We start from the raw sequence: 564,608 nt of genomic DNA, 5'->3' as shown, positions 1-564,608 counted from the left end.
CCAGATGGGAGTGGAGTGGATCAATACAAAGACAGTGGGTCTGGTTGATATCTCTGCTGAATGAGTATCTCGCTCTCTCTCTCTGTTGTCTCTGTCTGTCTTTTTCTCTTCTGCTCCCTTTTCTTATTTTTCTTGCACCGTCTTCTTTCTGCTGCTTTGGTTTTTTCTCTCCTATCCCTTTTTTCTTCTCTCTTCCTCTCCTCTGTTTTTTTCTTTTTCTCTCTCTTGTCTGCACGCACACACACCACACACACACACACACACACACACACACACACACACACACACACACACACACACACACAGTAATGAACACCTCAAAATCCAAAGCACGATCTTCCAATGGCCTAGATTTAAGAGCCTCCAATGTCATGCGAGTAAAAAATAGACTGACGGAAAACAATATTGAGATCTGTGGTAACAGAACTAGCCCAGAATCGGCAGAGGCAGGATCAGTTTGGCTCCTGTGAGCGAGGCGGTTTTGGCATGGATTTAGTCTGAAGAAGATAATCTCGCTTGGCCATTCTGGGCTCACACAGGTGGCTGCGTTTGAGCTCCCTGGGGTAATGGCACACTCTTTAATGGTGATCCAGGGGTCAGAGCACTCAACTATAAACACTAACTAGATTGCAGAATCTTACTGTGGTCAGTGTGGTCTTAATTCAGAGGTTACAGGAGAAATGCTCTAAAAAAGGCTATTAGTTACTTTTTTTTTCCACCTCTCCACTGGAAGTTTTTGTGGCAAATTATATGTCAATTTGACCTGTGGGATTTGTTTTACATTAAGTCACAAGACAAAGCATCACACCCCCGACTATTCAATTTAAAGAAACAGGCCGACCAGTTCATTTTCCTGTTCTTCTGTGGTAAAGATTTACATGCGGTGCTTAGTTTTGAACCTCAATAGTACAGACAGCTGGTATTAAACATCTGCTGAGTTTTGGGCTACCTTTTTATTTTCTATGTTTTCTTTTATGTATTTATTTATTTAGGCAGAATTATTGTATGACTGATTGTGTTTCAACGACATCTTAAAACATTTTGTTTGTCTCATTGTGTGTTTATGTTAAAATAAGGATTTGGAAAAAAAAAGGTTTGCTTTGGTTTCAGTGCTGAAACACAGTTATCAGCAGTATTACCAAAAATGTAAATGAAAGTCTTCCTTATTTGTATGAAAGTGGTGGTTTTATTTTATTTTTGTCGATACAGTTTCTGTGAGGCCGTTTTCTGTTTATGTTTATTTTTGAACTAATTGATAATCGATTAATCATTGCAGCTCTACGTTTAGTGGCAACCCTTTTTGCCCTGGTTCAGCCTGCATACACAGGTTCTTCACTATTTACTTATAATTGATATTATATAATCTCTTTTAAGGGAAAAGAGTCAAAATACCTAGATTTGTGATATTGTGGTAAACAGGGGACAGTATTCATGTTCTCAAGTGAATATTTAAAAGTAAAAGTGAAATGGCTGAAATGCAAGAGGGTACTCTAATTACTGTGAGCTTCTAAATGAAAAACATTAAGGCATTTTATTAACATTCAGATGTACTTTGGCCCTGAGCTTTCTCCAGTTTCTGAACTTGATGTGTGAAGTTTCAGAGACATTATGTTTAAAGCTCCCTTTGGAGAGAGTTTAGCTTGGACTGAACTAATTTCCTTCAGATCATTCACAGCAGGTTGTCTAAATCTAAAACCATTTTATTCAGGTTCCAATCATACACAGTAAAAAGCAGTTTAAATAATCACCATGTTGCTGCTGTGTTTTTTTTTTGCTTTTTTTTGGCATTTCATTTGCTATATGGGAGGGTGAAGCGCAGTTCGGATCGACCCATTAGGTGGCCATCAGCTTATTGATCACTTTCCAACCTGATTGATGTTAAGTTTGGCCAGTAGGCCGATTGATTAAATGATAATTGCTTGTGTGTGTGTGTGTGTTCTCTGCAGGCGCGGCTGTGGAAGGAAAAGGAAAGGGACACCCGTCAAAGTCTTTGTTACACACACTGAGGAGGAGAGCGTGCCTGAACACAGCTTCAGCCCAGGTGTGTGTGTGTGTGTGTGTGTGTGTGTGTGTGTGTGTGTGTGTGTGTGTGTGTGTGTGTGTGTGTGTGTGTTATATCTGCATATTCTTACTGCCATCAATTGTGCGTGTGTGTGTATGTGAGTGGTGTGTGCATGTGCATCTGTCTGTGTGGCTGTGTGATTGGTATGGGGGTGGAGCGTGTGCAAGTGAGTGTGACCTACTTTTGCGCGTGTGTGTGTGTGTGTGATTGCCTATGTATGTGCTGCGATGTGCACCTGTGTATGTGCTCCGGGAGATGAGGTGATGACCTTTGTGTGTGTGTGTGTCTATGTGTGTGTGTCCTTGCATACTTGGTGTGTAATCCTTTTATACTGACTGTTGCTGTGCTCTCAGGTGATCGTAAGGAAGCAGCAGAGAATAAACGACTCACACTGGAAGGGACTTTCTATAACACAGAGCCTGCTGCTCACAACTGGTGAGTGTACATTCTTGTTTTTTCTTGTTTTTTTTTGCTGTTATGTTAAACATTTTGTACAGATATCATTGTATGACACTGGAAGCCTGTCTAAAGGCTACGTCTTTCACTCGGCTTCAAGATTTAAACAAGAATGAATGGTGGCTGATCTTAACTCAGCACTCGAGGACAGCTTTGCCTGTGAGCAGCACTTATGTTCCTTGTCCTCAGGACTTACCAACCCTGTTGGTTTTCATTTTAGCTGTATAATCAGGCTGATTTATATCCGAGATGTCAGAAGAATGCAGTTTACTAGCCAGTAGGGTAGAAAATCAGTGGCACTGTGAGGACTAGGATTGAGAATCAGTGCCCTGAAGCACTGGCATGAGACTGTATGTGTGGATTGGTACTGTTTGCTTTACACTCATTCAGCTGCAATGGATCCCTTCCGCAAAGAAATGAACCCTGCGGCTACAGAATGTACAATACAATGAGGAAACATAATTACAATAAAGTCACGTCTGCTTACTTACCTTATTTGGAAAAATCCCTATTAAAGCAATTTGTGACACGGACAAACCCAAATCATTACTTAAATCCAAAGCAAAGCTCAATTAAAGAACTGCTATCAACCTTTAACCCATATATCTGACATATGACCCCTCTACATAATGTCTGTACAGTACTCACAATGAACCGGATTAGTTAGAATATGACAAAACAGAAAAAATTATTAATTTCATTATCATTTAATAAGACAATTATTTTTCTGGGTAAGTCATTTTGTCGATAAAGTGACTGAAAGTTTCCAGAACCCAAGGTGAAGTCCGCAAATAGCTTTTGTCCCGTTAACAGTACAAAGAATTAGAATGGTACTGAGTGCCTTCGTCAAAGCCCAACAGTCCCCTTTTGTACTCACCCATAGAGCCACCAGCAACGTAATTATGCCCAATTTTGTTCATCAAGATCCATAAATTATCCCCTGAGAAATTAACAATAATGTTGAAATATTATCTCAAAATGTAAAAAAAAAATGTTTAAAAATAAAACCCTGATCCGTCCCTTTATCCAGATCTGAACCAAGAGTTAATAGGGTTTGTTCTGGGCCAAGACTCATCCTCCATCCAAGGATATGTGGATATTCCTCTTTGGCAGAAGTAATGCACACCCGTAATACTAATCTGTCAATATTTTGCACTTTAAATTGATAACTGACATAAATCTTGAAGAATATTGATTAATTTCTGTCAGTTTACTTTTAGATTAAGAGAGTAAAAACTCATAACAGACTCATCATAGAGTGTCTTTCCAGTCTAAATTTAATTTTTATTTCTTAACCTCCTAGTGGTCCATCAGAGCAGGCTCATGGCAAAGTTTCCTCTGGATCCAAGACCAGCTCCTGCCCGGTCTCCACACCAACCCCAGCTCCTGCTGCTTCCTCGGCCCCAACCCCGACCCCTGTCCCTGCTCCTGCCCCAACCACGGCGGCTTCGGCCCAGGCCCAGTCTCTGACCCCCGCATCCACAGCTCCAGCTGCCCCGACGGCATCTGCTCCAGCCCCAACAGCCAGCTCCTTCCCCCCCTCCCCTAATTGCCGCATCCGAGAGGTCCACTGTGGCAGCCAGGTGCGACTGGTCGTTATCGCCATCCGAGACATCACCAAGGGGGAGGAGATCACTGTGGATTACAGCCTGACAGAGTGGGGAGAGAACCTGGTCAGTGCCTTGAACAACAGACACACACATTAGACACACACTAGTATTAGACTTGCAAGCAATGAGACAATTGATTCCTTCATCTTTAACAGCCAGTGTCTTCCATTTTGTTTCTCTTGCTTCCTTGTTTCACACTGGACAAAAAACCCACAAAAAACACTTTTGAAAAAGTTTTTAATGTGACTCTGTACAATCAGCATCCACTCCTGTGTTAAAAGTTTGACTGTACTTGCAGGTGTTTATCGGCTCTAGCTCGTAAAATCTAGGTGATCACGCTAACATGTGCCTCTTGTTAGCAATGATATAGCTTTTCCATGTCTTTCCAAGCAGCTCTCGAACATACACACGTGTGCAAGATTACTACTTTCATCATCATCTCAGGCAAAAAACAAACAATGTGTCTAACTTACAATGTCTTTGATTAAGACTTTTTGAAATAAGTTTTTAAGTCTTATGGGTTTAGTCTGGTGAAGTGTTCTCATCTCCTGCTTTTTACTGTTTTTTCAGTGTGTTTGTGATGTCAAACATAACACACGGAAAAAAAAACAAACAGGGAAAACTTGTGTCCTGGCAACTGGAAAGGACTGAATCACCCATCTTTTAGGGGGTTTTCCTTCATTTAAATTAAATGCATGTACATGTAGATTTTGGTGTTCTTTGGTTTTCCAGCGCAGCTCAAGTTGTCAACATTACAACATATGGACAAAAACGTCAAAACTTGATGTCACGAATCAAGACTCACCATTTTACACTGATGCTCAACAGGTGCTTAGGAAGAAATTGGATGTAAAGAGCAAAAAACATCAGTCCTCTCGGCCAACAGTAGTGTCAATAGACCAGAACATGGTGCAGCCATAGACATTATGTTTTGATTGAGCAGACTTGTCATGCTTGGTCTCACTTTGCTATCTAATTTCAATTCTTCTCCTAACCTCAGCCAAAACACAATTTTGACCTCAACCCTAAACTCAATTTCCAATCAAAAACAGCCACTTTATCTCGAATGATCTCACATTTCAATTTTCTGTCTGTCCTTGGTTACTTGGTCCTCACAAATATGGAAAGACATTCACACACTGTGCACAATCTCTGATGACTTCAGATAGGCAACCATATGTGTATTCTCACACTGTTGATCAGCTTTGCACACTCACTGTCAGTCACGTACACTCACACACAGACACACACACACAGACACACACACACACACACACACACACACACACACACACACACACACACACACACACACACACACACACACACACACACACACACACACACACACAGCTAAGCAAGGCATGGGGTTACCATGGTGATGGCTGAGCTCCATTTCTCTCTCTACCTATAGTGCTTTAGCAACAGTATCCAGGGTTATAACATGACATCTGTTCCTTTAATGGATCTCATCAGATTGGATCAATTTACTCAACTCAATGATGATGATGATGATGACACCAGAATCCATTTATGGAAATTTAATTGACAGAAACTGAGATATTGACACCGAAGGCTTTTTAAGTGAGACCACAGTTCCTACAGAACCATGTATATCTGTAATTTGTCTGAAATAAAGTCTGACACAGATGTTTTTAGCTTTCTATTATCAGCTGATTGATTTGCTCTGTGCTTGGTAATCCAGCCTGAGGGTATGGAGCGTTTTTTCTCGGGAGAAGCACAAACAGCTGCTTATGGAAAATGACAATATATAAATGGAAGCAGACTGACATTAGCTAGGTAGCTAAAAAAACAATAGCACATTGGCACTCTGTAAAAAAGACTCTATATGGACACTCACCCTGATTGACAACCCTCATGTTTATTGCTCATGAGATGCTCACTGTGTTTCAAACCACATCTCTGTTCACTTCTTTTGTTTGGCTTGTTAGTGGGAGATTTGGAGTCCTAATCAACCTCTGTGCTCATGACCAACTGTGGAGGGGTGTCCTCCTGCTCTCTGAGTGACAGTTGAGGCTGATTGTGATGGCAAACATTAATGAGCAGTGTGCCGGCTGTTTTAATGCGACTGCTTTATATCCCACAGGGTTTCCGTGGCACCGTGTCTCCAGCACAACACGAGTGTAACTCTGACACAGAGAATAACAACAATATCAAAAAGGTAAGAGAAAACGCCAGTTGTTTAAAAGTATAGAGACAATCAGTTTTATTATTTTAATAAGGGACGACTAGACGGTACACACCAGCCAATTTTAATTAAACTGGCCACATGGTATGTTGTGTTTCAAGGGAAAGGGTGCTGCATTGTTGCTCATTTGGATAAAGCTGAGGTTTTGGCTATTTATGCAAATTGGGGACATCCTCTAGAAACTCCTGAAAACTATAGACTTACCAATGTCAAGTTAAAACAAGGACAGACTCTGAAACTGTATGGATTATATCTGGCCAAAAATGATTTAAAAAAAACATTTCAGAGAAAATTTCCTAATGAGCTGGTTTGAAAGCCCAAAGCAGACAGCCCACGAGTGGCGTTCGTCCAATCAGGTGCAGCCAGTAATTTTGTGTTTGTGTGGTTATCAGGGGGTGTAGCCTGTGTTGGTCAAGCTTGTGAAGCTGGGAAGCGGCAAAAAATGCACCAGTGTAAGCTCATACCCAGAGTCGAGGAGGGAAACATTTGACACTAAATTAGGTTTTATAACATTTTGATTCATCACTTGACATATTGGTAAATCTTAATTCCTTAACATCCAGTTTCCTTTTCTTTCCGCTGGACAGTATAGCATGAACAATTCAAACCAAGACTGTAAGCCACTCCATCAAATGTGGAAATATTCAAGATATGTGGCACATGTAAATGTGTAGTTTACATGGACTACAGAACTGGCACCTGAATCTATTGCTTGTCTGTTTGGTGCTACGCAGAGAGTTTGAACTAATTGTTTGGCTTTCAAACCTTTAACTTTGCTGGTTCTCTCTCACTGCTCTCACAGCACTGTTTTTGGCCACAGCAAGCAGCTGTTTTCAGTGAAAAGGTGCTGGTGAACATAGTGGAGTATGTATCAGCTAAAGACATCGATATTTTTACCCCAAGAGTTGATAGAGACCACAGACAAGCATGATTCATAGACTTGTGTTTATCGGATGGTAACTGTTGCCTAACAAGTTCACGTATCAACTTGAATGGTAACACTACTGTCATAGTTGATTCTGCTGCCCCATAGTGGCCCAAAGAAAATAACTGGTTGCCGGTTAATGACACAATTTCCCCAAATCCATCCTGACATATTGGTTTCTTTGGAAACTTTTTGATCCTCACTCTGATTTTAAAAAAAAACATCTGTGGGTTTGTTTGGCTGCACAGAAGAGTTTAGACTGACTGTTTCTCTGCCAGAACAGTGGTATTAAAGTCAATTTATTTTCCTTAGAAGAAAAAAAAGAATTAATCAACCAACATTGGCTGAACCGCCACTGAGAGCCTTTTTTAAAAACACATAGTAAAAAACTTTATTCTGCCGTCCATAGCGTGCCTCATAGTTTTAGCTTCAACATCTATGCAGTAAAAAAAAAAAACACCGACTCTCAATTCAAACACATTATCGGTCAGCAGGTGTTAATGCAGTTGTGATGTGATGCTGTGCCTGCAGCAACACTGATGTTGGGCTCAACATTATCATTATCATCAAGACTCCCTCCGCCTCCTCTTGACAATGGATTTATTATATGTATAAAAGGCATATTTTTTCATCAAGTTTAGGTCCTTCATATTAAAAAAACACAAGTTACTCGACCTTCTAATACTTAGTGTCATCGTGCTGTCTGTTGTCTCACAAATTGGTCTGATTGGGAAACACTGCATCAGTTACTTTGTGTGCACACAATTCACTGTTGACACATTTCTGTGTAAATGAGTGTGAAGTGTAACCAACTAGTAATTCTTGTGCTAAGTAGTGAGGACAGCAACGTTTAATTGAGTTTTGAAGTGATCACACAAATCCCTGCTCTTCATCGAGCTAGTCTGGTGAAAATTTAACTTAGTCATGTCAGTAATGACACTCAAACTATGATGGTGCCAACCTGTTACATGGTGGTGACATCTTTGGGTTGTAAGTGTAAAGATCTCAGTGGTTTTCTGTGAGTTTGTCAGTGATGATGACATCTGTTGAGGAAAAGCACCTCTGGGGCTGACGGAAGGTTTTTCTTTGCAAGATATTGAGCTTAAGATCCCGTAAAACTGATTTACTAACACGTTATTAAGTCAGCTGAAAAAAATGTAAAATCCAGAAACTCAAAATAAGGAAATGCCGGTTTGAATAGGAAAATATATACGTTGAAAAAGTAATCTGTTACTTGTTGAAACAAAAATTTGAATGCAACACGCCTCAGATTTTTTTTAAACATGGTATTAATTCAACAAAAAGCAGGTGACAAGCTCTTATTTTCCCAACCTGTCACCGTCTCTCACTACCAGGAGGATGAGCCTCTTCCTCTGACAGCCCAGAGGCAGCAGCAGCGGCAACAACAGCAGCAACAGCAGCAGCAGCAGCAGCAGGAGTACGTCACCCCGTCTTGGTCCCTCTCCCCCTCCTCCTCCCCCATCTCTCATTCTGACGCCAGTGACTCAGATGCTGGAGATGAGGACACCAGCCCTCGAGGGCGCGCACTACGCCGTCGCAAAAAACGGCGCGGCACTCCTTCAAAGAAAAAGACCCCCCATCGGACCCCACCGGGGCGGCCACCACCGGGCCCCCCTGTAAGCATTCCTCCTCACAACCGTCCACTTCCTCCATCCCACTCTCCAGCCCAGTCCTCCCCTCCCTGCTCATCTTCCTCTTCTTCAGCTAAGCCTGTGTTTAAAGCTCCGGCTCCGCTGGGCTCCAATACGACAAGCAACGTCAATGTCCCCAGAGGGGGGGTGTCTATAGACTCCATGCGCCAAACCTGCGAGTACTGTGGACGCCACTTTCGCTCCCTGGGCCGCCACTTGGATAAACACCATGCACACCAACCAGAAGTGTGCTCCGCCCTGGTAGAGCGCTACACACAGATGCCCCGCCTGCATGCACAGAGCACAAACCCAACCACAGCTCACACACACACTCAGCAGCACTTGAAGTCGCCACAAGTCGCAGGTCAGAGCCGCAGTTCAGATCTTCCACAGAGTGACGTCCAGGACCTTTCCATGTCTCCACCCACTCTCACAGCAGCCAATCAATCCCCTGCTTCGTCTGGAAGAAACTCCACCCCTCCTGTGCTGACTCCTCCTCGAGGACAGAATGCAGTGCCGGTATCTGTCTTAAAGCGAAGCCCCCCACCTGTGACAGTGGCACAGTCCAGGAAGGGAGGGATGAGGAGGCTGAAGAAGGAAATAGAGGAGGAGGACGAGGATGAAGAAGATGTAGAGGTTGTGGAGGTAAAGAGGCCCAAAGAGGAGGACGATGTTGAGGTGCTGTGCCCCCAGTCCTTCAACAGCAAGTCTGCCAAAGAGACACCAAAGGAAGAGGAAGATGAGGAGGAGGAGGAAGAGGACGAGGAGGAGAATGGAGTGATGGAGGTGGAAGATGAAAGCGGTGGAGAAGATAAGGAAAAGGATCTGCTGAGGTAACTTAAGCCCTTTGCCTAATGTGTGACCAAATTTGAAAGAAAGGCAGCAACAGATGATTATTTTCATGATTTATTGATAAGTTAATAATTTTGTTCTTATTTTGTTTTTAAATGAGGGCTCAATTTTAAATAGTCGATAACTTATGCTCACTATTTGTGAATTCAGAGTTAATTAACCAATTGTCAATAGATTGACAGAAAAATAAACTGGCAACTATTTGAATAACTATTTGTGGTTGTAATTTTTTAGGTGCAAATTCCAAATATTTGTTGGCTCTAGTTTCTGAAAACGAATGACCAGAGAAAACAATCTGCAGATTGATCTATAATGAAATAAATGAATGTTAGTTGCAGCCCTATAACAAATAATTTAGATAAACAAATAAGCTAACTGCCCATTGTCTCTTATTTCAGCGGCTCCGGGCGTCACCACCTGCTGCCCCTCCTGTCCTCCTTGTCTTCTCTGGTGCTGTACCTCCGCCGTCTGCAGCACTCGGCCTTCCTGTCCCTGTCTCGGCAGCTGCAGTCAGCTGAGGCCTGGCGCCTTCTTTGCCATTCCAGTCTGGCTCTCCTCATCCTGTACAACCGACGACGTGAGTGTGAGGTCTCCAAGCTAACCATCACCGAATATCGCGCTCGCGTCACTCCCCAGTGCCCCGTTCCTGTCCCACCTGGAGCCCCTCCAGCTCTCACCCCATTGGAGGCCTCTCTGTCCCCCTTCGAGCGCCTGGTTCTTCCTCACCTACCTAGAGTCGGGGTGCAGGGTAAACGTGGACGGGTCCAGCCCCTGATCCTCCCCCCTCACTGCGAGCCCTGTCTGGAGCTTCTTCTGCAGACACGGCAAGATGTAGGAGTCGATCCTGCAAACCCATACGTCTTCGCCAGGCCCTACCACTCCCCGGCCACACCCCTGCGAGGCACTGACCTCCTCCGTAGCCTGGCTCGCTCAAGCGGAACCCGCAATCCCCGCGCCCTGACCCAGACTAGGGTTCGCCGGCAGGTAGCTATACTAACCCAGCTGTTGCTCTTGGGAGAAGGCGAGGAGCCTGGGCAGCCTGGAGGCAGCGCTGTGGAGAGGCTGGAGCACTTCCTGGAGAGAGAATACCATGTGACACAGAACTGTGCTGGAATTGGCCAAGACCCAGGCCTGATGGGCCGAGTGGGCCGAGTCGTGCTTTGTGGAGAGAGAGACGGAGTGCTGTTCAGAGGAATGAGCCTGAACCACATCTGCCTGGAGCTGGATGGTGAGATGTTTGGATGGCTGAATGAATGAATGAGTGGGACTTGTGTCTTTCTGTGTTGTCCAAAAAGAGATGTATCATCCCTCCCTGTGTGGTGTCAAACATCCTCTGGCTGGAAAAAGGATTATGACCCTTCCTCCAGTTTTGAGTGTGAATGTGAGATGTTTATGGTGAGTAGTGACAGATTAAACTGACAGTGTTTTTCTTTCTTACCTCCTTTCCAGTTATGTCAGGAAACTCTGCAGACTCGTACTCAGAGGGAGAGTCTGAAGGGGAGCCAGTGAAGGAGAAGCCTGAGGCGCCTGCCCCCGCCCCTGCTCCGACCCCCACACCTACCCTGCTGTATGTCAGGAAGGGCAAGAACAACGGGCGTGTGGGACGACCCAAGAAACTCAAGAACACCCAGCCACCGCCTCCACCTCCTCCACCTCCACCGGCAAACCGCAGGAGAGGCTCAGGTCAGCCCACATCAGGTTTGTTTGGGTTTAGAATATATGTGCAATGGCACAATTACAAAAGAAGAACAATTACAAAAAGAACATTGTGCTGGTGAGATTTGAAAAAACACTTACACCTAAAAAAAAAATAAACCAAATAAAACCAAATAGAGATGATGAAAATCAAACAACAATTGAAATCACATCAGTGATAAAACAACAGGAAGAAATAAAAAACGAGTTCACTTGTGTGTGTTTGCACGTTTATCCAAGGAGACAGAGGAGAAAACGTTCACCTGATTCAAGCTGTTCGGTTCCTCAGATGAGCTCCAAGCCTCTGAAGGTGAAGTGTACTGGTACATGTTTATCCCAGCAGGCGAAGTTCACTTGTCAAATTGCAAGAAAGCCACACTGCTGAGAGCACATTCAGCAGAAACAAAATAATGTGGACATGTTCAGAACTCCCATTTTAAAGTTACAGAAGAGCTTTGTTAAAGAAATGTCTGCTTATTGCAGCCAAAGTTCTCCCTGCTCAGTCCCGCTGGTTTTGTTTTGTTTACTGATTAACAAAACATTATTGTCAGAATTTGTGTTTATAATGAGAACCAATCAAGAATCAGTCTTTCATGAACTGTGATTTCCATTTCAAATTTTAGTTGTAAATCTGATCTAGAGCTGCAACTAACGATGAGTCCAAGGTGATATCTTCAGTTTTCTGTCCAGCAGAACAAAACCCAAAGACATGGAGTTTATCATCATAGAAGATAAAGAAAACCAGCTCATGTTCTCAACATAGAGGCTGGAGATGAAGAATCTGTCTTTTTTTTGTTTTGCTAAAAAAAAAAACTAAAATCAGATTTATTGTCTGTGGATTGTGTTACGCCCCTCATCTAGGGGAATCAGAGACATAGCATGACGTGCTGCTCCCCATTCTTCCCACTCCCAAGAAGGCCAGTGTCACAGGACCTTTTAAATTAAAGGTAGCGTTTTAATTTTGCTTCAGAGGGAGTGAAGGCCAAAACAACAAACAAAATCATCCATCTCCCTACCTTCCCTATACAAAACAAAAATATTAACCAAAAGACAATCTCTTACTATTAATTGAGGAACTGTTATCTTAAAACTGATGATACAAAAGCTGAGGGATACATTTGCCTTTTAAGTGAAATGAGGAATGTTATTGTCTTTGTAGCTGAATAAAAATACTCTCATTGGAAGATGTATCTTCATCACTCTCTTATCATGGGCTGAAGGCTGAGGGCACCTTAACCTGAACTTAAGAGCATCACCTGACTGTATTGGAACATTTTCTGCCTTTTTTATAATGGACTTTTTGAGGAACACAGTTTGCCTGATGGTGAAAAGTTTGTCAGGCAGCTTGCAACAAAAATTTGACAACACCAGATCCCTCCTTGTCTCATAATTGTTTGTGCTCTTTTGTTTTTTGTTGTTAGAAAGAAAAAGAAAGCAGTAGACAACAAAAACGGACAGTTGGCATTTTCCCAAACTGTCAGGAGTACATGAAACCAATGACTTTGGAGTTGAAGCTGAAATATCTACACACAAATCAGAGTTTCTCATATTCAAGTCATTGCCAAATGAGGCACGGGTATAGCTGCATTTTTCATCATCTTATGGCAGAGAAACCTAACTGCCACAAGGGGGAGACAAAGGTTACATACTCTGGCTTTATCACCCCCCTCATCTACACAGTGGCTGGAGACACTGCAAGTACTTTTGGACAATGTGGCTCACGTGAACAAAAGCCATCCAGAGTTTTGCCGGAATTTCAGCTTTGATAACAGCAGTTGACAAACAACCTCACCAAAAGGTCAATTTAGTATCTCATCTGGAGCTTTTGATCATATCGCTTAAACGTTATCATCAGATGAAGAGTAACATTTAAAACTCTGCTTTTAAGCCAACGTGAATGATGAGTCCTTAAAGAACAAACAGAAAAATTAACATCTGTAATTCTGTGACTGCTCGTCAATCTCCAACTGTGAATGAAGTTTGTTGAAGTTCGTTTGTTATGATTGAAGGCTCAACTAAACAAAGCATGAAAGCATTTGACTTGCAGTGTAGCTCACCAATTCCATCCCTACTTTACTTAATCATTATATTGATTGGAAAGGAATAATTAGCTGACCAAGAACATTGTATTTTTTCTTTATCATATATTTTACTTTAAGTGGGACCATATTCACAAAATCAACATAATAAAACTACCGACTGAGCTTATAAACTTTCTAGAGAAATGTTTAATGAGGTAATAAATCAGATGAGATGTAGGGTAATTTTCTCACAAGATTACACACAATGCAACATCTTTTTGCAACCAGAGGAGTCGCCCACTGCTGGTCATTCCACTATGGTTAAAACACGCATAAACTCCTATTATTCTCTCTGCACTTGTAGGAAAGCGAGGGGTTCTGAAGCGTCCCTGGTCGGAGGCGGAGCGTGCGGCAGTCGAAGAGCACCTGACCCAAAACATCACCGAGCTCCGAGTCCCCGCCAAGGCCGACTGTGAACGCTGCCTGCAGCAGTGCCCTCTGCTGGTCAGCAACCACCGCGACTGGCGAGCCATCAAGTTCTACTGCCACAACCGGATTCAGCTTCTGAAGAAAAACCAGCGGCGTGAGAGTGAGCCCCTGCCGCTCACCGTCTGCTGAGAAGGAGGGAGTAATCGGGCGGAGGGAGAGGGGTTGTGCAGCTGATCAGAGCAGATTCTCAAATGGTACCCTGCTGCCCAGGAAATGCACTAATTTTGAGAGGGCAGTCCTAAAATTTCACTCAGCTCTTGTTTTTGTCATGGCTTCTAATTTGACACCTGATGGCTTTTTTATTTTGAGCCATACAAGAAACAGGAAATTTGAATCTTTGCTGCTCTACTTTACGTTCTTAAAAATTACGCGAGAGTCTTGCTGGTGCTCCTAAAGTCTTGTCAAAAGCAGTGCACGTGGACGGGTGCCGTTTGAGACGTGCCTCAGTGGGACTTTGGAGACCATGACGCCGGCCACAGCCTGTGTCGTGTTGTATATGGACTTTGTTTACTCTCCTACCAAAATGGACACACTAAACTGAAATGTAAACATGGGGAGGCAGTTGAGCCCTACAGTGTTGTTATATGAACGTCGTGAAGTAGCATTTAGTGTTTCATGCACTTGGAGACGTTAATAGGACAAGTGGCCTGTGCTCGGGCCACACTTTTCTTAATAGTGGCTATATACATTAGAGTAGGCCTAACTACTGTTAACCTAGAAGAATAGCCAGGTCTTTCCTCCAACAAGCTAGTTCTTCTTTTCATACAGCTGACTGTGCAATTCTGACTATGGTTTCATTTTATATGGACCTTGATTTACATGTAAGGTACTAGTTGACGAGTGAGTTACACTTTTGCAGTTACTATGATGCTTCTTTTTTTAATCAAAAAATGGAGCACAACATCACAACGGAGATTAATTTCCCGAGTGACAGTTGTGGGTTTCATGAGAGAGACAATTAAATGGCCTCAGAATGTTGTGACGTTATGTTCGGATACCTAAGATGTTTAGTTCAACCGCATAAAAAAAAACTGTTGTCAAAAAGCTACCATTTCATCCCATTTCCTGTTGTTTGTTGTTGTTGTTGTTGTTTTTTTTAAGCCTGTTGCACATTTGTCATTCATAGCAGTAAAAAAGGTGCTATAGGCCGATAAGCTGGACATCACTTTATATGTGGAGAGGATATTCCTCTTGGTTGTTTTAAAATTTCTGGGCATTTATCAGAGAAGTGATCTGTGTCACCACGTCTGTTGCATTGTCTGTGTTGTTTTTTTCCCCTCCGACGGCTAGAGCTCCTCCTGTCCTTTTCCCAGCCACACTACACGGTTTCCATCTTGACCAGATTTTTGGTTTCTCGCCAGTGTTGCTGGAAATCTGCGTCCATCGGACTAAAATCTCCATGAAACCTCATGACGGATACTTGAAGTTATTTAAAATCTTTTGCAGAATCTTTATGTTCTTTCTCGCTCTAGCCTTGCCAGTTACATTGTACATAACAAATATATTATCATTATGCTAACTGGTTGTTTGTGCTAGACTATATGTAGCTTTTTTCCATTTCTGAGTTATTGCTATCTGTACATAAGCCTGTTTGTAAATACTCCTCAGAGAAACAAAGAAAAAACACAATGTATGACATGCCTTGGTTATTGTGTTATGTTTTTTCTTTTTTATAAGTCTTATAAAAATTTAAAGCTCTATGTTTTTGTGATGTGGTTATTCATTTCAGTCATAATAATGGTCAGTAAGTATTTACAGTTTCTATGAAGTTCATCGTTTAAAACACTAGATGGAGGTGTTGGATCACAAACAAGAAACAGTTCAGAGACTTGTTGTGAGAGTTCCTCCTGCAGTTACAGATGTTCAGATAAGTAAAGAAAATATCTTCCTTCCCTCGGTGGGAAACTGGTAAGTAAGTGCAAACACATACAGAGAGTGTGACTCATCTGTAGATGTTAGAGAAGGCAGCGGGTATTTTCATCGGGCCTCCGGCCTCCATCCTGGTGACTCGTTGGTTGGCTCCTGATCAGACAATGTTTTACTACAGTTGCTTGTCGTTACATCCAGTCACGGAGTGCCAGGGAACACACACCATGAAGTGTCATCTGCAGATTAAGTCTAAATATACACACACCTTGAAACACGACAGTTTCTGCTGCACAAGTCATGCAGACATAGACTGATGGCTAACAGAATCAGAACTGCCTTTATCGCCAAGCAAGTTTACACCTACGAGGAATTTTCTGTGGCTTGTAGTTGCAAAACAACGAACAGTAACAGTACTTAAGAGATGACATAATAAAAACTATAAAAGAATATAGAGCGAATATGAATGTAAATAGTGCGACTGATTTTGAAGTGGGTGAAGTCCAAGTTTGACCTAGATTGTGCAAGGTCACAGTAGATACTGATGCAAAATAAGAGCGTCAGTGACTAAAACTTACATTACTGTAATGTAAGTGAAGGGGGAGGGAGGGGGGTCAGGTCACTAACACCCCTGAGAATGGTAAAATTGGTAAAATTCCTGCATTCATAACCTTACTTAAAGAAAAACTACACATGTATTAAATCAAAATGTACCTGAAATATCAAAGTAAAACATGTGTATGTTGCATGTGTTTTGTGTGTGTGTGTGTGTTTGTTGTCTTGTGTTTTGGTCAGCTCACCAAGACAAATTGCACTCAGTTATGTCTGTGTGGAAATAAGTAATAAGTATTGAATCTGGAGTGTTGAAAAAAACCCACTAGAGGTCAGCAAAGACAAGATTTTCAAGTTTAAACAACATCGAGCCCCTCTCCTGTCCCTCCCTCCACCTTCCTGGAGCATTTGCCAACACTAAATATAAGCTGGCTCCATCACGTGCGTTTTGCAAAAAGTTTTGGGTGCTGCTGTCTTGTTTCCTGTTGCAGATGTCAGTAGGTTAGATCAGGTCGTCATTCACTGGGAACACCTGGGCCCTGTGTTGAAAAATGAACCTCCTCATCCTTGTTTTTCCAGTGTGAATATTTGCTCTGTGTTGGTTTGAACGACCTGAGCGTGGTGACATTTTAGCCTCGAAATGAAGATCGATTTCCCAAACCCACTAAATGTTTCACGAGTGGGATGTCAAACTCACACAACACCCTGAAGATGAACTGAAGCTGTTTGTTTTAAGGTCTTTTATTTTCTCTGTGCCTTCTGAATTCAACATTTACCACTGACAGCTGCCAACAAGGTGAATACAGAGGCAACAATGATAGGCTGCAGTGATTAGAGCTTTGTGTCGCCGAGTGTTGAAAAAGCTCTGACGTAATATTTGTTTCATTTAAATGGAAAGGCTTTGAAGGTGGCGGCAGAATCAATTTTTGATGACTTTGGCATCCAAGAAACATTCTCCCTCCGAAATTTTGGCACTTTGGTGTTTGTGCTTTGAAAATTTCAATAACCGTAATACTGTGAGCTATTTTCTCCCTGTTGTTCAAGATGATGGTAGCAAAGTGTCCCGAATGAAACCACATCTCATCAAACAATTTGAATTTTGTGTAAGACACGTAAGGATGTGTAGGTATGTTGACATTTGCCTGCTAAAAACGACTCTGCGTGGCTGAAGTCTTTTTAAAAATAACTTGACATTTAACACTCTTCGAGCATCGCTCTGGAGAAGTGAACAACGTGAACAACGTTTTCCTCCCTCTTTGATCCTCCTCAAGAAGTCTAAACCAATCGTGAAGAAGAGACGCAGGCAGGCACTGATACCTACAAATGAATCCTGGGTCATCCTGACAGCATGTCATGGTGTCCTGGATCAAGACCCCTAAAAACACCTCCGGATAGACCCGTCCCTGGTGTGCATGTACTGAATTATATGTGTGAGTGTGAGTGTGGATGAAGCACAGTCCCCACACAGACCTTTCACCAAACCACTATTACACCTTAATATCCAGGGATCAGCAGCTACTGGGGATATGAATAAAGTATCAGGGCACAAATCCTTGGTGTGTTAAAATATGTGAGAAAACCCTATAGATCATCTCACTCTATAATGCATGTTCTTATCCTTTAAAGTGTTGGAAAGTGCTTTGAGCCTTCAGGAGACTGGATAAGTTAATTAACCATACATCTAATGTTTCAGGAGCAGTAGCCTACATGTGGACTGTCTGCAGGCCTCACAGCAAACTGAAGGGAAAAAAAGCCTCATTCAAGACATTTTCTTTGATAATGTGATGGAACAGGACGTGCCGCACGCTCTCAAGTCTGCAGCAATGCTTCGGGGGAAATTTCCTTCATCATCTTTGGCAGATGTGACACCTCGGTCTCAGTTAATACTTCTCATTTGCCGCCTCGTGACTATGGCGCTACTCGAGACTTCTAATATAATGCGGTACAGACTGAATCACAACGTTTACAACAACTGTTTCTCGTCATGTTGTTTCAGTGCCTATACGTCTCATTCATGGAAAAATGCCTGTTTTTTTTTGTTTTTTTTATATCCCATCAATAACAAAACTTTGACGAGTGTTAACGTAGAGACCTAATTTACCTGCTGATAAACACGTTTGTTGATTTGTCATGTCTCCACCACAAAAATTGCCAGCCATCAAAAAAAAGGAATGCAAGCAATCATTAGGGAATTTGACTCTTGTTAGCGTAATGTTAGGTTCCTGGCTAATAGGCGAGCCAAAGTGTTTCTCTGAGCTGAGTGGGCTTGAGTACAAATATTGCCACATTTTACGAGATGATGATACCCAGACTGATAACTGGTACGTTGCGGCCTTTTTCAGATTGCCATCCAAAATGTGTTTATTTGCCGTACGCAGATTGATTTTTAGGAAGTCTGGACAGCAAAATCTGGACTTCTCCAGATGCGTCTCAGTCAAGATGCTCTAACCGCTCAAAACGGATGTCTCGTGTGTCACTGTAAATGCAAAAAACAAACGACAATGTCAACTCCGGAGTGACGGAAGAGCATCATCATGGCCATGTTGCCACGTCGCCCACATTGAAACCACTGCGGCCTGTACTGATTAGTGGTGATGGATGTGCAAATCCAGTCTGATCACTTGTAAATAGCATTGCGGGGAGTGGGTCTTAAAGATCTGATTTGAGAAGAAGATGAATCAAATCTGAAGCAAAGCTGATTACAGAACAAAATAACGCTTTATAAAGCCCCTGACCCACTCACCACTGACATTTACTAAACACCCGGATTGAAATGTTGACAGGAGCGCCGCTCTGTGTGCTTTCTGCTGATACCACTGGAGTGAATCAGGCCTGACACATCACCTCAACACACAGCGCTCAGCACAGAGCTCAGAGATCAAACCGTACAGGCATTCATACCTGTGACAGATTGTGCATGTGATCATAAACAATCGCTTCAAAGTCCTCACAGAAACATCTCTATCATGCAAATGATGTTCCCAGGGGCTTTAAATATGAACCTGTTGTATCTCCACCAGTCATGTGGAAAAGCGAAATAAAAGAGGACGACAGTTTGAATGTTGTGAGAAATGAATTCAAGGATTCAAAGTGCCTCACTGGCTGCTGAGCGAGCTCGGCAGAGCCATAACAATGAAAGGCAACTCATGACCTCAGATTCAGTCCGACAGTCAACAAAAGGAAACCATTAAATATTGACAGAGTCTCCAAAGCACATGCTGTCATCTCTCAGACAGATAATCCGTCAGGTGAATCCCCCAGGATTTTCTTTGCCTCTCTTTGTAAATTTTGCATGTTCTAACCTTGTTCATGTCAGTCATTATGAAAATATGTGAAAAGTGTTTCATAGGAGGGTGTGGGTTTAGTTCTGGCCATCTGACCATAACGTATCATCCTACACTCTCTACTCTACAGCTTACGTGACGCATGCTTGGATCCTGAGCCAAGTAAGCAAACTGAAGGAACAGCTGTGTGATAAAGCACAACATTTGAAACTTTTGCTGTTTGGGGTAAAATATATTGAAGCAAAAAAACATTTTTTTCCGGAAGAGCAAACAAGAGCATTTCACTCGGGCAGTGAGCTTGTGTCACATTTGCATAACAAGCCCATCGTTTTCCTTGAGAGCTTTTCGTTCAGTGTGTTAAGATGGCCGCTGAGATCAATCACTCAGGGTTCCTCAGTTCGACGAGGTGATCAATCAAGAGCCGCTCGCTCCAGAATGAAGTGATATTATAATATTATGCATCAGTTTCCAACAGGAAAGCCTGAGAGCACCTGTGACGGAGAAACCCTTAACAGATGTGATTAATAGTTTTCACTGCAGAAGTCAATATATCACCCAGAGAACCTCATGAAATGCAGTTATACTAAATTGCAATTTCATGGCCTTTCCTCAATTTTCATTATTTTACTTTACTTTCATGCCAGCGTTCACAAAACAGACTGTATTCTAGCATAAACTTTGATACAATTTTTACTTCAAAATAACTTACGGACCATGTGCATGAAATTGTGGCATCGCAGTTCTCTGGCTGCGGCCTGTAGTTTGGACACTACTTTAGTTAACTGGGCAAACTGAAAGAAGAGACTGACATTCATGGACATTAAGAAATGTCCCCCTGTCAAATTCATACTCTTACTTCCACAGTGATGAAAAATGTGTCTTGTTTTATCTCATCATCGAAACATCGGTAGTTGATTAACTTCATATTTTCATTTCATTTTAATTCTCCACACTTAATTACTGTTTATCTTTAATCGCCGGCGGACTAATTTAAAATTATTTTACCTCATACTGGCAGACAAAACATTGTTTGTAGATATGAACAGCTGCAAGTGTGATTATGGGCTCAGCTGGTACAAAGACATGACTTGTATGTTTGATCAGTCCCACAACGTGTCCCTTCCATGCTTCGGTGACTGGAACAACATTTCAGAAATCTGAAGTCCAACATGCCGAATATTTATGTTTTTCATTCCTTCCGTCAGCAGAGCCGCCCCTTCGGCAAGGCTTAACAATTTTTTCCTTCCTGGTCTCAGGAGCTTTAGTGCAGCTGTGCGTTGCTGACTGACAGCAACGCAGCTGCCTCAGATTGACATTGACTTTGATGTACAGGCACAATATCAACATTATCTATGCACATCTTTAAAAAAAAAAAGGGAAAAACACATTTAGATGTTTGTGGTTTTCTACAACTGATAAGGTTTCCCAGGAGGGAGCTGTATGTTGTTTTGTGCGAGGCTCAGCTGACTTACCCCTAGATAGCCTCAAACAAACACTTAAATGCCCACACACGCAGTCACACGCCACTGAACAGCCCGGAGACTGTGTTAATTAGCCAGTGTTTACTTCAGTGCTGCTTCTGTCCCCCTGAAAGAGACTGAGGTCAACATAAAAATGAACACACGCTGCTGGTTGTGTACAATGACATATAAAAGAAGTTGTGAAAACTGAATTTATTTACTTTAAAAGAGACATGTTATGCTCATCTTCAGGTTAAGGTCAAGGTTTGTTTTGGGCTACGAATGGAAAAGGTTTACACGTGTTAACGCTCCAAAAACACATCGGTTTCCTCGTACTGTCCGGAGCTCTGTTTTAGCTCCTGTCTCTTTAAGCCTCCCTCCTCATCAATCATGCAGATATGTGACATGGTGAGGTACTGTGATGTCACAGAGTCCCACAATTACCGACGAGGCGTTTCCGGATCAGCGTTTTCTGCGGGAAAAGATGAGCGTCTGTCCGTGAAGACTTAGACCTTTTTGGCTTTCAGGATCTCTTACATGCAAAGAATCTACAAAACGCTGAAAGAAAGAAAAAAATCGGAAAAGGCGTGGCACGTGTCCTTTAAATAAAACTGTGTGAATGGCGATGTCATCTCACGTACAATACGCCATACTCCATGGGCCAACGATTTCTCTGCATACTGATGTTGATGAAGGCTGTCAGTCATCCAGGTCACGGTAATGACATGGCAGTTCTGTATCACAGGCGCCTGGACTTGCTGCAGTTTCTTGAAGAGGTTGCCTACAATACAGCGCTTCACATCCTGATATTGAAGTTTTACATTCAAACACAGTCACCAGAAATTCACAACATCCTCATATTAGATGAGTGAGTCACGGCTCTGTGACTCACAGTCTGGAGGTGCGTGTCTACTGTGTAAACAGGGTCTGAAGCACTGTGTTGTGTTATAATTCTTTGATAAGTATAGATTTAATGAACTCACAGGAGCCCGAGTAAATTTAACTCCCAATTTAAAAAAGGTCAAAAAAGTGGTTCATAATAGGCTGAACTTTCATCAAGCACCTCTGCACCAACAAACTCTGACACTGATAAGTTTTTGGTGACTTTAAAGTGATTTTTAATGCATTTAGAACTTAAACAGATGAATTCAACATTCAGCCTCTAATTGAAGAGCGAGCAGTCGACACAAGAATACATACCGTAGAACTGACATGTTGATGCTCACACATACTCCCTGTGTGAAGTGCAAATTAGCCAGATATGAACATGTGTGACTTTTTTTATTTCTAAAATGTCACCCTTTTTAAATTTTGATGTGAACAGGGTGGCAGTGCCGGAGCAAAGACAGCAGGAGAGGTTGAGTCACAGGATCTGCACACTGTATGGTCCGCGGTAGTTCGGAGGTTCATGTGTCTCCATCATGAACCACTTGAAGAGCCGCAAACAGACAATTGTCCGCCATGTTCCACCTATATTACTCGACACAAACAAGTTTAATTCACCCAGAATAAATCCATATTCCATGTGCGACCAGCACCTCCTGTGATCAATATTAGATGTCTTATCTTATATAACAAAACAAAGGAAAAAAGAGCACGTCTGTTATGAAAAAGGAAGAAAAAACAGAAACAAGAGGACCGTTTCATTGAGTCTGGTCCAACAGCGAGTAGCGAGTACGATCTTTCTCTGTATCATTAGCGAGATGGACGTCACAGCAACTACTTTGTGTGAATTTCATTATGCTTTTCTTTTTCTGTTCACTTGGAAACGTTATTACAACCACTTCTCACTGAATCCATTACCACAAGACTGGAGGTCAGCTAATGTGTGAGCCAATGTACATACCCTGTTGTTGGTGCTGAAGTGCATTGCATGCACCATTCAATAACAAAGTTCTTCAAACAAAACAAATATGCGATATGCACAACAACCCCAAGGATCAAATGGACAACACAGTACATTTGGTTGGAGTTAAAGAGAGACAGATAGTGGGGTTGCTCGGTTGTCACAGAGACAGCTAAGCCTGAAAGCTGCAGTTTGAGGTTGTGGAACAAGCTTGCCAGTGGACACAGTGGTGATTCTTTTGTTAAAGGTCTAGAATATCACACCAGGACACCTCAGTATACCCACAGTTTTACCTCAGAAAAGTCTCATCCAAGACAATGAGCCAGATACAAGAACAACAAAGCCTCGACTCCCAACACATGACCGCAGTGCTGCAGCCACGTGACTGCTCCAGGATCCCCCCCAGAGACTGCTTTTATTATGAAAATCGAGCTCTCGCAATCACAAAACACTTAATTTCTCCCTCCTGCTTGATCGACTGCCAGCCAATTATGTTACCTTTGGTATAAATGTAATGGCTTGAAGAAAATTATTCCTATGCGTCATGCTCGGTAAACTATCCAGCAAAAAAAAAAGAAAAAAAGAAAAAAAGAAAGAAAGTGTTTGGGTCACGGAGAGCATCTTACACCTGCAGCTCTGCTTTGCTACAGGGGCATCATTGTGAAATGTACAAAAACATTCCACAGTGCAGTCTATCTCATGCTCCTCTCAGTAACAATGTGCTTGGTTGACCTCGCACATCGCTTTTGTTCCTGTGCCTCAGTACGTGATAAACGGGAGAGTGCTGATCAGTCTTGAGGCCACCGGTCAAATAATTAATATTCCTGCACACTGTTTTATTTGCAGCCTTTAATAGTGCAATAAACAAATCAGTCAGCCTGTTTGCCCCCCCTGTTTGCCCCCCTTGGATGTCTGCCTCCCTAGAACTGAGAGGCAGGTTTAAATTATTATTCCTACCTGCCCCTCTCCATGTAAAGTTGTTCGTTTTGCGTCATCGAAGCAGAGCGACGTCGTGATTGTCGCTTATTCTTGAAATTGAAGTGAAACTTCAAATAAACGCACGGAAATAATCCAGACATAGACAGACATAAAAGGGCAGTAAACACTTTTTGTTATATGATCAAGATAAAGGTGTCTCACAGACTCAAGACATAAAAATGATGTCCATCTCCTCACTGAACTCTTGGCAAGAAAGCAAATGAGCGTATTTCTCATAATGTCAAACAATTCCCATCTTTCCAAAGACGCATTTCTACCGAGGGACGCTGAGGTTCACAATTAAACTGGACAACAGTACATCACAGAGGCTAAGAATCCAGTGTTATTTGCTTTCATATAATCTGCTGGTTGCTGCCCTCTTACACGACACGATGCAATACTTTGTTGACAGCAGAGATTACAGTAAATTGGGTAGAACAAAGGACACGATAGTCTCTTATCAGGCAACCTAACAGGCAACCACTGCAATCTGCTTTTCGATTTATTTATGCACATCTTAGACCCTGAGGGTGCTGCCGTGTCCTGAGGCTCCTGGAATCCACGGCTCTGATTACACCGCGTGGAAGGACTCTCAGATCCTGTTTTGCCGCATAAGGTCATGTCCCCCCCACTCTTCCCCAGTGTTTCCTGTTTTATTTGAGCCACTTACCTCTTGTCTCCTTTCACATCTACTTCTGCAGCTGTAGTGTCTCCACAGCTGGGACTGGTAGCGTGCAGTGCAGTGCTGAACCTCTCCCGTGATAAAACCAAAGACGATTTCATTTTCAGAGTGATTTAGTCAGCGAATACATTTTATATGTCATTTCAGCTGGGATGGTCCTGCACTCCTGCAGCCACCAACATCTGGCTCGCACTGCTCTGTCTTGCCCTCTTCATCAACATTCTGAAGGCACCATTATGAGTGGCTTAGAGTTATAGGTGGAAATCAAGTGGGGGGGGGGTAGCAGGGTTTGGATCCTCCTTTCTACGAAAAAAAGAGATTTGGGAAAGCGTCATTTTGCAGACCGTGAACTTGACGTAACGATTGATCAAACTTACAGACGGAAAAAAAAAAAGTTGTATTTGGGGGTTTCCGTTCTGGCTTTAGCAATGAAATGATGCAAGTGAAAGTGACAGAAGCAGTGAACGGCATCAGTTCAGAGCCGCAGACTTTGGAGGAGTTAAAAGTGGTCTGATTTCAAGTGAGAGGCCGAGAGAGCGAGAGTGTGCGAGCTTCTGTAGGAGAGGAGGGGGGTCTCTGCGCTCTCTCTCTCTCTGCGTGATGAGCGGTTACCATTGTGGGCCAGAACTTCAGTACAGCCCTTGAAAACTTGCTCTCGCCTAAATTGCTCTCTGGCAGCGTCCTCTCGCAACACCAAAGCAGCTCTTGTCTCATGTAGCGCAGCCATTACACTACAGCCCTTCATGTGCCAGGAACACCTCGAGGACTCTTACTCCCCAGTTATCCAGGAAAGTAATCTTTGTTTACATTCATGGAGATCATGAATTTATTTGTTTATTTACATAGGGACCATTATCATTATAATTGTCATAGTGCACACTGACAGTAAAAAACAAGGGTAACAACTCGGGCATCACTGTTCACACATTTTTTCCCAACTTGAAACATCACGATAATTGGACTGAGTAGACTGCGTGCACAGTGAGCATGGTGTTAAAGGTGTGTACCAGTACGCTCATTCTTACCACTTGCAGATTTTTATATATTTGCAAACCTGCATGGAAAGTGGTGTAAGTACATTTTTCGTGTGTACGCATGGTTTATACATTTGGCCCCTGGTTTTGTCACGACAAACATGACTAGAAAATGTCCTGGACTGTCCTTAAAACCATTCAGGGGTGTCCACTTCAGGAATTTGCCATTGAGAAGGTTTTCTGTTACCATACCTGCCCTATACAACATGTGAAACAAAGACATTGTATGTAAACATAAGTGTTTTCCTTTCACTTCCTTTCTTTTATAATCTGGATCTAGATGCACATTTCAAGGACACAGTCGCACAGTGTAGACACATTGTTGTTCAGCTGAAAACCAGCAAAGACTCTAATGAAGTACAAGGACACTCCTGTTGTAAACAACATGTGCAGACTGCAGGAGAGAAAGCCGTGCGGAGTAGGCTGAAGAGTGAAGCTTGTGTGATATTGTTTTCATTAAGTACCTGAACCTGAATGACGGATGTGAAGAAGTTTGAATTTAAAGGGATATTCCGGCATAGGTTTAATCCATGGTCTAACACACTGTGACACTCATTTGTGAAGGGTGTGGGTAATAAGGGAGTGTTTTGGCACAGATTCAGCAGCTGCTTCAGTGATTAAATGTTAAACCGTTCATCACAGACAGTAATTACAGAGGTAGACCTCATTGTCGGCTCAAGAAACACACTTTGCTGTGGCTGTGTTGGCTGTCCTCACATTGAGAGTGATCTGACTAGATTTATCTGTATGTGCTTGAACTGTTTCTGTTTAATTGGGGTTTAGTTTGTGTTATCTGTTGTCTGACGCCTACATGCTATACTGTGACCGGATCAACAAGTCCTTCAAATTAGACAGTGTTTTTCGCCAGAGCCTTATAACACCGTTGCAAACCCCCGTTTGAAGAAGTAAATCAGATTTCCGATGTAAGGACAGCTGAGGGGTCAGTTTTGGTTTTAAGAGATCAGGGTTGGGGTCAGGCTGATTCCATCTTTGAAGTTAGGGGAAACTTTGTTGTCATTGCGACGGTATTCAACACCTGGCTGAGGTAGATGTCTGTTGGAGACTGGAAGCGAACAGCTACGTCCTCAAATAAAAAACAAACTGTTTTGTTGACTCCATTCACCCTGACCTTCACCCTCGGCGCGTTATGAAAACATCACCCAAATTCCCCTTTTGCTTCCATTTGAGTCACTATGGCAACTAGAGGCCTTTTTACTCTATTTATTCTGGGGCACTCTCTGATTTTCTTCGGAGGAGGACAGGTTCATTTTTTTCGATGTTTGCACTGTGTGTGGCACTTTGTAACATTATCAAAGCTGCACTTACCAAAACTGTTCTTACTGATGTTGTAAATAATGCCTATGTTTAATCTAAAAGGAGTCACTCATGAACTCAGATAACTGTGAGTCACTCAACTCTGAATCCCCTTCAGCTCTTTTGAGCTTCGAAGGGTCTTCCCACTCGTTGTTTTGGTTTATTCTCATTGAGTAGTTTTTCAGCCCCAACAGGAAGCTGTTCTTTTGGTCACTACCTGCACAGCATTTAACGTTAGTCAAACAAAATTAGCAACTTGATGGTGAACACTCAGATCAGGACACTGTTTCGCCTAAGGATTTAGTACAGGGGAATAAAAAAAAACCAAAACGATAAGAGGGGGTAAATATTGTAATTATGGCACGTCATGAGGCCACACACACACCGGCCAATGAATAATAACGATGCTGGCTGTCTGCTTGTTGAGTGAGCATTTGAAATCATCCACTTTTCTTTTCTCAGTGAAGCTCACCCACAAAGGAAAATGTCAGTCATTACCAATTCACCCTCATGCTTGCGGAAAGTCAGGGGGAAGTTTTCTTAGTCCACAAAACATTTCTGGAGTTTCACAACAGAAAAGCATCGCACCATTCTCCTAAACAACTGAAATAGATGGGGACATTTTTTTGAAAAAATAAAAAAAAATGTAAAAAGCTGTTTTCCTACAGAGAATGCTTTAAAATGGGTACAAAAGACATCTACTCAAATCAGTCTGGGATCTCAGGACATCTGGAGACCTGGATTGTGCCAGATGAGCTGTGTGGAGCCATTTTGTGCTTTTACGTTGTTTGACATCATAAATGAAATCCCACTCTACTTGAACGGATTGTTAATGGACTTGGACATCTCTATCACTTATCAACACTTGTCACATTCACCCATTCACACACATTCATACTCTGAAGGCAGAGGCTGCCATGAAAGGTGCCAACTGCTCATCGGAGGCAATTTTAGGTTCAGTATCTTCCTCAAGGACACTTTAACATGCAGCTGGAGGAGCAACCAGCGCCCTTGCACTTACTGAATGAGCTCCACCTCCTGAACCACTTCGTTTGTTTAGAATGCTGCAATACTGGTTTACTGTGAGGCACCAGAAATGTTTTGTGGACTAAAACCGACCTCGTCCTTTAACATAAACCTTCAGAATGTTCCCTCTAAATAGTCACTTCCTTCTCTTGTTTTCACCCTGAAATATACAGAATTACGTCACTGTAAGCTTTAAATGTATAACGTAATAGAATGATAATAACCTGAAAACTGCTCTAAGAGCTCCTGAGCTTTTTTTTTTCTGGCAAGTTTCCTGCCAAATGGAAGCTGCGCCGGCTCAGGCGTGTGTGCGACCATTCAGAGCATACTGGGCTTTTCAGGTTGGCTGTCAAGAGCTAAAATAGGACAGTCTCTGAAAGTCTCAGACAGAGAGAGAATACAAAGTTGAACAACAGGCCTCTGAGCGAGACACTGTGATTGAGCCTGATGCGTCTCATTCGAACAAAAACAACCCAGTTTTGAAGACCGACTGCATGAAATCGCTTGAGACATTTTGTAGGCAGGTGTTGGATTTCCAAAGAAATTTCCCTGAACTAGAAAATCAAACACACACCATTTAAACACACTTGATTGTGGATTAATTTTTTGTGGTTAACTCTGTGCACTGTATGTGTTCAAATGCCGGTTTGCTTTCTATCTACAGCGGCACTGAAAAAAGCCTTCCCCATTTTTGCGAGTCCAGCTGACCTGCAGTGCGCTGACTAGAAGACCTGAAACTGAAGCAGTTGAACAAAAACTCCAATTTTTCTTGAAGTGGCAACAATTTCAGGATTGCTGGAAAGACCTCACAAGACTACTTTCCCTGAATGAATTTTCAACAAAACAACCAGGAAACCATGGGAACTGAAATATAAAGCATGAACACGCTGTTCCTCCGCTGTTGATGTCGACAAATCACTTTAACAATGTGTATTACACAACATCAGATTTGTATAATTATTTCTTCTCCTCTGTCTTGTCTTCGCCTTAAAGTACGACAACTCTGAGCAGCTTAATGATTGTATGTAACATCACCTCTTGAATACAATAAAATATAAAATAAAATACATTAAATAAAGGAAGCTTTACACAGCAGGCACTTCCTGCCAGTTTGTCTTTGGCATTATGTCTGTGATGGAAAAAGGGTGTGTGAAACTCCCCCGCGGAGCAGAGACTGTGTTATACTGTGTTCATCTCTTTTACATAGACCAGTTTGAGTCTGACCACTGTTGTTTTTTATTTGGATTTTGTCACTGTATTAGTTGCTTGCTGGCATTGATGTCATCTTTCAACAGTTGGGATTTACCTGAATAAAAACATGTTGACAGTGAAAGAATGTAACTAAGTATATTTACTTGGTGCGTAAGTACTGCACTTACAAACTAAAGGTTGCACTTTGATGATGTTCTCTTTATGCCAATTTCTACCTTTACTCCACTATATTAGAGGGAAATGTTGTACTTTCAACTTACAAATGCAGCTAAAATAAGTTTAAACTGATCAGTTGATTAATTGATTATTAACATATAGTCATTGTTTAAATACTTTTTAAATACTTTAATAATTTTGAGGTTTGTATTATTGCTTGGGCTCTGGGCAGCTATGACAGCACACTAATCCATAATGAATGAATAATCAATATTTGCAAAGATAAATATAGCAAATAAAACCTAGCCTACAACAGTAAAATCCTGCTTTTTTAAATGGATGAGTGACAATAATCTAAAACCATTTACAGCAGCCTAACAGTCCCATGGGCCTTCTGGCCCCATGAATACTTTTGGTTAATTTCCTTGATGATAATGGAATAGCCTACTTTTTGTTGATATTTCCAAAACATGGATTTTAATTGTAAAAGAGTAGCCTGTTTATCTGAATTAATCTCAATACTTTCTTCACTTCTAACTCTGTGCATCTGGGAAGGAAGGAGGGAGCAATATTTAAGAACTTTAGTCTAAAACATAAAAAACTTAAAACTCAAAAACTGAACCGAATGTGAATAAATGTCCTGACGCTATGACATCTGGGCTTCACATTGTGTCACAAAAATATACAGTATAATGAAGTTAGCATGCTGACCAGCTAGCCTCGAGCGTCTCAGTCGAAAGCTGCCAGCTGCATGACTTACAGTTACCAGCAGTGAGTCTGGTGATACGCTGTCTCCCCCCGCATCTGCTCGGAGTATGAATTCGACAAGTGGACAATTCTCACATTGCAGCTTTAAATCCATTCAAAAAAACAGGATACTTTCTTTGCTCATGATATATATTTTGAACTTTTTCAGCTTTAGCCTGCAGTAGCCTCAAGCGCTGCCCACTGTGCACAAGTGCGAGTCCTTGAGCAGCTGTAGCATCGCCCTCCTCAGGGCATGCTCAGTATTCACCTAGTGAGACCAGGTCGTCCTTGCACAGGAAAGCAACTACATGTTCTCTCATTTAAAGGTAAAAGTTACCACGATGAAGGGACTGACTCAAGCAGGAGAGGCTGGGAATAAAAATCAGCCTCAAATTAAGATGTTTACAGACACCCCGCTAGTATTGTTGTTGGAGACAATACACCAGATCTATCAGTATATTTGTGCCCTGCATGTCTGTGACGAAGCTGAACACTGAAAGAACTCTTTAGTTAGAGGGAAAGAAATGATGGTCCCAAACAACGGTCATCACCAGATCACAGCAACCTGTTTATTTAGGCCTCTTAAAAATAGCAACAGCTGCACACTGATCACAAATGACAACATTATTTAACAACACAGCAAGGTCAAAAGTCATTTTTGACCTGATAAAGACGCTCTTTATTGCACCCGGGATTCTTAACCGAGTTGTTGTGTCATCAGCATGGTATAAATATTTCTGGGTTTTGGACTTTTGGAAAAAAACAAGACATTGGAGGCTGTCAGATTGAACTAGGATGGAATTTTTTTTAAATCAGTTTTTCCAATATCTGATGATTAGTAAGCCAAATGAACAATATTGGGAATAACTGGTAGATTAATTGATTATTCTTCAGAATAAACTGTGATGCTGGGCAGAGTGTCGGATCTTCCTATTTCAAGACTGAAGTGTCACTTTCCAACACACCTGCATTTGAGTCAGTTGGATTTGTGAGTATCATCTTTAGAAACAGTTTAAGTGCAGACATACCCTATGTTTTAAATTTGTATCATCATGTTAGAAAGTACTGTCCCAAGACTTAAATTAACAAATTCATTCCTGGTTTTCTTGTTTAGCAGGAAACTCACAGCCAGACCTTTTTCTGTGATCAGACTAAAACTGCTCACAGTTTTAAGGAGACACAGTGTGAGAGGCCGACCGGCATCATCATCAGCTACTGTATATGCAGTCTGACACATCCACTGCGATGGAGGCTGATGAAAACACTGACTGTACCAATGTAATTAAAAAATGAATCTATGTGTGAAACTGACAGCTGTTGTGACATGACTGGAATTATTAACCTCAAACATAAGCCTCCATACAGGGTCTTTAAGTAATTATTTCCCAATCTCATATTAAAGATTAGTTTTGAAATACAATCTGCTTTCAGAAGCATCGTGAGCTGCTGTATAAATACACAGACACACACACACACACATACCTCAGCAAAGCTAAATATTTTATTTCAGAGCAGTCAGAGCCTGTTTTAGACTTCTTCTCAAGGACTTGTTTGAATCTTGTGTGTGTAATTTCTTAGCTCTTAAAATCCTTGAGTCATTCATCTGAGGACCTGGAGCATTTAAACGTTCCCTTCTTTCAACTCCAACACGATCGGCAGTGATGGACTTTGATAAAAAAAGAAATCCCCTCACTGTGACCTCCTCAGAGTTTCAGAAATGTGTTTCATGGCAAGAGGTGCGTAGCTGCTGCATAATGTTGCACACAATTCTCTATTTTTCTGAGATTAAGCACAAAGAAGCCAATCAAACAGAGGCAAATCTGTGAGGCGCGTCTGAGGGCCAGCGTTAACTAAAAGTATAGAAGGAATGTAAAACTGAGAAGAATTCATAACGTGACATAAATGTCAAGGACAAGGAATCGATATTGAGAGAGACACAAAATATGAATAGCTCAGCAAATGCACTGATATAGAAACAGCACTAAATGACCTATGGTTTGTAGGAGAGGGTTACAGAAGCTGTCTTCCGCTCTGTAATGGATCATGGTGATATGATCTGTAGGTATGCCTCTGACTTCACCGTTTATCATTCTGCCCGCAAGATTTTTGTTCTCTGTATTTTAAATGGTGATGCCGATAGCACACATCCCTGAAAAAAAGTTGGATGGTATTCTGTCTCTGACCACGACAGGCATTTGTATTTGTTTATCTATAAGGCGCTTATGTGAATCTTGCTGCTGTATAAATGTGCTTCGCTTCAGCGGTCCTCTGGTTCTTATCACACTTGCTCCAATAAAACCGGCTGTCACTGCAAGTCCCTCGAGTTTGTACTGAACCTGGCAAATCTGCTTTTTGAGTTTCTATGTCCCAACTGCCTGGGAGTCATTGCAGAGCTCCCTAAAAATGAATACTGTGACACTATTTCAATCCATAATCATAAACCAATAAGCTTGCATTTGCAACCATTTTAATTGGGCGAGGACAGAAAGAGAGTGAACAAACTAGTTAGGAGGGCCAGCTCTGTCCTGGAACAGTCCGCTGGACTCCATATAGGTGGTGGGTGAGAGGAGGATGTTAGCCAAGCTGTTAGACCCACTGTTTAAGAAGAAGCACTACCACAGATCATTTATCCCCAAAGCCATCAGACTGTTTAACTCCAGCACTACCTGAACTATCACTTTGTCACTCACTTGTTTTATTTTTGTAAATATTTCATTGTATTCTGTGTTTTTGTATTTTTTTTTCTATTTAACTTTGTGAAAATTTTTCTGATTCCTTTTCCTGTACTGTTGCATCTCGAGCTGTTGTAACAAGTGAGCATCCCCATTGTAGGATAAATCTACACAATCTAATCTTAAGCTTCTACACACTATCTATATTGATATTTGTATTTATGTACTTCTTTCTTTAAAAATTATTTTTGTGTCAGACAACTCAACACATTAAATTTGATTGTGGCCAATTTAACGTTGAAGTGCTATAAAAAGCTGTGCTGTGGGGTCAGCTATATTTATGATTAAAAGTGATGACAGAGTAGGTCAGAAGCAATAAAACATCACCATGCATACACTTGTCTTCTCTTGTCTTCCATCTAGTTTCATGAAAATAGTGCCGGTAGCTTTTCTTTTTTTCCTGCTGAGAGACAAACAAACCCAAAAAGAAATATCAAAAAATCAAAGTCAATGGTAGGGGAAACTTTTCTGCAATGAAAAAGCTATCTATCTAAAATAAGTCCAACCGCTGCTTACAGAGAGAGTGGGCCGAAATGAAAAACAAGTGCGTTCTTTGTGATGTTCAAAAAAGATGATTAGATGATTAATTATTCATAATTCATTAAGTCTAGAAAACACGCATTTCATTGAGATCATGGCCACTAACACAGCTTCGGGGCAGTTGGGGAGACGAGGACATATTGGCAACAGTTTCATATATAAATACAAGTTCAAGTAATGAATGCCAACTATACAATGCTTGAGTTCATGTCGTCTATGTGCACAATGTCTGCAAAATTCTTCTGTCCATTGTACCTCATGACATGGGCACCACATTGACACAGTCTTCAACCATCTCAAACAGGAAGTGATGCGGGCCACTGCGTCGTGCCACCTCACTGGCTGTCTCCCCGCTGCTGCTGCGAAGCCCCGGCTTCAGGTGTCTCTGAGAGAGGAGGAGCTCTAACGTGTTGGCCGAGTCGGTTTTCACAGAGCTGGCGTGGGAAGCAGCGAGGTGCAGCGGTGTGAGCCCGCCATTGGTCTGGGCGTTCAGTTCTGCTCCGTGTTGCAGGAGGAGGCTCACCACGGTGATCCGGCTCCAGCGGCAGGCGCTGTGAAGTGGCGTCCAGCCGTCGATGGTGCGAGGGTTGACCCTTGACCCTGTGGAGAGCAAAGCAGACACCACATCGACATGGCCGCTGTACGATGCGCGGTGCAGTGGAGTGTAACCGTCCTCATCGCAGCAGTGCACGAGCGAAGGATCAGCAGCTAACAACTTGTGGACTGTCGGAAGCTGAGAGACAATCACAGAAACGCAGGAGGTCAGGAGACTACAGAGAAGACCTGCAAGACAATTTATAATGAAGACATCCTGTAATTGGAATAAGTATCCATTATTTTGACATGATAAATCCCTTTCCAGCTTTTTTTGGTAATTATTATCTTCCTGGGCTGGACGTGGCCTGGGGAGCCACCAGTTTGAGACCCCTGTTTTAGACATGTTGGCAAAATTTTGTCGATAGCTTCTTTCATTAAACCTTCCCTGCAGGTGTACCCATCTCTCCTAAAGCTCCAGTCACTTCCGAGCTTCGTTTGCCGAGCTGTGAAAATATTAATTACATGTTACATCAGCATCTCCACCACCTGCTAATGTTTTTCGACTGATGGAGTTTGATTTACATAACTGCTGCTTCTGATGTTGATGGCAAGGGATCTAATGTGGTTTCCTCGCCTTTGCCACGACACAAGTAACATGGCCAAGCTGAGCGCAGGCTACCAGCACACTCTTGAGGATGTGCATGCGTGCAGTAAGCATTAATGTATATTACTAGCTGACGATGCTGCTGTTGTACTATAAGAAGGATTGCACAGAGGAGAAGACTGCCTTTCCTACAGAGGGAGGAAATGTACTCAACATATTTGAACAGCAAGGCCTAATGACATGAATTAATTTGGGTGAAAATATTCTTGAGTACCTTTTAATTAAATTAGTGGGAACATGGTCAGCAAAATACACATCAGTTAAGGACAATGTCAAAATGCTTTCAGAGAATTAGAGATTAGAATTAGAGATAACAGGTGAAAGTGACAAGTATATGACTTCCCTGGGATCAACTTATCCTGATTTAACTGTAGTAAAGAGGACAAAAATACTGTATAATCTGTCATTAAAAGACACTGTAGAGGCTCTTGAATCAATCTAAATGCAAAGTCACTGCACAATAAACAATCACAAAACACACCCTGATACAAATAACGTGCAGAACTAAACAGACATAAAAGCTGTTTCAGGTTTCGGGGTGCATTAATGTGTTCACTCCTGTGAAATGTTCCTTCTGAGCCACTTATTGCCTCATAGTATGCAAAGTCACACAGCTTCCATCATGCAGCCTAATTTCTGCATTTAATTACAACTAAACTTTTCATTTTGTTGCAAAGGGCCGCTGTGTACTCTGCACTTTATTTACATTTGATAGACTTAAATGACGTTCTATGAAGATTTTATCTTTTATTACTTTGGCAAAGTAAGGCTGTTTTGAAAAGACTACAGATGTAATACACGTCCTCTGCTGTGTACAAAAACAGCAAGAAACATAAAAAAAGACTCATGATTTCTCTTTCTTTGGTAGAACAAGCTCTAATTTAGTTCTTAAACACCAGAAAAGATAATCAAAGCCCGAAGGACACAAAAGAGGATGTCAAACATAATTCAGTCATGCTCCATTGAACAACATCAAAGAGTTCACTTAATTTTGCATAAATACGACTGTGAAAATAAAAAAAGGCAAAGTGAAAACAGTGCACAGCTGTAGTACATTTTTGCAACATGGTTCTTTCTTCTCAAAATGTTAGTTATGTCTTTTAGAGCTGAAGCGATACGTCTCTTAACTGATGGACATCCTCTCCAGTGTAAAGATTTTTACTGCTGTTTTGTTTTATACGATTGTATCTTTGGGATTAGGACAGGGAAAAAAAGAGATTTGATGATGTCACATTTGGATCTGACAAACTGTGAATTTTATCACCCAGCACCAGGTTGGACATGTGCTAATTATTCTAATCAATGAGCTCAAGACGTACAGACAAGTGTGTGCGTTTGTCTCGTGACTCATTGATTCATGTGTTCTCTTTGCAGATAAAAATATGTCTATTCTATTATCAACAATAAACACTTCAACGTGTAAATGTAGAATGAGGCAACACTGCTTATTTATTCCAAATCAGAATTCACAGCAGCACATTTCTCACAGGCACTTTTATTAAGCTCCAACGATTCTTCTCTTAATGTAATACACTGATAAAATCAGAAATGACGGACGCAAACAACATTCAATTCCCTTATACTGGTAAATAATAATTGCGTGTATTTTGTGCACTCAGAACCGCTTTGAAAAATTCTGGTTAGTGTGAGTGAGGGCCATGTAGTCTGTGGATTATCATCCTGTATTCACAAACTAATTTCCCTAAATGCTGCACTTCAATTCAGCCTTTTCTTTTCTATTAGTGGCATAAAAACGTGTGACTAATGTATATTGTAATAGTTTGTGTGGGGTCCTTCATGCTCAAATAAAAACTGAAAAGAATTCTCAGTGACCTGCTGATTTCACTCAGCTCTTTAAGAAAAAACAAACAAACCTGCGAACCAAAGGTGAAGGTCTAACTGCTATACTCTATACTCTGCTTGTGATGAGTAATTGCATGCCTCTGATTCTGACCTCAGAAATAAACATTCGCTGTCATTTAAAAGCCAGTTCCTCCACTTGAGTATTTAGCTCTATAATTCAAATGTTTATACCGCAAAAATGTTTGATACTGATCGACTTTCCTGCCTGAAATCACAGCTAAGTGGTTACTGCTCTTAGAAAGTCCTGAATGTAAGCGGCATCAGTTCTGACTAAAACATGAGCAGTGACAAATCCGTCAACCATTGCTTTAAAACTGACCTCTGCTTTTTAAAACAGATGTTTTACAGTAATGAACAGGTGTGCAAATTCAAGTCTGACACATGCCCAGCCAATGACACCAGCCACAATTTAAAAGAAATACATGGAGAGGCTAGAGAAAAGAGGAAAGATCGAGACGTTTAACAGTGCTGATGATGCACAGGATGTTGTTTGGGAGCAGGAACAGCAGAGGAGAGTGTGAGTGCTGTTATTAAGATGATAGCAGAAAAATAGTAGGTACAGTGAGTGATATGTATATGAATATGTAGCAGAATATTGCTATAATATACTCCCGGATTTAAATTAATAATTTGTTGAATATTTTATTGAATATTTGCTCTTTTTGTTTGCCTTCAAACATTGTGTCCATCACTTCAGTCATGCACTCTTTTATTATTTCTGCATGGAGAGAATGGCTTCTTGTGCTCAGCCAAAATCCACACCATTCGATTTTATTGTCTACTTTACTATTATTTATATCTTTACCTTTATCTCTTGTTTCCATTCATGCTATATTTCTATTTCTACCTTGCACGGAGCATCTAGAACAAAAAGAATTTTCCCCCCAGGGATTAATAAAGCATTCTGATTGTGATTCTGATGATGATTCAGAAAATGTGTTTCTTGTCCCTGAAGGCCACCGTAGCTTCTGGTGCTTCTCCAACGGCTTTGGATATATTACACACTGTACCTTTTAAAAATCACATTATGCTGATATCAGTGACTGATACGACTGCTAGCACCAGTGCCACTTTTGGAAAAGTCAAGCACTAGAGATGCAGTGTGATTAGGGCAGGGCAGGGCTCGACAATAAGGGATGCTTGGGGCAAGTGGAATGCCACGAGCATGTGGTGCAAAACAATTAAAAATCTTGTTTATTGCCAGGGCTGATGATGGAAGTGGCTACTGAGTGTGCCTTTTTGCTTCCTTGTCATGTCTGTTGAAATGCTGTCAGCAGTTTGTTTCTTCACATCTATGACAAAAAGGTCAGTGCTGAATATCTGGTCAGATTCTTGTTTATGTATTCTTTCATTCTTCATCCCTGATTTAATCACATTTCTGATTATTTTGCACACACAAATACAATCAAATTTCAATGCTACAGTGTATGTCAAAGCTTTAAAAAATACTTAAGCGTGAAGGCTAGCTGAAACCTGTAAAGACCAGGGCAACCACACATGAAGACTAATTCTGCCAACTTGAATTGATTTTTTAGTTTTTTAGAACAAAACTGACAACTAAATACACAAAAGACACAAACAACACACTGAATGACTCAGTAATTACTGTGGAGTTCTGGCAGTGAACAAGCTTTCAAGTACCTGTCTCTTGCTCTTCTACCAAAACAAACATGGATGTTAACCAGCAGCTCAATCTGTTCATTTGCAGTATAATTTGTGCTAAATAGACCATCAAGGGTGGAAAAAGCACAGAGTTTTGGTAAGGTCCTAATGGAGCTGTGAGGGCGATGCAGACTTTATCGTCTTCAGTGGTATAGGGAAAAAGTAAGCTAATTTAAGATAAATCCGTTCATTAACTGGTATACTGCATGTCTCCTTCTGTGATATCAAACATGTTTTGAAGATCTTTATGAGAATATCTGGCAGCAACTGGATCTGATTTAAGATTAAAAATCTTCACATATCACATATTTAGATATTTACCTGCCCGCTATCAACACTGGACCAGTTCACCAGACTATGTCCAACTTGGTCCAATCAGCCTGCTTAACATGGGATCATTCTCGCCAAGTGGCCATAAATATTATGCCAAAACTTTTCGTAAGTTACAATACTTGGCATCCCGTTCTGAGAAAATGTAACATACTGTTCTGTATATTTCATGTTTTGATCAGAAAGAGAGAATGTGCGGTAAATAGAGGAGGAGGGATAACGACAAAGAGACTGGAAAGTTAAAAATAATGAGCTGCATGGGTGGATGCTGCAGCTGTTATCTCAGAACAAAACAACACTTACGCGATTGTTTTCCGCTGCCCACAGAATGAGTTCTTTTGGTTTGTCTTTGAGGGTTTCCTCTTTTTCTAGATACCACTCTTCACTTCGATCCCCCTCATCCTCTTCTTCCACCTCTTCTTCATCATCCTTGCTTCCGGTCCACAGGCTGCTGGCCCCTCGGGGGATCAGATGTCCATGTGTATTCAGAAGCTCAAGCTGGTTAAAGTCTTCAGGAAACTCCATCACTTGCTATTTTTTTTTGTTTTTTTTTGGAAAATCCAAGATAAAGAAAGACAGAGATGTTAGACATATTTTGATCCAAGGTTCTGAGGTTGATTAATGAACAGTTTAGATGAATATTAACATTTAATCCTTTGCTTGTACCTGGACTGAATGTCAAACAACCCCCCACCAGGATTTTAATATTCACACTGTCTGTGAAAAGCTGAACTGCCTCAGGATGTCTTACAATACTAATGCGCTGCCTTGACTCTGAATAGTGTCAGACAAGTTGAAAATCTAGTCATAATATTCATTACTATTAATTTATTCATACGAGTTTCCCTTTAAATAACAAAAAGCACATTTTGTGGTTTGGTTTATTACCAAGCTCCTATAAGCTGGAATTCATTCCAAAAATTCTCCTGAGAAGTGACTGTGCTTACTCTGCTCCCAATGTGATGTTTACATTCAGCATTATAAAAATCAGAAAAGCTTCTTGGCTTTTTTGGGGGGGAATTTTTTTCCTTGTGTTTTAACTTTTTGGATTGATTGACAAAAAATACATAATAAATAAATAAATAAAAAAATAATTGACAACTATTTTAATGATCGACTAACTGTCCTTTTTAAAGCAGAAATGCCAAAGCTTCTCTTTTTCTTGTTTCTGCTTGTTTGCTTTTCTTTGTTGAACAAATAAAGCCATGATGTTGCCAAAGGATCTGCAGTGTTTCCCACACATTGACTAATTTTTGGCTGTGTGCCACAGAATCCAGAACGACAGGCATAAATTGCATTTCGTTTTGTTTTTTTCACACTTAAAAACGCAGCATATCCATTCGGCTGCATTTCTATTCCCTGCTCTCAGTCACTTAGTTTGTCCGTCAGTATTTCACTAACCCTAACCCCTAACCCTGCACATGTTAAGTCAACAAAAGCAATTTGGCTTTGTATTGTTGGCTAGATGTTTCGGCTAGATTTTCTTTACATGCCGATAACTGATTATGTTAATTTCCCATTATTGGACCGATCATTTATCCATCCAATGTATATTGTGCAGCCCAAGTTTACAGGAAATGGGGAGGGGTTGTTTATTAAGATATAAATAAGCTTTAATCATTTATTTTTTGTTTGTTTACATTGATTTCACTGATTATCAGTTATAAGAAAAATATTCAACTCAACATAAGCAGGGATATGCAATTAAAGTCGAATGAAATGTGTTGCATTATTTAAGGGAGCAATAATATTCACAAAAACACTAAATATAAATTCAGATATGTCACAAAATAAACAATCAACTGAAAAACTAAATCCCCCATATGCCTAATTAATTTTGAGTAGTGTACAATTGCATAAATTGGCTAATAATATCATTATCAGAGAGGTAGTGACGCCTTTTCTTTTCCCTTTAGAAAGATCGGGAAGTGCGGTTGAGACTGCAGAGTCTTTGGGAAGGGAAGAGAGAAAATGACTTGTGAGTCGGACCGAATGACTTGAGGCAGATGACTGGGACATTGCGGGGGAGTAGTTACTGTCAGTGAAGAGGGAGCAGCTAGCGTTTGTTTTAGCTAGACTGTCAACGGTGAGGCGCTGTAGCCAGCGTGAAGCTAAATAACGTGAACTTGAAAGTTGCATTAATGTGCCTCCCTTCACGACATTTACATTAGCTACCGCTGAACACGCTAAGCGAAGTAACGACATGTAGCTGCTGTCACGTCAGAAGCTAAACGACCGTTGAAGCCAACGGTCACATTTACACAACAACAGTAGAGGTCTACGTTAACGTCTCGGGTAAAAACGTTTACGCAGCGTTTTCTCTTCTCTTGTCAATACGACAATTATCACAAGCTTTCACTCACCTTTTCAGTTTTGCGGGTTCACAACAAACTACAATCAGATGTAGTGACGACGTATGGGATATGTAGTTCTTTATCAAGTAAGCGAAAGCGCGGATAGTTATTAAAAGACATCATTACCCACAACCCCACTTCTTTTTCTTCTTCTTTGGCTCTATTTCCGGTAGCGCATATGCTGGACCCGCCTGTTTCTGCCATCTAGTTAAGGGCGACAATAAAAGCAGAAATTAATTTTGGAGACAAGAGAATGTCACATATTCACATATAGCACATCACAAAACACACACACACAAAACAAAACCACAGACTAGAGGAAAGAGAAGGATGTCTGTTTACACATTGCATGAATTCACATCAGCACAGAACACGCACACTCTCCATTTGCACTTTTTACACACTCTCTTCCTATTGCATATATACCCATACAACATCATTAATTCTATTGCATTGATTATTTTATTGCACTCCTATTATTCCATTGCACTTCCCTATACCATCGTTGCACAGTCCCTTTATGAATCTCTCACACACTCACACACTCACTCTCTCTCTCACGCATACACACACACACACACACACACACGCACACACACACACACACACACACACACTGTCTTGCACTATTTAATAATGTAATAGAGGTAGGTATGAAGGACACTTTATATCTAACTTGCAGTTTGGTACCCTATACCCTTTTCCTGAAGACAACAACTCAAATTCGCTAGAAAGAACATGATTTGGATCACCAGCGATTTTGTGGCCTTGCCTCCTCACCGTCTCCTTAAAGATTTCCTGGAGAAAGGATGGGGGGTGGCAAGCCGATTATTTTTCCCACTGGTCCAATTGGATTGATTCCGTATCTTGTAAGTGATTCAATCGATGCCCTGTAGATCAACAAAATAATTTCCTTATTAACACTATGTAGCCTGAGTCTACATAAAAAGTGCAGACGCTGCCATGTTTTTGAGCATATTCTACCTGATCTGTCCATCTGAGCTAAGAATCGAAGTACAGTCCTAAGTATTTGAATGTGCACACTTGTTCATTTTCCTTCTGGTTAATCAACACAGGGCTGTGGTCACCTAGTGACCTTGATTTGAACCGATCATTATTTGCATGAAACAAGGCCTGACAGAAAATCCTTTCACAAGGGAAAATAGAGTTAACTAAATCAAGTTTCTGCTAAGGTTTTTGTGCCCCATACGTCTTATTTATAATAAATATATCGATAAATCAATTTAAACACTGATTTTTAAAGAACATACATAATCCTGTTGTCAGGCTAGAGATGAAGAGTTCCATTAAACTAATGTATACTTTTCTGATAATCTATCACATGCTCCAGTGACTGATTTAAAGTAAAAAAACAAAATAAAACACCCTGATTAAACTGATTCTGAGGGGACTTGCACAGAGGGTGAATCCATCGGGAACAAACAAAAGGAGACGCAGGCAGTCTGTAATTAGAGAGCATTAGACCACATTAGCAGAGCACTCTGTTCGATGGAAATCACCCTGACATCTTTTAATCTGTAAAATGTCAGCTACGTCACTATAACAGAAACACAATATGTCACTGGAACACTGGTCTCTGCAGGTGTTCCATCCCAATAACCTCATGCACACGTTAGAGACTGGAAGCCCTGGTTGATTTTCATCCTGTATGTTATGTCATTAAGTCGACTTTTCTCAGGATTTCAATGGCTTTCATATTTAAACTAGCAGGACAACCACAATTAAGTAGTAGCTGGGTTTTTTTTATTCTATTGTACCTATTTGCCTTTTTATGTATTGTGTGCGATACTGTACTCATATGAACTATCTCTGTTCCAGAACAAAATGACCCATTGTGCATCTAAAAAAAAAGTAATGAGTGAGCAGCTCCCTTTCTCCGTAAGCACCATGACAAGTCTGGGCATTAAGAAAATCGAAACACATCTTCCTGCTGATAGCCTTGTTTACTTATATGGGTCATTTAAGGCATTGATATGGAATAAAACCATTGTAGTATGTTGAATTGAGCAGGAGCTACTTTGGATGCACCGCTTACCCTTATGATTATTTGTGCGTTTCAGTGTTGCTCAGCTGCTGAGCATCCTTTTTTTTTTTTTTTTTTAAAGTATTTTTTTGGCCTTATTTGATAGAACAGCTTGAAGAGTTGGACAGGAAACAGGGAGTGACACGCAGCAAAGGGACCCGGGCCGGGAGTCGAACCCGGGTCCGCTGCAGAGCCTCGGCACATGGGTCGCGCGTGCAACCAACTGAGCTATGCGGCGCCCCAGCTGCTGAGCATCCTTTACCTTGATAGGATTCGGTGGCTCAACAGCATGAGCCACATGTCTTGACATCAGCATTTTAATAAAGTAAGCACAATGTCTCCGCGTGTCCTTATCATCAATGTGATTAAGACAGGGTGGATTCACTGCTTATCTGATCTGCTCTTGCTGCTTAAACTGTGTCTGGAACTGCATCTATGGAGCTCAGTTATATATCCATATAGTGTGTTATGTTCCCTGCTCTGAGGATTAACCCAGCATAAATTTATACAATTATGCATATTCTGGTAAGAGACTCAAAGGCACTTCAGGAATAAGAAACTTTGGGTCATCGTCCCTCGGTTAATGGAGCATCTGTGCCACATCCCATATTTTCGTCCACGTAAGAAGCTATTACTGTGAAATGTTTTGATCATGAGGACAATAGTGGGGAAGGATGGAGTTCTTACGGAAGGACAGTGGACCATCAGTAATGCAGGTGCCTGGTGGGACTTAAAAAATAACAATGTTTTCTCATGTTTCCCTATGCTGAAAGAGGACACGATGTTCAAGATTTTGATATTCATAATAAGGCAAACAAACTGCTTCACGGAGGGAAAACACAATTAAAATCAGCAATAATAATAAGCCACAGGAGAACTCCAAAGAACAGTTCAAAATTATTTGGGAGCTAATTAGCTTTCAAGGTGAGAATTAGAATAATGTCACCTTCTTGTCTGTGCAGTAAATACAAAAAGCCATAACCAGCAGCTGGTCAGGTTCGATCAGCACAGATGTTCAAACAGCTGGCCTGGCTAACCGGAAAATGTTTTTCATGATTTCAAAATTTTTGCATGGATTTAACTAGTGAGACACAACATATTAATTATAGTGACCTTTTGGGTGCTGGTTGAAATATTTGTCTTTGGACAAAGCCAGGCTACATTTACCTTTAGGACATTTATCAGATGCTTTTGTCCAAAGCGACTTACAGTAACTCATACATACGCTGATGGAGGTGGGTGCCATGCAAGGACCTGACCAGCACATCAGGAGCAGTTTGGGCTTCAGTATCTTGCCCAAGGACACTTCAACATGCAGACCATGGGAATCTAACCAGTGACCTTCTGATGACAACACACTGGCTCCAACCCTGAGCCACAGCCGCCCCAGGCTGTAATACACATCAACATGATAAATATGATCACACTCAGACAGACTGACTGTCTCCTCTTTGAGTGTGGTACATGTGACCTGAATTGTATGATGCAATGTGGTTAAGTTAACTAACAGTCCCTGGGATTTGATGTTACTTAAATGTAAAAAGAATGATAATAAAAAATACTGAATTATTGTTATGGGCAGTAAATGTCCTCACACTTTCCACGCTTCCTTTTATCATCATTCACCACTTGAGCATGCATGTTGGATATTCGTGTGGAAGAATGAATGTGTGAATGATTCTCCTAATATTACATTCATTGCTAGTGTATGAATTTCTCCACACAAATTATTGCTGGAGGAGCGGACATGGTTTAAAGTTGTGACTCAGATGGTGGAAAAGGTGATATCCTGTGACAAATCTCTTAAGTAATTCACTGATTTTATCATCTAGTCATGCTCAGAGCATAAAAACATTTTTCATATCAAGTTTCGGCACAGTTAATACATAGAATTTTTTTTTTTTACGTGGCAGCAGGCAACTAAGTCTAAATCACTACTAAAATTTTCGAGCTCTGAATATCCCCTGGAAACTCCTTTGAATTATTCTCATTTGTTTTAATTATTCTTGCACTTCCCACATGTTAATTACATTTTTTTTTTTAATTTAAGTTTTTTTCTACCCAGCAGATTATCAATAGACAAGATGTTGAAAATCATGCGTCAGCAGAGTGTGACGCTCCAGAGGTCTTTCTGGTTTTAATTTGCTACTACAGGAGCAGAACCTCTGTAAATTTGGCTGCTTTGAAGCTCATATTTATCCCACCAGACAGGTATCGCTGCAATCTCTTCCTTCCTGCCGTATCAACAAGCTGTACTGCAAAAAAAAAAGATAATGTTCTTTTACAGCCCGAAACATACATTTCTCAATGAGTTCACTTTTCTAAAACAATTTACAGGGTCAACACAACATTGTTTTTACACAAACAATGCACATGTTTACATACAAATGTAAAAATGATTATGTTTGAATTTAGACAACACAAGATTACTGCACAGCAGACAGTTATTTCCTACAATCTGTGAAATCCAAAAGTAAAACTTTGAAAACAGCTCTATAGAGAAGTCTACTTCTTTCAGAAACTGAAGAAGGTTAAAGTCCTGAGTCAAGTTCTCTTCAGCTTTTATAAAGAAGTAATAGAAATAAATCAAGGATCTGTGATATCAGTGAAGTCAGTTGTGTCAGTTGTGTTGCATAAAGGGACTTGTATTTTGTTGTACAAACCTGTGTTACAGAATGGCAATTAAATGCAACTTTGCGGTCTGTGGTACTGTGGTCCATGCAGGGAACAGGTGCTCTTCTTTTCAGTGCAACCAAATTTTGGTTTATGCAATAGTAAAATATAAACTGATCCAAAGACAATAGTGATATTGTAATGCAACCTGTTGTTAGTGTGTAACTGTAGGGAGATGAATGTTTTCAGTGTTTGGCTCCAGTTTTGGATCCTAAGGTGATTAGTAAAGAGAACTGAGTGAGGAGTCTGTTGCCAAATAAAAAAAACATATTTTTCAAAAAACAATTTTTAATTGGAGAAATGTCAAATCTCATGAGTAAATTAACATTACCTTGAACGGTATGGAATTATGCAACACTGTGAGTCAATTAATCAATTAGGCTTTTCCTCTTATTTTCTACGCATGGCCTGAGGAAATTTCCATTCGAATCGAGTAACGGCTGGATTTCAACAATCTTATTTAACATGAATGTAATGCACCTCTGCCTCAGGGTGAAGGAATTGGATGTTCTTGCCTTGGGTGACTAAATTACAGAGACAAACACCAAGAACACACTTTTGACTTGCACCTGAATGCAAGCAGATTTTCATGAGATGGAAGTCTATCTGACTTTTAAAACAGCCTCCCCACTCTGCGGGAAAATAAATCTGCTGCTACAGCAGACTACTCCATAAAAAAATGAGTGATGCCACTTCAGAGTCATAGAAAGAGGTCAGGAGTGTCCCCTGCAGTCAAAAGGACCTGAGCTTCCTCAGCAGATGGAGTCTGCTCTGACCTTGCTTGTATATAGCTGCAGTGTGATCAGTCCAGTCCAGTTTATTGTTCATGTGAACTCCCAGATACTTGTAAGATGTCACCATCTCAATGTCTGTTCCCTCAATGTTCTCCTGTGTTGTCTGTGCCTGCAAAAATCCACCACCAGCTCTTTGGTCTTCCCAGCGTTGAGCTGTAGGTGGTTCCACTGGCACCAGTCCACAAAGTCCTGAATAAGTTCCCATCCCTGTCCCTAAAGACAGGAAAGTGGCCATGACTGTTCCCTGTGGGGCGCCCATACTGCAGACAACTGTGTCCGACACGTTGTCCTGAATCCTCACATACTGTGGCCGGTTGGTGAGGAAGTCAGGGATCCAGGATGTGAGGTGTTGGTTCACCCCTGCAAGCTCCTGCTTGTCCCCCAAAAGTGCAGGCTGAATAGTGTTAAAAGCACTGGCACTGCATGTCTGCAACATGAAAGCAACATGCCACCGCTCGCTGTCTTGACCGTCACTACTTTCTGCTGTGGGGAGACGAGAGTGGTGTTCTCTGAGGGGCTTTACAACGAAGGTGCTCAGCTCAGACCAAGCACAGAGGTCTTCTGATGGACTTTCTGTTTGGCTGGGCTGAGCCAGGCTGAGTTTTAGTATTATTCTTTTGTCAATGACGCTGATGTGTTTCAGAAGGTGTGGTGAGTAGATGTTGCTGTTAATAGCTTGAGGGAGACTCAACTGGTCAGTTGTTCATGAAAAGGTTCTGTAGGGAGGATTTTATGTGTGTGTGTGTGTGTGTGTTTGCGTGTTTGTGTGTGTGTATATAGGGGGATGTACAGTTTCCTATATAGTGCTGTCTCCCTCTCTCTCCCTCCCCCTCTCTCTCCATCTCTCTCCCCCTCTCTCTCTCCCCCCCTTATCAGTCCCCCGTCCTCCCCCTCTATCCCTTTCTCGCTCTCTCTCTTTCTCTGTCCCTCTCTCTCCCCAGCCCTCTCTCTCCCCCCCTTGTCAGTTCCCCCCGTCCTCTCTCTCTCTCTCTCTCTCTCTCTCTCTCTCTCTCTCTCTCTCTCTCCCTCTCTGTCGCTTCCCCTCTAACTCGCGCGCACACACAGGCCCCAGTTGTATAAACAGCGGTCTGGTGGCGTCACACACACACACACACACACACACACACACACACAACCTGTTGCTCACATGCTTCAGCATCTCCACATCGCGCCAGCTGAGCCGACAGAGTCACAGATTGTCCCCCCGGGAGGAGGGAGGTGAAGCGGCCGCGGTGAGATGGGAGCCGCGCGTGTGTGGTTACCGGTGGTGCTGCTGTGGGTGAGCAGCCCGGCGGCAGCGGGACACACACTCAACGACTCCTCTCCTCTGGGAGACGGGACTTTTTCCTACACGGGGCATTTACTGAACGTGTCGGGGCGGCTGGATAACCGGACCTCCAGGTTCTTCCTCCTGGACTTTGACGAGGGGATGCTGGAGGACTGGCGCTCTCTGGCCAATAAGAAGCGCCGCGGCGGGGAGTCCGAGGACGGGAGCGTGAAGGCGCTGCTGGTGGCCGCGTACTCCCTGATCATCGTGGTGTCTCTGTTCGGAAACACTCTGGTGTGCCATGTGGTGGTGAAGAACAAGCGCACCCAGTCCGCCACCAGCCTGTTCATCATGAACCTGGCTGTGGCTGACATCTTCATCACTGTGCTCAACACGCCCTTCACCCTGGTAAGACCTCCTTTCACCTTTGTGTGTGTGTGTGTGTGTGTGTGTGTGTGTGTGTGTGCGTGTTCATGCACTCCTGGGTGAATTATTTAGATTAAAAAGTAGACAAACTGTTCTCACTTTTTGTGGCTGGTGACACTGAGTGAAATGTTTTCAAATGTTTTTAAAGAGGCACTCTGTGGTTCTGAAAAAGAAATTCAAACTCTTAATTTCAATATTTGCAATATTAATGAGGTAAGAATACAAATTCAGAAATATGCCATATATTCTATGGATCTTTCATTCTTATGTTTCTGTTCACCATAAGTGAAGAAACCAGCTGTTCTCAGGGGGAAATAAGGTCCCCAGAACACTGTTTGAAGCTAGAAACGTGGCAGGGTCCGCCACATTATAAACAAAGTTAAACAGTATGAAACTGTTCATTTCCACTAACACACAACACAGACTTTGTCTATTTAGTCAGTTTTGGCATAAAAAACAATGAAGAAACTACATTATGCACCTTTAACATCACCATCACCGTGAAATGATAATAACGAAAATAATGATATCAAAAGTGTGTTTTGTTCCAGTTTTCCAACTTTGCTTAGTGCATACGGTGATGCTGTCCAGACCACTGCTGCTTGAAGAGTGAAGTGTTTTGTAGGTTCCAGTATAATATAATGTAGTATGAAGACTGTTGACACCAGAAGATGGCGCTATTTCTGTCTTTATAAAGAAGGAATCTCTCTCTCTCTCTGTGTGAGAGAGAAAGATCAATGAATTAACAGGCTAATCTTTATTTTCGATCTGTATCCATCCATTTGTTCCCTGGCAGACTTTCTTTGAAACTACAGCTTTTGAGAGCATATTTCACAATACTTCCAGTTATTGATCAATTCAGTTACAGAACGGACTGACCACATGCCTGAACTTGACAGTGTCATTCAATGTTATGTCACTGATGGATGCATGAACAGGCGTGCTGCTTGTGTGTGCTCCCTCAGGTCCGCTTTGTGAACAGCACCTGGGTGTTCGGGAGGACGATGTGTCACATCAGTCGCTTCGTTCAATACTGCTCCCTGCACGTCTCCACTCTCACCCTCACCGCCATCGCGCTGGACCGCCGACAGGTTTGTCTGGGATCGAGCGCTTCCTCTGTTCCCTCTTCGTGGTTGTGACACCACTTGACTGTGTGATGTGCTGAACAAAAGGCTGTGAGGTTGTGACGTGAATGAATGCTTGACCGAATATGACCTGTCCCTCATGGCATCATTCAGACACATTAACAAACAAAATATCAGAGGTGCCCCGGCAGCTCGGTGGGTAGAGATTGCCCCACAGACCCCCTCAAATGTACCACAACCTAAACATTCCAGCATGCATTCAGTAGATATTCAGCATTTTTCACATGACTGGTATCGGAAATGCCGATAAAATGTCTCACACAAGGACAAACTGATTCTTCAAAGTAACTAGCAACTAGAGCGATCGAGTCTTTTCTATTGAAGAAGAAGTATAAATTAGCAGAAAGTCGAAGTATTCAAGTAAAGTACTTCAAAAGTCAGGTTTATTCCATCACTCCTTCTTCTAAATTGTGACACAAAGAGTTTCTCTTTTTTTTGCAAATGAAAAACATTTTCATTTTCAGTCAGACCCTGAATGTTAACTGACCATCATGCAGCAGCACAATACATCAGCACCGCATGAACAGAAACAAAGACCTCCCCCAAATAATCGTAATGCTCCAGGACATGAAGGCAAACCTTTTAGTCACAAGGTGTGCTTCATTTGTGACGATACCTTGACTTAAAATCACATCATTCTGGGTTTTTTTCTGTGCTAATGTTGATATTTGTGGTTATTTGCCATTAAGTCAGCGTATGAATACTTTCGCCACCCTATGAACATTTATCTAGACCTGCCCCTGTCCAATGATTCACCAGAGGAAAGATCAGATAAAAGTTTATGAAGGTGAAAACAGATAAGCATAGCAAGTAAAGGTCTGTTTTTGGTTTGTCCCTCTGGCATCAATCGTCCCACAATCCCTCAGATTCATCTTGTGATTGTCTGGAGCAGAGGAGGGAAACACTGGAAACACTGCATTGTTGTCACGTGTGCTCTTCTTAAAGGTGGAACTAATAAAAATGAGTGAGTTGGATGTCATCAGTTCAGCGCCAAATGACAAAGAAACATCCCAAGTTAACACGTTTTTGAAATTAGATTAAAGAATTAACCTATAATTTGCAAGTCTGACAGTATTTCTCATTTTAACGCATGAACAGACAAATAAACAAGTGCATAAACAAGTTTTTGTATATGAACTAAGTCTGTTTAATTTGTTTGTGAGACTCCTCTAAAAACATATTGCAAATCACCGAGCTACAAGGCTTCCAGTTATTAAAATATTTGTTAATGCTGCCCTGCTGAGAGCGAGATTAACAGAAAACATTTCTTTCTGCCTTTGCGACACAAAACAAACTCTCACAAATGTCATGCATAATTACCACTTCTTATGTACGTAGAAACCCGACTTTGTTCCAAACATTGAAAACAGGAGATTAAAAATAAACAGATTTAAAGCCGTGTCTATTAGTTTGTGTTTGTTACTTTGTTTTCCTTATAAGGTTAGGCCTGCAGGTACTGTTGGAGCTGTGCTCTGAGGCAAATACAACAAGTTTTGTGTGGCAATAATATCATCTTTTGAATAGACTAAAGGAACACCTCTTCGCTGAGACCATTATTACAATTTTAAGATTATAAAAAAAAAAATCCCATTTATGGTTGTTCTTCGGGACTCTAGTGGAAAACGTCAGGCTGCGGGGGAGAGCACGTCTCGTCTTCTGAAGGCACTCAGACACTCAGTCGCCTTGTCCTCACCTTGCCTGTGCATGGGAAGGGAAAGAGAATAAGTGGTGTTAGCTGTAGTTAGACGCAGTAACTCATCAGGTATGCTTGAAAAAAAACAAAAAAAAAACAACTCACAGCACAAGAGAAGGCTGCAGGCTTAGTGGTGTTATTACCAGCAGCTCAGGCACGACGTGGAAAAAAGCAACACATAATGAAGACGAGTGCTTTTTCTGCGTACTTCCTCGACCCTACGGCGGAGTAAAAGCACTGTTATACTGCTGTGTAGTGGGCATTTTAAAGTGCAAACTCTGAAAAAGAGGAGGACAAGGAGGAGGAGGAGGAGGAAGAAGAGACAAATGGCACTCAAGAAAGGATGAGAAGAAGAGGAGGGGGGAGAAGGAAGCAGAAGAACGGGTGGAGGAGGAGGAGGAGAAGCACTTGTCAGGAAGACGGACGAAAAAGAAGAACAATACCAACAAGAAGAAGAAGATGGGGATGAGGAGAAGTAAAGGACAAAGAAGAACAACAAGAAAAAGGAGAGCAACAATGAGAAGGATGAGAAGAAGAAAAAGAAGAATGAGGAGAACTAATTCATTAATCCACTTGGGAGAAATTCAACCTGCAAAATAGGGGGTTGGTGTCTGAGGAGTTGAGAGGCAGCTTAAAATTATTTGTCAATCCAAATGACAAACTCTCCTTACAGTTTGAAAACCCCTTGATAATGTCCAGTTAGATGACTGATACAGACAAGTCGAAGATATTTACATTGTCTGAAGTTCTTCGCAGTCGGGTTCTTTTTGCTGCAAGTAAAATAGAATGTTTTTTTCAACTTCGACTGGACTTCTGAAGGTTACAATGAAATGAGCTGAGCGGACTCCCCTCCTATGCTCCTCTCACCTGTGGCTACAGAAAGACTCTACAGCATGGCGTGAAAATACTTGAACATTGTGCGTCCTCTGAGCTGTAATATTGTTGTACAGCGGCGTCTGAAATTGTTCACTCGCTGATGGATTTTTCTCTCCACATGAATTACAACGGTGTGGAGTTCGCACAGCGGAAGACATTTAACCAGCGAACATTCTCTCCATCATAAGCCCTCATAGTGTACTCTGCAGTCAGCTGTAAACCTGGATTTCAGACCCTCATGACTCATAAATGTGTCGGGCTGGTCTGATACATCACAACATCACTGGAATTTCATATTTAGTTCTCTGAATCACCACCCTCTCCAAAAAAAAATAAAAATAAAAATGTGTTGACTGTAGGTCTGAACAACACATGTACAAGCAACAACACGCAACTTTTTTGACCTATCAGAAACATTTTTCTTCTCATGATCTGTTTATACCCTTTATTATCTTTGATCAGACTGCGGATACAGATTAAGGCACAGAAAGAGTCTGCCAGAGAGAGATGCTCCACGTATTATTTCTTTGAGAGTCTGATATTCGCTGAGTGCTGGTTTTGATGTTGGATAATTGTAATCATCCTTCGGGCATTTTTCCAAATCAGAAGACTCCACATCATTATTCTTGGTTATTATACGGCAATTTCACAAACAGATGAGTGAGATCATACACATACTAATGAATAAAAAGAAGTGCATTCTGTGAGTGGATATGGTTCCTGCAGCTCTTAACAGGATACAGCACAGTAAAGCCCAACGAGAGCTTACTATTCATGTGCAGGTGTTTTGGTGAACAGGCTACAGAAAGAAAACATTGATTACTGTGTGCCTGTATGAGAATCATCACTGTGTCAGAATCAGATCAGTATTCCTTTATTGTCCCTCAAACGGGGAAATTAGTGTGCCACAGCAACCAAAGGACAAAATATTACAAAAAAAAACCTCATAACAATAATAGGAAATAAACAATATGATTAAAAAAGTAAGAAATTGAATAAACTTGTTTATACATATAGACATTATTCTGTACAAAGTAACAGTGTGGCAGTGAATTTTTATTTACAAATAATAAATATGGGTATTGAAAAAAATGTACCAGATAGTGCAAAGCAGAAATGAGTGTGTGCACACATGAATTCATAAAACATCTCTACTGCTGATCCAGCTGTCATCAGAAACAGATGTTGCTTCACGTCGTGCTTTAGAGGAAAGTATAGAAGCAGTATTTTTTTATTCAGCCATCGCACATCATACAATCAACAAACAGTATAAACTGTATGAACACAGTCAGCCGTCTATGAGTTGGGTTGTGATTGATCAGGATTAAACAGGAAACAAAATGTGCATACATGCCTATCCAAAAATGTAAGAAACCCCGCAGAAATATGAAAGAAAACAGCAAAAAAAGTTGTTCGCTCAGGTTTTCTAAAGGCCAGACGGACATTTAATTTCTTTAATTTGAGCGCAACACTCAACTCATCAGCTGATTGCTCAAACATTAGACCAATACTGATGTATTTCAACACTAAAGTTCAGTAGGAGTAAAAACCCCTTTGTTCCCTGCCCAGTAACTGTGCTTAATCTGCACATGTAATGTAGAGTTTGAGAAACGGTTTTGCTGTCTTTGTACAGGAAACATTTTTGTTCCTTTATGTTTCTTGAAATCGTTTCACCTCTCATCCTCTCATTCTTCATTTCTAACTAACTAGAGGGAAGTTTGCAGGCTTTTAAACTCCGCGTGGGAGCGTCCTTACAGAGTCGTTAAGGATACCGAGAACCCTCAACAACATCTTCGTACTGCTTGTTTTTGTGTTTGCATGTTTTTTATCTTATGCCCCCTGACTGCAAACCAAACCAAGTTTAATGTCAGCCTAGGTCAGATAATAATGACTGAACTGAACTGAACTGAGCACTTTATGTTCAATTTGTATTATTCAAGTGGATTTCTTTTCCTGCATGGGAGTCTTTGACACTCATGGTGGAACTGTTATGTGCAGTTAATTTAATGCTCAAAAGTGTGACTCAGACAAAGGTCTGCGACAGGTCACATGCAGAGTAATTGGCTGTGATGACGGTCAGGGGGAGCGGAGGCAGGCGAGTCAATGGGCAGTTGGCTGAGCAGAGAGCTTGCGGACTGGATGCACAAATAAAAGCAGGATTTATGGACCTTTTTCACAGCAGCCATTTTGACACAAGGCAGGAGGGTAAACACAGGCGTTAGCAATGACACCGATTAAGAGTCTGTCCCATTCAGAGTCGAGGTGCTGCTCTTGTGCATGTTGGCTCACTGGAAAGTCTCCGCTACACCCTCAGTGGAACGGAACTTTTATTAACTGTCATCAATTGTGTTTATCTTCTATTTCTTGTCAATCCGGCTGCCATGGAAAAGGTCTATCAGGAAACAAACAAGAAGAATAAGAGTAAGATGTTTGTGTCGGACCACCACACACTCGGGCAGGTCAGGAGCAGAGCGGGAGCAGGAGGAGGCAGGGGCTGCGACAACGTGAAGTCCCTTTCTCTCACCGAAAAGCATGGCAATGAGTTATTCGTCTCCACTCCTTGTGTTGATTGTTTAGAGACTTTCCACAAAGCTCAGATTGTAGCTCAAACCCTGGGACACGCAATCTGAACGTTCACTGACAGCCGTGACTTGAACACAAAAGGCTCCACCCACAACAGGGAGTACTCCATCAGCAATGAGTTGACACGGATACAGCTTGATGGCTTTGAAAGCACAACACAGCCGTGCAGGTGATGTGATGTTTCCCTCTGAAGCTTTCATTTTATCAGCCAGGTCCACTGAGTCTTTGTGCCCCAGAGATGTCCCTCCTGCTGTCTGTGCTGTACAGAAGAAGTTTGAACTATAACAGATCTCTTACTGAGAGGTGAATTGGCTCCCCATTCAAACCGCATACTGCCTCCCCTCATAACATAAACAGTCGGTCAGCATTCAAATAAATGAAACAGCACAATAGAGGCAAAGTTCGTACAAAAAGGAGTGTTTTCTGTGGGTTTGCGTTTCTGCTGCTAATACACTTAAGCCCAAAAAGCTTCTATTTTGGGAAGCAACACATGCACATGCTCCTCACAATGGAGACATTTGACTGGTTTGTATCCGTAAAATGAACAGATGGTGAGGCATGATGCATGTACATCACATACTGCCCTAATGGGCACTTTGCCTTTGGATGTCTTTTAACGGTCAGTGCGCTGCAGTCAGTGCTATAATGCTTTGTAGTTTATGATGCACCATTAAAATTGGAGCTGAAGCAGGAGCTGTACTTTAAACTCTGTGTCAGGCCAACCTTTGGTCAGATTGTAAATGGTAATTGCGATGGCCACAGTGACCTCTGCTTGTTGCACATGTTCATGCATGGATAACAAGGAAGGCACTTGTAGACTGCATACCTCCGCCAAGCCCCAACAGTCCCCTTAATTTAATCAAGCTTAAGCCAATATGAAACTATATAGCCCTGTACCACTCCAAAATGCTAAACCATAATTTGAGATCACCAGATCTAAGATAAGAAATAAGAAGATAAGAAATCTTGCTACGGCAGTAGTGCTGCATTCAGCCACAACCACCGTAAAGACTGTGTATGTATCTGACAAGACAGCACAGAGACAATGAAGTGATTACCAAGACAATGATACCTAACAACAAGTTACATGGGCTTAAATCAGAAATATAAAATACTGAGAAGTTAAATCATATATAAAAAAACAGAGGTGGTTATCATAAAACCGTATACATCCGTAAAATCTTAAAATCATAATAAATAGTCTATGAAAGTATAAGAGTGCTTCCTACGTTGTGATTTAACGATCTAATGAAATTTTTTGTTCAATGATGTTTTAGACTGGGAAGACTGGGAACAGGGTGACAGATACCAAGGAAATCCAGAACACACACAAAAGCAAATAAAAGGACACAGAAATGACAGGACCAGGACCGAAGCTCACTGCTCAGCTGCAGCAGTGTCGAAGCTGTCCTACAGAGGGACAGGCTGCAGGTTTTTTACTCACATCAAGCAGGTGCAGGACCAGGCTCAACTCATTTGAATCCAGTCTTCAGGATGTTAATCAGTCCCCTCAGATTTGCTCTTGATTGGCTGATCAGACACCTGCAGTCACGAAGCCCCTCACTGAATAGGTTGGATTTTCTTACCTCATACACAGGAACAGCCATCAGTTTCCTCTTTCCTTTTGCTCAGTAGGTGTCTGATGCGAGTGAGTCATGCAGTCGACGCAACAGTGACAAGGTTTCCATTTGACACATGTGGTCATCACTAAGCAGCACTCACAGGAAAAAAATATATGTAGACCCTCCAGATACACGTGCACATAAATAATGAGCAAGAGGTTAAAGAACTGCAGGTAAAAACATTTTTTTTTTTTGCTCGTAGCTATCGGTAAATAACATGACCTGATGTTGGTGCTCTGCTTCACAGCTTGAGGCATTGGCATTGGTGGATTTATAATTGAATATGAGTAATTTCTGTATTAACAATGCTATATAAAAACAATAACCTTTAGGTCACATCCACAGATGTAGTCAGACTGTGTATATGTATTGATTCTCTCTCTCTCTCTCTCTCTCTCTCTCTCTCTCTCTCTCTGTGTGTGTCTCTCTGTCTGTCTGTCCCTCTCCATGTGTGTGTGTGTGTGTGTGTGTGTCTTTTCAGGTGATTTTACATCCTTTGAGACCTCGCATGTCGCCGGCACAAGGTGGTGTTTGGGTCACGGCTATCTGGATAATGGCGAGTTGCTTCTCCCTCCCACATGCAATCTACCAGAAGCTCCTGACACTGACATACAGGTAAACAGGATGCACACTCAGGCATTTCAAGGACGGATCACTTGGACGTGTCTGACAGTATTTACTGAGGTCTGCAAAAAAGACAGACCTGGAGCTGATGATGATAAAGGTTCAAAGAATGAAATGTACAAAAGCAATTTCTAAACTTCTGGCTGTGTCCTATTTCAGACTCTGCATCTTTCCTTAAGAAACCCTTAACTACAGCTGTAAACTCAGTTCTTCAGTCCACTGCCGATACTTGTATTTATTTATTATGAATTTAAAAGATTATTTTCATTATTATTATTCATACTTTACTTTTATCGTATACCCAGTAATACGTGGTCAGGTAATTCTAAAGGTACAGTGTTAGCTCCTTCAACAGGCAAACGAGAAGAGCTCGGATATATTCTAAAATTAGGTTCAGAGTCATTTCACTGTTAACAGACAGAGGTGATGCTTTATAAACCATAAAGCATTTGCACAGGTGTATAAGAATCTTTTGCAACTTTACATGTAACAGTTGCTGAATAAATGGTTAATAAAGCATTTCATTGTTTTGGAATAGTAGCTTTTCTATTTGGCAATTCAAGTTTAATGAAATACAAATTTACCATTTATCACCAGTGGTTATTATCAAGTGTTACTGTTTCGAATAATACATTAGTTATTTGTAACTCATTTTTAAACTGTCAGTTTAGCCTTTAAGGATTTAGTGAGTTCATTAATGCTTTAATAATTTGTGGGACCCAAATCAGACACCAAGGCAGAGAGAAGGTATAAGGGAAATTTTAATTGAAAATACTGCTGAAGGTTAGTGGTGGAGGAAGGCTGAGGCTCAGGTTGATGGTTCTGCTGGTGTAGTGCAGGCGGAGGGCTTGAGTGAGTGAAACACTGAATCTCCAATGTTTGAGGAGGCAGAGGATCCAGAGGAGTTCTGTTCACTGGCTCAGGTGGAAGAGAGGCAAAGTTAGTCGACTGGCAAAAAACACAGCAAACAAGAGAAACTCTAGTGAGAATGTGTGCTAGCTGGTAGAATATGTGCCAACTGCACTTGAAGAAATGGATGGAACACAATCCAATCCATGACACTTCTTTAATACTTGTCGTGATAATTAAGATTATTCTTGTCCAGATCAATGGACTGACCTTTCTTCTGCAGTGAGACTAAAAATAAGTTTTACTTTCATTTCATTTTCAGATTCTGAAAATGCTTCAGTGAAAAAGATCTTTGGGCCAAGCTTGTTTGCTCAGAAAGATGACTAATAGAATAATGGAGCCAGTGGAGTGTATTTTTCAAAAATACAGCCTGAATAAATGAGTCACATGAAACTTTTCTTGTTGAGATAATAGTAAAACCTTTCACTGTAAGGACGAGGCAAAAATATGTGTTAATGATTTTACCTTCTTTCCGGAACTTTGTTGGTTTCTCTTTACTTTCAGATAGCACAGAAACATGAATTGATGATTTGGCATTTCTAATCGCAGCATTTAAAATCCCTGCAGATCATTGGGAAATGCTCACTTGCTTTGTCTTTTGGGTGAAACTGGTTTTAAATAATATTTCAAAAACACAGACTGTCACTACTCTATCATTACATGTGTGTGATATCCCTTTTCCACTGGTCTAAAACCCTACTTATACCCGTAAACTCTGGATTTGTATGTAAAAAGAATGTATAAACTGACTGTGCAGCAGACACAGGTTTATACCACCTTGGCTTGGCTTTGATCTAAATGTAAGACCTGGGTGAATGTGCTAAATTACTCCGCACAAAGTCATGATGTGTTGTCAACAACCGATAGTTTCCCATAAATCAGGAAAGAATGTGGTATCCAGTCCATTAAGGATGTTTCCTTTCCTGGACAAAGTGTTGGAGGTGGAGCCCCGTTCATTCCTGTAAAAGCTGCTCAGTGGTGTTTTGAAGCCAAAGAAGCTCAAATTCATGACGTGAAACATGACGTCAGTGACGCAGAATGCAACACTTCAGTCTCAGATAAAAATCACAAATGAGCTGCCTTGCCTGCTGGAACTGGGAAAAGGGTCAACAGGCAATCCTTAGCGCGTTCAAACGCATTTAAAAAACCTGCGCATAACCGCTAATTTTGGTGGAAAAGTGTAATGAGTGTCATCTGAGGTCAGCTTGTCCTGCAGTTCAGCTACAGTATGGAGCAGGAACCATTTTTCATGATCTGTCTATTTTTGACAGTCCTGCACGAGGAAAGAGCTGAAAAAAAGATAAAAGAAAGTTAACATCCCCCAGCAACGTGTCACACTGTGTCAGGAATTCACCCTCCCTCATCAAAGACTGCCGCTCTCTAGGGGGGCTTGGAGAAAAACTTTGCAAAAGTTGAAATTTTGGCAACAAATACTCCGACAAAGAGATCTGAACCTAAAAAAAAAAGAGGACAGGTCAACAAGATCCAGGAAAACCCCTCACTGGTGTACTGTGTGAGATTAGTTAGACCCACACAAAGCAGTAATACAGCAAACAATCCGTAATAACTCCACGTGTCAAATGTGTAGTCATGCGGTCACCCATATCAAGCTGAAATGTGTTTTTACTTTGTTCAACATTGATAGCTTTAGACTATTTCTGATGTAACTTGTGCTGCATTCATGTTCCCTAATTTTGTTGGACTCCCTAGTTGGATTCAAATTGTGTCTCCTTTCAAAAACAAGCACAGGGAACAAAAAACTGAATTCTTAAGCACTAATAAATTCCTCCTTAGATCTGAACAGAAGAGAATCATAATTACTACAGCCTTCCTTTAGAGATGGCGAGGAGTATTCAGTTGGTTACAGTCTGGTCTAGTTGTTCAAATCTCAGGATTTACTGTTTCTTGAATCATATATGTCTGTGAACTATTTCTCAAGGTTTGGACAAAGCAAGCTATTTAGAAATGTCACCATCAATTTATCTATTTTCTGTTATTTTATAGGCCAAAAGGAATTCATCAATCAATCAATGTCTTCTGTGTTCTGTTCACTTTCTTTCACTCCTCTGTATCTAACTGTCCTCACCAGTAAGGAAAAGGAGCGCAGCCTGTGTGTCCCAGACTTCCCGGAGCCCTCAGATGTCTACTGGCAGTATTTTGACCTCCTGACTTTCATATTACTTTACATGCTGCCACTCCTCATCATCACTGCCTCCTACACCACAGTGGCCTGCCGGCTGTGGCGTCACAATGCCATCGGCGACACCACAACAGCTCAGCATGCAGCCCAGAGAAGGAAGCGGCGGCGTACATTGGCCATGTTGCTCCTGGTGGTTGGGGTCTTCACTGTCTGCTGGTTCCCGCTCAACTGCTACGTGGTGCTGCTGTCCAGCCAGGCCATCCACTCCTCCAACGCCCTTTACTTCTGCTTTCACTGGCTGGCTATGAGCTCCACCTGCTACAACCCTTTTATCTACTGCTGTCTAAACCCCACCTTCCGCCAGGAGCTGAGGCTCCTCTTTGATATGTGCCAGAGGAAACGGAGGCCAGCGGTGGGGTTGGAGCCGGAGCTCCGTCCCGTGGCAGCCTGCGCTCCTCGTCACAGAGTCGCCTGGCCCGACAACCGCGAGTCCTCGAGGCCGAGGCACCCTTTGTCTAACCCGGGTCGCGGCTCATCACAGCAGAGTAATTCCTCTTCCGGTCAGTCCCGCAGCCTAAAAGACACACATGTGCTCTTCACAGCCAGGCAGGTACTCACAGGAAGAACTGACATCCTCTCAGTGGAGCCCATTGTTGCTGTGAGCTGACTCAGATGCCGCAAGGTGATGGGATTTTTTTGGACTTGAGATTCTTAATCCCATATCAGGATTTTCCTCATGTTCTGAAGATAACCAGAGATCTGAAAAGCTCATATATGACTGGGCTCTACGCAGGTATTTAAATGCAGCAGAGCGAGAGATGGGTTTTATGATGACTTGAAACTGAAGAAATGGTCACAGAGTTATTTCCCTGGACACTTGTTGTCACGCTCATTTTTTGGGTGCATTGTTTTTTGTCAAGAATTGAGGCTTAAGTCCTTTAAAAAATGACAAAACAATCTCATCCCAAGGTCCGTTTGGCAGCTGTTCTGGAGCTTTCGATCGTATCACACGATCTTCCTCAGCAGGTGCAGTTTGTAATATTATATATATATTTTTGAAATATTCATTTGTCATCTGGGAACTTAACCTTCTTTTACCTCCATGTTGGCCTGAGAGGTGGGATGAAAAGTAAATTCCTGATCTTGGAAACAGCAGTTGGCGAAATAATCTCAACACAAAGTCAATTTAGTGGATGATCTGGCTTTGAAAATATGACACATAAAGAACAGTGTGCTTATGTAATGGATGGATTAGAAAATTGATGCAAGCTTTGCTCATTCATCATGTTACATAAGACAAACTTTATCAATATTTAAAAGACTCCTCACATGATGTAAATCTCCTGAGTAACTGTGAAGTCCATGTTTTCTTTCAGTAGCCTTCAGACACCTTCATGAATGGCAACATGAGGAAAGTTTCTCAGTCCTGACAGGATCTCACCATAAAGAGTTTGACTTTGGTTTACCATTCTGCACACGAGCACAGAGTCTCAGTGGGTAAATGAAAATGCTGGGAATGAAATCTTGTTCAAATCAGTCTACATGTTGCTTTAAACCCATCCTGCTGCACAGGCGTTGGTTCTCTTTATCCTCAGTTCACACACAGCCACAGGATTCATATAATACATTTCACGATATTACTCGCTGCCATAGACTGTATACAAGAGCAGATATTTCAGTTCACTGTTGGAGGGACAATAGACAGAAACGTTTCTCAAGAACTCCTGAAACACAGATGACTGCAATTATTATTATAATACTACAACAATTTGTGGCCGCGCTGATGCACAAAATTCAACCGTGATGGACCTGACAAAATACAGCCGGATTGTAACTGTGAGTAAGTTTTACGAAGAAGTCAATAAAAATGTTGTACAGTTTGTTTTAAGTGATGTGGTCATCGACGGTGGTCAGCCACCACCAACACACTCCCAGAGACTGGGATTGTTTATTTAGAATGTAGAAGTCATATATGTTTACAATAATTTGAGGCTATTGAGGGGGAATATTCAGTTATTTTCCTGGGATTGTACAGTGTATGATTGTATAGTCTTTTAGTTGCTTAAAGCAGCATTATGTAACTTTATCTTAACCTTAAGCTTCAAAGTCATTGATGGTACAGTGTCTTGTGATAAGGTGATCGTGTCAAGTAGTCAACATTTTACACTGATATGACTTAAAAGAGTTGTGTTTGTAGTCAGCAACGACAGTACGTCTGACGAATTTTTACAGATGTGATATTTGTTTTAAATACAATTTCTACATTATGTTGTTTTAAATGCTACTTTACATTGTGTGGTTTTGGGATGCATACGATAAATGTTGAACATTGTGGACGCTGGCGCATGTACACAAACTACAGTTCCATTCCAGCAATTATCCAGAGATGGACATAAAAAGGCCCTTGACCATGACCATCCTATAAAAAACACATTTTTAACATTGTTATCATGTTGCCGAAATGGTGTTTATTATATTACACAAGACAAAATGAGCAAAACAACCAGTCAATACCATTACTGGGTATTTCAGCTTGAGAACTTCAGTGTACAAAAAAAAAATAAACATACACACAAAAGGCAAACAGATTCAGACAGCCAGGGCTTCATATGTCAGGTGTAAGAGGGTTATAGTGAAGAACAGAGATGAGCATTCAGGGATTAAATTATTGCCAGGACTTTAAAACAAGTTGCACCTCTAATTGCTGTGTAGACTACAAAATAACAGTCAAGGACACAAAGGACAAACAGCCAAGACAAAAAAGGTTTTGTCACTCACTTTATATTTCATGTCCATCTCGTCATCTCACCTGCAGCCACCTCTAAAAACGTTAGTGTTTGCATGAGGTACACAGATTCTCACCGCATGTTCCTCCATTGTTTGTCCGGCCCCGGCAGTCATCGCACACTGCAACAATTACAGACCTTATTCGTCTTTGCACCTTCATATAGAGTGCATACGGAACGTTCACTGACTCTCTGCCAATGAAAGGAAGCAAGCTACATGAATGAAAATATGCACAAGGTAGGCAACAATACCTGCTGGATCATCTTATGAAGATCCTTTTACTGCTCCACACTAATGCGGAAAAAATGAAGTGGGAGAATTTGAAGAATAAAAAAAGAAAGTTCATGGTCTGTTTCTATGGCACCATGAAGCCTGCACTGTTTGGACAACCACACATGCCCTGTAGATGGTTTGCAGAACATGTGGGGTGGAATCAGAACGGTGTTATACACATTGTTTGAAAGCCATTTTAAACTTTTGTATTAACACCATGTCAAACATCAGATAGAGACTATGTTACATAACAGACTTTCGGCTCACGACAGTCACAGACAAATGTAAGAGTTTTATATTTTCTTTGCTTTGAAGGGCACTGTATGACAATACTGGGATCCAGCAGTGTTAAATACAATGTAATAGGAGACCTCACTGAGAGTGAGAGTGGCAGTGAGTGAACGTGAAAATATAGGCCCACTGTCGCGGGTGTTCAGTATTTCTTTTGAAAGAAATCCTCTGTATGTCTATTATGTAAAATTAAGACAGTGAAAATCCAGGAATGTTTCTCAATTTCTCAGTTGCATTATTTAATTGCCAAGATAGACTCTTGATACACTCTCATCTTATAGATGCAGTTTCATCTTCCAGAGGTAATCAGTCAGGAATTTGTGTAAATAATAATAATACATTTTATTTATAGGCGCCTTTCAAAGTGCTCAAGGACACCAGATAGGAGCAAGGAAAAAAAAAACAAGCAAACAGCCACATATCACACACTCAGACAGGACAATGGAAAACTATAATAACTAACACAATAAGTCAAGATAAGCAGCTGAAGGCTCTTAGACCCCATTGTAGTCAAGTGGGCAGATGGTGAAGTGATGTAACCCTGTATGTGTGTTTTTCTGTGCCTGTCTGTCTTTAAACATTTGTTGGTTGTAATATTTGTGCATGTCAAAATATATATTGTCAAAGTATGTTCAACTAAAACAACTGATCTTGGCAATCTTACCATCAAAACAAATGAAGAACGGACATGCAATGTGATTCCATCATGGGATTGCATGAGACATTCTGCTCCTGATGGTAAAAGGAGGGCTAGAAAACATTTCTCCAGTCTTCACACACCTTTGAAAATTACCGCACCTCCATCAGAATGCTGTTTGTTGATTCCAGCCCAGCATTCAGTACGATCTCCCCCATGAAACTGAACTGAAAAAAAGCAACACCCTGGGCTGGAGGAGCACACTCTGCAAATGGAAAGTAAGCAGACATATCAGATTAGCAGTCGTACCTCCTCCATACTGCTGAACACTGCAGTCCCCCAGGCCCCCCTCCTGTTCTTACAGCAAACCCAAGACTGGTCAGAAAAAGCCTCACAGCCTTTGCAAAATTAAAGTGGTGAGAGTTCATACCGGGAGGAAATAGTTTAAATATTTATTATGTTGAACACTCTGGGTCAAGTAAATATAACTCAGCTGAATGTTTAATTGTCAGTGTATCTTGTTTTGTCCACACACAGCATAATGGCTTCGAGAGGGCTGCTGCTGAAAGATGTACCCAAACACTCACAGGCTACAGGTGACCTATTAGACTGACAGGTAGCAGCAGCAGGTGGTGTTATTTTCTGTCTGGTGGGAGAGAGAGATCTCTGATTTGATGGATCGAAGCAGCCCAGTTTTGGCGCGCCAGAGGGACCTTTCTCAACCCAGAAATCCAGAACAACACGGATGAGTGGGTTTTTGATATTGGCCACATTGTTTTTAAAGTTATGAGGTTGAAGAAAGCAGTAACAAAGCTACTGTAACTCTTTTTTTCTTTGTTATTATTACCAATGGATCACATACTTTACTTCTCTCTCACTGCGCTTACCAGACAGAGCAGGCAGCTATTATCACAGAGAAGCCTCTGACAAATCCACTGTATATTATCTGCTCAGCACCAAACCGCAGATGTGATGCTGCCGACTAGCTGGAGAATTTAGCAGCTGAAAAACACAAACACAGAGCCAAACATGGTGAGAGGCAACATCAGTGGTGTTTCAGCACACGTAGAAACTGACACATTAGACAGTGTTTTTTACTGTCTTTGCATTTCACACTGTTATGTTATGTAATGCTGTTTGTGTTATGTTTTTATCTCTTCCTGTGCTTTGCTTAAATTCCTGTGTTTTAGGTAATCTCTTCGTAAAGTACTTTGCTCAATGTTTGCCGTTTTCAAATGTGCTCTAGAAAATCTTGTTAATTTCCACATCAAAAATGAACATTTTCACATTTCATTCATTTGTGGGGAAAAAAAAGCCATGCGCTTGTAAATCTGTTCACATGTGACATTATTTTCTTTTTGATGTGTTAAAAGTTCAAATGTGATAATTTGGAAGTAATTTGTAAAGCGGCAAATTTCACCTGACATCATGTGTCATGTTAATTCACATGTGAAAAAAAGGTCAATAAAGGCTGCTGTTTGTTTCCTGCTGCTGACCAACAGTCAGCATTGTTTCTTAAGCCTGACTACAGTTATTCTGTAACCTGAACAATGTGTTTATATGTTATATTGTATAATTTTAAACATAAAATAAAACTTACCTTTAACTTTATCTAAACCCAACCAAGTTGTTTAACTTTAAAGGCGGACCTATGGAAACTGCTGTTCTTTGCTCACTATCCGTTGCTGTAGCTCGCTACACAGTCACACACCAACAGATGCCATGAGATGGGAAACAGTATGGGCATGGCAGGCAGCTACAGGTGTCTGCAAGTCTATAATTTTAGATGTTATTTGAAGTCATATATCCAGTTTATATTTTCTATGTATAGTTTCTTGACACAAAACGTTACATTTGTTCTGTTTATGTGTGGTTTTGTATGTACATGTTGTTTTGTTTTATTTTAAACAAAACAAACAAAACAAGCTTGGGACATGTAAACATCTGTTTTACCAATAAAGGCAATTGTGATTAAATTAATTGACAAGAGAGGCGAGAAGTGGGAGAGGAGAAAGAGAGAGGCCGGCAGAGTGAGCTCGCTGGTCGGAACGTTAACTTTGGTAGACGTCTCTGCAACACAATACATAGGTGCTTTGACACAACATTAACAATTTTGTTTCTTCGCATTCTGTGCATGAATTTAATTCATTTTTGAGTGTTTTAAACTAAAATTCTTGCCATATCTGACACATTGCTCCTTTACCTTAACAAAACAGTGGAGCATTTATCAGCTAATCATGCAGGCGCTCCCTTCAGGGGTTTGTGACCGTAACAGAGCTGATAGGAGAGAGAACACTTAAAAATGCGTGGTGCTGATGCAAGCCTTGATAAAAGACAGGATGCCAATCGTAGCAGAGGGTTAGAAATGAATGGATGTGAATGATATAACCCTCTTACACTTGTCTGTCTCTAACACTGTCAATGTCCGATGAGGCAAATATGTACAATGCCATCAAGTTCAGGGGAATCTGGCTCTGGCTCTGAGGCTAGAACTAAAGTTCAGTTTGTGTGCTACCATGCAATCTTCTCTCTCTGCAGAAAAATGCAGAATAACAGTCTTTTTGTATTCGGGTTATGCCAACCGGAAAGTCTCTAAAACTGTAAATGCTGAGTCTATTAACCCCCGTGCCAGGAGCAAAGAGCGCCTCTCAACGATCTGAAATGCTGTTTGTATGACATTTGATAAAGAAATGCTGCTGATGACTAGTCAAAGGAGAGGCAGTTTCATGAACAGTCTCCAGCTGAGAGCTTCTGAAAAAAAGATATTATATATTTCTCTCTTCAGCAGCACGTGGCTAACATTCATAATTCACCAGAATCTGAAATTTCTATTCTGTGTCATTTGCTCACCATCATCAAGACATGCAGATCAAAGAAAGGCTATGCAGTTATTTTCAGACACACATTCAGCAGAGACATTTTCATTCAACGACCTTCCGCTCACCGCCTCCGTCGCTCTCTGCTAGCCCATGCAAAACAGCTTCTATGGCTTTTAATGACTTTAGGGTTTCCTTTGCAGCATTAAGACAGGACTAACTTTGCAGGCATCACACAACTTCTGCAAGATCCCCCATAAGGAACTCACTCATAGTTGAATAGAATGTTTGAGACAGACAGGAAGTTGACGTTTTGTTCCAGGCTGCAGCAGAATTACGATGCAGCGACGAGGAGCACGACAGAGTTAAACCATCCTTCAGGTCTCTGCTTAATCATTTCCAGGAGCTCTGTTCCACCCATGATGCGGCTGTTGTCCAGCACCAACTGTTAGCATTCTCGCGCTAAAGTAAAATATTAAACAGTTTCAAAATTATACCTGCAGAATGCTAGCATGCTGACTTTAACATTTAACTTAAAGCACCGCTGTGCATGTGTCTACTCCTTACTTGTCATATATTTTGTTGAGTAGTGCTCTAGCATTATTTCAAATGCTTCAAACAAACTTACTCAAAGTAACATTGCATTTCATTTGGTTACCTGTTGCGATACTTACATGAACCAACTTCCACTTAAGAATCGAGACCTTCCCTGAACTGCTCGGCAGTCTGTCGCTGATGGAAGACCTGAAGCAGAAGTAAGATAGGCCACAAAAAGATTAGATACCAGAGAGCTCGACAGATGATTAACGTCATCTTGACCAGCCATGTCAACACAGTGCCTTTTACAGAACATCGCTGTTGCATAAATTGTATATTGAAAGAGGGATGATTGGGCAGAAGCACAACACAATCTAAGCGTGAGTCACCCTTCAGCCGATTGCATAAGTGGAGTATGTCCATTTGTCCATTATGAAAATATCACAAACAAGCTTTATATCTCTGTAATGGTGGAAAAACTACTTTCCAAACTCTTGCACTGGCATTCTATTTTTTTTTTTTCATTTTTTCAGCTGTTTTTCCTATGCAGTGCTTACATTCACTACCAGATACCTTCTTTTGAGGCCACAGGAAACTTTAAACCACTTAACTCATGATGATCCCTCACTGGCTTCCCATTAGCGAATGCTGCCAGTTCAAACACAAATAAACCCAACTTCCAGGGGCTGTTAGGGCAAAACAAAGAAGATTGTGAAGTCACCAGGCTAGTTTTCAATTAAGGGATGTGCCTTATCATAATTGTATTAGTAGAATTGCTTGCATTTGTGATATCAGTTGTGTTGTGTTTAGGTAGTGTTGTAATCCATATTATTATAAGAACTGCTCAACTAAGTAAAAAACAGCAGCACATATTTAATTTAAAGGCCTAGTCTGTTTTTATTGCCAAGACTGTTCCACCCAGTCCCACTCTACTGCACTATGATTGTCTTTGAATGACAGTAAATTATTATGCAAATGAGCAAGGTGTGCTGCGCCAGGGAAACATCCCAGTGGAGCCAGATTGAAGAACACCGGGCTGTGATGAAACTGGCTCTCGTGAGGGAATGAAGACCAAGAGTTACCTCTGCTGCAGAGGGTAAGTTGATAACAGGGACAGTCCACAGATATCACCAGTTAGCCCAAATAAATGCATGACAGAGTTCGGAGTTTGGAGGAAACTGTCGGAATCAGGCCTTCACAAGAAACAACACTACTGCCAGAGAAAGAAACACAAACAATAGACATTAGAGCAGTGGAAAACCAATGTTCGGTCTGATGGCTCCGACTGCTGTGTCTTTGAAGGTGAATGGACTGTATCTGGATGTTGGTTTCCCGCCAAAAAGCATGGCGTTAGGAGGATTCTGTGACACATTTGGCATTGTATCTCAAATTCAAGGCTACCACAGCATTCTGCAGTGACATGCCATCCCATCTGGTTTGTGGTTTCAAGGGATCTTCATTTGTCTTTCAACAGGATAATGACCCAAAACACTCCACCAGGCAGAGAGAAGGAAATGTGCCTGTTGGAAAACCATTCAAGGCGACTACCTTATTAAGTTGAATAAATGTTGGATATGTTATTTTGTTTAATCTGGTTAGGTTTAGGCACAAAAAACACTTGGTTAGGGTTAGGAAAAGATTATGTTTTGGCTTAAAATATCTTGTTTTGTTGACCAAAATGCAGCTTGATGTGTCCCATGGCCATGTCAAAAATATCTGGTTTAGTCACCACAAGCCAGCTGAAAAATGTCCTGACGACTCGGTCAGCGGTTTCATGCTTACAAATGTTGAAAACAACCACGTCCACCTCCCCACCTCCCCACCTCCCCACCTTAATTATACCCACTGGGTTGGCCATCAAACCAAAAATCAGTTACTTTGAAGAATCTTAGATATAAAACACATTTTGCTTTGTTTCCACTTTCCGCTCTTCTGAAAAATCATACAAAATAAACAAAAACATTTTATAAAGAACATCATGTAGATTCATATTCATACATAAATATGCAGAAGATAAGTATTGCTAAGGTAATTTCCATAACTTGTTATTAGCGACTCTGTCAAGACAAAGGACATACAAAATAATTACTCATCTGTGGGCGGCTGTTGAGGTGTTGACTGTAGAGAATAAAAATCGCCGTGCAGGACGACAGGGTACAATCATGAATGTACCTGTCAGGTCAGGTCGACTCTTCGCTCTGTGGGTAAATGATTGTTATGAGCAAAGTAATTAACAGCTGCAAGACGAGGCTTTAGAAAAAAACAAAGCGATTACTCTGTATTTGGCTTCTATTATGTACAATCTGTACATTGACAACAAAGGAGTCATTTGAGACATTAATGTAAGGGGAAAATCTGTAGTCCTCGCTCTGAGCAAAAACACACTGATCACAGTGCATTTGCGAGGCTTCATCAGTCTTCAGAACAACACTTCCTCATTGTGTTATGGGACAAGAGGGAACACTGTACTATTTTTCATGGAACTGATCAAGCCCACTTCCACCCACGCAACACTCATACTGAACTCATGCATCAATTTTCTGCATATTTGTTAAGATTTGTTTTACTTTTTTACTTCTGGAGTCAAACAACTGCTGATTGTTGTTGTGCACCTGGGAAACTTCAGAACGCACTTAGCATTCCTGTGGAAGCCTTGATGGCTGCTTGAGGCTCACAAGTGTGTAGTGAGCGTCTATTATATATATGGACAACAGTGTATAAGAAGGGCATGGAGAGTTTTCAGACATGGCTTTGAGTCACTCTTCACAGGCATTCATTCTGTTTTCCTCAGCACAGTATACTCAGTGCGCTGTATAAAGTCATTTCAGCTCCTTCAAAAATTCAGCAGAATCTAATACATTAACATTAAACAACATCATTTTCCATTAATGATATGATTGTGGAACAGACCAGTCGCCATAATAAATTTTCAGAATAAACATTTCTGCTAACCATGAATACATTAAAAACGCATGTCTTTATGTCGCAACTTTATGTTTCTTCAGATTCATTATTCAATTTTATTCTGTGCTTATGCTCCAGTTAGGTTTACACACAGAAAAAACACATGGTTAATTTCAGGAAAAGATTGTGTTATGGCTTGAAATGATAATAATAGTAATAATACATTTTATTTAAGAAGCGCCTTTCAAGACATTCAAGGACACTTTACAGGGGGACATCAAAGTAAAACAATGGATAAAAAACTCATCAATTTAAAACATCCAATAGAACAACATTCAGATACCCAAATACAAAAAAAAAAAAAAAATACAATAAACAACATTCAAAACATCAATGAACATACAGTGTACAACAATTGATAAAACAGCAATAGAGGTAGGGTGGTGTTACAGTTAAGGGTGGAGTGAATAGACAATTTTAAACAGGTGGGTTTTGAGTCTGGTTTTGAAAACAGGGAGCGAGTTGGTATTACAGATGTCCCCATGGTGCGGAGGTGTACAGAGGGGATAGTGAGACAGAGGGAGGAGGAGGATCTGAGGGAGCGTGCTGGAGTGGAGATGGGAATGAGATCAGACAAGTAAGGAGGGACGAGGTTGTGAATAGCTTTGAAAGTGTACAGAAGGATTTTGAATTGAATTCTTTGTTTGATTGGGAGCCAGAGAAGCCGCTGTAGGATGGGGGTAATGTGGTGGGAAGAAGGGGTTTGGGTGATGATTCATGCAGCAGGGTTTTGAACCAGTTGGAGCTTATGGAGGGAATTGGGAGGGAGGCCGAGAGGAAGAGAGTTGCAGTAACCTGAACGGGAAGTGACAAGACTGTGGATAAGGATGGAGGCAGTGCTGGGGGTGAGGGAGGGACGGAGTCGGTTGATATTTCATAGGTGGTAGTAGGCAGAACGAGTGGTGTTATTGATGTGAGATTTGAATGATAGAGCGCTGTTGAGGATGACACCCAGACTCTTAACCTGAGGGGAGGGGAAAACTGAGGAGCTGTCGATGAGAAGGGGGAAGCGGTCAGCTTTGGATAATGTAGATTGGGTACCAATTAGAAGAATTTCAGTTTTATCACTGTTTAATTTCAGGAAGTTTGAAGTGAACCAGGATTTGATTTCTGATAAGCAGGCAGTAAGGGAAGAGGGCAGGAGTGTGGAGTTTGGTTTGCTAGAGAGGTAGAGCTGGGTGTAGTCTGTGTAGCAGTGGTAGTGAATGCTAAATTTGCGGAAAATGGTGCCAAGGGGGAGGAGATAAGTGATGAAGAGAAGGACAGAGCCCTGGGGCACACCTGTAGTGACTGGGGAGGGGTTGGATTTAAAGGATTTGAGCTGGATGAACTGAGTACGACCTGAGAGATAGGAGTGGAACCAGTGAAGGGGGGTGTGAGTGATGCCGATGGCGGAGAGTCTGCTGAGGAGGATAGGGTGGGAGATGGTGTCAAATGCTGCACTAAGGTCAAGGAGGATGAGGATGGAGAGAGAACCGCAATCAGCTGCAATAAGGAGGTCATTGGTGATTTTTATGAGGGCAGTTTCGGTGCTGTGGTGGGGACAGAAACCAGACTGGAAAGGGTCATAAAGGGAATTTTGTGTTAGATGTGTATGTAATTGGTACTTTTTCAAGGATTTTGGATATGAAAGGTAAGTTTTGTGTCACAAAGTCTGAAATATCAAGGTTCTGTCTGAAAAATGCCATGCAGCCCCGTCACCAAGCAATAATGTTTGCTATTAACAAGATGCATCCGGGATTGACATTTAAACGCAAATGTGGCATATCATGTTCACATGAAATGCTTATTAGCTGACTTTCGCATCAGAAGGTGGAGGGGATGCTGATGACGACCAAATAGCCAACTATAGTTCACGTCACACCTGGGGATATTTCCAGACATTTTCGTGTTGACTTAACCGAATGTTTTCCAGGAGACTTTGGGATATTTGGAGCTGTTTCTGTGGCGTGAAAAGTGAGAGGTCGAAATTGCCTGCTGACATTTCTACCCGTTTTTGTTTTCTGCCCCAAACTGGCTATTTCTCACAGGAAGTTGGACCATCTTCTTCTGTAATTGGGGAGAGAAAAACACGTATTTTAAAGTCAAACCATGATGTTTTCCTAACCCTAACCAAGTGTGTTGTGTGCCTAAACCTAAGCAGAGCATAAGTACGGTGTTGTGACAGGAGAGAAAAAGAGAATGCAACCTAAACAGACATAAATTTGCAACTTAAAGAAACACTGATTTTAACTTTTTTTGCGGTTTTGCAGAAAATTACTTAGCTAGCTAATGTTTATTCTGGTGATTGGATTGTGTCCTGACGTCTCTTCACAATATACAGTGTCACACACAAGTGTCACACCACCAAATGTTAAAAAGGCAATCTCAAACCACGATCACTGGCTTGCATGTAACTCCACCATCATCAGCTCCACCTCCAGATGTGAAAGTCAGGTCACCTTTATGCGATATGAACCTGATATGACACATTTTGTGGAGATGTCAGTATGGTGCGAAAAATGTGGTGGAAATTGCCTGCAAACATGCAGCACTCATGAAATGATGAACAAAACATCAGTGGGTTGATACCTTGACACAGAAGTCAGAGGGGAATGTCCTGAAATAGAGAGGAGCTCAAAGTTTCACATCAGCAATCAAAGAAGCTGTACGTTACCGACCTGCTGCTCATGTAAGTCATTAACCCCAATAGAAACTTTCCAGATGCAGTAATGGAAAAAAATAATTCAAGCAACAGTGCAACACTAATCTCACCTTCTGTCAAGGTCAGCAGAGCTTGCCAGAAATACGTAGTTTTTCTTTCAATTACCGCACTAGACATACACAGGACTGACAGCATGTGACAACACACTGTTCTCATGTGCTGTTACAGAGGAATAAGAACATATTGACCACTTTCTTCCTGAGCCGCTCCTACATAACTCTGATTATCAGCCTTCTTTGACTCACTGACTAAACCATTGCTGAGGTTACATTAGCATATACCGTACCTGATCATCTTCATCATATTGTCAATTGAATAATGCTCTAAACTATATTGGCATTTGTGCAATTCCTGAACCTTTTCTGTTTACCTGTTTCCCTCTTTCTACTTAAGCAGAGCTCAGTTTGTCCCTGGTCATATATATATATATATATATATATTACTGCCTGCTGCCAACGTTTTGACTGCTGACAGTTCTCAGCAGTATCTCCTGCGTTTTGCCCTCTGTAATTGATTTCACTTTCCTGCTGTAATTAACTGCACAAATGCAACACATGGTAGCACAGTGGGTCGACCAGCTAGGCGCAGCAGAGCTGAACAGAAAATCATGCCATCCTTTGCAATGTTGTGGCTGTTAGGAGAAGTGTTATTTTCATATTCATGCGTCTTTAGTCAGTTTTCTTTTTCAGGAGGTTGGCTGATTGTAGTGGTTTTGTATTCACCTGCTACATGTAGAGTGCACAGCGTCATACATTGTGTGTGGTCTGTATGATTGGGTAGCTGCGCTGAGTGAACCTCTGAGGTCCATGACTCTACGGTTGCTTGAGGTTGCTTTGACTTCCCTGATCTAAAATCACAGTTTTTTCTGAAAGCACAGCTTACTGATGGAATTGACAGCACACCACACACACACAAAGACACACTGTGTTCTTTTGACCTCCCCAGCTCTGAACACCAGCATGATCAGAAAAAAGAGAAAAGAAAGAAAAGGTTTGTTGAACTTCAATACCAAAAGAACAGAGAAATAAAAAAAAGAAGCAAATGGCCAAAAAAGGTCCAATTCTTAGCTCACTTCAGAGTCTCTTCTTCTCTCCTTCAAATGTATGTATTGATTTTTTCACGCGGCTTTATTTTCTCTTATATTCTCTTTCATGGATCCTTCTTCCAAATCTGTGTGTCCATGTTGTTTGGATCCAGAGGACAGAGGCCAGATTGTGAGGTACGTATAGTCATGAATTCAACACTTACGAAGTAAATTTTCAGTTTGTGACAATGGGCTGTTCAAATAGAATTGACCTGATTGAACCGTGCCACAGTATTCAGTAACAGACTGAATATGAGCACTACTACTTCGACTAATATTCAAGAAAAGAAAGAAAAGGTACAAGAAAGTCAAAGTTCCCTTGTATAATCCTGCAATTCTCCATTTGCTTTGTGAGAAAGATTTTTTAGTCTTAAATGGGCTTTCTCTAGCATAGTTCCAGTCTTCTGACGCCTTTACAACACTTGTCACATTCGCCCATTCACGCACACATTCATATATTAATGTCAGAGGCTGCCATGCGAGGTGCAGACCTGCTAATCAGGAGCAATTTTGGGTTCAGTATTTGGCACATGGATACATTGATGTGCGACCTGGGGAGCTGGGGGATGAGACCCCCAAACCTTCATATTACTGAACAACCTGCTCTTCCTCCTAAGGTAGCCATCTTGTTCCCAAATCTTGGGGATTTTAACTCGGGTCAGTTGCCATGAGACTCAAAAATCAACTGTCTTACAAAGTGGACCTATAAGATCCAGAGGGTATAAATGACACAAAAAACACCTAAGGGGACATTTCCAGAGACTAACACAAGATCACATTAAAAATATTGCGTCACCCCTTCAAGAGAAAAGGAAACACAAAGGGGGAAAAAATGTGTGCATCATATTTTAATCAGTGGCTGAGATCTATCCATCAACCAGTGATTGCAGTAAAGATCACGTTTATTACAGCAGAAGATATTTGATAATGCAATCTTGACAGAAGGTCGGAGCAGCTACAAGATAAATCACCCAAGGAGTCCAGAACGGGGTGTGGTGGCTGGTGACTCTTTTGAGACAGGTGAGCTGAGGAAATGATGAAGCAGGTGAATGAGCAAAACCTGAGCAGTAATGGGGGGGTGGAGGGTGGAATGTAAAACAGCAGACAAACTGAAGGCAGAGAGAGAATCATATTCAAAAAGACAGCAGCAAGATGATAAGATAGCAATGTAGGCGTGTCGCTGAGCTGTTGGATAGACACCTCATGTCTGAATGGATGTCGGACAGATGTCAGATGATGACAAATTATGAGTTAGCCAGAGTAAAAGTAGAGAACAGCAGGGTGGTGTGAGAAATAAAAGGCCAGAGGTGAAAAATGACTGCTGCAGCTGACAGTGACCACTGTGACCAGAAACTGTTGGAATTTGAATAATACTACGTATGAGGCCATAAAATGTTAATCCTTGATCTGACCTGCTGATAATACACAATATTCCACTTGTGACACCAATGGCAGATGAGCGCCGAGTATGAGACATCTCTCACTGAAACAAATACAAGACAGTCATGTTACATAACCTGCTAACACATAATAGAAGCATCTGGTTAGAGTGCAGACAGAAATTAAACACCATCCAGATGATGTTTAACTTGGTGAACTTGTTTCCACCAATGACAAAAAAAAAGAAAAGAAAATCGCCTGAGAAAAAACTAAAAATATTTTTTGGTTCCACACCAGAAAAATAATTTCTGCTAAAAAAAAGGAAAAGTAAAAATCTCATCTGAAAAAAAAAAAAAAAAAATTCTACTGAAAATGTTTTTTTGTTTTTGTTTCATTTCCTTTTTCAGAGATGGAAAAAAAAACAAAAACGTATAGAATTAAGAAAGATTATTCTGGCAAAACATGTTTTCCCCACCACATCGCAAGTCATACACGAGCATTATGCTTTGTAAGCCCTTTCAAAACTATTATAACCCTCAACACAAGCCTCTGGACAGTAATAATTCTCCCTTAACAGCTTGAAACACCCCCACACCATTTTGTGTCTGTCAGTAGAACACACCAATGTTCCTGATGATTCTGCTGTCCCTGTCAATCTACATCCTGAAATAAAAGTTGTCCAAGTCAGATGAAAAACATCAAAATCAATTGCTCAGACTTAAGTGTATTCATAGAGTTCAAGGTGAGCTTTATGATTACACTGACTCTAAATCGAGTTCCGTGAAAGGTCCGACAATTTTCTTTCCATTAAACACTCATCCTTTCTTTGCCTTTTACAGCGTCTCATCATTCAAACTGTCGACAATCCATTTCAGAGAATCCTTGCCCCAAGAAAATGACAAACTGAGTCTTTCACCTCAATAATGCTGTTACTGAAGCTGTATATGTATCCCATTCAAACACAACACATTCAATCTCATAGTGATGAAGTCTTTTTCTTATATTGTTGTCATTTCTACAGATTCATATCTCTCCTTTCTGACTTTCGCTTTGCCTTCGATTCATGCTTTTCTCTTCATTCTCCCTTTTCTCTTTTCTTAGCCTGAGGCCATAGAGGAATATGAAACCATACAATACAGTGTGATACAAATGATAGGACAGGAAATTATACGATATCATGCAGTTTCATTTTCAGTTTGCAATTGAGTGCATTTTACATATACATGTTTAAATGATGCAATATCTCTCCAAAATGCAAAAGTTGCAGGAGCTGCTCTTGAGTCTGCTGGTACAGAACTTAAACCAAGTTTACTTGGTTATTTTACCATCATCATGTTTTGTCGACAAAGGCCCCAGAGTCAACAATACTCAAAGCTACTTGGACCTTTAGGACCACAAGTGTTTTATTTTTCATTATCTCAAGACAGTAAAGTGATTTTCTCACAGGTTTCTGATAATTTTATCATTAACCTGAGGAAGAAAATGATTTGTTTCCTTGAGAGGGCAAGATTATTATCTATCATTAAGACAAAACAAATGTGTAATCCTGACATATCAGCGCAAGTAACTAAAGAAAACTAACCATTGCTATCTTGCTGTTGCAGATACATGTTAGCGTGAGCGCTTACCTGTCATCTGACAAGAAAATCCCTGCTTTCAGTGGTTAACTGTGACTGTGGTCTGGCAGGAGTAGCAACAGGTTTTGAGGAACAATTTTATTATTTCATGGATAAAACCCTCATGACGAGAAGTAAATGACAATATAATGTGCTGCCTCTTGAGGTTACCTTATTATGAAAAATGACCAGTTACTGTTTCTGAGAAAGTCAAGGAAATTCAGTGAACACCTACAGAGCTCTCAAGAGGGAAATTAGCAAGATTACCTCTTGATCTTCAACCATATATCTTAAGTGAGGCATTTTCAGTATGTAAATGAAATGGCACCGTGCAAATGAGGCACGGACTGAACTGCAGTTAATTGTTGACTAAAACCTTCTGGATGTAGGAGCAGCAGATTCATTTTAGAAGACGCGGGTACAAAAAGTCTCTGAAGCTGCAGAAAAATACAGCTTGGGTCAAGAAATGCTAACGCTAAAGTAAACCGACGATGAACCAGACACAATACATGTACTAACAAAAAGTTAGAAAAACAAAACCTTTGCATGTTGGTTTAAAAAACAAACAAAGCATGGGCGGCTGCAGTGCAGTTTTTTTTTTTTTTAACAATTACATAGAGAAGAGAGCTCAGAGAGCAGCAAGCTCTGTTGGGCATCAACATCATGTTTACACAGTATTATCGAACGATAGACTTGAAGCTTAAAGAAACACTTCCAGTCGTGGTGAGTTGCAGTTGCGAGCGTGCACAGAGCTGAGGCGCAGCTTCGCATGTGAAAACTGAAGCCTATCTGTTGCTCGAGATGTGCGAGTAACAAACTCAGGGCCAGCCCGAGGCATAAGCAAACTAAGTGGCAGCTTAATTTTTTACATATTGAACAAATGAAACAAGTGACATAAATGAATTAATGAATAATTCAATACAAGACGATTCTGATTTCTCAGTTTTGTCATAATTTTAGCAAATCATTTATTTGATATGTTTTGTGACAGTTCGTTTTTAGAAGTTTCAAAGAGTTTGTAAAAGAGTAAAGTAAAAGTTAAAAGTTTTAAAAGCAAAAGCGGAATACTGGGGTACTTTCATTGTTTGAGTATCTATTTTATTTTTTGGAACATTTTATTTTTTATTATATTGATGTTTGTCTATTTTGGTTTTATTTTGTAGTTGAAGATTGCTAATTTAATGCACATTTGCAGAGCCGTTTGAAAAACAAGTCATTAAACTGATTTACTACAACTTATTTTTCAGTTCAAGTTCTGTAAACCACACTTAGTGTTTCACTTTGAATATGAAAGTTTAAAATACATTTGTGATTTTAGTACCCTCTAAGGTTAAAAGGTGACTTGTTTTGGTGTAATTAAAACTATATTTATACAGGGGTCTACCAGAGGTCTAGAGGGTCCAGGAGCCCCAAAACATTTGTGGCATGTAAGCGAGGATGGATTACTGAATGAGCCTACAGGGCCCAAGAGTTCAAGGGGCGCTGAAGTCGTTGCGTGAAGTCACTACCTCAATAAGTCAAAAAGCAAAAGGCTATGAATCTGAACAAATGTAGGTATTTCCCTTCTCCAGCTGGCCATCCCCAAAATTTACCAAAATATAGGAAACCACATACCACCACCATTTTCTGAATTTTCGGGCTCCCTCACCAAAAGAAAGAAAACACAGTCATGTTACGTAACCTGCTAACACATAATAGAAGCATCTGTTTGGAGTGGAGAGAGAAATTAAACACCATCTGGAAGAACATGGAGCCTTTTTGTCATATTTAGGATTTTTGGTAGTTGTGCACTTCAGCCTGTTGTGGTCAAAATGACCTTTCCAAAACTTATGTCATGTTACACAACCTGCTAACACATAATAGAGCCATCTGTTTAAAGTGCAGAGAGAAATTAAACACCATCGAGACCCCCCTTGCCCCATTTGCACCCACTTTTGTACATATAAGGTAGAGGGGGTTCTTATGCATCTGTGCCCAGGGAAACAGTAGTTCATAATCCTTCACTGTGTTACACTGTGTATACAATTTATAATGCAACATTACAGTGTGACATTTGTGTCAATAATTGTCAAGCAAAGGTGAGTCTGCGGTGGTGGGAGGGGGGCCCCAAATCAAATTCTGCTTTGGGCCCCCTAAAGGCTTGGGCACTGAACAAACCTGTCTGCCTGTACTCACGACAGGGAGCGGAAGGGAACGAATGAAATGTGTTTTTATGTTTTTGACATCTTGAGAGCTGTCTGAGTGATGGTCCCCAGGGAAAGCTCAAGAAGGTGATGTGTGCTGCTCTTCAATTCAGGTGTCACTGTTAGCCAGACGTGCATTTACCAAACCGAAGGGTTTCGTCTTCAGCCGTAAAGTTTTTCATTTTGTCTGCCACATCAGCTAAAGGACAGAATATTACAAAAAAAGAATGACAATAGCTCAAGCGCTTCTCTTGAAAAATGTGATTTTGTCTCCTTGGAGACACTTTCTAGTAGATGCTGGTGTGATCAGATGAAGGAGGAAGTAGAAGAGATCAGATAGACTATACTGACTTTACAGTTGGTGTAATGCCTGACTACATCTTACATCATGAGCATAGATTTTGTCATAAATGCTAAATATAATGCATAAATATATCTATGACATTGAGATTTGCAATATCTCTCACGCTAACCATTATGTCTATACTCAAGTTTGTCCAGTACAGATTGTTGAGCCCCCTGAGGTAAACTGCAATTTATGATTTTGGGCTTTTTAAATAAAAATGTGGCTTTACGTACTTGACTTGAGTTTGTATTGACAGATAAGAATGTGAGTCGGTCGAAGCCAACAAAATACCCGCTGATATAAGCTGTCAGATTGCCTCATTGAAGAGTCACAGTTACCCTCTCTGTCAAAGCCAGCTGAAATGTTTTTGTCTATATAATGAACATCATTCCCTGCTGACCAGGGTCTGAGCACAGCGAGGGACGACATCAAAGTGCAAAGAGGTGTTCATATTCCTGAAGGCCAGCCCTCTTAGTGAGTGGCTCTCTGGTCATGAAAATACAGTTTTACACTAAGCCAAAAAAAGGGGGGTTCATAAAGGCCTCTTTGCACACATACAGACTAATCTAAGGTATTTGCCTGTGTCAAATCAGAACCAACATTTCTTTGAAATAACATATGTGTGTTTCTATAATTTTGATATCTTTACCATAATACTGTCTGACATTTATAGCCAAGTCATCTTAAGCTCTAAACATAAATCTGTTAATAAGTGTCCAGTCTGCTCAGAAGAATAATTCAAAGATCTTAAATGCTGCCATAACATAGATTTTTTACATTTCTTAAATGTTCTTCTTTTGAGATTTTCCAGATAAAAGTTGCCAGCCTTGAAGTTTATCTTACTTCATGTATTTTCAGGGTGCAGATGATGTTGTCACAAACAGAAAGCCTGTCCATACTGTGATGGCTTTAGGCCTTGGGCCAGTGTCTGTTATCCTCTTCCTGACAGTGGTCCTCTGTTCAGGTTCTCCTTTCTTTGTTGTGCTCCTGATTGAGCCAAGGCCATAACAGTACAATGCTTTGTGAACCTGGCACCGCCATACAGTACATAAAGTGTTTGATTTGACAGAGTGTGGGGGAGTGTATCCATTCTATCAAGCGTTCACGCAAGGAAAAAAGAGTTGGTAGTCTGCAATGGAAAGGACAAAGATTACAGAAATGGAACAAAAGCTGGAGTAAAATACCAGACTTTATATAAAGAATTATAACTAGCCCCACTTTGAACAGCTACTGCAGTAAAATGCTGTTTACACATTGATGGTCAGTGTCAACAGTCTGATAGTGTCATATATCTGTCACAGTGCACAATTTACAGCTGGACAAATACTTTCATGTGAAATACATATTTTGCTAATAGTGCTAATGTTCTTTTACTTACTGCTTACTTACTTAAGTACATTTCCCTTCAAGCTCCAGTCTGCAGTCAACATGACAGAAACATAACCACCCGACAGCAGAGGTCACCACAGATCACCACCGCCGTCGGATTGATAAATAGAAGTGAAGGTAAATCCAAAAGTAATGTCTTACTCTTAGTTTCAGCTGATTATACAGTGATGAATTCTGAATAGTATAGTTAATTTCTGCCATATTTGGCTAAATCCTACACACAGGACCTTTAAGTATGATTCTGAATACATAACTTAGACTTGTAATCAATCATTTTTGCAATGTCGTATTGGTTCCTGTTCCCACCACTATTCTGTTCTTATGACAGTAAATAGGATGACTATGTTTCCAGGTTTTCCTTAAAATGGAGAGGCTTTTCATTTTTTCATAATGTAAGACACAGCCCTGCTTTTCTATTTTCATTTCTGTGTTGTAAGATTTTTTCTACGGTTCATATTGTGGAAACAACATGCACAACAATTTCCTCTGCTCCGCACACTATCCACAATGCTGAAATCTACTCTGATGAATAACCACAGGGGAGCAGAGACACAGGCCCAGTTGGTTGTGGTAGTAATGGTAATTCTGGACATTTCAGCTATCCAACTAAAACTCAGAGTCAGCCTCATTAACGACCGAATAGTGGTGATAAGACTTCCCTGTGAACCATTTCCAGCATTCTGACACTGTTACAAGGCTTCCCCTGTTTAGACATAAATCCCTGATGCATGTGTAACTCTTGCCATGTCTACCTTACAGTAAAAAAACCTTGATTTCATGAGGTATTGTCATGAATATTCAACTTCAAGAACTGCATCTCACAAATCAATAATTTGATTTCATTATGACTGATTCAAATTGATGCTGTCGGTTCCCTGTCCCTAAAATGAACCCTCTGTTTTCAGATATATACGTATCTTGTACAACAGGGAGGTGAGTTTGTTAGCTGTATCCTATTCATGCAGTTGATAGATGTAACACTTAATTTACTCAATGAAAAAACCGCTGAAGAAAGACCCGGGCAGCACTTAATGTAAATGTAATTATGTGCTGTATAAGTGTAATTTTCAAGGAACACGGTTGCACTTCTTCAGCATAATGTAACTCATGTTATTTGTCTGGATATTCTTTCAATCCTTTCCCCTCCTTTCTTACAAAAGAAGAACCATTAGCTCTGCACTTTGCTGTTCACAATCCCTGTGATGGTCCCTTTTTTCCGTCCTCTGACAGGTACTCCAAACTAAAGGACTAATCTTTCCCCATCTTGATCTTTAGGACCACTCTTTTTTGTGCGAGATGCTTCAACTCATTTAACCTTTTTCAACATGTTATTTCTCCTTAGCATTTTGTTCTATTTACCAAGAATATATTAGCATAAAGTCAGGAGAGGATATGCAACAGTAATATTATACTGTCAGACACCAGAATAACTTATAGTTTTGTTTAGAGCTCAGTTACTAACTATTAAATCAAAATCACAATTATATTATATTATCTATCTATCTATCTATCTATCTATCTATCTATCTATCTATCTATCTATCTATCTATCTATCTATCTATATCTATATCTATATATATCTATATCTATATCTATATATATATATATACTCCAGAAAATAGTTCTCATTTGATCTGTTACCTTAGTAAACAGTTTTCAAATGAGTTTATGGCCTCAATCAACAGTTTAAAGTCTTCTTCAATACAGCATGATGGTCGTTTTGAAAACTGTGGCCCCCTTTAGGATGAAATAGACCACAAAGCAGGTTGTGATTTAGATCGCGGCTACTTCGTGATTAACAAGCAGCTACTACGGTGTGTCTTCCGGTTCCTAATAAAGGTATCAGTAGCATCCTATTCACTCTCTTGTCCAAACATGGTCACAAACAAAACAAAACAAAATTAAGTTGGCCAAAGTTGTAACGGCAAACACAAAGCTTTAAAATATGGTCCTCAAACCAATGGTTGGGCACATGTACCGGGTTTCTTGCTTCTATTTTCAGAAGCCACCACCGCAGACTCTTCTTCTTCCTGTAAGATTCAACTTGACTTGACTAAAATTAACAAGCATGCAATCTGCAAAGTAACTAGAAACTACAGTTATCAGATAAATCTATTTGGGTAAAAACTGCAATATTTGTCTCCAAAATGTAGTGAAGTGGAAGTATAGCAGAAAAAAGAAATACTTAATTAAAGTACAGGTACCTCATAATTGAGTACAGTACTTGAGTTAATGTACTTAGTTACATTCCATCACTGCACATGTGACATGTAAATCAAAACCTGACATCCATTTCATTCTTCTTACAGTGTATAAATACAGATTAATTGCTTCTGATTCATATGACTTTGAGTTCATAAATGAAAGTCCATGCAATTTATCCCGGAGCAGAAGGAAATATAGAAAGTAGAAATGATATTTCCATTTTCCACAGAATTTGTCACATTTCTCAGTAGTAAATCAACCGTTCCATAACGTAAAATTGCCAAACTATTTCAATCAATTCAGAGATTGTTGGCGACACTTTTTCTCTGCCATTTCCTGGTTTTATTTTTTCAATTCAATACTGGTGATGTATTTACAAAAAAAAAAATCAATAAAATGTATCTAAAAGCAATCAAATATACACACGTAACAGCCATGTATTACATATAATGGAACAGAAAAACAACACATTGTAATAAATATGAATGCAAATGGAATCTGCTTGGGGTTGTAAAGATTAAAAAGTATATATTTTTAATCATGATAAATAAAATTATAATAAAAGCTCAGCCATGTCCTGGTTAAGTTAATGTCGTTGTCAAATTTTGGTGTAATTACTGAAAAATTATCTAATATACGAACGTATCAATCACGCACTACATATAATGAAACATACAATATAATAAATAATGAATGCACGTTGAAAACCTCTAAAGTAAGGGTGAATGTTGGTACATTTCGTGTGTGTGAAATGTACCATACATATGGGCGTCACAGGTTTCTCTATCGTCCAATCATATGGCTTTAAAAGTGAAAAAACACCGTAGTACATTACGCGTCTCTACTGCGCAGACTCACGCACAGCTGAAGATCAGCCAGGTCTCGTTTCCCACAGAGGATTTTAAGTCTCCTTACAAAGGTAAAAAAAAAATAATTCACGGCTCCTTTTTTGTGAGCTTCTCAGTGGTCACAAGTATAGATAACCTTTCTATCGTCCGCTCTCTATATGTAGAATATCAATGCGGAATCAGGGGTGTTTTTCTGCGCTCTACTTATGTTGTTATGCTAACCGGTAAGAGCTAGCTAATCTAAGCTAGCTAACATTACCAAGTAGTAGTTAGCTCGGCACCTTCCTCTAAGCTAACGTCAGCTTTTGTCTCATTAGGCACCGCTGGCTGTGGTCAGCTGTCTTTGGGCGATTACATTCACACTTCCGGGCCTCTGAGAGGTCTTTGTAAACTCGACCACACGACACTTGTCAAGTAACATTGACGACCAACTTGTTATCAGTTAGCCTCTTAACACCCACCAGTTTTGAATGACATTGTTAGCTGGAAGGATGAACGGAAACGTTAGTAGTTATCGTTGGTCAGCCCCCGCCTCGCCTCACATTATTCAGGTACATATCATTAAATACTATGTCTAACACTGCTCGGTACCGTGCCACCCTGTTGCTCAGTATATTGGCAGCAAAATGTCTTATTAAGGCAGTGGAAGTTAATTTTTGTCTTGTTGTCAATGAAAGACAATTCAAATTGTTTTATACACTGCAGAAACGATGTTGAACACAGCAGGAAACACAACCTGCAACACGTATTTAAAGGATGGAAACCGTTTTAAAGGACATTGGAGGATAAAATAATGATAAAAAATAATGACAACATATTCAAAGGTGTATGTTTAGTATTTAGTTTATGTTTTTTGGGAGTTAAAATTTCAACATAAACGATTTTTTTTACAGTGATCCCTCAAATGTGGTTATCAAACACCTATGACAGTTATTTTTAGCTTCACAATAAACTTAACAGTCTAGAATTGAATAAGTGCACTGCAGCAGTAAACATGGTCCTTTTAAAATGAACCCAAGCCTATTTTTTCTTTATTGTATTCTTTGTGAAGAAGAAGTTTTCATGTTGGCACAGATATGCAGATGCCAGTACATCTGTGACAGGCCGATAGACCAATACTGGTGGGTAATTTTGGCCAACTGGTCCACTGGTTGTGCTCTAATGCTGACCATTAACAAACATCAATTCCCCGGTTTGAGTCTGGCTGCGGGCCTTAGTTGCATCTTCTATTCGAATGATTCCAACATTAAATTGTGACATCTCCCTTGTTATCTGTCCTTTTAAAAATGCCCACAAAATACTAAATCAAAAATCCCACCCCTGCTGCTGTACAGTGACAGGTCAGAAGTCTTGTACTGTGATTTATGCATGCATATAAGAAAGGCAGAGAAATTTCAACACTGATTTGATGCTTTCACTTAAATAGTCAGAACCTGACAAATGTGTCACGGTCCCATTGTTATTCCGTGAGTATATATTTTATCTCCTGTTTTTTTTCTGTGTGTCTGCCTATTTTCTTTCCATCAGCTCCTAGGAGCTCATAACCACCAGTAAAGCTGTATAAGCACCGGGTTGACGGGACCGAAGGAAGTGGCGCGTCGTACGGGGAGCTGCCTGCTGAAATCGCCATGAGCTACAAACCCATCGCTCCTGCGCCATCTGGCTCCAACCACACGCCTCCAGGTGCAAACTGTGGACAGCTTAAATGTTGGACATGCGGTCTTTAGCTAGGTGCTAGGATCTTAAACATTTTTACACTATGGTCATGGGAAGTAATTCAGATCAGCAGTCTGGTTCCCATCATAAATCAATGGTAGCCTAGCCAACACTGCAAATAATCTTATCAACAATACAATACAATATAATACGATGGTATAGATGTGATGAAGCACTCTGAACAGTCTTGACTTACTGAAACTTAATAAAATCTTCAAAAAGTCACTTTCTCCTTATTGTTTCATGTTAGTTTCGAAGTTCCAGCTATAGAGTGTTATATCTGTTCTCCTCTTCTGTCCAGGCTCGTCTGTGCCCTCCCCATCTCTCCCCTCATCATCCAACTTTAGGCCGGCTTTTAGTGACTTTGGTCCACCCTCCATGGGCTTTGTTCAGGTATGTCTGTAGTATCCATACTGTACTGTACAAGCATATACTTGCGCGCAATCGCTTTGGCAGTGTTTTTGCATGACAGTCCCTCTCCAGACAAGGGTGAGCCAAAAACATCCAGAGCTATTATTTTAAGGCTTGTTATTAATTGTGATTTTTTTTTTTTTTTTTTACACAAATGTACTTTACAACACTGGGCATGTGGTCTCCCATGTTCTGGGAGTTGTTTGTCACACTATCTTTACAACTATTTGTCATTTGTCCTATAATAGAGGGTGATGACAAACAATCAACAGGTCCATTATTTGTTGCGACATGATGTTTTGCACAGCTTGACTGGCTGATGCCTTCACTTGTGGAAAAAATTATGTTGCTTCTTCATGGTGTAATATTTGTTTTCCTTTGCCTTTAGGTTGATATTAAGTAGATATTTAAGAAGATATTTATTTTTATTACATTTTTGTTCCCATGCATCCAATAGAAAGAATAAAACAAAGGCGGAGTTCAGAGTTGAGGTAGCTTTACAACATTCAGATATACAACAAGGTGTAAGAGAGATTCTTCTGTAGTTAATCAACTGTAAAAAAGGTGTAGGGGAGAGGATGAACAGATGTCTTTTCGCTCAAATGTTGATTATGTTAAATTGATAACTATAAACTGACAGTAAAGTAGTTGCAGTAGTGTTGTTGGAATTGGATTTTTTATTTATTTATTTGTTTATTTATTTTTTTTACTTTTCTCTGCACTTTGCCTTAACTTGATGTAAAATTCCAGCTGTGGCATGTCTTTATGGATCTTTTCTTTCTCCCCCAAATCCACACACAGCCTGTCAAAGTGTCTCAAGGGTCCACCTACAGTGAGCTTCTCTCTGTCATTGAAGAAATGAGCCGTGAGATCAGGCCTACATACGCTGGCAGCAAGAGCGCTATGGAGAGGCTAAAGAGAGGTATGTTTCACATGTTCATGATGTGTGTGTGGTGTGTAGGTGGATTTTGTCCCTGCTGTGTGTTTGTGCTTTGTTGTTGTTTTAAACTCTATAAAATATATAATAAATTGCTTTTAAGGCTATTGTATGCCTCATTTATGTACAAAAATAGATTTCTATTGAAGTACCCATAACTGCCCACATACCAAAATATGAGGGCAGAGTTGAGAGGAATAACTGGTAAAATAAACAGAGTATTTGTTCTTTTGTAGTCCATATACCATATAAAACATGAAATATTTGATTAATTGGTTCACTTAATTAACTTAATTGTTCAATTGTGCCCTATTCTCTTTATTTTGTCATCCAAGATCAAAGTCTGGTTGTGGGAAATATCAAGACCATGTTTTGTTGAAACTTATGAGACAAAAGTTGGTGACACTGTCAGGTTTTGTCTTGAAAATGGATTCAAGTCAATTCTTTATGTAGTCAGCCCAGTGAGGATGAAAAGTGGGTGGATTGTGGGTGAACTTATTATTCAGTTGTGGTCTGTCATAAGGGTCTTTGCATTTGCATTTTGCATTTTTTCATGAATAATAATGAGAATGTGTAAAAAAAAAAAAAAAATGAAACCTGTGTGATTGAAATAGAATCACATGCATTGGAAACCTCAGTGACTGCACTCTAACTTAGACCTGCAGTCCTATTACCTCAGCAGCACTAGCTGTTCTTATATGCATTAGATTTCTGTAGTGGAGGTTGAACCACACAGAGGGCATTAATTGCTTCCAACTCTTTTTCCTAATTTACCATCATTAATGTCAGACAGTTGATTTAACACCTTCTTGCACCTTGTGTTTGTCTCGTTCAGGTATAATCCACGCCCGTGCACTGGTCAGGGAGTGTCTTGCAGAGACGGAGCGAAGTGCCCGCACATAACCTTTTGGAAAGATCCCTTCACCCCTCACTCTTTCCCTGTAGGAGCCTATCCGCTTCAAGATCGTCTGTTTTACAACCTTTTTTTTTTTTTTTAATCCTCTCATCGTTTCCCCGCCAGCTTTTTCTAGGTGCATTATGCCCCTCTTGTCTCCACTGTCCCCTGCATTCCACCGCACCCATTTTTGTTCATTACAAACTTCCTGTGACCTATGGGGTGTATGCAAAATGCAGTTTTGTATCTATTTTAAATAAGAGTCTGGAGAATTTCAACACATTTTTGAGTACAGACCTTTGTTCAATGACAGCAAATGACCAAGAAAGTTTAGTGATGAAATCAAGTTTCTATTCTAAACACTCTGAAACCACTTAATATTTTTTGCTTATCAGAGCATCTTGACTATACCCCATTTCCTTTCACCCTTGCTATGTTTTCATCATATTTTGTAGTGTAAACACACATTAGATGTTTCTTAATCCCAACAACTCTGTACATCTCAAGTCAATTTGTTAGTATGGAAATTTTGTAAACCAGATTTTTGCAGTTCGGTATGTATATCTTAATTAAATAACAGGAAAAAAACCCTTTCAGTGGCCGTTTGATTTGTGAAACATAATAACTTGCTAACGATGTAGGCAGACAGCCTCTATTAAATGTTTATTTAAGTGTTGCATGGCACTGAGCTCACTGAGTACACTACATCTTTCTTGAACAAAATATAATCATTTACTCGGGAATGTAATGACATTATTTGTCTAATTGAACCAATACACAAGGACATTGATTAGCCCTTTCTACAAGTCACACATTTATAAAGATTCAAAGCAGGGATAAACACATTTATTTTCAGTTACATAATCACAACCTCAATAACGCCTCACTTCAGACAGTTGAGGGCTACTGTCTTGTTGCCTTACACCAGGGGTAATGACACGCTCTCTAAGCATGTGAAGGCGATACTGAGTGTGTTACGGAGTACATCTCAACAAAAACATAATGGTGGTATTTCTTACTAGATGAAATAAGTACATAAGAGAAAGCAATAGGTAACACAAATCCATGTCTTTTTATATAATGATTGTCACAGACCAACCCCTCGGTTTCGAAGATGCATCTACCAGGAGAGAATGCTCATTCCAGTGCTTCTCCTGTGACCAAGACGAAGAAAGGGGGTCTGGTGGTGCAAGGCAGATGTGTGCATATGAGTACATGATATACCTTGTGCAAGGAAAAGAAAAGAAAAAAGATTCTTGGGTTTCTGAATGGAGAGCATTTCTGTCCAGAATCCACTGAAATTTGTGTGTTGCGCCACAAGTACGAGTAATTTTAGGATTATCCAGCAGCTCTGCGCATATTTCAGAGCAAGGAATAAAATAAAAATAAAAAGGTTTAAGCTACTTGTTTCTAATACTGTGGCAAATTGGTGTTTTTGACATACATTGCTATACAATAACTTTCCTCAAACAGAAGATTTAACAAAAAACTGCAGGAAAAAAAAAAAAAACATGGCTCAGGGTAACAGTCAGATCTTATCTCATTACTGTAAGCAAGAATATCTTCTGAAACGGGCCAAGTAAGAAAATTAAGAGTTCACTAATGGTGAAGACCAAAAGGTTGTAAATACAGTTTTTTTCAGTGACTAACAAGCGTTTGTCCAATCAGTTAACACATTTTCGAAGCTCTAAACACAATTAGCACAGCATCGGACTTCTGTGGCCATACCATTCACACATTTCATGTCGTTTTCACACAATATGCAGTCAGTGAACACATTTCCACAATGCTTACATTTTCTTAAGAGACACGCGATACCTCCCAACAAAATTATGGATTGTTTTTGTATTATTTACAAATGTTAACACACAACATGCCACAATAGCAAAAACAATACTCCAAACCTTAGATACAGTATAAAATCCTCTACTTCTGCACTGATATAAGTTCAAAAACAATATATCTCAGCTGATAATGAACTAGCAATTGAATAATTGACACACAGCTGATTTATGTGGGGTAAATTGGGCCAACTACAGCTGATTCCAATGATTTCAGCTGCATTGATAACTATAAAAGGAGGACTTTGAGGAGTGATTTCTCTTGGAAGCAGTAAAAAGAAAAACATTGTAATGTCTGGACGAGGAAGAGTACGAAGGAGAGGTGCAGGTGTAGTGAGAGGTGTAGTGAGGGGGGCAGGTGTAGGAGCAGGCCCAAGGAGAGGGCAAGGTAGGGGTATAAGAATGCGTGGTGGTGGCATTCCAAGGGCTACAAGAACGGTAGTCAGTGATGAAATTCGTGCCACTATCATTGACCATGTCATCAACCATGGTCTTTCACTAAGAGAGGCTGGTGAAAGAGTGCAGCCCAATGTGAGGCGGTCAACAGTTGCCTCCATTGTACGCATTTTTCGACAAACCAACAGGTATGTATTGCATTTTACATGGATTATTTGTATTCTCACTTGACATGTCAATACAGTAAGGCCATACAGAAACGCTAACATAGAATTTTTTGTCCCTCTAAAGGATGCAACGTCTTCCTCCCTCTGGGGGAAGAGGAAAGCTCCTCAATAATGATCAAGAGCTTGCCATTGTGGAAATGGTAGTTGCAAATAATGCAATAAAACTCCATGAACTGCAAACTCGGATTGTAGAAGACAATGACATGTTTGAAAATGTTGACAGTATCAGCCTCACAACAATTGCACGGACATTATCCAAACACAGAGTGCGGATGAAGCAGCTCTACACTGTTCCCTTTGAGAGGAATAGTGAAAGAGTCAAAGAGCTACGGCAACAATACATCCAGGTATAGTGAATATTCAATTCAATCTTCAATTCTAAAAGCTTTGCACTTTGCAAGCAGGTAACCTAGACAGTACAGCACTGTAATTGGTTACAGCATAGTATGGTGTACAGTAATGACATGATTTGCATTTGAAACTTTGTTTCAGAGAGTTATGGAATTGGAGGCCAACCAGGCACCTCATGAGTTCATCTACCTTGATGAGGAGGGATTCAATCTGGCCAAAAGGCGTCGTCGTGGACGAAATGTTATTGGACAAAGGGCCACAGCTGATGTGCCAGGACAGAGAGGGGCAAACATAACAATGTGTGCGGCGATTTCAAACGCAGGATTGCTGCTTCACAGATGTCAGGTTGGACCCTACAATACAGAGCGCCTCCTTGCCTTTCTTGATGATCTCCACCATCACCTCATCCCACAGCAGAATCAAGAAGGTGAAAACATGAGGACCTTTGTGATCATCTGGGACAATGTGGCATTCCATCATTCCCAAGCAATTACAGCATGGTTTGAAGCCCACCCAAGACTAGTGCGTCTGTTCCTTCCACCCTATTCACCTTTCCTCAACCCCATAGAGGAGTTATTTTCTGCTTGGAGGTGGAAGGTTTATGACCATCAGCCACATGACCAGATGTCCCTCCTTGAAGCCATGGATGCTGGCTGCAGGGAAATCACAGCTGATAACTGCCAAGGGTGGATCCGTCATACTAAACGCTTTTATCCCAGGTGCATTGCCTTGGATAATATCAGATGCGATGTTGATGAAAACATGTGGCCTAACCCTGAAGACCGCAGAGATTAGATAATTACTTTAGAAATGTTGTGCTTTTATTATTTTGAGCTTTTTGCATTTTTTTTCTTTTTCAGAATGTTCTTTTGTGTTTCATGGATATTTTGTTCACTTTACTGTAAGCAGTACTGTAAAAGTGTTCTGTTCTATCCCACTGTAAACAGTACCTATATCTACTGTACCTCTTGTAGTAAACAGTAAATGAATAAAAAAATGATTTGGTTTTTAGTGGAATGCTTTTACATACAGTTCCCAACCAGGAAATTTAGTGTAGAAATGTTGTATTGCATGTTTTACATGCAAATATCTGTAAAACTGAAACAAACACAAGTCTATGCAGTAATATCAACAATAGCCAGTGTTTTGAAGCCTGGTGTACTTTGACTGACTGCATGTACCTTCTGAAGTGAAAACAAGTGTTATTCTTTGACAACATAATGTCATTGTGGGTCAGATTTCCAGTGTTTTGGTAAAGTTAGTTTGTACAGAGAAAGGTGTGTTCTATTTTGAAATGAAGAGTTAGTATATATTTAACAATATGTGTTTTTGAGAAGAAAATTATCCATTTGGCCAATTGTGCTTTGTAGGTGTGAGTCTGTGTTAAGAGTTTAGAAAAAGTATCAGAAGTATGGGTGAGTGCTTGTTAGCGACTGAAAAAAACTGTAAACGCTTTTATCCCAGGTGCATTGCCTTGGATAATATCAGATGCGATGTTGATGAAAACATGTGGCCTAACCCTGAAGACCGCAGAGATTAGATAATTACTTTAGAAATGTTGTGCTTTTATTATTTTGAGCTTTTTGCATTTTTTTTCTTTTTCAGAATGTTCTTTTGTGTTTCATGGATATTTTGTTCACTTTACTGTAAGCAGTACTGTAAAAGTGTTCTGTTCTATCCCACTGTAAACAGTACCTATATCTACTGTACCTCTTGTAGTAAACAGTAAATGAATAAAAAAATGATTTGGTTTTTAGTGGAATGCTTTTACATACAGTTCCCAACCAGGAAATTTAGTGTAGAAATGTTGTATTGCATGTTTTACATGCAAATATCTGTAAAACTGAAACAAACACAAGTCTATGCAGTAATATCAACAATAGCCAGTGTTTTGAAGCCTGGTGTACTTTGACTGACTGCATGTACCTTCTGAAGTGAAAACAAGTGTTATTCTTTGACAACATAATGTCATTGTGGGTCAGATTTCCAGTGTTTTGGTAAAGTTAGTTTGTACAGAGAAAGGTGTGTTCTATTTTGAAATGAAGAGTTAGTATATATTTAACAATATGTGTTTTTGAGAAGAAAATTATCCATTTGGCCAATTGTGCTTTGTAGGTGTGAGTCTGTGTTAAGAGTTTAGAAAAAGTATCAGAAGTATGGGTGAGTGCTTGTTAGCGACTGAAAAAAACTGTAAATGGTGCTTCTAGTCAGGACAGATAAGTTCTCTATAGGATCCTGGACTTATACTGAATGTCACCTTTAGAGAGGGGGGTTTGCAATAAGGCAGGAATTAAAAAAGCACCTTGGATGGCTTGTGGGTGCGTTTGTCTGTTTGACCTGACAATGTGTGAGATGTTTCTGCGTGTACCGTGGAGGGCAGAGTGTTTGGCTTGGGAGCATGGATAAAGACTGAAACACCAGCAGTGTCTATGTTTTCTCCTCCATCTTGAAATTCATAGGCATCCTCTAATTGTTTCAACCCAGTGAGAGATTCAACCCTGTGAGAAGGAAGAAGACAGAAAAAAATAAGCATATATTATAAATCTGGTGACAAATAGGAGTTTTTTTGTTTGTTTTTTTTAAACTCAAAGTGGACTGACGGTAGTGGCAGTGGCAGGCGGTGTGCTGAATAGGCCTTTGTAGCGACCCTTTTCTTCCTTTTCTTTAACCCGAATCTTCTCCTCCATGATCCTCAGTTCCTTGGCAACAGACATCTCCAGGGAGGGGTCCAGAGCCAACACCTTCGCAAAGTCCGCCCGTGCCTCCCTCTCATTCCACACTGCAGCGTGGGCCTTAGCCCGCTTGTAGTAGGCCTTCACATTGTCTGTTGGTAGGGGGGCAAAGAGAATAAATGAAAATTCTTGATATGCACATAGACACATGTTGGGAACAGGTTCAGGAACATGGTTATCAACAACTTAATATGATAAACACAGCAGGTACAGACACGTTTAAGTCACCAACCTGTGAGGATGATCTACAGGATAATGAAAACAGAATTTAATTTATGTAAAACAAAGCAACAATTTTCTGGGGCCGGTTGTACAGACTGGTCTTCACTAAGACTCCTCATAACTGCTGGAGTGGGTCTTGGTTAAGCTCAGTCTTTAGATTGGATTTTAAATTGGCTGCACCACCAGAACTGACGGCAGAAAGTGACAGTGAATATAAACGGAGCAGAAAAGTTGGCGGAGTGCTGTCATTTCAACAGTAAATGTGCAATGTAGATTCCAACGTAATAAGATTCCCTTAAGAATCACAATTTTGATAAACTCAAACATTTTTTCCCCCTTGTATCATTGTGTTGGCTACTCTGTAACTACATAGATGAAAACTGTGGACCTTCTTAACAACTGATAAGCTGCACAAATGAGCGCACCTCACAAGCGCACCTCAAAAAATATAATGCTTTAAGATCTGTAAGGATGTCTTTACTCTCATATTTGAAGAGCAGGGACGTGCAGTGTTCGATGACTTCATAGTACTGGCCCTGGAGAAGCTTGCACTGGCAGTAGTTGAGGAGCAATGGTGTGATCATATGGTCCAACTTTATCCATGCTTCATCTCCAGGCTGCTCCTGTCAGTCAGAGGGGGGGAGAAAATGCAGATTTAAGTGTTTGTACCTGAGAAAACAGATAGTAACTGAACTGGACCTGATTTTTATTCTCTTGTTATCAACTGTGCTTTAACCTTCATCTGTAGATTTTTGAGGCAGGCGACACCATTGTAGTACTTCTCTGTGGCCTCTGAAATTTTGCCCTGTTTGAAAAGCAGGTTGCCCTCCTCGTGGATCTCAGGCACAAGTCTTAGTTTCTCTTCATCTGTCATAGCCCACACATCAAGCTGGAACGATCCTGGACGCAGTACCTGAGAGGAGGAGATTAAAGTTCACTGGCTCGCACTTAAACCTTAAAACACCACTTAAACCATTATTTGTTCTTACTGTCATAGAGAAACTGTTTATGGTGGACGTTTAAGAACTTTTTGCTTCTTTCGATAAATCAAAAAGCTGCTTCAAAGCAAAAAATAAACATTTTGATACCAAAACTCAGGTGTTGTGTCGGGCCTAAGTTGAAAAGAACACAACTAAATCTGAATGCAACCCAACATAATACTAGCATCAATATTAAACTGCAATATGCAACCCAACATAATACCAGCATCAATATCAAACGCACTCCTCTGCCTGCTCACCTCCAGGAGTTCAATTGTGAAGACAAGAGGCTGTGGATTGGCCTGAAGCTCATCCAGGTCTTTGTGCCCTAGAGAGTGGTGGGAGTGGATCTGGGCAATGCCACAGCAGTGCCTTTGGCCTTCCAGTGGATCCTTGCCAGCACTTATGTTTCTCAGGGACTGGGACACGAGCGGGTACAGTGATGTGTGCTGAGGGGTGAACAGAAATGGTCAGTGCAGGGAAAGAACAATATAATTCCTACCCCATCAAACCCCAGATGGCCAGCTCACTAACCTTAGTGTCACAAGTAAATTCAGAAACTTCGCCTCTTCTCATGGTGATGACAACTCTTTCCCACACAGGTAGTTTAAACTTCTTGCCCAAGATGAGCTCCATGGGTTTGCCGTGGCCCCCCATGGTCCTGGAGTCATCCAGTACTGTGCCATCACATAGGCTGGTGCGGTAATGGAAGACCACCTGGTAAAGCAGAGATACACGGACAACATCACATACTACTCAACAGAAAAAAAAAACAATAACAAAAACTTTGAAGGACACAAGATCGATGCAGCCGATAGCTTATTTACTGGAAACAATAGAGCTCTTATCTGACAGGCCTGAAGAGCGTCAACACCCGTCATACTCTGACCAATCACAACAACGGAAACGTGTTTGACACGACAAACTGACCAATCAGCATTCGTAAACACATGACATCCTGTCCCGCCCCATATCTTTCAATCAGATGGAAAAAAAATAGAGGAAAAAAACGTAACCCGGCTAAAGAATGCCAGCTTTTATCATATTTAGTGATGTATCGCTACGAGGTAGCTAATCTCAAAAGCTTTCTAGTGCTTTCTTATAAAAGCGACATTTGTTTGTTGCAACATGAAACTACATGGGAGAGCCGAATGTCGTCCAAAGGTATAAGTAAGCTACTGATAGCATTAGCTACGTGCTTCGTCGCACGTAAATTAATTCAGAGGACTGGACTCAACTCGTCCAACCGGCGACACTGTAGTTTTACCTTGGTTCCATTGGGGAAGTCCGATAACTCTTCATTACCAGGACTGAGCAGTTTCTTTAGTATTCCTTCTTCGAGGAGCTTGCGAGCCTCTTCCTCCATCCTTGACTGAGTATGAGCTCACGACAAATGACGATGTTTGCCGAGGCCGGTCGTTTCGTCAGAGCGCCCTCTATATGTAGAGTCTGGGATCTGCCGGAGTGCTGTTGGCTGTGATTTGATGCCGGCAGGCTAAATATCCCACTCCTATCCTAATATGTATTGAACTCATATTTTCATAATTTTCCACAAGCCATGCCACTGTGAAAATGAGCACTGGTAGATTCAACATGAGTCTCCAACTGGGGTCACAGAGTGAAAATTGGTTGAAATTGGACAAACCTTCAGCTTTTTTAATCTATAAAGACCTGAATACCATGTTGACAACAAAGAAGAGTGAGCTTCTGCTGGGTATGCTACTGGGGTGATAATGGTCTGGCACTTGAGGAGTGAAGTGGTTTTTGATTGAATTATAGTTTCCTAAGGGGCAAGACTGAAGACCACGGGGACTGAAACTGCAGTTGACAAACTATTATCGTAAAAGACAGTGGCTGCATTATTCCTTACTTCTTACTTAAACTGCCTTTATGAGCTCAGCAGTAGGTTTGACCCCATCCAGCGTCTAAAGACTAATGTCATACTGGTAACAACTCTTACATTTCACTAGTTTGGGAAAAGTCGTAAATGACACAAATTAAAATATACAAAAGTTTAATTGTAATTTCACAGTCATTATTCACACGACATTGAAAACACAGGCAAGACCAATTTCCTTCTTTTTTCGTGTACATTATACAGCAAGTTCAGTTCATATAGTGGAAGCATAGTCGAGGCACTGAGTGGTTGAATGAGTAGTGGTCATAACAATGACAAGAAAAAACAACCATGTGACAATACATTTTTTGTTACATGTGACAAAAAAATACAAATTATCTTAAGATAGCAAACAAAGAAATGTAGTGAACATGTGGTGTCAGCTCATAAAATGTCATTTTTCAAAATAAGGTAGGTAGAATAATTTGAATCCTCTTCTTCCGCGGACAGCACAGCTGATGTATATCACATGGTACACTGGAGGAGATACAGGGAATCATGTTGTTAATGTCAACAAAACAAGGCATCCATTTACTGGTACAAGCCCTGGGGAAAGTAAACACAATTTCTGGGAATCAAATGATCAGTTTACCTCCAGGGATGAAGAGCAGAAATCCAGGTACAAAGAAAATAGCACTTGAAACACCTGCAAGGACAGTTTCAATACATCACGCAAAATGAATACAACCACACATGAAAAGAAAAGTTCAACATTTTGGGAAATTTACTTAATTGCTTTCTTGTCGAGAGTTAGATGAAAATATAAATACCACTGACATGTCTGTACGATAACTATGAAGTTACAGGCAGAATACTGTTAGCTTAGCACAAAGACTGAAAACAGGCAGAAACAGCTAACATACAGCTCAGTCCAAAAGTAATAAAAAAAACATCTAAAACTCACTAATTTAAATGTTATAGCCATCATCCCATTGATTCTATATGTGGTTCTGTATATGTTAACAGATGTGACATAGGCCAAGCTAAAAATTCAAAGAAATCAAACACATTTTTTCCCAAGATGGTTTCTGTCATTTTAGGTTGTTTTCATCACTGTGATGTGTGTTTGTTTTCCTGCTGTTTTCCTCAATGCTATAAAAAAGGGGGTGAAACATGTTTCATTAACCAATAATGAAACATGATGCAACTGTGCTGCACAAACTCTGACTCCTAACAACATTTACAAGCACAACACGGCAGTGCTCGTATATGTCAATGATTTATGAGTGTAAAAACATTTTTTTTATTGCTGTACTGGGGATTATTTGCAGGACTATTTGACCAGGCAGAGAAAATTCCTGGAGTCTTATAATCTGCCAGGAAGCCAGAGAAGAGTCCAGGAAGTTACTGCATCCTGTACATAACCCAAATGTGTGTATCTAAACGCACATAAGGGTATTTTTCCAAAATGTCTAACCATTCATTAACAGAGACTTAAATGACTGACATAGAGAACTACTTCAATTTTACATCCAAAGAGTTAGTAACATCATCGTTTTTATCCTTCAATTCAAAATGACAATGAATAGCTGTGTAGTACTTGACAGCAGATAAGTTCTAAAAGAGACAATCATAGTATTACTTGTATAGCGTGCTGCTACTGTATCATGTGCAATGACACGACACTCAAAAGGCTTGAGAAAGGTGTTTTTTGTTCACCTTCAGCCATCTTCTGGATCATCAAAGTTCAAGATTCTCATCTACAACCCAAACATCTTAGACTCAGCCAAACCACGTCTTTCTTTTTCCAGCTCTATTCCTGTATGACAGTTGTAGTTCAGAGGCCTTGAGCTCTGGGTTAAGAAACACTCTATATCCTGAAAAGGACGCTGGCCTTTGGACTAACTGCTGCTTCTCTACCGTATATGTGTGTGTGTGTGTGTGTGTTTGTGAGAGATGGTACCACAGCAACAAACAAAGACAAGATTGCACAGAAAGCCCCCAAGCTTAATTTGTGGGCGGCCAAAATTCAAAACAAACATTTAGTTCTGAATTTTAATATCGAAATACAAAGAGAGAGAAGGACATGTTTCATTTTGTCTTGTTATCTATGAGTATAACATAAATAAGTTATTCATGTTAAATATGTTATTTATTTAATTATCCATTCATGTTTTAAGACATTTTGTGTTTTGTTGCAAAATGTTGATTTGTTTACAATTTAGTATTTTTTATGGACATTTGTTTCATGAGATGTTTGTTTCTTTCACTGCTTTTCTGCTTCTGTGTCCATTCATTCAACACAAGATTTGCTTTATGTGCTTATTAATAATGCTTAAATTGTTTCTGATAATCTTGCGCCTGGACCAACTCAGTGCCATTTCTTGACACGGACCAAAGTTTACCCATATGATTTCTTGTCCTTACCTGCATTTGGATTCAGCTGTATGACAACACCAGTGAAAATTAGAGCTAAAAGAAAAAAGACAAGATACAACAGTGAAGTGGGGAAAAAGCAGACTGTGGTAAGTATTTAAACACTTTTTTCATTTACCTGAAGCTGGCAAAAAAACTGTCATACAAAGAGGATCAACAAGAGTACAAAGTACAATGTGCCGATCATGTCAACGAATGACACAACACTGAGCAAACCAACAAGCATAAACTTGCAAAACTATGCAGAGCAGTATGTTGGCATCAGAATAACGGAGCACAAATACAATTTCGAAGTTGTTTCTATGTTGTTTATGTTTTAATTTAGTATTTCTGTCATTTAAATGTAATTTTATCTACTTCACCAAAGACAAATGCATGTAAAAAATAAACATTTTGAAGCCATCAATGGAAATTTTAGGCTTTCAATCTTAAAGAGTAAAAGCAATATTGGCCAAACATTATACCAGGGGCAAAACAAAAATCACAGATCATCATCTTCTCTATTATGTAAGGCGATATCACAAGTTTAAATTCAGGTTGGATAGCTTTCATTTAATGCTTGATCAAGAACCGCGCTTTAGACTTACCAACTCCAGTGATGAGGAGAAGGAATGAAGCAAGAACGACTCTTCTGTTTTTCTTCACCAGCGGATGGGAAACCCACCTAAACAAGACATTGTTAAGAGTGACTGTGTGTGCTGTTGTTCCTGTGTCTGCGAGTGGGTGTGTGTGTTCCGAGTCATTTGAACGTACCCGCAGCAGTGTGCGGAAAGCTGTGTGACAGAACTCAAGGTGCTGAAGGACCACTGGGAGCTGCAGTACGACAGAGTCGCAGGGTCACTGTGGAGAGAGAGCGGAAACAGGCGTTCAAACAACAAGCAGTCAAAAGTGGGAGAAGCCAAATCACATCAATAATCCTGCCTGTTGGACCCACCTGATTTTGAAGAAGTTATTGAAAGAGGAATTGCCATTGCTGCCCAAAGCGTCTTCATTTTCCAGATTCTAGAACAAGCAGATGGTGAAAGAGTTGCAGTTTCAGGTAAACAACAGTGTATTTGTACACGCAGTGGGTGTATGCGTACCTGATACTTAAGGTTACTGTGTTCGAGGGAGCCGGTGGCAGCAGGCGAGGGATGGTTTTGAGGTTTGGAGAAAGTCAGAGGACCAAATGTCATCTCCCCTCCTTCCCTGTCCTTGTCTCTGGCCTTCCACCCCTCTGTCTCTCCATCGGACACAGCTCCCTCCTCCTCGTCTCCTTCCAACACGAAGGCATCATCGATACTGAACTGCGTTGCCATGGCGATCGCCTCTTACACCCTGGGGTCCTGTAGCTTGATGCTCACTGTAGGTTCAGAGAAAGAAAACAAACAAACCAAAAAAATAATACAGATAACGTGTACACAGTATTTTATTCAGTGTTTACTTATATATGTGTGAGTTTTGGAGCTTAAAAGTTAACTTAAAGGACTATTATCGAGATTAACTTTACATTTTGCCTCTGTGTGCCTTTGTATTTAAAGTACGCGCACACATGCTCATGCGCACACAACAAAGTAGTCCGCAGTACCATAACTTCGAGCTATGCGATAAAGTTCACCAGTTCGTGAGCACAGCTAAAAACGGGCATGAAAACAGAGAAACAGCTACAGTACATGTAAGAGCGGACTGGACCACAGTGAACTAAAATAAACGACCAGCCAGCTCGTTAACTGGAGGTGTTGTTCGTCTCTGCCATTGTTATTGCTCTTTCCGCTAGTCGATCAGATGACCAGGATGAAAACTTACTCTCTTAAGTAACTCTTCTCTCCAGGGAAGTCCAACTCGACTCCACGTCGTTAAAACACGGGTCACATACTTGTACAATCTGTAGCAGTTCTGTTTAAAGCGTCCCTTCCAAACTTTTTTAGTGTTTTCGAGTTCGAAAAAGGCTTTGTTTTTAAAGGAAGTTTTGAGCCTCGTCCGTTTTTTTTTCTTCTAACACCCGGCTCTCGATTGCACACGACTGATTACGCCCAAAGAAAGATCTCCTCGGGAGTCAGTCCACTCAATCGATTGTCGGTCTGTCGATCGACCCTGTGATTTACATAAGATCAGCTCTGTGGGGAGTATTCGAATACTTTACTTAAGGTCCCTTACAAGTACAGTTCTTGCATTGAAAAGTTATAAAAGAAGACTGTAAGTGTTATCAGGGAAATGTAGTTGATTTAAAGTATTTTAAGCAAAAAGTAGGCGAATTGTTTACTGTTAGCTTAGTTGTTTTCTGTTGTTATTGAGTTGAGGTGGGGCTAATTTTGAACGCAATGAATTATTTGCCTAATTGATTATTGTCCTTATTGATGAACGTTATTGTTTTTTTTTTAGCTTGTACAATGCTGTTTTTTTTCCATCCAGTGGTCCAAATATCAAAATTATGAATTACAAAATGAAGTGAAATCATTAAAAGGAGAAGCAGATAAATTCTTAATCATCAAAATAGTAAATATACAAATACCAGTATTCTTCAGCTAATCAATTAACCCACTAACCGTTTAGTTCCACTTGTATTTATTGTTCCCTTGTAGTTTCATTTAGACCAAAACATTGCATTTTATGAGCTTTTTGCATGATTTGCATTCAAAAATCGTAACCTTAAAGGTAACTAGTAACTAAAGCTGTCAAATAAATGTTGTGAAGTATAAAATACAGCATTTCCCAGTCAGTTTTAGTGCAGCAGGGGTAAAGAAAAATACTCTATAGTATACTTCACTATAGTGAAGCACAGTACTCAAGTATAGGAACTTATTCATATCCCATTCATTGCACAAGATACAAGTAATATGGTTATACAATATAGAAAATTGTTGTTGAAACTTTATTCATGCTGGAATGGCACTCAGTTGAGTGCATACCTCTGCCAAGGCCCAACAGTCCCCTTTGATTTGATCAAACTGACTCCAGTATCAAACTTGATAGCCCTGTATTACTTCAGATTTTAAACAACCCATAACTGCTAAACCAGAATTTAAAATGACCAGATCTAAAATCTTCATCAAATTGTAATCACTCAGATACAAGCCATCTAAATAAGCCTGATTTTTTCCCCCATCAGGATCCACATGTTATTCCCTGAGAATTTTTTTTAAAAAAGTCAAAAAATACCCAATGTTAAAGAAAGTAAGAAAAAATGCCCTGGACCTGTCTCTTTATCCAGATCCACACCAAAAGATCTGCCATCCAAGTTTCTCGGAAATCCGATACATAGTTTTCTGCTGACCAACAAACAAACACAAAAACGGACATGGGTGAAAACATAACCTCGGTTGAGGTGCTAATAGGAATCTTAGCAGAACATGAAAAGGTTCTACAGTTATTTACCTATGGTAAACAAAACCCTGTAATATGAGCTGTTAGAGTACAACAGCAATTAGAGAAGAAAAGATAAATTATTATTATGAAAGCTGACAATTTCATGACCCTTTTGTTTTTCTGAGTCATTTCTTTCAATTTGAAAAAAAAAAGTTGAATTTACATTAAATCATTTGCAAAAATGAAAGTATTTAAGTCAACTTATCTATCTAAAAACTATTAAATCAAATTGGGTCTTTAGCGGGGGAACCAAGATACAATGCTATTAAATGTGCATTGTATTCAATGTATTAATTTAATGATTCAAATAAAAACACTTATTGGCACATTGCCTTCATTGTTTTTGCTCCTTTATTGATATGTTGTTCAAAGATTCAACATCTTTATGCAGCAATTAACAAAATATCAATGCAATTGAATTCTTGGTTCACTAAGAATGTAATGGTTTATGTCCATAACTCTATTTTCTACCAAACTCAGCTTGTATTTTAACTGGTGTTATTGTCTGTGTGTAATAAGCCTACTCATGCAACCTTTGGCAAAATAAAATTATGTAAAACACTTCAGGCCAAAACATTATTTTATGCAAATTGAAATTGAGCAAAAGTGAAACTGCTTATCCACCCCCAAATACTTCTAACTGTGTTCCACTTCAAGATTTAGATATGATTGGCTTAATAACTGATTTCATAAGCAATACATGCAAATACAATGTGAAAGTAAATGCAATAAACACCAAATTAAAACAGGAATATAGATCATCCCACTTGATATCTGTTGCCAGCATGTGAAATCACGTGATTTCCAGCAAGTCAGAAGACCTGCATTAAGCAAACATCTCTAAACCAACAATCACAGGTTAGTCAATGTCGGTTGCAGTTTAGGGCAGCAGACAGTCAGAGGTGGTAGATCCTGTGAGCAGGGGTCGGATGTGACAGAAACATTACTGGAAAACAACAACAACTGGTGACTGAATTTGGATACGTTTGGAAATCGAGGAAATGTGAGTGATTCAGTGTTTTACTGACTTTTGCTGATTTTCACTGAACTGAGGGAATATCATTCACAGCGTATTACACATAACTTTACTTTACAGTTATTTTATGGGATTTAGATTTCAACAATGATATACCCTCTCCAAGTGGAAGCTGCAACTACAGAGAATCACAGTTTAAAATGTGGAGAAAGTGGAGAACATCACTATGTTTCACTGGTTGCGCCACATATCGATCTTGTTTCCGGCTTGGTGCCATATTTATTTTGAAATCCTTGCCTAAAAAAACAACTCTTTCATCGTACTAATCTTATTTGATTTCCTTTGCTCTGCTCTAGATGAGACTACAGGCCATACTTTGTCTCTTTCTGCAGCTCCTTTTTGAGGTAAACATACCTAAGCAAATGTAGAATTGATCCCTTTAACAATGTTTTCAAAATCCCTTCATCATGTAACAAAACATAAGGGTTTCTCTTGAATATGGCAGCTAGTGTCTGTGTTTCTGTCCAGCTATCATCATGCACACATCTCACTGTGATGCCTGGTTCAACTCTGGAGCTGCCCTGTCTCTCAATTCAGACTGAATTCACTGATGCAGCCATAACCTGGGAATTCAATGGTCTTATAATATTTGCTCAACTACCACCATTATTCTCACTGTATTGCAAAAGAAAACAGTTGTGTATGTTTTCATTAAAAAAATAATCTCTTTTTAAAACACAGGCAAAGAAATAAATGCCCAGTCGTCAAACTCAGTTACACTTAAAAAGGATGGCCTGTATCTCGCTATATCCCCTGTTACTGCGGCTGAGGCGGGCGAGTATGTGTGTTTGGCAAAGGCGTCAGATGTCGAGATTATAAGGAGATACTCTATTACAGTTGTTGGTGAGGACCATACACGCATGCATCTATGCAACATTCAACAACAAGCTTGAATCTGATCAAGTTTAAAGTCGTTGTGTCTCTCTCTGCAGCAACAATTGTCTACACCATAAAGACAAAAGTAGGCTCCAACGTTCACCTCCCATGCCATTTCCCACCTTCCAGCCAAGTCTCGGCCAATGCACTTTGGTACAAAGAGATGGGTGCTGGCATGGTGACAAGGCTGACTCTTGGAGACAGTTCAACAGGTGATGATGCAAAAGTTGAACAGCTTTATCCAATGGACCATGATCAATCCATCATACTCAGACACACTGCGATGGAGGATGCTGGAACTTACCATTGTCAATCTGCTGAGGGGGACAAGCTGAGCACTGTAAACATCATTGTTGAAGGTAGATTTGGCAACCTTTTCCAGATACTGCTATGTTACACAGTCCGTGCAATTTGGAAGCAGTACTTATTTTGCAAAATGGCGAAACATCAAGCTCCTAAAAAGCTTTTTAACATCAATTTAAGCATGTAACCACTAAATAATACTTTAATAGTAATTAACTTTATCATTAAGGTTTCAAAATCTGACATATATATATATATATATATATATATATATATATATATATATATATATATATATATATATATATATATATATATATATATATATATATATAATGGGACAAAATGGGACCAAGGATGGAGCCTTGAGGGACACCACGAGTCAGATGAAATGTTGAAGAAGTTTCCTACAGCAGCAGGAAAGGTTTTGTTGGAGAGATCCAACTGTAATAAACTTAAAGCTATGCCTCTGATGCCTAACCAATACTCTAAGCGATTTCAGAGGACACTGTGCTCCACAGTTTCAAAGGCAGCACTTAAATCTAAAAGAGAATATAAAATTGAGCAGTTGATATTGTCTGCAGTAAAGATGTCTTAATTTCTTATCCGTGCTGAGGTTTTATTATGAAAAGCTGGCACAACATTTATGTACATTCCAACTGTCTAAACTGCCAAACTTTCTTCCAGTTCCTCCTACGACTACTCCTTTCTCATGCAACAGCTTCACTGAAGCATGGGAGCCCTGCCTGGATGAAAACAGTCGCACAGGGGAACCAATGTTGCAGGAATCCATTACAGAGTTTTCCATGAAGCTGTATTCTTACCTCAAAGAAGCTCAACCCTCAAGCAACTTGCTCTTCTCTCCCATCAGTATCAGCGGGATACTATCCCATTTGTTGTTAGGTATGAATCATTTAAAGAATTTATTCCCAAGCATAGTCAAAGCCTGGTCATGTTCTATGTAACTCATTAAAAAACACATACACCATCCTGCTGCAAGAAATACTTCGAAGTGCACCAAATCCACCGCTGAAAATATTTCCCAAGAAAAACATGATTTCCTTCTGTTTGAGAAATGTTAGAAAAACTACTCTCCAGGAAATTACTTAACCTTTTTTTTGTCTAAAATGAGAGTTTACATTTTTATGCCACAACGTTATAACCACTGACGGGTAACACTGATCATCTGGTTATAATGTAATGTAATGTTCTTTCTTGGGTCTATGAACTGACAACACTGCAGACCAAATATACCCATTCATGGCAAGAGCACTCCCTGGTGGCAGTGGCCCATGCAGCAGGACAATGTGGCCTGCCGCGTCACACAAACTGCTCAGGAATTTCCCAAGAAACATGTTAATCTAGTTTACAAAATCACAGATCCCAAAACAATCAAGAATCTGTCGAAAGTACTGGAACAAGTCTGCCGGGATAGTCCCAGATATTTGTCAAAAATTACTTAGGACTGTGTGGTGATCAAAATAGATAATCTCACAGTGACATGAAGTCACTTTACTGACAGTTAAAGGGAAACTGCAGTGTTTCTAAACCTGTGTCCTCTATTTAATTTTTTTGGTATGTAAATGACACAAATTTTTGAAAATTTCTGGAATCTGTGTTTGTGTGGGTGACAGCTTTCAAAGTTGCATCAAAGTGGAATGCCAGGAGCCAAGGTTTCCCAGCAGAACATTGGATTGTAACAAGATCAATGTCATTCGCTATAAGATGTTTTGAAACTGATTAGAGTCCTTTTTCAACTATGTATGCCTTCAATATAAGATCAAATGGGCTTGGGGCTGAGTGCTACAGACAAGAAAGGAAGCTGGAAAGTATTACAAGACAATCGAACACATTCCTGTTTTTGATCTTTTCATGGAATCCATTAAAAATAAGGAAAGCAGAGAATAACACCAACCTTATTCTTTAGGATTATTTGGTGTAAAAGACAGCATTTTCCAGTGTTACCGTTGCACACGTGGACAACATACATTTTTTATAAGACTTTTATAAGAAGTTACATAAACATAATGTTTCTCGATTTTAAATGTCACAGGAGTTTCTCTCTACCCACATTAAATGTCAGACCTGCCTTACAGCTGTCTGTTGTCTCTAAATCACAGTATTTCTACATGATGGCTTTTTTCCTCATCCTGTTACCTTCAGGTGCAAGGGGAGACACGCGCAGAGCCATTGAAAGGGCTGTCTGTGTGCCTCACGACTTCCACTGTGTTCACTTCCAGTTGAAGAAGCTGAAAGAGAAGTTGGCCAGCTCCTTGCAGATGGCTTCTCAGATCTACTACAACCCACGTATTACAGTCACTGTTTGAAGCTTTCAAAGAGATGGATAGAGATTCTGAGTGCATGAAGAGCAGGAAGGGTCTGTAGCTCATCATATTGTCTCTGTTCTCCCCTCCAGAAATGAATCTGACTGAGTCCTTTACTAACCAGTCCATCCAGTTCTATGAAGCGGAGCCCGTGAAGCTGCTGGAGTCCAGCAAAGAAAACACAGATATGATCAATAACTGGGTGGCAAATAAAACCAACAATAAAATCAATCATCTGGTCGACTCGGTCTCACCCAGTACACAGCTGATAATGCTTGACGCTGTCTCCTTTAGTGGTCAGTAAAGTGCGTGTGCTCAGCTGTGTGTTATGTGAAAGTGGCGGAAACTAACAAACTGTCTGTTTGTGTATATCAGGTCAGTGGAAGTTCAAGTTTGAGCTGAAGCCCAAGAAAGGATTTTTCTCAAAACTGGATGGTGATCTGGTGAGGGTGCCACTCCTCCATCACCAAAATTACAAGGTGGTAACGACGCACGTCGTTGAGCTGAAGGCACAGGTATCTACCAGCCAACAGCCATCTTAAACCCTCACATTCACAAACTACTCCAGTGCTTTTTTTACAAACTGTGAAGGGAGTTGAAGAGGGGTCCGGAGAGAGAGATGTGAGGCAAAGGTACTGTAAGAGTTGAGGCAATTAAGGTACACTAGAAACATTGTATTGCTGCAGACTGCGCCACATGTTCTTGTCTGAGTCAGAACATGGTGTAATCTGACTCTACATACATGAAACACATATTTTTTTTATTCAGTGTGACTCGGAGATTATCACCTCTCTTGTTCATCTCTAATTGATATCGCTACATTTGCATAGCTATCATAGATGAAAACATGCTCCTTATAACTACACAATTTGCTTGACAGTCTTCACGTTTTAAAGTTTTCTTCAGTACTAAAGTAATGCAGATGATGCGTTGTAAACAGGAACTGCTAGAAGCTAAATCAGCATACTTTTTATGGTGCCAATTTGCCAATATGTGACTCCTTTACTCCTGGCAATGTTACACTTCCTGTCTTCACCTCCCAAAGCACTGTCATAAACAGTCCTATCGTGTATATTGTTTTAATAATATTTTTTATCTTCATATTTGATTGTCAATTTTCTATTTTCTATCATTCTTCTTGACTTACAGTACCTCCTTTTGGTCTTTCTATATATTTTTCTACCTCTTATGCTTGTCATGCATTGCAACACCAGAGCAAATTCTTTGAATCTTGATTCAGATTCTGATTGATTGACATTGACCTTCTGCTGTATTATTTTGAGATTACATTAGACTTGGTAGGGGATCTTAGGCATACCACTGTGACTTTAAAAACCCCTGCTGCACAGTAACACTTGGAATTTTTTAACTCTGCCAACAGGTGGCGAGGTTTGCTCTCACGGGTGACAGCAGCCTTTACATTCTGCTGCCTCCCTCCAACACGGTGTCTGACCTGCAGCATTTGGAGGCGAGGATGACGGACACGGCTGTGCATCAGATGATAGAAGATTTGAAAACGCTCTCTCCTCAGCCTGTCGAAGTCACTCTGCCCCAAATCAAGCTGGATGTGCAGCCGGACATGCACATGCTTATGAAGAAATTAGGTTTGTTCGTCTTTTATGTCCTGCTGTCTGTCACTCTCTAGCACAGCTTACTCACACCGCTTAATCAGCATGATGCATAAAGCTTTCAGTTTGTGTACTTCCTCATCTACCAGGCAGTATTGGTTGTTAAAGGTGCAATGTGTAAAACTTGCAATTTCAAATTCATAATTAAAATAAATTAAGTCAGCATATCACCTGAATAACTGCTAAATCTAACCAGCTCAAATAGCTGTGCAGCTAGCAGTCCAGACTTGCAGTTCACAAAAGTTTGTATGATGATGTGTCAACATGTCTACCCATCTGCTCCATCATCTCCCTGTATCTAGTCAGTTTACTTCCCTGCTTTTGACCTCCACCATCATATTTCTTCATACGTCTTTCCCCTCAACCAGGACTGTTATCGCTCTTCGAGGGTGCTAACCTGTGCGGCCTCTACTCTGAAGACATGCTGGTTTTGGACGATGTCAGACACAGAGCTTTCCTCGCGCTGACCACACAGGGAGTTGAGGCCGGAGCGGTCACCTCTGCTGCATTCTCCCGCTCCTTCCCTTCCTTCTCTGCCCTGCGGCCTTTTGTCATGCTGCTTTGGAGTGACCAGGCCAACGTGCCGCTCTTCATTGGCAGGGTGACCGACCCTTGAGAGAAGTTGGAGGGAGCGGAATCAGGGGCAAATGAGCAGGAAGCCATTTGATTATCTCGCTTTGCTTCTTCTGAAAATTCAAACTCGACATAACTCTAAATGAATTCAGTTTCAGTAGTGCTTCAAGTAGTTACTCAAGTGAGCAGTGACCCTCACACAAAAACATATATAAAGCCCTGCGCGTGTCTCATTTTAAGGGACGACGAATAAACGTGATCACAAAACATATGTGCTGCCTGGTGTGTTTTTTGAAGAATCAAGCACATTGCTGATCACTAAAAGGAAGACAGACAACCACTGAAACAACTTCAATTTATTTTGAGAAGTAGTTACACAAACCCACCACAGGATGGCAGCCACACTGTGTGATTGACATTGACTTTGAATGCACAGGGACTGCAGTAGTGAATTCCCATCTCATTCGCCACTGCTCTCCTGCATCATTACCACTTTAATATCAATTTATTGAGGAAGACAAGTGTCAAAATCTGTGACAGTAAAGGTTTTTGTTTTATTTAAATCAAGAGCTTGCAACTGAGCAAAAAATACCCTGAATCATCGTATTCACAAACAAACAAACAAACAAACAAACACGGATGGCAGGAGACTGAATAGATGGCATAGACTGTAAACACATCAGCATTCAGAATGATCAGCTAAGGTTGCACTCTATTATACAGGCTGATAGTAATTGCTAAACATGCAGCTGTATTGCAGATAAAACTGATTACATAAGCAAAGCGTGGGTCAATAGACAAGAGTCAGAAAATTCGGAGACTGTAAACAAAACCAACAGATCCAGAGACAGGAATAAGCCACCATCCAGCCGGAAATGTGAACTCTATTAGATCACTGTCACCGGGCCCAGCCCCAATCAAAGCACTGAGTATTCCCAGAAAAGCATCTTTGATGCCTGGATAACATGATAATGTTGTTGTTTTGGTTTGATTATCTCACTGCTGACGTGCTGGATGTCTTGATGTGCATAGAAAAAGTTCAGAATAAAACCCGCCATCCCTGCCCAACCCTCCTCTTATCGAGTCAATGAACTGAAAATATGTTTAGGCTTCCTGTTATAACAGTTTGTTTAGTTCCAAGCTTTGATAATGCCCAAGCCCTTTTTATTCGACACCTAATTCACCAGCGAAGGATCCACTTTTTTTTGCAGCCGACGATGAGACACAAGGTTGCTGAAGGACACCAAGAATATGAGCAGCCGGATCGATTCAACAGTTAGAAAACTCCCGGAGGCCACTGACCGACTGTGGGTGTGCTGTTGTGAACCAGTGTATGGCCAGAGCTGTAGTGTGAGACGAAACGGGGGAGTGCATCTGATATCCTGGCAGACTTTTAGACAATTCAGTGATAGTCGAGCCCATATACACCATCGATGCGCAGAGATGTGGACAGAGACACATTACGCATGTCAATTTTTCCCTGCTGCCAAATGTGTTTCCATGGACGGTGTTACCCCATTTTACCCTCCCAACGTTTCACTATGTGTGTGCATGGACGTACATATTTGTGTATTTGTGTGTGTGGTAGTAAGGTAGGATCCATTGTCTTTGGCTGCACACAGTTTATCTCAGCAGGCAGTCCTGTTCCACAGACACGGACACAGTGGTCCCAGTGATCTTGTCCTCTGTTCCAACAAAGCATCACAGCAGTATTGAAATACAGTCTACAGGATTCGTGGACACGGACAGTTTTTAGCTGTTTATGACTTTCAGTACAACTATCTTTCATGCCTGCACCCCATTGCTTTGACTGAATGGAAAACCACATTTATGAACAGCGCTGGAGTCGCAGGGAGGTGGCCAGGGTCCCCCATCTATCAACGGGGTGTAGAAGAGGTTTTAAATTCTGTCTTACAAATCTCCCATCTGTGTGTACACACTGTTGATAAATGAGGGCCCAGGATGATCACACCGAAATCCAGGGTTCACATCCAGCCTGCAGTGAGGTGCAGGCAGCAAAAGCACTTTGCTTGGGGTTAGGAAAATATAATGTCAGTTATTCACATGAAGGGACCTATGTAGAGTACAGGAATCCTGTAGATCAAATCACTACTTCACAAACCGCTGTGATACTGTGTAGCCTGCCCAGCAGATGAACTTGATGCCACTATAGGCCTGATATTTAATTACTCGCAAGTTAATGGGATGAATGCAACATTGATCTCAGCAGTGACTCCTTCTGATGGTTGACTTCAGCCCAATTTTGTAACATGCATTTATATCTTTTGGGATCCTCTCGGTGTGTGTGGGTGTACAATGGTGGATTAGGGCCGATTTTCAGCTTTAGGCAGCCATATTCTCACACATCATAAAATCAGAATTGTCACATTAATATATCAATGCAGCGATGTTGCATCATAACTGTTGGAGCAGAATTGGAGCTGCTAGTTCATACCGTGCAGCTGCAAGTGAAAGCAGAACCTTCCAAAAGCAATATCTGCGGATACAAATTTAGCCTTTCGTCAAGAAAGTCCAAAAGAGTGGTCAGAGGTCACGTGTCAGGATATATTCCTTACAGTCGCTCTGTGACTGTCTGGCGGTGGGAGAAAGGGATGGCGAAGGTCTGGCACTCGTGATTGACAGCTTGTCAGTGTCCTCCAGCCAGGAACACTCGCACCACTGAGACCTGCGGCGGCGGCGGCGGAGGATTTCGCTCTCTTATGTGTCTCTCTTGTCCTTTGTTATCATTTCTTCACACCTCTGTGCTTCGGGAGTCACGTGGAGACATCTTGAATGGGGCGGCATGGCGTGAATGCAGACAGACAGACACACACTGCACAGACAGAAAATGTAGGCACTCATATTCTCGTAGCCCTCATGCACGCACACACACACACACACACACACACACACACATACAGTGACACGTTAATGCCTGACATGAAGGTGTATAGAAAGCCACCATCACTGAAAGACAATGAAAGACATAAGAACACTGAAACGGTAAAGGTACAAATCCACCAAATGGATCATTTTGTGCTTTATAATACGGTGTGTTTGTTTTGCATCAGATCACTAAAATAGAGACTTCCCCCTTCCACAACATCCCCTCTCCTGTAACTATATACCACATTATGAGTCACTAGGGTGCACATACATTTGGCCCCATTTCACTGAATGAACTTTGAGTACATTAATCTCAAAATTTCTTCAATATTAGGTGTAAATCTGAATGACAGAATACGAGCGTCTTCCACAGGTACAGTAAGGTCTAAAGCACAATTTTTGTGAGTACTGTTTCGTTACGTCAACACTTTAATGAGGACATCGTCACAATTTGGTTCACCTTTAGAAAAAAAATACATTTCCAAAAATGTATTCAGATACACATCATTACCATCACTAATATTAGTATGAATATCATATACTAATAGTTGGTGCTGTAATTATATGATGGATTTCATTTTCAACATTATTATTATTGCATGTTTTATCCTTTGCCTCTGCTCCTGCTTTAGTTGGTCTCCGTTATCAGCCATCTTCCAGTGAGACAAATGTGTGTATGTCTGTGTGTGTTAGTGTGTGTGTGTGTGTGTGTGTGTGCACGGATGTCTCGTGTAATCTAGTCCGGTTTGTCACTGCTCGGGGCTCCTTGCTGTGTGAGCGTATGCCAGAACTCCACTTTCTTCCCTTTGTTTTTGAGACACTCGAACCAGTGTTTGAGTCTCTGTCCGCTTGCATTGATGCCCAGCTCCACTCCACCTGCAAACACAGAGCCAGAAACAGAGAGGAGGCGTCAGGAGGTGATGGGAAACAGTGGGTGGGACAGAAACTGTGAGGAATCTACAAAAGACCGACAGTGTTAGAAGCACTGAGATTTTAGTTAAGATACTAACACGACAATGTAAATATACTTGAAAACAAATTCAGCCTCTGCCGAGAAGTAATCCCACATTTATATCATTATATTTTCCATTATTTCATTTAATAACATAATTAATAAAAGGTACATTTAAAATCGATTCAATTTCAGTAAAGCGATTGTTAATGTTTACATAAGTGTGCTGCAGCTTCATAATGACCATCCAAATAATGTTTATAGATGAGCTCCACAGTATTAATTAAGCATTTACAAATTGTTATAAACCTCAGTTGCAGCTTAACTTTTACAACTGCTCGAACTGAAGTTTAATCAGCCACACATTTATTGTTTTAATAACGGTTATTATTAGGCGTTGCTGTTAAACATCCAATTTTGTAAGAAAGTTGATTTTTGAGTCTCATGCCCAACTCATCAGATGTTGATGCTTTGGGACTTTCTTATAAATTGGACCTTTAACACAAATGCATCAATTGTTCTCCTGTGGCCGGTCCAGGTGGAGCTCGCTCCAACTTCTTTATCTACAGGTCAGTGGTTGAGTCAAGTGCTTTCCAGCCTCGGGGTCAGGCCCCTCCAAAGGGTCACGAGATAACCCTGAGGCATCGTGAGACGATTAACAGGAGAGAAGAGAAGAACAAAAGGAGTTCTGACTTGCTCAAGACTTTTTTTTGGTGAATTAGAAGATCATTTTTACATATAAACCTGCAATAACTTTTTGGGGAGTTTCGAGGCAGAGGAAACAAGTTGTAAACACAATACTGACACTGAATTGGTTCCCAGCTTGTTAACGGTTTTTGACCAACATTACCCAATTAGGAATGGGTGCCGAGCTCACTACTTTTTTGGGGTTCGGACTGAATTACATCTTCAGTACTTGCATTTTATAGTTACCACATATCATTTTTTCACTTTCAACTTCCTTCTTTTGTCTGTTTTCCCACCCCAACCTGTGTACACCTGTGTGTCTTTAGTAAATCACCCTTTCTGTATTTAAGCCAGTGTTTTCCTCTCTGTCTTTAATTTTGTCTCATCGTCTTTACCTGAATTTGCTTCCTAACTCCTTGTGTCAGTTCTGGTTTCTACTTTGTTTTGCTTTTTTGCTGCTTTGTGTGCCGGTTGTTGCTCCTATCTTGGATTTCAGTTTTGATTAAAGCTCATTTTCAACCTGCCTGCCTCAGTGTCTGCATGTGGGCCCCTTTGTGCTGAACCTGACAACCTGAGGAAACACAAAGACAAAGTATAAAAGCTGAATAGTGTGTGTGTTTGATAGCCTGAAAGCCAGTGCCCCTGCAGCAGCGTTAGCAGAGTACCAGATCCTAAAGAAAATATGAGTCTCTTTAGCTGGTAAATGGTCTGTTGTGTTCATCAGCCTGCTGAACATGTAGTGCACAGAGGGGTTTTTAGATCCTTTTCTATGAAAACACCTGCCTGCTGTGGTCGAAAAACGAGCCTCTGAGAGCTGTGAGAGTGAAACAAAACAGTAAAGTTGTGGTTGATGAGCTGAAACTCTTTATGGATCTCTGTAAAGCAGAGGGGGCATTGCAGATTCAGGTGATAATTCCCTGTATGATCATAATGACTTTTAACATGTTTTCACACCGTCTCCTATAAATTGTCTATATTGATGCTGTAAATTACACCCTGTAACAAGCTTGGTCAACAGTCTATTTTTGGTTAAACTGCTAAAAAAACTCAGACAGCTAATGCTTGTCACGAAAACAGGGGCGCAGAGTGACAAACAGTTGAATTTCTAGTTAACAGCTAATAAATAATAAAAATGCAATTGATCTTCATGCCAATAAAGATTATCATTTCACTGGTGGACAGACACGGGAGCAAAGACGGAAGCAAACAGGCATCTGAGATAACATTCCTCCAGGCAGAAAGGAAGAGAAAATAGACAGGTAGCTGGGGAATTACAGGAAAGAGAGATTTAGATAAGGAAAGATTTATTGAAAGAGCTTGGGGGGGGGGGGGGTTGTAATTATTCAGAGAGGCAGGAAATGACTCAGGTGAAAGTGAGCTTGAGGTGATGGAGGCGTTGCCGGAGAAGCAGACTGTAAGGCCGAGAGATGCAGGCAGTTGTCACACGGAGGTTATTACAAAGCCATTCCCTCGGCTGTGATTGCACAGCTAATGGAGCGTGAAGTTTTAAACATGGTATTTTGGCAATGCAGCCTTTTATCAGCACCTCAGAAAATGACTGCCGCGAGCAGACGAGGCTCGATTGTGGATCTTCGTCTCATCTGAGCTCGGAACCGAACACTGCCTCAGACGCCGCCGCTGGGCGGGCACGAGCACCCTCAAAGTGCTTCCTACCCCGCATCCTCCTTAACTTCCCTTTCACACTGACACACACAGCTCGGAGAGCAGCCCAGGACCTGTTGATAGCGGTTGCATGTAGGATGATCACGCACAAACACTTTGTCACCTCCGCCGCCGCCCCCACAACACTCCCACCACCTCCGAAGCAGAGATCGATGGAGTGTTCCCTGAGCCTGCGGGTTGTTAATGACAAACAAACGGTCAGCCAGACTGACATGCGTAGGAGGACAGAAGAAGGATGAGGAACCGAAGTCGGATGAGATGACACTGACGAGGGCGAGGCTGACAGCCAGGCCGGCGAGCACGTGTCCATCAGGACATCAGGTTGAACCTTGTTTTCTGCCTGCTTCCTTTTGCTCCTCACAAAAATGTTTTCCTCTGCTGCACTTTTGTCTCAGTGCGTACGTATCTAGCAGGACTGTCGACCTGCAGACATCACTGTGATTAAAAAAAAATGCTAACCGGATCATCAAGCTTTGAAAAATGCTTGATGATCCATCACCCCCGCGCGAGGCCTCCCCCCTCCTTTTGTGGCCTGCATTCGACACTTTTTTATCACCTTCCCAAATGAGCAATGCCACCGATGCCTTTGAAGAACAAAACGCCATCTACATTTGTATGAATCATTACTTCTCAGCCTTCTCCCTTTGATGGCAGCCACTGAACAATTTGCCTTAGACGTATGTGAAAGGGCATTTTGTATAAATCCATTAATTTGAAGCTAGTCTGACTCACTGTAAGTAGACCACACGCCATTGGCATTCTCTTCCCTTCTGCTATCTGCGCATTTCATGCCACTCTCGTCTCCACAGGAAACAACAATAACATCCTCTGAGCAACCTACGTACATGCTGAAATTGGCAAGTTATCCGAATCTGACTGCAAACGGTACGAAGTAAACAAGCTTGCAGTTTTCGCTTGTGTTTTCTCAGGGCTTCTCACGTTTTTGTTTTTTTTTTCACCAAAACAAGTTCCGCCCTGACACAGCAGCAGGCTGACCTGCACCACCTGACAGAAACTAATTTAGTCCCATGTCAAAACTCAATTGAACAGTGTGCGCGATCTGTAGGAGTCGGGGGAAATATGTGGACCAGGGGGAATGTGCAGTATACTACTCATTTTATTTATTTTATGATAACTGTTGACACACATTTTAAATGTCTGCCTGGACTGTGATGGCATTGATAATGGCTGCTACAGATGGTTTCAGGCTACTGTTGTTATTGTCTGTCTAATGTGTGTTTAATGTGTGTGTAGGTTCGGTGCTACAACACAAATTGCTTCTCAGAGCACAATGAAGTTTTCGAATGTCTAAGACACTATATGCAGGGGCACCAGCGCTGCATCCTGGGCCTTGGGCTGCAAAAGACAGTTGTGATTTATATGAAGAACCACAAACAGCTGGATGATTTGTAACTCACTTGCAAGGTTCCTATTAAGACTTGTAACTATCCGGAAAAGACTTGAACTAGAACTTGCTCTGACAAGGCTTTTGACTAAAGAGACTTTTCTTCACCTTAAAATAACGGCTTCAAAACAGTGTCTTGTCATAGTTGTTCCTGCACTTTGTAACTTCGTAACTTTGGAACATTGTTATGACTTGAGTTTTACTGGTCGCCTACATTACGTCTGATGTACGTCTACATTAATTGACTGAAAGGCCAATTTCTACAAAAAGTTGCTTCAAGACTTGAACTTCTAAACCTCTCAAATATTAAAGACTTGCGATGAAACGCAAACCTTTTCTCTCCTGCTGCCAAATCCAACAGGATTTGGCAGCAGGAGACATTTCGACCCAGACAAAATAGGATGGTTGAGATATTAACAGAATATCAAACTGGCGAACAGTGGATCCTGAGAATACAGATGCAGTTGTCAGTGTCTTCTTCAAGCACCAATCCAAATTTACTGGAAATTTTCCTGCGTTGGGTGACATGAGGCAAGGCACTGATGTGACGTGCAAAACTGGGTAAATGGCTCCCTGCGACGAAATTGATGTACTTTGTAGTGGAACAGCTGAAATTTACATTGACGTTCATGAAGAAACAGTGTTTAGTGAATCAGTCACATAACGGACACATAAAAGAGAAATTCTTGAGGGGCGGAAAAAAGTTGTGCTGTAACTCTGCTCACGTACTCTTTGTCACTCTGCCAGCTACGGAGAGCTACATTACATTGCCAGCAGCTGCAAACATTGGTCATTATCACTGTGGAGAACTAGCAAACATCAGCGAACATGAGAGCAACCTGTACGCTAATTAAGTGCAGCAGAAATAAAGACTGGTGTTGAATATGAATGTGCAGTGTGAAATATCTGGGGGGACAAACAACATTGTTCCTCGGATGGCAGGGTCGTGGCCCTCCTGGGATTTACGCCTACACACATCGTGATAAATAACTGATCTGCTTATTAAGATCAGTATCTGCACTGATGCTGGTGTAACGGACTGACTAACCCCTACTGGAGTCTTCTTGTGTGCCAAAAGAATTACAAATACTTTTATCTTTTTGTCCGTTCCTGTGAGGTTTCCTAGACACTGTGCATGTGCACCTCAGCATTCGCAACTCAAAATTAGAGGTTAAGTTGAGCTTCGCGGTCAAGCACGGGGACTTCCATCTCTCCTTGTGTATCGATCTTTCCCACGTCCTCCACTTGATTTATTGTAGGTGTTTTCTTATTGACTCTTGCGCTCACATTTTTTTTTCTTTGCCACACCGTTCAGCGTTCTCCTTGATGTATCTCTGAAATCTCACCTCTTACCGTGTCACATCCGCTATATCTTCTGCTAAGCCTATTAGCCCACTTGTTACTGCCCCCTTACAACAGTGCGCTCGGCCCTCTCTATCAACTCCTCTTCGCCATTCCTCTCGGTCTCGGTGTCATTTTTCTCCCGGCCCCAATTAACATAACTGGCAGGCTGCTGTATCTAAAACCTGTAATGATAATGGTCAGGGGAATGGCTCTTATCTGGGGCTGTATGTTAGACCGATGGCCTTTTCTCCCAGCAGGGCTAATAACTCACTGGGCTTATCTAAACACAGGGTGTCTCCCACCCACCCGCTGCATCGCACACACATGTGCGCACACTCACATAAGACGGTTTGATCTGAAGGCGTTCAGGCTCGCGGGGTGGTAATCCATTCTCACTGTGCCTCCCCGCTACTTCCCCATCACTCCCTAAGCTCCCATGTGCTCCACTGCCGTGATATACACATCAGGCCATGCCAAAGCTGTTAAGCAGCCTGATGAAGGAGCAGCGATCTGATGTGCCAAGTCCACGAAGGATGCGGATCCAGAGGCGAACATCTTTACTTTTTGATTTCTAAAGCTTCTCCATTTCCCTTTCCACTCAAACTCTCCTTTGCAATCGTGCTCCTCAAGCCCCATAATTACCCCCTCATCATTTCTCTCTTTTTTTTTTTTCTTTTTTTTTACTCTTCTCTCCACCCCCGCTCGGCCTGGATTTTACGTTTTCTGCAGTTGCATCACTTTCATTCAAACTGTCTTGTACAGTCATCTACTCTGCTGCTGCTGCTGCGGCTGCTTTCGTTTCTCTCAGCCTACCTATGAAGTCGTTGCTCATTCCCAAGTCATAGTCCCACACAGAGATCTCCAGGGTTTTCTTCGCCAGCTGGTCCAGGGGTACATCATATGAAAACTCCTGTGCAGGTGGTGCACACAAGAGCATATTTATATCAATGATTCATAAACACAAGAGTTGAAAGGAGCTGAATACGTAATTAATGCGTTTTCAGTAGAAGCATGCAGAGAAGCTGTGCGGTGAAGAGACTGTCAGATCTGATATTATTCTAAAAAGGTACGCTTAATTGGCAGCTCCGACTCACTACAGAACATCGTTCTGTGCTCAGGAAAAGAAAATCAAAGAAGTTGCCAGGTGTATTGTAGATACTTGTGGAGCAGAAAACATGTTGTACCTCGTTGAATTCGGGGTTGAGAGTCTTTTTCTTCACTGAAGTCTTGTACTTGGACTTTTTCCCCATATCTGGCTGCAAGATGCTGGAAAAGAGAGAAGAAAGAAAAGAGAGAGCATAAATCCACTGGGACATTCCAGGTTGTTCCAACCTCAGGATAAGGGTTTTGCACCAACAGTTTGACATTTTTGGAAACACGCTTATTCACTTTCTGGCCGAGAGTTGGATGAGGGAGTCAAAACCTTTTAAAAATTAAAGCTACAGCCAGATACTGCTTAGCTCAGCATTAAGACTGGAAACAACGAGCCTTACACAGCTGATGGTTGGAAGATTTTGTTACCTTTGGATCGTCACCCATCGTTTTGTAAACTAACGTTCAGAATCTGGAGGTTGTCATTATGGCCATCACCATGTTGGCCAGGTGAGACCATATTTGGGAGCGTGGGTGGATCTGGGGGTTATATCCTGATAGGATCTGACTGAGAACCCGAGGTCATGCCGTGGTAATGACATGTTAATCACAACATAGGCACACCCTAAAGCCTGCCACACTTAGTTACAAAATGAACAAAATGAACATTGTGCTGTATTGGAGAAGACTTGAAACCAATCAGGAAACAATCTGCCGTCTTCATTCAACCACTGACAGCGCCCCCTGCTGGCCGCTAGGAAGAATGCAGGTTTAAGGCTAGTTTGCTTCCTTCTATTCCCAGTCAATATGCTAAGCTAAGCTAACTAACTGCTGGCTGTAGCTATATACTTGCCTGTTGGTAGAACGACCATGCCCCCTTTTGTTTCAGCACCAAGTTGAAAAGAGAAGGTAATGCCATGCTAAAAAGACACTGTGTTGCAATATTTCACTGTGAACAATAAAAAGCACTGCAGAGTACAATTTTCTTTACTTTTCTAGAACGAAGGACAGTAGGAGAGGAGATGAAAACGGGAAACTGTGGCACCAGGACAGGCAATGCATATCCATCCTTGTCGAACGCTTCATCACAGGTTAGTTGACAAGGTTACTGATTCACTGACACATGACCTTCTTCGTGCACGTTGGTCAACTAAATCAGAAATGAGGTTTTGTGGTTGTATGACCACAGTTTTTACTGTGAAAAAGTATGCAATTTAGAATGAGCAGAAGGTACTTAAATGTTAATAAGTTACTTAAATTTAAATGACCTACCTTCTAATAAAATAAAGCCAACCTGTTTTTTAATAAATGGTCAAATAATACATACTTTGATGGAGGCAGACACAAAGGACACTCATCAACCTATTTCTTTCTTTTTTCCATAAAATGATGCTGATCATCAACGACTAGAGAACATGATATTTGCCTGACTAGTCGTAGGATTTGGGATCCTCACAGCTAAAAAGCGATAAGGTATTCTTATTTCATGCTATTAAAATTCTGACCTCAAAATTCTCTTTAACCGCCAGCCAAATTAGAGGAGCCGCTTTCACTCATCAAGAACTGGCGGGATGACGCAAGGACAGAGCTGCTCTCATGTAAAGATGTGAGAGCAGTATTCATCTTCTCATCCAAGCGTTTCCCCCCCCAATATCACAAACTATTTCTCTGGTTCATCTCAGGATACCCAGTTATCCAGAAATGGGGCGATTACTGAGCTGCACGGGACAAAAGGGTTAACTGTGTGTGAGTGTTTGCACAATAGAGATCCTCAAATACATGTCACCTTTCATACAAGGCCAGGACAGTCCTCATTTCTGAGATCAAATAATTCATTTGACTTTAAAACTTCTGCCCTGTCGTGACAGTAAACTTGGCTGAGCGACAGGAACAAAGGGAGACAAAAAGTCTGCAAAATCTCTTTCAGAGATAATTGTGACCCAGAAGTCTTTTGAACAAAGGCAGGGACAACGAGGGAGAGAATGGGAATCAGAACGAGAGACCACAGCAAGATCATAATCACGCCAATGTTGGAGAACTATACGCTCCAGCGAAGAGGCAACAGAAGGATCGCTAGAGGGCAATTGGAGTCATCATCAGCATAAATTCCAAGTCAAGATGTTCAGGCGGTGAGATATCTCACTCTTCCAGCCTCCCCCTCCCGCCAGTGACGAATCCTGGCCTGACAGCTGATGCATGAGATGGGCTTGGGGTTGTCACTGCAGAGCCGGAATCAGAGCGAGTGAAGGATTGGGGGGATGGAGGAGGGGAAGGAACAGGAGGCGGCGGAGGAGGAACTGACAGAAAGCAAGGTGGTGGCATAGAAACATGAGCCGCTGTAGGCTGTCAAAGCCGGAAAATGTCATTCCTTGATGATATGAAATGACTGGGATGAAGTTGGAGTTATCAGAGACAATATGACTTCAGTCCCCCTGATGGTTGTTGACAACTAAAAGATGTAAACACACATCATTTACCGTCATTACGCCTCAGTATCAAAGTGTGTGCGCACATGTTCACAGCGTTACTCGGTTTCATGCAGTGGGTTTCAAACTGGGGCTTGACTGTCCAAGTTTGCCAGATAAATCACAAAAAACCACAAGAAGGTGACCGTGAATTTATAAGAAATAAAAAATACATAATACTGTCTGACTTCTTGTATATCTAAAAAAGAACTCCTCGCAACAAAAGCTTAGTATGATCCTGCAGTATGTACACTATATGAAGCAGTCTCCTCGTACTGTTCACCACAAAGTTTTTGAAAACATTAATTACGCTGATGATTCTGTGGTGGACGGGCTATATAAACATGAGCTGATGAATCATTGTGTAGGTGGGAGGTGTTTGGTCTTGTCAGCTGGTGCAGCCACTGTGATAACCTCAGGTTTACGGCCCTGTCCGCATGTACATGGGAAATTTCCGAAAACATTCAGGTTCCAGGGTGACAACATTGAGAAACTCTGCTCTCAGTATTTTTGGTCTAGAAGGGTAGAAACTGACATTTTTGGAAAGGATGAACCGGACCACTTGTCCGCCTCCTAATTCAGCCCTGCTGGAAAACGTGCACGTTGGTTTGTATGTAACTGTGTTGTACATTGATGAAACATCGTCAATGTTTTATATTTTATATAAAATGGGATTCTGTGAGAGCAGTCACATTTCCCTGCCTCGTCCACAGGTTTTTTTGTTTTTTTTACATGAAGTTAACCTATTGGTAGTTTTGTCAAGTTACTGAAATGTTTTTACAGAGAAGATGTTAAATTTTAAGTCCTGGGGTGTCGTTCACTGTGTGTTCAGACAACACAAAGTTCTTTATTTTTTTGTGGCAGCACAAAAATTATGGAAAGGCACAAATTCAGCCAAGGTAGACATCACGTTAAATTCTTCTCCTAGTAATAAATATCATGTGCATTTTTTGCACTCCAGATTATAGTGCTGATCCCGTGCAAGATATTCATATCATGTGTCCAAACAGGCTCTGTTAGGTGTTTATTCAATTTTATAAAGGTCACGTCTCCATAAGCTAATAAGCATTTATCCTCCAAAATGCCGATGGTCTTGCGTGCACCGCCTGCACACAAAAAAGAAACGAGAAGAAAGAAAGGAATCAATTGAGAGAGGCAGCCAAACAAAGCCTCTGTTTGACCAGCGGCATGCGGCAGGTGAGGTGAAAGCCTGGGGGACGCCCGAGTCTGAGCTGTGCCAAATCACATTTTACATACGGCTCCGAGGCGGGGGTTTCCAATTTCCACAGTAACAAAACATCATTTGGCAGCGACGTTCATAATAATGACGGCGTAAATAAAAATATTCCGGGTAGCAGCAACCAAACTGTGGTCGAATTACCGTAGAAAAACTCAATGTGAAGAATAAGTCACACCATGGAAGGCTGGTCCACAGAGATAGGGAGGATTATCCCTTCAGTTTTTGTTCGCAGCTTCCTTAAAAAGTAGCGTGTTCACCGAAAAATACAGTAAACTAACTAATCATACATTTCTGCGCTGTACACATTGACTGTTTTCTCAACGTGTCACAAAACTCCACGGACCGATAAGGTTAACAGCGGCTGGCAGCTGTTCTCCTCTATAACGATGATGAAGTTTAAATACTGCTCCGTGAAAGTGTTTTGTTTTTCTAAATTGGTGAAATGAGGGCAAGTAAGGACAATTTATTCTAAGGATCGGGTGGACAAAATAACAGAAACACCTACGTAGTGTGTTCGAATCTAACACCAGAACTTGTTTCTCGACAACATCTTGAGCATATGTGAGGTAGTTTCTTCAGATGTAATGCAGATGTTAATGACTTTGTTGTCATCTGCACTTTACCACACAGCACTGCAGTCAGCAGCTCATCTGTTTTCTATTACATGTTGTTCATTTTATCATCATCTACTTCTTGTTTGTTGTAGTTGTTCTCTGTATTTGTGAGGCTTTTTGTCTTTTTCTCTACTCACTGACCTGTATATGCAATAAAAAAAAAAGCAATTAGTCACTCTAATTACTTCTTCTGTCCATATCGGCCACAAAGCAACCCCTTTCCTGCCTGACTACACTGTAAAGATGGAAGATAAAATCCATTGTCCTGTGCAACGTGCTTCATGTAAAGCTAATAGACAAATCAAGAGGATATCTTCTAGTGTAAATTTTTTTAGGGCACTTCAGGTTTGCTGAATGTCAAATTAAAAAAAACCTCTAACCTTTGAGGGGACTAACGTTATTTGGTTAACACAGTCTGCTGCTCATGAGCTTCAGACTGACTCTTTGCACAGAGAGAGTGCTGTTGACTTTGTTACCCGTGTCTTAAAGTTTGCTCATACCTTAATACGGCCCGCTGCCGACGTGCACGACCACAGTGGGTGAACTTATGGTCCATTGGGCAGATGATTAAAGTTACGATGAGCACGTTGGAATCGTGGCAACTTCTTTCAAGCTGTTTTCTGTGCACAAACTATATCAAATTGTGAAATCAGGTCCAACGCCTGTCAACATGATGACCCTCTGACCTGAGTGCTCATGGGTCGGACCACATCCATTCTCCACTTTGACCTCAACTACACACCTGTGACGTTTCATGGCTACATTTTGTATGATTGTGATGGCATAAATCTATACAAAGGAGGCAAAGAAGTCACATGCTTCTGTAGTTCCTGCAGCAAAAGGGCATGTACAGGAGCACAGTTTCCCCAAATGGCACAAACTCACAAAGTGAAAACATTACCAGCCCCGCAGTCAATGTTACAAGTATCATCATTGGTGAGAACCAATTAAAATGAGCAACATTCTTACATCTTCTTCTGTTTTTGTTCCTTGTGACTTTGGTCCCACATTACTGAATCACACGACAGCTTGACAACTCTGTAACTGCCAGGATCATGAGAATTTGGACCCTAAAATCGTCCTGACAGCATGTTTAGGTTACAGCGAGAAAAAACTGAAAATTAGAGCATCGCCGCCAATGAGACAGAGAGAGAGAGAGAGAGAGAGAGAGAGAGAGAGAGAGAGAGAGAGAGAGAAATAACAAGAATTCAAAAGTGACAGGGAGCGATGAGGGAGAGGGAGCCAGTGTTAAAATGAGGAACCAAAGTTATGACACAGAGATGCAAAAGAAACAACAAAAAAATGTGATAGAAAAAATGAGTGACAATTGGGAAAGAGGAGCTAAATATACGCCCGCTGCAGAGTCGTGATTTGCACTTCACACAAGCGCTCGCGGGAAAAAAGAGAGAGAGAAAGAGAGAGAGAGAGAGAGAGAGAGAGAGAGAACAAAACTGTAAAAAGATGGCAGCGAGCTTGGTCAGCAGGAAATATCTGACATGTTCTGCACTTTTTTCTGCCTTCACGTGCCTTTTCTCTGACAGAATAATTACATTTTTTTTTTTTTACATATTTAAGGTAACGTGTGGAGAGCTGGGAGGAGAGCGATGTAGGTCCTTCTGAAGGATGCAAACTCATTTAGTCTTTAAATGCTAATTTGTCCTTTTAAATGGAAGACAAATTAGTTCTGAGATAATTCTGACCTTGTGTCACTTGAATGGCTTCGAAAAGGCTGATTGAAAGTCACAGAGAGAAAAAGGACCAACTGGAAAAAGCCCTCTGGACACACACGCACACACACACACACACACACACACATACAGCATATATATAGACAGACTGGCATCAAGATCAGCTTTAGTTACAGCTGCAGGACATTGGCGCTCTGACAGTAGCGTAGGTCATAAAGCCAGCAAAGCAAATTAATTCCTTACTCCTATATCGACTTAAGTGCCCAGTATACTCTAGAGACATCATTTACATACGTCAGCGATACACTCACTTTTTTTTTTTTTTTTGTTAAAAGTTAACTTCATTAAAGCTTCACTCTATTATTTATGTTGGAAATCACAAAGGAATGCATTAAGAGAGCAGCGTATACTCTGCAGACCGACCAGTGAACACTGAGGTAAAAGAGGCTCTTTGTGATGATTCTGAGAGTCCCCAGTATCAAAGAGAACAAAAGGAAACTCTGGCAGAGGGACAAAGGAAAAATCGAAAGGACGTAAGTGCCAGAAATAAGAATCGGAGCAGAGGCTCAAACAAATCATGTACACTAAGAGACTGTCCAAAAAAGAAACAGGCGGTGGAATGAACAAGAGGCAACATGAGGAGGAGCGAGATACTCCGGGCGCGTAAGTGATTTCTTGGTGGACTAAAAAACATTGTCCGTCAAAATGAGCAAGCGGTGGAACAAATCAATACCTCGGAGAGAGGGAGGCAAAATGTCCATGTGCATGTCTGAGCAAGAGGAAGAGTTTTCCTTCTTCGTGTGTTTTTTTTTGTTTATCTCATCCCTCCAAAAAGGAACGAAGAGCTTAAAAATCCCCAAACTGTGGGTGAATATTTACCACTTATACAACCGACTGAAAACAGCATCACATAAGAATGTTTTTCATTAAAGTAATTGCAGCTGCCCTTCTCATTCAGACCAAACCTCTCATTATTGAAAGATAAAAATAAAAAAGAACAAAAAACAAAACAAAACAAAACGTCCATCTACAAGTCCCTGGAATTAAACTTCAGAGTGATTTGTTTCAGTTTAGAGATTTGGGTTAAAGGCACTAACGACTGCCTCTCATTTATCTTTTAACACGTCACGATCAGTGCTGGCTTGACCATCAGGAGCATTTTGGGGATCAGTGTTTTGCCCAAAGACGCTTTAATATGTGGAAAAGAGGAACATGGGAACAGATCGCCAACCTTGATTAGTCAGCCCACTGAATTCTAAACCAGTCATGTTTGGCTTCTTCACTCGCACTTTTGGACGCGCTGAGTCGAACCTTGCCTGCATTTCTATAACCAGCTGTTGAGTTGCGCAGTGCCCGGGATGGACCCTCCCCGGAGAGGAGCCAAAGCATGCCTGCCCTACTTCCAGGCGGGCTGTGGTTACGTCAGCGAACCCCAGCCAACCCTTGATGACGCCCTTTCTTCCCTCTCAAACAAGTATGTGCTGCGATACTCAACTCATGTTTATGCAGGAATCCTGAGAAAGGCGTTTTAAAAGGCCTTCATGTTTCATCATGCTTGCTTTGTCTGGTAACGTTCTGCTGGTGAAAAACAATTTAATTTGATTTGGCTGCTTCATACTAAAGGCTTTGAAAAACTAAACGACAACAGGGACTTTTACTGTGAAGGATTTAAAGGAAATGAAACGTGCTGATCACTGTTAGTGGAGCCTTGTTCGGAGGGATTACACAATCACTACTTTAACCGCTGTTCAACACAAGCGGATCCATTAAAGACACACCTGTTGTAATGGATATGCATATCCATGCTGCAGATATACCTTAAAGGAACAGTGGTTTCTCATGTTAGAATGAACAGTAAGCAATTTCTGCCACCAGTGGTCTTTCAATCAAAAACAATGAAAACTAAAATTGTATGATAACTTGATGATGCTGTGAATCAGTCTGGGATGGGATCTGTTGTTGTCTTCGTTGTTAAACAGCCACCATCGCCGACAGAAATCTATCTGATGTGACTCCGGCAGAAATGTTTTATTCACGGCCAAAGGAAACACACCGTTACCATAAATACTAAACATTGCTCTAAACATTGGGTTGTCTTTTTTCACATCTTAACACAGAAATGTCTGACGTTTTATTGTCCCATCATTTCAAGAGTGATGCCTCATTACAGTCATACGTCTGACGCTACAGGGCTTTGTCACTTCAATGTAAACAAATGTCATTTTTTTGGCATTTACTGAAATGACTGATGCCCGCATTTTTTGCATAGACAGTCTATCCTTCACTCTGGATTAAGGTCAGCCACTTCGTCACGTATGCTGGACTTATAGTCTGTCATGATGGATGTAAACTTCTCCATGGATTTACACAGACGGGGGTGTTATGGGTAACTGCATATTGCAGAGGAGCCAACAAGCTCCCCTTTGAGATCACAAACAGTGTATTATGTGGCAAACACGCCAGCCAGTTGATTCAATTTCTTTTCAGTACATAAATAAATTACTGTAATTGCTGAATAGAAAAAAATTATTTAAAAAAAGCCGGACTGAATGACATCGGTGCACATTCCCTGACATGCCGCCGGCAGCAGCATGTTCCAGATTCAAACCTACATCAAGCACACATTGGATCAGGAGGACACGCAGGCTAATCTGTCTCTTTTTCTGCATCTTTTACAATTAGCCTCAGGCCAGAAACAAACGTCTCGGTCAAAGGGGTCTAAATCTAAGACAAAAGTAGCTTGTCTGTTATTGGACGTCAAATAACTGCACTCTAATCGCAGTCTAATCAAATGAGGAAACCAAAAGCTGCTTTTAAAACTTCCTCTAGAAGCAATCTCAGCGACCGGCTGCTCCTTCTACCTCGAAGCCTCCCACTACTGGAGGTGGTGCTGGTTACAGGACCGGTTGTCCTGTTATGTGTGGGAGCTCTCTCACTCCCTGAACTGTTGGTGTTCAAGTGCATCAGGCTGATCAGAGATGAGCTGTGTGGGTTTTATCTGTCAGGCAGCTGGCCTCAGGTGTGCAGTGATGGTCAGTTTGCCTTTCATCGCCTCTGTGGTTCACACAAGATTTGCACTGGCTAAGAGAAGCGCTCTGTCTATCAAAATGCTACGACAATATGATTGGGAGGATACGTCTAGGGGCACAACAAACAACTTTCTTAGTAATGAATCTACTTTATTATTGGCTTATGGCTTATTCTATGAAATGTATGCATGTCAGAATTTCCCCTTCAAATGGCTTGGTTTGTCTCGCTAGCAGTCCAAATTCAACAATATTCAAATCAAAATAATATAGAACAGAGAAAACAGCAACTACTCACACTGGGAAAGGTGGAACAAGTTAATCTCTGGCTTTTTTTCTTTATCAATGACTAAACTAAAAGATTGTCTGTAAATAAAGTTGTCGGTGGTGTCACCTCTGGCAGCGACATTTTAAAGTTTCTATGGGCACTACGAGCAGCTGCCTTTATCTACCTTTATCACATGACCTCGCGGCTGTCATGGTGATATGCTGTCTGTGTGCAATGCCAATCAGACGTATTGCGGCTTTACATCCGTTCGCCCACACTTTAGCCTTTCCTGTTGATGAGTGTTGAACCATGCTGGTGTCAAAGCGGAGCATCTGGCTTTGCCCACTCAATCCGGTCGAGTGTGAAGAGCGAAAGGTTACACACTGTAAGTCTTGGATCGATGAGCAGTCTACGCACCCTTTAATCTAAACTGTGTCCATGCTTGCATCAATGCTGTGTTCCAGACAACACAGAGCTAAAATCAACCTGTTGCAAAACCATCTACACAGACTTCATGAGGGAGGAGTTGTCTGACATCACACAACAATGTCAGCACCCATGGGGACGGGTCAGATGTTACTGTAGACGACAGAATTTGTATTAGGACAGGGAATGGAATATTTGGATGAGTGTACAGGAAGTACAAAAGTGTAGTAAAGTAAAATTTGTAATGCGTCTGTTGTCTTTTGTTTTCTCTTCTCTGTTGTCATCATTTGTATGCAGGCTGCACTTCTGATGGTTCAGTGTGTCAAAAAAGTCAATATGACAACAAAAGATGCTCTATTTTTAAATAAAAGTGTCATTCCCAACTAATCAGATACTAAAGCTGGATGTGAGTATATGTATTTCCTGTGTCTTACTAACAGGAGCTTCAACTATTATCTTCCCCACAGTGCAATTCACGAAGGAAATGGAAGCGGTGCTAACAGGTGAAAAATGTTAAAAGAAATTGTTGCTCCTTTTCCTGAATCTGTACCACAGAGGTGGTGAGTGCAAATATAGCAGGATCAATAGAGTCACTATAGCCACATGTATGATATGAAGATTTCATGCCACAGTGATCCTGCAATTCACGATATTATCCCAGTAATCATCAGAATATGCTTAAAACTAAAATGGTACAAAAATAAACCAGAATCTATACCTGCAGGTTGTTAAGAAACACACATTTCCATCTTCTCTCTGTTGTTCCTTAGTTTGGAATCTGACTGTGTGATGTGAAGATTTTGTGATAATCAAGGACGATGATGAAAGCAATACATTAACAGCCAATAAGTGAGTAATAACAGTAGCTAATGACAGTAGTAATTATTCAGTGTTCAAAGTCTTGTTAGGAAAATGCTTGATTATTAATACAGTTATACTGCATGTAAAATAAGCTGATCTGTTGTTCAGTGTTTTAATATTTGAAATGAAACAATCCACACCCTACATTATCAGCGAACGCTGCCAAGTGAATGTAAACTGCCGATGCAGAATCGCTGCACATGAACATAATTTGCAGCGAACCTGGTCTGTTCACGAATACCAGACATGACTTACATTTTGACGAAAGGGTCAGAGTAGCCGTTGGAGTCCATGGCAGCCAGATGGGCGCAGCGTATGATCCCAACCAGCAGGCAGCTCTTCTCTGTGTTATAGCATAGTGACACCAGGATGCGGCCACGCTGGGGACACAGGAAACAGCAGTGTCAGACACAGCACCTGTTTTCAAGCTGACTTTTGCCTCTTCGGTGAATATACAGCGGGGGAATCCTGGAGGAGGGTCAACAAAGTTTCTCCAAAACACTCAATGTAAATGTAATTAAAATAATGCTAGAGAATAGATTAGCTGTGATTCTGTGATTCGTTCCAGCACTTTCCCTACCTAGGATGTGTAGGTGTGTCTGTAAGGGCTGGTCACAAGACTATTCAAATTAAAGCTTGTAATTAAAGGTCTTATCTGAGGCCTGGCGAAATGACACCGCCTGGTTGTGCTTTTGATCTGCATATTGAACCATAAACTGAGTCTAATCAGGGACCAAAAAGCTATTAGCCTATGTCTCTAAAATCATGAGGAGAACTGAGATAAAGACCACCGGAGGAGGAAAATCACTGGACTGACCGGCAGCTGTGGTGTGACTTACAGCATGTTGCTGTAAGGAGCAGTTTCCCTTCACCCTGCTTTTTTAGAGTTCATGCTTTAGGCACATACGGAATTAAAGTTACAATTAAAGGTGTTCCTGAGAACATTCCATCTCCCTCCTTCCAGTTTATTGACCAAATCACACTGAAGTCACAGTAATAGCAGTTACACTGATTCTTGAATTGCATCGCGGACTCAAGTGAAATTGGCAAAGAAACGTATCCACCATTTTATAGCCATTCCTTTCACACTGTAAGCTTATGGGGAAAAAGTCCCAGCTGGGCCCCGGAGCATCATGGGGTTTTGTAATTAATTTGTAATTAGTTTATATGAAAGTTTGCTTCAAAGCCTGGACCAATTTCTGGGAGCTTGTACTAACCTAATGCTAACACAAATGTCAGCATTGCAAGCATCGCTAATGTTAGCTAGATACGGTTAGGGCAGTATAGAACAATGGGCGGACAGCGTAGAGGTGTGCTGTCGGAACACAGATCCCACATGATACCAACAATGCTGAGAAACCTTGTTAGAGGCTGGAGCCAGCTGTCAGAACTCTTACAGAGGGAAACAAAAAAAAAACATTTTGGACTCTAAGCAGTACTTTTATTCTGCACCATTCGGAAGGCTCTGGTGATGCAATATTCTTTTTCTTAACTGTTGTCTGCGTAAAAATGGTATCCATACCTTTAAATTCATTCAAATGTCTGTTTCTGTTATGGTGAAAATAATTGGGATTAGGATAGGATGCATTAGAATTGCTAAAATAAGCTGTGTTTGTTTAAAAAAATGTTAATAATAATAATGAGATCGGTGATGATAAAGCTGATGACAGTTTTACCTCCTCCTCTGCCACGACCGCCCCTTGCTCCACCGTTTGATTGTTAGTTTCTTTATTCTGAAATGAGAGAGAGAGAGAGAGATGAACATCATGGTTATAGCCCACAGAGCCTGCAGGTGAATATCCATTACACTTTTTAATGCAGCATTTGAGATTGATGCCTGATGGCCCCCGGGGCAAACATGCACAATGGAAACAGGACACATCTTGATATATATGTCCAGAGAAACCCATTTGATATTTATGTGTCAGTGCACAGCCCACACACACACACGCACATATTGTAACGTACCTGTGCAATTCTCTCCAGGCCCATATTGTAGCGCTTGTTCTCGCCCTCTCTCAGTTTCTTCAGAGCCACTCTCACCTCACCGATGAATTCATTTCGTCCGAGTCTGTCCATGTCACACACGCACAGCCTTCGCCAGGCAGACGATGCATACAGATGCAGGGAGGGAGAGGAGAGAGGCAGGTGAGTCAGAGGAAAAGTTACACGTGAAGCCCGGCTGCTGCCCAGCTTTGCCCCGCTCGTTATCGCGAAGGCGCCGTAGACGGCGTGACAGATATATCCAAAGTGCATCAGAACAATCAATCAGAGCCTCCATCTGCAACACAAGACGAGTTCTCTGTGGTTTCACATGAGCGGCCTCATGAATGATGATAAGCTGTGTGAATGCCGAAGAGAACGAGGGTTTTCAGAGGATTTCAATCAATGTCCTTCTTGGCTGTTGGCTGTTACTCAGTCAGACACTAATTTGTTGTAATTGAAACATGTTAGAGGAAAGAGATTTAAAGCTGAAGGCAGGTAATCAGTTTTTCCGTCTGCGTTTTCCCTGAATTGATTATATGTTATACGCAGGTGAAACAAATTAAAAAGGACTGCTGTCTATGAATTTGCAGTCATTAGTGTAGTGCTTTCATGGAGTGACTGCGTTTTAGATGAAGCCCCCTGCGATACTTAAAAGAAAAAAAATGTCCACAGCCATGAATGCTAGTGGCTCTGAGAGGCTGCACTTTGGGCTAAATGCTAATGCGCTGATAATTTATGCCAATGAGATGACGCTTTAATTATGCCCTCACATTGCTCAGTGAATGTGCACGTACATAACAATTTGTACATTAACATGTTAATTCCATTACAAGAGAGACTTCATGTTTGTCTGCAGTTAGGTGGGGGAAAAAAAGTGCATTTATTGACACTGGCGTCACAAAACGAGCAGGAAAATATCAGCGTATTGGACAAAAAAAAAATATCAAGAAATCAATGTCATGCATCACGACTTTACACACAAGCAGTGTTACTGAGCAGGATGTCGGCACAGTGACGATGACTTGATCGCTTCGAGCTACAGCCGAGATTAATCTCTCTGTTGTTCGTTGTCCCCTTTGGTTGCACTCTAAATTTGAAAAAAGACAACTGAATCTTCTTCTATGCTGCCACAGTCCTGTGAAATGAATTCTTCCACAGGGTGCACTTATTTAAACTGATGCTGATGTTTGATGGAGGGTGAATATTCCATCAGCTACAAAACAGTCTTCACAGCCCATCACCTGCTTCAATATTCCCTCTGTGCTCCAATATTCCCAGATGGACTGTCGCTGCTCTTGATTTCTCCCATGCTCTACACTCTATACACACTATACACACACACACACACACACACACACACACACACACACACACACACACACACACACATTCTTGTACTTGCTGCATAGTGAGGTCCGATGAAAAAGACTCACAAAGCGAGGACCGGCACTTCCACTCTACAGACCAACATAAAAATAGCATTTCTTGACAGTAGAGGGCACCCTTAACCTATACACCAGCTTAGATTTTGCGAAAGACAAAGTTTCAGAAAAAAGATTTTAACCACCAAAGTGGGGACCAGAAACTTAGTTTGTGAGATTATTGTTTTACAGTATTTCACTGGGATTATTAACTGAGATATGCTTACTCTAGGCCTACTGAGGACAGATTTGGCATAATTCCATGGTATAATACTCTGTTTTTACCTTATGAAGTTATGAAATGCTTAATTTTAGAACATATAATCCTCAATAGCCAATTTCGTTCATTATAAATTTACTGTCATTAAGCAAATTTTTAAATTGGGTTTATTTTTGATATTTGATTGCTGAATATTCATGAAAAAAAATGGACAAATCAGCAAGGCCCCACATAAATGTGCATTTTATTGCAAAACATTGCAAAGAAAAACTTATAAATAACATAAACATAAATTGTTTGTCTGCCAACTCCATACAACATTTCAACATTGGCAACTTGTAGCCAGCAGCGTGGTTCTTAGTGAACAGATCTGCATCATATCCCTTAACACTAGGTAACTTTATGAATCATAGACTCCTTTTAGAATGCCACTTAACTATCTCATTATAGACAAAGTATTTAATGTCTACCCATATTCTGGTGTTAAATACAGGAGACTCTTTACCAGTGCAGAGCAGGCAGTCATCTTTTGCTGGTACTTTCCTGAGAGCTACAAACTATGCCGCTTGACAGCAGTTCTCTCCTCAGCAGAACAGGGTCTCTTTCTGTGCACGTTTGAAGCACCTAGAAATGGGAACACAGAGTTAACTGTTGGATATGTTTACCATTTTAAAATCATCCTTCATTAAAACAAAGTCACACAACATATGTAAGTGCTAATTTGCAAAGCAAAGCAAAATAAACCAGAAGGCCTATTTTAAAGAAATCAAAGCTAATAGCTGAGCTCAGGTAATAAAAAGCCTCTGTGATCAATCCAACATGTATCTTCTCTAAATAAGTTGGAGAAATAGTCACTGTTTGATCCCTACCTCCTCATCTCCATTAGTGGATCAAGAACAGAATTCTTACTGTACATGGGTTACTGAGACATATGCATTATTTATAAGTGTAATTATGTCAAAATTAAAGGGCTACAAAATTTCAGCAGAGATTTCAACAAAGCTCATAGGAGGTAGTTGATTCATACAGTGAAGTACATAAGTAATAATGCAGCTATCAAGAGTGGGAATATCTCCTCTGTTTGTTAAAAGCTTTGTTTTAAAACCAGAGTGGATACATGGAAAGACAACCAGTAAAATATATTAAGCCAATTTATGTTTTTAATTCATGAATATAAAAGTCTGATCTCCTCTCACTTTTATCATAACTTTAGATTATACCTAAAATGTCTAACTTTCATGTAATAATTGTGACATTCAATCTTTAACTAATCTCTTATCATGGTTGATATTATCATTACCACGTCTTCATCTCTTCAAATTTTGAGGTTGTTCTCAAAAGAAAATTCTTGCTTTTAGAGAATTACCAGTTTTAACAGCAGCACCTCATCATCATCACTCTCATCGTCATCATCATCATGTCCTCGTGTAGTTACAGCTTCCCATCGGTACACAACAGGAGTTCTTGTAGGGGTTGGACCTGGCAGATCTCCATCTGTAAGACAGCACATGTTAGTGTGAGACATCTACAATCAGTTTGAGCACATGATTTGATCCATTGTGAGCTGGTTACAACAACATCGTAAGCATTAAACATGTCAGCAATATATTTAGGGTCCAGACCATTTAGTGACAACTGGGCTATAACTTAAACATTGAATTTGATAGCAAATCTGACTGGAAGTCAGAGTAAAGACCTGAAAACTGGTGTAATGTGCTTTTTCTGTCTAGTGTTCACAAAGCCATCACTTACCCTCATCATCATCACCCTCATGTCTTCGTGTAGTTACAGCTTCCTGTTGGTGCTCAACAGGAGAACTTATAAGGATCAGATCTGGCAGATCTCCATCTGTAAGACAGCAGATATTAGTACAGCGACATATACAATAAGTTTGAGCACATAATTTGATCCATTGTGAGCTGGTTACAACAACATCGTAAGCATTAAACATGTCAGCAATATATTTAGGGTCCAGACCATTTAGTGACAACTGGGCTATAACTTAAACATTGAATTTGATAGCAAATCTGACTGGAAGTCAGAGTAAAGACCTGAAAACTGGTGTAATGTGCTTTTTCTGTCTAGTGTTCACAAAGCCATCACTTACCCTCATCATCATCACCCTCATGTCTTCGTGTAATTACAGCTTCCTGTTGGTGCTCAACAGGAGAACTTATAAGGATCAGATCTGGCAGATCTCCATCTGTAAGACAGCAGATATTAGTACAGCGACATATACAATAAGTTTGAGCACATAATTTGATCCATTGTGAGCTGGTTACAACAACATCGTAAGCATTAAACATGTCAGCAATATATTTAGGGTCCAGACCATTTAGTGACAACTGGGCTATAACTTAAACATTGAATTTGATAGCAAATCTGACTGGAAGTCAGAGTAAAGACCTGAAAACTGGTGTAATGTGCCTTTTCTGTCTAGTGTTCACAAAGCCATCACTTACCCTCATCATCATCACCCTCATGTCTTCGTGTAGTTACAGCTTCCTGTTGGTGCTCAACAGGAGAACTTATAAGGATCAGATCTGGCAGATCTCCATCTGTAAGACAGCAGATATTAGTACAGCGACATATACAATAAGTTTGAGCACATAATTTGATCCATTGTGAGCTGGTTACAACAACATCGTAAGCATTAAACATGTCAGCAATATATTTAGGGTCCAGACCATTTAGTGACAACTGGGCTATAACTTAAACATTGAATTTGATAGCAAATCTGACTGGAAGTCAGAGTAAAGACCTGAAAACTGGTGTAATGTGCTTTTTCTGTCTAGTGTTCACAAAGCCATCACTTACCCTCATCATCATCACCCTCATGTCTTCGTGTAGTTACAGCTTCCTGTTGGTGCTCAACAGGAGAATTTATAAGGATCAGATCTGGCAGATCTCCATCTGTAAGACAGCAGATATTAGTACAGCGACATATACAATAAGTTTGAGCACATAATTTGATCCATTGTGAGCTGGTTACAACAACATCGTAAGCATTAAACATGTCAGCAATATATTTAGGGTCCAGACCATTTAGTGACAACTGGGCTATAACTTAAACATTGAATTTGATAGCAAATCTGACTGGAAGTCAGAGTAAAGACCTGAAAACTGGTGTAATGTGCCTTTTCTGTCTAGTGTTCACAAAGCCATCACTTACCCTCATCATCATCACCCTCATGTCTTCGTGTAGTTACAGCTTCCTGTTGGTGCTCAACAGGAGAACTTATAAGGATCAGATCTGGCAGATCTCCATCTGTAAGACAGCAGATATTAGTACAGCGACATATATAATCAGTTTGAGCACATGATTTGATCCATTGTGAGCTGGTTACAACACCATCATAAGCATCAAACATTTCAGCAATATATTTAGTGACTCTCTGGCAATAAGTAAAACAGATATGAGTATAGAGACATCTGCTATTAGTCCACTTGCACTTATGATTTTGAATGACTACTTTTTCTTGCCCACTTAACATGAAGAATAGCAGTGGAGACCTAGGTTATAGGATGCCATGCAAAATACTTCTGATTGGAGAAATTTTTTTGATACTTCTGTATCACAGTAGTCTGCATTACTGAAGGTACTGTATGTATTGAGAATAACCTAGATGTGATTCTTCTTTTGCCTGTAATGCAGCTGCATGTCATTATTTGCCCAATCTGTGGTCTGATTACAAGTAATAAGTAATTAACACTATAATCCTCTACAAGCTATCAAATCACTTGGCAAACTGCTAAGCTGAACAGTAACTGAGTAACAGAGTAACATCAGAATTAAACAATAAAAACTGCTGAATTAGCCTGAAATTTGCTAAGAGAGAGTCATGAATGCTCAAGCTGAGCTACTGTACTAAAAGCGTGTTACTAAATCAGGAGAAGGTGTCAGAGTGACAGGATGCAGTAACCACAGTAACTCGCACACACACCTTCCGTGCGCACAGCATGGGACCAGCAACATGTGAACAAATTATATAAAATACAACAGCAACTTTCCAGCCTTTGTGTGATGATTGAGTGAGTCCCTGCTGAGACTGCAGCCTGGGACAGAACATATTTAGCTCCTCCAGGAGGTGCACCCAAATTTTATGTTTGAAAAAATTAACACAGAGCAAATGGATTTCAGTAAATACGCCAGTACTGTTACATTTTCAAGTAAAACAGCCTTTGATAAGACTTGAAAATAATATAGCGTAAAGACGAAGTATGATTCATTAAAAAGCACTGTTTCCCCTACCATTCATAAAAAGAAAAGCATTTTATTAGTGGAATCTAACATATGACATAACACTATCTGACAACATTATTTAACTGTTGGTTCATATGAAGCCCAAGCAGAAGAACCAGTCAGGGGACAAAGCCTGCACGGTCCAAAATTAACACCAACCAAGCACTATATGTGAGAAAATCTGTAGAATAACGCCACAGTGTAGAGAATAAAAACTGTTTTGGTGTCATTTATAAGCTCCTATTTCAATCTCTCCTATGCTGTCTGTGTTTGAGTTTCACAGTTCACATAAGCCCTGGAGCTTCATGTTGCCTTCATGTGCACATCAGTTTTACCACAGTGCAGTTGTCAGATTTTATGAAGACTGACCTGTGTCGAACTGACCTGTGTCTGGCTGTGCTAACACTGCTTAACGTAGTAGCTTCCTCACAGTTCCTGTTAGCCTTGTGCTTAGCTTCGCATCAGCTATGCTAATGTACCATCTGGCTAGCATGCTCTCTTCACTCACCGCTGAACCACGCAGTTATACTCGTTAACCACAATCTCACTTTCATCTCAAACACACCACTTGCAAACAGCCAGACAGAAGAAAAAAAAAAGGCTTACCTCGATTACTGCATAATTCAGTTTGCATTTTTGGTGATGACTCCTTAGTTTTTATCCTCCGTTTGGCTGTCTCCATGAGGTGCAGGTGGACAGAATAGTCTTGCTGCTGACCGAAGTTTCACCTTGCCACTTGGGCTCATGGAGAGCTCTGATTGGCTGAATCTTAATTTGCACATTCCAGAAGTGGGGGGAGGGGTAGGAGAAGCATGAGCAGAGCATGCCCTTTTCTCTTGCTCAGTAAAAGAGAGTTGCCTGAAAGCTTGAGAAGGATTTAGATTTTTCTCTGGCTTTGAATAAATATAAAATGTAATCACATTTTCCCAAAACCAGATAAAGTTGCCCAGATTGTACAAAATAGACCCAAATATTTATCTCAGAAGAATTACTTTTTTAACTTTATTTTATTTTATTTTTTAGATAACAGTATCAATAATATTGGGCTTTTTTCATTTCACCAAAGCTGAGCAAAACAGGAAAAAATCTTGCTCTAATCAAGCAGCATCCAATAGCAATTCAATTTCCATAGACCCCCATGTTAAAATGCCCAACTTCACAGTAGAAATAAATATATTTACAGCCTAGCACAAAACATGTTTTTGGTCTCTAGAACACAAATTATTTTATAACTCACTCATTTAAATTATATTAAGGATGAATATTAAGGTTCTGAATAATAAGGAGCATCGCAGTTTCACCAAGCCAATGCTAACCAGGAGTACTCATCAGCATTTTAGTGGTGTCAGTGCTTTTTGGATAATTTTTCCTGCAAATATTGAACAAATAACAAAGCTTGCTGTGTGGTTACTTTTATCACAGAGTAGTACAGCCTATTACTTTGCTGAGTGGAGCAGAGAGACAGACGCCGGCACAGACAGAGCTGACAGTCGGGGAGCTGCAGAGAGAAGCTTCAGGAGGGGGAGACTCCTCTACCAAAGCTTTGTCCTCCACAGCTCCCCAACTGTCTGTCTCTACTCTCTGTTGGGTCTGCTGGAGTGGAGTGGGGGAAAAGACACTGGAGAATAACATCCGGATCTTCTGGTTAATTTCAATTAGCTAACTTGCTGTGAACACAAGCACAGACTCTGCTGTTGCACACTAGATAACAGTTAATGTACGTCATGGTATTCTGGCAGTTGGCAAATAAACCCGCTGTCAAACTCGTGCAAGTAACTATGCTTTGTCTGATGACATTGTGTAACACTTCATATATGGTGAGAGCAGGGCATGATGTCAAAGTCACCTGCTGTTTGCTTGTTGCAGAGTTGCCACTGACAGTGCGTTGTTTTTAAAAAGACTTTACATTTGATAAATGCCAGGACTCAACTGTATGAAACACTGCAAAAGGAAGTCATCCTGCGACACACACTTGCTGCTAACGCCATATATGTTAAACAGCTGTTAATGACCCCTTACATAATGAATTGTTCCAGATTGATTTTAAAATTGATCAGATTGTTACATAACAAATAGCTGATTATAAGGTCCTTATTTCCTTAGTAGTAATTGTTTTGTGTAACCTGCATTCAAGCATACTGGTCACGACATCACGTTGTTTCATCCTTTAGCCCTATATGGTATAAATCACATTATTTCAGATCAAGTATTCATCGATGATGTAATTCATTCATTTTTTATACCAAATTGACTAGATTGACAGAGCTTCCTTCATTACAGTGGGTTATTTAACTAAAATCCTCAGTTTGAGATGGGCTTTCTTTCCCAATTTGTTAGGTCACGTCATTTCATCCTTTAGCTGATTTTAGAAATCATTCAAATATTCACACACTGTTCATTTCATTTATGAGAATGCATTGCGGCTGGGATACTTGATGGTGCAGACTCCAAAGCAAAACTGACAGAGAGTAGGCAAGGTAACAGCGTTGACTGGCAGCAAAGTTCGGTGCATGGACAAAAGACAAACTGGCAACAGACACGGGAAACACAGGGACTATAAACATACACACGAGGTAATAAGGTGAAAGTAATCAGGGTGGGGGGAGACAATCAGGGAGGAGGACAAAACCACACAAGCAGGGAAGGGGGAATCTGAAACAAGGAGAGGTAAATACATGATAACTGAATATTGGCATGGAGATGTTTTCAGGGTGGGAGTCTCATCATACCTGTAAGTTTTGGGGCAGATTCCACCATGTACAGCTGAGTTATAACAGCTTCCTTCTTTTGCTTGCGAAACATCAAAGTTCACCACCCATGCCCTTCAACAAAATCTCAAGCTTTGACCAACTTTTGACCTCTTATGATGGCACATTCCACAGAAATGTGAGGGCATATTTTTCACTTCACGACAACACGTAGCCATCATTTTACTGAACGCAACAGTGCCCTGGGTGTCCTTCTTACTTGAGTGGTTCAGGAGTTATGAAGGTAAAAGTTTTCATGGTTCACTTTGCATGATGACCTCCTGACCTTTCAAACATAAAGGCCCATAACTTAGGAATTGAAGGGGCTAGGGACATGGATCAGACTGGTCTTGAAAACCCTCCGGGAGCTCTACAAACATTTGTCAGAACCAGGTCTGTAGCCCAGTGTTTTAGGGCTAAGCTCCAGTTTGAGTTAGGGGGTTAGGATTACTGCTTGTCCACTGCACTCAAATCAATCTCTCCACAATCTCAGCAGTAATTATTGATGCAGATGGATTTGAGGGTGGAGTGGTGGACTGTGCTGTGTGTGTTGGAAGTATTAATGACCAGTTCTCTGTTTTTTTTTCAGCTGTACATAGCTGTCCATACATCACTGTGTGAAGTGGGCAATGGAAATTTTGATAGCTTAACGAGTTATCGTCACTGAGGAATGCAAGTATAGCAGTGTGTCACCAGAATATTTTGAATAGGTTGTGATGGGTGAGGGACAGAGGGACTCGGTCTACAAATGACTTGAAGATCATAGGCTTGATCCATAACAACAATGATATGGCACACAGAGATGAGGTGCAAAACCTGACAATTTGATGTTCCACCAGTTATCTATGTTGAACAACAAGAAGACAAAGGAGATTATACTGGACTTCAGGAGGAAGTGGAAAAATCATAACCCAATTTTAATCAGTAGTGAAGCAGTGGAGAGTGTCTCCAGTTTTAAATTTCAGGGGGTGAACAGTACTGAAGAACTCTCTGGGCATGTCATACATTTACTGTCATTGGGAAGGTACAACAGCATCTCTTCTTGAGGAAGCTGAGGAGAGCTGGTTTGCCACAGATCTAAATCTGAATCCTTAATGCCAGTTATGTCATTTGTTAGCAACAAAGTTATTTTCATGTAAAGCTCACTCTCTTAGGGTTCAGTATCCACCCATTTTGCCATGCCTGTGCCTTAAATCCATATTAAATGAACATTTCTCCAATCATCAAATTTTGTGCAAAGTTTCATGAGTTGACAAGCATCTTTAGTCTCTCCCAAAAGCCACTTACTTTAAGGTGAAAAGAAAGAAGGAAAGAAGGAAAGAAAGAAAGATGGAAGGAAAGATAATCAGAGCAATTTCAAGAGGGTCCATGCACTTTCAGTGCTCAGGACCTAGTAAGCTCAATAAATATATTAATCTACATTTAATTATTTTCAAAAAACAATAAGAATTGCAAATGTCAAGTACAAAACTATTTATTATAGCTGTAAGCACAACATAACAGAGGACTACATGCTTTGCAGTTGTGGAATAATTTGGGTGCAGTACCAGAAAATCGCCTGTAGTGGGAGCCAGAGAGCAAAACCGTGTGAAAATCAGGAGTGGAAAAACGGATTCTTGCACCAAAATGAGGACTTTTGAGAGAAACGGAGTATAGCATGTTTACAACCTTAGGAAGTGATTTCAGTGAAAACAAAGTGAGGACCGGCCAAAATGTCCTCACTTCCCAAAAATGACCTCACTTTGTTGGTTAAAAACTCATTCTGGTCCTCAGTATGTGGTAAGTACAAGAACACACACACACACACACACACACACACACACACCTTCCCCTCTTCCCGTTCGCTTCCTGTCTCTCTGACATTTGGACGTTTGACATGCTGGTTCCAGCCTTTTAGTCATAACTGATGAGTATCTCTAGCAGAAGCTCCAGAATAACTCTGACTCACGGCCGCGGCTGTCAGATGATTTATGTGCCTTTGCTCTGTCATACATGTGGGGCGTCTCTGGTGAGATGAGGGGTTTCGCCGTGAAATGAGACACCGTTTCCACCCCAAACTTTTGGCCCTAACTGCGCAAGCACTCCATCCGTTTCCTCACACCCTCTCCCACAATCATCGTGCTTTTAGAATTCCTCCAAATACCAAACAGATGCTCGTTGAATCTGTTCAACCCCAAGGTGCCAATTTTAGTGGTTAGTCATTAATGAAATCTGCCTTGAGAGTTGCGTCGGATGACCGGGGTGTTTTGGCGTCCTGCCTGGTGTCTGTACCTGTGAATGTGTCTCTTTTTATTGGTCTCAAACAAGTAAGAAGGTTGCCATTGAAACACTGACAACAAGGATGATCTTTGCTCTCGTATATTTTATGTTTTCTTCAAAGGATCATTGGTGTGTAATATACAGCTCCTTGGCATCTGAAACTTGATATATATGTGCTGGGAAAATATGCTATATTGCTTTTAATCCATGTTATGAGGATTTATTTGATAATTTGGCCATCACTTCATGTTCCCAAATATTAATTAAACCGTTCCAAGGCCACTTGAATGATTCAGTGTGTTCCATGCCAGACAGAAAAAAAAAATCAAGATGCTAATATTATGAAGGCTTAAAATGATAATCTACGTTGAAGTTTGCGGGGAAATCCCAGCGATGATTTCCAAGAGAGATGCAGATATAACTTTAATATCAGACAGTATTTTAAAGTCTCAAAGTTAATCAGTCGGTAAATTAGTCAGTTGATTAGTACTCAACAGGAGGCACTCTGTTGAATACTAATCAACTGATTTCTTATTACCAGACTGTGAGTCCACCATCTTTGTGAAGGCACACCAGCAAGATAAATTCGCAGCATGCCAACATTCTCACAGTGACAACACAAACATGTTAAAGCGAGGCAGGTGTAATGTTTATCCACAGGTGTCATTTACACCGGGAACACTGTGGACATTTCCCCAACACAGTTCTGATCAATATCTCGTGCCAAGACATGTCGGACTCCAAGTGTCCACCCTCCGGACTTGTGGACTGAGCCCTCGCTGACTTCAGCCGTACGTACTGTGACGCGTTCGCTGTCATCATGTGATGTCTGCGAAGGAGTGAGCCTGCAAGCGACAGACAGACAGGCCTCAAGACTCCAATAATGCAATAGCTTACCTCTACAGCCTGTACTTCTACTTATGTCTTTGTCAAGATGTGGTTGAATGTTATTTGTGCAGTCGTTATCATCACATCCGTATTGCAATGAATTGTGGATATTTAAATCAATCAAGTCTGCACCCCAAGAAAACTCTCTGGAAGTCTACAAACAGTCTGCTTAGGGGCCCTTCAGGACTGGTTGGACTGTGGGTTTGGACAGCCCTCAGCACTCGCAGATGTCACACGAAACCACGCTTGCAAATCCGCGAGTCTGCGAGAGCTGAGAAGTCCAGACGGTTACTTTCAGCCAAGAAATGAGAACCTTCTGCTCTCCTTCAGAACCTGCAGTTGAAACTGGCTGCAGTTGAACTGGTGAGGAGTTCTGACAAAACCTTATCCAAAGATCTAATATCCGGAGCACCCAATAAACTAAAGTCAAGCAACAGCACCTCGACATGTGCACAAAAACTGTGTTATTGCTCATCGAATAATAAATGTAATCAGCATATAAAGTAAAATTAGATTTTGCACTACATCTGAGTGGTTAAACCAGCTAGGGAGAGTAACTAAAGGTTTGCAAACATACAGCCGATCATTACATCTTATTTGCTGGACTTTATGGCCCATAATAAGACTGTGACTTACAGTAGAGTGCTGCTCACAAAAGAATATCTCCTGTCTTTTTTATGCAAATGTTGAATACCATTTGAAAATGGTCAAATCTTTTTTCGGAGCCATTATACCCTCTATACCTTTCCACACAAAATGAAGAACACTGCACTTGATAATCATTTCAGCTCTTCTCGTCTGGGATTCTGAATGTCTGTATGAACTTTCATAGTATTTCATTTAATAGATGTTGAAAAGTTTCACCAATTTTTGTCAACATCAAGGAGGCCCTGAAGACAAAGTGAGATCACCAAAGTTATTAGGATTGATCATCTAGGGAACATGAGCTTCGGAACAAAATGTCACAGCCGTTCATCCGATAGTTACTAAGCTATTTCAGTGTGGGATTATTGTGAACCTACAGAATAACCTTTTTGCAAACATGGCAAAAAAAAAAAAAAATCAAACAGTCAATCAACCCCAGCCAAAGACTTCATTTTCACCCTGACATCTAACAACTAATCAAAGATTTCTTTCCCCCAACCACATCAGTACCCACCTACACGTCTCACCTGAGGCGTCCAGTAACCAATCTCAGCCTCTCTCTCCCTCCAATACCAAATCAAGTCCTACATTTGTCCCTATCTCCCCACAGCCGAGGACAGTGCGAGTCTATTACCAAGTCTGACAGAGGAACGGAGAGCTAGAGGGAAGAAATTGAGGGCGAGACTAGACCTGGCACTGACATTATGTTGGTGGTGCTTTAACACACACACACAGATACACACACACACACAAAGAATTGTTTGATGCCCACCTCTCATCACAACACCCTCCTCTGTTAACAGGCAGCCTGATAACCACTTTAGTGATAAAAGCCACGAGGAGTCTAAACGATGAATTTCTCCCCAAAGTCACAAACATACAATACCCCTGAAAAATGTTTTTCAGTGTATCAAAATGCACCAAAAAGTGTTGGGTCATTTCAATGAGGGGAAGGACTGAGGGACCACATTATCACTGGCCCTGCTTTTCTACATCATTTGAAATGTACCCAAAGGCAGAGACAGACTGCAGGAACTCAGAGATTTTGGACCAAAATCTCAAAATCGTGTTTGGCCTCGCTGCAATAACAACATCTTCAGAGCAACTCAATCAGTCTCGTTTTCATGCATCAAAAGAGACTGATTAATAAACTCGTTCAGTGCCGTTCTTCATGTCTCTGATATCCTCTAGAAATTAGTGACAGCTCACAAAATCAGCCTTCAAACAAGCAGATTTTTACAGGAGACAAGTAAGAAAAATTAGACAATTATGATTTTAAGACTCAATAACAGTCTTGAGATGGAGACATTTGCAATGTATTCTAGTTTGGTTGCCTTTCAAATCGAAGCACCTTGAGCAGCCTTGCTGCAGCAGCTGTGAACTGTGGATTGAGGACATTAGTTATTAGCTAACTCAGCTGGTTCATGTTTGATAACGGACGTGACCTCCAGTGGCCCCTTAACCATAAAGTCTGCACGCTGAGGAATAGGTTTGTCGAATACAGAATATTAAAAATATTAATGCAGTTGCAACTTTGAGGGATTTTTTTTGTCTCCAAGCCATTTCATAACTAGCTTCTATTTAGTCCTGCCTCTCTATTCGAGTGCATTTAGCCTGGACATAATGGCTTTATATAATCACCGTAACCGCAAATGAGTGAATGAAAGGGCCGAAATAAATAAATAAATGCACCAAACTCGTCCTCTGCCTTCACTTTCCACACTGCATTTCTTTCGACAGCATTTATCCTCCAGCACAAAGAGCAGTGCAGTAGAATGGACTTGACACCAAAGAAATTTTTAATGATCCAAAAGCTTTTTGGCTGCGCTCCAGCTTCCATCTCTCTGATATGAGCTGAAGAAAAAAAAAAAAAAAAACAGTAACAAACTGCTTCCAGATGTTCGCACCATTTTTGATAATATTCATGATCAGCATTAACCGGCTCGACTCACTTGCCTTAAACCCTTTCTCTCCTCGTTGAGCACAGGTCATCCGCAACTCCTCTCCACCGTGTCTGGTCCTGGGCTGCCCTCTCCAGCTCTAACCATGTGTCATGTTCAGCAATTACTGCTCTGTATAGTAGCCTAGTTTTTAGGGTCCAACATCCACAGTAAGAATGAAGGATTCCCTGGAAACGATGCACACTTCTTATCCAGCACAATTCATTGTATCTAAGTGATAACAGCTGTTTACTGTTAGAGCTGTGATAAATTACCGCTACGGTAACTGAACATTGTCTTCCATTGTCAAAAGAAGAGGTTTTTGTTCCAATCACAAACATTCAATGAAAATGTTTTTTCTGCATTTTTTTTTTTTTTTTTGTAAGTGAATCATTTTCAGTAGTATTGGAAGAAAAAAGAGCAGCCACAATGAGCTGTGAGATGAAGAGCTGCAGGTGACAGGCTATAAAACCTCCCACCCATCGGAGAATTCATTGTGGGAAAGTAATGGTACCATGTGCAGCACAAAATCCGACCACAGCCAGAAAACAAAATGATGATGTAAACCAGTATTGTGTGGAACTTACGTAATTTGGTCGGTACCCTTAAAAGTAGACAACCCTAGTTATAACCCTCTCTCAGAACACTCTGTTTTGGTGCCTGTCCCTTGAAGGCCCCCTCTTAGTGAGCCTAGTGTGCTTTGACAATGACAATATGCTAAAAGCAGGCAGGTATAATGTTGGCCATGTTCACTGTCTGATTATTTTCTAATTAAAACTAACCACAAAACATTGAGGCTGATGGGAATTTCACAGGTTGTGGTGAAACTAAACTGGCCTGGATGGCTGCAGGAGTCAGCACCTTCCAAGCTGTTTTATGAACTCTTATGTATAAGCTGAATCGCTGCCTTAATGTGTTTTACGCCACCAATCCCAGCTGTGGAGACTGACACTAGATTATTTTAAAATTACGACCTATGATTTATTGTGAATGTCTTATCTTTTATTTGGACCATGAGTCGGCAATAAAGTTTTGAACTGAACCAAACTGAATAAATAGCACCTCATCCTGCTTTCTTGTAGTAAGTAAAAAAAAACAGGAAATCTTGCTTTCTATGACATGTGACCTTTAATACAGTGAGCGCTTGTTTGGCTGCAGGATAAATAGATAAGCCAGTTGCTCTTCTGATGTTATTCTGACAAAGTAGCCGCTCACGCATTGTTTGCTGTCGTTACTATGCCTCACTATCACTGTAAAAAAAAAAAAAAAGATCAAGCAGGAGTGAAATATAAAGGATTACAACTTTAAAATCTACTTAGAATACTTAAATGAAATCACTGCTTAGAGTTAATCCTTGTTCTCACTCGAAAACACATTAATCTAACGTGTAGTATTGGTTCGCTCCGACCATTGGCCCAGTTTGATTATAAACTTGGCCTGTAGTGTCCAGGCCTTGAGGCACGTCTACAGAGAGGCTGATTCTGGACCGAGTCCTCGCGCTCAGCGGTGTACAGAGCACGGGGGATCAAAGAGTGCAGCCTCCCCATCCTGTGCGCCCTGCTGCGACCGGCAGAGTGGGATGCAGCAGGGCACAACCAAGTGAGTAAACATCTCTCCGGGGATCCCTCTCTGTTTCTCCATTCTCCGACTGTCCGCTGCTTTCTGTGGAGTAATGAGCACAAAGTCTGTCTGCTGGCTGAGGTATCGTGCTGGCGCGGAACACATCCAGAGAGACTCTAAGCAGATTGTCTTCCCCTCTCTCTGTCTGTCGCTTGGTTTTTCCCCCTCTCCTCGTTGTCAGACAGCGTTTTCACTCACTCCGGCTCCTCCGCTGTCTCACATTTCTCACTGTCCTCATTCTTTCGTTTTTTTTTTTCTCCCGGCTCCCCTATGAGTAAACTCCTCCCCACCACTCCACCTTTTTTTTCCTCAGCTAAGTGAATTTCTTCATTCATCACTTTATCCATTTCTCCACACTCTCCGCAAGCCGATCTCCCTCTCTTTCAGCCGACCCTTGGGTTGTCTCTGTCCCTCCATTCTACCATCTTCTTCAATCTTGGCTTCCCTTGTTTCCTCCTCCACAATGCCTTATCTGTCACATGACATCTTTCACGCTTTTCCTCCCACTCTCTTTGTTGATCTTGGGAGTCACCTCTCGCTTTCTCCCTCTCGTCAGCTTGTGTTTGACACCGGTCACACTCTGCCTCCTCGTTTTGGCTTCCCAGAGCCCCCCATGCTGGTTTGTGTCTGCAGGCTGTGTCCTTGAACAGAGGTCAGACGGGTTTCCTATAGTTTGAAGGGTCTCTCCTCAAGCTGCTGTTGTGTGTATGCGTGTGTGTGTGTGTGTGTATATTTAGGGAGGGGGAGTAAATGTTATTTCCTAATGTGTGTCTTCATAAAAAGCTCAAGGACGTGCATCGTTTGCAAATGTGTGTTTGTGCGTGCATGTGTTTGTGCGTGCGCTTGTATGTGTGAGTTTTCGCTACGTACAGAGGAGGGGCAATGCATGTTCTTTCCTGCCAGTGATTGCCCTTGACATACACACAAGAGGATAAGCACACACCTGACTGTCTGCATTTGTGTGCACGGGGGAGATGAGATTCATGTGTATGTGTGTACACGCACTTCCGACTGGATGTGGGTGTGCGTGCATACATCCGAGCGCGACTGTGCTTGTGTTTCCTAAGGATAAACAATGCCATCCGAACCGATTATGAATCCGCTGAGCAAACTGACACTGATTGTGCGCAACGCACATGTTCACAAACAAAAACACACACGGAACTCCGTCTCTGAATCAACGTACGCATGCAGGATGACAACAGTGCGTCAGACTTTTTGGGCCAAGATGGCTACGCTTGACCTCAATCAATCCATATGGAGAACGCTGTGGGCGAGTGGGCGGGGCATTACCGCACAGACAGCACCTGAGCAGTTACCCGCAGCAACAGCAAGCAGAACGAACAGTTGGCTGGTGTCGCCTGGCTGAAATAATGAATTACCTGGAAAAGCCCAGTGGGAAGCACAGGCGGTTGTTGCCAGTTCACTGGAGGATTAGAAGCATGAATCTTCATCCTCCACATAATAAACTGGTCATTTAGCTGTCTAGGGAATTGTGCTAATTGCTGGCCAGGGGGAAATTCAGAGTTGAGCGCCTACCTGAGTGTTTTGGTGGTCATGTCGGCCGCTGTGATGCCATGATATATCAGCGTTTCGTTCCACACTGGGTTCAGCGTATTCTTCAAGGTTTTTGTGCGTAGCTTGTTTGCCTAAGGAGATAAAGAAGACAACGTATGAAAAGAAATTAATGGAAAGGAAAGGATCAAACAAAGAAAAGAGGAATGAGGAATGTTCCAAGGGTGAGGGAGCAAACTTGTCAGATCAGAACCAGAGAAAGAGAATAAAAGATCATGAAAAGGAAGCAAAACGAGTGAAACAAAAATATCAAGAAAGAAGGACGGAGAGAAAAAGAGTGGGGAAACATCATTTATCTCTGTCCCTAGGGAAATCACGGACATCTGTTGCCTACTTTGTAGAGGAGAGTGAGAGGACGCGAGCCTTCCCTTCCCTCCCCTCGCTTCACCTGTCCGTCTGTCCCCTCCCAAACATGATAAGACAAGCAGACCTCCAAAATAAGCACTCTGTTTCAAGTACAACACAACACAGCAGCCAATTAAACTGCACAACACATTTAGCATGAAACATTAAAGCTTTCCAGAAGAACAAATGCCCATGAGCCCTTAATGGCATCATCATCCATAAATAAAGTTTGCAGCCATTTGGTGCCTCATTCCCCACTGTTTCCTTCAGGATGTGTTCATCTTGTTTAAGCTTTGATTTATATTATCTTTTAGTATATTATGTTACATCGTATAGCATTATTTAATGCATTCTGAATGACTCCCTAGTTACATACATTCTGGCAAACAACTCTTACAAAGCCATACCTCTGATGTAAATGTCCACACTCTAGACACATTCTTCAATCATAAAATGTGGGTTAATCATGTGGAGCTCAAGTACAGCTATATGGTCGTTCCGAGCTGCAGGAGTAGCCACCAGTGTTGGAAAATATTTGCCTTTACAGGTATAGTTACTAGTTACCTTGTAGATTTACATTTTTCTTATTGTAAGCAAAACCTATTCAAAGACGAAAACCAATAATTCATTGATCAAACTGACAATTACAGTCTTTCTTAGTTTGATACAAGAATAACTGAATCACCAAGGTCGAAGCCAGGCAGGTAGCATCAGGCTAGCAGCCAGGTGTAAGGCAGTGGGTCTAACATTGGCATGAATAGAGGTGGGCCACTATGCCTCTGGGCTGATGGGAAAGTGAGGACAGGTGTATAGGTGGGCGGGAAGGTCAGGTAATGGAGAAAGTCAGAAATACAGGGACTACTGCAGGGTAGCTGGACTAACATCTGAAACAGCAGATGGTTAGTTCACGGCAGGGGTAAGAGGAAAGGAAAAAAATGGGACTAGGAATTAATTATTATCGTGACAGAACCCCCCTCTAGAGACGGCTCCTGACTTCCCTCCAGGCTGTTCCAAAGAACTGCCGAAAAACTCTTCAATCACTTTTTTGCCGAAAATTGTCTGAAAAGTGCCGGTCAGGATTATATTAGGAAGACTGAAGACAAGTTGGCCATCGATGAACCACTTGGTTGGAGGGGTCTGAGGGGGGGCTGAAGTAGGCTGCCCTTCACAGGCTTGACCTGGGAGACACGGAAAGTGAAGTGATTCATATTGACCAGAACAATCAAAGATGGTTCTTGATCACTTGAGAGATCCCACAAAGCTGAGAGACAATTTCCTGGACTCCTGGACCCCCGTCAGAGGTAAGTCTTGTGGGAGCATTCAGTGGAATGGGCCACTGGCAGACTTTCGAGGGATGTTGTGTGCATTCCCTACCCACAGAGGGTCTTCGCACCAATGCAGGATTGCAGGAGGAGATGCATCAAACAGCCATCTCCATATCCTGGATCACACACTCCATCTGCACACTGGACTGTAAGTGGAACCCAGCGGAAAGGCTGGTGGTGGCCCTTATGAGACTGCAAAACCCCTTCCAGAAATGAAAGGTAAATTGAGGTTCACAGGTGACATAGCACAGGCAGATGTTGGTACAGGCAGCAATTGAAGTTTGGCAGGAGCCTGGCAGGTGTTCTTGTACTGAGAGCAGAACAGTGAGTCCACAATAAACTCTCACCGTCACATCCAAGAGCAACAGAAACACTGACTTACAAGAGTCAGTGTGCATCCATCCCAAGTACCTCAGCCCCTTTGTACCAGTTTCACTCTTTCAGAGTTGGCTTGACAGCTCATGATTGCCAGTGTAGTAGCTCCTCTCCATTGGGGATGGTGTGTTTTAGCTCCCCGAGGGCTTCCTTGGATGACCAGGACCACACATGCATAGTATCCTGGGAAATGAAGGCTTCGAAGGGGGCAGCCACAGAAGTGTAATTATGGATGAAGCACCAGCAATAATTGGCAAATCCCAGGATACGCCTCAGCTGCTTGAGAGAGGATAAGATGCGACAGTGTGTGACTGCCTTGACCTTGGTGGGGTCCATCTGAATGCTGCCTGCATTGACAATGAACCCCAAGAACACCTGCAAGACATGGAACTCACACTTCTCCAACTTGATAAATAGCTGGTTGTCTAGCAATCTGTGGCGGACACACCTTTGATATGTTCCTGTTTCATTTTGCCATTCAAATATACAAAAAGGACTTGCTCAGCATGTCCCAGAGAAAAGTCATCTGGCACTGGCCAAACCAAAAGGTATCACCAATTATTCATAGTGCCTTGGTGCATCAAAAGCTGTCTGACAGTTGGAAAGCTAAGGGTATGAGCTGAAAAGGGTATCTCTTTCTCACTGTGTGTGTGTGTGTGTTGGGGGGTGTCCTTGGTGTCCACAAAAAACAATCCTGCTCCTGCTGGTGGCAAGGACACCAGAAGATATCTGCTGCCAAAGACTCACCAATGTTTTATCCAGTGCTTGAGTTTTAGGGGCAGTGACTGAATAAAGCCAACTGCTGGATGGAAACATCCCCAAGAGGAGGTTGGTGCCACAGTTGAGGGATGGTGGGATGATGACCCAGCTCGAGCATTATAAAAGACCTTGTTAAATCCAAAATATTCAGAAGGAAGTCCTGAGTGATAAGGATGATCAGAAGCAGAGGAATCACTGAGAATAAGTTGGTGGTCATCCGCCTTCTTCCTCGGCAGTGATTAAACAGACCTCAGATTGCCTTTGTTTCCAGAATCTGGTGGTTGAAAACTTCTTGAATTCACTGGTGAACATCTCCCACTCTGTGGTAACCCAATACCTGGCTTTGCTTGTGAGATGGGACGTGATTTAAGCTATATGGGATCGCTCACATGGAAAGTTAGGGCATTCACAAGAGACACATTTTTTTAAGGAAACTGAATTTTCTCACCACTGAAACCCTACTATGGGAGAAGAATAATATGACCCTTACTGCCTAGTAATTGCCCAGATCGTTCATATTCCTCTTGAGTAGTTTGTTACTCAGGCTTTCTGATTTTGAGGCTTGCATCATCATGCTTTTTTTTCACTTTGAGGAGCTCCTTTCACAGACACAGAAAACATTGCACAACCATTTTCACAGACTTGTAATGACAAAATTGACCTCAAAGGTGTGAAGTACCCCTTGTTGGATAAGACACAAAATCATTATTACTAACACAAGCTCTCTAATTTATTCGGATGCACTGTTAACTCCTGTTTTGGGAACATTTGAGAAATAACAGCACAGCCAAGCTTATAGGGAGGTTTTCTTTTTATATCTTTAAATGAAAAATATATCTTTGTGACCCATTTTTAAAGATTTACATCTTAGGAGGAACAATTTGACTTGGGGCTGAATGCCACCAACTGGCACGGAGAAGTATGAAAGCACTGACAGAGGACTAAACCACATTTTGGATTTTCGTCTTTTCATGCGATGTACTGACAATAAGAAAAATAAGAAGAATCGACAGCTCATCTTTTAACGGTCTACAAAGTAGTTAGAAATATCTGCACCTCTGCCAGTTCATTCACTCTGAATGTCCAGTTGGTAGAGAAAGTATGGAGGCTTCTTTCTCCAAACACTCCTACTCATGTCTGTCTTCTCCTCTCTGCCACAGTCAGCCTCTTGCTAACGCCTCAGGGCCAGATGCTGAACCTTCCCTTCCATCGTTTTTTCTCCTGGTCTGTTTTTTTGTCCCCAGAATCCCATTGTTCTGCCTGGGCTGCCTCCTCCCTTCCCATAACTGTCACCTTTTAATTCCTCATTTTCTGCAGGAAACTTTGGGTTAATCTACAGGAGTCAGTCCTCTGGAGGTTGGTCCACGAAGGGAACAAGTTGTTTCGATTCATGTCGTTTGTTTGATCCATTAATGTGCAGGAGGCAGAGTCACGATTCGCTGTGGTGTTTCACAGCTGTATGTGTGCCAACAACTGCTTCACAAACAATCATCGCCTCTTATTGATTGAATTGGCTTGACTTTCAGAGCACATATCCTGCCACATGTTACATCTACAAACGCTTAAAACCCAAGTTCCCTTTCCCTGCCCTCTGTCAGTCCCAGCCTCCATTTTCCCTCGACACCGGTGCTTTTGCATCTGTTTCTAAATGTTTTATCTCTAGCCTTCCATCTGTCCATCACACACTCTGCCGTCTTTTTCTCCATCTGTCTGCATGGATATTTTTACGTATTTCACACCTCCTCTCTCTCTCTCTCTCTCTGTATCTCTCTCTCTCTGAATCCGTTCTTCCTACGGCTGCGGCTGAGCAGTCTGGCTGTGTGCGGGTTCTCCATGCACCACGATAAGGAATGGACGGAGGAAAATACCAGTGACCACGACAGAGGAACTAGGAACGACTGTGTGTGTACATGTTTGTGTGTTAGAACAAGAGACGGACGATAGGGAGGGAGGGACAGATGAAGGGAGCGTCTCTGTGTGACTGTGACTAAAGCCTTAGCATGTGTCTGTATACACACAAGGTCATGCGCCACATGTGTTACAGCGCATGTTTGACATCTCAGGACAGCATGCTCGACTGTGTTTCAGTTAAAGAGCATGTGCTGGAGGACATGAGACCGAGGAAGAGGGAAGACGATGAGTGGGACTTCATCGCGCGCCTCTGCTCTCAATGTTTTGAAACTCGATTCTTTACAGAAACTGAAACCTTTTGTGCTCTGGATTATTCATCGCAGTGCTTGCGTGCAGAGTCTGACTGTGGCCAAGAGTAGGTGTGCGAGTGTGTGTCCATCCTGCACACTTCTGCACCGTGCACGTTCGTACGCGGCCCCCGTCTGGTGGTTATTTAACAAGCCGCAGTTCATGGTTGCCTACCTACTCATTGACGCTTTCTCTGTCCCCCCCCACCTCTACCACCCCTCTCCCCCCCCATCAACACTCGCCTGTTGACGTGAGCCGTGTAACAATCCTCCCTGTTTCCATGACAACCACCTGCTGCTGTCCTCCCCTCATCTGTCTCCCCTTCCCTCCCTTTCTCCACTCCCCCCCCCTCTCTCTTTCCCCCCCTTTTCCTCCCTCTCAGTTGTCTCCCTTTTCTCCGCACACTGTTGGTATTTCAAGGTCAAAGAGGGTCACAGGCGGATAGTGAGATAGAGACAGAGATATGGGTGGAAAGTGGGGAAAGGAGAGCGATAGCAATGGGAGAGAAGACAGACAGAGGAAGGCTGGAGGACAAAATAATACCCCAGACATTGTTATTGTTAGCACCTTAGACCTCAGACAGTTGCCTCACCCAACCCGCCTTGGCTCCGTGTCCCCCCCACCCTGCGTGCTTTTCATAACCTCATTTCGTGTCAACCTTGAGCCAAAATGGCCGACAACAGGTTGCATTCTGCTGGGGCTGGGGGGGGGGGGGTTTGCTGATGTGGCGAGTCTTATCTTCCCTGCTGCTTGAGCTGAAAACAAGACAAGAGCTGTGCAGCAGACCAGAACGTGTTTGTGCTCGATAAAGCAGAGCGCCGAACGAGCCACATTAAGCAGTAACCAGCCAAAGTGTGCCCTGCTCAACGGCTTAAAACGACACACTAAATTAACCCGCTGCTGTGTGTAACCCACGTCATGTTGCATGTGCATTTTGTCCTTTTCATGCCGTCTCCTTCAACAAGAATCAACAAGGAAGACTGTTATTTACAAATAGAAATTTTTTGGGGGGGTTTTCTTCAGTTGAATAATGTATGAAATGTTTTTCTATTCTCAGGCTTTTCAATAAATTATCATTCTCATGCCAGCAGTTTGTGTGTGATGTGGGACTTTCCTGAGGGAGTGTCGGTGTCTGGGACAGCCCAGTGTGGTTGCATGTTACGTTAATTGCCAGTGAGGTGAGGTTGGAGTAGTGACCTTGCTAGCCCCAGGGAGAAGATGAAGCTTGACGTATGGATCAGCCAGCCCATTGGAGTCCATGGCTTTCAGTCCCTGTGGACACAAGCAGACACACACATGCACTGTAGTGTCAAAGGTGACGTCATCATGCCCTCAAACGTGTCACACAGCTGACAGGGTCAGAAAAAAAGACAGCGGATATGTCAGACCTCCTCTACGGTGGTTACATCCCAACACCGCCTCTGGGTGTTTCTCTCCACGCCACTATTTTCTACCCTCCTAGACTCCTTTTGCGTTGTCCTCAAGAGAACCGTTCAACAAGATTTACATAATTAACATCATGTGACAGCACACAATATGTAGTACAAGGCTTGTGTCCTTGTGCGGTAGCCACACCAAAAGCAACAGAACGCCATTATCCAGCATTCCGTAGAGCCATGAGGTGACTTTTGTCTGGAACTGTCACGCTGCTGAGGGCGCGTGGCGAGCTCGTTGCTTTAAAAAGGTTGAGCGAAAGCAGTCTGACGTCTTGCGCGAACATGAAAGCATTACAGGGGAATTGTTCTCATTGGGGCCTTCAAGGAAGATTATGCAACGGCGCATACAGAGACGAGCATACAGAGGCCCGTTTATACGGAGAAGATATTGAAATGGTGTGTACCTTTGCCTTGTGAATCGTACAATGAAGACAGTTGTTCTCCTGATCAAAGAGCAGGGTGAACTCCAGCGTTCCCAGGTAGGCTGAAAACAAGACAAACCACGGCAATTACTGCGGTGAAGGGACAGACACACTCAGTCAGTCACACACACACACACACACACACACACACACAAACACACTCAAAAGCTCTGAGTCATATTTGTAGCAGATGGCCTCTTAAAACATGACGCGGCTTAATGTGAATTGATCTGTCTTTTTTGATTACTACTTGGAAACGAACAGAAACTTGCAGGCTGCAGCATTGTCTCATAAATCATCAGAGGCGGTCCGTCGCCTAAAGTAGGAGTGACAAACACGCTGGGAAAAAATGCTTGACTCCACATTTACTCTGAAAAGAAAAAATATGTTGTGCTTCTGCAGAAAATGAAGAAAACTCATTTTGAGTGAGAGTAAAACGACCGCTGGAGGTGTTGTTTTTCTTTGCCTATTAATCTGCATGTGAATAAACAAACACGCAGGGAAACTTTGTTCGCCCCGCTCGGAACTCACTGTCATCATCATCAGAGTCGAGCGCCTCCTCCCTGTCTCCCTCGTTGCTCTCCCTCCTCTCCCCGTCCTTGTATCCTCCACCCGTCTCCCCGTTGAAAGTCTCCTCTTTTAGGATCTTCTTCTCCCTCGGAGGCGGGGGCGTGCAGGGGTAGTCGTGGAAACGCGGGAAGAAGTCAGAGATCTGTGGGATGGGGAGGATGGGGCCCGGGCACACGTTGATGGCAAAGTGCTCCTGCATAGAGATCTTGACCGGCGAGGGAGGAGGGATAGCGTTGGAGTGGGGTGCCGCCGAGGGGGAGGAGGCGGACGAGGAAGGGGTGGAGGTGGAGGAAGGGGGGATGGTCAGGTGGGAGGTGGAGGGTGGCGGCGGGGGCTTGGAGACGCTCATGTGGACTGTCGAACGGGACTGTGGGGTGACAATGAGGGGACGAGACGGACAGAGAAAGAAATGGATGAGGAAGGACAAAGAGATTAACAATAGGGATCATAGCACAGGGGAGGAACAAGAGGCTCAGAACTAGAGGAAAGAGACAAGACAACACAGTCACATCCTCCTTCTCAGCCAAGATCCCAACTTTTTTTTGTTTTTTTGCACAGCAGCAGTGGCAGCTGGGGGTTTAGCAACATTAGCAATATGTTAACATTCACAGCACATCTCATACATCGTGACGGGAGCTGTAATATGCGTCTGTGTTCATCAGTTGACGCAAATCTGACTCCTTCAAAAGCCAGAATAGATTTTTTTTTTTTTTTTTTTTTTTTTGCCAGAACCTTTTGGCACTTCAAGTGTGACTCACACATTGTGTCAGCACACCAAGGCTGTGCTCTGAATTAATATTCAAATGTGGTGCTGTAAAGTACGAACAAGTGATGTCACTTGTGTATCTGCACTTCACTTTAATCCTCCCCTTATCATTCTCTTTCACTCTTCTCTCTCTCATCTGCAAGTCCCCTGAGCAATATTTACATAATACCATTTGAAGCTTCTCTTAGTCCTTAGCATATTTGTTGCTAAATGAAGCGTAATAACTGGTGCCGAACTCCAAACCTCGTTAAAGCCAAATGCTATCGTTTCCTATTTTCCTCGCAGTGATTAAGAGAGACCCGAGACTTGCTTTTTCCTCCGCACTCCCACTGTGCCACCGTTCCGTTTATTATGTCAAGAACTGGTTTGATTCGGGCGATCACAGGGACCGACTTCAAACTCGGATGTGAGGATTGTTTTCTTTGTTTGCTGGTGCCGCTGTCCCAGATTAAAAAACTTTGAATTTTGAAAACCGATGAAGAAAAAAAAGAAGTGGATAATGAAACAGGCAGTAGCACAGTAGCAGAGCCACTTCATTAACTATTACCTTCGCAAGATGACACAACTAATTCACCACTGTTAGCACGGCTACATGGGCAGGTCATTACAGGATGTATGTCACCTGTCATCACCCAGTATGTTGTGTCTGTCATGTCGCAGCTGGTTAGTATCAACACCCAGCTCTCTCTCCCTCCCTTTATCCCTGTACATGTTGTTTGTTTGAACACAAATAAATAACCTCTTTGCAGCCCTGTTACTTGTCTTGTGTTGACTGAGGCTCTAACTAATGATTATCAATTTCACCCGTACCATTTAAATCCATGTTTTCTTCTTCAGTTAATCGATTTCGTCATTTAGATCACAAAATGTTGGGAAAATGTGAAGATTCCAGAGCCCAATTTGCCATCGTGGAAATGCTTGTTTTTGATGGACTTAAAGATAATCCATTAACAATTATGTAAAACAAAGAAAAAGCATATAATTCATTGACACTTTTGATTGAAAATTGATTGATTCTCTGTCAATCAGGTGATGGATGAATTGTTTCAGCTCAAGTTAAACTTCCGTTTGCTGTTTAACTGTTTGGATTTGCCTTTGGTTCAGTTCAGATGTTCAGACTTTGGTTCAAAGAACAAAAAATAAAACTTCCTGAAGAAAGCCAGTAATCTGTGAGTTGACGCCTCGGGGCGGCCGCCAACCAAAAGCGGCAGTATTTGAGGGTCTTGGAATGTGACTTGACAATCAACTGTCTCTCTCAAGGAAGTTCATTTTGCTGCTTTAAATCAACTTGCACAACCTCCTGTATGTTTTCATATACAAGCATGTCTGTCGGTAGATTAGACTTTGCCTTCACGCTGACATCGTCTGAATGGAACGAGAAAAACGCAGGAGCAGAACCAAACAGATACTGATGGGACTCCACAGTGTTGGGGTAAACATCATAACACATAGACTCTCTCCAGCTGACACACACCGACATACGTGTTCAGAACCCGAACACACACTGCACCCGACATCCAAACAGAACAAGACTTGACTCAGCTGTGAACTGCCTCTCTGGCAGCACATCCCTCCCTCCTCACTATACTAAGTTACGGCACTTAAACAGACTCTCGCCATCTCTCTCACACACACATGTGCATTAAGACCAGATGGTAAAGACCCCAAACTGCCAGGTCCCATCTTGGATACCTACACTCATTCAGTCGCTCACACTCGTCTTATGTAACAACACCCAAATTCACTGGCCGGGTACCCACATACGGATGATCACTTGCACCATGTTGCTCACAAACTCAGCCGCTCTCGCCCCTCTCACATCCAGATGCACACATGCAGGCACATGTGCGCACACACGCACACACTAAGACATGCACCAATATAGCCACAAATACATACCCAGGGACAGTCTTCATCTGTGCCAGCACTCCATCTTGCCTGCTCTCACGTCCTGTTTCTCACACACTGAGGAGCACGCAGACCAGCTTTGAGTCAATATATCCCTCTGTACTCTCTCTCTCTCTCTCTCTCACGCTCTCTCTCTCTCTCTCTCTCTGTCTCTGCTGGTTTCTCCTCTCCTCTCCCCCGTCCCTCCCTCTTCCCCTTCCCCTTCACTTGTGACGTATCTGGTTAAAATCCCAGTCAGTCGCTTGCAGACTGTGCATATATAGTGCCGTCACTCACTTTCTCAGTACTGGGGATGGATTTAAGGAAAAGGGAGGTGTGAGTGTGTGTGTGTGTGTGTGTGTGTGTGTGTGTGCGGGATGGGAGAGAAAGTCACAGACAGACGAGCAGAGCGAGACAGAGAGACAGATGAGGAGACGGACCGACATCAGACAGACAGACACCAGTAAAAACAAGCACACACAGGCAGATAAATAAACAGTGGAAAGAGAGGAAAATGAGTGTGAAACATTAAACAAACACAAAAGGAAACATTGCCCAGGGATCAGGGAAAAAACAACAACAACAACCCCACAAGCTGAAGGACGGAAAGAGGAAATTAAATTCTGCGTGTTGACTTAGCTGAACAAAATACTCTGCCAGCCATACAATCACACGGCCAGATTACTTTGTGTTGGTTATGACTGTGGCCAATATCAGCCAAGCATATGTGTGTGTCAGTGTTCGTGTGTGTGTGTGTGTTTGTCAGCATGCATCCAACTGTGGCAGCCCTCGCAGTATCGTCTGACACCTGCCACAGTAATAAAACGAACCCAACAACACAATACATCAAATAACAGTGTGGATCTGTTCCGGTTGTTGCTGCAGTAAATTACTTCTGGACCACAAGAATGAAGGGATGAACAAGAAGGGGGAGGAAAAGATGTGCGCTTGTGAGAGTTAAAATCAAAATCTGGAGTGTTGAACCCCCTGTTGTTCGGCTCTCGCAGACTTCATGCTCTGTACGGAAACAGCGAATCATATCATCGGTATCTGTGATGGGTTTTGACATTTTACAAAGCACGCCACTCGCAAATACCAAATACGTCAATGTGTGTTTCTGTCATTTTGATTTCACCTGTGATTGACGAGGGGGACATATTGTACAAGCATGCAGCCTGCTCCAATTTACCAAGCGTTGACTCAGTGTATCAAGCTTCTTCACGCTTTAATACAAAAGCAAAGTATCTAACTCACTCGTGCATCCCTTATTATTATATTTGGTTGGTTGTACATCAATGTCCACTTCCAGACAACAGCTCTGGCACATCTTCAAAATTACCTCTGTACCCTTCTCTGTCTCCCACATACGCTCCTTCAAGTGGCTGCTTTATAGAAGAAAATGTAGTATGCATATTTTCAGGGCTTTCTTTTGGTCTCCTAGGAGTAGTTGGGATATGTTTACTAGCTTTAACTAAAAAACACATCTGTCTTAGTTTTAGCTCTTGTCTCTTTAAGCTTCCCCCCTCCTGAATAACCAGACTGCTCTGATTGGTCAGCTCACACACGCCTGGGCCAGCACTGCGGACAACAACAGAGCAGCTCTGCTAAAGCAATTCTCATTGGATTTCTCCCCCTTTATGCTTTAGTGATAGATATGTCAAATAAGATAAACTAGACTAATAAAGCCATCATTTGATAAATAAATACAGTTAATTTGTCATTTAAATTTCCTTATTATAATGATAAAGCTGATGTGGACATATATAATGTTTAGGGGCTCTGTGGAACTTCTGTGTTGTGCTGAAAGCCCGTCGTTAGTTCATATTAGCAGACTTCATTTGTAATCTGACATTAGCTACTGTTGTTCGCTGTCAGTGGAGAGTAGAGAGTCGCTGAGGAGGCGACTGAGAGAGACGAGGAAGGTCTCACAGGCCACATTAAAATTCTCACATAGGGCCCCTTTAAATGTCATGTTATGTTACAATGCATAGTAACGCCCATTAAATGTAGTATAAAGAATCATTTTCTACAGGTAGTACATTTTGTAAATTAATGCACCACAACACTAGCACACTGTAGATTTCTTGTTCTGTAATGACCTTTTGGTAAAGCAATGATTATATAAACTAGCCATATTCAAGAACAGCCCAGATACTGCATAAAACATGAAATACTTCCATATTTGGTGAAGTAATAATGATTACAGGGATTATAAAGAAAATTGGGTTCTCTGGGAATAAAGCTTAAAGGGTTAGGAGGACTATATTTCAAAAGGAACACAATTAAAAGTTAAGAGGTGGGGAGCTGAAAAGAAAACTGAAATGAAACACACGTCTTCTATGTCACAAATGGCAGGAAGGGCCCCTTTGATTGGAGCACGTGTCGGAGAACACAGAAAATAAACATTTCAATGACGCACTAATGGTCGGAAAACCATCAAGTCATTAACTGATAACCATCTAATTTTCCACGGTTGAAAAGTAGCAGATGAACAACAACAACCCTAGTCAATTAAATTAATGGTCAGCTGGAGGAAGATGTGAGGTGACTGGGTGCGCTCGCCAATTTGTAAACACTTTGATTTACTTTAGGCATCTCATTACTAACAGCGTCATGTCATCAATATAGCGCTAACAGACCATTACACAGTATATTCATTAATTTGCAAAAAGAACATGAAGGCCAAATGAGTTGCGATGAGATGAATGAATGCACAGTACCGAAGCCAAACTATCTGTCTATAAATATATGCTGTAAACACGGGATACATGCCCGAAGTAGCTCGGAATTAATGCAGACCTCTGGTTTTCCTGGGAAGATGACAGAGTCCTCTCACCACCCACAGCATCAGTGGTCAAACATCTGCAGAGCTCTCACCTGCTCTGACCTGCTGACCACCAGGACTCCCAGATGCTCTACACGTGTCTGAGCACCTAAGAGACAGTGTTTTATACCAAGAGGGCTCTTACTGTAGTTTCAACACCTTTAGGTCACAGATGATTTACACAGAGATCAAGATTCATGCATTATCCCATGAGAAAATAATGATAATGTTGATCCGCACCAAAAGTAAATGGAGCCAGGGCCCGTCTTGTGTCCAAGTTCTGTGGAAATACATTCAGTAATATTTGTGAAATCTAACTGACGAACAAACCAACCAACGATCAAACAGACAAGAGTGAATACGTAACAACCTTGGCAGAGGGTTTTGGCTATTTGGGGGATTTTATCTGGTATTTGTTGCCAGTACTCCAACACAAATAAAAAAAAGTAATAAGTATTTCACCATCATATTTTTATCATCATCATTTTTTCTGGCAGTGGATGAGGGCTTTTTAGCCACATTTGGACCTTTCAGTTGGGAAATAAATTGGTTAAAGAACTTTGTAATTTGGTACAACCTTGGCACAACACAGTTTCTGTTTAGTCCAGACCATCCTGCCCCCAAAGAACTGTTTGTCTGTGTGAGTAGCCTATTAAGATATTTACTGTCAAAGGGCGACCTCTAGTGTCTGCAGCACTTGAATTACGGGAAGAAAAGGAGGAAGTAAGGAAATGTATCGAAAGGAACATCTAACACAGGACATTCACCTTTGAGACGAGTGTCGTGTCTACTGAGAAACCAAAATTCAACTTGACATGGCTAAAAGGCTGTATTTCCTGTGTAGCCCCCTTAGCAACATGTGAAAAAGGCCTTTCTTAAATACAACCTAGCAGTCAGAAAAAAAATAACAAAAGCTGAACAAGACAGGGCACATTTTTTTTAAAACTGATGATATAATATGTAGGAATTCTGGATCATTTGATAAGCAGGATCGTTTAAATTCCCCAAACAAACTCCCCAGATTATTGTGTAATAGATGCAAGCTAATGTGAACGATTGGTTGTGTTCAGGTTAGCTCTGAGTGAAGTTGGCACTCACCAAAGTCTCTCTCTCAATGTTCCCCCCCTCTCCTCTCCATAACTCATGTACATTTTCCCTCCAGTCCCTGTTGGCAGTCAACATTACAATACTTAAACGTTCGAAAATGGAGGTCTGCTCCTCAGACTACTGCTACGAGAGTGAACTTAAGACAATTTTTCAATCCAAAAGTTTAACAACTAATTTCTGAGCTCCAGATCACGGCAGAATTCGATGCAACTCCAGGTATTTGATAAACTCTTTCTCGGCTCTGACCCGCCGAAACCAACACTCGGCAAATGTCTTTTGTTTTGTGTCTTTGATGGCGAGCCCCCCTATAGAGGCAGAAGTGACATATTTTACGTACAAGTTGAATACTGTCTCACTTCAGATGACTCCTACCAATAATAGTACATGAATGTAAACGTGACAACATCATAACCACAGATTGACACAGTGAGTGAGGTGGTAAGTACATTCGACTGGCACAGGCTTAATTGACACCGTTTTCATCCACGGTGACATCAAACCACATGGATTTGTCTGGTTTACCGTGTCCGGGACAGTTCTGAGGAGGAAACGCAATCAATTGTGCTCGAAGAATGAAGTCTGGACAATGGCGCTGTGGTATTGATCTTTCTGGGGTAAACATTAGGTAGCCCGTCGGACGGATATGTAACACAGTGGCACCGTGGAGAAAAGTAAATGACAGTCAAAGGATGGATAAAGATGCGTGATGCAAACCAGAAGAGAAATATGATTTAGTAACGCTGCACTGTTTGCAAACAACAGCAATCACAAAACCTACCTCAAGTGACAAATAATAGAGGGTGTGCTGAAAAATAAAACGCGAACGCACATCCCTCAGCCTCCACTTCGGCGTGATTAAAGCATTCACGTCGCTCTTGTGTGCCATATAAATAATTAACAGCTAGAAGGAGAGAGGGAGAGAGAGATCGGTGGGAAGGAGGGAGAGGGGACGACCAATTTGTGGAGGAGCATTCATCCAGTCCTTCTGCATGGCAAGATAATCTCCTCCCATTACTACAGCACAAAGCAGTGCAGGTTTTCCATTAAGTGTACGACCACAGCCTCCCCAGCCTCTCAGCCAGCCATTAGCTTTGAGATTAAGTAAACCTCTATTTACATACTGTAGCAGTGCCGCATGCTGAATTTTTCAGCATGCGGCACCGCACACGATGGGAAAGAAATGCATAGATTTTGATAAAGATCAAGGGGAAGCGCTCACCCTCTCCTACACTCGTCCTTGAAAGATCACGCACACATATCTTGAATTCCTGAGTTACTTCTCTTACTTCTCTTCTTCTTTTACAGTGCAATGCTGAGTGTGTCCTGACACCGCTCCCTAACCAAACATGCATTTTTAACCAGCTCCACGGTCGACGTGCCCATGACTCCGTGACTCAGTAGTTTGCTCAATGTCATGAATGAGTTCGCAGGTTGATGTATAAAGTTTACAGGACTGCTATGCGTTGTACATAATGACGGTCCGATCGTTTGCAATTGCCCTTGGCTAGCAATAGTTGCTTCAGTTCTTCCTGAAAGGAGGGCAGCCACACCGTGTCACATCATCCAGAGATTCAGAGTCTCCCCTGAAAATGATCTGTGGACAGTCATGTCCACATTCAAAGTCTGTAGTCTGTAAGAATATACACAATAGGTGAAGGCCAGTGTTCATCCCGTATGCTATGCTTCTTTCTCTCTCTCTCTCTCTCTGTCTCCTGCTTTCCCTTTCCTTCAGTGAGGGTGAAAGTCATTCACGTCATCATCTGTAGCAATACGCAAACTGCATGTGGAATAAAAGGGCTGGCAGTAGCAATGCTGTTCGTGTGGACGACCAAGAGCTTATGAGCTACAATAATTTAGGACAAAGGCCAGTTCACTTTGATTAATGGGACGGCAGACTGTTGCTGGAGTTTGCGAGTTTTGAGGGAGACAGCTGTGGGCTGAGCCCATAGCTTCCAGAGGAATAAACATCCTGAGACGAGGAGAGCTAAGAGTTTATCTTTGAAACCTTAGGGATAAAAAGTGACTTTATCTTCACTCTCGCTTCTCCACCTCTGCAATAAAGAGTTCAGAGCAGATGAAATCCACTTTGTACTGCTATTCTGTCTTACTGGACTGCTGGGAAGGGGGAAATGTACTTCATGAACGTACAGAGAGGAGATGTGAGAAAATAAAAGACACTGTCAAACAGCGTCTAACACAAAAGAACAGAAGGTCTCTGGTGAATGCTGACTTTAGTCGGAGGATATATCACAACACCCTTGCTCTCTGGTGTTCTGGTGAAATTCACTTCTCTTACTTTGGAGCATCAGGCACCATAAGCTAAAAGCTCACTGCTATCAAAACATTACTGTAGCAACTAATCACGATCGCCATGATTTAATCAAGGGTGTGTTTTATGTTTCTGAATTCAGCTTTTCATTTGAAAAAGGAAAAATGCGACACTTTTTTGTCACTGCACGTTAATAGATAACATTCCTGAGGAGGATAACAGGACAATGCTAATTTTCCTTGACTATCTGGGGCAGTCGTCACATCACAAAGAAACGGCAATGACAAGAAATGTAATGAACTTAACAGGCAGTGTGACGCTGCCGAGTGCATTTTTTAACAGGTGGCTAGTTGTTGATGTTTCCCCGGGGTGGCAGTTGGTGTCACAGGTGCTGCTTGCGCTCCACATCACTCTGCTTCGGGGGGGAATCATTGGTTCGTGTTGGCAGAGAGTGCTGTTCTGTCAAGGTGCATTATTCTTCTCACCACACGCCACGTCCTCAACTTCAGCCCCTGCATGCCTTCTGGCCTCGCACAAGAGGCATCTCCCTCCACCTTTCCCACCGCTGCTATCATCCACCACAAACACCACCTTCCGCTTTCGCCTTTCCCTCATTTTATCAGTCTTCCTCTCTCTTCCTCTCTCTTTCTGGAGGGCAGTTCCAACACAGACGGATCCCATTAACCCTCCCTGTGGTCTGTCCTTAACTCTGACAAGCAGGGGCGCACACACAAAAAGAGCAGACGTGTTTTAAAAAAAAGAAAAAAAACAAAAAAAACAATCTGAATTCAAGTTTCCATTTTTCTAACGTTTTGTGACAAGCCGAGCCAGCAATGCAGGAGAAAGAATGACCCCTGTCAAAAAAAATGACAGATTGACAGAATGATATTCCCTCAGGTCAAATGTGTTATTTCATTCTTTGTTTATTTTATACCTCTCCCTCGTTCCATTTTTCCATTTGTGTGCACTCTTGGCGAGAAGTCACTCTAACATTTAGGTGATGTAGTTTTGGTCTCTATTCCATGTTTTCATATGGCAACTTTAATGGTTTTGTCAGAAGACAAGCGATTGGATTTGAGGCGTTGTGAGTCGGGGTTGCTCATGAGGTTCGAGGTTGTCTTATTTATTGCTTTTTATCTCTCATGAGGTTGAATCACTCCAATCTGATCTCCAACCAGCCTGCTGTTGTAACTCCCAAGTGAAGCTCAGCGCTAACACAGCCACATTATTTGCAGCTGACCCAATTAGATCCTGCACAGATACTGTGATACATATTTTTCCCACTCCTCTCTTTCCCTTTGTTCACCCTTTATATTTTTCCTCTGCTCCCTTTGATGAATAGCTTTGCTTTTTAGGACAAATGACAGCTCCGTGATTAATTGCACGTGCACTCTCACTCCTTCGGCTTCTCGCTTCTCCTTCTATTTCAATTTCTGTTTCTCACCCCTGCGTACCGAGAAATATTCTATCTTTACCTGGGTTTGCCCCATCAGCATATTCCCATAAATAAAATAGGGGGGAAAGGTTGAGATGGAGGGGAGGCGGGAGGGGGGTGGCTGTGGAGGAGGGAAGTGTGGCCCAGAGGCAGGGCAGTAGGCATGTGCGAAGTGGAGGGGTGAATGGATGGAGAGAGAGGCGAGCCAACTGCTCCAGATCACGAGTGTGAAGGTGACTGCAGAGAATAAGACAGAGGGAAAAAGAGATGAAACGGAAGGGAGCGTGTGAATGTTAAAGAGCATAAAAACGGACAGACGAACGGAGTTGCGAAGAGATAGGCTGAGGTGGAGAGATTGGAGAGGGAGGATGTGAGACAAAAACGTCAGAGAAAACAGGGAGGTATTGACAGGACGGCTGTCAGACCAATCTCCACGGCGAGAAATGAGTCCTTTTCATAATTTGGAGAAGAAAAAAAAAAAAAGGCCCCCTATTCACACAATCAAGGGAGCCTAAATGCATAACATGACAGGTGAATGAACAGCAGAGCACGCGATGGAGGAGATGAAGGAGTGAATCGAGGACGTGTTGAAATAACAGTGATTGTGGCGAGGTGTGCAGCCAGTGCCCCACGACGGGACGTCACGCTGTGCTTAATGAGGCAACAGTGCAGGCAATTAGTTCCTGATATGACATTATCCGTCACCAATAAGGCAACACATCATTAACCATGAGACCCCTCCAACAGACCCTCGGAGAACACCTCTCTCACTCAGACACGAACATCACGTGCATGTTTCCCTAAACACAGAGGACAATTATTTTTAATGGATCGACATCATGCCAATTATGTCCCGTTTTATTTTCTTCTCCGGAGCATTCGCAGGACCCAAATATAATCAATAACTGTGTGACATTTAATTCTTAACCAGGAATAATCCACCGACTCCAGAAATGATGTTCCAGTGCTACACATTTTCAACAGGCGGCTGCCCGTTGTTCTATAGTCCCAGAAAAAATGTCCCATTGGGCCGACAGCCTGTTGTACCCAAAATACACACTCTCCCTGGAGTTTTTTGCCCTTATTATCATTGTTTATTTGGATGTAGAAAAAGATTTCATGGTAACAGCAGTTAGGTAACCTTACTCGCTAATAATGAATACTAAACATATGGTTTATGTTGGTAAACAGTTCCATTTTGGTTGGTTTAAGCATCAAATCTACTTGGTTAGGTTGAGGAAAAGATCATAGTTTGGGTTCAAATAAGTCAGTTACCTCAGTTAAGACATATACAGAGTTGGCCATACCAGACGTAGTATTTCCAGACCAATGGATGTTCATTTATGTGCTTCCAGTAGTGTTGGGGGCAATCATGTATCACGCATCATGTGCTACAGAAGTACAGAGCAATAATAGATTACTAAATTATTATTAAGTGATAACAGAGAAATACAACACATTTCTGATAGGGACTTTGGTAGCACTATCAAAGTTACTGTGTCTGTAATGCTTTACCACGCTGTCTTAAGTGTTGAATGGTGTTTTTATTTATTTATTTTTTACAATTTATGTAAATGCTGTCGCTCAGGAGGTAGAGCGGGTCATCTGGTAATTGGATGATTGCTGGTTTGAACCCCGGCTCCCCCTAGCTGCTATCAAATCCCTGAGCAAGACACTGAACCCTAAGTTCCTCCTGACAAGCAAAATATGAATATGTTTGAATGGGTGAATATGACAAGTGTTGTAAAGTCAAAAGACCAGAAAAGCGCTATAGAAATGGAGGAAAAATAAGAACAATAATGTCTGGTCCAGGACACATCATATTTCCTTTTAGTTTTGTAAAGCACTGAGGTTGGTTTTAGCCCATAACTTGAGGGATTTGTGCAGTATTGGGATACAAGAGACACAATTAATTCATGATTTATGGCTGTGTCATGTCTTTTAACCCCATTTGGTTTTGTCACGCCAAATGTAGTAAATGTAAAAGTAATTTCATCTAAAAAAAAAATCAACATGACAACTGGGGGCAGCACAAGTGATGGATTAATCTATTTTCTAATTTGGCGTCATACCTGATCAGTTTTTTTTTCTTTAAGAATGATAGATGACATGTGCTCGGAAAGAATATAGTGCCACACAGTCAAGACCGTATTGTGAAAAAAGCTGTATTGGCCGAACCAAAGCTGACATATTGTCTGGATATTAGTGTGAAATCATGGGGGGAATCTTCTTGACTCGAAAGTGTGTCCTGCAGAAACTGTTGCGTGTTCGGGGTTTTTGCAGCCGCGTTGTTAAAGTGTCCTCAAGTGTCTTTTCGAGATTGTCAGCCCTTAGTGAGTCCTTAGTTCAACCCACAGGAGAGTATGTCTGCCGAAAGTGTCTCCCGACGTCGACTGAAGAAATATACTGAGGACTGAATCAGCTTTCAACTGCTGGTGTCACAGATGATGAAAAAGACAGTCTCAAAAAAGACAGCCTGAGAAATGTCTTAGAAAATCTGTGTGAGCGCTTCCAAGACCCTGACAGGAAGAGACTATGACAGACAAGCCACAGAAATGTGGGAATTATGATATGCTTGAATGGAAACATTTCCTGTTTTAATTTAACGTTTTATAAACAGGGTCATCCATTTTCTCTAAGTGATTACTCGATCATGAATTCTGTAAAGTATATCATTACATGGTTAAGGTGTCATGAAATGTTTTATGCTCATGTTTAGGCTCCTCACAGCGCTTGGTAATGTCACAAATGTCATGGTCTTGATTAAATGCTAACCACAGTTGTCATGCCTGTTAAATTTAGTAGAATCCATCCTCAATTTCAATTGTTTATTAGTCCCCATGCATTCAATAGCATTCAATAAAATGTTTCTCTGAAGGGGAAAGTTCACATGAATGCCCTCACAAGTGGGAGCAACAACTTTGGTACGCAAGTTTGCAGAGTTGACATCATATGATGCTGAAACATGGCGGACAAAAGCAAACATTGGATTGGTGATAACATGTATGCCTGTGAAATATATTTCATGGCGAACACGATCGATTACCTTTGCTCTTTTTTGTCACTCAAATACCTGAAACAGGTGTCAATGTAGAAGCTTTGGACTTCAGGTAACATTATTGAAGCTTGCTTTTTGTTTCTTAACCTGCCTACTGTGCTGTTTTGCATTGCGCTTTGCAGACTCTAACAACGCACCAACCATGAGCAGGAGGTACCAAAGTCCTGTATTTGTGCACTTTCATCAGAATGTAACGAAGCAGTAGTAAATCCATCTAATTTGTCTGAGTCAGGGTTGGAAAAATGCCCCAAATCACTGCATCTGCTCAGCATATGGCCTTCTGATCAGCATGTGCAAGATTTTGCTCACAACTGCACCACTGCGTCCAGCCAATCCGAGCCAAGCCAAATACAAAAGTTTATTTCCACTTCAGTAAACAATTCAAAGGTCCACACTCCATTGGGAGCTGACTGGTGCATGAAATCGACAACATTATTGCACTCCCTTGTCTTTCTGTGAAGGTAAGGGGTGGAGTAAGTTTCCACTTCCTCATGAAAGGCAAAGCGCTAAATAAGTGCTTTCGCTGGACGCACTAAGCATATTTGAGCGTGGCGAAGGTCTGAACGCACGGGGGAATAGGCTCCTCAACAGACTCCCACCGCAGCACCGCCTCGCTGGGCGAATAAAGAAGGAGGGAGGAAGATAAAGTGAGAGAAACAGTAACAGGGGAAGGGAGCATAAAAATTAGATTATGCTTTGCGTGCAGTTTTTTGTTTTCTCATGAGCACAAGAAAGTTTTTTTGCTCTACTTACTGGGCTATCATCTGCCTATTTAAAACCGCTTCAGTAGACCTGACAACTCATGCATCTGCGAAATTACAGCACATTTTTTCCGACAGAGAGAGGAGATTTTGCATTTTTGGGGCATTTCAAAGCGAGACGTGACATTTCTGTGAGTCATAGGTCATGGAGCAGGTTTGTCCAGTGAAGTGAGACAAAGTTCAGACACTGACCATTGCAGAGCAAAGCAAAATGCCAAGGAGAAGAACAACAGTTTGCATGGACAGTTGAACCGCTCTTATGGTCACAGGGGCTGAAAATGTGTTGTTCAGGCTACTTTTATTGGAGGAAAAATAACAAATCTGAGACAAAGACAATTTTGACCTTGTTTACCAGCCAAGTCACCTGGACAATAACAGCTAAGGTTTCAGGGTTGACATTTATTTGCACCAAACATGGCCTTACACTCTTACACTATATGCATACTAGCTGACTTTCACATCCAGACGTGTAGGGGAAGGTGGGGGTGTCATTATAAACCTCTCAAACCTTGCCTGAACCAGCACGAGCAAGAGAAAAACACATGTCAAGCTTCAAGGTAAACAAGATTACGGAAGAACTTTCGGGTGTCCATTCAGCAAAAACAGCAATCATGTTCGGGACGAGTTGTCTGTCAATGAACAGTGTGGCGTTCTATGGGAAGTGGCTCCCTGTATGCTGTGCCTGACTAAGAGCAGTCAGTCAATCAGTGAACAGACACTCTGTGATGAAAGGATGAACCGAACAAAGAGGACGGGATTGTCACTCAAACTACAGTATGTAAATGTAAAGCACACACACACACACACACACACACACACACACACACACACACACACACACACACACACACACACACACACACACACACACACACTGCCGGGACAGCTGTACAAAGCGTCTTTAGCTCAAAGCTCAAAAAGTAAATCCACTGTCATTATACTGCCGACATTTAACATCCCACACGTCAGTGTGTGGACTTGTCACTTCAGGCTGAAATGGACATTCCCATTTTTTCTTTTTTTTTTAATCCCCCCCAGCTGGGAGTTAATTAACTTCTTGAACTTTGAAATCTCTTCTCTTCTGCTGGGCTTTTTTTCCCACACTTATTGCCATATATCAGTATACATCCAAGCATATATATCCAAGCTTCAACATGACTGTTCATGACAAATCCATCATTGTTTACACATTTCCACCAAACTCAGCACGACATCTTTGTTCTTGAAAGTCCAAGTGTTCAATCCTCTCTGTCCTGCAGTCACAGACATATCAGAGCCAGTCGCAAACCCCTCATGTGTAATTGTGTTTTGTTAAAGGCAACAACTAAACATAAATATTGAATAAGCAGCGATATTAGAAATGTCGTGCTCCGAGGCTGGATCCCAAGAGTTAATTTTTCATTGCATATCTCTGTAGGCGCACTGTTCGGTCAACACCAAGCCATCAAGAATAATGAAGTGAGCCTGAAACGTAAGCCATATGGTGTGTGTGTGAGTGTTGTTCAATAAGAATGATGTTTTCAGGGTAGAGTAATATTGTGGATCGATCTGAGGCCATTCCTGTGTAAGGAGGAGTTTTCACAAAAGTGAACATTTAGCCATAACTCCATGCAGATAGAAAGTCAGCTGAAGTTTGACAAAACAGCACTGCAGCATATTTCTTGATAACTGTCGAAAATGTAATGGGAAAAAAAAAACAAAAACATAAACATACAGCTCATCTGGCATAATCCAAGTCTCAGAAATCCCCTGGATCCCAAATTGATTTGAAAAGATGTCATCTTTTTGAGGCTTTTTGTGTGTTGGCACACACCTGATCTGTATTTGCTGCAGTCGGGGTAAATAACATCTTTTCAAATCAGTTTGGGATGACCAAGCTTCCGGAGACTTAGCTTACACCAGGTTAGCTGTATGGAGCCATTTTATGTTTTTTTTTTTCTGTTATTTTATTACGTTTTAAAACAAGTCTTCGTCTACTTCAGTTGTTTACGAGAAAATACACTGTTTTGTAAATGCTGTTTTAATCTCTAATAACTGAACTTTAGGTTAGTGGGGGGACTTGTACTTTAATGTTATCCCTTCATATTAGTCATATGTTATAAATATTGACTGGAATTCACGCCCGTAGTTGAGTGTTGACTGAGTTTATAAAGGTTTCATGACTCCTGCATCTGGACTCTGAAGCCGTTCCAACTGAAATAGTGTGAAATGAAACATAAATTCATTTGGATTCATAGAACGGCTCATCCGCCATCCTAACATAGCTACAGTAAGACAATATCATTGCCCTTTTTGCTCTTGAGGACAGAGGCAGGCGGCTACATCTCTAATCCCCACATATTTAGCTGGATAATCACCCTTCATTATATAATCCTCAGGTTAGGTGCGGCTTCGTACAATAGAGATACACCTCATTCACATCATCATCAGCTGAGACAAACAGGGAGGACAATCAGATTAAAAAAAGAGCAAACACATATTTAAATTGTCTATTTCTTTTCATTCTTCCCACGGCTGAACAAGGTAAGCTTGCAGAAAATGCAGCTATTTGCTCTACTAATAATTTGTAGTGACGCTTCTACAAATGGAATCAGCTTTGGTTCACTTTGTACTGATCATGTTTTAGATATGGCATCTCACACTTCAACTGACGCCTCCTCACAGCATCATAATATAGCTAGATCTTGAGTATGTATATATCTGGTTTTCACAAGCTGACAGATGGCCAGCAAACTGTTTCCGTTCGTTTTTGTTCAATATTTGTGCCCCTGCCGCTTCCTGCAATTGCATCAGCGGACTTACTTAAACCAGCTCCAGTGTTTCATTATCAGGAGGAAGAGGTTGTAATTAGACAAGAATTATACAAAGCGGCAATAAGGAGTTTGTCCCAAATGAAGAGACGGGAACAGATGTCAGTGGGTGCGAAAAAATATTTCATTCTCCTCCTCCGTTCCCTCGTAACTGCACCAATAGTGAAAGCGACAGTCTCATTTCAGAGCCGTGACATGAAATCAGTGCTGGGGGAAGGGGAAGGTGGGGTTGTCCGAGGAGGAAGAGGTGCTGGAGAGGTGTTAAGATAGGTGAAGATAAGATGGAGTGCCAGACCTGATTGCATTACTATCGGTTGTTTATGGATCAGACATGGGCTGGTTTGGCCCCGTTGGGATTGATTGTCTTGTGACTGGACAGCAGGTAAATGGAGAGATAATACGAAAAACAAAGAGGGAACAGAAGGAGAGTGCAAAAGATGTGTGAAGCCTCATCTGAACAGATATGTGTGTCTTTTTTCCTGCCAGTGAGGTTAATTTTAGTTCCAATTTGCTTGACTGTCTGCCTGTTAATTGGAAGAGTATCTATTCGGTGACATACTGTGCAAATTCAGATCATCTGCCAAGGAACAAGTGTTTTGATTTTGACAATTTCATCTGAGCAGATACAGTATGTGAAAAAATATAAAACGCTTTTAGGGAATCCACCAATTTTACACATCAAAGTCTGTTTACAGGTCTCGGGGAGGACTGGAGCCTATGTGAAAATAATTGTATGAAGCCTTTGCGGCTCCACAGGGAGCTGAGCAAAGTCTGACAAATGTCCTTAAGTGATGTTGCTTGAGTTGGCGTCAGTTAAGGGCTGAAGACTAAAAAGTTGGGAGATTAAATTTAGGTGGTGTGTAGTTGGAAGGAAGTGAGCTCACCAGACCTCAGCAGCCTGCTCCTTGTCTCTGCTTGAGGCTAAAGATGAAGATATCTTTTGATCCTTTCAGTCTTTCAGCGGTCCATCGTGAATCTGAGAGCTAAATCACACAGGAAGAGACAAGCTGACAAAGACAACAGGAAGCACACAGACTATATCCACAAGGTCTGATTAACTAATAGGACACAGGTGAACACAGTAAACAGGTGTGGGCGGGAAACCACACAAAGGGATGAAATGGAAAGTAAAGCAGGCCACATACGGGCAGAACTTCAAATTAAAACAGAAAATAACAAAACCACAAGTAAAACCTTGACTATAATAGGTTTCTGAAACAGGCTATTAACATGCCTATGTACTTGTTTTGGCAAAAAATATATTTCTATATATTTTTATATATTTCAAATCCTTTTTTGTGAGCGAGCTATGTGTCAATCTGCCTGGGTGTAAGTTATGGAGTTGGATCTGTGGGAGACACATCAGCAAATTGTAGTCTACAAGGCACATTTGATGACTGTGGCGCTCATGAATTAGTGTGATATGTAGGGAAAAACATAGGTCACTCATCTTTGAGTGACATAGAATGTCAGTGCATGACATAATTAGACTGTTTCAGCAAGAACAGCCACGACAATCACTCAGAGAGGGACATTACATGGGGGGGGGGTGCAGTGCATAAACCCTTCATTACAAGGATAAAAGCACATTTGAGAGTTAAGTGCTGCAAAACGCTGATATTCTCGACAACTGGGCGAGTGCATATGTGGCCTACGCCAAGAGAATGGTACAGGCCTGAATGCTTGACCGTGACCGGAAGGGGGTCCTGTGTCTCTGTTATAATGGTGAGGGGCATTTAGTTGGCATGGTTTGGTTTAGAGTACAGCTTGGGTGGCATTTTTCTGTTTTCAGGTCTGAAAGAGTTGTAACCAAGCCTGACCTGAGCTTGACAGGCGTTTTGTTTCTTACATCCAAATGCAAATCCGAGTCCCACATGAAGGTTTGCCGTCTGGAAAGCGACACATTGCTGTGTTGTTTTCGTTTGTTTTTGGGTAAATTACAAAAAGGAACTTGTGTTGTTTTATCTTATTGTATCTCATATTCATTCCTTCATCGTGAAACATTTCTATCCTGATGTGAGAGCAGAGACAAAAACCCACTTGAACACTTTGGACCAAAATGTCGGACAGCGCTCCAAACAAGGGAATATCCTTCAGAAGAATGCGGCTCCAACGCTCCAGTAAAAACGTAAATCAATGCCAGGGTGCAGTGAAGCTATTCTGGTGGCACATGGTGGCTCAACACCTTATTGAGAGACTTTGTGTTGTTTTGTCATCCAGCTATAGTCTCTGGCAGCTGTGGGAGTTTAATGCTTGACCTGCACCATAGAGGTGACAGAACAGACCAGGAACGTGCCTACTGTACCGACTCTGGTCTTTATGACAGGGTTGTCTGATCGGAAAACACAACCAAAGTATTTTGTTGTTTGGTAAAAAACATTAACTCTCAGCAAACAAAATGTGCTAAACTATTTAAGACGCCTTTGGCACACAATCAACATGAAAGCCTTAACAGTCCTAAAGAGTGTGACTCACTTGAAGTTTTCCACAACATAATGCCCTTGTACCCCCCAAATGGGATTTGAGTGTGCTTCAAACATCATGACCACCATCAGCCAATCAGCACGATGTCTGTCGCTGCGTGGATTCTGATGACGACTCGCATCCAGATGCAGGAAAATATTTTCTCTTATCGAAGTACCAGATTTAACGGATTACGCTGTTCTGGTAGAGTAATGACCTCGCTGAGTGATTTTCCATTTTCTGCCTCTTTTGTGTCTGTTTGTATTCTATGCGCTTCTCGTTTGTGTGACATGCACGGTGAACCTCGGTGCCCTTCACTCCAGTGGCTCTTGTGAAATATATTTAGAATATCCATTCAGTTTCTTAACCCCTCGCGCTCCTGCCAGGCCGGTTCAGCCCCTCCCAGCAACACCGCAGCTCCACAGTGCGGCACGCTCTCCAATTCTCCGTCGCCATCATCGGCTGCGTTGGCTGTGTTTGTTTTAGCCCGGTCCACCTGGCCCTCCATTTCATTACTTCAATTAGCGTGATTAGGATCTAAAATTGCTCGTGTCGGCTCGGTGATTGACAGCAATTGGCCACTTAGGGAGGAGAGCGGCAGACATACACGGCGCTGCTCAATGGCTTGTGTAGTCAAACGCACATCTGGGCGTGTGCGTGTGGGTGTGTTTGTTTACCCTGATGGGAGTTTGTGCTCACTGAAGATGAGAGCGATTCTTCAGGCGAACAATGTGAGACCAACAACGGTACACAAAATCCAGATCTGTTGCTTTACCCCACATGAGCGATGTGAACGTCTGGGGAGAGAGGGAGAGGGGTATAAAGGAGAATATATACATGATCTGCTGTATGTATAAATAAACCATTGCTATACCATGGGCATAACGCACGGAGCAGTACATAACGATCCCATAAATAATCTTCAAGGAATTCCTGTAATCATGTGTTGCCTCGAAAAGATTCCTCCCTTCCCCACCCATGCAGCTTGACATGCTCTAAGTGTGTTGCAATCAGCACGTATCACATACACACTGATTGCGTGAGAGCGTGACAGACAGGCAATCACTCCTCAGTCATGGCACGTTTTGTTCCACCCATCGGGAGTTGGGAAACGCACCTCGCTCGGCGGAGGCACATTAAACGGCCTGACGTAATTTAGAGGACTGACTGGTCGGCGTGTCTCTTCTCATTACGGCCCCTCGTCGTCTACGCGGCCCTGAGCGGCGACCGCTGGAGCGGATCTCGGGGTATCTGTCTCTGTGCCATCTTTCGCGAGGCGTTGTGTTTATAGCGCAACGGTGCCGAGTGTTGCCGTTCATCATCAGGCGCTGATGGCCTGAACCGCATGGAGACCATGACAGAACATTAATCTGCTTTCTCAAACAGGCAGTCATAAAGTCTCTCCAAATGAAAGTCTTACACGTGTGATTTTCATTCACTTCCTTTCTCCATCTCGATCTTCGTCTATCTCGCGCTCCCATTTTTCATGCCATTCCTCTTCTCCTTTGATCCATTCATTTCAGCCGTATCGAGCTTTCCACCCACTCTGTGTCTTCATCATTTTGATTGTACTGTTTGGGTGTGTGTCCTCTTGTCCAAATTAATCTCTTAATCTGATTTGAGTGATTCATCCTCCCCCTTCCTCAAGATGTGGTAGTCATGTCCCTTGCTTTGTAAAAATTATCATGTTTATTGTGAAAAAGGACACTCACTTGACTCAGCTCCCACAGATCATTTTAGCATCTTCAAGCGAGGTCTCATTCATGTCTTGGACTCAACTATGTTTTCACTCTCCTATCTCTGTCTCAGAGGACTCTTTATTTCAAGATCAGTGAAGGACACAACTGCACGGATATCACTGTACTGAATAATTGTTTGATGCCTCTTCATGATGGTGTCTATCGGAAGTGTTAGGTGGATGGTAAAACATGAAAAAGTGATGAACTTAAAAATGTAAATGTTAAAAGTTAATTTCAGCTCTACATGGGTTTGTCTGTATTTACTGCTCTCACACACATACCTTTCACCTCTACCAAGATTTCAGATTTTCACGCAAATGTGGATATTTTAGATGAAATTCATCCGGAGCAGGACTAAGTCTCGATACACTCTCGTCTTGGTCATGACTCTAAGTTTAGGTGGTCTTCACTACAACACTGGCCGCGGGCAGCTGTTTTCAATGCAGGCGATGAATGCTCTAATGAAGCCACTGTAAGCTACCTGCCCAGCAGCGACTGGCCGATTCAAACCTGGTGAACACTGTTGAGGATTTACCAAATGACAAAGCCAGACATTTTCCTCCCTGTTGGAGAGCAAAATGCAGCTGAAAGGAGAGTGAGAACTGGACGGGTTTCCAGAATGTTAATGATTCTCATTGTCCGATTGGTGTGTAAATGTGAAAATATTTGCTCACACATTTGCGACTTTATAACAACTCCATGAGGTGTTGCATTAATTAATGCAGCTCTAATAATGGTGACTGTAAAGTCGTTTTTCTCCATGCATATGTATTCATTTTGAATATGACTCTTCTTTGAGGACATTTCTTGTACTTTCTCCCCACGCACACATCACTTTCCACATTTATCTCTCTCCTCTGCACAGGATGTCTTTGAAAAGTGCAAAGGGAGGACCAGAAAGTAGACCATCCTCTGCTGCCAGGTCAGTGAAATCTGATGAAAAGAGCTTTAGATTTGCACTTACTAAGATACATACACAGAAGAGATAACATAGCCTGCTTTGGAGGGATTTTTTGGGTAACAGCAGTCTGTGAAATGTCCAAAAATTAGATTCTGAACCCATCTTAACTTCCTCAGCAGGAGGGTCAATCCATGTGCTAAGACACATAGATTAGTGTTGTCGGTTATGAGATTAATTTTTTTTAGAAAGTATTAATATGAATTTTCAGATATCAAGTGCACTTTGAATTGATTAAGGCTTCTTTATCTCCTAGCATGTCTCCACGAGGAGGGAGGGGTACACCAGCTGGCAGATCGCCAGCGACGAGATTCAAAAGCAAGGCCCTTCAACTCAGCCTCTCCAAGAAATTCTGGTTATTATCATTCTCTGTTTCTAATCAACATTGATTAGGACAAGGGGGAGTGGGTTGTGTAGATTTGTGCACCCAATTAGTGCCATCGATTGGTCCATCGGCTGCAAATCAAGCTTTCAGAATTTCAAGCTTTCTCCTTAGAAACACGTCCTCCTTGTTCCATGTGACTGACATCACCACTGATGTCAGCCGGACTGCTGACGTCTTTTCAGTCATTCCTCTTGTAATCACCCAAAACCCACTTCAGTTTTGTTTCTTTAAGTAAGTCAGGAGGAGGTAGTATAGGCGTGGTTTTGATGATGACAGCTCTCAACACTTGGCACGCAAATGCACACTTTACAGCTCAAAGTCGCCCTCGCCCCAGGGGAAGGGCGCTGGTGAGGAGAGTCGTCGCAACAGTAAAAGGAGCCTCAGCAACAGCTCGGCGGTGGCCGCTGCCTACATCTCCTACCTCAATAAGCTCTTTGGACAGGTCAGTTCAACAGCACATTGCCACTCATACTGCTAGAGCCCCAGGTTAAACCAGCAGAGTTTCAAGTTTCCTGTTTATATTAAGAAACCTTCATTAGGAGCAGGTTTCAGGGAACAGGACCTTATAAATAGCAGGTGTGCCGGCTAAACATCCAGTTGTGTTAATTAAGCTGTCGATGCAGAAACTGCTTGTACTGTAAGATCCCGCTGCTCTCATCATCTGACTCATCTGCCTGTTCCATGTCGGCAAGTGCCATGAAATGACTCAGGTTCAAGTGACAAAGCCAGCATTATGCTTCGAACTACAATGCTCTCTCACCCCTCTTGCATGAGTGGAAGTCCTATTCCTGACCACTCCTACCACCCGCTGTGGTAGGCTTTTAGTTCAAGGGGCACGGTCAGAAGTGTAAACTAAATTGGTACCTACAGCAACATGCGGTAGTTTGAAGCATTTCCCCATTGACCAAGCTACTGTGTTTGACACATGTGGAGTGAGAAAGGGCTGGACAAAGCCCCGGACATCTACTGGGAAATGGATGCTGCGGCCGGGGGACATACGCACGTTGGCATATGAGTTCACCTTTTGAGTATAAAACTCTCCAACTCTTCCACATCAGTTTAGCAATTTGGAACCCACAGAGCATGCACACAAAAGCCATGCCAGCAAACCGCTAACTTGAACGGTGGTCGAATTTTTTAATCATACGGCTCTTCTCAACTGTCTAAAATCAACTTGGAAACAAAATTGATAAAATTATGATAATGAAAGGAGTCTTTTGCAGGAGTTATGACACACACACACACACACAAAGCCTTTTGGGGGGTGAGTGCATCACGTGACATTGTAATTACATGGTTTGGCCACTATTATATGTCAAATTGGCTTCTGAGGGCTTAGACAAGGCCCGCTATCAGCTGTAGTAATTATGACTCACACACAAAATTATGCTTGAAAAGGGAGAGAGTCAGTTACAATCATTTAAGTGAATGGATGGCTCAACAAGACCTTGGCAGAACCACTGGTCGTGACCAATTTCCTACCACAAGCCAATGGTGGTTCGTTGTAACCATGACCACCATTGTTCTGATTTAATATTTCCTATTTTATTTCATCATGCCACTTTACATGACAACATCTTTATCTGTCAGTCATGACAACCAGGTCCAGTTCTGTGAGTGGTTCACCATTCACTCAAGACAAATGACCTCCGACACGATGTTATTGAGAAAAAAAACAGGGATAAGTTTCATTCATAAAAATTAAGTAACTATTTTTTTGGCTACAGCATAGGTTTTGTCTGTATTCTTACATGTAATTATTTTTATTCATTTTGAACATTTGCGTCTCCACAGGCCATAAGGCTGTTAGAGAGAAAGTTTGGAGAGAAAAAAGTCAACAGACTGGAGTTTTATTGACTGAGTCACAGCATAAAGAAACACCATTGACTTTAAAGTTACACAGAATGGAGTGGGAAAATGGATCCATTTGTTCAGCTGTTTTTAAGTGGTAACTATCGATTGGAAATATAAACACTGGTTGTAGCTGTTTGCAGTGAGCGATGACTGTCTGAAAACCAACACCCTTTTTGCTAACCATTAATTGCTGATACAGAATCGAGGCGAAGTGACGATGGTGAGTCAATATCATTACCCACCTCTATTCATTCAAATGAAGAAAAAGACACCTGGTCAGGACTGTGAGTTGCTACATCATCCTCAAAATCTAGAGGGGAAAAAAAAGAAAGTATTTTCACTGATGGACAGTGGGCCGGCGTCCATGAACAACATGGCTGGTTCAAGTTAAACTCTGGCTCTGCTCACGCCTGGTACTCTGATCCCAGTTTGCTGTAGGGCATCACTGAATATTTGGACTACTGACAACTGGAAATGAGCCAACACATGATCCAGCTCAATGGCACCTTCACCATTTCTGCCAAAAACACAAGTTGATTTATACGGAGAGCAACATTGTACAATCCGCTGTAGATGATATAGTGATTTGTTTGTGCGCACTTTATGGGTGATGTCTTTCACAAAAACTTAAAATTGTGGTATTTTTAAGTGTTTAGGAGACAGAAGTAGACTTTGGCGACATGGTTTGTCTCGGTATGAAGGAAATGGATGTGGATCGGATCCAGTTGCTAATGAGACTGCTCCTTCAAGGACAGAACCCTAAGTGGCAAATATCCATTAAAATGATTGGTGGAAAATGGACATTAATTGTTAGTACTTCCTCTATGTTCTGCTAAAATTATAAAAGCTGGAACGCCACATGCACAAAGCCACAATTATTTATTCACAAAACAGTCACTGTGCACTAGCATTATGAACCGATGTCTCAGTATCACCAGAATAAATACTGGCAATGTATGTTTCTGCAAAATCACTGATGTGTTGCACAAAACCCTTATGATTAGGAAAAGATTATGATTTGCCTGTTTTGGTTGCCACAAACACGGCTGATGTCGCAACTTCCCGTCAAAAATATGTAGTTGGTGTCAGATTTGACAGTTGCCCTGCTTATTATCAATGCAACTGAACTTTATTAAATCAGAAGATACCTAAAATATAAGGAGGGTGGTGGAGTGAGTTGGTTTGAGGGTACTGACAAGCCAGGTTATAACTGCCATGAATTACACCTGCTTGAATATGATTGGATTTCACATGTCAGATGATCCACTGAATCCTTCCTGATCTTTTTATTACTAAATCCTTTTCCAATAACATTGTGGTCAAATCGGCCACTGGATTAAGTTCAGAGTTACGTGTTCCTTTTGTGCACTACACTGAAGTCGTAGAGAGGTGATCCAGATGGATGATGGGTGTGTGGAGGAGGAATTTTTTAGTCCAGAGACCAGGGATATAGGTGTAGGTTTTAGGGCAGAGCTACTGACCTGTTTTTGTAGAAGGGCGATATTTAAAAACACGGAACCATGAGTCTGGACTATAACATTCCCTCTGTTGACCTGTAAGGCTCTCAACTGAACTGACTGTTAAAACAATGCGCCCTGTAAATCTTAGAAGTAGGTTGTTAGTTTGATTCTAGTAAATACCTTTGGCTAAACCAGCCTGGGTTAAAACTTTTAATGAATTAAGAGGATTGTTGTGCTTATAGCAACTGACATATTTTATGAATGTGCTAATTAGCCAACTAACAATATGATCAAAGCAGAGTGAGGTTGTTAAAGGGCCACACTGGCCCACGGGCTGTCAGTTGATTAAGTCTGGTGTAGGGTTTAGGATTAGACTACAAAACCACTTTGACAGCTGATATCAGAGTAAGATTCAATTTTAATGACATTTTAATATCTGTATCAAGTGTTAGAGGTGTAAACGTAACCATAGAATAGTTTAATCATCCTGTAGCGAGCAGGTATTGTATAGCAAGACAGATCTTTTAGCAGAAGACAAAAGAAAGATGTCCTCAGTAAATATTTTTTATGGATACATTAATTAACATTCCCTCATTATGTTGAAAGAAATTGGAAACCAAGTAATCCATGCGGCATTACATTTCCTTCAAAATGTGTTTACTGCTGCAAATTAGTTGCTTATTAATATAATTTCACAGTCTTGTCCGTTATGGCTCATCAAAGTCCTGGAAAAATACATCTAATTACACCAAGACGAGTAAATGTTCCCCTGGCTATGACGCAGATCTGTAGCCCAGTTGGTAGATATGACGAGGACAGTTTGTGGAATATGAAGTATTTATGGGATTATTCCTCATTTTGTTTTTTGGCTTTTACATTTATTTGCATCCCACTCCACAAAAAAATATATATTTTATTTTGCTGTATGATAGCAATAACAGAGGCTCAATAGTCAGGTCACGGGTCTTTTGTTCTGTCGCTTATTTTCCTCTTTTATTTTTATTGGGCTTCGTAATGTGTGTTTTATTCTGTTTTTTGTTGTTGTTGTTGTTGTTCTTAGTGTACTGTGGGAGATATTACTAGCATGATTGTTATTAGTAGTAGCAGTGGTAGGGATGATGCTATTATTTTATAAGAAAGAACTCGTAAAAAGATCCCTTTAATCGTGGAACTGTGCGGGACCCTCCTGGTGAGACCTTATTACAAAGCAGAGCCAAAGGCTTTTCCATAAATGCCTTCATAACAAGTAAGAGATTTTACCGTACAAAAGATAACAGAGAAATCTACGCCGGGGGGAGTTGTGTGCCCAAGAACCTTTTAATGACGTTTTATAACAAGATTCCTTAATAACTAATGGGACCGTTCCATTGTTACGAAGCAATTTATGGGAATTGAAAGACCATTTCACAGTGACCTTGGGCTTCCGTGGACTCCACTTCCACATCCCTCCCTGAGTTACTACCTCACCTGCCACGACTGATCTGTCCTGTTTTACCATGACAGTCCCTGGTTTGAATTTACTATTAGCCAGGTAGGGCGGTTTGTGTCGTGCCTACAGAATGGAGGACATGCTGTTTTGGTTGCTGCTGTGACACTGAGGCAGGGAGACCATCCATCCAGCAGCAGTCCTAATCCCTGCCTCAACACAAGTATTAATAACCCCCTTAGCAAGGTTCACTGTCAGCCCTCATTAGATCCAACTGAAGAAGGGGCAGGCTAAAGGGAAAACAATTGATGCATTTACATGTCGGAGCCACGGTGGAAGAGAAATGGACTGTGCCCGTCAATAAGCAGAATGTGTGCATGGTGTAGCTGTGTGAGTGAGCACCGTGTGCGTTTGTGTAAAGCGTCCACATACCTCACATGTGTGTCCATGCCTGCAGAGCGATAGGTAGGCTGCTCGATGGGCCATGTGCAGCCAGACAGAATGAAATTAACTGTTAATGGGCTCGTTGTGACGGATGAATTGAGAGTCTGCATGGCATGCTGTCTAATCCTTTCTGGATGGAGAGAAAAAAAAAATCCAATTAATGTGTTGACCTTGCTATCTAAATATGCCCTTGTAGACTGAGGAGATCCTGTGCAGGGTAAACAGCAGCTTTTGGCAGCAAGAGTTTTTTTTTTTTTTTTTTTTATTCTGTGGCATCAATAACCATATTAAAACTTAAGAGGTTTATATAAATCATAAGTGTTTCAGTGTCTGAGGCAGGGTTCACATACAGTGAGATAACTCTTGATGCAATTTGCTTCCTGGCATTGCATTTGTGTTTGGAGTCTGTTGGCAGTATTATACAGTGAATAATCATTTGAACGGCTGCCACGTGCAGGGGCCTCCAAATAAACCATGGGAGCCTCTCCTTTTCCTGAAGCTATTGTGAACTTGAGCGGGATGACCTTGTATGATTTATGTATTAGCCACCCTGAGTGCCAACATGTATTAGGAGGAAAATATCGCACTTCTCTTTGCATTTCGGTTTCCACCGCTGCTGATTTGTCTATTTATCTCTCACTTTTGCAGCAGTAAAAGAGAACAAATGTGTGAACAAAGGAAGGTTCAAAATTAGGTTTAAATAGAGATAAAGTAATGGAAATAAAGACACTCGATTAAAAGCAGAAAGGTCCTCCATGAAAAGCATTGACGTAAATTGAGCATTGACGCAAGTTCAGCATTAGCATTAAAAAGACTGAAGTAACACTAAGTGATGATGATACATTCAAACTATCTTTGTTAGGTTTGGCAAAAATGCAAAAACACCCAGTAGGCAGGAAGGATTAAGAACAAAAAATGAGCTTTTCATGAGAAATTGAAAAACAAACAAACAAAAAAAACAAAACAACAACAGAGAATCCAAAAAACCAAGTAGTGCAAAATACCCAAAATACCAAGATCAGCTCAACCAAAGTTCAAACCAGTATAAAACACAAGGAACAAAAAAACAGGAACATACCACAAGGAGACACAGGGAGACACAGGGAAAGGCTCAGGTGAATGTGAATGAACAGGTGAGTAACACAGGACGAACTCCCCATCAGGGAGCACACAGACTATAAACACACACACTCAAGGGCTGCTTAACAAACGAGACACAGGTGAACACAGAAAGAGAGCAGAAAATCACACAAAGGTGGGAAATGAAAAGTACAACATGACACATGAGGGCAAAACTTCAAAGTAAAACAGGAAATTACAGAATCACTAACTGAAACCATGACATCTTTCATGACATCCCATAACATTTCTCAGTGTGACACTCAAAGAACGCAGCTACATTCCAAGTTTTGCAAGCAAAAAGACCTGCGGAGGGTTTATTCACAGCAATCAGATGGATGTGAACAAGTGAAAATACAGTGGGATAAAAGTCTGATATAACAAAGATATCAGGTCTGTACATGGATAGATATTATTTGTTACTTCCACCTCCTCTTTATCTCAGTTCTTGAGTTCTGTTCGGCCTTGATGGGTTTTTTTTTTTCTTTCTGCGGGAAAGTGAGGAAAAATAAGCCTACAGCAAATCTTTGCACGTTTGTGCTCACAATAAAGAGAGCTGTTATAAGCTCCAGTGTCAGTCTTGTTTCTCTGAACTTATAGATATCCTCCGGGCGTGTGTCTTCTTTGTGCTGAGCGATATCTCCATATGTCAGCCTCAGCTGCTCTATAAGAAGATGACTGAGACTGCATGTTTCCTGCTTCCCCCTGTGGATGTGATGGAGTTCCTGTGTTGAGCTGCATACTGCATCGAGATGATGTCGGCCCGAGCGTGATTTTTTTTTTACTAAATGGCATCTTCATTTAATGATCTTTCAAAGCTTTACACATGTATATTCCAGTCAGTACATGTTTTCAAATATGCTAATTTGCGCAGTGTTTCAGGGGGTTGATGCGTGATTTGTTTTGCTAAAATATCAGCACATTTATGGCCAATAAACTGTACGACGAAGCTCATCCTCTTTAAACTAGAATTTCCAATGAGTTTCAAAGATATCTCGCCTGAGGAGATTCACATGTGCTGTACTGCAACTGATGGCCATATTATAATGTGTTTTGATCAAAACTGTCTGTCTGCAACCAGTGGAATGTATTAACATATTGCTATTTCAAGCCCTGAGCGCACATAAATTTCACTGCCATCCATTACTTCTAATGACTATCGATGTGGAGACTTTGCTCCTGGCTTCCAGCTTTTACCTCAACTTCTCTGACAACACTTGAAAAAAGGGAGAGAAAGAGGGAGAGAGGGTAAGAGAGAGCGAGCCCTGAGCAAATGTCAAAACAAGGCTGAGAATATTCAATGTTCCACACACAAGGCTGTATGCAAATCACATGCGTCTTGTGTCAGGTTTTTTTTATACGTGAGCTTACATGTGTCTGTTGTGTCTCTGCGTCAGTGCAACGTTTGTGCGACTCATTGTCACACACACTGTTGTGCGTGGGCGTTTGTTTGTGTGCGCGCAGACTCGAGCTTATGCTGCGTCTCCCTCGGGATGATGCAGATGTAGAGTGTGTGTGTGTGTGTGTGTCTGTGTGTGCATGCCTACGTGCAGCGAGTGTGCGGCATTGTGTGTCATTTTGCAAATTAGAAAGACATGTCGCTGGGTGAAATCCCATTAGAGTCCACTGTCAGCATGCGGCAGTGTTGACATGATATGCATGTTATTCTAATTTGGTAGTCAAAAACAGATTATCACTGGGGTATTTCTCTGGAGAGTTCTGCTGTTTTAAAGCCACCCTGATTTTACATCTCGTCCTCCGATTGCTGTCTTGTAATTATTTCCTCTTTCTTTCTCTCTCTGTCTCTCTCTGCTGCACAGGAGAGAGAGCTGATGCCAGAAGAGCTAGATGGTAAGATGTCATTGGTGCAATTATGATCCTAACACATGATAAATAGCTGGTCCATTGCACAGCATTCATCAATCGCGTCAATATTTTTTTTCTCCCGTTAAGCTCGCTCCTCTTCGTGATCCATGTGTGAGATTGAGGGTTTGCTCAGTCTGCCTTGGACCGTTCTTCAATGACTCAGAGCTGAAAAGAAAAATCAATTGAAACAGCATAACTCGCTTGAGTCACCAACTTCATGAAAAGTTTCACTCAGAGTGTAACTATCAGTATCTGTGCGCGTCGACCTGTGTGTGTATTTGACTGTTGAGACAAAAAATATGTTACTCTACTTTGCAGGTATATCACTGTATATTGTTTGTCTGTCTGCCAGAGCTTCAGGTAGCCTTTAAGGAGTTTGACTATGACGCAGATGGCTTCATCCATTACAAAGACATCGCAGACTGCATGCGGACGATGGGCTACATGCCCACGGAGATGGAGCTCATCGAGATCATCCAGCAAATCAAGATGAAATGTGCGTATTTACCTGTCTGGTTGTGTTGATTTCATTTCTTCCTCAGTGGTTAAGGTGTGTGCGCGTGATTGATGGGTCTCACCGAGGGCAGGTATATGTGAGTAACGTGCCCGTGTGTGTGTGTGTGTGTGTGTGTGTGTGTTCAACAAACAAGTGTACTCATGTGTGTACGTTCTTTCCTGATGTTTGTCTTTGGAGTTGGGGACACTGGAGACGTTTTAGCAGACTGATTGATGGCTCTCACACAGCAGGTGCAGGGGCGTGGGAGTGTGAGTCTGCATGAAGAAGCGTGCGTTTGTTTGAGATCTAACTTTCCCTCTGTGCTCTTAACGAGGGTGCGTTTGCCGAGTCGCTGTCTTCTCTGAATGATCAAGTATAGATCTGTGTGTGGTTAGAGTTTAAAGCTTAAGGTGAATCATCGTTGTATTGATTTTTCGCCACAAGCCTGGAGAACCGGTTCATTTAACACCTACCTAGTGTCAGAGCAAGGCCTGAAAATCTCAGCAAACCCTTGAGTGTCTGCCAAGACTTTACATAAACCTTCAATGAGGGGCTCATCCAGACACGTGCAACACAGAGAACTATTTTTTTCCGATGTGTATTTGTATACCAGTTGTGCAGTTTGTTGTTTCTTATAAAAGAAAACACTTATTCTCCTACAAATTAAAAGTTTGATTCATCTGCTATAAATTGCACCTTTGCTCAGGTAAAGCCTGACACGGTCTAACATCTGGCAGTGATTCCAAATTTTTCTTTTGTGTCACTCACACGGCTACACGGAAACAACAACATCAAATCCAGAGTCACAGAAGCGCATCAGAGCAGCTGAGCAGAGTCTGTCCTGCTACGACACAGAGTCCGTGGACAGTCACGCTGAAATAAAGTGTTTTTCCCCTGCAACCTGACAATGCGATTGTCAGGGGAGCAAAATGATGGATCTCCATTTCTCGTGCTTCTGTGTTGGGAAGCCGTGTCACCAGCATACATAGTGACTGATGCCTATGTTGCTACCGCAGCTGCCCACACAGATATAGTAGGTTCGAGCTGACCACTTCTGGATAATAGCGCATCTGACAGATCCTGCAGTCTGAACATCACTTCAGAATCTCACAATCACTAATTCAGATCTACTTTAAGGGGAAAAAAATCACATCACTGGTACAGGTAACGTGATGTAAAAACTATTCCCTGATCTAAGATATCTTTATTCACATCAGGTGCTCCTTGGAAATTAGCACGCAGTCCCTGGGCTGAGAGTCAATGGCTTATGGTGGCTGACATTAACTGAGATTACTGTGGTTCTGTTACACTACATTAGAGTTCATCCTTCGCCTCACTGTCAGCACACCATGCAGGGATGGGATATAACTAAGTATTCTTATATTCACATACTGTAACTAAAGCTACAGTCTGGAGTTTTGAGAAAAAAGGGGACTTAGTCAAAAAAATTGAATGAGCACAGCTCCCAGGTCCCTCCTTCTTCTTCTCTGCTGCACTGCAGCCATGCCCTCAAAGCTTCTCCACACAGAGGAGCCTGCTGTGCACGAGCAGGCTTGTAACCATGGTAACAGGGGACGCCAGATAACCAAGATGTCACATTCAAAATTACAACAACATAAGCCCTGATTGTTTTATTTCTGACCAATACAACTGAATTACATTAACAAGTGCCTCATGCAGATCACTGTATACATCCAGAGTAACAAACAATATTCCTCACATCACAGTAGATGGAGTTACCACTTAATCATTAGCCGGTGCCATGCCATGCTGCTTTTCTGAAGCATGAGTAACGGCTGGCTGCTTTTCTGAAGCATGAGTAACGTTTCTCTAAACCAATTCAACCACTTCAGAGCTTACTGAACACAAACTAATGTTATAAAAGCCCGGTCACTTGACAGACACTTTTGCTAACCAGCAGCCATAAAGACAGAGCTAAACACCAAAGTTAGCATGCAAGCTAACAAGCTAGATTTAGCAACAAGCTACGTAGCTCGACTGCAACATCATAGGACCATAGGCGCTATTGCAAGTATAACTAACCGGCCATAGCTTTGTGATTAAAACATGGAATTAAACATATATCAAGCAGGGGTCCTTACTTGTCCAGCAAAAGAGCGTCCAACTCCGCGTTGCTCCAGAGTCCTTACAAATCCCACAGCTCCCTCCACCTCTGGAATGACACTCCAATATCCATCCCAGTTTCCTCTTTGCCTCGGTCCAATTCTTTCTTTTTACACTGCTTTTCTTTGTCAGTCTTTTTATTTCTTATCTTTGACACAGGCTGTGGTGGGGCTTTTTTAAGTTCTGCTGTTGTTATCTGTTCTCCACTGTTGTGTACAGTTTGGGCTTGAACCTATCTGACCAGGTAAGAACAGGCAGGGCACCTGTGTGGGGGAAGGGCACTCCCAGTTCACGCTGCTGAGGAAGGGGGGCTGCTAGTGATTGACACTTCTCAGACACTCCCCTTGGCTATAATTGGTTATATTGAGATGGGAGTGGTGGAATCCTGCAAATCAAATTAGGGCCACTGGATGGAGCCACAGTGGATTTTTACACAGCTGATCTGTATCTGATTCTACTGTCAGATCATAATGAAAATTTTAGCAAATATAAAAAAAATATAGTTGCAGACTACAGCTTTAAGTACAAATTTGAACTTTGAACTGTCCTTGAGTATTTCCATTTTATGTTACTCTACTTATATGCTGTACTTTTAGTCCAATACATGTATTTGAAAACTCTAGTTACTAGCAACTTTGCAGATTGTATGCTATATCAGAACCCAGGGTGCATTTTTACATTTCTTTATTTAATCGGTGATCAATTATGGAAAAACCCTGATTCTGATAACCTATGATAAAAATGCTGAATATCAGATCGGCTGTTTGGCCAGGCCCATACAATATATATGTAACAGATTTAAAACCAACCAGGAGGAGGAAATGAAACATTCATTTTCAGCGGACATTCATGTTTGTGTCATGATTGCATCCCCTAGAATAGCATTAATTCCCTTCCTGTACTCTTCTACGTAAATTAACAGCTTCCTTTATAAGTGATACATTGAGCCGTACAGCAGAATGAGTCACGGACTACAAAATCAGATTAGCTTCCTGTTAGGCTGCTGATTTAACCGACACGATCATAAAGTGCACCTCTTACGTCAGTAGATAATTAGCAGCTCAGCTGTAGCACATTAAACAGCAGGTAAACCTACCTGGAAATGTCACTTTGGTCCATTTAGCTGCTGGTGTGGTTTTTACTCCTCTATCCCACTGCTTTAAAACACTCTCTGCCCGTGAATTAAAAGCAAGGGAACTTCGTTGAGTTTGTCTCTTGATCCCCTGCTGATATTTAGAACTGGAGCTCAGTGTGACAGCTGTTGTTAATCCAACACCGCCGCCCCTCCATTTCACTCAAATGAAAAAGGAGTGATTCAGACACTTCCCCAAAGACCTTCATTTCCTTTCACTGAAAAAAAATTATTTAATTTAATTTAATTTAAAAATCTCATTAATATTTTAGCCTGTAAAAAGGGATGACTAAATGTCATTGTAGCTGAACTTTAGTTACTTTTTATAGCATTTTTTCAAACATTTTTTTTTTTATTTACATGTTTTGTTTTCTACTGAAGAAATACTTCTATACTGCTGAATATATTGTACAGCTTTAATGTTTTTAGAAATATATGTTCTCTCAGGAAACATGTGCTGTACTGGACATCATTGGATGAGGCTATGTTAGCAAACTTAATTTCCAAACTAGCGACAGTTGCTCTCTGTTAGCTGTGTGCTCACTATAGGTCATTTTTAGTGACGGTTACATTGACAGCCACGTTAGCCAGTGATGATTAACAGTTAACAGGACCATATTTACCCAAAATTTGTACCTTTTTTTCTGTACGGTTAACCTACAACTCAATTGAAATATCTTAGCTCATTATTTCTTCAAATCTGATATAGCTAAATACAGTCAAAGGGGATCTGTGGAACGTCCGTGTTGTGCTGGAAGCTTATTTATCCCAACAGTCCACAGTTCCTACATTCAGTCAGGACTGCCCTTTCATCTGTTCATGAAACAATGGCCGCTCTGAATAAACATGCAGTATATGCCAAAACCACCGTGAATAAAAATGGAAGCAGATATAATCAAGCTTAGCAAGACACCACTGTAGACGAGTAATTCATTTTATGTATTTTTATTTCTCATATTTGGCTTAACAAACCCTTGAACCAGGTGTGTGTAACAAACATCCTTTCTCATAACACTGATCTTAATTGCCTTGGAGACTTCAGTGTGTTATGTGCCTGCTTTGAGAAATAGGATCAGTTTACACTAGCGTGTTATAAAGCTTTGAGCCCCCAGGATGATAACACTAATAATGAGAAAAACGTTCGACTTCAGGTCCGCTCTGTAAATGCTCAGTCGCAGAACAGTTACATGACAGATACAGTGAGGCGGGGTTTCTCCACTGCCATCCTCAGGGATCCCGGTGCAGCTGTCTTCTGTGCTACTAGCTAAGGTAATCGGACTCACCTGGACTCCAACGTGTAGATAATCTCCTGATTAGATGGCCTTGAAAAGCTTTGGATCTGGAGAGCGTCAGCTGCATTATCCTCACATAAACATCTCGTGAATGTCCCCATCTGATGTGCACCACTGCAAAAAGACGACAGGAAACAAAGCACGAACCACTAATGTTAAGTCTACGGAGCGTAAAAGCAGCACCAGACACATCAGGCTGAATAGCAGGGAGATGTTTATAAAAATGGCTCATATTTCATTGAGACTTTATCACTTGATTCTATCATGCAGCCATGAAAATAGTCTCTCTGATAAGAATTGTAAGCTTTAAACATGAGGACTTTAATGTTAAGCTGGAAAAAGCCGATAACAATACGCAATGCTTCAAATCATGTACAAAACATCTCACATCCCTACATGTGAGATAAGTTTTCAGAACATGGATTTGGTGGTGGTTGTTACATTTTATATTCTGTGCTGAGTTTCATACTGTGTAAAATGAATTATTCATCTGTTCAGTGATGCCTTAATTTGACCCATAAGAAAGAACAAGCTTCAGAAACTCCTGGATTAATCTCTGTGGCGTAATACCTTGAGAGCCATTAATACCATGAAATTTGCTCTTTTTGAATATAACTAGCGCCGCACTATCAATTAAAAAGAATAATAATAATCTCCTAAGACTTATGGGAGAATTTTTTTTCTAGCGCATGATCATAGACTGACCCACTTAAGGCACAGAAAGTCTTCGAGGCTGTGTCAGTAAACCCCAACAGACTGCTGCTGCGCCAGGGTGGAGCCAGTTCGCAGAAACAGATATCGTACCTTGAGGCGAGTATGAAAATTGTTTTGCTAGCTCAAATATCATAGAGTTGACTGTCTTTGATTTCACAACCCCTTCAGCTGCTGTTGACGGCTTGAGCCATTTGTATCACGATTCAGCACAATTGAAAAAAGTCTTTTCCACGCGGGCAGAGTTTGACATAGTTTGGTTTTCATCCTCAGAAACTCTCGAGCGCTGATTTAATTTTTCTGAACCTCGAAACAGCCGCCCGGCCCTCTCTCACATCCGCCGAAGCCCAGATAATGAAAACAGGCCGGGCGCGTTGGTCCACACTATCAAATAAGCCTGCCTTTTGTTCAGCTAATAACATGAGCCTTCCCCATTGTATCAGTCTGTTTTGATAATTACCATGGGGATCGAGCAAAACAGACCTTGTTCTAACAGGGTTGAAGGAAGTGAAACGAGCACATACGTAGCTAAATGCATTTTGGCGGCCTCCATGCAGTGACGACATTCGCAAACCTTTCACAGTCCAGTCAGGAAAGACAGGCAGATGCTACCTTTGATGAAATGCTTGAATTAAAGACTTGAGTTACAGTGCTTGTAATAGTATTTGGACTTTGAATATTTCCATTAACTGCCATTTTAGGTGGAAATATTGTAACTTTTCCTCAACTACATATGACATTACATTGTACGCTAATGTTAGCTGTTATCTAACATTAGCGTGTCATCAAAATGACGCCATCTTGAAATATGGTCCATGTCCCTCTGCGTTGTTTTTTTTTTTTTTTTTTTAGTGGCTGATCAATGACAAAGTGGTGAATGATAACAATGAATCAGATCACCTACATTTGTATAACTTGCAAGCTGGAACACAGCCTAACAACGTTCGAGCCTCCCACCCTGAGCATGGTGTCAGAGGAGAATGCCCGCTGGGTGAATACAAGTCTATTGACTTTGTTTTGATACGTTTATACTGTTGTACATTTACCCAGCTGGAGAATGCCTGAATACATGAATGAAATGTTTGCCTTGCAGCCGGATTTGCAAATGTCTGCTAACATATTCCACCTTTTTAAAAAAATGACAGTATTGTGCTTTAGGCTTTTTGTTCCACCCAAAGTGGCCCAAATCATCAGTTAATGCCCGTTTAAGTGTCACCTCTGTTACTAGGTAGATAATTACACAGCAGACTACTTCATGCACCAATATCCTCTGACACCTTCATGTTTAATGCATGAATCCACACGTCAGGCAAGGACTCTCCAGGAGGTCGTAGATGTTATACCTTGGTAGTCAACTTGTACATATGTGTCTGTGTTCTGTCCTTCTGCAGGGGGTGGGCATGTGGACTTTGATGATTTCTGCGAGCTAATGGGGCCGAGGATGCTGGCTGAGACGGCTCACATGGTCGGACTGAAGGAGCTCCGCTGCGCCTTCAAACAGGTAAGAGGTCCCCGGCTAGACACTGTGAAGTCCGACTTCAAGTAAGCGTAAAGGGGCCTGATACTATGACAGTACTTTGAAGTGTGCAACAGGACGTCTCCTTAGAGAGGGCCAAGAGTGCATGACTCACACTTGTAAACAAGTCAGAGGGAAGAAGGGGAGCTGGCGCTGAATGCAGAAGAAAAATGTTTCAAGGGGGGAGGAAAATATTTATATTGATGTTTTTTATGTCCCTGCCACCCTGCCATCTGTCTCACCCGTTAATTCATGCTCGTTACACTGACGATTTTGTTTGAGATTTTGCTGCGCCTCATCGGTCCGCAGGAAATATCTATTAGGTTGCTCTCATCGATGTCAATACAGAGGCAGGCACCCGAATGCTGAATTGATTGTCCCCTAAAGCCAGGCCCTGGTGTGACATAGTCTGAGACCAAGCAAAATAAATGAGGAGATCTTGTTATTCATAAGCACCGCCTCAGACACCTGGGCTCACCCGTTTAATACATTACAGCATGATGAGGTTTTTTAATGGTCACTGCACAACAGACAACATTGATAATGTGCTCTTAATGATTGTAACTGACAACATATTGGAGTGTAAATCATGAAATCAATTTATCTTTCAAGTGTAGGCTTGTGCATTTAGTTTGAAAAGACACAGGTGGATTGGACATCAGCTCTCACTGCTCGAGTTATTTATAACAGTGATGTGATGGCAAATAGATATTTAAATTCTTTATTTACCAGTACAATATCTTTACATGGAAATGTTAAACAGCACCTCAAAATGTAACACAATCTGAGCTGTAGCCTGAGAGGAATTGTATGAAAATGTGCCTGGATATTTCTGCAAAATCATCTAAAGATGTCTGTCCCAGGCTAGAGTGTGAAAACACACTGAATTATTTATTCATTTTGGGGGGCTTTAAAACCAATTACAGTTATATATTCATGGCTTTGAAATCAGCTATGGTGTGTAAGTGGCTCAGGAGAGAGCGGGTCTCCTGATGATATCACTCATTGACTGTTGCAGGCCACAGGGCTGGCATAGGTGCCACTTAAACAAGGTGTCAATCAATTAGTCAGAGGCATTTTGCTCTCAAATAGCGTAGGTTTTTGATGGCTAAAAGCACAAGGAAGCATCTGCGGTGTCGCTATTTCATCGCCAGCTACTCTGTTAACTGCATCCTACATTTATGCCATTGTGTCCGGAGTTTTTTTCACCACTCATGTGTCATCGTCAAGATCCTGAGTCATGCCGTGGAAGGCCAGAAATTCACTGTTGTTTGAATCCATTTGTGGGGAATAATGAACTGGCTCGCAACGCTGCTGCTTCTGAACAGAAACTTCTGCAACGGAGGTGGATCGTCTGCTCTCTGTACAAAATGAGAACACATTTTCAACTCATAGTCACTTCAAAAAGTCTTTCTCACTTCAGCTCTAACACCTCATGAGTCAGCAGAGCCCCATCTGCAGACTCAAGCTGTTTTCAGATTACAAGGGACCTCATGCAGCCATGTTGTAATTACATGCTGTAAGTGTGACTTAAAAGGTTTGGCAAGGCATGATCTCTGAACCTCTCTGTCTGGTCATATGTGTCTCTTGATGACTTTTTTTCCATCTGTTTCTCTCTTTTTTTTCTCCTTGTACAGTATAGTCATTACAACACACCATATTCAATCTCTCCGTCCTCCCCATTTACCTAGAACACGTGACGCCGTTCTTCCCTCCTCTGTACCACCTCCCATCTTCGTCACCTCTGATCTGCTTCTTTGTCTCTCTTTATTCACCACATGTTCGTGTCATCACCTCCTTAATCCCCACTTACCGCGCACATTGAAGTTTGACTGCGATGGCGATGGAAAGATCACGCTGGATGAGCTGAAGGAGGGCATGAAGACCCTCCTCGGGGAGAAGCTGAAGAAAGGAGAGCTGGAGGAGATCCTCGCCGACATTGACCTCAACAAAGACGGCAACATTGACTTTGATGGTGAGCGGCTGGGGACATGAAGGGAGAAACACGTGGGAGAGGAGTGGACTCCAGGCAAGGTGTAACAGGGCATTAAAACAATTAATCAAAAAAAGAAATACTGAGACAGACGGGTGGGTGGTGAAGGCTTCAGCAGTGATTCTCATCCAGAGGTACCCCAGGGGGCTCTGCAGTTGCCAGAGGGGTGCGCAGACAGAGCTAGACTGCCAATTTCCAATTAAACTAAAAGAAATGAAATGTAACTTCACTAAACATATTGAAATATTCATGCACAGGAGGAAGAGAAGGGATAAATAGGATTATTGGTGTGATGCGGTTAGATGGGATAAGCCAGGCCAGGCTCAGACAAAAGTTTAGAAATGATGTCCGATGTTACATCCTGATCGTCCATAACTCTAGATCTTTTATTTTACAGTCTCCGTATGAGCATAGAGCATTGCTTTTTCTGTCACCTACACTCTGCATGTAGTCAGGGTTAACAGGCAAGCTGTAACCATGGTAACAACTGCCTGACAGGGTAACACAAACTCAGAGCTCCAGCTTACATAAACCGTGTTTGACTCAAGTCGAGCTCGGACCCAAAAAAAAAAAACAATGCCCGTCGAGTTTGGTAACTACTCAGACCCCGTTTGGTTTGGAGGCTGTTTGGGCTGACAAATTCTGTCGACTGACAGAAATACTAGAGTGTCCTCTGATGAAATCAAGCCAAATCCAATATCAAACAAAACGTGTTTGAATCCTCTAGATCCAGATTTTAATTAGGCTCAGCATCAAATTGCACTCACTCATAGATGACAGCCAGCCAAATAGTTTTATCAGACTTTTCCATCAAGATCTGTGCATCATTCCCTGAGAAAATTAATGAAAGTATGGAAAAAAAAACGCCCTTTCTTGCAATGTTAAAGAAAGTGAGCAAACACGAATGTGTTCCCTCTGGGTCACGACCTTCCCTCCGTCCATGTTCTGTGGGAGTCCGCTCTTTAGTTTTTGTGTAATCCTGCTGACAAACAAACAGACACGAACAAAAGCGCAACTTCCTTGGGCAGAGGTAATAAACACAAGGCAATGACAACACAGACACACACACAGATACACACAGACACACACACACGATCAAAAAAAATACCAGCCCTGTTGACGCATCCGATAATTCTTAGTAGAGTACTGTAACATCCAGTTTATTGTCCCTTTAGAAAAACACTTTTGAAACATGACGGACATGATCAGTGACGGCGCTGCTCAAGCTCATCAGTGCTGTTGCACGGGAGGGAAAAGGCGATCCAGAGAGGACGGAGCAGAGGGGGTCACTAAATCTAGTTGGAGAGGGTCGAGGATGAAGGAGACAGAAGGAGAAAATGAGTCTGAAATGAGTGGGGGCGAGGGCCAGATGGGAAAGGAAAGATGTTGAAGTCAAGGTGGGACGGTTGGAGGGGGCCAATCCAATCTAATCAGCGCTGCATTAAGCCAATCAATACACATGCCCGGGCACCTGTCACATGTTACACAAAGAACACACACTTGGACGGCTCAAGGACTTTCCAGGTGTGTCGTTAGCCTGTTTGTGTTACCTCAGAAGCGAATAAGCAGTACTATGGGACACAGTAACACAAACGCACACACACTAACACGTCGATGTGTGCTTGTGCAGCATGTTCGTGCAATTACGGCTTGCGGCACAGGAAGGCCTTGGAGGTGTGATCCTGTTTGTCTTGTCTCAGCAGTCCAATCAATTACAGTTATTGGGAACATATGAACAGGCGCGTCAGTCTCAGGGGGGATCAATAAGCAGGTGCTGCTCATTATCATCAATTAGCCCCGAGGGCATGGTTTCAGCATATCTGTCCGGTTTAGCCGCGTGGCCAGAAAACAAGCATCTGTGGCAGCACTGAGAACATCGCTCAGGTGTCAGGTCCACCCCCCCAATCCCTGTTTACTTCTTCTTACAGAGAATGGTTCGAGGAGGTAGCGGTTTAATCTGGAATTAAGCTTTAGCGCTCAGTCGATCGATACGTTCTCACCTACAATCAGGCGTCTTTCGGAGCAAAGTACTTGAGGAAGTCAATGCGACATGATTGATTGGTTGGATTCAGTGGGACCTGCCACAAGCTATCTGAGGCTACGTTTCATTGACTGGATTCGTCAATAGCTGCGCTGACTGACAAGTGAATCTACAGTGAGCTGGAACACATGTTGTGTAATGGTTATCACAAAAGATTGCCAACAATCACAGGAGGAGATTAAATGTTCATGGAAATTGGCAGGCGTGGATGGAGGTGTTAACCTTTTTAAATTGAGGAGCTGGATGGTTACCTGTCCAGAAAACCAGTCCTGACCTCTCCCTCGCTTCAACAGCAACAACAACAACAATGAAAGTGTCATATTTAAACATGCAGCCAAACTGCTCCAATATCCTCCTCCTGCTTTTTTTATTCTCTGACACATCACCCCATCATCACTTCAGTGTTTTTTCAGTAACTTGGTGATAATGGAAACCTCTTGGCATTACATCACACCACGAGTCGGGCTGCGCGTCTCCAGAACAATTTGACGTGGGCCGATGATGATGTGGCTGCATCCCGCGCTGTCCTTTCATGAGAGTGTCATAAGTCCTTATCAGTGCAATCTGCTGCCGTCTCTGTCTCCCTCTACAGAGTTCCTCATGATGCTTTCTGCACGGTGACCTTTGATGAAAGAAGATGGAGCACACGGCACTGGATTAATGGATTCACACCGTCTTCCTCTTCGTCTTTGTGTTATTATGTAGTGGAAATGTCAGTCCGTAAGAGGAGTCACAGAGTTGTGTTTATATTTTCATAATAAAAGTTGATTAAGTGCAGAGGGTAAAGGGTGAGTTATGAAACACTTAACTCTACGCAACAGTGATGCTCCACTGTCGCCCCCTAGTGGCAAAGAAATGTACAGACAGGTTTGTGTGTTTTCTTCCTCTGGGCTCCAAAAAGTGAGTACAACATGCAGTCACAAAGCAGATAAAATCACTGAAAGGACATTTTAAACTAATGGGTTTCTTCAAAAGATGAGACTGAGTTTGCAGCCCTGATCTCCTCGTGCAGGTCATTCTTAAGTCTTGGAGCTCTAACTGCAGAGGCTGCATCACCTTTGTGAATTAATCTGGACCTTAGAAAAACAAGAATAAAAGATGAGTGTGAGGATCTCAGAGTGCCAGAGGGAACACAGGACACCAAAGGATCTGTTCAGTAACTTGGAAAAAAAAGGACTCTCAGGGCTTTGTTAGTAGTCAGTAATTCAATTTTGACATAATTATTTATTTTACATCAACATCATTTAAACCGGTATATAAATGGATCTGCCTGACCACATCTAGATGTGGCGACACTCACATTGTGTTCAGATCTTAGGGTAGGTGTATGTGGAATGCAATATTAGTCAATATTAAATACATGTATACATAAATAAATACATATTCTTATGAAAAAAAATATTACAGCTGTGAAATAAAGTTCAAAAATGCTCTTTAGAAATAAAACATAATTATATATTTCATATTTATTTAACTGTATTGAATCATGCATATATTTAAGATTACTTATATGTTTATTGGCACATTTATGTATTAATTTCAGGATTTAGTAAACAGGCACATGTATTTATTTGTTATTTATGTATTCAATGTTGATTAAAATGGCATTCCATAATAGTGAATACAATCCGTACAACATGCTGGTATCTGTATGCATAATAACATTGATACGGATATGTTGCTTTTAACCAAGTGAAATATATGAAATGTTGTGTTATTCAACCCGACTGTGCAGCTGGACCTGACATAATATGTCATAGAGAGATAGGAATAACTTTTGCCAAATTTACAAAAGGGGACAAATGATTTAAAATTTGTCACAGATTTGTTTCACAGAGTTTTAGAAAGTTTGACTCAACAACCCATAAAACTCTAGGGTTTTTTAAGAGAGTCTGGGGCGGCCTCACATTACTCATGGAGAGTGTATCCAGATACAGATCTGTGATTCTCTCGAGCACGAATCAGAATCAAGCATCTGTTTGTGGTTTGCTTGTCAAAACTGATAAAACCACAACCAGCACTTTCCAAAGCTAGTTATTAAGTCATGAATATTCAACATCATCAGAAACATTTTTCTTTGAGAGGGCTTTAAAGCGAGGTGAAAGCTTCACTCTGCTGTTACAGATTGCTCAACATCTCCTGTGACAACAGGTCAAACACTGGACACTTACGCTGAAGTTGAAAAAAGAAGTGCATTTATTATTCAAATCTTTAACTTATAACATTTGAGCAAAAAGCAAGATCTGTCCAAAAAGCTTTTTTTTTTTTTTTTTTAAACAGATGATTTACATAAAACAGCTTTGACTTGAATTCTTCTCAATTCTTTACACACATTATACACTGAAAAGAAAACCAAAAAAAAAAAAAAAAATACAATAAAACATACGTCATACAATGGCAAAAAAAAGGAATGGTAACCAAGCCAATGCATTGTGTTAAATCACGATGCAATATGGTGTAAGGCAAATGCAGTCCCGACTGAAGCACTGCAGGTACCGTCCTCTCTCCTCCGCGCAGACGGAGCAGCTTTGAATGAAGAATAATGCTAACCCACTGGCTGTTTACATGCTGTTCTTGTCTTATGATTTGTCACAATATTGCAAGACCCCTTTAGAATTTCTCATAAACAAACACATGGTCAGAATGTACAAATACAACTTATAAATTAATTCAGTTTTAAGTTAATTCGATGGGGAGCTGAATCTCTTGGTTTAGAGGAGTAATCCTCTCAATCCAGCGGGATTCCACAAGACAAAGACATTTTCTTTTGGAAGATAGAGGTTAACTGTAAGTGGAAGAGAAGCATAAAATCCAGGATGAGACTTCAGGGCCATGCCAATCGTCTGACATGATGCTAAAGAGATAAAACCTAACTCCCTTGACAACTTGGAAGTAACTCGGGAAGGAAATGAAGGGAAGAAACACACATCGTCTCATTCGATCAACCAGAGGGTGTTTCCCCACTGCTAAGAGGCAGCAATGGAAGTTGTGCGTGGTAAGCATGTGGGAAAAGCAAGTAAAAAAACAAAACAATGTGATGCCCGGGAGAGATCGATTAATACTTTCATCAGTGTTTAAAACACATACACAAGCCTTTAGTTGAACTTGATTTCACGGTGGTTCCCCAAACCACATCTTGCTTTCACGTTTTGGACTTTCAGCATTTAGGATTTTGTTCCACATAAACATGTCCATCGCCCCCAATGCTGTCATCAATCCCCCAGCCTAGAGACAAAAAACTCCTTTTCACTGGCCCCACCAGAGATGATGCAACACAAACTCAAACGCTTTCTTCACCTCAGCTCCATCAGCACTACCCTTAAAGAAGGTTCGCTCAAAAGTGATTGTTTGATGATTTGATTTACTACTCTCTGTAGTTGCTCTTCTCTCATTTCCACAAGGTCTTTTACTGATGCTCCTATGAAAATGAACAGAGAGCAGATGAGAATAGTTGCCATCACATTTGTCTTTTTATTTTTTTTAAAGTCACAAACAGATAATGTCCGTATCCCTGAGGTGGTTTAGCCACATCTCCGGTCTCAGTGATCCACAGTTCAAGGGTGTTTCAGCTTTGCTCTGATCTTAAGAAGGCTTAAAAAAGAACTGTGATGGGTCTTGTTTGAGTAATCTGATGGTAATCAAAACAAAAGTTGGCGAGATGTCGCTTCAAGGTTGCTTGAGTCCAAACGATGTCTGTGGTGGTGAGAAGAGGAAGCTCTAGTTGTTGGGGATGCTCTGCAGATATGTGAGGATTTGCTGGATCTTCACTAGGCGTTCTTTGAGGCTGGTCATGGAGAGGACAGACAGCTGGTAGCGTGGGTCGATGGGAAGGACAGCCAGGAGCCACCAGCAGCAAGCTGGACCATTAGGAGTTGCCTAGAATTGAGGAGGAAGAGTTTAAAACCTTTGATTTCACAACTAGAAACCTTGTCAAGACTCATAATCATATTGTAGGAGTCAAGTTCATCTGAGGGTCAGCTTGATGACTTGTAACAACAAACTGTGCCAACATTTGAAATTAAATCTGAACTGTGTCTTTTTACAGTATGACACACCAAAGTCTGGGTATCAGATCTCTGCACTTTAAATAAGTGTGTTCATATTTTATTGTTCATGAATTGCCTATTATAGTAAAAAAATATCCCTGTTTGTTTGATACAGAGAGCCTGCTTAATACATCCGTAGTACATTCTACATTTTAGATTATATTAATTAAAAGATTGACTGGGTCAGAAGTTACATAATGCCACCACTAAAGATCACAGCCACTGTTTCAGTGTGTGAGCACGTGGTAGAGTTTGGGATTCTCTTCATGACGCAACAGGGCCGGTGGGATTAGATGTGAAGCACCCATAAAGCTCTTTAGCCTATATTGTCAATAGACTCCGCCCTGTGGCTGTCCTAAGAGCAGGGCTGTAATCCCTTTCAGTGCTGCGAGCTTGAGCCAGAATCGAGCGCATACACAATAACTGAGTTCCGGTATTAAGACCTCAGAGGCAGGTGAATCCATGGTAATGCAGGTTTTTCCCCAAAAGGTAAATGTGTCATGAGATGATCCCATTTTAGACTCAATTTTGCAGTGCCAGACGAAGTAATAACAGCTTTCAAACCCTGCATTATTTGGTCAAAAATGACTGCTTTTGTAGAGCACATCTGATACAGATTAAAAAAAAAAAATAGTTATAATAATCATAATCATAATAAGGTAATTATGTTTGTTGGCAAATGACTGCAGTCTGTTTTTTTCATTTACACTTCACACAGCATCCCAACTGTTTTGGAATCAGGGTTGTGATAAAATGACTGGGATCTTTGTTTATCTGCATATCTGGTTATTTAAAACGTTGCGACGACCACATGTACTGGAGGCTGGCAGATAAACAAATGACTTGTTGTTCTCAACAGTCTCTGCTCCACCGTCTGCTCAGCTGTGATATGCTGCTGAGAATTTTCACAGACTGATCTACAAATAAGCCCAATACCAGTCATTCATTTTGACCCTCCAATATGTCAGCCAAATGTATATTTTTCTGTGTAATAACACAGCAAATACAAGGGAACCAAAAATATACTTCTATTGTTAAAAAACGCAATGTCAGAGCAAATATTTGCTCTTATCCTCTGACTCAGACATCTACTCTACTGCTAGTGCAGCATATAGCTCTGCTGACATTTGATGAGTGTAAGATTATGCTCCTTGTGTGTTAACAATAGCAATACATGTAGATATCTACCTGGATGTCATCTTCTCGTTCTGGCATTTGTCCAAAATGCTGCAGGATCTGATTGTGGAAGCGGACCTTGAGGTTCTGGAACCAGTCGCGGGCCTGCTCGTACACTGCATCATGCAGCTCTTGTAGACTCTGGAGCTCATCACTGTCCTCCACCTGAAAGAAAACACTTAATTAAGTTTTCAGTGTATTTTGGTAGCTTAATATACATAGATTCATCCCTCTAAAAAAGGAATTATCAAAAGTGACGATCCAGTGTTATATCTTCTATTAGTGACACCCTACAGTCAACCTCTGATAACTAAAAAGGTTGTTTATCTAATTACAGATCTTAGGTGGAGTGTGACTATAAAAGCACAGCATACTGGATAGAATATCATTTAAATGTTAGTCATTGTGGTGGTTACCCTGGTATCCTCCAAGTGTTCGATGTCAGCTGTACTGTAACCATCCTTCATTCCTCGAGACAGGACCCGGAAGCGTTTTCCTCCGATGGTATCCACGACTGATCGTCCGTCAGGGAGGAAATGGACGCTCCTGATGATTAGCATGCAGCCATAATCTACAAACCTGCAGGGAAGGATGCAATAGTTTTTAGACCGTTAAGTTTTGGCAGTTCACTTGCGATCACTTGAAATAATTATGAGCCGTTAATTTCCTGCTTGATTTGACAACTAGGAACATCTTTTCTAGATGAGCTGCAAAGTCTAGTTTAGATTCTATAACACTGAATGTTTACCCTTTCTGGGGATCATTAATACACATCCCGAACTGCCGCGTGCCGGTGTCCATGCAGCGGCGAATCATGAGGCGGTAGCGTGGCTCAAAGACATGCAGAGGGCAAGGCACGGTGGGGTAAGCCATGGTACACACAAAGATAGGCACATTCTTCGTCAGGCTGCACAGAAGGAGAGAAACATTTTAGTCCCTGTAAGCCTCTCTGAACCTTCTGCACGCAGAAACTTCTGATGATAGACACTGGAGTCAGCCAAACCAGAGACAGAAATACTCACTCAGAAAGCTCCCTGGTCTCCTCCACATGAGCTTTAGTCCTCTCTGCGAACTCCTGACTTAAATACCGTTTGATCAGAGTGTCCAAGACAGTCGTCACCATGTATTTCCTACGTGCAAGATACTGGAAAGAGAAGGATAGGAGTGAATGATTAAAACAGAAAGCAAGGAGCACACATTTTATTAGCACAATGCTAGCATACGAAGAACATCCAGATTCAATACATGCCGAGACTGATTCTCACCTCTTTCAGGCTCTCTTTGCAGAGGGGACACTGGGGTGTATGGTCCAAGCAGCGTTCTAGGCAGCTTTTACAGAAGGTGTGGCCACACGGTGTAGTCACAGGCTCATAGAACAACCTGAAATGATCACACAGAAGCAACTTTTATTCTCAGTGTTCACAGATTTACAAGAGAATAGTGTGAGCTGGAAGGTAAACCTTTAGGTAAGTCTGAGTCCTTTACCTCATGCACAGAGAGCACTCCAGGTCATTGGAGTCCAGCAGGTCCTTGGGAACAGTTCTACAGGTTTTTGCTTTGGCAGCCTGTTGTTTGGAGCTTTGTGCCACACCTTAAATCAACCAGAAAAATAAATTATTCATAAATAATTCTCTTAACATCTCTGACAAAGTAGTTGTTATGTGGGTCATTATATACACTGGTGAGACATAGGATGTGCTTACTACCTATAATCTTAATTCAGAATTAGTGTATGGTATGCACAGCAGAGCACAGAAGTACAATTCCCCCGACAAAGAGTTGGTACTTCAGTGTTGAGTTGAGTTTAATTTTGTGCACCATTACTAGTGTTTGATGTTTTGAGTTCTTATACACATTACTGGTATATAAACATAAGCAGAACATCTTTATTTTGATAATTTAAATATAATAATACATGGGGAAGAACAAAGGAAAAAAGCAATGGTGGGATCAGCCACTGACCTTGTTTTTTATGCTTGCTACTTCCACTGTACACAACACATGGCTCTGTGTCTGACACTGACAGCTTCCTCTTTAGCAGACTCCCTTTATACTGATCTCCCAACTGAGGAGCAGAACAAACTCTCTTCAGTCCCTCTTCACCACAGTTGGAGCCGTGCATTCGTAGCGACTGTGCTCGGCTCAGACAAGGTCGCTCCAGGCTTTCCCATCGTTTCTGAATAATGACAGAAGAGAAAGGTAAGAAGATGATGATTGTGAACATGTAGCCACAAGAGCATTGAATCAATCATTCACAAATCATATAGCATCATCACTTCGCGTGCGAGTACCTCCTGATTGTCCAAATAGTGGTGTGCCGAGGAGGCGCGGGCCTGGTGTTGTCTTTGGACCGGGCTCTGTGGTTGGGCTTGGGCATCAGCCACCAGGGTTTTACTGCGTAAGTGAGGCGATGTGTTCTGTGCCGTTTCCCTCAGGCCAACTTTGACGTTCTCATCAGGTGGGGAGAGCAGATCACACAAGATCTGTGAAAACCACTCAGTTAGTAAAGGTCACAAAAGACAACTGACATTATCAAAATTAGGAAACCTGATCTCCAAAGAAGGTAGATGATTACAAGCAGTGTCAAACGACAATGACGTGGATGCTGGTGTCCTTATTTATCATATTAACTTAATATTTTGGGGGACAGAAGTGATCTAAAATTGGGTTTAACAACACATTTTAAAATGTTCCCAAGGCTCCAAAAACACAGTTTGTGGTTAGGGAAATATGTACTTTGTGTCCAATTTGCACAAAGAGGTTATTGAGAAAATGCTGAACTAAACAATACTGGAAATCCAACAAATATGGTTGCAATGTTGTCCATAGAGATGTGAGGTGAAAAGATAAGGCAAACTTTGTTCAGACAGTTGAATCATGCTGTGCTCAGAATTGATACAAGCGCGACCTTGTTTTAAACTTCATGTGAATGAGCAGGGACCAGCAACTTTTTTATTTTTAACAATACAACGAGCAGCTCTTAACAATGGGTCAAATCAGATTCACACTCTTCATATCGAGTGAAGACTGGAGATGACAAATGTGATTACGTATGTTTCCTTATACAATGATGAGTCAGACAGGATTACACAAAACTTGAGCAGCTCAGATTGACAAAAAACTCTGATGTTATTCAGAGAACATATATGCAGAACAGCATGACTTAACTGTGTGTCACTTATGTAACAGTAAATCTGTGATCCGTCTAAAAAGTGGAACTAATGTCATTATAGAGTCACAAGATCTGATCCAATAAAAACTTTCCAAGTTGCGTGGCATGTTCCTAACAGAGAGCAAGGACTGTCTTCATGGCTTGTGTGTTTTACAGACAAATTTGCTTCCAATTTCTCTCACACAGTCCGCAAAAACAGTTTTTTGTACAATTTACATGAACTGACTTGCATAAACACAGATTAGCATAGTAAAATGACCACTGTATGGCACAATCAAGACACAGAGGACAATGCACAAAGTGAAACCTATTAAAGACAATGTGATACCTGCTTATAAAATTCTGCACCTCTTCCTTTTCTCCAGTAAAATGTTTACTTGGTCATAAAGCTTAGGTGGAATTGTTTGATCTGTGCCATAAAATGAGGCAGATTCCATTAAGTCAATGTAGTATAAACGCAAATGCCCGCTACAAAAACAGAACAAATGGATTTGTGCAATAAAGACCCTAATGTTTACGACTATCCAGTCAAAGAGATGGAGCAACACTGCAAGTCAGCTAGCTCTTCCAAACTAATTTCATAATGACTGGGTGACCTTAACCCTGCGGCCGGATGACACAGATGATAACAGAAGCTAATATTTAGTTTTTCCACACCAGCAGACATGTCATAACTCCCTTCTCTTAAAATTTTTCACCTTTTCCACTTGTCTTTTAGCACAGGGGAAGTCTTCATCCAGGGCCAGGCACTGCAGGAAGACTTGGAGAGACTCGTCCACTTGGCCCATCTCATGTAGAACCATAGCTTTCCTAAACACAGCCTGAAAGGAAAGACAGTTGGGGAAATGTTAAGGACCCCGTGTTTAAGTGTGTATGCGTGCGTCTTAAGAAGTCACTGGATTTTGAACATATATACAACTTCAGCACGAAAGAGCTTTTCCTAATACATTATTTTCCCCTTCTATTCCATGAATCAATGTTTTACCAATCACACAAGTGCTTGCATGTGATATTCTTTGCACCAGAAAATAAATAACATCCCAGTCTTCAGACCAGACATTTGGTCTCCTGTTACTGTTATAACAGTCATTAATGGCTCTGACGTTTATCACAGCATTTTTCGGTTGTGGTCTAGAAAAAATGTGTTAGTCATGATACTCTTTTGTACCTTATTTAACCTAAGAGAAGACTTTTCATACAGTAAGAAGAGGAGATGGTCATTAAAAATATGCCTGTAAACAAAAAAACCAACGGGATCTCCTCAAAGACAGTATTCTTTGATGGTGACTCAGTAAATCCATCTGCCACGACTTAAATCCAAAATTAATTTTGATAACAATTTTTTTTCTACAAGCATGAAAGAATATTAATGAATTAACATGATAATGTATCTGCTGCCTATGACCTGGCCTACATTTTACTTATGACTGTTATCCAAAGACAACAACAAACAACGTGTTCCTCGCCTGGGGTTCTAAGGACAGCAGTCTTAAAATAAACCTTTTCTAAGTAATGGTTGGCTGGCCAATATACTAGATTGAACACATGCCAAACATTATGGCATGTGAGTGAATGTACTAGCAATACCACCATCCAACCAACCTAATCCTCCCATCAGAAAGCCATACTAGTAGTGAACACATGCTGAAATAGAACTCTTACATTTCTATGACACAGGATGACAAATTATTGCAGTATAAATGAGTGACCTACTTCAGCAGAACATATGGACCAGGGACAAAATTCTGTGTCCTCCAAAGCCATACTGTATTGTTTGAGAGCCATGTACGCCTCCGCTCGAGACAGCCTTGCCACTGTTGTTGTCTCTGGATCTGCATGAAAGATGGGGATATGGAGAGAGGGAGAAAATGTGTTATTACCTAAAAAAAAGGAGTGTCTTAGTTTTGACAGATATCATGGAATAAAGGGTTACTGTAAAGTTCTAAAAATTGCAAATAACATCATACTGATTACATCTAATTGTCAACAACTTAATGGGCAAATCTACATGCATAAGTAGGTAGTGTTAACCTCAAAAGCAAGTTTTAAATCTCTGTTAATACATTACATAAACGCATGACATGCACAAATTATATCTTAGCTGTGTCACCTCTGCAAACAATGCCAAAGAAAAACAGGTTTCATAACTCTGACTAAGCGGCAAGAGTCAGTGGATTTTATTTTTTTCTTCCTAATGATATGTTGATTTATAGGCAACACAAGAGCTACAAACAATGGCATGTCCTTAAAAAAAATAGCAAAAACTATTAAGAAGACAACTCTGAACACGTTCAAAGGGCTAATTTTCTTTGGAAGATAATAATAATAATAGCAAGAAGCATTAGATCAGGCAATTTTATTCATGCCGATTTGGATCATGTTAAAATCAGGCATTCATCTCATTACTCAACTATGTAATTTGCTGTGAGCAAGTCTCAACCTGTGATGCAGTCTATCCTGCAGACATTACCGACTAATGGATTCTTAGTTGATTAAGTTTACCTGCATTCCATCACAAGTTCAGTAAGTTTCACTTACTTCACTGAATTGCAGTTTTTCAGCACACGGTATGCCATCAATACATGTCATTTATAACCTCCCACTGACACACATGAGTTCATTTATCTGATACTAATGTGAACAGGACCACGGTGGTTTGTCTAAACATCTGAATGTCTGGAGGAGGGAATATCTGGAAGTTTCTGCCTCTCCAGTTGTCTGAAGCACTGAAGGCCAGTGCTGTCAAGAGCAGGTGGTCTGTCAGCAGTGACAGTGACATCCTTCTGCACCCTTGACCCAATGACAGCACAGAATTCTTGTTTAAGTCCGTCACTGGATATCTCACAGGCAGTGTTTGAGTAACAGGGGTCAGCAGGGATACAGCACAGTTACATATGTGTTATATAATTTGACCCAAATACCATGGCTGTTTCCATAAGCCCCCATAAACCAGGTAAAAATTCCAGAATGATTTCCCTGCCTTTCTGTCAGAGCAGCAGAAACATTTGCAGCAGAGACATTTAATGTTTACGTACTACAATCAGAGTTGCACTGAACTGTTTTTTTTCTGCAACACAGACATCTTTTGATTTCACATTTTGATAAATTTAAAAAGGTTAATTACCTGTGGTTTAAGTGCACCTGAGGGTAAGAAAGGTGTAATGTAGTGAACAAAGACTGATGATTTACTATTATTTAACTCTGGTAAAAATCACTCTGGACCCTTGTGACATATGTACTTGGAACTGAAATTGTGTTTAATTAAGCTGAAAAAGGACAGAACCTCTCCTCTCTGTGTGTATGATTCCCAACAGCCATCTATCGTATGATGGTTTGTAAGTGCTGTGTTAACCCTAGCCCAAATGATAGCAGTTTGTTTACATATTATTGGCTTAATTTATCAGCTAGAATTTCACTGATACAAATGGACTGCAATATACGTGTGCCTAATATTAGTGTAAAAACATTAATAGTATTGTTCCAACATATATTTTGTGCATCTCCAATTTACAATGCATGAAATAACTGAATAAAAAAAGTGGCGATTATACTTATACCTGAATGATTCAAAAAAGACTATCTCTTCTGAAAGGCTGTGCTGTGCACACAATGTATAACATGGTTTATGTTTGTATTTAGGTATTGGTTCCATAAGATCCCACTGGATCACAGGAAGTGCTCAGTGAACATGCAGGATGTTCCTAACACCTGGACGTGTAGTGCTTTGCTGAAGGGCACATCAAATCTTTGTTGTCACTGGTGAAAGCAGCATATCTCAGTTCGCTTCACTTAAGGATTTGCACAAGTAGCCGCAAACCCTCCTCAGTCAGTGGCTTGTTGACTCTAATGTTAAATCATCTGCCAAAGAAGCAGCCCGGTTCCTCAGATTGCATAACATTAATGTCTATCACAAAAGCTAACTCATTGCCCTGCTGAGTCTCTATCTGGACCACGAGCCTCCTCAGCTGACCCACTTACATGCACATTCATTCCCGTATAAACGTATTTATGAAACCGTGACCCGCAACTGTCATCACAATCACAAAATACAAATGCCCTCCCCCACCTTTTTTTTTTTCTTTTTACAAGTTACAAAACCTGTCCCAGTGTGTCATGACCTGCCTTATGCAACTCGCAGCGAGCGCGCATGCGCAGCTTGTGGAATTTCGTAAGCACAACGCTTCAGGTCACACGACAGCCAATAGGAGCTGATCTTTGGCAGCGTGAGACATGCCAGTGATGCTTACTCAAAATGTTGGTCAGTAGAGCTCATTCTACTTATCCCCTCAGGATCCACAAGACAACAAACACCATCACACTTTCATGATCATGTCATAATAACAGGGGGTTCGCTGAACGGCGTTTCAGTAACACGTAATGTTCCCATCATGCCCGTTGCTGAGCGTGCGCACTTGCGGGTCACACCTCCCTCCCTCTTATAACATGAATGTAAGGTTATTTCAACAACACTTACCACGTTGGATAACGCAGGTGGCTAGCGTCACTGCTTCTTTATAGCGTCTTCTTCTGCACAGCTCGTCCACCTCGCTTAGTGTTTTGGCCGTTTTCAGTTCTTCGGGGAACCATTTCTCCAAGAGTCCGCACAGAATTACATTCACTCTCTCGTCACCAGTCACGGCTTCCTTGCACAGCTTACATTTGGAGAGCAGCCGTCGTTGTAAACACCTTTTACAATACGAGTGTCCACAGGCTAGGGTCACAGGTTCACCTATAAAGCTACGGCAGCTGGGACAGTCGAACGCATCATCCGCGGAGTTGCCCTTCGCGTCAGACAGCGCGTCTGGCCCTGTGGTTTTCGTCTTGAAGTTGCGGAGGACACAGTCCACGAAAGTGCTTAAATGTTCTGGCCGCACAGGGCCGTAACGCATAGCCGCTGAAAACCAGTCAATGGCTTCTTTTAGGCAGTTTTCAGATGCTAACGCGTTAGCTTTCTGTAGGATGAGCTGATGGTGGTCCTCGTCTTCGGAGCCGTTGTCTGAGTCAACGCCGATGAAGAAGCCGCTCCTCTCCTCCGCCACTGCGTCCTCCACTTCCTGCTGGAGCGACATGGTGGCGCAAAAAACCCCACAAAAACTAAAAAGGTTATGTCGGTGAAGGTTTTCTTCTGTTGGCGTGTCTATACATTTCGATAGCTGCCCGTTAGCGTTCCAGCACGGCGAAGTGGATAGACTTTCTCACAGCCGCCCGTGTGTTACGTAAAAATCAGCGTCACGTGAACAGCGAAGTCGCGCCGTGATTGGCCAGAAGGAGTCAGTTACAAAACCAGCGTTCGAAAGTTTCATAACTACGGAAGAGACGCAGAGAAGTTATCTGGAGGAGAACGTCAGGTCACAGCGCTCCCGCCTCGACCTAGATCTCTTTAACTATGTGATACAGAACTACAAGAGACACACATGCTTTAACTCGCTGTTGATATAGTCATCGGTGAGTTTGAGGTTTGTTTTGTTTTTTTTCCCCTCCTCAAAGCTGTCAGAAAACCCGCCCTGGAAAGCCCCTTCATAACTGGTTGTGTAAGGAGATTTTGTAACGCCTTCTAGTCTCAGCTTTACGTAATTTATTTTACTCTCCCTAGCTGTGTCTAACACATTTTACTGTCGCTTTCTATCACATGCTTGACAATAACCTTTATATTTGTCTTCCTGTGCAACTCCGGTTTGTGTGCACCAGAAAAAAAGAAAGAAAAAAACGGGAGAATCAATGCACGCATGACTAGAGCACTTTTTTTTTGTTCTTTTTTTTTTTTTTTTAGCCTTACACTTGCTCAGTAACATAGTTAAATCAAAGAGGCTTGTGCAAATTACATTGCACCAAAAAGAATGAATGAAAACAATCAGTGCATGTTTGAATAGAGCTGGGGCACATTTATTATTGTGTTTAATTTTTGTACTTGTATTCAGTTGGTCAAACGTGCCATGACATCTTCAGATGTCACGAAATCCTGCACAAAGGAGCTTTAAAAAAATAAAAAATAATAAAAGTCTTGCTCAAAAACACAGGAAAAGAATCAGTGCAAGAATGAATAGAGGGCACATGAATTTTTGTATTTACATCATAAATTTGTGATGATTATCACCAATCTTTGAACATAAATCAGCCTTCTAATTTCTTGATACTATAGTAGCATAAAAATAAAAGAGCCTTGCGTAAATTACAATGCACTGAAAAGAAAGATAAGCAATCAGTGTAAGCACGAATAGAGCTAGAGCTAAAAATAAAGCATTTATTTTTGTGTTTATATTTGTAATTTGTGATAATTATCACTAATTTTTGCACGTAAGTTAGCCTTCTTCTTGCACAGTAATATAGTTAAATCAAACAAAAGAGCCTTGGCTACGTTACATTACACAAAAAGAAACACAAAACATCAGTGAGAGAAGAATAGAGGGCACATTAAGTTTTGTATTTATGTTTGTAATTTGTAATGATTATTCACAATTTTTGCACATGAATTATTTTCTACTTGCTGAGTACTATAGTAAAATAAAATAAAAGAACCTTGCCTACCTTACATTGTACAAAAAAGAGAGAAAACAAATCAGGGCAAGACATCAGGTCACACAAAAGCCAATAGGAGTGAACATTTGATTAGATGTGAAATAGTTATTAGCCGTCATGATATTCATTCAGAGCCTTTTGTGGTAAAGTTTAATTGCTCTGTTGTGACCCTATAAACCAGGCACACCTTTGTTATCTTCTGTTGATTCTATGTCTTCGTGTTGTGTCTTATATTTTGTTATTTTTGTCCCCTTTTTGTGTCTCTTCAGTGTTCTCCCCTCTGTCTTTTCATTTTCATCCTTGGATGTTTGTCTCCCTCTGTCTGTCAGTATTGTTTCCTTCATGCTTTCCTCTGTGTCTTTCCCTCATTATGTCACCTGTTCTAACTGCTCCTAATTCCCTCATCAGTGTGTCTGTAAATTTAAGCTTTGGTTTCCCATGACGTCTTTGTCAGTTCGTTGCCGTTTCAGTGATGTCCCCATCAAGTTCCTTGTGTCTCCTGTTGTGGATGTTTTGGATTTTGATTTCTGTTTTTTTTCTAGGTTTGATTGGAACTTTGACTTTCTTTGTTTGCACTTTGTTTTGCTATCTTAGTTGCTACTTTCTCTTTTGGTCTTTGGACTCTTTTTGTTTGCTTCCTTGGTTTTTGTTCTCGTTCAGCTTTGTTTGATATTAAAACTCGCTATTTGTTCCTCCTTATTCTGCCTCCTGTTCTGATCTGCATTTGGGGACCTTTTAGTTTTTCCCTTTAAACCTGTGACACTTTCTGTAACTGATGGTGCTCATTCATCATTTTCAACCTGGTGCAGCCTGTAGTCTGTGGGGAGACACTGCACTCTGGTGGCCCAAGTGGTCCACTGCTCCGTTAAAGACAGGCAGAGAAGTGCAAAATGAATCCTGAAGAGAACAACTTTTGTAGCATGGGACCTGCTACACAAATATGTGTATCTGTTTGTGGAGAGATTTTTGTCTATGAACTGCGCAAGATACAGTCATGAAGCTTTTCAGATGTGTAGTTGAGAACAAAATGAAGGCCGGGTTCTAAAATGGGCATGATCCGATCAAAGGGTGCCTGAACTAGTGGGTTAGGGTGGAAGAACTTAGCACAAATTTGTTAGAAGTTGGATCACTGAATTCCAGTTCCAATCGCTGGATGTCATATATTTCACCTTCAAATGAGTGCTGACACTGTATTGTCTAAAGAGTGGAGAGAAGCCTGTTCTGTGTGGGAGTTAGTCTTATCCCAGACAACCAGCAGAGGACAGTGTTGAACTGTCTAACAGACACTTGCAGTCCAGTTCAGTGACCCCTTGTGTTTGGTCTGCTCCACACATTTTAGCTTTAGTTTGCCACACAGGTTGAATAGAATATTTGGAGGGATGAAGTGAGCACACACGCTGCCATATTAGGACTGTGATTCGACATCTGGTACACCAGTGGTTAGGTCATTAAAACAACTAGACAGTATGTGTGTGTAGGTGTATTTTTGCAGGCATGTTCTCTTCATGCGTCAGTGTACACCAACCTGATTTTTTGGATAGATGGATCTGGTTTTGCCCTCTTAAGAACTGCAATCAAGAATGATATGAGGTCAACTGTAGAAACATGTTTGGCTAAATCTTTCCCATGTTGACTCTTAAAACATGCTGTTATCATAATGACATACCATTCCTGTTGCCACAATACAACGAGTTATCCATCAGAGCATTCCAGTCCACATGGAGGCATGCGACCAAGAGTCCCTGCCAGATGTTTCATACACATTTGACGTGTGTGACATTTGACGAAACTCAGTTTCACCTGCATATGATGCTAAGAATTAACGGTGCGCTAACTCGTCCTTTGCAGCCGATAATGATTCGGAAAAGAATGAAAAGTATCAGACCCGTAAGACTGAAGTCTGGGAAAGCTTGTGTCGATTTGATACAATGGTGAAGCCATAAAGATCAAGGGTTGTTGAGTCTGATATACTCACTCATAGCGTCATTGCAGAGCTGGAACAAGTACTTTTATTTAAAGTACATGATAAATGTGATGCTGTCAGTCAATGAAAGATAACAGGATAACAGCCTATGTAAAAGATTTTGGTTGAAAACAGAAATGATTAACCGTATGTGAATAAATAGCAGTTTTCACATTACAGTGTCTATGTAACGTGTTGCACAGGTATCTACTGAAGTTAGCATGCTAACCAGCTAACCCCAGCCCATGCAGGACCAAAGCTCCCCTGCTAGCAGTCTGAACACTGACAAGGTCCTGATCCCTGAGCTCCCAGCCCAGACTGCTAGCTGCGTGGCTAACTGAGCTAACTGACTAACAGCAGCAACAGTTAGCAGCTCACTGTAGTTCAGTGCTGCCCTCTTTTTGTTATGAGTGTGAAAGGTGGTCTATTCTTACATATTGCACCATTAAGGCCACGTACTTGGTCAATGACGAGGAAGCAAGATGTTTTTTATCAAATCTGTAATAAGCGGGTTAGCGCTGATGGTGTCAGCTATGCTGCTTGTCAAATGTGCAATGAAGACCAATGTGCTAATGATGGAGAAAAATGGGTTTATTTGCATATTTTAATGAGTTTGTTGTGTGTTAACGTTGCAGTTGAAGCAGTAACCATGACTGATGAATACATTTATAGTTAGCTGATCTGTAGTTCATGGTTTTTTACCATAAACAAACAAAATAAAATGCTTTACAAACCATTTATTAAGCAACTGTACCTTCATAAATGCTTGGTAAAGCTTTTCATTGTTTGTTGACAGTGAAACAACCATAAACTAAAGTTAAATTAAATGTGCCATTTGTTAATGATGGTAATCATAAAGTGTTATTGTTGAAGCCTGCTGTCTTTCTTCAGTCAAACAGACCACTCTTAACCATTTATTTAAAAAGTCCAAGACCAGTGGACTACTGATACTTCAGGAGGGAAACAGAATGGGAGATTCCCAGTTGTAAAAACAAAAAGTAAACCAAGAATTCAAAACACACTGTTCTGTTGGAAGCATGCACTCGCACGTTTGTATTCATTTATCAATGTGGGAAACCTTCTGCACTGGATTCTCAAACAACCCTGCAGGAATGCAGCCCTGGTGCTGACTCTCGGTCAGCCTTATCTGGCCCTGTATAATCTCCCAGAGGTGTTTGGGTTCCCAGCAAAAATGCATACACATGTACGTGCAAAAACATACCACACGCACACACACACACACACTCACACAAGGAAGAAGAGAAAGCAAAAGCCGAGAGACAGAAAAAATGTACCCGTAGAGGTTTGTGTTACACAAATCTGTTAAATGTACATAACAAACATGCATACATTGCAGTTTTGTGTGAGTCTGTGTGGTTTTAACGTTACTTCCTGTGTTGCACTGACAGGGAGAGTACATGAGGTGTTCAAGGTCCATCAGAAAAAAAGTGTGTGCATTGTCTTGACAGTCGGCTTTTAAAACGCTTGTTTTTGTTGTCAGGAAAGTCTCCGAGCAGTATGAGTACTGTATATAGATCATAATTATTCAAACTCGTCTATAAGAGCAAAGCGTGAACAGAAAATACAGTGAGTAAAGATGCTTTTCCCCCTACAGACGGATAATTCTGGTTTTGTGGAGTGATTAAAAACATAAAGGGCTCCATTAACCCCTGCTCTGACCCTTGGACCCCCTCTTCTTTGCCGCATGACTGCGCCCCCCTTCAGTCTAGAACGGGCCAGCTGTGGTACAACGGACCCCATTGTCTTCTGTTATGTAAGAAACAAGACAACGAGTGAGATCACCATCTACCAAGGCCAGTTGATACCCCCCTGCACGCAGCTCACGCCTCTCTGGCCCGGTTATGGATTTACTGGTGTGGAATGAAGGGAAAGAGAGCGATGGATGTGGTGCTGAGTTAGTCTGGATCTGAGAAGGTGTAATAAACTGCAGTGTAAACAAATAACTGAGGCGATTATGAGGGATTGGAAGTCTCCCTGTACACTCACTGTTACATAACTCTCAAGACTCCAGGCTTTTTTTTATTTTAATACATTTAATAGTGCACTTTTGATTAACCTGTACAGAAATAATATTAATAAAAAAGATAAAACATTTGTCCATTTCTGTAACACAAAGCTTAAACATTTACATTAAAATAAAATAAAATGGTATGATACAAAACAAACAGATATCTGAGGTATAAATATATTTGTTTTAAATTAACTGTCATTGTCATGCGTTATTATTTGGCAGAGACACAGTTAAAGGTACAAACACTTACGATATGAACAATGGCTTAGTGTATTAATCCTACGACTCCATATGACAAAACCTCAGACTGAAGCGTGAGTGTTATGTAATGAAGGTCAGCTTTTGTTATGAGGACCTAAATCTCTCTTATTTTTTAAAAACACCGACATGGCAGCACAAAGAAAGAAGCTTACACAAAGATATTTTCCTTCCGTTTGAAATCACACAAACATTCGATCTGCCCTCTACTTTACAGTAAAACCTGTAAAATCTCCACCTTTATAAAAGGACCTTGTTTTCTGTTTACTTCTCATCTTTTAAAGGGCTAGCTAGAGGCTTCTGTTGAAAGTTAGAACAGTGCATTGTTTTTTTTTTTTATCTGTTCTGTGTGACATTAATGTGTTTTAAATGTATATGAGTGATGTCAAGTGGACAATGTTTCAAAAAGTGAACTGACTGTGCTTTTAACAACACCACCTCTGACTCTTTAATAGTGAGGAAAAGCTCAACGCGGGGAAGCCACTTCTTTCAGCTTTTTCCGAATTTGGTCCTTTACTGTAGATCTGTTGGTCTTACATTTTTTCCATGCATCTTCCAAACTTCCCATCAAGCTCATGCCACGTGGAGTTGAATTTTTTGTTTGCTTGAAAAAGTGAGCACACGTCTATTTCTATGTAATTAAAAGTCTGATCGTTCCCTCTCTTTTTGGTGAGCCAGCCACCGATTCTCACCTGTCCCTGCCTCCCTCTGCTGAAACACTAAAAAAACCCCTCTGTGCCATCAGTGGCCTGCCATCTCAGTACATCCTGCCTATTGTCTCTACTCCGCTTGCATATTACCAGCACATTCACGTCTTTCTTCACCCATGGATTCATCAATCAACTGACCATAATATTGTCTGCTGTGCTTTGCTGTAACAGAAAAAGGAAAAAGACAGAGGTAACACGAGACGGACACAATCCATTACCGTGATCACAATACTGTATGTACACATTATGCTGCCACTGGAAACCAGTGCGAGGAATATGTATTTATTAACCGTTTGTTTGCTTTGAACTCTCATGCACACACACACACGCACGCCTCTTTGCTTCTCAGAAGCAATAGCACCCTTTGGATAAACCTCACGTCCCGTATCAGCGACATCATCTCCTTTGGCCCGGAATAAATGTTTGTGCGACTTGAGTCCTCTTGGCAGCACACAGACAGCCCCAACAGAGCAGTTGAAATGATGGTATCAGTCAAAAAAGTCCTTCAATCCAGGATCCAGGATTTGTGAGCATTAAGAGGTTTGGACCCAGTTTACCTCTCTGTTGGGATGGATGGAATAAGTCATTTTGAGTCCTCTGTAGCATTCAAATTATGGTCCAGGGGTTCAAAGGAGCTATTGAGCCTGTGGTCTCACAAACTGCACACTGCTTTTTTATTTGTCCAATGGCACCGTGAATGAGTCACGTATCCGTGCCACTTCAGCAGCACACAAGTGTCCATAAAGTTTATTGTACCACTCTGGGAAACGACCCCTGTAGAAAACAGAAGAGACATGGTATTAGTTCGTTGTGCCATCAGCTAAAAGACATTAAATAACCCCAAAATGTGTCTTTGCTCCTGTCAGTCTTTCTCTCACCTGCAGTCAATCCGGGAAATATGGGTGAGTCTGCACTTGTTGGCTCCGCAGGGCTCGATGTAGTAACGTGAGGTGAGGACATTGGCCCGAACGCCTACAACAGGTGCGCCTTCATGTTCCACAGATGTACACACCAGTGCACATGCTCCCTTTGGCAGGTCTGTTACCCATGTTCTGTTGGAGCGAGACAAGAGTTTGGATTAAAAGACATAAAAATCAGAGCAGAACTTCAACTAAAAAGAAATTTCCATACAGTTTTGCTTTGCGCGAGATACATTTTCTAATGGATGGACAGAAACATCACCACAGACATGAGTCTCTGCTTCTCTGTCTACATGTGGTATTATCAAGACAGAAACAGGACCAATAGAGCATGGCAACCAATGAGTTGGGAGGCGTTGGCATGTCAAAGACATATGAAGCACTAACATTGTGCATGCACAATGCCACCAATGTCGGCTAAATATGCTGTTAACAACCATCAATCTGTTAGCTGTGATGAATACTTGAGACAGATGAGGAGGAGGAGGAGGGTGTCAGCATGTCTACCTGAGCACCAGGTGGTCTCTGGTAGGATGCGGCGCCATGGTGTTCCTGACGTATTGGTAGACCTCTGTCCTCTCATCCAGGGTCTCCACCGTCCGGCACTCGAGCAGGTCCTCGTCCCAGTGGCCCTGCTCCCGCAGCAGGCGCGTCAGAACCTCCTCGGCAGTAGCAGGCAGCTCCACAGTCACCTTCCACAGCCGCAGGGGAAAACCATCATGCACCTGGAGAAACAGATTGAAGTCCAATTAGTTTAAAAACAGTTCCCTTTTAAATAATTGTGTGCATTTTCTGACTTTATTTGACAGTGGAGAGATGTCAGGAAATAAGGGGAGAGAGAAACTGGAGATGAAATGTCCCCACCTGATGGGAACCAAGGACGATTCATAGTGACGCCTGAGTCCTGAAGGAAGGCCTTGGTACTAATGAGGTTTTATTGAGAACGTTTCTCTTAAATAAATATTATTTTGCACACTTCTGAACAAAACGTTGAAATTTATCACAGTGTGGGACATCAAAGTGGGATCAACCATTCAGATTTTTTTCAGGATCAATGCCGATACTGACTAGTATCGGTACCGGCCCTGAAAAACTGGTAAACATTCCATTTCAGCTTCCTTGCAATACTAATCTTATCAGTCCTGTTAACAGAAATTAGAAGTGGTTATCAAGTAATAATTTAATACACAACAGTCAGCCTGTGTTTCAGGACCTCCTGTTGCTCTTTAGCCAAGTCAGCTGCTCCGTTATGCCAGTGGCTGATAAAGAACGCACTCTCTGCGCCTTGTGACTCTCAAACTGGAGAAAAGATAACCTCATACTGGGCCCTCGCACAGTAGACACAGGAAATGTAGGCCTGGGATAATGGTGAGGTTGTGTATGTGTCCCTGTCAGGCTGATGTCATTTTGGGAGAGAGTCCAGTACTGGGATAGCAATGAGAAGCCAAGGGCCAGGCCAGTTTCACACGGATGTGTTTCTATACAGGAAACCCTAAGTGCTGGTTTTCCATGAGATATTTAGAGAAGCAGGAGAGAGTTTGGAGGAGACAGGAAACACAGATAGTTGAAAAGACGACGTGTGCTTCATTGATGGTGACAGATGGACCGATGCTGTTTTTTCTCTCATGAAGTTATCTTTCATGACTTTGATTTTCACTGTATCATCCTCTGCCACAAACAAACACACTGAAAGCAGCCATATGGGTGAAATAAAAAAAGAACTGCAGCGAGCTGTTTTTACCTTCCTGCAGGCCAGCTCGGCATGCTCGGGTGTGGAGCAGCTGTCATAGCCTTTAAACTTGTCCTTTGCCTCTTTGAGGAGGGCGTCCAGGCTGTCCTGTAGGCAGGTTCTGTAACCTCCCTGCCCGGCCTCTTCGCCAGCGAGATCCTCCAGGCGCCGTGGCAGCAGCGCCTGCTCCACATACGAGTTCCTGCAGCGGCTCATCTCCTCTGGGATCTGTGGGAGAAGAAGGAGGACAATGAGGCTCGGTCGTTCAGTTATGTATGTCTCTAGATGAGAGTGATTAGCTTTAAGTCTCTCCTTCATGTTTTATTTTTGTCAGGCATCTCCACCTTCATTACATTAACAGGAAACAGTATTGCATGTAAAACAATTAAAAAAGGAAACATCTCCTATTTCCCCCCACCCCTTATTCTCTCTGTCTGTTTGTACCTGGCCTCTTTCAGGTTGAACTGAGCAGTAACAATGTTACTGTCTAAAAAAAGGATTTTCATTCGATAATAAAGGATCTTAAAAATGGAGTCAAATTAGTCGGTTATATCATGCTTCATATTCTTATTAGAAATCTAATTAAAATAAAAATGATTAGGGAGGTAATTGAGTTTGCTTGTTGTGTGATGTGAACATGACAGGAAGCCAGGAAGCGCTCCCACAATCTAATTAAACTTTGAACAGTAATGACCCACAGTATGCAGCCTTTTAGCGCTCACTGTAGCATGTCAGAGGAGACTGCACTGGGCAGAGGGATGGTTTAGGCTGAATGGGACTGAAATTGGATTAGGAAAAGTGTAGTTTGCTGATTATTTCCTGTTTATCCAGTCAAGTGCTCTCCGTGTGGTGGATTCAAGGGTTTTTGGGACCATGTTGTTCTTTTAAATTCTTTAACAAATGCTTGAGGTTGGTTAGAAGTGAAGTCCAATTCTGCACAACAGGACAGGACAGGTTGGCACATTCACTTTACGTAATCATAACACTGCTTGAGCAAATGACAGCATGAATGGATCAGTGAGTTATGTAACTGGGGCTGTGTTTGTTTGTCGGGCAAACAAAGGGACTAAAGGTGTTTGGCATGGTACAATGACTCAGAGGTGACATTCATTCTGTCAGCAAACTTCATTGTGCAGTTTGCCAAATACAACCCTGATTCCCAGAAAGTTGGGATGCTGTGCAAAACACAAATAAAACAGATATTGACAATTTCTTTTTTTTAACATGCACTCAATTACAAACAGTACAAAGACAATATATTTAATGTTTTAACTCATTAACTAAATAGATTTTTGTATAAATATATATATGCTTATTCTGAATTTGATGCTAGCAACATGGGTTCAAGAACACCATCACCATTCAGTTTTTATTTAAGTTTTACTTAATGTCACAAGTTTATGGGAACTGGGATTGTAATCATCCATCAGCAAACCTTGTGTGACTTCTTCAGCTTTTCATGTTCACACTGACTTTTCAGGGTATGCATTCAACTACTAACCCGGAAGAGTTTCCTGCACTCCTGGATCATGTGTGCCAGGCCATGAGTGGCAGCCAGGTTCTCATTCAGGTCTCTCTGGTCCGGCTTTCCCAGGTTCTGCTTCCTGTTCATCACCCTTTAGTCGACAAAGAGGAAAAAAGACAAGTAGACACAATAAAATTAGCAACAGCATCAATCATCCACATTATAGAGGGCAAAGGGAACAAAAGTGAGACCCGTTTTGCTGTGTTATACCTGATGAACCGTCTCCTGCCAAATATAACACAAAGCATGCTTCTTAATTAGGTATAGGTAAAAATAAAGTTTTATTTCCTACGTCTCTCTCGCCTCCTCCTCCCTCAAACTAGGCTCTCTTCCATTTTCTTCTCCTCCATCTATAATATCCTGCTCTTTTGTTTCTTTTGAGTGACCCTTTCCTGTACAGCACACAGCTGCTGACACAATAACTGCGTCATTGACAGCAATCAAAATAAGGCCAATGATTACAGTGGACACACACCTTGGCGAGGAGCTTTCCTTGCGTCGCAGGGTGTTGAGGTGGAAAAGAGACGGCGCCAGACAAACTGCCAGGTTGGTGGGCGTCATCTGGTTTTCGCCCACGCTGGCCGTCACATCGCTCAGCAGACACAGCAGCGTCCGCAGTGCCTCGCGGTTCTCGTCGGGCAGCAGCAGCACGCCGGCGCGTACCGCCTGCAGGCGGAGCTCTTTAGGCATGTCTGGAGAAGAAGAGGGGGATGTTGTAGCTTTTATTTAATATGATATTAGCAAAAAAGACTCACTTACACTGTCATGCAGTGTTATGTCAAGATTTTTGTGTTCATGGGTTAACTTGAGCCTGCCAGGAATGAGCTATGAAGGGATCTGTGTTGAGCTAAGTGTGTTATATAAGCCTACATATGTGTGTATACACTATATGCTTCACACTTTATGCACAGGACTGGTTTTGTATTACCTTATATAAACAGTTCCTAATGCAGCTATTACAATCACCCAGACCAGAACCTGAGCTCTATGTTGAGTCACAGAAGGATGAACCCATACTGCATCACATGTATCACTTCATTCCACAGGTATTTCCTGCACTCATCTTGTTTGTTTTCTTTTTTTTACAGTTTCACAATTTCTTGCTCCATGGCAGGCAAGCACGCACAGCTCTAAAGCAATAAAATGTCATCCAATTCTCTGTGGCTGTGAAGTAAAGCCATGTGTGACTGCATCTGGATACCTTTGCAAGACTTTGTTTATAATTCATGTGTTTGCATTCTTACACTGATAAATCTGGAGGAAGGTCTCAGACAGTTTGCTGGTGAGCAGCGGTTCTGGCAAATCTCTGAAGTACTGCTTCAGCATGTCTGCGACGTCATACGCAGATTGGCCCTCGTAGTTGACTCCTCCCCCGTCTGCGCCGCTCGCCTCGTTCATCTGGCGAAGAGCTTGGATACGGGATTTAACTCCCGATTTCCGGAAAAGACCCACCTGGAAAACAAGAGTTAAGGACAAAGAGAGAGAAGGTTATGGCATGAGCAGTCTGATCTGAACTGTAATTCCCTTATTAGTTTCAGTATTACCATGAGTTTGATCCTATCATTACGGCCTATCTAAGGTGATTAAAGCACATAGAAAAAAAAAGTCTTAAAAAGCTACAGGTTGTTATCATTGAAACTAAAATCCCTTACTTATCTACAAATCCAGAGCTTACAGTCAATATTGTTACATCACAGCAGATCATGTTGACTGTTACAAGAAGCTGCTTGACACCCAATGGGCAATCTATACTGAATCATGAGTGGCCTTTTGGCAATGTTGGGGAGGAAAAGAGAAAAAGACATTTGGCTTGCCCAGCCTGAATATTTTCCCTGAGCTTTCCCCACCTCCCAACAGAGGTGCCTTGTCCTGCTTCGAAGAGAACACCATCACTGTTTTCTGTTATGTCCTCCATTAATAGCCATATTGCCCAGAATCCTTCTGTCTTTCCTTTCTGTATGTGGCAATGACCCTCTCCACCCCATCTGCCAATTAGTTGGTTTGTGTGACAGCTTTCTTTGCAGATGGTCATCAGCAGCACTGGCAACACCTTGGCCCTGTGTGCCAGGGCTTTTTAAAAACCGTCTTGAAACTCATATCCTTGCTTCCAACCTCACTGTTTGGTTTTGCTGTATTTCTTTCTTAATTTTCTTCTACGTATGTAAAATAACTTTATCTATAGTTACAACTTTTGTGTGTTTGCCCCCTTTCCACCCAGCCATGAGTTGGGTTGTGACAATGCAAACACACACACGGAGATAAATCTTTCATAATGTCTCTGGATTAAACATCCAGACACCATGATTTAACAGCTGTGCACTATGACTCTATCCAGGCCTTCCCGCTTCAGTGAATGTCTGACAGAGAGAAGAGAGAAAAGTGGGAAGACAGAAACTATATACACACACACCGACATGTGTGGGTATCAGGCTTTTTCCAATTCACAACTCCATCTTACATAATGTCCAGATAAAAAAAAAATAGGGTTGAATGTATGACTGACTGCAGATGTCCTAAATTCTGATATTATATAACTAAAGCACCTTAAAGACGAAGCTTTTTCTCTTTGCAGTGGAAACTGAAAATGGTGCTTAAACCTTAATGACAGGCTGGCAGGAAATTTGAGGTTACGTGTAGACTGCAATTACCGTATATGCACAGGCTTATGTACACATATATCTATATATGTGTGTTTATTTGTGTACTTTATGTTACCTGGTCAAGGCACTGGTTACGTAAATAGCGCATGGCCTGCTGGATTCCTTGCGGGAGGGGCTGGCCTGTCCGCTGGACGATGACTTGTAGGGGCACACCGAAAACATTCCTGTCTTTGTAGTCACGCACCTTGATCCGCTTCATAAACTTTGGCACAGCCCTGCAACACACACACACAAGAAAAGAAAACTCATCAATATCTGTTCAGCTGTAAAAAGATTTCTTTAATTATGTCAACAATATCATGCTCAGGATCAGGTTGTATCATTCAGGACACTGAGTGATATTTACAATTTTGACTCAAGATAGCTACAACAGAAACAATTTAACAATTGTTTTTCCATTAAATCAGCCTGACAGAAAAAAATACCTATAACAATTTGCCTGCTGACCAAAATGTGTGTGTTTATGTGTTTTATGTGTGTGTGTGAAGAAGGAACCAAGCGGCTGCAGGGGCCTGTCTCCAGGTTTATGAGAGGGGTGGGATAAACAGGGTGAGGGGGGATGTGGGATGTACACCGGGGTGTCACAAGGGGAGGATCCCACTGCTTTATACATCCGCACAAAGTGCCTGTCTCACTTTTTGTTATGCTGTGTGCACGTATGTGTGTGCACGCCACTGAGTGCAAGTGAGCACTGAGTCCAGAGTAACCACATAGTCCAGAGCTGAGACATTCAAGAATGCATGCACAGATTTATGTCTGTGTATCTATCTGCATGGGTGTGAGTGTGTTTAGCGGAGATACGCTATGCGTGACTCAGGATAAGTTGGTCTTTGTAGGAGCAGGCGTTCACAAGACTCTGAGTGCTTAGTCGAACCGCAGTTTGGGATAAATGGAGAAAGAGGTATATTATGATCCTGGCTTGGAATTCTGAATATGTGTGGGCCTCCAGTTGCCAACAAGTGGCCTCTGTCTTTCAGCCTGTCATAAGACGAGCTGAGGTCATAACGCTTTCCACTCCTGTCAAAGGAAGGCCTCAGGTACAAGAGGCAGTGTAGATGGAAAAACACAAGAAAATTATTTGATTTTTCCATTTCATTTCATTTTGTATTTCATTGTAAAAACTTCCTTCAGATGTTAAAAAACAAGTTCTTGTTTAACTCGAATATATATTCTGTCCTGTATTATTTATAGTCAACAAAACTAAGTCTAAGCTATGTCATTTAATGCACAGTTTAGTTCCCTATCACATGACCTAACAAATAAGACTGTTCCCCAGTATCTAACCTCAGATGAAACAGAAACGGAATAGGGCCAGGAATAAAGATGAAAAGTAAAAGCAGAAGCTAGGCTCTGGATGCAACTAACAAGGAGGATATCTGGTGCTACCGCAGCATAAAGTGAGGCCAGTCCAATAATGTAGAAGTGGTTGAGAAGGTAGAGGTGGAGGGATAATTTCCAGCCTCCAGCTCTTGTAACACCATGTGTGTGAACCGCCATGATTGCCCCGTTGAGAAAAAGACAATGTACACCCCTTCCCAGCAATTACGGGCCTGGGAAAAGAATGTGAAACCCAACCTCTGTGGACAGCCGTCACCATGCTATACAACAACCTGCAGATGGAGGGGACTGGGAGGGGTAGTAGTTCGATGGACGGATGGCCGAATGCATATCTTTAAGGGCAACATGAACAAACAAAAATCACTACTTGAAATTGAGTTTTCCACTCACCAGCTGAAGCCATGTTTGTTTGTAGGGGTGTGTTTCTCCAGCAGAGCAGTGAGCTGCAGCAGGGAGAGCTTCTGGAGCAGATTCATCTGAAGCACAGACTGGCAGCTAATCTGGAGCTGGGCTGAAGCCGAGCTGGGCCGGTGGGAGTTCTGGAAGCTCGGCCAGCGGAGTTTCTGCGGCCTGGAGTGCGGGGCAGGAGAGGGAGGGAAAAAAAACTGAGATGTGAGAAGAAGAATGTTGATTGAAAAAGGAGCAGTTAAAGTCTTGGGATCTACGTCATGCTTTTGCGTACACATAAACTAAACACAGCAACACACAACAAAGTGATCGGTTTAGGGATTACAAGGGTTTATGTACACATCAATCAAGAGACTGCTTAAAACTCAAAAAACCCACACCCCCCCAAATGTAATTCTGCCTGTGGATTCTTGAAGGAACAGCAGCAGTCCCCATGGAGACCAAGCAGCATTCCTGTGTATTCAGCAACAGCATTACGTAAGGAGGGAAGTCTCGGCGTGTCCCGCTGTTTATCATTTTATCATTTGCTGTCACTTTCTTAGCAAACTCTTTTGTTGTCGCTACCTCAGTGTTTGTCTTCCTATGTTATCCTTAAGCGTTTTCATGAGATACCATAATGTTAACATAATTGGCGTGAGTTTTACAGAAGAAGAAAAAAGCATGAGCCTCTTTGGAAGCAGCAGGTTGAATCTTCAGTTCAATCGAACAAGAACAATGAGTATGAAAAATTAAGATAAAGGTGGGTTATCTTTCAAATTTTCGACAGAGGAATGGTAGAAAATGATTTATTCTTTAAAAAAATCTCTTACAATATTTTTGTCACATTTTTGCTTGTTTTTACATCAGCCAAGAAAGCCTGTCCAAACCATCACCACCACCTGCAACCACCATGGCATAGCCATCTAGTTGGCTATAACACTCACATTGTGATTGTTCAAAAAGCTCTGATTTGCTAGTCAAAGAGGTTATATGAAGTCTGGAAACAGAAGATATTACATCTGGATTCCTTCATGATCGATTACAATCTAAACTCATCAGCCGTCCAGCCCCTACAACACACTATGAGAGGTAGTTGTTTTGATGTTTAGACAATTCAGATGGTCTTTACTGACCTGCTGGTTCTGGTTAGGGATGCCCCAACGCCAGAATCTCTCCTCTCTCTCATCCCGTCCTCTCCCTCGCCCAGTGGGTTCCCTGTACTGTCTTGGTCACTTCCGTTTTCTGTCTCCTCCAGTCGGTTCTGCAAGGGGGATGATGGACATGGCGAGGCTGAGTCCAGTGCAGAGTCTGAGTCTCCTTCTTCCTCTTCCTCTTCATCCTCCTCCTCCTCTTCCCCGGCCACAGCCTCTGACCAGGCGTTAACGAACCGCTGCAGGCCGCTGACGTGTTGCAGCACTTGCTCCAGTTTGCGCTCATCCCCCTCGTCCTCCTCCTCTCTCTCCGTGTAGGGGACGTTGTCATAAAAACTAAGCCGACTGTCGACGGAGCCTGAGGAGCCACGGTGCTGGCGTCTACTCTGCCGCCCCCTGAGGATCACTGAGTTCCCGTTATCGTTGTAGCTGCGTGAACTCCCGTCCTGCAGGGCTTTGGGGAAGGTTCCAGGCTTGTGACCCTCAGGTAAGTAGAAAAAGATCATGCCCTCCTCTTCCTCTTCCTCTTCTTCTTCTTCTGTCTGCCTGCTGTTCTCGCGCACACTGAAGTTGTTCCTCCGGTTCTGCTCATCAACTGTCATCCCATTACTGGCTTGACAGGGGATGGGCGGGGCAGATTTGGGTGGGGGTGTTGGCTGCCGATCTTGTTGGGGAATGCTGAAAGGATCAAAACCCTCCAAATACATTCCTCCTCTCTTACTAGAGCCTGCCGCTGTGCTGTGGCTGCGAGCACGAGTCACTGGGCTCGGTGTGCTCACTGCACTTCCACTGCTGGCTTCGGACTGGCTGCTCCCTGTGCTCCCAGTGCTGCCATTGCTGGTCTGAGTGGAGTAGGATACAGAGCGATTCCTGTTAAGTGTCATAGTCTGAGTGGGATTGCGGTGGTGATTGAGGTTGTGGTTGAGGTTCATACTAGAGATGTCCACGCAGTTGAGCCTCCGCAACTTGTCATCATCCAGACCCTCTTTGATGACAGGGCCGCTGATTTCTATCTTCCCTCCGCCGGTGCTGCCCTTTTTCTTTCTCTTGGAGGTGGTGCCACTTCGCAGTCGTAGACTCTCCATCCTCTTGAGGAAGCTCTTCGCTCTTGAGCGAGTGCTTTTGCCGCTGCCTCCTCCTCTATCCAGACTTCCTCCCATTCCGCTCATACCCATTTTCACATCAAAGGTGAACTGTCCAAGTGTCTCCAGAGGCGATGGAGGCATCCCATCAGACAAAGAGTCCTCATTAGCACATCCTGACCCGCCTGTGCCTGACGACGAACACATGCTAGCTACAGAGCTGGCACGAGTGGCACCGGCGGGCAGAGCCTCAGTTGTCAGGGTTGCACCATGGCTCTTCTCCTCACCTCTTCCTCCACTCCCACTGCTGTGGAGAGAGCCTACTTCAGGCTGCTCACTGAGGTCGGTCAGGACACTTTCCGAACTGTTGCCTTCACACAGGGTGAGTTTGCCTTTCTGGGATACTTGATCCTTCGGGAAAGGGGGCGAGGCAGCATCTGTCGCCAGTGTGGAAAAAACCTCCAGTTCCTCCATACGGGACCAGCGCTTGCTGTCCCTCTGGAAGGTCCAGCGGCCACTGATGGCACAAGGCTCGTCCTCATCTGAGTCCTCACTCTGGAGAGGGGAGAAGGAGTGGATAAGAGAGAGGGGGGTGGGAATAGCAAGAAGAGAAGGGAAAAATGAGAAGAAGACATTATGTACAGCTACGTTTTCCATTTATTCTCCAACATTCCTCACCTTGGTCCAGGAAACTTTCTGGAGTTATGGAATTTATTCTATAATGGCTGGACTTTCACACTTCTTCTCCTTCATTCTGCACATTCACGTCAAGTTCCAATTTTTATGGGTATCATGTCATAATCATTAGCCTCTTTGTCCGCTTGTTGTTAATTATATTCTGCCTTTTCATTCTTAATGGAGCTTCACCGTTTATTTACTTCACTATATATTATTGTTTTTTAGACATTTATCTTGTTATACTGTCTCTTGAGTGTCCGGCTTTTCTCTGTCCAAGCTGTTTTCAAAGTCGCTCCATCAATAGTAATAATAACAAGTTGTTGTTGTTGTTGTTATTGTTATAATTATTATTATCATACTACACTATTATACTTTAATTATAAAATTGCTTGATTTGCACTGGTTTAGATCACCTGCAGTAAGCTACTGGATGCCTAAACTTCATTAATAATAACTGAGAAACACACTGATTTGGTTGTAGGATTCCTTCACATCACAAAAACCTTTACATAACAGCTTCTAAAGAGGAATTCCTCTGATATATAACATACCTGTGGTGTGATAAGACAACAGTTTTGGGTGAAGTTATCCTAAACCGAGGTCTTGTCACTTGATCAAGCAAAGACCGTCAGCTAGTAAACATGTCTCAGTCACTTCCTGACTGCATGGACTAAACAATACTCAATCAAAAATAGTGCACATGCACCTTCCAAAAAAGGCACACACCTCCCCCCGGTTTGGTTAATCTATCTCAGGGCCTGGAGGGAGTTCAGGAAATTCCACTATGACCCCCATTGCTCACAATGCAGCCGGCCAGACTGGGGTCATTCCCCCATACAGTCTTTATCCCCTGTCTGTGTACGCGCGCGCGCGCACACACACACACACACACACACACACACACACACACACACACACACACACACACACACACACACACACACACACACACACACACACACACACACACACACTGAGGGTGAGACAGTCATGATATACTGGTACTGGCAATCTTTATCTATGACAAAGATATCAACCTTCACACATGCTGAAATGGGAGATTCCAAAGGAGATTCCTTCACAGTTCCTAATCAAAGTGGAGTCAAAGCTCCTGAAATCAAACCCCAGGCCACATTTAAACACCAACCATCTCTTCAGCTTCTTAAAGCCATATCTAGTATCTGAACTCACCAAAACACAAACACTGAACCTCACAAGGAGTCTGCAGAATGAAAGCTATTTATTATTAGGCAGATAGAACAAATCAAACGGAGCGAGAAATTGAGATATGTAGGTTAAAGAGATAGGGAATGTTAAGACACAAGGAGATCAGTGCATTCCTAAGCTGTCTAAAGGGGGGGTGTCATCCCTCAAAGATGGCAAATAACCTCTTTGATTCTTCAACTCTTCTCTGTTGGCTCCTGAAATGAAAGGTCCCGCAGAAGGGGTCAACCTAATGAATACCACCACACAGAAAACAAGGATGCTACTATGTAGCACTTAACGCAATTAGGGAATTAAGGTTGACTTGTGTAAAAAGGTGTGATTGTTGTCACTAAGTGCAAGTCAGTCTAGACTGAAACACGTGGCACCTAAAATAAGATATTCATAGAATTATCCTCCTTTCTTTGAAGAGGGAAAACACTTTCCAAGAGGCTGGTTTCCTTGAGAGTGAAAGAGTGTGGTGTTGCCTTTCTCCTAAAAGCTACTTTAAAAAGAAACCATATTGCAATAGTGGCACAAAAGTAGCATGATAATTAATTTATGGTGAAAAAGAAGTATGAGGAAGTATTTTAGAAGGGGGGGGCAAGCCTTGAGTAGGGGGAGGTTCTGGTGAATGCAACCCCTTCATTCAGACATTAAAGCTACCCTCCTTCCCCCTAGGGTCCTCACAGCCCACTTGATATAGAAATAAACCCAACAGGTGCCTTCTCATTAAACAAGATGAGAGAAAAAGTAGCTTTGCCCTGTGGCCATGAGTGAACTGATGGTTGAGGTGAGCAAATGCAATTGTGGTTGAGGAGAAGTGCAAAAGGGGCTTTTCGGAAAGGAGTGGAGGTAACGCGTGAGCATGTGCACTTACTCTTTTTCTTTGTGGTGAAATCTCCAGTCTCATTAGAGCACACTTGTTGAGGGTGTTCAGTCTCCTGCAAATACAAACACATTTAAAATGAGATTTAAAACATTTTCTCCTGAAACACAAATCCTCTCATCGCCAAAAGCATGTATGATGGAAGAAAAGATGAAACACGACGGAAAAACTGAAGAGGGGAAGAGAAAGACAGAGGGGGAGCTCTGGGTGCTCCCAAGCTGGCTAATGAGCTGCTGAAGGATAATCCCCACATGAGCAGGAAGAGAATGAGAGGAAGACAGAAAAGGAGAGAAGAGCGAGGAGAATGAAATCTGCTGGAGTGGCGACGACAACTTGGGGGGGGGGGGGGTGGTTGGAAAGCTTATCCCCACAGCCACCTGGAGAAGGGGAGCGAGGGTGGTGGTGGGGTCCAGCCTCTGGAGAGCTCTTAGAGCAGATCATGTAACAATGGAGAGATGAAGGGATGGGAACTAGGGCTGTGGGGAGGGGGGTGAAAGGCTGCCAAGAGAGGAGACATTGAGATGATAGCTTCCAGATGTATGGAGGGACACCTGCTGTGGTTTATTATTGAGAGTAGGAATCTGATGAAGGAGTCGACTCCATTAAAGAGCCATTAACGTCCTCCTCATATGCAAATTAATATGGCGGGGGAACCAAGAATGCAAAGCCAGTACTCTTCAGTGATACTTGTGGTTATTTATCATGTCTGAAACTTTGAAAGCATTAATTAATTCTCAAGTTTTGGGCAGTAAATGAGGCAAAGTTTCCTATGGCTCCTACAACATGAAAAGAAAGACTGAATGTAAAGAGCACTGTGTGACAGTAGAAATGCTGCATTCAAAGGTAAGAGTGCTTGGCAGGACGATACAAAAGAGTCTAATGACGGAGGTAAACAGCCCTGGAGGAAGAAGAAAATAACGAGAGAGGAAGGTATGGGTATAGAAAACTGAATGATGAGAGGAAAAGGTACAGCGCATGGCTCCAAGCTGCTTATCGTGTCATTCTTTCATCTCATCAGCAACTTTCCAAGATGTGCCTCCTTTTGAAGTCATGCCCTCATGGTTTCACAAGAGATAGCGCAGAAAAGAAAATGAGGAAGAATAAGAGGAATGATGCATAACATCAGAAGAAGGAGAAAAGAAGTAGAGAAGGTTGGGTTTGACTTGTTATCTCACCTGCAGAGAGCCTCGATGGCATCCCGATCGAGGAAGTCATGGTCTCTGGTGACTGAGGAGATGTCAATGGGAAACTGGGCATCTAAACAGGACGAGAGTCAGAAAAGTGTGCTCAGATGAAACCAAAAGATACAGCCCCTAGCCTTAAAAAATACCCACCCACTCAAACACCCACCCACCACCTTCCGTCCCACCATCTCCCCCCATACAGCCTTGATGAAAAGCTAAAAGAGGAAGTAGCGTCTTAGCCGACCAAACAAACACAGCTGCAGCTTTCAGACTCGGCAGGCAGGGGGGATGTGGAGCACAGAGGGAGAAAACAGGGGGATTGATTGAAGAATGACAATAGGTACTCCAGCACTGCTGAAGGTCCCACTTCCTTTTCTCCTTCAATTTCGTTCTCCCCTGGTCTGCGTCATTAACAGAATCATTTATTCACCTTAATGACATACAAATAAAGTGTGCCTTAAATCAGATGGAATATTTAAGCACTACTGTCTGCTACAGGGATTGGACGGACGGATTTTAAGATCTGGAATGCACTGACCCAACCCAAAATGGGAATCTTGCTTCTAAACCCTCGGGGGGACGATGGTGATAAGAAAACGCCATTCAAGGGACGCCAGCACCTTTAGCCTACTGTACTGGAACAGGCCTATCAGTCTGCTTATCTTTAGTGGGGCAATAGTCTTGACAGCACAGACAATAGAGATTGTCCCATGGATACAAGGAAGGGAAAAATGTGTCATGCATCGGCACAAATTCTCAACTCGCTCAGAGAAAAGTGACAAACCAGCGAGTGGTGTAAAATCTGCATAGTGATTGATTGTGGGTTTGCACTTTTGTGTTGCCGTCTGTGTAAAAACAGCCTCATCACCTGTGCAGAAACACAATGAGTTTTCCATTTAAATAGGAAAACCTTCCACGGTTAAGTGGCAACAAGCAATGACCTGTTGACAGAGGCAGCATAGTCCCGCTATCATCGCCCTGTAGTTACGTAACGGCAACCGGCAGCTTCATAGTACAGCTGGAGCAGCTATATGGAGTGTAAAGAATGTTTGATGTATTTTGGTGAGTGTGTATTTAAAACTCAAGGCATTCTTTCTCAACCATTTGCCATTGTATGAGTGACATTAGAGGGTGCTGAAAACATTTTTTGTGTTAATATTAACACATTAAAAAAGGAACTTTGGAGTTACTGCTGAGGTTACATCATAGTTTATGTTTGGAATATAGAAGCAAAGGTTTGTGTGGCTTTAACTGCATGAGCACAGAAAAGTAATGATGCTTTAGAAAAAGCACAGACCTTTTTGCTCCTCAGGAATGTTATGCCATGTGTAGTGTGTCTGGTTGCAGAGACGCATGGTGTTTTGTGGTCTTCTAAATGAGTAGGACAAAATACTAACGGGCTGTGTACTCACAGTGTGAATGACTACTAAAGTCTTATTTAGATGATAATGTGATTTCAGTTTCATGAAAAACAGAAAAATCTGTCTGTTTGAATGATTTCAGCTTGTAGATGTTTAAGAAAAAACAAAAGAAACAACATAACGTTGAAAATCAGTGTGATTATTCCCAGTTCAGCTATGGCTTTTTCATACTAACACCAATAAGAATGGTGGAATGTTTTGGTTCTTTATATGTTCACTATTGCTAGTAAGGTGGGAGAGTGGGGGCGGGGTTTCTCATGAGGGTCCTTACCTTCATAAAGCTGGGCATACTGTGGGAACCCTGCTGCTCGGAGCCAGGTACAGGCCTCTTTGGCTTCGATCTCTGCGGAGGAGACAAAGTGGAACAATAGGAAGATATGTTAGGTGTTGGAGGATGCTTTAACTCAACTGGAAAGAAATTACAGTACACGTACAAAAACACGAAAAAACCAACCTGAAAAACGTTGTTGCAACACAAGAGCTAAAGTGTAAATGAGCTCAATTTAAAACCAGAGAATCCTGTGAAATTATCAAAGGAAGACAAAAATTTGAGAACAGAGCACTTCGGCAGGCCAGCAGCTTATCAAATGTGAACTCCTTGACCTTATTAGCTATCTCACGCTCTCCTCTCACATGCGTCCAATGCTAGAGCTCAAGGCATCATTTGTGCAACTTGTGTTCACTCGCCTCACACCCAAAGTGTGTGCCACCTGACCTCTTTAACCACGTAAGGAGGAAGCTTTTGTTGTTCACACAGAAATGTCAGACAGAAAATGCCTGTGTGAAGGGTCTTAACATAGATTTGACTATTCCATTTAGTGACATTGGAATGTTTTATGTTTTTCTTTTCTTTTTTTTGGGTTGTCTTCTGAATGCAGTGATGTGCTCCAGCTTCTATTTCCTTATGGTGCCAATATCTTATGTCCAACATAAACCTCTGTAGGTTAAAATGCATGTAGAAAAGAATGTTTTACAGACATATCAGATGTACATCGAACGTTACCACAACAGTTCTCCAACGCTGCCTGACAGACTTGTCCATAACCCCATTAAATACAGAGTGTGACATTTGGGCTTGGTATGCTAAGTATCGACTGAATGTTGAGGTCCACTGTGCTTGAGGAGCCACAGTGATGTCTCCCAATTATCTGCTAAGTCCCTTTAGTCGACACATGGCAAATGGCTGCAAACACCCCAGCCTCCTCACCCCCACAGCAAGCAGTTTGCAGAGAGACAGAAACATGTCTCCAGGCCTTAAGGAGTTGACTTTACAATGTCCTCTTAGGTAGAATGACAGCAAGTACAAATGTAGCACAACCTTGAGAGAGACTTGTAAACCAAAACCAGTGGAACAAAGGCAGGAAGAGACACTAGTAAACCATGGATGAAAGTGACAACATATAGAATGGCTGCAAAACACGAAAGGGAAGTACTTGCCAATCCTGTTACCAATATGAGAACTTTGCGTGGAGGCAGACTTTCAGACAGGAAAGTTTTAAGTTTCTGTGGTAATGTTCTTTGCACTTTTAGAGGGGTGCTGTGTTTGGCTGAGCGTGACTGAGCTAATAGTAACCACTGGTAAAAAGATGCAGAGCAGTTTATTTTATCTTTAAAACTCCAGTCGGGCAGGTTCCACCTCATTTTGAGACTAAATTACACCAAGTAATTGTTATATTTTTTTTTTAGCTCAAGCTCAAGAACAAGAGCATAAAAGGAGATCTCTTTACTATTTTGGTAGAGATAAATAAATAAGTGTATAATAAATCAAACAAGTGAGACATCAACAAGCTGGAATTGGCTTGATGTCGACAAAAGAAAGGTAACCACAAAGTTCTGTCGGACAGACAGTGATGTCAGAAGAAGACTACTGTTGCAAAGGGGTCTGGGCTCCACCATATACGAGCATTTACATACCAACAACAAGCCTAGACGGCAGACAAACCCACTAACAACAAGGTGTGACACGACCAAGACAGAGTCTCCCCTCTACCACTGCAGGGGCCAGTACTCCTTGAACAAACCACTGTGACACCAGCGTGCATCCAAGTGTCACATAACACATCAACAACTACGTTTTAACACTTTTGTGTCTGACAGATGAGCTCTACTTTTCCTTGCAGATGTGAGATGGAATGCCTCAGAAGCTGTGTGTTTGGTGGGTGTGTTGAGCTGAGTATTTTTGGAGAGTAGTGAGCCCAGAGGAACGTAGAAACCAAAGGGTAATTATACAAGCATTCTTGAAAGCGAGCACTGCGTATGGCTAGAGATTCTTGTGTTTGCTTGTGCATCTATGTGTGTGTGTGTGCACATGCAAGTCTGTGTGTGTTTGCAAAGACCAACCTCATGTTTAAAGACAAACCACTCAAAAGACAGTAAAGCTATTGAAATGCAAATCAGACATACAAACACATGGTTAGCTTTCCACCCCCAAACCCCAAAAAAGAGGGCTATGGGATCCATTAAGTGCCTTTGGAGGGAAGCTATCAAGTGACACACCCCATTGGGCTAGAATGTGTGTCAAATCTACTTTACAATGACATAATGTGGGCTTGGTGAGCCTAAGAAACAAAATAATGACAGTATTCACCGGGCTGATGGATAAAACTGAATAATATTTGTCACTGCACCACATTGTGTCTCCATTCATTCACAGAGTGAAGCCAGAATATTTTTCTATCTTTTGTTTGGCTGCAGGAAGTGGACAGGGGCATGGGGCATCTGGCACAAACAACCTAACAATAGAGCCACACACACATATAGACTTTCTGTATCTGGATTTTTAAAAAAACACACAAAAAAAGAGGTTTAAAAGAATATCTCAGCCACTCTAGTCATAAAAATGTCATCCTACAGAACCCCTCCCAATCCTTTATATTTCAGTTTGCTTCCATAACTTGAGATTCAAGGATGTATTTTATTTTTTCTCTTCCCTCACTGTTCAACCCAATTCCTTAGCCCTCGCCAGGGAACTACCTCACTTCCTCTTCCTGCTTCCCTCACAGGAAGAGAGCTGAGCGGCGCTGCAGTGGCCGCCGACCACCCGGCTGAAAGGCCCTGCCTTCGTTTGTTCCTGGCCAGATAATAGACGGAGAGGCAGCCAAGACAAACACTGGCTCCGGTGATTGTGTGCACTAACCAAATGTCCTCATGGTTAGACACAGCTACGAGGCCACACTGGACAACATATATCTTACAGCAAGCACTTCAACATGTTCAATCACTGAGTAAGGCTCATATAGAAAGCTGAAGTCCTCTACCTTGATAATGATGCTGATACTTGGGCTACATGAGCCAAGTTGGCTGAAGTGCAACAGATTACAAATGTGAGTCAGGAGAGCACTAAAAAGTCAAAGCAAGAACTGAAAACACTACATATCCTCACAAAGACGTTACGCTACAGTTGACCACACAGCAGCACATTCAGGAGACACTTGGTTTATATGTAGTTTTGTTTTGTTAAATGCTGTAGCAACTGTTAGAAAGCATAGTCAGTGCAGATAAATGTAGATATTCTAAAATACACACTAGACAAAAACACCAGAGCAACATCTGGTAACAGCAGCATGTAGTTCCCTGCAAAAGATAACCTTCTGCTAAACCAAACCTCTCTCTTGTTTGGTTGTTTTACTACTGGCCCCGGTTGTGGCCTTGTTGGCTTAAGGTCAATGGCTGGATGGGTTGATTTGAATCTGAGTACAGACCAGATCAGAACTCCTGGTCCTGCTGAGGGGGCCACACAGGAAGTCTGCAGCATGTCCGTTGGTCCACGGGACAGACAGATGTGGATATGTGGCTTAATCATCATCAGGAGAAGTTAAATGGAGAAAAAAAATGCTACTTCCTCTGATCATTTAGACACATTTAAGACCAAACACCAAACTACTTTTTGGATAGAAGTGCAGACAAATCCTTTCAGATGGAACATTCGCCACACATTAGCTCTGGCTGATGTGAATGAGCAAAAACAGCACAGTGAGACACACTCCTTCTCAGTGGGAAAGAGAGATGAGAGCGATTATCAGCAGATAACATGACTAATAAGAGCAAATCCGATGCTAATAGAGATTTCATATGGATCACGAGAGGCTTTTCCCCTGGAATTTGCCCAAAGCTGTTCTGGTGAGTGGCCAGTCAGGGTTTAAAGCTTCACCCACTGACCAGAGGTATCGACTTCTAAAATTATCCATCATAGTCTTTGCTTTTCTTTACCTTGCTCTCACCCTCACCTCGCCTCTCTCTGCTTACTTCGACTCTGCTCGGCCCTTCTCCTCTCTCCTTTTCCTGTGGCAGGAAATTCTCACAATTGCCGACCAATGTTTCCCTCCATCGCAGGAGGCAGCGGGGTCTGGCTTGGCCGACTCTGAATGCTCAGCTCCAGTGGGAGTTTGTCAGCGGCTAGCAAACAAAGGATGCTGCTCCCCACCTCAAAGGCTCTGCTACATACATGGCAAACTGGAGGTCAAGAGTCTCAATACAGTTATCAACAGGCCTGCGTCTTTGAAGTTGGCAGATAGAGAAGAATGCTTGACTAACAACTGTTGTGAATTGAGGTGGCTTATCTGGAATTACCCGATCATCGCCGGGTCTCAAAGTGCCGCCTTTAAAACGACCCAAAAGGCAGGCAAGAGCGTTCTTATCAACTCGAGGTCTGAGTGGGTTGTTCTGAAGGAGCTGCAAAGTGGGTCTAGACAGGTGATTTGATAAAAGCAGGCCAGACTCTGTGGCTCAGCAGTTATCTACAACAAGCAAAGGCAGGAGCCTGGATGCTGCCGATGTTTGTCCTTCACCTCAGCGGTGACAAGGACAAACTCCTGACACATTCTTAAACTTGAAGAAAACATGTTTCTGGCTGATTCATGATCCATTAAACTATTTAATAAATTATCTAAATGTCTTTAACAGCTTGAATCGGTACCATAGCATCAGGACAACTGGAGACAACAGCTTTTTTTTTTGACGTGACCAATGTAAAATCCCTCCAGTACTCTACTGGAATGCCAAGATGGGCGATAACAGATTTTCTTCCTGATGGGTATTAGGTTTTGTGATTCCATGCTTGAGACAGCTGGTGTTCCCTGAGAGGGTCTGGCTGTTAGCTAAGTGAGACGATGCCAGGAATATCGCCATCTGGCCGGCCTCAAGCTATGGCCCTGTTGACACACACACGAAAGAATAATGAGGTTACTACCATGGTCCATTCCAGTTATCTACCACCAGCCGGGGCAGGCACAAATGCAACACACAGCTGGCCCATACGGATCATCGCAGAGCTAACCCCAAAGGACCCAGCGCCCCCTGACGAAAGATTTATGCTCACACGGAGATGTCCTAGACGTGGATCAGGTGACCAGATGTATTCAAAACCTATGATAAGCTTTTCAGGGCCAAATGACAGACTGTGTGCCCTCATTCAGAAACAGATACCGGCACTGCCGGAGTAACCTCAGCAGAGGGAAGGTAAGAACAAAACATGAACATATGTCTCCTCTCAGGACATGGAGAAACAGGGTGCCAGCTGGATGTAAATCTTTCAGATAAGGCCCAAGCTCACTTCCTGCTTCACAAAGAGTGCAGATGAGGTGTGTTTCCTTTATTTGCTCCTCTCCCAGCACAACTGCTAACCTATCTAGTACAGCTGCGCGCTGAAAGATTAGGAGACATCTAATAGAAGACAGAAAAATGTGAGTGTTTGTGTAACTTGACTGCTCATCTGCTGCAAAGAGTCACTCGTCAAGTGTGTGTGGAGGGACAGTGTCAGTGTCAGACAGTCCCAAGATTAGTGGTTACAGCAGGTAATATTCACCCAGCTTCCATCATAAGTGTGTCTTAGAGCACGTTCTTGATGGTTGTATTGCTCAACTGAACCTCACTGTGTGCTCCTATCTGTTCCACACCGGAGGCAGCTGATAAGGAGCCATGTGATGGAACAAACAGTTAAAACAGTTGAGACAAAGAGCCAGAGCCCACAAATCTACTTGGGCCTGCCAGCACCGCACTGAAAACGGGCTTTTATACAGCCACAACACATCCCCTCAATACCCCCCCCCAGCAAAAGGTCGGCAGTCAGGCAGGCAAAAGGCGCAGAGCAGTTAAACAAACTGGAGGCACTGGGATGGCAGAAATGTCGCTGACTGGTACAACACCTTCTGATAATCTTAAAAGACACTAAACACGACTTAGGCTGAACATTCCAATTTCTCGACCTCGTTTTTCACAACACGGATGAAAGTTCCATCCAACACGACCCGTCCGGTGCGTGCCAGTGCGCGTAAAGGCGATTTTAAGCACAGATTTGCATCAAGTCAAAAGCGCAGGCTCCACGGAGTCGTGCGTCATTTGCATTGAAATCTTTGCGAAATCTTGCGATATGCCACCGGTGAGTGGGCACACCGCAGACACAGAGTTATGCGCAAAGCGGGGAGATTTCTTATCTGACAGCCCGCAGCGCTGCACGTTAAAGGCGACTACAAGACTGTTTTAGTTGGAGAGAAAATGTAAGCAAGCCTGCAGAGTCTTACATACTGAAAGCAACCGAAGATGAGAATACTGTTTACGCTTAAAAGTGAGCTATATTTCTGCTGGATGAACAGGAAATTAGGGTGAATGTATTTAACACGTTCATTTTAAACAGAAAAGCGATCAACAATAATAATATCTAAACGCTCATGGTAATGAAATGGAATTGACTTACGCGTTAATATCATCTTCCAATGTCTCGGTCGCGACCAGCCTCAGCATAAAACCAAACTCCCGGCTGCGCCCCGGCAGGCTCCGACTGTCCGGTCAGGTCTACAATACTGTTAAAGGCGAAGCCCGCATGATAAATCCAGCAGAAAGAAAACTTTAAACTACACAGCCGGCTGCTGTGTATGTCCTCTGAGCGTTACGCAGGACCGTAAATCCATGGTTATAATCTGATTTGGCTGCGATATACAGAATCCCACAATCTCCAAATCCTTCCAAGCGCCGCGAGTCCCTGAATGAAGCGGTCCCCCGGCAGGAATGTGAATGGGGACGGAGCAGAGTGATTCAAGCTTTAGGAATGGGTAACTCTGCCGTGGCTCCACCCACACCACCCCTGCTACGCTGCTCCCCACCTGATAAGGAGCCGGAGATCCACTCAGACCAGGATCAGCGGATCGTATTAGTCTGTGTGTGGGGATTTTAAGAAGTTTAACATGCCATAAATATAATTATGCTATGACGCGCGCTAAGCCTGACCATGGCCAAAGCGACTTTCAGCTTTCTTCTGTACTATCTATTCATTTATGTTGATCTTTTTCATATTTTGTATTCCTCACCAATCTGAGTTATATTACCTAAAATATGCTCAACAAACGTGACGAAAGTGATTATGTGGGCTCCCCGGGATTCCCCTCATCGTCTGAGCCTCAACCAGCTCCCCTGACGAGCAACATTTGACCCAGAGGTTGGTACCCAGTTAGCATATCATTAGAAAATACTGGAGACAACTGGGACTGAGACAACTGGAGCTCTTTTGTGAAGCGAGATTAGTCCGAAAAGTGCAAGTGGAGCAGTGAAAAGAGAACTGTTGCAGGTATGGTAATGCCCTAAAGTCCTGCCCCTGCCCATTGCGCCTGACGCACGGACGCCACCACCAACAACAACAGTTTGTCCTCATGATGCAGGGCGGATTCTAGGAAGTATGATGATGGAGAAGCACAACACTTTGGAGGCATCTACAAGCACGTTTCTATAATACGTTAATAACTAATTACATTGCAACAACAGGATTGATTTACATTTTGGATTTCTATGTCTAAATATGTTTTTTCCATGCCTCATTTAGGTAAAAAAAAAAAATGTTGATGCATTGTTGATAATGTTCAGATGTACATGGATTTGTAAAAGTATGGAGAAATGTCACATAATACCCATTTATAATTGGTCCATTTCAAAACATTCAGTCTAGTTTTCCCCTCTCCTCCTCAATCCTTGGGGGCTTTTCATCCACAGATTTCCAAGAACTCCTCAACGAGGTCAGCGTCTGGCATCAGCCAGCTCTGTGTTATTGCCATGGTGACACGCTGGCGCTGAGGTGGTGCAAAAAGGGAGAGCCAGACGAGTCACCGCGTGGCAGGGAAATACGTGTAATCCATGGCTTGGACCGCGAGGGGAGGAAAGAATGATGCAGAAAATCCTGGCTAACAGTGCAGTCTGTTGTTGGCTGCTGTATCGGTCCCAGCTGACTGAGGAGTCACAAGTGATTCACCCAAAAGGGATTCTGTAAGCTAATAAAGTGAACAAAATCATGAGTCTATACAGCATAACAGACAGTGGGAATCACTAGCTGTGTTTGGTGTACTAAAATAATACTTGTATTAACGCCTCAGCCGTGAAAACACAAATGTAATCACCTTGATCTAAAATACACCTACATAACACATGGATGATTCATGTCCTGGAAATACAAGTACATTTTAAAAGACAAAAAAAACACTAATTGTATCAACTTGTTATTTCATGACTTTACTAATCTTATGAGAGTAGCTTATAAAGATTCTTTTGATGACGTGAGTTAGAAGGAGGGCGACTCAGAGACTCCAGCTGTAAAAACCTGCTTAAATACGTTGGATTTTTACAAGCTTTATGTATGGTATGTAATCGGCGTTGACAGTTCCTTTTTTACACAGCACTACACCTCCCAAATCCCAAACAAGTCTTTTTGGATTTCAGTTATTGGAGTTTTATAACAGTTTATCTAAGTCAGAGTCAAACGTCTTTGGTGTTTGATCAAATCCAAGCTCACGTAACTTCATAAAGTTTCTTCGTCAACAATTTGCCTTTGTTTTGAAAATGAGTTTCTGATTTAAATCAATGAGTCTCATGAAGCATTCAACATCAGCTGTGTGCTTAGGACACATTTTGGCCAGTATCAAAAAATTATTACATTTCGCCCCCCATCAACACATCCAGTGAAAGCATTAGCATTACGTCAGCTGATCAGCGGTGGTGTACAAATGTCAAATAATACTTCAAATGGAAAACGTGACCCTTATGAGCTCATAACAGAGGAGTAACCTCTTGTGTTTTTTATTCTAAATCTGTTACCTGAAGGGGGGGGTGAACATAATTATGATCTGTTAGTGTGTGTGTGTGTGTGAGTGTGAGAGAGAGAGAGAGAGCGAGAGAGAGAGAGAGAGAGAGAGAGAGAGAGAGAGAGAGAGAGAGAGGAAGGAGAGATGAAGAGAGATTACCAAACAAGGCCAAATCCCTGAGCCACAAAAACGCGACCACCCAGTGGCTGCACCCAAAACCCCGACCCAAAGCTACCCTCGCCTGAGATGGGTCAACCCTCCCTACACAACCCTGTACAAAGTCAAAGGGGTAACACGCTCTCAAGTTGTTTTGCAGTGATAAATACCCAATAATGCCAGCGATTGTTGATGAATGTGTGTGGTAAAGTGTGAAAGATCAGACAGGCAGACTGCCGCTGCTGCCAGTTGCCCCGGGGCAAATGAGTGTCTCTCTTTAGAGCGTCTACAATTTTCATTCATCAAAGCTCGTCAGAGTCAGGCGCTTGTTTGGCTTATGATTCAGATACAGATCAAATAGACAGCGGTATAATGAGGGCTTTGGACAAAAGAGAGGAAATGAGGAGATGCATCAGTGTTACAGCAGGCAGACACGCGGGATTAAAGCTGCATTATATGTAACTTTTCCTTCGAAAGGGAATGCAAATAAACACTTTTACCTTGAATATTTCAAGGGGAGTTACAGGGATTATCTTGTGAGTCACAGTAAATTTTACTCATGTCTCTAGTTGCTTTAAACATAGTTGCCAAGTCTCCTTGTATTGCACAAATTTAGGCTTCTTTTTTTGTCAAGTCGTCTGAAAGAAATTGCATGTTGCAGTTGTTGGAGCTTGTTTTAAAAAATATTATTGCTTGGTCAGAAACTCTTGACAAGCGACTTCTTATTTTAACATTTATTGAATTTATCTATTTAAATTTTCTCTCTTGTCATAATGCTGTGTTCATGCTCTGCTTGGATTTAGGCACAAAACCCCCTTGGTTAGGGTTAGAAAAACGTCATGGTTTGGCTTAAGATACCTGTTTTCATCACCACGAAACGACTGGAGGATGTCCGACTTGGAAATGTCCCCACAGTCTCGGACTGCCTGTTTGGCAGCTTTGTTGGCTTGTTATAAAACCACCTCCTTCCAGAAAGTTAACTGCTAACTTTGTATGCTGGTGACAGCAATGCTAACCAATCTTGTTTTCGGGAGTTGTTTCTTGAGCCAGCGACCTCTTGATTTCCACAAACAATGCCACCAACAAAGTCTTCCAAGCACAGAAAAAATATTACAAAGATTAGGAAAAAGACAAAGAAGAAAGACTGGAGATGTCTGGTGGCTGACGATCAAAGCAAAGCTGTGTGCAGGGACAGTAAAGCGGAGATGAATGCACAGGCAGACATCCTGCAACATGCTAACGCAGACAAACACAAGAAGAATGCTAAGCCCTTTTCTTCAACATGTCTAAGACATCGGCTTTACTGTGGCATAACCCTCAACGAAAATGACTGTTTACATTGAGGCGGTAACAGGCTATATTAAAATTGGGCTTGCAGTTCTTTATTGTTTCTCTAAATTATTATTTTTATTTTCAACTAAAAAAAAAAAAATAAACCACAGATATTTGATTTGCATCAGTGTGGCCTTGTATGCCCCTCCTCCAACCTGTTGCTACTGGGTTATTGGGTGAAGCTACTGTTGTAGGTTGTAAACTTTACAGTGTCACCTCTGACCTCTGAGACACTGAGGGAGTTTGCAATTGGAAAAACTGAAGAAAATGAGCACAAACAAAATTTAAAGTCTAACGAGTATAAAAAGACTTTACTGTGACAGAAATAAAGAGACAAAACAACTGAGAAAACACATATGGGAAAGTGAAAGAAAGATGAAAGAATTCCCTCTGCCATGGAGAGCGCTCCTCCGGGCTCACCTTGGGGTTTGCACTCCCCTCTTTTGCTATCCCTAAACCCCAAACACTGGGGCCAGGTGAGGGTCAGCGGACGGATGTGTCAGTCCACAACACAGACAAACACCCAAGGCCGTGTCAACAGAGACTCGCAAAGAGAGATAACCAAATGATGCGCCTGCAGAGGTCATAGAGGGCCATTCTTAAATGGAGATGAACATGTTAGGTGTATGCCTCTAAGTGTCTGAACTGATATTGTGTTGTGGTTGAGAATTTCTGATAACAAAGTCATAAAGATGCTTGTCACAAGCTCATAAAGTAATCAATAACAGGGAAAAAGGTGACTTTTATGTATTTATTACAGTGCTACTTTCTCATTATACTGCATGCGTTTGCATTTGTGTTTTATTCAGAAGCAAGGTACCGCCACTGTCCTTGAAACCTGAATGTAATTGGTTCCAATGACAAGTTTGTGTCCTCTGACTTTCACTGATGCAGTTTGAGATAATGAGTTTAACTTCTGTGTGTGTGTGTGTGTGTGTGTGTGTGTGTGTGTGAGTGAGAGAGAGAGAGAGAGAGAGAGAGAGAGAGAGAGAGATGAGTGAGGTGGGAAGGGAATAATCTTTCCATAACAGGAATCTCCAGAAATAGCTCATCCATGGTATGATCGACCTAATAAGACACTGATTGGGTTTGGGGTTGGGGGGGCACGGAGCATATGCTGCCAAACACACAATGGCCAGGAGGAAGTGTAGGGAGACAGAGGCTTAGACCATCACACACACAAACACACACACAAACAAAGGAAGTGTGAAGCAGACAAGCGGCCCAAATGCCTCGCCGACACCCTCTCCGGGCTTTGATGGACTGACCGCGATCACAATAGAGGCAGGAGGCTGACACACACACTTACACAAACAATGGATCGGTCTTGCACTACAATGTATTTTTCAGCCAGGTGTTTGGGTTCAGAAAAACAACAGCTTTATGTTGGGTCATCCATTCAGCAGTGAAATTGTATTTGTTGATCACAGCAATAATTTAGATTATGGCACTAAAGCAAGAGAAATACACCATTAAGGGGTGACTAAAGAATTGCACTGTGCAGCGATAGTGACATGTGAAGTTAATGATTCTTGCGTGCAGTATTCTGCACGTCCACATTCAAACACAAGCAACCATTATTTTAAGGGTGAATGAAGAATGAAAAATTCTGCACAGCATTTTTATGTTTTTAACATAAAATAAAAAGTTAAACATAAAGTTTCAGATTTTGTGAAGCTGAGCAAGGTGCACATAAAATGGCCAGGACAATGGTCTCCTCTCAACCTAAATCCACCAACGTTTCTTTCATAAAACATCAAAGAACCATAGAAGTATAAGTATCAGAAGGAGACAAATACTGAGTATGAGTACAGATGCTATAAGCACCATTTGTGCACTTCAAGGCATGTCAAGTGATCTCACGAACACACAACCATTCATGAACATACACACTGTGTGAATGCACATAGGCTTGTTAGCCTTTTACTACGTGATCAGAGTGCCAGGAGCTCGACCGCAAATTAAAGTCTTAACGTGTGTGAAGTCTGCAACACTGTTCCTGGTTTCTCCTGGACGTTTATTTTTTAATGTTTATTTGGATTCCCATAAGCTGTTACCTTGGCAACAAGTACTCTTTCTTAAGTCCACGCAGAGCCCATAAAGAAGACACAGAACACACATGTAGATATAGATTCTGCATACCCACCATAAACCCGCAAATTAAAGCTCTCAGGCCTGTGTGTCAATATGTCTAATACAGTGGTTCCATGTGGACTCACCATCAGCTCTGACTGTGTGGTCCTTCATAATTGAGCAAGTACATGTATGGCCATATGAAGCTGCTTATTAATTCATGATGGTGTCATCATACTATGAGGGTCTAAATACATTTTCATATGTAAACAAATATCCCAGGGTCTACTTCCAGCTGTCTACCTGGTTGTCCTGTTTTGTCGAGCCACCAAGTGTGATTCTGCTGATGCTGCTGCTGATAGCCAGACCTAACCCCACAAAAGTGTGGTTGTGCTGGAGAAAGGTCTGGCTGGGGTAAGGGGAGCAGAATGCCAGCTGAAATAGTCAGCCATTGACAGGCTTATACCAACAGTCTTCATCCGGTGAGTCAGATTAGCTGATGCATGAAGATTTATTGGGAATGACTGTCCTCAGGTCCCTGTCAATTCAGATTTGGCCAAGGTTTTCCATCACATCTTAAAACATCCACTTACATCTCAGCCCTGACCTGCTCTGGTGAATAGTATCTATTGAAAAAAAAGTTTTTTCTACTCAGTTCACTCTTTGGGCACGACTGACATCTTAAAGAAGTTAAATCCCTGTTTCCCAGCAAAGCACTACCATATGTGGCTTCTGCTCTCAACCTTGGATTTCGGACAATGGCAGAGTGAATTATTGGCCAGCACTAATGTGTAAATCCTAAAGCAAACAAGTGTGTGGTACACACACGTACATTACAACACAGACACGTAAGTTAAATACACACATATGTGCATGATTCAGTGGTCTTTTAGTCTCCACATTATGGAATTCTCTGGATAATAACTATTTCACAACAGTGGTGTTGCAAACAGAAAAAAACAGCTTTTTCACCACCACACATTTCTGGTGGCAGATGTACCGTAGTTTATCATAGTATATATAAATATTGTCTGTTCTGTTTCTTCTATTATAAATCGAGTACAGTAAAATAGTCACAGCTTTTATGAAACAAAGCCACAAGTATCTTGTTCACAAAGGAAATCCACTGATCAGCAGCTGATTCTAATGTCCTGATTGAGATAAGGAAGGCCAAAAAAGAGACACATGTGCACACAATACAACACACATACACACATGCAGACTCCAGATTATTGCTCATATTTTTCTTATTAGTCACGCATTGGGGAAAGAAGATTAGTGATGGTTTGCTTTAGGCTCAGGAAGGCAGGGGGCAGAGGAGGAGCGTAGGAGGTGTTCAGGAAAGAAAAAGACAAAAAAAGTTACGTACAAAATATAACAGGTCGGAAATATCACGCATGCCCAATAAAGTTGGTGAGTTGAGATTGCAGAAAAAAGGCAATGAAAAGATTGAAGAGGACAAACAAAAGAAGCTGAAATGAATCTTTCAGTGTTACAGCTAACATGGCAAATATGTGGAAACGTCTATTCCGACTTAAAAATGTCTTAAAACTGCTGTGTTTTCTCTGCAAACGCTGGTTGATTATTCTCATTAATCTCACTGCTAGGACTCAAAAACAACATTTTATGGTACAGTGCAGATGTTGCTGGCTTAAAGTGAATGAAACGACTTGGCCTGATTTATTTCTACCAGCCTCTAAAACTGGAGAAACTGCATTTCAACACATAAAGAGTTACTGTGTGTGTGACCACATTTTCTAAGAATTACATGAGGTGGAGGTCTGCTTGGGAAACCAAGTGAATACTTTGGGAGTGGTTAATGATGCCAACCATATGGCTGTGAAACCAACACACACCAACAGTTCGAGCTGTGCCGTAATGCCTGGAAATTTCCAGAATTCCTATTCCAAACCGAGTGAGGCCTAATAATTACTGTTTGGAATAATTCTGTTCTCTGCGGTGTTAGATAGATATTCCTTTTTTAGGCCAACATGGACAAGAAACCCTTAAAGTAGAGATCATGTGATATGATCAAAGGCTTCAGAACAGCTACTAAACGGACCTTGAGGTAGGACTGTTTTGTCAACGACATCTTCTCTACTTTGATGGCTACCACATGTGCATCCAAACGGATTCTAGTGTGCGAGTTCGCCTCATTAAAGCGATGACAGGTTTAAAATAGTTACTCTTGAACAAATACGTAATGACAGCTGCACCTAAGAATGTAATGCCTGTTGATTTCATCCGACATCATGATGAATTGCTTTGAGTAAAGGCGGAGCTGGCGTATGGCTGGAGGAGTTGGCAGAGATGTCAAACGTATGCCAGCTACCCTTCAACAGCAATGAATCATGGGGCCTTAGGTGCAAGATTTAAGATGCAATGAGATGACATGCCCTGCAGCTATACTGTGGAGCATTAAGTCAGTGTGAACGAGGAACAAGTTGGGAGTGGATGCATGTTGGATGTTCCCAGGAGATGGGAGATATTTGACATCTGATGAAAGAAATTAGTGTGAATATGTGTGCCTTTGTGGACACGTGCTTGTTTTTTTTCTGTCTCAGTGAGTGGTATGTTATTATCTTTAAATTAATGCTTGTGTGTCCTGCATGTGTACGCCCATACCGAGGTGTCCAATAACACCTTTGACAATAGAAAGTGCAGAACTCTCTTCCCTACTCTATTTCCTTTCCTGTTTTTGACTTCTGTCATGGAGCGAAGACCAAATTCCAAAGTCCCATATGTCCATTCTCTCTGTGTGCAGAATCAGCCAGTGAGTAATGCAGGAAGTTCATGCTTGAGTCTTCCCTGCCCTGACCCGTGACCTCCTTTGAACCTCGACCCTGGCGAGCCACGTGACAAGCCGCGCTAGCATCTCGGCTGTCATGACAAACACAAACCAGGTTCGGCCCTGATTATCGCCGATCCAGAAGCTTTTTTAACGCAAGTGCGCCAAGCAGGATTGACTTTCAGTGATTTCTTCTAGCTCCCAACTTTATCCAGATCCTGTGTCTTGAGTCATTTTTCAGGAGATAAGATGAGAGAGAGAAACTTCAGATCAAAGAGTGTATGGGATAAAAGACTGACACACTGTGACAAATCCCATACCAAAACTAAAAATATGACACACACCTTAAATACATTTTTCAGTAGAACACGTTTTCCTCATCTGTTGTATAAATTTAATTTCTGATTCATTGTTGACTGCTAGAATATTTTATTTAAAAAATCGGGATACGGAAAGGGTGCCTGAACCAACATTTGATAGATGTGTCTCTTTCGTCCATTGTAATCTCCGATATCATTTACTGCAAAAGTGGTTTATCCCAAGACAGATATATATTAGTGTCACTGAAGATTGCATCTTGAAAAAATACCCTGTGCGAGTGTACTCCCAATGATTACTGCTCTGTGCTTCCTCCAGGTAAAAGACTTGAGATTGAAGTGCTTCTCTAGTCTCTCATTTTGCTTTTTGTGCAAGTAATTTTTGTACCTTCAGCTCTTGGCTGACAAATTACAGCAGGAAGAAGACGATCAGTCAGTTGTCGATCGCACGTGACGATCTTGACCTACTAAATGAGAGATGTACATTAGACTCACAAGACAAATGCCTAACACATGCAGGAATCAAGGAGATTCAGGCTTGAAATAGCTTTTTGTGTAAGTCTGAGCAAATGTACGTATGTGCATGAGTTTGTTTGGACGCCTGGCATATTTTTAAAGGAAGCCTTCTGTAAGCATTGACCCACAAGGAGGGTTTTTGATATGATTATGAAGGGGCTTACTTTAGCTGTAAAATGTAAATGTTTGTCTTTATGCATAGCTGACCTAAATCCACTGCACAGGAATCTAAGGAATCAGGTGTGTTCAGCCAACTCCAAATAAACAGAAGGAAGTTAGTGTATATGTTTAGCTGTGTGAGGAGAAGGCAGCAATCCTGTAGGTTTGCAGTGGACAGAAAGTTGTTCTGAATGGAGAGTGACATGGTTCTCTTAAAGACATAATATGTAACACTTCATCATAACAATGTTTAAAAACGACAAGACCTTAGGGATGTTTTTAATCCCAAATATTTCCAAAAATGTTAGGGTAGCACAGGTAAACACAGGTAAAATCAGACAATACATCGGTAAAGTCTGTCAACGCGACTAAACATTATGTAAAAAAAAAAAAAAGATTTTCAATGGTAGTGGTGGTTGTTTACCAAGGAAGACTATAACTTCCATGATTCCACACTACTAAATGCTTAGTGTCTGAGTGTTACTGTGGTCACATAAATACACTTTAACACTTTCTGTGATTTGCCCTGATACCCTAAACCTTCATCCACCCACTCTTTCACTCTCTGGACTTCACATAGACACAGCCAGTTTATTTGCTTTAGGAGCTAATGGACAGCACTTATGTGTCTGAGGGTGGGAACTTTTGGTGATGAACAGGAGCTGCAGTCAGACCCGTTACTCCGCGCCTCATCCCTCTGCTCCTCATCGGTCCCTAGGGGATGATATCGCAACTCCTGAGTAACGAGGGGTACTAATGCTGTCCAGCTTGAGGTTGGCAGCAGGGACAGAACCCTCCATATGCCCAACAGATTGGCCATGGCTCTAATACTGACCCTTCTCCGATTACCTCCTCCCATCTTTCCAGAACGAAGGAGTAAGAGTTGACAGGAAACTTAAACAGGGATAATGGAGGGACAAGAGCAGACACATGAGAATATAATACTGCTAGTGTTTGGTGTGATGAAAAGCAATGGACTAGACCAATATAGCATTGAAATACAGTGGGAGCAGCAGTGATTAAGTCTGCTTAAGTGGGACTTAGCTTAACCTTGATGCCTTCCTACTGACCAACTGACATTTCCATTTTAGGAGCACTGTTGCTCAGTCCAATCGCCACAATAAATGTTCACTATAGCTAAGTGTGTTTCTAATTTGAAACTTGATGTTTCTTTATGTTGCTACTTCATGTTGTTTAGGTTAAATTTTTGATTTCTCTCCAGTCACAACACTGTGCTTACGGTCCGCTTAGATTAAGGCACAAAAACTGCTTGGTTGGGGTGAGGAAAACATCAGGGTTTCGATTAAAATTGCCTAACTTTTTTTTGGTAGCACTTAAAATGACAGGGAATGTCCCCAGGTCTCTTAAAAAAAAACACGGCACAGATACGGCTGAAGATGGCCTGCTCTCCTCTGAAAAATGGTCAGCTTTGGCTGCAACAAAAACGGCTGTAAATCTCCACACAGATTTGAACTGCAGCTGGCTGCTTGGTGGCCTTGTGGATGTAATAATGCCACCAATCATCCCCTCCATGTCCCTGTGTGAAAGCTGGCTAATAAGTCGACAATGTGAAGGTATGCCACGACTTATGTGCAGTTTGCAGAAACATTAGATGCTAACATTCAATAAAGGTGCCTGGGCTTCACTAGCATAGCTAAAATGGTTTTAAACAGACTCAAGCCTCCTTAAGATTAAGGATTAGAAAAGCCTTAGTTGTCAAATATTTCTGCTGATTCTGTGATGACAAAAAAGCTGTCATCTCTTTACTCAATAGCAAATATGCTAGCATTTGCATTCAAAGTCAAATGATCTTAGTGCGAGTCACAAATAACTTTTTACAAACAATAACCTCTGTGTTCAACAGTCCTTTAAATGCTTGTGTTGAGATGTTATGACCACAGAGAGACAAAACCACGTCAATGTCTGATGAAAATATGTTCAGACCTTAAAAACCATTAAAAACAGGGCAAAAATCCCCCTTTCCTTTCTCCCTTTTAGTACTAATGGCTTAAAGGTAATGAGGCAAGCACGAAACAAGTAAACAAGAGGGGCTGCTGGGTTACTGTGTTCTGGCTTTATTCACCCGCAGGTTTTGAACTTGATCCTCAAAACTGTCATGCTCATGAGGCTTCAGACAGCCAGGCTTTTCTAGCTCATGTTTCAGTGCCTGCATGTCGGTGAGAGCCACTCAAGTGGTTCACGTGACAGCTATATTGACCCTGCAGAAAGAAAGGTGAAGACGAGAAAAAAACCCAACATGATTACCACTTGTATTATTTCAAATGAAAGCTAACTGAGAAAGGGGCTGACACACTTTGTAAGAAAAAAAAATAGGTCTAAAGTCATCACAGGCAAAATCATTATTCCATTTTCATTACTTCCCAGAATGCCCCATTCCCAGAATGCCTGGCTAAGGACATTATGGACTTACTTTGTGTTACACCCAATGGAGGACAAATATTGTGTTCAAGGGAGTAGATGGCAGCTTTGTGACCCGTCAGGGCATTTAGTCCAAGACACGCTGGACGGACATTATGCTCACTGACCCTGACCTCAGCCACACACACACACACACACACACACACACACACACACACACACACACACACACACACACACACACTAAAGACATTAAGTTGTCAAAGTGTCACTTACCCAACATGCTAATGCTAAGCGCTCCAGTGCTTGTATTATTACCAGCTGTAAGGACTTAGAGTGGAGGTCGGCCTGGACACTGAGAGTGACAACACTCAGCCAGTGGCCTTGTGTTCATCCATTCATGGTGGCAAAGGGGTTACGAACCCTGAGTGGCTACAAGGTGAAAGGTCACCTACAACACCTCTCGATCGGAAGGAGAAATGGACATTAAGTGTGTGTATTGGTCTAAAGAGAGATAATGTTGAAGCTCCTCGGAGGTCTCTGTTAGGATGAGCAGGGAACAAAACACAAAATGAAGTTTAGCCCTGTCAGCACTAGACCAACCACTCATTTCACAACTTGAAATGAGAAATAAAGATCCTGGAAATTTGCAGAAAAATATTCAGTGCTGTATTAACTTGATGGCATTTGGTGATAGTCCACAACACAACTTGTGATGGATCACAATGTTGCCCTCACACAAACTTTCCTTTGAGATTCTTAGAAAAGGCTTTAAAGGAACCAGCAATGGCCCGAAGGCATCCATAACTCCTTCTTCAAAAGCTCTTTAGAACAGTTTAAACATTTTCCTTGGTCCTTTTCAAAGCTCAAGACCTCCAACCAAATTATTGAGGATCCACTGATGATTACACTTTTCATGGAATGACATTTCCATAAAGATCTTATCTAATTGCCTGAAACTATTTTGTCCAAGGACCACAACTGGATTTTGAGAGAACAACAGAGGCCATAACATTTACAACACTCTATCAGATCTAACAAATACCTGGGGGCAAGTGTAGGTTAAAGGGGTCACTTTAGAAATAGTCCTTTTAGCCATGCTGCTTTCCTATGTAATATGCTCTCAACTGTCAGGCATTTTCAAGTCCTCCCTAACACAATGACAAATGCAGATCGGAACGTATGAGGAGATGGAAAAAGGAAAAAGGCCTTTGCCTGAGGACCCAGAGTGGCTGTCAAGCTCCTCATAAATAAAAATACCAGTCACTTTCCAGTGCAGAGGTAATAAGGAGTCAAGAATCAGGTCAGATGGAGGTGGTCTATTTTGAAAACCCATCTGTAAATTCTTTCCTTCCCAATTTCTTTTGCACATCCATTCTTAATATCTTACCCACCCTCAGTCCATTTCTATTTCCTTACACCCATTTTCAATCAGGCTATGACTCCAGGGATGCTAATGTCACTCTGTTGGTTGGTCTGGACTTTGACTCAAAGCACCACTGTGCTTAAGTACAGCCTTGTAGAGCTGCTAGCATGTAGAGTTTTAGTCTTGTTGTTTTCAAATCAAAGTACTGATACAGTGCAGGGAACAATTTAAATTTGCATCTAAGGATGAGTGGTTACGGAAATTTGTGAAGAATTATCTTTGTCACCATTTTTTGCTCAAAGATATTGTTATTGTTTTACTGTTTGGCTTGCCTTTCTTGGAAACCATGATCCTTTGATTAACACTCTATCTCAAATGTCTATTAAAGTTTTATTTTCCATCAGCTTCTGTGACTCGTGCTGTCTTATGACCTGCATGAGAAGCAAAGTCATCTATTTTGAGCTCAAGATACAAATCTCCATAAACATTCTGAATCAGCTGTGAGGATGGATGATCTGCTTAAGGAAAGACTACTGTCTGGGATTTTATTTGACTGTGCTTGGGGAAAACCTGTGTGTGCACATGCCCCCCAAAAATGATACAGTCTTGCTTGAATTCACCTGAAAGGAGAGTTGGATGACCCTCAGTAGGTTTCTTATCCAGTAACAAGAGAGAAAATGTGTCAGGTTGTTTGTATTTTGAAAACACTGTCATTTTAAGAGGATCAAATTTAATGTGCTTGTATCACAATATTATTATTCATCCTTTGATGGTTCTTGGGATTCTCATATTTTGACAACTTAGTTGGTTCTCTCCTGACTAATAAACAGACCCACAGTAAGGGACAATCAATCACAATGCATGAAAATCTTGTTTGTCTATTTACTCATTCTGGTAAAGTTATATTCCATTTTGAGGTCAGTGTCATCCCCATTAATCCTAGGTCTTTTCCCAATAAATCAAAAGACTCTGTCACAACTTGTTGCTCCAAAATTGTAAAAGAATGCAAACCAATCAACAGGATCAGGATTATCTTAAAATCCCCTGTGGACTGAAAGAGTAAATTAAAGATTGCTAACCCACTGAGAGCTGCTAGAGTCGCAAAAGCGGCAGACTCACAGGAAATGAAGGCCCACTGGAGAGTAAACAAACAACATACCATGAGATCAGGCACCCCAAGAAGCAGTTAAGTCATCAGAGATGAGACCGTTTTAATGGGGCACTAAAACTTTTTGTAAGCTCCCATCTGGAAAAGATTCCTCTGGAATGTGGCTGTTTTACAACTAATGACCAATGTCGAGTGGTCACGCCATCATCTTTGTCTTGTCTCATATCACAAGTCTAGTTAGAGACTACATCTCTAGCGTGACAGGTACTCCAACGTTGTGCACTGAAGACGCTGAACGCTTTACAAACCAAATGAATAATCTGATAGTTTAGCCATTAACATCCGTTCTCATCACTCTTGAGTTTCTGACCTTGACTTCCATTCTTTTCTCATACTTTACAGGTAAGGATGACTGGATGTGCATAGAGGATATGCCAATCATCTTCATCTTAAAATTCCAAGTGTTTATTTGTTATATGCAGGTTTTTGTTCTCGGTATTTTCGTTTAAGGTTACACATGAACACATACCCATAATGTAACTGCCATGAGCTGTTTCCAAGGGTGGCCTCTCTCCCTTTATAGTACAGCAATTGCAGTTAATTAAGCAATCATCAAACCACAAATAATTACACAATATCAAACCACCATCTGTCTACACTGACACAACTTACAGGATGATACAATTGCTGTCCTCTATGGATTTTCTATGGAAATCTCTCTCAACTCTACTGCAGCATCTCAGTTTTCCCTCCCTGGATCTCATATTGATAGTACGTGACAAGTTCCTAAAACAGCACCACCAATCAACCCAGTAGCATTGATTAAAAGCTGGGAGGGCGCACCGCGCACAGTAACTCATGATAATAAAGACAGCTCTGTCTCTGCCAACAAAGCAGCACTGCTTGCAACAGCACTCACACTATTTCTGCTGACAGAGGGAGGAAAGGTGTAGGAGTGGACCGGCCTGAAAGTCTGCGGTGTGAAATCAGACATTCTCCAGTGCCGAGGCAGGAGTGAATTCCACAATGTGTGCAAATATTTGTGCACGCCACTTTCGGAATCCCGAGCTTTGCCAAATCAGGAGTTCTGTGAGTGTCGGCTCCTCATCTCCGTACAATGTCAATGGACACTTGAAATAGCAGACTCGTTGTTTCAGCTCAGGATTTTTGAGTCTGTGAGGGAGACGAGTGTTTGCCCAAGTTCTCTGCTGCAGGAGTAAAGCATGGGCAGCGAATGGAACAATGAGAAGTCAAGTGCATGCATCAAGTGGGCTACTAGTGGTCTTGCTGAAAAATACTATTCGTCCCACTCCAGTGATGATTAGGGCGAAGAGAAACAGAAATCTAAGGAGCGGCTCATTAAGATTCTGCTCATGACTTTAGATTGAAGCTGGACATATGTGCTGACAATTTCCCTCTACGCATAAACATCAAAATAATCAGCAATGCTTAAATCTCTTGTTATTAGATAGTCGACATGGCTTTAATGTTGAAAGCTGCAGTGTTGTTGCCTGGATGAAACATCTCTTCAAGGTTAAGACTTTTACAAAAGACAGAACCAATTAGAAATTGCTGGCTCAATAAAACAGAGAGGGGTCTTATAACGAGAGAGTCAAAAGACACATTGAGTGAGCTCATGTGTTAAAAGGAGAAAGTGAGAAAAAGACTGGAGGTGAGGGAGCGCGGTAGAACAAGCAAAGTAAACAAGTTTGGCGTGCGCTTGTCGGAGTCACCGGGTTTAGCAAAACATTCCAGAGTCTTCGAAACAAGCGGCCTTGTGAGGCAGAAACAAGGGGGCTTTAAATCACTGAACAGGAACAGCGTTGAAAGACTCTAATTCAGTCATAAATATCTGAAAAGTGTTCACCCCTCACACACTGACACGTCAAGTTAATCGACTACCAGTCACCTACATAACAGCAGGACAATCAGTCAGAATAACTAATCCAGAACTAATAAACCAGAAAAGAAAAATTGATTTCACTAACATAAGCCCACTGGGAGCATACATGATAATAATGTGATAAAGGATGGCACAAAATAAATTTGCAGACCCAAGACTTCACATTCATCAAAGGGTTATATAGCCGTATTTATCATGTTGATATGGACTGTAGCTGATGTCGAAATCACATCCAATTACATTGAAACAGACTAAAACCATCAACACATCACTCACACTGGTTGAGCCAATCTTAGAAACTATCTAATTAATGGATAGTTGGCTCATTACATACTGGTTTAACAAGATGAAAAAAAAGTTGCTGAAGTTGCTGTCTTTTCTGCCTTTAAAAAAAGATAGAAGGAAACACCTTTTAAAGTAAGTACTGACGTAGCGTACATTAAACTCAAATGACTGTGCTTTGAGCGAAGAAGAAGCTGAAGATCTGTCCCCATTTGTCTATATAATATGGCCAAGGCGACTGGTTCTTCATAAATAGTGTTGGCAAACAACTCTTGTTCCTCTGCTTCCATGTTACAGCCATGTGTGCATACTGCCGCTTTTCTGACAAAACTAATTAAAATTCCTAATTTACATTTTCTTCCTTTTTAGCATTTCTTTGACATTTCAGAAATTTGCTTTAATTTGTCTGAAACTGGATTGAAAAAGCTACTGTCATACAACTAAAGGCTCTGAAAAAAGGTTGATTTTGAATTCATACTGTTTAATCAAAATACTACTCCTAAGGTCAGGAATGTACTTTCATGATTTACGTATACAATAGTCAAACACTGTGCCTTTATTGTCTAATATAAATCTATATTCATTTGGTCTTTATTCTTGCAACAATCTTGATTTCAACATCTTCCTTCCTGAGGGTAATACAAGACAAACTTTGTTTTGACTGACATGTTATTGAAGTCAAGTTCTGGATCAAAATGTGCAAAACAAATAGAAAAACACACAGAGATAGGAAACGCCGGATGAGGTGGAGAGGGAAAATACAGTATGTCCCTGGCACGTATCCCATAGTCATGTCTAGTCGAGCTTGGCAGTAATCTTATAGTGCACATGTACGCGTGCTAATGCAGTAAAAGAGTCTGTGCATGCTTTTAGGTATGCTCTGAATCACTCACACTCGCTTACACCCCCACACACAAACGTTGCTTTTGTGACTCTTTCAGGAGTTCAAGTGTGGCACGCTTCACTCATGAGACACACATGGACTTTCATAAAATTTCTCTGGCACAAACAGAGATGACAGCAAACACTGTTCTTGGCCTACTTTTTCAGAGCCACATGACTAGGATGAAATGCAGGCAGAGAAGTACACAGTGGAGCAGTTCATCTGCCTTGATAAAATAATAAGGAGGTTATTTATAGACACACAAATTGAGCAGCTTGACCTAAATGTGAAGGCGAACTGAAACGTGATGTGCCAACAAGGGAACTGGTGCCTACAAGGAACATCACAAGCTGTTCTACAGAATTAGTGTCTTAAGGTACTTGAATTAAACCACTGGAATGTCCACGTGATGAAACATCACAAGCAGATCTGTTGTGGAAAATGGAAGATGCCAAATAAAGATTCAATAATTAGTGGAGTTTTGTGGTCTCATATTCTCACGTTGACATCAAGATGTTAATGGAAAATGACTCTTTTCTAAGGGACGGAACTGTACTCTGAGAATTTAAGTTTCAGCAGACTTGAAACACATGTTTGGAGCAAAACCACAAACACTTTAATTATTGCAAAGACCACATCTGTATATTCCGCAACCCAACAAACAGCTGAGGATAATGAGTTAAAGCTCAACAGCAGAGTAAGGCATCCATGGATGTTTAAAGTGAGTGAAGTCTTTTATTAAGTTGCCTGATCAAAGTAGTTGTTGTTTCAAAAATATATTGAAGACATATTTACATTTCATATTTGTGTTTATCTGCAGTTAATTTTCTTGCTTTTAATATAAATCTCTTATTAAACTTTGATAGCTTTATCTCTTCTTGGGGTGAAAGTGTCCTGTTGTAGCTAATTTGTTACATGGTTCCCTGTTGCGTTTTCATTCACAGAGACTTCTGCTGATGTCACAGTGGTGCACCCTTTTTGACTTCCTCTTTGGGCGTCCTTGAGGCGTGAAATGGACATGCTGGGTCCCTGTAGAGTCCTGTAGGGCCACAATAGGCCCAGGACATCTGTGTGGTTTAACAGCAGGCTGGACTTGAGTAGACCGGAACATGTCTTTGGACCTCCCACTGGCCCACCCTTAAGCCTCATACAAAAGCCTGCCACTTCACAATCACACATTCATGCACAAGTAGGGACACAAAGACACAAACACAAAAAACACACTCACATTCAAACTGTGGTACAAATGTATCTCCTCAAATCCACACATAGACCTTGTATTCTAATTATTGTAGTGTGTTCAGGCAAAAGAGTGTTTAATGACCTTCATGTCTCTGCCAGCTGCAGTACATTTTGATATGTTGAAAAACCTTCACCTCATGTCTCTGTGGTTGGCGATGTCAGATGGCTTTTTGTTTGGTGGGTCATTTTCGTCCAAACCACCCCAGTCCAGTTGGTTACATGCGGGTACAAGGCCGGTTTCTGTCTGGCCATGTGTGTGTCCTTTTCTGGTTTGAAAGGGACCCATCTCTGCTTGCCAAGATAATTGGAATGGTGTAGCTGGGGATGTGGTAATGCAGATTTGCAGTGCAATTTTGCTATTCAAATTGGCATTAAGTTGTGGCTCCACAAAGACTTAGCATAAATGCAGGCCGTCTGTGCCTTGGTGAAGGTGCACACACAGGCCTCTAGGAAGTAACATAAACCCCTTTAATGAAAGTGTTTTTACTTTCTTACAAATTGCTTAACCGGTATGCCTTTTTGTTGAGCACGTAGCAACAAATACCTGGCTGGACTTAAAGCGGTGATGCTGCAATTACATGGTTAGACCACTGGGCACATTAAGTACCTACAACTCACATCTGTAGGCTTGTTGGCACTGATTTCTTGTTCACATAGTGAAAGTAATTAGGAATACAGCAGGGTTTCATTAATTTATATTAGTGGAAAAGATACTGGACCATTAAAATAATTTAAACCTCAATCTTCAGTCCACCCAGGGGTGCAGATTTACTTATTACACTGTAAATTTTTTATCAACTTGCACTTGCAGTCTGAATGTAATTTGCATCTGATTTACTTGGGCAGCAGTCCCAACTGTGACTGTGTGCCTGGTGCATTCTGAGAGTGAAGGAACATTTTGTAAAGTGGAGTTGAGACTAGAAACTACTAGAAATTACTTTTACTGTCACACTCTAGCTGTATTGTATTTTATAGCTCCATTTAATTCACAAATATATTGTGTTTTTTGATCTGCTTATTGCCTTTCTTTACTTTTTTCTTTTGAGCTTTAACTTTTAAAAGCTTCACAAGGACAGATAAATTAGTCTCTTGCCATAAACACTGAATTGTTCAAATTTACACGCAAGGATGATGGACAATGCACAATTGCACCTCAAAGGCCCACTAAACTTATAGCCCACTACAGACCACAGAGCGACATGCTCGATATTTGTGCTTATTGTGCAAAGGTACATTAAAACAGCCCAAACTCTTATTTTTCTCACTATTAGGAAAGTCTGAATGAATATGTGACTGTATTAAACGCTGACACTGAGACACCCCACTTACTGTATCATTGTTAGGTTATGGTTGCTGTGTTAATGCTGATGGTAAAACGGTGCAAATGCAAGAAACTCATCTCATTTAAATATTAGTGCAATATTACATTACATGCAGAAGCTGTATGCATGTCGACACTCATTCGACATTCCTTAAACTTGAGCCAAAGCAAAGCTGCATGACATGGCAAAGCGCAAATCCTTAAGCCAATGAACCTCTCAGTACTGTATGTTTTGTACCTACGGCTGAAAAAAACACGTTCTCTCAACAGTGCGTTTAGTCTTAGACATGTTTACAAAAACATAATATCGAGACATTTGCGGAAACGTTCTGAGCCAAAATGGAATTCACCAACCTAATAGGCCTAATGCCTCTCTTCCCTCCACATGACTGGAAAATGGATTGGCTGACAAATCTTTCGTTGTTATGCAACAGCATTAGACTGGTAGCGTTATGATAGGCATAATGAACTGATTAAGCCTCTCAGGTAGCTGGCCAACAGTGGTGTAAAATGAGGGCAGAAATAACCTTCACCTCGACGCAATCCTTGATTACATCACACAATGCAACACAACAGAAGTGGCACTACATTATAAATGAGACTCGACACAAAATGTGGGCTTCCTGTAAACACGATGTTTGAAAGACCGTTACACAATATCCAGGTCATGTGAAACACTTAGTTCAAGGGCAGAATGGTGAGAATGTGCATAAATGTCACCTGGGAAAAAAGAGAACATGTCAGCATATATGGAGGAGAAAATAATGTGTGCGCTAGGTGGTGTTTACATAATTTAGTGAGCAGTTACTGTATTCTCGTTGCTGAGGGCCGTGTTGTATCAGTCCTTTTCTCCCAATGTTCCTTATCATAGTTCACAGCTCTGTATCATGAAAAACCTGATCATCTTATATCAAAGACAGTGGTAATCATCTTAAAATGATATTTAATTTACCCACTAAATGTCAAAAAACACAATTAGCTGAATCTTTGCTTTTGGATTACACTGAATAAAAAAAGCAAATCCCAGATAACCTAATGTCATCTTCTCTGGAATAAAAACCAACACCTCAGATCAAACACCTTAATTTTAAATCTGTGTGACAGTCAACATTTTAATTTGACTTCAGTCGTTAATTAATGGACTTCAGGGAATATTTTGCAGGCAGGTATGATGACAGATTACATGGTTAGCTTCATTCTTTCTTGCTATCTGCCCTGATTCCTGATGCCCTTTGCCCTCCCTGAAGCTAGAAAAAAAAGTGAAAACAGAGCAGAAGGCATGCCAGTCATTCCAGACTCTGTTCTCTTCTTCTGAGAGAGACAGCATGTTTGTAATAAACCAATCTCTTATAAATCAATTCACCCTGTTATTAATCACTTCTGCGGTTGTGAAGCGTTGAATCTAACAGTATTAGATGAACCATCAAAGAACGGGCAAAGACTTTGACCTTTTCAGAAAGAGAATCTTTTCTGCAACCTTGATTCCCAAAAAGTTTGGACGCTGTGGTTCTTGTCACATTGCATGTTGCAGGCATCAAACTCATAATGACTGTATAATTATAAAAACAAACACGTTTTTCAGTTTGAACATAAAACATCTTGTTTTTGTACAGTACTTAAATGAATATATGTCAAAGGGATTTGCACAGTTGTGTTTTACACAGCATCCAACTTTTTGTGGAATTGGTGTATAGCAAACTGAAATTGAAAAGTCCACACTTTGCATGCAGCCTCAGTACTACAGTATCTGTTACTGTCCTGTTGGAATTTCATACCTCTGGCCTAAAGGGAGGGATCAGTAAAGTAGGTGTCTGCTCCAAGCTTTGGCCCCTTAAAACTTCCATTCATACACCTTCACTGCCTAAATAAGCCGCATCAAGAAAGAGTTGATTTAAGGTAGCTCCCGAGGACAACAGCCTGACAAAGCAGTGATCTATTTCATGACGTCTCCAATAGACAGAGTGCACAAAGACCTTGAGTGATAGCTGGGTTTTGTCAGCGGATAAGGTCGGTGTTCTCAGGAGCAGGTTTTCCCCTTTAGCTGTAAACATGCTTAAATATGTGATGTGATCACAGGGACGACAAGAGTGGGGAATGTCAACGAGGCTATTGGGTTTCAGGATGCATGATGCTGCACAGAGCTGACATGCAGCCCTTGAGAGCATGTCCTGAGTGTTATTTCCTAATGCACATGCATCATCAAGGCTCACATAGCACAAGAAAGTAATCTTCATGTATCATAGTAACTGCATATCAATTTCCTATCTAATTCTCCAAAGTAGTTCAAGATCATTTTGTCACCAGAAAAGTCTGGCTACGAATGGGCAATCATGATCAATCTTGAGGGCAAATCATTGCAAGAAGGTGGTATTTAATGTCCTCTGCTCTACATGTCAATACAGTGAAGTAGCCACCTAGATGGTGACATTGATAGGACACATTTCCTTACATAATGTTTTGTAAATAACATAACATTAGTTATAGCTAGCAGCATAATATGTGATCTTTACTTGGCCAATTCATGGGCTACTTCAAGCTTGGGCATAGTCCACACAGGGCATTTGAAAATTGAGAAAACGGTTGCAATTTGGATTGTGGATTAGGATTGCGATTAAGTAGACTGTGGTACAGGCAAACAAAGCTCCCCATGCACAGCCAGTATTTACAATCAGGTGATGGTCAGTTGCAGGAATAAATCAGATGAAAATAAAAATTAACCATTACACTTAAACTTACACTTAAATTACACTAACACTTAAATTTGTTTCTGGCAAAAAACAAGTCACATTGACATTTCAAGATATAAATGACTTGTAGAGAGACAATAAATGAGGTGACCAATAAAGGATGACCAATGATTCAGATCTGGGTCACATTCAAGGATCTCTCAATGTTTGTTTATAATCTTTAAGACTTGCACAGAGGCCGTACAATATTCAGATACAAAAGTTTTGTTTTCAATACACTTAGGAGTAGGATTCAATAATTTCTTCTTTTATTTTCTATTTCTTGCTCAATCAATGTCTTGTCATATCCCTTTTGTCTAAAATGTTGATACATTTCTTAAACCTTAGTTTGGTATTCCTCTTCTTTATTACATAATTTCTTCTCAAGCTCACAAATTGACAATATGGACAATATTGCACAGATAGCCAACCCCTGGAATATCTTTCAAAAGGTGCCAAACTGTGTTATATTTGATTGGCAGTATAAAATATAAAATGTATAATCATAAAAATACACTTTAAAAGGTGAAGCAGTCAGGACAATCTGATTGTGATTCATAATTTAAGGCCACTTCCACACTAAACGCCAAGCTTCCTTAGATGTTAATGGCATGTGGATACAAACACGCTGACTAGAGAACACCTACGGCTCTCTTGGTAGTACAATGTGTTCCTTAATGGCCAGGAACACACACATGCATGAATTCACACATACTCACAATGGTTTACCAACACGTGTATTTCCTGTCAAGGAAACATGGTGCCGACACATTGAAGGAAGAGAGCAAATGAAAAGTAATAAGTGACATGTCAAGAGAGCTGTAATCAGATCCTGTCATAATACATTGACCCACTTTTCAACTCTCTTTCATGTGAGACAGTGAGCCATGTCTCAACAGAAACATCCTGGACAGTGTTTGTCGGTAGATATTTATCACCTGGTGCTCCACACTTCAATGGGGAGGTTAGGCCACAGGGCACTGACCTCTAGATTCAGTGGGAAAATTGTAATACCTCCTTTCAAAGGAGCTCAACAGCACCTGTGCTGACTTGGAAGGTGTTGACCTTTCAAACATGTTGCAGCCAAACATTATATCAACCCTTAAAGAGAATCAGGGCTTTCTTAAAATCACTTTGAAGTGGCTTTAGCCTGGAGATGCCCAAATTTTTCACTTTGGAGGGCCAAAACAGAAACTTGATGGTGAGCACACCATACACATATTCTATATCATATTGTATTTCTAAAAACAGCGGTGTAGAACTTTTGTGATGTGCTGGAAGCTGGCCGTTTGATCATCTTAGCAGATTGCATTTCTAAAGTCACATCCATTGAACTGTTGTGGAAATTCCTTCACAAGTCCTTCACAAAGAAATCCACAATCCAATGGCATTAAACAACTCAAACGAATTGTCTACAAACTTGTATAGGCAACAGAGACAGACAGGAAGTTTTTGTTTTTCACGTCACATTACAAACTACTAACATATAGCCATTAAAAAGGAATTAAAGCATGTAAATGGCCACAAACTGTCACACAGAGCCCCTTTAAGATGCACAATGGTACTTGATTTCCATGTTCCCTTAATTGACTGGCTTCCTGTGCAAAGATTATGAAAATTACAATTACAATAATGCAGAATTTGGACAGTTCTTTATAATTTTTAACAATCTATACAAAATATCTACAAAATATATATATATATTTTTAATCTATTTTGTTATTCCTGTACAGCTCTTCCATCTTAATTTATCAATCATCCCACATTTATGTCTCTGTTTCTAAATAACAATAAATCTGTTTCTGATTCTGAAAAGTAATTATTAGGGATCCTACAAATAGAGCACTTTTACCTCACAAACAATATAACAGCATAAAATCACTTTATATTGCAGTTTCTTTAACAATTGTTTTCCCCACTAAACATCTAGTGAGCCAAAATGGCTAAAACTGCAGGCTAACTTTGGCCCGCATACTCCACTTTGGACAGCACAGCTGTAGATGATATCAGCCAACATTCCTCAACAGCAGCTCTCTTAATCCATTTTCTTTGCTGCTGCTCTTATATGATAGAGGACAATTTGTATTATTTAAGAGCAAGCTAGCCAGTGAGTTGGAGGACTATTCTGATACACTCAGTCCTGCGTGTGTACAACCAGCTCATCAGTTATACATGAGCAAAAACCTGGTTTTCAAGCCACTGTGCTGAAAGCAGGTGGGAGGGAAAATGCCACTACTGCCATCTCAAAGTCCCACACATCCACCAACACAAATACATACGGTGTCACATAAAGCCCCTCACAAAAAAATGTGAACATGACACAAACCTGGTAATCATTATTTTACAAGTGGGCCAAGAAATACCTGATCTGCAACATCCCAGAACATCTAACAACCGCCTGTCTATTGATCTGTTTGACAGAAACACTGCTCACTGTGCAGAAGCCTTGCAGCGTATCATGTCTCCTCTCTGAGGCAATGACACTGCAGTTTTCTCATCTCATTGTGTATCCTTGTTAAAGAATCTTAACCTTGACATGCTTAGAGTAAATTACAACTGTACACTCTTGAGCAAAACATATGTACACAATCACATACAAAACTCAGCCAAACAAACATGTCCACGTACTGCACCAATATCTACACACATACATCAGTCACTGCCCTCATCACTCACCTGCTATCCGACCCTCTCGAGCTGTCTTGCTGAGCATGTCTAGGGCTTTGGAGGTAGATGACCTGAGATGGTCACTGAAGGACCTCTGAAGCAGCAGCAACCTCATGGAGCGAGACATGCCGATTAGCATCAACCAAAAGCTATCTACATCAGTCTCCTACCTTGTCTCTACACCTGTCCCAGCTCCTGCTTCTGTGCCTTGTCAATGCCACCCCTTTCCACTGCTCCTATTTTTTTTTTTAATCTTGCACGATATCTTTGTTTAAGTCTTCAATCATAATCTGACTAGCTTCTCTGTTCCATCCTCTGTACTAGTCTGGTTTCTGCCTCCGTCTCTGTGTCACTCTGTTCTCTACCAGTCGGGACTGTGCACTCCCATCTGCTGCAGCAAGCATTAGTGCAGTAACTGCTGGGACACATCCAGCCAGTGCTGCAATGCTCTCATATTCTATTCTGCCAGTGTATGTGTGTGCGTGTGTGTGGATATATGTGTGTAAGTGAGTAAGTGCTTTCTGACACAAGCTCCAGCGCTCTCACTGAATTTCTGAGTGCTTTAGAGTCACGACTAGCATCTCTCCTTTCCTGTCCCTGTTTTCATCTCACATCTCTTCTTCTCTGTCACCTTCCTCCTCTCATTCCCTCTCTTTACACCTGCCCTACCCTGTCTAGACACAGAGAGCATCAATGCCTGTTATATAACCCACTGCCCAGGAAGCCTGCCTGTTACATGGAGATCCACCTGTCCTTGTACCCAAACAGCAAAAAAGCATCACAGAACCAAGGTAAAAAGACAGGAAGTGAGATGATGAAGGGCTCCAGGATAATGTCTGAGTCACTCAGACAAAACCACAGAACAATTGAATGGTTCCCAGAAATGGTTGATGGTAAAATACTTTGACAGATTTCCCAAAAGGACAGTGGGATGTCAAGAGGGAAAAATGCTGGGGTTTAAAAACTGTGCTCACACTGTGAACCACAGAAACCTCCCATTTATTCCACACAGCCGATAATCACATTCCTCAGCCATTCAGGGGTGACAAAATGGTCCAACGCATGACATGACTTTACTATCAAATGCATAATTGTAGGAATAGAATATACAGTGCATACATACTGTATAAACACAAAAACATGCAAACAAACAACAAACATAAGTAAATGCCATGTTGTAAACCTTATGTAACAAAACTTAAGCTACTGAGATGGACACAAACAACACAGTGGAATTCATTACTTAGACTGTTGCTGAGTTGATCGGATAATGGTGATTTAGCTTCTATTAAGCAAGCACAACTCTCAGGGGTCTGTGAAGAAGCTTAGTCATCGGCTCATTGACAAATTAAAGAACAGCAGAGAAGCTGTAGTAACAATGCAACAATGGCATCTATAGCTGATGTGAACTTTTACATTGTGACTTATTAGAAGACAAATGAATTACCTCAGGAGCAAATGTTAAAGATTATAGATAAGATATACACAATTTTTATCAGTTAATATAATCTTTAATACATTTTGTGCAGGCAATAATGCATGTATGTGTACATGTATATTTTTAATATTCTACAGCAGCACTAATTAATATTTTTAGCTCAACAATGTAGCAAAGTCCTTTGTTGCATAAAAAAACTCTGATAAACCCATTGTACGTTAACTTGTCAGCACCAAACAGTAGAAGACAAAGTTAGCAACTACCTTGTACATGTAACATATTGGAGCATTTAGCAGCTAAAGAGCCATGAGATATATCTCTTTGGCATTCAGAAACACGCCTCCAACTGAATGCTAATGTTGCTCCCTGTCTTTCAGATATGAAAATAAATAACTATTTGCTAATGTTAATTTTATAAAGGTAATGAAATGTTAATTTGTGTTTCAGATGTTGTTTCCATGCTCCCAATTAACTCAAAAATTATACTGAACTTAAAAAAAAATACATTTGTATTGTAAAATTGTATATCTTATATACTCATCTTGCTCATCAAGATGGCAAGTGACTTATTATCCGAGTGAACTCTATGTGCTGTTTCAGATTGCCCTCCATTACATTCCACACTAAGCTCACACTTGAGAAAGTCAGCCAGTCGTGCCGATTGCTCCAGCAAGTGAAGGTAATGTACCCAGCATTGGCTTACTGCAGCCCGCTGATAGCATTGTGCTCATCGCGGCCAATTGACTTTATAGTCTCCCGAGGTTTGTTGAGACTGATAAGGATAGATTCCCGCGTCTTTGCTTTTTGACGACCCTTTAGTCGACACTTCTGCAATCGTGAAAATCCTTTTTAACAATGTTGTAAATGAAGATTAGGTTTGGAATACAGGAAAACTAACATCCTGTCAAAGTGTCACACCTATTCTATCCTCCCTCATACACACCTGTTTGACTCAAATGACATCCTGAGACAAATTATTTTCATGTAGGCTTGTGAGTGTGTGCACACTCCAAGGCACGCAAACACAAACCATCTGGGTCAGTGCTCATATCACAACAGCCTATCAGTGTACTTTCCCTTGCTCTATACCTGTGATAAGGGGGCAATACACAGACAGTAACCTGGATATGATGGAAAATGTCCTGAAGGGGAGAGGAGAGGGGGTGAAAACAATGGAGTACTCATACCTTAGGAAGGAAAGTCTTGCCAAATGCCCCCTCTGTCTAACAACAGTTCAGCGTGCCAGGAGTGTGTGTCTACATCTAAACTCCACAGAACAGGGGCAGGAGAGGAGAGGGTTACCTGCCAACATACTGACCTAGAAATGGAGACAGGGTAGGTGAAGAACGAGGGCGGGGGATTGTTTCTGGGAGGACTTCAAACAGTGTATGTAAACAGTGTGTGAAAGTCTATCATCAATGTGTCCGCTAAAACAATGCACTATATTCTATTCTTCACAGCAGGGCCAAAAATATGTCGGTATGTTGAAGCATGTATTTGTGGGTGTGCCCAAAGCATGACTGTAATTGTGTGCAAGTCCCTTTGATGTGACCATCTGCTGGAGGTCTTACTCCGCTATCAAACATACACTCCCTCACCCTTACAGCATGCCCTACTCTCATATAGCTCCATTCTTACTATCTGATACCACTGCATCTTATGTGTGTGTGCCAGAGAACTCGAGAACTTAAAAAACAGCAATATATCAGATACCAGACACCTCGAGATATCAAAATATCCCACATGAAGTTTATCCAAACAATCAACATCTCAGTCTCCTGTATGTTCCAAACAATTTCGCCCAACCGACACCCAGAAGTGGGGAATGAGCCTGCCAGGGCCAGTGACAGAGTCTGCTGAGCCAGGACTGATTCATTAGCCTGGGGACAGCATGGGCATTTCATCCCATCAACACTGGGAGATTTACAGTCCTGTGGCTACGAATGAAAGTTCCCCCTGTATCATTACAAGTAAAGCATGGAATAAGGTCAGTAATAAATACCCTGTTTTTTAAATAATAATGATGAAAGTGATGAGACACCTGTGCAGAAATGCTACCCTTGTTTGCTTGGTTAGCTTCAGACAAACATTCTTCTTCTTTTTTTTTTTTTTTTTTAACTTGGAGTGTGCAATCTCCTAAGAAAAATGTTATATATGGCAAAATGCAAGAAAATAATGTGCCTGTTATGGGACTGATCATGTCAAAGGAAGCCTCCATGTTTCTACTGTACATATACAGGCCAAATACACACCTTTGTGAAGCATTTTGCTCAACTATAAATCCCTGCAGCCCCATATTCCTAGAAATGACGTCCACGTATGAAGATTCCACATCTCACAATTTATGGCCCGTACTTTGTGCCGTCGCAAAAAACAGGGCATCCTATACAGCGAGGCAACTAAACAGAGGTGAAAGGTTGGAGTGGTGGAAGGTCTACAGTCAACTAGAGTTTGTCTTTTTTATCCGTAACACCAGCCATTTCCTTTCCTGAAGCTAGTGTTTTTGTTATCTAACCATACTTTATTGACTAAACTATCTTTCCCTTCTTTTATGTTATTCCTACTTGGCGATAAAGTTAAGGCACTCAGAAGTCTTGCACGCAAAGACAGGTAGCTAAAACAAACTGGACTGACATTTCTGGCAGTTGGGAAAAAAAATTGTATTCATTTACAAATCTACAACTTGTTCATATTCTGTGTATAATCGTCTAAACTTATTATGATGCTGCCATAAATACATCCAGACATCTCATTTCTCAACAGCCAAAGTTACTCATTGACCAGGTTCCATATGCAAACAAAACGTATGATGGCCTACTTTCTATAAAAAGTAATTCCTGATATTTCTGCACAGCATGTGAGAAAACACATACCAACCTGCTGAAAATAAAGCTAACGTAATGACACAAGTCCTATGAATGTTTCTTTCTTTGGTATAGGTTTTTGTTGATGTTACTCTGGAAGTTCAGCAAGCTGACTTCCTGTTGTAAATTCCCCTTTAAGCAGTGGTTTCCTGCTCCAGCGAGATGAATTCTTGAAAAAGGACTCTCAAAACTTGCTAAGGAGCAAAGGACTTTCTGCGCTTTGACTCATGTAAACTGATGATACAGTGGAGAGAAGAGTTTTCCAGTCTTAGGAAATGTATGGAACTAGAGGGACGCTAGTCATATATGTTGATTCAACATGAAATCTTGTAAAACATCTAACATTTACTAACTCCAAAATATCATATATCTCCATTTATGACATCAAGTATAAGAAAGTAGAATAATTTGCTTCCAAAGGGAACAGATTGTACCTGTAAATGTATTCACAGCTGAGTAGTAAGTGTGAAATATAAATGGAATCAACTCCAGCATGTCACAGTACCAGTCTCCACACAGGAAGCTGGGGAGAGAGTGTGTCAAATGGGAGGGGAGAGGAGGGGCTGTTTGGGGGGGAGGTGTTGAGGCTGGTGTAGACTGACGGGGGGAGGCCAGGAATGTGACCTTGCACAAACACAGCGACTCCTGTACCGTGAATGTAGGGGCGGCAAAAAGAAAAGTGGGATAAGGCAGACTCAATCAAAGAGCAGGAACACGTAACAGAAACAGAAACATCAGTCATGAGCCATTATTGACTTGGCTGCAGGCTAAGGGAGCTTTATTACATCTGTCAAAGCACTTTCCCAGATGAGGAGAAGCGAAGACGATGCTGCAGGGTACAAATGCGAACTGATTTCCCTGTGACATTCTCTGAATTAGGTGGAAATTGGTGTGGAAATTTGCCTATTTGTCAGACTGCAGATGTTGTCTGTTTAGAGGCAAAAAGCCCAATCACAAGATCTCTGGATGAACAGAGATTCTCAGATACCATCTGTGCTAAACTTTGTTAGCTGTTTACCCTAAAAAAAAATCAAGTCACATCCTGTATAGCAGATATTCCTCACAACACAGTCACATCTCTGTATCTGTATCTTTGGGAAATTCCCTTATTTGTTGTCTGGGCAAGAGGATTGATACCATTCTTATGTCTGTATGTTAAATATTAAGATATAGATTCAGCAGATGTTTAACTTAGCATAGCATGAAGACTGGAAGCAATATTTTTTTTTTAGATATTTGTTTGTGTATGGAGTGAACCAACAAAAAGTAATAGTACAATTTAGAGGTGGCGGCGGAATTTATTTTCACGATGGACAGAGATTTGCTGGCTGTTTCTAGTTGCTTTGCTACATTAAATCCCTCCTGTAATCTACTGACACATGTAGCATACAGACATAAGTGAGACACGATCTTCTCATTTAGCTCTCAGCAAGAAAACAAATAAGATTATTTCTAAAAATGTTTTATTATTACTCTTACTGATTAAACAATATATTGTGTACCATTTCTTCATCTAAATCAAAAAATGACTTACCCTTGTAAATTTTGTTGGGTTGTGTACTGCATTATCTCAAATGAATCAAACAATGTTCAAACCAAAAGAAATCTGAAATTTTGATCAAGCTAACGGTGCCTGTCATTTGGTGCAACTTGGTATATAATCTCTGTAGCGTAGGCAACTAAAACAAGACTGAAACAACAGCACCTAGATTTACCATGACCTGGACTGACAGACTGGCAACCTCCATCACCATCTTACTATAATATCAATAATTTATCATTTTTTAATTATAAATTATTATCATGATTACAAATTATAACTTATGGGAGAGAATCAGAGAGTAAGGAAGAAATCTGGCGGATGTGAAGGTACATCCTCAATGGTGGTTGTTAGACAATGAAGACAACAACTTCAACAATACTTATACATATTTGTTTTGTTCTGCTAAGAATCCAAAAGAAATGACACATTTTGCATTTAAGCACAAAAGCACTAAATGTGACTTTTAAAGAAATTATTTTCTTTGGGTACAAAGACTATTAGTTTTTTTTTAAGGTAAGCAAAGGTCAGATACATTAATCAACAAAGCGGGAGTGTGTAATAATATGATAAATACTGGGATTCCCAGAGGTTACCACTCAGAGCAGTCAGAATTAAAAAACAGTAACCGCTCCATTTCCCATCAGCTTTAAATACCAGTAACATGTATTTGTCACTGGAGTTCCAAGAAGGGAAGAATGGTGACTAGAAAGGAAACTAGGGATAACAAGAGAGAAGGAAACAAAGACGAAAGCCAGACAGACAGAAATGATGAGACAACTTATACACACAAACCACCAATTCACCCTTGTCAGAGTGCCCCTCCTATGTAGGACTCCTCTGAGGGTACTAAACCACTTCCTCTTCCCTCAGTTTTCCTTTCCTCCACCTACAACAAATACAGTAAACTATGAGGCTACGAGTCCAGGTAAAAGGTCAAGCTTTAACCCTGCTGTTGGTGGGATGCCCATCATTGTGTTCTGTTTATATATTCCCACTGGTTTATATTTAGATCAGGAAGGCGCAGCATGGTGCCTCTAACCTTAGCTACAATCAAGGAAACAAAAAGATGGACCATTCTTAGAACCAGGGATCTTTAAAGGGTTGTGTTGACAAGCTCTTACACTAGTCGGAGAGAGAGACATAGTCTACATTCTTCTGCTGCATACATACAGTAAGTTGAAGCAGTAGTTCTGTTATCTTTGTGTCTGAAAGGGCCTTTCTAGTTTCCACCTTCACCAGAAAACTTCTCTGATGACCATTTGTTTACCCAGTATGAACTTGGCTACAATAGGCTCTAGGACGATGAACATTTCAGTAATAAAATATCAACAATCTATTCTTGTTATTTACACCTGTCAAAAGACCTACATGAAAAGAAATCTACTACATTATATGAAAGTTAAAGAGCTTGTAGAAGAATTCTCCCCTACATATATTGATTGTGATGCCTAATGTTTTAAAATAGTCACATAATAAATGGGAAGACAGCACAAAATAAATTTCTTTAGGGTTAATTTTGTCACTTACGCTGCTCCTTATATTGCGTAGCACATCACGTCACCTTCATCATCTCCTAGACCATGCCCAACTGATGATAAGGACAGTCATGCATACTTAATGCGTAACTCTCCTTGTCATCTTCAGTATGTAGCATGAGTTATGTAATTTCTGGCCATTCCAGTGCAGGCTGTGCAAAATCCCACGAGCCCCATAAATAAGACTCCTAAACAACAGGTTGTCAGTTGTAACTCTGATGCATGTAGACACATCCTCCTTGTGCACAGGAAAGCCGTGACACCGCAAACTCACTAAAGATACACTCGGCGCCGCAGGGAGGTCATCAACTGTGCTGTTACAGAGTGTAGGCTCTGGAAACTTCTTGTTGATCAGTGGTGTGCTTCCGTTGTCACAGAGATAGTAAAATTTACCATGAATGGGCTGTCTTTCATGGCGGTGCAGCAGGAGCCTTTAGGGCATGGTGTGTGATGTAACACTGTCACAAATGTGTCATTCCCAGGGGCTTAAATGGTGGAGATACAGAGGGGGCTTTGAAGTGTCACAATGAACACTGGGCTTTGTGCTCCATCAAGTCCCCCAAAACTCCGCCAACTCCCATCGTACCCCCACCCCCTCTCCAGAGTCCTGGGTTCCATCACACAAACCCAGAGATGGAGATTACATAACTTGCTTACAGGAAGTCAGACTGATTTAAATGAAGAAAAATGACCAAGAACATTTGACCTCTTTAAAGTTGGCACTGTGCATTTTTGCAAGCTTTAGCCTTCTTTAAAAAAGTGTTTGGAGCAGGCCTTCTGCCAAGAAAGTAGTCATGCTCATGTATGAACACACACACATACAACTGGGAACAAACATACTGACAGCTTCTGCACAATTCCCATGAAAGGTTTTCAGCAAGTGGCAGTAATTAGAGCCAGAGACAGAGTGAGAGTGAGTGAGGACTCCCAGCGGGCTTTGAGACAGCGGGGGGTGATATGAAAGACTCGTCCCTACATCTAACCACCTCTCTGGTATTGTTTACCAGTGGGCGGACGACACAGGGGGGTGTTTAATGAACACTGCACCCCTGCCGCCTGTCTGAAAGTAGGTCTGTCAATCCATAGTTTCTCGATGACCCCGTATATTACGGGCAAGACTGCTGACAGAGACGTTGGAGCCAGGATGGAGGGGGCAGTCACTCCAGATTGAGCTTCTTCTTGAGATCGATTCATAATAAAGTGTGCAAAGTGGAGGACGGCAAGCTTTGCAAAGTAATGACATAATATGTCGATTCTCTGAAGGTAATTCATAAGGAAGAAGTCATGAGGTTTGATAATTGTAGGTTGATAAATTGAACAAATACTTAGAATAGAATATAGAAGAATATTCTTTTATTGACACTATACACATGTACAATAAAATTGTGAATGGCTTCCTTACTTTCTTAACTTACATATTATGTATACACATACCTAAACATTTTAAGCATATAAATATCCATTCTTAGAAGAAGGTGAGTAAGACAGGAGGGCAAAAGGTATGTAAATACGGGTCTAAAGTTTTGGGCATGAGACACGACAGCCAGTCTGGTTCTTATCTGTAAGAGGCGACGACTGGCTTGATGCTTAGGTAGATGAGTCTAGGTTCTTATCTACATTTGCATCCAGTGTCTCATAGAACCAGAGCCTTTCCTCCTCCACCCAACCACTCCCCCCCTCCTTCCTTTTGCCCCATGTAGTGAACAGCAGACAGAGGCTATCAATCAGAAATCGTACCGAAGATGTCTTTACATGGCACCAGACCAGACACTGACCGGATCATTCGCAGACAATGACTTTTTCCCAATGCATATGACAAAACTAAAAAAAACTAACTATATGCATCCAGAATTCTTTTGTTTGAGGATTAGCTATCAGGATCTTAACTATAGACAGGATGAAAAAAACAGCAAAGACTTACCAGCTTTTTCTCTTTCAGAAATGGCGTTGGCGGAGGTGTTCTGGGAAAAAGAAGAAAAGAAGATTATAGTTGAGATAACTTTGGTTGGATGCATTTTCATGATTCCTACTTAAAACATAAAATCCCTTTGTCTATTCAAACATTCTTCAATAAACATTTAACAATCTGTTTGAGGAATAGACAGTAAAACAGAAACTATTCAATTTATTTATCCAATGCAATGATGATGTTTTAGCTATTTATTTAATCCCTTTGGATAATCTTGCTCCAGTTTTCTTGCTACCTCAATGGACATCTTCTGATATAAGAATTTCAGAATCAAAATCATATAAGAGAACAGAGCAGGGAGCACGTCTCTGTGTGCTGTGTCCAGTTCAGTTGATCTCTGAGCATATCTGAAATAATCCTTGCAGATCATTGCATGCAAAGTCCTGTCCTGTTAAGAATATTGTATTAAATCTAAGAAAATTGAGTGTAAGAAACACAAACTGGCCATACACATACAAAAGACGAAGAACATATTTTCTAAAACTCCATATGCATCACTGTTAAAATAACCGATCCAGCAGAGACTTCTGAACAAATATCACATCATTAAAAGTCAGAGCACACAGCACACTCTCCTCTGATTTAATGTTGATCCAACCCTCATGGAGACATTACTGATAAGATCACAACACATCTTGTAGACATAGTAGATTCTCATCATTCTTTACACATATAATTCTCCTTCTTTGGATTTGTTTTGGGTTCTAGGGACCAGAAATGCATCAACACAGAGTTTCAGGTTAAAAATAGAGCTGTCGTTTCATTGGTAAAGCATGTCTGTGTGTGTGATGTGTGTGTGGTGTGTATGTGTGTAGAGGGCAGCAGTCAGCTGGAATGCAGAGGTCTTTTTCTTGCCTCTGACTTTTGACCTCATGTTTCTTGGCTGACCTCCACAACCTGACCTGTTCTAATCCACACTCCCCTGGAACAGATCACGCAGGACAAGGAGGACAAGGTGCATTCTCAAAAAATGTATCCACTCTGTGCATAGTCCCTTTTAGTGTGCCAAAGTTAAATATCTATTTTTCCTCCTGATGTTCCTATTAAGACAAATGCCTTCTTCTCCAAATTTATTTTCTCCCCTCAGGCCTAATTAAAGTGATTTAGGTGCATCCTGCTGGGACTACTTTAAAGCCTGTTTATCCTTTGGCAGCCTCTAAAACAACAGATTGAGCAGAGCCAAGACAACACTGATTATGGTTCTAAAGGAATAGCTCAACATTTTGGGAAATGTGCTTATTTGCTCACTTTGCCAAGACTTACATGACAAAATCAAAGCCATTTTCGTGTCTGTATGGTAAATATGAAGTTACCGCTAGCAGCAACTTAGAAACAGGACTCGAAACAAGAGCCCCATTAATACTGCCATTTGGATGCAAGGATCCTGCACCAATTCTCTGCCTCCGCTTCTGTGTGAATGTCTGGGAGGCGGTGAGGGGTGAAATTATGCTCCGGCACCGATATGCCTCTGGAGGTAGTATCAGAGGCGCAGTATTGGCGAACCAAACCAGTGTGAATGGATAAGCCAGCTGGGCGTATCGAGGGCGTGTCGATTGGACGGTCTGATAACTACACAGTTCCCTCACTCAACAAAATAAAGAGAAATGTCCCACAAAGCAACATTACATGACCAAACAAAAGTAACTTAGCAACTGTAACTGTCTTTGGCGACTGTCATCCCTCCTGATCAAGACTTCAGTGAACTCTCCCCCAGAAAACAGCCTCCCTCCCCGCGTGTGACACAGTCAGACAGCATCCAGTTTACTGATGGTAATTATGGTCAAAAAACTTTGAGCGAAACTTTGTCACTTTCCAGGCTGTTTCGTGGGTCAGGATCTCAATCTCTACACACACACACACAACAGCATCCATATGATTATAAACTGTCTGCGGGTTTAGATTGACAGGAGGACACTTTGGAAACACCTTGAAAAAACACAGACGTCATCATCATGACGTGTACCGTTATGCCTTTTTAGTAGCTGAGTGCTGGCTTTCTGTGGGAATTAAACAGCAGTTCGTCTTTATGGCAGAGATCTTTTGCTCTGTGTGAATGACCAACGGTGGAGAATTGGCGATAATGCAGCTTCTCTGTGTAAAATTAATTGAAATATTACTGAAATCCCAGTACAGCCGTGAGCAATATCCAAATTGCACAAGCTGCAATTTTCTGTAAAAGGTCAAACTGGCCTACAAATATTATTCTCTAATATAAGAAAACATGCTTGGTACAGACCCCCAAAATTATCATAATTTTATAAGTTGTTTTTCTTCTTTTTTTTTAAATGAAAATTGTAATGTAAAAATTATTATTCTCACTGTAATGAATTATAAAATTATGCAAAAAAAAATAATTGACAAAGGTAGTAAAATCCGTGAACTAGCACCTTGATGAAATGTACAGGCTACATCTTTATTTAATTGTTTCAGGGTTGTGTGCTTCCTGGAGTCTCATTTGGCTTCTCAACACCTTCACAGTGATGAAAAGACTGTGGGAAATTACTGCTCAGAGCCAAAAATAGTCTTAGTCAGGATCCCCTTTCTCCCATTGTATCTTTTTCCTTGCTACATCTCCCTTTCTTTTCTGTATCTCACCTTAGTTTGGGAAATGTGCTCCTTTGCCAATGTATTACGCCACATTGGACTTCTCGTTTAATACATGAGCTGCACTTTCTGTGAGTTGAATCTATGCTCCGTTATTTTGCATGATAACTATTATCATTTTTTTCTCACTGTGCTAAATAGTTAAGTCTATTCTACACATCTTACATGAGGAATGATTTTGATAATGAGGTAAAAATCCTCACAGGTATTTTAAATATGTTGCTGTGGAATTTCCCCAACTTAGTCCACTGTGATTGCACACTAAACTTTACAGATTGGATTAACGTGATGTTCTGTAGCTCTTTGCTCTTTTTGTGCTTAATAAATCAAAAGTTAAGATAAGAGCATCATTAAAAATATTTTGTACACAATAAGACTGTAAGGCACTTTCTAATATGAGAAAGATCTGACTACAAGCCCTTTGCCTCTCAAATATCTAGGAGGTTCTTATATTTTATGATGAACCACCACAAGCATGACACAGTGTGGTGAGCGCGAATACAATGGCTGCTCTCATACGTGAATTTGTTTTTCTGAATGTGTTGGCTGATTTACCCTGGATAAAGTGTTGTCTTGGTCCCAATCTGTCTCACTCATATTTTTTAGAAGCTTGTGGTATGTCTGCTGAGGTGCATCTGTGTGTGTGTGTGTGTGTGTGTGTGTGTGTGTGTGTGTGTGTGTGTGTGTGTGTGCGCGCGAACAGCATTTGATCACTTCATAGGTGATGTTTCAGACACAAAGTGAGTAAAATTCCCTCGTCCCTGCAGACGAATAGCTTTATAATTTATCGCTGATTAATGACCTCAAAAAAGACAGCAGGGAGAAATCACAGCCAGAGACTGCTACTCACTCCTCTGTCACTAAATCACCAGCACAAACAGAACAACAGTGAAATGAAATCAAAGACGGATTTATACTTGGTGCTGTTTCAGCTGTTGGACTCGGACTATTAGCTATTAGCTCTGCTTTTCCTGCAAAAACAGTGTCTTCACTGCAACAACACAACATAAACAATCTGTTTGTTTTAGTCTATTGATCAATTGCATATGAACTGTTTCTGTTGGTCATTCTCTCTTCTTCTTTTTATTCTTCTTTTTCAATTCACAACCTCTTGCATTTTTTTCTTGAGAAAAAAAGGAAAAAAGTCAGCAACCCTCTGCATTTTTAACCCCACAACTCTCAGGAAGAATGGCCCTGAATAATAGAATCAATATGGGAGGTCTGCATGACTTCTCTGCTTAGCACTAACAAGACATTTCAGTTCACCAGCAAGCGCCCTTCCTGTTGTGTAAACACCACACCACGGGTTCCTGTCAATGACCCCTGAAGTCACTTAGACACAGTGTAAATCTCAGCTTCACAAAATGCTGTGTTTTCCTTCATAACAGCAATTGCAGTTGAATAAATGTAAGCGTGAGACCATAGAGTCTCATAAGAATGTGAATGAATGGGTACCAGTAAGTACCAGTGTTTTCATAGCACCACAGTCACATATTTCGCCGGTGTTTGCCTGTGCGCCCCCTGGCATGCCAAAGTGCAGGTTATCCCAGTGTGGGGTTGTCCGGGCTATGTCAGGTGTCCACTGGGAAACTGCAGGCTACGCAGCACACAAGCGACAGCTGCCTCATTTACTGCCACTAATTTACTGGAAGTGGGATGTGTGGGGGCACAGGGGGTATGGTATGTGTTTGCTTTAGACGTGTGTGTATGTGTGGCTTGAAAGCATGTGTGTCTGCTTGATTAACCACTTTAGGCTCATGATTGTCATTATTGAAGCACGTAGCTCAGTAAAGTAGGTTTTACAACTAAAACATTATTGAAAAAGACTTTGTCTGGGTAAAATATACAGTTTTGAAGGGTATGATTTTTTTGAAACCAACAAGTTTCAAAGGCTCAGTATTGGAACCTTTATCTACTTATGAATTAAGGTAAATATGAGTGTCCTCTCACGCTGGACCTGAAAAAGCTGTAGAAAAGTTTTCTCTATAATATAACAAGTTTTATCATTGTTTTCTTTTCAGGATGATCAAACCATCTCTGCCAGATTATAGCAAACATATTCTGAATCATGCAGTTCAAGGTCTTGACTGTAGCAATAGGATGTTAAAAATTAAGTGAAATTATCAAAACTGGAGGCTCCATGTTGTCTACGGCTTTACCGTTTCCATCAAGTGAAAATGTTACACATGTCTTGCTCATCATTTTAGAGACATACACCATATTTGGTATCTTTGGACTAGCTTTGAAAACTACATCTTGGGGGTTTGAGGTTTGGCTGCACAGCATGAGTTTGTTCTGACTTTTTAACTGGCAGCAGAGTTTTAAATCAGGAATTATATGAAAGATGAGAATGAGGCGGACAAAATAACTCTCACAAATGACACATTTCAGTTGATACCAAAAAAACAATGAGGTTCAATCCTGAGCCAATCTAACAAATAATATTTTGGGGTTTTTTTTGCAGTGGAGCCAACATAATGTCAAGCTGTATGCACATGCTTTCTGTGTGAGCTGGTCAAAGATATTAAGCAAGTCACTGGCATGTGGCTCTTGCACAACAAATCCACAGTCCCCCATGCATCTCTCAGCCCCACAGCCACCTTCTCATCCCCAGCCCCCTCCTGCACTGCAGCTGCAGTATGTGTGTGAATGTGTGTGTGACCACCCATGGTCTTTGCTGGCCATGGATTAGGGGGCTCAGGCTAACCCAAACCTTTTTCTCCACCACTTAACGCAAATGGCTAAATTAGTGCAGATGGCTTATGGTCAGGTAAGCTGGCGGCTCCAGCACTAGACGTATAAGGTAACTGTGTGACAGAGGGAAGAGAAACATGTGTGTGTGCATGTGTGCACGTCTGTCCACTGCCTTTGGAGATGTTATCTGGATCTCATTTCTGTTTTTTGACTGGCATGAAAGTGCTCTTTCTGCCCTGCACTTATACAAGAATTTATTCTCCATGCTCAGTCGACCCCTGAGTGCACGTGTGCAGGGAAACGTGGGAAACAATTTCATTTTAGCCTTCTCCTTGAGGAAAATTACCCCCCACCCCCAACCTTCATACTTTCTCCCGCGCGTCCCCTTTCCACATTTCAATAGTTTCCATATGTCACACTTGAAGTGTGTCAACAGGAAGTGATGCGATGACTTGGTGTAATGATGCATTGGAACATTTCCTGCAGAAGATGTATATTAGTGTCCAGATGTTGGATTTGCAGCTATTTGAAAAGAAAATAACTCTCAAACGAGATTTGGTAACACTTCACAATGTCTCCATAAAATGCATTGACATCCTGTATGGCGGTAAAAGCCCAGGTGAAATATACAGCATGAATGATTGCACTTTCAGTCTTTAGTTGTGTAAGTAGATTAATGATTTTACCATACCCACTGTGCACTCACACACACTGACTGCCAACTGAGGCCTTGTTCTCTCACTTAACCTTGAGTCATGAGACATGTTCTGTTTGGGGTAATGTTGACTCAAAGAGAGTGAGAAAAGTGGATATGCACACACACACAGACAGACATACACACATTTTCCTTTGTTTACAAGAGTAAGCCAAAGTAACAGGCTTCTGGTTTCAGGCAGTGTCTGGTGGGATTTAGTGCTGGGCCCCTGGAGCATAAACTGTGAAATGTGAACTTGGAATCCTTCATCGGATGAGACAATTACTCTTAACTTCCTCCTACAGGACAAACTGGTCATCACCAAACTTTACACCTGAGATCATTCATACAGGTGTTCATAAATGTAAATTGTTCATCTGTACAATATTTAACTTCAGGCGCAAGAATATAAATCATTTTCCCTGGACAACCTCAATCCTCAATAAGACTCCATGGCTCTTACTATACACTCAATACAATTTTAGATTCATTTATATTATACAAAAAAAACTACTTAGCATTTCCATTGGAAGAAAAAAACTTCAAATTTAAAATGAAATGAAGAATATGTTGACGATATGTTGTATTGATATATATGTGTTGTCTGATACGCAATGATATAATTATTTTTTTTATATAACATAGTGCAGATAAAGATTTTCTGCTACAATTGTATTGCAAACAGTAAAATATCCTGCCTCCATCATAACATCTGTTTGATAACCATATTTGGGGATCATTTAAAAAAAACTGCGATTAAAGAGATTACCGGTCAATTTATCACCATCAGTATCTGACCAAAAGAAAAAAACCCAGAATCAGTTGGTCCTGCTATATAAACTATTGCACTAATTGATGAGTAATAAATCAATGATAGTTTACGTTTTAATTAGAGACAAAATAAGCAACATAATTTATCCTCATTAATTGCTTTTTGCATTCCTGTTTCACCTACAATTAAAACCCAACTACAACAAGTCACAGTAGACTGGTTTACTGTGGCAACTAGGAAATATAGTTACAACCATACTGCATAGTTTTTTTAAAAAATCAAAATTTAAAATAAGATGAATAATTTAAAAAGTGTTTGGCTCTCTCTACATAGAACACTTTATTCTACAATAATAAGAACAAGTTTATCAAGAAAAACTGCATGCGGGCTAACCCATCAATCCATCATCCATTATAGATTATTCTGACAAAAACAGACTTTTCTTAATTGTGTTACCAAACAGCCGAAAATGCAGCATATAAATTTGGATGGAAAAAATACATGGGACTGTTTTACTCACATTATGCCACCATTGTCTCATTATACTTATTGAGAGACTAAATGAGTCACCTGTTCCTGTTCACCACCAAGTTGAATTTGTGGCTTATGAACCAGATTTAATAGGGATAAGCCTTATGATCCCAACTGCACCAACAATGCTAGCCTGTGGATTAGTCACTGACATTTTTAGGAGAGAGCGGAGAGTCAGTTAACAACACAGAGGGATTAGACTGTCCTCTTTAGAAGACTGCGATGGCCTTATAGCAATCCTGCGGCAGACACACAGCTTACTGACTTACCAGAAGCACCTTTGGGAGAGACATTCCTGGGTCATAGTTTGTAAACTTTTACTCAAGAATGCACTGTCTACTCTGCATTTTGCTGGACAACACAGCAACAACTGCACACAACAACCAACAGTGCTCAAGAACTTGCTTTTAAACATCATCTATGATCATCGATATCATGACAGGAACGTCATCAGATTAACCGTGAGGTGGGAAGCCCTGTTGTAACGTAAATCCCTACCATTCTGGGCTGATGTCAGACCAAGCAAACACGTGTATGGAGAGAGGGCTTTGGCTCTAAATAAAAAAACAAAACCTCTTTAATGAGTAGGTCCTACACTGTCCTTTAAAGTCACTGTCAGCTTTAAAGCTGAGAGCAGAGATGATGACTTGAGTGAGGCACTCAGTTAAATATTGGCTGAGGTAATGTAACTTCAAGGCAAACAAGAAAAACACACAGTCAAAACAAAAATGTGTCCCAATTAGACTCTTAACCACACTTCTGATTAAGTGTTGCCAAAATTGCACCTGGTTTTACAATGAATTCCTGTATGCATGTTTCAGCATCTATGAATGTGTGCGTGTGTGTGTATCTGAGAGTGCATTCAGTTTGTTTGTTCCTTCAGTGATTTATGGCAGTTCATTATCAATGGGCTGCAGGGGTGTTTCCAGATGCCTGCATTTTCCAGTCATCCTTAAGATTTACTGTCAACAAGTACCATCATCCTGAAACTATTCCCTGCTCTTTTATTGTCTCCTTTGCGTAATAGAATTCGCGTTTCGCTTCACTGACTCGTACGTGCCTTCAACACTACCAACTAGTACTTGTAAGCAACAACCACACTGTAGTGATGTTTTCGGGTTGGATGAAAAACTATGATTCATTGAGGTTTTAAAAGAAAGTGCCAGAAACCATTAGGAGCTTTTAAATTATACTGGTGATTAGGTTGATGAGATTTAGGCATTATGCCACAGTATGTTGTCATAAGAGGGAGACGACTGCCGTTGAGTATAGGAGTATAAACACATAGATTAATGTTTTGTTTGACTTCCACAAAAATGCTTAAACAGAAAACTCATTCTGTGAAACAATTAAGCATATCATAAGGTCAAAGCAGTTATGATAAAATGTTCAGTATGGACAGAGTCAGGCTAGTACACAAGGAGAATTTCAACATATCTAATGACGCCATGTTTTGGCGTTGTGCTCTGCTTTGTTTTGGATTTAGTTTCCTGACATTACTCTGCCAACTATAAAAACATGGGGACTACACTTATTCAGTATACCTTTCTCCTCCTGTTCTTGGAGTGCTTTATGCAACAGCTATAGCCTTGAGTTGACAGGAAAAACAAGATTTCCTTGTGGGGGTTGAGGAGAAGTTCATTTTCCACATCCTGCTCCAAATACAGGCCTTTTCTTTTTCCTTTTAAAACCACAGCAGGTCTGTGTTTGTCTCCTTGTTACAGCTGTGCTCAGCAGAGGACTGACCTTGAGGACGATGACACCACACAAAGTGGCTAGCATGGCCATGACCAGATCCACTACTGGCATCCCTTGTCAGACTGAATCCTGGTTGGTTTGATAGCCTGCTGACTCATAACGACCTACTACAGTCTTTAAGTCAAATATGTGGGGTGGAATGTAGGCAAACATAACTATGCCTGCTGCCAACATTTGATGGTGACTATTGATCAAGGAAGGGAACAAGAGTGAGTGGGAGCAGATGTAGTGAAAGTACCTAAATATTGAGTCTTCAACTGAGCTGGAGATTCAGAAGGTGTGGTTTGGATAAAGGATGTTTGGGGACGGTGAGGCTGCCAAACCGGAAGACGGAGGAAGGACAGAGCAGAGATCTGCTAGTGACCTTAGCACGCAAGCCACAGCACTTCTATTGTCCACCAGACCACAGACAGATAAAGAGCCATGTACATACATAACCTTCTGACAGGCAATAAAGTCTTTCCGTCATTCTGAATAAAAATATCTCTCAATCAATCATCACCCCCTAAAAATCCCTTGAATCCAGACATGAAAACACTACTACTACTACCTCCACTGCTTTCAAATAGTGGAAAAACCCCCAAAGGAGATGACAGAAGTTGTGTTTGGAGTGCTGTTGCCATGGGACAAAATACAGATCCAAACAAAGGGTCAAAGGTTGCACCGTTCACAAATGTTTACCAAAGACAGGGAGGATGAGCGTTGGTACAGGGCAGCGCCTTACCTGTCACCATATGCATGACATGTAAAACACCCCTGTGCTAAATTTAACAGACAGCTACAGTCTGTGTCTTGATCAGAAGCTGAGGTCTTTAGGGGATTCTGAGTACGACTCAGTGGTGGGAACGCTTCTCGCTAAGGGTGACTGATATGTTGTTTCCGACTGTAACATTCAGAGGAAGGTGGTCAGGGGTCAGCAGCCTTCACCCGCCTCTGTGGCTTGGCACATCCTCCACAGCCACAGAGCTCTAAATATAGAGTCACACAACAAATGGCTCTTACACTGCGCATAACTTAAGTTTGTCACTACAGATTACACTTACAAAGACAAATTAATGACAGTTAATACTGCTATGACAAATAATTATACAGATTATTTAAAAAATAATAAGAAAATCACTAAAGCTGTCACTCAAGATTGTAAATAACGATTAGTTTTCTCTTCACTTGATTAAGAACATAATCAGAAGATGTAACAACACTTAAAACAATCATTGGTTGCAGACCTCAATATAATATACATCCAAATCAAAACCAAATGAAAAGCCACCTGTTGCAACACAACAGTGCAAGCCAAACAACACTGTAAGACACCTGCTACACTAAACAAGTAATAGAACCTGCCAACAAAAACACTGTGGGCAAAGAATAGCAGTTCCACCATAAGAAAAAAAACACCTGCTGTGGCCCAACATCCGCTAGATTTTAGCCCCACAGTCGATGCAAGAATAACAGCCACCTGCTTGAGACTAACAATAGCCACCAGTTAAGCTAGCAAGGAGCCAGGAATCTATTCACTTGAACTCGGTGTCCTATGCACAGTAGTGAGTGAATGACACTGCACATGCCATGTGAATGCCACTCATCACTATCGTTCACAGCCACATACCACAACTTCACATTTATTGCTGTTACATAAAGGACAGAACAGAACAGAAGAGACAAGAATGTTCTTGATACAATCACACCAAAGTGTTACACTGAGTGCTAGGAGGTGTCAAGAGGACAGCCAAAACACAAACACTAGTTACCTTATCCATAATCCAACATAAGATGGAAGGAATGCAAAAGTTCAATTATAAAAGACTCACAGTTCTCAAAGCCTTTACAAATATCACTATAAAAACTAACAGCCACTCCTCTGCAATCATTCATGTGATTCGAGATGAGACAGTCACATTTCTTTGCCTCTGACATGCTACAGTGACACATTGCTGAGATTTATATTCAATTTGATGCCCTGAGTTAACCTAATACGGCTATATCAAGCTACATCAGCCGACAACAGCTGTATTCCTTGTGTTTCACTAGTAAAACCGGGAGCATCATTTATTTGCTTACCTGACAGTGAAAGTCATGACAATGATTCCAGTCCACCCCAAGTCTATTTACATATTCATTCAAAGCAGTTTGAACAGTTGGTTTGGCTTGGCATCACCGTATGAACAACCAGTAATAGCTGCACATTCCAATCTGTCCATGTTATTGTAAATTTGAAACAAAATCAAAATTACAGGAAAAACGTAAGGTCCAATCCCAATACAGCCGCTGCCCAAACCACTTATCCGTACCTCTCTGCTTTGCACGTTCAAGACTAGGGGAAGGTTGTCTAGATTCTTGGGATAGAGTGGTAGGGTAAAGTGTTTGGGCAGCAGAGGTTTTTCAGAGGGACACTTCAAATCGAGCATAATGACAACCTTTTGTCGTTTGAATGTTATCGTTATTATGTTAATAATAATGACAGTCCCACTTGTTGATGTATTTCAGTGATAGGTGAAGGTGTTGAAGTGTTGTCCCATTTCATATGGGGATATTTCAACCACTACCCCATGTAACTCTGTTCTGAGGGGTCAAAGTGTACCGAAAAGACAAAATAACAATGTATATCAAATCATTTTTGAGAGTTTAGTTTAATGAATTGACCGTACACTTCAGTCTACTTCCTCAAAAAGGCGGTTTAATCTTAAGTTACTTTTCAAGTAAAAAATAAGACAAACTGCATTGATTGGTTTGTCTGCCAGAGTTTCAGATTTGAACCTGATATACCTTACTGCATGGAGATATTTATATTGGTACTATCTACTGGTATCAAGGTTGTGTTGTAAAAGGTCTACATACTAATACTTTTATCTTGACAGCTTGGACCTCTTCTCATAAATCGCAGATGTGTGTACAATAGCAATCTTTGCACTGATGTAAACTTTAAAAGGAGAGTGCACTCACTATTGGCTTGCAAAAAAGATATATGCTGTTTGCTGTCTTTTGTCAATTTGCAAATACCTTTTTTGTAACAAATGATGTCAAGACATGTTTAAGGCAGTGTATGCAAATGCTACTGAAAATAATATGCAGCATGGAGGCAGTTAATTTATTATCTAGCATTTTTATTATTCTAATAGTGTTTGTTGTGTATACATCATCCTAGATTCTGGTTTTGTTTCACACAAAGTATGAGGTTGGTTTTCGGTGTGTGATTTGGTTATTTGGATGTGTCTACTCACTGTGTATGTGGTGAGCATATTCAGTCTTTGTCAACAATGTGTGAGAGAGGTACTAATTAAACATGATTAAAATGTTTGAGGGATTTGGTATTATTTGATACTGTTTTTGTACACAGTTCTGGTAATTCCTGTTTACAGTATTTATTTGCAGTCACATAAAAGAGAAATAAAGGTCAGACATTCAAGCTTGTGTAAACTTTTACAGTAAACAGTGACTACACACTGTCTTCCTTGTTATTATAAACCAAGTGGAATTATTATGCGATAACAAGACAACAAATCTTGTCTTGTGTGATTGTGTTACAGTAAGTATGTAGTCATCCTGTAAAACACGACTCTGACGTCTGCATGAATTAAAGCTTTAACCTCAACCCTGCTTCTTCCTCACATCTGCCTTGTGTTTACATCATTTAAAGGATTTGTATTGTCTGCCTAAAAAGATTAAGGGGGCGTCACAACACTTGGAGTCTGAAAAGACTCAATAGTCCCCTACTACTATTAACCACTGAGAATCCCCTTCATGAAGTCATCATCTCTTTGGCCTCAATCAATCACCCCACGGGGCCTCCACTGTAAAAAGCCTCCTATTAAGCGCAGTGAAAGCACTGTTTACCCAAGCTTAGTGAGTTACCTTGGGTTACTGCAGGAATGGAGGTTGTGGAAACAGTTGGCCATAGACATAATAAATCAGCCATCATAGAGTACGTTGCTATGTGTCACGTAAATCAACTGTCACACGTGAGTGAAATAAAGCAAAGAGAGTTGTGACGTGCAACAAGTCACAGCAATATAAATGGGGAATTGTGAGAGATAATTCCGGAATGTGAGGCGAGGCAATTCTGATGTTTCCACAGGTTGCACTGTTTCATTTCTGGCAAGATAAGAGGACTGTTTTGCAAAAGAAACATCCTGTTCTAAATTTAGGGTTATTCCATTATACATCTCTACATCATGAGATAAAGTGTCTCAAAGCAGTTTTGAATATTCATTCAAAGCATGCTTGAGTGCCTAGCCCGCTGGTAACGTGCCTTGTTCAATTTGACCTTGTTCTAAAGGCAATAGCAAAGCAAGGCTGACATAGTCATTAAGTGAGCAAGCAAGGGGTTTGAAAGACGCATGTCTCACTTGAAGCGTGTCTCTCCCTTTGCTCCCCCCTGCCCTGGCTTTTCACCCCCACCCCCCCTTTCTGACCCCTTTGTTGGGGAGAAGCGGTCTAGATCTTTGGAACCAGCTAATTATAGAGTTTTAACGTCTGCTTGGCTAAGCCCTAAGTGCTGGGGGACATTCCTACAATTGGGAGATTCACTATAAGAAAGAGTGTGTGTGTGTGTGTGTGTGTGTGTGTATGTGTGTGCACGCGCCCCGTGCTGTTTTTATATAAACTATTGCAGAACTATGTCCCAATAGAAGTTTGTTTAATTGGAGACATAAAATCTGTTTAACAGTAGCTTTATGTCTGACTGAAAGAACACTGCAAATCATTTGAAATGTTTAGTCATGGACAGACAAGAGAAACCAGAAACCTATAAAACAGCCACAGCTATGTACAATTGTCATTTAAAGTCTTGAAAACATCTTTAAAGTTTATGATTCCTAAAAATGTATTATTCTATAATCGTCGTGGGATGGATTATAAAACTGTAAATATTGTCAGAATAACATTCATACTTTGAAAATAGAGATACCTGAACCTGTCAATTTCAGTTTCCAGCAAAGGAAAGGAAGCCAAAAAGGGAAGTAAAGAATGATGATGAGGCACGATAATAGACAATAATGCACGTGTGGGGGTTGATCTAAATGGTCTCCAAGCAAACATGCTGCTGATATTTTTGTATGAAACATGTTTTCTTTCCAGATTTGTCATCTCATGACCTGCTGATTATGGTTTTGATGTATATTGGTATGATGCAGAGCTCCTGACTTACCACACTCTTAGGTTTTGCTCCAAGGGCTGGTGTTGGTCCTGAAGCGGGAGCGTGTGGATGTGGAGGGTTTTGTGATGCAGCTGGCATAGATCCTAAATCCAACTCCTGCAGAGATAAAAGACAGAGGTGGCAATGTAGACGTGCTGGGCAATTTTGCTTTAAAATGATATTGCAATATTTTCAAGCTGTTTTGCAACATGCAATAGATTGTATATCTCACAATACTGAAATCTCCTTCTGGGACTGGACAACAAAATACAATGAAAATGAAAAATAATCATTATCAATGTGGATATAATAATTAGTTAAGTGGTTAAAGGCAAGTTGTAGAACAGGCAGAACAGTCTATTAAGTTTAGAAACATATGTAACTTTAGTTTTAAAGCAGCCTTTTAAATCAGAAAAGACAACACTTATGCTATATCTCACATTGGCCACTAGGGGTCAGATATTATTGAAGCAAGTGAGGGAAGACATTAAAGAAAGAATGAATTAAAGTCATTCATTTACAACAGCTTTAAAATAAACAGTTGTAGAAACTGCTACCAAATCCAGCGAGCTAACATGCAGGCGAGTACCAGGAGTTGTCGGCGGTGGAGGGTTGGGGTGCTGTCCATCGAGGAGGTGGCACTTAGGGCATTCTCAATCTCCTGGTCCAGCTGGTCCAGCTTCATCAGCAGCAACACCATTGAGTCCAGACGAGCATGCTCACGCTGAATAAAGAGACACAGATCACAGAAAAATCAGCTCAGTCAGACAAATTGTTATAGCATGTTATTAATGACTCACTCATTGGAAACTGGGCCCCATATGTCCGAGAGTCCTTAAGTGAGACACTAAACCCCAAATTGCCTTCAGTGGACGTGTCAGAGCTATGCCTGGCAGCTCTGTCCCAAACAGTGTATGAGTGGTTGAATGAGGAGCAAGTTGTGAAATATTTTGTATGTTAAGTGCCATTTAATGCATTTCATTTACCATTAGCCTCCCTCCTCAGTAATATGATGATGAGGGACGATAATAGACAATAATGCATGTGTGGGGGTTGATCTAAATGGTCTCCAAGCAAACATGCTGCTGATATTTTTGTATGAAACATGTTTTCTTTCCAGATCTTTCCAGTAATATATATATATATATATATATATATATATATATATATATATAGATATATATATATATAGATATATGTGTGTGTGTGTGTGTGTGTGTGTGTGTGTGTGTGTGTGTGTGTATATACATATACAAACAAATACACACATATACATACACACATTTCATTGGTGTGGTTAATAAATGTCAAATTAATCAATGTCAAACTCATTTTATGTTTCACATCCAGTTGAGTTTCGCTCTTGGCTCTTTAGGCCAAGAGGACCAAGGAGCTTTTTCTGTAAACTATGCACTTATTTCTTTTCATCCTCCTCATTTCTTTTTCCTCTTCCTTTTCAACTGCTGCTGATAACTCTTATCCTGACACTTTCACCCTCTGATCTTCAACATCCTTCTCCTTTCTGCACTTAAAATACTCCTGCCAGTTTCCTCTGCTTTTTCCACACACCCTGCGTATTGTTTATGAATCATGTATCATCTCTTGTCTTTCTTTAATAACATGACTTCAAGATTATTTTCCCTTTAGGCCTTTAATCTGCAGAGTTCAATTAGCCAGTCTAATGCTGTGATAACAAGTCTCACACTGACCTCAGGTGGCGTGTCTCCAGTAAGACAGGCTAAATCCGCTGTCATACTCCACCTACCACTCTGTCCTTGGTTGCTATCCCTCAATCCTGTTTGTTTGATCAGTATATATGCAATTTGTCTGAAGTTCAAAAACTTGTAAAATCCCTCTCTGGAGTTCTTAACACTGTTTATGTTTTCATTTCCCTCTGCCTCTGTGTTTTATGCTGGCTCCGGGTGTGGCTCTACGTCTGAGCTCCTCTGCCGAGAAGTACCCCAAGAAATTACATCACACAGCAGGCGCATTAGTCCCAAACAAACCTTGTTACAATCTCTGCTAACAGACCCCATTAAACACTTTATGAGGGTGAGCTCATGGGACACAAAGTCACTGTGATTGTATGTTTGTGCAAAAGTATAGAGGCATTTAAGATGTTAATTGTGAGCCTGTTTTTTTATGTCATGTGTCTGTTCTTAGGTGTGATGCATCAGAGAGAATCTTGTTGGATAATGTAGGACTAAGGAAGTGCTTTAAGCTAATCATAAACATATCCTTTGCAGTGGTTAATGTGGCCCAATCTTGTTTTAGTTTACAATGGGTGTGTTTTGATGACAAGATTCTTATGAGATGCTGAGTTGTGACTAATGCTAATGTGTGTGAGGTCGACAGGCATATATGGGTCCTCGATAGAATCTACATCAAGATAAACAAGCTACAGCTGCAACGCTGCGCCTGGCTCCCATCCCTAATAATGTCTTATGACTTGCGCTTAGATTTATTTTCCAGCTAGTGACCTATTAGCCTGTCATAAGCAGTTCCTATTGGGTTTGCTGAGGGAGCAAATAGACATCGAGGACTATGTGTCTCATGAAAATGTCCCAAATTGATGCATTCATTGGCATTCCTAGCTCATGCTCGCACATCGCTACGTTCCCTCTCCTTGGCAAAGTATCACAATGAAACATTGTGTCGTGGTAAAACAATGACATCTTTACGAGCCCTCGCTGAATGAACAAAAGCATCTGGCTCGAGATGGCAATAACAACCACAAAACGGCAGAGTAAAAAACAAGTGCAATGCAATGTCAGGCGCCTCAGAGAGGCAAAGTTTTTTAGGGGGCATTCTGGTGGTTTGGGTGTTCTCAGAAGGTTTCTTTTCTCTCATTCCCATCTTTTGAGGTTTCTGTTACATTCCTCTCGACTTCCTGTTTTTTGAGATGGGAGACAGTTCCCACACTGTTTGAACTCTTAAACCCCTCCTTTCTCCTTTCCTTGCTCTCTTTTTCAATCCTCCTCTTTCACCCGGTGGTCTGCAGCCCATTTCTCAGACCTGTCCATTAAACTGTCTCTTTCTCTGCTGAGCTAAACATAGTGTTCAGACAATTATGCATCAAAACACTGCATATGCACTCTGTTTACTTTAGGGATCTCATTCATACAGATACCAAAGGAAAATAATTTGCTTTAAAAAAGGGCAGAAAGGCAGAACAAGAAACAGAGAGAGCTCTGAGACAATAATGTTGCCAAGTCGTCTGCTGTCAGATAAACGACAGTTGAGCCAGTTGGCCCTGAGGTCAGAGTAAAGCCTTGTTGCTAAAACAAATAAACACAGTAACAAAGCTCAATATCAGGTTAATCTGAAGCCATTATGCAAACCAGATGGGTTCATTTTACAAACTGAATCTCCAACAACAACATGTTTCACTGGGGACATGATCACGAGTTAATACAATATCTTGTCAGAGATAATTCCAGTTGCTTTTGTCCACTCAGATAATAACATCAGTTCAGTAATTATATTCGTTAAGCTTTGTCTCTCTTTTCTTTATGCTAATATAGTAAGGTACCTCCCTTGTGTATGATATTAATTTTTGTTGAATAATTTATTTCCCTTTAGCACAATTATGAAGTAAACTGACTTCATAGAGCATGTAAATACACCCCATGGTGAAAGCCCTGTGGTGCAGTCAAAGAGAAGGCCAGCCATATGGTGGATGGATTGCCTTTGGCGCCTTCCACTTTAATGGCTCAACTCCTCTCTTTGAGTTCCAGGGGCCAGTTTTTTAGGATATTTAATCCAAAGGTTTAAAGTCATCCTAAAATTGAATCTAGAGCGAGTGGTAATAAAGGCAGCACTGGTTTTCCATGTCCCAACACTGGACTGTGATTTCTCATTTTTGGCAGCTGATGGGCTGACGTTAATGTTGGTCATGACTAAGAGGGCCTCAAAACTAGGCAAACACAGAATTTATGTTGAAATAATGCTGGGATAATACATGAAAATCTGCAGGATTACACAACTCAGAAACTTTTAAGGAACAAATAGAACCGGAGTGTCATCATATGATACATCAAGCATAGACACGTTAAACACTTGGCTTTTTTTTTTTTTTTTTTGTCAAAGCATATTGTGGTGGACTGTTTTGGATACACCTAGCTTAAACTAAAAACAGTCCTACAATAAAGCCTACATCCATGATGGCTATAAAGTACAGTTTTTATACTGCATTATATGCATGCGTGTATGATATTATTTAGTCTACCCTCATTTATATAAATGGAGTGGACAAAATTATAAACCCCTGTCAGTACAATGCAACTCAATTCAACAGACCACCAACTGAAGCCTGTAAAATGACCATTAAGTTACAACTAAGACACTAAGATATTAAGATACAACTAGCTGTACCCCATAAACTCCCAAACCAAGAGTATGTTCAAGAGTGTAAAAAAATCTACAACATGGCAAAACAATACCACAAGTTATGTTACTTGTGACATATTACCACATTGTATAAACCAAGAGGACAGAAAAAACGCACATCCTCAGACCGAACATCAAGCCACTGTTAATGTTGGACGCTTCAGCTGACTGATATTACATCACAAGGAATTCTTAAGCCTTTTAATGTAACTGATTATCTTGTTAATTTTAAGATGAGATATAATGGAGGAAAAAACAGTTATTAATAATAAAGTAACTCAAATAAGATATTTATAGCCAGGCATTTTTTAAGTCACTGTTATTTATATAGGAATACAACTTTCGTTATTTCGGCCCTTGGCACCACACTGTAAAATCACCACAGCACAGCACATGCCACCAAACAAATCATTTCGGTAACACTTAAACAAGTATATGATTTTATAGGCACTATAAAAACATTGAATAAAGTTTTTAACTAATATCAATAGCTATAATTATAAAAACAGAGTTGTAAAAGTCTATGTCTTTATGAAGGACTTACAATTTTTGTCAGATACTGTATCAGGGCAGCACAATATGGTAAAAACACAAAACATGTTGCATTTATTTTCACAATTATGATGATTGCGATGTGATTCACGATATTATTTTTGCATCATGACATATAATATGACTTACAGTATGATTTTTAACTTTTAGCTGAATTTTTTTCATATCTGATGAGTGTGTTAAGGCTTTTAAATGCACCAGATTTTTATAACCAGTACTGGTACTGGGATACAACTCTGAAAACAATTTGAGGATAAGATTTCATATTAAACTCTGAAAGAGTTGTTGTTTACAAGCGAGTGATCATGTTCAACAAGCACAAATCACAAGAACTTGACTTTCCACAATATGGTACTTGTCCAAACAACATGCCTGCTTAATACGCCCTGTGTTGTAAATAATAGATTTCTTGTTGTCAGTCCAAAAAAGTCCAACACTGTAACTACTAATAGTGAATAAATAGTGAGTCAGTTCTCAGGCCATTGTTTTGTTTTAACATGTTTTTGGCACTTGATTGTACTTAGCAAGCATGCTGGCTAGCAGAGTGTAAATAGTATAATGTACACTATTAGCTGAAGAAAGCAGTTTAAGCCTTTCACCCCAGAGATTACTTGAGCCTCCAACCCTCCGTGCGTTCATAGTCTCCATGCCCTTATAGGACCTTGTTTTGCAATGAGCAGTTGAGAAAGAGTAAAACATTTCACAGATCCCCCCACTCACAGATCTGTAAGCATGTGAGAGTGAAGTCATTGTTTTCCAAGAGGCCTGCCAGAGTGTGGGACAAAAATTATTTGTAGGCCATATTTGCCCAGTAAGTGTCAGTTCACATTGAAAAATAACTTAATTTCAAGGTGCTGAAGACAAAATGAATACTAATGATGATCTACTGCATCCCTTCCACGTCTTGATTAAATACAGTCTTACCTTTCTCATGCGCACTTTGACCACGTTGTCCGCTTTCTGATCTCCAGCTTCATTTGTTCCATCTAAAACTGGACTGGCTGGCTTTGTATCACTGTAAATAACCGTGTGTGCAGCCTCATCTGTCTCCTCCATACTAGAGTCTGAGGCTGCTGCTGGTCTGTGGTGTTCCCTCTGACCATCTGCCACCTCACAGGCAGGTGACTCACTGAGGTAACAACCACTGGTCTCTTGGTTGTCATGGAGTCTCTCTGGTGACAGCTCATCATTGACCTCTGCAGAGCATGGTGGCAGGTTTTGGGTGTGCTTTTCAGTAGCTGCATGTTCATCACCCACGTGGGAGCGCTGAACATCTGGATTTGGGGGGAAATTTGAGTTCTTTTGAGGATCCAGTACAGGGGTGTCATCTGGCTCAGTGTGGCTAGCTTCTGGGATAGTATCCAGTTTTGAACAGCTATTTTCCAACTCTTGAGCTAGGGTTTGATCTTCACAACAGGCCAACTCTTTGGACACAAAGATTTCATCTCTGTTTTCTGTTGGTTGACTTACGGAGGTGGTTGTTTCGAGATACTGGTCTGCACATTGAAAAACGTTTGTTTGTATTGGCTTTTCTGTATCCAGTTTTTCAACTGTCAAAGAGCAACACTGACCTTTGAAACAAATATCAGATGATGTGATTGCCTCATACCTGCCCTCTGCTGCCTTCTCGCTTCTTTCGACTTGTGTACTTTCCTCTATCTGAGGCCAATCCGCCACTGTCATTTCAACATTATGCTGCTCCGACAATGTCTGGTAGAATATGTCACAACCACGCGCCTGATCCAGTACCCCAGTGCAGTCACGATGATCCTGCTCTCCTTCTTGAATGTCTCTTGAACGATTTTTAAGTCCTGTATTTTCATTTAGAGTTTCTGGGCCATTTGATCCATCCAGCTTGTCAGCAGAATCTACATTCCAGCTTCTTCCTTTGTCACATACTTCCTCTACCACTGAAGTCACAACTGGTTCCACAGCTTTCTTAGTCTGTGACATCACATCACCACTATCCATCATATCAACTGAACTAAGCAGCATAGCAACAGGTAAGGTTACTCTCACATCAGCATGGCCAGAGGTGGAAATCTTCTCTTCCTCTACATCTGGGAGGTCAGTTTGAGGTTCCCGTTCAGTAGCAGAAGACGGTTTTTGTGTGGCCTCAGAGAATTCAGGAGGTCTGCTGTAACCCTCTGTATGGCTCTCCTTTGTTTCCTGATGATTTGGAAGTTTGCCAGGCTGTTCACTAGCACATTCAGACAGTGGAGGCCCATTGTTTGCAGAGATAGGGATGCATTGTTGCTCTTCACAACAGATATGTGGACTTTTAAAGACATTATCGTCATTGCAGATGTCGTGACTCTGACTACTCTCTGTGCCAATTTCAGCTTCAACATTGACAGTTTTCTCACTGCTACTTTCAGCTGCACAAGAATTATTTGCAATAGACATCTCACTGTTTGAGTTACAGTGACACACTCCAGAATTCCCAATGTTTGTGGTTTGGAGATGCACTGACTCAGAGGCACGTTTGGGAATGTCAACATCCACCAACGCATGAGAGCCGTGGACTGACTCCTCCTGCAAATCCACAGGAACTTCTACATGGCTTTGCATTAGCTTCAACTGTTCTGAATTAGTTTCATCATTCACAACAGAAGCCGTCATCTCACGTGTCTGAGCCAGGTCTTCTGTATGCAGTCGGTGGCAGCCCTCTGGCATAGAGGCACACCTCGTCCGTCGACCTTGTTTGGAAGCCCCTGCTCCCACCCACGGCCCCTCGCTGTCCACCCCATGACAGCACACCAGATCCAGATCATCATAGCTGTACTGTAATCCTGAAGCATGAGTCACATGCTCCTCCCAACTCCTTTTCCGTATCGCTACTGGCATGGTGGACAGCCAGTGTTATCCCATACAGCTTCTTCTGACACCAGGCAAAAAAGGAGAACCAAGTCTGCTGCAATCGAGAAGAGAAATGGGGATTAGAAACAGCCAGCGTTTCCAAGTAATGAGTTTACAATAACTGACTGTGCAGGTGACAACGTGGTAAATACTTTTTCACTCTTAAAGTAAACAGCTAGTGAGTGAGTAAAAGTTCAATAAGGGCGCAGTGATATTGCATTCACCATTTCCTGGAAGTTGTATGACAGGATTCTCCGTTATGTTAATCTAACATGGGATGCCTTTTTAAGCCGAGCTGTGCTGAATTTCACATTAAATCATCTCAACTACATTGAATGTATTGATCTGGAACAGTTGTGTTTGCCTGAAGTGTTAAGGAGCTGCCAGGAAAAAAGCCAACACAGCTGCCTGGCTGCTAAAACATCAAGATAAACATCAAGATAAACATAGATGTCCCTTGTTTACTCTTTAACATCTTTACACAGTTAACTTTAACTGAACCAGGTTGTCAAATTTACACAACAAACCATCAATATATATTATTTTTAACCCTTTAAGCCCCAAGCCAATTTTCTAGAGTTAGGGTGATTCATGAAGTTTGAAGTTTAGTTGTTTATTTAAGTAGTGTTTGGGCTGTGTTTGGATCATATAAACACATTTTTTAACATGTTGTAGCCCAGGTTCTGCTGTTTAATTTGATATAAAATATGACTATATTCTTTTATAATTAGTGCAGTAGTGGCTCTGTGATTGTTCTGCATGTCTTAAGGGTTAGGGTTAGGGTTAAAAACCCCAAGGTCCCCCAATTGGGGTTAACTGTGTAAAACTGGTTTGATAAACTCAGGTAGGCACAAGGCAACATTACCATAATACATACTGTCGGTCATATCACACGAAATCAAGCTCTTTACTGCGCTCAGTGTTTTTTTTCCTGTTGTTCTAGGTCAGAATGTACAGAAGTAAAGGAACACAAGGGTTCAATAAGCAGGATGTACACGCTGCACATCTGCTATATATAAAAATATCACGATAGAGGATTAAGAACATCAAGCTATAGCTCATAGGATATCCTGGCTATGCCTCATGTATTGTACAGTGACTTAAAATTAGGCACTTTCAATAAAATTTCTCTATTGTTGTTCAGATGTCAATAATCTAAAAAAGTTATTAAATAAAATATTTTGCACATTATGTCAAAATGACATGCTATTAAAAGTTTCCGAAAGAACACTTTTAAAAGTTTTCTTGATAATAACCAGGAGCAACATTGAAAATAATTGATATTATTAGTTCACCTTTTATTTCCTCAGAAGATCAGCTGGATGGTGTCGACTACCATCTGCACCCTCTGACATGAACCTGCACCTGGTTATTAGTACGAGTACGAGAGGTTACCAAAAAGGAGTCCTAAAGCAGTTGCTCTTTCAACTTCTCCCCGAAGCCACAGCAAAACTGACAGCTCAGTAAAATTCAGATATTTTAAAGATGGAGTAACCTTTCACCAAATCCTCCAGTGATGACAGCTTTTTTTTTTTTTTATAATCCAGCAGGTTTAAAGAAAGTAATTCAACAACAGGTAACAATCCAACAGATCCAGGTTATAGATCCAGTGTTTGCCTAGAGTGCAGTTATCCAGAGATGTTTTGCAAGTTTGTCATTCATCCACTGAAAGCGATGTGTCCACGCTCATGAAATATGAGTCCATCTTTTTCTAAGTCACTTGACATGCATCTTATTTTGTTAGCAGTCCTCAGTCTTGGTTATTGCAAACCATTTTCTGGTCTCCACTCAGTACCTCCGCTGTAAAACTGTCGGAAAGGCAGCGAAGCCCCCAAAGGCAGGCAGAAAGCCGGGGAGCAGTGAAAAGTCCAAAGACAACTTCCATCTTGATCACATTAAGGTTTTTGCTGACGCTGAATGCCGAAGAGTCGGGGTGGTGTAATAGGGGCCGGGTTTTCTTTCCCCCACTCCACCCCTGCTCTCCTCCGTTCTATCCCTTTTCTCATCAGGTCCCCTCCCCGCTGGTTTTGACAGGGAGTCTGAGTCACATCCTAGGAGCCCCATCCCCCGTCTCACAACTCGCCCAGCACACTTTATATTCACTCCACCCTCCTCTAATGTACTTTCTCTCCTAACGGTTTTAGAAACTTCCTCTCCACTTCTTCTCCCAAAACCTGTCTCTCTCCTCTTCTTAGTAGACGTTTTCTTCGTTCTGCGTTCACTCGCTATTCCACGAAGCGGGGCAAGGCTCTCACCAGTTGGTTTTGATTAGCAACAGACCGGCTGCTTCGTAAGACCTCTGGCTGTGGGCCAAGAGAGATTGCTCTAATGTTTTGGCAGTTATATCTGAGGCATGCTTTTTAAAAAAAAAAAAAAAAAAAAATTGTCATCTTGTAATACTACAGGCATTCTTAACCAAACACACTGGCACTGATGAAAAAAAGCAAAGCATGATATCTTTACAGATGTATGCTATGTGAATACATTTTCTAAAGTATTCTGTGAGATTATCTGGACAATATAAATCTCTTTTGAATTGTTCTAAGGTGACTGGGACAATTTAAAAGTGCTGTCAACCTGATATCTTTGTTTTACGGTAGACCTAATAGAAAAAACATTAAAGCTCCCAAATGCCAGTAATTCATTTCCTAATATAGTCATTTGCAAGAGGTACTCAGCAGAAAGAAAAGGCTAAGCTTGGAATATTTGCACTTAATGCCACTGAGACAATTTAAGATGAATATCAATTTTGCCTGTAAAGTTTGATTGACACATAGGTTCCAAAACCAATAAAATACTCCACAGACAACCATTTGGAGAGTCAAATTAATACATTCATCATATTCCAACAATAGCAAATCCATATTACAAGCTGTGTCCATATTAATCAAGACTTTATTTTTTTCAGTAAGGTCTGGTGCACAAAAAGTGATAGAAGAAATAGGGATGATTCAAGCACAAGACAGACATGGAATGAAGCCCCCTCCAACTTTGCCTGCTCCCCCCGGCCTCTAACCTCTGGGTCATCCAGATGTGAGCTGAGGCTCTGGATGAGTCTTTTCTTAGGGGCCTCGCTGGGAAACTGTACACTGCCGTCAAAGCTGGTTCTCCGGGGACACAGATGTTTGTACTCAAGGGGAAGGATCCAAGTTCAACAAGCCTCCTCTGCAGCGTGTCACATGAGGCGTTCTGTGGTAACGCTGAGTGCACTGTAACGAAATGCAGATCTTTTCGGTCACAGAAGCTTCTATGTGGATGAGGCTGGTGATTGAAGTGCAGAGGCCGACACAGAGCATGACTCAGGCTATCCACTCATTACCTCCTGTGGACATCCAACACAGGCCTATAATTTAAAAGGCTAAGCCTCCTACCCTGCCAATCCGACCATCCTGCACAGCCACAGGGCAACTGGTCTACGTCACAGTCTGATCCGTCAGTGACACTGTGCATACACATGTTCAATCAGCAACATGTGTCTGACTGGATGGCCATGAGCAGTCTTTTTAATGTCTGTCTGTGCATCAGCTGCAAGAGCACTGAAGCATTAAAATTGTGGATTTAAAACAAAATGTAGCTTCAGAAAGTCCCCAGCCACACTAGCAGCTCTGGGGCACAGTGGTACTATTAAGCTCACTAGAGCTGCAAAAATTGGTTGATTTTGATTTTGATTAGTCAATCAAAAGATAATTATTTGCAAACTATTGACAATCAATTAAATTTTGCATACATTTTTCAAACAAAAATGTCAAACATTTGCTGGTTCCTGCTTCGTAAATGTAAGGATTTGCTGCTTTTTTCTGTTGTTTCAGACTATTGGTTGAACAGAAAAAGGAGTTTGAAGATATCACTGTGATCATAGTACTGGGAAATTTTGAAGAACATTTTTCATAATATTTGACATCTTTAAGATAAACATTTAATCATAAAAAAAATGGAAAATTAATCGAAAAAGAAAACTAGAATGGAAACCAGTACAGCGCATACCTCAGCGAATGCCCTTTAATACAGTCGAGCCTAATCCAATAGCAAACTTGACAGCCCAGTTTCACTCTAAATATAAAACTAACAATAGCTGCTTAACCATAATCTAAGATCACCAGATCTATACAGCCAACAACTAGGCCACCACAACAAACAACACAGATGGAACCATAATCTCCTTTATATTGTGGAGGAAGACTAGAGTTTTATTTGTATCCCTATAAAATTGTACTTATAGACACCAGCCACCCAAATAAGACTGATTTCTTTCATCAACATCCCTGCATTCTAAGCTGGGAGCCATAAATTGTCCAGTAGATTGTGAAATATTTTACAGGATAAATGAAAAATTTGAGCTGCTGGTGGCACTAGATGAAAAGTCTGTGTAAATGTCAACACTGTTGACCGTGACTTGACACAACAGTCTGACATATGAGCTGAAATATTCTCTGTTTCCATTTGTGGTTATTTATGTAGATGTTTGTGCAGTCTATTTTGAAATCTGTGTAAATTGCTATGTACTGTATATAAGGTTGTGACTATTTGATTTTGGAGTCATCTACAGTCCAGACTCTGTCTAAGTCCCACATCACAGAGGAGGAGCATGAACATTCTCACAGGCATGCAGCATCATTGGTCACATGTCTACAGCGGTCACATACATGGTTAAGAAAGACCTATTCATGATTCACCCTATAATCCCCCACTGTTCAACCCTTGGACTCCGTAAGTGGAGCAGTGAGGGCCCAGAGGAAACAGCCTCACATTCCTCACTGATATAGTTTATTATTGAAAAAATAAGCCCGTCTAAATCATGGGCATTGAAGAACACACACTGTTTGCCCATGTCGGAAAGTGTAGGTGACGCTTGTGGAGAAAAAAAAAAAAAAAATCCTGTCCCTCCTATTACTGAGTCATTTTTCAGTCCTTGCATACACAAAGACTGCTTTGAGAAGATTTTCTTGCGCCCATTTTAAGGCTTCTTTAAATAACCATTTTCTACTGTACTTGCCTAGCAGTTATGTGAAGTTGTAGAAACGGATGTACGGTTCATTTACACTAAAAAGAAAACTAAACAAAATGCCAGGATTTCAACTGGATCTAAAATTAACATCAACAAACCACACCAAGATCCTTGCAATCCTTTCCTGTCACTTGCTATGCCCTGTGGTTAACAACTCCTTTTTCAAAAGCCTACAGTCATGCCGGTTTAAATAACAGCGTTTGAGGCCTGGGTGGGAACTTGTGCAATCACAGTGTTGTTGAATGAAACATCATCTCAATGTAGATGATGCAACTTTACAAAGAGCATTTAGAGCCAGTCGAGGGCTCCATTGCTGTCTTTATTAAAAAAAAAGTCTTTAATCATCTTTGGATTTTAACTCACTTTGCTCGTGTGGGTCTAAACACAAGAAGTCATCGTGGGAGAAACTGAGGGGGCCTTGGCCACTGATCATGGGTTACAGTGTGACTGTTAACCGTGGGAACAGGAAGTACAAGTTATTGAGGATACGGACCATAACAATCTCCAGGCTAAAATAATCTATCTAATCTTCTTGTGAGAGGATATGTGTGTGTTCGTGTGTGTAAGAGACATGACTGAATGTTATATACTGTATGTGTGTATAATGTAGCATGTTGTTTGACGTGTCAAATCAAATGATTCAGACTTGTGTCAACTGGGCCTTACATTTTCAAGACAACAGTGGAAAATATTGCGTCACACACTGAAAAGTCCCATTGGTGTTCACTGTTTACCATCTGTGATGTGTTTTTTAAAAGGCCTTGAGGACCAGCAGTGAAGGGGACGCTGCCATTTTAGACGTTACTGCTTTTACAAGAAAACAGACATTTGGATGCAGTCACAGTTGTGTTGAAAATAGTCTGGCCAAACCTATTAGGGATAAATGCATGATTCACATAAGCAAACATAATTATGTATATACAAAACCACCTGCACCATTCACTGGGGAGGAACATCATTGTCTCTTAAGGCACTGATTAGTTTTCCCATAAATTGTAAAATCAAATTGCACAATACCAATACACTGTTAATACTCCAGTGTTGGAATTTAGATTTTTTGCTTTGCTGCTTTTACTTTAATATCATATGCCATTTGAAAATATTCTAATACGCTCATATCCAGATTTTACATGCCTGAAATTGATACACCTATTACATACAGGCATATAAGAAAGGAGGAAACTAATTTAATTCAAATAACACATCAAGACTGTTGCAGTGAGGAGGATTAAACATCCCAGAAAATCTCACTCTGCCAAACATTATGTCTTTAACTGTGACCTTGTCCTGGACAAGCAGAAATAAACAAAAACTCCAACGAAGAAAGTCATCAAATAGTTGAAATCACTCTCATGTCTTTGCCTCTCTGTCTGACTTAATCCAGACATCCTAGATCTTCATCCTCCAGGAGATTAACCTCTTGTGTATTTCCCTTTATATGTCCATTATCCTTGAGATTTGTGTTTTGCTATTCATGGGCGAGAGTAGGGCTGCAACTAACGAGTATTTTCGTTATAGATTAATCTGTTCATTATTCTCAGGACAAGTCAATTGTTTAATCTATAAAATGTCACACATTGTTAAAAAAAAAACTAAAAAAAAAAAAAAACAACTCAACAATACATACACATAATACAATTTCTTCAAAGTTTTTTGATCCAACCAACAATATAGAACAATACCCAAAATGACAATACCCAGAGACCTTACATTAACTATCATAAAGAAAAATATTTTTGCTTGAAAAATTACTAAAACTATCTTAAGAGATTAAGAGTATTATTCAAACATCTCATGTTTTATTAAATAATCATTGCAGCTGTACTTGAGAGAGCGCTGCATGGCCTACCAGTTTCTGCAGCACATGGAAGTTGCTTGGCATCCGAATAATGACGACAAGATGCTGTTAAGTATGAGTGAGTGTTGCATACCCTGTGAAAGTAGATGCAGCCTATGTTCTGCTCAGCCAATCTGCCTGAGACAGGTCCATATGGATCAAGGCAGGGCCAGCTGGCAACAACAGCTGGATTTCATCTGTGACTCAAACGAATGCCCCATAACCCTGTAAACACCAGCACCTGAGCACATTCTCACACTTCTGTAGCTTTAACGTGTGTGCAGGAATGCATACAGCCATATGGAGACACACAAAACAGTCACATGGGCATTAGCATTAAATGTGGCAAATGATCTACAGGCTGATAACACAAACATGTACAGTAGCCATCTAGTGTACCAAAATTGTTTTAACAAGCAGATGTTTAACTTTGCTCTGGTTTTGGACCTCTTTAAATGTCAAAACTGTTTGAAAATTAAGATTTGTGCTTCTTTTACCAACATAAAACTACAACTACTGTTCACATGAATGAAAAAGCAACTGCAAGTGATTCACAAAGAGCTGTTGTAAAAAGCAAGTCATTTATCACCACCCCTTCTGTCCATTTAGCAGAAAGAAAAAAAATGGATGCAACATAGACACTCCAAATGATCTGCCTTGTGGAAATGATCATATCCTCCAAAGCTTGCCATTTCTAACAGCTTGAATCTTGACAGTAATAGAGGACAGATACACATAATATTTATCCTCTTGTCATTGTTTATGAGGAATGAGTCTTGAGCTTGGGCCCATCCCTGTAAGGGCCTGAATAGTGACATACTGCACAACCCCTCCACCCAGGATTGTGTTGAACATATGCTATGCTGGCATTGATTCCTCCAGTTAGAGATCCAGGAAAACGTGTTGTCCTTGGACACCGTTACCACAGCAGCATCAGCAGGAAATACTTGAGACAGAGAGTAAGGAGACGAGGGGCCAGGAGCTGTTTCATCATCTGATGAGAGGGAGCTCTGAGCAGTTATGTTTCCGTTCCATGTTACTTTGCATTCTGGTTCCAAATGTAACCTCCCAACATCTGCACTTGTTCTCCTAAATACAGTCATATAGAAATACCAAACCGTGGTGCTCATCATATATTCTGTTCCTGCAATATCTCTACTGACATCTCTGTATTTTAACCCTTCAACCCACACTGACACAATAACGGCTATGAAAAAAACGTGCATGTGTCTCTGAAATACAGTGTTTTTAAACAGGATTATATTTCAGATGTAAGACTGCAGGAATTTGGCAATAGTTGATTTACACAGTCAAATATTTACCTTCCCTTTCAGTCCTCTACGCAACACTGCAGAAACGTTTATAGTGCAATAAGAGCTGAAGGAAAATAAGATGGAAGGCACCTCTTCTTAAAAAAAAAAACAGTTTGGCATTCCAGCCCACTCAGGACACATACAGGTCAAGAAACCAGAAACCTCTTGAAGCAGGGGGTGATGCCCTCTTGAAAATGAAGCTACTTCAAACATCTGACTCTTGTGGGGAATGTCTAACGGCAAGATTTTTTAAAATAGCATATTAATGCTGCGCAATTAAGCAAAAATAACATCAAAATTGCAACCTGGCTTAGTGTAACATCCAAATCTCAAGAAGCTGCACCTTTTTGATGAAGGTAAAATGTGTGACAAAACAGGATCATGATTAATAAAATCCAAAAATGCTGCAGAGAGGCCCCGGATGACAAATCTTGTTGTCCAGATGTTTGGTTCAGATTCTAAAAAATGTCACAAATGAAAATTGTGATGCATAAATTGTGATTCCCATTGATTGTGAATCATATCACAATCACAATATCCATCCAAATAATCACAATATGATTTTTTTACCATCTCATGTAGCCCTGTTGTTTGTCCAACTATTTGCAAACATGATGCAAAAATTACAAATCCAGTGTTTCAATGAACAAAATGCTGTTCCTAAAACAGAGATAGGACATACGATGGGGCAGTGTTTTTCTAGAATTAAAAAACACTTCAAAAATACCATACAGGATTCAAGTCAGAGCCCAAATCACTAACCTTTGCTTGTGCTTGGACGTGTAAATGTGTGTGCCTCTGGAAGGCTCCTGCCACATGCAGTTAGGTTGCACAGTGTGGGAGAAAACCCATCAGCTGGAGGGGCTACAGAAATCACATTGTCAGCAGGTATCCCCACCCAAGTGTCTCTTAGAAAGATGAAGTCCTGTTGTGCCACAGAAATGGGGCTACCTGAGAGTCTGTAATAAAAAATGAGTATTAGCTTTTGATGGAAGAAACTGGTTGCAATAGCATGACACAGGCTGCTGGGGGCGACAAAACCTCGTATGAATCAATGTGGGGGAGCTGTTGTACATGTAGGTAAGCGACCATCCTTTCATTTTTAAAATTTTTTTATTTATTTTTTATTTGATAGCATATTTGCAGCTCATTTAACACACTGAAAAAAGAAATCCAGAGCTGTAAGTGTCCTGAACTGTGTGGTCCATGTTACAGTCATCCAGACGTACTGTTCAGCCTCTCCTCTCTCTGCCCCGTCAATGTGAAAGGTGCTGTAACGGCTAACATTAAATTGTTCAACGCTCAGTGTGTCAAATGGTAGTTTTCACAAAGGGAGTGCCACTATGTTAGCATGTTTGTATTTCAACACATAAGAATAGCTTACAGTGACCAAATGTCACAAAAATATCTGCCTGTGAAGCTGAGACTCATCAACTCACCTGTTTAAAACTGCTGCCGCAAGATGGCGCCGTTAAGCTAGCAAACGGCCTAATCTCCCCTGGTAGTTAATTTTACTCAATTAAGTTTCACCCGTCTTCATAATTTATGTTCCTGCCTCTTTGGAGAAACAGACCAAGTCCGACTATGTGTTACGTTAAGTTATCAGTTAGTTAATAGTTAATTAATTAACTACGTAATTAATCCAGAAAAAACACGTGCGCTCATCTACAACTCCAGTCTTCCGGCTGTTATGCTGCTTTCATGGCACCTTGTAAATTTCTAAGTCATGCATGGATCTCACTTTTGATGGAAACAATGACTGTGTGTGTGTGTGTGTGTGTGTGTGTGTGTGTGTGTGTGTGTGTGTGTGTGCGCGCGCGCGGTTATGACCGTGTGTGTACGTGTGTTTCATTTGATATTCATGTCGTAATTTACATGCACAATAATTCCGTGAAAGCCTTCTTACACTCTCTAAGACGTATATGTAGCCTTTTTGACATGCTACTCACCCGCATCGTAATCATAGGCCAGATTTGCTATTTTGTTTTTCTTTCTATACAACAGCATATTCAATATACGACGCATGAACTCATGCATATAAACAGATATTTATAAGGAAACTAGGGAGGCGTCATCGTGGGCTCCTGTTGACCAAATTCCCAATTATGTAGATTTTTTTTTCTTTTTTCAACAGACCCTCTGTTCCTTCTGTGGCATCACTAGCAAAGTTTACATGAATGTAACAACAAATGGGAGTGCAAATTAAAAAGCTTTACTCAAAGCGGCAGGTGTTGCGGCTCTTTCCGTGACCATTTTAATATTGCTGAAAGCACGTGAATGCATCATAAGAAAGTTTGCCTTCTTCCGTGTTTACCTGATACTCCAAACGAAGGGAGTTACACAAATGGGTGTAGCTGCTACATTGACAACGGCGCAAAGAAATCGGCACATTGGTGTATTTGCATGGGTTACTGGTAGAAAATAAGGAAGGGAACGGGGAACGGTTAAGTTCAACCAAAGAAAAAGTAAAGTTTAGTTTCGTTTTGATTGCGTTGACCTCGCCAAGTTGTCGTGTTGTCCCTCACAATGGGATGTTGTAGCAGCACAGAGGTAAGTTAGCTAAAAACACGATGGCAGTTATGGCCGCTTTAAAACTTACAAGCACTTAATCTGCAGAGGAGTTTGAGGCAGCGTGTGTTCCGACAACGTCACTTGTTCGACACTTGGGGCAGACCCGCTTGCCTTTTTTTTTGTTTTTTTTTAAACAGTCACATTTATTTGTCTACTGCCTTGAGGCGCTGCTGGGCGGCTACAGCACTGCAGCAGTCCAAGCGAAACAGAAGTCAGGATATCTGTGTCATCTGTTTTGTTTTAATAATTATCGATTATTTATGCCTTGGAAGGGCAAACGTGACTGGAAACCGCTGGAGGAGCACAGCTGCACGGACATCCCATGGCTCATCATATTCACGTTGTTTTGTATTGGGATGGTAAGTCTTCCAATTTACCACTTACCTTAAGCTCTGCAATACATTTCACATTCAAGGGGGTTACAGTTTTTAATTTGTGTTGGAACTTTATGTTAGATAGATGCTGATTAAACCTCAGTGTCATTTATCTGACTGTAGTGTGTGAAGTTGTTAGATTGCAATGTATAAGAGGTAACTGTGATTGTTTTTCTACCCAAATTCCCTGTTAAGGTGGAATTTTAGGGCCATTGGATTCAACATCAGCAATTACAGCCTTCATAATGGTCAAGAAATTGAATCATCACATCTCAAACTCATTCTTAACAAAAAATACAATGTTCAGACTAGGCAGGATTTTATGTATCACTGATGCATTAGACTGCACTTCTTTTACCTGGTCATACCTATAAATCCTATACTATACTGAGGAATTGATCAATGCACAGACATCAGTGAAATGGCTCTATAATGCAAATAGTTGTAGACCGTTTCAGCTCTGCAATAAATTAAGAATTGGTTTGGTGGAACCTAATTTAGGGAAGTATGAAGTCAAATTTGTAGTAACTTTGGAGGCTGTACTATAGTTTGCAGGCTGTTTAAATATATTGTGTTAATATTAACTCCAAGCTCAGTGAAGTGTGTAAAAAAATAGATAAATAAAAGACCTGTTATTAAGGCTGTTGTAAGGCAAACCAGTTCAACAGCGCCATAAATCACATCATGTGAAATTACTATAAAGCTGAACACCTCCAGAACTGAACATTCCAAGAACTGTAAGGGTAGACATTCATTTTTTGTTACGGTAGGTTTGCTATTAAATTGTGCTTTTTACAAACATCTCAATGTTTCAGTGTGGCAAATTAAAAATCATGTTTATATTATTCACAATCTACTGAACATGAGTGCATGTCTTTCATGATATCCTTTCGGACAGTTGGCGTGATTCACTCTGATATGTGTGATCTGCAGGCCTGTATTTGTGGCTATCCCATCGCCACAGGAGCTGCCTCGAGGCTAATCTCAGGCTATGACAGCTATGGCAACACCTGTGGTCGGAATAATACCAAAATTGCTGGAGTGCCTCTCAGTGGACGGGACATGAGGGAAAACAAGTTAGTCTGATCTACAAATGATCTTAACATAACACATACTGCTTTATGTTCACCTCTTCACCTCATGTCATTGGCTCTGTTATCGTGATTTAGCTATAGTTTCTGTACATTGAAGCAAATATGTTAAGACTTGTTTTGCCCCCTGTAGTCAAAAGAAGGAAGTCGGTATTACTTCTGCCCATGCAAGAATTACATCATGTAATCCTAATATTCTAATTTGCCACAAAGGACTGGTTTCTGCATCTGTAAGCACATCAGTTTACCTCCTGTTCTACCTTACATAGTTTATGAGATTGTGCTGTCCAGACCATGAGCTACGTGTTCTAACAAATTAAGAAAAATACTGACAGTCTGATATTTGGAGAGCATTTTTCAGAAGGTTAATGTAGATTAATATCACCAACACGGAGCCACAGTGACTCACAATGTTCTGCACGTTTTTCCATTCATCTGAATGAATAGTTTATCTCCCTTTTTATAATTTCTCACTGAGAAAGTCTCAGTTAAATATTTTTTATCATGCAGACAGAATTGTCCTAAAACCTCCCCTTCATGTGAGAAGTCTTTGATGATATTCCGCCTTTTTGGGCCGTAGCTTTCCATCAGCATGCAGCCTGTCAGCCCAGTTTTGCTGAAACAATGGGTCATGCTTTATTGATGGGCTGATTGCCCGTGGAGGCTTTGAATAAAAGGCGTTTCGGCTACAAAGAAGGATCTGTGCGACAGAGTAGCAAAATGTCAACAGCTTTCATTTTCTGCCCCAACCGAACAGTCCCAGTCAGCATAGTAATATCCAAATATACTGATAGCTTCTTTCCCTTTTTTCCTTATTTCGGAGAGAAGGTTTTGGCAGCACTTTATTTAATTGAACAGCTAATCTGAAATTCCCTCTTTTTTCCTTTCCTGTCAGGTATGTTTTCTTTTTGGACCCTTGCAACCTTGATTTAATTAACAGGAAGATCAAGTCCATCGCCCTGTGTGTCTCCAAATGCCCTGATGCTGAACTGAAGTCATACCAAGATGTAAAGCAATTCGCTCTGAATAATGGTGAGGAAAACTGCAATGTGAAAACGAGAAAAAAGTTGTTCAGTATATTAACTGAGAGTTTTTGGTTTACTTATATTTACATGTATAAATGTTGGGCATAAATGGGATGTACATTTTGATGCCATTAGACTTGCTTGCACACATTTGAATGAAACTTAACATGTAATTTATTCTTTGTTTTCATGTTGATAGGATCCAATCTCTGCTCCTATGATATTACTCCGACAAAGTACCCCAGTCATTCAGAAAGATTCACTAAGTGTCCCAAACTCCCTGTTCCACCAAGGTAATTAAGCAAAGGGTACAAAAATAGCTTTTTTGTCCAGCTATCATATGTTTAGTGAAGGTTCAAATTTTGTTCACCATTGTTTTTGAGTGATGCAAATCTACCATCCATTGAATAATTTACTAGCATTTTGGTTTGTGGGTGGTGCTGATTCTCTGTCTTTATTCATATCCTTTAGATTTGAATTTAGCATCAACTTATAAACAAGAAAGTTGTTAATCACTGGACAAGGCTACATTCTCCCTAGTACCTGGTTTCTCCTTGTTAGTAATGCTGTTATTGTTGTTTTTAGAAAAAGGGCCATAATCAGTTAGTGCTGGTGAAGTCTTAAATGAAGCTCATGTAGATACGGTATGTTTTCAACCAGGACAGCAAGTGACAAAAGCAAGTGAGTTATGTATGTCTTTGGTGTTTATAGGGGTAACTTGTAACTTGTAACTTTTAAGTGTTGATGTATGCACCGAAGATTCATATAATGCTTATTTCCAGGTTCATCATTTTATTTTGAGTTACAACTAGAATAGGTATACATGGTTTAGTGCATAAAAAATCCAGTCCTGCAGCTCTGTATTCCCTCCCTACCTGAAACACAGTTTTAGTTCATGTCTCTTTATGGCCCTCTTTACCAAATACCCAGTCTCCTCTGATTGGTCAACTCACACCCCTGACCTAACAACAACAGAGCAGCTGTGCTGAATCCATTCTTACATGGGAAATAGCCGCTGGGCATAAATTGCGTAGTGTGATATCACAAAGTCACAGAATTAAAAGCATTTTTTGGGCAGTGTTTTCTCTGGGAGAGAGGAGCTTCTGTTGTTGACTTTGACCTATTTAACTTTCAAGATGTTTTACATGCACCAGAATTTATATAAAACACTGAAGGAAAAAAAAAATGCATAAATTGTTTTTGGATGAATTTAACTCAATCAGTAGATTGATAACATCCCAGGTCCAGTGAGTTCAAACTCAGATTATGAGGACAGAAAGTCTACCACTCAATCATTCAGTTAGTTTTTACTTTTTTAATGTATTTCAATTGTTAATTCCAGAACAAAGTTTTACCCAGTTATTTACTGTTGTCTGGTCTACTTACACATGTAGTACAGAAGAGGACCAATACAAAAATCATATATAGATACAGGTAGATATCCATAGTCCTCTGAATTACTACACATTGAAAATTAATAAATCCATGTGCTTTATTTTTGTCCCAATTTCAGTAAATCTCTCCCAATCTTCCACCGCTGCATTCCTGTGGATATCGGCTGCTACGCTGAATTTGCTCAGTCGTTCGTCACATTCGTCAGTGACAACAGCATGCTGCGCCGGGTCGCTGCAGGGGTCATGGCGAGCAAGGAGATCATCATGCTCCTTTGTTTGCTGGCTTTAGGTATAACACATGGTTACATTTGGATTACAGTAATGCATGTGGATATTGTTAGTGAATACCCAATGACAGACTGCTGTTAAGTTTCTTATTTTCTGCTGCTCCCACTGCACAGCTGTAATTGCTCATGAGGATTCAGTAGGAGAGCAACATTCGGAGGGGGAAGCTATATTTTTTTCCCCTTTTCAGAATAACAGGAAATGTCTGAGTGGTTCCTGCCTTTGTATTCCCTGAAGTTTAGCCCACAGGCATACAATTTAAGGTCTGCTCTAACTCCTCCCACTGGTACAGCAAAAAAGACAGAGCTGATTTAGACATCTTTTATCTCAGCTCTTTGATCTGTCTGTTTGCATAAAGTGATTGTCAAGGCTACATGATTCGTGGCAGAACAGAGATTCCCTACAGGGGGCGTGTGGTCTTTTCTCATTCAGTTACTGTCTAAATGAAAAGCAAACCCATGGCTTAATAGTTCAGTGTGTTTATTTATGTTTAAGTTTATGCATTATTTCATCAGCAGATACCATAATATCAGCACTATTCTGCAGCTTGATGTAACTACTTCCATGTAATCAGTGTTTTATACTCATATGATGCACATTGTTTTTTCTTAGTTCTGTCCCTGATCATGATGGTTGTCATCCGCTACATCTCCAAAGTTCTGGTGTGGATTCTAACCATTCTCGTAATCATCGGCTCTATAGGTAACTTTCTAGAGCAACGTACATGTTCTAGCACCGTTGGGCCTCCTTTAGGCCATATGAGGCAGTGTCATGATTTGCGTAATGGTGATGCATAACAGGAGATCAGGATGTTTTGTTTTTTGTTTCGTTTTTTATTCTTGGGCTCTGGTCTTTTGCAGGTGGAACAGGCGTCCTCTGGTGGCTTTATGTGGATCATAAGCATGCCCTCAATCATAGCACCTTATCAGTATTTGGGAAAGAAGTGGCAGCAGACAACGTTAAGGCCTTGCTTGTGTATTCAATCGGTGCTACTATTTTCACGGTATGTCTTGAGTGCAATGGAATGTAGTTTTGCATGCATTTGTTAATAGAGCATATCTTATATCAGAGAGTGACATGTTTAGTGATTTCTTTCGCTCACTGGTCCTTGTCTAACCCTCCAGGTAGTTCTCCTGATAGTGATGTTCATTATGAGGAAGCGTGTGGCTCTCACCATCTCCCTGTTCCACGTGGCTGGTAAAGTGTTCATCCACCTTCCCCTGCTGGCCCTGCAGCCTTTCTGGACCTTCATTTGCCTCATGCTCTTCTGGGTGTACTGGGTCACTGTGCTCCTCTTCCTCGGGACTTCAGGTGATTGTAGTTCATTCATTTGTCAGATTTGTTGGAGTGTACGTGATTTGTAGAGCACAGACTAGTTTATCATTTCATGTGTTTGTGATAACTTTCCCAAACAAGAATCTTAAGTTTGTTACTCTGTGACATTTTGTCTCTGTTTTGCGGCATGACTGAACTCCCACATTTGGAATCTTGTGCCAGTCTCGTGATGTGGGAGGATGGAATCAAAGAGCAACTTCTCTCTTCGTCTCCCACTTATCTTTTTTTTTTTTTTACAGTGACTTTTAATTCCAGCAAACAAAAGAAAAAAGAAACTAGTATTCAAAAGAAAAGGGGAAGCACAAATACAGTCAGAACATCCTATTTGATAGCTTATTCCATTTTTTGAGGGGCTCATTGCATCAGTGTCTTATGATCTCAATTTAAAAAAAGATGTAAAATGCAAGTCGGACTAACACAAAATTGAAATGCCTTGGTTATTTTAAATACACGTTGTGTAAGATAATGACATTTTCTTTTGGTTAGAAAAGTAAATTGTACTCTGCGCTTTGTTTCAACTTCTTAGATGTGTGAAAAATATTATGAGGACAGTTGTTGCAAAATGTCAATTATAGTAAAAGTGTCATGAGTTTATGAAATATGGTGTACTGTGTGTTGATGTTGTCAACTGTGTTCAACTCCATACAAAAGACCAAATGACAGGGAGAGTATTAAGGTGATGAAGAACAGTGGTGACAAGTTGCTTGATGCAGTCACACATTGGTTACAAGTGAAGAGTTAATTTCACCTGTGTGATTGATTCCCCCCCGTAGTGCACACAGAAAACATGATTTAGTATAGTTACAGTAAATACAAATGTAGATATGTGCTTTTGCACAGTCCCCCTTAAGTAAATTTCCACATTTGTTGCTCTTGGTTGCATAAATATTCAGGAAATGCAGAGGGACGTACTGTCGATACATTTGTTTTAGCTCCCGTGTAAATTTACACTGACTGACCTGTAATACATGTGACCCAAATTCACGCTGGTATTCCTTCACAGGCACACCGATAAAGAACAATGCTACAGGTGTGGTTGAATATGAAATGCAGGGGCCTCTTCAGTTCCTGGTGTGGTACCACGTTGTGGGTCTCATCTGGATCAGTGAGTTCATTCTCGCCTTCCAGCAGATGACAATCGCTGGAGCCGTGGTGACCTATTATTTCACAAGGTAAGCAACAGCAAATAAGTAGTATTTTATCTCTTTAAAGGCTCAATGCTGTCTTTGCTTCACATTGCTTTTGATAATTCAGTTTCAATCATGTCTGTCTTTCTGTGTCTAAAGGAATAAATCCCAGATGCCAGTCACTCCCATCCTCTCCTCCATGGTGCGAACCATCCGCTACCATCTGGGCACTCTGGCCAAAGGCTCCTTCATCATCACACTTGTTAAGATTCCTCGTCTCATCTTAACATACATCCACAGCCAGCTCAAAGGAAAGGTGAACCTTGTGAAATGATGCAAAGTTTATTTTGAAATGCCACAATCTCAAAAAATCAATCAAACCCTGATGTTGAGCCTATAATTCTCAATTATGTATATGTTTTACACTTTATTTTAACACAATTTGTCTTTTTTTGTAGGAAAACGCCTGTGCTCGCTGCATGCTCAAAGCTTGTGTCTGCTGTTTGTGGTGTCTTGAGAAGTGTCTCGCATACTTAAATCAAGTAAGTCATGTCAGGTCAGTGGAAGAGGGAAAATCTAGTATACCTCACTGTGGAAACAAGATCCTAAATATGTCCACATCACGTTATTTCAGAATGCTTACACTGCGACCGCCATTAATAGCACCAGTTTCTGCACCTCCGCCCGTGAAGCATTCCTCATCCTGGTGGAGAACGCCCTCCGAGTGGCTGCCATCAACACTGTGGGTGACTTTGTCCTCTTCTTAGGAAAGGTACTGTACAAAGTTTATTATTCTGTAATTTTTAGAAAAAAAGATTGCCCCCACTTTTTATATGTTTCCTAACTCTTATATCTTCATTCACTCTTAGGTGCTCATAGTCTCCTCCACAGCTTTTGCTGGCGTCCTGGCTCTGAACTACCAGAAGGACTACACCGTGTGGGTCCTGCCTCTTCTCATCGTCTGTCTGTTTGCATATCTGGTGGCTCACTGCTTCCTGTCAGTCTTTGAAAATGTGGTTGATGTTCTCTTCCTTTGCTTCGCTGTGGACACAAAGTATAACGATGGCAGCCCCGGACGTGAATACTACATGGACAAGGCCTTAATGGTGAGAAGATATTGTGTATATAAACGAGTATGAGATGTTGTAATCGGTACGAATGTCTTCAGAGGATGTTTTTCTACCCAAGTGACTGGAGTGTTAGAAGCATTTAGTTCTTTCAGTTCCTCCTTCTTTGGTTCCTCACGCAAGAACCACTTGTACAGTAATAGAGATACTAATGAAACATGAGTGTTGCAGACCTGTTGTACAATTCATGCACAGACAGACTGCCTCTCTTCACAAGGGCAAAACATTCTCATTTGACTCAAGAGTCAGATGCCTGTGAAATCAAGGCATGCTTGCTCATGGGCTCAGTGACTCATGAACCATGGGGAATGTTTTGTCCAAAATTAATTGGCAGCTCGGATAAAAAACAACTGGATTCCTGTTTACCATTATTGATTTCTTAAACATTTCACTGCCCCCAGAATGCAAGTGTTGTGATAAGAGAAAGTAAAACAACTGATCTTTGACTGTCTTTCCCTTCCCAGGAATATGTTGAGAACAGTAAGAAAATGGGTCGGTACGGTCCAGGTGATGGAGATGGACGAGAGATGAAGTCCATGGTGAGTAACAAAATGTAGTTTTCTCCCCAGTGTGGTGTACATGAGCTATTAATCTGTTGAAGTACAAAAACTGGGTTCATGTCTGTTACCTCATGTAAATAAGCTAATCAGTTAGTTTTGTGGGATTCAAATACTATACATTATTATTTTTTTTTTCCCTTGACAGGCACATGGTGGGACTGTAGCTTGACCAAGCATCAGAAAAAAACTGCCAAAACCACTCGATAAACACCAAAGGTTAACTCACCCCAGGGACATCAGTCAGATAACTTCAGAACACATCAGACAGAAGCTACATGTAGATTCAGCTGAGCATGCACTGTATTTTTATGTTTGAGAAAGAAGGTTTGAAACTAATAGTTGTAATATGGCAAAATCTAATTTGTGTTTGTGTTTTGTTATTAATAGGAAAAGTTTGTTTGTTTAGTCTTTTTTCCTTAAAAGTTCTTTTTGTAAACGTGGATTATTTTAACCCATAAGAACCCATGGTGACACTTTATATGTGCTAAAATGTCCTGAATGTCCACCCTAAATGTCTAGGTTCTTATGGGTTGAATGAAAGATTTAACATGGTTTGACATGTATGCTTTGTTGCATAAACACTGTTAGCTACAGTTTGGTGTACACTTTGAAATGAATAGCTAACTGTGGTTTGTTAGGCTGTTCCAGTTGTTCAGTTCTTCTCATATTGTATCATTTTAAACTGATGTATCATAGCATGTGTGGTTAGCAGTGTTATGGAGTAGTAAATCATACGCTACATCACCCACTTTAAGTCAGCAGGGGGCAGCAAACAAATTGAAACATACAGAAAATACTTTTTGAATCTAAACACTACACGGGCTGTGTAAGAAAGTGCAAATACAATTTAGAATGAATAGAAAAGATGACTCTCAGGTCCTTCTTCATTATTCACTGTGTCTACTGACATAAATTATAGAAGGCCAAAAGCTTTAAAGGGACACCATGTAGCTTTGGAGAAGAAATTCAAACTCAGAATTTTTATATTTACAATATTAATGAAGTACTACAACAAACTCAAAAATATATATATATTTTTTACCATGACTGAATAACAAACTGTTAAGGTACTACAGTATGGGGTCAATTTGTTTATTTACTTAACTAACACTTTTTAAAGTAGTGTAAATAAACAAATGGAAAGCAGCACTTGAGCTGCATTATAATGACATTTTTTAAAAAATGATAAAAATGCAATGATCCCCAGCACGTTCTTAAAGGGATTTTAGGCAGTATTTACAAAGTCATTATTAATGTTCAATTAAAATATCTGTTGAGGCTAAAATGCAACAAAAATTCACTGAGGATTCAACCATGGAGTTTCTAACTATAACCACCTGAGGGCAGCAAATCCTTACAAATGAATGACCTTTCCACTGTGTCCACCATTGGTGCCATGCCCTTCAAAAGTAATGAGAACCTAATTACGTTTCAGCCTCATACCAGGACTAACAAGTTTAGAGTTGTCTGAATCCACTTAAGGGAAATAAATGATTTTGCCATTTATGTTATTCCATATTTCATAATCCAAATCTGATTTTAATCTAGAAAAAAGATGAAACCTCAGTAAAGTGGTTGGTAACTCCTGGGACAGTGGATGATAATGTTAAAAGCTGGCTTTATATATGTAAAAGAAATGTGTTTTGTATTTTTTTGTATTAAAAATGAAGAAGGAAAGACAGTCTTGTCAGACAGTTTGTTTTTCCTTCAAAATGTGAAATAAACGATTTCACCTACCTTGTAGATAAGAAATTCTATTCCTCATGCAGATAGACTGACCTGCCATAAATCTGATCCCCCGTGAGTGTATCCTAAATCTACTGATGTGTAGATTACGGCCTCTTCCCCTCCGTTTTCACTCCCATCCCGCATTGACCTGACGAGAATCGAGCTGCTAAGCAGTTAACGGTTATTGATGGGAAAGCTCTCTCTGCGTGCTGCTGTCCGCCTCCATAAAACACAGGAATTCAGAGGAAAACAGCTCGATGGCTGATAGTGAGTCACACCTAAGTGTTTTCTGTAGTGCACAGAAAAAGAACCATTCCTGGAAGCCTTTGATTGTTTGAAAGACAGGAAAACAAGTTATGCTGTAGGCCGCCTTGGCAGGAAGCAGCAAGATTTGAGCCTGAATGGATTTTTTTTTTTTTTTTTTTAATTTTTATAATGATCATGGTAGTTACTACAGTAGTAGTATAAGTAATCAGTCTTTAAACATTTGTCAATTAATGGCTAAAGTTTTTCTTCCTATGAAAGCCAAATATATTCATACGTCACAGTAAATTACACTGCATTTAGTGCTCTGGAAGGCTTTTAGAATATATATATCTGCAGGCATGTTTATCATAGTTTCTGCGAATACATTTTAAATGAGAACCACGTGCAGGTATTTGTTGAGCCCCTTGTCCATATTTTAAAACCTTTATCTCAACGCGGTTTGAAGTATCTGTGCATTTTATTCATATAGCTTGCAGGCGAGGTATGGTATATCATCTTATAGTGTTCACAAGATGGGCAGAGTATGAAATAATCATGTGTTTCTTGACAGGAGCTCTATGGGCTCTGATTCAACTGGTAAATAGTTTACAACCATTAAACCTGCTCCTCTGTCCCACTGCTAAATGGATGTCTATTGTTTGCGCTGACTCAGAAACAGTAACATGAGCCCACTGTGTGTGTGTGTGTGTGTGTGTGTGTGTGTGTGTGTGTGTGTGTGTGTGTGTGTGTGTGTGTGTGTCTCAGAGTATTGACCAACAGTGACTTAACCATTAAAGGTGAGCTGTACTGCCTCCTCAGCAGCTTGCCCTGGAAGCTCAGCTCAGGCCTTTTGAAACGAGCCCACAATGCCGCTGTAGATGCACAGACGGAGAGAACAGCTGGTAAAAAAACAAAAAAAAAAAAAACAACAATGGATAGTTGAGGCTGTGATTATAATTATCGTTTATCATTACTGCGGTTTCTCTAGCCACAGATGAGGAACAGGCAATCATCGCATTCAGCAAATGCGTTTTGTAGAATGGCGAGGCAACATGGTGGAAAACTTGGATGTAAAAGAAATGAAATATGCTGTTTTGTTTTCTGTGAATATAGCATAAAAGGACTAGTGTTATACAAAATGACAATACATCTGCCTTGTGCCTTGATTGTATGGTATCATATGATGTTCTTGTTTCCTTTTTACAACATTCATACACCAGTATACAGTATAATCATCATTTTCATTGTTTTGTTTTTAAGATGCACATATGAACTGACTTTCAAGGATCATTATTGTCGTTAGTGTGGAGACAATTGTCTCATCACCGCGTCCATTTTGTAGCTGATGAGCTGTATCCCTTCAAGTGGTTGGAAAAAGAAAAGGACACTGGAAAAAATACATTTCAGGTACAACTCCCACGCTGTAAAATCTGGTAAGTGGATCATATCATCGAGAAAAATTAACGCACAAGCTCATAAGCACATCAGGGTTTTAATTAGCGTCATTTCAAATCAGTTTGTGATCCCGGGGCCCTTGGGTCAGCTGTCTGGAGTCATTTTGAGGACCTTTTTTTTTTTCAGTTTGTTGTTTTGAGTTTTTAAAAACAAATCCCCATCCACTTCAGATGCTTCGGAGAAATCTGCAACGCCGTGTTGCTGTGAAGCTCCAGAAATGTTATATGGACTACGAAACTTCACTGGCCATTCAATTTCGTTTAATGTATATCCACTTCTTACTTAAAATGCACATGTCTACTTAACCTTGTGAAGTTGTTCCATTTTTTAAAAAAAAAAAAGCCAGTAAAATGAATTGAATTATGTTATATGGTCAAAAGCACATAACTAACTGGACCTTAGCATTAGCACTGTCCCCAGCACCCCCATTGAACTGAGATGGTTCTGCAGCTGCTGAATACATCGTTATTGTTATCTTAATAGCATCTTATTATGTCTAATAACACAAACTAGGCAGGTCTTTACAGCTCATTCAGGAACAGCACCTCATCAGGCAGCAGAGTGGTGAAGATATAAAAGAACCTGCGTCACACACTGCTGCTTATCCAAGAAACCTGACTTCAGAACATCGTAAGTGCTTCCTGCAATTTGAGGCATTTCCCATCAGCGCTCAGTCATACTGTCTCCAAAATCACTTCTTATTGTTGGACGCTCTCCAACATCGGGGCTCCGCTGTGTGAAAGTTAGATGGTATCTCTGCACATTTCTGCGCTTGGCACATACAGGCGGAGGGAAGAGTGTGTGGAAGTGAACGCTTGATATTTACCCAGTGACTTCCCTATGTGGAGCTGTGGACAGCTCTCGTTGCCAACACACACACACACACACACACACACACACACACACAGATTTATGCGTTGTGTGACTTCCTGCAGTCTGCTTACACTTGTGTAGTTCTCACAGCAAGAAAAAAAAAAGGGGGGGAACCTAACTTTTTCCAGATCAGACACTGTGTGTTTTCCTGTGTTAATTCATTTGATGTGTCTGTTTTGCTCTACGTGTGCCTGTAGCTGCTGTGTGTCCGTGTGAGTGTACGTATAGGTGCGGTGTGGGAGTGACGGCTGGCAGCTCATAAAATATTCACCTGCTCCTCTCCTACATAATGCAGAAATGTTCCTGCACACACAACTCGTCGCCTTGAAACGAGCAGTTCATTTCTCCTGACCACGAAGTCACTTCTCCTTAAGAATTTGCCTTAAAGGATAAGTTCACCAAAAAAAAAAAAAAAAAGTCATTATCTACTCAAACAAAAAATTGTTTTGAAAAGAAGTACATCTACTTCGCTGTGGAGCTTGTGCACTCACTTCAGATGGGTGATTGCTAACGCTTTTAGCTTAGCAGCTACAGTGAAGATTTTGTCTGTTATAAAGGAAGTAAATAACATATTTTCAATTCAATTTGGGATTTCTGAAGTTCTGGAGACTTTGATTATACCAGGCGAGCTGTATGGAGCCTTTTTTTTATTTTTTCCGCACCTGTCTTTTTGCAACGCTGTTTTGTGAACTACAAAACTTCCCCGACTTTACATCGGCATGAGGGTGGGAAGATAACGGCTGAATTCCAATTTTTACGTTAACTTAGCCTTTAAGTGGTGCACTTTCAACTTCCACTTATGGCAGATGTTACAGCAATTCGACAGCAGCTGTCCAACCTAAAACAGATATGGATGGACATGTGCTTTCTCACTTCCTCCATGAACGTAAATTTAAACATCCTCAAATTCTATAGCGCAGAAACACCACAGACTCGTCTTTTTTTTTCCTCTCTTTTCTTTTTTTTCGCCTGGAAAAGGGACAGAAATACATGATCGAAACAAAAACACGGAACAGAAACTTGGTCACATGGATGCAAGCAGTCACATCCGTCCTCCGAGTAACACTTCACGCCAAACATTGGTCAATATAGCTTTTATTTCAGCAAATCATACATACACTGTAAAAAATGCATCTGTATCATTACCTTAAAACGCTATCAGAGCTGTGATGACAGTGTGTGATTGGTTTTGAGTGGCTACAGTGTCTGAGGTCATCGAAATGATTTGCGTGTCATCACACTCATGAAAACTGCACACTTTCAGACTGAAATCGTCTCCAGACCTTAAAGTGAATTGAAATTCCAAGTTAAAAGGAATGAGGGGAGACCAAAAAACAAAACAAAAAACAAAAAAAACAAACAAACAAACTATCGGACAGTTAGATGGCACTTTTCAGGTCTTAACATGGAATTTCAAAGAGATGTTTGATTCAAAATGATGCCCGACGGCTGGTTTAATAAGTGAAAATCAACATCGGAGCTCAGCAAATCCCAGGTCTGCATAAACAGTCACAGGACTTATCAAGAATACACAAATCTGGGAATCAGTTTTTAACCCTGACAGATATACAATATAAGTCGACAGAGCAGGTCGGGTACAAATAAAAGCAAAAGCAGAAAAAAAAAAAAAAAAAAGAAAACCACTGTAAGATGATCATCTTTTTTTTGTCATATAAAGCTGTCTAAACCAAAGCTTCCTCTAGCCAGTGTACTAATATATAAACCATTTTCAAATCCAGCAGAATCTAAGTGTTGTTATGCCTTAACTGTTAAATATATCTGTGCTTCTCTACACTCTAACTACCCTAAGTTACAAATCAAAAAAAGATCTGAAGTATGGCCTATATTTAACACCATCATAAGAGAGACCCAGAGCGCGAGCCATACCAAAACCCAGAGACGTTTTTTCCGAAAGCCGCTCTTAACGCAGCGTAGAGACGAGCTCAAGTCGTAGCCCGGTAAGCATGCTCCTCGCCACTGCTGCCAGCACCCGCCCTCACCAGTTAAAGGCACACCTTCACCCTCCCGCCGGACATTTTTTTTTTTTCGACAGGTCCGCATTGGCTCCGTGGGTTTTATTACTGTGCAAGAGACGTATCCTGTCACACCGTGTGCTCAGATCATGAAGGATTTTTAAAAACATCAACCCCCCGCCCCTCCCCCACCACCCCCGGACGTTGATCCTGCGACGTGAGCTGCGACGAGGTGTTCTTCGACGTATTAAAGATAAGTAAACTTTTTCTTCCTTTTTTTTTCTCTTATAATCACACAGACGTGTATAACTATGCAAGTGCAGTTTTCATCTGTACACGCTCGAAGGGAATTTTTTTGTCGTCCTCAAGCTTCAGTTTTATCTATATATTTTCCGGTTCCACAAAGGTTTTTTTTTTTGTTGTTTTTTTTTTTTTAGCCTCTGGTTCTACAGACTGAAACGACATCACGCAGTATTAGACATGCTACGACAAATCTGTTTCATCTTCTGTATTCATCCAACAATGGATTAGAAAAATAGATAATAATAACATTTTTTTTGTTCACCCCCCCCTCTCACACCACCGGCCGAGCAGTACATTGTTCCTCCCTCGTTGCTGAGCCTTTGAGATGATTTGATTTGATTTGTGTCTCCGTGAAAACAGCTAGCATGTCGGTTCTGATTGTTATCCAACTCACACTGTGTTTTTTTTTTCTTCTTTTTTTTCCTTTTTTTCTCTTTTTTTTTTTGCCTTAATACTCCTAATGAAGCATGTCTAACTCTTATCTTGTTTTTTTTCCACACAGTTACAGTCACAGTTACAAATCAAGATCAAAAGAAAACCTAAAGAGTGCAATATTCTCTTATCTACATCATCAACATCCCACCTATACACAGGAACATTTTGATAAGGAGTTAAAGGGGTTCGGGGGGGAGGAGAGGAAGAGGATGAAGAAGAAGAAGAAGAAGAAGAAGAAGAAGAAGGGGGAAATCTCTTTAACATTGCGCCCTCAGGCGTCAACACACTCGGGCGTCGGGAGTGCTGCACAAGGACGTGACACACTAGAAGACATGAGACTGTCCAATGAGGGGAGAGGTCTTTTGCACACGTGACCGAATCCAAAGCGCTGGATTGGTTTTTTGTCGATTAGTCCTTGTTATGTTCTCTGGTCGGCTGACACACAAGTGAGCAAGTGCCGTTAACCATATTTTATACTTAGAGAGGAAGAGAAATCATAAACGTTTGCCAGGAATATTGTTTTTCTTTTTTTTCTTTTCTTACTAATGAACAAACAATACACAGAGAGTAGTCCGTAGGCTGTTAGTACGATTAAGTATCTGCCTGGGGGAGTCACCTAGAAACGTGCAGTTTGACCAAACAAACAGTTTTCTCTTTTTTCTTTTTTTTGTTGTTTTCTTTTTCGGAAAAAGAAAAAAAAAAATAAAAATTACGACAGGTATTCGTCGTCGTCGCCGTCCTCATCCTCGTCGTCCTCGTCGTCCATCCCGGCCTGGTCGTCGAGGACGAAGGAGTCTTCGTCGTCGTCGGTGAACAGCGAGTCTCCGCTGCCGAGGTCTCCAGAAGACTCCAAAATCACGCCTGGAAACACAGAACAAACCAAATCTCCCAGTTAAAGGGGGCAACTCTGACGATTTTCAAACTACTTTGCATCGGTAGAGTATGGGTAGAGTATGCAAATAAAAAATGCAATCACTTTTACAGTCACCCTTTGTGCAGTATGAGCAATAAATCTGACGCTGATGTCTATGAATTATTCCCTCTGTGTTACCTTCCCTGCGAATCTTTTTTGTTCCCTCACGCGAACACAGAAATATGACACCCTGTCCCCCCCCTGGGATTTTTGCCTACCGCAGTTCGCCGGGCCATGGGTGCGTGAGCCAGACACCTCGTTGCCATAGCGATCCACGCACCAGCACTGGCCGCTGCTGCTGTGACACTGGTGTGACCTGTAGTAACCCTCCTCATCGCAGGACGGAAGGTACTGCCCTGCACGTAGAAAAAACACACAGACGCACACAATGAATTACAGCGAACACACTTGTCGTTTCGCCTTTGTGTGTGTGTTTGTGTCTGTGTGTGTGATTGTGTCTGTCTCACCAAGCAGTTTCTTCCCCGCTTGCTTTTTGTTGATACTGGACAGCTCTGCTTTACAAGGGGAATCTGCAAAGGAGAGACAAGGGACTGCGGTGACAAACTGCACAAGTCTGCTTTTCTGGGCTGGATCTGTGAGAACTTTGCTTACTTTGTGTCCTTTTCTTTTCTTTTGTTGTGGCGTTTGTTATCCTGCTGCTTCTGCTTTTATACGTGCGACTGACTCATCTGTGAATACTGTTTCTCTATGCAAAAAAACTCATTTTCATCCAAGGTCTTATACAATGGCGCTTTAATGCCGTGCATTGTACTGTACTGTGCCGCATTTATTGTTTTTTAGAGACTACAGTTATGTTTTCTGTACATGCAGAGGGAGGATATTCCATTCTGATTGACTGGAAGGTGTCTTTTGTCTGTAGAAGTTAGTTTATAGTTTATTTAAACTTAGGCCAATCAATTTGAGCAGTTACGACAAAACTTTGTTCACCAAGTCTGTGGAACACAGTAACATCTCTACAGCCAAGTAGGAAGAGACGAAGTGTACGATCAGAGAGTGATCAAACAAGCCACAATTTTTCAAAACCAGAAAGTCAGTCTGTGATGATGAATGATGGCTGTGGACATTAGCGGGTACTAATTGGGTTTTTGTTTAAAGCCTGCTTATTTTTCATCTTCCCTGTATCTACGGTGGCCCCGGGGCTCAAAATGCAACATTTATATGAGGCGATAAAGTTTTGTTTTCTGAAATATCGTGGGGTTTTTCTACCCTCAGGGCCACCATTCTTTTTTTCATTAAGATAAGAATACGATCCAGAGGCTGAAGCTGACTAACATCTGTGTTTTCATGTGTAACTCAATACTGTCTCCATTTAGAGTGGTAATGATTCTGAGCATATATATATATACCTTCACAAAGGATGTAATGTTTTCACGTAGGATGAGTCTCAGCCCGGAATAGACTCTAGAATATGCTTTGGTTCAGATCCAGGATCCAATCAGCACTGCAAGATTTTTTGATTGGTGCAGAAGCGTAACTGGTTTTCATCTGCTCAGTAGGAAGCAGATAACTGTGGTGTGGTGGTTTGACTTGGATTATGGTGATGTTATCTATAGACAGCCCTCTGCCTTCAGTCATAAACTGAAACATGACAGGCTTTTTATTCTATTGCTTAATAAAGCCCTTCAAGGCAACATGCAATCATACATCATTTGGTGTGGTAGTCATTATTAGACTTGATCAAGTGCATGGCAGTTGCTGAAGTCCTGCCTGCCTCAATCTGGAAAAACTGATTTTAGTTTTTGTGGTACATTTTACAACATGCACTGGGCATCACCCGGTGGTTCTTCGAAAAAAATGTAATTAAAGGTTGAATGAATTGTATTAATAAATATCCATGTTTGTATCTGCATGTTGAGTACGGAGAGACAACCGTACCTGTGTGCCTCTGGAAGCACGTGCACCACTCGGAGCTGGTTATAATCTTGTCGGCGCGCGTGTCGCAGGACTTGAAGAACGCATCGGAGCACGGCTCGTTCCTGTCCAGGTAGAGGCTCTTGATCTCTGATTGGTCCAGCTGGACGTCAAAGTTCGTGTCCAGCCGGGAGAACATCCAGCCCAGGGGGTCCTTACAGATAGGTGACGCCCCGACCTCGAACTCTGCTGGCGAAAGGTTAAAGAAATGAGCGACGGTGGGTACAGCCAGGCGGTAACGCAAGATGGGCCGTTTTGTGTTAATGTCACGTGACTCACTGTTCTTCTCTGGCTTCTGGATCTTGACTCTCTTGTGGTTGCCGTTCTCGTGCAGCACTCTGAACCAGTCTCTCAGACGACTCACCACCTCCTTCAAGTCCGACTCACTGCACACTGAGGAGCAATTACACTGATGATTAATGATGATAAAGTGATGCTTTACTGCCTCCCTTCTCCCTTGTGGAGACGAGAAGTCAGAGTCAGCTATAGCGCAGCTGCCTTACAACTTCAGTGTTGTGCTAAAGGACACTTTAGTAGGGCAGAGGGGGGCTTTGACACCATGTAAGTAACTTTTTAATTAAGGGGAATTTACTGTTTCTCCTGGCTTGCAGTGTGCAGTCATGTGTGCAGAGCCTTGTACCTTTCTTCTCCGCAGAGCTCTGTTCGGGCTGAGCGGGGCAAGGACACAGGCCGGCGCACTTCACAGCGATCTTCTTTCCAGTGATGCACGCCTGGTAGTCTAACTTACACTGAGCAGGAGCGACACGGACAGAAGAGGGGGTAAAATTCAGGATATGCGTCTCATCACCACTGCTAGGATGTGAGATAGCGGTGATCGTGTGTGTGTGTGTGTGTGTGTGTGCGTGCGGGTACCTTGGTGGAGTAGCTGTGGCCATCAGTTCCACAGACAGGGGAAGGGTGGACCACAGGGCAGGGTTTGCACTTCGACCCCGGGCTCTGGTACAAACTGGCATCTTTAAAACTAGAGAGGAGATTTGGAAAGACTCATTTTTCCACACACGCACACTAAACATCTGTGTGCATAGGAAAAATATTGTGAATGATTGTCTTCATCACAATGCGCTGTTTATCCTTCCGGCGTCATTCCAGACTAATGTTTTCTAAGAATGTCCATAGCTGCGCTGCATTTTTTTCTTGTTCTTACATCAATTTCAGGAATGAGACATGGATTAGGATTTATGTGTGATTATTTTCTGATTTGCTTACACTGTGCAGTCGCAATTGTGTTGTTGCTAAGAATGGGAAATGAGGTCAGTATGGCGTTTCTGTCCTCTGTCCAGTCTGCAGTGTCCCAGACAGACACACACACACACACACACATACATACAAAGCCCATTCATATCACTTGGCAGGACTTTGTGTCCGTTGTAAGGCAGTGCCAACACCGGGGTAATTGGACTAAAAAGTAATGTCACACAACAGTCACAAAAGAGCCGGGAAACCAGTAGACCAGCTGGAAAAAAACAGAAAAACAACCACCCCTCTGGTGTTGGTGCTTATCATGCTGCATGAATAAGTGAGCAGGGAAACAACGAGGGAGGAGAGAAGGGACGCAAAGTAATAAAAGAGATTTGATTTGCTCCTAATCCACTGCTTCATTACTGGCTTTGTCAAGGAAACAACTAAATGCAACTTTGAGGGATTCCATATGTGGAAATATTTCCAGACTAACCACGAGATGCTGCCTGTAGCTAGTTAGCTCAGCTAGCTGTGCAGCTGGCGCTCATATCAGTCCAGGTGCTAAGTGGCAAGGGGCTAGCTGGTTAGCACGCTAACTTCAGTTGACATCTCTCCAACACAATAAAGGTCAAAACTGATTCTTCTTCACATTCTGTGGATGTGTTTCTATTAGTCTTACATACTGCACCTTTAATGTAATTCACGTGTGGAAATGTTCATTCCCGTGTGAACAAAAACAGTAAAAAATGTCCAGATCACATGTGACATTGTCTTTCGTTGTGCTAAAAGCTTAGTTCGCATGTGAAAATAGCCAGTCCCATGTGAAAAATTAGTTTCCACATGTGAAAAAAATAAGACCGTTGTGTGTAATATTTTAATTCTTGCGAAAGTGTGCAGTTTACATGTGACATTATTTTATTTTCAAATGTTTTGTAATATCGGTTCACATGTGAAAATTGCCAAATATTTGATTTTGTGTTTTCTTTCCATGTGTGAAAAAACCTAGTTGTGTATTAGTGTATGTAATATAGATATGAAAACATAAATGTCTTGCATGTAGATTTCAAATTCTTACATGAAAATACATAATTCACATGTAACAAGTTTTTTTTTTTATTTTCATATGTTAAAAATGTACTTCACATGTGAAAAACAGAAGAGGCAGATTTCTTGGGATTTTCCATGCCATGTCTTGTTTCTACATGCTGAAATTCTAATCCGCAGGTCAAAAACGCCAGTCACAGCTGTATTTATATAATTCGTGTGAAAAATTCAAGTTCCGATGTGACATATTGTCTTTATCTCTCTATTAAAATCTTACATTTACTTTTGAAATTGTGACTTTTTATTTCAGGAAGGGAACTTTCAAAACGTTAACCTCTTATAAGGACAAGTGTGTGTGCGTGTGTTCTTACCTAACTCTCCTCTGGCTGACACAGGACGCAGTCTTGTAATCCTCAGCCACACACACCTTGTGGCGACTGCATTTGATCTTAAGACAGGGGTCTTTGGCCGGATCGAGGCCTAAAAACACAAAACAGAGGCATAAAATGAGAACAAGTGTCTTCTGTAAATGTGTGTCTGAATTGCATGTGCAACAAAAACATATCCTCCCTTTTTAAAGAGCTTCCTAAAAGCCCACTAGTACAAACAAAGAAAAAATCTACCGAGGTTACATTTTCCTTTTGTTCTGGATCAATGATTCCTAGTTAAACCATGTACTGTCTTTTATTTTCTTACAGATCCAAGCTATGGTGTAATAATCCGCGCGTGTTAATTCCAGCCGCTATCTGTTCACTTACAGTTCACTGGCAAAGTCTTTCTCACGCTGAACCGAATGAGCTATAATACCATTAAGCATCTTTACAGCTAAAAACAGATGGGACTGGTTTTAGAGGCTGCTGCTGACCTTACATCATCCTGAACTGAGTGTCAGTCTCATGTGTGCTCTTGCTGAGATTCACCAACTGATCTGGTATCAGATCTTACAGCTGAGGGCCATATCTGGCTTTTAAGGGAGAGCCGATTTTAGATCTGAGTCTCAGGCTGAGACTGCGATCTATGTCGGTGAAGACAAGCTAGCTGCTTCTGACCGCAAGTCAGCCTTCGGCATGGCAACCTGTGTGCAGGATGTGAGGCCTCCAGCTGATCTCAGAACAGTTTGTGAATGACCTCTGCTCTAAAAGAACCTTACAGTAATCCCTGAGCAGCTTTGGCAGATTATCCTGCCTCCATCCTCCAACGCATCTAATGCCATTGTTTCCCTGACATGTCAACGTGTGTGTGTGTATGTGTGTGTGTGCGCGCGTGTGTGTGTGTGTGTGCATTTGAGGATACAGTGATAAGGGAGAGTGAATGTGTTCATGTCCCGTTGTTTCTGGATGTGTGCATGAGCTTATCACTGTCTGATACAAATGGAAAATGAGACGAACAAAGGATAGAAAATCAACTGGTAGGTGCAGTGAAAAGACTTGGTAATAGCACAAATAACACACGCTCATATAAGTACACTAATAAGTGAGAAGTGTGATTGTAAAAATCTGCCAAATGGAGGTTTACACAATCAAGTACACAAGATGCTCACCATCCTTTCCTCACTGCTACTAATTCTTGGTAAACCACGTCTGAGCCGTAATGAGTCACAGGGCGATTGGTTGCAACATGTTACGAACAGCAAAATGTTTGAGAGTCTACGTTTCAGACAACAGGCAAAATCAAATTTAGAAATATGCCAATGTAAGGAAAGTCTGATCCAATGCCTGATCATATGGCAAGAACTTTTTAAGAAAGTTTAAAGGTCTGGCACTGAGGGGAATATTTTCAGGGATACATCTTGAGAAGCTCCGTAGAAACACACATGGGTTGTACAAAATATCTGAGTCTATCTCAGGCCCAATTATTGGACGTTTCAATTCTCCTGTTTCATAGCCGAAGTCCTCGCTGTGTGATATCCAGATGGCATGCTGTGCCATATGTGTTGCTGTGGCTGAAACTTTGTTGTTTTTATTTCTGTCAAGTCTGGTTTTTATTTTTTTTTTATTTTTTTTTTTTTATGTGGGGTACAGATGTTTGTTTTTGATGTTTTCTTTAGCATTTTATATACGTATAGGTTTCTTGAGAGCTTTTACATGGTTGAAAAACAGAAGCTGTCAAAGCATGTCAACATTTTCCAGTAGTAACCCAAAAACAAAATTAAGAATGTGGAGATTAGCATATCATGTCTCCTTTAACTTTAATACCTCTTACCATGGCAGATCCTAATTGGACAAACGCCATTCGTGGTCTTTCTGCTAGTTTGTCTGGAGGCAGCCAGTCGCACTGGATGTTGACAGATCCAGTGGAAACATAAGCAAGCGAGCAACTCACTTGTACTGTACATTTTCTACAGCATATACTGTGATTCCCTAATTTATCCCTATTTAATTTTATGTAATGGATCAATTGTGTATGCTCGAAAAAATCATGACTCACGATTGTTCATCACTGTGTATATATTGTTGCAAGTTCACATCCATATGCAGAGTAAAAAATCTTAACTACATTATTGATGGAAAAAACACCACATTTAAAGATGTCTTCATTTTTGGAAGATGTGCAAGTCCTTTTGTATCTTTTCTTGTGTTCTGTTTTACCACAAAGCCAACAGCACTCGAGGCTCTCTTCCTCACACCCACCTTGATCGAAGGGCTTGGATGGAGTCCACGTTCCAGGCTCCTGAAACAAGGTTAACCAATGAGCAAAATCACAACAAAAACATTGTTCAAATGACTTCTAGAGTAAAAAAAAAAAACAACAAAAAAACCCAAAAACATGACAGATACGATACTATTAAGCTGTTGTACAAACCTCCACTTCCTTCAGGAGAAAGCATTACAGAGAGAGAGAATGAGGGATTCATTTTGATTAGGTTCTTTCTTTTTGAGTGGAAACTTTGCATAATGAAATAAAATGATCTGGAAAACACACACGCACTCGACGACACACCATCAAGTTACAAACACATGGAGCATGCATCCATTGAGCCGAGACAGTGTCAATGTCACGACAGCAGCTCTATCTGATCATTTGCATAAAAAGGGCTCTCTGTGTATGTGCTGCTTATCCTCCCACATATCGCCTAATGGAAAATTGTTTATATACCACATGTGGCATCTTAACACCTGAACCAAACCCTTTGAATATGTGAGAGAAATATTAAAGGATAAGTTCACCCAAATATGAAAAATCTGTCATTATCTCGTCACCCACATGCCGAAGGTAAGTCAGGTGTTTCATAGTCGACGAAACATTTCTGGAGTCTCAGAGCAAATTAGCTTTGCAGCATTTTTGTAAACAACTGAGGTAGATGGGGGAAAGAATATAAGAAAAAACGAAATATAAAATGGCTCCGTACAGCTCTTCCTTTGATTTGGTTTGTGAAAATGCAATTTGAAGTGGATTGCAATTACTATGACAGGGTTTTAAAAGAAGAAAAAGAAAAAAATATATACATTATGTTTAGCTATTTGAAATGAAGGGAAGACTTAAAGGCATTAAAGTTGGAATCAAATTCTGATCAGCCAGTCAAATTTACATGGGGCAGAAATGCATGAAATCTTTCGGAAACTAATTTTCTCCGACGTGGATCAGGTTGTGAAGAATCTGTATTTACAGCAAAGACAATAGACGTTAAAATGTTACGTTTTGTACTAAAAGGTATCCGACTCAACGCTTTGTCAAGCTGCAGTCACAGACGATCTCAAATACAGTGTAAGAAACAAACATGATCAAACGCTGAATCTTCATCGGTCTGGGAAAATGCAGACCTCCCAGAGCGCACATATATTCTGTTTTATATAAAGCCAACTGCATTGTCACATCAAGAAAACTGAATATATGAATCATAATAATTATGAATAATGTTATTTCCCATGTACCAAAGTGCTTTAGTTTCTCCATAAACATTTGAAAGTGAACTGTTTTGTTCAAACCTTCTGAGATAAAGTCAAATGGTTCAATCTGTTGCCTGTGGCTTTGTTTAAACAGTCTAAATAAGGGCTGCAGACGAGCACAGAGGTGAGTGATTTGCCTGCTTTTAATAGAAGCGGGAGACACACCCAGGGCAGTGCTGGCTTCTGATGCAAATGTAGAGGGAGCTTAAGAAATGGAGAGCTGCGTTGTGTTCAGAGGCTTCATTCGCTGGTTTCTGTCACGGGTTTCATTCAGAGTCAACACTGCACTATGCTCTCGAGAACACGTCTGTTTACATCATACGCGACAGCCACACACATACATGCTTACACACATGCCAACATCACAGTTGTTTAACCTCTAATGAAGTCACTGAACTGACACTAACGCCGGGGCGACATGGCCTTTGACTTGAATTGTGATATTTCTAGGCTACATCATGATGCACGATTTATATCTCCATATTTTGAAATCTCTTCAAAAGCACTTCATTAATGCAAGGCTGGAGCATCAAATCTCACAATATTTTTGTTGTTCATATCAGTACTCCAACAATATTGTTGGTATGACAGTGAGATTTTTCATATGTAATCATCAGTAATGTGGATATAATGACAGAGTGGGTAATAGAACCGGTAGAACAGTCTGGCGAGTTCAAAAAAAAATCACATCACTTTACTTTAATACCGACGTCAAAACCAGGAAAAGACAACATGCGCCCCATCGCGATAAAACAATATCCAAAATCAAAAGCCCTATTCGCATGGGTGCTACTATTACCTGGGGACCTCTACTGATTTGTAATGCGGAGGCTGCCTTTGACAGACGAGCATTTATACATCTAACACATACAGAAAACTGGTCATCACAACTCTAAACTATATCAATGTGGCTTGTGAAGAACAGACGCTCCGCTTCTAAAATGTTGATGTTGCAGACGCCTCGACATCCAGGGGACGTCTGTAAAATCAAGCAAAAAAATGCCAGATTGCGCTTTTCCCCTGTGAATGAACCATTGGTAATATAGAAATGTAAGTCATTCCAACTCAATAAATAAACCAGATGAATAAATAAATAAATAATAACAATTACTTAATTAATTTACTATCTTACTACTAGATTGATTGATTTACTGTAACTCAGAAAAAAAAAAATCACTCTTTCTGTCTTGATCTCTATTTCTCCATGATTTTTTCGTGTGGGGCCTCTCTCTCTCTCTCTCTCTCTCTCTCTCTCTCTCTCTCTCTCTCTCACTCTCTGCATGTGTGTTTGTGTGTGTGACTCATTCAGCTCTTTATGCCAGAACAAATAGGAAGGGAAGGAAACAGGGGAGAGGAAAAAAAACATCTTATCAGCATAAATCCCACAGCGTGGCTCGATGGAGACGAGTGTCATACCACCGGGATGAAAGGTCCGCCTAGTACATTTTCCGCATTCCAGTGTCGTGCAAAATCCGAACCGATCGGATGCATCAAATTCAATCAAAGAGTAAAATACAGTTCAGTAATTCCCGTGGACACAATCACCTCTCACTCTCACATGTACAGATCAGACTTACCGTGCTATGGTCATATATTCTGTGCACGAATATATTCATCACTATGGTGATGGGTGTAACGGCACTGACTGATTAATTGTGAATCAGCCATGATGCAGGAAGGCCATTATTCATCATAAAGCAGTTATTAGTTATGGCGCAGTAAGGAACTAAAGAGCAGTGAAGCTGAATGTGCTTTAAACAAGTGACACTTCATCAGCTATGTGAGGGCAAGAGTCTCCACAGGGATGCGAATCAGTGGCTCAACACTCAACAAGTGAATTCAGTTGCCTTTTTCCATTGTTGCCATAACAATTGACACAATCGTATTGTAAGTTCATAAAAAATGCAACAGAGTGGGCTTGTTGGTGACTGAAAAGGTGTTTTCATAAAGGGGCGGTACTACACTGTGCTGCTTCAGATTGGCCTTGGTATAAATGTTGGTGCAGCTTCTTTGTAAAAGTTCTCTGCCATGACAAGACAGAAACATATTTGTTAGAAAGGTTCAGCGTCGGTTGAACTGTGGTTGAAAATGCAGGGTTTTTTTTTGTAGTTTTGCAAAGTTTACAGGATGTTGGGGGTTTTTTGTTATAAGCTGTCAATTTTGCTTCAAGCAGCAGAAATATGTGAACTCCTTGGAGGTCTGCCACGTTTGCTGATGAGATGCAGTTTCCTGTATTGTCACCCGCAGAGGAAACACCTACAGAGTTACTGACCTGCATTTCATGACTCGGATGCATTTTCGGTGTTTGCAAATATGGTGCAGTATGGTGTTTGCTCAAAGCTTTTATAGTGACTGGTGCTGAACCCAGAGACATTCATTCAGTTGTTTGTATCACTGATTTATGATTTATTTATTTAACATCTATATGTGTCAGCAGGGTCTATCTGATATTGTAATGTTGGTGTTGAACATCATAATTAATGTGGATCCAGGAGCGTAATTGCAACTGACCTATGAAGCTGTTGTGATGTCATAGGTACGCGATTCACATTGGTGTTGTTGCAGGAACTTCATAATCAGTGTTGCACCATGATTATTCTATCAAAAGTGACAAAGTCCACATTTGGAGGTAGTTGTCACAGCTTTATTTTTTTTATGGTCACTATTTGGTTGTGTTTACATGACAAAAACACTATGTTTACATTACGTTTAGGCATAAAACAAAAATACTTGGTTAGGTTTAGGAAACAAAAATACTTGGTTAGGTTTAGGCGGAAAAAAATTAACTTGGTAAGGTTAGGCAACCAGAATGCTTTGTAAGGTTTAGGCAACAAAAACACTTGGTTAGGAAAACAGAGTTTGGGTTCAACTAAACCCTTTCACAGTGTTTAACACATGTTTGAAAGGATAACTTCTCCCATGTGGGTCTTTTTCTGTTCTTTTCTTTTTCTTTCTTCTTTGTGACAGAAAGCTGTGACATTACAAACCTGTGATTGGCCCGTTGCAGTTATGGTCCAGGAACAACACCAACATGGCAGGAGCCTACAGGATGTTGTGCATATCTATACACTGCTTCATTGGAAATGATGCAAAGACCTCTACACAGTGATACCCACGCCTCTAGGTGTTACTGCTGGTCAGCACTGTGGAGCTGAATTTAGATTTGGATCTATTTGTCTCTATGCATGTGCAGCATGTCTATGCACGTCTCGCTCCCTTATACGCTGACACTGTTTGCCACCAGGTCCTAGTTATCTTTCAAAAAGCACGACTTTAGCTGGCGCATCTCCTTCTCTCTTACTTCCTTGGACTCTGCAAAAATGAGCAGGGTCACCTTGTGCTTTCTCTCAGTTCTAATTAAGTTCTCCTGCTCGTCCTTCAGTTCTAGCCCCTTCTGACCCTCTGCATCTTCACTAGAGGTTCCTCATTACTCGTGGTAACACTGCTCCCTCTCTACCTTCCACTTCTATTAAAAGGTCCATATTTCAATGAGAAAAAAGTTCGGCAATTCAATTCATTTAGATTTAAGCACAGTAAACTGACATCTTAATATGAAGGACACCCATACACTGAAGGCTTTGCAAAGATAAAGCCAAATAAAGAGGTACTCTAGCCTCTGTTCAGGATGGTTTCCCTCTAGCTCTGTGGACCATGATGACTGAATAATGAGAACATTGCATTATGGGGGCAAGGCCCTCCAGACCAGTCAAGACAACAAAAGTGCTTGCGGTCTGATTCCTTAATGGAATCAGTAGACGCACGCAAGCTCGTACGCACACACACGAAACGCACACGCATATGCCCGTCAACACACACACACACACACACACACACGCCCAGTTCTATAAACAAACTTATCACCACAACACTGACTGTAGTGCCAGAATCCGTCAGCGCTACAAAACATCAAATAACTGCATGAATGCACTTCACTGCACATGCAACCAGCCACCCACTTTCCAAAAACCACAGAAAATCCGAAATTCAACAATAGGTCTAATGGCCTCCTGAGTGTGCGCTCTAAAAATAGCAACTTTTCAATTTATCTCTCCATCTCTTTCCACCTCTATTCCTCCCTCTCCCTTACAGTCAGCTGTCCCTTTTTTTTCTCTCCTCTTGTGCACAAACACAACAGCGTGTGCATTCGCCTCTGTTGGCTAACATCGTAATTTGCCACTGTGCATCCCGACTTTGGTTTTAATTACACGCCTATAGAGCCAAGTCCTCGTGAACACGTTGCCTCCGACGACCCCTTCTCTCACCTTTGCTTAAGATATTCACAGATCAGCCCCGCTAATTGTGTCCCTCTGGCTTCCTTACACCTTTTCCCGACTCTTCGCTGCCTTCCTCCTGACTTCCAACAGGAGAAATATGTGCATGTTTTCACTGTTAATGGCTCTGCCTGTCCTGCTCAAGCATGTCGCATGCACGCGCGCAGAAACTCACACAAATACACACTGAGGTGCTTTGAAGTGGAAAAGGCCTCCAGCTCTGTACCTCCCCTACATCATTCACCCTCCACAACACAAACAACGCAGGACGGACATGCACAGGAAAGAAACACACACAGAGTCAGATAAGAGGTGATGAGGGGAGAGGATGAAAAGGTGTAAGCTGCTTTAATGAGGCCGGGTCCAAATGAGGCATTAATGTATTCCTATACCGTGCAATTAAGTGTCGTGCTCTTCATCGCACATCACTCATTGTGTGTGTGTTTTTTTCCCACCCATTGTTAAATCTTCCTCCTCAGCTTATCTCTCTACTCTGTGGCTGCACTGAAAGCTGGGCGAGACCTAGTAAACAGAGCAGAATGTCTAAAAAAACCGAGATGGCACCAGTGCAGCGAAGACAGCCCCAGGCCTATCCAGGACTTACAGTAAATCAGTGGCCAAGATCCTATCTAGTGCACTTAGCAGGAGACCCACTTATGGCTCTTGCTGAAAGATCAAAGTGACAGTACATGCCTAAAATGTAAAATTCAAAGAAAAGTTTGGCCTAGAATACCATCACATGAGATAAAAAAGGAGGTGTACTGTGCAGTTCTGAGAAAAAAAAAAAATTACGTCTAATTATGAATACTGTGCTTATTTGATTGTAGGATTAAGATAGCGCTAACGGCAAAGACTTTCATCCAAAACTAAGGTATCCAAACTTCTTTGTGAACTACCAGCATGTTAAAAATCCACTTTGGTTGATCTTGAAGCTTAAAATGGGCAATTTGCTAAATTTTGCAGCATTATGATGTCAATAATGTCTGATTGCACGCTCCATTCACTGTACCTGGGAATTCGGAGCATGATGTCACACTCTGCGAAACAAGTTGGAATACCAGTTCTTGTCAGGTTAGTAGCCATTGTTAGCAACACGAGTTGATACCGACGCATCGGCGTGTTATTCCGTGCATACAAACATCAGTTACGTGTCTATGCATAGAAGTTGGACAGCACTGTGTCCAAGACTTATGCGATAGACACAAATGAAACACAAGTGACAATAAACAGTATAATTCACAGCTTTCACAGCTGTTGGTGCACAGATTTTCAAAATCCAACTTCAGTTCCAGCTGAAATTGCCAGCTGGTCATTTTGACATCCCACGTCAAATCACTGAACACAACTTTAATATATAAATCTATTGCTAGGATTCATTTGTAGTTGAGTATGTAAGAAGGAAGTCACTGCAGCATTACAAGTCGTAACTTCCAAACATGACGAAGCTTAATGCTGAACGGAACCACCGTTACTCGACAAATTGTTTATGCATGCATGTGTTCATGTTAATATCATTCACAGCAAGGACGAAACATCTGATTAAGCTAACCTTGTTTGGTGATTTGAGTTATTGATGTCTTGTGATTTGAGCCATGTTGAAAAATGGGATTTATTATTGTCATGTGTGGATGAATCCTCTTCAATTACCTCTCTAACTCGGCAGTCCGGACACGTGATGTAGCAAGCTAGTGTAAGCCTCGACGGCTAAACCAGTTTTTGTAAAAGATCACTTCTATGTAAGAACTAGTTTGTGTGGTGAAGCCTGCTTTAATTCAGGGATGTGTTGTTAATCACCACTAACTCTTTACACTAAACTTGGCTACGTTTGAACTTACAAAGAGCAGATATAAAGCAAACTCCTGATCATTATTTTGTTTTTGAGGGTTTAATAAAGCCTATGCTCTTTTCTCTGGATGTGAACATGTATATATTTATATATATGTGTGTGTGTGTGTGTCCTTCAGAAGTACAATTCTTACATGTTCTAGGCTGACACAATCACTGCCAGTGCAGTATGTGTCATGACAAACAGTTGCAGCCTTCCTGTGCTAACCAGCCCCTGGAGCTGTAACCTCTATACAGGGTGTCACGTGACAATAATGTGACAGTGTTGGGATGCATGTGTTCCATTAACCGAGACGACATCCATCAGATTGGTGTAGCTTCGAACTACGGCACATCCAGATAATGAATCAATTCATTTAGAAATGGAACGAGGCCGCGGCAGCATTGTCTTATATTCACCTCATTCCGAGCATCAAAGAAAGGAAATAAAAAGCTGCTTTAACCTTTTGCTTTTGTGTAGAAAGACGCAAAGAGGAAGATGAGTAATTCCTGCGTTTATTTTCATTTCACCATATAGATAAATTCCTCTGTGAAAGAATGTTAAAACACCCAGCAACACACAACATTAAACAGGACATTAAAGGCACATATGTGTGTATATATACATATGTAGCAGATAATGCTACGGTGCTCCACCTTTATCTGTAATGCCTGAGCCTCAAGGTTAACACAGATGTGAATGCACACAGAACCTTCAGTTTGCTGACAATCACGTTCTTATCTTTCCACTATCTATCTATCTATCTATCTATCTATCTATCTATCTATCTATCTATCTATCTATCTATCTATCTATCTATCTATCTATCTATCTATCTATCACTCTTTGTCTCGCTGTCTATCTCAAAGAGCAGCGCATTGGCCAATCACTTTTCCTCTCTGACGTTCTGTCCTGACACCCTATTTGCATAATCCAAATCCTACTGAATAGTTGGACCTGAGGTGTGTCACGTGGTTCCACCTGAGCCGATGAGTTCACACGCTTAACTTTAGCGGGCAGGGAAAGTGGAGATTTAAAAAAAGAAAAACAAAAAGTCCTGATGCACGGAAACACAAATAAAAATAGATGGCAACATTTTGCCTTGTTCTTTGCGCTACTCCTGCTTTTCTCTCCCTGACACCAGATTCATCAAGGGGCTCTAATTCAGAGAGAAATCCTCCTGCATGTGTGCAGCATGGTGGTGAAACCACTCATTAAAGCTGGTGCGAGTGAGGAGCGTATTCTCTCTGGTGCATTATGTTAACGCTGTTGTTTTTGCAGCACACTCGAAGTACGGCTCCCTCGCAAAAAGCCTGTTTCTCGTAATGTGCGTGCGCGCGTGTGTGCATATGAGCATACATACTTGTGCGTCTGTTTGTGTCTGCGTGTGTGCGTGCGTGCGTGCATGGATGCAAGTGCAAGCGTGTACAAATCACTTCTGCTTGTGTGGACCCATTTACCGCAATCTGTGGTTAGAGGCAAGATGTGCTTCTAACAAATGCTCTCCACCTGAAACCTACACGGCACTATTACAGAAGGGAAATATTTAAACAGATTTATTTTTCACTTTGGGTTCTCCTCTCTCTCTCCTCTGTACCCCCAACGGTAGCGATTCCCCCGACTTCTATCTGGAATCTGCTGCTGTTTAGCGCAACACTATAACCAGCTGAAAGCATTGCAACGCAAGCCACGAAAATGCAATTTTTTTTTTTTTTCTGAACACACACTGAAAGGCTGATGTCTGATAAAAAAATAAGGATGCAACAGTGGAAAGCTTGAATACATTAATTCTATTTTAGCATCTTGACCAGGGGCAAATCTAAGGGTAGGGTCATGAATGAACTCGTCTCATCATCGTCACATCAAACACACAAACAAAACAACCCTTCCTGTTTCAACATATATCAAATGGATGGAAACAGACATGTTTTTTAAACACTACTGGACGCTCATCCCCGCCTGTAATCTGGATGAAGTGCCATTGTTTTTAATTTCAGAAACCAAATCAAGTCAACCATTTCAGGTGTTGTACTGACGATTACCTCATGGAACCAAAAAAAAAACCCAATAATAATGAGATAAAACTAATAGAATGAAATAATCATAATTGCAAAAAAAAAAATTGTAAATTCTCTGGGTTTAAAACAAGCATTTCTGTTTGAAATAAAAGCAAGTTGATGAATGATCAGTCAGTGAAATATTAGTATATCGGTATATGTTGTCCAATTTGAAAACCTCTACAATGTAAAATATCCTGCCTCTATTACATACGTATCTTTGTCTTAAGTGTTTGACAACCACTTTTCAATCTGGAAAATAATATTCTGTGTATAGACAAGCATTGTATATCAATGTGTATGCATGTCATCCGATATATGGATATCATACTATTTTTACTACCTAATACTGGTGTCAGTATCGGCCCAGAACATCCAGTATCGGTCGGGCTCAACTATTAAGGCACATCTGCATGGCTCAGTTCTGAGTGCAGGCTGCTGCCCCTTCCTGTATTTACTTTAGGACACTTCATTTTGGTATCCTGACTGTCAGGAGGGTAAAAACTGTCCACTGATACTCTGCTGGCTGATGCTCCACAGACAGGTGCTCAGCAAAATGAGGAGGAGGAGGAGGAGGAGGAGGAGGAGGAGGAGGAGGAGGAGGAGGGGCTCTGCTGTCGGTTTCCGTCATTCCGACCATTCGCTTTAAGACACATTGGTTCCTGTCCAGCCGTGATCTGGGTTTATACAAAGTGCCACGCTTGATGCCACGCAAGATTCAGACCTTAAGCCTCGTGAGCCAGCTGGGCCACACGATCAGAGGCTGCATGTGCCATGACAATCAGCAGCAGCACCACCACCTTCAAGAAACACGTCAGGGTAATGGCGCCTGACAGCAGCAGCATAATCAACCAGATCAGTTCGAACGCAATCAGTGCAGCGCTGGAGACCCGTGGGAGACCCACATGTACACAAGGACACTCAAACACACACTTGCTCTTTTTTTCTTTTTTTAAAGTCTTTGTCATTCTGTTAGATCCCAAGATCTTCATCTGTGAAATGTGGTTACTGCCAATGCCATTTTACAGTTTGAATTCACATTGTCCAAACTCACGAACGTTGCTTTCACACAAACTGCATTCAGCGGCACGATGGGACGATATGAAAACTGTGATGTAACAGACAGTCTTTAGTTTGGGGGGACATTTCGTATTTACAGACATCCGTCTTCACTTTATTTTATACAATGTGCAAGCCGTGCCTTCAGCCGTGGTGACATTTTGAAGCCATTCACGTGGGAATCTTCTCAATTTTCTCGATTCCCGATAATGAAAACTCACCGCAGTCGACCAATCGTCCTCTCTCTCTCTCTCTCTCCAAAGTTTTTCTTTCATGGCTAGTTGTTCCTTATCTGAACAAAGGGTCATTCATCGCCTAGAATGTAAAGCCCGCTTAACCAATTGTGATTGTGATTCATGGCTATATAATCACAACTGATTTGATAACAATGTTTTGGGTCTTGACGTGAACGCGTATGTAAGGCTGTGATCTGAAGTCGCAGTGTTACAGAGGCGCCACTCGCCCTGTCGATAGACACGGTACCGTCAAAATGATTTAGAAGCTGCTACTTCAAGGTGGAAAAAAGTCACATAATGCTGCTTTAAAGCACATTTTTCAAATGCCAGCACTTCTGAGAGCTGTTCAGAGGCACATTCACAGCAGACTGACGGCAAATCTAATGCACCTCTGTTGTAATCATAGCGAAATAAATTAAATATTCATAATAGGAAGAAATCCAAACTATTTCCGGACACAGCTGATTGCAAGCCAGGTGTCCTGTTTTTAGATTTTGAGATGGGGGGGGGTGACCCTCCCAGTGCTGTACTATACAGGTTGTAGTTTTTTATATACATTACAGTACATTCAGGCTCATCAAAACGTTCAGTGTACTGTATGGAAATGTCTGCATCCACTGAGAGTCCATCTGCTCCACCTGGCCATCTTTTGCGTTGTGTTCCAATGCTGTTATACCCACCAACCGGGGCCTATATTGTGATATCTACATATATATGTGTATATATATATATATATATATATATATATATATATATATATATATATATATATATATATATATATATACACATTACACACCCATGGATCCACACGAACGTGAGTGTGATGTCTAGAAACACTCGCATCTCATCCTGTGCCAGGTGCTCATGCCTCCAAACAAGCAGGCCTCGCCGCTGCGGACTCCCGTCCCTCATACCTGCCCGCAATTAGGCCCCTTCTTTCGGGGGGCGGCGGGCTGGACTCAGCGGTGCCTCTCGGACAGCTTGAGGATGAGCATTTGTGTTTTCGCAGAGGCCTATATGCCTGTATGTCTCACGGACTCACACACACTCACATCACAGGCAGGGACGACCCCCGCGCCGTCCCCTGTACACTGTCTCGGCGGAGCAGGTGATGAACGTGTGACAAAACAACCACGACGGGCCCCGTGACGCGTCGCTTGGACACAAAACGAGGAGCGCATGATCACAAACCAATGAGGGGTGGCTATAGGGAGAAGGGGGGTGAGAAAAAAGGTGGTGGTGGTGTCAATGAGATAACGAGGAGGGACGGCGTTGGATGACACAAGAACCTAAAATGTGTACTCACGTCTCTGAATTTGTCCCATCTCCCCGCCAGCCACTTATCGTCCAAAAAATTGCCGCTGTCGGAGCGAGCGGAGACCGAGTGTCCGAGGGCGACGGCGCACACACACAGCAAGGCGGCGCTCAGCATCTGCGGACACACAACAACAGCGGGGAGAGAGGACATCGGATCAGGCTGCGGGACACCGCAATCGCGTCGGAAAACCACGGGCGGCTCAGCCCCGCATCACATCGAGCGGACGGACGCGGCGCGTCACCACTGAACAGAAAGATGTTTGGGGTTTTTTTTTTTCTTGTGTTTTGTTGTTGTTGTTGTTGTTCTCCCCTACCTTGTGGCATCAACCGCTCTCCAGACTGTATGTGCTCGCTGCCGTTTTCTGTCACTAGTAATAGCAGCCCTCTCTCTCTCTCTCTCTCTCTCTCTCTCTCTCTCTCTCTCCGCACCGGCTGTCTGTGCGCAGCGGAAAGCGGGAGCGCGCATGGCACCGTGCGCGGGCCCTGCGTCCCCCCCCACCCTCTCTTTGCCTCTCCTCAGTGCGGAGGAAACAGTCATGATGGCTCAACTGCTATCGGCCCACCACAAAAGTGTATTCCACTGATTACCTGTTATGAAAAAGACAAAGGGGCAAATCACGTGACAAGATCGAATTACAGCAAACAATCAAGACAAAGAGAAAACACACACCCAAAAAAACAAAAACAAAACAAACCCAGGAAGTAAACCCATGTGCCTGCGTATGTGTGTGTGTGTGCTTCTGTGTTTGTGTGTCCTTTAATTCTCCATGTGTCTTTCTTACAGCCATCAAATGGGAGCCGCTCGGGCTTGTTTGTACAGTACGGTGACTCATGAGAGAGTTTTGACACACATTCCTGGCGGAGGTGAGCTCAGGACTGTAAATTGATGCTGTAAGATAACACGCTTTCCATCAGAAATGCACCTAACTGTGGATGATTTGTGGGGATGGGTGGAACCGCCCCTGTTAGGACAGTCCTCTCTGGGACACGCAGAGCCGCAAAGCATTCTTCCTCAGAGTGGTTAAGCGTGATTGAAGGTGTTTCAAGGGGGGGGGAGGATTTGTTGCTGTTGCACTGAGAGGATTTGTCAGTACAGAAGGAACAAAAATATCAAGTCTGAATGCCACCATCAGCCTCCCGAACAGCTTCGGCGCGCCTCGGTGTAAACTCTACAGGTCTCAAACCTCTGCTGTAAGAATGAATACTCAAGTCAAGTCAGTGTATTTTATATAGTCCAAAATCACAAATTACATAGCCTCAGTCGGCTTTGCTATCTGTACAGTGTACTTCTGCCCTTTGTCCTTATATCCTTCACTCAAGTAAGGAAAAAAAAACAAAAATGAAATGCTAGAACGAAATGAAAGAAACCTCAGGAAGATCCACAGCAGAGGGATCCTTTCCCAGGATGTACAGACATGCAGTAGATGCCATGTGTTCGGAGCGGACGAACAAAATCAGAGTATACAGATCACGATGTCAAAATCACTGAGTATCTACAAAAGGATGAGACCACACTGAAAACTTTCAAAGCTGCTGTCTGTTTTGCTTTTAAGCAATCCCTCTCTTTCTTTTTTCTTTTCACTTCTTGAGGCAGCTCTGTGCTTCTTTCTTTTCCAGACCAGGAGGGTCCTACTGTCTGTGGGATCACAAACAGACAGGCCCGCCTCGTCACCGAGTTCTCTGTCCTGATTGGGTAAAGTGGGCAGGGATAGTGTTTTTTTGTTTGTTTGTTTGTTTTACATATATAAGAACATACCACTTGCAGCAGCTTTGATGATGTCTCATAAGCCTGGAAATAATCTGAAAGTTTGAGGACTCTGATAGTACGTGAATCCCTCAGAGGTCGAGTTGTTATTCTAAAAAAAGAGATGATTTCTCAGTGTCAAATCAAAGGTTTCTGTGAGGGACCTGCACTGAACTCTGCAGAACCTTGATCAGTCGTATCCAAAGCACGATCAGGCAGGCCCAAAGTGACCACGCCACCTCCATCACCGCCACCCATCAGAACATCAGTATAGCGCAGCACAGTTCCCAGAGAGGTATAAGAGCAACTTCATCACAGATCATCATCCAGACATTTTTGTCAGAGGACTTGTTGATTTTTCTACTTCAAAAAAAAAACCTCAAGACTTCAATCAGCCTGTCAGAAGGAGGCTGTCTTGTGGCGATCTCAGTGGAGGAGCAGCAGTCTCTAAACCACTTCGCAGGAGCAGAAGCAAGGCCAAACACTTGAGGTGGGCTCAAAGAAATACCTGAAGGTCACAGTGGATGACTGGAACAAAGTCCTATTCACTGTTTTGAAACTTATGGCAGTAACAAAATGGTTACAAAATGAAAAAAAAATGGGGGGAAAAAAGATAGTAAACAGAAGCATCATGAATAATGGTCTTAGACTTTTGGAGTGTGGATCCAGGATGACGACCGAGACACAGGCCCTCCCCTCCACCACGGTGACCTGGAAGATTACAGGCCACACAAGATAATTACCAGAACAGATATCACACTGAACACAGATTTTAATAACAAATACAGACATAAGAAGATGAGCACTGATCTAGAGGTGTTTCCTCATCTGGCCAGGTCAGCATCTCACACTCATGTTTCAACTACACTGAAATCTGGTTACTGCAAAGAACATTTGAATGATTAACGCTGTTTTTCTTGGTCATCGAACCATTCACAGTGTCCTCCTCTTAATTTATTCTTTTTTTTTTCATTATTAATTTGTCAACCATTGTGATGGCGAGATGAGATAAGAGGAGAATGACGCAGAGACGAAAAAGCAAAAACCACTGCAAATGTGGAAAGGATGAGCAGGTTTGAGAGTATTAATATTACCACGCTCTTTACAGAGGAGCTGGATGGTCAGGAGGGTCACGGCATTATTATGCACACTGTTGCTGTAGAAACCAACCTTGACCTCAGCTTCACATCTTCATCTTCAGAAGAGGCAGCACGAAAGACGTGTGTGTGCATGTTTGTGTGTGTGTGTGTGTGTGTGTGTGTGTGTGTGCAAATGTGTGTGTGTGTTGGGGCGGGGGGGTATGCGTAAAGATGACAGTGTGCAGATATTTGAAAGTCAAATTAGAATTATGAAGCATGCATGACTGCGTTGGAAGGAGCGCATCGTGTGGCCTGAGCTGAGCGATGCGTGGTGGTCAACGAGAGAGGCACACACGGGGTTCAAGCGAGTAAGGCAAAGGAAAATGTTTAATGTGAGCTCTGCGTTTACTCCGACAGGAAGTGTGCAGCGTGTAAACAGGAAGTCGGTGGCGCTGGCCTTCTTTGAAATTTGGTTTGAGCACAGGATGATCTAACCCTGGTTAACGACAAGAGAGCCGGGGGGACGTTGGCGTGCAGGGCTGTGGATGATGTGGTCATTCTTTTACGGCTTACTGTTTGTGAGTGTGTGCTTTATGACATTTCTGCAGATGGAAGCGGTGAAAGAGGTGCTCTCCCTCTCTCTCTCTCTCTCTCTCTCTCTCTCTCTCTCCCCCTCTCTGTCTTTCTCTCTCTCTCTGTGTGTCTTGCTGCCCAGGGGGTTCATACATTATTCACTCTCAGACATTAAAGATGTAGATGTGGTCAGAGACATATGCAGGAGAGACACACAGAGTGCTCACACACAAACACGGCCTCACACACTGACTTCTGTTGTTGCCTAATGAAATCCTGCATGGATTTTTCATTCCACTGTAGTTTGATTGTCCCCCCCCCTTTTTTTTTGCCTCCTTGTAAATTGTTGACTCAATCTCTACACGGGCAGAGAGAAAAGATTGGAAAGGAGAGGGAATGAATGGAAGGAGCTGAAGGGAAGTGGGGTAAAAACAATGTAATGTGTGAGCATGTGCTCCTGTGTGTGTGTGTGTGTGTGTGTGTTTGGACAGGAGAGGCATGAAACATGTCTCAAGGAGCTGAGATTTCACAGTCCAGTGACTCTGTCACTGTGCACCTGCTCACTGAGACGGTGGGAGGGAAGAAATGAGAGGAAAGAGGGACGTGAGATGAGGTGAGGTGAAGGGAGGGGAGGTGAGGGGAGGGGGGAGGGTTTGGGGTAAAACGGAGTTCAAAATCCATCAAGGGAGAATTAGGGTGAGGGTACTGACGGAATTGATTCTGCTTTAAGACGACCACCATTAAAATTCCTTACCATCACACTTTACTGTAAGACTACCGCTCTGTACTTTATCATACATCAGCATATGGCCAAAAGTAGGAGGAGGTCACAAAATGAAGTGATAATGAAAATGGTAATAGTAGTGGTAATAACAGAAATATAATATCAAACAGCAGAAGATTTAAATATACAATCATGTATGGAACATCTTGACAAAATGCTCTCTGAAAAATATCCTTGTTGTAGGTAAACAAATAGAATAAACATCAAACATCCTCAGTAAGAATGTGTTTAAATCTAAATATGGTCATAATAATGACGATGCATTAATTTACTAATCTGATAAATAAGATCCTGAAGCTGATTTTGTGGCAACCAAAGCTATTTTTCATGAGAAGGCGGGCCATTTTCAGCTGTTTCTTTAGGGGGAGCTCTGGACATTCCCAGCCGTTTTTGTGGCAACCAAAACAGGTAACAGACCATAAGCCCAGCGTAGTGATGAGAGAGAAGTAGAAAAATGAACCCAATAAAATGTAGAGTACCTGCATAAAGAAACGTACATTTTTGAAGAGACATACTTCTATTCTTGTGGGTTGCCAGTATAGTAACACATGTAGTCATTGCATCACTTTTGGATGAAAATGTTATTGTTTTTCCCGGGAACCTTCTCGAACCTCCTCCAAAGAACCCTGAATGTCCCAGACCCACTGATTTTAGGCTCAACCTGTTGAAAAGGGCCCTCTGTAGACTCCCCCTGATTGAATCTAAGAGGACTGGCCCGTTATATAGAAAAAAGCCTCAGACCAAAATACACATAAGCATGCTGAAGGGTGTTTCCACATATACAGACGTTGTAGAATATGTCTCCCTCCTTCTTGTTCAGTGCAGCTCGAGTGTCACTCAAACGAATGTTATGAATGATTAAATTATAATGTTGAAAATAATGGAGTATTATAATAATGAAATGCTCTCTCTGTCTCTCTCTGAGCTCCTCCGTCGCTCTCCGTCACGATGTGGGAAGAAAGGCAATAAAAAAAAAAAAGAGCTGAATTAGAGGGAGACTCAGGTGCGTCTAAATCTTTAATTGGATCTCTTGTCATCTCTGTTCTTCTGTGAAATGAAACATTTGGGTTTGCTTGGTTTCACCTCAAGTCCGCTAACTGTTTTATGCCATTTTAGCGAAATAATGAAAATGTTTCCGTGCAGATGTTTGTATGTGTGGGTGTGCATGCACATGGCTGTGTAGGTGGACGTGAGTGAATTTCGTTTCTGAACATGGCTCTGTCTGCGTTTGAGAGAGAAATGGAGAGAGCGAGAGAGGGGGTTGGGGTGGGTGGCTTGGGTGTGTGTGTGTGTGTGTGTGTGTGTGTGTTATCTTGCAAAGCAGACGTTTTGAGCATAGCTGCGACTATAAGGTCAGTGTGAGTCCTGTGTTTTTGCCCCAGGATGAAAAGCTAATAGCAGAATAATGACAGAGAGGGAAACTGCAAGCAGGAGATAAGGTAGACAGAAACAAAATGGCCATCGCTGAGAGGGCTGATTACAGAGCCAGTGAGCGACAATAAGAAAAGAAACTAAAGGGAGAGAGAGAGAGAGAGAGAGAGAGAGAGAGAGAGAGGAGGGGGGAAAAAGAACTAGATATAGAAAATGGATGGATGTTCTGAACACTGGGGCAGTGACTATTGAGGTGTTGCGACCCCGTATTCTCTGTGACCCCCAAAAAAGCACAAACTGATGTCCTCAAGAGAAATATGGTCACACACAATCTTTGCTTGTGTGCCATCTTAAATCAATAATAATAATAAAAAAATTCTATTCCTGTTAGAATTCACATGTCATTCCATCTGTTTTCCCACGACTGGAAACCTATCCACAGGTTTCAGGTCAGGGGGCCCTACAGGAGGTCTCTTCGATCTGTATCTGATGGAGACGGAGTCACATGAGACATGTTAAACAGGGCGCACGTATTCTACAGAGAATCTTTGTGTGAGCACGGGTTCGGGGCATGAACATGAACATGACATGACTAATTGAAAAAGTGGTGATGGGAGGAATGTGATCATGGAGTCAAAGGAATGTTATGAATGAAGAGACAGTAACATGCTGCAGAGTGTTTTTTTTTTTTTTTTTTTGGTTGTGGTGTTTGTTCTCCCCCTTGTGGTCGTTGATGCGCATTACACTTAGAGTGTGAAGCGTTCCTCTGTTAGTCGGCTGACACAGGAGAGGGCTCTTTACATGCTCATACTATTACAGATTTGACTTGGTGTTTTTTTTTTATCCTGGGGACCAAGCAGGTGTGGGTCAAGCACAGTTCCTGATGAGCCGTGGACTAATGTGTAGTCCAAAGACACTCCACAATACAAAGGCTTTCTTTTGTCCCTCTTGAAAAACACTATATTTTAAATGACACTTCAGTAACTTAAGTCACCAACCATCTGTTCATTATCGGGACAGTTGCCAACCCAATCACAAAAGTAAATGTTCGCCAAGTACATTTCTGCAAAACCACTGATGAGTTTGAACTGAATGTTGCAACCTCACCACTTGTCACAACACCTCACGCTTCTGCTGTGGTGAAGTTTACGTTCAAGAACCACTCGGTTAGGGACAGGGGAAAAAAGATCAGGGTTTGGCAGAAAACAAGTGTTTTGGTCGCCATGATAACAGATTTTGACTCCACAGAAAACGTTTGAAAATGTCCCCAGGTGTCCTTCAAAACTCAAACTGCAGTGAAGAGACATGACACCAAAATGCAGCCTAGGCTTTTTTCGTGAATGTTTATGAGACGAACCCTCGTGTTAAAGCATGATTGCGACGAAATTGGCACTTTTAAGATTGACCATGTTTTCGTTTTCGGCTCAAACTCATTTTCAATGGGAGTACATGGGGCACTTTTAAGCTAGCATTAAAATCGCTATTTTCAAATCACTAAGAAGGCTCGACACAACATGAAACTTTGCTCGTAGTATCACCAGGGTCTCTACACAGTGCTCAACTGAACCACATACACTCTACCCAGACATGTTGATGCCCAAGTACGTCTGGGCTGCCATGACAACGGCTAGAGGAAGAAGCTACTGCTAACGTGAGTCAGCTAACTAGCTAATGGCCGCTACAGTTGACAGCAGCTGGTGGTTACTCTGGTGGTATGTTGCCCCACATATTGTACCTTTAAGCAGTTAATATATGGTATACAACCAATGCAATCAACAGCCCTGTTATAAATATGGGAATTATCATGTGTTGGTCTTCACTGTTTGGTTTGCATACATAATTTGACAGAAGCAGTCAAACAGTACACAACACCGCCAATTACTGTACAGGATTAAATAATGTCCACCGAGTTTAATTTAAACACGAGTATGACAGAGATGAATGTAATAAGGAGTTAACACACATAATGGATTGCATTACTGCTGTAGCTAATTAACTGCTCACTCAGTGTATGTTGATAGCCTCTCTATGGCTCATATACCACCGACAGTGTTTAAACAGTATTCCCAGTCATTAATTCACCTAATCGCTTCGCATAATAGCAGGGACCTTGTTCCAGATAGCAACAACAATGGAGCACAAGCAGAGCTTTCTGGATGCGTTGAACATGCTGTCTTTAACACTCCCAATATGTTTAGCAGGACAACTGGTCTGGTTTCAGGATGGCTCAATCCACTGAGTCCAAGACTCCATGTTGTCTGGAAAGCATATATCTATATTTGACTGGCCTAAAAGTCATTTCATCATCTGTCATCTACCATGTCTACATATTCCTAGATGTGAAATACAGATGTCCTGGCCTGATCTCAGGGCTGCTGCGTTCTTCTTATACAGTCCTGTTTGCAATCTCAGAAATTGTTGAGGGTGCTGAAATGGGCGAATATGTGCAATCTTTAATTGATAATTGATAAATTATTTTATTAAATTCATAGGACCTTGCAAAGTCGTATAGCTGTTCTTCAAATCCCTTTTTAGGTTTGGCCCTCTGAGCTAAATTTGTGATTCTTTGTATGTGTATTCACAGCTTCGCCAATTGCTTGCTTTTAACTTGAGAGACGGAGGTGTGTCATTCCCTGGAAAAGCCTGGAAACACATGAATCACGACTAAAACTGAAATTTCGATGTCAGTCTAGACGACACTGTCTAAACACGGCAGCCAAAGGGATCAGACACATCTTTAGGAGGGATTTAGTCCAATCCCATTTTTTTTTCTTTTTTAAATTGCAGTCATTTTCTCTCTGGATTACTGCACCGCCCTCATTACTCAGCTCCTGACCAGTTGCTCCATGGAGAAGGCTGCAAGCTCCACTTGATAAACCTGCCCAAACTCTCCTATGTCAACCTCCTCTACTTTTCAAGAACGGTTGGTCCTCGTGCATGCTATCCTCCTGCACATGTACAGGGGAGGGGAGGGGGGATCTGGCCAGGCTGTTTTCCAGCAGCTACACTTAAACTAGTTCACTCAGGTTCCACTAGCAGATGCTTGGCTGTCCTTGCCTTGTGCTAGCGGTCATCTCGACAGACTACTGACACTTTCTGAACTAAATGTTTTTCACCTCTCTACATCCCTCCATATTCATGATATCTCATCCTCTCATACACTTATTGTGAGGAACCATAGTGTTTTTGGACCTGCTTTTCGAGAGGTGAGGCTCTAGTTTGCAGTTCTGTTCAACTAGGTTCCATCATACCAAGGTGTGTTTGTGAGATTATGTTCAGCCCATTTATATCAATGAGGGTAAACGACTGAAACACCTCTAAGTATAGCTCAGTGCAATTGAGCAGCACCACAAACTGCAGCCTCCAGAACGATCACATCAGAAGTGAACGTCATGAAAGCAGAATTTGTCGCAGGGTGCTTGTTTAAGGTCACATTAGTTTAACCATTTTGTATCAAATAATCCAGCAAACACGTGCATGTGCAGTGAACAGGATATGAACATTTGATCCCGTTTTTGTAACCAAATTCAGCTGTCAGACCCACAAGTACGTGCCTCACACACCTGTCAGTGGGATCAGTTTCGGTCGGCCACATTTGCACATTATGAAAAAGAAGCTCTGATGACTTTTGTTCAGGAGCGCAGTGCGATTTCACTTACAAGTCCTGAGCTCCTTATAATTATAATGTCTGGACACATTTTATCACACAACAACACTCGCATGAAAAATGAGAGACATGATCTGTTTATTCGTCTGTGTATATGTCCCCGCAGATGAACTCCACATATCGACGCAGAGGACACTTTGACCCTCTCAGCCTGCAGGGAGAAACAGATGTCCACAACTGTTCTCCGTTCACCCTCTTCAGAGTCAGACGCGTCAGTACATGGAGATCAGAAAATAAAGTATTTATACGGCATACCGTACAACATGTTTGCTTCTTAATAAACAAGCCTTTGTGTGTTGAACAGACTCTGGTAAAAAGTGTTGTATGTTTGTTGTCTCTCAAGTCGCATGCTACTCTGCACTTTGAAAAAAAACATATTATGCACATTATGATATAATATATGTAATAGAAATAGATGGAAAATGTAAATACTGTCACGCCTCGTAGTACAAGAGGGGTTCTTGTCTGAGGACTGGCGTAGCTAATCAGTTCAATAATGATATTAAATATAGCACAGGAAATGCTTGACTTCAGTTTTCTTTATTTGTAATACTCTGATTTGCCCACTAGGAGGCAGAACAGAACAGTTACAGGAGCAGAGTCCGCCTGAACTCGATCCAGTTCAAGCAACAAAAACTCATCCAAAGATATTAAAACCCTCTATTCCCTGACTGGTCCATCTATTTTCACTTTAACTGCTTCATTTTTACCAGATGATCCCAAATGAGTACAATTTATGTGTTTAGTGAGTTTATGATGAATTAGCAGCCCCTCAACCCTTAAAAAGAAAAAAAAATAGAAAACTGAGGCATATGTCAGAAAATTTGCTTTGTGTGTCAGTTTTTTGTGCCTATCCCTGCACAATCCAAACTCCCTCTGCTTCCTCCTCATCGCCCATTCTTCTTCCATCTCTCTCTTTGTTTGTGCTCTCCCTGGCCGTTCTCCCTCCCAGCTCTCTCAGCAGCTTTTCACCTCTCTGAAAATATGCAAGTGTTAGCATCCCCACTCTCCCCTCTCTCTTTCTAACCACACACACACACACACACACACACACACACACACACACACACACACACACACACACACACACACACACACACACACACACACGGACACACACCATGACCACCACAACTCTCCATGGGAGAGTTCTGTCATGCTCTGTAGATTGGGTGTCCCAGGGTGATTAACTATTGATATGGAGCTCAGGTAACACACCTGATATCTGGGGGTGGGGTGAGGGGTGGGGGCAGGCGAGGGAGGGAGGGAGGGAGAAAGAGAATAGAACATGCAGAGTAAGAGGGAGGAGAAAAGAGAGAGTGAAACAGAGATAAAAAGTACCCCAAAGCTACACTTGAGTAAAAAACAGTAACAGTATCATGGTGAAATATTACTCAAAGTTAAAAGTTAAAGTGAGTCACTCATATGAAAAGCACGTGAAGACAAGTATTTATTCAATTGCCAGTAAAATAAGTGAGTTTAAATGTTGTACAACTTTAGGGTACTTGAGTGTTTCCATTTTCTGTCACTTTGTAATTCCACTCCACTACATTTTGGACTTTTTACTCACTGCATTTATTTGGTTAAGTTTAGTTCCAAGTTACTTTTCAGATTACATGCTGCATCAGAGCCAAATGAGCGCACACTGAAATCAACTTATTTCATCAATAATCAGAAAAATCGACAATAGTATACAGTATATGTATACATGTAAACATATGTATAATTTACTTTTACTTGTATTTTTGATAACTATCAATACATGTTTCGCCCGAAAATTACTGTGTGACTTTCACTTTTAACAAAATAATACTCTAACATGAACATCTTTACTTTTACCCAGCTATGACTTTGACGAGCGTGACAGGCCAAGTTAACAGACAAATACACACTTCAAATCTACACGCAGGCAGTTTTTGGATTGGAGGGCTGAGTGGATGCTCCGGCCAAGCAGCCAATAGCAAAGTGGCATATTGTGATGACTCAGGGCATAGCTGAGGAAATGTGATGCTGAGGGCAGCGAATGTATCGAAAGAGATGAATTGTGCGGTTTGGTGTATGTGTTTGTGTGTGTGTGTGTGGAAGGCCGATGCATAAACAAACAGATCACTGTTAGTGGCTCTGCCTTCCATTGCCCCTAAATGACTTTACATTCTCCTCAGTTAATGGGCGTGTGCATGTGTGTGTTTAACATGTAAACAGACCCAGTTCTTTGTGTGACAGATAAGTCCCTGTGTCAGCATGATTATAATGGACTCACTCCTTTAAATTTTATCTCCGCCTCTTTTCTGCCTGTTAAGCATCTGTCCTGTCTTGGCTGTCCTGTCGATGGGGAGTCAACCCCCCCGAGCCCGTTCCCTGAAACCTGTCCCTGCAGATGAACTGCAGCAACACAACAACTACTTTCTACTTTCTACCTACAGTACAGGGTGTGAGTGTTTATTGGGCTGTTTTTCTGCCAATGAATGAGTTGGTAATGAAGATTAAGTTCAATCACACACACACACACACATACACACTGGTACAGATGGTGTAATAATGAGCCTGAGTACAACAGTTTGTTGCGGATAGCTAATCATTTTGCTGATTAAAAAGATTTGTTACAAAGCGTTGTTGCCAAAATGGCTTTAGTTGAGTAAACTGCTGCATTTCAGCACGATCAATCATCAATCTTCCCAGATTGAATGGGGGGGAATAGATAGTGTTATGTTTACATAATGATATCATATAACATTTGACATTCCTTATGGAAATGGAACTGTCCTTTCATAATACCATAAACCTCGCACAGCAGCATTTACCACTTTCTAACAGGTTCTAATCAATCAAGATCTTCTCCTCTCGATCTCTATAAAGGAAAAGTGTAGGTAATAAGATGGGCACCAGTTTCGACTAAGGCAACATTTATAAATGGTTCATGAATCCTTTATTAACCTTATAGATCAGCAAGCAAATGTCACATATTGTCAGTTTCATATAATTTGTTAAACGATTATCCTTGCCTTTTGGAATTTTGGTCATCACCGTGGCATCTGGTGAAAAAAAATAATCAATTCACCCAAAAATAAAAAAGATGTAAGTAAAACAAATCTGTTCAGTGCTTAAAGCATATGCCTCCACCAAGGTCAAACAGTCCCCAGCCAAAATCAAACACTGTATCACTTAATTTTAAAGGTCCTATCAGTAAGGAAAGTTGATTATTGAGTGTCATTCCCAACTTGTCAAAAACTGATGCTTTGGGATGGTAGCAGGGGTTGGCTGCCATCCCAAAACATCAGGTTTTGATGAGTTGGGACTGAGTTTCCACAGTACTTTACTTACTAATAGGTCCTTTAAACCACCATAACGGCTTGACTATAATTTAAGCTCAGCGGATCAAGGAACCACATCATATTGTGCTCACTCATAGATACCAGCCATCTAAATACATAGTATATATTACTAGTCAAGATTGGCTCAAACGTACTGGCTGTAACATTAAAGTGCGATAATCCTATAATATGAGATATGTCATTCTGAAACGTGAGAGGACTTTTACTTTAATAGAAGCTCTGAATCTACTTTTAGCGGTAACAGAGTGCTGTGAGGCGTAACTAGTAATATTTCAGTAATATATTACCACAGTTTAGTCGCGTAACGCGTAACAATCCTTGTTACCGGCCGAAGTGAAGAGTTTATTGGTGTTTGTTTAAGAACCCATCCACACCAACATGACCATATTAATACATATTATATTAATATTAATATAGAATAAAAAGGCAGAGAAAAAAAGAAGACTTTAGAAGAAGATTATAGAAGCTGTGGGTCTGTTTTGTTTCATATGACTAAGCCTACAATTCTTTACTCCTCTCTCATTATATATCAGACTTTGATCCTTTGTCCACCTGCTCATCACTGTGTCCAAGGCCATTCCTTGACTTAATAAGATCTCGGCTAATTCTTTTTTTGTTAAAGTAACTGAAAAGTAGTGTAATGAGTAATTTATCACTCTACGCAGATGGTAATATCGTAACATAATATAGCACCTTAAAACGAAGGTACTTGTAATATGTAATACATTGCATTTTTGGAAAGTAACCTGCCAAACACTGATCACCTATCAACTATCACACGGGCCTCCTGTTTTTTGGTTGTCATCTGTCAGGTGTTCTCAGGTGGGAGCCCTGGAGCTCTCCCTTTCTGTCAGAGCCAGAAGAAAGAAAAGATGTCCTCTTCCATCAGCCCAACCTACGACCAACACACTCATCCCTCACCTGTTGTCAGTAAGTATCGACACAGATGGACAGCCACCTGTAACGGAAGCAAAGTACCTGTAATGTACTCCACACTGCTCTTACTCCACCAACCACAGGCACTCTGCTTCACTCCCTTACCGCCCCACCCTCTCTGCCCTTCCCTTACCCTCCCCTCCACCGACGGTCCCGCCTGTCACCGCCCCTGTCAGAGGGACAGCGAGTTTAATGTTCCCTCTGCGCCTCTTCGAAACCCGGGGACCCATTTTACTTTAAGCCCTCGCCACTTTTTTTCCTCCCCTCCTCATGTGTTTTGTCTCACTTTAGAACCCGCTCACGGAAACTCGGACTACTCGCACTTTTCTTCCCTTTTCCTCTCCCGAGCAGCACTGAAGTCGCAAGGTAAGGAGGCCACCACCAGGCGAGACACCGCGACAGGTGCGGCGACAGGTTTCCGCAGCAGAAACCCACTTTTTCCTCACGTGTTTTTTATGTCTATTCTTTATCACGTGTAAAGAGTTATTTAATACTGTTGAAGTCGACAGCTGTGAAGGTCGTTCGTGATATCTGGCCCAGGTGATAGTCGGCACCTCCTGAGACGCAGGTGCAGCCAGGTCGCCTGTGTTGCGTGTTACCAAAGAAAATGTTACCACGGGCGATGATTCCTTCTCGGTTTTCTTCTCGGAATTACTGAAGCGCCACCTCACCAGCCTCGTGTGTGTACATGCATATAAAGTTTTAGGCCAGTTTTAGTTTTGCTGTTACACCATGTAGCTATAAAAGCGTTTTTAAAAGCTACAGAAGCTTTTCATTCATTTAATTTGTTCCTCTGGATTGTCAGAATGACCTTTTCCCCCATGATGCTAAAGTCCAGTAAAGCGCAGCCTCGTCAAGGTAGCAGCACTTCTCCATCAGAACCTTCCTCGCCATATGAAATGCGCACCATCTGATCACATTACATGACTGTGGGGAAGTTTCAAAACGCCTAAGATGTTAAGAGGGTGATCCTGTATGACCCGAGGTGAACCACACTTCAAAGCCCATTCACCTTTTATGCGATGCTTACTTCCCTTTCTAAATTATTTTTAATTATTTGATGAACGCAACTCCAAAGCACCTGTCCGGTCTCACCTGTTGCACTTGCGCAACGCGATCACCTGACACATATTTCTTTCTTTTTTCTTTTTTTTTTCAAACAGTCATCCGAGGGATCGGTAGGGCTTTTCCTGTTTTCAGATAAGCAAGTCAGTGCCAAACGCGTCAGCAGCACGCGACCCAGCTGTGGATTGAGATAAATTTCCTCCTCCAGAAATCCTTTGATGGACCACTTGAACATTCAAGCTGTGTGTGTGTGTGTGTGTGTGTGTGTGTGTGTGTGTGTGTGTGTGTGTGTGTCTCCCGAGGTGTGCCTTTACCCAAAGCAAACCCTTATTTACAAAGGATAAAGGTATAAACTCAACCTAGAGCTGGAGGGCCTGCCATGTGTGAGAGAAGGTGTACTCTGGAATTAAGGCAGTCAATCCGCATCAGGTTTTCTATTTACTGGGGACTGTTGGGGGGAGAAAAAAATGATCCACAGACGCTAATGTGAAAAGAAAAAAAAGCTACATACAACGGCTACCGAGGATGCAAATAACCCAAATTCCTTGTGTGTGGTGTGCGGGGAACATACTTCTTCTTACCCACTACATCCCCTTTTCCAACTGCCCCGTCTTAATTTGCAGTACATTGTGCTAATGAGATACTGTTGATGGTCACTTGAAACGCGGCTGCTTTGTGCCAGGCCCCCGGCTTTATGTGTTTATTTCCTATGAGAGTCATTAACTCTGGGGAAAAGACAGAGCCGGTCCGACCTGTTTTCTGCCAGCTGATTGTTGCGGTGTATGGGTGAGGTAGCATGCGGTAATAGAAATCAGAGGAGACTGGTACAACGGAAATGAATGGGAAACCAGCATTGGCAGGTATAGAAGTGGTTGGGGGAGGAGGGCAGGTAGGTGGAATGAATGGGGTTCAATGGGACCCCGAGTGTCAGCCTGGTCTGTCAGGTTTGGTTCCTCATCGCTGAGTGATCTACACAGATGGGCTTTATTTATGTCTAATCGGCGCTCTCTTTTCAGATGCTGATTATGCAGGTATTCAGAGAAACAGTGTTGCCATTACAAACACCTTCTCATGTGCCGTGGCATGGGAAGGAGGAGTGTTTGTTCCCCCAAGTTGATTTTACTTTGGCCTAAAGTTCAAGCGCTAATGGCTCTTGACCTCACCGTGATTTATCTGTGAAGTGCTCTCGGCTCCACCTTTCATCTTCGATTTCAGAGGGCAAAGTGTTTTATTTAGTTTTTTGCAGATATCACATCATTAACCTTAACCTTCTGACTACCTAGCTAATGTGACTTTTTGCGCTAGATATTCCTGTTTACATTGAAATGAAGCCATCAGACCAAGTTACCAAGTACCGGAGTCTGATATTTCATTATCAGAGACTTGAGATATGATAAAAACGTCACGCTAAAGTTAATGATTTCATGACATTTTACAGCTTTTGGTAGGTCACAAATCTGCCTTCAGAGCAGTAGTTCATGACCTGACAGCCAATGTGATAGTGAGTCTTTATAATCAGCGCCTCACTAGCCTAGTCTCGCCACCCTTGTCCTTCAGGAGACCCGATTTGGATGCTTTTGCAGCAAACAAACCTCAGATTAGTTAATCGGGCTCCACATGAAAGATATGAGGCAAAATAAACAGCTCGGACTGACTTGTGTTTGACTTAATATCAGTGTGTGGAAGTCACATTTCTCCTCTCAACAGGGTGCACCGAGCTAATGAACCCCCGCTGTGGAGGCTGCAAGGCTGCTTCTCCTGCTGTGTTAAATCAAGAAAATGTTTGTCTAGATTATGGTATTAGAGGAGGATAATTACTTTATAATTAGCAACTTGTTTCAATCTTAAGAGATACAAATTCTCCCCGTGAAAGCCGTAATTGGTTTTAATTTGAAAAACACACAACAGAAAGCTGCGGCACAAGCCGATAAATATGAAATGATAGCAGAGAGATGCTTGAAGTTTATGAGGTTGTCTTGTTGAGGCCTAGCTGGTAGCTGGTCCTACAGTTAGTTTCGAATATGCAGTTACAAAATAAGATGCAGTTGTTGAAGTCTGAACTGTTGATATAAAGCACACCAGTAGAAAAACAATCAATACCACAATCTTAGTAACATGTGACCAATATTACAAGATAACTCGTTTGCATAACCATATAAAATAATCAAATTCACTTTCAATGCACTGACTTGTGCTCTGTAGTTATACATTACATTAGACATAATTCTTTATATGCCTAAAATGCCCAATTTATTTATGTTTAATTACAGTTTAACAGTATAATGATATGAATAGTAATACTGGTAAGAGCTGCAAAGGAATAATCAGTTAGTTGTCAGCTATTAAATTAAACTGAGGACATTTGAGGACATAATCGTGTGGCTTTTATCAACACTGATCGACATTTTTCACCATCCAACATTTTATAAACCAAAAAACATATGAACTGATAATAAAAATAATCCTTAATTACATCCCTGACTAGTGCCCGGCCAATACATTGGCTGGGCGATATCAGCTGATATTGGCCTGTCACAGGTATATTGGCATCTGTACGTATGGTGTCAGATATGAAAACGTTTATTTATGCAACACAATGGAGAAAAGGATGCGTGGGTTGAGGTAACACCATTCCCCCTCTCCCTACAAACTTTACACTACATTTCCGTAACGTTTGTGCCTTTTTTCATCTCAACTCGTATTCACCCAGATCATCTCGTCGTTACGTATCCTTTAATTTTCTTAATCCAGATAATTTCATCAGCCCTCCCTGTGCGCAGGGTAACCAGACTCCATCGTTAGTAACTTAAGTCATGGCGGATCACAGTCCTCAGTAGACAGTGGCCGGTTTCTATAGTCACCGTCAACAGTCTGGGCTCAGAAGTGTTTGTAACGATATCCCCCGGACAATGCTAAACAAAATGGCGGCCACCTTGAGTCCTCTTCCTGCCAGGCCACAGCTGTTTGTGGAGAGAAACTTCATATTGTGGAAAACAGGTGGCTGATGGGCTATATAATCCTGTTCAGACGCTATCAGGAGATGGTCAGCAGGAACAATATGGGCCATGCCATTTGATATAGATTCAGACGGAACACTGACATCAGTGACACTAAAACACAATGCAAGAAATGTCTTTTGGGGGCTGACAGGAGAAAATGAGTGCTTGTACTGTTCAGGATGGCCGCGAACAAACTGAATGACAGCCAGGGCACACCCTGGTCAGGGTGTCGGTCTGATAGTACACACGTTTATTCAAATTAACACATCTACTGTCACTTCACATTTTTCTATTCCTCTTATCTTTAGGCCTTTAGACTGTGGAATTAAAATCCACACGAGCACAAGAACTCCAGAAAGGGAACACCCAGTGGGCCATGGCTTGGTTTTTAGCATATGACCTGTTTTTTGCTTCATTTATTTGCCAAAAGAGGTGTGGATTAGTTAAGTTAAGAATGATTGCTCACTATGCTAACAAATGTGTAACAGTTATGACAGAGGTGACCTGACTTTTGTTTGGCTTTCTCTGAAGTTATGACCTGATGATCTGACTGGTGGTGCAATGTAATGCTATAACAGCACATTTAGATAGCTGTTTGCCAAAGGAGATCATAGGCTACATAAAATATGCAAGTAGGTCAAAAATGAATTCATCTGCTACCGTATTGTGCTATGGTGTTTGCCTCAAATACAAAAATCAAGCAGACCACTCGCTTGGCTACACAAGCATTCATAGAAAAGCCCTTTCTTTTGGCTGTGGCTTACTTAACTCCTCATCCAAAGCCACAGTCACAATTTGCGTCGTCCTTTCCACACTTTCCTTCAAACGTCAGCACATTCCTTAAGGTGAAACAACCTGGGGAAGGAGAGCATAGGTTACTCATTGTAGAGTAGGAAAACCTGGATAATTGGTGGCTCTTTCCACCAAGTGTTTTCCAGTGTTGATGATTAATCTGAGCAAGAGGGAGAATGAGAGTAGGCATATAGGGCACAGGCTATGACATGGTGGCATGATAATAGCCCTTTGTGTTGGTGTTTGTGAATAGAGCGGACAGAGGTTTAGAATGACGTTGGTGCTACCCACACCATGTCGGTGACGGCTGTGCAGGGAGTGAGGAGGGTGGTAGGGGTGGAAGTGAAATGCGTAAAATGGAGGCAAAGGTTGATAAGTAAATCATTGACAATAAAGAATGTAACCACACAGATACTGTGTATCTGAAGCACTGCTCAGAGTATATGACGGCACTGAAACTTGGTCTCAAAGGGGACAAGATCGAGTAGATTTCCGTGTGTTGAAGCTGCATTCAATGTAAGATTTTTCACTATGTGACTCTGTGGCCTTCTTGCATCGTTGGTGACTGATAAGAGGTGGGCCAGAGTAAGGTTTATCAAAGTTTAAGATGTCTGCAAGGCTTATCTGGGAACTTAAAAACTTTTGCCATGTCAATTAATACCTAAATCCTTGAGAAGAATAACCACTATTTTTTTCATTTTAATTACAAAGGAATGCATTTTACAATGATACCCTGACCTGTTTTTTTCACCTTCCAGTCATCAATTCAGAGTAGGAAATATATTGAGAAGCAAACATGTTATAAGTAGATAATGGCAGTTATTTTTTTAGCATCAAAGCCTCAGTAATAGATTATTATTGGAGACAACCCTTCTCAACGTACATTTAATAAGCTGTCTGTAGCTTTTTGAAGAATGTCTTCTGTTTTATGTCTAATATCAGGTGTTAACGTCGTTCCTTTCTTTATGATTTCAGCCATGCTACTACCCCCGTCACTACTACTCCTCCTCGGCCTCCTCACCTGGAGTGCCACATCATGGGCTGCAAAAGTGATCGTGGTCCCACCCATTATGTTTGAATCACATCTCTACATCTTTAAGACGCTGGCCACAGCTCTGCACCAGGAGGGCCATGAGACCCATTTTTTAATTTCAAAGGGTCGCGAGGTGCCCCCCTCGCCTCACTACCACTTACAGCACTACCCAGGGATCTTTAACAGCACCACGGCTGACAATTTCCTCCAGTCTAAAGTCAGCAACATCTTCTCAGGCCGCCTGACATTTCTTGAACTGTTTGACATTCTTGACCACTACTCTCAGAACTGTGACGCTGTTGTTGGCAATGCCGAGGTAATGACCCGACTCAAGGAGGCCAAGTTCGACCTGCTGCTTGTGGACCCTAATGAGATGTGTGGTTTTGTGATCGCTCACATCCTGGGTGTGAAATATGCCGTGTTCAGCACCGGCCTGTGGTACCCTGCAGAAGCGGGTGCCCCAGCTCCGCTTTCATACGTACCTGAATTCAACTCACTGCTGACAGACCGCATGACTCTGCTTCAGAGGATCACCAACACAGCTGTTTACCTGGTGCAGCGCTTCGGAGTCCATTATATTGCATTACCAAAGTATGACCGGATTATGAAGAAACATGGAGTGAAGCCTCAAGTGGCCATGGCCGACTTGGTGCAGGGCAGCCGGCTGTGGATGCTCTGCACTGACATGGCTCTGGAGTTCCCCAGGCCCACTCTGCCACATGTGGTGTACATAGGAGGCATCCTTACCCAGCCTCCCAACCCACTACCACAGGTCAGTACTGAGAGACACACAGACAGTTGACAAGCACATGATAAGACTGTTCATGACAGAATTTGTACGGTAGATGTCTGGTCTCATGCACAAGAGGGTTTCTGCTGTTCATTTTTAAAATATTGGAGCAGGAGTTTTTTTTTCACAGTGCAAGCTGTTTTATAGATCATAATTTATGTGCAATGTGTTAAGTTAGAACATTTCTCACAAATCAGTAGGGGATTGAATACCCAGACAGCCATGTGTGTGCCTAAACCAGCAAATTAATTACGAGGTACTTCATCATGTTCACTGATATAAAACATTGCCCACGATGGCCCCTAGTACACCCAGAGATGTTAAAGGGATAGCTACCTCAGTATAAACTATATGGTCACATTTTGATTGAACTGATTTGGTTAACAAATGTATATCCTCTTGGTATTCAGTATTCTCTATTTTGTCATATCAGATTTAACAATTCTTTATTTTTATAGATGCTCCTCCTAATTTCTAGATTCATATCCTAAAATAAACATTTCGCCAACAACAAACCGCACAGATGTGTCCACACGTGGTGCTTTTACTGCTGGAACATAAAATGAAGGCTCTGTGCCATTGGCGACAAAAGCACCTCAGTGCAATGGCTAATTTGCTGTAGTATGGAAAGTCATAGAGTTATTATGCTTTAGTCTGAGTCATTGTTCATTGGTGGAATTATGCCATCACTTGCCTGACTCACGACACATTGCCTGCAACTTATATGACGACGCTCATCTAGTTCACATATAGAAAATACACACACCTCTCAATCATTTGTTGATGGCCTATCCCTCTGATGTCTCCTCTTTCCCCGTCCTGTTGACTCTCTAGTCTGACTGAGTTTGGGTACTTTTCTGTATCCACCCTAGCTTGTACCCATTGTCTCTCCTATCACTTGGCATCCCTTATTATCACATCCTGCTACAAAGTGATCCTTTATAGATGCTGCTGGGGTGAGGATGGCTTTGGGGTTGAATGGACCCGGCAGATTTTGAGCAGAGAGGGAGGGGATTCATGGAGCGCAGAAGCGGGTGGGGATGGGGGTTAGTCCAGCGTTCGGACGCCGAGAGCGAGGGCCGTCGGCATCTACTGCGGGGGGTTTTGCAATGCCACTCCGGCCAATAAGGAGCATTGTGCCATGCTGTGCGGAGGGAGTTAGAATGGAATTGGAAGGAGAACGAGGCCATTGTTCTGGGCAGGGCTCTGGGGACACTGAGAGTCTTTTATGGGGTCACTGAGGCGGCGTTGTAGGGACAGTAGAGCCCAGTGTGCCCCTGAGGTTGCTCTGTGCCAGGGCCGGTCTTAGCTACCGCAGCTGGACCATTAGCCTCCCTCCCTTGACTTGTCCTCCCCATCTATCACTCCAGCATGGCTATTCCCTGATCCCTCCTCATCATCCGTTAGTCCATACATTTTTACTTTTCATACTTAAATAGACAGTATTTTTGCTACACAATGCACTGCAGCCATCCTGAATGCATTTATCACAAAAAGACCAATGTAGGACTGGCATGCGACATTACAAATCCTCCTAAGGCACAGATTAGAGCCAACGGGTCATCCGAGGGCGCATTATTAGCATGGCTAAATGCTACAGTGGGAACACAGTGGACATTTCTTTGTGTAATGTTATGTTTCACTCATCTTTGATTAAATAGCTTTTTTGCGCCAGTTTAAAACTCTCAATAGTGATATGCACAGCATCCTCATTGTTTGTATTCTTTAAATCCGACAAATAGTCACTCAGGACCAGCATTCTTACGGAAGCGCATTGCATTCACTGGATGACAAAAAAATTGACAACTTATCTCGTAATTGTGATTTTTTTCTCGCAATTATGCGATCAGGATCTCGTAATTACAAGATCTTTTCTCGTAATTATAGGATCAGGATCAGGAGATTTGGAGATCAGAGGCCAGGATCTAGTAATTATGAGATAAGATAAAGAAAAAGCAAACGGCTGTAAATCCTCTCTCAATGGCAATGATGGCGCTATCGCAGTTAATCTGCTATTACTACCTTCTCGATTTGAGACTCTAGGAGCTGATGTTTCTTAAAAATGAGGATGGTATTAATATTAGTATATGTCAACACTGCGCAGGCATCTTGTTCATGTGGAAAGCCCAGTCTAAACTGAAACCTTATGGAACATGTATTAACGGTCCCGTTGATGGATTTTCTCATAATTACGAGATTCTGATCTCAACAGCTCCAAATCTCATAATTATGAGATCAGGATCTTGTAATTATGAGATAAGGTGTCTGTTTTTTGTTTTTTGTTTTTTTTTTTAATCCAGTGAATGCAATGCGCCTCCATACATTCTAGTAGCAAAGCAACACAGCAGCTATTCCTCAGTTACTTTATTTATTTAACTCCGTAGTTAAATGGTGCTTGGCAAACTGCTTTGAGATGTGATACCACTAACTTCTGCTTTAGTGGTTGGTTAAAGTTAACAACACTAGGTTACACAGACAAACCATCATGTGACACTCCCACACTGAATTGCCTGCAGCTAATCGCTGCAACTCCTCATTTGTTCTCTATGAGACCTTTGACCCTGGGAGGGAACTTTTGCTGCTCTTGGCACATGGTCTTACCCTTTGTAGATGATTTGTGATTATCATTTCCATTTCCCTTGACCTGTACCCATCCAAACTCTAACCAGTCAGTAGGTGGGAACACAATTCTAACATGAGGAGTAAATGACATTCACAGTTAAGAGTTGTGGTTGCAGTTCATTAATTTACAGTTGACCAGAAACATCTGTAGATTCAATTAACACATTCAGTTACTGTGTTCATTAACAAGACTGCCAATGAGTACTGCGATTTCTCCATTGTGCTTATGGGGCCTCTAGTTAGACAGTTGCAGATTTATTCCTGAACCCTCTATCCAACTTCTGTTAAGATAATTATTTCATATGAGGTGTAGCAATAGTCAGAGTTTTTCTCATAGTGATTTTTTTTTTAGTTTTAGACTTGCAAGTGAGTTGTTCATGTCAACATCCAGATCTGAAATCTAAAGAATGTAAATGCCTAAAAGTAAAACACACATGGACGCCCTCAGCCTGAATCTATAAGTTTGGATAATAGGCTCACGAGTTTATACCTCCACCTCTACTCATCAGCTTTAATATTTGGAGCTGTTTTGTTCTGTAGAAAATAGTTGGGGGGTTTATTTATTTATCCAAGTTCTGTTGATTATCCAAAAATAGCTGGGATGTTGTTTCCAGAGAGACACGCTGGTGTTGAGTTCTTTAAGCATCACAAAAGAAATTCCTTTAACATCCGTTGTACTGAGATGGCAACAGAATCAACAGATATCTAAAAACGTGGCTGGCACATAAAACAGAAACTTGTATAACTTTGTTTTTTGGGATTTAGGTGAACTTTAACAATATACGTGTGTGTGGAGGTATGGATTAGACAAGAGTTAAAGTATTTGTTGATTATCTGATGGCTGGCCACTTCTTATTGACTTTTGTGCAGTTAAAAATGTAAATTATTGTTAATCAGCAGCACAGTGAGTTTAGGACAAGTTTCCTCATTGCTACAATAAAGCCCCATAAACTTTCATACATTTTCCAGCTTCATGCATCAGGCATTCTGGAGCTTGCTTTATAAACTTCTTTGCTAGACATTTTTTTATGTTACAAATTCCCTGGATTTGAATTTAAATGGTCTACAAGTAATATACTTTTGTACAGTCTGTAAAAGATGCGATATGTGAACTAAAGATTGCACTGGTTAAGAGATTTATAGTCTTGGTGTCTCTCTTTGAGTTTATTCTGTTTAATAAGTTTAAACATAATCCCATGTTAATCTTTTAGCCTGTGAATTATTCAGGATGTGAGTGTAAAACACACCACACCTGACAATGTCCAAAGTTTATGTCAGTGGTCGTTTTTATTGCTGGTCAGGTATGACGCATTAACGCAGTAAAAATCAGCTGTTATATTTACATCAACACATCTGTCTAATATGGGTCAAGTGACTTTTCAACACACATGACTGAATAGAAGCATGTAACCCAGCATAGTAGTGTTGCATTGAATTGTGAATCTTTTTTTCACAGGGAAAAAACACACCAAAATGTGTGTATTTTTAGCTCTCGTTGTCTGCCTCTCATATTTCAGGATTTTGAGGCATGGGTGAACGACACGGCAGAGCACGGCTTCGTGGTGGTGTCGTTCGGAGCTGGGGTCAAGTACCTTTCCCAGGACATTGCCCACAAACTGGCAGGAGCCCTCGCCAGGCTGCCCCAGCGTGTCGTCTGGAGGTAAAGCATCTGCTCTCTCACTTTTACTCATACTGTACACAGCTGTCACTGTGACAGATGTGAGCAGGGCTTTTCTAGTGAGCCTCAGGCTACTTTCCAACACTCTCAGCACTCGGGGAGCTCTGTATGTCACACAAATGGGTATATACAGTATATATGAGGAAGTGAATTTGTAGTTCTTTATGGCCCGCCATAATCGGCTATACTGCAGGTTGTTACCTGTGACTTTGTCTGTATGTTGAGACCAAAGTCCATTATCCCACTTTTCACTTACTTTAAGGTGTTATATGAGGTTGCCTGTTAGATCTAACAGCTTTGAGTGGATCCTGAGCCTATTTTCACTTGTCAGAAAAGCGTAAGACATAAACTAATGATGATGGTTTCACATTTTAATGTCAGAGAGATCTCAGGATTTTATTAAAAGGTGTTATAAATAACATTCAGCTACTAAATGTAGCATTCCATCACCCCCTACCATTGCATTTGCGTCACAACACTGTTGGCATTAGAATCATCTGCCCCCCTCAAGCCGTTGCCAGTTTCTTGCACTACCTAATGTTGCCAACGCTAGCTAGCAGGGATGCAAAGAAATCTCTTTAATTGATTCTTAAGAATCACTTATCGGTTTGTCTGTCATTAATATATATTGTTTTTCAGCGGTGTTATACTATTGGCTGTTAAACCTTGCTAGAAGCTGGAACCAACAGTCAGAATTCTTACACAGTCATAAACAAAGCAATCGTTTTGGACCCAACAAACATTGTGAAATTATTGATTCGCAATCATAATAATATTTTTAAGGAAGAGATAAACTTTTACTCTACCCCTTTCCACAAGCTCTGTCTATTGTATTATTTAGTCTACATAAAACATTATCAGTGTGACCTTTTATTCAGCAAAAGTCAAATATGAGAAGTGATAAATCCGGAACAATACCTACAAGCCTGCTCGTTGAGGTAGACGTTACCCTTGACAAAAGTGGTCTGACTTTGTGACGTACTCGTCAAGTTGCTGCACCTGTAATAGGGAATTGGTCTCTGTCCATCCATACATGTGTTTTTCTCTGTGTTACACATTATGCTTGTAGATAATTTTGTCTAAGATGAACTGATAACAAGAGTACTGTAACATTCTTGTGCTTACCAGCTGAGACAGATATTGTAGGTGTGATTAACGTCTAATCTCTACCACAGCAATGATCCGTTGACACTGACTTAGGTGGGAATCACATCAGAGAAGAGAAAGAGGGCCTGAGGGGGGAAAAAAAGACATGACCCTAAGTTTCACCAATGATTTGAACCTGTTTAACCTGAACTTTTATCTCGGTGCTGTGCATTTATCTTTGTGATTCATCGACCACTTTGAACTTCATTGTTGCTATGCCACTTTAATCTCGTAAATGATTAAGGATCAGTTAATAGGACATCTGCACTGACTGATTGCGAGGTTGCGTATTCCCCGACAGACTAAAATGTGTATATGGGTCAGTCTATTCTGGTATGTTCTCAGTAGTGCATTTCTCATGCTGCCTTTTCTGTAGGTGTATGTTGGGTTAATGTTTGAACACGTGCCTGTATGCAGAGGTCGGTGGCTGGTGCTTAAGGACTTCACTTGTTCAAACAGCACACTACACAATTTACAGTGATGTCATACCTGACAGAGTGGTCAGGCAACCTTTCATTAGGTCCGTCTGTGCCACATAATAACAGTTCTGAAATGATATGTTGTGTTTATTCTTACTACAATGATCATTTTACTGTTGTCCATTTTAAAGCTTTTTTTCTCTTTCTTTAAAGTTTTTATTATTTCATTTTTGGTCAGTTTTCAGTACTAGCATAAGTATTAGCATACACACTGTAGTTCTAACTTCAACTTATGTATGTTTTTTTGGAGCAAATGGAAATGGATCATTGAACTTCCAGTGTTTTTTGGAAAATTAAGATTGTTCGTTATTTTCATTTCAGTTAGTTCACTATAACCATTAGCTTTTATGTTAATGTCACCGTGTGCATGGTTACATTTCCTCCTAGCACTGTGTGTGACTGGCAGAGGTGCCTTTTTAACTACTTTAAGGCCTTAAAGGTGTATAACAAAGACTTAAACTCAAACTCTAGAGTGAAAATTAATGAGTGCAGTCTTTCAGTTCAAAGTCAGCTGTTAATAGATGAACCACTCTACTGACCTTTGAAATAAACCTCAGAGTGATCATGTAAGCTCCTGCGAAGATATGAGATAAGATGGATAAGAAGGAAGAAGCGATATGGGAGGGGGTTTTTGTTCCTCTTTTTTTTCAGGACAATTGTAATAAATTACTCAAGATAATGTGAAGCTCACATGAATAAAAAAAAATCAGAGGAGGAAATTATGAATGTCTTGTAAAGGTTGTTCAGATTCAATAGATATACTCAATGAGATAGCGAGACCCTGACAGTCACTGGAATATGAATCTATTACAGCTAACTGGGAGAAAGGTCAAGTTCTGCTAGTGTATGGCCCCTCTTGCGCAACCAAAGTAAAGTCAAAACACACTCAAAGTCTCATACGGACGAATGCCAGTGAATACTATAAAAAAGTAAAGCTTCTTTGCCAAAGGGGACGATTTTTGCAAAATGATAGGATGTATCAGATAAAATTAATAGACATGAAAGGGTCTCTGCGTAACAATTTGCACACGTATTAATCAACTTATTGACCATGTGTGAAGGGATTGTAACAGTACACGCTAGTTTAGAAATGGGAGTCTGCTAGCATAAATGAACAACCAGCTTCCAGCACAACACAGTGGTTCTGCACAGCCCCCTTTAAAAGGTCCATAACTCATCCTTCTATGAAATTCTTTATTTTCAAATTAACGGACATATTAAAACAACTTATTAAATAAATTACCTTGAGACTTGACACAAGGCCTGCATGACAAATCAGTCAGATGTGTTACTGAATTTAATAACACAGCTGCCTTTCATTCATAAATGCTTTGGTTTGTTTAGGGATGTAATATCAAAGAGTGTCCCTCTAGCTGCTAAGCATTTGTGTGACTTAGAGTAGACAGGATGTTGAGAGTGAGGGCAGATAGTTAGGGCATAGATAGGGCAACTAGTTAATCAATCATGAATTGTGCCAGAAGGATAAAACTAAAAAGCATAAAATGCTAAAATGGATCACCAAATGTACTTGGGCGGACTGTGTTTGCTTATCCTCTTGGTTGTCTGCACCTCACCTTTTTAGGTGTCTCTTGTTTTATCACACAAAAAGGAGAACATGAAGCATCAGTTAGTGTATAAAGCTGTGGGGGAGGGCGGATGTGTGGTGCATCAGCCTTAGCAGCCTACTGTGGCATGATAGAGGGCAGGGTCCAGCAACAGACACTTTATTACTGGATTTTGGGGGTTGTAAGACTCCTTTTAGATCACATAAATGGCTAGAAAGAGATCTAAGGCAATCCAATTGTGGTCAAAAAGTTTGCCAGAGTTGTGGGCAAAAGATACTGCATGTTGGAATGAGGGCTGCTTGGTTTCCCTTGGTATGCCACGTGTGAGTAATAATGTGCGATAATTTGTGATTTTAAGTGACCTTTTATGTTGTGAAAATGACAAAGGAAATGCATTCCTCCGTTCCCAAGCACCGACCTTTAACGGTGAGATATCAAGGTCTACAGGTGAAGTGAGACTCTGATGTGAAATTCACAGCTTTAGACTGGATCCTCGTGGAAGCTCCAAGACTTTTATGTGACATTGAATGGTAATTGGCTTTCAGTGGTCCTCCCAAACTCAGAGGATGGAAAAGGAAGAGGGCTGATGAGAGGGACAGAGACCAAGCCAAATGAATCGTGTCATTGATAATTGGCTGCATGAATGTACGCTTTGATTGGCAGGACAGTGAATTGGTGCTTTGTTGAGGAGAGAAAGAGAGATGAAAGAGTTTGAGTTGGAGAGGGAAGGAGACAGAGATGGACGGATGGGGGTCGTTATGTAGCATGCATATGTATTGTGTGCTGCGTTTGTTGGAAATGCTTCCGCACACACGAACCACGCACACCAACAGACGCACACGCAACACTCCGCACATTCACCACCAGCCCAGCAGAGGACAAAGGGCTGAAACTTAAATGTCTGAGTGAACAAACAAAGCCCTTCTGCTTTTTTGCTTTTTGTCTAGAGAAAAAGAGATGCACGCTGAATTCCCCTTTGTTCACTTTCTGCATCATTAAATGGTCGACTCAATTGATTCATTTAGCCTTTTGTTTACATTATCTCTTGTACACACTATACATGTTCTGCTCTCACTGTGGGTGCAAGCTTAACATGCTTACAGTAAATACTCGAGACAGCAGTGGGCTTCATTAAGTTTCGAGTAGAAGCAAACTGTGAAACTGAAAACAGTACAGGGTAAAACACAAGCAATTCAATGAAACTGATGCAAATCAGAAAACAGAAGAAATATCATAAATAATAGGACAACTTTTACCATACTGTTTGAGAGAGCCATGTTATATGTTATACAATTGCCATGTAGCTATGGCTTGCGATTTCATGGGGTCTATACAAGTTGGAATTGTATTTCCATTTCCTCTAACAATTGTATGATTTTTAAGGCAGGAAATAGGCAGAAAAAACAAACTCTTCACAACAGCAGCTACAGCAATAAAACACCAAATTGGAAAGTGATTGAGGATGAAACACAGGAAAGACGCATCGGAGGACGTCGTTCATTCAAGTGCGTCTTCTCTCCTGCATGCTCTCTGTTGTCTTCCTGCCTTCCTCGCTCGGTGGAAGGAGGATGAAGTGCCACCAACCCCTCATCCTCAGAACAAAAGAAGAAAACAAACACATAACTTTTGAAATATTTAGGATTTAAATGTTTTTAACTGCAAACTCTGTTTCAACAATTGTCTGGAAAACTGTAAATAGAGGACAAATGTATTTATTACTGTACAAATGCATTACTGCAATTTGATACAGTCTACATGAGATGGAATCATATTTCCTCTGAAAATTGCAGGATTTTTAAGAAAAAAGATAATAAAATTATGGTTTGGTTAAAATACCTTTTGATTCACACAGGAAGTGAGTTGCTCTTTAAACTCATTTTTTCCTTCGCTTACTGGTACGTACTTATAAAGTTAACGTTTAATTTAACCCAAACCTTTAACTTAAAGCTAGCCAAGTAGCTTTTCTGGGTTTAAACTAATCAAACAGGCTGAACTTAAGCGTGTAACATATTTAACTGTTGTCGTGTATGTAAGCTTTTGAAGCATAGCGATACAATACATCATTGAAAGACCTCCATTTTGGACACAGTGTTCACGGTACCTGACACACCTCTATACTTCTTCCTTATTTCCTTCTTTTAGATTCTCTGGAGTTCCACCTAGTAACCTTGGCAACAACACTAAGCTTGTTGATTGGATGCCTCAGAATGACCTATTAGGTGAGTACAACGATCAAAGTGGCTGAGCTGAAATCTTTTTTTACAGCGTCTGTAAAACCCTTGAACCAAGAGGCTCGAAAACAACCTGCCAACAGTATAATTTCCTTCATGTGGCTTGTGACACGTAGCTGATCCTTGGCGTTCTTATATGAGATGTAGTGAATGTGGGTGTGGTGGAGAAGGATTTGTGCGAGCAGCTTCCTCCCATTCCTACGTATTAACCACAACAGTGGGCAGAATGTCAGTATGTAAGCCACTTTGTGCCTGTTGAGAATGAGGAACAACGGCATTCAGAGACTGACAACACCATTGTATTCTGCAACAGTGTTACAGTTAATACCTTCGTTATTCTACACTGGCACTAAATCCTTATGCCTGTGTGGAAGAGGCATTTTAAAGTGACAGTTCACCATAAAACAATAAAACCACAGTTAATCGGTATTGACTGTTGATGACCATATCATGAAACATTTGATTCACTGTAATAAATACGGCATCTCCATCTTCTTCCATATCTAATGACATTTACCCACGATAAGATAAAGAATTTGTAGGCTAGTTAGGGCTGAATTGTGCCACTATACCTTTTTAAAACGTATAACGTATATGCAGAGAAAGCTAATCTTAGTCACGAAAACACTGGCTGAGGTTTTTTTTTTTTGTTAATTATGATGTTGAAATGGTACTCCCAAACACACTCAGATGCAAAACTGTAAACCATCCCCTCCCCAACTTCATGAAGTGAGGAGCAACAGTGAGAGATGCTGAGTGTGCAGCAGTCTATGGGATTTGCTGTATAACCACAAATAATGTAGAAAAAAACGACCCCTGCAAGATAAATGCCCTGTCAAGAAAAGCCTAATGAACATAACACCTGACATGCAAACTAACGTCCCTCTTCCTCTCTTCTGTTATCTAGGCCACGCCAACACAAGGGCCTTCCTGAGCCACGGCGGCCTCAACAGCATCTACGAGGCCATGTACCACGGCGTGCCGGTGGTAGGCGTACCCCTGTTTGGAGACCACTATGACACCATGACTCGCGTGGCAGCCAAAGGTATGGGCATCATGCTACACTGGAAGTACATGAGTGAGGAGGACCTCTACACAGCCCTGACCAGCGTCATCACTGACTCCAGGTTAGAATGCACAGTCACACACAATTTGTTATCACTTGTCAGTGCCATCTGGTGATCATGCATTGAATCACTTAAAGTGACTTAAAGGGATAGTTCTGTTTTTTTGAAGCCGGGTTATATGAGGTAGTCATTCATAGTCAGTGTAATACCCGCAGTCAATGGCGGTAAGGAGTAGCAGGTAGTAGTAATATTGTAGGAAGCAATGTCGGTTTAAGCGTATGTTCACCGCTTTACCTTGGAACATGGGAGTTTAATAAAGATCTTGTTCGATCCCACTTGAATCTCCATCACAACAAACTGTTTAAAAAAGGAAAACTACAACCATATTTATACATCACCAACACCAGAAGGCCGACAAGCTCTATGCGGCCATGTGGCAGACAATCCAAACTGTTCAGAGTAATCCAAATGTTTTGTATATGGTAAATATTGCTGTGGTCTGACGTGATGAAGAACAACGTGGGATTGAAACAATTTAATAACACATACAATTATGACCGTTTATATATTCAGACATGGTTGGTTGCTCTCTCATGTCTTCCTGTCCTCTCACATGCCAGAGTTTGCCCATAACAGCTTTTCTCCCTGTGTCCAACCTCTGTCTTTCCCTACCTAGGTACCGCCAGCAAGCACGTCTGCTCTCCAACATACACAAAGACCAGCCAGGCCACCCTGTGACCAGGGCCGTCTACTGGATCAGCTACATACTCCGCCACCATGGTGCCGACCACCTGCGCTCCGCTGTGTACGAGGTGTCTCCCTACCAGTACTTCCTGCTGGATGTGGTTTTCACAGTAGGGGCTGCCCTGGCTTTGGGTTTCTTTGCCCTGCGACGGTTGGTACGATCGCTGAGGGGGAAGGTCAAGGACCAGAGCAGAGGAGATGGCATCCCCAGGGATGATGGTAACATGGCCAATGGGCATTGCCATAGCGAGAGCATGGCCAACGGGAAACACAAACGCAATGGCTCCTTGAAAAACGAGAAGAAGATTAATTAATGTTTTAAATGGCCAAGAAGGACGAGGAAGAAGTTGCCCCAAGGACTCAGCTCTAGGATTGGTGTTGTAGTTTTATAAAGGCTTTGAGAGGAAGCTGTTCTTAGGTCTGAGTCGAGAGGCAACTGTTAGTCGGAGCGAGCAGAAGGCTGTAGAGGGATACACAATGCATCGTGAGGCATGGGTGCTCAAAATCTGTCTGTGTGTACGTGTGTGTGTGTGTGCACGTGTGTGTGGGTGTATGTGTATGTGTGCACTGAGGCGAATTTAACGAAAAAACAACAAACTCTTAACAATAGCAGCTACAGCAATAAAACACCAAATTGGAAAGTGATTGAGGATGAAACACAGGAAAGACGCATCGGAGGACGTCGTTCATTCAAGTGCGTCTTCTCTCCTGCATGCTCTCTGTTGTCTTCCTGCCTTCCTCGCCCGGTGGAAGGAGGATGAAGTGCCGCCAACCCCTCATCCTCAGAACAAAAGAAGAAAACAAACATAACTTTTGAAATATTTAGGATTTAAATGTTTTTAACTGCAAACTCTGCTTCAACAATTGTCTGGAAAACTGTAAATAGAGGACAAATCTATTTATTACTGTACAAATGCATTTTAATGATGAATCTTTTCAGCATTAATCTTATTTTTAATTTATTTCATGTGTCGGTGGTGTGATGGCATGATGGCAGATGTACACTCCTTCCTCTAAGCTAACTTTTGACGCTTCATATTGATGACAATAAAAACAAAAACAAAACTGACAGCAGCTAGTCATTGCAAGTCTGCACAGGTCTGTGCTTTTCGTACTATCCACAGTATTCACAGTTGTCTTGTCTTCAAACTAATCGGAGTGTTGAAAATATTTTCGATTTATTTCCCTTTTCAAATGGTGGTGCCAAACTGTGACTGACTGTGACTGCACTTAGCTGTGCAGCAGCCGAGTTGTCTTTTGTTCCAGCAGAGAATAACTCAACTGAGCTCCGTTTGGCTTACCAGTGTGAAAAGGGTGTCATTATGTAGCGATACAATGATAACTAGAGAGGATACTGTGGATACACAGAGCCAGATAAGAGGTGTGCTCTTGCTCATCCAGTCAGGTGATCAGGGATGAGTCAGAGCATTATTGATTTATGATCACTTTCTTCGTCAGTCCCATATCTTGATTCTGCTTCTGTCCTCTATTTGTTGATTAGTAAGGATTCATCAGCTGTTTGCCATTTTTAGTGCTACACTTCATCACCACATCATTATGCTATGATTCAGTGTTGGATAATATCTAACATGTTGCAAATGGTAGTTCTGAATTACACGGTTCAGGTAGAAATTTCAGAATCCGTAGAATGCTTCTCTTCTGCAGGTTAAAGGTGCAATATGTAAGAATTTTGGTTGAAAACTGAGCTCCCAGCCTGGACCGCTAACTGCACAACTAACTGAGCTAATGGAAGCTACAGTTGGCAGCAGTTAGCTGCCCTCTGTTTGTTATGAGTATACGTTCAACAAGTGGCCGATTCTTTCACATATTGCACCTTTTTTTAGGCAGTCGTTTTGTACTTCTATTAACTTTTTAGTGTGAATGATTCACATTTGGCCTTTTATAATGCAGAGATCTGTGTATGCAGTATGCTTGAATACATGTGTATGTGTGCTTGGTGTTTCAGCACTTGTGTGTTTTAGTTCACTGTGTATGGATGGAAAAAGGCAGACAACGTTTTAGCCCACTGAGAAAACAACCATTGGCTTTTTTTTCTGCTATTCTGTGAAGTCTATCATCAAACTGAGTGAAGGCCCATGTGAAGGACTCTGTGCTCTTCTTTTAATGAGAGTTTTTTTTTTCTTATCTTTCACTCCACAATACTTTACTCCTGCTTCTTGGCCACCATGTCTGTTAATTCTTAATGCAGATGGATGGAAGGGTGAAGGAGCGACTTAGTTCCGACAACAAAGGTGAACCCCGCAACCTCTACAATGAATAATAATGTGTCAAAGTGACACTGATCCCTGTAGAGAAATTCTCTTTTCTTGAACCCCCGTCAAGGAGATCAAAGTACAGGGCGAGCGGGAAGAGTATCTTTTGAGTTTGTGGGGATTCGGTGTCTGGCTAATGGACAATTCAGAAGGGAACGTGCTCGTGGACATGGGACATAAAAATCTCATGAACATGAGACTTCCAGTTGGGTGGTTACCAAGCCACCAGGCCACACATACTGTATTTTCTTCCACTGTGCTGGCAGCACAGTCCAGACTATAATTGGCATTTTCGAGCAAAGACATTGTTCACCAACTTACCAAAGCTTCCCACATGGACTATATATATATATATTTATCAATGTAAATTTAAAGGAAAACAGAAGAATCACTTAACATCCAACCGACATGCACATACAGCATGCTCACAAATCCTGTATGATGATTTTTGAGGCTTCATGATCTTCCTCTTCTCTGTGAGCTACAAGTACACCTGCACAGCCCAGCCCAGCCCAGCCCTGCTGAAAACACATTATACTTGAATATCATTATATCATCATCTTTAACAGCTTCAGCTGCTAGGGATGGTAGGTCGGGCCTGCAGGTGCTACGCAAGCTATGAACAGGGAGTGGAGAAAAAACCCCCCTCATATTTTTGAAGTTATTTATTATTTCAGTATTAATGTTCTAGCCCTCATAGTTAGTTGTCCGTTCTTTGCCTCTCTGTGTTCTAACCCAGCAGTCCGACTCTTTCCTGTTCTCGTGACGTTTGCATTTCATCAACTCGAAGACTCCCTGTCCTGTCGTCACTAGGCGCCCGTTCCATTTGTCCACCTCTTTGTCTTACTCTTCACTTCACGATGTGTTCCGCTGTCTTTGTATTCTCGTCTTCTTCCTCCCCCTTCCCTTCTAAATATTAGATGTCTCCACTCACTTGCTTTTTTTTTTTTTTAAAAAAGAAACTTCATTTCGCTTTGATTTTAAAAATGACATAGTCCTCAATTTTCCTGTCAAGTGTGTCCATGTTGTAAATAGAACAATGTAAACAAAATACTAATGCTGAATAAAAATTACATATTTTGTTTGCAGAGATGATTGAAACTTCTTTCTCTAATTGGATGGTCTTTATGTTTAGAATATAAATGGGGAAAAAAAGACAGATGAAAGTGTCCTTCTAGTTGGATAACTGATTGTTGCATGTTATCAGTGCAGCTGCATGACATTATTGAACAGACAGACACGTACAGACCCAACAAGGCTGATGTCAGTGCTGCCAGGCTCACTTTGATAGGGGATGTATAGGCTTTCTGTCGGGAATTGTTACCAAGCAGCGTGAGGTTTTGTGGGTATCAAATGGTAGAATCATCTAAAGTAGCCAACTGAACACACACACACACACGCGCGCATGCACACAAACCAGGCGGATAGATGGGGTTATCTAATGCTGTATGCTCGTGCTGAGTGAGGCTAAGGTAACAAAACCCCCCGGCCTGGTACCCTGCCTCGCTCACTGGCCCTGTTAATTATTCACACTGCCTGCAGGGGCCTTCAGACCTCACAGACACACAGACACACACACACACACACACACACACACACATACACACACACACTCCAGTCAAAAGCATCTGCAGGTATGTTTAATTTACGCTCTTGAAGTTGTTTTCTTTTGTTGTCGCTGGTGGCCAAATCGGGCACTGTTCTGTTAACTGAGACAGGGAAAGGAGGGGGGCGGGAAATGCGGGGCAGGTCTCTGCTGATGGGGGAATCTGATATCACAGTCGGCACAGTGGACATCATTCATGACATCCTCCATTCATTCTCCCCGCCGCTCCTCCCTCCCCAGATCCTTGTAAGTGCCTATTATCTACCTTTTCCCCTCCACCTCAAAGGACAATCATCAGGAGCAATTAACCACTTTGTGTTGGACTAAGTGGGATAACAGCGTGCAGGGAGAGTCCTCTGTCTTTGCACAACATCTGCAGTATGTGACAGATTTGCAAACAGTTTTGACAACATGGGCGTGCTCGAGTCCAGCACACTGGCATTCAAGGTCTTAATGTGAGAGCCAGGCGAAGAGGATGCAACGTGTGTGAGGAGTGTTGGACCAGGATGTTGGAGCTTGTGTGTGGGTGTGGGTGAGTGTGTGTGTGATTGACTAAGGGTGTATTAGCATAGTGAAAATGTTGACTTGGCTTGTGTGAGCTTAGATGAAAGATGGCCTTCCCTCCAGTTTATTCATCTCAGTCATAGCACAAACAAAGTATCCAGCGGAGGAAGAAGAAGTAGTCCGATCCTTTTTGAAAGTACTCATACTGCACTGTGCGGATACTTGATTATTGCAAATAAAACCTATTAAAAGTACTCATTCAGAAGTAAACTGCTTCCTGTCAGTGTTTTACTTTCATATATCATGTTTTTAGATTTTAGATTTTTAGGAACTGTAGATACTTTTAACAAATTCTAGGAGGTTTTCAAATGTCTATTTCTCTTAAGAAGTGCAGAATTTTCTGAACTCATAAAGGAACACTTGATATCTTCAGTCCTTTAATTTATCAGAAATAATCACCAAATTTGGAGATGCATGCTTTACCGATACAGCAATACAAAAATATTCCGTTACAAGCAAGAGCCTGTGCTTTAGAGCTCTTTGTCCTCTGACTCTCGGGGATTGTGGGTCAGGTAGCTGTTAAAATGACATAAAAGGTAAATTAATACAGCTAAGTGTTTAAACATTTCTCATAATCTGACAATAATTGTGTTTATGATGCTACTATGAATTCTTACATATCTAATTAATGGTAATAAGCATCATATAATTACTTATAACAGCCTTATCACCTGTTGACTTATACTTAGTTACCCTCAATTACACACTGATATGTGTAAAACCAGAAGCCAGAAAGGTACGAAATCACTTGTTTATTCTATTTTAAAATCTTGTTATATTATTCACTGTGTACAATTTTCATCTTAAAAGTACCGTAATGAGTAACTAAAGAAGTTGAAACATTGCAGTGGAGCAGAAAGTGAAATTCTTCCTGGTGAAATGCAGTGGGGTGTGAGTATAAAGAAGTATCAAATGGAAAGAATTAAAGTTAGATTAGACAAGCTTTATTTATCCCACAACAGGAGAACTCACTTGTTAAAGACGCAACAAGTACAGGACAAAGAATCAGAAGAATGTGCATAAAGTTAAATAGAAAATAAATAGAAAAAATAGGATGTTATAATGATGATGATGATGATGATAATAATAATAATAATGATAATAATAATAGTAAATGTATGTATTTTCCACTGCTGGTTTGACCAGTGTACATAGTGTGTATATAATGAAAAGAGAGAGACAAAGATCTATCAAGATGAATTCAGAGGATGAATCTCACATGAGACGGACCTGATGCGTTGCTGGATTTTCCCCAAGCTCCAACATTCGCATTCTCACATTTGAATTGTGTTGCAGCGGAACCACGTGAAAAAAAGAATAAAAAAAAAATAAGAAACAGTCTCGCTCCCTTGAACAAAAATAGTCCAAATCCTCACATGTATTTTGGGATTTGGCTTCTCTTGTTACAGCAGAGCGAGGTGCTACAGTATGTTTGCTCCTCAAGCTAAAAATGTTTGCTTTCCTTTTGCCGAAAAGCTCGTGAGCCTCCCTCAAGATGAGGACCGCCGGAAGAAACCTCCAGTGCCTGTAGACACATCATCAGCATCACCGGCATCAAAAAACGGCCGGTGACAGACTTCTCCCTGGTCTTCTTTTACTTTTTGTTTTTCATTGACTGTCTTGGTCTAGTGAGAGGTCGATGGGTGAATCAGGTTGGGATCAATACAGCTTCTTTTTGATTTAAAAAAAAAAAAAAAAAAGGGTCAGTGTCTCTGGTGTCATAAGTCCACAGAAGAGTGAGAACATGAGGCTGAAACCATCAACCATCCGGCAGGCTCCTCTCATGTCCAGCAGAGGGAAGTAGTATTCCATTACCAGCTCCTCCGCTCACCTCACAAGTCTCTCTATTTGTCTCTCTGGCCTATTTTTCTGCCCACACCTCTACCTCTTTGACCAACAGCTGATAAACCTGTTGAGCGGAGTTTAAGAAGACTTCTGATGCAAAGATCGTGCAACGGCGAGTGCTTGTTTTTGTGTCGCCTCCTGTAGTGGCGGTGGGCTGCTGTTGAAATTCAGGCCCAGTGCACATCCAGCTGTAACTCCCATTATATCTGCCTCAGACTCTCTGGTCTCCAGCTCAGAATGACAGATGTGGCCCCAGCCATCTGTGGAGGCCTTGGTAAAATTCAATTCAAACATCAGAGGCCTTCAAGTGCTGCGTGTGTGTGTGTAAGATTTTAGATGAAAGTTAAATGATCCGTGTGGAGAAACAGAAGCCCTGAGCAGGCCAAAAAAAAATAAATAAATAAAAAGGAGATGAATGGGGGTAATAAATTATTTCAACATGCAAACTTAATTGACACCTGCTGTATTTGTGCTTGTGTGTGTGTGTGTGTGTGTGTGTGTCGGGGTGCTGGGGATAGATGGAGTCCTGTCACCGTGTCACCATGGAGATAAGAGAAGCCTGACAGCGAGGGGAGAGCGAGTGACAGCCTTTATATCAATCATACTGACTTATAACAGCGTGTGTGAGCGTGTGTGTGTGTGTGTGCGTGTGTGTACGTTGAGGGGTTAGGAAAGGGCATTACGCTGGAATCAAAAATAAATCAATGTCATGTGGTTTCGTGAGTCAACAGCTGTTGTCAGTTTGGCCTCACCTCTCGCCCGTAATCTCTAAACTCCAGTGACCACACGCGCGCACACACACACACACACACACACACACACACACACACACACGATGCACTGACACACAAACAGACAGATGCCACTGTGTGTCACCCATCTCTAAGTGCCTGGACAACACCCAGAAGGAGAGTTGTCCAAATGTTGTCCTGGCACAAAACCCAAAATCTACATCTTTCTCTCCGCTCTGATTTGTTTTCTGCTTCACTCTGTGTCTACTCTCATTTCTACTCTCTCCCCCCCTTCTCTTTCCTTCTGCCATTTCTTCCCACTTTTTCACCTTCCCGTCCTCTTTCTCTCTCTCTCTCTCTCTCTCTCTCTCTCTCTCTCTCGCTCTCTGCGGTACATATTCACTGCCTCCGAACCGAAAACAGTCGTCCAACCCGGAGCCTCAGCGAGTCTGTAAGCTGATGCGGCGTATCTGTGAGGAATTGGGAATTCAATTGGAGAAAATCGGGCTTTTGAGTTTTCAGCCAGATATTTAATTATGGGAGTGAATTATGGCTGTGTCGCTGCGGGGACACAGAGGAGAGGTAATGTGACTAAGTAAACAATAAATAAGCACGGCGGGCTCGATTAGAAACGTAACACCGACCTCTCACGCTCATTTTGGCCAACAGAATCCAACTAACTTCCGCCTTCTTAAACTATGAAGGTTTTGGAGAGGAAATTGATAATATTAAAAATATTAATGAGGAAAGAATACCTACGCAGGAATATTTATCTTTCCCATGACGAAAAAAACCCAAAAAACAAGCTGTCGATGGAGTCATCAATCGATGATGATTTTTCTCCTCTGATTAAAATGTCTCCCCAAAAACTGTGCATTGCACCTTTAATCCCTTCAAAACATATATTATCTGAATCCTCCACCCGGCTGCGGATCTCAGACAGTAGCCGAGAGGCCAGTGAGATGTGCAGATAGAAATCTAACCTCCACTGTGATTAGGTACTGACCTCACAGGCCTGCTGTCTGCCCCGATAAAGAAACCGGACGATGCACATAAACACACAAACACACACACACACACACACACACACACACATACACACACACACACACACACACACACACACACACACACACACACACACACACACAGCCACACACACACACTACCCTACCCTGTATTTTGAACTCGGTAAATCATTTGATCTTATCAGATGTTCATTCATTTCATTTCTCTCTTGTCTCTTTTGCTCTGGGTTTTTTTTTTCTTGCTCTTCATATTTTCTGTCTGTTCTCCCCCCCCAGAGCCGAGGGAAGAGAGATAATCTCACTGTGATCTGTTCTCAGAATCTATTGTTCACGCAGTCTCTTTCTTTTGCTTCGCCCTGCCGAAAATGTTTTTCTTTAAGTTCCAAAAAAGCTTTAAATTCCAAAAAATAAGCTGAAGCGAGGTAAACGCCTGGGCTGGGCAAAAAAACTCTAATAATTAAGCCCTTTGCTGGTGTCATTTTTCTGATTCAGCTCTTTAAAGGACACCAGCTGGCATCCAAACCTCCTCTGAGCAGAGACAACAATGGACACCTATCTGTATGAGGTGATAACTTTCGGTCAGCGATAAGACAGCGATCCTGACAGTTAATATCATGAGCTCTGCTCGATGCCTAGACGTGTTCCTGAAGGCCTCATCTGATGTCAAATAACTGTGTTAGCAGACTTGTCAGAGATCAGATATCCGCACTGTCAAACAGAACTCATTTTAAAGGCTGGGTTAAGGCAGGGGCTAACATAGTTATCTCCTCTCATACTGTATATCTGTTGCACCTCTCATGGCGCATGTGCAGACGCTCACGCACACACACACATACACACACACACACACACACACACACACACACACACACACACACACACACACACACACCACCATTGAGTCAGTCAGCGAGCTCTCCATCATTGCCAGCGGTAGCCCGGTGCTCTTTGGTTGGTTGCAGGTTGATGGATGAGTCTCCCTTGAGCAGCTCTGTTAAAGCGCCTCTCTATCAGGCTGCAGCCCACATGGGCCCTCACATTTGATTAGATCCCAATGGAAGCCAGTTGCTCCCTGTCATCACTCATACAGCATAGGCAAGAGATGCAACTGAGGCAGCCATCGGAGCACAGAGCCTGACACGCTGAGGAAGCCATTTCGGCGCAAAAGAGAGGATATTATGTGACTCGTGTACAACTTGGTCTCACATGGGTGGCGCTGCACTTGGCTGGAGAGGAGGGCCGAGGGAGAGGGATGCTCTTAAAGAGCAGAGTGTTATTTCCATTCTTCACGGGTTCATATTCAGAGCAGAAAGCTACATCCAAGATTCTATCAATCAAATTGCCCGGCTATTCATTCAAATTACACCTGAATGAGAATGAGGACCATTACAGCACTTCAGAACTCAAAAGCCTTCTGTCGCTTTGACTCTCCCTCCCTCTGTCTGTTTTTCCCTCTCGCTCTCTTTCATCTCTCCCGTCCCTCCGTTGGTATTTACATGTCAATGACTTCTGCGTAAGTGGCTTTCTCTCTCTCTCTCTCTTTTTTTTGCCACCTATTTACATGTCAGTGGCTTTCGCTGCTTGATGGTGCTGCGTTGCAATGAAAGTAATTTGCTCTGTGACAGTCAGACCATTTTACCAGCTATTACTCTCATCCATTCTGGTCAGTGAATACTGATGACAATGAAACCAGGGAGCTGTGAAGACATTTTGCAAGCTCCCGTGTTAGTAACGCTGGTGCGCCTTTCATGTGGCTGTGGTCCTGTCCCATTCACCTCTAAAAGAGTTTAGAATAAAAATAAATAAATAAAGAAAAAAAAATGATATGCGGCATCTTTAGCCTTTTTTTTTTTGTCGGCCTTTGTTAAATCCTGCACTCATTTCAAGTCTTTATGCAAGTTAATGGCTTCAGCGTGAAGTGTCCGCCGAACTATTCTTTATCCTGACTTCTCATCTTGTTGGGAGCCAGTTGGAATAATAGTGTTGTTTATTGCTCCAAAGCTGCCCCGTCACTGCAGCCTTGAGTCGGGCCTGACATTCTTTATGAACCGCACAACAATGTGAAATCCATTACACTTCCAGTAAATTGCTTTGAAAAAACTTGATGGTTGCACAAAAAAAAAAAAGAGGGAGGGAAAAAAAAAAAGCAATTTCAGCATGAAATCATGGTACTTCCCAGTGAAGGCCTGGAGATAAGTCTCAACTGATGATGCGGTTTAAAAATAAAGACTAATTTCCTTTTAATCAGCGGCATAGACCGCACCGCCCAGAGTGTTAAATCACTGTTGCAGAAGTGATTTGAGGATGGAGGGCAGGGTGGGGTGGTGGTGGTGGTGGTGGTGGTGGTGGTGGAGGAGGGGGGATGAGATGTAGTGATGAGACGGTGCTGACGTGCCCGGGGTCAGCAGCTCACATGTCTGGTGAGACAGACACACACATGCACGCACGCCAGCTCTCTGCTTTGTTGTTTTTAAGACTTCCGTTGGCCATTAATGATTTATTCTTACAGGCAGGACAGAAATATGACTGCTTATGACTGAAATATTGATGGGACTGCATGAATTATTAATAGGGCTGATTTCTAGAATAAAGATGCAGTTGACCTACTGTAGTCCGAGGTGAGGTACAGTGGTCCGACTGTTTTCTTTTTTTCTTTTTTTTTTTCTCGCTTACCTCCCGAGATGCATTTTTTTGTGACTTTGTGTGTGTGTGTGTGTGTGTGTGTGTGTGTGAGTGAGTAAATAAAAAAAAAGTGTGTGTTTCCTGCATGACTCACCCGGTGGCTTTGTGAGTCTGCGACAAATACTCATCTGTTCCTCGAGATATGCATGTATGAATGAGAAGCCGGTTCTGTGCCGGAGTCATCCCGCCGGCGGTGTGTTTATTCTTTAAACAACCACGTCGTCCACAGATTGTTAGATAGGTGGCAGAAGTAGCAGCCTCGCCACTATGCACAGCGCTCTCTTTTCTTTTTGCCAAAAACAACCTGCATGCTTTTAAATCCATCTGTGTTTGTGCCGCCTCCAGATGAATTTAATTTGGCACCGACGAGCAGAAGTAGTTAGTGCAAAATCTTACTGTGCTCTCGGATCCTGGCGGATGGAATACTGGCTCAGAGACGTGGCACAGACGCAGTCAAAGCGTCGCTTGTTTCGGTGGGGGTAAAGGGTTGATTAGCTTTCATTACGTCGGATATATTTACCTGTTCTCCCCGTGCGCCTTCTCCACTGGTTTCCTCGCCTCCTTCCCTCAATCCTTGAAAGATTCATAAGGCTTCAGGTTGTCTTTCATCAGTCTGAGTACGCGTAGTCTCCTCTCCCTCGTCTTATGTGGAAGTTAGTAAACCATCACATTGGGTTTTCACTGCTGGCTGGGTTTGTTCTCCGGCTCGTCATCGTCCTCTCTCTCAAATCCTCACCTCGTCCCCATTCTTCTCGCACAAATTAGTGGGGCATTGGATTGATTTTTCACCCTCTCGTTTTATCTCAACACGACCCTCCGCAGAGCGTTTGACGATGTTGAAGGTTTTTTTTTTTTTTATGGCGCCGTGATGGATAGATATGGAGTTGTGGAGATGAGTTTGACTTGAAGCTGGAGGCAAAGGAGACAGTAATACATGCTAATGACTCGCAAAAATGAGGCCCTAGAGGTGCACAAAAGAGTTCGGTGCGACAGGAAAAATTGTCCGGCGTGCGGGGGAAGGACGAAGAACAAAAGGGGATTATTCTTAAACGTTTAGGCCCCGGTGAAGTTTGCCGGCTCGGGCTGCTTCGTCCTTCACGTGGGTCAAGAGGATGCGGACGCAGAGGTGGGGGAGGAGGGGTAAACAGATAGCATCTCTCTCCTCAAGGGATGGAGGGAGGCAGAAGGGATAGAGAGGTAAGCGTCGCGAGGAAATGGATAGATGGAGGGGTGGAGATAGGAGTGAGTGGTGGAGAGTGGGGGAGAGGGAGCGATGGAAAGATTGGGAGGAGGAGGTGTTTATTCCTCTGATAGGAGGGGGCATTTGACGGATGGGCCGGTGAGGACTTTAATTTGTTTACATTCAAATAGATGGCTAAATATCTCTCCACTGACAACAATCTTTCGCAAAGCCTCCGCTGGTGCAGTCGCATTGTGGGCCACAGGGTGAATACCTGGGTTTAGATGGCAGGTATAGATGAAACAGATTTAAGGCTGTAAAGAGATTAGCCATAATCTATCGCTGAAAGCGGGGGGCTTTGAGTAACATCATGCACAAGCACAGTGGAAGTCTGCAGAATTTAGATTGTGCAGGGCTGGAAAGGGTGGGAAACGCGCGTCTCTAAATGATGAGGTTGAGTCCCGAGCCGCCAGTTAATGGTTTCCACAGATTTATCGGCGGCACCGGGGGTACTTTGTTTTAAACTCGCGAGACAAGTCGCAATATGTCACCCACTCAACCAGCCAACAGACATGAGATCCGTCTGATCGGCTGTTAGGCTGACACGTGAGCGCGAGCGGGAAGGGGAGCGGAAATGAGAAGGACGAAAAGTGTTGGTTAATGCGAGCCGCGGAGAGGCGTTAAGCCCCGGTCCAGCGGCACCACAACTGGTGTCTGGTGGTCGATTCCACCCGTGGATATCGGATACGCCTCGCTATGACCACCTGTGCAATCACAGCACAGAGCATTCGAAGCCTTTAGGCAAAGTACTTGTCTCTTCAACAATCGTGTTTTCATAACCGGCCAACTGGGAGGAGATCTAAAGAGAGAGGCAGGAGCACTAATCAATAGGAGAGGGCGGACCGGTGTCAAACGGCAAATAAACAAACAAGCCATTATCCTGACGCACGCACACACACACACACACACACCAGGATATGCAACACATGCAAGGCGCGCACAGAAACACACACTTGTGGCAAATGTATAATACGAAATGAGTGTTAATATGCTTGATCATATGCAAGTGATGGAACAGAACTCATTCCTATTCCCGTCGCCTCCCTCCGCTGCTTATCTGTGCGCGTTAACCACTCACATGCAAACATACAAACTTTGTGTGCCAGCGTTAGCACATTTATGATAAATGTGGGTGTATGTTGTTTTTTGTTTGTTTGTTTTTTTTTTGTGTGTGTGTGTTTTTTCCCGGGCAGGCAAAAGATGGTGAAAATAGAAAAATAAAAATAAAAGGCGGGAGCAGAGGAGAGAGTGTGGCTGCTGTAAACACTGATATTACTGTATTGATCAAACCCTCATATCTGGTGGCAGTTAGATGGCCGGCGGGCGTGACTCCGTGTGTGAGCGTGTTAACGTGATCCATGCATCATCTGTTGTGTATGCATGCGTGCGCGCGTGCTTTATCTCTCCCCGTCAACAATTTGTGTGTGTGTGTGTGTGTGTGTTTGTGCGTGTGCTGAAGTTTGTTCTGGTGACAGAGCGAGAGAGAAGGAGAAGTGTTATCGATTTTTAGCCGAGCCATGCTGGAGAAAGATCTGTTTGGGTGGAACTGTGATTACCCGCCCCCCCCACCTTCTCTGTTTCTCCCCTCTCTCTCTCTCTCTCTCTCTCTCTCTCTCCTTACCCTTTCACTTAGCATACATGTAGCATCTATCTATCTGTTCAATGTCGCACCCGTCTCAATCGTTAGGCCTAAACAAAGCGTGTGATGTGCTCTCGCTGTCGTCTATTTCTGGATGCCAGCACGTCTGGGAGAGAATATGTTTCAAAGTTTTTGCAGCTTAGAAATGGTGTGTTTATATTCTAAGTATACCACACTTGCCACATTGGGATTTTGTGTGTTTGTGTGCATCCGAGTGTGTACGTGTATGTGTGTGTGTCTGTGTGTGCGCGCGCACTTTCTAAAAACAATGACAATAGTATCTGAGGTTTTAAAAGATTTAGGACTGAATCAGTTGCCTGGTTACCAGCGTCTGTTTGTTGGCGTGCATCCAGTTGCAGGCACGTAACCACACCCATGTATGTATGCACACGCTTGCACGCGCACGCAAACATGTTTCAATTTTTTCAGAAAAACGTGAATGTAAAACATGCCCCATTTACCTTGCCCAACTTAATCCTGACCACAGAGTGCGACGGGACCGACTGGCTCATTCCGAAACCCAGATCAGCGTGCATCTGTCTTACTGCACATCTGTCTGCCTCTCTGCTCGCCAGCTTGTCAGTCCTCTTCTCGGCCTGTTAGAACGGAACAGACGGCAACACAAAGGCAATCTGTGTTTCTCAGTGCGCGCAGTGAGATAACCAGATAAATGATTAGTTGCAATAGAGGAGAGGGCGTCTTAGTGTCATCATTATGAGGCAGAGAGGGATCGGGATTAAAAGAGTGGCATTGTGTCCTCCAGATTATTGGGTCTGTGCATGTGTATGTGTGTGTGTGTGTGTGTGTGTGTGTGTGTGTGTGTGTGTGTGTGGTTGGCTGGTTTTCTCATTACAGGATTAAAGAGCATCTGGTTCAATGTTCCCACTCAACCCTGCCACTCAAAGTCACGGGGGAAATAATACACTGTTGTCTCATGTAGGTGCACTGCATGTACTTGTCTGTGCGAGTCCATCTGTGTCTATGTATCCGCGCGCGTGTGTGTGTATATGTGTGTGTGGGTGCACGTGCACAGGCACACATGCCACATACATGATGCTGCCTGCATGTCAGCTGGGAGAACAGATATGGATTGAATGGCACTGGACACAGGCACAAATGAAATTGCTGTGTCTAGAGGCTGTGTCGCAGAGAGTGGGGAAGCTTGTATTGTGGGCTCTCTGTACGAAAAACTCTTGACTCCAATCTATTTCTGGTTGTATAATGAAAGGTGGACTGCGAAGGGCTTAGCTGTATAAAGCCAAGGAAGTCGCAGTGGAGGAAAGAGGCAGCAGAGGGAAGAGTGCACGTGGGATTAGATAGATAGATAGATAGATAGATAGATAGATAGATAGATAGATAGATAGATAGATAGACAGATAGATAGATAGACAGATAGACAGACAGACAGAGTACAGACTATAAAGGTACTAATGCTGTTATTGATTTTCTGTCTAATTGGCCCATTGTGGGATGTGGCAGCACAGAGCATTACATTAACCAGTGCCCAAGCGGTTTAAGAAGTGACGCTGCAAGCTCATTTATCTGACCAAAGCTGCACAACTCACACCACTGAAGGATTGGAGTGGAATGGAATGGGGGCAACTGGACATCAGGAAATGCTAAATCACGCTCCTATTTGCCAAATTTTACCCACAACACTGCAAGAAGTAATGACTGAACTCTCCCCCTATGAACTTGGACAACCGCTCAACACCCTCATGCTTCACATGTTCGTCGTTGATGGTGTTTATGTAAACAGACGCGACTGAACCTTTCCAGCGTGCATTCTTGATGCTATCATCGAGAATGCATGATCATCAAGGTCAGTCATTGTTCTTCTGGTAAAATAATGGCATTTGGTCACAATGTAGGCAGCACAGAGACACAGGGAGAGGGAGAGGCACGGTGAAAGCAGTGGCCAGGCAGGGACTGGGGATACAAATGATCAGGTGAGAAATCTGAATGAGAGCTTAACAGCTTGATAACATTAGTTTTAACCTAGGCCCACATGTCAGCAGTAAATAAAAGTAGTAACATTGGGCCTGATACTTGGCATATAGCTGAGATATAGAGGAAAACCTTTAAGATAAAAACATTGATTTTCACTTAACGGGAATTTAAAGAGAAACTTTATCTTGATTCTGTAGGAATCTATGTAATTTCACAGAATATTCCTTTACATGTGAATTCAAATGGTTAATGTTGTCCTCAAAACTTTTGAATGTGTGAATTTTCATATGTAAAATATCATAGAATTGGGAATGTAAAAAAAAAAATTCAGGGCAAGGGCTCCCATTTGGACCCTACCAATATCTATACCATGGTTACGCTCTTGCATTTGACCAAACCTGGAAGTGAAACACGATGGATGTAATAAAATGGTAAAGTTTGCTTGGAAGCACTGGAAGTTGTTTTACCTTGAAATGTGGCCAAATGTGCCTCCAGACTTTAACTATCCATCATATTTAAGTTGCTGAACATTTGGTAAACTGTAAAAATGATAACAATTTGTCAGATTACCGGCGCGCAACGACTTGCAACCTGGAACAAAGCAGCATTACATAATCTCTCTATAAAAGCAAGGAATCTGTGTGTGTGTGTGTGTGTGTGTGTGTGTGTCTGTGTCTGTGTATGTGTATGTGTACCTCTAATATCTCTGCAGATCAGGATCAGACTGACCTGAGATTTTGAATATGGCTGCTGCGTGGTTTAAGGGTGTGCAATGTCGGATTTGTTTGGACTACAATGATACCGTTAATAAATTATTTCATAAATGCTTTATGAATTCTGCTAGCATTGTCACCATAGCCACCATAGTCACGTGCCCACCAGAGCCAATCACTGCAGAGCTCGTCCCCATGACACACCTTAAGAAAGAAGTGGATTTATACCTTCGGCGGTGCGATCTGAACCGGGATTTTGCCAGCAGTTCGGTCCTGTTCTGTGCACCACACCAACCAATCACAATTATATCCCTGATGTCCCACCTTCAAACCCAGCCTCATTTGGCCATCCATGAAAAAGCTAATTAACCTCCCACTTTTCTATGGAATGCATACTTCCTATGGGCACTGCACTGGTTACATTAAACGGCAGAGAGTTTTCATAACATTCGGTTTGTAGCATGCCTCTGTGGAGGGCCACGTAGCCCAAATCATCACCTGAACCCTCATTCCCAACAAAAATCTGGAAAGGGAAGAGCTATGTAGTAGGTATAAGGGTTGTTTTGGGAACGTTTCTCTGGGCAGCGCAAACTGAAACTAAAACAAGCCTACACGTGTTGACAATATGTCCCCATTTAGTTCAAATCATAAAAAACCTGCAAGGACATAATCTCATGAGCTGTGGGCGGCACTATTTATGTCCTGCTGTCAATTCCATGCTGTTCTGGTGATTGACAGATGGTAGCTGTAATGGGGAAAGAAAGATACCAATGTGAAGACTGCAACAAAGCAAACACAGTGTGGGACTTCAAATATATTTAAAAAAAAATTGATTTGTAAATATCTTATGAGGACACAAATGCACTCAGCATTTTAAATGTTAACATAAAGAAAAGTCTGAGACGGCAACGGATGAAAAAGATCTGATGTTCCGCATACGTTTTGACATCAGTTAATGTCTGACCTACCACATGAATACAGCAAGCACACACACACTCACACACACACACACATACATTTACAGTCAGTGCATTGCCTATTAAACATAGCTCAGATCTCGATAGATGGCATTACTGGTTCTGGATCTCTGGCAATATACCATACCTACATCTCCTAATTTAATTGAATACATTTCAGTGTATAAATTCTCAGTGTAAAATCAATGTGCTATGTAGTCCCCGCCAATATTCCCACCATGGAAAGACAAATATATTGTTCACGTAGATTACATGTTGACGAAGCTCTCACTGAGCAAGGCTTTGCATTTCCTTAATGTGCTTGTATGAGCTGTGCGATGCGGCACCTGTCAGTTATGTCACATAGTCATGGCGATATTATAATTTGTTTCTATCACTGAGAGAGATTGCTATTCGAATTTAGTCCAGGGAGTTATCTGATACACAGCCAACATGTTGCAGTATATGATCCTCTGACATCAAATTTGAAGATCAGGGGTCTTTAACCATTTTCAGTCCTGAGCTGATACCCTCTGCTACATGTATGGCATACATTTCCTGGATATCAAACTGTAGATAGAATAGATATTTACATCTGTGCCATTGCGCTCAATGGTCTGGTCTGAAGAGTGTGTTCAATTCTGCAATTTCCTTGTCAAATACATTGGTTATTGCACACTAAAATGTTGTGGCAAGCATCTTGATGATGCCTTTGTCAACAAATATATTTCCTCCTATGAAGCATCGATAACTATAAGCAGTTATCATGGCGCAGCAGAGGTTAGCATTCTTGCCTCATAAGAAGACGGTCTGGGGGTTCAAATGACAGCTGGGGAGGAGCCTTCCTGTGTGGAGTTTGCATGTTCTCCCACCATCGAAACGTGTATTGCAGGTTAATTGCCTTAGATATGGAGACGGTCCCGGGATGCTGCATGTCAGCTGACCACAGCTACTCAGGGATGGGTTAAATCCTCAGAACAAGTTAGATACATTGTGCATGACAGACATATACAATCTATATTAATCACTAAAATGCTGCTTATATTATGTTACATACATTTATAAATTCAAGAAATAAATGATTTAAAAAAATGAATGAACCTATGGGATGCCATCAATTCTTTTTTGTCACAGCTAATTAACTTTGTTTCCCATTCATCCGAAACAATACGCACAGGCGAAAATAGAATAAGTACATACCGTAATTGTATAAATTGTATTTTCATTTGTGACTGACACAACAATAATAAATCATTGTGACTGTTGTTGACGGTGGTGGTGAGCTAATCAGAGTGTACGTCAGTATTTCTATGCGTTTGTGTGTGTGTGTTTATTGCCCGTGCCTCTATTAATCAGAACCTATCACTTGTGCCTAATGGAGATAGATTATCAAGCAGAGAGACGTGACTGTCCCTGGAGGATGCCTGGTTTTCACTGTGTGTCTTGTGTGTGTCTGCGTGCGTGTGTGTGTTGGTGTGATATAGTAAATACCCCAATAACTGCGTGATTTTCTGCTTGACTACTAGAGCCACCACCGTTTGTGTCACCTGCCCCCGATAAGGAGGTGAGGGTGTGTTTCTGGAGACACAGAGGTTAAGCACACTCATTTATTACATTCTCTCTCTCTCTCTCTCTCCCTCTCTCTCTCTGTGTATGTGTTTGTGTGTGTGTGTGTGTGTGTATACATTGTGCGGATATAATTAGCTGAGACTATGCTTGCTGGCATACTCCACAATCTATTTTCCCTAACAAACAAGACTTTAACAGCATCTGTACAGGCTCTTTTTTTTTTTTTACACGCCTGGAGGTAGAAAAGAGTTTACCACCAGCTGCAGCAGGAAGCTTTAATCCCTCAGATATACGTATATTATCCTCGCCCGCTCAGGGTGAAATATCAGCTCCATACTAATGTTCCTCCCCTTCTTCCTTGAATCGTGTCCTTGCACGGCTCCCCGGGATACCTCTCGGCCTCTTTGTATCTTGGAAATGTTTCAGGTGTTACTCCGCCGAGCGAAAATTACCACATCAAAAGGCTACAAACTGCAGATCACGTTAATTCGGCGGGAACAATATAACTGTGTATGGGTTAGTGGCAATAATAGACCCAAACAAACTCCGACTGATCCCTGCCACGCATAATCCCTGCGCTGACACGCTCTCGCAAGGAAACACACACTTGTGTAAACCCATTTTACTTTCATTAAGTATCACTCAAAATGGATGAGAGCCCTCATTTCACGGAGCGCTGCCACTGACTTGATATGACTGTCTCTTCAACAGGAGACACACACGTGGCGCAAACCCTTGTGTGACTATTCCTCAGTCTGACAGTGGCGTTGGAGAGAGAGAGACAGAGAGAGGGAAAGAGAGAGAGGGAGATTTTCGGGGCTGCAGATTGATAACACATTAAAAAACACTTCTATTACAAGATTTTCAGAAGCAGATGCGCGGTACAAGATTACGTCAGACGAAAGAAAACAAAAGTGATTTCAGGCGTTTGCGCCGTCTGACAAAGCGCACAAAAAACAAAACCAAAACGAGCGCAAGAGATGATCCTTTCTCTGCTTATTGTTTTTATATTATATTTATATTTTTATATATATTATATGTTTTTATATTTATATTTTATATTTATATTTAATTTGCGCGGAGAGGAGAGAGATGTAATGAAATTTTCTCCCAATGTTATTCGGGCCGCCGGTGCCATTTGAAGGTCAGCTGAAACAACAACCAAGTTTTTTTTCTCATCTCTCAGGGAACAAAATACTCCCAATACCTAAATAACAGCCTCCTTGCCTATTGTTCCATTTTCCTCTTTCTTCTATTGATTGTCAGCTGTCTTCTGGGTAGTCAGACTTACTGATGACCTTTAAATTCTCTGTGTGTTTGTGCCCCGGTCTGCATGTGTGTGTGTGTGTGTGTGTGTGTGTGTGTGACTACCTCTCTGTCCAGCCGCAGCATGTGCTCCCTTTGTGTTCTGTCATGTTATCATATTTTCTCCTGTTCTCCTCATCGATTACCTGTCATCGGGCTGAAAAGTGGAGTTTTGTTTCACCAAGTTAGCAAATAGTGAGTTCTCTCTCCCTCTCTCTCGCCCGTCTGTCTTATTTCTAAAATACAGGAGACCTCTGTTGCGCTGGCTTTTACCCGCTGCTTTATCACGCCTTTATTGTGAAATACTCAGTCGGCGTGGTCCGCCTCAGCGGTTTCCGATGAGGTTGCGTAACTTATTAAATACGTCCGTATATCTGTTTCTTTTTTCAGTTTTAAAACAGGGCTTCATGTCCTAGAGAGCGAAATCAAATCAGACCTGTCATAACACATCTGCTATGCATGGCTTCAGCTGTTTGTTTTTCTGTTTGGGCGTGCAGGTGTGTGCACCATGCATGTGTGTGTTTGCAGCGTTGGCGGCACGCATGGCTGAGCGCGGGCTGTTTTTTTTTTTTTTCTTTACTGGGATGCTAAACAACAGAAGAAGAGAAGGTTAAGTAGGAAGGTCAGCGGGAGTGTAGAGGAGGGGGTAAGATATCCATCACAGAAACCAATACATTTCCGTGGACACCATGGCTATTTATTTTTATTTCTGTGGAAAAGAAGACACTTTCTGCAGGTAAGCTGGCAGCCTGCCTGGGGCCAACTTGACACATCCTCGGCAGACATTTGGAGGAGAACATGGAGCCCCGAAGTAAACAAACTGACTGGGCAAATCAGCTTGAGAAGTTGTTTGCTGGGTTGCAGAAGCAAGTTTCTTCGTGCTTCTTACTCTTTCAAATAACAGGTCATCCTGTCAAAGTCATAGGTAAACAATGTGACATTTTCCTAATCCTTAAAGGGGCCACATTATGGTCACTTCCAGGCTCATATTTTAGGTGTCACACACATTTGCGCATCACTGTACTCGTATTGTCCATTGCTGCAGCCTCTGACCACCCTCGGATAAACAAGCTGACCCGAGCCAGCACCGCTCACCACGCTAGCTCTATTTTTGTTGTACCTTCTAGCTAGCTGCACGTCTAACGTAAATATCACCACAAAAAGCGCCTCTAAATCAAAAACGTGTCGAGAATGAATCTGAGCCTTTAAGGCTAATGTAATGCTAACACCTTACATTATTTTAAAAGGCTAGTATGGATCAGGCTAACTGCTGGGTGCTGATCAAATTTACACACAAGTTGCCAAGTACATGCATTCCATTACAACTGACTTGACCAAACCTGACCTATAACTGGAGATCAATAAATTATTGGAAAGTATAATTAGATGACTGTTGTTGGTCCTGTACAAATAAAGACTGAAGTTGAGTTGAGGAGCAGTGTTTTCTGGCAGTTGAAACTAATTATCCAGTGACACAGACAATGCCTCCGTCACTAGACAAGTGTCATTGTGTTCATGATAACATGCTGGTCATTTGTCTGCATTCAAGAGAAACCTTGGTAAGAGAAAATGATTCACATACTGGATAGTCCTAGGTTTAACAAACATACTTGATTTATCCTTGGATTTAATGATAGGCTTTAGGCATATTATGACATCAAAGTTTCATGGTTTTGTTAATTGTCTGTGTGTGTGTGGGCTATCTTCAGATTTTAGAGTATCCATGTCAGTTTCCTGGCCGGTTATACGATGATCAACAGATCTAGAGGGAGTTCGCTGGCGAATTATCTGTCTGAAAACAGTCCAGTCTGATTACAGCAGCCAACAGGTGCGGTTCACTGGTTTGGATGAAGGGGTCAGTGAGTCCGAGAGTGAGACAAGCTGCTCGCACACTGCTGGTTTCATCACATCTAGGCAGCAGTAGCATGGGAATAAAAAATAGAAAATAAATAAAGAACACTCTAATCTAATGTACACTCTATTTTGCAGAGTAGGCTACTGTTGAAATAAACCCTATCACATCTTTTCACAGCCCAAAGTAATGTCTTAAAATTGCTTGTTTTTGTCTGACAAACAGGACTAAATTCACATGCAGTAATACAATTAAAGACATTAGAGAGTTGGGATAAATTATCCACATTTTGGGGAGATTCAATTTCTCCCAGTTGACTGAAATCGTTTTTTTTTCTCCAACATATTACATTTTCTCCATCCAGGTAAAATAAAAGGCATTAGTCTCTCCCTCTCATACCCTTTTTTGCTTTTTATAATTTTCTCTCTCCTGCAGTCTCTCACCCATTTTCTTAACTACACCTCCCTCCCACATGCTCTGTCACTACCCTTCTGCAATTTTTTTTTTTCCTTTCCCCATATCTCTCTCTGCTTCTCTTCTTTTTTCTTCGCCTCCCGTCTCCTCTGCCTCAAACACCTCTCGTCATTATGGCTAACTCCTGCTATGACAAGCCACGGCTTGATCTATTTCTATCTCCACTCAGACAACAGTCACGTATATGCCAACTGTTCCTGAGCATGTGCGTGTTCTAAGGACAGAGGCTTCGGGACATCTGTGTGCATGCATATTGAGTGCCCGTGTGCTCAACAGTTGTTTGGTTTAAATTTGAAAATCAGCATTAAAATTTAGAACGGCAGCGTGCGCAGTACTTTGCCAAGAGTGCTCTTTGATGTCACCGAAAATTGTGAGCTACCACCCTTTAAATGGAGATGACAATGGTGAGGAAGCTGCCTGCTAGCAAATGAATAGAGACTTACATCATAAACATTAAATTGGAAGGAAAATTCAACAGACTTCTTATCTCTGATCTGATAGTTAATGTCCCATCTGCACTTCTGTATCTTCCTTTAGCCAAGTTATGACTTGTTTCTTCAAGAAACCATGATGATGTATTTATGAGTATTTATAAAAGTTAGAAGTCCAGTGTTAAGCTCCAGAACACCTCCGGACATGTTTACCCATATTTATCTTCAGTGCAGACAGGCGCAGGTCAGCGATGCCAGAGCTCCTCTCCGATAATCATGAGTCCTGTGGAAAAAGTCCCTCAGGTATTATGGTGCCATGTTGTTAATGATTATGTGAACTGCACTGAGTTACAGAGTGACCTATAGCTTTAACAAGTAGCCCAGCTAAGCCGCTGGAAGCGTTTCGTGTCTACATGTATCTTTTTTCCAACACATCCACCACTGCTGCAACTTTTGTTTCAGCAGTGGAGCTGTTGCTCATCTGATAACAATTCTTACAAGGAGAGTTTATCTTAGTAAGTTATATAGGAAAAATAGGAAGGGTAATCATATGGGTTCAAGGATTATGTTGTTGATGTTGGTAGTAAGTATAAAACAGTGGTATGTAAAGTGTGCAGGCTCAAAAGTCAATGGCAGAAAAACCCCCGCCACCCCAACATCTGTCTCTACAAAGCCGACAGAGAAAAGTATGTTATTGTGTCTATTGACAGCTAACTTATGAGCCGTTGTGAGTGGCTTGATCTGAGGAATCACTTGACTTGTCTTTACAGGCCTCAAGTGTCCCCAAAACTGCTTAATTACTCTTAGTTGAATCACTGGTATGTTAAAGCGTTCTTGCAGATATACAGTATGAATTCTGTCACTGTATTTGAGTATCTGTCACATTCTGGGAGCCTTTGTATGTGTGCGTGTGTGTGTGTGTGTGTGTGTGAGTATACCATTATAACCACACTGAATACCTTTTTTTATTTTGTGGACTGTGAAATCATTTGGTATCTCTCTAGCTTTTCCTTTGCAGGTTTTATCTACTTTAAAACATAGTGCCTCATTCTAACCAGCTGATCTGATCTTTTCTGAGGCTCCATCTCTTCTGTTTATTTTTCTTTTGAAAGATGCCTCATACAGTGTTTAATACCTGCTGGCACTGCTGTGGTTTATACCATTTCTAAAGCTGCACATTACTGGGAAACACTGAAAGATAAAAAGCAGGAAAGCAAAAAGTGAAACAGCAAAGTAAAACGTGGACATTAAACAGCAGAGTAATGTGTGATACAAAGCATACATACTGAAACAAAGTCAGTGGTCCATCATATGCCACTGACATTCTCAAACAATCCAGTCGTTTCACAGGTCGGCCTCCTCTGCGTGATGATAGGAGATATCCGAGAGGGGGGTGTTCATCTCCGAAGTGAAGTTCAGTGTGTCCAGCTGTAAAATAGCAGTGTTTCGCAATGTCGTTGCTCAGAGCTAGACATGCATATTGCTCTGTTGCTGGTTGTAAAAATCAATGCAAGTGCCTATATTCTGTCTCAGTTACAGAACAACAGAACACACATAACATTATACAGACACACCATTCTGAAACATCCTGCTGCAGCCGCAGAGCCTGTACTTCTTCAGGAGCCTCTCCTTCTGGGTCCAATTCTGGGTCAAACTGGTATGGTTGAACTACAGCCTCTCGGCGAGCCACAGCGATACGTCCACCGTAAACATTAGCACATGCTACCGCTAGCGTAAGAGGCTTCGTCTTCCAGAGAGGGGCGTGTAGCAGGCAAAGCAGGCGTTGACAGACGGACCATGGATGGGTTTCGGGCAATACATTTCAAATACAGCGTTGTTGGACCTCTGACAGCTGTGTGAAATTGATGAAAAACAGCGTAATATGGGCCCTTTAAGATTACACTTTTTTATTTTTCATGTTGGGACAAAACAAACAAAAGAAACACTTGTTAGAGCTCAGTAAAGATGGATTTTTCTGCTTAAAATACCTGGTTTAGTTGCCAAAAAATACTAAAAGGTGCTCTAAAGGTGGTCTCTGATAGTTGTCTATTGCTTGGAAGTCAGGTCACCTATTGCTGTTTCATTATCCTGATGAAAAGTTCAGTTCATTTCCATGTTCTGAACATTATATGATACAGATTGTGTCGATGTAACATGAGAAACGCTAACTGCTGCTTATCGTAGCTATTTAGCTCAGTTAGCCGTGCAGCTAGTGGATTGGGCTTGTAGCTCGGGGACCAGGAGAGTGTGAAGGTTCAGTCAAGTGTGTAGCTGGTTGGCATGCTAACTTGAGCAGATATCACTGCAACATAAGACAAAGACATGACGACAAAACTGCCAATCATTCCCATTCTCTTGATAGTTTGTTTATCTTAAACATCCAACTTCAGTGTCCCTGCGGTTTGTGGAAACACACAGTGCCAGCATCGGATTTTGGCAATTGGGCTGTTCCAGCACAGCACACTGCTGATTGATCCTCATTAATCCTGGGAAGCAACTGTACTCTTTCTCTGGCAGCTTGTTGAGGTCAACATTTGCCGTGTGTGTTTGTGTCCATGGAGGCTATCACAGTCCCATGCCTCTGCCTTTCTCTCTATGGGGTCATCAAACTCTTCACTCTAATCTCCCTGGAGACCTTGATGTATTTAGTGTGGGTATGTGTGTCTTGGTTAATGCTGCAACCCTGTCTGTGCTGGCCAAAAGATAGCGTGTTTTTTCTTTTTGACCTCTCTTGTACCCTTCCCTCAGGGGCAAACGATCCAATCAGAGGATAAGCCTATTTCCAGACCCTCCCCCTGGGAGCAAGAAAGATCCAATCGGATAAGGGTTCATCTCAGATCAGAATCAACAGGGGAGGTGGATAAGGGACCAAACCAGACAGACACACAACCATCAAAAGAATCACAGAAAAGAGAAAGACAAACACACAACAAAAAAGTCTACAAAGTACACAGAGAATACCCTAAACGGGTGATACTTGTCATGTAATGAGTTAATAATCTGTGATACTTTCTTGAAAACACACGAGGGGGTTTACCTTGTGTGTGAGTTTTCAGATAAGGAGAGAGTGGGCTCCTGTTCCTCCGCCTCCGACCGCGGCAGAACCCCTCTGTGATAATACTCAGCAAGTGCTTTAGCAAGTGGGATGGCAAGCCCACTGAATCGACAATGAAAAAAAACTCACCCCGATTAAAACCAAACATTAAATTAAATGCAACACTCTTGGCTGGAACATGCAAACAGGGAGAGGATGATGAATACTGCGGGGCTGAAGGGAATCTTTGGTGTGATTCAATTTGTAAAAAGCCATAATTAACACATGTTATCTACTAGCCTCAATCCCAACCAGCAGTAACAATGGAATTACATTAAATGCTACTGCTGATGAAACTTTAACATTACCTTTGTGCGTCGGGTCCGCTCTGTGCACCGGATGCACAGATGATGCACAGGCATGGCAAATCCAGGCTAACTTCACACCACACAGGGTTTATGCATGGTTGGCTAGTTCTGTTGCACAGAGCTGGTACGCTGTAATGTGAACGTGGATTGCAGAATAATGGAGGGAAGAGACAGAAGAAAGTCAGCGAAGGAGCAGAATCTGAATCAGAAATACTTTAATATTTTAATTTAGCATGAAGCGACAGCCCCGATATAACGACGGAAAGTGCGGATTGGTACAAGTTAAAATGAAAATCAAACAAGGTGCTGTGTATAATGTTAGATGGAATTGACAAACCACAATAGCGCAGTTAACATAAATCAATGTGATTGCTGGTTGAGAAGGGTAGTGAAGAACCTGCATTAATTATGGCTTCATGTAGGTCATGGCTAGTTAAGAACGTAAATCGATGTGCTGTCTACTTGGTTATGTCTGTGAGTTAGCCAAGTTTTCCAAAAAAATAAAAAAACAAAATTACCCACACATTATAAAATGCTGCAGTCAATTTGTTCCAACCTGAGCTTCACTCATTGTTACGTTGTCTCTTTTGTATATCCCTATTGCTCTGAAAGGTCCTATTTGTACGAAAAGTTGATTTTTGAGTGTCATTCCTAACTTGGCAAATAATGACACTCTCAGTTTCCCAACTCATCAAAAACTGACACTCTGGGATAGTAGGACGGGTCGGCTGTCGTCCCGATGCGTTAGCTTATGACATTGTTGGGATTGAGACTCAAAAATCAGTTTTCCTTACAAATAGCATATTTAAACTAAGCTAAAGTGATTCATTGAAAAGAATTGCAGAGTGCTTAATATTCCTTATGACATTTACTCGGTTGATCACCGGAACAATCAGTAGAATCCTTGATTACTAAGATAATTAATAGCTGCAGCCCTGAGATAATGCGGGACTGACGCTTTAACAGACCCGTAGACTTGGCGTCTTTTGTGCTGTGTGTGCCCTGGGACAACATTTCCTTGCCTTTTCTTTAATATTTTGTTCCACCTTTCCTTTGCCTTTCCAATAAGACTTCCCTCCTTTCCCTTAATCATCTCTCATTACGTTCCTCGTTGCATGTGGAGGGCTGCGGCGTTTGTGTGGGCTGCGGGCTGTAGTGCATTTGCGCACCCCGTGGTGCAATTGTCACCAATGTCACATTCATCTGGGCGTGCAGCTTCTCACTCTATCTGAAGCGCCGGAGATACAGCGAGAATATAATTCCCTTTCTGACACCACAAATACGCATGCACCCAAAACATTCGGCACTGACACTGAAAATCTTCATTTGCATCCGTCTTTGAGCCCTACAGGAGCAATTGTGATCCATGAAGCCTCTCTTTCAGTTTAATTGTTTAGTTGCCCAGAGGATGTAATGATTATGCATGCCACAACATGCCTAAGTGATCGTCTGTGCGCACGTCGATATTTGTGTGGGTGAAAATATGTGTACAGAACGGGCTTGTGCGTATGTGTGTGAGAGAGCTGCTGTTGGGGGCTTTTTCTTCATCGCCCATACTGTGGCTGCTTCTTGTCAAACAATAGTTCATCCCCCGGAATTATTTCGGCAGGGATGTGGGCGAAGTAGAGAATTCCTTTTGTTTCCATACAGATGTTTCTGAATCTATATGCTCATATTATAAGAAAAAAAAAATAACATCAAAAGTCTGGCTGCCATACATTTCTGCGTATTTGCATGCATGTGTGTGTTTTTCTGCATCGCTCAGGGCAACAAGTGTCCTTTATCACTGTCAAAATGCCAAATAAGTTATCAACACCTCCCCGCCTGCTGCTGTGACATCTATGCCCACACACATACAGACACATACACGCACACAGCGGGCGCGCAGCATTACTCAGGCACGCACAAAACTGGCTGAAGCAACACCGTGTACATTTTTATTAAGGTGAAAGTGAAGAATTTGGCATTTGAATGAAATGCATCATTTGTCGTCGAACGTGCTCAGGTGTGTGCGCGCCTATGCTCACTTGCCTCTCGCTGTTTGCGTGTGTACTGTATGCGTTAATGCTTTTAGCGGTTTTTCTTCACTGTCAGTTATAAAAACTGTCCTCTGGTAGAAAATGTAGATTTTCACCTTCGTGACACACAAACACTCACTCAGTTGTATTGACTGGTGTCTCACTCAGAGAGCCCGAGGCAGCTGCGTGGGTTGGATTTCAAAAAAATCCTCTCTGGCAATTTAGAACGGCTACTTTGGACAGTGATACAATGAATTAATTAGCAGTACCAAATAAAAGGGAATTGTCCTGAGAGCAGAATGTTTTTCTTTTGAAAAAAAAAAAAAAATGCTATTCTCAAAGAATCACTCGGAGGCATACAATATGAAAAAGCATACAATATAAAGGATAACAGTTGGGTTAGTGCCGGAGAAGAGCGAAAAGCTTTTCAGTTGCAATGGGACCTCTAATGCACATGACAATAAACTTAACTCGTACAAACTTTATCATCAGTTGAACACCGCAGCCATGGAAAAATACCCCGCGTCTTTTGCAGCGGTTTAATTAGTTGCCTAATAGTGACGATGATCGCCCTCAAGGACAAAAAGACGGGAGAGAGGAGTGTGTGTGTGCTTTTCACCATCCATCAGCTAACATCATCCTACACACCATCACTCTGTTTTAAGTCTCCGTCATCCACTGCCCTATTCTGGGCTTTATTTTTCCACTTGAAGATTTAACAGACTAATAGGCACTCAGGTATATGAGCCCACGTACACAACCTCTCAAACACACACTGCTACCATCCGTAATGGAGGGTCTTCACTGCAGGGGATAGAAGAATAATTAAATATTTAACCCCTTCCCATCTTGCTCTCTCTCTCTCACACACACACACACACACACACACACACACACACACACATGCTCTCTCTCTTCTTTCTTGGCAAACCTCCACCTCCACACAAACACTCCGTTCTCAGAGCCACTTTTCCGTTTTTACTACGTGGAGCAGGGGCAGCTATGATTTCACCTGTCCCAGCTGCATGGTCATCAAAGTGAAGCAAATGTAATATTGTAAGTAATGTTTAATGGAATATAAATAATGTAATAGGCAAAAGTGATACATTATACCTTGAGTTATCCCGACAAATAAAAAGGAGAGTGCTGTGACACAAAGCAGAGGGCTATCTCCTCCGTGGCATTTCTGTATACTGCACAGAGCCACAGACTGCAGGCGCAAAGCCATAGAAAGGGGCTCATCGTGGTTTAGCTGCGATTTGGTGCCCTTCGCTAACTCACTTATTGCTTCTCACTTATACCCCGCTGTCACAAATATGAGCGGCTGTACACATAGACTTGTTAGGGCTAGATTACTAAGGCCGTGACTTCGCCGACGCAAACCAACTTTACAGCAAGCGCAACAAAACAAGTCAAAGCGAGCCGGCTAACGTTACTTGCTTGATGTCTGTCCTGTAGTCTTGTGACTAAAGATTCACACCGTGTTCTGGAAGACAGTGAACCGCAAACCGGATGTCATTTTAGCAGATGAGAGCAGGATGGTAAAATTGGCAGTGAACGTCGGCAACAGTGGATGGCATTGCTGACACACGTAAACAAGGCGTTGTTGATGGCCGAACGCAGAACTCATGAGATTACTTTGCAAATCATCTGTCTGTGCTTAAATTTGACTGACAACCACATTATGCAAACTAGAGGCATTTGCAAATGTTTTGTACTTTTTGCTATGCAAGCAGCTCCCTCACACAAGGAGAAACCACAGGCGACCTGGACAACAAAAGGCTATCACTGGAATAATTGGATGAAATAATAGACACAACATCGACATTGCAACACGTCAACGCGCATGTTTCCTTTGTCCCGCCAGACTAACCAATTCACACTAGACACTCACACAAAGTCAGATAGCTGCACAGCTAGCAGAGCTCCCTAGCTAACAACAGCTAGTTATCATGAGCTAGTTATCAGCAATAAGCGGTCAATTTGACCAGAAGCAGAGCTGTCTGTTCACCAGGAAGCTCTGAGGCAGCACAGCCTGAAGACATCAGAAGGGGAAAACCAGGAAACATAGTCTCCGTTAAATATGGTCCATTTTCACAGACATAGTTGGTGTGAAGCGTGAGATCGTACCCGCCCCCACCCAAGTTACATGATAAGAACAAGCGTCCAGGGCACAGAGTTTGAAAAACAGTCAAATAATCTGGCTTTAATCGTACGTCAACCATATTTTATTAGCCGTGACAATGTTTCCCCACCCCTGATACATTTTGTTTAAAAAGTCAAAAGTGCAGCAGTATTTGACTTGGTCATCGTATTCATTCCTCATCATAGGAGGATCTTTGACCCCGTCAGATCAAGTGCAAATGCAGCTTCGACCTCTGTCTGTCTGCCGTCTGAAGAGGATAAGAGGATCTCTTTTCTACTTGAGGCCATTTCCACTGAATAGCTTGTTACATCCACACCTTTACATCCACGTTGCATCCCACTGAGGATGAGATTACATCACAATGTTCACGGAGCACGTCTCATGTTACAGCGCAGACGTGCCATGCACATTGTGCACGCTCGGAGGTTAAAATCCAGCCAGCTATCGCAGTTTCATCTCATTAAACCCAGCCCCATGAAAGCCTCCACGGCTCTCACTCTCCATTCTTCAGTGCGACCCTCTTTAAAAGCATTTAGGCAGAATATTCCTCCACTGCCTCGACAAAAACAAGGCAAATTAAATGATTTTTTAAGAGCCCGAAATGAACTTTGCATGGTTATTGATTAATAAATTAAATTCTTTTGACATTTTGTGGAAGACCCTTCCTGCTCTGAGAATTATTGCTTCATAACGCCATTGTATTATTCAAAGCTTTCCATAAAGTTTTTAATACCTTCTTTCATCATAAATGTATGTGTTTGATGTGAGTATCTTAATGAGATGGAATGTACTTTGTTATTCCAGTGATGCAAAATCAATGTAACACTCGCCTGAATATTTTGGGGGCAAGTGAGCTGTGAAGATCTGGAAACGTTAGCTCTCGAACACACACACACACGGACACACATGGACACATGCACATGGACATACACACACGGACACACACACACACACACACACGCCTTTTTTCTTTTCTCCTCGCGCTCACACACTCAAACAGAGTGTTCCCTGTCTCCCCATGAATCTATAATCATCCGGCATGGCAGAGCCTGGTCTCTGTGATCATAGCAGTTACTCTCACACCTCATCGCTGTGTGCACTCGTTTGTCCGAATCCTTAGAAAGCAAACTTGAACAAAAACAGTTTTTTTTTTTTTTCCCACTTTCCTGGAAAATTTGCCTCAGTTGTAAAACAAACAGAAACAACGTGGTAGTCCCATGTAGCGGCGTGGAACAGTAAACGAGGCAAATTCGTGGTAATGGCTAAAACAGCTCGTAGCAGTAGTACATCTATGATTTGAATATATAGGTCAGATCAGGGCTCATTAGTGGTTCATACCAAGTGTGTTAACTCTGCAGGGAATAGTAATAATAGAGTTCATGTTTATGGATGAGATTCACTGCATGTATGTTATGCTGTGTAGCCGCAGCGCTGGTGTCCAACGGCTCACGCAAATGTGACACTGGTAAGTTAATGACGAAGTGATACAGCTGGGGTGGCGGTGGTAAATAAATTAGGCCTTACGAGCGAGCTTCCTCTGAGATTTCAGACTTCAGAAGGAAGGGAAGAAGAAAGGGGACAGAGGCAGGGAGGAGCGAAAGCGATTGAGGAGGAGTGTAGTGCACTGAGATGGATGAGCAGAAACAATTTTTCTCTTCCCCCACCCTCCCCTTTCATTTCTACCCCTTCTAGTTTTCCCTCTCGCTCTTCCGCCTTGCCTTTCTCCCGTCTGACTAAACGCTTCTCTGTCTGCCCCGGCCTGCACGCCGAGTCTGTCAGTTCTCCTTTGAGAAATCAGGAGGTGAAGAGGGGGGAAGGAGACCAAGAGCGAAAAGGGAGAGAAAGAGAGGGAGATGGAGGATGATGGCTCTCAGAGTGTAGATACAATTTCAATAATTAAGACGGGATACAATTTCAATAATAGAATTCGACCTCGTATCTCTTCCTCTCTTGCCTCTCACTCAGGGGCCTCGCTGTCAGTTTGCATTTCGACTACGGCACGGGTTAAACTGGGGGCTAATCCATCTTGCTCTACCGGAGACACACACAAACAACATAATCTGACATCATGTAGCCTTTTCGAACACTCGAAAATTCAGATGAAGACAGTTCTCCTAGGTCGTGGCTGTCTCCTGTGAGAGTTGGTCCTGACTGTCTGCCAAAGGAATGAAAATCAGGGCTGGGTTGTGCACACCAGTCAAGGTGACTTATACCTTCTGAAAAACCTTGATGCACACATGCGCGCACGCATATATACACACCCTATACTGTCTTCTGAGTATTCCCAGGATGGTTAAGGTGTATTTGAAGAGCTTGACTCATGTGGTGAGACTGCTCCTCATTTATGCTTCCGGCTCTCCGTATCGCTGCACGACAGAAATTCCTTTTCACGGACGCTTCATCCCCGGTTTCCCCTCTCTTGACATTCTAATTCACAGGTGTCTAGTGTTCGGACATCTGCGCTCCGGACCTCATCTCAAAGTGAAAGCTGCTACTAATGGACTGAAGAGCTGGAGCATATTTAAAATATGTTGTGAGGAACTGACGCTGTGCTAACCCATGCCCTGTAAGAGTAGGCTGCACGCAGGCCAAAAACACAGCAGTATAGTAATGATAGCAATAACAAAATAATACAACACACTGAAAACATAAAGTTATTCATTAAAAGCAGTTTTAATGAGGTGAGTTTTGGTGTGTTTTGAAGGTTGCGGGGTCTGTACAGTCCCGCCGTCTATCAATTATTCAATCTTGCCAGCTCAATGCATATGTTTTAGTAGTGAAGCTAAGCTTAGTTAGCATTCCCCCTCTTCTTGCCCCAGCCGCCAGAGTAAAATGGTAACTTTGTACATTTAAGCATTTCATACCCATCACAACATTTACTGCAGTTAAATGACGTGGCTCAGACCTGCCTGAGCTAACTTTTGAGAAGGAGCCAGATATTTTAGCCCAAATAATCACCTTTTCCTCACTCCTAAACAAGCTGAAACCTACCAAAATCAGAACCACAGTACTGTCACATAATAAAAACTAAAATGTTATTCAGGCAATTGGATTGTTCTACAAGTGTAATCCAGCCCTCCGGGGGCTAAGCATGTGGGCATACACAAAACAAAAAGCAAATTGGGATGCTGATTAGCAATTAGATATCTCAGGTGATTTAAGTGATGTCTGACGTGGTGCACGTTTGTTAATGAAATAACCACAGATTCATTTGTTCCAATTAGTTCAATTATTAATGCATTTAGTACGAACTGCTTTATTGGATAGTAAGGTTTCATTTCATTCTGTCTGGGGATTCAAATGGACAATACAGTGTAGAGAACTCTGTACCATGTTGATATATACACCAGGTGAGTAGTATCCCTGCCTCCATGTGTTTCCATGTACAGTGAGCTACTTCCGCGGTTTGATTTTAGCCAAGCACCACTTACACCTTTGTAAATTGTGTCATTTACAGTAGCTTATTCCCTCGAAGCGTCTTAATTAACTAACTTAATTTCCTCCGACATGAAAAATAATTAAGCATGAAATGCATTATTGATCGTGCTTCTGTGTCATGTAGGCGGAGGAGGAGGTGTTCTATTATACATCAGGACTGCATTGAGAATGTGATGTAGTGACTCGTCGCCTTACAGCTGAATTTTCTTAATTTAGACGTCGTGATCCTTTTGGAATGTATATAAGTTCTTGCACGATGACTAAATGAAAAGGCGCTTGAGTAATATACCGTGCAATCTGTTGATAAATGAATAGAGGAACAGTTTCCTGAAGTCCTTCGTTTACTCACGAGTTTATAAGCCTTGTATAATAACTCCATCGTCTTCTACATTGTTTAGTGATTTTAAAGTGACCGTGTTTACTTTGAATATATTTTATTCTTTCTTAAATCTTTGATAACACCATAATGTTTTACAATATTCTCATAGTAACTTGTGAAGTTTCTCTTTATCACTTTTCACTCTATCCAAAGCAGCTGTTTTAATTGTGCAGCAGTGGGTCCTGATGGAATAAATTGCATTCCATGTTCCCTCCTCAGTCTTTGTTTCTCCATTTGGCTGGCACAGGTGGTGATGCACTAGAGTTGAGCTTTGTCAGTGTCATTTTTTATAACACAGCCCAGCATCAGGAACACCGAAGCCAACGTACCGCACTCTAAGAACGAAACACAGAGGCATTATCGGACAATTGCACCAGTTTACCGCCATAACAGCAGCGTCTCCTTTTTCGTCCTTTCATCGCACTTGTCCATTGGCTCCCAGAGCAGGAGCCGAGAATTTCCCTCTAACTGGAGCAGAAAATTCTGTCTGTCTGCCTTATAGCCCTTATCCCCCCTGCTTCACACTCTCAAACCTGCACACTCTTCTTTTGCCCTTGCCCTTTAAGCTGAAAATAGTGTGTGTATGTGTGTGTGTGTGTGTGCCCTGTGTACATGATACAGTTTGTGTGCGTGTATTTAAAATTGTGTGTGTGTGTGTGGGTGAGAGGGAGGAAAATGAGGACATATGGCTGTGAATTCCCTGAGATCCCACCTAAAACACTGCAGTATTCAAGGCATAAATCACCCAGATTGCTGAAACACACAGGGTAACTCTGCGCCTCTGTTTATGCATCCATGTGTGTGTACGTGCGCACACACACACACACACACACACCACTACTTGTGCACAAGCCTGTGAGTATTTCCCTGAAAGCGCACTTCGGTCAGTGCGATGATCACACACATTAATTTGCATTTACGTGCCTTCACACTTGTAGGGACATTATGTAGCATACGTGTGTGCTCTTACGCACCCGTGTTTGTGTGCGCATGATTTGCATACCATTGTGCCATAATGGGGCTGCTCTACAAATCCTGGCCTGTAGCTCCTGTCCACCCTACCCCCTCTTTCTCCCTCTGTCTCTTTTTCAGGTTCAGTGCAGGTTCTCTAATGCTATCACTCCAACCATATGGTGGGAGCATCAGTTAAATTGCTGCTGTTTCAGCGCTGCCTGGCCCGCGTACAGATTTAAACACGCGCACGTGCACACACACACACACACACACACACACATGCAACACTCTGGCTGGCCTGTGTACAGATACAAACAAAGCCATATGGCCCTTCTTTTTCTTCATTTACCTCATTTACTGTATGTAACCCCGGTGCAGCTGAAGGACACGAGGAACCAGCAGCACCTGCACAACACGTGAAGAGGGAGGCATTAGAGTGATGCACACGGGAGTTTCCATTTGGGTCTGGAGTCAACCTGCCCTCCTGCTGGCCAAAGCCACTTAACTCCACTGCCAGCTATAGAGGAAGGATGTGTAAGATTAAATTATAAGATTGAATTAGATTCTTATCAGCACTGCAGGATGGACCGCTCCTGTTCCATCGTTTATATTCATGTAAAAAAAGGTCAGAGTGTTACCCTCAGAGGTCAGAGTTTATCCCAGAGAGGACGGAATAACAGAGCGTCTAACTGCCTTATCTAATGCCTCATGTTTGTGTGTGCATGCGCGCATGTGTGTGTGCATGTGTGTCTGTTTTGTGGTAACATGACTGTGGCTGTTTCCTCTCCTCCTAGCCATTAGAAGGGGCTCATATAACCAGCCTCTGGGCCTCGGAGAGACGCACTCTCTATAAATACACACCACTTAAGGGCCTGTGGGGGACTCGCTACACACACACACACACACACGCGCGCGCGCACTACACAAGCAGTAGTTCCACGACTCCCTATTAAGCCATCAAATGGATGTTTATGTTTTTACTTAATAGGAACAGGCCTAAAAAAAACTGTGAGCTTCAAAAATTCAGCAAGGTCAGAAAAGCAAAACTTAATGCTGAGCAGCAAATATTTTCAACCTCCCTAACGCCCCTCGTATTGCTTACCTTACTCATTTCACACTGTACTCACGTGTGGCTCCTGATGAACAAAATGAATACAATTTGTCAAACATAGTGGGCTGCCGGGAGCAGAGTGTGGCATATTTAGAGTTCAACATTTTGCAAAAGAAAGGTTAGTTGTTGCTCTCTTCATACATCTCAGTGTTGCCTTCACAACATTCTGCTGGAGAGGAGATAAAACTGTGGAACAGATGTCCCTGTTGTCCTTCTGCCCTGCGTGTGTGAGTGTGTGTGTGTGTGTGTGTATACATGTGCATGTGTATGCCGTGCGAGTGTACAAACCCTTTGCCATTAGTATTTTTAGCCTTTTAGCACCTTGTTTTGGCAGCATGTTCACTACTTTTATCTAGTACTTCGGTAATGGCCAGAGTGCTGTATTAGACACACACTCGCACATACACACACAGGCACTGTGGCGGTGCGCGAGCGAGTGAGCAAACACACACACACACACACACACACACACACACATCTGCATACACACTTTAAAGTTGAGTTCTTCCTCATGTCGATGGTCTTCAGAGATATTACGTCCTCTCTTCACCTGGCCCGGGGCACCACAGCCCCATTTCTACATCAGAATGTCAAGCCTGTTCATTTTTTATTTCATTTTTTTCTGTCTGGCCATTTAGTGCATCCCAGTAGAGTTTCTGTCTGTCTGTAGCCTATGTCTGTTTACTACTCTGATAGTCCGTTTGTCCATCTCATCAAAGCCTGCTTTTCCCTAATAGAAGCACCATCTGTCTATCTGTCTGTCTGTTCAAACTGTCTGTCCATCTGTTTGGCCATGCATGCGCATGCCAGTCTCTCTTTGCCCTCTCTTTCTGTCTCTCCAGTCATCAGTCTTGTTGTTAATTCATCAGATAGTCCACCCGCCTGCCTGTCCGTCATCAATCTGTCCATCTGTGTGAGAGAGAGAGAGAGAGAAAGCTACCAAAATGTTTTTTTTTTTAAATTTCATACCAGAAAGCATCTTCATTTATAGATGCCGATAAAACTGTTTCACATTGAATCACTGGTCCATTACACACTGAATAACTTATATGGTTGGAAGGTATAGATGGTTCTTTAAATTAAAATCCATAAAATGTTCTATTAGATTCGTCTATTCGGAAATTAGATGAAGCTATTAGATCCCCGCAGGGACGCTGGGTGACTGCCGCTGTAGACAAAAGGATCCACAGAATAATATATCATTTTTGCATTACGATAAAACGTCAGGAGCACGGCAAGTAACTGAATGAACATGAATGCAACTGGCGATAGCAGCAGGTCGAGATTAACAGCATATGCTGCCTGTCCAAAACATGCATCACCCGTTCTCCGTTAGGTAGATTCTCTGGTGTGAATCACTGGCTGCTCAGAGTGATGCAGAGGGAGGAGGCGTTTATATGTGCGCAGAGAGAGGAAGGCTCGGAGTAGCAAGCTCACCTGTGCCTGTAATGTGTGCAGAAATTCAAAATAAATGAACACTAGTGAACAATATTATTCCAGGAGAAACAAGCCTCTGCACCCATGACCTGCTGAGCAAGTAAACAATGTTGTTTTTAAGTGCTGCCATAGATACTACACGACTGCTGTGTGGTTAGGTGTTCACGGCTGCTCCCTTCTGACACTCAGCGAATTCATCTGTCAACTCGGAGCTAAGCCACAGAGAGCAGGGGCGTTTCAATATCTGGTTTTGTTGCCACTAACATGGCAGAAAAATGTGTCCTGACGTTTTGTTTAAAACCTGCAGTAGTCCCTTTGACGAATGTGGAAAAACGCTGTCTTGAACAGTGATCTCTGGCCCGGCAGCCATCTCCTCCACCTCCCCACATGCAAGTAAGCTCCACTACGTTGTGTGAACATTATATGTGATGAAATGTTGATATGATACGTGGGCATGACACGTACACATTTGAATGTATCCATGGTCTGCATAAACGCTTGCTGCCAACATTGTATTTTGGTGTCTGGGCTGCAAAATTAAGTGACCAACTCTGGCACAACAGCATAAGTTACCAACTGGCAGCGCTGTTGTCTTGAAGCAGGACAGTCACTCTCTTTGGAGTCGGGTAGGCTTATATGATGGGAAAACTTTAAAAGCCGTAATAAACAAGAAAGATGCTCAGACTTCAAACACTCTCCTTGGCACATTTTCATTTCGTTGATCACTGAAAACAAAAGCCTCCGCCATCTTTTTAATCTAGAAGAGTCACCACAGAAGACACCTAATGTATTTGTACTCTGGTGCTTTAAAAGAAAAAAAAAGAAGCACTATTTGATTTAAGCTGCATACAAGGAACATCGATTCACACTTAGAGGTTTAATATTTGAATGCAATATAGAGGGTGAGAGTTCCGTGTTGTGTAACACCTCATGAGTAAAAGAAAAAGTCTAAAAAGCATTTTCCTATCCGTGAAGAAGCACCACGCGACTTGAATAGATGTCAACCAATTAATGAAACAGATAAACCTGCTCTGAAGCGTGTCAAAAAACACTAATGAAATATTAGATTAAACAGTGTGATTGACACTAAAATTCATTTAAACTTCATCAAACTCCAACAATCTTCCATTATTCGATTTCAGAAGAGATGATAGCATTTCAAGGCAAAATGTATGTTTCCTGAAATGTTATTGTTATCTGATAAGATGTCTGATATGTCTTTTCTGTACTGTAACATTTTCTGAAATGCAGTTTTTTTTTTTTTTTTTTTTTTTTTTACGTTTGTTTTCCGAAATGTTGTATTTTGACATTAAGGGTCCACCGTAAAATTCACTGTATGCATCCTTGATGTGCGCAGAGCGACGCACCCTCCAAAACAGACAGAAGAGGGAACATCAGTTACAACACATGGTGCCATTATCAGATCATATCGTCTGGAATAGCTATGGAAGTAGCAGAAACTTAGAGAAATGTACAAACATATATATTCCCATAAGCATTTACCATTGTTTTGTAGAGTTACAGTATGTTATGTATAGACTGTGCGCCTGAACTCAGGTCAGAGATGTTCGAGCGCAGCAGCAGTGCGGAGCCAACAGAAACAATAATAGCCCAGAGCAGTTCATTGAGACAGTGCAGCACAAACAGGCTGCATTAATTCATTTTCCATTGCCGCTTACTCGTTTTCAGGGTCGCAGGGGTGCTTGAGCCGATCCTACGGAAGGCAGAAAAAACACCTTGGACAGGTTTCTTGTGCCAGTGCATAAACAAACATACAAAGTCAAACCTAAGGGCAACCTCGAAATCTGAAATCCACCTGACTCGGATACCGTGGGAGGAAAAACCGATACAAACACAGGAATAACATGCAGACTTCACATTAGAGAAAGTGCAGATAAGATTTTAAACCTTGCTTCGAGCAGACATCATTAACTGCTGAGCCGCAGAGCCTGGTCACACGTTATCCCCACTTTTAAGACAACTTAGATGAGGTCAACGGGGGCAGGAATCAGTGTGCTCCGGGAACAGAGCTCTGCTCTTACAGGTACACCTCGGGGTGTGCCTCGAGGGTATGACACAGAGGTTTAAGGTGCTCTGAAGCTCAATCGGCTCACTTTAAAGAGTTGGTTGGCTGAGTTCCTATACAGCGACCAGTACACAGCTTGTACTTCAATAAGGCTTCCTGGGTGACAAATGGAAAAATTGAACATGGTTTTGTGTGTGTGTGTGTGTGTGTGTGTGTGTGTGTGTGTGTGTGTGTGTATGTGTGTGCGCGCGCATGTGACTGTGGCCGCATGTGTTACTGTACTTAATCCTCCAGCTTACGCATGCAGTTCAACAGATGTTAGAGTTTGAAATTCAGCCTGGAATCATTAGCGGTAATCTACCTCGTAATTACAACCTTGACTACTCACAAACACTCCTGTGCACAAACACTGGGTAACATTTTATAATATAGTTCACAAAACTGTGAAAGAATTAATCAGGAATAACTTGATGATAAATGACTCTTGATAGTTCTTGATTAACACAGACTCATTATATTGGACAGTGCTGACTAAGGAACAGATGGGAGATATTACATTAATCAACCAGATAATATTAAGTTTTTAGTATTATCTATGACCCAACACACTACTTTCTTATAAACTTTCCTGACTAACTCTGAACTGCTATTTTTGTGCCCTCTCAGGTAAAAGTGGTGCATTATGCTGATGAGTAAAGCTACTAACTGGCTAATTATAACTTCATCTATTTTTTTCAAAACTACTTGATTTCACAATTAGCTGCTTAGTAAAAACTAATACATTCTGTAACATTCCTGATGTGGCGCATGCACCAGTGTAAATAAGTTAAAGATTAGACTATGCAGCAGCGGGGTAAGGCAATAACTCTTTATCATGGGTGTTAATGGACACAGTCAAACCACAGCAGGAGATATGGACAGAAAAAGATTTTACTGTTAGTCAAGGTCATGAAGTCATAAAGCTTCGTTCGAGCATTGTGTCACACCTCTGATTGCTTCAGTCGCAGAACTGAACAAGATGATTGTTATGGATGAAAGATGGTTAGCATGCATGAACAATGTCAATGTGCGGCCAACCTCCATTTAAAGAAACACCTGTTGTTATCTTAAATACACCAGAACTAAATGAGCAGTAGCGATGTTACGTTTGTGAACAATCAGATACCTTTCAACAGCTCTTTGCTATGAATGAAGGGAACAGAGTCGTACCTGGTGAAGGCTGTTTTTTTTGTAAATCATTGAGTCCAAATGTTCAGTACTCTTATTTTTTCTGTGCCTGTAAAATCTTTTGTAACATTTAGAGTGGCATGAATTGTACTCAATGCAAGGCAACTTTTCTTTCCTTTTTTTTTTTTTTTTTAAATAACAGATGTCATACAGAAAATAAGGCTATAATTACTGACAAAGCAGAGGGATTGGGCATCACCATGTGTAATGTTTTATATGCGGACAACTGACATTATCTGGCATTACAAGCAGTATAGTGTTGCCAAACCTAGTTAGCGTAAATGTTACGGAAATAAGTGGTGCAGAGGAGAGTGCTAATGTTGAGGCCACACACAGTATTTACTTCCTTCAGCTTCGGGTCCAAACCTTTTCTATATTGTTCTGATGTGATGACTTACCATTTAAAAACATACACCTAGGACAGGTATAGCTTCATATGGAATTAATTTGAATTCCAGTTATGAGCCACCGTTGTTGCTTTAGTGATAAAGCACTGATACTGCTTGTATTACAGTATAGCGTCATATGCTTACAAGTTAGCTTTGACTTACCATTCATAAGTAATGATAGTGATAGTGAAATCACTGGAGCTGGACTATGATTTCTTTGGAAGAAATGGTCAGAAGATCAACTCCGTTTTAAGAGTCACTTTACTTGCTGGTACAAGTTTACAGCAAGAGTAACTAATGATTAAGTAATAAGTTATTAATGAGCCGTTTTTGGTACTGCTCAGTGGCTGCTTCAGAGTATGTCAGGATCATCATCATTACCTAAAGATTTTTTAATCTAGGGCACCCCCAGTCTGCACATCACTATCTACTATACAGTTCTTGATTTTCAGATTTATCAGGTTGTTTTCCAGTGTGAGTCGTTCAAAGTGTGCTCTTGCCCTCCCTACCTTTGTCTCTCTTGTGTGTGTGTGTGTGTGTGTGTGTGAGAGAGAGAGAGTGTGTCTCAGGGTGCACATGTGTGAGTGCACGTGAAATTTTTCTTTTCTTTTCTTTTTTTTTTCCTTTTTTGCAAGTGGTGATCCATTACTCTGTCAGCTCTTTCCCATGATGCTTAACAGCAACAGGAACATTGTGTCTGGAGAAAATGACTTCATCCTCTGGAAGACAATACTACCTCATTCCTTTATTTCCCTCAGACTGCCTCGCTCTCCTTTGATCCCCCATTCGGGCTTTTACAGTCGACTGTATAGTCTCTATCAGTGTCTGCCTCTCTACCTTTGGATCACTTGTGCTCTTGGTATTTTCTCTCCATGACTCTTTTTTTTTTCTCCTGCTGTTTCTCTCTTTCCCCTTCTGTCGCTCTCCCTGTCTGCTTTAAAGATACTCTGTGTCTTTTTGTCTCAGATGCTATGGTGATAGGACTCTTGAGCGAAGGATGATGGAGCGAGCAGCCTCCCGCTTTTACATAATTGTTATGTGGCACACAGACGCTGTATTCTCTGTCTGCTTCCTCTTTCTGAGTCTCATTTTTCCTTCTCTCTGCCCCTCCCTCTTTCACATGCAGAAAACATTTATTTTGATAAGGTGAAGTGATTAGCATCAACCCTCTTCTTCTTCTAGCTACAAGCCAGCTGACCTTGGTTGCCTGTTGTCATGCAAAGTAAATACAGTAGTGATGATCTTTGCAGACAGCTTTACAGTTCAACTGTTACAGTTCTGTAGTAGTAATATTATGGTATTCATACGTCTTTTTTTTTTTTATTCTTGTATTTAACAGTACAAAAGATATCTCATGTCCCAGTACATTATTTTGCATCAGTGCATTCCTTTTAAAGCTGAGTGATGACTAATACATTTTAACCTAAATATCTCACATCAGATATGTCTTAAAGTACTCTTTCTCTTTCTCCACAATCTCATTCTTACACAATATATATACTTGAATTATTCATATGTGTGGTATTTGCAAAAGGGCTCTATGAAGTGGAATGTTATCAGGAGAATGTTGATCAATGACAAACCTCTCAGCCAATCATACTACTTATCTATCTATCTAACTATCTATCTATCTATCTATCTATCTATCTATCTATCTCTCTCTCTCTCTCTCTCTCTCTCTCTCTCTCTCTCTCTCTGCCACATCACACTTCTCCAGCCTTAATTTGTCTGATTCACGTAACAGTGAAGGAAAGCATGGAAGAAACAATTCATGAAATGCTTATGAATGCTTAGGAAAATTGTAAAATGTTTAATGAAACCATTAGTTTGTAATGGTGCAAACCTTTTTTTTAAAATTACAAAATACTAGTGAGGGTGAAATGGTAGGTGTTTTGTAAATCATGCAGAGATTATTTAAGTGTAACAAGTTTGAGACACTCGAAGGAAATTTCCTTGAGCGACTATTTGGATAATAAACTAGCCAGCAGGAATTTATACACATAATAGCTAGAACAAATGTTGATGCATTGTTCCTACAAACCACTGATTTGCAATTGCAACTATTGGAACGACTACAAGAGTCAGCTAAGTTCGGAGAATTGCGTCACTGTGTTGTAATGCAGCCTTTGAAACCAGGAAAAGACAACACTTATTCCATATCATGGTATAACCATACCTAAAATCTAAGGTGACATATACCTAGCTGCATTATCTGTGTCCAGTAACATGGCTTCAAAATGTCCGGACGTCTGGTTAAAAAGATATCTGGTGATTTCATGCCTACAAATGCTGAAGCTGTCTTGCAGCGGCTTGGCAACCATCTCCCCTGGCTGCCACCACCATCCCCTCCACCTCCCCACATGAAAGTCATGAAAAAGTAACACTAAGTTTTTAGCATAAAAAAAAGCATTCTTGAATTTCCTCCGGGATCAATAAAGTATCTATCTATCTATCTATCTATCTATCTATCTATCTATCTATCTATCTATCTAAAAACTGCAATATTGTCTTTTTGCAGTGTATAAAATGTTAGTTCTGCCAGCCTGCCTACAGATATACATAGAACTCTGCCACTTAAAAGTGTTTTTCCTCTCAGAAGAAGCAGTCATACACAGAAAACTGTCATCTACCATGCCCTTGATTCTGCAGTCACTCTTTAATGTTTGTTTACTGATCATTAAAACTAACATTTAGTCTAATCGCTGCTACGAGGAGCGTCCGGTTCAGGATCTAGCAACAAAATGCTTGAAAATTGGCACTGTCGCATTTTAATTGGGACATCTAAGCACTCAAGTGTCCCAAATCTGTAGGGGCATGTGGGGTCCCAGAGGAGTCTGGTTATATGATCTACATTCTTTAGTCTAGTTGAAAGTCTGGCTGTGCTGCCTTTTGAGTGAGAGTGAGCCCTATGACAGGGAGCTTTACAGCAAAGGCAAAAAAAAAAAAAAAGAGGGAATTACAGTCTTCATTATGTGTGAGATTCAACTTTATCCACATCTGACAAGGCTGAGAGAGAGTTTCTGTTTGATTGAGTTCTCAGCTGATAAAAGCCTCTGTACTTGACCTATAAACTTAAACTAGTGTCAAAAAAAAAAAAAAGTATTTTGTTAATATGTTCTCACCTCTTCCCCATGTCAGCCAGATAGTCCAGCAGAGATAGTGATCGTTCATGGTCAGTCTGAACTGCGCAATCTTATGACTTTTCCTGTCCAACTGTTATCAGGGTATAAACGTGTTTTGTTGTGTTTTGTTTGTATGTTTTGTTTTGGGGAAATTGTGTGTGAAATTACTTTCAGTAGGGATTTGATTGCGGTTTTTGAATGCTATTGGAAGCAACCAAATTATCTGGGGACGCCCCGAGAATAACTGTGGTCTTTTGAGGCTGTTACCATGACTTAATTCAGAAATAAATACCAACACCTTGCCTCGTGACGCCTCATTTACATTCAGCCCATTGTATTTCATCTCCCTGCCCTCCCTCCCACCTTTTGCGCAGTGTCAGATGTGTGCAGCACAAAAAAATACCAGTTGAATAGGAAAGTGCATATCAAGTTGATGTAAATGCCAGCATGTCACAACACAGACAGAGATGAGAACGACGTCTGGGAGTTACCTGCAGAAGGTTTTTTGATATGCGAATAATAAAATAAATGGACTGTGACTTGTAATTACGATGTTTACATAAAATGAATCGAGTGTGAATGACACGGACTTAATAGGTGAGATCATTAATGGATTATAGCTTTCACTCTTGAGAAGGAACCTCTAATTAGCCATTACAACAGTTTAATTGAACTTAAAGAGTCATTACAATCGGACCGAAGCCTCATCTCTCTCGTGGATTATTCCTCTTTTCTCTTTTGTGCCACAAAACAGACACACACACAAAAAAAAAATTAAAAATCTGCATTGATTTGCAGTGAATGAGCTGCATTAACACATGTTCACGGTTCAAATGAATCTTTTGAAATGGTACGTTTTGTTCCTGTTCCAAGTTTTGTGGTTGTGTGTGTGTGTGTTTACGTGCACACGCATGTGCAACAGTCCCTTCTCTCTACAGTATTTTTCCACACAATGACAGCCCATTCAAATCCAATTAAAGTGACACAGAGGGCTTCGCGGCATCATTCATTCAACTGTCATTCATTCCCCCCCCCCCCGTCTTCTTCTTCTGCTGCCTGTGGATGGCTGGGTGGTAACGGGGTGGGTGAGCTCTATCACTTCCTCGTTTTATCTCTCTGTCTTCTCCTTTTTATACCTCCTGTCGTGCGCTGACACCTCGGGGTAAATATGTTTCACTTGGCGTGATGTCAAAACGTTTATTCTGAGAAGAGCACACGTGTAGTTTTGCGTCTGGATTGACGGTCATCCTGAAATGTCATATTGGACTTCTCCTTGAACCTTACAATAGCATTTAAAAGCAGTACATAAGCAATTACTGGTTTGTTACACAAAGGATACGGACAGTATAGAGGCATATACTGGCAGGTGTTATTTTGTTGACAACAGTATCCTTCAATTAAGCATTTATAACTTACATATAAACATTTAGTACATGCTTGACACATACGATATTGCTGTAATCATATATGATGTTAGATGATGCTAGTTACAAACAATCTGACAGAAGATCTACTACTGTCATAAAATTGTTCACATTCAACACTTGTAAACACCTTTGAACTGACTTATTGACTAATTTGCAAATGTGCATAAAGATTTATTAAGTCATTATAAAAATATCACTGCATTATCACATTTAATTTCACGCATTTATACATTTATCCACATTTGGAAACGTGGTATCACGTCAGAGTTGCTCGTCACATATGAATTCTGCGTTTACACACATTTTCGCGTGATTGGCTGTTTCCACAAAATAAGAAATGCACGTGTCAGCTTTTACAAGTGATGGGCTTTTTTTACGTGTGAAAATGTTTTTCATTTGTTTCGGCATGCACATTACATACACTCACATGTGAGCACATGTTGAGACAAAACCTAGAGCATGAAATCACACTGAGATTGCTTCTCCTTCTGGGAAGTAGACATTTTATTATAATAACAGCCTAATACATTTATTTATATGCCACTCATCTAAACAAGGTTACACTGTGCATCACAGAATACATTAAAACAGTCAGACAACCAAATGGAATATAGTCACAAGTAAGAACAAATGACATTAAAAATAGCAGCAAAGAAGCTAGGGATGAGGCGTAAAGTAAAAAAAAAGGGGGGGGGGGGGGGCTTTTCTATAGCAATGACTCACAAACAGGCATGTGTTTGTGAGCCTAATCGAGCTGGGAGTTCATGTTTTTTACATGAGAACAACCATTTTTACATGTGACATTCAAATGTGGCTGGCTTGTTTTTCAACAGGTTGATAAGAACAAACGTGTCATATGCCAGGAAAATCATTAAACCTGTATTAGGACATTATACACCCTTATAATCTATGTTACTTCTTACTTATCGCGTATACAGAAAATAACACAAAATCATTTATCTTTGGTAGTCAAGTAGAAATTTCGGCAGTATTATCATCATCCATGCTGCTCTGTATGTTACTGCTGGGAACCGGCAGCAAATTTAGGACCTCCTGCTCTCAGTAAGCTCTCGCAATAAGCTAGCATGGCACTAACAGGGTGTCCCTTTTGGCCCAGTATGAGGTATTCCTTTCCAGCCCTGCTAACACTATCGCCACAAAACAGGAGAGTGTCCTGCTGCCAAATGTCACCCCTTAGCACACGTCTCATGGAATAACAAACCTCTTTAACGGCCACGGGTTAGGTACAGTACATCACCAGGACGGGCGCGGTTTGTCAGAAAGCAAAGACAGCCTGGCGGTTTGTGCAATATCTCAGTTAAATTGTTGGGGCACTGGGTGAATAAGTTAAGAAATGTTTTGCATGTTTATACACGACACTCATTTTGTTGAGATGCATGGCTGACTGTACACCACCACGTGCTCTCGGACAGGACCAGCAGGTGTGACAGCGAGGCAAACTTGTGCACTCAACGTCTGTTCCACTGTCATGGCAACGAGTGCACACAGCAGAGACAAACATACAAAAACTAATATACTTATTTTTATTGCCTATGGTATGTCATGGGTTTAAGTTGATTCTTCAGCTGACTGACCACGTTACTGAGTATTTTCAGAGAGGTGTGGCTTCACACAATGCTTGAACAGCTACCGGGCTGTAATCAAACGCGATTCAAACATGCATCAAACATGATTTGTGTATGTTAACGTCCAACTGCTTGGTAAGCTTTTTTTTTTTCATGACGTGCATTTCGACAGTTGGGTTGATATAAGTGTGTGTGTGTGTGTGTGTGTGTGTGTGTGTGTGTGTGTGTGTGTGTGTGCGTGTGTGTGTGTGTGTGTGTGTGTGTGTGTGTGTGTGTGTTAGGGGGTTCACTGCAGGGAGCACTGTTTCCATTAATGTCTGTACTAAGATGCAACTCAGCTTTCTGAATTATGTAAATGAGGTGCTGTAAATTCATGACAGAATCAATGGCTTTCATTTTTATCAAATCAATCAGGCCTCCATCAGTCCACACTACGGCAGGACACACACACACACACACACACACACACACACACTCACACACACAAACACACCGCGAGGCCTTATATTAATCCTGCCAAGACAGGCCTTAGAATAATGAGTTTTGGAATGATGTGTATACAGTCATAAATATAATTTTTGCTTTTAACCACCAGCTGATTCATGATTCTCTCTCTCTCTCCCCCACCTCTGTGTGTGTGTGTGTGTGTGTGTGTGTGTGTGTGTGTGTGTGTGTGTGTGTGTGTGAGTGTTAGTGATACAGAGAGAGAGAGCAAAAGAGAGAGAGAGAGAGAGAGAGAGAGAGAGAGCAGTATTGGGGCAGTTGTGATGAGTCAACTATTGGGAATTTACCAAATGGATCTCAGCCTGATACACTGTAAATCACTGAAGACGAAGAGTGCGGGCATTTTTACAGTTGCATTCAAACTGACACTCTCACACCTTCACGTAATCTGCTTCTGTTTTCCCCTTTAAAGCAACACAATATGACTATTCTATCCTAAAACAGCAGCTTCAAAGTCATTTTTTCGGCACATTGTTGACATTGTTAATAGGGAGAATGGTGCCTCTGTCATCCCCACTCAGCAACCCGAGTGCCTGTTTTTTCGCGATGCAACTCGGGTTGAGCAGGAGAAGTATGTAACACTCTGTGGCACAGTCACAAACCACCAAGTATGTCGGGGACACCAGATCATGTTCTTTTGGGGAGGAAATATTTTTCCCCTCTAAAGTCCTCAGGCTGCTCAGCCTCAACTCTCTGATCTATGGAGTTTCCTGATGGACAAAAAGTTTCACTTTACTTGATGAAGTAAACGCTAAATGCTGTGGCTGCTGTGAGCTCAATTAGCCGAGCAGCTGGCGAACGCTACTTAGACTGGACCGGGAGCTCCAGACAGAGGGGAGTACTAACGCAGGAGCTTTGGTCCAGTTTGGCAGGATGTGGTGTCTGGATGGGATCTCTGCAAACTTCCTCGGAGAACTAAGAAGAAAGTGTATGTTAAGTGAAAGCTAAGAGTTAATCTGCCATTGGCTTTTAGTCGTCGGCAAGAGCTATGCAATAGAAAAAGTTGGAATAGCGAGAAATGTGTTACAGCCTGATGTTTAGCTTTGTTAGCAAAGATGTCTGATGTCTGTGTTTGATCATAGCTAATGTAATCATAATAAATGCAGGTGTACTGCTGTCTGTATTTATGACAGTCTGCGTCCAAGAACTGCACTAAGAAACTGTAGGGGTTCTTGCCTGATGGCGCTTTAACGCAGGGCTGCCCAAAGTGTGCCTAAGCTTGCCCACCATGTTGTTTGATTTGGCCTTCAAGATGTTTCTCACTCTGTCTCTTTCTATATAAATATAATTATATATGTAATCAAAATAGCTGTTTATGCTGGGTTTTTTTTCTGAGGTGAAATTGTAGGATCCCTGATTATTTTTAGCCTGTGACACAGGTGTTCAGTTAGTTAAGGGAACTTGGATTCCTAGTAACATTCATATCTTAAAGCATCATTATGTAGAAATTGGTATTTTGTGCATTTTTGAGCCCCTCACCGCTAGTAATTGCAACACCATAATAAATGACAAATCAATGTCGCTTTGACAGTACAACTCAAAAGCAGTTTCCTTTTCTCCCCAGTGGCTCACAATTCAGTTGCAACTTTGGCCCTTGAAGGGAAAAAAAGGTTGTTCGCCCATGCTTAAACATTCGCAAAGCTGCATTCTGGTATATGTGCACACTTTATTTCCTTTCTGCAGGGTTCACAGGCCTGTGCTCCACTTCAGGCAGATATACCTTGATTTCTCGGAAAACAAAGTGTGCTGTTAAAACCACTGCAGACAGAGGAAACCTAAAGAGGCATTGAGAAAAATCACTGTACCACAGGACATCACACACAAAAAGCTGTCTGTGCTAGAAATTACAATTGAATACAGGGATGTAGTTTAAACCAGAAAAGCTTTCTTTTTGGTTCACTTCTGGCTGCCAACTTGGCAACTGCTGAAGCCAGGATCATTAGGCAAACAATAGGGAAGCCTAAGTGGAGCTGAAGAGGAATTAAAGAGCGGAGAGACAGGTTAAGACACCCTGCAGTGCCCTAACACGTCCCACAATTTCCTTTTTTTTAAAATTTTTTTTTTAGATACGTACCTCATGGATCAGGTTTTGCAACTTAACCGCAATGAATGTGAACCCACCTGTTCATATTTACAGAAGGCAGGCTCCAGATTCTTTAGAATAGGAAGCTGCTCAGTGACTCAGCCTGAGACATGACAACAGCCCACTTGTGCAAAAAGAGAATACAAGCGGAAAATGCCATGTTTCTGAATATTCATAACCAAAGGAATCTTCTCAGGTTCTTTTTGTCTTTTGGCCGCTACACTGACAATATATTATTGGGTAAACAAAATCCAGGTTTGTCTCCCCTTGTTCAATTCCTCCCTCAGACCAGAGAGAATTTTGCAGAGGACAGGAGGTTTATATCTTCAAAGCTTTTCTCTGCATGCAAACTACAAGAAATCTGCTACGTCACATCACCCAGTCCTACTGTTGTTGTGTTTCCTGTTTGCGGCGCTTGACAAGCATCTGTCCTCTTCGGTTTGTTTGCCTCCTGTCTGCCACCGCGTCCCATTCTTCTCCCCAAGTCACATCAATATCGCATTCCCACTTCCTTCCTATATCAAATAAAGTCTAGTAGGGGTTTTCTTTTTCAGCGCGACCTTGATCCACCATTGAAGGCTCACTTCACTTGTCTGCCTCATCATGTTACACAAGCATAGCATTTCTCTGCACCTTACCTCATATCCTGCTCAATTTTATGTCAGTCACAATATCAAACTCTGTGTCAAAGTTTTGAAGCAGCATCTATTTTTAAGATTCTGTGAAGATCCCTCTGTGCTGCCTGTCAATTTTCAGCATGTAAATATATTTAAACACAGCGCCGGTGCCAACACGTGTCTTTTCACTGAAAAAGTTTAGCCAGGTTCAGCACGATGTCATCAAACTACAAGCTGCATTGGCCAATCTAATACATGCGAGTTCCACATTCCCGGTGGATTCATTTGTAAAGAGAAGTTTATTTATTTCTTATTTTCTGTGCAGTGTTTTGGCCTTTGGATAAGAGTTTATATGCATATGCAGGGCTGTACTACTTTAGTCTATGTATTAGGGGCCTTGCGCATTACAGAAGATAATCTTTACCTGCTTGTCTGTAGTTTCAAAAATTGACATTACAGATGCAATTCCTGTCTCCTGTCCTTTACTGTCTCAGAACTCATATTAAGAAATTCTAACAAAAACTGTAAATGTAATCAGGCCTATTCAGTCAGCGCTTCTGTCATGCCTGTATCCTTGACAACAGCTGTCTCACTTCACTTGCCACTGGTGAGTTTATTCATAATGGACAAAAAAAAAGCAGGTGTTCAATTTTACCTTCAGTAAGTTGAAGGCATTTATCATGTTAGTGGAGGTGAAGATATTGCCTATACGTGGCATGGGGAATTTGAAGCTGGCAGCTTAACATCAGTGTTAGCCTCTCCAACAGGCTAAACATCTGCTCGAACAGGCTAACACTGCTGTTAGCTTCTCCAACAGGCTAACATCTGGGCTAGCTTCTCCAACACACTAGCATTGGTGTTAGCATCTCCAACAGTCTAGCATTCGTGTTAGCTTCTCCAACAGACTAACATTGATAGCAATATTAGCTTCTACGATGTTAGCTGCCTCTGCAACATGATAATATCAGTTTTAGCTTCTCCAACAGTTGACTAGCATAACCTTTCAACCATGCTGTTCCCAACTTGTCATTTCCATACGGACAAAACAACAGTTAGTGGCAGTATTTTCAATTAGGAACAGGGTTTATACAATACTAAATCAAGATTCCTAACCTAGGAAATTAGTTACAACAGTACTGTTATTGCTCCATAGCTTGATAGTAAATGTTCCTTTTGCTATTAAGAAACATGTTTCTGTAATAACAAATAATCCTAATTATTTGATATGGCATTAGATTTCAGACTTAAGTGTCTCTAATGAGGCCTCAGGTTCCAGTCCAGAAATGGCCCAGATGATGGAGTCCAGTGAGCTTGACAATTAGTTATTGACAGGTTTGAATTAGTTGTGCTGTATCGTGTTGAAGCCGTTGCAAAAATATCACCCATGGCTCTAAGGGACACCTTTATTTGTCTCTCTGATCAGTGAATGAGGCAAAAAGTGAAATCGTTTAGCTCAAGTATGAATGAGCCTTTGTTTTCAGGCTTTTTATTCACAAGCCATCGACATTTGGCTGACTCTTAGATTAAATGGCCATTTTGTTACCACTCCATTATTATTCATTATTTATTATTCAGGCTTCTTTGCTTTTAATTGACTTAGTTGCCTCTTGAATGGGGCGAATTCACAAGACCAAAACCAACTGAAATAAAACATAACAATTTTGAATGTGGGAGGTGATTCAGAGGTGTGAAACTGGGATACCTGCCGGTCTGACTTGCTATAAACAGCACCAAGTAAACAAATAAATAAATAAATAATTTAAATTAAAAAATGAATAGGTGAGAATGTAATAAGGAATTCCCCGCTTCAGTATGTATACTGGGGCAGACACAGAAGGATGAAGCAGTGGTTGAATAAGGCAGCTGCTGCATTATACATCGATCAAACATTCTGTGTTTGCCTCAGTGGTTTGTATTCATTCTGTATGTTGTAGGTCAACGAATGTAATTTTTACGGCGATGTGAAACATGCAGAATCTGAAAACGAATACAAAAAAAACCAGCTAAAAACAAAACAGAGTCCAGCTCACCCACTTGTCATTGTTGCTTTTGAGAAAGTTTTTTTTTTTTTTTTTTGCTTTTCCTTTTTAGTAAGACTGCTGTTTCTGAATAATACACCTTCAAGCCTAAATAATAAATTGTACCTTTATATATTCATAAAATAATTCATTGCATGTCTGAGTATGCACTTGTTGGTGTGTACGTATGAGCACTTGTTTTTTTGTAAGTGTGTTCGAGTGAGTGGGTGGGTGTGGGTGTTTGCTCAGCGTATACGCGCGTGTGTGTGTGTGTGCGCGCGCGCTGCATGTGAGACTGACTGTGCTGCTGGGGTGCAATCATTTCCTGTCTCCTGGTTTAGAAAAGATGTTGGCATGACAACATGACACCTGGGAAAGGTTGGAGGGTAGACATGGAGGGAAAAGAGGAAAAACAGAAATAGACGACTGGAAGTTTTTCGTGCCAGCTTTGAGGGGAGTTTTTTTTAATGCCTGGATACGTTTGTGAACTTAACTCAGATCTCAACTCGCGACACAACCTAAAAATACTCACAGAATAAAGAAGAAAGAAACTTGATGCGCTGATTTTTAACATTACATTATGGCATCAGCGAAGCAGTGGTCCCCGAAACAGCTGAAACAAGAGGACATTTCCTTAAAAAATAAAATACTTTTAACCTGCAAAGCTCAACATCTGACAGTTTCCCCTCTTTCATCATCAGACTGCCTCACTCGAGGGAGTCACATGCCTTGTATGAGCGTGTGTGTGCGTGTAGATTTTTTTTTGCATTGTCTGTCTCCTCATTTATGAGCGGCTGAGCCAACCCCAGCAGTCATCACCAGACATCAAAGTCATTCAATATGGCTGACATATTGATCCCGTCTATCTGCCGTTTGTTCATCTAACATTCATGAGGAGGCAGCGCCCCTCATTCCCCCATAACCACAGAAACCAGAACAGATTTGCTTAAACACCGCAGTGTGACTTTACTGCAATTTTGAGCACTTTGCTAACTCTTTGTCAAATTAGCTGCTGTGGGAAACACTGCCGAGCCCATTGTATCTACAGCTGCCTCACATCGTAAAAAATATCTAAAATACTGTCTGTTGTGGTTTGCGTTCCCTCAAGCATAATAGCAGAAGGCAGCTCAAATTTCTTATGTTACAGTAAGAACGCTTGAGCGCCATGAAGGCAATTTCTAAAAAAAAAGAAAGAAAGAAGGAAATAGAATAAAAATTGAAAAGCAACATACGATAGGAGGAAACAAACATGGGATGTGAACACCTGAATTATTAATCGAGATAATTCCACTCCTTAACGACAAGAAGGCACATCTCCGCACACCAGTGCGCACACGCATTCACACATCCACAAAACATTTTTTTATCTTGCCTACTCGACAGTTATCTCTTTGAAATGGGTCAAGACAAAATGAAAATCGAGAAACTTCTCATCGCGTGGAAGAGATAGACAAGAAGGGAGGCAAATACACAGGGGAGGGAGGAGAGATAGGCTGGGGCTGGAGGGAGGGAGGGAGGGAAAGAGGGGAGAGTCATTCGATAAGGAAAGTTCCCTTCAAATCTCAGAAGACTGCAAAGGGAAGTCGCCTCACATTTGTTGTTTAAATTTCATTGTCTAGTTGTTTTCTTTTGCGTGCGTGGGCGCCTCTGTGTTTGTGGCCGCGATCTTGTGTGAGTTTTGCAGAGAAACAACGACCCCCTATCCCAAAAATAGACTTTTTTTTTTTTTCAAAAAAGTACAGTTTGCCAGCGAAACTCTTGTTTTCTACATTGACTTCTCTTTTTTCCTCTGTGTTACCAAGACAACAGACGTACAAAACTAATGTTTTTTTGTTCGGCTTCAATTTGCCCCTGGCTTCTTTTTTTCCTCCAAGGGTCAAAAGGTCTGGGAGCATCCAGCGTAATATTATTATACAACTAATGATTTGGTAAGTTTGGTTTTAGTTTGTTTTGTGGTGGAGGGAGGGAGTGAGGGAGGGAGGGAGAGAGGTAAACACTGAGAGAAAGGAAGCAGAGGAGGAAGAGGGAGCGCTGCGGCTAACACCCACAGCTGACGAATGTGAGACAGAAGGCGGCTCTCGGTGACGGCATGGTCTAATAAAAGCCGCATTTCTTTTATTTGCATATCACTTTCTACCCTAATTGGTGTGTTTATCCACTTCAGATAAAACAGGCAATCAGAGCTGTTTAGTAATGACAAGCTGATAACCTGCTGTATGTTAACACGGCTATTAACATTTATCATGGCGTCACACAAACATGCCTCGGAGCCATTCACTAATGTACCAAGTGCTTGGTTTTTTGGGGTTTTTTTCGCAGTGCATGGTGCTCGTCAGTGCCTTTCCCTCCCTGTTTTGCCCCTGGCTTTATAATAATTACATTTAGTCTTTTTTCTTTTTCTTCTTTTTTTTTTTAAGATCTAAATGGAATCAGGTTGAAATAACGGCATCACAATGAGAACTGACAAACCATGACACTTTATCAGAATGTGGCTATATTGAACTTTACAAGGCAAACAAGCTCTCTGCGCGCTTTGTCGGGGGAAGTTCTTGATCAAATCGCCTCGGCTTTTAGCTTGCATCAAGACAAACGGGATGAAGGTCGTGTAGGACTAAAAGCTAGACAATGTTACTTTGATTAAATTGACCCAAGCTGTGGCTTTCACGCGGCTTCCAGCATGTTTGTTGAGTCTTCCCCATGTCTGGCTGGTTTCGCTATAGATGGCTATTTTTTTAAAGTTTTTTTTTTTTTTTTACCTAAACAGTGGAGCACCTGATGTGTCATACCTCCACATGTATCACTCTGTGGGGCCTGACTCGTGACTAAAGGATAACAGAGGCCGTGATGGAGGAGAACACAAACGCAGATCGGCAGCTTGATAGAGAGCGGAGCCTTTACGCAGCTCGCTCTCAATAAAATGCAGAATGTGGAGAATAGACTTTTCATAATTCAGTAGTGACACCGTTTGCTTTCACCAGCTTTCACACCTCCTGAAACGTAGAGAATATTTAGGTTAAGTGCACGCACAGATGTGCATGATGTAGACGCTTAATCAAACCGCACACGCTTCGACTCACAGGAATTGGAAGTAAATGCTTCGCGCACCTTGTACCTTCTTATGTCACCTTTATTTCCTCTGTGTTCCCTGACGCTCCATTAGAACGGCCTGTCCAACAGTCAGATAGCCTCGGAGACCTCCGACCCTCAACACTTTTCCCTGCTTTGGATAACAAGGGACAGTGCTTGAACGGTACTGTAATTTGTCTGAAACCGACAATCCGGCATCCACATACATCTTAAACAGAAAACTGGTCAGCCGTGCGTAGGTGAGAAGCCCTCATTTTCTGTTCTTGACACAACTATTTCTGTCCCTTTCCATGTGAACAGCTGAGTGGAGCAACGGTGTCTTCCAGGATATGAAAATGTGAGCCAGTATTCCCTATTTTTAAACAATATCACACATTCCCCACCTCCCTTTTCTCATGACAGCAACCTGTTAGTGTGCCCCAGGGCAAACATTTGCAGATTGACCCACAAGCCCACACATCTCGCACACTCGCCACACAAGACTATAGATGAAAAAACCCTAGATTACACTCAGTGGCAACTTCTTCTTCTTCTTCTTCTTCTTCTTCTTCTTCTTCTTCTTCTTGTCAAACATTTAAAGAAATCTTGCAACGTGGCTGTTTTTGATGTTAACAGAAAGATTGTGGGGAGGGCAAATACAATATATGTCTAGGTGAAGCAAATTTTGGGAACACTTTATAACAGCCATCATTAATAAATGGTACACTTGCAGTAAAGTTAAGTTTTATTTAATAGTTATTTGACAGATTAGAATCAAATGCTTTGCAAACCATTTATTAAACGGATGATTAGATCTTCAACTCTGTAATGTCTATCCTGATACTGTTGATACGGATGATCACCAGGGAAACGTATTAAACATTTAAAACCAAGAATTGCTCAGTTAATGGATTATAAAGCATTTCATTGTTAAAACCACTGTTTAATTTACTGTGCAGTACATTTATCATTCCATGATGTTATCATAAGTGCTGTTTTCTGTAAAAGTACTGAATGTTACATTTTTGACAGAACTTGTGAGGTGTGCAAAAACCTAACAAAAGGTATTTTTTTTTACATCTTGTTGACTCAAACGTTTCCAACACACTCCACGACACAACAACTTCATCATAAGTCCAGAGACCAGCACTCCTCTACTCAAACTACAAACCTGATCCCTGGTTTCCTAAATAGAAACGTATTTCATTACATGCTGCTTTGTTCAACAATATATACAATGAGAGGCTTCTTTACATATGGCAGATATACAGGAAGGCCCATATGATGAAGAAAGTGTGAAACTTTTTTTTTTTTTTCAAAATTGAGCCAAGGGCTGCACAGTGGCCCAGTGGCTAGCACTGCTGCCTCACAGCTAGAAGATCGCCGGTTCGCGTCCCGCGTTGGGACGCCTGGGATCTTTCTGTGTGGAGTTTGTATGTTCTCCCTGTGCAAGCGTGGGTTTTCACCGGGTACTCCGGCTTCCTCCCACAGTCCAAAAACATACTGAGGTTAATTGATCATTCTAAATTGTCCATAGGTGTGAATGAGAGTGTGTGAGAGTGTTTGTCTCTATGTGTGGCCCTGCGATGGACTGGCGACCTGTCCAGGGTGTCCCCTGCCTTCGCCCTAAGTCAGCTGGGATAGGCTCCAGCCCCCCCGCGACCCTGCAGAGGATTAAGCGGCGTACATAGAATATGTACAGATGATGGATGGATGGAAAATTGAGCCACTTCATCGAAGTATCCATGACCATTTACGACAACGCCATTATATTGATTGACTCTCTCAGAAATTCTGTGTCCCTGTACTATAGTCGAATATATGTGTAACATTTGAAGCACAATTTGAAAATCAACCTTTTTTTTTATTATTATTTTTTTATGAACTACATTTGGCATTGAACCTTGTGCCTGCTTTGCCCGGCTGCTCACACAGCCTTGATTAGAGTAAGAGAGGGCAACGTAGAGGTAAGAGATCCAGATTCCTTTGCACTGAACTGTGGCCTCGGGGTTGAACAGCAAACGACCAAATAGGCTGGATAATGACAGTAACAGTGCTCAAACACATGTGAAATGTGTGAGACACTGATTCATTTGCAGTTTGAGCATCTTCCTCTGACACATTTCATTTGATGCTTTCTCTCTCCACGGTGGAAAAATATCATGGCCATTACACAGCAGTCTAGCGTGTGTCAGTCAGAGGACGCTTAATTTGTCAGCCAACTCCTGCTGGTGACGGCATTACAACATGCGTAGTCTCGCAACAACAATTCCGAAAAACCCAGCTGCTTGGCATCACGAGGGCATTTGTTTTTTTAATTGGTTTGTTTATTTTTTTGGAAATTGCATAAAGAAGTTGTGTTTGAAGAGCTCGTTCAGACGCTGTGCGCCATCAGCCGAAGCAATAGGTGACGGTAATTGGTCACAGTGTGGATGTAAAACTGTAATCATGACTCATGCCTTCCTTCCCACATGTTGTTTGCTGATTGCTGGTGTCACGCAATGAAGACATGTACAGTATAATTAACTACGTTCTTCTTAAATCTCACAAATTGATTGATGAGGGTCAAAATGTGATAATGTTGCTGCAGGTCCATCTTTCTAATACAAATTTGTCACGTTCCTCATTTCTTACCTTTTGGCGTTTCTAAATGTGCTTAAATAGTTTTTCAAATTCATTATTTTCAGCCCCTCACCCATAGTAATCCTGCACTGAGGATTTGCAGGATAAAATGGAGTGGACCATGTGGAAATGTTTAATAAGAAATCCTCTGGGATTCCAGCGCAGTATGTAAATGAATGGAAATCGTCTGTCATGCATCGTAAGCCGTGGTGTCGAATTCTTGTGCAGTATTTCATATAATTATGTTGAGATCATAAATAATATACAATGTTTAAGGGATATGAAGAAAAAAAAAAATACAAGTCAGACTGTGGTTCTCCCCTCGAACCCCAGGCTTTATAAAACAACCAGCAAATCTGAAATTCATTTTCAACATTTGCATGCATAATTCAACTGCATTTTAGTATTAGATTATGCAGCTCCCACCATTTAATGCAAGCTGAACAGTTTTTCGAGCACATACAACTACACATTTCATATTTAGTACCAATAGTTATAATAAAAGGTTTGCTGAGGTTTTTCTGCGTAAGTCAGATCCAGAGACTTTATGCAAACATGGTTGAGCTGAACGCCACATTTGTAATATAAATGATGACTATAAAAAGGGCCGTATTCAAATGAAATATAGTAACTATAGGAGAGTGGCTGCACTGGTACTCCTGGCCGGCACCCGTGATTAACTGGGCAATTTCGGCTGTTCATTTATCTAATGACTTTAAGCACAGAGCTCATAAAGATAGAGGAAGCAACAAGTAACAACGGCAAAATTTTCCTGTATCCAGCAAAATGTCTGAATAGATTTAGATGGTATTTATTAAATTCTGGAGAAAGGTTTTAGCTTAATAAGCACTGCTGGGTCAAACAGCTTATGTAGTTTCTTCATCTGCTGAGACGCAGACAAACCGCATTAATAAAAGGAGAAAGGAGTCACAGGTCGAAGCCACAATAGAAGCAACCGACTGTCTTTTATAAAGACACGACACGATGATTTCAACGTAAGGTGTGATGCCTATCATATGCGGCATGCAAGTTTCAAAGAGGCTCGGAGGGAAGAGGAAAAAACCGCAAGACTTAAAATGAATTATTGGCACGTTTCTATAAGCATGTGTATTTGCAATCTGTTGCTGTCTTAAAGCTGCAGGATATTTAAATGTCAGGAGACACGTTTGTGCTCTCACAGACGAGGAGTAGCGAACCAGCTTAGTGGATTTATGTTTATAATCTCAATCCATATTTAATAATGCTAATGTGCAAAAACATAACCCCTTTTCGTGTCATATGTGTGATTGTGTAATGCCTTTTTTTTCTAGTTCTTTTGTGTTTGGCACTCAGCTTGAAACTGTCAGATGAACTGTTTAACACCAGGGTCATTCTGAGCAATGACATTCTTCATGGCAATTCATTAGAAGATAACGGATTGGGCAAAAAAATGAAATAATGAAAAAAAAAAAGAAAAATAAATAAAAAAATGAAGGAAGATAAATCTGGCAAGAATAAATGAACAAAGACAGCATGACAGATGACATACAGGAAATAAACATGGTGTCTCAACAACAGATGATGGAGTGAATGACAGATGATAGGGCTCTTTTCCTCTGCTGAGAAGCACACAGTGGCGTACATAGCCTCACCTGCAACTAATTAAGAAATCCATTTGCTTATCCCTCAGTATCATTTCTTATCATATCAGCGTGTCAGCTGTGGTTTCAAAACGGAGAGACGTGTCCTCCGACTTTGTTGACCTGGCATTGCAGTGGCTGTTTGGAGGTTTTCACACCCAAATGAGCTTTATTTCATAGTCAAGTCGACGCTTTGAACCAGAAGATGTACCCACGTCCCCGGAAGAGCCTCCATCTGCTTGTCAATCACACGGAAAACAAGTATTTTTGTGTCTCCAGCCACAAGCTTTGGGAAGCAGGAAACGCAAATTACGTCAACCTCGACTTTAGAGGAAGTCTCGGTCTTGATCTTTTGATAGCTAATTATGGTAACAAGCACATACTTGAACTTCTAATCAAATTTTGTTTTCACTTGCACCTTCACAAAAAAATAGTTATAAAGACAGGCCTAACAATTAAGATTCAAGCAAAGCTGTGACTCTTGTAATCTATGGACTCAGGTGTTACTAATACCATAAACTGTTTTACTGCAGTGTTCCAGTGAGCCATTACAGTGTGACAGTAACCCAGTGTAAACAATACCAAGACAATTCATGCAGAATAATGTAAATGGAATTAAGCTTCATCATTTACTTTCTCAGTTACTCGTGTGTGTTGCCCAGCGTGACATGTCAGAATGCTGCTGAGATGGTTATTTAAGTAGACCACCATGCAGCTGTAGCTACTCACCTGAACTGTATAGAACGTATATGAGGAGGAGTCGCAGGTTCAATTCCTGCGTGTATCCAAAAGTGAAAGTTACATACAAAACTTGCTATTTGTATTTAAAGCGAATACCACTATTATCTTCTAAACCTAAGCGTTGAGCTGTTGCTGATGGTTCTCAGTCATCCAGGTCATGGTGAAGTGCCGCATCGTGGGCAACTGAAACGTCCTCAAGAAACTTAAACACCTCCAGTCGCCTACAATACGACACAAAACTGACTGTGGCCGTTTTATGTCACCAGTTCAAAAATCATAATATGGGACATCTTTAACTGCAAGCTTTGGTTTGAAAGTGTAATGTAAGCTGATCCTATAATCAGTAAACAACTAACCACGCTGTGCTACTCTCCAACATTCTGTTACATTGCTCATTTCTCTGCTATCATACTAATACTATTAATACAAGTGCTGCATGGGTGTGCATGTACTGTTTCTGTGTGTGTGTGTTTGTGCGCCATCACCATGTGATTAACGGGCCATCACCAAACGCCGCTGAGTTTTCTGCACTTTTCTTTTCCTGCTTGTCACAACTTTTGACTGGCTCAGTGGAAAGTGTCTTTTTTTTTTTCCTCTCGGCACACAGACAAACGCTCACAAACACGCGCACGCGACAGCCACACTCTGACTGAGCAAACGTCGGCGCGCGGTGACTAGCTCATAACACACACTTCGTTTGCGCTCTGACAGCTCAGTACATGCTCTAGATGAAAGAATTGACAGTTCAAGGTGACGGGTACCTCCAATCAATCCGCCGTTGCGCTGTGTGATGGGCGCTTTGTGTACAGGATTTGTGTGTGGGTGTGCGAACACACGTGTGTATGCCTTCGCTGTTGTGGCGTTGGTTCTAGGCAGGGGGTAGCTGACAGGTGTCCCTTCTTCTTAGCCATGCAATTTGTCACCCCACTGGTGGTAGGGACCTTTGGCTGAGTCCAAATGCCCACAAAAAAAACCAAAGCGCTACCTTCTCTCTCCCCTTAAATAACTAATCAACAAATAAAAGCAAACATTAATCAAAACATTTCAAATCAAACCCCTTAGACATCTGATAATATCACCCTGTTAGAATACACAACCCTCTTTCCATTCCTCTCCTCTCTCACTCTCTCATTATCCGAACACTGACAACTGCGGCGAATAACCAGGAAAAAAAAAAGAAAAAAAAAAAAAAGAAAGTCAAGGCATGCTGAGCAGCCATGGAGATTTTAAATCTTTTGTTCTTTCTGGCTTAATAATAAAAAGTGTTTCAGGGCTCAGTAGGAGCCAGCTGTCAGAAATAAACCATGGCTATCAATATGACTCCCCAGATATCATTATTTTAGTTCTTTTCAATTAATTATGAGAGCGTGGTGAGACGGTGCTTTAGATCTCATTTCAGGGCCTAAATTGGTTTGTGAGCATAAAAACCTTTATTGTGTGTGCCCCGCGGCACGCACACACACACACACACACACACACACACGCACACACACACACGCACGCATGCACGCACACACACGTAGAGTGTGGATGGTGAGTTTGGATATGGAAGTTAAATGTATAATTTTGTAGCTGAAGATCACAACACTTGGATATCGACCAGCTTATCATGAAGCTTTCATTGGAGGTAAAAATCTCCCTCTTGATAGTTGGTTCCACTGGATGGATTTTTGTTTTTTTTTTGTCTATTGAAATGCACATTCCTTTGCTTTCTCCGTGGTAACAGTAGCTTTCTCTGTGGGGAGCCCCTTCCAAAACCACCCCACCCACCCGACCCCCAGCGCCCCTCCTTATTCTATTCATCCACTGCTTCTGTACCAAATCAGCTGGGGGTTAGGGCTTAAGGGCGAGCGGGGGGTAGGCTAAAGGGGTTATGAGGGGAAGCGTGAACCGTGCTGAACAACACAAGCATAAAGACAGGCCTTAAAGTTGAGATACAGATCCAATTCCTCGTTTGCTTTTTTGTTGCCCTCTCCTCTTCTGTGGCTCCAGCCGTTGCCGTCTTCATCCGCCTCATCTCTCCCCACTTTCTCTCTCTCTCTCTCTCTTGGCAGTGGACGGAAGGAGTCCGGGGTGATAAATAGGTGGTGTCCGATGTGCTTCTCCTCTCCTGTCGTTCTTTCTCTCCTTCTCTTCCACTCTCCTCCCTTCCCGGTCTCGGCTCACCGCACTCCCAGCCCAACAGCGTGTTCATTCCTGTCAGCAGAAAGAGAATCACTGGAACAACCTGGTCTACAGCACACATGCACAAACACACAGACCACCCCACACACACACACACACACATGCACATCACTGGAGATAACATAGGGTTGATGAAATGGGGCAATGGTGGTATGTTAATGTGTAAAAATGCACTGTGAGGTTCACAGACAGCTACAGCCGCACACTGAGCCTACAGTACATGCACAAACACACGCACAGCCAGAGTCTATTAGTGTTAACAATGCACACGGTCTGGATGAATTAACATCAGTGTTCACCAGCATCGACACTACACACACACACTTCTTTATCACTTCCTCACTCCTTGCTTGCGCGCATGTGAGTGATCGTGCTGTGTTTGGATTGCTTGGTTGCATAAAAATCTGAATTTAAGAAAGAAAGAAAGAAAGAAAGAAAGAAAGAAAGAAAGAAAAGAGGAAGAAGGTGGTCAATACCTACCTCCGTCATGATGGATAGCTGCCCTGGAGTTAAAGCTGAATGTAGCTTTATTCCTCCTACCCTCTAGTGACATGAGTCCTCCCAGGAAACCATTATCAGAGTAAATGCCTGTATCTCAAACAGCACCATATATTTAAGCCCATAAGAGCTCTGAATAGCACAGAGCTCCCTCATCCGTTTCCAGAATCTCTTCAAACAGCCACCTGTCCAGATATCTTATCAGTATATCTCAAATGGGAGCAACACATCATACACTGCATTCAAGCTTATAATAACATAGCCTGCAGTGTCAGTTCCCCTCTCCAAACATTCTCACTGTACTGCACTCCCCTTGACCCCTCTGCTAGGTAAGTGAGTGTGTCACTAGAGCTTTATTGAGGAACAATTGGTGTAAGCATCCCCTCAATGCTGCCATGCATCACCTGTTGTATAATTGAAGAGGCTGAGTGCCTGTTAATGATCCCCTGCTTGACCCTGGGCCTGTATTTGCATTGTTTTTAGCTTAGCACATGGCTAATAGCTAGCCTGAAGGCACGCCAGCCTTGCTAAGGATCGAACACCAATTTCCTCCGTGCCAAGGGCGAGCTTACAACATCATTTACAACACAAGAAAAAAGGGTGCATGCCTGCACGCCAGTGCAGCCACTCATTCTCTATATTTGCTGCTGCAACACAGAGTGTCATGCACACATGCACACACTGTGGCCAGGGGGTATGTTGAATAGGAACAGCAAAAGGTGCTATTTATTTAGCTGATGAGAATGAACCTGTTAGCAGAGGGTCTGTGAAGGGAAGCAACACCCCCAGAGAGGGGCGACTCTTTCCTCAGCCCGTGAAGGCTGCTTTAAAGAGGTCACAGAGGGTGAGGAGCAAAGACAGTGTGCAACAAAAGAAAATTGAGCCTAAATGGAACATGCTAGCAAACAGAGCAACCCTGCACCCCGGACATTTTTCTGAACATGTCTTTAAATTGGGTTGTAAAAATGTGTATCTCTCGGGGTTATATGAGAATCCAATCTGCGACACGGAGGGGATGAGCAACAGAGCAAGTGATAAAAACAAATAAATCAATTTAGTAGCCGGGTTTATTTTCCGATCACAGAGAGCAGTGAGTAATAAAAACTGTGTTACACCAATGCTAAGCTTCGCTTGCATTTTTCATTTACGTGCATTGCATTTGCTCGTGTGTGTGTGCGTGTGTGTGAATATATATATATATATATATATATATATATATATATATATATATATATAGTCAGTCGCCTCTGTCAGGGACAACAGGATTTTCATGCCTGTGCTCGTGGCAGAAACAAGAGTTTCTTTTCACCTACCAGATGCACAATGTCATAACCAATACACTGTAAAAAGCCCACTGGGTTCCATTTAACAACACAGAAATATCTACCATGGTATGTGCGCAGATATAAACAACGTTATGGCCTCATCCCTGGCCCGCTGCTGTCCTTATGCTGTGTCTATACTTCACTCTCTTTATGGCACTTATTATTGGAAAGTCAACAGACATAAAAGACTCTGTGAGTAGAAAGGCCCAGCCAATGTTTTGGAGTGTCATTTGGCAGGTGAAGTGGGGAGGATATTGGGAGAAGGGCAGCAAAATTGCCTCAAATCGAAAAACTATACAGGAAATAATTTACTTGGACTGAATGTCTCTAGGCACTCAACATTTAGAATGGGCTCTGCTACTTTAATTGAAAGGGAAAGAGAGACAGGGAAAGAGAGAGAAAAGCTGTTACAAACAAGAGCATGATTTATGAAATCCACCCCTCTGTTCGTCAGAGCGAGCTCATTATGTATGCGCAACAGTGAGAGTGTGAGAAGACGGATGAGTCGTCCCGGTGGCGGAGGAAGAGGAATGGCGGCGCTAAACTCTGCCGGTAATCAACTGGTGAAATTAAACATCAAAAAAACAGGAATGATTGTGTGCGGCAAAGCGATTTGTCTGCAATTAGCGACCGGTCGCATAACTCACACACAGGCACACATAAACACATTCACGCTTAATGGAACAAGACGTGTCACTGGGTGTGTATTTGTGTGTGCATGCAGAAATACGGCGCAGGATAACCATAAAAACAGTAAGTTAATAAACTTGAGAGACATTAACAGGACCTGGGGCAATTGGTGAACAGCTACTTCATTTGTCAGCAGCTCTTATTGAGCGCTTTCTGAGGGGTGGCTGCTTGTATTTACGGCCTCGTCTCTGTCATTTGTTTATGCTAGTTTAGTGGAAGAGGGACGGGGGAGGGGGGCGGGGGGAAAAGGCCAATGAGGAGATAAGAAACAGGAGCGTGTTTTATTTACATGGTATTTGTGGTTTATCGCACGCATAAGTCAGCATTTTAGTGTTGCATCAAAGCCACTTTCATGACCTTTATAGATTGAACATAAGGTGTTGTACAGCCTCCCCTCAGCAGGACAAGACAGCTCCGGTTTGTGTAAAGCTTGACCCAGCGCACACAGTGGACTCAATATCAAGGCAATGTGTCAATGTCTACAATGAGAAAAAACACGGGGAACGGCTACCTGAGCCTCAGAGCACTGTTAGGAGCTGAGTTTCATTTTGGCATTTTTTTTTTTTTTGTCTGAATGCTGCCAGTGTAATTCATCAGTGTATTGTAGCGAGTACTGTTTACCTCAGCAGGGGTGTCGCGCAGTTAACACCCAATGTCAGCGCTGAAAGTATGGCGAGGCTGCAAAGATCTTCGCTGGTCCTTTCTCAGTCTAATATTCTGTGTAATTGAATTCCCTGTTCATCACGGGATTACTAGCTGACTGAGTTTAAGCCTATACTTTTCTTAATCTGCATAACACGATTGCCTGTGCTTGTCTGACTTGACAGAATAACCTGCGCCAGCCCACTTGAACGTATCCAGCTGCTGCAGACATGTACTGGTGTATTAATGCAGATTACTGTGCAGATGCCACATAAACAGTCTGATAAATGAGTGATTAAGAGAGCTGGACATGTACTTACAAGCCTGGGGTATTAAAGTATATGCTTGTGTGTGTGTGCGCACGTTGTGTGCCATTCCTGCAAGAATAGTCCCTGATTATGTTTTGAACATTTGCAAAGGAAGTGTCTAAAGCGTTTGCCAGCATGCGATTGATTTGAGTGCTTTAAGTGCTTCTCCCGCATATGCACACCTCCACCTTTTCCTTAGCCCTTCTCAGCTCTCTCTCACTTTATCTCCTGCCAAATGTTCACTAAATCGACAGTTTCTCCTCCAGATCTGCTGCTTTTACAGTTTGCGGCATTATGGAACGAGAAAACTCAAGAGTAAAGGCCTGGTCAGCAGGAGCCACAGCGAATTGGCCTACATTTGGTTCCTTGAAGCTCGGCGATGTTGAGACAACTCACAGGGCTAGCTGGTGAGCTAACTGCTAAGGCTTGAGCCCGCTGGGAACATGCTAACAGAAGTCGGTCCCAAAGCTCCTCAGCCATCTTTCCATTTATTCTCTTTGACATGTTGTTATGGATACCACTGCTTTTCTGGGCGCACCCTAGGGGCCCACACCACCCTACATCTGATTTGTCCTTCTCTCTGCTTCTGATTGGCTCACTGTTATATTCTTCTATGCTGTGCATGGACACACCAAAAGAGCTAGTTTTCTTTAATGCGCTCATAGTTTTGGTGACTGGTGAACTGCCGTGTCTGTTTGCAACTAATAAACACAAACGTGAGAGCTGGTAACTCTTGCATGACTAAAGCTGAGCCTTACAGAATGGAAGAGAGTGATGTTTCACATCAGGCAATCGTTACTCTGACTCCTAAGTTGCAAAACGCATTTCATCATAGATCTTAAAGATGCTGCAGTCCAAGGCCTGGTTAACAAAGCTGCTCAAAGGGATACCATTGCACCAGAGGCACTATTAGCACAACCTAGCCAACTCAACCAACAAAGGCAACCAATTAAAGGCAGGGTAGGGTCGGTTTTAATGAGGAAAGCAGAAAGATCCATAATCATACTTGAAAGCTGTCAGGCTAAGCTACAAGATTGCCAACTGCTTGCCAATTCATTTAGTTAGCTCAGTTACTCATAGGAAAGTAAGTGTGCCCATACATGTTTGAACCATCGATTCGTGTCTCATAACCCTCTGTAAGCTTTTCCTGTGTTAGGGAACAGTTTATTCAGAGCAGGTTAAATACTATTGAATGGAGGAACACAGCTAATATGAGCCATGAGCGTTTCCTCCATTCTTGGCTCAAGACTGGTCAACTGTGCCCACTCAAAGCACACCAGAGTCGACCTCTACGAGAAGAAAATGACACAGACGCCACTGATGATCGCATTTCAGTTGCTGCATTATGCCACCAAATGCTGTCATTTTAAATGCTGCTGTGGAAGAGGACCATGATTCAGTTGGAACAAGATTATTTGAGACTACTTTGGACGAAAGTGCCATAATTGGTCATGCTCCACAGCTCCACCAGTGACTCCTTTTCATTTGCAAAGAAAGCTAAAGCGTAACCTCCCCCCCCCCCCCATATATGAGTCTGATCAAGACTGGTTTTCAAATGTGTAAAGCACCGCATTGGCTTTAGTGAGATCTGAAATCTGTTTTCTCTGCCTTCCTCTCGCCTCTGAACAGAAAATTGCCTCAGTGCAGCTCACTGCAGGAGGGGGGCCCTTAGCTGCAGATGAATTGCTCACACATTGTATGTTGGCCTCTCACCTCAGGCCACAAAGCAGGTGAAATGGGGTTGACCTTAAGACCTTAAGCCCTGCTTTTTGGCTGCATGCAAAAGGAAATGGAATCTGATATGATTCACATGGCTTGATAGGGTTCATCAGATCACACAAACTTGAGGGCCAGGAACAAAATTTCGCTGTCTCTTTTTTTGAACAATTCCCACCACTCTTGCTCTCTATTCCCCCTGCAGTCCTCAATCTATCTTTTCCTCTTTACCTCTGACCTTTTCATTTTTGAGTTCCTCCATACCAATCTACTCTTCCATCTTGTCATCTACACTCTCTCTCAATCCTGCCACACTACTGACCTTTCAGTTTCATTCTTCCACCATTTCTCTACCTCTCCTCTCCTCCTGGTCTGGGCTGTAATTCAGCTTGTTTCAGGGCCAGTTAGGCAGCCAGTGGAGTTAATCTGTCTTTTCAGGTCATAAATCACCGCTTGGCATCTCTCTCTCTCTCTCTCTCTCTTTCCCTCACCGTATCTCTCTCCCTCTTTGCCTACCTCTCTCCTTCCCCTCCCTCGCTCTCACCTGCTGCATGGACGTAGACCATACTTTGAGGTGATCGGGTCTGACAGTCAATGCTGGTGTTCTTTGCATGCATGTTGGTGTGAGGTTATCGCTGCTTTTAACACCCAACAGATAGGGAGTGAAACTGCATGCTCTGGAGGTGCCGTGGCCTATCAGAAAAGATTGCTGAAAACGTCGAGACCAATCAGAAGTGACGCTCCTCTCTGTGGCACAAGCTTGGATCTCTATCTTCTCTCTCCGTCTTTTTGCAAAAACACAGCAGTGGCACTCGCGCTCGTAACAGATGGAATCTACTGGCTAAAAATTCATTCACAAGATCGAATTCTTTGAACTTTTCAGTGGGTTGGATTAAAGCCGACTGTGTGTGTGTGAGTGTGTGTGCGCGTGTGTCTTTGCGTTCTGACACGTCTACGACCAGGCAGGTGCATGGGAAACTGTTGGCCCCTGCGAAACAGACAAAACCACATCAGGAACTAGAATGGTGGAATTGATGGGGAGGGGGGGGGGGGGGAATTCAGAAGAAAGAAGGGGAAGGAGAGAAAACAGCTTAGCGTTGCAGGAGGGAGTGCAGAGAAAGAGGGCGAACGCGGGAGGAGAGTAAAGTTGAATAGCGGGAGGGCGGGAGTGGGAGAGCATGTGAATGAATGTGTTGTGGATCTATTGTGCTGGGCTCCTGAATGGAGTGTTAGTAAGCTAAGTAGTAACCGGTGATTTACAGCTCCGAGGCCATATCAGCTCAAGTGGGCAAACAATAGCCTTTCATACGCAACATTCAGCGGCTAGAAGGAGCTTGTCGAGCTGTGCCATTCTGGATCTAAAGTGGGGTGAAGTGTTCTGGATTTCTGTGGTTACACGCAAGGAGACACTTAAGCGGCGAGGCAAAGCGAACGAAAGGGCAGCAAAAAAAAAAAAGAGAGAGTGCAGACCGAACAAGCGGGGACGCGCTGTTTGTGTCGTTTTAGCTTCATGCAATGTTTTTTAACCAGCGTGTTAATTAAGCTCCGTATTGTCTCCGGTTGAAAGTGCACCACACAAATCTTTTTCAGTGAGAGATAAAAAGGCTGTGTGGCATTATCAGCTGTGTTCAAATTTATCACTAAGCTGTGTTTTTAAGGGTGTGTGTGTGGGTGTGGGTGTGTGTGTGGAGGTTGGTGGGGGGGGGGGTGACGTTGTAAATAATCTCCAGGCTCTCTCTGCTGGCTGCAACTTCCCAGAGATTAGCTTCCCCGTCCCCCTCTGAGCTTTGAGCTGTGTTCAGCACCTTCCACAAATATAAAGACACACGTTAACTTGACAACCGCTCTGATAACAAGAGGCATGTGTCAACTAGAAAATGTTCAAGTTTGTTTTTCGCAAAATGTGTTTTCAGACGTTTTGTGTCTCCCCCGCCCCGTCAACCTCTCACTCTGTCTGTCAGTCTGTCCCCCGAGCTCAGTGAGAAATGTTGAGACGCAAGTCATTATGAGCGGAGCCGCCCAGCATGGGGACCCTGAACGTGGACCTATCCGTGGCATTAGAACAACAAGCCCTGTGACGAATGGGAGAAAATAGAGGAGTCGCGCTGCGCATGTGTGTGTGCGGTGTGTGTTTGTGTGTGTGTCCACGGCTACATTTTTGCCATTCCGATTTGTTGAGAAAGAAGAAGGAGATTCAGTCTACCATTTTGAGTGTATTGCACTGCAGAATTGTGATAAGGGTCACACACACACACACACACACACACACAATCATTCACCTAATAGCAACTGCATTCCATACTGCAGTGCCCATTCTGCTCTGCATATAGATTGTGAGGAAGATAGTCCTCAAGGAGGGTTCTGCACAACTGTCACGGGAGAGGGACGCTCACAAAAACACACACACACACAGACTCACACACACTCTTGCACATGCACTCTTAAAGCAACACACAACTGCTGCAGGAGCAACAGTTGGCGCTTGCCTGCCTCCCCAAACCCACGAGACCTCCTTTCAGAGACCCCAGAGACCTCAGCCTCCCTCCTAATGCTCCTCCATCCCTTTCCAATTCATCCTCTCCTCTGTTCCGTTCCTCCCCCTCCTCTGCCCTTCCCGCCCCAGAGAGTTCTCGGTTCTGACAGAACAGTTAATCATACACTCTCTGCAGGTCTCATCCTATGTGTGTATGTGTGTGTATGTGCCCGAGTGTGTGTGCGTGTGTGTGTCCAGATGTACACCTTCATTTTCAGCAAGACAGAGGATCTGTCTCTCTCACCTCCATTTTTCACACGTTTCTTTTCACTTTTTAAAACTGTTCTCTGCCTGCCCTTCATCTCTCATATCTTACCCGTGTGTATATTAAAATCACAAGCACGCACACAAAAGAAAATGCTTTTTTTTTTTCTTTTTTAAGAGGCATGTTTTTGACATTTTTTGTTATTCATTCTAACTCTGTTTACTGTTTGCTGTTGAGTTATGTGCACAGTTGTTTCATTTGTTTCCAGATCTTTGTGCTTGGACTGCACTGCATTTTTTAATTTATTGAAGATTTTGTTATTGGGTGAGCGCTATTTTAGATTGTATTTGTTGTTGTGTTGTTTCGTTGATATGGACCCCAGGAAGACTAGCGACCACCGTGTGGAAGCTACTGGGGATCAAGTTAAGATTTCTACATTAACCCCAATATTGTTGGTGTAGTTGATTACGTGGTCTGTGGAGCCATGTGTGCTTGGGTAGTTCAATCCCTGGACCCTGCAGTCTACATGTTGAAGTGTCCTCGACTCTGCCACCAGTGTGTGAATGCTGATTTGAGCTGGCAAGCATTTTAAGACTCGGAAAAACGCCATACCATATAAATACATTACATTCACATTCCGAAGGGCTAATGATAACTTGTTTTAAATCATGTTGAAGGTATAACTATCGTTTAGACACTGACAGCAACAGTTAAAGAAAACTATGGCTGAAGCCCATGATAAGTGATCATTATTACCACCATCACCACTCCCCTTCTAAGTTAAACGCTACTGAGAACTGCACATTTCCTAGTCCACCCATCTTCCTGGTGATTCGCTTCTCCAATCCCCAGTTAGGAGATCCTTTTCTGAACATTCTTGCAAATGAAAGGATGGGGAAGAAATCCACACAAATCCTGTTAGTTTTTTGTTCCCTATATGTTCCTGGTTTATAAGGGCACCTGATTGTTGTTTCAAGACACACTTAACTCTTGAACATATCCTTAAATCCTTTATCGCATGTCCAAAACGTTGAGGGTGGGGGGGTGTTTTCAAAGGGAAGAAGAATGGTCAGAATTGATGCAGCACAGGCAACAGATACAAGACCTCCCTATAGGGTCAAGATAGACCCTGCGATTCCCATCACTTGTTTACATCATTATTTCAACTCTCGGCGGCTGTAAACTCCCACGTCTTTCTAGTTCCTGCTTATAGTTTGCAACACGGGCTTTTTGATAAGAATTTGCAGTCTCCAAGGCCAAAACTGAGATAAGCCTCAGAAGACATTACACAGCTGGTTTTTTTTTTGTTGTTTTTTTTCTCACAGGCTGAGTTTTCGGCTACTCTCCATGGCAAGTAAACTGATCCAAATGTGTAAAATCAGTCGGGTGCCTCTTTAATCGGAAGCATGTCTTGAACTCGTGTCCGCTGAGATTGCTGTTGGTCAAGAAACTGGCAATTATGTGTCTGCTGCGTAGTGGAATCCTGCTGCCATGCTTAGTCCAGAAAGAAGCCATGTTTGAAGCTGAAGCCTGTTACTGTAAGGTGCCACACAGTCACCCTCGCCTGGTGTGAGAGGTCTCCACCAAAGATGTTATGGGAGGTTGTGCAGGAGCCTGTAGTTCATCTGAATGCGTCATTACAAGACTTGAAAAACATCTCAGCTCGTGAGGTGTGGACCTACTGTGCTTCTGCTCGATTTGCGATGTGTGAAGTTATCGCTCCTTCTAAATTTACCGGGAGTGTCAGCCAGGAGACAGTTACAACTATCAGATCAACTTACTCACAGACAATATGGTCTCCATCCTTGGTTAATGTGCTGACGTGTATCGTATACTCCACCATAGGCATGCATTTCTTCTTTATGGAGAGCAGCTTTTGTTTTAGAGACACAGCCAAGAATCCGAGAATAATGAGCCCCAAAACTACACATACAGAGTGTTTTTTTTTTTGTATTTTATTTATTCATTTTGTTTTATTTCATAACTGCAGGCAACAGTGGCCTAATCCGGATGTATGCACAGCTGCAACAAACCATTCAAGAAAGATGAAAAAGGAAAAACAAACTTACTCAAGTGGACGGAGAACAACCCAAGCTTGAGAGCAAAGCATGCAAAGCAAGAGTGTTGCTGAAGAACGCCTCTCTACACAGCTCAGCTGCCAGAATACAAAGTAGGCTTTGTTCATGTCAGCAAACCACTGATGTGTTTACTTTGTACGTTTCGTACGTATAATGTCAATATTAATACATTACATGCAGTATGTCAAAGCAATCAGAATACATGTACAGGTGTTGACTTTCCTTGTCTTTCGTGTCAGGAGGAGCAGGGGATGGTGGAGGTGGCACAGCAAGGTAAGATATCTTCCAAACGAGAGATCACTGAGAGACCACTGTTCGAGACAGCTCCTGAATATTCTTAAACAAGAAGTCTTGACATTTTCCAGCCGTGTCAGTAGTAACAAAACCAGATATTTCATTAAATTTGCAGATTTAGATGAGATGCCGGGACGAACAAGGCCAGCCAAAAGCCACAGGATCTTTTCTAAACCCGAGGCTTAAATGTTTTCGAAATGTGTCCATATCATAAACACAGAGTTGTGACAACATACAATTGAACGCTGATGTTAAAGAACTGTGAAGGTGCAACATAAAGACATTTCTAGTCATGAAGTATCAACAGTAGACCTTCACCATATTTGTGGTTTTCATGAACATTCAGTACATTTCCAAGTTTTATGAGGATGACCAATGAAGTTAATGCTGCTGCTGATGATGATGATTAGGATAGCCTGTAATGTGCTTTTGATATTGCAAATTTAGAAATCATCTTGAATCAGTCTGAGGTAAGTTCAGCTGAATGCGAGGGATATGCTTTGATCCATAACAGTCAATGAATGGTCACAATTGCTGTTTTTTGTTTGTACATTTACAAACCAACAGACAGAACTTTGTATTGCACTATTTTGCGAAACCCTTGAGTGCTTTCAGTGCCATAAAAAAATACTTAACAATGCTTGTACACAGCAACTACAGTGTGGTTAAAGTAAGATTGAGGTTACTCGACCATGTCCTCCTCTACGGAAGGAGAGTCAGATACAGATACCCTTTATGCTCATACACCACCCTGACCTCCACACCTTTACTTCTTCACCTGTCTACACAAAGCCAGCTCTACTTTGGCATTGAGTATTGGCGATCGAGTTAAATGGTGATGTGCAGAATCATCCTTTGTGAATGTAATTCCTGGGACACTTGAGTTTATGGTAGAAAGTGCCTTTATTTGACTGGGTGCTTATATTTCTTCTCCCAGAGATGAAATGCAAGATACAAATTGCCCAGAGTATCATGAGATCACAGCCTCCAGACATCAAGGACAGTTACAACATTGTGGAGGCCATAAACATTTTCTACAGACAGAGCCCAGTCCTGCGACCTCATCTTTGTTTGCAGATTGAGATTCAAGAACCGTTTTGTCCCTGGAGTCATGAGGCCTGTCTGAGCACTGCCCACCACCGCTAGCTCTCTCACCACGCCTGCCACCTGCCAGACCCACAGTGTGAGCACGACCGACCCCACAAATACACACATACTGTGCTGGAGTCAAATAACACATGTTACTTATTTATTACGGCCTCCACTTCTGTAGTGGCCAGCCATGTTAAACATTCATACGACCATCAGCGGCGGTAAAAGGAAAAAAGTACATTTACATAAGTTCTGTATTTTATACAAGTCTGAGGTACTTCACTTGACTGTTTCTATTTCAGAGTGTTCTACTCCACTGCCTTTACAAAACATGGATTTTTTACTTTTGTTGCTTATAGTTTTTTTTTTTCTTTACTTATTTAAATATATTTGTCAAATTAATTCACTTAAACTGGAAATAGAGTTTTTTGTTTTGCCCTAATGTGTCATCGTGAATTTCACTTCTCAAAATTAGTTAGGGATATTGGGGTATGGGTGCATATATTAATTTATTTTATATAGCCTTTATTTAACCAGGAAAAGACTCATTGAGATTAAAAATCTCTTTTACAAAAGTGTCCTGGCCAAGACAGGCAGCAGCAAAGTCATACATACACACAAACACAAGGTGGACACAAACATTCAAACATTTCAAGGTCAGCTAAAATGATAAAAGCCTCAGGGAAAACATCTACAGCTAGATGTTTCGGCCTCCAGGTCCTCCAGTTTCCCCTTAAAAGTGTTCAGTACCAACTAATTTTGTTTAAAAGTTTTCTGTAATGTGTTCCAGGGAGAGGGAGCAGCAAACCTAAATGCTGCCTTCCCAGTTCAGTTCTGACTTTTGGGACAGACAGCAAGAACAAATCCTGAGGCCGATGATGGCAAGCATTACTTTGGTTAATGTAGAACAAAAGCTAAGAAGGAAGTAAACCCAAGATTGCCTTGTGAGTGAGAAAATGCAGGTGTCTCAGTCTACACATTGATAAGGAGGACCATCCATCCCGTTCATACAGTGTACAGTGGTGAGTAAGCGCTTTAAAACCAGTGATGAACCTCAGAGCTCCATGATACACAGTGTCAAGCGCATATAAGCTTTGAGACAAGGCTTGCATACATACAACATCACCGTGGTCTGGAACAGACATAAAAATGCAACCAATCTCTTTTTTGATTTAAAAGAGAGGGATTCATCAATTAATATATCCATATATATAATATATATATATATATATATATATATATATATATATATATATATATATAGCCAGCATTGGCCTTTGAAAATCTGACGACCTTTTTTTATACCAAATTGTTAACAAAGAAATCAAAACATCGGGGCATTCTTTTTGCAGGACCACCAACTCCAAACCCAATAAGAGCCATGCTGGCAAAAAAGAGTCTTTTTTGGTTATAACATTCCACCAAATCACTGTTGTAACAGTTTCTTCTCCTCAAGGTTTAGAAGTGGGCGTTTGGTCACAAAATGAAAAAAAAAAATTACGAGGATTTTTCAAATTAGGATCAGAGTGCTAATTTGCTAAACACCCTCTGCACAGCTTTCACATTTTACATTTAAAGCTGCACATTAATGAATGTGCAAGTCAAACCCTCCTCGTTCTCCTTCATGCTGATATGATTTGCTGATGAACACACACAGGCCTACCCTCTCTCTCTCTCCCCCTCTGTCTCTCTCACACACACACCAATCAAGTGTGCAAGGAACTGTGGGTGTGAGTGAATATTACAAGTCAGCAATTTTGAGGTGTGAAAATTGCTCTTGCTCTCCAGGATATTTTTAATTTCCTATTAAACATCATTACACTCGCATGATTATGCATGGAAACCACACCTATGCGCATGCACACTCACCCCCACCCCCCCACCCCCACCCACACACACACTCTCTCACACATATATTGCCTATGTGCCGTCTCTCTCTTGTCAAAGACAAACTTACCAAGTTCACACTACGTGACTGCCCATGTGACGCTCATCCTCGTCCTCCATTTCATTAGACAGGGGGCCGAGTGTGAGCTATTCTGGGAGGAGAATGGTAACTCTTTGTTGGTTGCTCAGCTAAAGAGACGTCTCCAATAGCAACTGAGACCTATGGCCTCCCCCCCGTGGCGTCCAGCTCTCATACTTGTGGATGTGAGTGTCCATGTCTGTCCGTCTGCCTGTCTGTTTCTGTGTGAGAGGGTAGAGTGTGTGTCTGTGTGTGTGTGTGTGTGTGTGTGTGTGTGTGTGTGTGTGTGTGTCTGTGTGCAGCCCCTTGAGTGTGTACCTGGGTTTTGCATGCGTGTTTGCCAGCGTGCACATGGAACAGGATGTGATCTATCACTCACAGATCTATAACAGTGGCACGCAGCGAGGGATGAACACGTTAGTGTCAGTCGCAGACGAGGGAGACGAGCAGGGGAGAGGAGTGATGTGACTGTTATCGATCCTGCCTGGTAATTACAGCGCGATTTATTACCAGAGAAGGGGGGGGAGTGGGGGGAAGGGGGGAGAGATGCAGAGAGGAGGTATCATATTTAGTTTGGGGTTGTAAGTCAGGTTTTTGGCGAGAGTGAACAAGGTCAGAGAGAGACAGAGATAGATCACTTTACCCCTCCCTCCCTTGAGTGCTGTGCGATCTGATCAGTGTTGTGCTTTCTGACATCCTCCCCCCGTCCTTCCCCTCCCTCCCTCCCTCTCTCTTTCTCTCTCTCTCTCTTTCTCTCCCTCTCTCCACACTCATTCCTATTTTTTAAATCCTCATGTGACCATATGAGGCTGCGAGCACTTCTGCTCAACGTTAGCAGACTCAGGTTTGTTAAACACTCTTAGCCTTTTCCGCGCATGGTGCCTTTCTTGCCTCTCGGAAGCATCACTTGTAATCAGCGCTGAGATGAAGTGTTGACATGATATGAAACGAAGGTGCACTCTGTCACTCTCACAACAAGCCCGACAGTGTCTGTGGCTTGCAAAAGTGTGGGAGTGTTGGGTTGTTTACAGAGATGTGTGGGCGTTAAGCATGATCTTGTGGGTACGTGTGCGCATTTATGTGTGTTTCTGTTTGTGCGGAGACAATATTGTTCCCGAATATGTAAAAAAAAAAAACTATGTTCTTATATTGGCGAACCACATCCTGTCTGTCAATGAGTCACACAGAAAAACACACACGTACCAAAACACACCACTATGATCCTACTCACACAGATAGGTGAGAGCTCCTTGGTTGAGCTGCAGATAGAAAGGTGGTGATTTTCTTTTCTTTTTCTTTTTTTTTTTTTTTTTGTGCCTGACCACTAACTGTTTTTCACCAGATGCAGTTCTTGCATAAACAGTATTGATTCGGTTGCATTAACACAACTAAAAATACTTGCACATTGATTCGTTTTTGCTTGGCTTTCATCATCGGACAAAAGCACATAACTGGGAAAAAAAAGCCTCTTCAAAAATAAGTAAATAAAAGGACCGCAAGGTGTTTGTTGCTTGAACAAAAATTAAATGAAAAAAATCTACCAATGGAGCAAGTGAAGATTAGACTAAAAAGAAGTCCTTATAACTCTCTGAAATGTGAGATGTGAGACTGGAAATTAGACGAATACACATAACATTTTGAGTTCATATTGAAATTGTTTCAATATATTTCTCATAAAGACAATATTTATAAAAGCACACATTTTTGTGATGCCCCCTCAATTGCTTGAAATCAGACTAACACTCGACATATTTTACAATTCAGGAACAATTAACTTTAGTGACCGGAATGTTATCAGTGCACTGAAACAGTAAACGTCACTGGAATTTTATAATTATGAACTATATTGTCAAAAAGTTTTAACTTTACACTTCTTGTCTTTGTCTGTTTTCCTGCCCTTTCTCTGTGTACACATGTGTTTTAGATGCATTTTGTATCTACATCTGTTTTTCTCTCTGTCAGTTCGTCTGTTTGCTCACGTAGGTCTTCGTCTTTTGCGCTCTCTGTTCTCCGGTCCTGTTAGTGTCTCTGTGTTCACTCCTCGTGTACTCCAGTCTCGTGTAATTTTGCAGTCTCTGTTGTTCCCTGTTGTTTCATCCTGGCTTGAACTTTGTTTAGTTTTTGTATTTCTCTTTAGTCTTTTTTTTTTCCACACAGCGTGTTTTGTCAGTGTTGCCTGGATTTTGCACTTTAGGTGCCACCACAGCTCACATTATTAAAGCTCGCTTTTTTGTTTCTTCGTCTGCATTTGGCTCCTCATCTTTTTGCAAGCCTTCAAAGCATTAACCTTTCAAATGAAAAAACGGAAAAACAAACTCAATTTGTAGTTTTGTAATACCAGAATGTGAAACATTAGGAATTTGTTTTTTTCTGATTAAAAACCTTCTCATAATTATGACAGTGTTTTTTTATTTATGAAAACATAAAAATAGGCTAAACCAGGCTCCGCTTTCACTGGAAATGCTTTTTTCTCCGCATCAAAGCGACGCACATAAGCCCCCTATAGGAGTATCACGTTATGCAGAGGGATGGATTAGATTTACATTAGAAGTTTATCTGGGACTGTTAAATAAAGACTACATTTGATATTATTCATAGCAGACTATAGTTTGCTGGTGTACGTTGCTATGGTAATCCTGCTACTGGCAGCATTCCAGTAATAGATTGATTTGGGTCTGGTTATTCTATACACCCGTACCCAAAGACAGACAAAGAGAAATATCTCTCTTTTTCTGTGTGTGTGTGTGTGTGTGTGTGTGTGTGTGTGTGTGTGTGTGTGCATGTGTATCATTGCCTTATCAATCTGTAAGCAGTGTATTGATTGCCCAAAAGATATTCTCTCTAATGTGCTCAGGGATGAGGAGTGGGAGGGAGGGAAGGGAGGATGGGGGGGGCGACAGCTTTCACTTAGCCTCCGAGCTCTTAAGAGAACATCTATCTATCAACGTTTCCAGGCATGGGGAGGGGTCAGGAGCGGGTAGGTGGTTCGATCACACACACATACATAGAGAAGGAGAGAGAGAGAGAGACAGAGAGAGAGGGAGAGAGAGAGAGAGAGTGAGAGAGAGAGGAAGGAGCTGGAATCATTAAAATAGCAACAGCATCAAGCAGCCAACACACCTAAGCAAAGCTGGAGCTTGTTGTTGTTTACACTGTGGGAGGCAAAGAGCTGATGCATCTCAGAGAGCTGCTAGTTTGAGCCATAGATCCTTTGCTTTGTGGAAACAGCCAGGAGAGAAGAGTGTCATTATCAGTGCCAGGGCTCAGGGTTCTAGTATGTATTCAGTGCAAGCGTGCAACAATCTGTCCAATGTTTTGTTCTGTTTTTAATTAGAGGATTTGGGGGGGGGGTACAGCGTGAATGTTGTGCACTGTGTCTGGGTGCCTCCTGCCGTCACTCCTGGGATAATGTGATGCATCATGACGATAATGTCTTTCCCCCTGTTTTTACACTCAAGCTCCATTTGCCCTCTTCAGGCCCTCGCACAGGACCGGAGGCTTCGCAGAGCCACCATTTAGCTCTCAGCGGGGCGAGAGAAGAGGGGGGAATCAGTCAGTCCTCCTCTCTTATCTCTCACTTAACAAAAGCCTCTGATGAAGACAACAAGCGCTCCCCCCTCTCCCGCTCTCTGCCTCTCTGGCGCTCCCTCTCTCATTTGTCTGGTGCTCTCCCTCTGTTTGACTGTCAGAGTGCTAGTTGAACATGGCAGCTCCGACACTTTTCACATCTCGAGTCCTTTGTTGTGTGTGCCCTCACATGTGTGCGCGAGTGACTCGCATCCTCGCGTGCATTGCCGTATATAGCACAGTCTTGTGTTTTCTGCTTCGTGTACTTGCTCCCGGGCCTTGTGTCTCGGTGAGTTTATGTGCGCGCCGGAGCCGCCGTACGCCTACACGTGCGCAGTCGCATAGGTTTGGGTTTCAACGTTGCGGTAGACGCACATTAATGGCGGGTCGGCGTGAAACTTTTCGCTGCCTGCACGCTGGTGAACTTTTATGTGCCAACCTGTGCCCTGTTTTTTTTCCCTACGGAGAAAACGAATCGCAGATGTTGGGCGACAATTCAAAAACACAATGGAAAGTAATGCAGCACAGCTCAGACAGGCTGTATTGATTTCAAAATAGTCCTCTTGCGTGCATCATCTCCTAACATCTATTATTTAACGCATCACCTGCATTTGCGAGCAGTACGTAAACTCCAATCGATGGAATTCAAGTTCAGATGTCCGCCAACAAATCACACGCTGCTTATTATTTTGAGTGTCTTTGGATGGCTGCTGCGTAGCTAATGCTGAGTTAAAGTGACTACGAGGAACTTTAAAGTGTTTATGAGACAGGCCCGTCGTTCCTATGATGGCAATAAATGACCGGTAACAGCAAATGAGACCATCAGCGAAAAGACTGCTATTTTTGTACAGCTATTTCTAAATCCTGTGTTGGGTCCAATCGCATATATCACATATAAATAGATCACCTCATCTCGATCCATCCTGCATGATCCATCTGTCGTACCTAAAGGGGCTGTTAGAATCAAAATGTCTCAAAAAGAATAGGTTGTTTGCAGTCATGTGATTTTAATGGAAGACAGTTAGCTATCTTTGCTGTGTAAGCACATGCAAGTTTCAGTTACATTCTAAGTTTAAGAGTTTGTACCTCACTTACGGCGGTACAAACTCCAACGAAGGGCAGAAAAACTACAACTTTAACATTGCAAAGTGAGGAAACACTTTGCTCCGTCATCACAAAGTTACCTCTGATGAAGAGGTCCCTGCATGATCGAGCATTATCTGGCGCCGCCCCTCCTTGGCGGCAGACGCAGGTTTTCAGGGGCCGTAAACGAAAAAAAAACGCTGCTATTGTGAAAGTTAGTGATCGCGCGCGCTACCAGTCAACAAGGAGCATATCACTGTGTATCATAAATCATTGTCTTCCCCTTCATGTACTGTTTGGGCCGTAGCAACGGACTACCGTTGGGTTGGGTGATGCTTTCAGTGCTCGTCGGATCTTACCATAGATGGTGTCATAATAACTGACACCAGTTTCACTTTAAAGGTTTTAGGAGCTTTAGCCAAGCGGGCTAAGCCATAATAACAGTTTCAGCAGTATTCACATGATTAAACTGCTCACCTAGATCTTCATGAATGATTGATACGCCGCACCAGTTGCTCGGAGAATGAAGATCAGCGCCCTTGGTTTTTTTATGCTTTCTAAGAAAGAACGTCCTCATGTTGGACTTCTTGCTTCTTCTTCTTCTTCTTTTGTTCCACAGCAGATTGTAACTAGTGCTGTTGAGGTTGCACGCTGCCACCACCTACTTTACCACCACCTCTGCTACTTTCAGGTTCTTGCTGTGTGGAGGACGAACGCTCTGAACATGGAGGAGGATGTGTAACTGCATCCCTCGTGATTATTGTTCTTTTTGGTGAACGTCTCTGTAATTATCTTTCGGTTTAGCACACGCAAGCATGATAAACACAGAAAAACACAGAAACACACACACGCGCACACACACACACACACACAAAACATAGCCTACGCTGCAGTCTACGCGCAGCTGTCTAGTTTTCATCCCCGGCTTATTGTCTCCAACTAGCACTGGAGCGGGAGTGGTGCTCGGCTTGTAATGTGGAGGAAATGGGTGAAAACAGCCTCTCTAATTACACTTCACCCACTGACACTAATTTACATACAAACACAATCGGCACTCCAATCCAAACCTTCATTATCTCCGGATTCCATTCTGTAGGGCATGATATTGTTTCTGTTGTGTTTCATTCAGGCTCCGTGTTTCTCAACACCGCCGCTCGCTCATTACGCTAACTGACAAACAGGGAAGTCTCCGGCGCGAACGTGACCCAAAGAATGTCCAAGTGTTTCGAACCAGCCGACCGGGTAGGGGAAAAAAAAAAAAAAAAGGGAACACGTTACTGGCATGAAAGCGGGCTCTCCCTCTCTCGCGGCTCCACAAGGACCCATGTGCTCACTGCCGTACAGAAGCCACAATCGGCCCACCACGTCACCCCTCTGTGATCTGACGGCACCGCTGCCCCGTCCAGCACCTTACATTTGTTCCTTCACACTTCTGGATGTGTGTGCTCTCTCTCCCTCCTCACGCTCACACACATGCAGGCACACTAAATAAGCTCCATTGTAAGGCCATTACAATGTGAATGAGGGGCCCACCAGTCCCCATTGAGACTTGCCTGAGCGAGTGTGTGTCAGCAGCAAGTAGGTTAGAGAGATTGATGAACTGGAAGGGGAGGGAGAGAGGAACACCTAATCAAGTTAAAAAGAAAAACACTGCGTGATTGACAAGCAGCCAGTTGATTGACACCCTCCAGGAGCGGTCCTAATGGGGGCTGATTCACATGCGGGTGCAACACGCATGATCCGAGAGTGAACATCAGAGAAGTGCCTGGCATTCACCGTGCGTGATTGATACCATTCTTAATTAGGCGAAAATGCTTCTTTCTTTTTCCTTTTTCTCTTTTTTCTTTAGCACCAGCTCAGTGGAAGAGTTCCTCCTCACTTCTCCCACTTCTTTTTTTTTTTTTTTTCCTCGTATCCTTACAACTTGTGCAAGGAGCGAGAGTAGAAGCGGCAAGGCGCGCCATTAACTCGCACCGGTGCGTATCCGTGTGTGACATCCCTCATCCGACTAACACCAACTAACGGGCCGTGAGCTTTTACCGGGCCCGTGATCGCTGATGCCCGAGTAAAAAAAAAAAACAACAAAAAAAATGCTGCTCGTGTCAATCAAACGCGGGGGCCCCCCTCTCCCCTCCCCTCCTTTCCAACCCTCCCTCCCTCTCTTCTCTCTGTCTCTCTCCTCCCTCTCTCACCCTCTCTCTCCTTCCCTCGCTCGATCGCCTCCACTTGTGTAGGCGCTCTTAAAGCAGAGCGTTTACGCACGGCAGCCAGTCGTTAACGGGCAAGCCGCTCCTCCGTCTCCACTCCTCGCTGCCTGCATTCTCCGTCTTAAAGAGTAAAGAGATTAGGAGAGGAGGGGAGAGAGCAGCGGGGGGAGAGAGGAAGAGAAAGAGGAGTGTAATGAAAGGGGGAAGAAGGAGGAGGAGGAGGAGGATAGCGGATCATTCCGGCTGCCCGCATCTGCCGCTCTAGTGGAGGGCTCTGGAGGGAGACGGGAGATGGCACAACGCTTCGGCATCCGACACACACGGGAGTGGTTCGCCACAGAGACCGGAGCCCCGGACCCACCCGCAGCAGCGGCATCGGCAGCAGCAGCAACAGCGGCAGCGGCGGCGGCATCGCACCCAGCGCTCTCCCGTCACATCTCTTCCCCGCACGGCAGCGCCTCAGCCTCGGTGAGGGGTAAGTGGGAGAGCCGGCGCTCATTCTCAGCGCAAACTTCAGCGGCACGGAGCGGGATGGGGGAAACTCTGATCCGCCGTTAGTTTGACTTCATCTCTCAGCCTGTCAGGAACGATTGGGGACGCCTGTGCTTTGGGAGAACAGATTCATTACAGCTTCTTCTTCTTCTTCTTCTTTTTTTAACGTGTGCGTTCAGTTGAGCGGCTTTTCTTTTCGCGGGTCATACCCACAGATCAGGCCGATTGTCGAGACCGTAAACGCAAGAGAAACGACACGGGGTTTGATTTTAAACTTGAGTCCGCCTCGGGTTGACGATCGGGATTTCGCGTCAGGGAGCATTTCACGCGTGAGGAGCGACGTGCGGGCGCGGTATCTTTAGTGTGCTGCATGATTTAGAGCACCGCTGGGAGTTTTAGTTGTTAGAATAACAGAGGGGGGGAAAACTTCCATGTGAGGTGTCTTGCGTTAATCCAATTCCAGCGCCCTCCTGTGGCTCCCAGCAGCCAGACGCGAGCACACCTTTTCTAACAGGTTAAACCAGCACTCACCTATGAAGTTTGAACTTATTTAAGATCAGCCTCGACCAAGCATCTCTGTGACTGCTGCTAAATGTTTGATGCCCAATAAATTCCTTAGTCATTTAAGTGCAATTCAAGTACTGTTTTCCCTCTCCGCCTTGCCTATAAATACATCTGTTCTAATTCTTTTCCTTCTTCTTGTCCCTTTTTCTGGTATCATATTTAAGGAATGTGACTGGACTCCCTCCTCTATGACCTTCTCCTCGCATGCGTTTCCTCTAAAGGCGAAGGAACGAGAAGAGAAGGGATGGGGGAGTGGGGGGGAGTGGGGGGGACAACGTGAGGAAAGACTATTGATATTCAAACAGAGGGACAGAAGGAGAGAAAGAGGGGGTGTGGAAAGAGAGAGAGCGGGGGAGAGACAGAGAGAGAAAAGAGAGAGAAAGAGATGCTGTGGGATCTTTTCTTCTCCCTGGCTCCCGGCACATACATTAAGATGCTAATCCTGGTCTTTTTTGTCTCTTTCTATAATTCATTGCATTTTGTTCCTCTCCCTGCTCCTGTTCTCCGACTCTCTCTTTCTTGCACTTCGTTTTCCCTCTCGCTCTCCATTTTTTTTCCCCCTTCTGCGCTGTCACAGGCTCTCCCCTCAGATTAGAGGCTCCTGGCGAACGGATTCCAACTCTTAATTTTGCGGTATTGCAGATGATTAGGTTCAGAAATAGGACAGAAGTGCACAGAATTTGGCGCAATTAGAGGAATTCTCCGTAGAGCTTCACGGGACTGATTAGTTAGAGCCGCCGTCCCACCTCCCCACATCGCCGTGCTTGCACACAACCAGCTGTTGTTTATTTGTGAGGATCGACTTTTGCGTCTTGTGGTGTCACTTTGTGTGTGTGTGTGCCAGAGGTTGGATAAGCCCTACGGATGCAAGTTGTTTTCAATCAGCTCTGTAGTTACCAGCTGTGCCCTCACGCTCCCCAGGGTGGCACAACCTAGGTACACACACACACACACACACACACACAACCGCGAGCACGCACACGCACGCACACACACACACACACACAGACACACACACATAGAACTAATGCATACTATTCAACCTTGCCCCCAAAAAAAAAAAAATCACTCTCTCTTCTTTTCTCCTTGTCCCCTTTCTCTGCAGGCATTAATCATAGCTCGCTCCGTCTCTGCATGTGATTCCTCCGTGTGGATTGGAAGGGGAGTACCTCGACTGCGTTTCGTCAATGAAGATCTTTGTTCCCCAACATCCGGCACAGTTCCACTCTCCACCTGCCATGGTGACATGACGCACCCCTGAGTGGCTTTGCTCCTTTTCTCGCACACACACACAGACAATCTCTTGGACTCCCTGAATCCTCCCGGCCACTCTAGACTGAGCGGTCTAAAAAATAAAAAGACTAGGCTACGCACGACAACTCCTCGCTTTCGGGATGACGGTGGCCGTGCGATTCCGTCGCCACCTGCGGAGGCTCCTGCTCCTCTTGGCCTCCTGCTGCCTCCTCTCCCTGCTCCTCTCTGCCTACTTCCTGTTTACGAACTCCTCCCCTTCTATGCAGCTTGGACAATCCCCCGAACCCGCCTGCGCCCAGCCTCTCTCCATGTCCCCGTACCATCAGCTTCCATACCCATACCCCCCCAACCCCCCTCACACGCACGTCCACACCGACCCGGTGGTGCTGGTGCTGGTGGAGTCCCAGTACTCCCAGCTGGGCCAGGACATTGTGGCTATACTGGAGTCAGCACACTTTCAGTTCCGCATGGAGATCGCCTCAGGGAAAGGTGACCTTCCGCCATTGACGGAGAAAGGCCGTGGCCGATACTCCCTCATCATTTATGAGAACTTGTTAAAGTATGCACATGCGGACACATGGAACAGACAGCTGTTGCATCAATACTGCACTGAGTTCAGAGTGGGCATCATTGGTTTCTTCCGCTCCACAGAGAACTCCCCACCGCTCCTCAAACTCCGAGGCCTCCCTCTGGTGCTCAGGACCAACCAGGCGCTTTGGGACTGCTGCGTCGTCTCCAGCTCGCCTCTCCTTCACCTGACTAAGCCCGGCACGGATCGAGGAGCTTTACCTGGGGAGGACTGGACCTCCTTCTCCTCCAATCATTCCACCTACCAGGCCGTGCTGCATGCACGGGCCAAGGAGGGAGCAGGGGCAGGCAGCGGCGATAATCCAGGGCCTGGGTTTAGTTTGGGCCTCCAGGCCACTGTGGTGCAGGACATGGGGCTCTATGACGGGGTGAGGAGGGTGCTGTTTGGACAGGGACTGGGCTACTGGCTCCACAGACTCATCCTGGTGGACGCCATCTCCTACCTCACAGACAGGAAGCTTACTTTGGGTCTGGACCGGCACATTCTGGTGGATATAGATGACATTTTCGTGGGGAAGGAAGGGACACGCATGAACGCCAAGGATGTGAAGGTATTGGGGGTGATGGGCGTGCGATAATGTGAAGTGGGACAGAAAGGATGAATTCATGTCGGATCAGCAGTGTTGGATTAGATTTTTAATTCAGCCATGGACTACTGACAGTAGTAGTTCATGACAGTGCAGTAGGGAAAATAAGGAATGTTTGTCGAGATTCCAGCTCGGGCACGGGTGCACCGAGGGGGTACTCCGGGAGGCTCATGCATGTCTGTGTGTGTTGGGCACCAAGCGCATATGTGTTGGGGTACATTGAGAGGGTATTTATCTCAAATGGAGGTTTAGCCAGAAGCAAAGAGGCCATTTAAGGGAACAAAGACGCGGAGTGAAAGAGAGAGAGGAGAGATGAGAGAGAGAAAGAGCAGCAGTGAATGAGCCTGTGAAAAGATGAATGGCACTTATTCCTCTTTTCCCACGTTCCTCCTCTGAGGGGAACTAAAGGAGAGTCAGCCATGCAGCCCGCCTCTCAAGACAGCTATTGTTTCAACACACATGCTTGCATGAGCTAACACACACACACATGCACTCGTGGACCGAGGCGTGCACTTCCACAGACACACACTGGAGTGCATAAAAACAACTTCGTGGGAATTTAACATGCTTCAAAAAGACAGACAAAGCACCTCAGGTTCAGTGAAGTTTGGAGGAGTGCTGTTTGAAGTTTCTGGTCACAATCTCCCACTGCATCCTCACAAAAAAAAAAAAAAAAAAAAAAAAAGTGTGGTGAGAGTGTGCGTGTGTGTGTGGAGCTGAGGCTCTAAAACAGATGAGATTTATGGTGATCTGCCGTGATGTGCATGAGCTAAATCCAGAGGCGTCTGTCCCGTATCACTGCAGCCACAGGATATACATAATAGGGAAGTGTGTGTGTGTGTGTGTGTGTGCAGATGTGTGTGTTTGTGTGGGGGTGTTTTTCTGAATCACTATTCTAGATTAGAATGTCACTTTCCGTCAATGGCTGACACCTGTCCCGTCAGGCAGTGGGGGAAAAAAAAAAAAAAAGCAGCCACCTGTCTGTGGCTGAAACATGGGGACAAGATGAGAGGAATGGGGAGACTGAGAAACAGGAGGGCAGTGGGTGGTGAAGTGGAGAGGAATTTCACCCTTGAATATAAAAAAAAGATGCTTGTAACCAAAAGGGATAAAAGAGTGCGGATCCACACACACACACACACACACACACACACAGCAGTGCACGCACACATTCACAAAACGAGCACACAAGCGCTATCTAGTTCGAGTTTTCATTTTAAGTCTGCCTGACTCTTCAGCTTTGTAGCATAAATATACATGAGGATGAACCAGTGCCATAACAGAAGGACAGGGAGATGTGGATGGAGGAAGAGGTGGAGTGTGAGAGATGGAGAGATAGAGAGAGAGGGTTGCCATTTAAAAACACTCCTTCCACATTCCCTCTCTCTCCTCTGAGGAAGAGCTGAGAAAAAAGAGGGTGAAGAGTCGGGGGGGGGAGCGAGGGGAAGGTGGAGCTATGGCAGCTAACTTTTGCAATTTGAGAGAAACAAAATGCTGTGGGGAAATGGGGAAGCTGAGGAGGGCAGGTGGAGGAGTAGGGATATGGTGATTTGTAGCAGCCCTCCCCTCAGAGCAGGAGAGCCTCAGGTAGAGTTGTCAGATTACAGCTCGGGGCTTATTTTCACTGACAGGTGCGTGTGTGAGTTTGTGTGTGTGTGTGTGTGTGTGTGTGTGTGTGTGTGTGTGTGTGTGTGTGTGTGTGTGTGTGTGTGCATGCGCGCGCACGCACATTTAAGCCTTGTACGTCCATAATCATGTGTCATCAAGCCAATTTATTATACTGTTTTATTCTCTGAATTTAAAATACATCTTTGATCTGTAATGGGTAGTTTTTCAGATGGAAGTATTTCCCTTCTTAGAGCGTGTCATTGAAAAAACGGTGAAAGGATGAGTCATATTAGACCACCATGTGTGAAATATACATCCAGCTGTGGTTGAAGGTGAGAGCTGAAAAGATCGCTCCTTATAAAAAGAAAAATATGAATGCTTGTGGAATCCAAGGAATTATTTAATCATGAAAGGAACGTGTTAGCACACATTTCTAAGCTGAGGTAGTGTAAAAAACTCCTGATGAAGGCTTTATAGAGGAAAATAATTAAAGTCTCACAGAGCTGCAACAATAATCAATTAGTTGTTAACTATAATATTGATCACAAACTATTTTGATACAATTTTTAAGAAGGGAAAACTAATTCTTTACTTCTCTTTGACTGTAAACAACACATTAGATGACGTGCTCCTGTCTCTTTAAGATCTCCCAAATACACAGTCTGCTCTGATAAGTCATCTCCCACATGCCTGACCCAGCACTGTTAACAACGGAGCATAAATTACGCAAACGTGTGACATGGTGACTTAGTGTGATGTCACAAAGCAAAGAAATTAAAGTTAGGAATACTAACGAGGTTTTTCAGGAACTGTGTTTTCTTTTTACGTGCACAATAAACCTATATTAAAAAAACAAAACAAAACATAATAAGTTTCCTTTAAAGGAACATTGGGCAGGATCAAGAAATAGGACTTAATAGTGACACGACGGCCATGTGTGCCGTTAGGGTAACTGCAGCCATCAGCCAAACCGGCATGGAAGCGGACATGGACTCCTCACAGCAGTGCCGCTGATGCTGTGACACTGTTATTTCTTTACTCTCTGTTCATGTGACTGTTTACTGCAAGACCTCCGTGGAATGACGTTGGTACTGGGGGACAAAAATATTGTCTCTGATACGGGATTGCTTCGCTTAGATAGCGGCTAATGTTACTACACAGACACAAACAAACCGTTAGCTTGTTGCTACAGCCAGCTGCTAACGCCAGCTCCTGGATAAGAGGTCGGGCTTTCGTCCTATACGTAAAGGTACATATTTCTAACTATTCCATTTCAGACTGTGGAAAATGTGCAGTCTGTAACTACTCAATGTTACACAGTGGTGGACTGAGTTACATGTTTGCAATTGCTACTTTGCACGTTAGGTCACTCCGAGTCCTCGGTGATCTCATATGATTTTCAAATCAAGCTCTTAACATGACCTGTAATGTTTTCGTACCAAAGTGGACTTTGTGTGGTGGGCTGTTTCCTGGCCGTAGCAGGATCCATTACTACCCAAATACAAGTTCGAGGACGCGCATTCAGCGTTATCTGACATCACATCCGCAGGACATTGTGCAGCACACAGCCTGTTCAAGGCAGTGGAGAGATAGATGGGTGGGCTCATTCTTTTTGGTTTTTGAACACTTCATCACCCATTAGCATAAAAAAAAACTTAAGATGCATATTTATTCTTTCACAAATCCTGTCCCATGTCCCTTTGAGTGATTGTTTGTTGCTGCTCCAGCAGAGAACAATCTACGTCTGAGCATGTTACGTCCTCTGTGATTTCATCCCTACACACCCAATGCTAATTTATTCCTACACCCTGGCACTGAAAATGATTTTTCAATAACCAAATGTCAGACACAAGACACCACAGCACACATGGTGATGAATGATTATGACTGACACACAAGTTATGCCAATGTGTAAATCCCCCCTCATCCCTGTGGTGCTCCAGAGATGACTTACGTGTAACACAGCAGCAATGTATGTAACAGGATATGCTGTTGACCAATTAGCAGGGCAAGGCATTTGGAGTGCCAGTGTTAGAAATCCCTTCCTACCTCTGTGAAGCCAGCATTCAGTCTCCTGTTCTCCCAGCCAGAAGACGAAGGGAGAGGAGTGAGACGGAGAGAGAGAGAGAGAGAGAGAGAGAGAAAGAGAGAGAGAGAGGCCAATTAAAATGCCTCCCTCCTTCTCTCTGCACTCTTCATTAGTCTCACCCCACGAGTTCATCTGGTGACAAACAATACCTACACCCCCTCCTGTCTGCGCACACACTCACACACACAGCTGTATTTCCTCTATTAAAATGATTCACAGGGAGGCACCCCGCCGATGACATTTCTCAAAATGAGGGATGATGCCAGTCAAAAACTCCCATCAATGATTTTGCGCGTGCCGCCGCCACTTGTGTCCTTTAATTCAGGCGTGTAGGTTTTCTCTTAGCTCGGAGTGTGTGTGTGTGAGGGAGGTGTCCGCTCTCATCCTCGGATCCCTCTTTATCCTCCTCTCTCCACTAACCTTCCTCCGCACCCTACCCCTTCCTCGCCCGAGTCATTGATCACTATCTCTGGCCTATTTGTATTCCCCCCACTAAACCTCTCTCTTCAACTCGTTTTCACTCTTTACCTCCCCAAGGTGCTCTCTGACACCGTGTCACCGAAGTTGAGAGGACCCTACATGTGTGAACACTCATAATGTACAAGCCAAGCAGGAACACACACTATCTTTTTGCATGCGGGGTTGCATTTGGATGATCTGGTTAGATATTTGGCATTTTTATGCAATCAAATACAAGTAAAAGCTCAGTAATAGCTTTGAATCGTTCTGTGGAGCTGCTGAGTGCAAATTCTCACCACGTTTATATGGAGACAATCATCATGTCAGAGGAAATTCCCTCTAGTGACACTCTGCCTTTTGTAGCCCTGAAAAGGAATAATTGGCCAAATAAGATTAAAACATGTGTTTCCAGAGACTCCATGGAGTCTTTTTTTTGTGCACTTTCATTGCTTTGTTTAATTTGGCCAGGCAAATAAGCCATAAAATGTAATTTAGCCTTTGTGGAGGAACTGAAAGCTTGTTTTAACGTGTTTTACAGCTAGAATGATGGTAATTCTATATATTACTGAGAAATGTGTGATAACAGGGTCGGAGCATTTGAAATGGAGAAAATAAATATTGAGGCCAAAGTGTTTCTTTGTGTCCTCACAATCACTTTTGGTCTGGCGGTGACCTGAAATTGAAAACAAGACAACAACAACAACAAAAAAAAAAGGACTCACACAAAACGGGCAATGTTCAGACTTCACTGAAGATTTTTGGCTTAGCAGCCTGGAAAGTTATTGTGCAGTCCTACTTAGAGTTAATCTTTAGGCCTAATTAAGTATGATGCATTTTTGCCACTTAAGTCAATGGAACCAAGCTCATCCCATATCCGTTTATTGCTTTGCCAAATTACATAAGTAATGAAGAAAAGACATAAACAGTGGAGGAAAGATTTGGAAACCAGTGGAGGGAGACGAGGAAGCTGGAGAAAAAGGAGACCGCTTTTGGTCTTAAAGAGGCAAACAAATCTCCATTTTTTAATCTCTCATTTAAGACATGACACCCGTAAGGAACCTGAGGTGACGGGTCTCAATAGTCTCTAAAATGACAAAGTTGTAGGTGAGAGAAGGAGAAAGGGAGATGACATATAAGATGACATAGAGGAGCAGGATATTGCTTCCAGCATAATGCTTCCCGACATCTGCTCACATTCACCCTTTTCTGATCTGGACAAGTGAAATTATCACAGTCGGCCCTGCGGGGAAGGAGAAGTTTGACAGAAAGAGACAAGGCTGTTACATGTTTATGTATCAAGGGAGGTACATTTTTGGTTTATGCCATAAAAAAATCAGCAATCGTGTCAAAGTAATGAGTGCTCCTGTCAACGGTAAAATTGTCTTAATAACTTTTTTTTGTGTTTAATTAACATTTTTTTTTTTTTTCTTTTTCAGCCGCGCTCTTGTTTTTACTCCAAATGTGCTCTGAGAGCGTGGCTGTCTGCCATGCATTTTCTTCCACCAAATGAGGCAGGTTTTTGCGGTCACAGCAATCACTGAAACTCAAAATCCTTGAGGGGCTGCCAAGTAGAATTTAGTGTAAGTGCAGCGATGCCAAAGCAATCACAAGTACCTTGGATCCGTAAATGCAACTGAATAGATGATTTTGTAAGACGCTCCAGTATAAAGAGCTACACAGACTCGAATCTGACAAGCGAGAATGGGAGCGAGGCGGCGAAGGGGGGAGAGTAAGCAAAAGGAAGACTGGCGTTAACTGGTAAAACGCTCATCCTGCTCATCAAATAGACATGCCTGACCCAGTTAAATCCGCTGGTCTAGTGTTTCGCGTCACATGCACAGCTGCACACACACATAGGTGCAATACGCGGGTGCTCGCACAGATGAATCGAGAACTTCGACCCGCCTCCGCGCGAAGAATTAAACCCCCTAAATGTGCCTAATTGTCTTGTTCCCCTCGACCGGCCTTTGGATCTGTTCACGAAACAAGTGGTTTCATAATTACTTTTGTTACTTTTGATCTCCCAGCCAGGCTTTACGGCCTTGAAAAAAAAGGAAAGAAAAGAAACGGTGCAAAGGCGAGAATGACAGAATGGGGATATGGTGGAGAGGTGGTTGGTGTAAAGGGTTTGTGAAAGGCAGTGAATGCCAGCTGTCCAGATGCCTGTCTCCCATCTGTTTGAACCCCAACATCTCGCTGGCACCTCTTCCAGCGCCCCCCCCCATCCCCCGCACACATGCGAGAACACACAAACACGCACATCCCCGCTGTCACTCTCACGTACACAGCAAACAAACTGGCATTGCTTCTGACACCAGCAGTGTTAGGCAGCTGTGGGATTGGGCACGGAAACCAGGGCTATCGCTAACCGCTAATCACAGTGTGTGTGTTTACCTTCATCAATAGGATTGTCAAGATCTCTATAGTCCCACCTCCTGCTAATCCAAATCCCCCCCCCCCTTCTTTTTTCTTATGAAGTATCTCTTATGGCACGCTTTTTTAAAACCATCCCCAGCTTTGAGCTCAGTATCCACTGGACAGATTGGCTCCATATTGCTCAAAGCCCTCCATTCTCTGAGATCTGCTGCCGTTACCCACGGAAAAGCAGCAGGAGGGGAGTACATTGTCCCCAACAGAGCCGGAGTTAGTTTTTTTTTTTTTTTTCATACGCTCGGTGTGTTTCTCACTGAGAAGTGTGCTCCTTTTACTTTATAGCTGGACATAGTTTGTACCCACAGTTATGCCTTCTTGTGATGATATGCAGTAGTCCTTAGGTCCCAATTCACTTAGCACTTTGCTTTCTCTTAGGTGTGAAAAAAACATCCTCTTACCATTGCTGTGGTATCCTGATGTGGTTGTTTGGAATATTTCACCAATAATACACAGACTTTTACTGCCTGCGGCGCAAGTCTGGCAGAATGACCTTATCTCTGCTGCCTGGTGAACGTCTGGATAGGACAAGCGGGAAGATTAGGCTCTCATGTAAATAAGAAATGCCCTCAAACTGCAGGCACACTTCCTCAGAAATGATTGTTGACTAGCTCAATTTTTTTTCGCCGCCCTACACGGTTCTAATGCCGCTGCTGCAGCAGCCAAGTGCAGCACTATGAATGCCTTAAAAGAGAAATGTCCATACATGTGTGCTGTTATCCCCAAATAGATATATAGAGAATGTCTTGCGATTCCCTCTAACACCACGGTACGACCCGTGAGAGCTCAGTAGTCATCACTTCGTTGTTACATTAGCTCTCAGTCCTCGGCCCCATATAAACACCTGGCAAAGAACTTAAAGATTCTTCTGTGGTAAATTGGAACGTGTTTCCAGGACCAAAGTTTACCTTGATCACAACTGTACACACAGAGTCACTCGAGGTGAAAATCAGCAACCGACGCCGTCCCAACTAGTGACAATATCATTCATCTCTCTGACAGCCAGCTTTTCCTACCATGTATGAAATGCTGATTTCTGACATGTTGTCTGACCCTGTCCAGAAAAAAAAGCAGAACACCCACCATTATGGTAGTACAGTAAGTATGACAGAGTACAGCTTTTGCAAGACCGAAGGCCGACGAAATCAGGAAAAAGACTCGGGCACGCCGTCAGCTTCACTTGCAATTAAGTTTAATGACATCGTTAAACTTGATTGCAAGTGAAGTGGACAGTGTGCGGGAGTCTTTTTCCCAAGTACAATCCTTATGGAAAGGATGCAAACGAGGATACAAAAAAAAAAATAAACTCCTAAACTTAATGATGCAGAATGTAGACTACGAAAACCTGTAAGAGTGGAGATACAGTGTTGTTGAAGAGACAATGGATAAAGTTTGATAAAGTCACCCAAAACTCTGAGCTGAGTTACAACAGGCAAAGTTTAGAATATTTTGAAGCTTAATATTTGGAATAAAGCTGTTATTTACTCCCAAATACCCAGAGAACTTCATATGAAAATACAGGTAAAAAAAAATGAATAAAATGTTAATACAAATGTTAAATCCAGTTTATTACTATTATTATTATTATTATTATTATTATTATTATTATTATTATTATTATTATTATTATTATTTTTACAATGGTTAACTTGCTAGAAATGTCCTCTTCATTGTTTCCCCCAGGATGATAGTTGGCCTTCAAAACTGAAATACAACCAGTAATCTGTAGACAGTGAACTGACAAGTGTATTTATTACAGGCAGCTTACATTACATAAAACGTCTTTTCAGTGGTGTGTGAACCACTCTGCTGCATTGTGAAACTTACCTGAGAAAGCAGATCTATCACAGTGAGCAATTTGTAGCCTGTGAAAGTTTCATAATTAGCGCTGCGGTTGCAAACAGGGAGTGTTTTGAGACTCCTTGTTAGTGTGAGATTTTGGCTGCTGAACACGCACACACACACACACACACACACACAAAAACTTAAATGTCAGAAATGGCCAAGATCAACATTAATGTTTGCCTTTTTTTGATGTCCTGGATTTGTCAGCGCCAGAGTCAATTAGCGGTCCTGGGATGACGGAGCAGCCCTGAATGCAGCACCGTAGCATTGCTGTCCAGGCGACAAAATGTCTGCTGTGATAGCAGAACATGCAGGAGCACCTGTACGGTCATTAGTGACTCTGACACATCAGAAAAGTGTCCTGCGCGGCTCCTCTGTTTTTCCGCTACGGATGTTAGCTAGAATACAGATGAGATGTTTAAACTAATTTACTGCACGCTTGGACACACACCTACGCCGACCCTCACAGATAGCAACACACACGTTAATAATGCATTTTGACCAAGTGCATCGGGGAGTTTATATTGAGTTACAATGCAAAGAGCTCAGCTGCAAACTTAATTTAATTCTTAAATCTTTGCATCCACACACGCCTGCCTGCGTGTGCGTGGACGCTTGTGTGTGTGTGTGTAGAGGAGATGTAGAGGATGTCATAACAGAGGAGACAGGGGATCAGATTAGGGAGCTGTGCACATCTGTCAGCATGCAGCCATCTTCAACAGCATTAGATTAGAGCTAATGAAGACACTCTGTGCATGTGTCTGTATATTTGTTAACTTGGGACACACACACACACACACACACACACACCCACACACACTCACACACACTCATACACAGAGGAATAGAGAGGGTGAAGAGAAACTGCCTGGAGCTGATTCCTTGCTCTGACATCAGCTGCTCAGGTCTCGTAAATCAGGCGGGGTTCCTGGGGATCGATTAAAAGCAGCATGACAAAGATTGGTAATAGAGATGTGGCTCGTAGCCCAGCACAAACACCCAGACCGACTGAAATATACAGAGAATTATAAGACTTTCATACACAAACAAAATATTTTTTGTAGGCGAGAAGTGCAGCGGTGGCAAGAAGATAGGATGGGAGAGTGCGAGAGGAAGAGCAAGAGGGGGAGAGAGCGATCTTTCCTCCGTGCTGCTTCAGCCTTCCTTTCAAATTAGAGCAGCCCCGTCTCCTGAGAATGTGACATTTTCACGGCGCAGGCGAGGGGAGAGATGGAGGTTCAGAGAAGGGTGGGGTGGAGGTGGTGGAAGACAAATGGGGAAGGGGGGAGCAGAGGGGGCGACTGCAGGTTCTCAGAAGCAGGAAGATGGAAGAATAGAAGGGAGAGTCAGGAAGAAAGGGGCGAAGGAGGGAGGGAGGGGGGGAGAGAGGAAGGGAGGATGCAGGGTTTCACTTGGTAATGTTAGGGATGGATGGAGAGAATGATGAGTAGGGAGGAGTGTGTGCGGGGGTTATTAGTCCACCCTCCAGAGGCTACTAATGCACTGACCTTCATTAACTCGCATTACTGTCGGTGTGTGTGACTGTGTGCGCGAGAGTGCAACTCTCTTTAGTTAACACTCATTACAGAGTCTTTGTTTAAAGGCCAGTAAACTAATGAAGTCATTAAATAAGTGGAGAAAATCCCGATTCAAGTATTGAAACCAGAGGCTGAGGTAACTTTAAGGACAGGAACAGTGACTGGAGCGCGTGTATGGAGGATTGATGGCGCCAAAATCAAAATAAAACAATCAATTAAATACATCAATAAAACAAGCCTTTCACGGTTGTTTTTCTTTTTATTGTTCATGTTCAAAATTAGATATATCAGTCATATTTTAAAAAAAATCAAAAATGAATGAACTAATATATAAAACATGAAAGTAAATAAATAGTTAATAGAGGCAAATTCAAATATTGACATCTCTATATGTCACATTTTATACATTTATTAATGGCTCCATTTCTTTTCGATCTCCAGGCTCTCCTCGATACTCAGAGGCAGCTGCGTTCTCAAATCTCCAACTTCACCTTCAACCTGGGCTTCTCTGGAAAGTTCTACCACACAGGTGGGTTCAGTAGGCATAAGACATATCATATGTATAAAAATATACTGTGCAAAAAGGTGTTCTGTATGGATTGATTCATGCATTATATACTTGTATTCATTTCAGTGGGTTTGACTCAAAATGCCAGCAGGTTAAGGTCTTTCGATAAATAAGAGCTACCCTTTGGTTTCCATTCAAGTTTATTGTGTATGATTTGTTTTCATTTTATCTTTCATTTCCACTTTTAATACCGAAACATCTTTTTTTCCTCAAACATTATGCTCAGCCCTTGTGGCGCTACAACATCCTCATATATCAGTTGGTCTCATGATGAAGGATGGAGGATGAATCTGTTTTTTTAAATAGAGATTTTCACATGAACATTTGATGGCGCAATCCATCAATTGAAAAATGTATTTGGAGGCTACCCAGTGTTAGTTTGAGTAAAAAAAAAAGCTTATTAATAGTATTATGTGGAAGTTGAAATTTCTTTCTCTAATACTAAGTCTGACAATATGTCGGCTGCTGATATTTTTGGTGGATGTTGGTGGCCTATCATAGATATATCTGTATTGGCCTATATGTGACCCGACATACGCAAAACTTTATTGGGAGTAGTTTTAATTATTGAATTAGGGATCACTGCAAAAAAAATACTAAATAAGAAATTAAATAAGAAATTTTTTTATATATATATATATATATAGATGTATAGATATAGATTTGAAACAAGGCACTGACACAGCACCAGAACAGAATGTTTCACAGTTCACTAAGAATAAATTGACTGAACATAAAATACATGATAACTCTTTACAGCTTGATAGCAGATAATTACCTTGATCAGCGAGGTCATGTATTTTTGTTAAATAAAGGTTATGTTAAGATGACAAAAGGCAGGAAATGATTTAATTTAGATTTGTTCATTACAATCAACTCGATGTGTCTTTATTTACCGTGATAAGCATATATGTGAATAAACTGCGTCAAGACGTCTTAAGGTCAACCCTGAAAAACAAAACGTGTAACAAAGGGGTGGTCTCAGAGGGACCAATCAAATCCACACAGTTGCTATAGCTTGTGCTGAGTTTATGTGATAATTCATCATAAAACAATCTTTTTTTCTGTTATCTCATATGATCTCCAGATTTAGAGTTATGCAGTAGTATTGATAAAAGCATATTTGCGAGGCTCTGACATAGTGCTGCACGTCCAGAGCACCGTTGCGGCTGCAAGGACAGATTTTATTGATTCTCTAGTTAAAGTGTCTAAATCTGCAGCGAGAGAACAAAGGAGGAGGATAGTCTAGAGAAGAAAAAAACTGAGGTGAGACTGAACACCTAATTATAATTAGGAGGACTCTGACACAGAACAGAACATATTACCATAGCATCTGTTATTTCTATGGTTTCTCTTTTCATCACCATGGTATCTGGCTGCCACCTTATTTAGCAGCGCAACTTAAAAACAAGCCAGTTGCTTGGTGAAATACGCTCACCTTACACCGGAGAGAAGTTGTGTATGCCGACACTTTTTTCATCTGCTCTCAATCTTCATGCGGCGTGCATTTATACATCTTGTTTCTCGTCCTTTTGCCCTTGCATATGTGTGCGTGCGTGTGTGTGTGTGTGTGTGTGTGTGTGTGTGTGTGTGTGTGTGTGTGTGTGTGTGTGTGCGCGCTTGCAGGCACTGTTGAGGAGGATGAAGGAGACGATTTGCTGCTGAAGTATGTGGATGAGTTCTGGTGGTTCCCCCACATGTGGAGCCACATGCAGCCTCACCTCTTCCACAACGAGTCCTCACTGCTGGAGCAGATGGTCCTCAACAAGGAGTTTGCACTGGTGAGAAGCACATGTGCACGCACGCACACACACACACGCACAACGCATGCACTCGCACACATTTCCTGCAGCTGTCTATTCCGTTGTTGCCTTCGTCTTTCGCGCGTCCTTTTAATCACGCTCGCTTCCCATGATTGTGTTTTCTTCAAGGACGTCTGCTGCTGTTAGTAATTGTTATTTCCCCTCCACAGCAGATTAAAGACGTGATGTTCACAGGTAAATTTGCTGGAACTGTTTTAGAGAAAAAAAATGAGATACATTGTATGTGTACTAGGACAGCAGCTTGGATTATGACATTCCTACACCAAAGGACGAGAATCTGGGTTTCACATCCCGTCTTACGTGTTGTTCGGTTTAAAATGTCTCATCCCATTTTTACACCAAAATTAACGCTTACATTAAGGTTGTTTTTTTTTCTCAATTCGGGTAAGCCTGCTAAAAATAGGCGGTGACTCACTTCCTCCTTGCATTGCCAGTCGACGAGTTTGCCTCTCTGTGTTTTTTAATTTGATTTTGTTTTTGTTTTCCTGGTGTGTCACATTCAGTGTCACGAACGGACCAGAAAACAGGTAATGTTCGAAAACAGGATGGAGGCCAGTGCCAGTGATACGATGGTTTTAACTTCAGCCTCTCGTTCAGACTCAGTGCCAGACGAATGATGTTCAAGCACTGCTTTAGTGTAAATAAAATAAATTGATCTAAAGATTATTGGTCCAATATTGGTACATTTATAAATAATATATGATATATGTTGAAATTAAATAGAGACGAAAATCTGAAGCCAAACTGCTTCTTCGATTGGCTCGTCTTTACAAGCAGAGCATCTACACACTACGATACAGTAGGTTGCAGAGCCAAGTGTGTGAATGCTTTTTACAATTTCAGAGGAATACAACACACTCGCATACACACAAACATCCTATTAGGGATGTGCAGTCCAGAAAGGGATCTTGTTTTTGAATGAAAAAATTTGAAAATTATAAGTTAACTTATCTGTCGCCCATGAGAAGCAGGTTACTATCAGTTATCGGTCTGTTGTGATCCTGTCCTACTGGATGTTTTAGTTCCGATCGGAGCTGGAGCAGATAAACACCCATTGATATACTGCGTCATTTGACCCTGGACCGACTGCAGATTAGACCCTCTCACAATGACGACAAAAGACAGATGCTAGTGGGTTTTTTGGGGGTTTTTTGTCCAGTTTTAAAGGGATCTTATCCTCCCCACAAGCCCTGCAGGGAGAAGAACATGAAAGATATTGACGGTGGATGTTCTGCAGATGCGTGCAAAAATAAATATGCCTTTGTTTTGTTGATAAATGCACAATCAGGATAGAATTACTCTTCCCGCTGAACATGTTTGTTGATGCAAATGAGTCGCATGTGAACACATTTTTAAGCCGAAGAGCCGTTCTTCCGTCTTCAGCAATAAGAGCGCTTTTGGAGGGAGTTTACTGTCAAGTGCTAATTATCTGAATCAAAACAAACAAACCGTTAATATCGCAGTTAGGGACTGGTGCACTTTTGATGGGCGCACCTGAGCCCTGTTTAATGTCTCCTGTATAATCTGAAGTCCACAAGGTACTTTTGTTGCTCTGCTCTGCCTTGTTTTTTCCTCTGCTTTGTTAGTGTGTGTGTTTGGGGGTGTGTGCGTGCGTGCGTGTGTGTGTGTGTGTGTGTGTGTGTGTGTGTGTGTGTGTGTGTGTGTGTACAAGCGGAGATGATTTGTATGACCGCACCGGAGAGTCGTGTGTCGGCACATACAACACAGTGAAGGGGTGGCGCCAGCGTGCGAGTTGGTTCATGTTGTTGAAGGTGAACGTGATCATAAAGTCTGATCCCTAACCTCTATTGTACACACACACATACATACTCCACTCCCTCATCCCCTGACTGCTGATGCTTAGCTTTGACAGTGTGTGTAGGTGTATGTCAGCGCGAAGGACAACACCATCAGTCTGCAGAGATGCGCCCAACATCCATTCACCCTCACCACACACACACACACACACACACACACACACACACACATGCTCGCACAAAATATATATATTTTTTAATTTCCAACCCGAAGGCCAGTATCGTAACAAACACAAACCTTCTCCTGCAAGGTCGGACTTTGTGTTTATGTGCTGCCATGTCCTTTGTCAGAGTTGTAAATGTGCAAGTGTTTATGTGTACAACCCTCACATCTCCGTGTATGTGTATGTATGTCCTCCACCCACAGGAGCACAACATCCCGGTGGACATGGGCTACGCCGTGGCTCCTCACCACTCAGGTGTCTACCCGGTTCACCTGCAGCTGTACAAGGCCTGGAGGCGTGTGTGGAACATCCAGGTCACCAGCACGGAAGAGTACCCGCACCTCAAACCTGCCCGCTACCGCAAGGGCTTCATCCACAATAACATCATGGTGAGGAGACAACAAAGAGAAAAAAGCCTCGGGGCTGCATGAGCTTTGCTGCTGGAGTTGCAGCTAACAAGTGTTTTCATTATCGATCAACCTAGAGTAAACCTAGAATAAATGTCAGCTAAGTAAGTTTCACAAAAGCACAGATAAGTTCGAGCTTAACCTTTCTTCATTGTGCAGCCGAAGTTTGTTTAGGTTTAATTTTCTATTTCTCTTTCATCACAGTGCTGCACTTAAGCCCTGGTTAGGTTTAGGCGCAAACATCAGGGTTAGGAAAACATCACGGTTTGGTTTCAAATACCTGTTTTGGTCACGATGATCTCGGCTGGAGTTGGTCTGTCTTTCCTGTGAAAAGTAGCTGTTTAGGTCGCCCCAAAAAAACGTCTCCTTAACACACACCCTGTTATGTTATTCAAAAAGTGGCTAGAAATATCCCCAGGTGTCCTCAAAAATATCCACTGGTGTAACTTGAATGGTGGTCGGCCGTTTGGCAGCCTTGTTGGCTATAATATCACCACAACTGATGTGACACATTTGCTACAAATGAGTACAATGCAGTGAATACAATACAATATCAAAAACGCATGGACACATTTTGCGGAGCCCTTCCTATTGCATCTATTTTGTTTTCACCAAACAGCCCAAAACACAAAGACTCTTCTTCCACTATCATAAATGGTGAATTCCCACATTTGAGAACCTGGAATGAGCAAAGGTTTGCCCTTTTTTGTTGAAAAGAATGACAGAAACAATTTAATTAAAATACATCGATCATCAAATTAGTTGCCGATCGGTCTCCTTTTCATGGACTAATATATGCACCGTTGCGGCTCTAACTGCTGCAGGCTCATACACGCTAAAGTGTGCTCATCCACATCCATGAATGCACTTTGATCAGCTAACATGTTTCTGCACATAGACGATAATTGATTACTCCAGTCACAGCTAACTGCTGGATGTTCACCATTGAGTATCTTATTTTTTCGTTCGCTGAAAAATAAAAACGGCCGTCACGTTTCTCAATTCAAACTGTATTTTTCAGGCAAACATCTCTATGATTACCTCATATATTTATGTACCTTTGTTTTATCTTCTAGATGTAGAGTTAGTAATGATCTGGCTGTTCTTTCCACAGATGATGGTTGTGGGCATCCCTAGAGCCAACTCAGTGTGCTGTTCGTAGACACGTTTCATAAAATATGTTTGCCAGGCCGACACTGGAGAGACATGTGTTTGTTGTCTGCGAGGTGCGTCAGATAAGCATGATAAATATCACAACAGAGTGCATCTAGTTTTTCTATCAGGTTCTTTTCTGAACACGGCCCCTGCAAAGCATGCGGAAATCATGAATCACACCGAACGCTCAAAGTTGCGCAGCGTCCTTGCCGCCCGCCAGTAGGGGAAAACGATTTGCTTAATTAATCTGACTGAAATTAAAACCATGAATTGTAAATTCTTCGCTGCGACTCCTGAATGCAGAAGGGCTCAGACACGAAATCTGTTTGGATCTGCTGTCTGGCCGCTTTTCTTCCTTTATCTCACTTTGAGAAAGACTTTTTATCTACTGTCTCTTTGTGCAAATAAGTGTTTGCTGAATAGTAAATTGTGTGCTGATTGTTTCTTGCGGTCTTAAACAGAAAATCAATAATGCTGTGCTCGGTGCGCAACCTCTGTGTGTGCACGCGTGTGTGTGTGTGTGTGTGTGTCTGTGTGTGTGTGTGTGTGTGTGTGATATGAATTCTTTGACCTCGTCTCACCACAGAACGCTCAGCTCCATGTTGATTCAATATTTAATGGCTTCCCAATGCGGCTGGGAGGGGGTGAGAGTTTCTGTGTGTGTGCATTTGTGTATTTGTATATGTGCAGGATGTGCATTGCGGAATAAAGATCGAGTAATGAGGGCACTTTTACACTTTCATGCTCCAATAAATAATTCATCAGTCACTGTTTGAGACAGCAACAGAATAAAACTCTCGTCACTCATTCCCACCTAAGCAAGTTGTCTTCATCCCTCCCTCTGTCTCTCCTCCTCCTCCTCCTCCTCCTCCTCCTTCTCCTCCTCGTCCTCCCCATTCACCTGTCAGTCAGGCTCTCTGTCAGTGTGCACAACTGCTCCCTTATTGACAAAAGAACCAATCAAATCTGACACCAAAATTACCAGTCCATGTTGTTCCGCTGCATTTGGGTGTTGAGCAAACCATTTGAACAGACAGCTATGTCAATTTCCTAATCAGTCCTGGAAAAGTCCGCTTTCATTTCTTGACGCCTCGTCACGGCGTCATAAAAGACAGCCACTTAATCCTACTTTCTTTCAGTACAATGACGTGGCGACAGTTTGACAGGCTATAATGTGTTATTATACATTATCAATAGGGAGGTATTGAGAAGCGCCGTCGAATCGCTAAATTAAATAACAAGCGAGCAACAAAAGAGCACATTCAACACTTCACCACGCAATGCATCACAAAGACAGAGAGAAGGAAAGACAGGAGGTGAAATGACAAAGAACAGAGTGGCAGAAATAAAAAAAACAACTAATTTTTGTTTTACAGAAGACGAAAAGTTTGTTTCTGAAGAGAGAGCCGAAAAAGAAAAAGTACAGGCTGAGATGAAATTAAACCCTTCACCAACGACCCCAGTGATGGATGCAGCTGCTCTCCAAATATTGTTTTTGTTTTCACTCTGACGGTCTTTCAAATAATAATCAAGTCTGTAGTTGTTTTTTTTTATTGGCTGGAATAAACACGGTGGAAGGGGAGCAAGGACACATGCAAATCAGATTCAGTGCTGGTCACGTGGGGAGTCTCCTGGTCGCTCGGCTTTGTCGGGATGTGAAGAGAGTGAAGATGCCCAGAGGGAAACATCCCATCGCTCTTGTAGAGACTCTCCGGGGAGGCTGCCCTGCTCTGATGCCAGCTAGTTTACATGCTCACTTAGAAAAGACAGTAACAATATTTAGTACACTTGAGCTGTATTTAACTATCTGAGGAAAATGTTATTATGAACATATCTGGGAGGGACAGCTCTGTGAATTGAAATGATATGGCACTTAGTCCCGCACCCAACAGTGACCCCCGGGACACCCACTGCCATCTCCCCCTGATGAATTTATATTATGCCTTTCTATTGAATGTCATACCTTAAAACGTTCCTCACAAAAATCTTGCTCAGCAGCACTCGCGGCAAACTCCTCATCTCTGCTGTCACTCACGGTGGCGTACATTTGTTTCGCCATCGCCCTGATCATTTTGCGGGACACACTCTCGTGGTGTACCCGTTTGCTGATCCTGAGTTTTCCTCTGCATATATACGACAGAAAGTTTGAATTTCAAGTCGTACTATTCATTTTTTTTTGCTGCACTGGAGCCATGGCGATCATAAATGTGATATTTACTGACAGAAAGCAAGCTCAACACGTCAAAAAGGTGAAGAAGAAAACCATGCAGTGTCAGTGGTCACGTCTTCTTCCTTGATTTTTTAAAGAAATAAATTAGACTGGGCATTTATTTGGAATCGGCGGTTATTTATCAAAATATACACCTGCACCGGCGTTTAAAGGGGACCCTGCGGTTAATTGAAACCTGGCTTTTATTTGGTAATTTACGGTAATGCACCATCCCAGCCCCGGCAGCAAAAAACAAACAAAACTCTTGTATTTTGAAACCTTAATGTTTGCTGGTACCCTCTAATGATCAACAGCTCCAAAAAACAGCTTCTAAATGTACCTTAAGATGAGATTGTTTGAAGACAGAAAGAGGGAAAAAAAGGAATTTGAGCATCGAAATTTAAAAAAAAAAGCACGACACCTGCTGACAAACATCATGTGGAAGTTACGCCACAAGTGATTTGGTGAACCTCCAGGTGATTCTGATATGTATTAGCAATCACCATTCAATATATTAAGACAGGGGAGCACAGAGGCAAAACTTAGCTCATGCAGACGGAACATGTTTGTGAGAGGCGGATTCTGTGCGTGCGTGCGTGTCTCCTGCATGTGCAACTTTAAATCATTTCACTATGAACCAGCCGGTGAGCTTTTAGATTCCGATAATTCATCTCGCCTCCTGACCTCTCGTAAAGTTACTCGGGGACATCGCTCACAGCCTCCCCCGTTTTCTTTACCTCTCACATTTTTTTCGCTTCCAATTTTTCTCGCAATTTCTGTCTATTAATCTCCTTCCCCCCTGCCTCTCGCTCCATCTTTGTTTGCTCCGAGGAGGACAGGAAGTTGTCTTAAGGCTGTAAAATTGGTGTTTGGGTGTCTCTGTCAGCAGATTGAGAGCCACCCACTGGACCCACAGTATCAGAACAAATCAGACTGAGATATGGGATTGTGCCCGTGTGTGTGTGTGTCCGTCTGTGTACGCGCAAACATGCATACTTGTGTGGGTGTTTGGGTGTGGGGGGGGTTGTGTGCGTGTGGCATGTGCGCGTGTGTGTGTGTGTGTGTGTGTATTTCTTTTTAAAATGTACTATATCAGTTTGAGCTATAGCTCTGTGGATAATTGGTTTGGTGAAATAGTGCTGAGTGTCTGTGGCTCTGGTGGCCTTCTCCCCCCCCCTCTCTCTCTCTCGTGTGTGTGTGTGTGTGTGTGTGTGTGTGTGTGTGTGTGTGTGTGTGTGTGTGTGTGTGTGTGTGTGTCTGTGAGAGTGTGAACGAGTCTGCAGTGTTTTATAGATAAACCAATATCTGCGCTTCCAGCCTTAACTCTCTATTTCACACGGAGAAGTGCTCCGCAAGGAGTTCACAATAAAGACCTTCTTCTTCTCCTCTCCGCCGTTCTTCTTCTCTTCTCGTCATTTAATTCATTTAATGACCTCATAAAAAATCCATTAATTCATCAGCTGTTTAACGCTGGAAACCGGCCGTCTGTTACTTGTGTATATATCTTCTCGTGAACGTTATTTTTCATTTTTTACGGCTTTAAAAAAAAAAATTGTCTTTTTGCCAAATACTTGCTCTACAGTTGAGGCAAGCTGTAAAGACTCCCTGATCATTCAGACGTTAAAGCCTAAAAAAAAAAAAAGAAGAAATTATGTCACTGCCGTTAAATCAGTTGTTGCTCTCACTTTTTAAAACCTTGTCGAACCATAAAATTGTTACATTTCTCCACAGTGGTGGAGAGAATTTGAGGAACTGACATCGGCGTCCCAGCTTTTATCAATCAGGGCACAGAGCATGCAGCCCACACGGGGCGTGGCGGTGTTGCTTTTGGTATTAACATGGCCAAGCGAGCGTGGCGCACCTGCTTGAGGCTGGATTAAAAGTAATCCATTATCATCTCCTCCTGCCTTGGTAAACAGTGAGTCACCAAAATACTAAACAGGTGTAGGTGAGGAAGAAAAAAAACAAAAAACAAAAAAAACATTGGAACAGTGACACAGAAATGTTTAAAGGGACAGTTCCCCCCAAAATCACAAATACATACTTTTCTTCTCGCATGCAGTGCTTTGTGTCCATCTAGATTGATTTTGGGTTGAGCTGCATATCAGTCATAGAAATCTCTGCCTTCTCTTGAATATACTGGAATTAGAAGGTGCTCTGCTTGTGCAGCTCCAAGCGAAATAAGAGACGCTTGAAAAATTCAACAGCAGTGGCTCTTTCTAGAAATCATGACCTGGTTACTCAAGATAAATCCACAGACCTTGTTTTGGTTGGGCAGTTTCATGTAGGACCTTTTTACTTTTCTGTCAAACCAGGGCAAGTTACTTCTAATGTGCACTATATTACACATTACTCGTTAATATGATTGGAAAGTAGTATGTTTCTTAACAATATTACGATCTGTGCAGAGTAATGCGTTACACTGCTTTTGCATTACTTTCACCAAAACATCTGCAGAGGGACAACCAGGCATTCGTGGAATTGGCGTAGCCTCCTTGGCTGAGATGTAATGTCACGGTAGCGATCCCGGTTAGCTAGCCTCTCGTCCACGAGTAGATGCTTCCTTCTGCGACATGAAACTGCTCCCAACAAAGTTTGGGGGCATCTTGAGTAACTGTGTTGTGATTTCTGGACAGAGACATTAGCGTGTTTGGTGCTTTGAGCACCAATCTAATTCCGTCATATTTGGGAGAAGGCAGACATCTTCCATGGCCAAAACTCGGCAACTCACACCAAAACAATTTAGATGGATTTGTTACACTACAAGAAAAAAGGAAAAATAACTGTCAAATAACTGTCTGTCCAACTTCACCTGTGCAAATCAAAAAAAAAATCAATGTATCTGCATTAAAAAAAACATCTTGGTTGGACGGTGTGCCCTCTTACAGCGATAATTCCACTCTTGAAGAGCTTTTTACAGCAGACATGTTGATGACATTTAATGACGGGTCCGAGTGTCCCAGTAAGGGGAGCAAATGAGCCAGCATGCAGAGTACTGTGAATACTGTGTCCTAGAGCTTGAGCACCCACATAAGCAGATCATTGTGTATGTATTGTACCTTTTTATCTCATGATAATAATGATAGTACAAATAACTGGTGTGAAAAAGCTTTGTTACCCTCTACAAGGATGTGACTCGAAACATCTGTAGAATTGGCACCTGTGATAGGTGGCATTACCATATGCTGGATGACACAACAGAGGAATATTCCTGACCCACTCGGCTCTCTGCTTCTCTGTAGACAAGCATGACTCCATAGCCATACAGTTCATCCTCCCATCTGTCAGCTTTTATGCCGTTAGTCGGATGATTTGTACCTGGTTTGTTTGTACGTCGGCCTTGAAATAGGTGAGTAATCACAAGTTTGAAAGACTTTGCACAGAACTGGCTGTTTTAATCTCAAAGCGTCGTATCACAGCGGGTTCATATGCCGCCTAAAGGGGAACTCCAAAGATTTTACACATCAAAGTGTGTTTACAGGTCTTGGGGAGTACTACTGCATGTGTGACAAAGTCTCGTAAAGCCTTTTGTGGCTCCAGAGGGAGATGCACAAAGTCTGGTGACGGTAGTCTTCAAGTGATGTCACTTGGAAACTGCAAGTGTGAGAACAAAAACAAAGTGGAGGTATGGAGTTATAAACACGTGTGCTCACCGTGCTTCTTTAGTGAACTCCTCTTCACTGCTTGAGTTGAGCAGCTTGAGCTCACATTGGCTGTTACTAGCATAACCTGCCTAAATCTTCAAAGAAACTATTGGTATTTGAGTTGCATTGTGTGTAATGTAGGTTTTCATAAAGAAGAGGAGGGCACCGAATTAAAGAGGAGATAATTCTGCATCAGATTTGATGCTTTGTGGTTTAAACCATCCATCGTGAGAGCGACAGTATTACAGGTGTGTGTTGCTAAATCAGAAGAGGCGTATTTAATAAGTCACTGAAAACAACAGATTATCATTTTTATGCTAAACGCTTTAATGTCTGAGAATATCTTCTTAATACCTGCGGATCATAGTTTGCTTATTGACTCTCCTAAACCACTTGTTTATTCCTGTGTGAGCTGAAGATACAAAAGATATTAACCAGTCCTCTTTTTTGTGTGTGTGTGTGTGTGTGTGTGTGTGTGTGTGTGTGTGTGTGTGTGTGTGTGTGTGTGTGTGTGTGTGTGTATATGTGCTTGCCTGTAGGTGCTGCCTCGTCAGACGTGTGGCTTGTTTACTCACACCATCTACTATAAGGAGTACCCTGGTGGACCTAAAGAACTGGACAAAAGCATCCGTGGGGGAGAGCTGTTTCTCACTGTGCTACTCAATCCAGTGAGTCAGAGACACCATGCACAAACAATAACACACACACACACTCAAACACACACTTGCACATACAAACAGATATAGAAAGTGAGAGATAGAAAGGACTGTTACTTTCTATTTTGATTTTTGCACCTTTAAGAGGTGCAAACTGGGTTTCCCGCTTTCTCTGTAGAGGTAACTTCCTCTGCGTCTGGTTCATTCCTTTTCGTTTTTTGCTTTGTGCAAGTGTGTGTGTGTGTGTGTGTGTGTGTGTGTGTGTGTGTGTGTGTGCGCGTGTGCGTGTGTGTACGTGTGTGTGCTTGTGTGCGCGTCTGTCTCTTTTCCTGTCAGGGGCTGCTTCTCACAGTGGAGCTGTGTTCATCTCCCCACTTTAAATTAGGTCTCACCACAGGGGGGTTGCTGTCACATACACACACACAGACACACACACACGCGGGCGTGCACGCACGCAATTGCACACACCGCCGTCCTCCCCCTCTCGCTCACACCCTGCTGTGTGTGTCAACTCAACTCGATTCTCCTTTGAATTAAGGAACAGAATTAGGTTCTGCCAGCAGTTAAGATGCTCATCCACGCGCACGTGCTCACATGTGCGTGCAGACACACAGTCGGAAAGGTGGGCGTCGAAATTCCCAGGAATTATCCCCGAACAATCTCTGTCTGAATCCGACGGCGCACGTGCACAAGCTCCGAGGCGCACGGCGCTGCTCGTAGACCAGCAGTAGGCTGTATTGAAGTGTCAGGTAGGGGAGTGCTGAACTAGAGGAGCTGTCAGAACTCAGCGAACATCATAGAGTCAAGTGCAGCTTTGCACAACAAACCAATCTAGCCCTTTCTTCTCTCTCTGCACCACTTTGTCCCTGTCTCGCTGCCTCTTTTTTTTGCCATTCCTCTTTTATTCAGTTCTTTTTGTTTGTCTTTATTTCTTCATTTCTTTCATTTCTCCCTTCGCTCCTTCGTGTCTGCTGTCTTCCACTCTTAACTGTTTTATTTATTTAGATGTTTTGTTCTTTTGTCCTGTCTGTCTTCTTTGTCTCCACACATCAGTGCGTCCCTGTTTCTTCCTTTGAGTACAATGTTTTCACTGTTTCTAAATGATAATAACACATGACAGTTGCATAGAAATGTTGTAAGAGCTTGTTTTTCCACTCTCAGATGACAGTTAACACAGCAAAGCCAGTTTATATGCGGCTCAAAAGAACTCTTTTAATTGCATCATTTTGGCTGCTCCTAACATCTCAGGTAGCCATTTCGTCTTTTGTTACACATCACATTAAGTGTTTTACATTTCCCCTAACAGTGACAATGTTTTTTTCTAATAATAGGCTAGGTGCTGGAGTGAGTGTAATTTACCTTTTTTCTCTCCAAGTGAGGTGAAGTGATTTGCGGAGCTGAATTGCCTGTAATGTTTTGTTACAGTAAGGCATGAAAAGAGGAAAACGTAGCAGACAAATGGTCACCTGTGCCTATAAAAGTCCTTCTCCCATCAATTTTTAACATGCTTCAATGGATAAATCGTGATAAGGGCTTAATACTTTTTACGGCCCTCAGCAAAACCAAAAGCAAAGCATGTGCAAACACACGTGTCGTGGAGAAGGTTGAATATAACAGAGCTACAGATTTCCTCAAGTGCCTTGTAAAAAGGAAATGCCAGGGTTTTTCAATTCCGATCGGGCTCTGTAACATGAGAATATTTTCTTTTACTGGAGATTTAGAAGGAGGTATAATAATAGATGAAAGAGTCTTTACAGGCATGGGAGCATGCAGTCTGTAAAAAAAGACTAAAACAGACAGTTTGAATGGAATTAAATCACAGCTCTTATAAAATTATAGTAAATCACCTCCCCTTTTAAACCTTCCCCTGCGTTGATCATCAGGGGGTGTTGGCGAAGTGCCTTCTGGCTCCTAAAGTCACCTGCAAGGACCCTGAGAGGAGCTTTCTACATGATGGCTGGACTGAGCCGCGTAAACACTCCTGCTCTGTAAACTCAAGGCGTCAAAATATCCAGCATAGAGCTACCCGAAGGCTGCATGTGCTGAACACCTTTATTGCAGCCTTTGTAATTCAAAGCTTGCTGTTGCTCATAACGATGGTAGTTGGGTAATAGTGAATAAGTATTATATAACAGTGATGTGACACTGTATAGATACAATTATAGATATAATTTGTAGCCCAGACAAGATAACTGGATTGGGAAAAAAAAAAGATCTTGTTTTTTTTTTCATTCAATCCAGTTATCTTATCTGAGCCACAAATTCCGGTTAAAACCGAAATTGAATGCAGGTAAACCCATTTCTATGATATGTTAGACAATATAAAAGTAAATTTGTTTAATTTCAAAACAGAAGAAATATACTAAAAATGGCTTTTATATATATTTTTTGCGATACATTTTTATAATCAATATAAAAGAGTGAACTCAGTGGCTTAACATCAAGATAATGAAAAACGGGGTATTAATCATCTCATATCCTGCCTGACTTTAGTTTATCCTAACATATCGGGTACGGAATTGATAATTAGATAAGACCACATTTTTGTCATCTGTCACTTTTTGAGGCCAAAAATGGCGTCCGACAGTTGCACTAAGCCTTGTTAATAGCCCAACAGATTGTCGGAAATGCCTTTGCAATACTGATTGTATTATGAATACTGCTGACAAGCTGTAAATCTAAGCTTTTATGACAGGTTCATGTGTAGTTGTGTCAATATTTAAGTCTGGAGTGCGTGGAAATTCAAGCAAAATGGGATGAAGGTGCTCTTTGGTATCCATTCATGTGTGCGTGTGTACATTTGTACACCACCATAGCTCATTCATTGACTGGTGCTCTCAAGGACCTTTTGAAGCTTGTATTATACAGTACACTCAAAGGCCTCTCATCTTCCATATTGTCAGACTCCCCTTAATCAATACTCATCTTGATACTTTGAAATAAGACCGTTGTTATTTATGCTAACCTGCCCTGCGCAATGGTTTGTCTTTTTTTCTTCGACTAAGTCGAAACCCATGCGCAGCGGCACAAACAGCCCTCTTTAGGGTGCGAGCCTTGACTTTTTTTCCTGCTTTGGATCTTATCAATAACACGAATAAGCTCTTGGTAGTAATCCTATCAGCACCCTAAAACGTATTGAGCGTCCCCAGCCGAAACAACTCAAACGGAAGCAGTCGTCAGTCACTTGTAACTGTCAGCCAGTTGAGAGGAGTAAGCAGTCAGAAGCCAGTGTAAAGCAGACCAGTCAATAAAGCAGGTTTACCATACTTAACCACAAGGTTGTTGAGCATACAGTCATTTGCATAGAAAATATTCACACGTCTAGTAGTATAGGGGATTTGCCGGGACAGATACACGCACACACACTCAACACAATGCATGGTCTTCTCTAGGCTTAACTCTTGTGGTGATACAAATTACATTAAAGAAAAAACACTTTCCATCATTAAAATGCCTCTGTTTTGGAACTGTATGCTGGATTTCGGAAGGAGCAGTCTGAAGAATATCCCATGAAGTTTGTGTTATAATGTACCCCTCATTTCTGCTTTGACTGGCTGTGTGTTCCCTGGGTGGTGATAAGTGCCAGAATCATTTCCATAGCATTATCTGTACCTATGTATTTTTTTTGTGTGTGTGCGTGTGTGTGTGTGCAACTTTTGTGTAACTGCGTGTGTTGATAGCTACTCAAAGCGCAAAGGACCTGACAGCATTTTTGCTCTCACCGCCAGTGATGTCATCTCAGCATGAGCTCACAAACCAAGAGGGACGCCTCTGCACACTCCCTGTCCCTCTCTATCTCTTTCACACACGCACACAAACACACACACACTCGCGCGCACACACACACACACACACACATATACATTTCATAAGGGTTTGAATTTCTTCTTGAAAGCCAGAAACACGCAGAGGCTAATTACATTTTTTCCGCAATCTTTTGTCCTTCTTCTCTCTCGCTGCCTCTCTTTCTTCATCAGTGTAATAAGAGATGAAACTCTCCTCTTGTTGTATCTCTTAATGAAGAGACCCATTAAACATAAAAGCGTTTTTAAGCGCTAAATGAGACTTATCTGCCGCGACGTACGTGCACTCTCACACATGCTCACACACACACACTGGGCTGATGATTTCATTCTCACTTCTCCCTGCTATGTTTTCCATTCGCAGACGGAAAAGCTTTTATTAGTGTGTGTGCACTTTGTAATCAATAGTGTTCTGTAGCTCGCTGCTTTAGTCCCGCAGGGGGGTTTCCTATTGTTTGATGATCTGCACATTGGTAACATTGTCACTTCTCATTCAATGACTTTAAATCACATTTGGCCTGTGGTGGTTCAGCGCTGACAACACCCAGCATATTGGACGTGTGTGTGTGCATGTGCGCCCGCCGTATGTGTGTGCGCGCTCGGACACCTTTGTATCATTGCGGGCTGCATCAGCGATCATCGAGCTTCCCCGTCTCGCATAAGCTCGGCAATCGATTGGACGACCTACACTCTGCAAACAGCCAATAGGGCAGAAGTCATTCCCCAATAAATGGCCGGGGAGATGGCGAGAGAAAGGAAGGGGGTGGGGGAGGAGGGGGTTGAAAGGAGAGAGGGAGGAGAAGAGTGGGGTGAGAAGGTGGCAGACAGATTGAGATTTAATTTTCAGGTCACGGCATCTTGTGTCACTTGAGAATCCAGACACATACTGGGAGGAAGCGATGCACATACAGGCGCGCACACACAAGCACACACCCCCAAACACACTCCCAAGCGCATGTGTTTGGGTGGCAGCATCCAAGGATCGGCGTTATGTGTGCACGTGTATGTTTGCATAAATGTGTGTCGCGCTGACATAAGCAGAGCTGTAGACATATATCACGCCTGACATTTAGCGCTTAGCTCTGCCACTAAGCTTATTAGCCAAACACCAAATATCAGCACAATCTGCCTCCCTCCCAACCCGCTGTTTTACTCACCCTCCCAGCCCTCACCTTTCCTCTCCCCGTCAAAGGCTCTGGTGGCCCTCTCTCCTTCTTCCTTTTTTTCCCTAATTTTCAACCTGTTCATGTTAACTTTGCTCACATGTGTGAATCTTTCAACACTTCTTTTTTGCCTCATTTCCACTCCCTTCCTTCCCTTTCTCGGGGGTCCTGCTGATTGCTACTGAAGGCTTTGGCAGCTCATCAACACATACAGGCTTTCAGACACACACACACACACACACACTCTCTCTGTCTCACACACACACACACGCACACACAATAAGCTTCAAACCAAACAGGAGGAGAAATTACAAAGTGAGAGCAAAGCAGTGAAAGATGGCAGAATGGAAAGAAGATGTTGACTGGAGCAGGCAGAATAAATTGAATCGAAATCATTTGCCGTATTGACGTTCAGCTTTCAATTATCCACTGATGAGACAGAGACAGCGAGATGGATGCGACGAGAGGGTAGGAAAAAGAGAGGAAGAGCAAGAAGGGGAGAGAGGATGATGATGGTGAAGGGGAGAGAGAGTGAGAGAATGAAACTGTTGGGGAGGGGGGCTTCTTTTTAGTAGCAATAACAGTTCAATCAGGGAGAAATGTATGTGGAACTAAGTGGTCTGTAATGGGAAACAGGCTGCTCCAGCTAAACACTGAAGGAGAGAGAAGGCAGCAGAGAGGGACAAAGAAGGGATGGATGGATGGATTCGATATGTACATTAACACACATGTTTTTGGAATCTTCCTCTAAATGTGGAACACTTGTGACAAAGATACGTATGTAATGGAAGCAGAATATTTTATAGTTTAAAGAAAAAAAATACATATTTTTGTCTAAAATGACATCAGTGCACCAAAACAATACACTTCACTGGGATGTTGATGACTGTAAATTACGGCGAAGATTTTTTTCGACATACGGAACATCACATGGGTAACTGTGAACTGTAGCTAGTTAGCTTGGTTAGCCATTCATCTAGTGGTCAGAAACTGTGAGCTCAGAGCACCCAGGGTGTTAGCACAGGAGCTAAATGGTTAGCTTGCTATGCCTACAACATAACGCATAGACATCATAACTTGCGCCTTTAAAGTGGAAACAGACAACTTTTCAGATACCCGCCCAGTGTCTCCCCGCGTCATTAAGGTTGGCGCAGCTGTTTTAAAAAACAGGGTTAGCAACATAGCTACCACTAACAACCCGGCCACTTTTGAAAGAAAAAAAATATATTAAAATTTGAACTTGCTTCGCACACTTGCTGCCCTTGTGCTGTAATTTGTCCTCCGCTTTTTTGCGGGTAAAATCCGGTGGCAGACGGAATAGCAGATAGAAAGCAAGGTTTAGAGGGAACCAATCTATATGCAGATGATGTCATTTTGTCACAGCCATTACACAATTCAATTGGTAATTACCTCAGAATGGTAAGTAAAAGCAAAAACGTTGTCCATTGCCAGTCTAAGTAATTGGAACCAGCAAATGTTTGATATTTTTGCCGGATGGATGGATGGATGGATGGATGGATGGATGGATAGATAGATAGATAGATAGATAGATAGATAGATAGATAGATAGATAGATAGATAGATAGATAGATAGATAGATAGATAGATAGAAAAATCTATCCTCAACCAAAGGCTAGTCGAACAAGTAATTGCTTCAAAAATGTCAATCATGTTAGGGGGGGATTGGAAAATGTCACAAACTCAAGTACACGCCCGCTGGTTCCCATAATCCTCCAAGACATGGCATTTGTGAGTGTTTGTGCGCCTGTGTGTGTTCATGTGTGCATGGATTTTAAAGAACATCGCTCCATGTTGGACTGACATGCTTCATCAGAGCATCTAGGTCAGCGTGAGATCGGAGAGAGAAGTGTTGGGGGGAGGCAACATAAAGAAGTGACTTTTTGGAGCCGACGACAGAGCGAGAGAGTGAGACATTAAAAGGGTGAGAGGAGAAGAGGGAGGAAATGAAGCTGCATAGGAGCATTGAGAAGAAAAAGACAAGGGACAGAGATTAAAAGAGGGAGGCTGCGAGGTCGGGGGTTTATTTCTCTCATTTTTTACACTCCACTCCCAGCCGGGGATCCAAGTACGATTTGACGCCAATTCTGATGTTAAATTATTAGCGCAGTATTCTTTATTAAAGGCACATATGGGACTCAAAGCAATCCAATATTCAGGAAATGAGACGTGGCACTGGATGCAGAGAGAAAAAAGGTTTATATGGTTCAGTTAATTGAATTCTTAGCCACCGAAAAAAGGTTGCACTGTGTCGGGAGATTAACTCTCTCTCAAGTAGCTTTTTTTGTTTTTTTTAATTCACACTCACCTGCCAAGGTTACTCTCTCTGTCTCCTCTGTACTTTTTTTCCCCTTCTCTTTTGTCCGCAGTTCCCCAATTACAAACACAAATCATCTTCTCTCCCCTCCTTTGTTTAATTTGGCAGCCAGCGCTTAAACTCTATAATGAATGTTTCCATGTTCAATAACACTCGGATCCCCCCCACACACACACAAACACACACACACACACACACACACACACACACACACACACACACACACACACACACACACACACATACACACACACACACACTGCCTCCCTCACCCTGCACACACACACACAGTACACTGTGTCCCCTCACAGCCTGAGTCAGACATCATAGCATATTGAGGGGTTTGAAGGGAACATAAATCACTTTTTGATCACCTTGCCTGCTTTCAAGAAAAGAGCAAAAACAACACACACACAAAAAAAAGGGAGAAGTGGGGGAAACGGTTCGTAGCAACTTATTTACTCAGGTGAGATTCGTCTGCGTTCACCGCACGTCAATCCAAAACCCTTTTCATCTTAGAATAATCCTGCACGTTTCCTCCTCTTCTTCGACTGCTGTAGCGTGCCATGGGGAAATACTCTCCTCTCTATCCCAAATGCGAATAGATGTTTCCGGTGTGACGCTGTCGAATTTAATTTTTACACATTTCTAAGAGCGGCGCTTCAAGCGCTCCATTCATGCATCTAAGAGGAAGGTTTTAAGGGGTTCTCGACATCGCGAGTCATCGGCGAGGAGGAGTGAGCAAACATTTTCTCGTGTTTCTGTTGCTCCCGCTTGAGTGCTCAGCTTTGACAGGGGTTCCACATTGTTGCCCTAACATCCACTCGATTGATACAGAGGCGAGGCTAGATGGCGCACCGCTGGCTCGCTAAGAGTGAGCACGAGATAAGGAGGCGGAGGTAGATGCACAAACGCATCGACAGTTGTGCACACAAAATATGACTCTGACATGCATACCCTTGCTGCTCTCTCTTCCCTCTCTGTTGCGTTCTTTGTGACACACTTTGCCACACACACGTGTCTCCCTCCCACAGCGCCCCTCTCTCTCTCTCTCTCTCTCTCTCTCTCTCACACACACTCATGCACACACACACACACACACACACACTCCTCCCATCAGTATTCGGGGCCGATCAGTATTCTGAAAAGCATTCCAGGTCGGCCGGACGCTGATCCATCAAACCCCCGACGCTGTGTCGCTTTGTATCTACGGCAACCTTCAGCGTTAAAGAGGAGCAGCGACAGTCCTCTGTCACCTGGAAATCACTGCGTATGCTCGTGGGTGTCTGTCTGTATCTGTGTGTGTTCACATCCACACTGTGGACGTACTCCCAAATACACTGGCACACGCAGGCACACACATGCTCACATCCAACAAATAATTCATATCTTAATGGCTGATGTTACCGTTTCATCCAGACACTTCACGTTCCCAAGCTCCCCCCTGCAATCACAAAAGAAGCGTGTGTGTGTGTGTGTGTGTGTGTGTGTGTGTGTGTGCGTGTGTGTGCATTTGTCTGTAGCAGCTATCTTAGCTTGTCTCTTTGATCAGCCTATAAAAGCACTGAGGCGTGGACAGATAGCCTGGACCAACACACTATCGCTCCTCCGCTCCCTCCGAGCCTCTCCTTCTCCCTCACACACATTAAGCGTCGGGAACACACACCTGACACACTCTGAAAACACTTTTTCTGTGTGTGCAGCCGCATCTCTCCCATAACCCAGCGGCTCTGAGGAGTATTGTGCCGCCTCCTTGGCTTTCTCTATCAGGAGCGGTGAATACATCTCTCTGAGTTTATCTGTTTTCCTCTTTATACTTGAGACTGCATTGTGCTGAGAGTTAATGTCGAGTCCTACCTGACAAAAGTGAGTCACTTTTCAAAGCGATGGTTAATATTGATACCCGGCGGACAGCTGCTCTGTAACTGACTTAAAAACCATCATATGCTGAGTAATAATCTGTTTGCTTTCCACAGCAGTCCCAACATCGGTAATTACATTTTACCATGCCTCAGTTTTTCACAAACGTGGGAAATGAGATTTCTGCCTTTATCACAATTTTATACAATAAGTATACATTTCCCTCCTCTCCTCTACTCTATCTCTGTCTCTCCACCTCAGATCAGTATATTCATGACCCACCTGTCTAACTACGGCAACGACCGGCTGGGTCTTTACACGTTCGTCCACCTGGCCTCCTTCCTTCGCTCGTGGACGAACATGAAACTCCACACGCTCCCGCCCATGCAGCTCGCACACAAGTACTTCCAGCTTTTTCCCGAACAAAGGAACCCGCTCTGGCAGGTATGTGTGCATGGGTATATAATCCACACGTATGGGCTTGTCTTTTTTGCATTTCTACCGTGCATTTCTGTTTGAAGCTATGTCTCAAAAGCCTTGAAACGAAGGCAAGGTGGACTATTTTACTGGGTATTTTCTCAGGTTACCTCCACCAGGCAGGCTGGTTGGTTGGTTGGTTGGTTGGTCAGCAGGATTACACAAAAGTGTAGACCCTGTATACTTCTGGTGTTTACAGGAGTTTTTCCTCATGTTTTTTAAAGGTACAATATGCAACTTTTTGTCAGGTCTATAACCAACAAAGAGACAGCGCTCCTGGTGCATTATAGACACACTTTGTATAACATCCACTTTGTAAAACATCCTTGTTTTTTGAGTTATAAGAATTAGACAGCGCACTGCCCATGTACCCTACACTTTATGCATAGAGGACTACTGTATATTACCTAAACTGTTACTCAGAATAGTTAGTTGTTCATTTCTCAGGAGTTTTTCGGTGGCTGGTATTTATGTGTGAGTGCAATGCTGTTTCTGGATCTAGCTGATTCAAACATGTTTTAATGTGTTTGAGGTGGTTTTCATTTCTTTTTAAATGTATGGGGCCCTTGTGTCCAGACATATGTCTGTAGTGACTAGGCTGGGAATAATTTTGATGCGTGACACAATAACCTCATTCATTCTGTGCAGTAAATCCTCCATGCACTGAATGTACGTATGTATGGGCGCGTTTTTTATGTGTGTGTCTGTGCACATTAAATGTATATAATCACTTAAATCTCTAATCCCTCGGTCTGTGCCTCTGCAGAATCCGTGCGATGACAAACGGCACAAAGACATCTGGTCCAAGGAGAAAACCTGCGACAGGCTACCCAAGTTCATGGTCATAGGACCACAGAAAACAGGTAAGCCCAGACATGCATGTGCAACAAAGAGACTCCCAGTGTGTGCTCAGGTGTCTGGATCCCTCAACATCAGAGCCCATTCATTTAATCCCCCTCGCTCCTTTGGCTCTGTCAGAGGGAGACAAAGCAGGAGGCTCTTACCTCTTTTCTTCCACCCACATATTCTATCTACTTTAGATGCACAGAGATACAGTACTGAGCTCCCATCCTCACCTTCTTTTTTTTTTTTTTCTGTTGAAGACACAAAAGGAAACGCAGATTATTGAACATCTGCTGCTTGGATCCATAGCGCTGCATTCATGTGATTCTAATTGCAGGTGTGTGGTGTTTGAGAGGAGAAGGTCATGTAATGCTGCTAATTAACCAGATGATAATTCTCTAAATGGGAGGAGAGGTCACCATGGCAACATTGGCTGCACTATAAATAACAATTACAATAAATGTTATACCTTCCAATGCACGCCAGAGATGTTTGAGACAAGTGGGAAACAGGGACGTGTGGCAGTAAGTGCGAGGGGGACGGGGTGAACGGAGAGCTGCTGAGGGTGAGACGCGGGGCATGACCGGAGCCCCGCTGCTGATTGGTGTCAAATGGTTTTGAATCATTTGATGCTGAGACCTGTGATCTCTGCAGACACACACATATAGTGTATTCTCAGCAAGATATAAATCTTGCGCGAGGGGGGAAAAAATCATCCAATATGGATCAGTGGATGACAGCTCTCGCACACACACACACACACAGACACACACACACACTACTCTCTGCTGAGCCGAATTAACGAGCCAGTTATGAATTATGCCCTTTCTTCCAGGAACGACAGCACTTTATCTCTTCCTACTCATGCATCCCTCCATCTCCAGTAACTTCCCAAGTCCAAAGACTTACGAGGAGGTCCAGTTCTTCAACACCCATAACTATCACAAAGGAATCGACTGGTGAGGACACATACGAACACGCACGTTTACCCGTCTTTCAATCTTTCTCTGTCTTTTTATTAGCCAGAACCTAAGGTGGAATGAAAGATTACAAACGACCCCGTCTCTGTAATGTGTCTTGCAGACGTCGGTGATACATTAAGCAGTTCAATAACGTCTTCAAAATGATCTTTTAACTCTGTAAACATAAGCCAACAGACATATGGCCGCCTAAATTGACCCGTAAATGGGTTACTTCGCTGACAGAGACACAGCTGGCGCAGCCTCTGAAGTCATCCAAAAAAGACTTAACTGTGGACATTTTTTCATTAAACACTGTTCAAATGATATCGTCGACTTTTCTTTAGGCCCATTGTCTGAGCACAGATTAAGGCCATCACTCGGTGACTTTAAAACTTGTATCTGACTTTGAAAGATGTGCAAAGACTCAGCAGCGCACTGCGCTGGAGAGCGATGCTGTGGTCTGAGGCGTGCATCATGAGAGTGTGCACTTGTCAATTTTCCGCGTGTCTGCTGCCCCAGGTACATGGAGTTTTTCCCTGTGCCCTCTAATGTTACCACGGACTTCCTGTTTGAGAAGAGTGCGAACTACTTCCCCTCCGAGGAGTCCCCGCGGCGAGCTGCTGCCCTCTTGCCCAAGGCCAAGATCATCACCCTGCTCATCAACCCCTCTGACAGGGCCTACAGCTGGTATCAGGTACACACAAACACAGAATATATTAGATGCCACTGACTGCACATGTATTATTTTTAGCTGCCCGCTTCATCACACGACATGCTTCATCTCTTCCATTGGTTCTAAGTGAATTCTTTCAGGGTCTGATTTCTTCCTGCGAGCGTGGCGTTAATGAGCCTGATTTATCTGTACGTCTCAGTGCGGGAAATGTCACCAGATCCTGAAATCTCCTGCTTAAGTCTGTTTGATTAATGAGACATGAATGTCAACGACGTGCCAGCTCAAATGCTATGTCATTGTCCTCCGCCAGCATCAAAGAGCTCACGAGGACCACGCCGCTTTGCAGTTCACCTTCTATGATGTCATCAGTGCGAGACCGGGAGCACCGGCCGAGCTGCGCTCCCTGCAGAGCCGCTGTCTCATCCCCGGCCTTTACTCCACACACCTAGAGAGGTGGCTCACTCACTACCCCACCAACCAGGTTGGTACATGCAGCTGCACTGTGATATCAAAAGTATCCACGGTTATCAATACGGTATCTGATATTAAAACCCTGCGTTTGGTTTGGAATATGTGATTTATTGTTCACAATGTTTTTATGAAAGAGATGAAAGATTTTTTAGCCTTTGCTGATCAGGATCATGGTCACAGTTGAGGGATTGGTAACTTCATATGTGTTGGATTGTTAGAGAATTCCTTATGTTGTGTTTAGATGGAGACTACATACGACAACACTTTCACGTTGCCTGCAGGAAGTAATAGCAATAAGGCTTCAGAAGAGAAAAGGAGTGAGGTGATATATGATCCGCTGTCAGAGTTGCACTAAACGAGATTGCCCCCTGGTATTCCTTTTAACAACTACCTAAATGAGTTTAAATGAGTTGGTAGGTGTGGGGGCAAAAATGATGGAACTCGTTCTTCTTTTCAGACCACTTCAGTAATTACTAACATGAGTTCTTCTAACTTTTGACTTCAAATGATCAGTTAGATGATTAAACTGTGCTGAGTTCAGTCAACTCACCCTTCTTTCTTGTAGTTTGAAGAAAACATACAATGGGAAAGTGCTGTATGTCTTTAAAACTTTTTACGAGAAGTAATTTTACAGTTGTCAAAACATTGCATAGCCGTGATGAAGGTAACTACTGAATTCAGTCTTTATTGACTCGCACTTTTAATCCCTTGAAGTATTTTCAGTTTTGGAAATTCAAATTGAAAGAAATTGAAGGTTAGAATTGTGAGTATATTACGTGAAATAAAGCATTAGAGTTCAATTGAACTAATATAAAGTTTATTTCTATTAGATCATAGATGCACATTAACTCAACCTGTCCTCTCAACTCCAGTAAACACTACTTTCTTCTTTAAATGTACCAAGTGTTACAGTATGAATATATCTGTGTGCAGCTGATGATCATAGACGGCCATCAGCTCAGAACGGACCCTGCGGCAGTGATGGATGAAGTCCAGAAGTTCCTGGGAGTCACTCCTCACTTCAACTACTCCCAGGCCCTGACGTGAGTCTCTCCTGCTTTCTCTCTTCTGGTCTCTTGGGGTGAGAGGGAACCTTTCACCTGGCATGCACTGTGACAGAAATGATTGTACACATTCGAGCTGTAACAACAAGACTCCAAACCCAAATCTGTGTGAAGCCTGACATCTACTGGTGAACAGACGGACACTAAACTGGCCAGCTTGTCTTTGCCAGACTTTGGTGCCAGGTGGTGTCATTCTCTGAAAAATACAACAGACAGTGACATCACCTGGCACCAAAGATCAGCCAATAGCAGATGGTCAGTTCGCTGCTTGCTTTGAGCTATTACGTGTCCGCCTTTACACAGATATTTTGGGCCATTGTCAATATTTGATGGAAAGAAGAAAATGTAGCACAACAGAGAATAAAGCGATGGAGAAAGAGCAGACACATACATTTAACTTTAAATTTGTCAAATTTAGGTGAAGCAGAGAAAAGGAGAAAATCAACAGGTGAAAAAGGATGGTTTATTAGGGTCAAGAAACTGAGCCAGTAGTTTTGTGTATAGCATAACTTGCTTATAAGATGTGTCCATTAATGATATTTGTATTCCATAGTAAACACATGAACTTGTCGTAGCAATAACAAGTTGATGCCTGCTTGCCAAGAGACAGTGGAGTGGTGAAGTCTTAGCCCCCTGAGCCGCTGGCCTGGGATCAAATCCCAACAGAGCGTTGACTGTCTCACTTACACTGCCTGCCTGTCTGTGTTACTGCCTGTCTGAATAAATAAAAGTCCGAAAAGGTTAGTGCACCGCACAGTGTCAATCCAAGGGAACTAAAACGGCCCCATTGCCAGTCACCTAGATGAATAACTGATGCAAGTTCTGTGATCTGAACAAAGTCTTGTGGGGTAAATGATGGGTTTAATTTAAAGAAGTCATGCGGAAATGTAGTTCCTTTAAACAGTCAGTAACTGCATACTGTACAGCCAATATTTTCAGATACTGATATGTGCATCGTGGCGGAAGAGATGCCTATTATGCATGTCAACAAAATGCTCCAGAGTTTTAATACAACTCAAGAGAATTAGCTTCTGCCTCTCGATGCTCTGTTTCCACTCAATCCCCATTAGATATTTCGCGAGTGAGTTTGGGAGAAGTGGTAAAATGTTTTATTTCTCAAGCACCACTCATCAGAATGCAATCTGCCTGCAAGCCCTCAAATCTCCAGACAGGGACACAGAATTTGTAGCTCAGATTGGGACAGAGAGTGCCTCTGTCTTGAATCACGAGCCCACATGCATACAAATAATTTGTAAAGAGATGCATTTTGACAGAATAATAAGGAAGCGCTGTGCGCGCGTGAGGTTGTGAGTGTGTGTGTGTGTGTGTGCGTGTGTGTGCGCGTGTCTGTGTTTGTGTGTGTGTGTGTGTTTTGGGTGAAGACCGAGTTACACAAAAGCCTAATCTTTCTTTTCTCCTTCTCATTCTTTTGACATGGCAGCGGTCTGACAGATCCTCAACACTGCAGCCTATTTATTTAATCCCCCTCTCCTTTCTTCCTCCTGTCCTGTCAGAGGAAAACTGAAGGAGAACCACTTAACTCGTTTTTCTCTTTTTATTCACCCACTGATGCATGCAGATAAAGAACAATATTTGCATCTTCCAGTCACACCCACATCAGACCTCCTACTCTCAATGCAAAATAGCAGTTAACAGTAACATATAACTCTTTACCTTTCCCATAGGTGTACTTTTATATGACTGAAACGTAAAAGCACGGTGCCTCTTTTTGCGTACATGCATACCAATGATGACATGCAACTTATCAGTGCGTGTGCTGGTTTCGCATACATATCGTGTACACATGAGTGTATACACGGTTAAAAACATATGAAGCATGTGAATTCCTGCATATACTCTAAATATGTGTGACAACAAGCGCATGTGTTGACTGAGGTGTTTTGCTTTGAAAGTCTGTAACAGGTTGTCACATGCTGCTGGGGTACAGTTTAGCTTCACAAGGAAAAGTTGTAGAGTAAACATGGGAGAGGCATAATATGTCGCAAATGTTGCTGTAGCTCTCTCCTATGAAGCCTTTGTCTGTAATGCATTATTATATACCATGCATTAATCATAGTTACAAGGGCTTGTGAATATTCGCAATGCTTTATAACAATAATCACAACTATAACTTACCTATATTGGGTTATAGTGTGCCTATACTGGATTAATAGGCAATCAAACATATTCAGAATGCGTTAGAAGAAAATTGATAACCCAAAAAGCTTTTTGTAATGACCTTTAAGGTCAAACATCAGAATTATATATAAGTATTATTAATGTAAGTTGCAACTTAATGACAAACACTTGCTCAATAAATGGTTTATGGAACATTTCATCTGTTTTGTTCGTTTAAGTAAGTTTAAGTTGAATAATTTTGCAATTTGTTAAAATGATGGTTATTAGAGAGTGTTAGCACACATTCCCCTGTAATCCACCAAGGAACCTTGATGATACAATGGTTCCCGTTTGTTTTTTGCATTTAAATAAAAGTAGAGAGCAGTAAATCAATTAAAAATTATGATAGTTGTTTGAAATTTGAAATGATCCCAGGCACAGAGTGGTCACAGGAGCACCCTGCATCTATGGGTGCTCATAGAGGGTAAAAGAAGTAGTTGGTTGAGTCCATTGGTAGGTTGCGGCATAAAGAATTCCAGCACCACACTGCACAGTTAGAAATAAAATGCCCCTTAATAAATACGAACAAGTACATCGTGAAAACACAACAACTCGCATTGACACAGTTGCCTTCCTCTGGGTGTCTTTACACAAAATGAAACTACTAATTACGGTAACGACATTTTCAAATGTGATTTGCGTCGAAATGAGACAACAAAACAAACTATAGCTTGTGCATATTTTATATTTCTATTTTCCCATATTACCATTTTCTCCGTTGATGTTGGCCTAGCAATAGATTATACTAATGATTACTGTGTGTCTGCATTGAGAGCAGGAAATAGAGAGAGGCTGCACAGCTGAGAGGAGAGACGTGGAGAGGGAGGGCGACAGAGACGCACAGATGAAACGAGACAGCGCTGCAGTCAGAGAGACACCGATAGCAAAGGAGTACGAGGCAGACAGAGAGTCTGTTGAATGCATACTGACATTTATATCTGCTCTGTTAGAGGAAGACTTTTTCCGTCTGTAAAATCTTTATATTTGGGCCAATACTGAACTTACTACTCATTTATTGTCTTATAATACGATTTCTTCTTCTTTCTCTCTCCTCTTTGTGTCTTTCCTCGCAGGTTTGACCCTCAGAAGGGCTTCTGGTGCCAGCTCCTTGAGGGCGGAAAGACAAAATGTTTGGGAAAGAGCAAAGGGAGAAAGTACCCTCCCATGGAGCCAGAGGTAAACGTATACATTTTAATTAAAATGGATTTCTGCTCCGTGAGGAAAAAAAAAATGGTATATGCGCTGAATGAAATGTTAGAGACAAAAGAAAAAAAAAGGAATAAGCAGCAGCCTGACTGACATCGACAGCCCATAGTGGCCTCCCTCGCCATGGCAAAATTTCCCACAGGACTCAGCATTGGGGCGGAAACTGTCAGCCAATCAGATCCGGCCAGAAAGTTACAACCTAATTATGAGGACTCGATAGTGACACAGCACCCGTGAGGGAGAGGATGAGGAGAGGAGGAAGGCAGAGGGAGAAAAATCCCATCCATAAATCTTTGTCCTGGCTACTGATTCCACAGAGGAGAGGGAGCAGACCTGCAGACGATGAATTCGCTCTCACATGAAGACAAACCCGCGGAAATACAATTTGTCTTCCCACGTGCGATCGCGGCGAATGCGGCTAATGGCTGTGCCTCCGTGTCACCTGTAATTAAACTGTATTTGAGTTTCCACCAGGGGGACAGAAGGAGAGGACAGATGACGGGGGGAGGAGATGGAGGGAGATGGAGGGAACACCAGGGAGGAGAGGTGGAGATGAGGGATGCACACAGGAGGGAGAGGGATAATGGAGCTCATGCATCCTGCATGTGATTTCCTCCCCCTTTCTAAACTCTCTTTTCTTAGCTCTGTTCACACCACTTGGCACTTAGCGGCCCTAAAGTCCTATTGTGAAGAAATAAACTCATCTAAGGATGGTGGCACGTCATTAATCTCTCCCAATATCTTGTTTGCCCCCTGCTCCCATGCTGTCTCTCTTATTTTCTTGTCTTTTCAACCCCTTTTTTACTCGCCGCACTTCTCACCCCCCATGCCATTGCTTCATTTCCTCACTTCATCTCTCTCGCTCTACCATCTGCTCATCCTCTCACCTATTGTGCTCTCACCCTTCCACTTCTTCTCTTTTTTTTTTTTCTTTTGTTCTCCCCCTCCTCCCCTCTCTCTTCAGGCGCATGCATATCTCTCCAGGTACTACAGGGAACACAACGTGGAGCTGTCAAAGCTGCTGCATCGCCTCGGACAGCCGCTTCCCTCCTGGCTCAGAGAGGAGCTTCAGAAGGTCAGCAGCATTAAAACTTGGTGGCGCTCATCTCACCAGCCTATGAATGCAAGCTCGCATTAGTGAGAAGTGAGGAAAAATGTCCTTAAAGCCAAAGAAGACGTGCTTTCACATCCAACAGTTCTTTGCAAGGTTACGTTTTCGTAAAGAGTTGTTGAGTATTTAACACATTGATTACTTTCACGCAAGTTAGAGAGTTTCCTAAAAACGAAATGTCTTAAGAATCATGACCAGTTATTTGGCCTATGACCCCGAATATGTGGCTACTGCACTCCTTCTTTGTAGAACCTGAAAAAGATATTTAGTTAGTGTGACGGCAAATTGCAGTAAAACTACAGTCTTCCTCCTGAGAGAATCTAATTCTAAGTCTAATTACTTCACATCTTTATTTAATTGCTTTAATGTTTGCATGCCTAACGAGCTCAAATAGATGAGTAATTAAGAAAAATTAAAGTAATCCTCACATAAAATGTTGTGAGGTGCAACCTATGAAGATGGCTTGATAAACTAAGTGTCATTCTGTTATTTTTAAAGTTTTATTTACTCATACAATACGATCTAGTTCTCATCTTAATAGACAGCTGTCACAGACCGCAGTATCTGCAGCTGAAGCTCAAAGACCCGAGCAGAGTGCGGTGCAGTCTGCCTTGGTTTTCATTGGATTTTACTGCACATTTACAAAGCTTTTTCTCCAGGACATTTTGTAATTGTAAGTTACCGTGCTTTGGCTTTCTATCCCAGCAGAGCACTAAGCATTTTTGACAACTTTCCCCTGCCAGAAAATTGGAGAGCCGGGCGCCATTTTAAATGTATGCCACTGGGAAAGGTTTCGTGGTAACCGGATGCTCTCAGATCTCTGTCTGACTACCTGATAACACTGCACAAAAAGATAATTTGTTTTTATTGCAACAATACGCTGCTTCTGTCGAGCGACACTTATGCACCCGCCACAACTGCCCGGGTGCAAGTCCGCCCCCTTTCTACTTGCATGCAATGTTGCGCACTAGCTGGAAATGAGCCCGGAGCAGCAGGAGGAGCGCTGACAGGCTCAGAGGCTGTCTGTCTTCACGGCTCCTGATTTGATTGACAGTGCTGGAAACATAATTGACAGTTTAAAGACTCAAACTTCAAATCTTTCTAAACTCCGATTGGCACACACCTTCTTCAACAGTTAAACCCTATAAGGCAACCGAAGCACCATGTTCAGACAGTTGGACAATGATTAACACAAAAGAACTGCAGTTATTGCTGGCTTGAAAACACGCCGATCTTCTGTACTTGATGACACTGTAATCCTGCATAGGTAGTCAAAGCATGCGCTTAAATGAGGCTTTGGAGTCTAAGTGCTGTTGCTGTCATCCGTCTCACCTTGATCCCTGTGGAGCCGTCTCTCTTCTGCAGTCCTCAACAGTGTTTATCTTTTTGTCTGAGGAATTTGTTTGTGCGGCTGTCAGCGTTCACGAATCAGAGGGAGCCACTTGAAAAGTCTGCTTACATTTTCCGGGCCCATTCACAGCTACCGCAGCATGTTGTCTTTCTTTTATTTTTTATTTTTTTTCGTGCTTGGCATTTCAATCAATAAGAAAGCAAAAATGGAATTAAATGAGTTTTCCCATCTCCTTTCCCTCCTCTCTGTGTCTCCCCCTTTCCATCCCCTCCCTCTCGTTACCTCTTTCTGAAGGTTAGATAACCTTTGCATCCATGAGCCAGGGTTAAAGGTCAAAGGGGTCCGGGAAGACCAGGAAGCGACCAGGAGCACCTGACCTCCAGATGCACTGTTCTGTGGCCTTTTAGTGAACCCTGAGGTGAGGGCAAGGACGGGGTGCCTTGTTATATACCTGGGAGCTGTGACGCTGCTGAGGGGAGCAGAAGTCGAGAGGGAAACTTGAACTCTTGAATGAAGAGACGGGCGGATGGAGAAATGACTCAGATCGCTCTGAAGAAAGTGTGACTAAAAGGAAGAAACCAGGCAACCGCGGGAGACATGGGGCATTTGGCAAGCCTGTGATGCCCATGTCTAGTGACTTTGACGGTTATTACCACTATTATTACTATTATTGTTGTTTTATTTTCACCTTTGATTTATGATGCCAGAACAGCGCTGGTCAGCTGTGCGTGGTTCCCATTGAGATGACTTTGCACTATGTTCTGTTCCATGTTTCTCCAAGACAAAAGGGAAAGAAAAAAAGAAAAAAAAACAACAACATGCACAACATGCGTTTTTTTTCTTACTTTTTTTTTTAAAATTCCCTTCATCACAACGAGAGCGAAATAAGCAGGGAGGATGCGTGCACAGTCTCAGGGTGAGTGACAGGCTGTTACATTCCACGATAGGTTCTTGTTGTTTTCCCAGTTAATTTCTTTAAATGAAGCTAGTTTTCTGGTAGATCTGGTAGCCTTGTTCACCCCTCAGAGATGTCACTCGAGGCTTTCACTGGAAGAGTACAGACCGGGAGGAGTGAGTCACTGAGGCAAGATGCATCGCCCGCTCATTATTTTCCTGCGACAAGCCACGCAGAAGAACGACCGCGTCCGTTTAGCAGAGCACGAGCGCCGATGACTTCAGCGCCGAGCACCGAGGAGTTTGCGGGAAGGAAAACTGACCAAAATGAGCCTAATGCGTATGACACTTAATTCCAAGACCCTTTAAGTAGCTACTTTAACCACAGGCAGTTTTTGTATCGTCAGTGACTCATTATAGTCTCAACCACTTGTTTATTTTTTTGGCTCCTTTTTTAAACCAGTGGCCTACGTTGTTGAGCTTCAGTTTGAATGCAAAAAAGAAAAAAAAATCCCCTCAATGTCAAACACAGAAACCAAAATTAAAGAAATGGATATGACTGACAGCATAAGATGTGTCTTTTTAATGACCAGTGAATATTACGTTGCAGGCGCGCGCACACACACACACTTGTGAAGTCACATAATCTTTGGCCTGATTGGCTGACAATAGACTGTTTGTCCTCCAAGGTAAGTGAAAATGACAAGCGTGACAGTTGGCTATTAGAAGGATTTGTGTCAGATATTGCATCAGTCACCATGAAATGATCTTTCATACAATAGCGTTCAGTTTAGACAGCAAGGTTATTCTACTATTCCTGTTTCTAATCAGAAGTGCACAGAGCAGCAGGTTAGACAATTCTGTCACACAAACATCATAAAAACTGTGAAAAACATAATGACAAAACGGGAGACGTTGATTTAAACAGTTTTTTCGTGCAAAGAAAGTGAAGATGTTTCATGCAATATTATTGGAGTAAAACAGTCTGTCACAGCCACAACTTTTTCAGCAGTTAAACACTGGGTGCTGGACCGAGGCAAAAGTAAAATGTATGGAAACATAATGTTCCCATGAACACTTATTACATCCACACAGTCATGTCTGAAGAAGGTCTTGGGCCTGAACGTCACACCAACATTGTGTGTGGGGGAACCTAATCTCCTCTTAGAGACACACTGGCTTACTTCCTGTCAAACAGGAATGTACAAAGTATTCACTGGGAAATGTGCCCAATTTCTAAGTAAGGAATTTACGAACATTTGAAATGTGCAAGATCGTAACTACTTCCATTCCCACAGTAACACACTGTGTTTGTAAGGAGCCAGAAGTAACAGTGTGAAGGTATGATTAAATCATCTCAAGTATTCCAGTTATGGCTCATTTACAGCAGGGGTTTGATCTTTATTACTGAGTTCACAAGGGGCAGGTAGTCGCAGGGTAGCAGTCAGCGTTTTGACTAATTAAGTCTCTAGTGGGCACTATTTATATATATATATATATATGATATTGCGGTAGTATTTTTTTAGTTTGTTACAGCTAATTGAAACAGAAAGGCTGACAAAAAAGCAATGAAAATGTGGAGCAGGGTGGTTGTTGAGAAAAAGGCATCTTTTTATTATAAACCGCATCAAAATGTTGTCAAAGGAAAATCGGCTTATGATGACATGAAGGAGGGAATTAATTTAAAGCCAGTAATAATCCACCAGAATACTGAGGTTGCTCTTTTTCAATAGTCTCAGAAAACTTTTTTAATATTGTAGTTTTCAAAGACTGAAGTCTAAAAAAAATGGGGGGGGGGTGTAGGGTCCAGATAAAGTAAGCGCACTCACATGTTGCAAATCAAGATATGATCAGTCTAAAAGTAACACAAACTCCCAAAATCTATAAACCTTCAGAAGCAGCTCGCTGAGGACGGAGTCTGAAGCAGCCAATTTGATGTGCATGAGATCACTCTCATTCAGGTTTAATCGCTATCCTCAGATCTTTCCCAACTGGTTTTCCCAAGTGTTGCCAGACTTAAAGGGATGGAAACAGATATGAGTAGAAATAAATTATCCTTGTATAATGAGACCTTCTGTTCTCCACCACCTCTGGTGACATCTAATATGAGCTCGTTAGTGCAGAGAGAGAGAAAGACAGAGGGGTTCAGTGGGAATAGGAAAAAAGTAAAAGACAAAAAAAGGGCAATTCTGACTGGTTGCTATATTTCAGTCTATATTCGGACTCAAAAGACGGTGCTAGGACTGTTTTATAATTGACGCTTTGCACATTAGGAATATATAGCCAGTAGAAAAAGCACAGTGCATATATGCATGTCAATCCATTGGATGACTACATCATCCACAAGCGGATTGAGGGGCAGAAACAGTTAACTAACCCAAGACAAAATGAAGTCAAGAAAACTGAAACCCTGGCACATCAAAGCACCGTACAGTGCTCAATACATTAAATTAAGGATCCCCAGATCTTATGAAGCCTTGGACAGTTTGCACTGCACAGAGTGTATTTCCTGTAGGTATATACGAGAACTGTGCATCATTAATACGATTTATTTTCAAGTGGCAGCTCCTGCTGTAATGTGTAATAATGACCACAGGAGGGTGCTCTCAGGCAGTAATGACGTATGTTCAAGCTCATGGCAGTTCAGGCAATCAATTAATCAAATGTTAAAAAAAAGAAGAAAAAAAAAAAGATAGACTAATAGACTAGAATATTTCCTGATGGCTCCATCTGCTGCTGTTACTTGTGGTGAGCGATTTAAACAATCATCAAACAATCATCAAAGTTCTGTATATGATGAATGTGTCACATGTTCTGTAGAACTTTTACTGACATAGTCAGTTAATGTGGATTAGTGTTACCTAGAAGGAATGATGTCACACAATTCACATCAGTGTTGGTGATTGTTGTCTCGTGATATGACCCAAAAGTGGTGTCAATCAAATCATCAGTTAAAGATAGATGGTGGCATTTTCTTAGTGGCCACACTGTGAGCGCTGTGTTTCATAACGGAATTGTTGAAATATTTTGTCACTGTAGCATCCCCCGAGGGAAGAACTGTGAGGTATGTAACACACTTGTGCAAGGTGGCTGTCTGTACACAATGTGCAAATTTGGTTTCAACTGAGATTCCGCATCGAAGAGAATCAGGTGGTTAAGTGTGTCAGGTCACACCTTCAAAATACTGGGACCATACTGTATTAAACTGGTAGAAGATTGGATGTTATGTGTGCCAACAGAGGCAAAAAAAAAAAATCCAAAATGGTGTTAAGTTTGACAGGGGTCAGTGTGCTTCGCTGCAGCACTTACGCAGTTATGATGGAGTTGCAGGTTTACTCCCATAAGCATCCCCCCTGCAGATGAATGATGAATGATCTGCCTCTGTCTTTGTGTGCAAGAGTAATGCTGTTGCATAACTGCGAGTGTGCAACTATTCCATCTGGCTGACTGCAAATTTGCTGTGCTTCATAAAGAAAAAACAAACAACAAAAAAAAGACATAAAAACGTTCATCGATACAAAGGCAGTAATGCATGATGACAGTGAAAGCAGAGCCACGCCATGGCAGGGATCACATTAGTCACAACTTTTGGAGCCATAAAACTTTTAACATATCTTATTTTTACAATGAATTAGGGAACATTTGTCATCTCAATTATTTCTGTCGTGAGAATGTAAATAAACACAAAAGAAAAGTTGGAAAAAAAACACAATTTGGAGATACAAATTCAATTTAGGCTGCAGGATGTACAAATTTCAATTCCAATTTCCAACCATACTTGATTGTGGAATTCAATCTAATGTGGCGGGTTGACCACAAGGTGGTGCTGTTCTGTTGGCTATAAAAACATAGTGCACTACTACAACCACTGTGTGAGGTGTCTGGCTTGTCAGGAGAAACGCATCAAACAAACACAAAGCAAATGACACGCTTCGATACAAGGAGCAAAGATAGAAGAATAATTTTACTTTTGCTAAACGTGTGCTTTGAAAACACAAGGGACAGAGGACAAGCACTGGAAAGACGAGAACATTTTTTATTTCTGTTGCCAAGATTTCATGCAGCCTCTCCGTGTAACAGTTGGTCCCAGTTCTCCAAACGTGTGTTGAGTCAACACGGCGCGTTTGCATTGTAAATGAGGACAACTGAGAGAATGGCTGCCATTCCTGAATGCACTGTGTGGGAGTGTGTGCATACACATTGTCTGACATGGTGGTGATCACTTTAACACTTTGTAGTCAGATACAAAACCTGAAAGGAGAGTCTGTCATGTTCCGGCTTTCAAAAATGTGTGGGAATGACAGAACCTGTAAAAGAAGTGCAACAACCGCTTAGAAGGCATACGCAGTCACACCGCTTTTGTATTTTTTAAATTTATTTTATTTTACAAAATCTACCTTTATGAAGAAACGTTACAGTACATTAAAACATAACACAGTCAGTAAACACCAAATAAGAAGGCAGTGTAATGTCAGGTTTTTTTTTTCAAGTGTACCAGATTGTCTCCCTTCAGTGTTGTCGAAACCTTGATGACACTAAACTCTCCCACCAAAACAAAACAGCTCGACAGACGGTGTCAACGTGACAAATGAATGTGGTTTGTGCTTTGATTCAGAAACACTTAAGTCCCGCCCCTGAGACAAGGACAAATACTGACGATAAATTAGAAACGCCTGAGCAATTAAGACCTGATGTTAACTTTTTTTTTTTCTTTTACACAGTAAAACAAAGAGCACAGAGAGGGAACATCACTCAAACGAGAATGAAATGAGGTTGAAGGACATGTTTCACTTCGGCAGAGGTCAATATGACGAGGAAGCTGAACACAACGGCACTGAATATCATGCATTAAAGGGGGGGGGGGGGGTGCTTCTTGGTGCGAGTCTGCAAGATTCACAGCATGCCATGACTGTGTGGATAATGCATAAGTGCATGCATGTGTGTTACACTGTTGGTCCCTTTTTCAACATGTTTAATCATGTAATTCATATCATAAATTACAACGTAACAAAAGCAAGCACGGGAAACATTATTGCGAAGAATACAATTGGAGCTTAGTAAGAAATGTCACGAGACAAGAGGTGTGTAAGTTGAACTTTTGTTCTTGGGATGAAAATCTTGCGGCTCATGATGAGAAGAGTGAAAACACTGAAATAAGTGCTAATGACTCAGATGGGAGGAAGGAAGTGCCCTCCTCACTCAAAAAAAAAAATATAAAAAGATCCAGCGTTGCCTTGTCCTCACTGGGTTATCGGGTCATTGCATTGTGAGTCATGACGTCAGTCATTCATGGATGAATTACACTGTTGTGACACCTGACCAATCAAGGAAGTCTTTGAGTGTCATTCTTTTTGATCGAGAGGTTTAGTTTAATTCAGCTCATCGCTCTTTCTCTTTTCTGCCATCGCGTCCAATCACCTTGCGTATCCAGGCGCTGAAGGCGGAGACTTTGGTGTAGACGCCAGGGGACTGCTGTGTCCGGCAGGCATGGCCCCAGGACGTGACCCCGTAAACGACCCAACCCCCTCCTGGACGCTCGCACACCAACGGCCCTCCGCTGTCGCCACGGCAACTGTCCACGCGCCTCTCCGGCTGAATGCTGCCGGCGCAGAGCATGCGGCTTGTGAAGGCGCCGTGGAAATACTCCTGGCAGCGGCGGCGGGGAAGTAAGGAGAGAGGCGCCTGCTGCAGGGTCTTGGAGTACGAGCGGCCTGAGAAGAAGAGGGAAAGCGTTTAGAGGTTTGCTTCTTTATTGGTGTCAAAGGTCAGAAGCTGATCAGTTGACCGTCAGAGTAATAGAGGGCGGCAGGGATGACCTATTTTTGTAGGCCAGCCCCAAAGTTAGCATCGCTCCGGTTCCCTTGACAGAAAGCTAAAGGGATCGTTCCGCTGGATTTTGGCAAACAAAAGTTTATGAAAAAAAATTTGCCTAGCGAGACAATCTCTACAAATGAACACCCCCAAGTGATTTTTGACCACAATTGAAATACAACTGTAATATTAGGCTTTTTAATACGATTTTATGACTTGACTTAAAACGGACTCGTGATTAGATGGGTATCTGTGTTCGGCCTAATGGCGTTAATCAACTTCTTTTCTCTTTTTCTCATTAAGCCACTAGTTTGCAAAACCCTTCCTAAAAACACGTTATAGCTTCAAAACTCAGGAGTGTTTACTTACTTTTTTATGTGGTAGAACAAAACATGAAAAAAAAGCTGGACTCATTCTTGCTGCGCTCCTTTGCAGATTTAATAAAATAAAAAAGCTTTCTGCAGCCTAACATGAATGTAATATTTGTGTTTTAGCCTTGCTAGTGCCAAATATCCATCATTCCATTGCTTTGGTCCTCTAGCGGGTTGACACTGTGGTGTAAAGTTTCTGGATTTACCTGGAGTCTTGTACACCTCTTTTATTATCGATGATCCCCTAACCTTTGATCTAATGCCATCATCAAATCAAATTTCTATTCATCCAAACAATGTTTATATGTTTATGACAAAAAAAACCAAAAAAAAAAACACGCAAAACAAACGACACCTTCATCAGCCTCAGCTGTACTTTGTGTTTAGTGCCTACTAGTTATAATTAATGAGAGTGCTAAAATATTAAATGGTGAATGGACTTACATTTCTATGGCGCATTTCCAGTCTACTGACTCCATAAAGTGCTTTGCAACACTTATCACATTCAGCCCATTCACACACACATTCATACTCTGATGGCAGAGGCTGCCATGCGAGGTGCCAACTGCTCATCAGGGGATCAGTGTCTTGCTCAAGGACACTTGGACATGCAGCTGGGGGAGCTGCAGATTTGAATCGAATAATAAACTGAGATAGTTAACATCATACATTCTGAATATTTACATGCTAGTGTAATACACAGTGACAGTCCAGCCTCAGAGTGTGTGCATGATTGTCAACAGCCATTCCTTAACCTGTGAACTGTTTCCAATTAGTTTTGACATTTGTGGATGTGACACACAGCGGTCTTCATGTGAATGACTTGTGCTAAATGTTCTATTCTAAAGCTTGCTCTGCCAGTGGGCAGCAGAGTCTCCTTGACTCGACCTCATTTATCACATTCTTATCAAAGACTCTCTGACTTCTTTCAGGCATTAGAGGCCTCCACCAGCTCTAATTTAGAGATTAATCAATTTCAAGGTTTCTGGCAGAGTCTAAGAGAAGCTGTTTTCTTCAAATCCATGACGGTTCCAATTACATATCTTTTTTTGTGTCTCTTCTGCTATCTCTTATGCTAACATGACTGTTGGCCTGGAGGATGTTCAAAACAGAGATTTATATTAACTCAGAGGCCGAATTTGTGCAGAGCTTCATAACTATCCCCCCATATCCTACCCTCTTCTACTATACTGGTAGCTTAGGGTGGTGTGTGTTTATGCAGCGTGTGTGTGTGTGTGTGTGTGTGTGTGTGTGTGTGTGGCAGACAGCCAAATGCAAACAGCTGTACTTTTCCCAGCAACACACACTCTGTGTTGCCTCAGTGTTGTCATCACACTTAAGTACACTAATAAAAACACTTTCCTGCATACAAGCAAACACACACACACACACGTACATACACATTTCAATAGAGTGGACGTGTTTTTGCATACGTGTGTGCTGTGACCTTCTGTAGCCCTTTGTGTCTTAATTGCTTCGACATCAGCGTGTAATTCAGAGATCACTAACAGATGTGCGTCCGTGTACACAGTCAAGTATACGTACAGACAAAGCATGAAGTCAAATGAGTTTAATCACCAGAGAAGGATTCTCCACCATGTTCCCATCTTTGCCTTTGCACCTGACCTTGAAAATATCTCACATATGGACAGAATTCAAGTGGGAGAAGTGTTTACAGTACAGTGCGATTATTCGTGCATCCAATCGGCGAGTCCCAGTGTTTCACAATTTCCTTTGTCTTTCATTGACTTGCCGTTTCACATTACTTCATCGTTTATCAGGTGTTTTCCACTGCATTTTAATGGTGAATCTGTTACATTTACTGTGAAATATCGTCTTTAATTCAATACTTCACATATTTTTATAGAGTCGGACACCAAAGTTTAGCCATGATTTTGTAAAACCATTTCATTTGAATGACTAACTTTAAACTTTACTTTAACTTTCTGCAACATGCCTAACCCTAACCCTAACCCTAACCCTAAAGACAGAATTGTGAGTCACTAGATTTGTATTCAAACAGGTGTAACTGGCCCCAGGAAGAGGAAGAGAACAAACATTAAAGAATAGCCCTGATCACGGCACATGCTAGTAAAAGTATATATTTACAGTATATCCCCAAAACTTAAAAGTTCCACATGGTCATGGTTTTAGATTTCGGCTTAGTTATTTCCTGTTTTATTTTGAAGTTCTCCCCTCTCGTGGCATGTTTTGCTTTTCACTTCCTCCACCTGTCTTTTCCGCGCCTTTTTTCCTGTTCACCTGTGTTTCATTTGTTGATCGTCCCTGTCTGTTTATGCCTGAGTGGGTTTTTTTCTCGTACTCTTGGTCAGTTATTCGGCTCAGTTTTCCCCACATCTGTCACCTCTGTCTCCTGAGTTCCTCATGTTCCCTCCTGTGTTCCGAGTGCCTCTTTTGATTGTACTTGATTTATTTTTTCTATATTTGTAGTTCTTTGCTCTCGGTTTTGCCCCTGCCCGCTCCCTTTTTAGCGGCTTTTCTGATTTACTGGACTTTGGTTTAGAGCTTTATTTCAATAAAGTTTGCTTTTTGGTCTTTACCCTGCCTGCCTCTGGAGTGTCTTGAGTCCTCACTTATTTTGCTACATGCAACAGTCACCATCTCATACAGATGTGTTAAATCCAACACCTTAGGAATTAAATGAACACAAAATTGAAAAAGAAAAAAAACAATGTCAGGTTTTGCACCTCCAGGGCCACCGTCCCTCACCTGTGTCACCCCAGCCGGTGATGTGACAGTTGCTGGCTTGTTTGAGCACCCTCTCTTTCTTCATAGGCAGACAGGCAGGAAGAACATGCCGGCTGAAAGACACGCACTCTCCCGGCATCTGGCCCACCGCCCCCGGAGCCAGGCGAACCAAGGCCAGGTCGTAATCGTTGCTGTGGGAGTGGTAGCTCGGGTGGAGGACTATCTGATCTACGGCGTACTCCTCTTCGTATTCCTCGGGGACAAGGGAGTGGTAGTCGCCCACTCTGATTTTATACTGCTTGGTGCTGTTTCCGTACCTGCAGAGAGTAATAGAGGGGATGGATCGAGAGGCTGTTAAAGAATGAAGGTGTGTGTGTGTGTGTCCGTGTGTGAGCAGTCCCTCCATGAGCAGTTAAATTATGAGCTCTAGCGAGGGTTACATCAGCATTAGGTAATCCGGAGCTGTAAAAAGTACTACGTAATCAGTTTTATGGAGTATGGATATGAAAACATTTGGTCTTTTCTTATTCTCTTTCAACAACCTACCACTTTTATACCCATGTTTAGACTTTCATTGACTATTTTTAGTTTCATTCTGTATTGTCCCTTGTCCCCCCCTGTTCCTAAACCACCTACATGCTCTTCCCTCTCTCTCTGCTGTACTTTGCTGTTGGTCTTTCCTCTGCTCATTGTCTTCGCGTGCTCAGTGTGTATTTTGGGGCTCTGAGATTCATTACAAACTGCAGTCCTCTTACTCATCATTGTGTGATATACTTTAGAGGGAATTAGGCATGCTGCCTCAGTAAAAAGCAAAGCGTTTATATACAAAGCCAGCCTCTGTAAACTTCCTAGTCGGAACTAAATTGGGGAGGAATGCCTAAAGGTTTTCTGCACACATACGGATTGATCTTCAGAATATGGTTGTTTCTAACTCTGTGTTGCTGCCATTCCTTGCCAGGTCTCCCTTGTAAAAAAAAAAAAAAAAAGATCCATGATCTCAGTATTTAAAATGTTCTATCTTTCTTTCTTTGACACAACATTGAGGTAATGCTTTCGTACATTAGCTCAGTTCCACTAAGACGGGGGGTTGCACACTTCTCACTCTTCTTCTAGGGGCTAAACAAATGGAAAGTTGGGCAGAGAATGAGCTGAGGCAGGAGTGATAACAATAAATCTGTCATTGTGTCTGTGTGTTTATGCTTTAATCTGACTCATCGTTTGATGAAATAAAGTGTTTTGCATGCTTCTCACAAATTCAAAGGAGACGTTGGGCATTTCTTTGAAACGGAGAGAAAGAGAAGAGGGAAAAAAAAGCCATGACCAAAGGAGAGGGAGGGAGGGAAGAGAAGAGAAGAGAAGAGAAGAGAAGAGAAGTATAAGAAGGTGGCCTTTGGATTGAGCCAAGTGTCTGTGTCAAGTTACAACCAGTCAAGTGTTTCCGGAAAGATCTCCTGACCTGGGAATGCCACGATGTTCCTGGCAGAGATAAGACTCTTACTGCTTACCACTCATCTACGTACAGTACATACCTATTTACACACACAGGCAAATGCGTGGAGCTCAGACTGACTCACTTCGTACAGCAAGTCGTACAACTGATCCTGTGTGAAAGGTGGAATCTCAAAACCAGAATGGAGTTTGAATGTCACACCTCAGTTACCTTTCACACATTGTTGCTGTTGCTAAAAGCAGTCAAAAATCTGCTGGAGTTCTGTTACTGCTGGCGAGCCCCCAGCTGTACAGCTACAAGGTATTAATAGGTTTAATATGTTGACAGCATGTGACCACTGACCTGAGATCCATTTCTATGCGCCCACTAATCTGTCATGGCAGTTTAAGAGATAAGGTGAGACGACCATGTTAGTTACATTTGGCTGTGACACCTTACCATGTCATCAGCAAATCATCTGTGTGTGTTGGTTGCTTGTTGCCGCGCGTGTGTGCACGCGTTCCTGTGTGAGTATCACCCTTTTTTTGGTTACCACATATGAAAGGTGACACTGTGAAGTCGGAAGTCCCTATCTTGGTCCGCGTGCTCTGGCTTGTGTGCAGCAAATTGCTTTTGAAAGCTGTCATAATAGAGGCTAACAGCTCGGAGCACTGAGGGCTGTTGTGTGATCCGGCAGCACTCGGTAGTGTTCTTCTTTTTTTTTTTAATGTAACCAGATGGCACTCTGCTTGGGGTGCTAAGAATGCGTATAAATAAATAAATAAATAAATAAAATGCCTTTGAAAAAGATTCTGGAGATCATGACCCTGTGGTTGAAGATACTTGTGAGCATGCAGGAACTTTTTTCTTTCCATCAAACCATACCTGCCCACTGCATCACTGCACAGGAGGAAGCATTCATCTGCTAACAGCTGAAAAGCTAGATAACTAACATTACTAACCATTCAGCTCAGCCATGCAGGATGCATGTTTGCATCAATACAGATGAAATTGTAACCTCCATCCCCGCCTATGGTATCTTTTAAACAAGAATAAACATCTAGTTGAATAAATAAACTGTCATCAAAGAAAAGCATCATTATAAAGGTGTGTCATAACTGTTGCTGGCATGCTGCAATGGTATGTATTGTTTTTGGAATGCTGGTCACTGTTATCAGACCTATTCATTAGGTGGGGTGATTTGTTGGCTGTATCATGGAAGCATTCTTGTACTCCTGCATCTGCAGTTTGTTTGTCTGCAGAGTTTGTGATAAGATAGCCTTGTCACTTAAAAAAATGCTGATGAAATGTTTGGATATTAATTCAAATTATAGTACAGTACTGTACTGTTTGTAAGTAACTTAGCATATTCCATGGCTTAATGCACACTGAAAGGTGCACTATGCAGTTTCAGATGGATAAGATCAAATCATTTTTTAATAACTAAACAAACTGTTGTTTTTGTCACTGCGTAAACAAACTGACCTTAAAGGACAATTTCATACTGTTTCACTTTGTTTATGTGGTGGACCCTGCCACCTTTCTAGCTTCAGTGCTTCAGCTAACAGTGTTCTGGGGACAACAGCTTGTTTATTCAGTCATGGAAAAAATAAATACTGCAATGTTTCTATTATCAACTCATTAATATCATAAATATTAAAATTCTGAGTTTGAATTTCTTTTCCAAAACTTCATTGGGACCCTTAAAGTATGAGTAAAAATTACCCACAAAATCACTTCACCACAGTAATTTAAGTTGCATGAATCTGTTACTTGCACCCCTGCTTACGGTATCTTTTGAGTAAGAATAAAGATCTAGTTGAATAAATAAACTGTCATCCAAGAAAAGCATCATTATAAAGGTGTGTCATAACTGTTGCTGGAACACTGCAATGGTAAGTATTGTGTTTGGAATGCTGGTCACTGTTATCAGACCTATTCAGTCATTAGGTGCGGTGATTTGTTGGCTGTATCATGTGCCAACCCGCAGCAGGAAGCACAGTGCCATCAGCCTGGCTCTGATACAGAAATCATAAGCTATAATCAATCATTATAGCTCACGGCATATCAAAAAGGAATAGCCCGAGGCAGCAGGTGAGGTCAGAGATTGCACTTAAGGTCAGTGTTGAAAAGCCCACTGAAAATCTATGCTTAAGTACGAGTACAGTTAGATAACTGAATATTACTTGGTTACAAGTAAAACTAGTGGTATCAAATAACATCAATACTGCTATCAGTATGACACATATAACACATATGTGGTGCTAAGAATGCGTACATAAGTTGTATATAACTGTCGCTGGCATGCTGCAACAGTATGTATTGTTTTTGGAATGCTGGTCACTGCCACCACACCTATTCATTTGTTTAATTGTGGTGATTTGTTGGCTGAATCATCTGCCAAAGTGCAGTAGAAAGCACAATGCCATCAGCCTGGCTCTAATACATAAATCATAAGCTAGAGTAAGTCATTAAAGTGCATTGTATATTTAAAAAAGGCATAGCCTGAAGCAGTTAAAGAAGCACATTAGTTGCTTCTGCAGTGAATGGCAGCTGTGTTTGATGAGCTGTTGGGTGTAATTCTCGTGGCTCCTGCCCGCCCTATCTGTTGACATGGAGAAGGTGAGTAATTTGTATAATGTCAATCATTAATTTGTCCTACATAAGCTATGCCATGTAACCACAATCAATCACTGTCATGTTCGAGGCTAATAATTATTTACAGTCTTAATAACAGTATTAAAAATTCCAGCTGTGTGGTTTTAAATGGCTTACTGTTGTTATTTTGACAGCCAATATTTAAATCTTCAGTTACTCTGGTGGTTAACTTGCCTCAGCGTATGAATTCATCAGTGCTGAAAATCTTGATTGCTACATCCCGAGTGCTCTTAATTTGTTTCCTGTATGTTATTTAAAAGAAGTAGATGGAAGAGTCACAGCCTAGAGAACAGGTTCCTGTGTTTGGAGTACAACTCTGGCAGTGGAGAGGCCCTGGGAATGGGTCAAGAAGTGGTAGTGGAAAGGATTTAGTGAATGACCACTTCCTCTCTTTAATGTGGAAACATCAGGATTTATAGTGGTGGAGCTGTCGGAGTCTTTAAAGAGTAGTTTTTCCTACCAAACCCAAATCTTGGAACTAATATCTGGTCAGGCAACCAAAAGATAATATGCTTAAAATACAGCCTGACAACCTTTCAGGTGCTATATAAATATCAAATGCAGACTTTAGGGTTAGTGTTTTCACAACCCTCAATTTCCTCAACTTGTCTCTCTCTCTGTTTGATTCATTTTTATTCTTTTTCGCCTCCTTCTCTGCTGTATGCATTAGGTGACGGATTTCATTTCAAGTTGGTGGTGCCATGAGGAGGCCCCCAGACCGGATGAAGTAAAGATGAAGTAGATACTCTGGCTGTCTCCCTGCACCACAGCCAAACCTCCGCTGATTACCGCTCGCATTGTTGTGGTTCCAATGCCTTCGTCAGACTTGAATATATTGAGAAAGTAAGTAAGCTGTGCAGCTCGAGCGAGCTCATGCTAGAGGGACGTATGCATAAGCACAGCCACATGTCCATGAATAAAGAAAAAAGACTCAAGACTCTAACATGTGCAGATAAAAATTCAAATGCACATAGTTAGAAGCAGATATGTTGGCATCTGTCAGGATGGCAGCTTTAAAACTGAGGTTACTAAACATTTGCTTACTTTGCTTGTGTATTTATTTTGTTACTACGTGACTTTAGTGTGCATTTTAGCACAGTATCAGAGTTCTGTTTGTTCACTCTGTTGTAATTGGAATGTGATAATAAATTGCCCACCAGCAGAATACAACAAGACATTCAACCAATCACTGTCCTGTTTGTTGCACGGTAGCCAGACTGCCAACATGGCATATCAGATTGACCAGGGCATAGCAGGCAGGTCCCTCCACTTATGGATTCTGATGCAAGAAAAATTGCAGACTGACCAGTGTTGTGGAGGACGCGAGCGAAGACACGTGGTATGAGAGACCCGTAAACAGATAAATGGAAGAATGTTATTATTTCCTGTCTGGCTGTGTGTCAATTGTTCTCTCTCTCTCTATGGGGTTGGACTACTTGACAGAGCTGGACGTGAACATTGGATTTGGGGTCACTATTCTAATAGTCAGGCTGTGACACAGGCTGTGAATTTCATTGTAATCTTAATTAATTTGACATTTATTTTACCCTGACATCTTAGTCTGGTTTATTTTTATTTGATGTAAAGTGTCCTATTTATCTATTGATTTTATTTCTTGAATATTTTAATTCCATCCCATTGTTTCATGTTTTTACCTCAAATTTACTTTGTGTTTGTGTTGGCCCAGGTTTCACACTGAAACTGCCATATGAGTTTAAAAATGTGTGTGTGCGTGCGTGTGTCTGTGCGCTGACCTCTTGAAACAGTGTGCCGAGGTGAGCACCCAGCAGGTGTCAATGAGAGTCGCTCCACACACCAACCTCCCGTCTCCTCGAGATCCTCTCAATCGAATTGCAGCCTGCCACGGCCAGCCGCCCCTACGAACACACACATATGACACGCATATATTATTTATATTTATTCTGGTTTTAGACACGTGGCAGGGGGCTGTGTGTGCACTCAGAGAGGCACGTCTGGGACAGAGATGCAAGCACTTATGGAAAGCCCATATTTCTGATTGGAAGGAGGAAGAAAGATGTCTTGGGATACAAACTGACCTCTTCAAGATGGTGGTTGCATGAATAAAAGGAATAAAATGGGAACATTTGTGGAATAATCATTTTCAATAGGAATATTGTCCTTTTTGGAATGAGGTCAAAAAACAAACATATTTTGTACATGTAAACTTAGTGACACAGACGAGAGAAAATTGAGTGCTGTTCCAACAATGGCAAAATGGAACAACTGCTACCTGATTCATAAAAAACAGAGTCTGAAACAGATAGCAACAGGGTGACACATACATTATATCCAAATATGATTTATGGGTTAGTTGAAGGAAACTAATCATTTATGTACCGGGCTGGCAGATTTAGTTTCACATGCAGTATTATTAAGTGCAAACATGCAGGATTTCATCTAAACACACACACACGCGAGCACACACAGTCACAACCACAGGACTTGGCTTTGTACGCCTGTTTTTCTTTAATGTAAATCATTCTAGATGACACACTCACATTTAACACACAGATTCTTATTCATGTGCATGCTTCCAGCTACAACAGTGTATGTTAATGTTTAAAAGTACACACAGTTGGAGATTTCTTTGCCTGCAGCTTCACATAAGCTGTTTTCCATCTAAGACTTGTTGGCTGGAAAACGTGTTCAATATCCTTTATTCTATATGTCTCTGGCAGGCGTTCTTTATGCTTTCATTAATCCCTCCCGTCCCTTCCAGCTTACCTCAGAGAGTTCTCTCCTCCTATGATTCGGCGCTGGCGAGTGTGTTTGAGCCGCAGACCACAAATTGAGTTGACGGGGTCTGACAGAGACAAAAGAGGAACCATTGGGTGTGTATACATGAGAGCGTGTGGGAGGGTGATGATTGTTTAACCATACATTCAGACACAGATGATGCTCTTGTTAAATATTTGGACTGATCGAAAAAAAAATAAAGTTTGAAAGACATCTCTTACCACCACATTGTGCCTGGGACGGAGTAAATTAAATAAATGAGAGCTCATTTTCATTTTCAGTCTTGTGTGTATGTGGTGTCAAAATCTTAAAACGTTAAGTGCTTTTTCAGGGGATATAATTTATCATGCTGAAGAAACAGAACAGCTTCCTGCGCTGGTCCGACTTTCAGCAGTATGCGCACATGAGAAATGGAAGTAATAGCATATGTGCAGGTAACGGATAGCATGGTGTGTGTCTGCCCTGATGTTTGACAGACAGGGTGAAGCAATAACATCACTCTCGCTATTTTACCATCTGGAAACACACACACACACACACACACACACACACACACACACACACAGATGTCTTTCCTGCTTCCCTCTCCGAGCTACCTCCTGACTTCTCTTTAGTCATTTGTTGCTCATTAGTTTTTCAGTGTATATGGCATATTGGAAATGTTTGCTAAACACAGTCTCATGCATTTCTCAATGCCCACGCAGATGCTCTGAATAAATCACAGAGCTTGTGAGATATCAGGGAGGGAAAAAAAACTGACCTGACTGACCTTTGACTTCTTTGTAGCTGGGCTGCGAGTCGCCGTAGTCACAGATGACTCCGGCGTCCTCACTATGGCGACAGTTGTGTGTGCCGGGCGCCTGTTTGATGCAGTCCGCTAATGAACGTTCCTCGCCACTGCACTTCACATTGTCCACATGAATGGGCCCTGTTCCTTCCCCGAAGTATGCCATCACACGGGCCTTCGCCACCCCACTTGGGAGGATGAGCAGGACAAGACAGACATTTCAGTGCCTTTTCTTCTAAATTATATTGAACTGGAAAACCGTTACAGCTGTCAAAAAAATAGGCTGATGGTAGAGAACAGCAACAAAAACATTCATGTAGCACTTTTTGTGTTTTGCAGAAAAAAAATATTTAAAAGAAACCTATCATACTCTCTGTTTTTTAGATTTTTAAAGTTAAAAAGTTAAAGTCTGCACCAGCAGAAGCTCCTCTCTGCCACAGAAAACACTGCTCTTGAAACACCTTGTGACTTTGTGACATCACACTGTGTCACCACGTCACGTATTTGCATAAATCACGTCTAGGGGCTAGAGGAGTGTTTCAAATGGAGGGAGGATACAGTTCTACTGCACATGAACCTGAAAATGAGCACGATATATCTCCTTTAATATTAAAAAAGTGGAATGGTGACAAATCCCAACAAAGAAGTTAAAAAAAGAGACACATCAGTTTAGCAAAAAAGGAATTTAAGTAAGGGTTTTTAAAAAGATTCAGTTGAATTTTGACGATGTAATAGTAAGAGGTAAAACTATTCCAAACTTTTGAGGCCTTTCAGTTTTAAGACACACTCTGGGAACATCCAGTAGCCCCTGGTTTTCAGACCTGAGAGGCATTAACTCAAGATAAAATAAATAAATAAAGTGAAACAAATAATTTCCACAATTGTCACGAGCAAAAATTCAGAAGTTGCACGACTGGCTGCTACATCTTTCTGTCAGTATATGTCTGTATGAGCATGTAGGCGGTGATGATGACATGTTAATATAGATGTTATTGTTTGACATTCTCTGGCTGTGACGCAAACCAGGTCAAAGCCCCTTTTACAATCTGATAACAACAGTATTTCTATCACGATCTCACCTCTGACTTTAATTAGCAACCAGCCAACACACAGAGGCCAGCAGGCTGTAACTGTGATTTTAATTAAGATTGATATATAACTGACTGAGAGGATCTCAAGTTGCAACCCCGGGGTCGGATGGGTGGCAAGTCTCGCATCCCCACTCATCTAAATGGGGATCTCAGTTCTCTTATTGAGACATGCAGCACTGTGTCTGTGTCTCCGATTGCTCCCTGAGCGGTGTTTAGCATGTATAGGTTGAACCTCCATGTCACTTGGAAGTGAGCCTAGAGACTGACATCAAGCCTGCCTGGTGTGTTTCTGTAGCAACACACGGCAACAGGACATCAGTCAAAAACGGAACGTGGACACTGAATGCTCGGGTTAGAAAGGAAAGCCAAGTGTGGTCTCAGACGTCATATTTCATGTAACGAAAGTCCATTTGCCGTAACTGATCTTTTTGAACAACAGTTTATCAAATGGCATTCTTTTTGAGTGGCTCTGTTTTAAACATTGCAAGGGGAATGAAAGAAAAGACACTGCCAAGGTGGTTTAGACAACGCCTCAATCTAAGCAAAACCTAAGCATGGCAACACATTAACAGTCTGGCTTTAACCGTAAAAGACCTAGAACTTCAGGGCGCGCCTGTCTCTCCTGTATTTACTAGTCACATCGTGTGCCACACAAGAAACTATAATGGTTTCCTTGACGAATCAATGCTGCAGGTCATGATGGCGCGACCATGTTCGCTACAGAGCCTCTGAATGCCCAAACAAGACACGTGATACCACTGAAAAGCTAAGAAACCCCACTTTACAATGATTAGTGGTTTGAAAGTTATTGAACATTTTAGAACAATAGCTATTTTTAGCTGCCTAGGGTGAGAATGCATGATCTACGTTAGAGTAAGGGTTATTTAGGGTTGATTTTTCCTATCTATCACATTTCAGACAGATGTGTTTATCGCACATGTTCATATGACAATGACGATGAAATTACAGTTTTGTTTTTAAGGCATGACAAAATCTATAGCAGTAGTATGGAGTACTGGTACAAGTACGATTCAGTCCACATTACAGGCTTTACTTAGAACACTAGCACATTAAATTGTTGGCAAAGTATGTTTTCTAGTTTCATGTAGGTCCTCATTCGGGGTGACTCAGGGTTAAACTGTTTAATATAGTTTGTGTGAAAGTGTGTGTGTGTCTTTCTGTGTATATTTTATCACCCTCCGAGCGACCTCTAACCCTTGGGGGCCTGCTGTGTGTGTAATGACCTTTCACCACACCCTGCGCGAGACAGAACGATGATCCTAACGCGGCTTTTACACGCCTCCAACACGCTTCCTCTCCCTCTCTCACGCTTATGCGCTCCAGATGTGGCTTTCATCTGCGCACAGATGTGTCACAGAAAATTGGGTGGCTAAGCGATGAGTCTTCCTCACTGAGGAGTGATGTGAGGGAAAATGAAGAGTTTGTCGCGGTACAGTTTTCCCTCGCCATCCCATCGCCATTGTTTTGTGAAAGCGGGACAGTGTCTCAGAGGGAAGAGATAATGGGACTCAGAGATGAGGTAGTTTGCTTGGCCCCCGACATATATGTCACTGTGAATATGTCGTTTGCGCAACCGGCCTGCCCTTTAATTGGATGTTTATCTTGGCTTTGTGAAAAGGGCACAGCTAAAACCCCTAATAAAAGCAGCTGGCAGCACAACAGGGGCTCACAAGAAGTGCTCAAAATCTTGACTGCACAAAGAGATAAATTCATGAAATATTATCATTTTAAGTGACTCAACTTTTTCCATTGTAGGTTAGCCCGTAACTGGAGACGAGTGTGATGAGGTGCAAACTGAAAACACAGAGGGGTTGAGAGACAGAGTCATGAAAGACAGACGCAGAAAGTGGCACTGACTGTTCCACAGATGCCGAACCAGAGGAGAGGTGATTGATTTTGCGGACAGAGCCGCCGGTCTGGCTTCACTTAAGCGAGTGAAATGTATAGAGTGATCACATTGCAGTGTGACACAGCTCACAACTGAGATTTTCCTCAGCATTTCACTTCTACATCAACATCCTGACCATGACTTTAAATGAGAAATACGTTGAAGATGAAAAGAGTACAGCAAAAAAGAAGCAAAAAGAGAAAACTTGCTTTTTCAACACACACCCACAGACATGCTGTGATTAATTAATCAAAATATTAGCAAAAATTATAATACGGCTTAATGCAATATCCAAATCACATTTTTTTTTTATGAAGGTAAAATGTAGATATCATTATGAATGAAGCATTGTGGTGTCACAGAGATTCCCACACAGCCTACACATCATATTCTTTGACTGAATGCTTGTTTGCACATATACCTCAGGAAAAATCACATTATCATCATCATATGTTTTTTCAGTGAGAATGACAAGAAAAAAATACCACTGGCACTAAAATAGTGTCTCATATCGAAAATGCAATATCTGTCGAAATAATCCCAATATGATTTTTATATATATTTTGACCCTAGTGTACATTAAAGTGCTTGAGAAGCTATCTGACATGAATGAAACAACATAAATGTAACCAATAAAGATGTGTAGTAGACCTTTACCTGAAATTGTTTGTACTGAAAGGGTGTAAATGCACTAGATGTGAAACAATTGACAACAATGTTAATCTTTTTTTTCATCATTTCGGATTTTAAGCTATTTTCATGCACATTTTCATTTTCTCAAGCGGAACATTTGCTGGTTTTCTGAGCCATCTATGGGACTGTTGGTTGGACACACACGCACATAAAACAAGTAAATATCATCATTCTGGAGAGTCACCTCCCATTTGTCAATATATTGGTTGAACAGGAGATTATTATTGACCAACAGGGAAAACATTAATTAGTGGTTGCTGTAACATATACAGTATTCATCTCTCAAAACTGCATAGGTCATTTTTTCTCCTCTATTGGAATTTAGATTAATGTTATGTGGAATTAATCATCTCCAGCTTTGTCTGCAAGCTAGAGCTGCATCTCACAATTATTTTCATTATCAGTTCATCTGCTTATTATTTTCATGATTAATGGAGTAAATTGTTTTGTCTACAAAATGACAAAAAAAATGTGAAAAGTGCCCCTCAGAATTTCTCAGAGCCCAAACTGTCTTCAAAATCAAAGACATTTCATTTACTACAGTAAATTACTGCAACTCCAAATGTTTGACATCTTGTACATGGCTTAAAGGAGTAACTGTTAAAAAATAAATGTATTTTTGGAAATTAATTTTATTTTGATTGACTAATTGATAATTTACCAATCATACCAACAAAACATTTTTAGTGCTCATACTAACCAATTAATTGTGCTTGTTGCAGTGTTTTTATTATGCTCCCCAGAAACAGAGGGCGATCAATCAGGCACACATGCACATACACACATACCTGTATCCCAGCTGTCGGCACACCACCTCAGCGTCACGATCGGTCCATCCATCATCACACACCGTCCCCCATTGACCAGACAGATAGAGCTCCACCCGGCCTTCCCTCGAGCTCTCTCCTCCCACAAGCCTTACAGGCACACCTGAAGAAAACACACACACACACACACACACAAACAATTTAGACTGACCAAACAGATACCCCTTCCTGGCTAAAGTAACCCAAATGCCCTAAGTCTAGAAAAAGACACAACATACATTCCCTGACAAACCTGATCTTCCAGGCCCACAAGTCTAGCAGGCAGGGCATGTGCACTCATGTCTCCTACAAAGGAGGTAGCATGAACACATGTCTGTTTTCATGCATGCAACCACTTGTGCACCCAGAAGGGGGAAATTGTTAGGCTCTCATCACTATGCGAAGATCATTTATTTTCATCCCTTCTCTGTTTTTCACACGCTCTCCCTCTCAAATGGTTTTCACCCACGCTGTTAATCAAATCAGTCTGGGCTTCACGTTCAAACAATCCATCATCATTTATCTGCACACACATGCCCTGTTACGCACACACAAACACACACTAGTCTGAATGCCAACCTCTTTTCCATGTGTGGACAGTTTCAGGATCAGTTTACACTTCTGCCAAAGTGGGCCTCTGTGGCTCTAGTACCTGCGGTTTGACCCATACTGTTGGTACTAGTCGACCCTTGCTGGCAGCCTTTTGGTCTATTGAGGAGGTTGAATCAGGGGCGGAGCCATTCATTGAGAAAAACCACTCTGATGGCTGATCAGCTAAGCAAACCAGTGCAGGAGAAGAGGAATGGAAAAAGAAAGGGCAAGCCTCGTGACTCTTGATTGGCAGCTGCTTTCTCAGTGTGCGTGGTGGGAAAATGGCCACCAACGTTGCTTCATCCTAACACAGTTTGTAGGTTTGCAGCCTCAAGTTTTCCGGTTTCACCTGGTGGTGTGGAGAGTTATTTCCTCTGACCCAGAACTTCCTTTAGACAAAACAACAATCGGTCTTCAACGCCACTGGTCTCTTGTGTCAGTTTGTTTGTCTGGTGTCTTGATTCTGGTGGCCCTTGTGGACAAAAGCGGTATGAGCACAACCACCTCACGTGACGATGGTGAAACAAAGTACGTTTTTGTCACAGTACACTACGTGTAACCATTACAGCAAAAAGATGGGGCTGCTTGGTAATAGCCATTTCGTTGAGCTGAAGCTTAAGTTATACACATTCCCTGGTGGGTTATGTCTTCATAGTAATAAGCTCACAGAGTGGCCAACACATTCTTCACATTACAAACCAGTCTTTCAGCTGCCGTGCCACCAGACTACAGAGCACCTTCCTTCCTCAGGCTGTAAAACTCCTCAATTAATTCTCAACATTCCTCTCACTGATCATCTTGTCTGATCTTGCATGCCACATAGATGCACCAGTATTAAGCCGAGACTATTTCACTGCGTCACAAGCAGTTAGAACTCCTTGTTGTGCCTTCCAGCTGTTTAGTATGTATCTTAGGTTGATGCGTTTGGAGCTCGAACGCCAAATATATAGTTAAAAATCAAACCTCAGCAGATGTCACTTCAGCCTAAAATCGCCCCCTGTTGAATGACACGGTGCGTGCGTGGGACATAAAAATTGTAGGAGGGGGGAGATTAAGACAGAGGGAGGTAATTGTGGGAATGTTTACTTCTCGGTCGGTGTTGGCTATTGAGGAAATGCTCATCTGTGTCCTCTCACTGGCTAACACAAACACTACAAACACCCCCCCCCCCCCCGCCCCTCGCTCAGCACACAAACAAACACATGATACGCCGCTACTCTGGCACGACGCTAATGTGGCAGTCTCTCGCAACAGGCAGTGAAAGAGCGAGAGGGAGGGAGGGAGAGGGTTCAAAGCACAGCCCGGCTTATCTGCTTTTTCCCCCTTCTCCAAAAACAACATGAACCAATCTGCTCGCGGCATGTTGGGGGGGAGAAGGAGGGATATAAGCACGCGCACAAACACTCGAAACAAAGGCACGCTAACGAACTCACACAAACGCCACGTAGTAATGACATAATACTTTAGTGGGTGTTTGCGGGGCATAGATTGTCCCTCCAGCCTCTTGCCAAACAGCATAAGCTCCCTAAACCCAACTTATCATCACTTACGACATTAAAAAAAAAACACCACGTATCCCTCTGTGACATTCACCAGACTTATCAGACCTCATATCTGTTACATTCAACAGCAGGTCAGATGGCGGAGACCGGACCGGCTGCATACAGTCTGAGGTGAAATCCAAACCCCTTGCCGGTTCTACGCAGTTCTGTCCCTACACATCTTTATTGGTGTCTGGAGGCTACAGACATCAGCTTGATTAAAGGTGCTACCATTCAACCATTCCCTCCCTGCTTTCAGAAAGTAGCAACACAACTGAATCCTTCTGTCTCCTCTTATAAAAAGGTAAGAAGTGCAGCCCTCCAGTAGGATGATTTTGTGTAATGTGAACCAACCCGCTGGTGCCATGTAGTTGATTGTGCGGGAGGAATAGCTGCATGAGGGAGACTTACTCGCAGTCGGCCCGTTTAATCATGATGACTTTACAAGCGGCCTGGTTATTAAGGCAGGACAAACCGGCCAACAGCTGTGGCTATTAGAGTTAGCAGGACTTACATCATCCTCTATCTGTCTCGGGGAGAATGTCGGCCTTCCTCTTCTAAGTAAGACGAGATCCAATTGGCTGCAGGTCGAGCTTGGCAGAGATGTTTAAAGCAGATTTCAGATCGGCTTACACTTCCACCACTTGATTGTATGAAGTGACAGGAAATTACATCAAGACTTCCATCGTGTGGTTTCCTGTTCTTCACTGCCTATGACGTTTGTTTTAAGCTATTATTACTAATAACAACATCAATATATCTTATCCTTATTCTTATTATTACAAAGACGAGAGTGTTAATGTATTGTTAAAAGCATTTTGAGTGCACTTTCTGTGAATTTTGAGAGAGACCATTATCATCTATGAGGGCAAATACCAGCTTCCTAACTGATTTAATCAAACAATGGGCAGAAATGTTTAAAGCTCACCTGGACATAGCATGCTAACCAACAAAGCTCCCCTCTCTACCCTCTAACGTTAACTAACCCACAGTTTCAAGTAGCACTATGGTGGCTGCTCTTAGTCTTTCCAAGTAACTATCTACACACGCACATACCTTAGAAACATATGCTTGTCTAACCACGTACAGAAACAACACTTCAGAGATAACATTGAGCCACTCTCAGCCACTCCACACTTTCAGTACGACATGGATAGTTTCTATCTTTAAGTAGAACTGACAGTAAGATAAATTCCATCTTACTGGTTGGGAGACTTTCACCGTGGCGCTCAGGGCTGCAGGCGATGTTAACGTCTTCATGGTGTGTGCAGTCATGACGGAGCCACTCCCTCCTGTTGCACAGCATTAGGCTGGGCTCTTTCCCTGTGCACCTCACATCATCCAAAAGAATAGGACCCGACCCCACCCCGAAGCCTGGGACCGGGGTGATGTCGAGGCCCTCAGAAAGGAGAGTCTCACCCAGTCTGCAACGTAGAACACACACGCAAACACGTTACTTATTAATAAGTAATGAGAGGGCATGCGCCTGTCTGGGGGTATTAATACTTCATATCACCTGTAACCAAGTTGTCGGCACACCACTTGAGTGTTAGAGTCTGTCCAGCCGTCATCGCACACTGTCCCCCACTGGCCACGGTAGAAGACTTCTAAGCGGCCCTTGTGGTTGACTGCCCCCCCAACTAACCTGACGGTGCCATCTGGAGAGGCAGAGATAGACAGACACACAGAATTCACAGTTTAAACACTGCACATTGCAAACACATTCGTTTCTGGCTGCAGCCATGACAAAAAAAGGCTCTGAGAGATCCTGTTTGGACTTAAAAGCAAGTGCAAGAGATTCAGTCCTTAAGACTTCCACCTTCACATGGAGGTCACCTGGCAACACACCAGACTCTTTCTCCTCTCCTTGTGTGTGGTCAATCCACACAGAGCCTCTCCCACACGGTTTGCTCAGGTTGAGCAGCGGCCAGCCTTCATACATATAACTCCTAGACGCTCAGCTAAAGACGCGAGCTAATGTGAAGAAGGTAGTGTTTTCACCTGGCAACCTTCTCATGCGTGTCTTTGATTGAATGTTTTTTTTTTTCTTTAAACCAATTTGCCATGCCTTCTTCGAAAGAAACATTTGACTTGTCACAGCAGGAGAGGCGCAAGTGTGACTCAGTGTGCACAGGACCAAGGTCCAAGCTCCACAAAATGTAGATGGAATGTAGCCATTATTAATTAATACACCTGTGTTAAACAAGTCAAAACGTCCCGCACTGTATCTGTATATGCATAATGTGAGTGCATTTCACTTGCATTTCTTGTGAAAATCACTAATGCTGAAGAAGGTGTTGTGTTACCTGTAAGGGGGCTGCAGGACACTCCTGCGTCCTCAGAGTGCAGACAGTTGTGTTCCCCCCAGGCACTTTTTGGACACTGCTCCAGAGTGAGCTCATTGCCTGTGCAACGCACCTCGTCCAGCCACACGCGGTTTGAACCTTTGCCAAAATGTGCCTGGCCCCATGCCTTCGCCACACCGCTAGAGAGAATTAAGAAGGTAAAGAAGAATACAGGGTTTTGTTTTCTGTTTTTCATTTTGAAACAGGTGAGCTGTCTGGCTCTGATCAACAGATTTCCAGGTATAAAATACTGTATTTGTTTAATTTGAAAATTGACTGGAATAAACTTCTTGCATTTCAAATCAATCTTGGCACGCACGTCCGTGCATACATAAACATTGCACCAACACCAACACCAATGTGGCATTCACAAAAAGCGCACACAAGGAACATTTGAGTGTAGTGTTGCTAAATATGCATATCTCTGCGGTGGTAGAATCCGTGCAGGAACAATGAGGCTGATTCATTATCTGACCCCCAGATGTTCTTTACTGCTCGCTCCTCTCTCTCTGTGTCCGAATGGAAAGAATACTTCTCATACTTTTGGAGACAGAGGAAGATAGACTGCTGGACTCCCACATCAACTCGTCTCAGTGTCCTACTCTGTCTCTCTGTCAGACTTTTTCCTCAATTTCTCATACTCACTATGTGCTTCCCTTCGTGCTATTTATGGCTGCGAATGAATATGAACATCGTCATATCTGTGTGAGTAAATGTGCGGGTGTGTGCGCCCCCTCACCTGAGCCCCAGCTGTCGGCACACCACCTCTGCATCGTTGTCGTCCCATTGGTCGTCACATATCGAACCCCACTGCCCTGCATGGAAGACCTCGATAGTGCCCTCTGACTTTGACCGACCTCCCACCAGCCGTATGGGGAGCGCCATTATTGCTGAAATGCACACATTCACATGTAGTCCTCTTTAGGAGTCTATGCAGGCTGATGTCAAATGCAGGATTTTTCATTTGAAAGTATATATTGAGGACAATTGTAAAACCTCCCCATTTTCAGTACCTACCTTGCTGCTGGGTGCAGGTGATGGCTGCCACCGTAGAACACTCTCCTCCATTCCAGGTAGTCTTAGGACACTGGAGCAGGTCTGGCTCCTCTCCCTGGCAATGAACTGCTCTCCAGTGGAGCTTTGTGGAACCCGGACGAAACAGGGGAACTGCACGTGCACGTCCAGAGATCCTGGAAGGGGATTAACAAGCAAGCAAGTCTCTTTTTTTCTACTCATTTGAAAATACTGTTCTTTAACCAACAGCTTACACACAGTCTTATCTGGTAAGAGGTGCCAATTACAACATTTAACAACGTTTCAAGTAGGGACCCAGGGCATGGATTTTAGCAGATAACTGCCTCCCTCAGATGGCCAATACCAACCAGTACCAACCACTAATTTCACAGTTTGACACAGTGTGAAAAAGCAAATAAATCCATAACCTTTAGTTTAAAGTATACTGATTCTGATTCTGATTATGCACAACTGAGGGTATGAAAGGCTGAGATGTAGTGAGTTACAATGAACTGAATACAGTTCAGGTTATCACAATTTCTTGTTGCATGCAATTAATTGACGAAAAACATGTATTTGCAACCTCATTCCTACTATCATTTACATAATGTGTTAAGAAACTAAATCAAAATGTATAACTGGGTGCTCTTAAATTAAGCGCTGGTGCACCTTCACGAATAAAGATATAAAGTTAGTCTGAAGCCCACATTTCCTCATATTGGGCCAGTGAGTTATGTATTCTGCATCCCTGGTTTCAAGAGCAGCGCAACCTAATTGGATTTGCCTGGCACTGCTTTTTTGCTCTGAGCATAATAAGCTGTTTCAGCCTGGTAGCAGTTACTGTGGGCCACCTGCATGTCCATGATCTATAATTCCAGGGCCAGTACGGTCAGCAGTTTCACACCCAGCAGCTTTCAATAAGCGGCCACGTGAAAGTCATCACCAACGATTCCAGCTGACATATGGCTGACATTTGCCCTCTTTCCTTTCCACTGTGGACTCTTTTATTGACTCCTGTGTGAATATGCACACACAGGCATGTGTTCATGTCGGCAAGGCATGCCAGCGCTGGCGTTAGTGTCACCATGTGTAGAGAGTGCACAGAACGCCTCTGTTCTCCAGAGGAGTCAGACTCCTTCTCAATACATCTACATCCCCCCACTTGTGAACACTGTCATATATACGTATGATCTGCCTATGGGTCCCCATCCCCTGCCCCCCGGGACCCGTCAGTGGCTCCTCCAGCACGAAAGACTCTAATAATTTGAGACAATATGACACAGTTGCATGTGTATGTGAGTGAGAGGGAGACAAAGAGGGAGCTGGCAACAAGGTAAATAGCTGAGCACTTAAGGTATTTAAATACCTCTGGGGAAATGGGCGGGGGGGTGGGGTTGGAATGCAAGGGTCATGCAACAAAAGTACAAAGACTGTTCAGAGAGCGCATGCATGTGTAAGTCTGAAGCGTCGTGACATTCCCCAACATTCCCACCAAATTTCCATCACACTCCTGCCATCTGTCAAAACCTCTGACGGCAGCCTCGCATAGTGAATGTATCTGACAGACGGTGATTGTGCTTGCACCTGTGTCTGAACGCGCACGTGAGAGGAAGAGGCGAGCCGAGAGCAGAGTGTGTGCGTCTCACCCCTTGCCCAGCTGTCTGCAAACCACCGCGGCATCCTCGTCCCCCCACTCATCGCTACAGACGGCGCCCCAGACGCCGGCCAGATAGACCTCCACCCTGCCGTCGAGCTTGGAGCGGCCTCCCTGCAGACGCACAGAGCCTGGGACGGGAAGATAGTTGGAGAAACAGTGGATGTGGAATAATACAGCACATACAAAAAGGGGATAAAAGACGTGTCACACCATATCAAAAAGGTATAGAAGAGGAGGGCGTTAAGGCACAGAAAGAGGGAGCAGGATGAGAGGCAGCGCAATCCAAAGAAGAGGAAGGCTGCGTTTGATTTTGTAGAGATGACGGGAAAGCACACACACAGACGCACAACTGTCTCATCAATGAAGCAATGAATCTGTCAACATCAAACACAGCTGCACGCACAAGTTGTCATTGCACTTCAGTTGGTGACATAACATTTCAGATGTGTCATCGCCTCTAGTCAGCCCGTGAATTAGTCTATAAACAGTAAAGACATGGAGTTGTTAAATGACATGATGACTCTTTGCTTTTCTAGTTGTCTTTCTGTTGTCAAAGCAAGTGTTTTTTTCTTTTTCCCAAAAAATACAAAGGATTTTTATTTGGGGTTTTCACAATTTCTTATCCCAAGTGAGGGGAAGTTTCTACTAAAAAGACGCGTTTATACGGTGTGCCTCCATGTTGTTTATTGTTGAAATGTCGTGATTTGTATATACCTTCATGGACGGGTGAGTGCCTGCCTCTTACTGCCACTAGCACATCAGAATTTTTTCGGAGAGAATATCAAGTGTGTTTTTTTTTTTTTTTTCATGGACCCCAAAGACCCCAAATTTGGCCAGTGGTGGAAAGAGTAGAGAAAAATCTGCACTCAAGTACGAGTACCGTTACATTACTGAAATATCACTCGGTTCCCTTTAAAACTACTGGTTTTAACAATATAATAAAAACAATACTTGAGTGAAAGCAAGATGTATTCTACTCAGATTCTACTCTGAGTATCACTTCTTAACTGTTGAAGTGCAGGCGTTTGATCGAAGGGGTTTCTGTTTCTCCAAATCTTCAGTCTAACTTACTCCCCCCTCTTGCTCTCTTCTGCTCAGTGGTCATGGCCACCTCTCCAAACCTGTGCCTGCTGCAGAGGTTTGTGTTTTTGCGTCCGTCTGTCAGAGTTTTCATCGACCCGTCTCTGATCGGATCGCCTTATTGAGCAGATCACATTGTGTAATGCACACTTTAGTAGTACTAATAAGGAGTGATAAGAGTACCCCCAAAAATGACTTAGTTACAGTGATTCAAGTAGTTGTAATTAGTTACTTCTAGTTCTTCTCCCCTGAATTTGGTGTCCCCATCGTCTAATCGTCCAATCACCTTTCATAAATGGATCAATGTAAGTCAGTTCCTTGTATCAATTACCGGAAGATGAATTGCCCTGCTGCCGTGCCAACGCACTCCCAAGACTAAAAATACCGCAGGCTACTTGTCTTGTGCCAGATGGAAATCACACACTCTATTCCTTTCACCACTCTCTCTCTGTCCCTCTCTTCTACTTCTCTGCCTCTCATCAAACCAGAGATGTAGGACCCACTTTGTCTTCAGTGTTGAATTTAGCAACACCTCACAGGCTCCAGCCTGTGTCGCTGACACAGCTCCTGATAATGTGATGTCCCCAACCATTTTCAAATGCGAGCGGAGAGATTTATTCCGTCTGCTCACTTCACTCTGGTGATCCCTTTGGTCTTAACTGCCAAATGGCACCTTTATAAGCAAATACCTGAGCACTCATCATTAAAGCGCAAATGTGCTTAGACTTGCCATCTGAATACTCTGTAGTCACACCTGGGATAAAGCTGAAGGTGTGTCCTGTCCAATTACAACACACCTCAGCTTCAGCGGGCCTCTTGAGTTTAACACAACAGGAGTTGGGAAATAGTTAACACACATGCACACACTGCGGCTCATCAATTCAAATACAAATCCATCCAGCATACACAGACTGACAGTATGTGTTGGATTTCAGTTCTTCAGTGGTTAGCTGGTATCTCCACAGATTTCAGGTGATGGGGTCCCTCCACAGAACACAGTGTCGCTGCGTGTCTGTGGGCCTGCGTGTTTACCTTGTTTACAGTCGCAGTAGCCCCAGTCCACTCTGCCTGTGTGGCTCCTGAAGAAGCACCAGGGTCGGATCCTGCCGTCCGGGTTGCGGCAGTGGTTGTGCTCTCCGATCCCTTTGCCCGGGTAGCGCTCCCTGAAGCCGGACACCTCGGTCCAGTTCACGCAGCGGGCGCCGGACTCGGTGACGTCTATCGCCCCCCGGTAGAAGCCGTCTCTCCCGCGGCTCTGGACGCAGTCGGTGAAGGGCAGGATGAATGAAGGGACGCTGCCGGCGCGGGAGAAGCCGTGATCCGCGGCCAGGAGCGCGGCTGCGAGGGCGAGAAAAGCAGCGGTCATGTTAGGCGTGGGGCTGTGTGTCAGGCAGCCGAGGACGGTCGCTTCTGTCTGCTCTCATCAGCTGAGGAGAGGGTTTTGCAGTCAGCCTCATCGCCCTGCCGCGGGACGAGACTGAGCACCGGTAGAGGGGGAAAAAAAGAAAAAAGAAAAAAAATCGACGCGGATCAATGCAACTCCTAAATACGTGGGCTGATGGGCAGGCAGCCCCCCGACCAAAATCACATAACGTGTTTGTAATTTCCCCCCAAATTGCAATATTACACCATATAAGTAAGTCAGTGTGGTAATTATGTATCGATCAGAGTAGATTTATGGGAGCGGGGAAACGAGCAGTATGATGTGATCATCGCTGCCTTTATAATCCCAGAACATGGTAATCTGACGAGGGCTCCCTAAACTTTAATGAATAGATGTTTGGCAATGTTCTTTAGCGCTATCTTCCATTTGGTTTTATTCCTATGATCACGTTACCCATTGACTCGGATCGGTAATTGGGTGCGCAAGTGTTTGGTGCCTATTAAGAATGGAAGAGTGGGAACGTTCCGTGTGGAGTAGCATCACATCAGTGAAACATGGGATGCGTCCAGTTCTGACCCAGTACAGTAAAATGTACGCTCGCTAAACTAAACTGAAATGTTTTATAGGAGGTTATCAACTCTCTCTCTCTCTCTCTCTCTCTCTCTCTCTCTCTCTCTCTCTCTCACACACACACACACACACACACACACACACACACACACACACACACACACACACACGGGTGAATGTTATAATCACTGTAATAAATGGAGAATTTTCGATCCCCCGTTGGAATGATTCACAAACGATTTTAAACTGTGTTTTATCATCACTGAAACAAATGACCTCTAGCTACAATACAGGAATGGACATGCGAAGTGTTGATTTATCTGCTTTCTGGCTTTTTATTTGTGGTGTCTTAACCCTTAAATATTATTTTCTGTGTCCAGTGATGAGGATATTAGGCTGCTCTTTGCATTTTTAACTACATTTTCATATTAATCTCCCTTATTTTAATTATCTTTATCTTCATTTAGGTTGAATTATATTATTGTTTACTCTGTGTTGTATTTTGTTTCGCACTTATATATCATCTACGACATATAATTTCTTTTCTATGTTCTAAAATATTCAATTACATAGAACCCCCCCCCCCCCAAAAAAAAGCGTCCTGTGTGATGACGTCATCCACTGGTGTCCACTCAATCACAAGAAATGTCGACGCGGCGTCCGTCCCTCGGTGAGCGGAGTCAGCCCCTGATAACCCGCACTGTTTGCCGCTTGAACCGCTCCCATAACAGATGCAAACCCATCATCAGATAGTGTTCACTTTTAAAAGACGTGCAAAAGACAACAACCAATGAGCAGTGTCAGTTTTGCGGCTACGTCCAGTCTGTAAAACGAGCCGGAACGCCCCGGTGTCCATAACGAGCCCTCCCCTCGTGCTTCGTTTTTAACGGACTATACAGATACTCGGTCACCGTTATGGCAAGCTGTAGTTACATTTACACAGCTTGGGTGTAACAACAACAACAACAACAACAACACAATGGGTATTTAATGGTTAATAGGTAACATTGCATGGCAGGAAATGGACACTCCGGTGCAAGACACCCGCGGCGGCAACAGGCAAGTGGACGCTGAGTTCGTTGTTTTTAGCAAGAAGCTAATCAGCTAGCTTACGGTGTGCCTACATTAACATTGGTCGCCCTCTAGTTGCCCACTAATACGTATGTAAATTATGATTTATAGTGCATATTAAAGATAACTTAGCAACTTTGTCTATGTTTGTTTACGTTGTATATTGTATATATAATAGTCACTGTTTATGCTTTATTGTCTCAATGTATGTACCCTATTCACCAAGATAAATTCAATCAGAACCAATAAATCTGATTCTGAATAGTTACAGAGTTAGTACAAAAGTGTATTTGCTGAGAACGTGCAGTGTATTTTCCAAATATGTATTTAAAATGCTTGAGTAGACATCTACAGGCCTGCTGTATGTTGTCTTTGTTTAGAGAAATGGTGGTAATTATCCCTTTTCAATCTGTCCAATCTGTCTTTCCGTTCGTTTTCAGAGCAAACACCCCCACAGTCACTACTGATAGCTCTTTCCCGATACAGCCAGCGCACAAGTCACAAAACTACATTATAGATGGTGGTGAGTGTGTGTTTGTGTGTTTCTTGTAAGTATACTCGCTGTGTTGTTATGACCTTCTGTGGTTCAGGCTCGGCTAATCGATTTAAAGAGTACCTTAAACTTGAGAGGTGATGAGACTGAAGGATGAAGGCATCTCCACAATCAACACACCTCCCATATATGTCAAATTATGGTGTGACTGTTTGAGTATTTACATGATTGTCAGTGTGACTATACCCAGAGAAAAATAACCTTCAAACTGGCATCAAGGGTCTTTAAAAGTGTTACCTCTGTTTAGGTCATGTGTGTCCCTTCTCTGTTATCTCCTATTGTAGATCACGAAACTTGAAATTAGGTAGCTATCAGCTTCTCGTTCCTTTGTCTTCCTCTAGTGTGGCTCTGGTGAAGGCCTGGAGTTGTGCAAAAATGGTAGGATGAACCCTCATTCAGACTTCATAAACAGGCAAAAGTCTAAAAATGTATCTCATATTCTCTGTCTGTGTTAGAGTTTATTGCATTTGACTTTATATTGTACTTTTGAAAAATCAGGACACGGTTTTTACCACTGTCTGTGGAAGGGTCATTCAATCTAGTATTTAATTTTGTATGGAGGCAAATTGATGTCAACTTTTAGATTTGAGCTTTTCCATTTTTTAAAAAAGCAGGAAAGATTTGTGACTGCAGGCTACCAAATGAATTTCGTAAAAAGTCAAATAGATTTGATCATTTTGCTAGTGCCATTATTAAAAGCACCAAAAAGCTAATTGTGGCCAAACTTTGAGAAAGCAGATTTAGACAACAATACCAGGAACATTGTTTTCCTACAATGAAAGCCAAAGCATGATGTTTGGTGCAGATTACTCAGAACTTTATAAATAAAATTCACTTGACCTATTGAAACAAGTTTGTATCAACAGCCCTGAACTTGCTACTTGTTTAGCCCATACAGTACACAGTCCAAATACAAGTTATTCAACCCATTTCAGTGTTTAAGGAAGTGGAGCTTTAGATGTCATGAGGATAACAAGAATAATCTAGGCAAGATCAAGGCACTGGACCCAAAAGCTGTTGTCCAGTGAACCAAGGTACAGCGCGCGCACGCACACACACACACACACTGTCCCAGTATTTCAGTGACAGCCACCAGCGTGCTAAACCCTGTTGCAGACACTTGTCGTGTCAAGTGGCATCTGCAGGATTGCCAGTTCTCAAGGTTTCCTGGCAGAACAATCCTTTGTGATTATTGACACCTTAATTGTGTACTGAGACATGTGCAACACATTCCATGGCATGGAACACTGCCTAAAAGGAATTAAAGGAACAATGAGATGCATGAGATCTTAAAATTGCACCTTAATTGCCATGGGTGTTTTATGTGGTTTTGTGGCTTTAATGTCAGAGATGACGGTAAACATGTCAGAGAGGGGCGGGGTGACGCGCAGCAAAGGGCCTCAGGCCGGGACTCAAAGCTGGAGCATTTGCTTTTGTTTTACACTGTGGATCATACCATGGAGACAAACTACAAAAGAAGATGCATGTTTCTGGTCACTGAAGACTTTTTACATTTTGTCCATTAAAATGTATGCAAACACTGTTTTTTTTTTTAATTTTTTCAAGCTGTACTTAGGATTTTATATACGTTGTCTGAATAAACATTCTTTACACTGTTCATGTGTTTATGTATTGATTTGTTTATCACGTTGTCCTTGAATATCTATATCGTTATGGGAGTAATTCCAATATTGCAGTAAATGTTTAGAAAGCAGATGTGTTTGAAGAAGCAACTTATTGCAGAAACAAGAGTAGCAAGTGTCCTTTTAAATATTACTGCCATTTCAGGCTGATGTTACCCTCTCACTAACAGCACACATTGAGTCTTATTTATTTAAATACCGGTTGTGTAGGATCATGAGTCTGGTATCATGACTTTGCTTTACAGTTACATCTACAAAGGCAAAAATTGCCTCCTGAAGCTAGACGAGGTATACATAGAAGTGATATGTGCTTAGTGATTAGAAGTCCAGGTAATGTTCAAATTGCATTTTGTACATAACTTTACTGACTTTATCGACCCCATTATTTTCAAATGGAAAAGGTACCCATAACTTGGTTTAACTGCCATGACATTTTAGTTGGTGCCACCACCAGGACAAAAAACACCTGCAAAACGAATGACAGCCGCTTACACATTGGGGAATGTGGTTAACCTACCTGCTAAACATTGTCACGTTAAAGATGTTCTCTGTGAGCACTATGTCTGAGAAATGAGACAAAGGTGGTTTACATAGCGCCTCCGGCGTCCTCAATGTAGCAGTTCCTGATTGGATAACCTGAAGCTGCTATTTGTCAACGTCATCAAACAGCGTCCATTCGCTCACAAAAGTGTTGACTTTTAATATACACCCACGCACGCCGAAACCAGCCCCGGTGGGCGGTGTCTGCACTCGATAAGCCACTCCGTCGGTCGTGTATCCCACAACCACCTCAGCATACACGAGTGAGACACAGCAGCCACTAAACCGTGGTTGAACGATGTTTTAATCATTTTAATTTAGCGGCTAACTCAACTTACACGAAAACCGTATACTTACCCGAACGCTCCGGTGTACATTTCGAGTGCATCCATTGTAATTTTTTGGGGGGGGAGCGGCTATTAAACAGTAGCCGGATGTTAGCACACGTATACAACGCTAATTTGCGGTTTGAATGTAAGAACAAACAGTAGCATATAATAGTTATTCAGGAAACATTACTAGCGAGGAAATGAATAGTCGTCTACAAGAAATCCGTGAGAGACAAAAACTCAGGCGGCAGCTCTTAGCTCAACAGGCAAGTTAACAGTGGTGTTGTTGTTGTTGTTAGCAAGTAGCTAACCTTACAGCACGACCAGCCAGCTAACCATGTCTGTAGCTTGATGTTAAATCTGTATGGTAAATAATATTCAACCGTGAGATGCACCAAAGGAATCCATGGTTTCCATACATTAACATTGGTCTTCCTAGAGTGGAGTCCAGACGAAAATAACTTGACTGTAAATGAAAATGGGTACAACACGTTGACGCAGTGTGAGTGTAGCTGTAACAAACGAGGTTTTGAATAAGTTATGAGCAATACATGTCGAAAGGAGTCAGTAAAATGTAACTTTAAAGTGGTGTAGATTATTAAGAATACATGTAGGCCACACTTGGATTAAAGGGGCACTATTTAGTTTTGGAGAAGAGCTCAGAATTTTGATATTTACAATATTATTGAGGTGATAATACATACTCAGACACTTTTATCTTCTTCATAACTGAATAAACTAGTTTTTCTCAGAGAAACACAAGGTCCCCAGCATACCATGTGAAGCTAGAAATGTGCCGGGGTCTGCAACGTATAAACAAAGTAAAATGATTCGAATTTGTGTTGTGATTCAAGGTCCAATTGTTTATTCAGTCACAAAAGGGAGTAGCACTTTTTTAAATTTGATTTGCCTGGTCCCCAAAACCACACAGTGCAGCTTTTAAGTTCATTTATGTGCAAAGTATGCATTATATAATAAAGGAGATCAGAATTAGAAGACATGCGGCTGAATACTTACTTTTGTCATTCTTGTCTCGCCACAGTTGGGAGCTGAAAGTGCCGACAGTATCGGAGCTGTCCTCAACAGCAAAGATGAACTGAAGGAGATCGAGGAGACAAGAGAAACATGCAGGTGATGTGAGATTTGGTGTAGGAGGCGTAGGTACAGTAATATCAGCTGAAAATAGACTCATTATCTGTGACTCTGCGTTTCAATGTGCTTGGTACCACTCCTTATCCACTCCAGATCCATAAGCAGGGCTTAGGGGGATGTGATTTGCACAGGAAGGCAAGATGCCACTGAAAGCAAATTGATATACTGAATGTCTGCACAAATACACATACTCAATGGCATGGGGAGCACGACACGGCTTGGAGAGCCAAGCAACGACCCAGAACAGCTGCCATTCCTTCTTGAGTTTTACCATTTGGTTCCTGTATTTCTGTGAATATTCAACATCCTTTTCTAAAATCAGCAGCTCCGCTCAACTCGCCCTCAACATATTTTTGTAAACATTTGTCTATCATAACATAGAGACATATCAGGTCAATAAAAGACAGGTAAATAAATGAAACAAAACATAATAAAAAAGAAAATATATTTTTTATCATTTTAACATCTTGCTAGTTTTCTCTTGTTGTTGTCGGTGCCAAAATGTTGATCCTGTGCTTTGGTGAGAGTGAATCTGGGAATGTATCTTTGGTTGTTTGTGTTTTTCAGGTCATCACTTGATAGCTTGGTTGCACCTTCCAAAAGGAAGGCACAGGCAGAGGGAGAGGACACGGAGGAAGATGTGGAAGAACAGAAGGTAAGCATTATGATGTGTTGGTGAGCATCATGAATCCATAGGGGTCATAGAAGCCTCCATGGTGGTCGGCCTGTCCTACCAATTTTGGCCTTTGTAGATGTAACTGTAAAAGTCAGGATACCAGACTCATGACTCTACGCAACCGTTGTAAAGATAGGACAAGATACTGCCATGTTATACCATTTAAGTAAGTCAATGTAGTAATCATATATCGATCAAAATATATTTATGGGAGCTGTGGAGCAGATTTAAGGGGAAAACAAGCAGTATAAATATGCTTTTTGTACTTCATTCTATTCATTATTCAGACTTGTCTGTTTAGGGAATAACTTTCTCATGATTTTATTCATAGATTGCTTACAGGTCAAATTATTTTCAGTTATATGCATTCACCAGCCACACATTTGTCAAGCAGGTAAAGGTTCTCTTCACTGACAAAAATATGGATCTCATTGTGTGTGTGTGTGTGTGTGTGTGTGTGTGTGTGTGTGTGTGTGTGTGTGTGTGTGTGGGCACGTTAGGATGAGGTGGAGGTGCAGCAGCTGGATGAAAGCAACCCATACGAGGAGGTGTACAAGGACTCCAGTACATTCCTTAAGGTTGGAAGACTAACTTTGTCTATCTTATACACACCACTATAGACGGAAGCACTGCGACCTTGTGCCAACAATCACTTTTGGGTGTCAGACTTGCTAATTGCCCCAACTGGCATGTGGAAAGACCTATATGATATTTCTGAGGTGATAGTGTCATGTACTATGTTGCTTTGCTAGCCTCTTTTATATCTTGACATTTAATGCTAACTGCTAGTTTTTGGTAAACTCAAGCTGTCCATTAGGTCCTTAACCTAATGTTAGTCAAAGTGTTGTTAGCTCATATTGATTCATAAAGCCTGTTAAGTCAGTACACTCAAAGCATTTTTAATGTATTTATAATGCAATGAATATAATAAATTGTTACGAAAGCCATGTCAAAGAAAAATTATGTCAGATGTGCATTCAATATCTCACAGCGATTACTTTCGCTGAAAAAAATCTTGTTTTAATTCCAACTCACTGATGGAATGGTTTTGCTTATTAATCTGCCAAAAGTCTGAAAAGTGAAAAGAGTCAGCAGTCTAGATAAAGATTTGAATGTGTGGTTATCAGTTGCGCAAAAAATAATAATCAGCCATTCTTGTCTCAAACAGGGCATCAGTTACACGAGATGTACAAGTCTATTTGTAAACCCGTGATCCAAAGCTGGTAGGACCAGCTATTTGGCTGGTTTGATCAATGCCCACTAGCTTGGCTTGTGCAAAGCTAATGTAATGTCAGGAACACAATTACATGACTCACATAAATGGGTTGGGTAGCTTGTGATAACAGATGAGAACCAGTTTGAGTGGCTGACAGTTACTGTAAGTGTTTGACGTCATTGTCCAAAACAAGATTAGATAAGACAAGAATTATTTAACCCACTACAGGGAAATTCACTTATCGCAACAAGTACTGGAAAAGGAATCAGACAAATACTCTTAAAGTTAAATAAAAGATACATAGAAAAATACGATATTTACAAAAAAACAGTCTGATGGTTGTGGGGATGAATGATCTGCTGTTGTCCTCCTTCTTACACAGTGGGTCTAAGATTTTTGTGAGTACACAATGCTTTATTTCAGTTAGGGTTCATTCACACAATTAAAGGTGTGCTATGTAATTCAAAATATACCTAAACACACATTCACACTGTTTTACTTTGTTTGCATTTGCTGGACCCTGCCACCTTTCTAGCCAGTATTCTGGGGACCTTATTCTCCTTTAAGGAAGGTTTGATTATTCAGTTATGGAAATAAGTAATGAAAGTCCTTACCTTGTTAGTATTGCAATTATAAAATTTTTTAGCCAGAATTTCTTTACAAAAAATGGCATAGTGCTACATTTAAAATAAAAAAATGAGTGTTGTAGATATTTCTTCAAGCAGAAAGGTTCCCCTTGTTGATGTGCTCTCTTTATTTAGAATGATATTGCAAAATTTGCCATATCCAGCCATTCAAATGTTCTTTATGATGTCTCTACTTATGCAGACTTATTTTTCTAATCATGCTTTTTCCTGGTCATCCATTTATCTTATTTCATTCCTTCTTTTTCAGGGCACTCAGAGTTTGAACCCTCACAATGACTACTGTCAGCACTTTGTCGATACAGGCCACAGGCCACAAAACTTTATTAGAGATGTTGGTGAGTGTGTGCTCATGTGTATGTTTCAAGTACATGTGTATACCTGCGTATTGTTATGACCTCACTGTCCTCTGTGACTCAGGCTTGGCTGACCGATTTGAAGAATACCCTAAACTTCGAGAGCTGATAAGACTGAAAGATGAACTAATCTCCACCACCAACACCCCTCCCATGTATGTTAAAATGCCCGCTGTATGTATGTCCCATGTATGTAAATGATGATGTGACCGTCAGAGTAAATATTAACCTGATTGTTAAGAAGAATTATACTCAGTGAGGAAAAACTTGAGGCTTGTGTGTCTGTCTGTTTAGGTATCTTCAGGCTGACCCAGAGCACTTTGACCTGCAGGATTTGAAGACAAAGTTTGATGTAATTCTGCTTGAGCCTCCGTTGGAGGAATACTACAGAGAATCAGGCATCAGCCACACTGAACGTTTCTGGACCTGGGATGATGTATGTATGCATGTTGATCAGATTGGTGCTGGTATGCAAATAAAAATACATGGGAGGTCACACTTGAAAGACAAAAGTATTTGATATAGGCATGGATATGCCAAACCACAACCATTTTCAAATATGAATTGTAGACAGTGTACAGTGAATCAGGTCTGGAGTTTACCCTGTTACACATGTATCACAGGAAAGGAGATTATCCTTGTCAGATGTGCTCTCACTGGCTGAAATTGCCGCCTTTGTATTAGTAGGGGGAGGACTCAACTGTAATAATGACTGTTATTCAAGTCAAGTCAGTTTATTTATAAGGCCCAAAATCACAAATCACAGGGCCTCTGGAGGCTTTACAATTCTACAGTGTAGGACACCCTCTGTCCTTAGATTCTCGATTCTGGCAAGTAAAAAATGCCCCATAAAAGAGAGCTAGCACACAGTAGACCAGACAACAAAGCATTAACCACATTTGGATGAAACAAGGGCATGAAGTAAGAGCTCAGCATTACCCATGGACAGGAAAGTAGTTGGAAAAATGGGATTTTGTTCTTTTTTTAAATGTGCTGATGAAAAGAGAGGTTAGGATCAAATGTAAAACAAAGACCTCAAAATTTGTAATTTGAGAATGACCTTTAAGGGCACATATAACTGAGTATTGTCAGCATAATAGTCAAATTTTTGTCAATAACTCTAAAACTTTGACAAGAGGTAAAATGTATAGCGAGAAGAGAAAAGGGCCAAGAACAGAGCCTCTGAGTATTCTATACCGCATACCTGTAAATACTGATGTAGTAATACATTATTATTATTATTATTATTATTATTACTACGTAGGACTTAAGACAAGCGAGAGCCAGGCTCAAGATCCCAAATTGGCTTTGCACTGGGTCTAATCTACTATCAAATGCACCATTGACATCCAGTAGAGATAGCACCAAAGTATTTGAGTCAATAGTGAGTCAGATGACTTTTACCACTTAAGAAAGTGCAGTTTCAGTAGATGAAGCAGATTGAAAAGATTCAAAAGGATTATAAATTAAGATGTGGCTTTTCCTACATAGAAGTTTTACCACAAGTCTTAAAGCTAGTGTAGAAAATACCAGGTTTAAGTGAAACATTTACAATTCAGTGTTGTAAGAATCAAAGTTAAGAAAAACTTCATGCCTTACTCACTCCTTTCCTTCTCTGTTCTCTGCAATTTTAGATCATGAAACTAGAAATTGAGGAGATATCAGCTCCACGTTCCTTTGTCTTCCTCTGGTGTGGCTCTGGTGAAGGCCTGGACTTGGGCAGAATGGTAACAGCCCTCATTTTGTTAATAGCAAACATTTAATTACAAGCAAAATCTAATATTGCTATCTCATTAGGTTTTGCAGCTTAAACCAAGCACGTTATTTTTATGGCTCACAAATTCTGTTTTCCCAGTTGAGTCAGCTTCTTTATAATGTCCAGTGGATGTATCACTCCATGGTCAGTGTATGTTAAATGTTTGGAACCCACACTGATCAGTTTGCTAAAATAATAGGTTGCTATGTTTTATGCTATTAGCATGCTGGACCAAGCGAATATTACAAGTGCTACTGAATGTTTGTCCTCATCGACAGATTAAAAATACCAGTAAAGCCATTACTCTCATTACTGTGTTTCAAAGTTGGGAACAAGACCGAAACTACTGAGGTGAAAGTGAAACTTAACGCTACACAGAGAAATGTGTGTTATGTTTCCATGCTGATCCCATTGTGACCGATGGTGTCAGCAGATAAAGTGGTGCTCAAAGCCAAAAATATGTGAATACAAAGAACACATTAATTCCACTGTGGCTTCAGTCAATGTCTGATGGATGTGACACTGGGGGCGTGGCTAAATCCTCCATCGCACTTTTGATTTCCTGTTAGGCAACTGTTTTGAAGGGCATGAATTCAAACTTCTCCACAAAAGAACCATGGATTCATGTGTGCTAAGCTGTCAAACAGTATCAGGTATCTTTATTATATCCACTTCACCTGCTGCTGGTGTGACATGCATCCTCCTTGAGCTTGCCAATAAGGGTCAGGGTCAATAACAGTCTCAGTCTGGCTAATGTTTTTTGTGGCCTATATCAGAGTTGTAATGTTTGTAATGCACTGTGAACTTTATGATTCACATAAGAGCTGTCTGTCCAACATTCAGAAACCAAATCTTCAAACTTGTTTTGATGCAAACTAATGTCAACTTTTACATTTGAGCTTTCCTATTTTTTAAAACTAAAGAAGAATTTTGACTGTTGGCTATCAGAGGCCAACATTATCAGAAGCACCAAAAAGCTAGGTGTGGACTGATAATTGAAAGACAATGATAAGCGCAAAGCTACAATTGCATATACACACTGTGATCAAAGAACAAGAAGCCAAAGCCAAAACGCGATTTTGTGTCAACTTCTCAGAAGCTTTTTGTAAGTTGAAGTGGGAAAAAAAAATCGTAGCATGTGCGATGCTGTTCTGAAATTTGGTTTCGCAGAAACACTGTTTTGTCATTAAGTTATTTATTATTTGTTAAATGCGCTGTGTTAGTGCCTTATTAATGCATTCATCCTGTAATATAAAATAATTACATTACATAATCCTTATTAACAGCCCTAAATAAAATACTTGTTTAGCCCACGTGGTACATGGTCCATAATAATAGTAATGATACCCATTTCAGTGTTTGAGAAAGTGGGGCTTCAGACGGTGTGAGGATATCTGTTGGATCAAAACCAACAAGAATAATCCAGGCAAGACAAAGGCACTGGACCCAAAAGCAGTCTTCCAGAGGACCAAGGTACAGTATACACACACAGGCCTAAAAGTATGTAGACATAAACTTCATTAGAGCCATCTGTACATTATATTCTTCAAGTTAAACCATTTTAAATTATGTGTTGTGTTGTCTACCTTGCATTACCCCACAGGAACACTGCCTAATGGGAATTAAAGGAACAGTGCGGAGGAGCACTGACGGTGACTTCATCCATGCCAATGTGGACATCGATTTGATCATCACTGAGGAGCCCGAGATGGGTAATGTGGAGAAGCCTGTGGAGATCTTCCACATCATTGAGCATTTCTGTTTGGGCCGCAGGAGGTTGCACCTGTTTGGACGAGACTCAACCATCAGACCAGGTGAGAAGGAGTTCTTTTTTGGAAAGTTTAAGTGATAAGTGTTTCACAATGCCAGTTCAACTAAGCTGAAACACAGATGTTGAATCCTTACATTGTTATGATGAACTAAGGTGAGCTAGTCGCTACAGCCAAAGCTAGCTAAAGTAAATAATAAGCAAAGGTTAGCGGTTATGCTGCCCCTTTTTATTTTTGGCACTACCTTTGAAGTCTGGCAGTTTCTTACAAATTACACATTTGAGAATTTAACTTAAACTGCCCTACCTGCTTTGAATTTTATAGTGTGAAGTTGCTGGTTTTGCCACCTTTGCCACAACCCTCTAACACATACTGCATTTAGATACATTTGGATTAAATTTTGTCAAGACTGCTGAGCACAGGCTGTAAACACGCAGTTTCACAACATCAAATGTAATAATCTGACGCCGGCAGCTTTATCATTATTGTTAGTCATATAATCCTTCTTTCAGAGGCTTAGGCTTGTTGTCATATTTGGTGGGAAATTAGATGTTTTTTGTCAGATGGCCAAGATGATGTGTGCCCTGAACTCAGTTTCACTTTTTCATCCAAAAGTAAAATGTAGGCATGCATATGAATCAACAGAGCCTGTATTTAAGCCTGTACTGAGTATGTGTTTGCTGATAACAATCTTCCTGATTATTTTTCTTTGATTTTAAGCATATATTTTCACCAGTTCCACAACCACAAATGCTGGGCTCTTTTATTTTTATTATAGAGTGTCCCATCTTTTGTAGGATCAGGGTTTTATGTTTGCTTTTAGTTTCTTAGTATCTTTACTTCCTCTGTGGCTCTACTCGATCTTATAGCTTTTTTGTTTTCTTCTCTTTGTAGGCTGGCTGACAGTGGGCCCTACTTTGACAAATAGTAACTTTAACCCAGAGACCTATGCCTCACATTTTGCTTTGCCAAATAACCACCTATCTGGCTGCACCGACGAAATAGAGAGACTGCGGCCCAAGTCGCCCCCTGTTAAGCTGAAGTCGGACCGTGGTGGCGGAGCCCCCAGAGGGGGCCGTGGTGGGCCGAATGCAGGAAGAGGAGGAGACAGAGGCCGTGAAAGAAACCGACCAAATTTCCGCGGGGACAGGGGAGGCTTCAGGGGTAGAGGAGGTCCACATCGGGGTTTTCAACCTCGCTAGAGCAAAGACCTCATAGCAACCAGACTGATGCTATGGAATCCAATCTGCCCTGTATGCAAACACAAGTTTCTCTGTAATGTAGTTGGATTATTGTATGGTTAGTATGTGAAAAATGAGAAGGTGGCGATTGTGATCAGTCCTTGAGTCTTGGAATTTTGTTTTCTTTATATTTTTTTAAGATTGAATGGGTAATGTTTGAATAAACATTATTTACCCATTTTGTTTTTGTGTATTGATTTGTTAATTATGTCATGTTCTCAAATTTCTCTGCAGTTATAGAAGTAATGTCGATATTAAAATAAACACTTCGATAGTAAATGTGATTGAAAAGGCAAACGAGATACAAGAACAGCAAGTTTAAGTTTTCACTCATCTTCATCTAATAAGTTATTTCAGCGTGCATATTCCTTTAAAGTAATCCTTCTTAATCTAGCTAAAATATTCAAATGAAATTTGTAGAGTTTGCTGACATTGTGTCCTATGACCTTTTGCCTGGAACCATAGCGAGATTGGTTCCACAACTGTTGCACTGATTACCATGAAATTAAGTACAGATATACATGCCCTTCTCTGGGTGAATGGTAATAACTATGGTTATGCCCTTTGTTCACAGAGACATCAGGAGGAAACACTCTGTTTACCTTATATTTTAGTTTAACAAAAAAAGATACCAGCAAAACTAATGGCAATGCCTTGGCCCCAGTGTTGGTCAATGTGGTAAATGTACCTGCTGATTAATGACATATAAAAACAAAAAAGAAATTGTCATTTGGAGTATGTTAGCACATGATGGACATAACCTGGCTGCAGACTCTTAGTCTTGTTCAGCTGCTGCGTGACACTTTTTGTTTCCTTATTGCCTTCCTTAAGTAAGAAGTTTTTGTTGAAGATTTCTTATATGAAAAACATGTTGCAATAATCAAAAGGACTCTTTCTTTATTTTGCTTTATTAATCCCTCGTTAGGAAAAGATATTAAATACCTTGAAACTTTATCTTTGATCATCAAGATACACGCAAGTTACTTTTGTGTTCCCACGGTTTTATCTCTCAGTCAGTTCCTGTTTTGCCTGTTCTCCTGCCTGAAAATAATTGTTGGCTCATGCAAAACCTTGCAATGATTGTTGGGTCTCTAACAAGTTAGAGCTATTTGATAATATTATGTTTATCAGGTTAAATAAATAAATTATTAGTTGAGTTGTATTTCTATGTTCAGGACCCCAGGAAGATGGAACACAATTGCCAGAATAAAAGTTGGCATCATACATTTCCGCAAATCATGGATAAATTCAAAGTTTTACATGTCCTTATGTTGAAACTTTACTTTTCTTTAGGTCCAGTGTTCTACTTTATGCTCTGACTGTCTGGTTAGATAGATACAGCTGCCTCCAGTTTTAAAGGTAAAATTTGGAAGAAAATAGATTTTTGAGTCTCGCTCCCAGCTCATCAAATTGTGATGGTTTTGGATGGTGACCGACCTGACCTACAATCCCAGAATCAGACTCAGAAATCAACTGTCTCACAAATAGGATCTGGAATGGAATGTCTTGTCAAGATATGAAGAAAATCTGTGACAACAGCTTAGGCCGCATGTTGTAACGTTAAGATTGAGATCTCGGAAATGGATTTCATTACCTCTTGTAATTCATTTAACATTTGACCTGAGACATGTTTATCAAAGTATTTAACCATTACAATTAGATTACAATAGATGCATGCAGTTCCTTTTTTGACTATGACTAAGCAGGTGAGAGCCTTGTTAGCATCCTCACATAGCTTTTATTGCACAAGCATTACTCTGTGTGTTGCCAAAACAGTAACAAAAGGTGGTAAGGTGAAAGAATTTAACTGACAAACTTTACCCTACCAAGGAAGTTCCTCAGTTTCTGGTGGCTTTTACAAGTAGCAGTTCAACAAAGGTGTACTCGTTGACAGCAAGAGTGGGGATCACAACAGAGGTTAGGGAATAGATAAGCTCTGATTATCCCACAGCAGGGAAATTCACTTGTTACACCAGCTCAAGATGCAACAAGTACAGGAAAAAGATGTACGATGTTAAACAGAATACAAATAGAAAAAAAAAAATACGATATTTACAAAAACAAACAAGCGAGTGGAAAGTGATTCAGGTAGTGCTTGAGTTAAACAGTATGATGGCTGTGGGGATGAATGATCTGCAGTAGTGCTCCTTCTAGAGCAGTGTGTCTATGAGTCTGCTGCTGAAAGAGCTGCCCAAGGCTTCTACAGTCTGTCGCAAGGGGTGAGAGGTGATGTCCATGACTGATGGTAGATTGGCTAACATCCTCTTCTCACCCACCACCTCTACAGAGTCAGTGGACAGTCCAAGACAGAGTTGGTCCTCCCAACCAGTTTGTTTAGTCTCTTCTTGTCCCTGTCCGTGCTGATATCTCCCCAGTAGACCGCTTCATAAAGGAGTGCTGAGGCCACCACATTGTCATCAAATGTTCAAAGTAATGTCCTCCTGGCCCCAAAGGAGCTCTGTCTCCTCAACGGATGGAAGCAACTTTAGCCAGTCTTGTACAAGGGATCCATGTTATCAGGCCAGTCCAGTTTATTGTTAACGTGCATACCCAGGTATTTGTATTTTGCAAACCATCTCTATTTCCAAACCCTGGATGTTTGCTGGTGTGATCTGTCACGTCTTCCATAAGAAACTGATCACCATTTTCTTTGTATTACAGGTTTTTATATGCAGTTAACAAAGTTGTTGATGATCCCCCTATATTCCTGTTCATTCATACATGGTATGCATTAGATAAGGGATAAGGTAAGATTACAGTTGTTTTGCTCATTTCATTTGTGAAAAGAATTTTTTAAAATGCATTAGTCTGTCTCTAAATGAACATGCACAACTTATTACTATTAGAAGTTAATTCAGTTATTCCTTTGCCGCATTGTGTCATCTGCCCATAATCCGACATGCTTCCTCAGGTTGTCTGTGGAGTCATAATTTTACAAAGCATGAAAACAATTTGTCTTGACAGATGTTTGCAAAAATGACAAAAATGCTGACAAGTTGTGTTGACCTTTTTCACCTCCCATCTCAAAAACGTGTTGTGATCTGGCTCTTGGACTACTTCTTCTTTCCACAAAAAAACACATCCTCATGAAAATAAAGGCGATTAACCTGTCACAAAAAATTCCACCGCATATCTCCTAGGTGAAAAGAGCCAGGTTTGATGAGATGATTTTAAGACGTGGATCACCCAGTAGTCATTATAAAATCCAAATGTTTGAATATTTTAAATAGTAGGCCTACCAGTAAGCATGTAATAGTATGTAGTCCTGCCTTTACTGCACTGCCTGACCAAAAAACAGTCGCCACCTGACTGTAACTAATCAAATAGGTAAGAGCCTCCTATTAGATGATTATTGCATGGGTAATTATCTTTCAGCTTGTAACAATTCATGTAACCCTAACTGATGCAATAGTATGAGTAGTATGAGTATGAGTAGCTTCTCATTTCTTAAACAACTATGTCGAAAGACACATCCCACATCTGTTTGAGAAGGGTCAAATCCTCGGCATGCATCAAGTAGAGAAAAAATCTGATTGCAGAAACTACTAAAATTGGGTTAAGAACTGTCCAAAGCATAACTAAAAGCTTGAAGGATAGTGGGGAACCATTGTCTTCGAAGAAGAAATGTGGTTCGAAAAAAATCCTGATTGATCGTGACAGGCGATCACTTAAACGTTTGGTGAAATCGAATCGTAGAAAAACAACAGTAGAACTCTGGAGCAATGGAAGAAGGTCAAGTGACCTGATGAGTCCAGATTTACCCTGCTCCAGAGTGATGGGTTTTTCTGGGTAAGAAGAGAGGCAGATGAAATGATGCACCCATCATGCCTAGTGCCTACTGTACAAGCCTGTGGGGGCAGTGCTATGATCTGGGGTTGCTGCAGTTGGTCAGGTCTAAATTCAGCAACATTATGTGCCCAAAGAATGAGGTCAGCTGACTACCTGAATATATTGAATGACCACGTTCTTCCACCAATGGATTTTTTCTTCCCTGATGGCACGGGCATATTCCAAGATGACAATGCCAGGGTTCATCAGACTCAAATTGTGAAAGAATGGTTCAGGGAGCATTAGACATTATTTCACACATAGATTGGCTACCACAGAGTCCAGTCTTAACCCCATTGAGAATCTTTGGAGTGTGCTGGAGAAGGCTTTGCGCAGTGGTCCAACTCTCCCATCATCAATACAAGATTTTGGAGAAAAATGAATGCAACACTGGATGGAAATAAATCTTGTGACATTGCAGAAGCTTATTGAAACAATGCCACATTGAATGCGTGCTGTAATCAAATCTAAATGCAGTCCAATGAAATATTAGAGTGTGTGACCCTTTTTTTTGGTGGGGCCTTTTTTTTGGCACTGAGACTGGGACTGAGTGAGAGTATTTGGATGTCCAACATGTTGCTCTTTTCGTCTTTTTGACACGGTAATGAGTTAGAACAAGTCTCTCTCTAAGCTTTTCACTTGTAGATTTTACCTGAGGATGGCCAGGTGCCTGAGTGGTTTTATCAGCTTCAACATCAGTTGAATAACAGACAAGTGACGTGATTATTTCAGTTTTGCTCAGAGTTAGAATTGGACACTTAACTTGTCTTGGACTCTTGGTAAGAAAATGTGAATACTCAATACTGGCATTGCTCTAAATTAAATTTTTGATGCTTGTGTTGCTGTTGAGGAAAAAAATGTTCAGTATCTTTAAAGACCACTTTGTGCTGTACTGCACTTCATTTTATTGAAAGATGGCTCTAAAATTATAATAAAGTTCTTACAATCTTGCATATCCTCTGTACATTAGAGTTATTGCTTTAATTTTAAGGGAGAACAATGCAAACACAAGAAGTATAAGATTTCCACAATGCACGATTTGTCTTTTTTTTTTTTTTTTTTGCTGTACTGCTGTGTGTTGAGTGTGCTTGTAATGCGCTGCTCTGAGAGTTGCACACTAGTTGCACTGAGGAAGCTGCTTGGCCCTATTGTTTTTGCAAATCTATTTGAAGTTTAGTCCCAACTCAACTTCCCACCTCAATATGTTTGACTGGCAAGGTTTTGACATTACCTTTACAGAAAGCAAATAGATTTGGCACCCTGTTAATCCACCTTATTTACAGCCAACTACAGACATGGCTGTCATTTTCAAAAAGTTCTAAAATACAAGATTGAGACTATTGTCAGTTGGTGTTATTGACAAATACTTGAAAAGGTTAGTCGGACTTGTCACTAACACTGTGGCAAAGATGCTGACAAGCTTATAGAGGAACCTCCAAGAATGTCACAGGATACAAATATTTTTGCAGTGGTATCAAGTGAACTGAGAGAAGACGTGAAAAAGGACTCTACAGATGTTTTGTTTTAAGTTGGGAGCAAATGATTGCTGCTGGTTTCCTGATATGGTGATGATATCTTCCCTTTATACATACACACTGGTAATATTGCAACTAAAATGTAATATACATGTTCCCAGAATAATATGCAATATATATGGAATGTTTTTGATGAAGATCCTCAGTCATCCAGGTCATGGTTAATGTAGGTGCTGTATTGTAGGTAGCTTGACTACACCTCTCATCCAAGAGGCTTCTTCAGTTCTGAAGAACTGGAGGGGAGTTGCAGGTTTTTAAACTTTGTGTGGGAGTGTCCATACAGAGTCATTATGGTCAGTGTACGATCCGAGTTTCAGGATTTTTAGGGCCACTTGTGGGTCGATGTTCAAACCAGCGTTCGTGTGGGTTGTTAGGGCTAGATCAGCCCAGATGTGAATGGTTGTTAAGCTGTCTGGGGAGAGAACTAAGTGCTGCATTGTAGGTTGGTGACAGGGAACTACTTAGGCTACCTCCTCTGTTCAAAGACGATTGTTCTGGTTTGACATAGATGGTTTCCTGTACTCCTCTTTCAAACCATCTGTCGTCTCTGGCCAAGATGTTTACATTGTTGGCCTCAAAGGAATGTTTTTTTCTCATTCAGACGATTTTTATTTATTTATTTATTTATTTATTTTTAATCGAAGATTGGATTGCTATATCAACTTTACAGTTGCCAGGTATTGAATATATTTAAGTAACTCTTGCTGTACAATCTGATGTTGATGAAGTGTTTCCTAATGTGTAAAGCAACATGATGTCCCAATAAAAGTCCTCTGTCTTATCAGAATTATCAGAATACTACATATTTTTTCTTTTTTAAATAGCGACCCAGTAGTTACTTATCCTTAAATATACAATCATCAGCAGTGTCCTATCAAAGAGACCCTCTTCTACTGTACATATATTGTGTAATATTATCTGGGCTTACGGTCACATACCCATACCTAATGTCAGATTTCTACTCCTGGGCTCCTATTATATCATCACATATCATCACTGACCATTGCTACTGTTTGTCATTGTCTGTTTGTCCATTATGTCAATACTATGTTTTGTTTTGTTTTTTGGTCACACTTCACATCACTCATCACTAAAAAAATAAAAAATAAAAAACGTCATTGCTGACGTATTTCAGCCATAGGTCTTTGTGAGAGTACTAATCATGCTTTGACAACAACTCCTTTGTTTGACATACCACTCAGGAGGCTATGACAAAGCTCAACACAGGTGCACAGCTGACACCCACAAGGCTGTAAATTCTCTGAGAGTCACAAAGGGGCATTAAAGGGAGTAACATGAGTGATATGCGAGAATTTTGGCACCAAGCTGAAACATACGGTGAAAACTATAAATGTTTATTTTGAAATAGTAATTACACTTTGATTACTGATATTGCATTGTTGTGCACAACTATCAACTACCATACACTGTTGTATGAGGATGTCAGGGAGTGGCAGCTGTGCAGGCACTCTAAGGCGGTATCAGCTGGATACAAGAAGGTGTCAGCTAAGTTTGTCTAGTACCTATTTAAATGAACACATCACCCACAGTGAAAAAAACTTCTATTTGACAGTCACTTTTTAGCCAAAAAAATATCAATAATTAGAAAGAAGAAAACGAAAACGATAAAAAGGGCTTTTCATTAAAGCACTGAATTCAAGCTGTTTTGTTTAATGAGATTCAATAATTTATGTGTGACATAAATGGACACAAAATGATGCTCATACAGTAGACTTTGTAAAGAGCTAAACGGCACAGAAAACTGCCATTTTTTGGTCGTGTCAAACAAAGAGTCGACGTCAGAATAGGTCATTCGAAGTGTGTAATTTCCAGAATTGTGGTGTGATGTTTCTAGGTTTAAAAAATATGTGGGGAATTCTTGCCTACTCTGATGGGTGGATCACATAGCTGGAGACGGAAAGCCCTAAAGCTTTCACCCTCCACTCTGCTTTGCCCATTCTCCAGAATGTTGGCAAACCAGCTAGTTTCAAGCCCTGTTCAGACCAAAGATTTGGGATGAGATCTTACAGTATTCCAAAACCTGCCAGTGCATGTCAGTGCGACTAGTATTGTCTCCACTGCAATCACTGTCTCCATGTCTGTTCCCAAACTGCAGAATTTTCAGGGTTTTTTTTAAGTTGGGGATATTCAAACATGAATAAGCATACTGATAGTGAGTTACTTGCTGCAGTTGCGTTTCTGGTATTGATGAAATGGCGAAAACAATAGGTGTATGTATAGCGAGTGTGTGGTTGAGACAACTTTCATAGTGGCCAAACTGTGTTACTTGATGCATTGGGTCTCAAAAACTTCTTCACATAGGCTCACATTGTGAAAACAGTGGTTGACACCAACACCATCAGCTGGCTTGGATCAAGGTGAGATGGGCTATTTCTCACTGCTTACTCTTACTTGGGGCCTTACTCATGAAAATGTTCTTAGATTTGTATATGCCGGCACAAATGAGGGCTGGGTCAGGAATAGTAAGCATGTCACTGCTTCAAACTCTTCAAAAAACTTGTTCTCAAGTGTACCACAGGCTCATCCAAAACTGTAAGGCTCAAACTGAGCCTTGACAGTGTAGTCAAACCTGTTCATTTGGAGGAACATGAACTCCCACATGCAGTTATTATAAGCAGAAGTCCCCGAGCTGAGGTGATTTGTTATTCCAGGAAATAAATTGTCAACATTCCTCTTTAAACCTAATAGAGCATATACACTGTGCAATCAAATTATACCCAACACTGCCTTTCTTGCACGAAAGTACTTGTGAAAAAACGTCTTTAAATGACATACTGTACTGTAGCAGATTACCTGATATAATATTCAGCATTTTTCTGATTACTGTAATCAGTTGTATTTTTATTTTTCATTTTATTTTTGTATCTAATGCAGATAAGTTGAGCTATCAAGTTAATGTAAAATGTACAATATTTGCCTTCACAATATAATGGAGTAGAAGTAGTGAAAAATGGAAACACTCAAGTATAAAAACCTCAATTTCGTGCTTCAGTTCTGTACTTGAGTAACTTAGTTACTTACTATGTCTTCTATCTTCCATCTCATGACTGTGTGAATTCCACAGCTACTCTATTGTTGTTTGACCTGTTGTACGTAAAGCGTCTTCCCCGCACAGTGTTTGTCAGCCCCCAGCCATGTCTCTTGATCGGTTCCCTTTGAGCCTTCAGGTCATCTCATACAGGCAGTACAGCTGAGGGATTTTCACAGATATACCAACAAGATGATAAAATAGTACACTTGAAGAAAAATCTAACAAACAATATGGCTACATTTTGTTGCAATGCAAGGAGCCTACTGTATGAAGGTACAACTCTGTGTTCTTCAGTATTTGATACTCTTAACTCTACAATTAATGCCCTGCCCACATATTAACTGACTAAAAAACACGTACCCACCAGAGGACCCAAAACTGGAATGATACAATAATAATCTCTATCTATCTCTTGAAATGTCTAGACAGAAAATCCCAAAGTTACTGTTCAGTGAAAAAGTTTCAACAGTCAGTTTCTGCCTGCTCATGATGTCCTTTTGTTATCTTTTACATAATGGCTGACAGTGTCAGACCGTTCCAGTTAAATAGAATGAGACTTGTGTCTAAAATTAGTTATGGTTATGTACGTCAGGTTTTGTGTCTGTGTGTGTGTCAAGGGGATAGGAGCCCAGTGCACATTGACAGTGATGGTAGAATGTGTTTTGTCTTTTTAACATGCCTGCTAAATATTTGCACATGATCTTACAACAACACATGCTTTGCTCCAACCCACTGATAAACCTCCAGAGATTATGCAGTTTCTTCAATGCTTGACTCTCTAGAAAGTCCTTAAACGATTGTTTTGAAAATACAAAAGAGAATCTGGAGAGATGTAGTTGATTGTTGCATCTCACTCCCAGGAAATTAAATACTGAAGCTTTGGTTTGGTAGGTCAGGCTGGCCACCAAGCTTAAGCTTCTGTATTAGATGACCTTAAAATGCGACTGCGTATAACTGTGTAGTTCTGTTGCCTAAACCAAACAAAACCGCGCCCATTTCAGGTTGTCCACGACTTCCAATGGCTCTCTGGCAGTCTCATAGAGATGTTAAAATCTGAATATGCCTTTCAGGTATGGGTAAAAGAGTATTATTGTATTTTTAATACCTGATTATGAGGTTAAAACCTGTTGCAGCTGCCTGTACAAAATGAAAGACTTGATGCTTCAAGTCTGACTATACACACTAGTAAATAAAGAGCAGGGGTTTGTTTGATTGAAAGTGATAAACCATTTGTAGATTGGAAGAATTAAAATTTGATTAAATGAAAATGAGGACAAAAAATCATGAAAATAGCAGTTGAGAGGCATTGATGGAAGAAAAGATGGGTTCAAAAGTGTAAATATACAAAGAAGACTTTCTGACTGAACTTTTTCTTTTGGGGTGGAACAGCTGATATGCTGTGCCGATATTTTGTTTCTGTTTTATCAAAGGCTATTGTTTCACTCAGTAATGTTTGTATTGTTTCAGACAAATCAACTTTGAAGCACCTCTCATTGAATAGTTATGTGACAGGGGGGTTTTGACCCCAGAGGCAAAATACACAGTGTGACGCTTGTAGCATGTTTAAAATAGCAATGATGCTTCCAGAACAAACTGCCTTATACTTCCATCACTTAGCCCTCCCCAACTTTTTAACTGTGTGCCTTAAGTCATGCTCATCAGCCTTTTTAAATGTAAATGATGTACAGCAGAACAAGTTCAGCAAGTTTTGTCAGCAAGAATTTCTCACTCACAAAAACCTCGCTCAGTATTAGGAGCCTTCACATTAGTTTTTTGACTCAAGTAGGTAAGGTGTCTTATGCCTTCCGCTTAAACCATTCATTGATTAATTGCTGTGAATATACTGCTGCACACTTGGACGTGGGACTCAACTGGGGTAAGAAAAGAAAATATTTATGATTACATGGCTGTATACAACTGAATATTTCAGACATGAATGATAAGAAATTACTTTGAATCACAAATGTCTAATTTGCATCCACTACTTTCATCACCATTTAATATATATCTATGCATTGAATTAGTGTTTTTCTGTACCACTTTTTGCAAACCTTAACTGAGTTGCTCAATTTTAAATTAGGTTATCAATTGAATTCTAATCATCGTTTCTGCAATCTGTGCTTCTACGCTTATATGTGTGCTGCTTTAGAGTTGCAGTTTATTCTTGACATCAGGTATTTGCTCAGACTGCAGCTGATTAATTGGAATACAAATAAAAATGTGAAATCCAAATTGCAGTAGATGTAATTTTTTGATAAAAGTAAAATGTATCACAGCATATTATCATGAAGGTAGCATCGCTGTTCAACAGCGATTCCCCAGCCTAACGTTGCAAATCATAACATACAGATTTAAGGGGGTATGTTTGGTTGGTGCAGACCTCAGCAAATGAGAAAACATCATCATTTTGAATTCCCTTTTCATTAAAATGTCATTCAAAAATGAATAACTGACTTATATAGCAATTACAATGTCAGTGAAAATCACTGCAGTGTAGTGTTTTTGTTTATCAGCACCTTACTGCTTTGTCAGCTGGTTCTAAAGGAAATACTGAGTAAAAGATCTTGTGCTGCAGCAGCTAAGATTTTTTTCTAGGAATTTCATAGAATTGCACAAATTCATTTGACAAATATATGCCAATATTTATTGTATGAAAACAAGACGGCTTCTAATTGGAGAAAAGCATTGCAATGCATCTCGATACCAATTACGTCACAAATAAAAGTACAGGGAGGCTAAATTGTGTCTTTAATTACTTTTTCTGCCTGATATTAATAAATATATAACCGTCTAATTGGCAGATATTAATAACACGTTGAAGCCGTGAAATGGCATCCCACATCACAATCCAGTCAAAATAAGAACCCTTATCTAAATAATTATTTTGCTGTTGATAATCATGTAGAGCGTTTTCTTCATCAAACATTTTGTCAGTATTTGTATCATCACTTTTTTATACAAGCTTGGCTGTTGACAAAGTTTTCAATGTTGCCTGTGACAACAACATTATCTGTCCTGGAGTGTAGCTTTGACAAGCCATTCAATTAATTATTTTAAGAATTAAGTTAAAGAACTGTTGAAAAGTTTGCCCCATGAACTAGTCAGCAGTAAAATAAAGGTAACAAAAGGAAAAAACTTTAAGAGGGAATTTTTGGAAAAATTCTTCAATAGGGTTGTAGGTGGGGACTGCACCTGCGCTTGGAATCTTGAACAGTCTCGGAGGTGTGACACTACCTGTCAGATATGAAAAGCCACCAAAACTTGTCTCTCAGGAATGTTGGCGTACCTGGTTTAACATGGCTCCTGCTCACCATGTGTAAAGAGTATGTTCATGTTCTTTTACACATGTGATAAATTATGAGGACAAGTTTATCAGTTACTTACTGCCACACAGAGGCAGAGGATGGAAAACTGGGGCAACTAGAATTAATTGGGACATGAGCACAGGTGTTCTTTTAAGACATGTGGATGCACCTAACACCAAACTAATGCATTCTTATACATCAGCGTTGCAAAAGCCCCTGCCCAGAAATTCCAATATTCAGTTAAAAAAATAAAATGGTTTAAGACATTTTCAATCAATGAGGCTGTAGTTTGTGGTGCTGTTGATTTGGGTTTTGTTATACTAATTAACATCTGCAATTCAACAGCACCACATATTGCACCCTCCAAACTGACCATGGGGTTTAATGAAAACCCTAACCCTATGTCTTATACTAGGTGTATCTATTTAATTATCAACTCAACTTGTGTAGAACAAATGTTATGTATGCAAAATTGTATCCAAAATGTATTTCTAATCGATTTTCTTAATGTTTAACAGGAACCAGACATGAGGAGGATGGGTCCCCACATACTACTGCTGTTCTTAGCAGGTGTGTGTCAGTGAGTGTGTGTGTGTGTGTGTGTGTGTGTGTGTGTGTGTGTGAGAGAGAGAGAGAGAGAGAGAGAGAGAGAGTGAGAGAGAGAGTTAAGTGGGAAGGATAAGGGGAGACTGAAATTTATAATCCAAAAATAACTTTATTTCCCTACTTTTTCCCACAGGACTAGTGGGATTAACATCAGCCAACAACATGACAACCGCGACAACAGGTAAATTATCATACTCTGTACATTCTCAATTGATAAAACAATGTGTGCTGCTGGAACTACACTAACGGCAATATGCCATGACGAGCTATTAATTATCTTAACTGACCAGGTATAGCAAGTGGACATATCAATTTTGTCCAAGCCAAACCAAATACATTCATTATTCATTTGTTTAAATTATTTAATGTGACCAGCATGTGGACATGGGGAAATACTTGGTCTGAATTAACTGGGTAAAAAAACATTTACATTAATTGCTTAACTCACTTGTCTGCTGTACCTGGGTGAAGGAATGGCACCTTTAATATTTGTAGTACTATGTTATATACTACCATTATTTACTTTTTTTGGTCCTTGTTGCACATAGATTTAAAATCTTTGTTCTCATATAAATATTTTTTGATACATTTTCTTTATTACTGCTGAGTAGTAAGTTGTTGTTTGCAGTGTTTCAATATATATTTAAATAAATAAATAAATAAATAAATAAATAAATAAATAAATAAATAGTGAATAAATACCTACAGGGAAATGTTCTTTAATGATTTGTAGGGAAATATCTAAATGTTTTTGGCTTTTTTATTGACTATCAAAAAAATATATATCATTCTGTTGATGTAATTATGCCTATAGGGGTACTGTACAGTACAGGAGTAAAAGGTAAAAGGTTTCTGTAATCAATCTAGTCATTTTACCTATACAACCATTGCCTGTGTGGTTTTAGGCAGGAGTTTATTTGTTCTCTCATTTCTTTGACATAGACTGCCAATGTTGTCCACAAATAATAACCAATATAAGAAAATGACAATTACCAATAAGTACAATACACTATCTACTTTGGCTTGAGCAGCATTTTCTAAAAACTGCAGGACCCAGCTGTAAAAGTTACCTTTAAAATGTATTTTAAATAGATAAGAGTTTAAATATACATTCCTAATCTGTTTTTAAAGATATATCTTTACATAAACCTTCTGATATGTTGGAGCCGAGTGCCATGGACTGGATAAGGAAGTTGGAAAGTATTGAGAGAAGGTAGACCAAATTGGACAAACATTTTTCAGTCTTTTCATGGGGTTTGTTATTTATAGGAAATTGTGTAAGATATCTGCCGTAGTGTATAGAATTCCATCACCAAAATATGATCACTAATCACTAAAACTTTTTCCACTATCAGCACTATAAATCAAAATATTGTCCTGACTACACGTGTTTGAGGCTGGCCTGGACAAATTCCAGCCAAGACAAAATCCTGCCACGTTAAGCGTGAGCTCACTTCTCTCACCAAACAAGAGGAAGTGGGAGAGTGGGATACAATAGGGAAAGAAAGGCCTTTGTTTTTTATTACTTGAGACTAACAGTTAAATGTGTTTAGCAATAATTTAAGAATGGTGCAGCAATAACTAACCAATAACTGCTAAGAAGTGTCCCTTGCTAACATTTGTAAATGGTTAAAATCTTTATGGTCAAAATATATGGTCATTAAAGATGTTAATTAACATGTCCCATGTTGTAGAGGCCATTAAGTTCCAATTTAGGGAGTTTTTATTAAAAGAAAACTATGTTTTTACAAAGGTTTAAGTCTAATGGTTGTGCAATTTATTGAAAAAGAATGTTATGTGATGTTATGTTATATAGTAAAGTGTTTCTTGTTAATATCTATTAAATTGCTATTGTGTTGAAATTGGCATTTTGTCCATTTTGGCTCTGCCCCACAGTTTCTGAGAACAACACTCTTATCATAAATACAAATAAAAGGTGTGTAAAAATTTCTCAGATGTAATGTAGACAATAGCCCCTTTTAGATAGAAAAGGTGGCGCATTTGCTGCAAGGGTAAAGGCGGCAATGTGCCGCCTTGTCCTTCTAAAAGGAATGTGTAATATTCCTCCTTTTCCAAAAGCTGCCACTGGGGTAGGCGTAAACATGTGACGTCACGTGAAGCACGAAGTTGGGAAGTGAAGAGTGACAATGAATTTGTCTTCAAAATAAGAGCTTTACATTGCACCCCATTGGAGTGTATAACTGGGTTCTTAGCGGGGGGCTTTTAATTTGAAAGTAGTGACCGTTCATAGCTTGCCACTACAACAAATGGACACAACCAAACAGCTACAGAGACCAAGGAGACGCTAGCATCTCCCGGATCTAAGTGGCTGTCCAGTTGCTCATCTTGATGTTCGCAGTTGAAGTGATGGACTGACTGCTGTGATCAGCTGTTTCCTGGTTTTAAAAGTCCCCAGCTGTGGGTCGCAGAACAGTGCATGTCAGTGACACCTCTGCCCATCTCATGCAATTGCTGGCACATTGAGGTCTTGGAATTAGATACCAATGGAGGCAGAAATAAGTGTATCCTCTGAGGCCACAAATTGGCAGACCAAAACAGACCCCCAATTTACCGCCCTCTGTCTAAATCTACGGACCTAACTGCAAAAAAGACGGCCAACTTGGCAGCTTGCTGGCTAGAAACTACAAACAAAACTCAACACATCACAAAATGACAATTTTATGCATTAAAAACCTTTATGTTGAAGGAAACATGTATGTAATGCTGTGTTCCTACAATCTCGCTGAAGTTACATAGTACAGAAACAACATATGTGATGGCAGAGTGGCTGGAAAGTAAACACCATTCACCCTGATACAAAACACTGTACCATGAGGATTTTTTGTTGCTGTTATTTTTAACATAATTCAATGGAGATATTAATTAGATATTAATTGGGTTTGTTAAAATGCAAACTATAAGTGTTGTTAATACATATACATATAAAATAATATATAATATAAACATGATATATATATAATCAAAGTCTGCATTAGAAAGCATTATTAACTTTACGGAACAGTAAAAATGAAAATGTGTCATTTTGCTTTTTTTTTCACTAAATTTTCATATGTAGTGAATGGAACAACGGCATCATCGAACATGTCCACACCACAGGCCAACACAACATCACCACCAGTCAATGCAATGACATCACCATCCAACAAAACGACACCGTCAGCCAACACATCACCACCACTGAATGCAACCTCACAACCAGTGAACGCGACTTCAC

The 564,608-nt window shown here is 41.7% G+C and overlaps 19 protein-coding genes and 2 long non-coding RNA genes across 47 annotated transcripts in view; 11 read left to right on the top strand and 10 right to left on the bottom strand.

The window, feature by feature from the left end:
• Positions 1 to 15,671, top strand: part of si:dkey-117m1.4 — a 22,355-nt gene extending 6,684 nt beyond the window's left edge. The window contains exons 2-9 of one of the 2 annotated variants that reach the window (XM_037092155.1): positions 1,947 to 2,041; positions 2,416 to 2,497; positions 3,822 to 4,191; positions 6,236 to 6,310; positions 8,618 to 9,747; positions 10,165 to 10,994; positions 11,216 to 11,449; positions 13,847 to 15,671. In XM_037092155.1, the coding sequence (XP_036948050.1) occupies positions 1,947 to 2,041; positions 2,416 to 2,497; positions 3,822 to 4,191; positions 6,236 to 6,310; positions 8,618 to 9,747; positions 10,165 to 10,994; positions 11,216 to 11,449; positions 13,847 to 14,100 (3,070 nt within the window). In that variant the 3' untranslated portion in view covers positions 14,101 to 15,671. Of the gene's footprint in view, positions 1 to 1,946; positions 2,042 to 2,415; positions 2,498 to 3,821; positions 4,192 to 6,235; positions 6,311 to 8,617; positions 9,748 to 10,164; positions 10,995 to 11,215; positions 11,465 to 13,846 lie in introns of both variants that reach the window. The other variant, XM_037092109.1, reaches the window with a different exon arrangement.
• Positions 15,672 to 31,609: 15,938 nt separating this feature from the next.
• ankrd49 (ankyrin repeat domain 49) lies at positions 31,610 to 40,958 on the bottom strand. 2 transcript variants are annotated; one of them, XM_037102239.1, is made up of 4 exons: positions 40,820 to 40,958; positions 38,760 to 38,987; positions 33,656 to 34,133; positions 31,610 to 33,263 (listed from the first exon to the last, which is right to left on the bottom strand). In XM_037102239.1, the coding sequence occupies exons 2-3, from the start codon at positions 38,979 to 38,981 to the stop codon at positions 33,657 to 33,659; spliced, it is 699 nt and encodes a 232-aa protein (XP_036958134.1). In that variant the 5' UTR covers positions 38,982 to 38,987; positions 40,820 to 40,958; the 3' UTR covers positions 31,610 to 33,263; position 33,656. The 2 variants fall into 2 exon arrangements, with proteins under 2 accessions (XP_036958134.1, XP_036958143.1); XM_037102248.1 differs by having other exon boundaries at positions 31,610 to 33,260.
• A 6,403-nt stretch (positions 40,959 to 47,361) lies between these two features.
• On the top strand, positions 47,362 to 65,203 carry gpr83 (G protein-coupled receptor 83). The gene is made up of 4 exons (XM_037102225.1): positions 47,362 to 47,996; positions 48,980 to 49,105; positions 56,415 to 56,548; positions 59,556 to 65,203. Exons 1-4 carry the CDS (start codon positions 47,559 to 47,561, stop codon positions 60,271 to 60,273), a joined length of 1,416 nt encoding a protein of 471 aa, XP_036958120.1. The 5' UTR covers positions 47,362 to 47,558; the 3' UTR covers positions 60,274 to 65,203.
• Positions 49,153 to 51,551, bottom strand: LOC119021759. Its single transcript, XR_005075734.1, has 3 exons — positions 51,442 to 51,551; positions 50,958 to 51,070; positions 49,153 to 50,857 (listed from the first exon to the last, which is right to left on the bottom strand). It is a non-coding gene; the product is annotated as an uncharacterized LOC119021759 (long non-coding RNA).
• Positions 65,204 to 83,598: 18,395 nt separating the features above from the next.
• On the top strand, positions 83,599 to 88,222 carry cdk2ap2 (cyclin-dependent kinase 2 associated protein 2). The gene is made up of 5 exons (XM_037098833.1): positions 83,599 to 83,738; positions 85,195 to 85,350; positions 85,685 to 85,776; positions 86,596 to 86,716; positions 87,567 to 88,222. The coding sequence occupies exons 2-5, from the start codon at positions 85,296 to 85,298 to the stop codon at positions 87,632 to 87,634; spliced, it is 336 nt and encodes a 111-aa protein (XP_036954728.1). The 5' UTR covers positions 83,599 to 83,738; positions 85,195 to 85,295; the 3' UTR covers positions 87,635 to 88,222.
• Positions 88,223 to 89,261: 1,039 nt separating this feature from the next.
• Positions 89,262 to 92,626, top strand: LOC119019869. The gene is made up of 3 exons (XM_037098808.1): positions 89,262 to 90,437; positions 90,583 to 91,160; positions 91,906 to 92,626. Exons 1-3 carry the CDS (start codon positions 90,156 to 90,158, stop codon positions 91,979 to 91,981), a joined length of 936 nt encoding a protein of 311 aa, XP_036954703.1. The 5' UTR covers positions 89,262 to 90,155; the 3' UTR covers positions 91,982 to 92,626.
• An 8-nt stretch (positions 92,627 to 92,634) lies between these two features.
• Positions 92,635 to 95,799, bottom strand: LOC119019859 (aryl hydrocarbon receptor interacting protein). Its single transcript, XM_037098796.1, has 7 exons — positions 95,643 to 95,799; positions 94,910 to 95,092; positions 94,636 to 94,824; positions 94,132 to 94,308; positions 93,877 to 94,018; positions 93,042 to 93,265; positions 92,635 to 92,939 (listed from the first exon to the last, which is right to left on the bottom strand). Exons 1-7 carry the CDS (start codon positions 95,739 to 95,741, stop codon positions 92,934 to 92,936), a joined length of 1,020 nt encoding a protein of 339 aa, XP_036954691.1. The 5' UTR covers positions 95,742 to 95,799; the 3' UTR covers positions 92,635 to 92,933.
• Positions 95,800 to 96,372: 573 nt separating this feature from the next.
• On the bottom strand, positions 96,373 to 100,683 carry tmem134 (transmembrane protein 134). The gene is made up of 8 exons (XM_037098820.1): positions 100,434 to 100,683; positions 99,731 to 99,990; positions 99,583 to 99,650; positions 99,402 to 99,488; positions 99,236 to 99,312; positions 98,640 to 98,684; positions 96,865 to 96,918; positions 96,373 to 96,749 (listed from the first exon to the last, which is right to left on the bottom strand). Exons 2-8 carry the CDS (start codon positions 99,944 to 99,946, stop codon positions 96,667 to 96,669), a joined length of 630 nt encoding a protein of 209 aa, XP_036954715.1. The 5' UTR covers positions 99,947 to 99,990; positions 100,434 to 100,683; the 3' UTR covers positions 96,373 to 96,666.
• A 2,160-nt stretch (positions 100,684 to 102,843) lies between these two features.
• Positions 102,844 to 109,002, top strand: serping1 (serpin peptidase inhibitor, clade G (C1 inhibitor), member 1). Its single transcript, XM_037093247.1, has 11 exons — positions 102,844 to 102,996; positions 103,326 to 103,373; positions 103,498 to 103,606; positions 103,711 to 103,872; positions 103,962 to 104,264; positions 104,896 to 105,111; positions 106,372 to 106,515; positions 106,625 to 106,828; positions 106,908 to 107,047; positions 107,914 to 108,136; positions 108,529 to 109,002. The coding sequence occupies exons 2-11, from the start codon at positions 103,326 to 103,328 to the stop codon at positions 108,774 to 108,776; spliced, it is 1,797 nt and encodes a 598-aa protein (XP_036949142.1). The 5' UTR covers positions 102,844 to 102,996; the 3' UTR covers positions 108,777 to 109,002.
• A 96-nt stretch (positions 109,003 to 109,098) lies between these two features.
• Positions 109,099 to 189,850, bottom strand: doc2d (double C2-like domains, delta). 6 transcript variants are annotated; one of them, XM_037093263.1, is made up of 13 exons: positions 183,980 to 184,121; positions 180,904 to 180,971; positions 174,147 to 174,245; positions 156,307 to 156,712; positions 155,758 to 155,837; positions 155,115 to 155,189; positions 148,879 to 148,988; positions 131,339 to 131,465; positions 131,047 to 131,103; positions 129,626 to 129,750; positions 118,875 to 118,956; positions 118,504 to 118,600; positions 109,103 to 112,495 (listed from the first exon to the last, which is right to left on the bottom strand). In XM_037093263.1, exons 4-13 carry the CDS (start codon positions 156,692 to 156,694, stop codon positions 112,356 to 112,358), a joined length of 1,281 nt encoding a protein of 426 aa, XP_036949158.1. In that variant the 5' UTR covers positions 156,695 to 156,712; positions 174,147 to 174,245; positions 180,904 to 180,971; positions 183,980 to 184,121; the 3' UTR covers positions 109,103 to 112,355. The 6 variants fall into 6 exon arrangements, with proteins under 6 accessions (XP_036949155.1, XP_036949158.1, XP_036949165.1 ...); XM_037093270.1 differs by having other exon boundaries at positions 174,152 to 174,245; XM_037093260.1 differs by lacking the exons at positions 174,147 to 174,245; positions 180,904 to 180,971 and adding an exon at positions 189,575 to 189,850 and having other exon boundaries at positions 109,099 to 112,495.
• On the bottom strand, positions 132,713 to 155,935 carry LOC119016964 (sarcoplasmic reticulum histidine-rich calcium-binding protein-like). 2 transcript variants are annotated; one of them, XM_037093347.1, is made up of 7 exons: positions 155,915 to 155,935; positions 137,847 to 141,812; positions 136,170 to 136,265; positions 135,460 to 135,555; positions 134,750 to 134,845; positions 134,364 to 134,491; positions 132,713 to 133,621 (listed from the first exon to the last, which is right to left on the bottom strand). In XM_037093347.1, the coding sequence occupies exons 2-7, from the start codon at positions 137,920 to 137,922 to the stop codon at positions 133,520 to 133,522; spliced, it is 594 nt and encodes a 197-aa protein (XP_036949242.1). In that variant the 5' UTR covers positions 137,923 to 141,812; positions 155,915 to 155,935; the 3' UTR covers positions 132,713 to 133,519. The 2 variants fall into 2 exon arrangements, 1 of the variants encoding a protein (XP_036949242.1); XR_005074307.1 differs by lacking the exons at positions 136,170 to 136,265; positions 137,847 to 141,812; positions 155,915 to 155,935 and adding an exon at positions 135,815 to 135,879.
• cabp4 (calcium binding protein 4) lies at positions 173,621 to 200,652 on the top strand. Its single transcript, XM_037093338.1, has 9 exons — positions 173,621 to 173,644; positions 178,330 to 178,386; positions 178,679 to 178,777; positions 179,120 to 179,249; positions 186,931 to 186,961; positions 187,329 to 187,472; positions 194,123 to 194,232; positions 196,075 to 196,222; positions 198,874 to 200,652. The coding sequence occupies exons 2-9, from the start codon at positions 178,331 to 178,333 to the stop codon at positions 198,900 to 198,902; spliced, it is 747 nt and encodes a 248-aa protein (XP_036949233.1). The 5' UTR covers positions 173,621 to 173,644; position 178,330; the 3' UTR covers positions 198,903 to 200,652.
• Positions 200,653 to 201,727: 1,075 nt separating this feature from the next.
• lonrf1l (LON peptidase N-terminal domain and ring finger 1, like) lies at positions 201,728 to 211,887 on the bottom strand. The gene is made up of 12 exons (XM_037093224.1): positions 211,150 to 211,887; positions 208,389 to 208,507; positions 207,374 to 207,496; positions 205,795 to 205,986; positions 205,466 to 205,679; positions 204,989 to 205,094; positions 204,769 to 204,883; positions 204,526 to 204,647; positions 204,252 to 204,410; positions 203,920 to 204,082; positions 203,516 to 203,668; positions 201,728 to 202,157 (listed from the first exon to the last, which is right to left on the bottom strand). Exons 1-12 carry the CDS (start codon positions 211,742 to 211,744, stop codon positions 201,999 to 202,001), a joined length of 2,220 nt encoding a protein of 739 aa, XP_036949119.1. The 5' UTR covers positions 211,745 to 211,887; the 3' UTR covers positions 201,728 to 201,998.
• Positions 211,888 to 217,174: 5,287 nt separating this feature from the next.
• On the bottom strand, positions 217,175 to 307,782 carry dlc1 (DLC1 Rho GTPase activating protein). 8 transcript variants are annotated; one of them, XM_037093167.1, is made up of 19 exons: positions 307,529 to 307,782; positions 306,852 to 307,048; positions 296,000 to 297,989; positions 290,724 to 290,858; positions 290,147 to 290,251; positions 275,900 to 275,939; positions 234,593 to 234,664; positions 232,892 to 232,973; positions 231,708 to 231,771; positions 227,847 to 229,501; positions 226,717 to 226,896; positions 225,044 to 225,203; positions 223,573 to 223,780; positions 222,804 to 223,020; positions 222,305 to 222,419; positions 220,816 to 221,031; positions 219,582 to 219,799; positions 219,033 to 219,206; positions 217,175 to 218,928 (listed from the first exon to the last, which is right to left on the bottom strand). In XM_037093167.1, the coding sequence occupies exons 3-19, from the start codon at positions 297,920 to 297,922 to the stop codon at positions 218,829 to 218,831; spliced, it is 5,664 nt and encodes a 1,887-aa protein (XP_036949062.1). In that variant the 5' UTR covers positions 297,923 to 297,989; positions 306,852 to 307,048; positions 307,529 to 307,782; the 3' UTR covers positions 217,175 to 218,828. The 8 variants fall into 8 exon arrangements, with proteins under 8 accessions (XP_036949062.1, XP_036949071.1, XP_036949078.1 ...); XM_037093176.1 differs by having other exon boundaries at positions 296,000 to 297,986; XM_037093183.1 differs by having other exon boundaries at positions 306,852 to 306,953.
• Positions 307,783 to 308,379: 597 nt separating this feature from the next.
• On the top strand, positions 308,380 to 318,659 carry slc44a1a (solute carrier family 44 member 1a). Its single transcript, XM_037093236.1, has 16 exons — positions 308,380 to 308,639; positions 308,933 to 309,019; positions 309,968 to 310,110; positions 311,021 to 311,157; positions 311,350 to 311,443; positions 312,664 to 312,833; positions 313,442 to 313,531; positions 313,690 to 313,832; positions 313,954 to 314,140; positions 315,168 to 315,336; positions 315,451 to 315,607; positions 315,750 to 315,833; positions 315,926 to 316,063; positions 316,161 to 316,397; positions 316,883 to 316,957; positions 317,124 to 318,659. The coding sequence occupies exons 1-16, from the start codon at positions 308,616 to 308,618 to the stop codon at positions 317,145 to 317,147; spliced, it is 1,959 nt and encodes a 652-aa protein (XP_036949131.1). The 5' UTR covers positions 308,380 to 308,615; the 3' UTR covers positions 317,148 to 318,659.
• Positions 318,660 to 322,358: 3,699 nt separating this feature from the next.
• On the bottom strand, positions 322,359 to 344,182 carry spock3 (SPARC (osteonectin), cwcv and kazal like domains proteoglycan 3). 4 transcript variants are annotated; one of them, XM_037093305.1, is made up of 12 exons: positions 344,050 to 344,182; positions 343,725 to 343,850; positions 331,883 to 331,891; positions 331,711 to 331,750; positions 329,452 to 329,560; positions 327,710 to 327,818; positions 327,477 to 327,585; positions 327,116 to 327,229; positions 326,801 to 327,025; positions 325,372 to 325,434; positions 325,123 to 325,260; positions 322,359 to 324,852 (listed from the first exon to the last, which is right to left on the bottom strand). In XM_037093305.1, exons 2-12 carry the CDS (start codon positions 343,848 to 343,850, stop codon positions 324,701 to 324,703), a joined length of 1,194 nt encoding a protein of 397 aa, XP_036949200.1. In that variant the 5' UTR covers positions 344,050 to 344,182; the 3' UTR covers positions 322,359 to 324,700. The 4 variants fall into 4 exon arrangements, with proteins under 4 accessions (XP_036949200.1, XP_036949208.1, XP_036949215.1 ...); XM_037093313.1 differs by having other exon boundaries at positions 326,801 to 327,022; XM_037093320.1 differs by lacking the exon at positions 331,883 to 331,891.
• Positions 344,183 to 357,361: 13,179 nt separating this feature from the next.
• Positions 357,362 to 378,795, top strand: ugt8 (UDP glycosyltransferase 8). 4 transcript variants are annotated; one of them, XM_037102575.1, is made up of 6 exons: positions 357,362 to 357,623; positions 363,053 to 363,882; positions 368,040 to 368,182; positions 373,533 to 373,609; positions 374,529 to 374,748; positions 375,365 to 375,746. In XM_037102575.1, the coding sequence occupies exons 2-6, from the start codon at positions 363,055 to 363,057 to the stop codon at positions 375,744 to 375,746; spliced, it is 1,650 nt and encodes a 549-aa protein (XP_036958470.1). In that variant the 5' UTR covers positions 357,362 to 357,623; positions 363,053 to 363,054. The 4 variants fall into 4 exon arrangements, with proteins under 4 accessions (XP_036958470.1, XP_036958461.1, XP_036958480.1 ...); XM_037102566.1 differs by having other exon boundaries at positions 357,363 to 357,587; positions 375,365 to 378,795; XM_037102585.1 differs by lacking the exon at positions 357,362 to 357,623 and adding an exon at positions 362,527 to 362,652.
• A 79,858-nt stretch (positions 378,796 to 458,653) lies between these two features.
• On the top strand, positions 458,654 to 505,466 carry ndst3 (N-deacetylase/N-sulfotransferase (heparan glucosaminyl) 3). 4 transcript variants are annotated; one of them, XM_037109912.1, is made up of 15 exons: positions 458,654 to 459,078; positions 460,772 to 462,059; positions 472,506 to 472,593; positions 474,259 to 474,413; positions 476,640 to 476,825; positions 484,391 to 484,519; positions 493,930 to 494,112; positions 494,912 to 495,008; positions 495,824 to 495,947; positions 496,470 to 496,644; positions 496,934 to 497,104; positions 498,028 to 498,137; positions 501,410 to 501,512; positions 502,507 to 502,617; positions 504,304 to 505,466. In XM_037109912.1, the coding sequence occupies exons 2-15, from the start codon at positions 461,061 to 461,063 to the stop codon at positions 504,331 to 504,333; spliced, it is 2,661 nt and encodes an 886-aa protein (XP_036965807.1). In that variant the 5' UTR covers positions 458,654 to 459,078; positions 460,772 to 461,060; the 3' UTR covers positions 504,334 to 505,466. The 4 variants fall into 4 exon arrangements, with proteins under 4 accessions (XP_036965807.1, XP_036965801.1, XP_036965821.1 ...); XM_037109906.1 differs by having other exon boundaries at positions 458,654 to 459,085; XM_037109926.1 differs by having other exon boundaries at positions 458,654 to 459,085; positions 504,299 to 505,466.
• Positions 505,467 to 509,261: 3,795 nt separating this feature from the next.
• prss12 (serine protease 12) lies at positions 509,262 to 536,020 on the bottom strand. 2 transcript variants are annotated; one of them, XM_037104793.1, is made up of 13 exons: positions 535,180 to 536,020; positions 533,057 to 533,195; positions 531,414 to 531,586; positions 531,136 to 531,286; positions 530,358 to 530,536; positions 529,568 to 529,709; positions 529,255 to 529,475; positions 525,902 to 526,043; positions 521,394 to 521,608; positions 520,622 to 520,700; positions 519,631 to 519,753; positions 513,811 to 514,106; positions 509,262 to 510,609 (listed from the first exon to the last, which is right to left on the bottom strand). In XM_037104793.1, the coding sequence occupies exons 1-13, from the start codon at positions 535,511 to 535,513 to the stop codon at positions 510,278 to 510,280; spliced, it is 2,526 nt and encodes an 841-aa protein (XP_036960688.1). In that variant the 5' UTR covers positions 535,514 to 536,020; the 3' UTR covers positions 509,262 to 510,277. The 2 variants fall into 2 exon arrangements, with proteins under 2 accessions (XP_036960688.1, XP_036960695.1); XM_037104800.1 differs by having other exon boundaries at positions 521,403 to 521,608; positions 535,180 to 536,016.
• A 1,235-nt stretch (positions 536,021 to 537,255) lies between these two features.
• Positions 537,256 to 549,230, top strand: mettl14 (methyltransferase like 14). 2 transcript variants are annotated; one of them, XM_037104821.1, is made up of 11 exons: positions 537,256 to 537,695; positions 541,280 to 541,368; positions 541,957 to 542,044; positions 542,566 to 542,643; positions 544,176 to 544,263; positions 544,346 to 544,436; positions 544,576 to 544,717; positions 545,916 to 546,008; positions 547,394 to 547,510; positions 547,641 to 547,851; positions 548,701 to 549,230. In XM_037104821.1, the coding sequence occupies exons 1-11, from the start codon at positions 537,690 to 537,692 to the stop codon at positions 549,006 to 549,008; spliced, it is 1,311 nt and encodes a 436-aa protein (XP_036960716.1). In that variant the 5' UTR covers positions 537,256 to 537,689; the 3' UTR covers positions 549,009 to 549,230. The 2 variants fall into 2 exon arrangements, with proteins under 2 accessions (XP_036960716.1, XP_036960708.1); XM_037104813.1 differs by lacking the exon at positions 537,256 to 537,695 and adding an exon at positions 540,265 to 540,503.
• Positions 538,010 to 539,275, top strand: LOC119023135. The gene is made up of 2 exons (XR_005076174.1): positions 538,010 to 538,103; positions 538,661 to 539,275. It is a non-coding gene; the product is annotated as an uncharacterized LOC119023135 (long non-coding RNA).
• Positions 549,231 to 564,608: the final 15,378 nt, after the last annotated feature.

The sequence above is a fragment of the Acanthopagrus latus genome, chromosome 1, assembly GCF_904848185.1.
Source record: "Acanthopagrus latus isolate v.2019 chromosome 1, fAcaLat1.1, whole genome shotgun sequence".
NCBI classification, from domain to species: Eukaryota; Metazoa; Chordata; class Actinopteri; order Spariformes; family Sparidae; genus Acanthopagrus; species Acanthopagrus latus.
Note: the sequence above shows the minus strand (reverse complement) of the source record. Positions and strands in the feature narration are given on the sequence as shown.

Coding starts and splice junctions, on each gene's coding strand:
- ankrd49 (XM_037102239.1), bottom strand. CDS start 38,981: ATGGAGTTTCCTGAAGACTTTAACCAGCTTGAGCTTCTGAATACACAT. Junction 34,134..38,759: donor GGGCAGCGGAAAACAATCGC/GTAAGTGTTGTT, acceptor ATTGTCTCTCAG/CTTCCGACAGTCCACAAGTT.
- gpr83 (XM_037102225.1), top strand. CDS start 47,559: ATGGGAGCCGCGCGTGTGTGGTTACCGGTGGTGCTGCTGTGGGTGAGC. Junction 49,106..56,414: donor TCGCGCTGGACCGCCGACAG/GTTTGTCTGGGA, acceptor GTGTCTTTTCAG/GTGATTTTACATCCTTTGAG. Junction 56,549..59,555: donor CTCCTGACACTGACATACAG/GTAAACAGGATG, acceptor TGTCCTCACCAG/TAAGGAAAAGGAGCGCAGCC.
- cdk2ap2 (XM_037098833.1), top strand. CDS start 85,296: ATGAGCTACAAACCCATCGCTCCTGCGCCATCTGGCTCCAACCACACG. Junction 85,351..85,684: donor CTCCAACCACACGCCTCCAG/GTGCAAACTGTG, acceptor TCTTCTGTCCAG/GCTCGTCTGTGCCCTCCCCA. Junction 85,777..86,595: donor CCTCCATGGGCTTTGTTCAG/GTATGTCTGTAG, acceptor ATCCACACACAG/CCTGTCAAAGTGTCTCAAGG.
- LOC119019869 (XM_037098808.1), top strand. CDS start 90,156: ATGCAACGTCTTCCTCCCTCTGGGGGAAGAGGAAAGCTCCTCAATAAT. Junction 90,438..90,582: donor TACGGCAACAATACATCCAG/GTATAGTGAATA, acceptor ACTTTGTTTCAG/AGAGTTATGGAATTGGAGGC. Junction 91,161..91,905: donor ACTAAACGCTTTTATCCCAG/GTGCATTGCCTT, acceptor CTTTTATCCCAG/GTGCATTGCCTTGGATAATA.
- LOC119019859 (XM_037098796.1), bottom strand. CDS start 95,741: ATGGAGGAAGAGGCTCGCAAGCTCCTCGAAGAAGGAATACTAAAGAAA. Junction 94,825..94,909: donor AATTTACTTGTGACACTAAG/GTTAGTGAGCTG, acceptor TTCACCCCTCAG/CACACATCACTGTACCCGCT. Junction 94,019..94,131: donor TCAAAAATCTACAGATGAAG/GTTAAAGCACAG, acceptor TCTGACTGACAG/GAGCAGCCTGGAGATGAAGC.
- tmem134 (XM_037098820.1), bottom strand. CDS start 99,946: ATGGCAACGCAGTTCAGTATCGATGATGCCTTCGTGTTGGAAGGAGAC. Junction 99,313..99,401: donor CTTTCCGCACACTGCTGCGG/GTACGTTCAAAT, acceptor TGTCTTGTTTAG/GTGGGTTTCCCATCCGCTGG. Junction 96,750..96,864: donor TCTGCTCTTCATCCCTGGAG/GTAAACTGATCA, acceptor TATCTCCTCCAG/TGTACCATGTGATATACATC.
- serping1 (XM_037093247.1), top strand. CDS start 103,326: ATGAGACTACAGGCCATACTTTGTCTCTTTCTGCAGCTCCTTTTTGAG. Junction 107,048..107,913: donor TCGTTGAGCTGAAGGCACAG/GTATCTACCAGC, acceptor CTCTGCCAACAG/GTGGCGAGGTTTGCTCTCAC. Junction 108,137..108,528: donor CATGCTTATGAAGAAATTAG/GTTTGTTCGTCT, acceptor CCCCTCAACCAG/GACTGTTATCGCTCTTCGAG.
- LOC119016964 (XM_037093347.1), bottom strand. CDS start 137,922: ATGGAGACAGCCAAACGGAGGATAAAAACTAAGGAGTCATCACCAAAA. Junction 134,846..135,459: donor TGAGGGTGATGATGATGAGG/GTAAGTGATGGC, acceptor GCTGTCTTACAG/ATGGAGATCTGCCAGATCTG. Junction 134,492..134,749: donor TGAGGGTGATGATGATGAGG/GTAAGTGATGGC, acceptor GCTGTCTTACAG/ATGGAGATCTGCCAGGTCCA.
- cabp4 (XM_037093338.1), top strand. CDS start 178,331: ATGTCTTTGAAAAGTGCAAAGGGAGGACCAGAAAGTAGACCATCCTCT. Junction 186,962..187,328: donor GATGCCAGAAGAGCTAGATG/GTAAGATGTCAT, acceptor TCTGTCTGCCAG/AGCTTCAGGTAGCCTTTAAG. Junction 196,223..198,873: donor CGGCAACATTGACTTTGATG/GTGAGCGGCTGG, acceptor CTCCCTCTACAG/AGTTCCTCATGATGCTTTCT.
- doc2d (XM_037093260.1), bottom strand. CDS start 184,033: ATGGCCCATCGAGCAGCCTACCTATCGCTCTGCAGGCATGGACACACA. Junction 155,190..155,757: donor GTACGATTCACAAGGCAAAG/GTACACACCATT, acceptor TTGTGTCCACAG/GGACTGAAAGCCATGGACTC. Junction 131,466..148,878: donor ATGACCACCAAAACACTCAG/GTAGGCGCTCAA, acceptor TGCCTGGCGAAG/GCTGTGCGTGTGTGACATGG.
- lonrf1l (XM_037093224.1), bottom strand. CDS start 211,744: ATGTCGCTCCAGCAGGAAGTGGAGGACGCAGTGGCGGAGGAGAGGAGC. Junction 205,987..207,373: donor CTAAAAGACAAGTGGAAAAG/GTGAAAAATTTT, acceptor TGGTTTTCACAG/ATCTTGTGTGATCTGCTCTC. Junction 205,680..205,794: donor ACTATTTGGACAATCAGGAG/GTACTCGCACGC, acceptor GTCATTATTCAG/AAACGATGGGAAAGCCTGGA.
- dlc1 (XM_037093167.1), bottom strand. CDS start 297,922: ATGCCAGTAGCGATACGGAAAAGGAGTTGGGAGGAGCATGTGACTCAT. Junction 275,940..290,146: donor GAGCAAAACCTAAGAGTGTG/GTAAGTCAGGAG, acceptor TCTTTTTCCCAG/AACACCTCCGCCAACGCCAT. Junction 223,781..225,043: donor GTAACCAGTGCCTTGACCAG/GTAACATAAAGT, acceptor CTTGTTTTCCAG/GTGGGTCTTTTCCGGAAATC.
- slc44a1a (XM_037093236.1), top strand. CDS start 308,616: ATGGGATGTTGTAGCAGCACAGAG. Junction 311,158..311,349: donor GCAATTCGCTCTGAATAATG/GTGAGGAAAACT, acceptor TCATGTTGATAG/GATCCAATCTCTGCTCCTAT. Junction 316,398..316,882: donor ACATGGACAAGGCCTTAATG/GTGAGAAGATAT, acceptor TTCCCTTCCCAG/GAATATGTTGAGAACAGTAA.
- spock3 (XM_037093305.1), bottom strand. CDS start 343,850: ATGCTGAGCGCCGCCTTGCTGTGTGTGTGCGCCGTCGCCCTCGGACAC. Junction 327,586..327,709: donor GCCACAGCTACTCCACCAAG/GTACCCGCACGC, acceptor GCTCCTGCTCAG/TGTAAGTTAGACTACCAGGC. Junction 324,853..325,122: donor CCATGGCCCGGCGAACTGCG/GTAGGCAAAAAT, acceptor CTGTGTTTCCAG/GCGTGATTTTGGAGTCTTCT.
- ugt8 (XM_037102566.1), top strand. CDS start 363,055: ATGCTACTACCCCCGTCACTACTACTCCTCCTCGGCCTCCTCACCTGG. Junction 368,183..373,532: donor CCCCAGCGTGTCGTCTGGAG/GTAAAGCATCTG, acceptor TCCTTCTTTTAG/ATTCTCTGGAGTTCCACCTA. Junction 374,749..375,364: donor AGCGTCATCACTGACTCCAG/GTTAGAATGCAC, acceptor TTCCCTACCTAG/GTACCGCCAGCAAGCACGTC.
- ndst3 (XM_037109912.1), top strand. CDS start 461,061: ATGACGGTGGCCGTGCGATTCCGTCGCCACCTGCGGAGGCTCCTGCTC. Junction 495,009..495,823: donor CATAGGACCACAGAAAACAG/GTAAGCCCAGAC, acceptor CCTTTCTTCCAG/GAACGACAGCACTTTATCTC. Junction 497,105..498,027: donor CTCACTACCCCACCAACCAG/GTTGGTACATGC, acceptor ATCTGTGTGCAG/CTGATGATCATAGACGGCCA.
- prss12 (XM_037104793.1), bottom strand. CDS start 535,513: ATGACCGCTGCTTTTCTCGCCCTCGCAGCCGCGCTCCTGGCCGCGGAT. Junction 526,044..529,254: donor CGGTGAAAGTCTCCCAACCA/GTAAGATGGAAT, acceptor TGTTTTCTTCAG/GTGTGCCTGTAAGGCTTGTG. Junction 521,609..525,901: donor TGCCGACAGCTGGGATACAG/GTATGTGTGTAT, acceptor CATCCTCCCAAG/TGGGGTGGCGAAGGCCCGTG.
- mettl14 (XM_037104813.1), top strand. CDS start 540,438: ATGAATAGTCGTCTACAAGAAATCCGTGAGAGACAAAAACTCAGGCGG. Junction 542,644..544,175: donor ACTCCAGTACATTCCTTAAG/GTTGGAAGACTA, acceptor CTTCTTTTTCAG/GGCACTCAGAGTTTGAACCC. Junction 544,437..544,575: donor ACCACCAACACCCCTCCCAT/GTATGTTAAAAT, acceptor CTGTCTGTTTAG/GTATCTTCAGGCTGACCCAG.